The sequence below is a fragment of the Chiroxiphia lanceolata genome, chromosome Z (genome assembly GCF_009829145.1).
Source record: "Chiroxiphia lanceolata isolate bChiLan1 chromosome Z, bChiLan1.pri, whole genome shotgun sequence".
Taxonomy (NCBI): domain Eukaryota; kingdom Metazoa; phylum Chordata; class Aves; order Passeriformes; family Pipridae; genus Chiroxiphia; species Chiroxiphia lanceolata.
In genome coordinates this window covers 50,819,257-51,395,972 of record NC_045671.1, presented here as the reverse complement: position 1 = coordinate 51,395,972, position 576,716 = coordinate 50,819,257, and the positions used below count along the sequence as shown (strand labels likewise).

The window sequence follows — 576,716 nt, the reverse complement described above, 5'->3', positions numbered from 1 at the left end:
ATGGAGATACTTACTCAAGTGTGGAGAGGATGTAAGGTTAGGGCAAAGACAAATTAAGTCTCTTAACTACAGAGGAAAGCCTGTTCAGGTGGAAAAGTGGTTTATATTTTTAAACTAAGGGATTTAGCCACATACTTCCCGTTGAAATTAATTAGAAATGAGCAGATTATTCTGTCACCTTGCCTAAAGAAGCCTCAAGCACACAATATAAATAAGAAAAAGGATGGGAGGAGGGGAAGAAAGTGAAAGTCCCATAAACCTTTTAAAGAAAAATAGTTTAAGCTTAATGTATGTTTCAGTTGTAAGAGTCAAAAGATTTGGATGCTTTGTGTAATTTAATGCATACCAATACACAAAGCTTATTAAGAGTACTCAAGCCTCTTGGGTTACTTTATAAGCATGAATTACTTCATAAATCTACCCTGTAGCATAAGGTGTATGCAGGTACACGGGGGGGGGGGGGGGGGGGGGGGGGGGGGGAACGGGGAAAGACAATAAACAGAAAAAAAACAATTGCAAATTGAAATTTAAGGTTGTAACATCCCCTAATTTTTTTCTCAGATATTGGTATAAAGCCAAATATTAAATATCAGCCTTCCTTCTTGCAGTATAAGTTAAATACAGATATACTTCCTTTCCTTGGAAATTCAATGTCAGTTCTAGATATTTACAGTGAAAAGCCTTGAAGATCAGGATCCCAAAAAATGCCCAAATCTTTACCTATTAGTTCACCAGACAAAAACCTGGCTTTTGGTATTGTTTTCATTTCCATTTGGAGATACTGGTACATCTTCATATATAATAGATTTAGCTATAAATCGGATGAGATTAAACATTACTTCCTCATCGTTAAAAATAATAATGCAGTTCCTAAAAAATTTATCATGGTCACTGAAATGATCATTTCTGAAGCATCATCTGAGCCATGGCCTTCCTTGAAAGTGGTGGCCTCTTTCCAGCAGCCACTTCAGGTAAGCAGCAAACTGAGTTTTACAGGGCACTCAGTAAAACTCTGTCATGGATGTTGTATACATTTTCCCTGTTACTTTGAAACTCCATTCACATTCCTTTTATGTCCCAAGCCTTTCAATTACCAGAGTCTACTTCAAAATATATAATTTTGAATGGTCAATCTGTTGGTAGGTGAGATTTTGAGTTTTGTGGAAGAAAAAAAGCAACAACTTGTAGTTCTAGTATATTTTCACTAAATATGTCTTTTTTAACCACTTGTTCCCAGCAACAAAAACATATGTCTTTATTCCTCTTAAAATTCATAAATTCATCTAACTAAAAGAGGGAGACCTTATCAAGCAATACAGAGTATGTGAAAAGTAGAGGAAGAAATCACATAACAGAGTATTCATTTAAGATAATATGTTTTTCTATTAAAAAAATTACTCTTCCAAAATCAGGGATCAAATTTTCATCTTGTTTTCTTGTCTCACTTTTTTTCTGGAATGTCAGCAGTGTTTTCTGAAATCCAGTAACCCAGAAAAAATACGAAAATGTCTTTTCTGGCTTTCCATGTCAATTTCTATGCTGATATGTTTTATTTTCATTGCTATAAGCAGGAGGCACTTCAAAGCCCTCTTCAGAACCATGGCACTGTCTTTATGTGTCCATGCTATTGCTTTTGTTCACCTTGCACCTCTGTAGTGGGTTGACCCTGGCCAGATGCCAGGTACCCACTAAAGCCACTCTCCCACTCTCCCTCTGTAACTGGACAGAGGAGAAAAAAAAACAGCTAAGGATTCACGAGTAGAGATAACAGCTGGGAGAGGTTACTTACTGATTACCTTCATGGGCAGAACAGACTCAAAGTGGGGATAGTATTTAAATTTATTACTAACAGGATAAGAGTCAAAGAGCAAGAAATAAAACAATCTTAAAAACACCTTCCCTGCACCCCTTCTTCCTTCCATGTTCTCCTTCCTTCCCCCCAGCGGTGCAGGGGGACAGGGAATGGGGGTTATGGTCAGTTGTTGTTTCTGCTGCTGCTCAGAGAGAGGAGCCCTTCCCTTGCTCCTGTGGGGTCCCTCCCACAGGAGACAGTCCTTGATGGACCTTTCAAATGTGAGTCCATCCCCGGGCAACAGTTCTTCCCAAACTGCTGTCCCATGGGTCACTCCTCCATGGGGTGCAGTCCTTCACCAATGAGCTGTACTGATGTGAGTCCCCCACAGGGGCCACAAGTCCTACCCAGAAAAAACCTGCTCCAGCATGGGCTTCCCTCTCCACGGGCTGCAGGTCTCCAACAGGACCCTGCTCCATCTTGAACCTGCCACAGGGTCACAGCCTCCTTCATGCATCCCCCTGCTCCAGCATGGGCTCCTCCATGGGCTGCAGGTGGGTCTCTGCACCCCGATGGTCCTCCATGGGCTGCAGGGGCACAGCTGCTCCACCATGGGCTGCACCACGGGCTGCAGGGGCCTCAGCTCCAGTGCCTGGAGCACCTTCTGTCCCTCCTTCTGCACTGACCTTGGTGCCTACTTTGTTGTTCCCATGCTCTCACTCCACTCTTCCCTGGTTGGAATTCTTTCTGCGCCACAACTTTCTGTTCTTAAATATGTTATCACAGAGGTGTTACTATTGCTCCTGATTGGCTTGGCCTTGGCCAGTGACAGGAAGTCCATCCTGGAGCCGGCTGACATTGGCTCCACGAGACAGGGGAAGCTTCAAGCAGCTTCTAACAGAAGCCACCACTGTAGCTCCCCACTGCTACCAAAACCCAGCCATAGAAACCCACTACAACCTCTCACCAAAACATTATCTCTTAGGTAATAACAACAGCACTAAGGATGACTATCTAACCAAAACATAAACAAATTCACATTAAGGAGCCAGACGTTCACTCCATCATGGTGGGTCCCAACAATGCAAATACAGAATGGGTGATAAGAAGGACTTTGCCGACTTGAAAACCTTTATCATGGGTCCACTCTTTCGAAGATCAGACCTACATCCTTGGTTATGCTTTGTGCATCGCCATAGTTGACTATGCTAATGAATTCCAAAATAATGTACAAGAAAAATGAGCATAAATATGTAAGGACAAAAAGGTAGTCCTTTTGAATTTCTTGTCCCTATGCTCAGGATAACAGTCTTCTTGAGAATAAAGGGCATGGATCAACTGGGGAAAAGTCATTTTCACTTTGTAGTATTTCAGTGGCTTTTTTCTGAAACCAAAATTTGTTAAATGTGTTCTGTACTGTGACAAAAATCTATTAAGGTGTATCTGTTACAAAAAAAATTCTGAAAAGTCAAAACCAATGGCAATTTTTACAACACAAAGATATTTGTATATAAGTTTAAAGGTAAGGAAAGCAGAACTAACAGATGAGATTTTACAGCCAGTTCAAAATTTGGAGCTGAAACGGAGCTTGATGTTATTCATCATTCTTTCATAATTTTATTTAAAAGAAAAAAAATTTTAAAATTGTACGTGTTTAACAATGTGGTTATTTGTAAGCTATGCTAGGTGCATTAAAGAATGAATAAAAAATGCCATCCCTGCCAGAAAGAACATATGATCTAATTCTATGTCACCCAGATGAAAACAACAAGGTGAAACAGGGCAGGAAGAAATAACCTTACAACAGCAAACTTACACAACGTATTGGAAGAACTGTTCATGTTTCCTACTATCTTACCTATATGTTTCTTAGTGATCAACACAATTGGTCTACTCTGGCCTCCAATCAGGAGGTCTGGAGACACACCATCTATAACGCTGCTGCTTCCTTTGAGAACACGCGCACTATCACTCACGAGGAGAAAAGACAACGCAAAAAGAATCGTGCCTTGCAGAATATACCACCTAAGGAGTCTTTCTGCTGTGCCTTTTGCAATCGGACATGTCTATCTCATATTGGCCTTATTAGCCACCAGCGTGCTTGTGACAAATGTGGATAGAGCCTCTCCCAAATCTTCATTTGCGAAGCCCAGCCATGATGATGATGATGATGATGCTGATGATGATGCTGCTGCTGCTGCTGATGATGATGATGATGTTACTTAGTTTTCTTGCCTGGTCTCATTTCTCATTTCCTGTTTGATGTTATTGTGGGGCAAAGAAAACTTGACTGATGTCTCTTGGATTGGAAGGGATTTGTGTCTTCTGAAAAAGGAGGAGAAAGGATGTTTTGGCTTACAGAAGTAGGGGGACCTCAAAGAAACTTCAAAAGACTCAAGGAATAACTGGAAAAATTAATGGAACCTAGAAATAAAAGCTGAGCAAGGAGATCTGATAGGTAGGTCCAAACAAAACTGTGCATAACTGGAAGATGTCATGATATAAAAAGGTCAGTAAAAGGATAGACTTTTGATGAAGTGGAAAAATAACTGACAACAAAGACAAAAGGGATGAGTATCCTGTGGGGAAAATGACTGTGCACAAATATATGTTTTGATCTACCACAATGGCAGTGGTAGGTGGATATACAAATGGACTCACTAAGGAAAAATCAGAAACATCTCAACTCCTCCAAGACTGCAAAAATTACCAGAGGAAATTGTCATTGATGCCATGTTTAGGGAAAAAAAAGGCCTTGGTAATTTTATTTGTATAATTATTCATTTTTAACACACTAAATTTGATCCTGAGCCTGTTTGCAAATATTAAAGGAAAAAAAAAAAAAGAAGAAGAATGAAAACAGAAGTCTGAATGCTTAGTTCTATTAAGTTTAGCAGAAAAGAATCATATCATTTCTTTTCTCATATGAATTCAGAGTTATAGATTATTTTCAAGTCTTTGTCATAGGCTTACTGTTTTGCCTTTTGCCAGTTCCCCTTTGCCTCTGATACCCTATTTTTAAAAATGAGCAGTTCTTCCTCTAGTAAAATTGTTGATGAAATTAAAAACACTAGATACTTTGAAATACCAGCATTTAAAATTTTTCAAAAGTGCTTTATTGGAGTACAAATATAAATTTTATTTGACAACAAAGGGAAGAGAGAATGGAGGGTAGAGGAATAAAGATTAAAAGAATGTGGTCAACTAAAGACAAACTGGAAAAAATTGCTAATTCATGTATACATTTTATAATTTACATTGACATATATATTTTCTCAACATCTCATGTACTGAAATCTCTTTCTTGTCCTATAACCAAACCATTTCTCCGTCCTTTCTTCTGCTTCCCACATGTGTGTCAACTGCTAGCAACCAGATCAGAGCCTCTAGAAGACTTCCAGACTCTTTTCCCATCATACAGTATGGTTTGCTGAAAAATAAAAGAAAATATTTTAAAACAGCAGACACAGCATAAACTACAAATAACGAGTAGTGAAAGTAGACACACTGAGAATGCAGGGGCACACTGGGGCTTGGACAGGAGCACCGGTTCCAGTTCCAGGATTCCCAATAAAAGAGAGACAAGGTCATTCTGAACAGAGTCTAACAAGCATTTCTCCTGTGAGAAAAGGTTAAGAAAACTGGCTGTTCAGAAGGTTCAGGAAAATTTAACCCATGTGTAGAAATATCTGAAGGGAGGGTGCAAAGCAGGTGCAGCCAGGCTCTGTTCAGTAGCAGCTAATGACAGGGCCAGAGGCCATGGGCACATATTGAAACACAGGAGGCTCCAACTGGTCATCAGGATGCACTTTTTACCTTTGAGGGTGACCAAACACTGGCACAGGTTGAGCAGAGAGCTTGTGAAGTCCCTACCCTTGGAGATATTCAAAAGTCACCTACACATGATCCTGGGCAATAATATCTAGATGGCTTGCTTGAGCAGGGGAGTTTGACCAAATGACCTCCAGTGGTCACTTCCAACCTCAGCCACTCTGTGATTCTGTGACTGAGGCTGGCAGCAGGAAAATGAAATGGAAATTTGGATGTCAAATGAAACTAAAAAGACCAGTAGAGCTCCTGCAGAGATGTACAGTTTATGAAGTCCACAGATTTTGTACAGAGACAAAGCAAATGTTTGGACTAAGATTAGGGTCAGATACTGAAATCTTATAAGATTACATCACTGCTTTCCACAAAAAATGAGTATAATTAAAAGAAACACAAAGAAGATATAAGGTATAACTGCTAGACTAGTAAAGAGTTTTGTGTAGTTAAAATTAGTCAGGTACCAAATGAAGTGGAGAAATGACTGTAGCTAAGTGTTATTACTGCTCATAGCAAACAGAATTTTAAATTAATAAACATGAATATATTACTCCACTGTACATTGTGTAATAATGAGGAATGCTGATGTTTCTCATGCTCAAATGCTAGATCATGGAGTAACAAAACAACTCCTAGCAATGCAAAGTAATGTGCAGAAGCCTGGGAGACGACCTCAACTGAAGAAGTAGCCCAATGTGAAATTACCCAAATGATCTCATCAAAACTCTTTTTTCTAAAATGTATTGGGAAATCCAAACTTGCAGAAAGAAACAAAGGTCAAAAGAGTACCTACATAAAACTTACTCCTCTTCATCTCTTCCGCTTAGAGGAAGAGATGCTTTCTGACTCTCAGAGAACTGCTTCCTAGTATTTTCAGGACTGAAGAGGGTAAATTCTGTCCATTCACTGCCGTTCTAGGGCGGGAATGGAGCTTCTTAGAGTGGGCCACATCCACACTCCCAGGAAGAGGAAGAAATACTGTCTACTTTCAACACATGAAGAGAAACCTCTACCTAACATGTAAACTCTTTACTAATTTTTATTATCTGCTACCACCATTTGGTCTCAATCCTACAAGCAGTACGAAGCTTTGTGGTCTTAATTAGACCTTAGCACAAAATCAGTCTCCGTTTCATGAACCCAAAAACAGGACAGGCAACAACTTTTGAGGTTTGAACTTGTTCATATAATTTAGTCCCTTCTTATATTTCATTTTCAAAAAGTGCAAAAAAAATTACACTTATAATAGTATGCAGGGATGCCTCAGTTTTTATTCCATCCTCTAATATCCAAGGTCACTTCTATGTGACGTGTGCTATAACTAAATATACGTACTAATTTGCATGGATTTGTGTTGCAAGACAAATGAATTTGCAAATTATTTACATCTGCATACATAATTTGACAAATTTGCCCATTCTCAACTGACTTATTTTTAACTTGCTGCAGCCACTCAGAAATGGTAAATAATTATTACTTGTAAGTAGTGTGCAGGGACTATTGCAGTCAACTTTGCAACTTAGACTAGACCACTGTTGGAGACTCAATACTGTGAGTGTCCTTGCTCCAAAAGAGTTTAAACAGGAAAGGATGAACAGAAATTAAACAGCAGCACCAGGCATTGATTTGCCTCACGTCATTCATCAGATTCATGTCCTCTCTGTTAGGCTCATGAAGCCTCTCAAGTGGTGAACATTTTTTTCCCTTTAATTTTCACATTAAACTTTCCTCAGTTCATTTTGTGCAATATCTTTTTAACTTTTTAAAGTATCATTTGACAAATTTTGAGGATCTAAACATTTTTCCAACAGACACGTTTGTTAAATTAATTTCTAATTCAAAATGTCATGCTTTTGCACTTCATGCATTCAAAATGTCATATACAAGTGCCGTGGCAGCAGACTATGAAAATCTTGGCTTGTGGAAGAAAGATGGGAAGGAATATAGTAACATATGCTCACACATATTTATAGACTATTGTACATAGAGACAGACACACAGCAGGTAAGGCTAGGACAGAAAGGGATGCAGTTCTTCTCTGGAGCCTCTGTGTGATCATTTAGAACTGCTTAAATATCTCTGGTTAGAATATGACTTTAAGACTAATTACCAGTATGACTGGAAATTTCCATTTCCCGTCAGATGGCCAATGTTTCCACAACTTTCTAATGGAAGGTCTGCTGTCTCCTAATGACACAGATGAGACAATGTCTCCCTGCTGCAAAGGATAGCTTACCGCACTTTGTTTTTAACATCAGATTTGCTGATCTGCAGCAAGTCAAGCAGAGGAGGCCAAGGAAATGCAGCACAATGTTACCATTTACTCCTAATGGAGTTCAAGGCCATTTCTTTGGCATGTTCCTGCTTCTCTACATAGCTCAGTGGTGCAAAACAGCCATAAAAATTATCCAATACTCATGCATGACAGAGTCCGTATTCTTCTCTTTCTCCACTCCGTGCTCCTCCTCACTTCTCCAGGCTGGAAAGCCAAACTTCTGAATAACTACAGGATAGGTTTTGGAAGTTGCTGGCAGGTGGTAAAGATCATAAAGACTTATTTGCAGTCTGCCATCATTTACCTGAAGCTACTTCAGTCACCAGCTTCTTCAGCTACACCTCTAGAGTCTTCATAGAGTGTTTAAACACTTTTCTAATACTGCTTTTTAATTTAAACAGTAACAGGTGTTGGCAAGAAGATGCATTAAGTTTCTATCCATGGAGTAATTTTTAATAAAAAATGGTGTACAGTATTAAAATGCCTAGGAAACTATTGTCTAAATGGTTTCAATAACCTTCATCAAGATATTGTTTTTAAATGTTCTCAGTCTGAAAGAGAAGCATAAAACATTTACTACTCATAATGCAACTGAGGACTTCAGAAGAATTATTTTTGAGACAAAAATACCAGTAAACTTTTAATTTTGCATATTGGCAAAAGAGTGGTGTTACAAATTTCCTCTTTAGAATCTGGTTTTATTAACCAACAACAAAGAGTCAACAATCCAGAAACTGAGGTGGCTTCTCATACCATTTCATCATAGCCTTGAGTGAAAATAGGATTTAGCACCCTTCCCCTTAAATACAATGAAATGGTGGTAGAGAACAATAATGCAGACAGACAAAAAGTGACAACTTTCCTCACCTTAGGGCACTGCAAGACTATATTTCAAAAGATACAAAAAGATGAGAGAAAAGGTCAGTTTTTGCTGCCCCTTTTTTTTAAATATATATTTCTAGTCTTGAAATTCATCTGCAAAGAGAGTCTCACAAAAGAAAGAGGTCAAACACAAGAAGAAAGAAAAGGAAAACATTCTTCTGTTACATGCTACTCCAACAATTTTCATTATGTTAGAGTTTAGACACTAACAAAACCACTACTTTGCACACTGAACTACTTGATACTAATGGTATAGCAGCCCCCAGTAAACAGTAGGGTCATAGTAGCTGTGATTTGTCTATACCTGCTTATGGTAATTCAAGATATAGCTGATGATAAGAATTTTTCTGCTTGCTGCTGGTGTTGAGTTCTGTAAACTGTCACAATGATCATGTTTCTTCCTGAAACCCTCAAGATGGATGTCTAGTATATCTGGCACTGTTTTTGTTATACATGTAAGCACTATAATTCCAAATTTCTGTAACATCACAAGGGAAAGTTGAATTATGAAAGGGACATTAAAAAAATTGGCATAACTTTTGTGTACTCTCGACCTTTTCTGGCTCTCACATCAGCTGTATGCCAGATCTTGTGCCAACCACAAAAGAAGGTACCAATCTAAATTAAAACCAAAGAACATTAAAAAAACCTCTCAAGAATAGTTTCTCAAAGCAAATGGTTATTTCAGTCCATCTGTTATTAAGATGATATATTATAAATATACACTTTTTTTATATCTACACGTACCTACATATACACGTACACACACCCCTGCGCGCATGGACACTTCATTTATCTGTATTCACATCTACATGTACTTAGATCAAAATCTCACTGTCCAATAGAAAGTAAAGAATAATCTAAGCCAAAAATCAAGGGGAAGAACTGGACCTCTTGGGGCATTGAAGCATTAAGGTACAAATTCTTAGGCACAAACTAATATTCCAGCTGTATCTCTGTGAGATCATACACAGGACCTTTTTCCTGACAGTTCATAAAGGGTTTAAACCTGAAAATAAATAGGGTATTTGTCTCAGTTTAAAGAGAGTGGAATGTTTGCTAAGGAGGATGAGTTATGAGATAGGCCAAACTCCTCTCTCTCAGCAATTGTAAATCCAAAATTAAGAGGCTCCAATCAAGGAAAGTATGGAAAAAAGGAAGAAATAACAACCCTTTATTAATATATATATCTATATGTTGGCAAAGACAGCAACAGAACACAAAAAAAATAGTTAGACAGTAGTCCTGTACCCAAAAGTCCCCTTCAAAAAAAAAAAGAAACAGTCTGAATACTTCTCTGTCCTCTGGCACGGTTCTAATCGTGGCCGGCAGGGGGCGCTGTTGGATCACTGGAGGTGCAGAGCCTGCAGTTCTCTGTGTTGTCCTGCAGGGGGCGCTGTTGGGCCCTGGCGATCACCGCATGGGGCCGTCTCGGATCATGGAAGAAGTCGAAAATGGGGACCCTCCCTCAAGGGAAGAAGGGGAAAGAAGGGTAGTCCACCTCCCACAGAACTCACTGTTGTCTTCGGCTGATGGTGTTCAAGACTCCTCTTTTTTTTCCCAACAACCACAAAACTCTCCGATGAAATCACAGCCGGTTCAGGCTGGAGGCAGGAGCAACGTGCAGGCAAGCCAAGGCAAGTGGGCAGAAATGACCAAGTCGAGAGCAAGAAAAACGGCCTCAAAGCTTTTCCAAATGCACACAGACTCCCCATCTCCATTTGAGTAGTAAAACCAAAACTGTTCCCTCCTTTGTGAGGAGGGCAGCAGCAAAAAACTCCTCCTCCCTCCCCCCAGTCTTAGATGGGCCATTAGCTGGGAATGCAGATTTTGCCAACCAGCTCTTTTGTACAGTCAGTTGCCCCTTCCCCCTCTCCCACAGCAGGACAGGGGAAAGGAAAAAAATCCTGCTTGAGATTTCTTTGAACAAGCCAGCCTATGACAGTACTACAAAAGTTTTTAAATCTTGGCCTGGACTATCATATTTTGGAAGTGACTACTGAGTACAGAAGCCAAATAGAGATGTAAGACACCAGCCCAAATACAGAATCTAAATCACCACTTCCATCATAGAAATAGAAACAAACAGGCATGTTTGGGGTTTGAATGTGGTCCAGTCTCTAATGCAAAGGAACTGAGTTCTGTGAGATATCTGAGTTTACTATTAAATTTGTTACCATTTATTTAAATTAATTTGGGAATCTCCAAGTGTTTCAACATAAATAAGCATCAAAACTTGGGAAGGAAAAGAGAGGATGAGAGAACACACTCTTGACTTTACATACAAAATTATGCAAGAGCAAGGATATAGCAATAAATGTTCAAGAAAGAAAGGAGAGGGGGAACAAACACAAAATGAAAACAGGAAGCATACCTTTGTGGTGAGATGTTTCTGAAGTTTACAGCAAAATCTGCTCCTTGTGGTTTACTGAACTCTGATCATTTTTCTTGAAGGATTAGTAGCAATTATCATTAAGGTTCAAGCATTTAACTGTGACTGCTGCAATAAATCTTATTAAAAAAACTGAAACATACTTTTTTTTCATGTGGCAACCTGTCTCTGAATCTCAACCATCTGTACATAGTTATTGCTGGTGCACACAGATGGTAGTAAAACAACTATAAAGCTATACCATTCTTTAATCATAACTTCTAAAACAACTAAACAAAGTGAAATTTGAGTCAGACCATTAGCATTTGAAAGACTATATGATGACTGTAATTAACAAATACACTTTAGAATCCCTTTATAAAGTATTTTATTGGTTTCTGATTGAAAAAAATAATAACACTTGCCTGGGCAAGTGTTTCAACCTTTGACAGCTCACTTAAAGGAATCATATGTTAACAATAGAATCACAGTGTTAAAGTTTTTATACTGCAGAATTCCCTTACAGATTTAAAATGACAGTGAAAGGTAGTAGAATAATTTATTCCTTCTTGCTTAAGGCATAGAATCATGAATGCTTCAGGTCAGTAACTGCAGGGCTACACTAAACCCCTGTCACTCCAAATCAGTTACAAAGTGAGCATCTGTACTCTCAGCTTAGCCCTGAAGGAAAAAAAAATAAAAAGAGAGTGAAAAAAGAGAAGAGAAAGGAAGAGAAAGGAAGAGAAGAGAAAGGAAGAGAAGAGGGGAGGGGAGGGGAGGGGAGGGGAGGGGAGGGGAGGGGAGGGGAGGGGAGGGGAGGGGAGGGGAGGGGAGGGGAGGGGAGGGGAGGGGAGGGGAGGGGAGGGGAGGGGAGGGGAGGGGAGGGGAGGGGAGGGGAGGGGAGGTTCTGGAAGGGAAGGTTCTGGAAGGGAAGGTTCTGGAAGGGAAGGTTCTGGAAGGGAAGGGAAGGTTCTGGAAGGTTCTGGAAGGGAAGGTTCTGGAAGGGAAGGTTCTGGAAGGGAAGGGAAGGTTCTGGAAGGGAAGGGAAGGTTCTGGAAGGGAAGGTTCTGGAAGGGAAGGGAAGGGGACTGAATGTACATTACCTGGGCATGCCGGGCCTCTCAACATGAACAACTCTAAATGAAACCAACAGGCAGTTTCACAAGTGTCTATCTTCCGCATAATATCATAGTACCTGCTACAACCACTTCCATCTCTTAGATAGAATGCATCTGATTATTTTTACTTCAAATGCCTGATCTCGTACCGTAACTTTGGTTTGGATGTAATACAGGAATTTTTACTAATGACTGTTAACCATTCAAGATATTAAAAGGACACTCATTGGACAGGTTTTGAGACCCGTAATTCTACTGGCAAAATAAGCTCTCCCACTGAGTCATATTAATATTTCCACAAGAACATGTCTCTGCTTTACCTAATAAAGCTCACCTTGTAAAGTACTTCATCCTTCATCTCCTGCTCTCTTCCAAAGGATCTATGAATACAAGACATCTTCCAAATTTATCACCTCGCTTTTATTTAAAGCAGCCTGGGGAAGAACAGGGAATCACAAACTGTTGCCATGGTTTAAAAATTTACCATTTATCCTCCAAGCTGCGTTAACTAATAAGAGGAATGCTTTTACCTCATTACAAGCAAAAGCATAGGCAAATCTCTTTCTATTTGAAAGGAGCTGGGAGCCTGCACATGGTCAGTTGCATGGTTCGTGTGAGGAGAGGTTCATTGTGAAGATAGCTCTCAGAGAAACCAAAAAGGAAGTGAAGAAGGCAGCACATCCCCAGATAATGGCTACTTGTACTATGTTGTGAAATTGTCAAAGCACCAGATGAAAATGAACAAATTCAACTTTAAAGCACTTTAATAGATTGTCTTGGTTATTAAATGGATGATTTGGTCTCCTAAAGCATAGAACAGCTATGGAGACATTTCAAAAAATGTACAAGAGAAGTTTCATTGAGAAATTATTCACCAAGATATCTATACTGTTTGTCTCTTACAAGCACCTTGTTCCTGCACAGTATTAAATAGGCACATGTTTGTCTCAGTCCTTTGTCAGTTCTGAGTACAAATAATAGGAGACGGATGTGGTGAATGTGTGTATATGTTGTGAAGCATAATAGCATTTCCTTGATGGGCTTTGGGTAAGCAGTTGCCCTCCCTGGGGCATATTTGAACTGTGTGAGATTCTTTGCTGCCAGCTACACAGCTTGCTACCTGTCAGGAAGTGGAATAGGCAGAAAACAGCTGGTAGAAATCAATGGATGTGCCAGTCCTGGTTCATGCAGCAGAGATACTATGTGCCTCAATTCTGATTGGAATTAGGCAGCACAAACACATTTTATTTGCTCATAGTTTCAGTGCCTTCTCAGCCAGGGAATATTCAGGTTAAAATGATGCTAAGTGATTATTACGTTTTAAAACCTGAAATGCACATAACAAGTAATACAATAAAGCAGTTGTGAAGAAGGAAAAAACAGTGCTCAATAAGTTATACCAGTTATCCCTCTCTTGCCTGTGACAAGAAATGTCAGCACTATTATTGGTTATGTCGGCCCTGGGAATATGAAAGAAGAGCTCAGGGTAACTAGGTCTTCAAGGACAGTAGCCTTCAAACACAAGAACAGTCTAACCTAATGCTCAAAAAAAAGAGTAGAAAAATAAGGAGACCAGCCTGCCTTGGCAGGTAATTCACGACAGAGCTCCAGAGCAAATGTGCAGCATATGGGAGGATCAAGCAGGGACTGGCTAAAACAGAATTTGAAGGCATTACCTGGGCACTGCATTAGGATGCTGTTGGGAAAAGCCCAGCTTAACCGAACACCTGCAAGGAATTTCAAAAACACAACGATGAGCATCTCCTTTACATCAATCATAAAAGCCTGAACAATGACAAAGTGGAGACGTTGCTGAAGAGGGTGGATGATTGACAAGAGCAGGCATAGGTGAGGTTGAATTATTCCATGTCTTCTTTGCCACAATTATCACCATTAAGTTCTCCCAGACCTCCATGCTTAGAGGCACGTTTCAAGGTCACACACTAAGACTTCATCCCTAGAAATTCACAGGTGTAGACAGAAAACATTCAAGAGAACAGAGAGAGAAAGGGGTTGATGTCCTTTCAAGGCTATATTCTACCATCTTTGAAAGGTGATGGAGAAGAGGGGAAACCCCTGACAAATGAAGATGAGCAAACATCCCCACCATCTTCTAAAAAGGCCAAAAAAGGGGCCTTCAGCAGCAGCAGTCAACCTCAATCAGTGAGGAAAATCACTGAAAAAATTCTCCTGGAACATATTTTTGGTCTTGCTTCGGAGAAAAAGATAACTGGGATCATTAGAATGGATTTAACAATGATAAATCATGTCAGACCAACCTGCCTGCTCTCCATGAAAAAAAAATCTGGATCCATGGGTAATTAGAGAGCAGAAAACATCATTCACCAGAGCTTTCAGAGGCTTTCAACTTTTTTCTACAGTATCCTTGCATTCCAAGTTAGGGTGTTATGGCCTGGGTAGGTGGAAAACCAGAAGGTTATATGGTACAGCTTCATGGGATTGTGTTCTAGCTGCATGGCAATAACAAAAGGAGTACTGCAGTGATATCTTCTGAGAACTGTCCCATTTAACACCTTTATCAATAACCTAGAGGATTCAGTGGACTGCACCCTTTTCATTGCTGCATATGATACCAAATTAGTTGGACCACATAATAAGCTTGAGGACAGGGCCATCTGACAGAGGCACTTAAGATAGGATGGAGTTAACAGCCCACAGAAACTCTAGTAACTCCAGCAAGGATAGGTGCAAAGTTCTCCACTTGAGAAGGACTTGCACCAGGTACAGGCTGGCAAGTAGCTCTGTTAAAAAGAGGAGACTGGTAAAAGAGCAAGTTGAAAGTAAGTCAGCAATGTGCCCCAGTGACAAGATAAGCCTACTGTCCCCCGAGCAGTATTCACAGTAGCAAAGCCAATAGATCAAGGAAATTACTGTTCTACCTCTAGTCAGCACTTGTTAGACCACAGGTGGAATATTACATCCAAGTATACGGTTTCAACTTTGTATAAATCAGTATCTTTCACCACAAGAACAGTCAGTCTAGCTAGCTAGTGTCATAGAAAGGTTGCTGGCTTCCATCCTTGGAGGATTTCAAGACGTGACTAGATTAAGCCCCCAACAATTTTGATCTTACAGCTGCTTTTTTGAACATGAGGTTAGACTAAATGATGTCTGAAGATCCCTTCCAACCTGAATGATTCCAGCAGAGCATTATAGCTCTAAGGAGTCACCTGCAAGGGATGCCTCTGGTGTACATTTAACACATTGCTAAACCTACAGAATCTATGCATTTTGTCTCATCTATGAAGAATGCTGTCGCCAATATGCATGTTCACATTAAATATCAATAACACACACAGAGAACTCAGAGTCTACCTAGGTAAGATTACTGGGTTTGTAGTGACTGTAGTGACTGTAATAATAGTCGATAGATTCCTTGGGCCTAGAGCACCCACTCACTTAAAATGGAGCTCTAAACGTGACTGATTGGGCTGTCATTAATTAATTAATAATTGTATTAGTTTATAATCTATTATAAATTATTATAAGGTGTGCATTATATAAATTTGTAATTAACAATCAATTACATTACTAAAAAATAATTTTTTGCAGAGAACACATCACAAGCATGTCTCCCAATTGGCCAGACATCAAGTAATTTCATAAAGACCATTGAGAACTGATATCAGGTGAAAGAGACACTTGGTCAATTTGCCCGTATTTATTTATGGTTCACAGAGGAACAAAGAGGTCTCTATTCTGTCATGCGTGTTCTTGAAGAAAACAAACCCTTCAAAGTCACCAGAGTTATAAACAACTGTTTTCAAAATACCTTTCAGAAATAACAAAAATCAAGATATAAGCCATGCATAGGCAAAGGCAGATTTTCTATGTAACTGTTCCCTGGTCTTCAGAGATTAGCGAAATACTGTCCCAGTTGGAGGATGGAGCACAGCATCTTCTAACCAAGCAACAACAACAAACCCAGGACTAAGTTTAAAAGAAAACAGGAATTTCCTTTTAAAAAGACTGTAAGGGAAATCAGTAAGGGTAACCTGATGAAAAATAATGTCCTATGAATTACAAGTTGTAACAGAACTTACTACAAGCCTAAAAATCTATAGACTTATAAGAAACTTATATCTAGCTGAAAACAAAATATTAATTTAGTACAGCAGAAGACCAAGGTTTTTATTTAGGTTTTGGTAATGTGAATCACTGAAAATCTAGCATTATTTGTGATCAGGCTGCTATTTCATGTTTTCATCTGCAATGTACTATATTTAATACTAAAGTGCCTCCCAGTCACCATGCCAACGCTTCTCTACTTTTGCGTCCTTTGATACCTTTTATTCTACCATGACCTCCACAGTCAGTCCAGCTTAATTATGCTTCTGTCCTTCTATACCTTCTTTTATCAAGATTCTTATCTCCTTCTGAAACTATTCATCACATCTTTTTCCCTTCCTCCATTAGCAAAACATTTATCTGTAAATAATAGCTCCAGTTAAAGTGAAAAGCTCATACTACTCAAAAAAATGGTTTTACAGATGTGTCTGATAGCTCCTAAGGTAGCCATGCAAACTCAGAGGTTTTTCCTTTGTCTCCTCATCAGCACATTAGCTTTTGCAGCTATTATTTTATTTCAGGATTGTAGAATGGATTTGCAACAAAACCAAGTTTCTTTTTGCTTTGTGGACTACCATTTGTGTTATTTGAAATCATGTGAAATCACCAGAGCTATGCTTATTTATTCTAACTGATGATTTTTCCATAAAATGCAGCATGGATGTCTTTGATTTTTCAGACAAACAAGGATCTATGACAAATTTAATCATATACTCCAGTATTTACTTCACCCAATGCAATGAGGAATATACTTGCCGAGATCATAGCTTCTAATGTAGGGAATTCTTCATTCACTGAAGAATTCAAAAGAAAAATACAAACCAGGACCTTGCATTTTACCAGTTCTGGAGTTAATTGATGACAAGAATTAGAACACAAAGCTCAATAATTATGTAGGCCAAAGTTACTAGCCTTTAGCGTGGGAAAAAAATATGTAAGGCACTTAAGCTTGAAGAAAATATCCGTTGATAGATTTATATATGGGGATTATGTGCATCATTCTTCAGTAAATCTAACCACTGCAGGCTAGGCACACAGAAAAAGTATTTTCTTTCTATTAGCTCATGAAGGTAACAGTGTGTGTCTGAGAAGTAAACTGCTAGGCAACCCACCTGCAAACTCTCCACTAATAAATATATAATATAAGCTTTACAAGAATGCTCTTATCTTGGAAACAGAAGGCAAATTTTTACTATTTTAAGTGTTATACTTTTCTGCAGAATTTTTTTCTAATATTAAAAAAAACTTCAGGTACTTTTCTGATGCTGAAATACCATAATTCAAACCTTTCAGGAATCATGTCATTTCTTCTCTTCAAGAAACAAGTGCCTCTGTGTAAAAAAACTTTTCTTTTGCATATCCTCTGCCCAGTTTGGGCTGTTGTCAAAATATTTGGAATGATATTTGAAGTTCATGCAAAGTTCTCCCTCTTTCACATTTCTAAATTCCTACTAAATCTGACCCTTTCTAGGCTGGCATAGAGAGAGAGTCACAGTCATGTAGCCTTTGGATTACCAGTAATGTCTCAGCACTGAAGATATTCACATTTATTCTTGCCGTCAGAATAATAACCATTGCTAAAATAGCAGTGCTAGCATTCCTTGATGAATCTATATCGGTACTCGTTTGCTGGGCATTTATTGTGTTCAATGCCAAGTGAACAATTTTTGTATTGTTTTTTGCCAAGGAGACAAATTTTTGTAACGGCTACTGAATATTAACAGCAGCAACATATGAAAACTGTTCCAGATAGCACTCCCTGGTCACTCAAAGAACAGACAGTCACTCCTAAAATAGGAAGCTCCTTCAGCAGAAGGTCAGACTAACTTCAAATACCTTTAGTAATATCTCCTCTATGTTGTTATTTCTTCAAAGAGAGTAAAGTAGAACCATTATTTTCACAAAACACTTAGAAAGAAGAAAGTAAATTTGAGGTGGCTATCCCTATACATTTTAACTCCTAATCCCTCTAAGGTGTTATTGAAAGCAGAGGGGGTTCTCTTGCACATCTGCCCATTCTTGGGTTTATTATTTTTTGTTGAAGTTTCATAATGGATGTCAGGAATATCGGGTTTTGGGTAGCCATCTGATCAGAAAGCATGTACCTCCACGGTTCACTATCTATTCTATCACACAATCAAAGCCATTAATCTGAAATGTGCAGAATTTTCCCCAAAACTTTGAAATTATTAACTTATTCTGTAGTGCCTTTACATTATGACAATCTCAGGGAGCAATAGCAGCATTCTTTTCCCCCTCTTCCAGCAACACTCTCTCACAACTCACAAGAGGGTAAATGAGTTTAATGAAATTACTAAGTTTTAAAAGACATTGAAATATTTATTTGAACGCTGTGAAACATAACAATGATACTTGACTAAATATTGATGAAGGATTAACTGGATTGCGAAGTGAGAAGCAGACTACAGCTTTCAGGACTCTTGGGGCAGATGCTCAGCTCAAAAGCCAGCCACTTCTGAAGTCATTCTCCAGGTAGACTGGGTACCTGTACCAGGGTGAATTTATGCTGATACTTTTGGTCTGTGTTTGGCCCCAGACACCTGCAGTAGTTTATATTCTCCCTGTCAAGTTCACTGATAAAACAGTGAATTTGTCCTTGGAGGGAGAACTTCTGTATAAACTGTTTTAATTGGTGTTCTGTGATTGGCTGGTTGTCCTCCAAGGTCGCTGGAAGGAGAAAGTGATAAGGAGGGGAAGAAGGTTCAACCCCCAACTCAATTAGAAAAGACCCCCAAAGCATACTGCACGTGCGTTAGGGGATTTCTGAAGTTCTCACGTGTGCGCAGAGGAGATGCACTTACATAACCGAGAGGTGGGACTGAGGGCCTCGGGCTGGGCAGTGCTGGCCACACCTGGGAGGTTGTGGTCACTCAGTTAATTGTAGAAAAGTAGATAGTGCTTTCTTGGAGGGGAGCTAACTTCACACCAAGGACAATGTTGCCTTTGGCGGGGATGCCTGCAGTTCGTGAACTCACTGACTCTCCAAGGATGCAGTTTCTGCTATGGGTAATTATAGGCATGCTAGGTCGGTAAGATAACTTTATGGGCAACAGCTGGGTAACTGGGGAGGTCGTGCTAGGGGCTTATTTCTCTCCTCCTTTCTCTCTTTTGGGTTTGTCCGTTTTGTTGGCCACTTCTTGGTAATAAATATTGGTTTTTGTTAAGCATTTAGCGGTGTCATGGTTTCAAGCTTCAGTATGTCTAGAACCCTCCCTAATACAGTGCCCTCACAAGGCTGTGCTTTCCATGCTGTCAGTGGACTGGGAACAGCTGTTTCACTTTCTGGTCAGAAAGTCACTTCCTGTGTAAGAATGGCAGAAGAAATTATGTATCTGGATAACAGACACTTCCTCCTTCAAATCTGTTCTAGTCACCAGCTGTAATTTCCCTTGTAGCTCTAAATAGCTTTAGCATATATCAGAGAGCAAATGTGCTCCAGCAGCATTACCCAACAGGTTTCTGTAGCTCAAGGAATTTGAAAAGGAGCTGAGGTTTCTGTGGATCCAACTCACTAAAGTGAGTAGTGCTATCAAAGGAGCCTAAGCACAGGTCTTTGAAATGTCTAGGGAAACTTCTCACCATTTCCCCAGGAAGCACAACTGCATGCATGCAGTTGCAGAACTCAGTTCCTGTAAATTGTTTTGATTTCTTGTTTTACCTTACTCTACTTGAATAGCCAGCCTATAGGCATGATGAGGTAACATTTGTGCATTATCTCCTTCCTTCAGAGATACCTTAAACTAATCAATTAGGCTCCTCTGAAAAAGGCAGTGAGGTTTTTTTTTTTATTTGTTTGATTGATTTATTTTTAATGCATTTTTAGGTGGGGTGGCAGAGAACAAAATTATTATGTTACATCTCCGGAAGCGTTCTTACACCTCTCTCAAATAGAAAACGATGTGCAAATACATGCAAAATCACTTTGGTTTTTGGTTATGAGCTGAGTTCCCCTAGAGTTCTGTGGGTAATTGTTAATAATTTCATTGTGAAAATATAAAAGACCTGTACAAATAAATATTTTGACATAATTGGAAGTGGTGGGATTGGTGTCTCCCTTGGTTTCCACTCTTAACATTTTAGTTATCTCAATCTTACTTCTACTCCATGATTTATTTTCAATTATTTTTCTTCAATTAATTTAAAGAAGGATGATTGTTTATCATAAGCAATAAAATTTGTGACATAAGTTTTTCAGTTTCTTAAAATTTCTGCACTACTTTGATTCATAACTTCCTGAAATTTATTCTAGAAAGACAAGAAAGTCTCAATCTGCAAAATTACTGCAGACTTCCATTGAGGTACATATCCTTGGAAACAAAAGAAATACCTAAATGAGATCATTTTGGTAATTTTGTAAACCTTAGCCCATAGAGATGATCAGATTCCAAACAAGGATAATAAAATTAAATTATTACTCATATTCTCCCCATCACTAAACCTGATTTTATATAGTAAGTGCTGTATAAAGCAACAAAGAATTTTGAAACTGTTTTAGTAACACAACCAAATGGGGACAGCATTAGACTGTATATAGACGACACACCCATTCTTCTTCAGCAGAAAGCCAAAAGTTTGATTTTCTATCAATCATAGAATCATAGAATGGCTTGGAGTGGAAAGGACCTTTAAAATTATCTAGTAAGATTTTTCAGTAACTAGTAAAATCAAGTAAGTTAATTATTAAGCTTTCCTCTGAAATTATCTATATATTATAGTGCTTTTTAGCAAAATAATTTAGGTCTTTATTGGTACTAAATTCACCCTCACAAATTGTGGAAGCTGTAGAATGGAAATAATTTTGTTCACAGAGATACCTGGCCCTCCAGGTGGCACTTAGCTATTGTATAATGGTTTCAATCAGGTACACTGAAATCAGTCTCATGGACTACCAAAGGGCTAGACCAAGGAGAGTATTTATTTCCATACATTTCACCTTCACTCATAGGGTAAAATGAAACTTTTTTCTTGAAAATGTTAAGCATATTTCTGTAGTAGAAAGAATAGAGTCAAGTAGCCTTGGATCAACCATTCTAGGGATCTAGGGATGTCCTATATCCACAGTTTCTTAGCTGGCAGGAAGGAAAGGTAGGAACACAACACAAAAAATACAGGCAGGAAGTTTCCTGGTAATGCTGCTGAGGGCAGAATATGGATATTCTGCTAGTCTTCTACATTTCAACTTACAAAAAGGCAAGAGAGGGCTAGAAAAAAGGCGGAATACCTCTGCCTTATATCACAACTGTATCCTACTGTATAACAGCATCATGGACTTTACATCCGTGTGCTGGAGATGATAGAACACCCAGCAACTCCCACATTGCTTCCGAGGAGATGTTGCTTGTATAAGTCTACTATAAATAGATGATGTTTGCAGTTCTTGTGCCCTTATAACTTCCATTTTGTAGTTTCCAGCACTTTAAGTGAAAGTACAGTTCACTGAAAGAGCTTGATTTAACACCCGACAACCTGAATGGGAAAATGGTTTAGCTGCTCTAGTCAGGGAAAGATTTCTCTGATCAAAGGGTGGGACTACATTTCCATTGATATCTCTGTCTTCCATTCATATAACGCATTCATCATAGTTCACATAAAATTATTCTAATCCATCAGAAGATCTTACTCCTACCCAGATGGCAGCACCAATTCAGACTTCACAATTTCAAGAAAGCAGATGGGAAGAGAGGCTCTTAAACCTCTGGAATTATCCCAACTATATTGTACAACACAAGTGGCAAAAAAAGAAAAAAAAACCTAAAAGATTATCTACCCATAACCAGATAATAGAGGGCCCAAGAAAAGAGAATTCAGCCACAGAATTTAAAAATCATCCTAAAGTTTAAAAGAAAAAAAAAATAAAAAGATAAAGCCCATCCTTCCATGTCTTGAAAAAGTAATGTAATGTTCTATAAAGTTTAGCATGTTCAGGAAATGAGAAAGAATGAGGTACTTTAGCTGGTTTTGAAGACTGTTTACTCACAGAGTACGAAGTACTTTACAAACACAAACAGTTAGGTGTTTTGTTTTCCTGATTTTCTAAAATACTAATCTATAAAAATGTTGGGTGAGAATATTTTGGTTGTTGCTAAATCCCAATAAAATTGGAAGGCTCTGCCTGGCGTCCTGCCACCCCATCCATCTGGCCTCGTGGCCACCCAGTCAGGCAGGTTGCTGCAGAGACGATGCCTCTGAGCTCTTTGCCCTCCAGCACCCCAAGAACACTGCGCTGAACAGGACCCCCAGATCCTCAGGTTTCTGCCTGGCAGGCGATTAGAGATGACCCAAGAAGCCCCAGAAACACTCTCAGTATTTCACAATGAAATGTCACTCTGACCTTCTCCAAGTAAAATGTCAGAATTTTCATTACATGGAAAATTTCAAAATGTCATTTTTGTTGCAGTTCTGAATGACACTATTTTTAATTTCCACAGGACAGGAATTCTGGTGTCTGTTTAACTCTTGTTGGCACACAGTCTCCTTTCTAGAGAAATCTAGGCTCAATAACTTATTGTCTAATGTTTCAAAGACTTTTTTAAAACAGCGAGATGGTGAATCAGAAGTCAAGCATACAATTCCCATTTCTATGCTCAAAAAGTAGTTCCACTCCTCATGTTTTATTTGTGTTCACAATAATTTTCCAGGGCTTTCCTAACATTGCCCGAGACCATCACAACTTTGTTAAGACCACTGTATCAGTTCCAGAGGAAGTAAATTCTAGTAGCACTTCATAATTGTTCCAGCAAAAATTTCACAAAACTAAAAAAGTAAAACAACAAACATTTCCTCTACTCATGGTTAGAAAATATATCACTGTGCTCAAACTGCGTTAAAAAATGTCTTTTTAACTGACTAAATTAACACAAAAATGGTCATTTCTGAGACACAAATTTTTTTAATTGCCAGATTCAAGTGGAGAAAGCAAGTTGACGAGAAGGCACAGAAAGTGATTATTTGACCTCTCCAGCCACACACATGCTATCTGCTTGATGCAGTCTTGTCTTGGGAGATACAGAATCTTAGCCACCAGACCTGATATACAAGACAAGGACAGCTTAGTGTCTGAAGAATATTAATTCTTGAAAAGACTGCTACACTATCATTTGTTGGCATACCTCCAGGAGGGCTTGGCTATTTTAGCATTCACAGCTCCTCCAGTTAATATTCTTTGACATCCATCCTGAACAGATGTTATTACCGAGGTTATCTATAGTTCTGTCTTCTCTGCTGATGGAATGGGAAAGTTTGGAAGGATGAGCACTTTAGGCAACAGCAACATTCATTTTTTTCTACTCAGTCCTTAATCAGTTTTATTCCTCATCACCTCCTATTCACATTACCTTTCTAGCTGCTACTGGTTTAAATTTTTCTTCAAAAATATAAAAGGCTGGCTTTTGAACATCCCTTTGCCCCTTTTTTTCCATCTAAAGTTCCAGTATTAAAAAATGCTGTGGTGCTTTGTTATTTTTCTTAATCCTCCTCTGTTTAAGCTACTCCCACTCATCCCATCCAGTATCATCACTGGTATAGAGATAATGGGCAAGGGAAGGACCACATACTGTTCTAAATAGCTCTGGATGAGGTCACGTTCATTCAATAGAAGCAATAGTGGAAGAAGAATTGACAAGAGGATGTGGAAGATTGCTGGGGATAGACAAAAAAACCGCCAGAATGAGACTAAGTGTGCAAGGAAGTATTTTGTCACAGCTCTGATATATACCTTCTAAAGCAGAACAAGAGAAAAACCTGTATTTTTGAACTGTAACTAACAGTAACATCAATCAATAACTTTTAAACCAGAGAAGAGGGAGAGACAGGAGACAGTTTTGCAAAATAATAATTGTGCAGTTCTGAGCCAGGTTTGCTCATATCAGTCATACAAATGCATGAGTAAATAACACGAAAGGCTTCCTAATGCAATTCATTTGCACATTCAGCTGCAGCAGGTATTCAATCCACTGCAAATGTAATGCAAGCCTTATTTACAGATTTGCTTCATGCTTACCTTTAAAATAAAGATGTACCAAATGTCTACATTTACAGAAAACTAGGTTCAGTGGCAACACCACAGCTGGAATGGACTTTCAGAGAAGAATTTTTACTGAAACCTGTCAAATACGCACTATGGAGGTATATGTGTTTGTCTTCCTTTCTTCCTTAGCTAACAATTCGATCAACGACGAGAAAAAACAGCAGGCCTAATCCTCCCGTTTTCTATATCCAAAGAGAACTCTCATAGGAAGCACTAGAATTTACTACCATTCCAGCCCCTTGGTACCACAAAAATAATGATTTTTTTTCTCCTGTTAATTTCTGATGAAATTTGCAAGAATTGAAAACCTCCAGTAACCTTGTTTTGGCATGTGTGCTTGCAGATTCCCCGTAACTGAATGTTTTCTGACTGAGATTGCCCAGTACAGAGGATTTTCATGCTGTTCAGCAAATTTCAATATTTTTTTTGTCCACTCCTAGGAGCAGGATGTATTTTGATTACATAGCATTTGAGACAACGTCTGCTGGGGTTCGGAGGGCACTGCCAGGCTTATTGCTCAGAATTTGCCTTTTCCTCACAGGGTCTATGTCAGCGCTGTACTTTTGCTGCTGAATTTAACTTACATCTCACATGTATTTAGCAATAAATGAAGAATTACATTATGTTCATATTTAAGACAAGTATACCTTTATTTTCTCAGGAAGAGATTATATGCATAGCTGAGACATATAAGTGATAAATTAAAGCGGCTTCAATAAACAAATGAAAAATGAAAGAAAAATGTACATTCAAAAAGCGTGTGACTGTATCTGACCTATATTCCCAGTTCCATTTCTGAAAGAGAAATATTGATTCATATCAATTAAATAATATCAATTAAAAACAGACCCAGTGGAATACTTTCAGGGATCCTATTCCTTAATTTTGAGTATTCGTTGCATTCCTACCTTTCAGGATATGAATGCATATATATATATGTATATATATATGCACATATATTATACTGCTTCTCATACATTCCAAATTAATAATTAATTAATGAGAAATAATTTTGCTTAATTATATCTTATTAAATAAACAGATGTTTAAAAATAGAGGCGGAGCCAGTGAATAAAACTATATTACAAAACCATGAATATGCCTATTATTAACCTCACAATCGAGTGCAAAAATTGACTACTTCACCAGAAAAATAAAGAAAAATACTGTGTTTTAAGTAACATTTTTTCCCTTCTGCGTTAGAAGTGCTACAAAGTGTATTTTTTTTTTGCATTTGACCTCTAAAATATTTTTTACTTTTCTTTCTTTCTTTCTCGCTGTATAATTAATATATATTTTTTCAAACAAGTTCTATGAGAAAATATAAAATAATTTCTTAAACTGAGAAATGACATCGTAATCCTGCCTTTTCAAATCCAGATGTTGGCTTACCTGTAATACTCTCTGCTGTGCTAGCAGCCCTGCAGACTCAGACTCCAGTGTCAGAAGTACTACAAAACTAACATTTCATATTTTTAATTGTATGCTCCTATTTTCACTTTTACTTTATGAGCTGCAGAATTATTTTTGCACGGACAACAGCATTCAAAAGCTCTTTAACACCTGCATCCTTACCAAGCTGAACTGAAAGATACGAGGCAATGGTGGTGATGTGATGCCTAGTCCATTAATATAAGTGCTTCTTTAAGTTGCCCTAATTACTTTTGACCAGAAACATATTATTTTTTATTGCTCACGCTGCCAGCAGTGCGACACTGTGGGAGGGGGTGCCTGCAGCAGCTCAGCTCCCCGCCGTGTGAGAGGGTGGAAGCTCTACCTGTCCCCGGCTTTACCCTGCATATCAAGGGTTCACAGTAAAACAGTCTTGACACTGACCTCTCAAAGACCCAGCAGCTGAAACAGCCTTAACAAGGTATTAACACAGCAACATGCCTCGTAAACTATTACCAGCTGCAGGCTGGGGAGGGGAGCCAGAGCAAGAGGACAAGAGAAAGAGAGAAGGAGAGACAGAGAAAGGAAAACAGGAGGAAAAATTAGAAAAGGGAATGTTTTACAACTGGAAGAGTATTGCCATATTCTTTAAACCTCTTTTCTGCCTTTACCTCGTAGTTGCACAGCAAAGTGTCCTGAGCTTAGGGTCAGTTGTGTCTTATACCCTTAATGTCCTGCAGTGCCTGAACTGGTTTTTCTGTCGAGTCCCACGAAACCGCACCATGTTGCTTTAGCAACAACAAACATGCTCGAAACAACTAAAGAGAAAGTAGAGTTTATTTGTCTTAATTACAGGTGGCTAGCAGCCTGCTGAGCAAAGTGAGAAAGCAGCAAGAGGGAATATATCAGCCCCTGCACAGTCCCATAGCATTTTATGTGTCTAGTACAACAAACAATATGTTTGCAATGTAATCCAAACTTACAGGTGGTCTACCTGCAATATATATAATTAATTAAGATAGATTTACTTCACAGGTGATTCTGCCTTTGGGACTCTTGGGGCTACATCCCTGCACCAATAAGAAACACTTAAAAATACTGAACCTCAATGTCATTTTACATTCAGCTGAGCATGTGTATTAGTTACCATGCAGCAGTGCTCAACATGGGGTTGCTGCTACAGTACCCAAAAACACAGCTCAGTGGTAGACTGCCTGTCACAACTGTATCACTGAACTTCGAGGACAATGAACCTAGAAGCTCCAGCTTCTTGAATAGTGAGAAAAGATATTACCAGGACTCAAAAATTTAATAATAAAATGGCTTACAAAAGTATCAAGAGCTACTGTAATAAACATCAAGGTAAAGATTGCTGTATGGAGAAAAAACCTCGCATTTCAGTACATGAGCTTAACACTATTTTGGCTTGATGGGGTATTTTATTCCATACCGTCATTTGTACTCTGATACAGTTGATTCCAGTTTCTGTCTGGTCGAGTATCCCCACCCTAAAAAGGCTCTTCTGACCCACTTTGTCAATGCCCAGAAAAACCTCCTCCTTTGAGAGAAAAACATTTACAAGTAACTGAATAGCTGCAGTGCTTTTTTTCAAGAGGTATAGCGCCTATTAAGTCTTCAAATAGGATGGGAATGGAGCTGTATCATTATGTGTTGCAACTCACTCATCCGCTCTAAGACCACGGCTGAATTATTTGTATGCATTATCTCTCATTGTCTGATCAGTTATCTGGTGGGTGGGCAAAAACAATACCTTGTGCTAGAGGCTAATCAGCAATCCCAATTTATAAAGAAAAAAATAGCTGAAACTGAAATTTCAGTAAAGAGCCTGTAGTAATAAAATGTGACCAACATTTTATATTATTTTATTTTATACTTTGTATTATTTTATATAAATATCAATAAATAGTGTATCCAAATACTATGTGAAGTTATAAATAACCAAATATTAGTGGTATTATAGCAATGATGATCTAAATAGAAAATAACCTAGGTTGTAGGGGGATTTGGCCTAACAATTTGGCATATTTGGAAATAATGTACAAGCTATTGGGCTTGAACTTTCTCTATCAAACTTCATAACAAACAGTAAAATCCATGATCTATAGATGTTAGAAATAATTCCCATTAATTTAGACTAGTGTTTACAATATTGATTAATCAGCTTGAAAGAAAACCAGTTAGCATTCACAGTATAGAAAGATGTTAGCAAGGAAAGAGATCATTGTATATGTAAGAGTCTCTAAAGTCAAGGTTTTTATTTGCTCACACAGCTTCCATTTGAGTTTGACATTTTGTGCTTCAAGGCTTGGGTCTTTTGAAGATACTTACGTGTCTTCGATGACGCTCAGAACTGAGTGATCAGTTCTGGATTAGTGGTATGAAACATTTTGAGAAAGCATTTTTTCACTTATGACTAGGTGTCCCTGCCCCTTATCACCTATCTGTGTTTCGTATGTTCATTCTGATGCCTACTAATTTTTCAGTTTCAACTACTTAAAATGAATAATACATTTGGTGCATACATGATGTATGTTCCTGTATAAGCTCTGTGGTTAACAACTAAGAATAATAAAGTTTCTGAGATAAAAATGGAGTTGATTTATAAAGGAAACTAGTAAGTGAGGGAGACTGAATTCAGTCTGGATTGTAAGACATTATTTTACCAGCTGTACTAGAAACCACAACTCTGCAGAAAAAGTCAAATCTCACTGCGGTGACAAAAATTGTTGGCCAGACAGTGGTTTGTTATTGTTCATCGTTTACCCCTTGTCCCTGAACTGATGAGAAGAATAAAGTCAAGAAGTACATGTGCACTTTTTCAGACATGTGTAGTAAGAATGGAAAGAGTTCAGCTGATTGAGGCAGAAGAATAAAAGAACAAAACAAATAAGGAAAAAAGTGAGAAAAGATAACATTCAGAGGTAATACATAACAATATCAGAGGAAAGGAAAAGTGAGATGGGAGAAAGAGAAAAGGAGATTGTAGTTGGATGAACCACAGAAAAAAGGTAGACAGGGTAAAATATTCAACAGAGTGAAGAGGCACATGACAGAAAAGAGAATCTGGCTGAAAAAAAAAAAGATCCAAACAAAAATAGAAAAGGATGAACAAGATTTTTTAAAAAACACTGAAAATGTGCATAATCAGTGAAAGCAATTGAGTTTTTATTGTTGGGAAATATAGAGAGGAAAGGTTCGTGAAGACAAGGGAAGTGAAAAGTGGAGAATAGATATATAAAAATTAAATAAAATATAAAAGGCTGAGATCAGCTTCTTTTACTTTCAGGGAAAAAAAGCTGTAGATTAAGTTTAAAAATTAATAAAGTCACGAGTCTCCTATTTGATTGTATTGAACGCAATAGTAAATAATCACACTAGTAACCTAGAATCTGTAATTTTGATTTTACCTGAGCAAGCTCTGTAAAAGGCTTTGGGACCTAAAAATACCCAACATCTTACAACTGGAATCGCAAAGATTTCTTTCTATGGTGATGTTGGTTTTATTGCATTTTCCTTGTCCTAGAATTCATCAATTCCAAGATAGAAAGATACATTGCACTTTCACGTTACTCGCAGGCGTCTCGGGCATCTCGGACGCCGTTCCTGCTGCGTCTCGCATCAGTGGCGGGCGGGCCCGCGGGACGATGCTCCATCCTCACTCAGCTGTGCCGCGTCCCCGGTCCTGCAGTGACATCCAGCGTACAGGCCCGGCACAGCGGCTCCCGAACAGCCCCTGCCCGTCCTCGCTGCCGTCCTCGCCGAACTACACCGTCAGACACTGCCAGCGTCATTTTTCTCCTTGGGAAAAGGAACAGAAAAGTGCTAGCGACGCTGGGGGTAAAACTTCATGAAAAATATGGGAGAACTGCAAACTGGCATAGGTGGTGCGCCCGAGATCAAAAGCAATTTGTATACTAGCAACAGAAGAACAAAGAGAAATTCTTTTGAGTAACTAATCAAAAAAAAAAAGGGCAAAATTTATGGACTGTAAATCTGTGAGCAAAAGAACTGATTTTTTTTTTAAGCTGTATAAGAAGGGACAGTGATTGTAGCGAAAGCAGGGGATTCTTTCTTTTTCTTTAAATCACAGAATCATAGACTTATAAGTTTGTGTTGAAAGGGACCTTAAAAAGCATCTAGTTCCAACCCCCCCCTCCCCACCATGAGCAGGGAATAAAACCATAAAATGGTCAGGAATAAGGAAATTGAAGAAGCTTCATGACAGCCCATTATAGAAAAGACATCCTTTTTCTTTTTTTCAACTTCAAAAATTTCTTATTTGCATTGGTTATGGGATGAATGTACTGCATAAATTCAAAATGCTCTGTTCAGAATAGACAAAGTTCAGGCAGATCACTAAAATGCTCAAAATCTCTTTAATTCTTGCTACAGGATCACAAAGACCTCTATTACAGCCTTCCAAAGAAAGACAGGCCTGTAACAACCTAGTCGAAAGTTTGTGACAAACAAGCTTTTAGAGTAATCACATTGTAGGAGGAAAAGAAAATTTCTTTGAAATAAGACTGCTTTCCAGCCTCCCACTATGCCTACAAAAAATACTAGCCCTGTAAAGCTATTTGCAAAAATAAAAAACTCTGGAGGTGCGGCTGTAATTTTAAAACTTTACAGCTCCTATGAGAAATTTGAATATTTCTCTGATACTCTGTACTGCAAATCTCACTGGTTTTGATTATTAAGTGTCCTTACTTTTTTCCGTTTTTATGAAGGGTATATCATTCTACATCCACTGGATATGTGAAGAAAGAAAGAAGCCTGTAAGAGAGAAGCTAACTTTCAACTGGAGTTTGTATGGATTTAGGCTGACGAAGTACCTTAAGAAGGCCTTAATAATCTGCCACAATTCACAAACTCTTAGTTTTTTAAGATGACGGCGACCCAGCTCTTCTGTGATTAGCAGACGCGATTTGCAAGGGCTCTATTCATTCAAAACAATCTGCAACCTTTGATGTCAAAGAAGCTGTAGAGTGGATGACTGCAAGCTGCAGAGGGTCACAGATCTCTGCTCCGCACACAGCCTTATCTATTCATCAGAAATTCATCCAGGCCATGGAAACTTTTTCATTTTCACTGCACAGGCCTCAGAAAGCCAAATGGCATGGGAAATTTAATGTAAGTCAGTCTCACATTCCCTGACCATGAATGTGAAAAAATTAATCCTCTGCAGCTAAATACTTTTGTAGTCATCTGGTATAAAAGGCAATGGTCTGTCACTTATATCTTATGCTAAACTAGTAATGAAATCTTGAAAGAGGAGGCAGGGGGGCCGGGGGAGAGGGCGGTAAGGGGGATAGCAGGAGTTTCACCGCCACAGTGAAGCCAAAATTAGGCCATTGCTTTACTACTCTGAACCAATTTGGGAGTTAGCATAATTGAATTCACAGCGTTATTCCCAGTAGCACAGCATGCAAGCAGACCTTGAGAAGTCAGGTGTGGTGGTAGACGTTTTCAGTGCATTTCCACCACTGACTAGAGGTCTGCAGCAATATTTCATATCTGGGTTCTTTTCATCTAGTCTCACTCCTCTAACTTTGTTGTAATCACATCAAAAGAAAATGAAGCCTTCAGGATCTGCATTGGACACACAAAACCAGCACTTTCTTATGATGTCTCTTCTTGTTTCACAAGCTCATTGGGGCAGACAGTTCAGTAGAGGGTACAATTATAGAACCACAGAATGTTTTGGGTTGCAAGGGACCTAAAAGACTATCTAGTTCCAACCACCCCCTGCCATGGGCAGGGACAAACTTCCACAAGGTCAGGTTGCCCACAGCCCCATCTAGCCTGGCCTTGAACTTCCAAGGATGGGGCATCCACAGCGTCTCTGGGTAACCTGTGCCAGTGCCTCACCACCCTGACAGTAAAGAATTTCTATCCAGTATCTGACCTAAACCTACCCTCTGTCAGTTTGAAGACAGTTCCCCTTGTCCCATCGGTCCATCAAAATTCCCATGTCAAAACTCTCTTTCCACCTCTCTTTTAGCCCCTTTAGGTACTGGAAGGGGCTCTAAGGTCTCCCCAAAGCCTTCTCTTGTCCAAGCTGAACAACTTCAACTCCCTCAGCCTGTCTCCATAGTAGAGGTACTCCAGCCCCCTGAGCATCTTCACGGCCTCCTCAGGATTCACTCCAGAGAAATGTCACAGGTGTCAAATGCATGTGTTCCAGTGCTTTTCCGGTCACAAATATAGATAGTAAATACAATAACAATGTGAGAAAAAATTTAATCTGTCAGCAGGAGGAAATAAGAGCACATGAGCAGTGACAAGGCTTCTGTGACTGTTGCCTTGAAAAGCACATGTGAGTTATGACTGTCCTTAGTATTCATGACACCAATTATGTCTATAAATGATCATCAGAAACAAAAGGAATGGGGTCTTCTAAATATTATGCACTTCACAGTCTAAGGAATAAATATGCTGAGAATGTACTTTATGAAAAATAGTGTATTTTCATCCTTTTTATTTAAAAAAGAGCAAAAGATTGTTACTATTGTGAAATATGAGAGGTCGTCTTCTGATGAAAAATCTAAATATTAAAAAAAATCCAAAGCAAAGATCAGAAACATTTATCAGAAGAGTTCATATTTCTGATAAATATTTAAGTGTGCAAGGCAGAACCACTGAGAACAGTAAATACTTTATAGCTGGCACTTTGTCAAAACTATAAGTGGTTCTGCCTTTGAATTTTACATCATCACTAAATTTACAGTCATTTTATAAGTGGCACAAGACAAGAATTACTTCTTTCTAAATCTAAACCAAGTAATAAATCTAACATCAGGATTCCTCTTATTGTCCGTTATCATCTGATGACAATGCCTTTTACCTTCATTGTCTTGACAGAAATATGATATGTAAAATCATAATGTCACATCACTCACTATGATTTAATACTATCCAGCCCATACCATTTTAATCAATCAACATTGTCGCTTTTTAGTGTAATGATTTTCTGGTGGATTCCTTGTGTTTAATATGATATATATGTCTTATCAGCAGTTGATTTACTATTTCATTTCAGAGTCTAACAGCTCAGAAGGCCATTCTTGCCTCCTTCAGACACCACTGGAATTAGAAAACAAGAATCATTTTAGGTACTACCCAAGAACTGATTGTTGTGAAAAGAAACTGGAAGATATGCAATTATTCTTACCACAAACTAATGATGCCTAGGGAAAAGAAGGATGAGTAAATACTGTGAAATAAAGCAACTGGGGAAAAATACCTCACCTAAAACACTACAGTCAAGCAGGAGCTGGTTTTGGGTCTTCAGCATATCAAAACGGACAAAAGCATCCCTACATGGACAATGCGATTGTTGAGCTTCACAATTTGCTTCTAAAACAATCTGAACTGTACAGAAGGTTTTTCTGAGGAAAGAAGCTCTTTTCATTATGTTTCTCTGCATACTATATAATCTTTTTATTTATTGTTCAGAGAGGGATACTGTATTTTTGTCTTGGACAATTTCAAGAAAAACAATTTGTGCTTGTAAAGCTCTTTCAAACACAATCCAATATATTATTGGAATAACCAACCTTCATTTAAACACGTCTTTATATTAGGCTGTAGAAAAGAACAGATGTTTAGAGCTGTCAAAGAACACTAAAGCAACAAGTTTAACAGTAAAATTTTGCTTTTACCTTCTATTTTAGAATACCAGGTAGACTGTACACTCGGGCATGGAAAAATACACATGTTCTGGTAACAAAGGAATGGGTGAAAATGGTTAGATTTCAAGGCCGCAAGTTCCTTATGAGAGTCATCAGTTAGTTAATGTTTGACAACACATAAGATACAAAATTTCAAGTGGCAAAATCACTCTAAACTCAACATATTTAGCACTTTTCATACCTCAAGAACAACTAGCCCTCTCTTAGTGACAGATAAAGAAACAAAGGTAAGCCAAATGGTGAGACAAATAGTGAGACAAATAGTGTTCATGCGGAAAAGTGACATTTAAGTTGCATCACAGATCATGCAGCTGAGAAGACATGAAGACTCTTTCATCAGTCTAGAGATGGGTAAATTCTCCTATCCTACTGAAGATCAGAGAAATTGAAACATAATTTTTTTCCTGTGAGAACAAAAATATTTAGGATTTTTTTACAACATAACTCATTTTTCACAAGAAGAAAGCTTGAAAAATATATTCCTTTTTCAGTGCACTTTTCCTTGTTTCATAAATTCTTCTTTCTTCTAAACTTACAATGCAAGTTACTTGGTGTAGGACACTGCAGCCATTTAGAACAGTAACTAAAAAAATAGTGAGATCTTCCGGTAAAAATTAAAGTCTCGTCTGTGTCTTTCTGTGTAATGCTGAAATTTGATTTACAGTGTTTGGAGACCACTGCAATTCCTTCCGTATCCCTACCTTTCTATTTTTAATTATTCTCCTTATAAGAAATCACAATGAAAGTGCCAAAAGCAAGTTACAAATTTCCAAAATCATTTTCCCAAGTGCAGAAAACATGTACTGAGAACCTTTCAGGTCTTAGTCCACCTCTTTTGTTTGAAAATATATTTTGTCTTCCAGCATGAAGAGACATTCAGCATATATTAAATACCATCATGTTTTGCCTTTTTTATTATACTGTCCTTAAATTACTCCATATTAGTGGTATGTCTTACATCTGTCTAAGTTCTTCCTCTGTCTCTCATGAACAACCTCAGTGGCCTTCATGTACCACAGACTTGGTTTTTACATGCTGGACATAAGCAACATTGAAAAAGGACTGCAAGCACCTTGATTAAATGCTCAGAAATACAAATTTTCCTTTTCCTCATGTATTTTACATCTCTTGCAACAAAGTTTCATATGGGAGAGGAAGTCGTATTCAGCTGCAAAATGGCTTAGCTGTGAGAGCCTTGGGAGATGCGGGAGTTAATAGATGAGGCAATATGGGAAGACAATAATAGGAAATACTATGAAAATAATGGGAAATTAAGATAATTTAAATGCAAATGTTGAGAAGTAAGGGGTTTTTTTTCCTTGTGGTGAAACATTCAGTCAAACAATAATTCACAGTTTCTACAGGAAAGTACAATTTGTACCTGGATGTCCCTGAGCATAGGGTATTCCTCTGAAGGACACACCATCCTCCAGCACATTGTTACCCTTCACAGTCACCAAATATTGCTATTTGATGCTCACATACCTTGTCCAACCACCTCTGAAAAACAGATTTGGAAAAAAAATACAAACTATAGCATAAGCTTATGGAGTAGATTCTTCATTAATTCATTGTTTTTCTTGACCTTTTAGAATGGAGAGTATTTCACAGCAGGAACCATTTTGAACCACTTTACTCCTGTTTCTCCATACTTTTAGCTATGTATCCTACAGAAAGAGAAAAAACAATGTCAATTTAAGAGGAATACTTTTACATAATTAGGTTATTCTCTAATCTTCTGTAGCGGACTTAGTTATCTTTCTCCAAACTCTTTACCTTACCCTGTGTCACAACAGAAGTCTGGTCTGGTATAGCACTTCCTACATAAACCACACATTTCTGTATCTCAGACATAATTACTAGACCTGACCAGGGAATGCAGAAGCCAAGTGCCTGTCCCTTGACCCTAATGATAAATCTACTGCAGTATCACACAGCATTTTCTCAAGAAAGGCATCTACTGCAAACTTTGAATTAAAATGTTTCAGAACTAAAGTAGCTTTTAAAAACACCTACCCTACAGCTCAATACGTTGCAATTAGTCTGTTGCACTCAGATCTAAATACACCCACGATGCAACTTAGTACAATATTATCAGTCTGTAGAGGACACACTCCCACATCACAATTTCCAAAATACCTCCTGTTTGAAGAGAAGAAGACACCATATGTCATATCCAAGCTTTCATTAATTTTATGCAAGGCATGGTTTCAACTCTAAAGTTTGTTGTGATAATTTAGCACTGTTCTTCCTTGTTATTATCTCATTGTTATACTCTTAATTTTTTAGGTTATTACTCTTAGCATACTTTCCTTTAGAAATACTTGTTTTGGAAGTGAAGTTTGGCCTAATTTGTACACTCCTTACAGAGCCTTGTGCAGCCATAACCCCTTGGAACAAAAAATACACATCAGGAAAAAAATAGCAGATTATTTTCTCAGCAAGTGGATAATATTTTTACTAAAAGAAAAAAAAAGAAAGCAGTAGATTTGAATTTCATTTTAATAAACCTTTGGCTCTTTGCCCTTGTGAAGAGCTCAAATAAGCTTATTTTCTCTACCCTTTTTCTACGATTCTTTGATCCAAGGATTTTTCTTACGCATTACATAACAAAAGTACTTAAAAATGACTAATATAATTAAAAGTGTTAGGGTTAGATCTAGCTGACAAGCCATTCACAAGCTCTCATACTCATATCAGTGGGGAAATAGGATTTTTAAATAACCTGTTAGATCCATTCTTTATGCCCATAAAAAGAACAGGTTGAGTTCTGTATTATCTGTGGCAAGCAGAGAGACTCCCTCTTGATGTCTGAATTGAGTGATACCATCTTGAGTATTAGAAGATGAAATTGTAGTGACTAAACCAAAAGTTCTGTTACTGTTTTTAAAATAAAATCAGGGCAGGGAAAGACTCGCATAACTCTCTTTCCAGAGTAACAGTTTGGAGGTGAAGGAGCACTGTCCCCTTGAAGATTGCTATTGTAGCCCATTTTTCTTGAAAAGTCGTTGCTAAAATAGAGATCTGGGTTTTATGGATTTTTCTGGATTTTTCCAGATCCTCCAATTCAAGATCAGGTTTAGATTTCTGCAAATAAATAATTAATGTCACTTAATGGTCCAGTGATAGAAAAAAAAAAGTAAAAAAAAGCAAACCAAATTCTTTCCTCTAAACCTACTGCTCCAGATGTCAGACAACATCTGCAGGTCAGGTGGTAACTTCAGGATTAACCTGGAAAATTTAGATGAGTATGCAACACTACATTCTTCGGTAACATTATATAGGTAAATTAACTCTACCTTAGCTGAAAACTGGGACAAGGGCAGTTCAGTCATTGAATGTCTAAGGCTCAGCAATTCTGCAAGCCAAAATTACTACTAACAGAAAACAATTCTCCATGCAAAGCACTTCAGCTCACACAAATCAAGTGACACAAAGAGGGTTTCATCTGCTTAGCCAAGATCAGGTTGATAACCATGACAGGTTGATATTGGTTTTCAATGCATCCTTCCATGATAAAATTGAACTGCTAGAAACAGTTTGCCTTATACTGGATTACAGACATCCAGTATAGTTGCTAAGGTCATTATTTCTTTCCACCAATTTCCTTTATAGCCACCATAAAGTCACCTTTAATGAACAAATGAAGTTTAACCTCTTTCTTCCTTTCCAGAGAAAGGGTTTCAGGCCTGAATGGAAAGAGCAAGTTTGGTTCTGTGCCTTTAGACTTGGTTTGACAGTTATAACTATACCCAGACAGAATAAAAAAAAATTAAAAATCATAGTATCTCAGTCAGTATCAGGGCAGTGGCCTCTGGACATTAAAGTTCAGGAGTTGCATCTTGCATGCACATATTACTCTGCTTCAGGTTTGGGACTTGTTTGTGATAAACACACAGTTAAAGCAAAAGCCAAAATACTTTAATTGGATTATTTTAATTCAGAAGTAGTTAGAGTGGGCTGAATTTTGTTAGAAATAAAAATATCCCTATTAGTACTCATGAAGAGCATAGAAGCTGATTCTATATGTTCTCTGCATCTTAGAATACCCTTCAGAATAAGAAGATGACAAAGCTTATATTTATAGGTCAGCTTTAAAGCACACAGAATATGCAAGTTCATGACCTGTATCTCAACACATGCAACTCTCATTTCTTTTGGCAATATAACAACAATATTTCTTCAAGACTACACAGACTGGAAGACATTTCCAAAAAGGGGCTAAGGCCACAGCCTCACATGCTACGTGGCTTAGCCATCTGTGTCTCTAAAAGGGCATGGACCCCACTGAATTAAATCATAAGTAATCTTATCAGTGCAGAAACAAAACATTCTCATGTGCATTTCAATCTTTAAAAAGTGAAAACAAACCCAGAATTGACACTCAATACAGCATCCCATTAACTCTGCAAATATCCAAAGTAATAGAAGGCCAGTAGATATAGTGCAAGCATCTGTAGTTGTCTCTCAGGCTACCTTTCTGTAAATACAGTACAGTATCTTACAGTATCTTGCACCTAAGATACCTTATATTTTCTTTGCTTACCCTGAACAAAATTAAATAGTGGGCAATTACTGGTTTGCGCATATGCCACGACACTGTTTCCATAGCATGACATTCAGCAGGCACTTCCAAGTATACTGCCTTCAGCAAATTAGGGGTTCCTTACTGAATTATGCTGTGGTTCCTTTTCTACCTGTGCTCAGCACAAAGCAGCACAGAAGCATAAACACTGAACTCACTAACAGACATCACTCCAGCAGAAAGCACCTGCTTAAGTATAAAATAAAGCTTTCACCAACTTATTAATTGATTGTATTTTTTTTTTACATTTGTAACTCATTTGGAATATTTTTTGCAGAAGAGTGGCAAGATATGTACAAGTATGCAAAGCATAAGCATATATGAAGTATTTTACTTCCTTGCTACAAACCACTTCAGAAAGCGTTGGTCAGGCATCTAGAAGTAAACACACAAAATTTGAAAAAGCTTTGAAAAGCTGGGCACCTAATATATAGAAATTTGGTTTCAGGTTTTATTTGGGTGTCAGCAGAAAACAGGGAGGAAAAAGAGAGGCTTCTCTTGTCTTGGTGCACATTGTGAATACACTGAATTAATTTGCTCGACTTATGCTCTACATAGATGCTGTAAAACTGAGACAAACTCCTGTAAATTTTATCCTGTAAATAATGGAACTATGTCCTTGTTAAAAACTCATAGGTTCATAGACTCCAATGTCAGCAGTGTTTCAGAGAATTACACTGACATTGTGCATTACAATTTTGCTTACAATTACATCAAACCAATCAGACATATTTGCTCAGATTTGTTAAAAATGGTTATGGAAATGCTTATTGCAAGAGATAAATAATTAATGCTGGTGCAAGCCACTAGAAGTATCAAAGGATTAGCATGAGTAGGGTTATCTTCTTCTGATGATAAGCTATGACATTCAAGCAAGAAATGTGAATTCAGTATTTCTGCATTACTTATGAATGCAACATTCTCAGCATGTGTTACCTTCCCTGAGCTATTCATGTTTGACAGGAGGCACCTCCCACATTAACATGAGAAGTTATGAGTTTTAAATATTGGGTCATAAGTACTTTAATGAGGTAGGTGGCAATAGTCACATTAATTCAATATTAGGTAAAGGACAAGGAATATATTTAGAGCCAGATGCATCCTGTATTGGGGCATTCTGATCAGGGACTAAGAAACTTGGTGGAAAAACTTGGATATAAGGAGGTGACCCCAATCTATATACCATCAAGACTTCTTTATATTTGAAACCAGTAAAAGCAATAAATTCTCAAGCTTAACGTTCATACTATATTCTAAGAGTTTAAGAAAATTACTACATTCCCTTGATTCTTCTTAAATTAGTATAAAGTTGCTGCTACAGGAGTCATTTCCACTATTGCAACCTCTTTTTCTGTGACCATCCCTGCCTTTCCCAGCTGTTCTATGCAACAGATGAGTCCTGTATCTCCAGCGAGGTCCCCAGACAATGGCACTAAATGTGATAGACATATTGCATTCAGGGGAGTCAGTGTGTCCTACAGCAACTCAATAGAGCTCCCAGAATTATGCACTGTGTTGGAGCAATGAGGAAAAAAAATTAAAAAAATTAAAAATAATTCCCTTTTTTTTAACTCACTTCTTGTCAAAACATTTAGGTCTCGTTCATTTCAGTTATATTGGAGGGTTTGGAAAAGCATGTTTCTGTTAAAAACGTATTTGAATTTTTCCACTGAAATCCATGCCACAGTATTTTGCATATCACCTTTAGACAAAGTCTAAAGGTACAGCTTACCTCTTGCCATGCACTGTGGTCCCTTTCTCCTTGCCAAATGAGCTGGCAATGCACCACTTGATGAAATAGACCAATCAGAGAGTTCATTTGAGGATCGTTTCTGAAATGTTGGCACCTGCTAGCTATATGAAGCAATTTTATTACTTTTCTAGCAATGTGCATGGAACACCTTGTCATGATATGATAAACCCTTACCACTGACAAACAATGAAAGGCAGTAAATATCCAAAGTAATTCCCCATACTCGTTCCACTTTTGTATGTGTCTGTAAAAGATCTATAGTTTAATACAAAAATGGGTGGACTCTTTTTTTGACAGTTAAAATGTTCACTTTGACTATGAAAACCAAAAATTTACCAACATGAAAACGGAAAATAATCTCAGCTTGTATGCTGCAAGCTTCCAGGCTGAGACACCTGTAATGTTTCAGCCTAGACTGGGTAAACTGTGGACAAAATGAGTGGCCAGAACATCCAAATAGGCAATGGCTATTTTCAGTGGCAATTTCCAGCACTACTCTTTGCTGACCCAACCCAGTTCCTTCTGAGTTCATGGAAGTTTTACTAAAGATACCAGCAAAAGGGTAATTGGACAACTATTGAATACTTTGGGAAATGCTGACCAACAATGACACCACGTTGTGAAGGTCAGCAGTATTGGGAGTGTAACCTGAGAAAGCTGAAAATCTTGTAACAAAAACAGTGTTCTGAAGGATTGTACTAATCACATATGTTACAAACTTGACCTTAAAATAATTAAAAATTGATGTTTAGAGTACAATACAGCTGTGCAACCATATTTAAACCTACTGATTTCATAGAAAGAAGAAAGTTGTATGAAAAGGTCAGAGTCTAATTTTGTGACCATATATTTGCTCTTTATTCCCACAGTGAAAATGTCTAATTTTCAAAAGAGCAAACCAATAATTACTTATTATGAAAGTATTTTAGTCAATACCTAATTTCTTAGTATTGATTACTATTTAGACCTTCAAAAGGTACTCTATAGCACCAACCATATTCTTCTTACCTGTGCTTGTAAGCATTTCAGATATTGACTAAAAGCAGTGGGTTAAAATGCCAAACACTGGATTCATTATAATACAAATAATTTTTTTTAATCCATCTCAAAAATAAAATTTAATTAGCAAGTAATTTAAACACTGGATAATTAGATATGTTATTTTAAAAATGCAGATTTCTGTTACAAAAATACATTTAACTCTTGACTTGGTTAGACAGTGTGAATTCTGATTTCTCTTTCAGGGGTATATGACAGGAGGGGGAAATTGCATGAGGCATTTTTTGTTGGTTTTTAGAGGGTTTTTATTTGTTTGGTTTGCGGGGCAGGGCGTCGTTGGTTGTTTTTCCCTTAGGTGGTAAGATATTTGGCTTTTTAATGCCAAATTTTCAAAAAATTATAAAGTCATTTGATTAAGAGGGTCCTTCAGTGTTTCATTTTATAGTAGAAACATTATTCAACATGAAACTCACCTGTAATTCACTAGGTTGTGTGGTAGATATTCAGAAATCTAAGATCACAAACTCAGCTCAGTGAATGTACCTGAACATTCAAGGAAATAAGAAATCTTCAGGTTGAATTTTTCTTTGAATTTGTGTCTCTCTTGTGTAAATATTGGGCTGTATACTCTGCATGAACCCTTGGCAAACCAATTTGATGAAGAAATTCAGATAGATATGAGAATAGCTTTGTAATTATTTCTTTTGAATATTGACCTCAAATAGTGGACAGATACATTAAAAAAAAAAAAAATAAAAACAAAAACATACAAATTGTTCTTTAAATGTTAAAGGATGAAGTGAATTAGTTTGAATATCAAGACTTCTCACAGAATCATTGTCACCCTATTTTCAAAGTTGAACCATGTCCATTGCCTGGTCTTTTCTGGATGCTTTTTGAGGCTTGAGTCTACTTACTATTGTGATAGACAAAACCCCAGAAAGACTATTATCTCAGTTGGAGGAGTGGGGAAAGCACTTGGGTTATACACATGTATGCATCTCAGTAAACAGTTTAAAAATGCCTGTCTCCTCAATTTTATCTTCCTCAATTCCCTTGTTGATACTGAAGCTATGAAAAGAATGTCTTTCGAGTATGTTCCCCAGATGAGAAATTTCCAGAGCAAGTATGCATCTTCCCTCTCTGTGCAATAGTGCCAAAAGTTTAAACTTGGAATATGAAAAGGAATAAATGTTCAGAAATATGTGGAGTTTACATAAAAACACTAAATTGTTTGAAGTTTTTATTTTCTTCAATCAATAGACAAAAGTGTTCTGGTATTTTAAAATATCTTTCAGTCATTATAAACAATTATTGAAATTTTTTTCCTCTGCCAAGTGCTTGTAAATTTGTTTGTACCTACAGATATAATTAGCAGCACTAGTCAGTAATTCTGTTTTGAACACTGTGTGTAGCCATGAATTCTATCCCAAGCAAAAGTTAGTAAGATGTATACTTTAGCAGGAGACATGAAAAAACATCAGTCTCCATTTCCTAAGAACCGAGAAGAAAAAACAAAGACTGAAGATCAAGTGTCTATTTCTAACTGAAAATTATGTATGTATCTTACTTAGTTTTATGTTCTTTTTCTGAAATTCTTCTAGAAATGCAGAGTACACAGGTAACTGTGAATTCCTAAGTTTCAAAAGGTGCCATAAATTTAAAAGATATGTGTTCTTATTGTTTGTCTGTCTTTACATAAAGTCAGCAGGACAGGTGTTACATCAACTCCTCAAAAGTCAATTTCTGGGGTATAAACAAATACTTCTTTCTACAAATATGAGCACATACAAACATGACATAATTACAGGTGATACTTTACAACATCTTGCATTGAAGCATGATATGGTTTGAAGCTGGCTCCCTGCCAAGTCTCCAAACCTTATCACAAGAAGTCGTCCCCCCCCCCCCAAAACCTCAGGGAGAAGAGGGAGAAAAGACAACTAAGAAAACCCGAAACGAGAGAGAGACAGCTAAAGTGATATATATATATAAATATATTTACACCTATTTTACAGTTATATACAATTGAAATATATGTACAATTTCACAGCGGAAAGGGAAGGGGGAAGGGAAAAGGAACAATACCAAAATTATATATATATATATATATATATATATATATATATATATATATATATATATATATCCCAATCAGTAGCCTGAGATCTAGTAACTAAAGAGTTAGCAAAGAAATATCCCACCTCTCTCCTTGGGACAACCGAGAGTCACTCCGGGATGATCGCCGGCAACCTCCGCCTCCCAAGGTCGACAAGGCCTTACCAGGCCTCGCTCCCCATCACAACAGACTCAACGGCGGGGAACCTGCACCTCCAAGCTGCCGGAAGGAAAGAGGACGAAGGCCTTCCCTCCTTTCTTCTTATAGTCTGGTTTACATAAAAATCATAGGGAATACTGGGTAAATCTAGACCCTTCCTTGGTTACAAACTGGTCACCAAGGAAGGCCTAGTCCAAACTACCACAAAGCAGAATACGAAGTCCTATCTTTTCCATTATTTTAGTGATATTTGTGCTTTATGAAACATGCCAGCCTGCCTGCATATCTTTATCCAGAGAAACTGTATGAAGGTGGTAGACAGAGTAAGGCACTGGCTATGCACAGGCTATGAATGTAGAGGAACAGATGTACTCATACAAGATGCGTTTAAGACTCCTTCTGCAGCTAATCAATAGCTTTGAAGAGTCTACAACGAAGCTTGCCAACTGTGCTGATGGTATAGTTGTACCTTTTAACACCGATATATAAACAGGATACTAAATCAACAAGCAATTCATAAAGCTACTAAAAAGTAACAAGTTATGGACAGTGCTAAGTAGGTCTTGAAACATAGTCACAGTGTGTCTGTCCTCTTCTTTTTAATTATTCAGCCTATTTTAACTATTGAGCCTATCTCAACCATTGAAGTTAGGTCCTCTCTTTAGCCAGAAAACACAGGTATTTTTTTATTTTAAAAAATAGGAACCTCTGGTCCTATAAATTTACAGAATTACAAATAAACCCAAAGATGAGGTCTGGGGACAATGTGCTGTGCATAGGGGAAGGAACATCTGATTTAAAAGCTGAAGGCAGTCTTTCCATTTATTTTATGTTAGATCTTTTAACAATGATTTTACTAATTTTTCCTGAATTAGAGGTCTACAAACATGCCTTTTGTGACTGAACAGTCTTCATCAGACAGAGTGAAAGACAGAGTATGGGGAAAACAGCTTTTACATGAGGAATGGGTCAGACAGTTAAACAAAAGCACAAGAAAGCAACTCAAGCTCATCATCAACTGTACTACAGATCAAAAAGAGTAAAAATTGGGGTCTGCTTGTCTACCACTGGGCAGAAAAAACTCCACAGTTCAGTCTTATTCATCATTTTTCACACTGCCTCTCTAGTGAAGGAAATCAAGAGTTTTCACTAGGTATCATGGGGAGCTGAAGAATGCAATAAAAACATTGACATTAACTGCAAAGGTTAATTAAAAATTTCTTCAACAGTAATGCTGAGAGTAAAGTAAAAGGAGTGCAAACAAATTTCTTCTCTAGTTTTCAGCAGCTTTACAAATATGTGTCATGCTATAAAATGTTCCACACAGTCACAGCCAGTCAGGGAAAATTCCACATAAATGTAGCAGGTATTTTTATTACTGGTGAATGAGCACCACTATTGAGTTTTGTGAGATGCTCATACCTTGTCAAGAGTTCATGAAAGGACTCCAAATTCACAAAGTGAACTGGCCAAGTTAGAAGTACATTCCAAGTGTCTCTGGTTGCAAAGAGACTATATATATACGATATATCTATATATGTCATATATATCACAGACAGTAGGACTAGGAGATCACTATAGGCCCCTTCACACTGAACTATTCCCTTCTATTCTACTCCAACCTATTCTATTTTATTATACTCTTTTATTAACTAGTAATTACAGCATAAACTTACACAAACAGGATCTTCACAAACACCATTTTACTCCTTTTTCTCTTTTTTTTTTTCCCCAGTGCAATCTGGGCAGCTAAATCAGATGATGTTTGTATCTGGTGTACAGAAATCAAAAGAAGGAAAAGAAAAATTAAGTTTGCAAATTAAAGAAAAAAATATTAAGACACTATGTATTACAGATGGATAGACCGGTTCAGTGTTGTATTCATTAGCAGCAAGAACTGATGAAACCCAATGGAAAACAGAAAAACTCAGTGAAATAAAGGTAATGGATAAAACTCAGATACAGATGAAAAGGTCAGCCACCCCTCAATATAAACAAATTTTGGCTCATCTATCTCTCTCTGGCTGCACAGCTTTCTTCTACAGTTATATATACTTTTTTCCCTCAATGTTTATATATAAAAAATCTGGCTGAAAAAGGATAAGTTATCCCTTGTGTTATGTATCTGAATCCTCCTCCTCCCCACCATGCTCCCAGTCATTAGTCACATATCTTGAATTATAAGACAGACTAATTGTCAGAACCACTGACTCAAGAGTTTGGGTTGAAAGGGAAGTTAATCATCTTATTCCAATCCCTGTCATGGGCAGGGACATTTTCTGCTAGATCAGGTTGCTCAAAGACCCATCCAAGCTGGCATTGACACTTCCAGGGGTGGGGAACCCACAGCTTCTCTGGGCAACCTTTACCAGGGCTCCACCACACTCCCAGTAAAGAATTTTGTCCTAATATCTAACATAAACCTGTCCTCTTTCAGTTCGAAGGCATCACTCTTCATCCTATCTCTCTATGCCCTTGTCAAAATTCCCTCTCCAGCTCTTTTGTAGCCCAGTCTTTAGGTACTGGAAGGGGCTCTAAGATATCCCCAGAGCTTTCTCTTCTCCAAGCTGAACAGCCCCAGCTCTCTCAGCCTGTCTCCATAGCAGAAGTGCTCCAGCCCTGTGATCATCTTTGTGACTCTCCTCTGTGCTCACTTCAACAGGTCTAAGTCCTTCTTATATTGGAGGCACCAGAGATCCAAGTTCTCCAGGTGAGATCTTACCAGAGTGGAGTAGAGGGACAGAATCACCTCCCTGAACCTGCTGCCGATGCTGCTTTTGACACAACCCAGAAGACAGTTGGTTTTCCAGGCTGCAAACACACACTGCCAGCTCACATTGAGCTTCTCATCCACCAACACCCCAAAGTCACTCATTTCAGAGCTGCTGTCAATCCGTTCTCCACCCAACCTGTATTTGTGCTTGAGGTTGCTGTGACTGAGTGCAGACCTTGCTCTTGGCCTTATTAAACTCCACAATGTTCACATAGGCCCCTCAAACCTGTCCTGTTCCCTCTGGATGACATGTCTTCCCTCTAGCATGTGACCACAACACACAGCTTGGTTTTGTCAGCAAACCTGCTGAGTGTGTACTCAATCTCACTGTCCTTGTCTCTAACAAAGACATTAAACAGCACTGGTCTCAATACCAACCCCTGGGGAACACCACTTGACACTGGGCCCCACTTGGACATCAACCCATTGACCACAACACTTTGAGTGTGACCAGCCAGTCAATTCCCCATCCACTGAGTGGTCCATCTGTCAAATCCATGCCTTTCCAGATTAAAGACAAGGATGTTGTGTGGGACAGTGTCAAATGCTTTGCATGAGTTCAGGTAGTTGACATCAGTCACTCTTTATTCAGCAACCACTGCTGTGACCCCATCATAGAATTTGTCACCAAATTTGTGAGGAGTGATTTGCCCTTAGTGAAACTATGTTGGCTGTCACTAATCAACTCCTCATTTTCCATATGCCTTGGCATAACTTCCCAGAGGATCTTTTCCGTGATCTTGCCGCCTGTGTACAGAGGTAAGACTGACTGTCCTGTAGTTCCCAAGTTTTCCTTATTTTCCTTTTTTAAGATGGGGTCATGCTTTCCCTTTTGGGGAAGTCTAATTGTCCAGCCTGGTCCCTGCAGCTCACTCCCTTGCTTGAAAAAAACAATGTCCTAGGAAGAAATGCTGATTTGTGGTTTACTTGTGTCTTGAGGCTGAGTTTGCCTGAGGTCTACTAAATATTAAATTTAGCTATCAGTGGAGGCTCAACAAGCCCTCTTCACCTCCTTACAGCTGCCTACTGAATCTGTAGAGACTAAACGATCTCTCCTTCTGGTTTCTTTGAAAACAGCTGAGGTATTCAAATGTCATTATGGAAGGGAGGGGGGTTCCTTGGTGGTCTAGTGGTTAGGATGCGGCGCTCTCACCGCCGCGGCCCGGGTTTGATTCCTGGTCAGGGAAACTCCCCCGGGCAGATGGAGCTCGTCAGCCCTGTAAGGCCATCCATCTAAGAGAAGGTCACTCTAAACAAACCTGCATCCTGAGGACCTCGCTGCCACCGTCCAAGCTCACTCGGCCCCAGCAGATGAACTTTAGGATTAAAGGGTGGGCTCAGTTCAGCACACACTGTGTCTCACCTAAAAAATCCACTGCACAGGCTCAAAGGGTAAAGACCTTTCCCAAATCTTCGTTCGTGAAGACTGGCTATGAAGACAGAAGGGAAAACATGGGAGAAACTGAGACATGAAATGCTACTGTATAAGCTTTGGTCCCTAAAGAACAGTATAAGTGATATTTCCTGATTTTCACCTTTTTTGATAGATTTATTTTATAAACTTTTTAACATGATAACCATCATGCAGGTTTGAATTCTAGATTTCATTATAGTATCCCAATATCAGTTGTGATCAGATAAGAATGTAAATATAATACAACCACTATATGATTTTTTTTTAACATGTATAATTTAATTACATGAGTCTAAATCTGGCGAGGAAATAGACACAATCCTCCACATTTGGGGATTCAGCTCTGACACTCTTGGTGGATTCAGATGTATGAAATTAGTGAAATGAAAGGAAAATATGTGTGTGAGAAAGCTGGTGTCTTTTTTGACAATGTCTTATCTCAGATGGAAGAATTTACTGCAGTGGTTGGAATCTTTGATACATATCAAGAGCAAATGACTGAGGAGTCTCCTTGAACACAGTGCCCAGCCTGAATGTGGGAATCAGTGGTTGAACTCCAGCCAAAACAGAGACCCAAAACTAAGTCTTATTTGTGCAATAATTACAATGAAATATTATTAACTACCACGCTTTTAACACATTTTGTTAAATCCAGTTCTCTGATATTTTGTATCTACGTTATTACAGCTCCAGAGGTGCAATATATGTGAGTCAGTAATGTGCCCCTGTTGCAAAGAAGGCTGATGGTATACTGGGCTGCATGAGGCAAAGCATCACCAGCAGATTGAGGAAGGTGATCCTTCCTGTCTGCTCAGCACGGGCTAGGCCACATCTGGAGTGTTGGATTCAGTTCTGGGCTTCCCAGTAAAAGAGAGGCATGGGAATACTTGTTAGAGTCCGATGAAGGGCCACCAAGATGATTGAGGGATGTAGCATCTCTTTTGTGAGGAGAGAGTGAGAGAGCTGTGACTGTTCAACCAGGATAACAGAAGGCTCAGGGATATCCTACCCATGCATCTGAACACTGGAGGGGAAGGATGGAGCCAGGTGGTGGTTTCAGTAGTTCCCAGTGACAGGACCAGAAGCAATGGGTTCACGCGGAAACTCTGGAGACTCCATATGATCATCAGCAAACACTTTTTCCCAGCAAAGACAACCAAGCACTGGCGCAGGTTCCTCAGAGAGGTTATGTAGTCTCTATCTTTGTAGATATACAAAAGCCATTCAGCCACGGTCCTGGGCAACTGGCTGTAGGTGCCCCTGTTTGAGCAAGGAGATTTGGCAAGAATACCTCCAGAGTTATCTGTAAGTCCCAAATATGTTGTGATTCCGTGGTTCTGTGAAAGGTGGTTATTAACACTCACTTGCAATCATCCAACAAAAAAATAACTTGGGGGGAACTCAATAGCTTTTTGCTCTAGAAGAGCAGGTGGAAAAGCAAGGAACTTGCAGAAAAATACTGAACTTGCTTTAATTTATGATGCCAACTTAGATGTCTCTTCCAGTTAATGGTCCATCAAGTAACTTTTCAAACCATAATTTTATCTAAAAAGACAAGACAGTACCATAGAATCATAGAATATATTGAATTGGAAGGGATCCATCAGGGTCATCGAGTCCAACTCATAGGCCTGAGCAGGACACCCCAAAAATCACATCATGTGCTTGAGAGTCCAAATGCTTCTTGAACTCTGTCAGGCTTGGTGCTATGGTCATTTCCCTGGGAAACCTGTTCCCGTGCTCAACCACCCTCTCAGTGAAAATCTTTTTTCTGATAGCCAAACTAAGCCAACCTAGACCTCCCCAGACTCATCTTCATGTCATTTCCTCAAATCCTGTTACTGGTCACAAGAGTGAAGAGAACTGTGCATGCCCTTCCACTTCCTGTCATGACAATGTTGAGACACAATGAGGTCTTCCCTCAGTCTGCTCTTCTCCAGGCTGAACAAACCAAGTGCTCTCAGTCACTCCTCATACAGTTTTCTCTTCAGGCCTTTCACCATCCTCATTGCCCTCCTTTGGACACTCTCCAGTTGTTTAATGGGTCTTTTATATCGTGGTGCCAAAACTGCACACAGGACTCAAGCTTAGGCTGCCCCAGTGCAGAACAGAGCAGGACAATCACCTTTCTCGATTGGTTGATGATGCTGTGCCTGACGCCCCCCAGGGCACAGTTGGCCCTCCTGGCTGCCAGGGCACTGCTGACTCATATTCAACTTGCCATCGACCAGGACCCCCAGATCCCTTTCTATGGTACTGCTCTCCAGCCTCTCATTCCCAGTCTATACACAGATCTAGGTTTGCCCCAACCCAGGTGCAGAATCCAACACTTACGCTTGTTAAACTTCATAGGGTTGGTGATTACCCAGCTCTCTAAGTTGTCAGGGTCTCTCTGCAGGACCTCTCTGATTGACAGCTTCTCCCACTTTAGTGTCATTGGCAATCTTAGTATTCCTTTGAGTTCTGCGTCCAAGTCATTAATGAAGATGTTGAAGAGCACAGGACCTAAGATAGGACCCTGCAGAACCCCACTAGCAACCAGTCACCAGCCTGATGTCACCCTATTCGCTGTAAATCCTTTTGCCCAACCTATGAGCCAGTTTTTCACCCATTATATATAACGCAGTTATTCAGCTGCATGCTGAACATTTGTCCTAAGGGATACTGTGAGAGAGAGTATCAACCCTGAGACTAGCTCAGTTGGTTAGAGCATGGTACTGATGATGCTGTGAGTACTGATGGTTGTGAGTTCAATCCCTATACAGGCCATTCACTTTGGGCTCAATGGTCCCTGTGAGTCAGAAGATTCTGTGATAGTAAGGTGTGTGACAGTTAGTTCTTCAGCTCTTATTTCAACAAGTCAAATACTGTACATAAGGTAGAAGACTATCATCGTGTAATTACTGGGTCTCCAAAGGCCACAGTGGTGAAAAAACAATCCCTTTTGTGAGAAACGTATATTTAAAAATACACTTCATAGAAAATATATACACCTCATGAGAAGAAATTTAATGCACAGCAACAAACCTGATACCTCATACAAATAAACCAAATAATTCTAAATGTTTCTTCTTATGTGTCAACAAAATAGAAAGTCATGTTACCAAACTAATTTTAATTTTCCTAAGTATACTTTTATATTTTGACATGCTACCTCGTTCTCTTCCTCAGATATTTATTATATATTTTATTTTCTATTATATATTTTATTTTCTATTATATATTTTATATTATATATTTTTATTACATATTTTTTATTTTATAGGCCTGATTGATTGCATTATATGCAGAACACAAGTAAAGTTTCACAAATATTCAAAGAGTTTTTTCTTATAAAATGTCACCCACAATTGCAGAGGCATTTGTATTATTTTCTCAGATTGCCATGGTTCTTTCAATTATAGCTCTTACGAATTTATGTGTCTCATTATAAAGTCACTCAGATGGAGTTTAGGGATTTTGAACCATAGTCATTAGTTATTTCTTCACAGGAGAACAACTGTGACCTAAAAATGCAAGCTGTAAATAATAATTTTATTTTTAATATATATTCAATATTTTACTTACAAGCAATACTTCTACTTATCTATTAACCAGTCTCCTTGAATCTGACCATCTTAAAAATATTGACCTACTCCTTATTGTCAAAGTCTGAATAAATCATGACCTGATCCTGGAAATTTGGCAAGTACATCAATGATTTTATATCTGCAATCATGCATCAACTACATGTTGAGGGAATGAAAAAATTTTTGATTTCTTTACCTTGCCTCATTAGTCATCATTAGATGCATGCATTGCCAAGTGCATGCAGTCTGCAGCTCCCATGACAATTAGGAATCCAACAATCTCATAAAATTCATTAATTACTTGCTGCAGCAACGATTATCTTGTGCAAAAGCTAATAAGATCATTATCTCTGCTGAAAAGCACATTTATAAATCACTGCCAGGGAGAATATTAACTTACAGTCTGTTAGAAGATCCTGTTGAAGCAACAATTAATGTAGGGGTAACATTCCAAGTGTTACAAGCACTCTGTCAATCCTAAAATCAAGGCACAGAAGGCAGCAACAGTCATTTTGCCAAGTCTGTGTCCACAGATGTTTTTCAATTAGCTGTCAGAAAATGCTGCATGCTCAAAAGTCACCTGGTAAACTGAGTTATACGGATTTGTTATTTTCTTTAAACTCATAGAACAAACCTTTGTATTTTAATTTGTGACCTAGGGTCGTAAGTTATCGAAAAGTTAAAGGTTACATTTCAAGTTGCAAGTCAAAAGGGTTATAATTAATTATTATTTGCAAACTGAAGAACTTCCAGCCTGTATAGTTAATTTTTATGTATACTGTGCAAGTCAATTTGTAAGCGCAGTGTTCAGTGAAATCAATCAATATCTTTTCCTTCTTGCAAGTCGTATCATAGAATCTTACAATCATAGAATGCTAAGAGGTTGGAATGAACCTTAAAGATTATCTAGTCCCAACCCTCCCTGCCACTAGACCAGATTGCTCAAGGCTTTATCCAACCTGGCTTTGAACACTGCCAAGGTTAGGGAATCCATAGCCTTGCTGGACCACCTGTTCCAGCGTCTAACCCTCCTCACAGTGAAAAATTTCTTCCTAATATGTAACCTGAATTTCTTCTCTTTCAATTTGTACCATTATTTCTTGTCCTGTCACTACAGTCCCTATCCTGCTTCCTGCAGGCCCCCTTCAGATACTGGAAGTTTGCTATGAGGGCTCCATACAACCTTCACCAGGCTGAACAGAAAACTCTCTCAGCCTGTTTTCTTTGCGGGGGAGGTGCTTCAGTCCTCTTACCAACTTCTTGGCCCTCCTCTGGACTTGCTCCAACAATTCCATGTCTTTATGTTGGGGGCACCAGAACTGTACCCAGTACTCCAGGTGGGGTCTCACAAGAACAGAGTAGAGGGGGGGAATCTCGTCCCCCACCTGCCGGCCACACTCCTTTGGATGCAGCCCAGGACATGTTTGGCTTTCTGGGCTGCGAGCACACACTCCAGATCATGTTGAGTTTTTCATCAACCATCACACCCAGGTCTTTCTGCAAAGAGCTGCTCTCAGTCACTTCTCCAGCCAACCTGTAGGTGTGTCTGGGATTGCCACAACACAGGTGTAGGACCTTGCACTTTGCTTTGTTGAATTTCATGATGTTGGCACAGGCCTGGCTCTCAAGCCTGTCCAGGTCCCTGTGGATGACATCTGTTCTCTCCAGTGTGTGACTGCACCACTCAGCTTAGGGTCATCAGCAAACTTGCTGAGGGTGCCCTTGATCCCACTGTCCATGTCACTGACTAAGCTGTTGAACAGTATCAGCCCCAGTACAGACCCCTGAGAGACACCACTCGCCACTGGTCTCCATATGGACAGTGAGCTGTTGACCACAACTCTTTGCATGCAATGTTGCATCATATGCCATCATTGCATCAATTCCAGTGAGAAGTACATTTTACTAATTGCAGAAATTAGAGGAAAGTATTTAATCAACAAATATTAATATTAATAATTGCAGTATCAATCAAAACACCTCAGTTATGGTAATTTTTCATATTTATTCTTTTTAATTGCTCGTTTGATAGATTCATCACATACATGTATCAAGCTTTGCTGTTAAGCTTCAGCTAGTAATGGAGTTGGTGTTACTTTTCCCTGAAAGCAAGCAATTTCCCAATGATCATGGGTAAAGATGGGCTTGAGTTGCAGTTCCTATAACTTGAGCTGCAGTTCCTATAACTATTCATGCATGCGAATGATACCTGTTCTTCTTAGTCTCACAGTATCTGTGGAAAAAAAAAATAAAAAGAGGAGTAGAATGTGATTTAACACTGACATAAATATTTGTTTGGAATTAGAGGGGGCAGGTTTTTGTGGGGTAGTTGGTATTTTTTTTATCATTTTGTGGAGCAGTTAGTTTTTTTTCTTTTTTTCGCATTAATCACTGAAGTCTCGTTACAAAGCAAGCAAGCAGACAAAAGGTCAGATCCTAAGAATGATCCTAGTGCAATGAACCTCCATGACACTCTTCTAATTTCCATTTTCTAAAGAGTCACTGCCTCACATATTTCAGCTCATAATTCATGAATAAGATGCATGAAAGTGCTGTCAACTGGTAGTGGGCGGGGAGGGAACGATGGGAGGGGATGCTTTCCTGGACTCTTGGGAAATTCAGCTCATGCTGAAATTCTGAAATATCGAAGTTTGATATTTTCTCTCTTGTTTTTAACCCATCTAGTTTCTGCTAATTCAACTCTGCCTGAGATTGCTTACCACTGAAGCTAATAAAATATTCCAGAAGTCCCACATGTTAAGCCTCAGTAAAATAAACTACAGTGAACAGACTGTCAAATACTTTTTCCTTTTGCTCCTTTCTTGCCCCTCTTTTCTGGGCTGAACAACCAGACAATCCCCAAAATATTTTATCTGAAGTCACCACTTAAAAGTAAACAAGGCAATCACCACGTTAGGTGTTTATTTACAGTCACTTTAGAATGTGGGTTCAAAATGAATGTATCTCTTACAAGTATAATTATCATGTCTTAGCTCAACCAATTGAAAATTTTAAATAAAAAAAAATTAAAAAAATCATATTCAAATATCTGCAATATTGGGGAATTGCTGATTTTTCTCCTTAAAATTAAATAGTATGTGCTTATAAATATATGTATAAGCTATTATCAAGTATACTTAACATTTTTTTACCATTAACATTTATTTCCTTCCTAGTCAACACTAAAAAGAAAAGTCATAAAATAAACTTTCCTCGTGATTCCCATGATTATTTATTTCTCCATGAATTTTGAGAGAGGTCATTTTTATTTGAAAATTAAGGAGTAGGTTACCTAATTCCTTTTTACTTTCATCTGATAGAAGTAATATGGGTGGCTTACAGGGCTTCTTATAAGACAGTTATCTTTTTTCATAAGATAGTTCTTCATTAACACAATATCAGATGTAAATCTATCTGTGCATTCAGTGACAATTTCAGGTTAAATAAAGAAATACTCAATATGATAAGTGGCAATAACTACTATCAGTAACAAGGGAAAGGAGTGATTTATAAACCCTGCTTTTAATATTCTTGTGATACTTAATTCAGCCATCAGTATTCAAATCCAGTTGACATCTGTGGAAGCTCAGAGGGCTCAGCAACTTGCATAAGTACTCAATAAATTACTAAATTGAGCCTAATCCTGCAGACAATGTTATGGGTAAGGGAAAAAAACTAATTACAGTGAGGGTATTTTCAAGTTTATTTACTACATGAGTTCAAAGCAAGATTGTACCACTGATCTCAAACTATAATATAATCAAACTCAAGAAGGAACTATAAGTTTACTTGTAGGTCTGATCTTCTGAAATCCTTTCATGAATTGTGAGTTCAGAAGAGATAATGTACACTTATACACCTCTAAGTGTTTAAAAAAAAAAGTGACACTTTTTCAAAATAAACCTTCATAATTGTGATCAGTGAGCTCAGTGATCAGAGCTAGTTGAATGCAGGGGCAGAGTTAGGTGCTGGTGGCTGAATTAATGATTTACAGGTCTGACTGTGTGTCCCTGTCTGGTTATACTCTGTGTCAAACAAATTCAACCCAGTAGCTTCATGGTGCTTGAGCAGCAAGTGTTCCATCTCGTCTCACAGGCAGTCCCACCAGGTTGAGTCAGGAGTTGTGCAAAGCTTGTCTCAGCTAGAAGTCATCTTTTGCACCTATAAAAATAAAAATAAAATAAAAAGCTTCCAGTGGAACGTGAAGCAACTTGTCGTGGTGCAGTCTGATTATCAAAGAATGTGAACATCAGGTAGTTTTTCTCAGATAATAGAAATTCACATCTACTGTAATAAATGAACTAGACAACTGTAAAGGTTAAAGTACTAGTAGAAGTGGCAGAAAGTATATATGAAATATTTTTGTTTGATATAAAAACAGTAACAGTAAACTGAGAGCCTGATTCAGTTAACCATATGAATAGTCCCACTGCTATCAAAACCAAAAAAACAACAACATAGAAACAAGAATAAAGGCAGGTTTTCTTTTTACTTACCTAGTAGCAGGGCAAAATTCTCTTACTGAAACTACTACCAGTGGCTTCACTTCAAAACTTGAAAGAATAACACCCTTTGGGGAAAAAAACACTAGTCAAAATGGATAATAGATTTTAAAAAGAGATTTTATTTTTTTTTAAGTTCTTGCTAGCAAATCCAATTCCTTACCTAAGGTTGAGTTGTTTGTTGGTTGTTCTTGGGGTTTTTTTAATTACACATAGCTACATTTTTATTCTTCCATACTATTCCCAGTTTTAATGGCATAAATTAAAGATGAACTAGTAATCCTTAAAATACTAGCAGTTTCTTTCAGTCTTTGAAGAATTAAGTTCATAGATTCATTGAATGGTTTGGGTTGGAAGGGACCTTAAAGGATCAGTCAGTTAGTGCCAACCTCCCTGCCATGGGCAGGGCCTCTTTCCACTAGACCAGATTTCAAAGCTCTGTCCTTAAGTGGCCCTTAACACTTCCAGGGGTGGAGTATTCACAGCTTCTCTGGGCAACTTGTGCCAGTTGATTGAGAACACAAACTTAAATATATTTAAAAAAACCCCATGTAAACCTGAGAAATAAAATTTAAATGTAAACAAAAATAACCAGCCAAATTCCATGGCTATTTAGTATAACTTGGAGAGAGAAGAAAACCTCTCTTTTAGGTCACAATATGGAAAAGATCACATCTATTCTACAAGTACTACAAGATTTAACAAATTGAACTAGTTGTTTTTTAAGTGTCTCATTTTATATAGAACAAAAAATGTGCACTATGTGTATGCTGACCAGGCTGAAGTACCTCACACAGTGATAACCAGAATGAACCTCCTAAAGGCACGGCCAAGGCACCTGCCTCCTGACATCCTTCCCACATGTGGCTATGAAAAACTACTGATAAAAATGGAAACCCAATATATTCCCAGGCCACTGGGAGCAGCTTACATTTTTTGCAAGCAGGTTTTGTCTACAGCATTGGCAAGGGTTTCAGAAAAAAAAATGAATTAAACATGAAAATACGTATTCTCAACCAGCAGGCCACCAGAGATTTTGTAACCCATTTTTCAACCCATTTCCCCTGCTTCTAAAAAGCATGAAAGTTATTGCAGTGAAATAGGCAGCAACATTCAAAACAAATCCCTTTACAGACTTTAATCTGAGGAGAAGAGATTCAAGGTCTCTAGCCAGTGGTAGGAGATAATCTGGTAGGGTTGCAAGAAGAAATTTTCTGAGCTGCAAATAAAAGACGAACTCCTGCTGTGGAACATTATAAAAATGCTGAAGATGCTGGAAAGATGCCAGAGCTCCCTGGTGTCTCAGGATGGAGACATGAGGTATGTAACCACTGTCCCTCTGAGAAGCAAAGGAAAACAATTGCGGGATTCAATCAATTCCAGCTACAGTAAGTGCCAGTGGGGACCTTTCGTCTTCAGAACTGTCAGAAAGCACAGCCACTTGTGGCACAGCGAACCCTCCTTTGTTTAGCAAGAGTGACGATGACTTGGGGACAAAATACAGGGAAGAGACACGACAGGTCAGTTACTTCTTTTTTTAGAAATCAACTGCTTAAAGACTGACACTTAGCCCATGTAAAACAATCCTACAGCCAAAGCTGACACACTGTGTCACTATTAACTTTGCTGAGAGCCATTTACCTTAATTTATAGAAAGATGAAGAGGTGTAACACATAACATATTTAGAGAGCTATGCTCAATGAAGGACCCATTTACCATTGTCTAATGCAGGTAAAAGAAAAGTATGTAAAATAAGTGTGCAAAGAAGCAAATTCATATGTACTATGAATTGATCAGAGAATGGAAGCAAGTGCCAAAGAAATTGTAATAGAAACAGTTTACTAGCTGTTTAGATGTTCTGCCCATGTAACTTTGTGCAAGGCAATGAGCCAGAAAAATAAAAAGCATGGAAGTACTAACCTCTAGAAATCTCATCAGATTGATAGCATTAAGACTTTGTGTTCCAAGTGAACTGAAAGAACTGTGGGTTTATTAAAAAAAGAAGTACTGTCAAGATCAGATGAGGCTTACATATGGGAATGAATGGGGTTAGCAGTAGACATGTATGCTGGTGAATACAGAGAGATGCTCCATACCTTTATCCTCCCAGAAAACAAATGTGCTCTGATATGTTTCATATCCAGATGAAATAAGTTCTTAAAAAATTTTTAAAAAAAAAACAAAACAAAAAAACAAACAAACAAAAAACCACCAAAAAAACACCAAAAAATAAAAATAAATTAAAAAAAAAAAAAAAAAAAACCAGGAATTGCAATGCTTGCCAATACACACCGTTATTTACCATCATAGTGCTTAAGAAGGACATGCACTAAAATCAGTATGTATCTTCATCATATTACTATGCCAGTAGTAATTAACAATATCTACAGCTCCAGGAAGTGTTTCAGCTCTGTCAGAAATAGCATACAGAAGCAAAAGATGAAATACTAAAATATGCATGAAGTATGCATGAACATGATATGGGAAAGTTTTTATATGAATTTTAAAATCACATTCACGTACAATACTGTAAAATCCATTTAGGCTCAAACACCTCATTGTTTCAGGCCATTGTGGGGTTGCTGTTGAAACCTATTAACTCCACTTGAGCATAAACAGACATTCTCTGGGCAGTTGATTAAAATCCACCCTTTTTTAAGCTTGAAGGGACTTTTGACTGTTTAGTTCCTATGGGAAATATTAAAAGAAATAAATTGAAGAGAAAAATCATAGCATGTCACAACACTTAATAATAGCTGTAAATGGAGTAATTTTAAATAGTTTGCATTAACTTGATGGGATAAATATTCTGAGGTACTCAAGACCCTTAGGGAGAAGTGTCACAAGGATAAGCCATAGTATGAAATTGCTATTTGAGTGCTGAATACCAATTATTTTTTATTTACTGTAATTTACTGTTAAACCTGGCAGTTTACCCAAAAGCAGTTGGTGTATGTTTTAAATGATGCATCAAAGGTTGATATCCAGGAACAACAATAGAAAGAGAAACACCCTCAGACAATGTTTTAGTTGCTTCCATCTACCGCATGACAAAAAATTACAGGGGAAATGTCAGGAGTGAGGCACTGAGAGTGACACAAACACAAACAATTCTGCTTCTGGGAACCTGCAGTTCTGCAAACTAATACAACTCCATAACTTATTTTTGAACAAGTTTATTCTTGGAAAGAGCTGAAGCCCAGATGTAATGGGAGCCCACTCACTCATACTCATTATGTGGTTGTTACATATAGTCAAGAAGATCAATTCTGTCCTTTTTAATAAGTTGCTAAATGAAGCTGGTGAGAAAACAGAATCTGGTCTGGGGAACAATCTTCTGCTTGGGCCTTTTGAGATAAATGCATCTTGGCCTTTTAACACCCTTCTCATGCTGCAGACCAAGCTCTCCTGCTCCTCCAACTTTGGCATAGCTGTTTTGCCCAGTCTTTTGGAGAGCAGACATGTTAATTACACAGTCAAAATTAGGTGCCATAGGGGCCCAACACCATCCATGGTGAGAAACAGGTACCAGCAGAAAGTGAGGAACTGTAGCTCCTGATCATAAGCTGGAAGGAAAATATGTCTTTCTCCATTAATCATGAAGATGAGTCAACAGTTTGACTGTTAATCACCTGATCTGCAGTTGTTTTGGTAATTTGAAGTTAGGTCAGATCAATCTAAAAAGCAATCATGTGCTTCCTTGGTGGAGGCAAGAGAAGAGAACCCAACTTTCAGAAGGCAGGATATTATCTATTTAGAATAGACATATTGCAAATATAACAGCCTATATTTGCAAAATTTCTGCTTGAAGATGTGAGTAATTTATGGCTAAATTACTCCAAACAGAAATTTCTACCCACAAGAAAACAAGCTTTTGATCAGGCACAGGATTTAAGAGTATTGTGAAAATAAGTAATGAGAAATTTTTAGAGCTTTGCTATTCAAATCTCATTAAAGGAATATTATTTCAACTCTCTCTTCCTATCCTTTCAGCAACACTATTGAACCTTTAAGGAACATCTGGACAATGCTCTTAGTCATGTCATTTAGTTTTAGGCAGTCCTGCGAAGAGCAGGGAGTTAGACTCAGTCCTTACGGGTCCTTCCAACTTGAGATTCTGTGAATCTTACATATGGGAGGATGATGCAGATAATGTCCTTTGCGGGTGCAGATCAAAATTATAATATTATTAATTCCCATATTACAAGCTCTCCTTCTGTTTGCGGTCTCAAATTCTTTCTTAAATCCAGTAAGAGTTCCCTGTTGCACAACTCTGTACGCTTATATTCTCTTTGCAGTCAGTGAGCTAATTTTGTCCAACGTTGTTTCTCTGCACTGAAATAGTAAATACTTCCAGAAGTCACACAACACAGATTTTGCATTATGAAAAAAGCATCTTTTACCAGATCCATATTGTCAGTACAAACAACTAGCAAAGCTATCCGTAACGACTGCAATACTCATACAGAAGACCCCAAGAGTCTCACAAGCCTTGTTTCCATACCTCATCACTACATGTCTGAGTCTTCTTTTATTTTACAACTTTTGTGACAACACCATTTTTATGGCAGCTTTTTGTGAGCTGATTTGAAATAGCCAGTGCTAGAAACCAGTGTGATTTTGATTGAAGAACTTTATCTTAACAAGGCCAAGGAGCTCATTGTACATTTTTAAAGAAATGGAAGTTTTGAACTGCTAGCCATGAAGCAAAGTGATGTATAAAGAACCTGATGACTGAGTGAACAAGATGAACCAAACCATCAATCTGTGGTAGTTGCAAACAAGACCACAGATAACAGGGGCTGTCAATCATTGAAACAGGCTGCCCAAAGCAATGGTGGAGTCACTATCCCTGGAGAAATTTAAAAGACTTGTGGATGTGGCACTTGGGGACATGGTAAAGTGGTGTGCTTGTCAGTGTTAGTTGGATCCAATGATCTTATACATCTTTTCCAACCTAAATAGTGATTCTATGTATTACTGAGGTGGAGGGATGGACTGAAGATGCATCTGAAGCACTGTGTTTTGCACTAGCAGAGACCCACATACTGGACAATTCTGGGGAAGGGAGGGCCACTAAGACAGGAGGCTGGAGCCTGGTGACCATGAGTAAAGGCTAAAGGAGCTGGAATAGTTTAGCCTGGAGAACAGAAGGCTTGAGGGCACATATTTGAAGTATTCCACAACCAAAAATGGAATGAGAGAGAAGATGGATCCTTGTCAAAAGTGCACAGGATTCAATAGTCACAAGTTACATCAGAAGGAATTCAAGTTGTACACAAGAAAAAATCTCTTCCCCTTGTGAGTGGCTAAACACTGCAACAGGTTGCCCTGGGTCACTGGAGTGTCCTTTTCCCTGGATATATTCTGAACTGAAAAGAGCCCTGGGACCTTGTATCCACTGTTGAAGCAGAAAAGGAAATTGGACTCAAAAGCTGCCGGTGGTTCCCTTAAAGCTGAATGGTTTTTATTATTATTTACTTCTGTTGTCTTCATTTCACCAAGTTAGAACTTTGTCATACCCCCCTCAACTCCTAATTTGGGTGCTCTCTACCGAACCTTCAAACAGATTGTTCCTGAATACCAAAGCTCACTGAACACTTTGTTGTTGTTGAAGAATTACAAATTAACTCAGTAATGGATGAAGGGTCTATGAACAGCTGAATGTGGTTGCTTCTTGCCAAAGGAAAAAGGGGGGGAGGGGAACCAAAAACTTTTTTACGCAAGCTTAATGCATCATATTTGGATCCATATTCCAGTACAGGAATGGTTCCGTAAATACCACAGACTGCGTTTAATGCGTAAATTGAGGATTATATTTTGAAACATCTTCCATTCTGACACAAGGAGTGATGACTGGGGGAAGGGAAAAAGTCATGTATGTAAATGCAACATGCCACAGAGTCTCTCCTGCCTGCTCATGTCAGAAACCATTCTTCTTTGCAATTTAAACAAAAGATCCTTTAATCCATATAATACCACCTCAGGCACAGGTATCAGACCTTCTTCCCTACATTATTGGTTAGTAATAACTCCTCTGGCCCAACAAATCTTGAATTTCACACACGAGTGAAAAACAGGGAACAAAAGGGTTGGTACCCTTTCTCACAGAAATGGGTGAATGGACTCTTATTTTTGCCAAGGGGAGAACTGCAAGCTTTGTTCTCCTCAATTGCAGCAGGGGCTGTGGTGAAGGCAAGTGGTGTGTGCTCTAAAAGACAATTAAATACGTGTAAAAACTACTCATTATGGGTAAAAGCAAAGACTGACTACTGCCATGCTTTCAAAATTCCAGGACACATATACAAAATCTATTTTAATTTCTATGCTGTGTCTGAAATCCTACCCCTTCCTATGTCTGTCATTCTTTATGAACTTGCTGCAGGGAACTCAAAATTTTAGAGGTTCTAGCTCTTTCATGGGAAGTTGGTTACTCCTGGCTTTAATGTAAGCTTACTCTCGCTATCCTGTAGAGGCATGAAGAAGACAAACATTGCAGCTCTTGCTGTTGGGGCATAACAATAACTTTCTTTGGATTTATCCAGAAAGAACATATGGGGAGATAAGAGTGGCAGCAGATGAATAATGGGCAGAGAGACAAACTAGACTGTTGAAACAAAAGGAAAAGGAAAAGATGAAGACAAAAGTAATGGTAAGTAAATACAGAAATACAGTAGTGGCAGAGGAGTAAAGCCACACGAGAGATCCCACCTCAGGAATAAAAAAAGGAGAAAAGTGAATGGGAAAAAACCAGAAAACTATTCATTCATGGCTGGGCTTCACGAACGAAGATTTGGGAAGGGTTCTACCCATATTTGCTACAAGCACGCTGGTGGCTAAAAAGGCCAGTATGAGATAGACAAGTCCATTTGCAAAAGGCACAGCAGAAAGACTCCTTGGGTGGTATTGGCAAGACATGATTCCTTCTGCATTGTCTTTTCTCCTCAAGAGTGATCCTGTGTGCATTCTCAAAGGAAGCAGCAGTGTTGTAGATAGTGTGTTTCCAGATCTCCTGATTAGAGGCCAGAGTAGACCAGTTATGTTGATCAGTGTGGCCAAGGCTGAGATGTTGTTTCAGGGAAAATTTGTATCTCCACTTCGGGGCTCCTCTCTTGTGGCAGCCGGTGGCAAGTTCACCATAAAGCAAGATCTTAGGGAGGCAGGGGTCCTTCATCCTTGAGATGTGTCCTGCCCAATGCGGCTGTGTTCTCAGCAACATGGCCTCAATACTCATAACTGCTGCCTGTTCTAGAACAGATGTATTAGTCACATAATAAGTTCAGTGCATGTTTAGGGTTGTACTGATGCCTTAAGACCCTTTTAGTTTCTTATTTTTCTAATTTTGTAAGCTTTATAAGTTTTATAAGTAGTAAAAGTAGATTTTAGAAGCAGCAGCCCTTATTCCCTCACCCTGTAGCACAAGTAGCTTATGCATTCCTTAACCCTCTTACCCCATTCCGTGCTCCCCATATCAATTCTATCCCTGAATCCAGTAGAAATGTTTAGTCTTTTGTCAAGGCAGTCCTATGTTGTTTGGAGAACACTCGCACCTTGGCCTGAACAACAGAACAAAGTCAAGAACTGGTGACTGTGTACCCTTTGTGCTCTGAAGATGGCGATGGTGATGAAGAGGTGGTCCCGAAAAGCCCCCAGACCCAATTCCCGGGGGGTGGGCCAGGGGGTGGACTAGAGCAAAGGCAACAGGACGGACAAAACTTGGATTGGTCAGTGTTGGATTGGTCAAGCAAATGTAACATCTCAGGCACAGCTGGCTCGCGCATCCTGTAACATTTATGCCTTGGCACAAAGCAAACCCTTTCCTTATCTCACCCTCAATTAACTGCTCCTGGGTTTTTTTTCTTTAGCATCAGCTGGGCAGGCATCATACAGAGACAGCATTGATGGAAGTGTTCTAAGTCGTAAGTAGTGTCAGTAAATGACCCATGATTTGGATCCATATAACAGAGTAGACAGCACTATGGCTCTGTAAACACTGATCTTTGTACTTTTCTTCAGGTGTTTATTTTGCCAGACTTTTATAGAGTTTTCCAAAAGCTCTATATGCCTTTGCTAACCTGTTGTCTATCTCTTCATCAATCTTACCATCCGAGGAGATGAGGCTACCCAGGTAATTAAACTGTTGGACTGATTTGAGCACTAATTGGCCAATGGTGATCTGGGGATGATGGAAGACTTCCTGAGGTGCAGGTTGATAGAGAACTTCCGTCTTCTTTAAGCTGACTTCCAGCCCAAAGAGCTCAGCAGCCTCTGCAAAGCAGGAGTTTAACACTGCAGAGCTCCTTCTGTGTGGGCAACGAGGGCATCGCTGTCAGCATAAAGCAGCTCCTGGACAAGATGGTTTAAGGTCTTAGTGTGGGCCTTCGGTCGCCTTAGGTTGAATAGGTTTCCATCAGTACGATATCGAACGTAGGTACCGTCCTGATCATCGAGGTCTGCTGTGGCCCTTTGGAGCACCGTGCTGAAAAAGATTGTGAATAGGGTTGGTGCAAGAACGCAGCCTTGTTTCACACCATTAGTTATTAGAAAGGGCTCAGAAAGTGCATCACCATATCTGACTTGGCTGCGCTGATCCTCATGAAGTGAGATAATCATTTTAAGGAACTTGGGGGGACATCCTAAATGTTCCAAAATCTGCCATAGACCTTTTCTGGTCACAGTATCGAAAGCCTTGGTGAGATCAACAAAGGTTACACAGAGACCTTTGTTCTGTTCCCTACACTTTTCTTGCAGTTGTCTGAGAACAAATACCATGTCTTTGGTACTCCTGTTGGTTCTGAAACCACATTGGCTTTCAGGTAGAATTCCTTCTGCTATAGCGAGTATTAGTCTGTTCAAAAGTATTCTTGCCAGGATTTTGCCAGCAATGGAGAGCAGAGTAACACCACGGTAATTTGAGCAGTCTGATTTATCTCCTTTCTTCTTATACGAAGTTGATCATGACTGCGTCGCAAAGGTCTGATGGTAGTTTGCCTAGTTCCCAACAGCACACCACAGACTTGTGAAATTTAGCATGGAGTGCTTGGCCCCCATGTTTCCAGACTTGAGGTGGAATTCCATCAACCCCAGCTGCCTTGCCAGTTTTCACCTGCTGTATGGCCTTAAGAGTTTCTCCCAAAGTGAGGGCAATATCCAATTCCTTCTTCACCGGTTGTTGTGAGATGGACTGAATTGCTGAGTCTTGAACTACATGACTAATACTAAGAAGAGTCTGAAAGTGTTCAGACCATTGATTCAGAATGGAGGTTTTATCTGTCAGAAGCATTTGACCATCTGCACTGAGTAGAGGGCTTTGGGCCTGGTATGTAGGCCCGTATGCTGTTTTCAGGGCCTTATAGAATCCTCTGTAATCACCCATATCTGCACATAATTGAGTTTTTTCTGCTAGATTGATCCACCACTTGTTCTGGATGTCACGGAGTTTCTGTTGGAGCTTGCTGCATGCAAGACAAAAGGCTGCTTTTCTTACATAACAAGAAGGCTGAGCAAGGTGTGCTTGGTAAGCAGTTCTCTTCTTCCTCAACAGCTCCTGGATCTCTTGATTGTTTTCATCAAACCAGTCCTTGTTCTTCATGAGGGAGAACTCTAAGGATTCTTCAGAGGACTGCTGGATGCTGTTTTTAATGTGGTGCCAAAGTGTTTCAGGAGAGGGATCTATAGAATGATTTTCGAGCCTAGTTTGAAGATTTGCCTGGAATCTGTCTCTCACTGTGGCTGCTTGGAGATTGTTAACTTGGAGTCTCCTCCTTGGGATACCACCCCTTTTAGGTTTGAACTTAAGGCTGAAGTTAAGTTTACAGTGCACAGATCGATGATCTGTTTGGCATTCTGCACTAGGCATCACATGGGTATGATAGACTTCATAAACATCTCTCTGTCACACCAAGACATAATCAATGAGGTGCCAATGCTTAGATCTAGGATGCATCCAGGTTGTCTTCAGACTATTTTTCTGCTGAAAGATAGTGTTAGTGATGGTGAGCTGTTGCTCCACATAGAATTCTAGCAGAAGGTGTCCAGTATTGTTGCAGTTTCCAACACCATGCTTACCTAAAACTCCGTTCCAGGCTTTCCAGGCTCCCTTCCAGTTCTTTCCTACTCTGGTGTTGAAATCACCAAGGATAATGATCTTATCATCTGCGGGAATATTTTGGGTAAGGCGGCACAGGTCAGTACAAAATTTATCTTTTTTGGCAGGGTCAGTTTGGGAGTTGGGGCATATATACTAAAGAGGACAACGTGTGTTTGTTGTGTAGTAGAAGGTGTAAGGATATAATATAATCAGAATGACCTGTCAGCAGATTTTCAAGTTTAGGGACAATAGAATTTTTAATCATGAAGCCAACTCCTGAGAGATGACTTTCAGTTCTGAGTTTACCTAATCAAAAAAGTGTATAACCGGCACCATGTTCTCTAAGGCTGCCTTCCTCACGGAGACGAACTTCACTGAGAGTAGCAATGTCGATGTTGAGACGTGGCAGTTCGTGGGCAATTAGGGTAGGATGACCACTGTCCGCAGTATCAAGCATGGTTCTGATGTTCCAGCATGCAAGTGTCAGTTTGGGTACACCTTTGAAGGCAAGTGTATGCCTTTGTTTCTTAGACTTTTTTTGACCGCATCAGAAGATGCCTGTTGGCCATAGTTAACCAACCGGGTGAAGGGTGGAGGTGAGCTTTGGTTAAGCCACCTTTTCTAAGCCCCTCTCCGTGTGGAGCAAGCAGTGCTCTCCTTCAAAAAGGCTGCTTGGTCATTCAGGATGCTGCCGAAAGAGACTGTCATCTCCGGGGACAGTCTCAGGTGACCAATGTCCTGAACCACCTGAATGTCGGGTTGGGTCTGCGGCTTCCAGTGCACCTCATCACCTGCCATTTCATCCCTCGCCTATCGCTACAGGGTTTTACAAATGTGGATATCACCCTCGAGCCTGAGCAATGGATTTTTTAGGTGAGAGGCAGCATGCACGGAATTGGACCCACCCTTTGATCCTGAGGTTCATCTGCCAGGACAGAGCGAGCTTGGACAGTGGCTGTGAGGTTCTCAGGATGTAGGTTTAATTAGAGTGACCTTCTCTTATATGGATGGCCTTACAGGGCTAAGCGAGCTCTGTCTGCCTGGGTTTGGAATTAGAGTTGTCCTTCTCCTAGGATGACTTGCCTGAAGGCTAGTGAGCCCATCCTGCCGACCTCAGGAATAAAAAAAAGGAGAAAAGTGAATAGGGAAAAAGCAGAAAACTATACTATAGCAGGAAAAATATGTAGAGACTGAAATGTCCTAAGGGACAGTGTAGACAGTAAACGCTACATCTAAAAGAAGAGAAAACGGTGAAAAAAACATGTCAGCATTCATTGAAAAGAAAGTCAGGCTGACAGGTAAATGAATTATTGATCTTTGTTAGCTTTAAAATAAAAATAACACAGGCACCAAGACACATATCCTTCTCCCTTTCCATGTCCAGACTGGGACTGGCAGCATGAAGCTGTATAAATACAAGATGAATCGCAGCCTCTTTCTCTGATGAGCTTTCTGATTAAGTAATGTGAAAGAAGCATAACTTGACAGAATTGTGGTTAGCAATAAAATAGTATCTGTTCTCCTGCCTTCTTCTGTAGTGTCCGCATACACGTCCATCTCTGCATATTTAACACTATTGCTAAAAACTGTATTGAAGCTTCATCCTCATATTGAGGTATTTCTTGTACCATTTCTCCTTGTCTTCTGAGCACTTATAAACCCAGTAGCCAGTTGCAGTTCTTGTGCAAGGACCTGCTCAGCAAGGTCTTGCTGTTAGAGAAATTCTTTCTGGGTAAAAACTATCTCACCACCCTTCCAGCTCATGTATTTCAGTAACTCAAAGGCAGCATTTTTAAATTTTCTGAGATCCAAAATCATTCTGCCTATACAGGTGACATCCAGAACCTTAATTAGGCCAAGTATCAACCCAATGCTGTAATTCCTCCTATGTTTCATCTTCTATGACAGTGTCTAACCCAGCACAATCTCCGTGTTACTTCTTATCTGCCTTTTAAAATATTGTTTTGTTGGTTTTTCCATACAAAATGGAGGGTATCAGTTCAAACCCTAACCAAGGACTTTCATGATATATGCTCCTTATCTTTTATCTGGCTCACAGGTGGCAACTTTTCTTATAAACGCTGTCCTTTATTGAACTCAAATAGCAATAAAAAATTGACTGTGCTCAATATATCTTAATATTTAGGTTGATATCTAGTTAATAAATTATGGAGAGATTCCATTACAAGAACATCAAAAGAAACAGTTATCTTTGCAACAGAACTGTGCTATAAACAGTTGTACTAAATTAAAATTGACAGGGTAACTTGTTTGGAAAGTGTTTGCTCAGAAAAGCAATCATCAACTTGTTCCTCTATCTTGCAGGAGCCATCTGGGATTTCCTTTAGATGAGGCTCGATAACAGTACAGCTTCAGAACACACGTAAACCAAAGTAACAACAGTAGGAACAGTGTCTGGAAACACAGTCAAATAAATGCATGCAAATCATGAAATGGGAAAGGTAAATACAATAAACCCTCTAACATACCAGAAGCAGCTAATCAAGTAAATGAGAACAGCATGTGTAGGCAGGAATATGAAACACTTGAGTTCTAAGTAAATGATTCATGCTCTAAGCTTACTGTTGTTGACACATAAATAGAAGCACGATTATTACATATTTTCTGAAAAATTCACCTAGATCTTTGTGGTCTAGCTACGCAACTGCTATTGATCATAAATGCCAAACACAGAGGCAAGAAGGCTTTACATATATTGAAACATATATGCCTATAAATGTAGGTACCTAAATACAAACATTCCGCTCTTTTCTTCACACTAGTATAAGTTAAGCTGCTACCAAAGGATTAGCTTTTTTGAGGCACAGCATTTAAAAACCAGCAACTAATACCATCCATTTCAGAGAAGAATATTATTAGATATACTACTTTTAAATAAGCAGGGTATCCACTTCCTTAATTGTAGTAAAAATATGTAGTGAGTTTTACTGAAGAGCTACTCCAATATATAAATCCATCAAAAAATTTCAAGTTATTTGGGTCCATTTACCTTACATCATCAAAAGTCATTCTTATAAGCAAGTGAGGGACAACCTTGACCAATCAAGACAAACTCTGGTTTGCTTTTGCATGATACTTTTTCCTGCTGAGAACTTACAAGTTCATTTTGGAAATATAATTGTCTAAATTATCCCAGGCATTCACAATAGGGATAAGTACACAAACTGTACATTGAATCATTCAGCTGAAGATTCAGCAGAAGGAAAGAGAACTGGCCAGACAAGTCCATAAGGAACGACTGAGAAAATGCCATTTGAACAGTGTGAGGAATCAGTTCCTGAAATGTTTGCAGAAAGATTGTGCAGAAAACTAAGTCCCCAGACAGAACAAAAGTATTTTAAACCTTTGTAGGTACTGCCTCTCAACAGAACAGTGTACATTCAAAAACTGCTTGGACAGAACCCTGCCAGCACTGGGCTAGAAGGGCAACTAAAAGTTGTTGTGTGTTTTGGGCTTTGATGCATTCCAGGACTGTTTGCTCAAAAAACAGGTAGGTTTTGTTTCCTTTTGCCTTTATATATTCAAAGGACACAATACACTTTATAAACACGTGTTTCACTTCAAGTGCAGGTCCAGTGCCTTACTACCTTCAGATTGAAGAATTTCTTTCTCATATCCAGCCTAAATTTCCCCTCTTTCAATTTGTACCCATTGCTCCTTGTTCTATCACTACAGTTCCTGACAAAGAGTCCCTCTCCAGCTTCCCTGTAGATCTGCTTCAGTTACTGGAAGGTTGCTATGAGGTCTCCATCTCTTACTTCTCAGTAAGGAGATTTCCATCACACCACATTATTCTGGGTACTTAGCTATTTTGGAAATCCAAGCCCTAGAGGCTTCTTCATATTCTCTAGAATTTCAGTCTCTAAGAATTTTAGTAATTTCTTAACTTAAAAGCAGGACTGTATTGTTATTATTTGAATTACTATAGGCCATTTTAATTCTGCTATGATCTCTTTAATGATAATCTGCAGCAAATGGTTTTGTCATCTCCAGTAAAAACACTTTCTCAATAAAACTGTTCCTTGAACAGGACTGGCACTGGAACAGTCTTTTATGACATCTCCTGTTATCCAAGAAATTTTTTCCTTCAGTCTCAGGCTGTAAGTACTATGAACTAAGGGTTTTACATAAACTCACACACAAACTCCTCTCTTCCACCTAACTTCAGGCTACAAATCCACATATCCAACTCTGTTCTCCTGGTTGAAACTCATAAGAGGCTTGCTTACAAATGGCAAGCAAGGTCTTAACATATTTTGTTTAAAGTGTGTCTGCTGGCATTAATGCTCCTACAAATGTTCTACCAGCTGGCTGGTGGTGGCTTAGCCAGTTCCTCTGTTGAGCAACAGCATGACCTCTAGGCATCAAAGACTATAGCAGCATGAAAGTCTTGCTCTTCACAACAATGAAAGAGGGTGGTGTAGCTCCCAGGGTGCTGGAAAAAGGTAGTACCATAGACCTACACTATTAAGCCATGAGGTACACATCTACCCTCTTGTTAAGATCCAAGACATTAATTAACACTTTAATATTTAATGCATGACATATACTGCAATACACAGTTATGCAGTTATTATCTTTAACTTAATGCGTCACTTCAGGTATCAGCTCTAAGATTTATATAATGTGTCTCACAAAATTTACTTTGGCCTATCTGCTCTGGCAATTTTTAACTCATATTAGTCCTTTTAATACCTTCCTCTACGAAGAAGGTATTACAATTACTTGCTCCTCCCATGGGGTGGGATCTGGGCCCAGAAATGTAGAGCCTAACCCACAAGTCTGACACAACAGGTACTCAGTTCTAGTCCTGGTTTTGGTTAGGGCACATCCCAGGTAGAGCTGAAGTGCAAGGGCATTTTACACGTTTCTGTATTTTCAGCAGGAAAAGGGACCATCTCTAGTATAAACATGAAAAGACCATAACTATGAACAACCCCACTGTTTTCTCTAAAAGTAAAAATAATAGAAGGCCAGAAGTTTTTCATCAGGCAATATAAGAAGGTTTTGTATAAGGGTGAACAAGGTCCACAGTGCCCTATGCAGACAACCTCACCTGCTGCCATGGCAAGGAAGGCAGATTTTAATGGAATCACACTGGTAGAGACAATCCTGGCAATTGTCCCACATTTAACTGCCACCACATCCACGTGCTCAGCTGAGCTGAGCTGGCTGCCTCTTAAAGGTTTTGATCTTGGAAGATACTGGCCCTGCTGTAACATGTGCAGGAGGAAAAATCTGGACTTTAAAGCAGTGGTGTTCACTACATTCAGAGAAATGCAGACACCCTCTTTGACCCCATTGTTATGACTAGAATGAGAGGCATAAGATGAAATTCATAGTAGAGAAGGGGATAGCGTGTTTTCTGACAGTGCTGTGTCATAGGAAGGAACATGCTTCTCAAAAAAATTAGCAGGAAGAGGCCTTTTGTTGTTCCAGTAATAAATGATTAGAAAACACCAAGGTGTGTATTTTTAAGGGTTTTGATTTAATAATAGCATCAAACAAAGTGGATTACTTTTTTTCTGTATAGACTGAAGAAACATGGATGATGGTCTAGGGGACAAAAAAAAGGCTGTAGCTAATGAGGCTCAAAGTACTAAACAGTGCAGATAGCAGCAGAAATAAGGGAGAGAGTCTCAATGAAGGAAAACCTGGCAGACAATAACCTCAGTGTCAGCACGGGGAGGTAACAACCCAATAAAAATAGTATCACAAGCCAAAGCAAGAGCACAGCAAAGATGGTGGACATGGTATCAGCACTATAACTGAAGAGAAAATGACTTTCTATTTATTCCATACTGTCTAAATACAGACACATGTCATGGAGCAGGCATAAAGAACTAAAAAATATATAAATTTGTAAACACACATCTAGATTTGTCACCTTGAGAAGGGTCTTCCCCTTTTGTTATCTTCATATTGTTAGGATGTTCACCCTGTTGTTGGATCAGGAATCATGATAAATTTCCGTCTGAAAGTGTTTGTCCGTAGAAATGGATGCAATTTTTTTTCTAGGTTTGCATTGAAATTGACTTCTTTTTCTCCACCTGTCTAAAATACACTTTCATAAACCTGATCGCAATGCTCATCTAAATATCTTATGAAGGACTCTCTCCTACCAACACATGGAATAAATAAGGTGGACTACAAAGAAGCTGTTAATGATGGCTTTTAATAAGCCACTAAAAAATCATAAACCTCACACTTATTTCTGCCTATGCAGAATGAAACTGAAATCTCAAAGTGAGCCCTTTAGTTACACGGAAACTTACATTTCTGATAGAAGTACCACTGCATATGAAACTAAATGGCAAAGTAAAACACACAAATATACCAGTAAGATAACGAATGGCGTCTGTTAATAGCACTTGAGTGTAGCAGACAGGATAGCGACAAAACATGCTGCAGTAGAAATGCAAGATGAGTTTTAGGAATAACGTACTATTGGAAAAGACCTCTAAGATCATCAAGTACAACCATTAACCAGACCCAGTGTCATCATCTAAAAAAGAAATAATTCAAAGAGAACTTCAAGATACAAATACCTTCTTTCATTTTAAGATCACTGAAAATTTCTTTTGGCTTTTATGTTGCAATTATAGAGAATTGTGAATACCCGATGCTGCATGGTACTTTGTATTTTGATTACTACAGAGGTCAACAGGACTTTTAGGTTGCATTTGTTTATATGTGTCCTTATATCACAGCATTTAAATCCGATGCATTAGCAGAGTATGTATATATAGATATACATATATATAAAATATATATATATACATAATATTATATAGATTATTACACATAATATCAGGATACGTCTTAAATGCACTCAAAATTTTTTATACAGCTCCTGATTTTATGCTTTCTTTATGAAATTTTATGGATACTAGCACACAAAATGAGAAAAAATCTGCGCTGTGTGAAATATACACAATAGCCACCAGATGGCAATAAAACCCCAGTAATGAGCAAAGTTGGGTCCACTCGATGTTCAAATTCACTTTTAATGGTTATTAATTTTTCACAGATACCTCGTACAGACTCTTTATATCTGTGTGTGTATGCAATATCAAATGTACTAGGGATGCTGATTTCTTAAATTCTTAGGTACTTTAGATTTATAACTAATTTACTATTATAGCAATCACATACAGATCCAAGATAAATCGTTAATAAGTTAGGTGTTGAGTTAATGCTGTTAAGTCTTGTTACAAGTTAAGTGCTTTTAAGTTAAGCCATAAGTTGGGTGTTGCCAGGCTGTTTGGTGTTATCCCTTTTGTCCTTATACCTTCTGTCCTTTTGTCTCACCTACCTGCTCCCCTCCACAACACACACATTCCCTCCGTCACAACAGCCTCCACATACGTGGTCCTGCATTTATTTCGGTCTAGATTAATATTGATTTCAGATTTTTGTGTGCTTTTTCTCAGTATATTTTAACTGTTTAGGAAGTAATAGAATGAACTTTGCCAGGAAATCTGTTGTGCTGTTGCCCTTATATCAATCCTGCTTTTGCTAATTTTTTGAGCAACCTTAAAACACTCATTTCATGACAACTTCTTTTTTCATTATTTTCTAATTTCAGAGGCTTCCAGCATAAGTGCTAGCATTGAGACCTACTAAATAAACACTATCATCTGTTTTAACTGCTCTCCTTTAATAACAAAAACATCACTATTTTAATATATATTGTCAGGCAACATATGAGTATTTTTTTTCTCTTTAAAGACAATTGCTTTTTCCCCCATTACTTGTGATACCATCAAACATATTTCATTTTGATTATTTAATGGTTTTGCTCAGGTACATATGCAAGAACCTATTCTTGGTGGGTATGTCAAGGTTTACATAAGAAATTTCCTTCAGATTAAAAATGGGGGGAAAATCCATCTACACAAAAAACCTGATGCTGGTAGGTAGAAAAATCTAGCTTCCTCAGACTCACCCAATTAAGCCAAAATTTCTAGCTATGCTTTATTTTCATGTAAAACTACATATAATCAGGCATAAAAACCAGAACAGTCATGGTAAATGACAATTAATAGCTCTGCAGCTGAGAGATAATGTATATGAATTTTGCCGAAGACCTTGCCCTGGGACTTGTTGTTCTTCAGCAGCTTTTCCAAATAAAATTTCTTAAGCATTTTATCACACAGAGTTAGTTTCCTAACAATTCACTGATGGTTGGGAAGGACATTACACTGAACTACCAAACTGCGCATTACATTAATCAAGCTTGTTCACTTTTCTAATGCTTCATTAATTTAAGCCACTTCTGCTCAGCTAGAGCTTCATGTACTCATGTAACTGAAAAGTGCTGAGGGTGGTTGTTCCCTATCCAATAAAACAAAAAAAATAAAGAAGAAGGGAAATATGGAAAAATGCCAAAGTATCCTGACAACTTAAACACTGAGAGACATGAAACTATTGGATGATTTGGAATTTTTTGTGCTCCTCTGTTTCTTTAGCAGGAAAACAGGACTTTCTCCCTTTGAAACACTTCCTAAGGATCATTTCTGGGGTTGCTGCAACAACTAGTTTTTCAAACTACTTTACTGAAACCACACAAGGCTCATTGACAAACCCAGGAGAGGAACTTGGACTTGAAGGTCTGAGAGTTGTTTGGCCCTAATGAGAGAAAACGTGTCACAGCAACATTAATCATATCTTCCACAATTTAGCTTCTCAACAGTAATAAGGCCCTTAATGTCTCCTTAATCCATCCCTCGTTAATGTTAGTTGCTCTTCTGCTGCCTTCTTTGTGCGACTCTTTCCCAAGAGATATTAATAGCAGTTTCAAAGATAAAAACTACTGACAACTCCATATGTTATACAGTAGCAACATACTTCCTTGACTAATTTATTTAAGTAGAGAAGTTGCAAAAATTGCAAAGTTGTTGTTGAAGGATAAATCAACACCCTCTATCAGTGAAGCATTACATCTTTTGGGACTCCTTCTGTACACCAGTCACAATCAATCCAAGAAATATGTCTGTGTGTCTCCTTTCCAGAGTGCAAGGAATTTCTCTTGGTTAGCAAGTAATATGGGTCATTAAAATGTAACATCTATTTTACTCTTTCAATTGCTATTTTTAACACTTACTCATGTTAGGTGAAAAGGTAGTAGGTATCATATCTGTTATTTAGATTTAGTCAAGGAGGTGACAAATTTAGCATAATGCTATGATGCACATGATGGTTTTCTTAAGGAGTTTCAAATGGGAGGCATGTTAGTTTCTGTCTTCAGTGTGTTGGTGATTTTAAGCACCTTCAGCAGGGCAATGAAACAGTGACTAACAGCCTCAGCAGAGCACCATCTTCAAACTTGCTCAGCTACATTAAATTTCTCAATACAACTTTGCCATCTTGCTGAAAAGGACTTCTTCTGCAATCTTCACAGCATGTAAGATTAACTCATGGGAGACACTTAAACCCATATGTGTTAACAATTTGCCTGCCAAATGAGGTTACCCATTTTTACAGAAACTTTAACGAAAAGAACTTAAGATGAGTCATATATTGATCTGAACATACGACTGCCATTACAAGTTTTGTCACGTAGTATTTCACTTCTTTGAAATGTCCATATTCTGTATTCTACTCTGTTGGTGACTTCCATGAGTCATTCACGACTATGCCTGGAAGAAAGGTTTAGTCTCCTGCAGTAAGAGGAAAGCCTGAAGTATTTCTTCTATTCCTTAGTAGTCATGTCAGTATCACACTCAAAAGTGGGAGTGAAGGAGAAAACACTAATCCTGCTAACTTCAGTGCATCGTTTATCCATATCAGTTTTGCACATATCATCTTGTGACTTCACAAAAATGCCTCTGTACTAGTCATTAACCTCATCCCCTCCCCATTCACCATGCATAACAAGCCTTGTTATACATCTGAGCAGTTAAGGAGATAAGGATGTGCACAAGGATTCTCTGGCAAAAGTCAGACAGCCTTTACTGCTGTCTCAGTGGGTGGAGGAGGACAAAAGGGTTTATTCTTGTCAACTATAAATTCTGACCAAAACCAACAAAGATCCTCATTATGCCCCATTTACATATTAACTTTCACACCCCTTGGAATGCAAATGAGGAAACACAGAAGTCACGTAATACAAATTTGACCACAGTCATCAAACCCCACCTAAAATATGTGATTGTTCCATATTTCTGGTTTTGGGGCAGATAGTCGGGGGAAAACACCTCAATCTGCTCAGGATGGGGTTGACAGACTGTATCTCCTCCGCGTCTCAATGGATGCCTTTAGTTGAGCTTTGAACTTCCAGAGCAGACCCAGGAACATTCACTTATATACATAAATATATATTGTGATTAGATCTTTGTTACTACACTTTTTGTGTGGAAGAATATCACTTGACAAAGCTGATGGTTCCTGGAAAACCAGAGGGAACTCTCATTACCTGTGCCACCTAAATGCCTAGCTCCATAATTGAATCCAGGCACCTCTGCTAGGTCCAAACACAGCATGTATGAAGAAGAAAGCACCCGTGAATGAGATTCATACTCTACGTTACTCTGCATCCACAGCTATTTGTAGTAGCCTACAAACCATCCTGAGGACATAGAGCAGTATTTTCTTGCTGCTGCAAAGCTACTGAGTTGTTGTGGCAGGGAAATGATTTTCCTTGCTTGAGACCCAGAGCCTGGAGAGAGGAAAACTTCAGATAGGTTAAAAAAAGTTCATTTTCTACCATGTCATGTTTCACTATAAGATGAATTGCACACACATTGTGACACACAAATGGAACACTACAAATTTTGCTGCACAGATGACATTTGTTACTATTTTACGTAACTGCCTGGACCCTTTCCTGCTGTTATATGATCCTCATATGAAAAAACCCACACATATTGGAAAAATACCCCAAAACCAAAACAAAAAAACAGTTCTATAAAAACTCCAACAGAACTATAAAAGCTGGTCTCCTGTTTTTTAAAACCAGAATACCTCAGAGGAACTCAGAAGTAATACTGTCAACTACAACAGCCTATAGACATTTGAACTTTCAAATACAGCATGCAGAAGTCCCTTTCAGGGACCATACTGTGCATCACAGTAATGCCTGAACCCCATAAGCACCCCATACACTGCCAGGGGCTGCCTTCTGTGGGGAAAGCACTGCATGATGAAGTGCTGTCATCTGCCAGACATCTGCTATGGCTGGAGCAGAGAAGAGAAGTAGCCTTGCCTTGCAAACTGTCCCTAACAAATCTGACATATGTGTGCCCATGGACACACCTGTCATATGAGCAGAATGTCATCACGGCATAATTGTGATGTGTTTTCAGGTTGTGTCCCATAAGGTTGTGCGGTGGGTTGACCTTGGCTGGACACCAGGTGCCCACCCAGCCGCTCTGTTGCTCCCCTGCTCAGCCAGACAGGAAAGAGAGTAAGATGGAAAAACAATTCATGGGTTAGGATAAGGCAGTTTATTAAAGCAGAAGCAAAGTGGAAGCTTGCATGCCCAAAAGCAAAGCAAAAGATAGCAGGGTTTATTCTCTACTTCCCATGAGCAGTAATGTCTGGACACTTCCAAGAAGCAGGGCTTCAGTAAATGCGACAGTTCCTCAGCAGGCAGCCATTGGAGACAATGAGTGCCTGCCTTCCTCCTCTTTGCCTCAGCTTTTATACCTGAGCTGATGTCACATGGTACAGAACATCCCTTTGGTCAGTTTGGGTCAGCTGGCCTACTTAGGTCCCCTCCCAGGATCTTGCCCTCAGCTGAGGAAGGAATGTTACAGTGCTGATGCTGTGCTCAGCAGTAGCCAAAACACCTGTATGTTATCAGCACCCCTCTAGCTACCGATGCAAAGCACAGCACTGTGAGGGCTACTGTGGAGAAATGAACTCCAGCTCAGCCAGACCCAATACAAGCTGGTAGCCAACAAATGCCCATTTTCTGAATTCTGATCAGCTGGAATAACAAAAAAAAAAAAGGAACTTTTGACAAGGGCACATAGCGATAGGATAAGAGGTGATGGCTTCAAACTGACACAGGGTAGGTTTAGATTAGATATTAGAAAGAAATTCTTCCCTCTGAATGTGATGAGGATATGACACAGGTTGTCCAGAGAAATGTTAGATGCTCCATCCCTGCAAGTGTTCAGGACCAGGTTGGATGGGGCTTGGAGTAACCTGGTCTAGTGGAAGGTTTCCTTATCATGGAAAAGGTGTTGGAACTAGATGATTTTAAAGCTCCCTTCCAACACAAACCATTCTCTCATTCCATGATTCTATGAATAAGAGGAAGACAAAGCTGCTCAAGTCTGGCAAAAAAGAGCCATGCAAAACTTTCTAGTAAACCTCTGAGATGCCTCAAAGACAAGGCAAGAATCGGACAGGGATTTTCTGATGATCACAGTTTTGCCTAAGCTCCATTTTGAATGCCTAAACTCACTCTTTCGTTCAATCTTGGACCACAGTGTTGAAGACAAGCTGCACCAGGGAGTTGACTGTGAGATACACATGCTGCTCACTGGTGAAGGGTTTCTGCCCATAGCTCCCTTTCCTATAACTTTCTCTTGTGTAACATGTTTTGCCCCTGGGTTCCCAGTACAGTTTGTGGCCGCCTGCATTTTGTAGCTTAATGACTCCTATGTGATTTGGATTTCATAAGCCTGCATTTTCTCATAACCTTGACAAAGGCAGTGACTATCCCACATATTTTTATATGTAACCATGTTCCTGAGCCAGGGATGGAGGCTCTGCAGCTATGGCATGGACCTCAATACCAACCAGCTCCAAGATAGACCCACCACTGGCCGAGCCTGTCAGTGATGGTAGTGTTACCTCTCAGACAACGTAATTAAGAAGAAGGAAAAAAATGTGCAACAGCAACTGCAGACAAGGAGAGGAATGAGACTATGTGAGAGTGCAAGGCCCCAGACTCATGCTACAAGCTTATCAAAGGGGTTTTACATAAAAAATATACAAGGCACCAAAAATCCGCCCAATGGATTTATTAAAAGGGCCTTCAGTTCTTTTCATACCTTGAGAGAGAGCACAGGAGAAGACGCTACACACGTTTCTCAGGAGGTCAAATGCCACACTTCTCCTGGCAAACATTAGAAAATAAGGGAACTTGGTAAGAGTTTAAAGGGCAACATTCAAACAAAATAAAGCATTCTACAAAGGCTTGACTTAGCATATATGACTTAGCAAAATCCATCCCATCCAGCTTTAAGTTACCCAAATACCAAGAAAGGACATTAGGAGAAGAAGAAGTAAAGAAAGAGAGTAAAAGAGAGAATTACAGCTACTGCCTTGAGTCCCATGCAACTCCAGTTTCCCCATGTCCAGACGGTAGGGCCACAACCACGTGGAGGCCAAGGAGGCTCCAAGGGGCTGGAGTACAAAACAAGGTACCATTCCACTTTCATGAAGTTTGACCTGTCCCTTCCCCCACACATATACACCTGAGTTGGTCTGAGCCAGACAGGTACTGGAGCAGAGATTCCCCTTTATCCTGTGATGAAGAACATGGTGAGGCAGGCTGTCACTCTGCAGTCCATGGAGATCCACAGTGGAGCAGAGGGATGACCAAAGGAGGCTGCGACCCTGTGGGAAGCCTGCACTGGAGCAGGGTCCTGGCAGGACCTCTGGCCCTGTGGAGAGAGGACCCCGCACTGGAACAGGTTTGCTGGTAAGACTTGTGACCACACAGGGGACCTGTGCTGGAACGGGCTGTTCCTTAAGGACTGGACCCTGTGGAAGGGACTCACTCTGGACCAGTTCATGAAGAACTGTAGCCCATGGGAAGGACTCACATTGGAGACATTACTGGAGGATTATCTCCTGTGGTAAAGATCCTGCTAACGCAGGGGAAGAGTGTGAGAAGTCCTCACATTGAGAAGGAAGGAGCGGTAGAGACAACGTTGTTTCCCCAAACTGAGTTTCCCAAAGTTTTGCTTGTGGCAGTAATTGGTGAGTGATCTTTCCTTGTCCTTATGACACGTGAGACATGCATTATTATTCCTCTCCCATGTCCAGCTGAGAAAGAGAGTGAGAGAGTGTCATTGGTGGGTGCCTGCTGGGTACCAGAGTCAATCCACCATGCTGCTGGAATACTGAATGGCTTTAAAATGACCCAGACTGGCTTAGGCATGCTCCCCAGCTTAGGCATGGTGCCAGCCCCTTTGGTGGGAGATGGAGGAGTTCGTAGGAGCCTACAGATGTGAGGCAAGAAGCAGAAAAGCCTTAAGTGGAGCAGGGAGTGACAACAAGGGCAATCAAACCCAGTGCAGATCATGGCCACATCCCTTCTGAACTATTTTTGTCTCTGTCCATCTTCATTTCTGAAGCACATGCTTAGATATTGCTGATTGCAACTGTAAACTTGTCCTTTGGTCATGTTGTCCAGGAAAGATTGCTTCAAAATTGCTTCAAATACGTGTTTAACTGTTTTCTCAGTTTACCAGCACTAGCAGTCAGTTCTCAAAGCAAACATTCTGTTTAATGTGATTAACAGATAAGTCAAGCTCTAGTTTTAATAGTAAATACACCTCAGAAGCCAAGCTACTCTAAAACATTTTAAGGTTAAAAAAAAAATAGACACACCTCAACTAAAAATTGAAAATAAAAAGTTTGAGTTTTGAGTCTGAATACTTTCTATACAATGTGTATCTTCTGAAAACAGAACGACCATAAAAAACACATTCTTTCTCAATACTAAATACTATTCTGCAAGGATACAGATATTACCAGGGAAAGATGCTCCTAGATCCTGATTCCTTCAAATTCAGGAACCAGTTTCACAAACTCTCAAGTTTCTTGGTATCATTAGGGGGGGGGGGGGGGTGAGGGAGGGAGGGGAGAAGGAAATAAAGCCCAAAGTAAGGCCATTTAGCAAAATTTTCTCTTCCGTCTACCACAGCTCAGACAGCCGTTCAGTGAAAATGGTACCAAAAGGATCCCTTTTGCACCCAGGAGTTTTGGAAACAGCTCCTCAGTGCTACAGTACATAGATCAACGGTATCATAACATGACATTTTATCTCACCATTCTACACCTTAATGTGACAATATTTCACAAATGTAGCCTCACAACAGGGATGAGGAGGGGAAATTTTATTTCTTTTATTTTTATGAATGGATCAGTTATCAGACACAACAGAAATTAGTCCATTATGAGAATATTTCACATTTTCCATTCATTCACTGCATGAAATACAAAAAACGTTCTGGAGCCTGCATGTACTTTTCAGTATTGTCCCTTCAATATGAACACCTTAACCATCAGAAAACAGGTAATATCTGTTTTAACACCCTCTCTAGCCCATTCTCTGCTGCATAGTGAAACAGCTTCAAATGGAGAGGCAAATATTGCGTCCACCTCAAACCAGAAAATACATCAGGATGGTCTCTAAGGAGATAGGAGAAAAGACTAGATCTTCCTACTAACGCTGTTGATTAATGAGTCAGGAGAGCATTTCAAGCTTTTCTGGCTTTGCTTTTTAGGAAAAATAACGACTGTTCCCAATATCATTGTGCATCACACCCATCCCTGCAGATTTATCAAGTATCAAGCGCACAGTGAGAAGACAGATTAGATAAAAACACTGAAGGGACCTAACCTCTGAATTTTGAGTGGTCTTCAGCATGGATGTACCATTAGGTCACATGGAGGCTGGGACACTCATAGTCATGTACAGAACTGTAAATGTAGACACACAACAAACTTAAAAATAAAAATTGAAAACAAAAATTAAAATAGTAATTAAAAACCAGAATGAATAATAAAAAAAAAACTTCCAAGGAAAAAGAAATAAGGAAGGTAAAAGAAAAAATGACAAAAAAGGGAGAGCTTGCCAGTTTTAGGAAAAGGTTTTTTAAGTGAGGTATAATCTTTATGTCTTATTAGAGTCTGGAATCTTACCATCTTCCCTGGAGGTACTGACTTCAATAATAGAGCATCACCTTCATGGGTTTTGCCAGTTTAAAAAAAAAAAAAAAAAAAAGACATTTGAACTTAATATTTTTTAAAAAACTTTATATGGGCTTCTATGTGGAGTCTGTCATCCACAAGGCCTGAGAAAGTTTAGTGAAGGCTCCTGATAAAAAAAGGACCACTTAATGTGTGTACAAAGTCTTCACTGTCTATTGATCTGGGATAATAAGACCTGACCAGCTTTGCATCCAATTTTTAAAATTCTGTTTCAGGATCTATAAAATTTTTAATATTTAACTAAAAGACAGTTCATTTGACAAATGTAAAAAAGCTTAAATCCTGAAAAATAACTAATACTTATTAGTACCTAAACATCTGGAAATAACTGCTGAATACCTCTTTTGTTGAAACTTCATAGTATGTTCTCCATTTAAATAAAAGCAGAATTAAGGTTTTTAAAATTTTAAAATTTTTTTATTTTGACAAAAAGACTTCACAGAAAAAGTCACTTCTGCAGAAACTCAAGAGGCCAGTGAGTGGTGAAAAGCAGCTCTGGCACTTCACCATCTTTGCCACAAGATGGCACGAAATATATAACTTACAAGGACGAATACAAAATGAATAGCACACTAAGAGAAGTATTAAAAAGAAAAGAGAGCCTAAATGTGTATGTATGACTTTTGGCAGGATGGAAAATCCACAAATACACACATATAGATCATTCTGCAGAACTGTCAATCTAAAGTTTTTTATGCATAACACAGGCTTAACCAAATCATGTCAGCCTGTTCAGTGGTCCAGATTTAAATTACATATAGCCATACACAATGTGTGGTGATCTAGGAGGTGGCTGGAAACAGGCTGGCATGGGACCAGAAAGAAGACCTTCAAAGACATAGTGAGAGATAATTCTGGCTGAATCACTCCCAGTCTGAGCCTTGGCCAGGGAAGGAGATCAGTGAGTGGGCGGTACAGGCAGGTGCAAGTGGAAGTGGGCAAAAAGCAGATCTAAAGGGACATTTTTGTATAACTACATATATAGTACACAAGAGAAAAATATATGGATTGCTTAATTTGTGTGCTGATTTCTGAGCTGTTCTGGTCAACTCAAACCTCTTTGCTACATTCATCTGGTCTGAAAGTGTCTGCCAGAGATTAACTTCTTATATCAACGGAATACGAGTATTTAACATAGTAAATACTGCCAGACTGTTAACAAAATATTGTGATTTTGGAGTTTATAGCTGTGCCCACAACAATCAACAGGTTGCAATATGGGAAATGCTGTTCCAAATCCTTCTCCTTACCCAAAGAACACAGGTGAAGCGCTGCAGAAAAAGAAACTTGTGGTTTAGAGATCACTTAACAGAGATGTATTGGAAAGAAAAAAAAAAGCAAAAACAAAACCAAAAAGTTTCTTGATTTGGGTGCTAGAAAAAGGAGGGTCATTATTTCAAACAAGAACAGATCTCACTGCAGATGTTTTGGTGCATAGAGCAGTGAGAATACGGAATTGGTGTTTTTTTCACCAAACTTTAATACTCTTGAAAACTGGGTCAACTTCAATGTAAATCAGCACATCTGATCACTAAGGATATTTTGTAATTAGCTCAGAACAACAGCATAGAAATATATGGAAATTAGAAAGCTTCAAAACCTGTGGGCTTTTTCATTGTATGGCTGTTCAAATGTCCCACTAATTTCAATTCTATGTGTTTGCAAAACTATCTAAGAAAGCTTGACCATATCTGCAGCCCTAAAAACTTGCTCCAAATTGCAGCTATCTCACTGTTGCAATAAAAATTAGATTTAGCAGTTGTGTTCTCAACTGTTCTCAAGTGGTGCTAACATCTACTGACTGCATTTCTTTCCAGACAGCAACCCAGGAACAGAAAGAGCTGTCTGCTGCTCAGTGTTCAGGGCTCCTAAATGTCTGAAAATTGGAAAAACCCGAGATCCTAGAAGAGGACCCACAAGCACACAAATGGTATGATCTTCCTAAGAGCCTACTCACACAAAATGCTTGCTGCACATCCCGTGTCCTGACAGCACCTGCGGTATTCTCAAGTTGTGTGTCCAGAAATGGATCAGCAAAAGACAGAGATTCTAGTGAGACTGAGGCAAGACAGGGCGATGAAGTCTGCAGGTGATAGACAGGGAAGGGTTTGTAGTACCTTAGCAAAGTATTTTATTCCTCTGCAGCAAGTCTGGAACAGGCAAATGTAAGCAGTATACAAAACATGTCACACATACTCCAATTATGTAAGAAAGTCCCCTTCTTAACTATCTAGATACTGCTCTTCATCATCTCTGCAGATCCGCCTCAGAGAGGTGGATGGTGACAACCAGCCCAGAACTGGCAGGATAGGAGCTGTGACCCGAGCTCGATGGATGGAAGCTGCATCCATTGCCTGGCCGCCAGCTTTCACATGTCCTACAACAACTTCTGACTATGGAATTGTGGTTTCTATGAGTCGTGGAGGACACAGCTATCTTTGAAATTATAGAAAAGAGGAAAAATGTGCAAATAAATACATGCATGAGACCAACTGAGTCCGAAGGCATGAGAGCAATAGGAAAAGCATTGGCAGAAGAGGAGTAAAACGATCCCTTTTTATAGCTGGACTCAATGACCTTAAAGGTCTTTTCCGGCCTAAAATGATTTTATGATTTTGTGAGCTAGGTATGTATGAAAGCTTACCACAAGATGGTGCAAAACCACAGAAAGTCCTAATTTATGCCCAAGACTCACTCTAACAACTTTGGCCACAAAAGCAGCATGAGAACATGACACCACCAGGTGTCAGGCCAAGGGAAATATTAATGACTTTTTTTTCTTTTACTTGAGAAAGACAGTAAGAATAGGCAAATACTTTCGAAACTTAACTGCTCGTATGAAATTTTAGCGGTGCTCCTCTGTGTAGACCCCCAAAGCACAGTGGCTTCAGGGATGTCACCCACCACCATCATAATTCTCATTGAAAGCTTTGTGTCTGCGGGGAATTAGCTAATGTAGCATAAATAACCAAATCCAGAGCATTAAGTAGAGAAATAGCAACACAGGGTTGGGTAAAAGCAGTAAGAATGAAAAAGAAACAAAACCCAGCAGTGGAAAAGAAAAAGTTTCCAAGAAGGATTCTCAGGCAATGCAAGTTGTATTACTTGGGCAGTCATCCATACTAGAATAGTTCAGTTCAGATGAATCAGTACTAATTCGCAGAAGTTTCTAGGGAGGATTCTCAGGCAATGCAATTTGTGATTTATGCAGCAGGCTAGGATATTTTTATTTTTATTTATTTCTTGCCATAAGTTTCCACAATTTCCTATCAAGCTTTACTCTTCTCTTTCCACAACAAAAAAAAAGAACAAAAAAACCCAAACCAACAACCAAAACCAAACAAAAAAACAAAAACAAACAAACAAACAAAACCCAACAAAACTACAACAAACAAACAAAACCCCAACCAACCAATCCAAAACAAACAAAAAAACCAATGAGGAGACATACAAGGGAGAGTTTGGCCGTTTCAGCACGAGGTTTGTTAACTTTTATCTCTTTACAGAGGCTTGAATACTGCCGTCTCCCCTGGAGCTGCTGACTCCAGCAGCAGAAAACCCCGCTCAGGCCTGTGTCCCCTCAGTGCTCAGGGCCCAGACGAACCCCACTGTCTCCTCCCCAGTGTCCCGGTGTCCCCCGGGGCCCCATCGGGGCCGAGGGAGCTCCCCGGCGGGGCGGGGCGGGGCGGGGGCGGGGCGGCGCATGCGCGGCGGCCCTTGTTTGTCGCACGGCTTATAAGGCGGGGCCGGCGGCGGTGCCGGGAGCGCCTTTGTGGGGAGACGCCGCGCCGGCATCACCTCCCCCCCGCGCCGCCCGGGCTGGGGCCGGGGCTCCCCGCCGCCCCCATGTGCCGGCTGTAGGGTACGCGCCGCCGCGCCCCTTCGCCCGAGGGGTTCGGGGTTGCTTGTTTTTGGGTTCCCTCCCCCCCCTTCCTCCTCCTTTTTTTTTTAACAGTCTATTTTTGTACACTTTGCTATAAAACCATGGTGCTGGGGAAGGTGAAGAGTCTGACGATAAGCTTTGACTGTCTGAATGACAGCAATGTCCCCGTGTACTCTAGCGGGGACACGGTCTCAGGAAGGGTCAGTTTAGAAGTAACTGGGGAAATTAGGGTGAAATCCCTCAAAATTCACGCGAGGGGACACGCTAAAGTGCGTTGGACTGAATCGAGGAATGCTGGATCCAACACTGCCTATACACAGAACTACACCGAAGAAGTGGAGTATTTCAACCATAAGGACATCCTGATCGGCCATGAGAGAGGTAAGGGCTGCCCTTCATCGTGCTGCTTTACTTTGGGGGGGGGAAAACCCGCATCGCTGCATCACCCCAGTTTATCCTGCTCTTTTTTAATGTATGCAGTGGAGAGCAGGACATGCCCAGGGTCATACCTTGGCGAGTTATAGGCAATGCATCTGCAAAGTACCTGCAAGCAGGGCTCCTTTGAACTACCTGCCCTTCAGCGCGACCATTTATTAACAACTTTTTTTTTTAATATGCTACCTTTTTTTTCTTGCTAATATTGAGTAGGATTTGCCCGTCCGTGGGGAAAACAGCTGTAAAATCAGAGCCAGATAGGCACCGCACGACTTTATTGGCAGAATCCTGACAAATCCTGAAACACAATGAAAGCGTAAAAACCATACTTTTTGACACATGCGGGGTTTTGCTGAGACTACGGGGATAATAATACAATGAATTTTTCAGGAAGGCTCATTATTGGCAAATAAGATTCTCTGTGCCTTATTTTGACATATCACCACCCCACGTGTCATTTTTTTTTTTTCTCTCATTTTCTTTTACCCCCTCGTTGTAAACCGCTTTAATTTCCTTGGACCTCCGTCGGCGGGACGGGGTGGGAAGTGTCACCCCCGTATAACGATGTGTCCGAAAAGCCCTTGATAGGTAGCAAAAGGGGGGAAGAGGGGAAGCGGTGTTGCGTAATGGGAGCATCCCTCCCAAAACTGGGGAGATCGGGACCTCCCGCTCCCCCATTTCCCACCCGACCCGCCGCAGTGTCCCCACGGAGTGCAGACCACCGTCCCCGGCGGGCTGGGAGCGCCGGGGTCCGGGCGGTCTGTGTGGTTCTTGGTTGGTTGGTTTTTTTTTTTCCCCCGAAGTTCGCAGCCTTTGTTCGAAGCGGTTCAATCCTGTTTGGGACCGGCTGAGGGGGGGCGGTGCGCCGCCCGCTCCGCGCAGATTGGCCGCACGCGTCAGGTGGTGACGATGACTTAATTCCCCAGCGCAATAAAATAATGTTAAAAACCTGTTATGTAATTTTTTTTTGTGCTGCTTACCTTTTCTTTTTCTTAAATATGCATCATATTCGCTGCAGCGATGCGGTATTTCTCCTTTTTTCGGGGAAGAAAAAGAAATGTAATTTTTTGAACCGCTCTGGGCGGCACTGAGCCCATCACCGATCATTCTTGAACTTAACTCAGTAGCAGAGCTGGGGGCTTTATTTATTTATTCTTTAATTAATGCCTCGCGCACACCTCACTAACGAGGTGACTTACTTGCGGCTCCTATCCTTCTCCTGTCGCTGCTGCCTCAAAAAAAAAAAAAAATCACTCGCCCGAGCAAAACTTCCTGGGTGCCAGGAACGTGCGGACACGCAGGAGCCGCCCGTGGCATGAGCGCGCGCCCCGCGGAGCTGCCGCCGCCGGCCGCGTTTCAATGAGCGCCCCGAGCGCGGAGCCTCGGCCCGGCCGCGCCCCCCGCCGCGCCCTGATTGGCCGGCCGCGGTTTGTTGCCCTGTTGCTAAGGCGATGCACGTCGCTGATTGGCGGGGCGCTGCCCTCGGGGCGAAGGGCGCAGGTTCCCCTGCCTGTCCCCGGGCGGGCAGCGGCCGCTCCCCGAGGGACTGGCGAAGCCCCTCCGAGAGGGAGGGCTGTGCCCAGTAACGTCCCCGCCGCGGGCCTGTCGCCGGAGGAGTCCCGGTGGGGAGCGGCGGGGCCCGCCCTCGAGGGCCGCGGGCACAGCGCACAGCGCGTGCCTGCGAGCAGCGGGGCTGGCGGCGCTCCGCGCGCGCCGGTTCAGGCCGGTCGGCTCCGGCTCCGGCTCCAGCCCGCGCTGATTGACAGCTCAGCACTTGTTTACCGCGGCGGGACTGCTGAGCTGGCAGGAAAGGGGGAGGGAACCGGGCTGTGGGGAGCGGAGCCGCAGCCGAGAGCGCCGCTGCCCCCCACCCTCGCAACAACGTTAAAAAAAAAAATTATGTTCTTTAAAAAAAAAAAATATTAAAAACCCACACACACATATCCTTACGGCGATACGTTATGCCGCCCTTTCAGCGCGTTTTCCTGACCTGTGTTGGATAATGCTTCGTGCTTGAAGGTGCATTTATGTCCACATCTTGCTGAGGGGATTTTTTTATAATATTTTTTTTTTTTTTGCTGCTTGTTCTTTTTTTATTATTATTATTTTACTTAGGATTTTCAGTGTTTGCACTGTAGGAAGTGGAGCATCGGTGCTTCTGTAGGACAATGGGAACTTACAACCCTCCTGCGTGCCTCCATTAGCGCTTAAGACTGCTACACATATGCTCTTCCTTTTCACTTTGTCTCGCTATATCTCTGTTTATTATTCCAGCCATTTTTATGTATAAGGTGCTCAGTTTTTTTTACAAAACTTTCTATTTTGACCAAGTCAGCGTTCTTCTGGTCTTATGTCAGAATAAATGTCAGTTTTCTTGTGGCATATAAAGTAATCATGACCATGACCATAAACAAGGGGCAGCGTTCCTGGCAGAAAACCAGCAAGTGTCTGGGTCTTGCTGTCTAAGCAAGATCAAGTTAAACCTCCCTAAAAAAAAAAAAAAAACCACAAAAAAAACTTAGCTCTAAACAGTGTTAATCAGGCAGCCTGCCATTTTCTGTGTCCCTGACTTTGTCTGGTGCTTTCCTGGTGGTGCTTGTACACTGTTATTCTGTTCTCACACTTTTTTATGATTAACGACCTGACACCGTTGCCAGGCTGGAGATACAAAGAAGCTGAATTACTACATTTAATCTTAAGCAACAGACTTGGTACAGTTAATGCTGCTACAGAGCCATCTCTGGTTCATTCTGACTAGCAATTGCTGTGGAAAGCAGCATGATTTCCATTACAGATCTTACATGCAGGGTTTGAAATGGCAGCAGTTGAAACTGTGTCAGTGTTCAGAGGCAGGATTATAAATTAAAACAAATTTTTCTGCTTCTTTGTAAAGTGAATGTGGCAGTCTTGCCTGCCTTTCTGTTGGTCAGAGTTCTCCCTGCATTCTAGCAGTTAATAACCAATGGACTGGAAGCCCTTGTTGCTGGTGCATCACGTTCTTCTAAGTGTTGTAATGTGTGTGAAAATCTCTTTTATTCTGGAAGAGAAGCCCGTGCCTTATATGAAATGTGTGCAGGTGGAATAGCATGTTGGTTTTTCTCTTCTCTAGATGATGACAACTCAGAAGAAGGCCTTCACACCATCCTTTCAGGAAGGCATGAATATGCATTCAGCTTCGAGCTTCCACAGACGTAAGTACCCCCACACAGACCTCAGGCCCTGCTGCCCACCCGCCTGACCAAAACTCCTGCTGTGGGTGGAGGGGAAACCTTTTCAATGGTAGTAGGAATTGTGCTCCAACATGCAGCAGAGAACATAATCTCGTTACACTGAAGAGGTTGCTTTTATGCTGATACATGTTCTTTTTCTTTTTATAGCTGGCACAAAAAGGTTCATTGCTGCCAGTTGCTCACTTTCTTTTGACCAAGTCCTACTGACTTTTTAGGTATTCTAATCTACTACCCCTTCCAAAGAGGAGGGAGTGGAATTTGAACTGCCACTGGAGTCCTGCAGAGTAGCTGAGATACCTTCTAACTCAATCGACCATTTACTGGAGCTATGCAGACCAGCAGAACTGGAGATAAGATCACAGTGGAATTGTTTGGCGTCAGTCTGGGACAGATGCATCTGGAAGAGATGCAGCAAATTTAACCAGATTTCAACAAAAGAGAAGGTTGTTTGTACTCAAATAGTATGCATGTACCCTGGCTGGCCTTTCATGCAGAAAGGAAGGGTAGAAGTAAGAAAGTTCCCATACCTAATCCCATTTGCCTTAGAAAGCACAGGTGAAGCAAGAATGAGAGCACAAGTGTTAAGATAAAGATTGTTCCCCCATCTCTGTCTGAAATGTGTAATGTAGACATTGTGGATGCAATATTTATACATAGAAGAGTTAACAATATGGAAATGAGCTAAAATACAAGTTGCAATAAAATTAAATACACAGGAAAAGGAAGAGTCTGAATAAGGATGGAAAAAGGACCCTTTTGCTGTAAAGGGCAAGTAGTGAAGTCATTAAAGTTTTGAAAGTCACTGGAAATTTGGCAGTGTGTTATGCAGAATAGCTCACTACCTAATACTAAAGCTGTTTATTGGAAGTGGTGGTTTTAGCGGAACCTGCAGATGATAAACGCTTTACAGGTCAGTTTCAAAGTGTACAGCACAGAACTTCTACACTATTCCAGTAACATTTACTATGAAGACCTTAAAGGCAAGTTAGCATTGTGTGAAAATCTCAACTGCAAGAAGAAGTAAGGCTAATAATGATTTTCGCTTGAGTTGGAAGGGACATTAAAAAAACCCCACCCCAAAATATCATATACATGAACATGAAATGCTGAACTTGTAGTGAAACAGCCAGCCAGCAAAATATCACAAGTATTGGTCAAAGTACAGGTTCTTTTTAAGTGACCTGAAGAAATAACTATTAAACCAGTTTTTGATAATACTGAAAAAGGGTGATATTAAAAGCTTGAACTTTGACACTTCATGGTTACGCTACTTACTTGCTAATGTCCGTGGAATAATTCCAAAATCGACTTAAACTTCAGAATAACAACAGAAAGATGTGCACCATCCTGAGTGATTTTTGCCCTACAGAACATGAGGCAGAATGAAACATTGGAGACGGATTAGAAAATCTTTTTAATTGGATTATTAGGGGGAAAAACATAAGCATGTCAGATGTGCAAATAGACAAGTCAAACCTGTAACTGAAAGAATAATTCTAGTAAAGCACTAGTGTGGCTAGTATTACTCCCTATGGAAAATATAGAAACTTTGCAAATAATTTATTTTTAATGTATATGTAACAGTGTATTCAAAACATAGTAAAATGGAAAAAGAAGAGTTAAGGAAAACTACTGTTAATTGGAAATACTGGACTACAGAGATACTTTGTGTTGCGTTTTAGAATATTACAGTAAAAAAGGCAACGCTTAAAGGTCTGGAAAACCTTTCCACATTATCTCTCTTCCAACTCCTAAAATAGACTTACTTGATGTATCAAAGTTCAGAGTCGGGTAGTCTTGATGATTTCATGTGTATATATATGTACGTATATATATGCTTCTATTGTACATCCTTATGTATTATAAATGTTTTAAGCTGGTCTCATCAAGGTAGAGGAAAATTAGAAGGTGCTCAGAATAGCCTCTCTCTTCAGAACTCTCAAGTTGGAATATTTGCTCTGCTTTAAGATGAAACTAACTACAAAAACGCTGAGTTACAGTTAAAGTTAACCCCATACTGAGCTACTGGCCAAGTAAGTAATAGACAATGATTTACAAAATGCAATATCCAAAACTGTAAATGGTTTATACCAATGCTAATTTTAGGTTGGTAATCAAATTTTAGCCTTGAAATTGCATGCTTTACTCTAGATGTGAAAGTAGCCTCTTCAGTTTAAAGGAAATGTGTGCTCTCCTGGCATTTTCTAGTACAATTCTTTAATTGATTCTTAAAATCTATGCAAAACTACAGTAGGATGAATTGGAGATGATTTTTTCTCCCATTTTTAATCTTGAATTTTTCTGAGATATGGAAACTTTGCAAATAAGTTACTCTTCATTAAGTACTACAGTGCATTAAAAATGCAGTTCTATATACTAATCCCTGACCTGATCAATTCAATTTTGACCTTTGTGTCCTGCACAGACCACTTGCTACCTCATTCGAAGGCAGACATGGCAGTGTGCGCTATTGGGTGAAAGCCGAATTGCATAGGCCTTGGTTTCTACCAGTAAAATTAAAGAAGGAATTTACAGTCTTTGAACATATAGATATCAACACTCCTTCATTACTGGTAAGAATTGACAGAATTATTCATTTTTTGTTCCTGGCATAAAAAATAATGAAGTATAGTAACTGAAATACTATCCACATCTAATTTTATCTAATACTTATTTGCTACTTTAGTTATGGCAAATCATCTCAGTATTTCATTAGTTCAGCAGCTCTGATATTTTGAAAGCTATGTTTTCCTGTACTTGGAGTTGCTTCACTTTTAAGATATGTAAAATGGTTTTATCAATTTAAATTGATAATACTAAATTGTTAAGAAGGAAAATTTTGCGAACTGAACTGTTCCTCTTTGAATAAAGAAGGAACAGTGAAATTTTCAAGAATTATGACAGACTGCTAACTTAAAAATGCAAAGTAAAAAATATACTGGTGTGCATAATTGATATTTTCCATATGGATAATTTTCTACCAGTGGGGAGAAATTATCACAATTCTCTATAATCTTTTTCTGAAATGTCATTTCATTAAAATAATTTCAGTATCACAACTGCTTTCAATGAGGATTTGATTTCAATCTGGCCTAAAATTCCATTCCCCACCCCCACTTCTTCAGATGCCCCCTTATGGGGGGGGATGGTGTGGAAAACCTCAAAGTCCATTGAAATAGGTTTCTTGTGTGTATGGGTGAAAAATCAGACTTGCAAAGGGACATTGGTCTTGCACAAATACCCTTAAAATCAAAAAACTCTCATTTGACTTTAATGGGCTTTGGATCAAGTCCTAAATCCTGGTGTAATGTAAAATAACAAAGTCTGTTTAATATAGATGAAACAGGATCTCTTTGCAACAGGAAATAGCAGGAGTCAAGGTTACGGTATTTCAACTTAGTTATTGTTTCTGAAATAGTGTACTGAAAAGACCTTCTAGTTTAATGATAAATTAAAAGCTCTTCCAACAGTATGTTGAGATATATAGGCTATAAAACCTTTTCATAAGTTATGTTATATTTGTGTATAAAAACCTGTTCTAAATGTGCCTGTAGTATGAAGTGTAACAAAAAAAGCAGTGTTAGTATGGAATTAGAATACACCTTACAGTTTGCATAGTGCATTTTGCTTGAGAATTCTTCCTCTAAATAAAACTAGCTATACTTATCAAAATGTGTAATAAGTACATTATTAAAATAATTTTTTGGTCTTGATTAGAATAGGTCAAAAGAGTAATGGAGCTCTCAATTGAATGGACAATGTTGTTTTTTTTCTTGCAGTCACCCCAAGCAGGCACAAAAGAAAAAACTCTCTGTTGTTGGTTTTGTACCTCAGGCCCAATATCCTTAAGTGCCAAAATTGAAAGGAAGGGCTACACCCCAGGTATGTAACAGAAGTAATTATAGGAAATGTTTTTCCTTCCCTTTTAAAATGACACTTTGTACTTAACTGCTGTTATGTAAAAGAAACATTTTAACTATTCTTACCATCTCAGTTTGCATTCATCAAGCTTGCTATTTCTAAACAACTGGCTTTGTTAACTTGCTGTGTCTCCAGATTGTCAAAGGGCATCTGCTTCTACTAGACCTGTGCATTTTTCTGCCAGAAGTATCTCATGCTGACCTTATTCCTGTTAACATCAGTGGGTGTTGTTCAAAGTGTAGAGCATTGCTAGCGCATTACAACAATACAGTATGTGGCAATTTGCTTCAGTTGTCATGCAAATATAAAGAGAACATGAAATTGTTTTGTTTCAGGTGAGTCAATTCAGATCTTTGCTGAGATTGAGAACTGCTCTTCCCGTGTGGTGGTGCCAAAGGCAGCCATTTACCAAACACAGGCATTTTATGCCAAAGGGAAAATGAAGGAAGTCAAACAGCTTGTTGCCAACCTGCGCGGGGAATCCTTGTCATCTGGCAAAACGGAAACCTGGAATGGCAAACAGTTGAAAATTCCACCTGTTTCCCCTTCAATCCTTGACTGTAGTATAATTCGTGTGGAGTATTCATTGATGGTATGTTGGGTGGTTTGTTTCACTTGAGCATGAGTAGTTTCCATTATTCCTTGCAGATTTTTAGCAAAACATTGTGTGCTGCTAACTAGTTAGAAAAGAAATACATAACCTACCATTAGCGTCCTGACAAAAATTCTGTAAATAAATTCAATTTAAATCTTGCATGTTCTATAAAGCAGTTGTGCCATGCTAGATAAGCAAATGTGTTATGAGTAGGCAACATTTCCAAGTGAGGGCTCATGTTAAGAATCTTGAGCTGCTTTTGACTTGAGGAGCTTTTTGTCTCTCTAGGGACATTGGCTCCAAACCAAACAAAAGAACCTTCAGTTCCTTGTGAAGAATTCCATGGGTGGAGATTTTAGTCTGATAATTATGAAGTGCAGGTACAAACCTATTTTTAATCATACACCTCTTTGATGTTCTTTAGGTATATGTTGATATTCCGGGCGCCATGGATTTATTCCTCAACTTACCACTGGTCATTGGCACCATTCCTCTACACCCGTTTGGTAGCAGAACATCAAGTGTGAGCAGCCAGTGTAGCATGAACATGAATTGGCTTGGTCTGACACTGCCTGAAAGACCAGAAGGTAACCTGACAAAACAAGTCTGTTTTGATTTTTGTCTGCTTTATTCATTGCTGTCATGCAAACAGACACAAATTACATCCCTCGTAATAAAGCCCACAGGAAATCCCTTGTGGATGTTTCCTTACCACCTGCCTGTCCTGTGTAGAAGAACAGAGTTTCCTCCCTGTCTTCCTCTCTTGGGGACAAGCAGTAGAATCCAGCTGTTTTGGACACTGGCACAGGCGAAAGCATGGAATGCCATTGTACCTGGGCAGAATTAATCCTGCCTCCAGTATCCCAATTGCATCCTTGGTTATAAGGCATTGTAACCTGTCAAAGTAGCAGTTAAGGCAGGCAACCTTTACCATCCTTAGTATCCAAGGCTTTGTGAAAAGATAGTGTAATCCATTGCAGTGGGAATCTTTTGTCAAAGGAGAAACTCTGTATCTCTTTCCCTCTTTTTGCATATAAGTACCTGGGGTGTTTTGTGTGCAAATCTCAGACTCTAATTTGTGGAACCCAAAGAAATGCATTATGCTAATATTCCTGCCTTTACAGAAATTCAGTATTTTAAGTGTGCATTAAATTTTAAGAGATATTTAACCACAATAAACAGCTGTCAGTCTGCTGTTGGATTTGAGCATAGTCTTAAAGTAAACCCTAACAGCCTACCCTCCCTTTCAATGTTCAAGAACTGTGGAAAAATCACTGAAGTTACTTATCTACCTGCATTTTACACTTTACAATGATAAAAGTTTTAATATTTATCATGTTATATGTTCTGACATGCATAAGAACTTGTTGTTCGAACTGCGTGTGCCTTTTCCCTGCAGCACCTCCCAGCTATGCAGAAGTGGTCACAGAGGAACAACGACAGTCCAGCCTTGCACCCTTAGGTGCTTGTGATGACTTTGAGAGGGCACTTCCAGGACCATTGTTTGCATATATCCAGGAGTTCCGTTTTCTGCCTCCACCCCTCTATTCAGAAGTAGGTACCTCAGAATATAATCACGAATTCAGTGTTTTTCAGATTGTGTGGAAAAAATGTAGGAAAGTGTTTCTGCTTTATAAAAAACAGGAAGAATAATTAAAATTATGAACAGGGGATAAGGAAACTTTGCTTTAGCAAAGTGCAGGTAAATTGCATCAATAATTTTTCAGGATTCTTCACTATTCTAACGCTTTGTAGAAATTTCCAAGCTGTTATGCTCCTTCTGGGCAACTTCATTAAAACCTTGCATTATATATATAATACATACATTGGTGAACACCAACATTTTAAGTGTACAGATGCACAACCTGCTAATGTTTTTCACCTCTACTTTATAAAAGTACTGTTTATTTTAGGTTCTGTGTATCTGCTGCTTTCAGAAGTTCTATGTAGAGAAGTTGCAAAGGTATTCTTTCTGACATAGGTTTCTCTAAATGCACAGTTTCAGCATTTCTGTCTGCAGTTTTAAGTTCTGTGAAAGCCGCTCAGTAACTGGGACATGACTTCAAAAGCTCTCAATGTTCATATTTTTTGAGAGAAAAGAAGTGGTATAGAACAGAATAGTGTCCTTTGGCTAAAGCTTGCCTGGCTTTCACCCACTCTTGATTTTTTTTCTTTTCCTCTTGAAACACTTACCTGCCATTAAGTGATTGAGTGGGCAGTGAGTGATGTGTTTTTTGTCTGCTGGAGTCTTATCTGAAAACTCTTCCATAGCTTAACACTAGAATACAACTCAGGCCCTTTTGTTTAGAGATTTAGAAAGAAGTCTTTCCTTTGTCCTAAAAAATGGCTTTCTAAAATTAACTGACTAAACTATATACAAGACTTACCATTAAGTTAGCGTGTTCTTCACCCATTCCTTTTGTAGAAAGGAAGAAGACATAATGTGTGGAACACATGAACTTCCAAGACATTTTATGGGGTGTTTGAGGATTAATTACCTGTAAATTAAGTAGAAGGAGATCTTACGAATAATTTTGTGCCTTTCTAAGCAAAACATCTTCTGAAATCAATGTAATGTTTTAAGTTACATGTTTAGTGATGAGCCAGGTTGTCTTTTTGTGTACAATAAATAAATAAAAATATTTCTGTGCTACTAAAACAGGATTTTCCAATTTTTTTATTACTTCTTTGTGCTTATCTTTAAATTGCCATCAACCTGTAGCTTAAAGTTTTCCATTAAGTTACTAGTTTGTCATTGGAAGTTCATCTAATTGTGTAGCGGTATTTCAGTTACTCAAATAACCTTTGGATTGGGAATGCCATTTATCACTGATTGTCTTAGACTCATCAGTTTTGGTGGGTTTTTGTTCAGATTGGTTTATTTTTTAGCAATTGGTAAAAATAACTTGGGTTGTTGGGTTCTTTCCCTCTTTTGTTTAGATTGATCCAAACCCAGATCAAACCACAGACGACAGACCATCTTGCCCCTCTCGTTGAAGGAATCCATAAGAAGCTGACTTGACTTGGGTTTTGAACCATACCTGCCGTGTTGAAGGTCAAGGCATCGTAGTGGAGACGCTTTCAGAGAAAGTGGTTTTGCTCTTGCCTGTATGGTGAATAAATGAAAACAACCTGTGATCATGCTTTGAAGCCTGCAGTAACATTGTAGGACTGCTCCACATGCTTGAAGACCTGAGCTTTCCCCCCTCCCTCTTAAATACTGGCACATACTAGGAGCAGCCTTACTAACCTACAGTCATGTGTGTCCAAACACTCAAACATGTTAAGAGAGGGATGGCTTCCTCTTATGATTTGGAAATTTGCACATGCTTATTGCTTACATTGTGCGGTTCAGTGTCACTACAGCTTTTTCTCATTTATGCCGGACTGTTGTTACCCCTTTCTTATTTGTTTGTGGTCCGCACAATAAGGAGCAAAAGAAAGCTTTGACAAAAAAAAAAAAAAAAAAAAAGGAAAAAAACAACCAAACAAACAAAAACAAACAAACCAACAGCAACAGACTTTGACAAATGCACTGACTTTTCTTTTTTTTTAATTTAATGTAGCCTGGACTTTACCTGCATATGCACATGCTCAGAATTGTCCTAGTAGGCTGATCATGTATCACCTCTTCAGCTTGGATCCTATTGTGGATTTATTTACAAACATCAAATGCCTTCAAGCCAATCCTTCTTGCTTTATGTTTTGCAGCCTACTGTAGTAGATAAGCAACAGATGTGGGGATAGGGTGGGGGATGAAGAGTTAATAGACAGAAACTAATAGACTTCATCAAGATTGTATACCTTCTTGATTTCTTTTAAGAATTTGTTGCCTTTCTACTATTATCGCAAAGCAGCATTTTGTTACAGACTGCCTAAAAATCACTTAATCTCAGGTGAACTCATCACTTGCCAAACTGTTGGAATGCTATTTGTTTTGTTACATTGCACTGTTAAGTTCTTTTTTGTTTTGTGTTTGTATTTTGTTTTTGTTCTTTATTTGAGAGGGAGATCTGGAATAGGGACATACACAAAAGTTACAAAACCCACCCTCATTCCCATTTCTCTTTCTGCATTATAAAAAAAGATGTTCAAGTTGTGAAGCTCTAAAAAAAAAAAAGGCACAAATGAAAGCAGCACCAGCAGACATCAGCTCTTCCTCAAAAAAATTTTAAAAGGAAATAGTCATACACTGTCTAGGATTCATAGACAGATCAATATCTCAAGTAGGTAGGGATGGGAAGGGAAAGTAAATCTATTTTTATATATAGCTACTTAATCACCAAAAATTCTATATATAATAAGTCTAGTAGAAAGTATATTTCAAACTGCAGGAAAAGCTTGTATTATGCTAAGAGCTCAGTTTGTGCACTTTGTATTATCTTCAGGGTTTATGATACTGTAAAAGATTAGAAGTATAATTAAACTGGGAAGGATCAGTGTTACCAGCCATACTTAGATACAAGTTATCTGGAATTGCTTCCACGATTACATCTTAATGTGGTACTCTCAAGAGCTTTAAAACAAAGAGAACAGTGAGTTTTACCATATATTCATTCAAAATGCAAGAAATTATGTGGAAAGAGCACTTGCCCTTGAGTGTGCCCTAAGAGAAAGAGTGCAAGGGAGCCATTAGATGTGCTAATGTGAATACCAGCACTTACAGGCTAGAGAAGTATAATGGAAGTCAACTTTCCTTTTCAGAAACCGTGTAACACAGACCACTGACAAAGGGACACCGTTCTGGTCTTGGCTACTTAAACAAATCAAGATGTAATCCATCAAATACTTATCTCCTTGTGCAATAAAACAGCTCACAGAGTGGGAGAGGCTGGTGTTTTTGCATGGTGCTCATTCTTAAAAACCTCTGCCTTGTTTTTAAGGCTTCATCAATGCGACAAAATAGGCTTTTCCATAAGTGGCCTTTATGAGAACATGAAGGACAATTCATGTTTCAGAAATGACAACAGGGTGATAAAATATAAATGAGTCGCGTTTTAAGTGATTCAGTTAAAAGCTTGGGCTTTGAGCAGGAATATTGGTGAGAAGGAAATTAGATTATGTCTTATGTTACTAGGCCAGTTTTGTGGATGTCCCTTCCTTCTACCCTCTCCAACCAGACAATTTTAAAAGCTGATGGGATTGTAGGTGTAAAAGGGCATTTGGTGGTTTTACTTTTTTTTCCTTTTTTGTTATTTTAACAGACTAGGGAACAATTGTTGATATACATAGCATTAAAGTACTTACCACAATATAATAGAAAATTGCATATGAAGCAGGATTGACCAATATCATAGCAATTGACATGGCATCAGAGCCTTTTTGATTAGAGCAAAAAATTGTATAAGCTTGTCAAATAAAGACTTCCAGTCTCAATTATGTTCATTATTCAGAGGCATTACTCTTCCACAAATGTTGGTCAATTCTCAGCATTATAAAACATGAGGTTCACAGTTGTAGCCCAGTATTTGATAGAGAATTCTGATCTGAATTAGGAAAAAGTAAGTAAAATCCAAACATTAGAGAAACAAAGTGCAATATTAAATGTTTGCTTTATAGATTATATTCTATGGCTGTTTGTATTTTTTTGTTTGTTTTTAGTTTTGGTGCTGAATATGTCCTTGTAGACTCTGTTTCAAGAAAACAATATGTGGAAAACAGTTTAATTTTTCCTATTGCTCTTCCTTGTGGAAAATAAACTTTTGTAAAAAAAAAAAAAAAAAGGTTTTAAATGTCATACCTACGTATAAAATAAAAACCACAAGGATCACATAATACAGGAATCTACTACAGGAACACATGTATTACGTGTCTCAAACTACATAGGGAAGAGCTGTTTCTAGAACTATACCACCAAGTACCACAGGAGTCCAGTTTTGGGATCCTTTGCCCCTTTTGTTTACATTGGTGAGCTCATGGGGCTGGGTCCCAGATGGGAAACTGTGGTTTCCTGAATGTGGAAATGCCCTTTCAGAATGCTGTGTTAGTATTGCATTGCAGCTGCAGTAACCGTGTTTCCAGGTGTCTGGTCCTTTCCCTTAGGGGTAACACACATTTTGGAGGGGTAGGGGGAAATTGGGGGGTGACTTCAAAGGTCTAGTTTGCAGCTGGGACTTTGAAAAGTGGTTTGTTGAGCTGGGGTGTAGAAGGTGCCCTTTGCTGTTCCCTTGGAGGTGAGCAGATGTGGGCATGTCCACCTGTGCCCTCCACAGGTTGTTGAGTGTCCCCAGTGTGCCGGTCGTGTGGCATCTCCCTTCCGCATACCACGCATGTGCGAAATGGATTCTCATTATCCTTCAAGATCAATGTGTCTTTTGACCTAAGAGGAGGTTCATCAGGCAAACAGCCAGGGGCTTGAGCAGCCAACCTGCCTGTGCCTCTCTGTTGGTGTCCAGGGTACTAGCAACCACTGTGTTCCCACATGACTGTACCTTCCCTTCAGTGATGCAGCTGCTAATGTGGGCAACACAAAACATCTAATCCAACATCCTACATAATAAAAATAGAAACTTCTCTCCGAAATAGAGCATATTAGCTTAATTTTGAGTTTATTATCGGTGAAGAATCCAGGCACACTGAGGGTTTATTTCCCCCCCATTAATAACCCCGTTAACTTTGAGATCTGGTTTAAACCAACAAGAAACATGAAAAAGGTTGTCTTGTCATTTCACTTGTCTATTTGGAGATCTGTTGTTGGTTAACCTCTGCTGGCAACTAAGCACCACACAGCTGCTCTCTTAGTCCCCCACCAACAGGATGGGGTAGAGTCGGAAGAGGAAAAATGCAAAAATGTGTGGTTTCAGATAAAAACAGTTTAATAAAGCAAAAGCCACAGACACAAGCACAGCAAAATAAGGAATTCATTCCCCACTTCCAAAGGACAGTCTTGTGTTCAACCATCTCCAGGAAAGCAGGACTCCATTATGCCTTAACGGTGACTTGGGAAGACAAACACCATCACTCTGAATGTACCCCCTACTTCCTCCTTCTTTCACCGGCTCTATATGCTGAGCATGACATCATATGGCCTAGAATATCCCTTGGGTCAACTGGGGTCAGCTGTCTGCTTGTATGCCCTCCCAACCTCTTGTGTACCCCCAGCCAGCTCACTGGTGGGGTGGCACAAGGAGCAGAAAAGGCCTTGATGCTATGTAAGCTCTGCTCAACAATAACTAGAACATCTCTAGGTTGTCAGTGCTGTTTTCTGTGCAAATCCAAAACACGTCCCCATCCTGGCTACTGTGAAGAAAGTTAACTCTACCCCAGCCAAAATCAGAAAAAGCTTCATATAGCTGAGTAACAATATTTTATTTTATTCTTTTGTAATACCAGCACAAGCCTTCTTAGGGCGTTTCTAATGCTATGTGACAGTGTTGGAATTTAAATTAGCACCATTTAGGGCACACGCACTGCCAAATCTCACATTTTCAGACCCACACCTCTAACAATTAAACTTAGCTTTATTGTCAGCATTATTATATTGGAAGTTACCAAAGTTTTATTATATGAGATCTGATTTTTTAAATGCGGATGTTTCTTATTTCTTAATATAAATACCGGAGTGCATGTACAAAACTGAGCTACACTAGGAGGTAAAAGTAGTGGCTCTTCAACATCAGCTGTCCTTAAGAGTACAGAACAGCAGGAGGTTTACAATTGCTTAAGCATTTGAGCTTTGAGAGGCAGTGTTGCAATGTTTATCAATACATTTGCTGGCAAATATCTAGCTAAACATGTACCTAGCACTTTTTAACTCCTTTCTAGATTTAAGCCTTTTTGTGTTTTGTAGAAATGAATCACTACCTCGCCATAATCTTAGCTTTCCACAGCACAGCTAGAAGTACAAAGCCCAGTTGCAGTGAAGAAGGGTCTCCAGAAGCAGCATGTGAAGCTGGGCAGCCACCCAACAATGTTTTTCCAAAGGAAAACATCTTTGGCCAGGCCAATGCTGCTGATCTGAATCAATTCCTGTGACTCTAGGTGCATGGCTATGGGCAACTCCACAGAGAGACAAATGTCCAACGTAGATTTTCAGTAGGCCGGTGCTGTTCCTGGCGCCACAGAGACCAGATTTCCCAAGTTTTTTGCATTTTGAGTGGAATCCCCTTTCAGAGATCCACAGACACTTCAGCAGTTACCAGGATTTGCACAGTATGACCGTTACTGTGGATTTCAGCTCCTAGATTTTGATGTTTTTAGTGAAAGCCACTTGCAAAGGCACAGTGTCAGGCATTTTCCACCTGACCTCCAGACCATATCCTGGAAATAGGAGAAAAGTGACCTATTTCTTTTCCCAGCAATCATTCACTCCTGGAACTTCTCCACCTAGCTACAGCGCACTATTTTTAGAGCTGGATCCCCCTATCTCCTGGCCTGGACATTAGGACGGAGCAATAGTTTCTGAGTAGAGTCCAAGTGCTGCCACAAAATGCAAGTCGAACTGTGTACCTTTCACCTAGTCCAGTTCCTAATGGGAGATTCAGAGTTCAGAAGGACACTGCATATTGAGTTTGCTTCAGGCCCCCAGGCCCCTTACCTGAAATGTTTGTCATTGTGATGCCATTCAATCTTTCTCAAAGGAGATATGATACTTTTGTTTCAGCTAAATACTAGGTCAGAACATGGGAGGAGAGGGAAAATTATTGCAGAAACTGATATTATTTATTTTATCTGAAAATTAATGCAATTTCCCTGAGCTAAGCAAGGCCTTGCTGTCATTGGACTGCCTAGAATCAAAATGAAACTCCCCACTAGATATGGTCAATATTCAAGGCAAAGCTGTCATGGTTGCCCAAGAGCTAAGAAACAGAATTGAAGAACACCCTCTGTGGTTCAGTGGCTCTGTAAAAGTTGTAGAGTATTTACTGGGTAATGACTTCCGATTAACAAATTACTTTTTGATTGGGGTTTTACCCTAAATCAATTAAAGTCTATTGGCACTCATGCATTTCTTCTGTAAGTAGCTCATTTGTCCCATTTAGGACTGCCAAGAGAATAGATCAGCTTAACATCCTCAGCTCTGATTTCAAAAATTATTTTAGTATTAAATATGTGTTATAAACAAAGAGAAACCTGCAGCAGTGTTTTACAGCTACATAATTATCTCCTATAAAAACGAAATGGTCCCCATACCTATCTTTTAACAGGCTAAGACAGGAAAGACAGTTTTACTGCTGCCCATTATTTTTTTAATGCATCAAACACCATTTATTGTGACAGAGTTGTGCACCTGTAACGCACAAAGCGATTTATCAGTAGTACCACATAAAATTATCCTCCCAAGCAGAACACACTAAGAAAACAGTACCTGGCCTGTGCAGAAGTAGAACTATGTAATTTATGTTAACTTTCAAACTGTAAGACATTTATTTTCTGATTTTCCCCTTTTTTACCCTTATAATTCAAAGTAGGTAACAATCTTCTCTTAATCCTTTTGCTGCCTTCTCTTTCCTGTATTTTATTTAAACTTTTTAATGCTTAAAAATATTCTACTTCTTTCTGTATTTATAACCTATGCTACCAATAAAGCCTTGTATAAGCCTGGATTTGCTCAAAGAAAATCCTTTTCATCCACCTTTTTGACCCAAAATGCCTTCCCAGAATGTGCTTGAAAATACATTATACACTATTTCCCCGTAATCATATTTTTATTGAAAAAAAACTAGGAGTAGTGAATACCTAGTATAAAACTTTTTATTTCTGGTATGACCTAGTAAATGGACAGTTGCAAAATGGGAACTATTTTAAGGTATTTCAGCATCATTATTTTGAATTATCTCACAATGAATGCAAGTTGACTTACCTTGAACATGATTTTTTTTACAGGTAGAAAGCATTCAGAACAACCACTAATGTTAGAGTACACTGCAGCGAACTTGTATCTTTTTTACCTGTGAGGCAACACATCCTAACACTGTCACACAATTACCCCTCTGCCCAAAAAAAACTCCCAAAAAACCAAAACACCACAAATCCACAAACAAATTAAGCTTTAAATGACTTAAAAATGGCATTTTCATGTAGCTAAACATATGGAAACCCTGTTCTAATGAAGGTTATACTACCCTACAGTTGTGCTGATAATTTTTGCTTCCCCTATGCAATTAGAAAGTAATTTTAAATTACATTGATTTATTTGGCATGCATTTTTTACTCTTCTATGGCCTTCCATGCCCTAATACTATTTTGGTTTCTGGCACTACCAGAAGAAAAAAGAAAAATTACACTTGAGTTCATGGTTAGAGTTGAAACAGAGTAGAAGCAGCATGTTTTATTTGCTGCTGCAAAAGGCAAGCTCCACTGTGTTAAACCTTACTCTCTTGGCAACTAGTTGATAAATACAAAATACTCCAGCAAGTCATTCCTTTCCCCTTGGCTCCCTGTGAGCAGATCTGAGAGAGAAGAAGAAAAGTTGCTATTAACACAATTAAAGAGCAGCACAGAAGAAACCGAAATTTTGCAGCTGGTGACTGGCCCCTCTGCTCAGTGTCCAAGCAGCCACCGAGAGAGAAACCAGACATTTCACCCCTGATGAACACATGGATATTTTTAGCTCAGTAGTGCAATCTGCAGTTTTTAAGTGCATTGCAACAGTAGAGTCCTTTGCTGAATGTAGTGATAGCCCTCCAGGAACCTCTGACAAAGCAAATTCCTCATCAACCTGCATCACCTCCATTGCCTACGTGAATCCACAGGGATAATATGTGCACACACCCCAAACACATGCAGATATACTGCAGGTGAGGAACAACTTTCATTTATGTGGTCCAGAAGTGTGCTGACTGATTACACGAAACAGAGATCTGCCAGGTTCGAACAAGGACATTTTGGACTTGGACATGCCATTGTGTTTTCTAACTTTATAAGAAGATGTTCTTTTTCTGCAACCCATAGATCTTTCTAAATATGATGACAGTTTTAATAAGGGATTTCAAAACGCTGTTACTGGATTATTCTAGGGTGCTCTGAAATCTTACTCAGGAACAGAACCAAATGCTTTTCTCCAGCCCTCTTACAAGGCAAGTTATTGACAGGAGGAGCAAGCACTCTGGTGACCTTTAAAAAGTTTCACATTCGTAAATTTCAACCCAGACCCCCAAGAAGCCTTAGGGCTAGTGTTCTTACAAAAAGACAATGAATGGAAAAAAACCAAGAGCAATGGAACATGCTGAAAAACAAAAACTACTGGGATTCGTCAGTGGCAGCAGTGAGTGCCATGGATGTAGCTACACAACATAGCAAGGAACCTTGTCATGGTGCCTCCACTTAATTTGCTCGGAGGCAATGGATGCCATCTATTTGTTTTCAGTTTAGTCCCAGGTCACTCAGCAATGTTGAATGTAACACAGTGAAGCAAACAAGGTACAGCACAGACATTGAAAGCGAAGGTGCACCAGAGATGCTGCAAACTGCAGCACATGAGTCGCGGTCGAGCACAGAACACCCTACACCAAGCAATGTAAACACAGGTAACTGAGTTAATAGGGGTGCTACGGGAACACTGTGTCTTGTCAGCAGGATCCAGGCACTGTCCCCTCAGAACAGGGATAGTGAAAGTGCAGCATCATCTGCAGAGCAGCTGCAGGGAAAATCAGTTCCTTGGCTCCCAGTGTAACGTCTGTAAAAGGTGCTGCTGACACCATCCTGTCCAGGGTGGGGATAAGAGCCTGTGTCACCATGTTCCCCGTGAGGGTCAGATCTGTCCACACTTGCATGGGCTTTATATTCTTGGCTTCTCCTCCAGAATTCACAGCTGACACTAGTTATTTCTAGGAGTTCTTTCTCTACAAAAAGAAAAAGCAAGGGTGGGGGAAGAAGATGGTTACAATTATTTAAATAAATAGCATACAAGCAATTGGTCTTATTAAAGAAGTAGAATTAATAGGCTCAGCCTTTCCATGTCTTGTGTGCTTATATGGATTATGACAAACACAGTTCTGCGCAATTACTTTTATGAATGTACAGTTTGCTTCTACATGGTCGTGCATGGAGCTAGCTAGCTTTTTTTTTCTTTGCGAGGGGGAGGTTGTGGGAGGGCTCATATTCCATGAACACAATACATAGAAAAGGCAAAAATTATCATCAAATGTAGTACTTGTGGCTCACTGACCGTGTTTACTGAGTTAAAAAGGCTGAAATTTCTTTTATTCTGTTGATTTCCTTGTAGTTCACAGATTTGCTTTACTTTTGTTTCTTTAACTCAGTTTCATCTAGTTCTGATTCATGACTGCTACACTGCTAAACCTGTAGAAAAGAAATTTTCAGTTTCTCCAGTCACCTTCCTTTCATGGAAGAAAACTCATAGAGGAGTGTTCCTCTCAATCCGCAAAGGGTCAACATAAACAAAGACAAGCAGCAAAAAGCAGTTCTGGGAGAATGACTGGATACTGATCTGTGAAGAACATTGTGTGTTCCTCTGCATCAACATCTAAACAGTCACTGGCGATACGCCTAGATATTTTGGATGTTACATGTCTGTCAAATGAATCAACAATCCAGATGTAGAATCTGGCAATGATGACATTCTGCTGGTGACTTTCAACTTATCAACTAATGATTAGGACACAAAGAAGCATAAATATAATGGTTTTCAATCAGATATATTTTTTTCAGGAGCTTTTTTATTTATTGAAAAATTGACATATATTTCTCTTAGTTCATCAAACCAGTATTTGAACAATCATCCAAATGTGGAATCAGCCTTTCCAAAAAGACCTCAATAGAATAACAAGGAGGGAATAGTTTAAAGGTTTGTATGGATGAAGCTTATGAAATTTAAACTCTTACTTCTGACCTGAAAGGAATGAAGCATCCTATAGGGCAGGCTCACAGTAAAATTAAAGAACACAGTTTAGCTCATGCAACTTACTAAAGAAAAATTATCTGTGCATATTCTTGTGTTTCACTTCATGATTTCTTTAGCCCAAACCTAAGAGTTCTGCAACCAAAACTGCAGAATGCCCCTTCAAACTTGCATCTTCACAGATCCAGCATGGTGTAACCAGCACACTCACAGCTGCTCTACGTGTTCGATATATCCCAGGCTGAAAGAACACTGGTTATGTCACTGAGCACACAGATTCCTTTTGCACTCTGACATATTCTGCCAGGTTCAGAGAAACTTCTGCAATTCATTAGTAACATATTAGGTAACATTAAGATGGTTTGGTTTTTTATAGTAAAATAGACTACAATTAATGAAAAATATACTGCATGCAGTTTTCTCCCATAAGGTCCTGTGTGTTTCAGAAAGCTGGAAGTCCTGCTAGCCAGCCTGTGCTCAGTTTTCTAACACCCACATCATCTTCTAATAGATACCGCTCTAATTTCCATTGCTCTCTGAAGCAACCTATGCTCTCACCAATGAGATATTTGTCCTGTCACTCTGCAAGGGCAGTAGTGGTGTCCACCACCCCCAGCTGAGCACTTGGATAGAGAAAAGTATGTTGCTTAATATGGCTGAGACATAGACAACACTGAGGATTGCCTCTTTGAAGACACATTATCTGAAATCCCATTTTCCTGCATACCTCCAACAATGCTGTACACAGAAACACTCCTATGTTTACTTAATAAGAGGCTGCTGAAGTAACCTCACATCCCTCAAACTGCTGTGATATCCTGTTGGGTTCCTAAAACAGTGCTCACAGAACAGAGGACAACTAAATCTTAAAATTTGCAATGACATTGTTATGTTTATAGTACAATGTTTTGCTGCCTTTCTCTGTAGCTATGAGCATGGTGTGTATTACCCACGCGTGAAAGAGAGAGAGAAAGGGAGAGAGAGAGAACTTTCAAAGCTCTCTTGTAATACTTCTTAATGACTGCATGAGGGAAGTTTAACTATGATTAAGTCTTACAACAAATATAACTTCACCTTTTTAACCCAACATAAACTACAGTTGTAGTCTTCCATTTAATGTAGGCATATTGGTGCCCATCTTCTCCTTTTATTAATTCTTGGGGTCAAGGCTCTAAGAACTGAGCATCATTTATGCTATCCATCTGAAACCCGCTTTTCAACAAAAATATCTGCCTAAGAAAGTCTTTATTTATTAATGAGAATATTCAGTGCGCACTAGAGTTAATAAATAAGCACAAATAAGCATAAGCCAGAAATAAAAATCTCTAATCTGCTCTCTGAATTTGCTCCAGGTGACCAGTGTCTTTGAAGACTGCATATAAGCAATGCTTATAGCCAGATATAGTTTAAATGGCACTATCTAATCTAACCAGTGGAGCTATGTTAGGTCAAACAGCTACCAAAAATTTAGCCTTGATAATATCTACTAAGTTCAGCATCTAAGCACACATTTCTTTTTGTGAATCCAGAGTAATTCTTATGACATAAAATTCATAGCATATAGGAGACTCAGTATTTGAAAACCATCTTAGTGATCTTGTTTTACTGTCTTTATAATAACATAAGATTTTTGAAGAAAACTTTCCCACCTTCATATACTTTTTCCGCTGTGATCTCATTTATCTTCAGGCTTTCAAAGATGACCAAGGTTTAAATAGCAATGTATTCCACATACTTTCCACCTCCCACATCTTATAGCATGACCGTAAATTGCTAAGTGAAGCCTCGGATAATTCTGGATTTGAATGAGGTTTCATGTGAGTGAATCATAAAACACACAAGCAGCACTTTTTGTGAAGAGAAGGCATGGGATTCTTTGCCAGGGAGAGACATCCAAATCACTTCCTTCAATATAGTTTTTCAAGTCTGTGTGCTTCTTTCTAAGTAATGGAAGACTAGGCAATTACTATAATCAGCAACACATTCCAGCTATTCTAGTCTAAAACACTACATCAAATAACTTGACAGGAAAAACAATCAAGATTTCATTGTAAGATTACAAAACAAGATGCTTTTCAAGTAAACAAATAAAAAAGACACCAGTAATTTACTTTCCATATTTAAAATTATTTGCTCTTTTGTCCATTTATGAATATTATAAACAACCTTCTGGAGACTTAAAACTAAACTTATTTCTTTACAAACAGAGTTTATTCTACACTTCACTTTATATGGGCTGTATTTTTTAAATGTCCGTTGACACTACCCTGGTAGAACACAGGATTTAGAACTCAGATTAAAGGACTGCATGTGAAATTTCCTGGGTTTATATATGTATGTGTCATTTGGGGATACACTGAAAAGAGAATTAATGGAGTAGTCTATTTTTGCAGAGTTTCTTAGCGCTATTAACCATTTTGAATTCTTTGGTATCTGTAAAAGACATTTTGGAGGTAAACTCAACATATTCAAATGTTCCTTTATTTTATTACCTACTGTCTAATGCTATCACCTGTATTTGGTAATTTTTGCTTCATAAATCACAAAGCAAACCTGCACATGAAACACATCAATTTTCTCATTTCTGTTTTCTTCACACACATTCGATCCATATGTTTGAAAAACTTTTCAAAGTCATATTATTAAATGAATAGTTTTGATAGGTTTAATTTAGAAATAAGGAAATACATTGGGGGAAAAAAAGAGCATTAAAAATAAAAGGCTTGGTAAAGGACACAAACGTATTTTTGTTTCATTAAGCATTCCGGCTTGGGAAATGATTTGAATTAGGAGCAGAACACAGCTGGTGTGTGCATACCCAGACATACAACTGCTGCCAGAGCGAAACTGCTGTGTCTATTGTTAAAGACCAGGACAATGCCAGGGCAGCTCTGGAGCAAATCCTGCAAAACTTGCTCTGACAAGGAGCTACCCCTGCACCCTGGGTCCAGCTCTACAGCTATTCTGACGAGTTTTGTTCCTAGCCTGCTGTAAACAGGAAATTGGAGTGGACAAGCCAGGAAAGAAGTGCGAAAAACCCTGCTAAACATATTGCGTAATGAGATGACAAGACGTGCTTGAACACAGGGCTTACTGAACAGAAGCTGAGTCATGTTTCTGTAGCCAATGCCTGGTTCTCCCTCCCCCCTATACCACCACGCCACCTTTTTTTTTTTCCTATTTTTTTTTATTCCTGAGTCCTTTCAGTCAGCCCCTCCACTACCTGGATGATCAAGTGCAGTTGTTTATAGCAATTGTCTTGATAGCACACAAGACTGAACTTCTCACAATATCTCAGGAACACAAGTGTTGCATACTAAAAACTTGATGATGTCATTTTCATTACACAGAAGCTCCTCTTTCATGGGCTGTTTGTTGGGTTTTTTTTAAGGAGAAGCAGCAGGATAAAGTAAGACAAGGTACCTGTGGCAGTTTGAGCCACATTAGAAATCCAAAATCCAATTTCCAGGCTTCCCCCCACCCTTTCCCACAATTTATCCCAACACTGGAGAGAAACTTTCAGGCCAGAGGTTTCTATAGGGGGAAGGGGAAGTATATACATTTATTTACACAAATAAATGTATGTATGGCCAGTCTTCGCGAATGAAGATTTGGGAAGGGTCTTTGCCCTTCGAGCCTGCTCAGTGGATTTTTTAGGTGAGACACAGTGTGCGCTGAGCTGAGCCCACCCTTTAATCCTAAGGTTCATCTGCCGGGGCCGAGCAAGCTTGGACGGTGGCAGTGAGGTCCTCAGGACGTAGGTTTGTTTAGAGTGACCTTCTCTTAGATGGATGGCCTTACAGGGCTGACGAGCTCCATCTGCCCGGGGGACTCCTCTGACCGGGATCCGAACCCGGGCTGCGGCGGTGAAAGCGCCGCATCCTAAACTAAAGGCAACTATATATATATATTACATTTCTATCAGTCCTTTTAAGCCCCTCCCTTTAACTTTAGTCCAGGAAGAGCCTTTCAAGCCTGCTGGGTAACGGAGTCTCTCTCTCGTGGGAGTGTTCGGGAACCTGAAACCCTCCCTCATCAACCTCCAGGTGGTTGCTGAAGTCCTTTCTCCTCACGAAGTCCAAGAAGGTAGCTTCGAGTCCTTTCTCCTCGGTCCCATGTCAGTCTCTGCTGTGTCATTCTCTCTCTCTCAGTCTCATACCTCCGTTTGTAGGCTGCTGTAGGGTAGCTTACCAACGTACGCATCCTGGAATGTTGATTCCTGTCCTGCATTTAAATCACGGCAGATACATCCTCCGGGCCTCTCCCTTCGGTCCATCTCCAATTTTGCCCGGGATTCCTTTCCCTGGTTCCGAGCTGTTTCATCAGCAGCCCGTCCACTTGGCTCTGCTTCAAAGCTGAGCCTTGCATCCACTCCCACTAAACAGTGAGAGGGAGAAAACAGCCCCCTTCTGCAGCCTGGTTGCAAGGTGGGGGGGGAGAAGAGGGCCTGGCCACAAGTCCTGCCTCTCACTCTCTCTCCCACTTACCAATTGTTTGCGAGTCACATCTCTCACAAACACTCACTTCAATGCTACCTTTAACTCTGGCCTAGGCAGAGTTGGTGGGGCCGCAGGGCTCCCCTCCCCCCGAAGAGGGGGAAGAAGGAGCTCGGCCACCCCCTGGCCTTCTACACCTACACACAGCAGACACCAACAGAGAAACTGCCAACAGCTGCCGGTGCTGCGTGTATATGATTTTGAGCAGAAATGAACAAGACGAGTGGTGGTTGGCTCTCCAGGGAACACTCCCCTGGCACCCAATCACCTCTGAGCCCCCAACTCTCAGGGGGTCCATCTCAAACCATGACAGCACCATAGAAGCACGCTACAAAGAATTCATTATCCTACCCTCCAAGCCCTCAAAGATCAACTCTGGACTTATTTTCATATTGAAATTGGTGAGCAAGTGACACGTCACAAACTCATTCCACTGCCTGCAGGAGAAAACAGAAATATTTAGCTGCTATAACTCTTAGGACTTTGCCAAGTAAATATGTCAGGGGTCCAGACACGTCTGGGTGCTGATGGAAGCAGGGTGGCATGAGATGCAGGCTGGACTCTGCTGCTTAAACAAACACAGCAGAAGAAACAGCTTCTCAGCTGGAAGTCAGGTTTGAGGGGTTTTTGTCTTAGATATAATCATATAAAACAAATACGCCTTATGTGGTCCATACTTTACTAAAAAATTAACGAAGACAAAAAAACCCCAACACAACCCCCAAAACCAAACAAACCAAGCAACCAAGCAAAAAAAAAAAAAACCAAAACCAAACAAACAAATATAAAAGTTTTAATTTCAATTGCTATGTTGTTATCAGAGCACAGGACATATACTGAGATTTGCCTTTTGATTTCATTCATATCTGAGCATTAAAGACCTTGATCCTTAAGTCAATTGATAACAGGAGAATTCCATTATGATAAAAATAAGCAAATGCTGAATACATTGTTGAGGAAGATTTGAAAATACAACTGGAGTTAACTCTGACATCACAAACCTGACATTCACAATAATAGACACATGCAACACATCACCTACAAGCTTACACCTTTTGAGAAAATCCTCTTCTAATAATATCTTCTGAATGGCTGGAGTTGACAATACTGATTTTTTTATGTCATACACAAGAATCACTAACAGAAGAAAAGTGTAAATTTTTGTGGAAGTAGGAATGAAATTGTGCTGCTTAGAAGAAATATTCAGTGACAGGTGGCAAAACATAAAGAAAGAACAGGTGACAAAACATAAAGAAAGAACCAGAGAAGGCAATGAGAAAAGAAAAGAAGCTGAGATGGTCTTATCTGGTTTCCTTAGCTTATATTTTGTTACCTTTTGCTTTTATCTTCATTTCCAAATAAAATAAAAAAGGAATTATATACCTCACCAGTGTTGATTTTCTCAGAAAATAGTGGCAAGTAGCAAATAATTCATATCTGCTTTTTTTTTGCCTTCCCTAATCTACGGTTACCTAAGCCAGCTTTCTCTTTCAACTGCTCTTAAAGCTGGCCCTGCTCATTTTATACATTAAATAGCAGAGGTGGCCTGTGCTGGCAAGTGATGCATCTGGCAGCTTCAGCTGGAGTTCTCAGCAATACCAATTGAGTTTTAATTAGTATAAAAAAAAATCTGTAAATCTTCATTCTAAATTGCCTTGATGGGCCATCAGCATCTTTCATTGAGATGACTTACAAACACCTGGGGACAATGCCATTGTAGCTGCCCAGAGCCAGGTCATCCACCTCATATCTCTTTCAGATGAAAACCTGATTATTCCTAAGACAAGTCTTCCTATGTATGAAAAGCTGAAATTTCAGTAAGAAGATTTTTTGTCCTTGCCCATCACTCCTACGATTTGTTATCTGGCGGTGTGTAGCAAGCTCACCTGGCCTTCAAATGCTGCTCAAACCCTTGTGTTGCAACACTGCATGGTAAAAAAGCCAACAGGACACATCATGCAATGTTCAATGAAGTAAGGCGGGAAGGAGACTAAAGGAATGAAGAGAATCAATAGACTACATAAGACAAATCTTCACTTCTGTGATGGTGGAGGCAGCTGTGTGTTAACCCAGCCCCAGGACCTCCCTCTGGGAGGTTATCCCTTTTCTTAAGCAAGTGGTGTCCATGGATGTGATTTCAACATGTACTTTCTAGTGCTTCCACAAAAGCTCCAATCTCTGGAGTGAGGCAACGACTCCCATGACTCCCATGAGAGCCCTGGGGTTTGTCTGCAGTCAGTAAGTTTCTAACCACCTTGTTTTATGAGAAAAGCTGGAAACCTGGAAACTAAAAAAACCCTCAAATTCCCAACAAAAGAAAAAAAAAAAAAAGAAAAAAAAATCAACAGCTGCACCCTGAACTTCATTTGGAATCTTACCAAAGTTGCACTTAGCTCATCACTTTCCAAGAACTCATATCCAATGTCAGCAAGTACATTCTGGTCTTCTTTTTTGACCTGCATGTTACTGACAAACCTCTTCTCTGCCCCAGCCAAGCAAGACCGTGTTTTTGTATAAATTCAGTTGATGCAACTGGGAGAAAAAAATTCATTGATTTCCCGCATCATGAGTTCATCATTAAGGCTGTGCAACTTGCCCGAAATATTGAATTAATACTGTCAGTTGTCATTAACTTTCTCAGATGGAGAAAGATAGTGTAGCACGTGCTGGTCTTACCTTCTTATGTTAATGACTCTCTAACTCCACTTCTAGGAAGAAAAATGGGGAAAATAATCCACTTGGCACTTACTAAATTCCCTATTCACAAACATTTTTTCTTGGGTATTCACAACAAATGTTATCTTTCCTTTCATCATTATGTTTGTTTTTGCTTATGTCATAAATAACCCTGCAAGCAACAAAATCCCTTATCTCTAGGTAAATAAAACAAGATCAATGTGCAACCAGTGAACAAAGAAAAGGTGTAAGAGAAACATGACAATTAAGTTATTTTGGATCAATTCCCACGGCAAGGGAAGAAATGATGAGGAGTTTGGGGAGCTGAGTACAAAACACTGAAGGTGAGGAGATGCAGAGCAGAAGGCAGGACTGGTGGGACAGGGACAGAAATGAGGTCTCTAACTCCTTTCCTTCCTCTTCCTAGGTATTGTTCGGTGAGCAGACAACGCATTTTCAATTTTCATGTCCCTCTGCTCATAAAAAGCCCTCATGAAGATACTGAATAATTAGAATGCAGAATAAAATCTCAGTTACAGCATCAGGATTTGGTCTTAGCTCTTAAGTTGGCAGCTTAAATGAACATGTAATTAGTGCCCAATGAATTAGCCAATTCGCAAACTACACCCAATACACAAATGAGGAAGTAAAATAACCATGAGCCAGTTCACTTCTGTCCTACTCAGTAAATGGGAAAGATTTGATAGTTGAAGAAACAATATGGGAAAGTGGAGGAGAAAGTAGAGAAAGTTTTATTTAACTTGGAGAAAAGTAAATACGATAGTTACTTGCAGCTTATTACTGTGTAAGAATCTTCAGATAGTAAATTTTAAAAACATAGGGTGTGCAATCTATAAACATAAAATAGAGAAGCTCAGAGAAAAAAAAAAAAAGAAAAATACCCACAGAAAACCTAACCAAACCAACCAACCAACCAACCAAAAATACAAAACAAAAAAAAAGGGAGGGGGTTCAGTTTAGGTTTAAAGCTACCACTTAATGGCTAACAAACAGCTTCTAAGAGAGAGAATTCACCCATAAGAGAAAAATATTTCAAAATGTGTATTATGTAAAACTTACACACTAGTAGCAGTTTGTCATTACATATACTCATACATGCTGTGTAATACACTGTAGTTAGCTCCCAAAGATGCTGAGCTGCTGAAGAATATTTAACCCTCAAAGAACCAATGACTGTATTATTCATCCCCAAAAGACATATAGAAACAGAAATGAAGAAATCCTAGAAATCCTAAAATAAACCAGGAAGTCTGATTTTTATTATTTACTGATCTATATGCTACAGTTAATAAAAAGTCTGGAACCACATTTCATTTGATTTTAGCTAGCACATCCTTATGTTATGAAAATCCAAAAACTACCATAATCAAAAATCCTCAATCAGCAACTTTTTTGGCTGAAGAATGATTCCTATGTTAGCATGAAATAATTCATACTTCATTAACTCTCACTTTCATTACTATCCCAGACCCTCACAGCACCAAGAAATGTACAAAATGTAAACAAGAGGAATTACCTGTAATTCCAAAACTTTCAAAAACTTACAAAAAAACTTTCACATATCTTATGTCTCAGATAAGGCATAAAAAATGCTATGAAGGGATACAGTTCTCTCTTGCACAGTGTATCAGAGACGGATGCAGCAATGAAAGACATGGACGAAAAGCTCTACAAGAAGTCCTTTGTGATCTCTGGGTCAGGTTCAGAGGGTCACCTATTGTGTCCCATAAAATATGCTCTTGAATTTAGAAATTTTGACACACATCTGCAAACCTTGAGAGGTCATTTCATTTCACTTAAAATGAACTTCATTATACATCAGCGATTTCCTTTTGTAGTAGTTGATATGAGTGACAAAACAGACCTACTAATACAGTTTGAGGGTGTGACATACCTTAGAAAGTCTTAGAAAGAGAGAATATCTACACAGGATACAAGGACAGCACTAAAAATAGCCTCATAGTTTTATGACAAGCAGTCTTTTCCACCCCTGGCATCTGCTATGATTCAGTCATTACTTAGAAGGGAGAGAGCATTTAGTGAATGAATCATCAGGCTACATCCTGCAGCAATTTTGTTTTCTCTAGTGGTCTTCCACAAGTCCCAACCTCTGCAAGTTAGAGGGATCTAGCTGGGAGACACACTGCCAGAAGCAAATGAGTAGACAGATGAAAAGGACAATGCTGTGCATGACACCATTTACATTCCCCAGCCCTGACTACCTGTAATCAAATGCCTTCACACAATGTATGTAAGTAGTCACACTGCAGTCAATTAGGTTATTAATATAGATAAGTGACTTTTGTCTAATAAAAAATGGAATTACTTGTAAAAAGCGTCTTTAGAAATAGAGAATTGTGTTGGCTAAATGAATTACTCATGTAGAGGATTTCTCTTATCTTTCAGTTATTCAGTTCACTTTTCTCTCAATGTAGAGTGTTAAAATATAGCTGGATGCATTAGTATGAAACATAAAAATACCACAACTTTAATCAAATCATAATCATTTCAATTACCCTGTCAGCCTAAGCACAGCATTTTAAAAGAGCTATCATGATCAGATCCTTTCACCTCATTAATGGAAAATTATTTCTAGAAGCCAGACAAGAAGGTGTGCAGGCATGACTTATTTTCTGCTACAGATTTATGACTGGAAGCCACAGAAAAGAGGCCAGTTTTCACTTTCCTTATCCCAAATAACATTTCTATTGTTAAAAGAAACAAAAGGGGGGGGACATATGAAAGGCTGTATGTCTGCATAAAAGGGTAGTAGGTTCTTAAGTCTCAATTTTAAAATATTAAAACACTATTGATCCCCCCCCTTGAATTCTTGTTACAGATAAAATTAAGCAATGTTTTTGCAGCATGTAATCTCAGTTAGAGAGCCTTTTCAAAACATATCACAATCTCATGAGAGAAAGATCTACTAGTTCCTGAGTTCAGTCAGGTCTGCTTCAAAGCTAATTGACAAACTGTGTGCATTTTCTAAAGACAATAAAAGATAAAACATTGGCAAAAAATGCCACCCCCCTGCCAAGCATCCCACAGGCTAAGGTAAACAAGCTTCACATTACAGTACTGGTAATCCAGAATTATACATTTTCACAGAAAAATTAAGTGACGCTCTCTTTATTTTTATATATTATGAACATGAGCAGATAATTTTCTAGATGTATTGACTTTATAATAAAGTTATTGCAACTTTTTCAAACAGCAGCATAATATGAAACTGTCAATCAAGAAAATTCAAATGCTCTTTAAAATAGTTATACATGCACACACATATACATGCATATATACACAAAAATATATACATATAAATACAACAAGACATGCAAATATATATGCATAAAAGGGAAAGAAAGCTAAAAAATCTGCTCTATGTAATATTCAATTTTATATCAAAAACAGTGGCAAATGTGATTTACACCTAGAGAATAAAGTTCCATGATAGGAAAGATTTATCAGCAAGATCTGTTGTTCAACATACTCATAAGCAATTTAGAAAAAAGAAACAATGGTGGTATAACAGCAACCTCTGACAAAATAAAACTGTTGGGAGAGTCAGAGTAAAGTCAATTACAAAGTCTTACAGGAGGATCTCTTAGTATTATGTTCACTGAATAACAAAATGGCACAAGAAATTCAAAATGATAAATGTACCTCTGATACTAAGGTAGAAAACTATCCGTATTTCACACAATAAGTCATCTATGTCTTCCCTTTTCTGCTTGTGGATAGCCTTCCAAACACATCAGGTAGTGGAATCTCCAGAAGTCTTGAAATATGGGAGGATTTGGGGGCTCCCCAACATGGAGAAGCATATGGGGAGCATATAGAGGATGTCTTTTTACAGGACAGAGAATACATATTCCAACTTGTGCATGATCATTACTTTCTTAAGCATCCTGCGATCACTTGTGCACTCCCTTCACATCCTTGATATTTAGTGGTTAACAATTATTTCCATTGTTAGACTCTTTCTAAAGTGCCCTCTTTCTCACACTCATGATGATATCTTCAGACGTTATGAAACCTCCAAGGGCTGACAGGAAAGCCAATGATGAAACCTCCCTCTGCCAAATGAAATTTCACAATTTGTTCTTCAATGTTTGCTTTGACTTCAAAAAGTATATACTACTTATTTCTCCATCCATTTTAAATGGAACTTAACGTTACTGAGAACTGAGTTACAAAGTCTAAGGAAATATTCTCTGAAGAGGTAGGGTGGAGGAGTCTACTGAGTCTTTGCCAGCTGCTCTCCATTTTCTTTCATCCTGTGTTTATCCTGAGTAGAGATAATAACTCCAACACCCTAACAATCAGTACTGTAATTTGTAACCCACAGAAGACTAACAGTCCACTTATTCTTAACTCATTCCTCCTCTGTCTTGGTGAGGGCACTAAACCCAAGAGGCACTGGGTCAAGTATGCAGAAAGGGGTACTTAAAAGCAGGGAAGCAACTTTTGCCTTTCTCCAGCTCTCAATCTGTGCATGTACACAAATAAAGATGGAATATTAGCCATCTAAGAGCTTGGCATTAAACACTACATAATACCACTTAATCGTACTTTCATCCTGTTGATTCTCAGTAGGTTTCTCCTGTTTGTCATCCTTTTGTGATTCATTTTGAAGTCAAAATAGCTGGAGAGCACACTGGATCTATGAGTAAGTAGTGACTGATACACAGCTATCTGCGTTGAAGGAAAATTCCCTCCTTGTCCCTGAAAGAGGATGGCTGCATTCCAAGGACACACTGTGGTTGCAATACCTACCCTCAGCTCCATCATTGCCTCCTAACAGGGAATTACTAGGACTACTCAATTTAGAGGGCATCACTACTGCAATAGGTAGTTTAAAGCAGAAGCTCTCTGGTAATAAACTGCAAATATTCATAGAAAAGCCAGCTAATATACATTGGAAAGGACTTCTGCGGGTCCTAAGTCAAATCCCATTCTCCCTCAGTCAATATTGTAGAGCTACATCAGTACTTTTCCCTATTTATACTGCCTTTGATAACCGCTCCTGTGGTCTATAGCCAATCCTTAATATCGTCAATAATAAAAGTCCAAGTAATTTCTCCAAAAGCAGGATTGAGTTATGAAAACAAGGCCTTGATATGTCTGTACCCAATTTACATATTAATGTACCATCCAAGTCAAAGGCTGTAATGCTGAGTTTTTACTCAAAGAAGGCTGTAATGCTGAATTTTTACTCAAAGATTCATATTATAGTGTTTTATTTTCACAACAGAAACCATGAATATCACAAGAAATATTTTTTGTTGTTTTTGTGTGTTCTTTTAATAATATGAAAATTTAAACAATAAGGAAACAACTGTGTAAAAACAAAGGACTTGCACATATCACAGCACACACTAGAAATCTAATTTTTTAGGCAGTCCAGTTAATGAATTCGGTCTCTTACAATGAATTTACATCCGACCTCCCCAGAGTGCGGACGTTAACATCTGTTCCAACTCTTTCATTTGTTCAGCAATTTCCTCCTTATAAATGTAGAAATGTTAGGGTTGAAGTATACTTTGCACCAGATACAGATCAAAAGTAATAGATTTTGCAACGCACAAGACTTATGGACAAGTGGGTGCATATTCAAGACTTCTGTGAAATAAGCAAATATCAGTGTATAACAGGGCCTTTATTTTTACTTCTGATTCTCCAGACTGAAGGTGACATTTTTCCTTACTTCAGTAAAATTTGGCTCCTTAGTTTCAGATCCTGTACAAGTCAGGGCTCTTTAGCTTCTCTCCCCAGCTCACACAAGCCACCAGAGGACTCTGGGTGACATTTAATTCATACTAGAAGTTACTTATTTGGTGCTAACTCATTCCATGCAGCCCACCCAAAACCCAGAAGGTAATGGCTTTCAATTACTGTTGGCATAAATTGAATATGAAACAGATGTGGAAAGCCTAGTGTAAATGTGAGTATTAGGTTGCCTGAAATAGAGTTCAATATTTACTGTAAAATGTATCCTTTTGTAGCAAAGTTTTCCTGGTACATTCCTGATACTATTACAAATTCTTACTCATGGAATATATAGGAATCATCTTTATATTATTGTTAATATAAGTTAGTATATGTCACTCATTTCTGCCTGAACCTGTTCATTTAGACTAGAATTTCAATTACAAAGAATTTTGAAGGTTTCCTTTATGTTTAATCAGGGTTTCTCCTGCAGGTTATTTGCCACTTCCTTGTCAGCAGAAGTTTGTAATGTTCCTCCCTCCCATAGTCCTGTCAGATGCATTTTTTACCTGATGCCAAGGAAATCTCCTGGACTGTAAGGTTAAAATTTTATCTCACTGTATGTCTATTTTCGGTAGTGGTGTACATTGTTTTAGCTCTCTGCTTCCACGGAAGAACCTAAATGTTTTCAGATTTATCCTAGATGACAACATGAGGTTGCACATACCAGGTACAATAAGGTTATATCTACAACTTCAGCATAACTTTATATCAAAAAGAATATTAAGTTTATTGTGTTTCCATTCCAAGTTTCTCTGCCAAACATATTTCCAAAATAATTGCAGCCATTATAATTTTCCAGCTGAAATAGTTGCAATATAGTAAAGTACTGCTCAAATATTCATAGCAGTTCACCAGCCATCTTTCACTTCCACAGTTTGCATTCGGTTAGACACAGGCATAACTAAAAAAAAAAAAAAAAAACCACACAAAACCCAAACCAAAACAAAATAAAAAAAACAGCAGTGGGGAGTGGGAATAACCAGCAGCAGGACATGTCCCCACACCTCCCTTTGCCTACATTGAGCTAAGTGGTGGCAAGGATGGGAGACAGCGACAGCACACTGTTGCAAGTCTGAGCCTTCACAAGAAACAAAGCACCTGCATGGGATCCTGGTCTTCCAGCCAGACTAAATCTCTTTGAAAAACAAGAGGAAGATAAGGTTAGGGAGATGAGGAGACAAACACATTCACTCCTTCACAGTTTATGGTTTATTTGCCAAGCTCTTAGGATCAGTAGTGTATTGTGATGTTTCAATACCTTTTCAGTGTCGGCACCATGAATGATGTAACACAAAGAAAAGGGTTGCTCTCTGGGCTGCAGAAAAATGGAGGATTTTTTTTTTGCAGACCCTGCCACATTTGGAGATCTGGAGATTATGTTACTTCGATCCTCCGCAGTGGACAACTTCGGATGGGATTTTGGACCTCAGTGTGTTGTTTGCAGTACCTGACTAATACTCTCTTATATGACTGCAGGCATGAAATGTCCATGGAGGTGAATTTATGGCATGTAATAGGTCTGCAGTTGCACTGAGGATCAAAGGCAGAATATTTATGAGTTGGGCTAAAGCAATTGTCAAAGTTTTGTGAATTAAATTATTACAAAATATAAACTTTGGAATAAAGTTGTAACTGAATACAGAATATATTTTCTACTTGATCATCTGGTTCACAACATTTCTAAAAGGCTGATAGAAAGTAATAAATGCTTAAACCAATGTTTTGAATTTAAATTGTAAAGTACTTGCATCTGTGATCTCTTAACTTCCTTACAAATCTGATCTGAATTTCCACTGAAAGAAAGAGGATTTGAAGTACCTTGCTGCTTCACTAGAAAGATAGTGAATTTTATGACATTGGGGGTCTTATTAGACTTTTTAAAATACAAATTAATACATTAAGAAGGACATAAAGCCACCACAACATACTACATAAACATGAAAGAATATACCAGTTCAACACAGAGCAGGTCAGAAATAAGGCAGTATTATCAAGCAAGTCTTCCTAAAATGATTCCTCTGCTACCCAAAGTCTAACCTCTATCATGTTTTCTGAAAGAACCTCTTTTCTAGCAGCCTTTCCAGAAGAGCTGCTGGAGACAGCTGCCTTTCCCTCTATTTCTGTGCTACATAAACTGGCGACCACAGTTCACTGTTGGTTTGGAGAGTGCTAAGTGATTGCTATGTTTATGAAATCCTATTCCTGTTAGTCAAGGAAATGAGTTTGACTCACCAGCTTGTTTATGACTTTTGCTTTGTGAAAGCTACTGCTGATCTCAGACTGCTGATCTACCAGCACTGCTCAAAACTTCTGCTCAGGGGGAAATTTGCAGAAGATAAGTTTCCATTTCTGCAAAGCACTCCTGTTTCTTCAGAGCTAGTGTTTTTTACAGTCTTAAAGTATTATGTGGAAGTGAGTGATGCGTCTCATGTGGTACAGACATGTAACTACAGCAGTGCAGTGCAGCACTTCTAGTATTCTTAACGCATCTACCCTGTGAGAGGATGATTTACTCTCCCTGAGCATTGTCTTCCCATCTCAGTCCTTGCCAGCAAATATACAACAGCAGAATTGCTGCCTTTAAATTCAAGAGTGGTTTTAAATTTAATCAGTGCCCTAAAAAATAAAAGAAAAAAATAGATTTTCATATTGAGGTCTGAGAAGCTAGAAGGTGAAGCCTCAATGATTCTGAAGAAATTGTGATTATTGGTTTGAAGCACACTGAGGTCTCAGTGTTGCCACAGTAATAAAGTTAGCTTACGGGAGAAAAGAGTAAAAAATAATAGTTGAATCACTTGCAGAAATCTTGATTTGAATGTTTCTTTTCTAGGCTCTGCTTTCCGCTTGATACACATTGGAAAATTCTAATAAGACTTATCCCCCTCTCCTTTCCTGACGTACATAATTTATGACTGTGTTCACTTCAAGCTATTGTTATTCCTTCATTTATTTTAGCCTAGCTTAGCTTGGAAACTGAAGCTGGAAGTCAAAACCACTGCAACCCATAGAAAGTGCATTTCAGCATGAGTCAGAGATTTTTTTTTCAGCTAGCTGAAAGGGAGTCAGAAGAGAAGAGAAACCACTTTATATCTTCTGTACGTAGAGTTCACTAATAAAGATAGATAAGAAAATTTCACATATGAATGTACATCTGTATGGCTCGTGCACAGACGCAAGCTTTGAATTTGAGCCTATTTTCAAATGCTTACTTCTGTGACTTTAGCTTCTTAGGTAAACACGTTACTCTTGACTATTGGAATTATAGAAAGAAGAGGAAAAAGATCAGCAATTGTCAGGTTTGGTTGGTTGGTTGGTTGGTTGGTTGGTTGGTTTGTTTTGGGGTTTTGTTTGGTTTTGGTTTCGGTTTGGTTTTGTCCAGAGACCTGGAATCTTATTTTTCTTTTTAAAGAATAAAAACTTTCAACCTAGTTATATCCTTTCTTTCTTTGTAGAAGGGATGTTCAGTGGGTTCTCCCAAAAGACATTTCAGTGTATATTTCTCTCACCCTCTGTATATCAGGCTTCTCTTGTTTGTACTTTTTCTGCCCCTTGTTATTTCTAGGGGGATAGTAAGACGGTGATGACTCTTGTACTTTTTTGCACTAAAGCATACTGTTCGCTGTCTCCCCTCCTGCTGGCACTGATATTCAGTTGGCCTTACAGTAAGACAGCTCAGGGAGTTAAACTGGAAAAAAAAAATCAAGCACAAAAAAATAGTTTTCTGCCAGCAAAGCTCACCCATTGCCTGGAGAGGCAAGAACCACAAAACAATGCCTGATATTGAATAGGTCATCTCAAGGGACATCACCTGGTGATACCCTGAGCCCAGTTACATCAGGTCCAATTTGTTGTGTAAGGTTCATTTTCTGGGGCTTACAAGCTCTGAGCATGCTAGAAATGCTTCAAGCACAGCACCATTCCTGGCAACTGCCAGCAGCAATAAATATAGAATGAAGGCAGCCTGCTCACAGTTCATATTGAGGTACTGTGTCAACAGCCTGTGATCTAAGGAATGCTTTTTGGACTGCTGTCAAGTTCCTGAAGGACAGTGCAAAAACCAGGTCACAAGTGTGCCAGGCTCTCCCATTTCCAGCTGCTGAATCAAAGGAAAAGAAAGAGAGCCAGAGCTCAGCCTATCTGCTCCTCTAGATGAACTGCATGTACTTATGTAGATGCTGCAAGAATATTCTACTGCTGCAAACCAGAGGTGACAAGGTCCATGAGGTTCCCACTTGAGACAACCTTTTCTTAATACTTCTCCTATTTTGAGTTTGGACAGGCTTTTACTATGCTAAGAAACCCAAAGCATAAAACAAAACAAAACAAGAGCTCCCTCGCACTACTTGTGTAAGAAACTCATTCCTACCTGAGTTTATGGCAACTTAATGTCACTCTAGACATGAAGCCCGTTTTTCACCTTGTTTAGGGCTGTATAGCTGTTTATTGTCACACTACTTCCATTATTTCCTGCAGCCTTCTCTCTGCCAACCATCATTGGATAATATAGGTGTTTCTATCATCCCCCTTGTTGGCCTTTCGAATAGTCTTCCTTTCCCTCCTACTTCTCCCCTTGAAACCAGTCTTGTCTCAAGCCTCCATGGTAAGTTCACCAGCATTTCTGCTGAGACACTCTTGACTCATCTCTCATGCTGTTTAGATTCAAAGTGGTACCCAATATATCTGCAGTCTCAACAGGTGCAGTTGGACAGTGAAGTCCTTGGAGAATGGTCACAGCTGGAAGAACGAAGATGTGTGGGCTCATCTAGACCTAAGAAAATGATCAGACTATGAAGGGAGGCTGCATTCTTGACTGGAGCAAAAAGAAAAGCTGGGCTGAGAGAAAAACCTAACAGTTTAAAAAAGGAGCAAGGAGTCACTGACTTTTGATAACAAAGAATGTCTGATTTATTGCAGAGGCAGTTTAACATGTATCTGCAGAGGAAACTCACTGAAGAAATATGGGTTTAATGAAACACATCTGAAATGGGTTTTTTCTTAAACACAGAGAGATTTTGAAACAAAAAAATCAAAATGGTCAAATGGTCGTTTCCAACACACTTTACAATATATTGAAACCAGCCTACTTTCTCAAATAATGGAGAGAAACTGAATATCCTGATTTTAAATTCCTTTTTTTTCACCATCAGTCTAAAGCAACCAACATTTTTTCAGCTGAACAAAAGTCATACAATGTAAATGCAAAGTGAAATTTTCCTTACAATTTCCTTAACATGCACAAGACTCCATCAAAAAAAATATATATGTAGTTTGCATTTACTTATTTTAGAGGAACTTTATTTCAGGTATTGATCTCTACTTTCATGAGTCAATACAAACACGAAAAAATTTAAGAGTTAGAACTACCTTTTAATTTCAGTAAACCTTTTTCCTAACAAACCCCTCATCAGACTGTTTGGGTAAAATTGATAATGTGGGCTGGTGCCACATCCATTTTGCATGTGCTTTTTCACAACTCACCAGACTCAGTTGTACTTTGTAGGAATTTGTATAAACATTCTCACCTCCAGACACACAAGTGAGTTCCCTCCTAACATCATCAAACAAGTCCAAACCTCTCATAGTGTTAATTCAATCAGTGATAATGAACTGTGGCTGATTTTACAAGGAGAAAAGGAATACACAAAACTGACGACAAAGCCATGAACTTTCATAAATTTCTCTAAGAGATTTAGGTTATTTAGCTAATATTGCAAAAAAGCATGTTTTACATGTCAGTGTATGTTTCATTCATAAACAGAAACTCTGCATATAATTTGGAGCCTTGTGTGAAAACAAAGAACAGGGATTGGATTCATGGTTTCTGCAATCCATACAAATGAAAAGGTAGGACTCCAACAGGTCTTTCCTTTAAATCAAAAATCTTGACCCCTGATACTACACTTTAAATCTGTGTTGCATATTAAGTACTTGCTTTTGACTTGAATTAAATTCTTCCAAACATCTGTTTAAAACCAAAATGGATAAAACCAGTTGTGTAGGTTTTCTTGCATCTGGAGGAGAGGATTAGGAGGCTTGTTTTGCTTTTGTTTTGGTTTTCCCGGTAGGTTGAGGATTTTTTTTGTTCAATTTTTTCTTTTCCCTGTTTGTTTGCGTTTGACGCAGTGTTAGGACTGCAGGAAACACATTGTTTGCAAATACCCTCCACCCCTCCAGCCTACAGGAAAAGCGGTGCAGCCACAGGACACCGGATCATTTTAGCATCACTGGGACCCTGGGCAACACCAGACCCATTACCACACAGGCAACACAGTTTATGGTGTCATTACGTGGTTATTTATTATTTTATTATTTTACTATTATATTATTTCACAGGTTTATTATTTAATTTTTATTATTTAACAAATTTTCTTATTTAACTAATTTATTATTATTATATCTTCATTTTAATATTTTATTTTTATAATTGTTATTGTTGATTTATTATTATTGTTAGTGCTTCATACAATAACTCCCCCAACACGAGAAGGACATGAACCTGTTGGAGTGAGTCCAGAGGAGGCTATGACGCTGCTTAGAGCACCAAAGCATCTCTGCTATGAAGATAGGCTGACAGAGTTGGGGCTGCCCAGCCTTGAGAACAAAAGGCTCCAGGGAGATCCTAGAACCCCTTGCAATACCTAAAGGGGCTGCAAGAGACCTGGAGAGGGACTTCTGACAAGAACATAGAATGACAGGACAAGGTGGAATGGCTTTAAACTGAAAGAGAACAGTTTTAGATCAGATATTAGGCAGAAATTCTTTACTGTGAGGGTGGTGAGGCACTGGCACAGATTGCCCAGAGAATCTGTAGATACTCCATCCCTGGAAGTGTCAAGGCTAAGTTGGATGGGGTTGTGAGCAACCTGGTTTAGGGGAAGGTGTCCCTGTCCATGGCAGGGAGACTGGAACTGGATGGTCTTCAAGGTCCCTTCCAACTCAAACCATTATTGTTGCTATTATTGTTGTTGTTGCTGTTGCTGTTATTACTTTTGAAGATTTATTAAAAGAGCTGAAATAAATCCACACTTGTGCCAGTCAAAAGGTAACAAGCAAGGAATCCCCCTGATGGTCAGCATTTCCAGAAAGCCATAATGCAGGGAAGAAAAAAGAATTAAAAACCTCATGCCTAGTTCACTTCACCCTCACTTCCCTGTAAGTCTCGGAGTTACAAGGTTATCATTGCTATAGGTTGCAAAATTAGTGTAGGGACACTGCACGTGGTGACGTGATCAAGTCTGCCCTTGGCATGGGTTGTTGGCACCAAGTGGCATAACAAAAAACAAAGGACATTTTCAGTTGATAACTGAGTTGCATTTATTAACTTCAGATTGCTATCTAAGTAGATAATATTTCTGCTGTTCTCATTTCTGAAATACCTCTTGTGTTTCCCTGAACATAATGAGGGAACACTGACCATGCAGGTTACTTTTAGACTTCTAAATAACTTGCACAGAACTTAACAAGATGTTTCTTAGTAGTTCAATTTCTTCATCTGGGAAGATACTGCCTTAAAAACGGCTGAAAATCCACAAGTGTAGGTGCTTAATGCTTAGACGTGCTTTGGAAATGTTGCCGTTTGAAGAATGCTGTCCTGAATTTCTGGGACAGATAAAGCTGCCCTCAGTTCCTGGCTCTGAACTTAACAGAGTTATTTGTCTGCTTTAACAGAGTTAAAAGTTACTTGATTTCTCATTTGGCTATTTCTCCATCTGTGAAATAGAGCTAACACAGCAGTGTTTTCCAACACACCTTGAGAAGCACCACACAAAACACTGACTGCCAGCATCTTCCTGGGACAACTGGAAAGACAACTCATTCAAAGGTCATGCCAGTGTGTTATTAAAATATAATCACAATACTTGTTCATGTGCATGCAATCACATTCTATTGGGGTCATTGTTTCAGTGCTGAAAGGGGAGTCATCTGCTCCTACTCCACCTGTTTTGCCAGGAAGATGTATGATTTGAAGGCCTGGTGAAGGAGGAGGAAGGGACTGAAGAGCTGAGCAGGCAAAGGAGAGTCATCAGTGCTTCCAAGGACTTCCAAGGATTTTCAAAGAGGACCATAGGCAGCACTTCTTTTTCCACAACCATCCCTCCTCCAACAGCAGATCATAAAATCATAGAATAATTTAGGTTGGAAAGACCCTTAAGATCAGCAAATCCACCTTTTAATTTAAACCTTTTAAATACCACCAGGGATGTGACTCTAGTACTTCCCTGGGCAGGCCTTGACAACCCAATTGGTGAAGAAATATTTCCTAATAGCCAATCTAAACCTCTCCTGGAGCAATTCCAGGCTGTTTTGTCTTGTTGTATTTCTTGTTACCTGGGAGAAAAGAGTGACATCCAAGATAAAGCTGAAAGCTGTTTAGAAGCTGGAATACATCTTTAGTTCTCTCACCTTTACAGGTATCCAGATAGATGAAGTGCAGAGTCTCATCTGCTAGGGAGACACATCTGTACACTGGCTTGTGTGTTTGCAAGAGGAAGGAGAAGGGAGAACACACCTACACAGCTGCTCAGATGAACCTGAGGTCTGAGGTATCTCAGAGAGGAAGAGACCATGACACCATTGGAAATGGCAGCACCTATCCTTTTCCATATGCGTCAGGAGAACTGCTAGACAGCTGGGAGGTTTGAAGGCTCAGGAGAAAGGGGACATTTATGGAAATAATGAGCTTCCCCCAGGCAGGCGTCTTGGACAGTGGGTGAACAGAACGCTAAATTTCTCTCCCGATAAAAATTCCATTCTCCTTCTTCCCCAAAGCACCACCAAAAGTACTGATGACCTTCCTAGGAGAAAATAAAACATTGAAATGTGGCCATTTCTTTGTGCAAAGCATGTATATACCTCTAAAATCTTTCAGCTCATGAGCATTTAGCAACCCATTTTCCCAGTTCTGAAAACTGGGATGAACTGCATTCATCCTTTCCTAACACATATCCCCTTGTGAAAGAAATCCAAACCCAGCAAAATACCTCATTCAAGGTTCATGAAGACCAGATAAGACTGGTTAGACACTTTATTTTCTGGGACTCAGAGACTGAGTCACTGTCTCTTCCTGTGCTGCCTTTGTTTCGGATTGGAACATATGAAACTCATTGCCAGAAGTCATCACTACTGGGAAACAATATACTGGGAAACTACATGTTTTATTATTGGGGGTTTTTTTGGACTCACATGACCTTTGTTGTAGAATGGCTATGCAGGGGGGGGAAAAAAAGAAAAGCTACAAGCAAGTCTGGTAAGTGATGGAAAATGTAGAAGCAAGGCAGCAGTTACACTGCTCCTGATATTATCTCAGGGTGCTCCAACAAGAAGTTGCCTTCTTGCTTTCTCCTCCTTACAGGATGGTTGTGACAGCCCACCTGCCATGTGCTAGCACAGGAGAGGGCAGGAAGCCAGCCTGTGCAGCATGTACAAACCACTTGTTGTATGAGAAAAAGCAATAGAGGAAGGGATACAGTCACAGCTCTGTCAGATCTCACCTCTGACCATGAAGCTCAAAGTGGCATTGCTCAGGAGCTGGGCCTGGACAAAGGAGATTTGCCACTCTAAAGCTGTGGCACAATTAAGAGTCCACTGCCTCTTGCTGGTTGCAGGGTAAACTTCAAGTGTCTGCACTATGTAATCCATGGTGTTTTCCCTGAAAAGGGGTGTTCATTACTGTGAGATGCACTGAAGCATCTAAAAGAGAAAAAAAAAAGACCAAAAAAAGTTAAAATCAAACTCTGAGTATTGTATCCTTGTGTCTCAATACTGAGTCAACCTCCCCAAATTTTCTGTTCAAGTCTGACCTTTGTTATTGTTTTCCAAGAATTTTGAATTAAAATACTTTTTTCTAAGGAGCTGCATGTTTTCTTTTAATATAGCAAAATGAGAATTTGCAAGATTTACCTAATGGTTGTGTGTTTTCATGGTTTCAGCTAAGAAACATGGCAGTTTACAAGGTGTCATGAATCTCCATAATTTGAAATTTAATTTGTGCTCTTTAAATTAGATCTTTTGTCAGGCTTTCTTTATTCAAGAGTTCTTTATACAGTAAGAATATTTTGGCACTACTGGTGTAACAAATCATCTTGCAAGACAGTTGTCTCCTGACGTGCATTTATTCAAGTCATCTTTCTCTATAGGACATAGTATTGATCCTTTAAACTTTCTTCTCAAAGTTAAAGATATAGAAGAATGGAACTGAATTACCAAATCCATATTCTAAATCCTATATCTAAAAGCACACAATCTGCTATGACATTTGTAACCATCCAGAGCTAAGCTTACCAGGTATGACTGTTTGTTTTTCTAAAAATCGTAGAATTTGTACAGGCATTCTGTACTTTTTTCCAAGTAGTAGGATATGCTTATCAGAAGGATACTAGTGAAGGGAAAGAAATAATAGGGATCAAGAATAATATCTTACTGCACCCAGATTTATATATTTTCTTCTGCATCTTTATTTTAAAACTGATAATTTTTTTAATCCAGCATTACAACTGCACTTCTATTTTCTGTCAAAAACTAGTTTTATATTAACTTTACACCTCAGAGGAGTGGTTTTCTTGCAAATATTTGTATCTCATGCACCAGAATTCATGCTTACTATTGATGTATAGACTTATTGGAGAGTCATAGTTACACACTTACACAGCACTAACTAAATTTGCCACCATTAACCACTAACTAAATTTACCACCATTGTCATTTCTGTATTTGTGTCCAGACTTATCACATCAATGCTGTAATTAGAATTTCAAGAGGGTGTGAAAGTCTACTTTGGAGCAAATGGAAGGATAAATACCTAGTTTCCTGCTCTGGAGAGTTAAAAGCATTTGAAAACCCTCTACCTTTTACACTGAGAATGATATTTCTGATTAATTCTTTGGGCAAGTTTTTTTTAAAACTATATTTTACCTCTTTTTAAGTGAAGACAGACACCTACAGACCAGCACCATGACAGCCCTGACTTTGTTTTACAAGGGACCAGTCACATATTTTAGTTTGTATTTTTGGCTTTTACTTTGAAGCTGAAGGTGTACATGGTCTAAACAGATATTATAAGATCTTTTTCCTAGAACATAATGAAAACTCCATTAAGAATACATCTTGTCAAAACAGCCTCTCAGATTGTTGAAAAAATGTAATTTCATTGTGAGTTTTTACGTTTCTATCCATACCTGTAGAATACTAAAGCTTTTGGATGCTGATTTAGCAAATTTTAGCCAAGTGATGTTTTTGGATGAGGGTAGGTGAATATATTGCATAGTTTTAATTATCACTTCCATTGATAAATCCAGAGAAATTCTAAGAAATGTGAGCTTTGTCTTCTGCACATTCCACAAAGCCCAAATATCATGCCAAAAAAACACTGGTTTGGATACAAACTGCTAAAGAAATTACTATATCAACCAGTGTAGTGTCCCTTATTTTAAGTGGATTATTTAACTTTCAAGAGGAAAATAAATTATGTCACCCAAATTCTAAACCATTTCAGTTTTCTGAAACAAAGTTTGTGACTCAATGTTCCATTCTGCTCAAATATTTTTTGTTTGTGAAGAAGAGAAAACAGAGTTTAGTGAGATTAGGAATTAAGATATGCAGTTACACTATGGGAGCTAAAGGCTGTGGCAATGAGAGAACTGAGTGCCTGCACAGCATATCATAGAAACATAGAATAGTTTGGGTTGGAAGGGACCTTTGAAGGCCATCTAGTCCGGACTCTCTGCAGGGACATCTTCAACTAGATCAAGTTGTTCAGATCCATCACCACTCTCATTGTAAGAACCTTCTTTCGTATATCTAATCTAAATCAACCCTTCAGATTTAAGCCATTACCCCTTGTCCTATTGCAACAGTCTGGTAGTTGATTCGTTTAGCAAATATCCTTAAAGATTTCATGTTTTCTAGCCTTATCTCGTTAGATGCCTTTTGGGTCACGTTCCTTGTCCCCAGTGTAGAGTGGAACAGTACACTTTGGATTTGGGTGCCAAGTGTCCAAACCTTACCCAACGTCTCTTACACATGCCTACCATTTGAGCTGGAAATTTGAAGGCAGCAAGGTTATCACCATATGCAAATGTTGGACTTGGTGAGAATTTAGCTGCCTTTCTCAGAAATGGTGACCTGCCCAAATAGTAACATAAACTCTTAGAGATAGGAGTGATTCTGTCTAGATCAGAGAATCACAGAATCACAGAATATGCCAGGTTGGAAGGGACCCACAATGATCATCAAGTCCAGCTCCTAGGCCAGCACCCGTCCCCAGAAGATTCATATCATGTGCCTGAGAGTATTGTCCAAACACTTCTGGAACTCTGTCAGATGTGGTGCTGTGACCACTGCCCTGGGGAACCTGTTCCAGCATGAAAGCATTCTCTGAGTGAAGAACCTTCTTCTGAAATCCAGCCTAAACCTTCCCTGGCACAACTTCAGACCATTTCCTTGGATCCTGTCACTGGTCACCACAGAGAAGAGATCAGTGACTGCCTCTCCTCTTCCCCTCACAAGGAAGTTGTAACTGCAGTGAGATTTCCCCTCAGTCTCCCCTTCTCCAGGCTGAACAAAGAAAGTCTGTATAAACATCCAAGGTTGCCCATCCCAGGTGCAGAATCCGGCACTTTCTCTTGTTGAACTTCATGTGGTTGGTGATTGCCCAGTCCTCTCATTTGTCGAGGTCTCTCTGTCTCTCTGCCTCTTTATCTATTCCCGAGTTAGCAGCACTGAGCACCCTTGTGACACACTGTACACAGAAAATTAGTAACACTAATGCAATTTTAACCTTTTAAGTAAACATGATCCACTGTTCCAACTCTTTCAGCATTGCTTAACGAGTCCTCCACCTACACATGTATTTTCTGTGATTCTTTGGTTTGATGGCCAATAAAGTCATGAACCTGGAGCGGCTCTTTGGATCTCCCAGGGTACATCATGGGGTCCCCTGCACTTCCTGTCCCTGGCACCAAGCTGGTTGCCAGCTCAGTTATACAACAGCGAGTTCATTAGCTGAAAGTGGGAAAAACTTCAATTATCTAAATAGCTGAAGGTCTAAAAAATAGTTTCTGAGTGCCAGCTAACACAGCCACAGCCTGGGTTCTGGCACTGGCTTACAAAGTACTATGTTCCACTGTGCATATGTGAATCTACAGAGTCCACTTTAAGTCAGTAAAGCACCCAAAACATCTGTTAATTAATTTTTCTGCATTACATAAGACAACTACATGCATTAAATTATTATAGTCATTAGTGGATTGGGTGTTCAATGGCAGAAGTGTCTTTGAAGCAGTAGCACTGCCAAGTTACTTCAATCTTTCCCCCAAAGTCTGCTCCGTTTAACTTCTCAAATAAGAAAACCAACATGTAAGTTAAAATATAACTAGCGGTAAGACAAGAATTCTTATCTCCCGGGCACAATGGAAAAAAAAAGCAGCCCAGAGTAAATCTCATCAGTCCCTCGATGATGAAAATCTAACGCAGCAGCTGTTTGTCTGGGAACAGTCTCTCAACAGGTTTTGATTTCACAGCACTGAACTAATCTTTCGTGGAGAGCACACGAGAACAGCAGCTCTCCCCTTGAAGATGGGGTGGGCCGTTCCTGCCTTCTTATATAACTCAGTGACTGCTCTAATACTGACATGTTGCTTAGGACCATGCTGTGGACACAGTGGGATGGAAGAGGGAAAGGATGTCCACAGCTCCAGGAATTTTCAAAGAGAAGAAATTTTCAAAGTCACGCACATCCACTAGTGAAAACAAATTTTTAAGCTAGTAAGAGAACATTTGCTTGCAAAATGCATAATTAACCTTTAGAACTCAAAATGCCACTGGATTTAAAAGCTGAGCTATAGGTAAGAAGGGTTATGTATTTATATATTTATAATACAGACATTTATAGGAACATTAGGGAAAGAAAGAGAGCTGCCCTCATACTGCCTATTTGTGTATATGAACTGTTTTGTGCCAGCAAGATTAAGTCAGAAAAAAACCTGACATCATTAAATCCACGAAAATCCCAGGTTGCAGGGCTATGAACATATGTCATTTTGGTAAAGTATTCCATTTTAATCACAGTATCTTTGTATTTTATGTTGAAAAATCTTTCACTCCTGAAATAAAGTGATATGACAGAATAATATCTTAAAAACTTTGTTATAAATGCTTTTGTAAGCATAATAAATATAGGTGTTAAAGCTTACATGTGTGGAGACACAACAGAGAGAAAATATACGATATCACAGTTTCTCTAAACCACAATGATTTTGTACATACAATCTCAGTTCTTCTATTTTTTTTTTAATACAATGACTGTACTAAAACAAACTGGTGTGTAGAACTGGGGAAAATAACTTCAGCAGAGTATTTCCAGATTTATTTTTTTTTTATTTCTGTTTAAGGAACATCACCCAAGTCAGGTAAGAATATGTGTTGGTACTCTTTCAGATTTTTCACTGTAGAGCTACAAACCTTCTTCACTTCATTTTCTGGTGAAGGAAAGCAGGATAAAAGTAACAATTCTGACTTTTGGCAAATTTAAATGGGTTTCATTTTCCCCTCTGAAAAGAGTACATCAATTTGAAGTGGTCACTGTAGGTGCTACAGCTTTGTAGAAGAATGCTGAAATAAATTTAATTTTTTTCTAATAGTCTTAATTATATTTTATGTATTGTAATTACATGAAATATAGTAACATCATAACAGAATGCTCATAAACCCACTGCAATTTGCCAGCTGTCTGATGGCACCAAAAGCTAAAAGACACATGTTCAACACTTAAATAAAAGTACTAGAGAGCAAAATAGATATTCCATACTCTATGAAGTTAAAAGTCTTTTTTACATTAATTTCTTATGGAAGGAAAGTTTTTATGGAGATGCACATGTAACTCTGTAAATCAGTATCAAAAGAGGCATCTTTACTAGTGGCTTTCTTGAATTCTTTAGACCTATTGTAGTTGAGGTCAAGTGATGTTTAGTTCTTATTGTTTTAAGCACATAGGCATACAAAGGGTGGTGGGGGTTTTTTTAACCTGAATTCTCTACCAGTGATTTTTTTTTATCTGCCAAGATTTTTGCATTAGATACATTTCAGAAAATAACATTTTTTCTCAACCATGACCTACAATTCTTTAGGAAAGCAAGTGCAGACCACTTCTTCTGCCAATAAGAAGCATGAACTCCAAATTTCCATGGCTTTTTCTATGCAGTGAGGATTACACTAAAGGGAAGCACCATCCTTGTGGTGTCAACTTTTTACATTGATATTGTTTGCTTTCTCTATGGTAGGTGTTTTTTTCCTTCTGTAGCATTTTTACTGTCGTACATGTATCTCTCTATATTAAGAAAATTCTGATCAGCTGCATATTAGTCTATTACGGAAAGATTACTTTGAGAGAAATAAATACTGACATAAACAACAAAATCCTGTTGCTTTCCAGTGAAACTAGTTCACATTTTTCTATTCATCTAAGAGACAGCAAACACTCGGAATTATTAGGGAGATGAATAAAGCAGTGAAAAATGTTTGTAATTGTTACTTGACCAATTTTCCATTCCAATTGTTTGTGCTCTGAAAGACAAAGAGATACAATTTGAAAACTGAAAAAAGCCTTGCCACTAAGATACTGAAACAGTTGAATCAACAGCTGAATCATCTGCATATGGATGACCAATCTAAAGTAAACAATTCTGTGATAAATTAAGGACTATTTGTTTTTCACTTACTGCAAAATGAAAGCATGTTATTTTTAAAAGGGACAACAATTACACAAAAAGACTACCCTTGCCAATCTGTCAATGCTTAATTCAACAGTTGTGTGTACTTTAGCATCCAGATCACAATATTTCATTCTGTAGTGCACTTTAATTCAAAACGTCCCGTTGAGGTTTGACTACCAGCTACACACCTCTGCTTGGGTACTTATGGTCAGCCTGAAAAATCACAAAAATAGATAAAATGCATATTTTACATGAGAGTGGAACAGAAAAAGTTTAAAATAAGTCATTCATACCAAAAACCTAGGCTCATTTTACAGACGTCTCCCAGCTGCTCCAGCCCCAGACTACATACATGCGTTGAGGCTTGCAAATCAGTTTGATTAAAATTTTCCTGAGTAATGGTGAATGTAGCAGACTAGAAGATGAGAAGAAACCTGATGAGGACCATCTTCCATCCTTCAGACTAAGGGACCATCAATCACACATATCATTCCTGAAGAATATTCTCCTGTTCTTCACAACTACAACATCCCATCAGTGCTCCACAACTTTCCTGCGTAATATTTCCTTAAACTTAAAGAAAAACCTTAATTAATAATCACAGCTTCTTTTCTGCAAGTTAAACTCATTGCTTTCTGATGCATTTCTCATTTTTATAAAGGAACAGACTGACTGGCTTTTGTAACATTTTTGTGTATTATGAGGCTTATTTAGGTAAACTAAAAAATTTTTATGTTTCCCTTGGAAACCTTTTATTCTATATCTTTGACCAGGTTGCTTCGTATTTGATTCCCTCCAAATTACTTTTCTTTCATTAATGTTGTCTAAAACACAGTACTGCCATGAAAACCTTGCAGCACAGAACGATGAAGAAGAAAGGTTATTTCCCATTATTCATACAGATCACCTTCTAATTTCACTCCTGTAGGAGTGTTTGCTTTCTCACAAGAGTAGCACTGGTGTCTCATCCTATCCATGGACTACAATCACTCCTGGGTCCCTTTTTGCCAAAATGTTTCTAACTTAGTTGTTTTTCATTATTAGAATTTATTATTCAATAGTCTGAATTCTTCTTGAATTCTGCTCTCCCTTTGGAAAGATGATGGTTCCTGCTGAGATGCAGAGCCCTGCGCTTGCCCTTGTTGACTCATATTCACCAACTTGTCAAGGCCAATTTTAAAGCTAAGCATGTCTATGTATTCTCATTCCCTTCCAGCTTACTATTACCTCTAAATTTAATGACTGTACTCTTATTTCATCATCCAATCATTGACACAAACTATTGATGAGTGCTACACAGAGGTCACATTCCCTGACTTTAAGCTACTGAATTCTGGGAACAGTTTTCCAACTAGTATTGCATGGAGCCTTCAGCACATACAGCTCGCCAAAAAAGTGTCAGGAGAAACAACAGAATTTTGTACTAAAACCAGAATGTGTAACATCTGCTGTTTCTATCTGTTAAGACAGCCTTCCGTATTTTTAAAGGCAGAAATTAAGTTGGTTAGACATGATTTGTTCTTGACAAATCTGTGTTGGCTGTTTCTCAGTTCTTGTTTTTTTCTAGATACTTGTAAGCTCTACTGTAATTGCCCAGCATTTCTGCAGAAATTTCTGGTAAGCTGTGAGACAGTTTGCCATCTAACTCTTATCTCCCTCTTTAAAATACAATAGACAGCAGGTTTTTCTTCTTTTTTTTCAGCCTTCCATTGTTGTGCTCCTCCTCCACAGGTTTTCAAAAGTAGCAGCAAGTGACAGAGATATCATGATCTCCCCTCTGGAGTTCACAAGGAATGTTGTCATGATCCTTCAGTTTCACTTGGACCACAGCAAACGTAGCCAGTTTTCTCATCTCAGGACAGACTGTCTCCTCCAATGCCTGGCTGCTAATGAGTGCCTTGCACACATGGAGCTCTGCTGGAGTTTGCTGTGCAAGTGCAGTCACAATCAACTGGCTAACACATGGTATAAAAAAATCAGTACGAAACTTGTGGCCATACAGTACATGTAAGTAAGTGGAGGAATATCATTAGAATAACACATCCCTTTCCACAATTTGCTCTTTTTAGAATGTCAAGGGGAGGAAGATGGGGAAAGATAATAAACTAACTTGTCAAACTTTCCCAAGATGCAAGATTTATTATGAAATTGTACAAATTTTCTTGCTGTTTGGAATCCATGCTGTATTACTCGTGGGAAGGAATAGGAATTAAATAAAAATAAGATGATTACTTTCTATAGGAGAGAAGTCTCTAGTAACCATTACTCTTTGGTGACAATTAAGGCCAGAGATAATAGCTGCTCCCATCTTCCACCAAGTATCACTCCATTCAAAGTTTTTCCCCAAACAATGTCTGCAAGGAGTTAATCAGAATTCAATGGGAAAATACAGGGTTTCCTTTTCGTGTGGGAATACACCAACTTTCATGTTTACTCACAGACCTGGGAAGATACTTTAATAAAAAATTAATTTCACTGGAACCAGTTAGAAGTGAACTTACAATCTTTTGAATGAGGGAAGAATTTGTTCCTCTGAAACATTCTAATACAACTGAAGGAAATAAATCTACCATTTTACAAGTTATTTTTTCTTCTGTTCAGTCTGTCTCCATTATAATGACTATTTTTCAGCTGTGTTCTCGTGTCAGTTCTGTCTACTCAAACTTTTAGCATCCGTGAGGAACCCCATTTCTTCAAGACTGAGAAGTGGTTTGGCTGAGAAGGAAATCAGATCTCCAGAGAATAACAGTACACAGAAGTAATCAGGAATTCAGTGTTCTCAAATGATGCTGAATGGCCAAACCTGATCCAAATTTAGCAAAGTTAAGCCAAGTGCTAGAAGGAATGAGTGTCTTAGGAGGAACAGGAAATAAAGGAGGAAGGAGACACACACACCACACAACAGCAAATATACAGAAGTCTTCTTGAAGGAGGGACAAAGGTCTCTCCAAACTGTGACATCTCCAAGATGTGACAGATCTTGCAAAGCTTGGTAAAAGTCAAGAGGGAAAAGCTGGCCGGAGGGCAGTAACCAGCTAGACTCAGAACTTTTTTCACTCTTAAATGGGCTGCTTATCATCTGATCTCTAAAAAGAAATGAAATAACAAAAAAAATTACCACCTTTGAGGCTCACTTTTTGAGCACATAATTTCATTATATTTCTAGATTTCGTGTATGTTTGAAGGGCTGCTTCATCCTATTTTCAGGATGTCAGCAAAATTATTTGGAGTCACTGAACTACGCAAGCTGTTTGGCAGTAATTGGCACTGCTGGAGATGGGCGATTAACTCTGTTCTGTGCTTGAGATGTAATACTGGCAATGAGCAATATCTTTTTATGATAGTTGTGTTGAGTCATTGGTTAATGTGAAAAAAAAAAAACAGCCCAAAAGCCACAAACCCAACAACCAAAACAATAAAAAAATTATCACCAGTTCTTCTTCTTGGCCAAAAATGTCAACAACATCACAATATCCTAAGTGTCTCCTTTTGGTACACTAAATAGATTGTGTTAAATTACCTATTTCCTCAGTACGTTGAAGTGAATTTCAGAGTTAAGAGAAAGCAGTTTCATTCGGTCTTGGTTTTTGTTTGATGTTAGATAACTATCATCATCTGCTTTTGAGTGGAGTTTGATGGTGAAGAACTGCCATAATTAGCTATTCTTGCCCTCACACCTCTGAGAGACAGACACTGCTCTGCTCAGATGTGTCTATTAGCCAGGACACCTTGACCTCATCCAACCAAGTACGTTGCTCTGGATCTCACAGCCTCATGAGATCCTTTTCAGGATTCCAGGTGTTTTTTTCAAATCCAGCCCAAGACAGGACAGTTTGGCAGAAAATTGGACACTTTGATTTTGTTTGTGATAGAAGTTCATAGTATTTTCCTTGGATACATTCAGCACTTTTGTTAAAAGCAAGCTATCCATGTACCAAAAGTGGTTAATTTTGCATTATGCTTTGGGAATGGATGACTGCCAAATTAACTATTCCAAAACCAAATTCCTGGCTGTGAAGGGCAGGAACAGGACTCATGTGATTTGTAAAGCGGTAAAGGCGAGGCCTGTCAGCCTTGGAGGTGATGTCAGCCACGCCAAACAACCTGGCTGTTTGCAGTGGGAGTTTGGTTGGTTAGAGATCCCCTCTACATCAGCTCTGAGTGTGGAGAGGAGAGACCTCTTCACCCAAAAATCAGCATCACATTGAACCCAGAAGAGGTCCATCCTCAATGCAGAAAGCACCTGATGCTAAACTTCAGATATTCAAAGGATTTCTCTTGTCTCTCCTTCATGGTTAGTGTCCAGTAATATCCCTGTGCCTCCATCCTAATAAGGGGTGGTGATCATCTCTTGTCCATGGCATGGGCTCAGGTACAGCAGAATTCAATAGCCTTAGTCACCCTTCTTGATAAAATTCCGTGAGATCTGACTATTCTTTATCCTGATCCCCCAACTTCAAACTAAACACATCTGGCCTCTTACTGAAACATGCATCTCCAGTCTGAGCTATTACTTGTCCAGCACTAGAGCCAAACAAGAAAAGAGCACAAAGCAGGACACACTGCATATGGAAAAGGACCTATTTTAATATGTTCCACCCATCATTGTCTCTAGGATGGTACCATCCTGACCCTAGCTGTTGTGTGAATAGGGCTTTTATTGGTAACAGTAGAGGTAACAAGTAACAAAACCCTAATCAAGAAAAGTGATGGCACATTGTTACCGGTAGTAGAACTTATCAGAGTTCTGATGAATCAGGGCTTAGCAGGTTTTTGAAAACAAAAGTTGTTTAATCTTGTGTCACCATCAATCACTACTTCATTACTGCAGAGCATAGGGACAGAATAAACTAGAATCATATTTTCTAGCCAGCACTTGCTTCCTCCCATGCTCTTCTACACAAACCATTTATGGATGTAAAAGAATGACCCTAACCTGAACAAAATTCTGGGGAAACTCCTTAAAAAAAAACAAAACAAAACAAAACAAAAAAACCCACTTTATTGTAGTTCAAAATATAGTGGCCTTCGAGCCCTGCTTGCATAAGATGCACGTTGGCACTAGTTTCCTGAACAATGGCAGCGTAACCACAGAGCAGAAAGGCAGAAGCAGTTATTTTGACTCAGAGTTTGGGAAGCATCAAAACATTCATCTGAGTAAGAATGAGAATGAAAGCTCATGTGCTACAGCAACAGACACTGCACAGTATCTTCTTCTGTATTTATTAAATAGGCATTTTATACAAGTATTAGATCATCATTAACCTTCACTGTTGTATAAACTTGGCAGAAGTGATGAAACTTGAAAAGAAAGAACTTGAAAAGTAGAATCTACTTTTGGTAAAGTCTGCATGTTTCAGTTTTATAGCTTTTCAGTACCTGAATGATGATTGATTTTATATAAACATAAAAAATGTCAAAGTACCTTTGTAATGAGCTATTTGTTTTAATGAAGGAGTCTCATGCTGCACTATGGTTTCTTGGTTAAATAAGGTGAATCTCCCATCCCACTAATTGACAATCATGTCATGTTTTCCAGTCTAAGTGACTAATGGAAATTTGAATACCATACCTGTTTGTTCGCCTGAAGTTTGCTTAACACTGCATGATGGCAAAGCATTTGTAGGTTTAGTCTTTAATGTATTGATTTTTCTTGTTAGGCTTTGCTACTCAAAGTCAGCAAAGTCTTGTTAGAAAACAGCAGTGCCTGATTATTTCAAAGGTGCAGCTATCTCCCAATCCTCATTAGCTTCGTGGTGAGCTAAAGGTTCTTTAATCCTCCCAGGGGAGGAAAAATCAGGACAGAAATCATTTGCCAAATCCTATCCATCAAGGTTTTGGCAATAAAACATGTCAGAAATTTTAAAGAGGAAGTCATCTTTGTACCAGCAAAAAATATGCTATTTGTCAGAAAATTGAAAGAAATGAGGTTGTTAAACATTTATGAAGGTTAGGTTTTCTTTTCAGATAAAGGTTCCAGGAATTTGGTTGCAGCTTAATAAAATCTAGACAATATCTGAAGACTTCTACAGACTGAAAATAAAATATCGATGGCTATACAGGTTTGGATAATTCAGTTGCTAGACAAAATAATTTTCTGTATTTTCTGTGAAGACTACAAGGAAAGACAATCTCTTATTTGGAAAAAGATTCTTCTCCATGACACATCAAAACCAGAGAGGCAAAAACTGATTTTGTTCCTGCCTACACTGAGCAGCATTTTGGTCCTCATTCATTAGTGACTAAATTTTCAGGCATCATGACAGACTGATACACCTTTATAGCCCAGTGACTTCAGCTCTTTATGGGTTTCATCTTTAAGTTGGATGGAGTTGGCTGTCTCTGAGCAAGTAGGAAAGTTGGTGGCAAAAATTCCAAAATAACCTCTACTAATAAACTTCTTTTAAAAATTAACAAAACCAAATGGCTGTAGAGTATATTTGGAAAAGGTTTTAAAACAAATTTATCATATACTGATGGTAAATACATCATTCACCACATATTCAGACTTCTGCTGTAGCTGCTACCTAAAATCTGAGATTAACATAGCCTTTAAATTTAGACTGCTCAGTTTAATCAAGAAAAAAACTCTTTTTTTTAACTTTCTGCTTCATTTTTGGCATTTCTGAAAGTACTAGATCTGCATATATGGAGAGGAAATCAGAGACAGAAAATATTATGGCCCACAATAAAAATTAAAAAAATGCCTTTCATGTGAGCAGCACTATGTGGTAAGCTTGTTATTTCCATCAAAATAATTTGGGTGGCCAGAAAAGTGCTAAAATTAATTTTTTTTTCAAGCGGGTGACAACTTCTCCATATGAAGTTTTCCAGAACTTTATTCATTAATCATATGGGAGAGCACAATCTAACTCTGTAGGTGCTGAGCAGGATGCCACCCTGCAGGTTAAATTAAATGCTTAATAACCTTTCTGGCTCACCCAGGCTATGGAGAGGTCAGACAATGATTGTCCCAAGCTCAGCAAAGCAGGAGGGGAGAGGGCTCTTACAGCAGGCATTTAGAAAAATAAATTCATGTTACAAGCTCCAAAAAAATGCACTGGCCCAGATGAGGGGTTGGTAGACACTTAGAAGAATGTTTTGCTGTTGATTAAGAGGAGGATTGCCATCTATTTAAACTATTTAAATACTGGTCAAGCAGGTTTGGTCAGTGAATATTTTCTTTGGGTCATTCTAGATAATTCCAATCCTTTTTTTCCCCCTATCTCCTTCCCTGGCCTCAAAAAAATACAGAATAAACTGCAAGACCAGAAGCAACCAAAAAAACCCCAACAACAACCAACCCTCCCCCCACACCAAAAAAAACAAAACCAACCAACCAACCAACCAAAGAACTTCAAAAAACCAAACCAAACAAAAAAACCGCAACTAAACCAAAAAAACCCACACAAACCCCCCAAACCAAACCAAAATGCCACACTGACAGTTTTAGTAGTTTGGAAGAAGTAGGCATGTTCTAAACTCCCGGGTACAGATTTTACTCTGCAAACTGGGAAAAATGCAACATGACTTCAATTGTTATTTCAGCAGAACACCATAATAACAGAGAATAAAATTTAACTCCTACTGTTTTGTGTTGCTGAAGGAAAATTGTTGCCTTTTAGTCTTGTTAATTCTTAAAACGTTAAAAGGAAGTTGAGGCTTGTTTCAAAAATTGGCTACAGAAAAGAAAACCTCAAAGCTGGATTATCGTATGACATTTCTGTTCAAGTGTGACATTTAATAGCAAAATCTATCCCTAAATCAAAACATACATGTGTTTATCAGGGCCCTAGCTTGATATAAGATCCAGTATCAATTAATTAATCCTAAACCCTGATAGCAGTTTCTGATTCTGTGGCACCAGCACATCTGGGGTGAAAAATAACAGAATATACAAGACCAAAAGTTCATTCATTGATTTAAAGCCTATACTCAGGACTAAGTTCTGTAGGCCTTCATCTGCCCTGATCTCCATCATGGTAGTGTAAAACAAACTCTTCCTCACTGTCTGTGAAAAAAAATATGTAGAAAATAAAGTAAGATATAGAAGGAGAGAAGACCCTGTCCTTGCACAGAAAACAAGTTTTGTTTTGACATTGATATCTCTTAAAAGGAAGAAGGAGGAAGGACTGGCTTTTATTTTGGTCAAGCACCAGACTCATATTGGGAATACACTGTGTGTTTTCAGCATTGCTGTCTGCCAAGGGATGGGACTGAGAGTTACTCTGAACACAAATAAAAACCCTCAAAAGATCTGTGGACAAGCCCTTCTGCCTGCTCAACTCCCTCCTCTCTGTCTACAGCAGAGTAGAAGCTGTCATCCCAGTATATATTTAAATACATAAATCTGTTTTGAAGTTATGCAAACACTTCACATAGATTATCTGTGTAGCAGTAGAAACCAATTAGGTGTAAGCAACTAAAGCAAGGAAGAAAGAGAGTAATTGTGCCATTGGGAACTCACCAGGAAAGTGACAATGTATTAACTGCTTAAAAAAAATCACACTTTTCAGCAAACCTCACAGAGCGCTTTAAACTAGTCATTTTCTCAGGCTTTAAGAACAGCAACAACAACAAAAAGGGATAGGTGCATATTTTCTAAGGAATTTCCCCATCACTTCACCTCCTTCCTCAGGCAAACTGTTAAAGCTGCATGTGAAATTGTACTCCAGTCCCACACAGTTGCCTGTGCAAACTACAGCTCTGTAGCTCTAAGGAAGTGCGATTCCAAAAGCAATCAGATACCACTACGCTAGTCAACTCCTGTATTTTGCACAGTCATGAGACAGCTTTGCCTCAGAGGATGCCACTTTGTGTTGTTCTTTCTCTGATTCTCACAGTGCCAACAGCCATGCTCAGCATCACACTCCCAGACACAGCTTTTGGCAAAAATTCATGTCACCATGAAGCTTAGTCCCCTGTTGCTGTTTTGATTCCCCTAGTCCTGTGCAGATCAAACCTCTGTCATGGTGAGAGGCTGGCAGGACTATGAACCTGTCAGGAATTATCCTGACAGCTTTCCCGTGAAACTAACACAGCTGAGGTCATGCTTCAGGGAGCAAATCCCTCACTGACACCCTCTCTGCAGTGGGATCAGGCCATGGATGTGCTGCCTTTGGTGGAAGCCTGCCTGCAGGAGGCAGGAAGAGGCTGTTTCAGAGGACCACTGAATTCCTGAACTAGAGATTTCTGGGGCAGGGGAAAAAAATAATATTTATATGTATATACACACACATACAAATATATATATAAATGGCCATTTTTTATATTAAAAAAAAAAAAAGTGAGAGCAACTTCTTATATGGGACAAGAGGGAATAGTTTTAAACTAAAAGTGAAGAAATTTAGATTCTATGTTAGGAACTGATTCTTGACTGTGAAGATAGTGAGGCACTGACACAGGTTGCCCAGAGAAGCTGTGACTGCCCCATCCCTGGAAGTGTTCAAGGCCTGGCTGGATGAGGCTTTGAGAATCTTATCTGGTGAAAGTTGTCCCTACCCATGGTAGGGGGGTGAAACTAGATGATTTTAAGGCCCCTTCCAAGCCAAACTGCTCCAGGATTCTATGACTCTTATGCTTTTTGCATCCGGCCAGAGAGGGTTCATGCTTCAGTCAAATGACTGTAGTTTCCTCTCTAAGGCTGATGATGATAAATATGATCTTTCTTCAGTGGGATGGCAAATGGAAAAGCTGATAGAACAAAAACCCAAAATACTGTGCTGTCATCAATCCCCTGGTGGAGCCCAAGAAGAAGAACATAGTCAGCAGTAGGAGTTCATGTTCAACCATGATGAGCCCTCACCAAACAGAGGACAAACTTATTCAGGTTTACCTTTCTTTGCTGAAAGAAAAAAAAGCAACAATAAAAGTGCAAGGGGTCATGCTGTAGCTAGGGGCACCACCACCCACTCTTTAAGACCTTGGAACACATCTCATGGCTTGGTAAGGAGTATTAGCACGCTTAAGGCACTCTTGTGTGACATTTTGAGTGTGCTAACGCAGGGCAGACACCTCAAGATGTCAAAAGATGTCCACAAAACACTGAATGCTCCTGAGACATTACAGATCACTGAGAAACCTGAAAAAATGTTTCAGATTGTATTGAAATGAAATAGTTTGCTTGTGTCCATGTCACTTCTGGAGATGTTCTCTTATACAGAATCCCTCAAAGACTTATTCCAAGGTGATGAGCATTGCTACTGTACTTGTATGTAGGGGACACATGATCTATTTCACATGGAATAGTTTTGAAAGAAATAAAATTACAGACATATTGCCAACTGCTTCACCTACAAGCTCATTACACATATTGTGTTCAACATCACAACACGCAGTATCTGTTCCTAATCTCACACAGTCACCCTGTGCGTACTGTGCACATCAACAACAAGCAGAAACAGCACCAAGGTGTCAGGATTAGGATGTGCAGACATGCATAAACACCGCTCTAAATTTTCTGCCTAACAAAGTCAGGGTTGGTAGAGAGAGAGGTCTAGAAGAGCTACATAATGCTTTACTTCTCCTACCACTGCAGGGTCATACAGACAACCCCAAAATATTCAGCAGAGCACTTCCACAGCAAAATTCTTCCTCTGGCTTTTTTCTACTTCTCAGGCAGCCTATGGGTTCTGAATTTTTACCTTTTTTTTTTCAGTTGGAGAGCTAACCTCTTAAAATTTGATTTTTCCATCCAAGCCATTTCCTCAGAATAATTCTGCCTCATAGGTCTTCTTTCATATTTTTTTTCAGATGCCATATAGTATATTTCAAAACTCTTCTTCCACCCCTCTCCCATGAACTCCATTACAAATTTTGCTTATATATCCTAAAGAGAGAAAAGTTGTCAGCTTCTTCTTCCTTTCCACAGTACACCAAAGAGCTACAGCGGTCTTTCAGCCATTGTGTAGTTCAAATGCTGATTGTCCTGGCACACTGGTTTCCAAAAAACTTCAGTATCTGATTATGGTACAAACTGAAACTGCTTCTGACAAGTTCAGCTTGTCTCTGACAATTAATGAAAGTTTACAAAACCGAGTAAGAGTTTCAAGATAGAAAACAAATACTGTCTTTGCTCCCTACAAATTCAGTAAGAATCTTTTAAATATAGAAGTTTAGTTGTTAGGTAGCAGATTTTTGTTCTGGAATAACCAGTCTCCCTGGTATATGACAGATATTGAAGTACTCATGGATCTAACAGCTTGTGTGAGCAGAGGTCCATTTATAGGAGATTGTTCATTAACTGAACTTTCTATCTACAGAAGTTTGTGTTATTCGTATGTGCTCACCAAATGCAAACATTTTAATCTGAGGATTGCTCATCAACACTTTGCTTTGGCTTGTTACTTGTGAGAGTGCAACTTTCAAATAAAATATTAATCAATGTTTAATTCATAAACACACTAATACTGGCGCGTTATTTGGGGGTTTTTTTGCAAATATAATAAATCTTTCAGTTTGAGAAAATAGTAATGTTTAGTAGCCTCAATACCATAAATGTGGTCCATGCATATAGTAACAAAATAAAGGTTTCAGCCATGTGAAGAGTGTCATGATTGCAATCATTTGGCCAGCTGTATGTGAAATTTATTTGCAATTCTATGCCAACCACATTCAAGTAAGACTTTGCTCCTATTTAAGTCATTAAAAAAACTGTTCTACTGGCTCAGATCAGGCCCTGAAATCTTGCAGTTGTTTACTCAGTCAACTATAAAACCAATATGCTGCAGTCCCACCACAGTAAGTGATGTCCTGCCACCTCAGGATCCACTACTATATATACACATATTAAACATGCATATGCAGTTAACCTTGTAAATGAAGCTATTCAATACAACTGAGTGACATATCTGATTTTCAAAAAAAAAAAGAAGAAAGAGATACACTGACTCATGAGCAGCTTATTTAATTTGGTTATTAATGGCCTTGTGTTTGACTGAGTGATTATTTCCTATCACGCTGTGAGTTAATTTCCTGCAGTAATAAAAAGAATTCTTGGAAGATTTCTTAATAGCTATTAATCTTTCTTTTTTTTTTTTTTTTTATTTTAGGAAAAAAAAACCTCAAAACCCCTGTGTTCTGAGATTTCAACTAGTCTAAAAATTGTGTTCCTAGTATTTGAGCTATTTTTTTAAATGTAGTACAATGTTTTAATTTAAAAAACTACACACAAAACACGTAGAATGTGATAATTGAGTAAACAGTATGTGTCCAACAGATCTACCTGTGAAGCAATTTCACTACATATATATATACATATATATTCAGGTATACATACACACTATATATATTACATATATATTATATATATAAATGTAAAACAAAAAGAAATCACTATTAAAAATTTCAATTCACTTATTCTAAAGTTGAATAGATAGTTGTAAGTGTATACTCTTTTAATTGGGGCATAACTGTTCCAACACAGCTATCAGACAGTAAGAAGAATTTTGTTGTAGTGAAAGCTCACCATAAGCACAGTATCACAACCTACCATCCAAGGCTAGGAAGAAAAATGTCATTGTGTCCTCATCTAGTATTTATTTATTTAACACAAAGTATGGGACAGTGCAGGGGGAAAAGTCAAGCAAAGAATCCCCAAATGAACAACTTTAAGTAGTTAAAATTTCCTTTCTTTCATTTTTTTAAAGTAAGAATCAAATAAATCAAAGACAAGCAAAGGCAGAATCATAGAATCCTAGACTGGTTTTGGTTGGAAGGGACCTTTAAAAGTCATCTAGTTCATCCTTAATGAACAGGGACATCTTCAACTACATCAGGTTGAATTCCTCTGCTAATCCTTCTTTTGGATCAAACCACTACTTGGATAAATATAACCATTTTCTACATCACACACATAGTGGGATGTTAAATTGTAAGAAGCAACACTTCACAGTAGTTGCATTTACAACTTTCTTCAAACTTCTTTTTTATTTTGTTCATTAAGCCTAGCTGAATTCTTCAGATATCTTCCTCTAGTACAGAAAACTGAGTTGTCTCAAGATTCCAAACAGCAGTCACATTTCCATTTCTGGCTCTAACAAAATTAAATTTTATCCCTCCCATGGCATCTTCAACTGGGGGGAACTGTTCTTTCTTACCATGTCCAACTGATGAACTTATTAGAAATATAAAGCAATTTGTTCACCTGAAGCTGGGGCTATTTTTTTAATTCTGGATTTTTTATATTGAATCTGATGCCAGAAAAATGAGGAAAATACATCTCTTTAGAAGAAAAAAAAAGTGATTCACTGCAGGCTCTGCTCAACGAGAAGGAAAGCTGGCTACACGTTTTTTAAGCTTCTTTTTTATATTGTTCTCCAAACTCACATTTTACTGCTTTCTAACTTAGAAAAACATTTCTTCAGGCCACATATCTCCAGCAGCTGCCTTCTTACATAAATTCACTGATGTGGCCTATTTACTGCAAATTCCCAGAGCAGAATGCTGTTAAATTCCAAATGCAATCAGAAAAAAATGTACTAAGATAGAGCTGCACACGGTATCTTCAGCCCCTCAGAGATATCCCTTTGTCTCTAGAAGCAGGGGGAAGTCTCCTTCTCACTCACTCTAAATTTTAATGAAAACATTTTAAATCATCTGCTAACATTATTAAACATGGGTTAGCATTAAATATTTTTGGTATATACACACACACACACACAGATGCACATGTTGTTTTTTTGTTAAGCTGCTTTTACATCCCAGGCCCCCAAAGCTTTACTCCCTCCTTGCCTGAGAGGTCTGGATCAGAGCTGTTGTGAAGTCTTAAAGCATCCTGTGGCCACACTGGTGGATCACTTCACTCTTGCATGTTTCACTGGCCAGCACGGACATTAATTGAGGTATTTCCACAGACATCAGCATGTAAGGACAGGACTAACCTAAGAGATTTCCTAAGATGGACTCACTCCTTTGATAAAACTGGTCCTTGGGGTACCTGAAGTGTCAGACGCAGGTACAGGGAGGCAACTGGACCTGTGACAGGTCAAGATGAAGATCAGAGCCTATTTTTCCCTTGAGCTTGGAAACATTTGCCTAACAAGTAGTTTGCACAAGCTCGTGAGAACTCCCCAGGTAAACTGTACTTTTGCTCCCTCCCATGTGTGTATGTGGTCTGAGAGCTTTATTGCCCCAGTGTGCATTTTTTTCAGGCTCATGACCACAGCCTTCTGCAGTTTGAAATGCAAAGGTGAACCTGTAATTGCAATGGCATGGATTGCACTTCTAGTCTAGATGTAAAAACTAGATGGAAACAGTGCTTTCACAGGCACCTTCTCCTATCAAGGTCTAGTAAGGTCTTACTAAGGGTTTATACATAGGTGTTGTTTCTAGATGTTGTGGAATTTTGATAAGAAGAGTTGACTTAACTCTTGCGAATATGAAATGGAAAGCTCCTCCTCAGCCCAAGTGTTTTTCTAAAAGTGACTGAATATTATAGAGAGGGAAATTATCTCCAGAGAAATAGAACATATCCTGTTACTACTAATGGGAAAATGAACAGTGACTCAATAAATAATAATGTCAGATATAAGCTTGTCTTGACCCAGAGAGCCATGAGGACAAATGCAGATAATATAAATATTCATTAAACTCCATAAATATTATTAAGATTGTCTTTAAGTAGTAACAATCTAGTCAAACACTTTCCTCTCACACTTTTGCTTCCTAGAAGATCAAAGTTTTTTCTCCCTTTAGAGCAAATTTAGTCTTTACTTTTTTTATATGAATGTTGCACATCATGCTGATAATTAGAATAGCAAGGAAGTACTCAATAAACAATGCTCTGAAACAACTTTTTCCAGAAATATTTTTGTTATTCTTCTCTGTGTTTTGTATTTGTTCTGTTTTCTTTCCTTAAAATGTCTAAACAACATATACATTCCTGGAAAGTATTTATACTTTTCTTTTACGCAGTTCCTCCTTTTAAGTGTTTTGCTCCTGACTTGAGTTTCCCAGGGCTAAAATGCCAGCCTTCCTGCAGCACCCATCGTGGTGTTTACACAAACACAGTCAGACACATCTCAGCCACTGCATCACTGTTTCAGCTGCAGTAGATGAATTTTGATGCTCATTCACATATACCCAAGGTTTAGACCACTCAATTCATTTCTCTGAAGGTCTTGCTTAGCGACACAATCTTCCTCAAAGATGACTTCCCAAGCGTGGGAGACGCTTTATCTGGTTACCAGCCCTGGATAATCTGATTACTTTCTGTTCTAGGTTTAGTTTTCATGCTAACTAAGGTGAGCCCTTAACTTAGCATTGTAAGATGGTCAATCTTTTTACTCAGCAGTGGTGAGGCTGCATTTCAAATCCTGTGTTCAGTTTTTGGCCCCACACTACGAGAAGAACATTGAGGGGCTGGACTGTGTTCCAGAGAAGGACAGCGGAGTTGGGGAAGGGTCTGGAGCACAACTCTGATGAGGAAAACTGAGGAAGCTGGGATTGTTTAGCTAGAAGAAAAGGAGGCTCAGGGGACACCTTTATTTTTACAGTTACTTGAAAGGAGGCTGTACTCAGGTGAGAGTTGGTCTCTGCTCCCAAGTAACAAATGATAAGACAAGAGGAAATGGCCTTAAGTTGTGCCTGGGGACATTTGGTTGGATATCAGGAAAAGTGTGTTCACTGAAATTGTCAAGTCCTGGAACAGGCTGTCCAGGGCAGTGGTGGAGTCGCTGTCTCAGGAGGGATATGAAAGACGTGGATGTAGCATTTGAGGACATGGGTTTGTGGTGGACTCGGCAGTGCTGGGCTAATGGTTGGACTTGATAATCTTTGCCAACCTAAATGACTCTATGAATCCATAATTCTGTGATTTGGAAGTTGTCTCTGTTTTTTGTCATAACACAAGCTCCTGAACTACCCCAGGAAGTACTTTAGGGCACCTTCAAAGACATGGTACTCAAGTGTTTCCAGAAGAGGGAGTGGGAACCCAAAGAGTTTGTCCAGTGTTTTGAGGATAAAAAGTCCTTCTAAATCCCAGCCCTTTCTACATCCTTTCTAAGTTGACCAGGATCATTCTATGATTCCATTCTGTGGAATCATAGAATATTCCCTGTTGTGAATATCCGCAGCTTTAGGAGTTCAGAGATGGTGAATTCCCACCACTAACTCTTAAAAAAAATGAGAGCAAAGCAGTGAAGAAGCACTGCCAGAAAGCAGATAATTGAGAGCAAAGAAAAGAGAAGAAACACCAACACACGTCTGCAGTGGCTTCGAAAGACGAGTTTGGGAATATTAATGAAAATATTAGTTATTATTGGGCTAAAATATAGGACTTCTGGTTAGCCCTGATTTATGACACACCTAACATTGGTGGAATGGTTGAAATCGATCATTACTTTTCATGTGTTTACCAATTTATGTTCAAACATTTACAGAAACAGTTGAATAGAACATGGTCTTTTACAGTCCTGAAGGCAGCAGTCACATTATCAGATTGTTCCACTTGGTGTGTTTTACTGAAATCAAGTGCATTAAACTACTTTTGAGATTACAAATTATTTACTAATTAATAGGCCTAAGCAGTTTCTTGAATTACAGTTTACAAATTGTTTTAAATTACTTAACCATTCTTTGGCTTCTTGCTGTTTGTTTTCCACATTGTGGCAGAAAAGAGGTGAAGGTACACAGTACAGTTATGATTTATTAGTTTATACTGTGGAAGGGTTACAGCCTTCTCAGCAAGACTTTACTTTCCTAGTGGCTTGAAAAAAGCTATTAGGCAATGACTAACATTGTTATAGCTGTAATTTAACATGATTAAATGGTTGTATTTTAATTGGCAGTGGGTGGTACAGTTTGGGAAACATGACTATCTTAATTACTAAAGTGATGGGTGTCTTGGAAAGCCTAATTGAGGCAGGTAGGAACTTTTAATACTTTTGTTTCAGTGTGGAGGTTGGATAGATGCAGATGTTGGATTGATTCTTTCAATGTGAAAATTCACCATGTGGCATTATTAACATTTTAGCTAGGGAAAAATAAGTTAAAATAATTTTGATTCACACATTTCAAACTAGCATGGATATTAACCCTTAATCATACATCTACTAGCATGCATGGTGTGCTTTACACAGATTTATCCCTAACGTTACTGAGACTGTCAATATGTCTTGCTCCCCACTATCATCATCACCGCCCTGCAGCACCCTGAACCTTCCCTGCCCACTTGATGCTGGTGCAAAGTAAAAAATCTGCAGGCAAATGGAAACTGCAATCAAGTGTCACATGGAATGTTTGTACACACAGTGAATTTGGTATGACTCCTGTGCACTTAATGTGGTATTATGGTCCTATGCTGGAAGGATGAACTCGATGACCCCTGTGGGTCCCTTCCAACTTAGCATATTTTGTGATTCTGTGAATCTGTGAATTCTGGCTAAAACTCATTAGATATATATGGAAGGCACACGTCCAAATCTTTTGGGTTGTTTGTTTTGCAAACTAGTGATTGAATATTCAGGCTGCTTTCTGTGAGAAAAAGCATTCACTTTCAGTCAAATATGTGTGCATAGATAACCTCACCCTTCCCATTCAATCTCAAAGTCCAAACAAACTATATTATCTCCAAGCAAAATATAACCTTGATCTTTAGATGATCTTAAAAACACTGTATTTGTGTAGGATGGCACTCAGCAGTATTCCATGCTACTACTGGTAATCCAAATTGTAATTTGCATTACATATTTTAATTACATATTGTAATGCAAACCCGTGGGTTTGCATTATTGATAATTTTTACAATTTTTATACAAAATGACAACACCCATACTCTGAAATTATTGCCTGAATAAGGCAAAAGCTTAAGTGCTTTGAAACTTAAGAAAAATAGTGTCTCCGGAAAATCATCCACAGACTGGCTGTCCAGCATATATCATAGAGCCCACACACCTTCTTTGCAGCCAAAGCTCTCTTCAGCTCAAAGGAAAGCTCGTGAGCACTGAAAAGTGCTTTAAAAGCGGACAACACTAGCAACATGTCCTGTAGAAAACCAAAGATAGGAAACCAAAGTGAAGCAAGGAACCATGTGGGCACAGACTTTCTGCTCCAAACTGGAAAGACTGAAACACAACTTGCAGTCTGGCCCTCTCCAACCCTCATCGCATTCCTGGAAAGCAGTCAAAGATCAATCCAGAAAGACAGGCCTGAAACAGCGCCTCAGAATCAAATAGAGCTACTTTTACAGCCTCAGAGACAAATTAACTAAATAGCCAGGGATGACCCTTGTAGCAGCAGACATTAAACCACCTTTATGTGACATGTAATCTGGCTGAGCGAAGGTCCTGCTTATAAGGAAGACAGATCAGATTTTGCTGATCCTGGGCTGTGAGCTGTGCTGCTGTGGACAGAGGTGTTGTGGAATTCACTAAGAGCTCCTGGTAGCTTTGGTACGGGCAAAAGCTGAGACCTGAAAAGATCCTCAGACACCAATGAGCTAGATTGCTCTCCCTTCCTTGTCTGCTGGGCCACAAAAGTCCAGACCCAGAGCTTCCTGTGTCTTCTCTTTCTCACTTTGTGCCAGACGAGATTCCAAAGCTCTTCCTAACATGCTGTTCATATGCATGCCCTGGGGGTCCAGCCAATGAGCAGCTTTTCTTCCAGAACATAGCTGGAACTTGTATGAGCCATGAGACTGCACACATGGAGGACATAAAGGAACAGGTTGCCCAGAGAAGGTGTTGCTGCCCTATCCCTGGAAGTGTTCAAGGCCAGATTGGATGAGACTTATTGAAAACTGGTCTAGTGGAAGGTGTCCCTGCTCATGGCAGGGGTGTTGGAACCACATGATCTTTAAGGTCCCTTCCAACCCAAACCATTCTGCCTTTCTGTGATTCCACGCTTGGAAGCAAGTGTGTGCCAGTCCACAGGATGGCAGGCAGATGACCGAGCACTAGCTCACGTATTAATGTACACGGGCAGTCACAATGGGGCAGTCTTTCTAAAAACAATATGTCAATCATTGTATTTCTTTACATTGGTTGAGATTGTGCCCCAGTTTTACTCTGAACTAAGGAATGCTGTATTCCAGGTTTCTATGGGAAATCTGGAGATCCAGTTTTTCCACCTGCAAACCAAAAATAACCTTTATGCTCACAACACAAGTCAGTTAACAACAGAGTTTTGTGCCTGTAAATTCAAAACATAAATTCCAGTCAGAGAATTCTGATGTTTAGAACTATTGTGTGAGAAACTGCTAGATCAGGATCTGACCTTGAGAAGCAGTATATTGGTCACTGCTGACTGTATCCTGCCAGTACAAATGAAAACAGCCACCCAAGGCATAATCTTGCAGCTGTTAATAGCAAGCTAAGACAATGACTCCCACTGTCATGAATTTGTTTTCCATCTATCCACTTTTGGCCTAGAAGGGATCTTAACAGGAAGACACCCTTCTTTTTCACACTTGTTAGACTTAAACATCCCCCATTCCTTTCCTCTGTATTCTTTCTATAGAACAGTAGACATGCAAACATCCCATTTTCAAATCTCCTCTCCCAAATCTAAGAAGTATTATTTGTTTAAAGGCTTATTTATTTATTTAAGTTTAAGACTAATTCATAAGATACAGAGCTGCTCACAACGTAGAAGCTGTTTCTATCCAAAACAAGGAATTAATTATGCCTTTATTCCTGTCTCCCCCAGGAAAGCTAGAAATAATGGACCTAATTTTGAGCAAAGCATGAGTTGCCACCAATATAAATTTAATATAAGACAAAAGACAAAAGGAAAAAAAAAGGCTTTAATTAGTTTAAAAGCAACTACTTTCCTTCTAGAGCAGAGATCAGATAAAAATAAATAACAAGCGGTTAAATTAGAGTGAATGAATTCTGAACCCTTGTGGTCTACAGGCACTAACTTTATGTTTTATGGTCTAGATGTTAACTTACTTTCTATGATATGTAAAACACTACTTTTTGTCAGCTAGTACCTCTGGAAAAAATAAAAAGATTAATTCTAACAGTATTTCTGAGGGTATAGAAACAGGGAATATATGAATAAAAATGCACATTCTGTTTCTTTGCTAATTCACAAAGTTTCAGAAAACTATGATGTGGGAGAACTCCCAAGATTATGAATCCTGGAAAGAACAACTTTAGAAATGGGTCCGTCACAGCTGCAGCCCCCTGGAATAGAGAGGAGTGAAAAAGCAGCAATGATTCCCATTTTTTATTGTACGGTTTTCCCTTGGTCTGTGTAACCACATGGTCCCCCCCAACTCGACACCATATTGTCTCCCCTCCCAGAACGTGGTCCCCGCCTCTGCACAAGCAGGATTGGTCGTCTCCCCAGTCCCGAGCCTCTTATGGGACCTCAGTCCCCCTGTATCCCTCATTGGTTAGCAGAGCCCTCAAGCCCTTTCCCCCGGACCTTGGCCCAACCATGTTCCTCCTTCTAGCCCTCCCCCTGAGACCTTATAAGCTGCGGTAGTTTCGAATAAAGGACTTTTCGCCCTGGATTCCAGAGGAGAGACTCAGTCACTCTCTCCTCCTGCCAAAGAAGGACCATGCGACTGAGATTCTCTCCGAGAAACCACGAGTGAGGAGTCGAACCTCACCAGTTCTGTTACTACGACTTAGGGTTTTAGGCTTATCTTTTAGGCTAGCTTATACAAACTATCTTCTTAGTTTCAGCATATCATTAGTCCCAGGTATTTAGTTCACTAATGCTTGAGTATTACATTGCAATTATTTCCATTTATTTATTGCATACCAGAGTATTACACTGTAATTATTTCAATGCATTTATTGTGGAGAAGATGATTTTGAGCCTTGAAATGAGAAGTGGAAATTCTTTTTGGTTGTAACAGAATAACATATTGAGCAGATGAGCCCAAACTTGCATGTGCTATTTTCACACATTACTGTCAGTAGAAGTAACACAGGAGCAGATTCTGCTGACAGAAAACTGGACATGCATTCTGATTCCTTAGTGGTTTACACTAATGCTGGTGAAACAGAATCTGCAGTAGTATCACAACATCCAGCGTATGAACTAAGCTATAGTGAAATGTATCTGAAGGCAGGATATGCCTGAACTTAAGCAATTTTCTAGTCAAACTATGATCATGATGTGGTCAGTCAATTTAACATAATGGTAGGTTGGGCGCATAGGCACCTTATTGCTGTAAAGTTCTGAATACAATGTAATCCTTTGCAGATCGAAGTTTTCACTGTGGAGTCCTTGGAAGGATGATGATTTTGGATGAAGAATATTGGAGACCTAAGCATTTGCATGGTAGAGACAGAACATGAAATATATTATACCCTTCAAGTGGGTTCTAAAGAAATTAATTATCTCAATAGTTCGGTTTAAGTCCACTTAAGTGGTTATATAGCAAGAAAAGTGAAATCTGTGGCTTTCTCTAAAACATCACCTAAAAGATGTCTGTTGAACTTAGCATTTTTCATCACTTATGCACTTAAATATGAAATACATTCAGACATCTTTCAAAAAATGTGAATTATATTGGCATGTGAGCAGTGACAAACTCCTGAAACAAGTTCATTAATCCACCTGATCTAAGCAGCTTTAGGTGAAGCTTGCATGGAAAAGGGATCTCCTTCACAGAGTGAATTGTAAAATTTTGTATATTAAGTAAATATATAATATTAAATTACATTAAACAGTATAATATATAAGAAATATAATAAATTATAAACCCAAGTATATAATATAGCATAGAGCATATGTTATTATATTATTAAATAGCTAAACTGTTACAGATGCATTATATTAAGTACTGACTATTATTATTTAATATTATATTGAATATTAATCTTTAATATATTAAAGATTAACTGTAGCTCCTTCTACCCTTCAAAGCATGGAAAATGGCTTCTTGTGGAGAAATTATGTCTTCTTTTGAAGAGAAAAAAGAAAAGGCAGCAAGTGTCCTGGTGTTCTTCGGTACACAGGAGCAAAGCAAAGGCTTGTATGAGTCAGTCAGCATGGCAGGCTGTGTGGTAATTCTTGAAGCTATCTAGCTGAGGATTATTTTGCCTCATAGAAACAAAGAAATGTTTATACTCTCAATCAAATTTTAAATAATACCTGAGATGAAGGAGCCACAGGAGGCATTCAATCTGGTTGGGTTTGGTCACGCCAAGTGTAAAGGTACTCCTCCTGCCCAGGTGTGGCTGTGGGGCACACCTGAGTCAGAGCACACAGCTGCCCCACTCCCCCCCTCCTGTCTCAATCTTTGCCTGTTGAAAGAATAGAAAAAAGGAGCTGAGAGAGACTCATGCTATTAAACCACTGCATTGCCTACAGAAAGAACAATTTCTGTTAAAAAAGGATTGGCTCTAGAACAGTAAAAAATTCATCTCATGACCTTAAATCATGTGAGCACCACCTCAAGATTTAAAATTCAGCAAATGCTGGCAGCAGACGTCATTCTACTGATCTGCTCTGAAAAATGCTGATGCATTTACAGTAAATCCCTAACCAGGCCAGTTGTGCAACACGTTGAAGTGACATAAAGTATTAACATTTATGGTGATGAGTCAAAATTAAACAATCATTCTCTTTTATAAGGTTTCTCATAGCATGTAGTAGCATGTACTGTGAGTAATGAAACATCTGTTACAGCCCTGACTTGCTCACAACCAAGTGTTGCAATCATTCTGATGGGCAAGGCTTCACAGCAGGGCTTTAGTGGGTAGATGAGAAGGATCAGCACTAACAAGGCTCATCTCAGTTTATTCAGGAAGAATGAGCCAGGTTTCCTGTGCAGAAAACAAAAGTACCACATTGCAAAATATCCAAAACTAACTTTAACTCCAGACTGACTTACTGCAGTTCACTCAAGCACTCAGAAATTCCCTTTTCATCAGATGTAGGTATAGGCAGAAAAGTGAAATATAACATTTGCTTAGACAGTTACTTTCGCGTAAAGTTGCCCACTTTATATATCTATATATACATTCTGATGCACTGTACAAACTTTTGACGGCTGCCCGTTCTGCATAGGGTCTCACTGACTGCCCTGTGTTTCTGTACTTTGTCCTCAGTGAAGAAAGGCTTATTTACTCCCCCATCTCATCCACCTTCAACCTCACATTAGGTTTTGGCGTTTACCACAAAGACTTGGCCTTGTTCACTCCATACCATGATCAAAATTCCCAGGAGTCAGAAAATTTAATACTCAATGCAGCAGATCATGTACTATTTATACTCAAACATACTCTGATCTCCCAACTCAAATGTGTATTTAAAAAGCACTTGTTAAAGGGCTTTTCTGACTAGAAATAGTTTCCTATGTCTGTGAAGGCTTTTGCAGCACTGGACCTTAAAGATGATGTCTGCCTTGGATATGGGTGATGACTATAAACTGTTCAGTCCTATCAGCTATCACAGAACTGGGACACAGAAGTAAGATTATTTTGTTTTGTTTTGTTATCTCAACAATTAATTAGATACAGTAAAATTTGAATGTCACTGTTAAAAGTCATGGAAAGATTTCTGTAAGAAAAGTTTTCTTTTAAAGGGAGAGATTGTTGCTCAGAGCTTGCCCACTATGAAGCCTTTAGACAAGTTTCTGAGGAAGGTATGAAAGGCTTGCATTCTCATTTACTATATATCTATGCTACATTTAGAAATGTTCAGAGGAAAATTCCCTTGGCCTCCTGATTTAATGTGTTTTTCTTCCAGAGTGTCTGTGCACAAGCAGAGTTAATGATTCCTACAAGATCAGCCTGCCTCCCCACTCAGTTATGAAACATTTCCTCTGCTATTTTTTTCTTCCAAGGGAGGAACTCTTCTTGCTCATTTATGATCACAGATTACTGATCTAACTCTGTTTGTAATGCAATACTTGAACCCATTAATCCGAACAGGGATATCTGCGTGGTACACACGGAGATTAACAGAAAATTCAACTCTTTGGAATTCCCCCTCATGGGAGACAACAAAGCTAACAAGATCCCAGTTGGAGGCAGAATTTGGAGGCAGAATCTGGAATCCTTTATTGGACTTACAAGCGGATATTTTAAGGGTCTAGGGTATACATATTCATGGAGGGGCCGAGCTATTACAAACAGGGGGTTTTACAAGGATGAGGTAAGAGAAAAACCCAAGTTACACCTTTTGGGTTTAGCACTTACATCATGGGGAAAAACCACTTATTTTAGGATTACATTTTTGGGGATTTACATGGGGGACAGATATCCAATGTTTACAGAATACACAGGATACACAGGGAGGGGGAAAACAATAATGGATTTTATGCAGAGGCTTGATAAAATCAGAGTATAGTCTCTCTGGGTCTGGGCAGGACATTCCAAACCGGTGATATCTTGTCTGGTCCTCAAGCTGAGGTTTTTTTCCCTAGCTTTTGTAACCCAAGGCCTTTTGCTGAGACTGCTCAGACTCTTTTCTGCAGGTATTTGATTTTGGGATCCTACACCCCCTTACTTCTAACTGTGAGAAGAGTGAGAGAGCTTACTATTATGAAACCAGCAAGGTAAAGCAGTCAACAGCACACAGCTGCTGACACACTCCTGTCCTTCATCTCTCCTTTCCTCTGTATGTTTCAGATCATCTCATATTTATCATGTCAGAATTTAAATTTCAACCTTTCTGGCTCAGGACTTGTGTCTTTATTAGAATGTGTAAAGTTCACAGATTTGGGTACTCAAAAAACAGTGAGAAGAGTACATCTTAGGAAACTTAGAACAACTGTGCAACTAGAAAGCTTTCCTGTCCAATAGGGTGTTTGCATCACCTTCCATCTTCATAAGCAGCGAGCAGAAATAACAGACTGGTTTGTATCAAACAGACTTTATTGATTTTATTAATCAGTGTTACACATACAGTTAATTAAAAAAAGCTACAATTTGTGAAATGTATCATCTACCTACAAGATACAAATCTAGGCCAATCCCCATGGTATCTACTGATGCTCAGCCACTCTAAGAAATTTACAGTTTGTTTTCTGATATAGAAAACCTCAAGCAAACATTCCTTGTTAAACGTTCAGTAAAGATCACAGCATTCTACTACAGTTTCATATAGCATTTTAGTGCAAAAGGAAGTACAAATATAAAAATATTGAAGCTTGAATTACAAAAAAAAAAAAAAAACAACAAAAAAAACCAAGCAAGCTGTGGAGTTAGAGATGAGTGTCTGCTATGGGTATTCTCCTAAGCTCTACGATCTGGGAGTTAGCCATGCTTCCTCCATCCTGGCTGCCATGACAAGACTCGTTATCACTGACGCTGAGACCTGCACCTGCAATAGAGAAAAACAACAAAAATAAGAATCAGTGAGAATGAAATCCCAACACAGAAATGGGGATACCATATCCCACTCTGCTTTCTTCTGATTATCGAAATGCTTCCCTACCCCACAATCATGTGGCAAGTTTCTTCTTACTAGTCTACCCTTCTGAATCCATAGATTATAACATTATCTGACATGTTTTTGTACCATCCAGATACACTTTTTCATAATTCCGCTGTCAGTCATTTTATTTGACCCAGTAAATGGTACAATAGCTATTCAGAGGTTGCCTTGAAATCAGAAGAGCATAAATCAAAGCCTATCTTAGGTTGAGTTCATGGTCTAGCTGTTAGAGTCTGGTATTTCCAAGGACTTCTTCATGAAGAATTGATTTTTAATGATACAATTTCCCTGTTAAACTGTAATTCCAGCTGTTTTAATAGGACTGTAATTTTAACCTGAGAAAAGACACTGACCAAATATTCTTTAAACCCACATGTGACACGAACTGGTGCATTACATTTTCCTTCTACTGCAAGAGAATACTAGACTAGGTCCACAGAAACTTCCAAAACATGCCTGGAAGAGACCTTGTGAGGCCACCTTCTCCATCCTTTTGTCACAGGAGTTCTGCTAGCTTGTTGCTTCCTATTTGCTTTAGTTTGGCTTTAGCTGGGTTTTTTTTGTTTGTTTGGTTTGGTTTTTTGTTTGTTTGTTTTGTTTTGTTTTGTTTTGTGGGGGAGGTTTGAATTGATTACATAATCCTGCACTAGTTTTTATGAAATGCATCTTTTTTTTTTCAGACCATTTCTTCACAGAATATCTGTTGGAACTATAAACTTCAGTGCTTTTTCAGCTCTTGTCTTTGACCTATAGAGCAAATTATAACAACACATGGGTCTTGTTAGGGTTTAGGGTGTCTAGGCTTTAAAATTGGTGAGAACTGCACATCAGTAGTATGAGGCATGACGATTTCAAGACAGATTAATTTCAGGCATAAACTTACAGCAATGTCACTTATGAGGGAAGTTATTTGTTTTGGGCAGAAGCAGATCTGTAACTACATGCAAAAGAATGACATTGGGCTCAAAACAGCCCTGAACAAGGCATGCTGTGAGAGGCAGTGATTTGCACTTCATATTGAAAAATATTTTCAAGAGTTTCTACCAGGTGTACAGTGCAATTCTTATTTCTGCCTCAGCTGACATTACAGGTTTTGGTTTGTTCAACAAAAAACAAGATAAGGGTCATTTACTTTGTTGGAGTCTCTTCTTCGTCTTTTTAAGTTCTCTATTGTTCTGCTTTTACAAGGTTTTCCCATAGCACATTTCCTCCTACCACCCCACAAGTAGTAAAGTACTGTAAAGGGGGTAGCAGTAGGATGCTGCTTTGTTATGGGAAGTCAGGTTGCAATCTTGAATATGGAGCTTGGTCCAGAGAACCAGGGTAGAAAAACCTGCAGAACTAGGCAGGTTGTCCTGTAGAGGTCTGGACAAGGTTCTGGTAGGGGATAAACTTGGGTCCGTGCCCTATGATCCAGGTGAAAAGTGAGTATGCTGCACCATGAACCTTCTCACACCTGGTTTTGGTGTTTGGGTCATGGAGGGAACATGCAGTCACTGACATTGGTGCGTTCTGGTCTTTGGTCTGCATGACCCAAGCTCTTGAGAAACCAACAGCCACTGTCAGAGTATAACAGGAGTAAAAATTCATCAACATACAATTACAAAGTCAAGATTAGGCTCTGAGTCATTAAAATAATGGTTCGTAAGTGTATTGAAGATGATGAAGCTGTATTATTGATTTAAATTTGTATGCATATTTAATCTTTTCATTGAACCAGATCATAATAACCAAAAGCTGCTTGAAAGTCCTGGGAAAAACAGCAATTGCTTAAACAAATTATTTGTTTTTTTCCTGATCTTCTCTAAAATTATTTGTTTTAGAAAGGAAATATGAATGTAATAAAGAAGATAAATCAGACCATTTACCATGGAAGGAGTGGAACAGAAAGTTAAAAGCAAGCTAAAAAACAAGTAAATAAAATATTTTTAATGAAGAAACAATAAAATACTTTCTATGTAGTATCATTAACATTGAAATTCATTCAAGACTTTTAGTCAGGCTGAAGAGGGTAAAAATTTCAAAAACTGAAAAAACCCCATTATTTAAAAACATTTAAAATCATAAATAAGATCATTCTAATAATGTGGAGGTGAACACTGGCTGCTGGAGTTTGAAAAATATTTGTCTTACCAGTGGCTATACTTCAATTATTCAGTATGGGGTTTGTTAAAGAATCTTTTGCTGGTCACTGTAGAGAGATCAGATACGGATCTAACAGTATTACACTATGTATATTCTTAGATGTCATATATGTGCAAGCTTTGTGTGTGCTCTGTGCAAAGTAAGGGAAGATCTTTTTTGTTACAGAGATTTTTACCAGGAACTTGGTAAGCCAGAGATTGAAGAAGGGTACTTTGGGTTTACAAGGGCCTTGTTCTGCTGATAATGCAAAGACAAACTATGTTAAAGCTGATCCTTTCTAGAAATAAGAAGTGAAATGTAATCAGGATACTAGTTTACCAAACAGCCAGTAGACTGGAAAGGGTACGACTGCTTACACAATGGAGTTTCACAGAGTTCATTGGTACATCCTGTTCTTAGATTGGAGCAGAATTTAAACTCAATTAGATCCAAAAAATCATAGACTCCTGTAGAGATGCTATAGTCATGGGGTACGTATGTAGCAGAGAGTATTACTTTCCCCTGATTTGTGAAGGGACTATTTAAAAAAAAAAACCAGAAAGAAAATGAAGCGTGCCTTCCTTTCTTTTTGTATGGAAGGACTAGCTGAAAAGTCAAGGCCTAGGCTTCAAACCCAGAGAGGCCCCTGCACTGACATCTGCTGGTGAAGGTACCATCAGTGCATCCCTATATGCCTGACTGCTGTCATCTGCTTGCTCAGAGAATTTCACTAAAACATTTTAAGGGATACAGAGTTTGGTTTTATACTCATATCTCTGGGGAGACTTTTTATCTCTCAAGTACTTCCATCTTGCTTTCTGAATTAGTCATGATTTATATTATATGTTGAGATGTACATGAATAAGCTACACAAACAAACTTTAATTCTTCTTTCAGGTTTTGACTTCACAGAAATGACACCAACAGTCACATCCAGAGAACTATAAATAAGGTTCATATTGAACTAAAAATGCTTCCTGGGTATTATACAGTCAGATTCAATAGCCATCAGGCAGCAACCACAGATGAGAAGCTGAATGAATAGGCAAACTGGTTACCCTTCCTTCCATTTTTTTTTTTTTCTGTTAAGTGAACCCTTCAAAACAAAAATGATGCAGGCTGATTAGGCAGGGCACGAATCTGGCACTTTGCTACCATCTACAATCTATCTGCCCTGTGACAGACAGTCTCCAGGATTCTGCACTGAATACCTTTCAGAATTGAAATTTCAAATGTTTCCTCTTGTTTATGATGGCCACCTGAGATACTTGTTTCTTAAACCAGGCATCTACAATGGTGTCACCAAGGCTTATAAAATGCCCACTTTGGAACCCTAGCTGTATTAGATTGAAAACTATGAATCGTTTTATAGTGCATTGTTACTGTAGTAACTATATTTTTTTTCAATGCAGAAAGAATCGTATCTTGCAGAATCTTCCACCTAAGGAGTCCTTCTGCTGTGCCTTTTGCAACCTGACTTGTCTATCTCGTGTTGGCCTTTTTACCCACGAGCGCGCTTGTAACAACTGTGGGTAGAGCCCTTCCCAAATCTTTGTTCACGAAGCCCAGCCGTGATGAACTATATTTACATAAGCTTTTTAACTTACTCAGTAGATCTTCTCCATATTAAAGAATTATTAGAATATTTACATAGTATTAGAGAAATATTGAAATATTTATGTAGTATTTGTCACATCTGTCTATATTAAGAGTAAAAATACATTAAGATATGAAAGTAGCAGAATCCTCCATTGATACTGCTCAATATATATTTGGAAAGTACCATGGTGGGTGTCCCATCACCACTGGAGGGGTTTGGGCCTCTCTCAAAGGCTTTTGCTGTGTTTGATTTCACATCTCACCCAAAGCAATTAATTGTTTTGGGTTTGTGCATCACAGAAGGGGGGAGGACAGGAGTATTTGTAGGATATGGGAATATAGATGAAAGCTCAGACATCAGTAAAGCTATTACGCATTTATGGTATTTATGCTTTAGAGCAATGCTGATGGGCAGTTCACTGCTTTGGGACAGATTCCATCTACTTTTATTCTTGTTGGCTCCTTTTATAACTCCCCAGCCCTAACAAGAGTAGAGGTCCTTAGGGAATTCTGGTATATATTGGGCTTTATCCTCAATGACAGTAACATACAACTCTGTCACAATCTGGAAGGCAGTGGTCTTAATAAAATACCTATCAACATAAACCTTGCACAAGAAATCAGAGGGAAAGTGAGATCTAGTCCAAAATAGCAGCACTTCTGAAGTTAATTAGTTAAATTAACAAAAACTAATTAATAAATAACTTCCTCAGCTGTTTGAATAAATATAAAAGCCAAAAATTAAATATAATAAAATAAATAAATTAACAGAAATTCATAAAAATAAAAAAAAAAGGTTTTAGCACATATTAGTGAGAAGGACATGTCCCTAAATCATTTTTCCTACCATAACTGTTCCATAATTTCCTTCACATAAGCTGCCTTGGAGCTGGCTGGCCTTCCAGAAGATTCACAAAATAAAATAAATGAGGTGATGCAGTGAGCAGAGTGAATCCTAACAGTGTATTTATTTCTGCATGGACATGAACATATCTGATCTAAAGGAGGAATTAATCAATAAGACATTCAGATACAGTGGCTCTATGATACAAGAAGCCCAGTTTTTGTATTTCTTACACCAAACAAAAAAATCCTACCACCATGTGATGCTTGCATAAAGCTGGCATAAAGGCTGGCAAAGAAATGGTACACTGCTGTCCACCGGATTTGCTAGAACTGCAGCTGTGTGTGTCCCTCTGACCCAGTCCATATTTTAGGTTAATCTGTAATTAGGCCCAGCGTTAATGATTGTGGAACCAAGGGCTAAGTGCACAGTTCTATGACACATTCCTTTAGCAGCAAGGGCGAGTGTGCCAGCACAATTATCTGTGGAGCTGCACTGCACACTGCAAATTACTAAACACTGGAGAGTCAAAGAACAAAGTTTTGCTGTGGGGGTTTGGTTGATTTTTTTTTAACCTGTCTTCATTTCTGCAGCTGAGAGAGACCAGCTGCAGAGGCAGGAGGGCAGGAATGAAATTTTAGCTTTGCTGTTATTATACCCTCTTTGCCACTGATCCTGGCTGCAAGGTTAAACCTTGTGGCTACAGACAGCGTAAGCAAAGTCACCTTCAGAGAGCTCAGAACTACAGCAAAAGGACTATGAATGAAATGATAGATGAAGCACAAAGTGGCATAAAGACATTTTTACATGTTCCTCTGCTAATCACTGCTGATCCTCAGTTAACCTTCAGAGCGGGAGCTAATATTTGAGCACAGCTATGGCTAAATTTGGTTACAGACTGACAGTTTTAGGGAACAGAAATAATGGAGGTTTCTGTTTCAGCTTATCAAAGGTAAAGCTCAAACAATAGTGGATCAAGCGTTTCTAATCTTCCCCTATACCCAAAAGTACCACCCCACAGTTTAGAAGTGATAAAACTAGCTAATGTGGGGCAAAGCACCTTCTCTCTGCTCTTCTAGAAAGCCTCCTCAAAATGAGGAATTCTCAGTCTACTGAAATGAAGTCTGGTCTAAAAAGGGTTGAGAAGCACCTCACACAGGCGAGAGCAGTGCAGCAAGAAAGCGTCTCAGCTGCCCATACACTTCAGCCCACTTGGAGAAGAGGTGCTTGTCTTCCAATTGCCAACGACCACCACTTCCTTGGAGCTAAGAGTGGTGCTCAAGGGCACCAACCTGATGTGGAGTGGCAAGGCATAGAGAAGGAGGGGAGAGGAAGAAGAGGAGAAACTGAACCTGAGCAGATGTCGTTTCATGTGAGCACAAGCAACAAAGCGGGAGAGGAAGAAATGTGCTGCTGAGAGATCACGAGATGACCTTGTTTCAGTGCCTGCTAGCTTAACCATTATCATAAAACTCCTGTCAGACAACAGCTCAGTGAATACTTTGGCAGTATAAGCCTGTATTGCCAAACAGATTTTTAAAAAAACCTTTTCCACCACCTCATCTCTCTTTTTATTGTTTCCATGTGGTTCCCTGCCTCCCTCTCGTTGGCCATGCACTGAACTGGACTGGAGAAGAGGATAAAAATAATAGAACAGATTTTTAGTCACAGAAAACCTTTTTTATTTATTTATTTATTTGTTTATTTTATTTATTATTAAGTATATGTTGAGCTACAGTTTATGTGTAAGACAATGGCTGATAAACATCTGCTTTGCTGGTCAAAGCTGCTCTAAGCTCCACGCTACTTCTTCAGTTCATGTTGTTCAAATGTTGTGTGTGGGGCTGGAACCAGATGGGACAACTGATTTGGTTTAGAAATAATGGGGTTTTTTACTCCTGTAAATGGGGACACAGTTTGGTCACAGGAATAAGCACCGGGTTAAAACTGTAAGACACTATTTGAATCAGTAATGCAAACAAAAATATTTTCCTCCAAATGTGGCCTGAGGTCTCTGCTTCAAATCACATTAATACAAAAGGCTCATAAGAAATAAAATTAATAAAATATTAATAAAGAATACAACAATAAAATTTAGGCAATAAAAGTTGGCTTTCTACACAATGCCTTTAAAATAACTGAAAACAAATTAACTAGGCATGGAGCTTGAAGACCTAGAAAAAAATAATGAAGTGCTGAATTTGTGTTGAATTATAACTACTGCTGTTACCTAGATTGTTTTTTATTACTTAAGTCTCAGTCTTCTGCAGTTTACTAATGCCGACCAACTTGCTTAAGCAGAAAACACTGTGATGATCAGTGTCAGATTTGGATGGCTTTGTATCTTATTAACTACCTATGAATTATCTGGTTTCCTTCAAAGGAGTTAAAATCCAAAAGCTACCTTCTTACATACCTAAAAAAGGTTTGCAACCGTAAGCTTCTGCACCTAGCTTTGAAAGTGACAAAGAAAACCTCTAACTGCTAACAAAGTAATGCAAAATGTCTAGGTAAAATTAATAGGTACAAAACAGATTTTCCTATGAAGATGGCTTGGGTTGGAAGGGATCTTAAAGCCCATTTATTTCCAATCCCCTGCCATGAGCAGGGACACCGTCCACTAGACCAGAATGCTCAGATTCTCATCCAACCTGGCCTTGAACACTTCCAGGAATGTGGCAGCCACATCTTCTCTGGGCAACCTGTGTCCTTATCACCTTCACAGCAAAAATTTTTTTCCTAAAATCTGATATAAATCTGCCCTCTTTCATTGCACCCTTGTCCTGTCAGCCTATGCTCTTGTCAGAAGTCCCTCTCCAGCTCTCTTGTGGCCCCTTTAGGCATTGGAAGGGTCTCTAAGCTCTTCTCAGAGCCTTCTCTTCTCCAATCTGACAACCCCAGCCTTCTTAGAGTTTCCTCACAGCAGAGCTGCTCCAGCAGTCTGAACTTCTCCATGGCCTCCTCTGAAATCACTCCATGTCATTCTTATGTCGGGGGCTGCACAATTAGAGGATTTTTCTGCAATGCAAGTTGGCTTAGGATATTCAGCATTATGAACTTATTGAATACAAATATCCCTTTATTAGCAGCATTCTCAGTCTTCCATCCAGTTTGACTTTCCCTGGATATCACTGAAGGGAACAAGCTCCTGAAACTATGTGTGCCAGATGACTTAACCTGATAATGTCACCAGAACCTTGCTGTTGTCTCTTGTACGGCTCAATGATATCCCCAAAAATCATTCACATGATTCACGTGACCTCCTGCTTCCAATCCAGTCCATTTGTACTTCACCTGATGCCTGGTGCAGCTGGGCTTTTGCTCGTGTCTGCCAGATCTCATCTGGTATCACTGCTGTGACTCTGTGCCATGTTGACTTATCTTCCAGGTTTTCATTGGAAATCAGGTTATATTGAGACCTCCTTAACTGGAGCTCATGGAATGGTGACATCATAACAACATGAACTTTGAGGTGCAAGGAGGAAAGTCACTTACCCGTCTTTAAAGCAAATATTAGGTCATCAAACTCTTGTGATTCCTCATCAGCAACCAATGAGCTGGTACTAAATCCTCCAGAAGGGTGGAAAACGTTGCCATTTTGTGGACTTTGCTTAAAGGCAGCACTAGCTTGACTAGCAGGCTGCAAGGATGCCCCCTCCCAGTCTGTAGGCACCTGCAGAGTTTAAAAAGACACAAAAATGCAGTAGTCATCAAAACTATAGGATAGAAACTGAAAACTATGACCAGAGCTCAACTGAAGACAAAGAGATTTTGGAACCAGCTGTTCTGTCACTTCTGTAGTGAAACAGAAAGCCATTTTTCTTTTTAATAAATAATATATATATATTTACATACATGTAAATCAAATATAAGTAATTTAACCTTGTGTTTATTATGTCTGTCCTAGCTACAGCAAAAAATTATAAAAATATTGCTATTTCTGAACACTCACCCCCAGAATGGAAAACTTTAAAGTACGGAAAGTAAAGTACTGAAAGGTTTCAGCTCAATCCTCTCTTACCAGTGCCTTTGCCTCTGCACTGCCTCTCCCTTCTATAGCAACTAATCATCATTAGTTTCCATTACATGATTTACAACTGGCAACCCACCACTTCCCATGTTTATCAATGCAGTATTTTAAAGTACTTTGCCAGTCTTTGAAGCTTCTAGTGATGTCTTACAGTTTTGACATCAACTTCTCCTACACTCAGTTTAAGGTGGAGCTGCACAAAATATTAGAGTTTCAGTTAACGAGTAAAGAGGTGTTTCTGCAAGTCTATCTGCCCCTTAAAATGTCATGAAAAGCCAAAACGCTGAACTCTAAAAAAGTATATTTTAGGCCAATCAAAATATATTTTCTTGGTTCAATACTCATCCACTGTTTAGATGTTCAGGAACACAAAAACTTGCTGTGAAGGACTGAGAAGCTGTGCTGTTCCCTGAACTGGGGAGAAGTTGAGTAAATTTAGTGGTCTGTCAGGAGGCAGCTGAGAAGCTTTAAAATCCATATAAACCTAGAGTGAAGTAAGTAGAAAACCAGGCAAAACAGCTGCCACATAAGTATTTTGGTTTCCACAAAAATTATGACTAGAACAGATATATTCTCTTGAAATATTTCAATTCCATCAAGTAAGTATTTTTCCTGGAAAACCTGTTTAGGTGGAAATTTTCAACTAGCCCTCCTCCCCTCCCCTCCCCTCCCATCCCCTCCCCTCCCCTCCCCTCCCCTCCCCTCCCCTCCCCTCCCCTCCCCTACCCTCCCCTCCCCTCCCCTCCCCTCCCCTCCCCTTCCCTCCCCTCCCCTCCCCTTCCCATTTTATTCTAAATTTATTCTATTATAGTTTCCAGAAATTTTGGACAACATAATTTTGAGAAATTATTGACTTAAAGCTCATCTAAGATCTACAGTAAGCTGAAAGAATTAACCTGATATTTTGATTTCTCGTTACTTACTTTTGACAGTTTAATCAGCCTCTATAACAAACCAAAGACTCAAATAGAAAAGGGGAATTTCTTTAGATGGGATATCAGGTAATGGTAAGTTCCAAGAATATTGCCATGGATAAAGACAACAATTTTTGTTGTTAAAATAAACTAAAAAAAAAATGTTCACCTCCCCAAAGCCAACCTTTAATAATTAGCATTTCATTCCTGTATATTACACTTCAGAACTGCCACTTAAATCTCCAGGTACATTTTCAATACACAAGTTAATGACTACAGAGCACTATAGGGCACTCTTACCTCTTCCATAGCACTGATGAGGTTCTGTGTGGACTTGCTGATCTCTCCTCCTGCAGCTGGCAGACCACTACCATGTGTGAAAAATGCTGATCCTGGAGTTGTATGCCCATTCATGTCTACAGTATAACTTGCTTTCACAGGACAGCACAGCTGGTTGTGCAAGATAAAATATACCACGAAGACATAAAGACCCTGAAACAGAGGGAGAAAAAGAACATCAGCCTGTAAAATGCAGGGAGCTTAGATCAGAGTTTTCTATGAAAAATAAGGGACATCATGGCTGCCCATCAGAGATCTGAAAGTTAAAAGTAAGTTCATATCCTGAGGCCTCCAGCTAAAAAGCACACAAGCACACACCACCACTACCACCATCCTAAAGTATTTTAAAATGATTATTTGGTTGAACCCACACAGTTGCAAAGCAAAGCCAAGTTCTCAACAACAACAAAACCAACTTGAGTTTCACAGTTGTTATAATAGTGAAAATGTGGTTAAAGTCTGCCTTTACAATAGGATTTGGCTGCTGGTCTGCAGCCACAATTCTTCATTTCCTTGCTGACCTGCTGGCTCTTTGCATTCTTACCCCAGTTTCAACCTCATGCAAACTGCACTGCTGCCGTCACAGATACCAAGTTGTAACTATAAATTAGATTTTCTGTGATATCCACTAATTCAACACTGTTCTTCATTTCTGATTACCACAAAGCCTCTGCTGTATGCCTCTGCAGTTCTTTAAAACTTGCTAATTTTGACCTTTAGACTGAGCCAAGAAAAGTATTGTAACTATGTCTTTTGTTTGTAAAGAAATCCGGTGATTGAACTTCTCAATATGAAATCTGACTTACTTTACTTTTTAAGTTGCACTTATACTGAGGGAAAATAATCCGTTCCAACTGACAAATCAACCACTTCAATAATTACTAAAGAACGGGTTACCAAAAGAGTAACAGAAAGAAGACTGCTGGATTCTTACCAATTCCTGCAATAAAATTACATTTGCAATGGTTTTTGTATTTCACATTGTCCTCTAGACCCCTGAAACCAATTGTACTAAGCAGAACAATTAATTTCAAAGGTATCCATTGGCATGAAATTACTAACTGGGATTATAAATAGTAAGGAGTTTCATATAATTATATTTGTGAATTCCTAATGGAAGGAATTATGAAAATACTTGGAGATTGCAAATACCCAAGATATATGCTCATTTCCAGCCAACAGCACTTCATGATACAAAGATTATTAATTTCTATTGCTAAAACTATATGATGTCCCAAGCGACACATAACAGAAGTTAATGGGATTCAATGGGATTTTCCTCTCAGCTGTTCAAACACTGGAAAACCCTCTTACAGCTGCTATAAAGCTCTGTGTGTGAAATTTTTTAACAGCAAACCACCAAGAAAAGTGTTAAAAACAATTATTTTGAGAAAATATTTTTCCACTTTTCCATACTACTGTTTATTTGTCATGAGGACTCAGAGTAGTTCACTGAGAGAAAATTTCTTTGTGATACATGTAAGTAAATACATTCCAAAAAACTGATGCAAACACACATTGCACTTAAGAGACACTAAAAAGGAACCAAAATGTCCTTTCATTCCATAAACAAATCCAAGGACTCTGATGTAGGTCAAGCATAATGGGACCAGCAAATGGATTTATTTTAATTTGTTTAATGGATATAAAAAGGATAAAAACCTCAAGAAGAACAGATAACAGTGACGACATGGAATTCAGAGTAGCCTCTGGCAATTCAGTCTCTGAGGACCTAGCCACAAAAGTTGCACACAAATTTCAAGTGGTTTTGTGCTTTTCAAGAAAACCCATTAGCTGAAAATGCTACACAGCTCTGTCTTTTGAAATTGCAGGAACATAAGACATTGGCATACAAAGTCCATGAGAAGTCACTCTCCTGTGCAGCCTCAACTGTAGACGCTCACTCTTCTAAAACAAATAAACATTAATAAAGTGCCACAATTATTTCCTTAACTCAGCCTGGTGTCCTGATTTAACTCTCTGCAGACAGGTGACGAAACAGCTCCTCTAGGTCCTTCCATAATGAGCACATGGACTCAGGGAAGTTATTTGACTACGTAAGGACAGGAGGAGTCACAGGCTGAGAGAGATAACAGAAATACAAATTTTGTTTTACTTCTTCCAGTCTTGCAAAATGTTACAGCAGTGCCTTACAAATAGAACCTTATACCTAGAAACCAAAACATTCCTAGGTAGGCAATACATATTCACAGGAATTGCTGCTGGGCAGAAAATTTCTTGTTTGGCTGGAAAAAGGATGGAACTTTCTTTGTCCTATATTCTTACTGAAATATAGAGTCTCAAGGGGATAACGCTCTGTAGAGGTGAGTTCCTTTATACTGTTAGTGTGGTTTTGTTTGAAGTATTAAAAGGGGTTTGTGGTCTTAGTGTGACAACTCTGCATCTTAGAAACCACCAAAACAGAATTGTAGGAAGTCAAAACAAGGCAAACAGTCCTGCTCAAACAGCACTGAGCTCCAATGACCATACACATGAAGATGCCATGAATTAAATCATACTGATTTATATTTATTTTTACACCAGCAGCTCCCAGGCTGTTTAATCTGAAAGATCACAGGCAGGATGCAGACATTGAGGTTGTGTCAGTGCAACCAGAGCTTTCACAGTCTCAGTGGGTTTTTTCAAAAGCCCCAATATGAGGATTGAACCATCCTTCATCACACTTTTTACACTCATAATGTTCTTTTTCACTTCAACCTTAAACACTGTAAAAATAGTCATAAATCACTACAAAAATAAGGTTGTTGGCATTCTCACATATGTTTCTCTGAGTTTAATACATAAACAACTCTGGCCAATTTGGAACCACTATACATTTTCAGACACACAGATGTTGTCCTTGATGGTTGGACCAAGTACGAAATGCAGAGAGTAGTCAATTTCTGCTGACAGGTCTGCTGGTAACCTGCAGGCTCCAAAAGGATTGAAAGGAGGTTGGTCTGGGTATGGGTATTAGTAACACAGGCAACGGCATCTCTGTTAAAATTGTGGTAAATATTACCTTTTTATTCTTAAGAAAATTTCATCAAAAAATCCCAACCTAACCTCAAAACGCAAACCCCAAAATCTCAGCCTAGTGCCAGTTTGCTCTGCTGTTGCATATACAGTTGAGAGCCATTCTCCTCAGCTCACAAGCATGTACTGGGAGACCATGAGAAACTCCTGGGTCTCAGAATGAAATGACTGATTGATAACCTAAGAGCTTGACCTGGGCTCCATAAAAGCAGACAAGAAGTAAGCTAAAGATCTAGGACTCTGGAGGATTTAATGGTAAAACTACATAAATTCTGTGCACTGGGCCCACAGAGCTACTTACAAAACATTTAACCCCACTACGTTATGATAGTAGTATTAGTGCAACGTCACAATAAAAGGTAAGAGCAAAAAGAGTTACTAATGTATTTCCCATGGAGGAAAGTGAGAACTACTTCAAGAAGACAGTAAGTTTTTCCCAAAGCTGGGAACATAGACAGGCAACTTACTGTTCCTCTCAGATGTGATACCTGCCTGAAAAATGTTTGCAAGAGAGTGTCTGTAGAGGCTGCTGGTTATTTTACTAATACATGCTAATGGAAGACAATTAAGCTCTTACTATTTCATCTCAGCAAGCTGGCCTACACATCTGCTCTTTTGTCAGGGAAATAATTATCCATATCAACCACAGCTACAATTGTCTTAAAGAAAACTCACATGCAGAAGTCCACTGGGACCTTTTTGGCCAGTGAGGTGGGAACAGCCTCTTTGCTGCCCTAGGTTATGCCTAGTAGTTCACTAGAGGTATTCAATACTAGAGGTATTTATGGAAAAGGCAGAGGACTACGGCAGGAGAATGAGAGATAGAGGTCTTAAGATGAAACAGGGATATTCCAATTGGATATAAAGAAATCATATTTAATGTGGGGGTAATTAAACATTGGAACAAGTTGCCCGAAGAGACTGTGGAAATTTCTCCATAGAAGAAGAAGGGAAATACTTCCTGGTATGTGATGTGAGGGGGATTCTCTACGCAACAGCTTGATTTATCTATTCTGAGTGACACTGTAGGAAGCTAGTAAATTAAGGACAGACTTCCACAGCTGTCAATAAAGACAGAATACTTTTTACTTCATGAGATCCCATGCAGACGTGGAGGACTGATCCATAGAAAACCTTCATTGCACATTTGACACTCAGTGTTTCTCTGTTTCTTTGTCCTCTAACTCTGTGTGTTCCAACTTACTGTGCTCACACTACAGTATGTTTAAATTTGAAAATTAACTGTGTGAATAGCAATGAGAAAGGATACAACAGACTGTAGGTAATCAACAAACTACTTCATGATCTCCCTTTTACATACGGAGAGAAAATCAAGATGACTACTGTATCCCATGATTTTATTATTGATATAATAAAGACAATCACACCAAGGCATTAGATTTTTTTTAAAAAACTAACACACATCATACTTTTCCCACAAGTATTTTAATCATGTCTGAGATACCTCACCCTGAAATTGTAAAACCTATTTTTCCAAGGATAAGTGGATTTAGATAATGACATCTGTTTTAGAGGAATGGTATTTCTATATATAAAACTAAAGTATCTTAAAAAGACTTTTGGGGAAGAAAAGTAATTTCAACACTCTACTTTAACAATTCCTCAACCTGCTTCAGGGTATGTATTAGCACTAACAAAAATTGTGTGCACTCTACAGAGACACTCTTTAACTTCCTATTTTAATGTGGAAGTTTTGGCTTGCTATCATCACATGACTGTATCATTAGAAGTTGTTTTTACAAAGGAGAATATTTTAAGTGAAACCAAGGCTTCTGAAGAAAGTTGGCACCTTGAGTTAGACCACAAAAAGACCTCAGTTACCAAAAATGGTTCATCCTGATCCATAGGTCACCATGGCTACAAAATCACTATCATTTTTAGTTACACCTTTATTGGTGCCAAATGGTTAAAAAAGCCCCCAAAATTCACAAAAAACAGGTGCCTCTGACAACAGATGAGTTGTCTATACTTGGATCAGCTTTTGAGACTCTGCCATTACTGTAAAGTAACTTCTACATGCTGGTTTATATTTTGGTTAGTTTCACTTCAGTTTTTTTAATTTTATAAGGGTGAGATTTCATCTTATTCTCTGTCTGGACTACACTAATTTACTCTTGGCAACTACTCCTAGGAAGTCCTTTGCTTGTCAACTTAATGGTCAGGCTGTTCCTCCCAGGCTGCTGTTCATGGCCAGGGATGCTGTTGTGGGCTTCTCTTTTCTTATGTAGTTTTCCATCTCTGGCTGTCAAAGACTGCTGTGGATTAACCCACATTTACATAACAAGTACCCACTGCTTTTGGGAAAACTACCTGTCTGATTAATCCAGATAATTTACATGTTTCACTACATTCCAAAGCTAGTATCTGTACAGCAAAAAATTACTCACAAAATTAAAGGAATCATATTGAAGAAATCATAATCAGAGACATTGTACAATGTATGATATATATTTGATGTCGTTTCCCTAATAATTTTTGGATTAGCCATGGAAATGAATATTCATACATGCAATAGTATTAATAACGTGAACCATGTGGCAAACACAAAACATATAATTCTGTTTCCTTCTGCAAGGAAAGCTTTCCTTCCTTTCCTGCTTCCTTTCCTTCCTTGTTTTCAGAGATAATTGTAATAAATTGCAGACATGGCATTTTTGTGCAAGTTTAGATATCAAAAAGCAGTCTTTAATGTACATTTTATTTTGCTGTATCTTCTGCTGTATCTTTTTAAACCATATTTTATTTCGAGAATAGCTTGAAGATCTTTTTATGTCAGATGTAACCTCTTAGTCACGGGATAAACCATCTTTAGCCATTGCTTAACATCTCCCACTCACGGCTCTCCAATTATATTAACCTTCGAAACATAAACCAGACCCTTCTGTTTAAATCTAACTTTTCTTCTTAGAATTCAAAGTGACTGTTGTAAAACCCTGTCCTTAGCAGTGCAACTCTGCCAACTGGCGATTACACTTAGTAAGTCGACTTTGAACCTGCTGTGTATCATCAAGGGTTTGCCTGTTTATTTGCCGTTAAGCACCAGTTTTCACGAAGCCATTGTAATTCTAACCAGTCCTACAACTTATCTTATCATGGTTTCTATTGGGAACATTTACTGCTTATCTGCACTTTGCTTCCTGAGGTATTTACTCCCCATTCTGCTCTGCAGGAGAAGACTTGCGTCAGTTACAGCTGAAGACCTAAAAATTCACATCAAAATAAATGTGATTGAGGAAAATAAATGTAATTGAGAACTGCAAAATTCATACCATCTTGACAGGAAAAACTTGTTGAACCAGTCAATTGCCACCACATACATATATACACAAGCACAGAAGCCGCCATAACAAATGGAATTAATAAAAGTAATAATTAATACATATCATTAAATTAAGAATGCATTTTCAGGTTTTCCCTGAAATATAGTTATTTTCAGTGCTTTTTTTTTTTGGTAAAGTTTTAATTCCACAGATACACAGGTTACAGGTATATTCTGTAATAATGAAAAAAAATACTGCACTTTCTGCTTTATTAATAAGTTCTCCTAATATTAATATAACACAGGAAACTTCAGTCTAAACTGCCAAGTTTCTCTTTATGCAGAACCAGCTATGCCAACACCATGCTGAATCTTGCAACTTCTACCTAAAGCCAAAGCCATAAATCTGTTTTGGCAAACTACACTCAGCTCAGATTTAGTCTAAACTTGGCTAAGGCTTACCTGAAAAGTTCATAGACTTTAGCACATCTTTAAAAATCAGATTTGCTTGGATACTCAGGAATCACTATAAATATTTTGCATAGCTCTCAGCACACTTGTAGCTACTCCCACACAACTATTTGTACTTCTGTTTTCAGCACTGTCAGTTCAGTGGTGGAAAAGGTTTTGGGGAGTTTTATTTTTTATTTTTGTTGGGGGTAGGGGTTGGCTCTTTTTTTGGTTGGTTGTTGTTGTTTGTTTTAAGAGCACAGATTCAAATTTTAAGAGAGGTGTTCATCTTGAAGATGTACTGAAAATACAGAGGCTTAGCTGAACTTGCCAGATGTGCAGATTGGGCTAGAATAAGATTCTGTCACTTCCTTCCAATGTAGTCATACTGGAAATATCAAGAAAGTCCTATTTTTGTATTTCAGCTTAGCTGAGGAAGAAAGAAATACTGAGTTCAAGACCAAAGGTACTAAGAGTGGGACAACTGGAGAGCAAATACGGCAGAGCCACCATGCAGAAGCAGCTTCTAACTCTCCCCCACACCTCTAGCTGCAGCTGCTTGTTACAGACCTCTGTCAGATTCAGCAAATCTCACCAACCACATGTGGTGGCAGGAAGTCAAGAACAGTCAATAGAAGACAAAACAGACTAGCACCCCACTGTTCCCCATCTCTGCCCCATTTATTTGCCCATGGATCTTTTTCCCTCTGCCTTTTTTTTGTTGTTGTTTTTCTTCCCTGCACAGGCAACAGCAACTGGAGACAGCATCCCTTGAGGTCCTCTTGTACCTTGTCCTATATGGAGGACCACTCTGGTAGGAGAAAGCAACCAGATCACATACCATGAAAAACAGACTGATGAACCTTACACTAGAAAAGAATAAACAGGAAGACCACACATAATAAGGTTATTTCTCAGGTTATTTTTCAGATGCATTGTCTGTAAAGACCTAGAAATATCAGAGGTCATGAACTTGCACATATGCTTCACAAAATTTTTCAGACATTTACTCTCATACTTGCTTTCCAGGGTAAACATTTATAACCCTATGTTTTAGCACACACCTTACAATCTACACCTACTACTGCTTTTATTTTCTTCTCAAACAGAGAAGAAAAGGTGGATGAATAAAGCCTTTGCTGCCTCTGCCCCTAGTTCAAGAGAATCCCTGAGTAACAGTCTCAGGTCAGATAATTCTCTAGTTATACCTGAAAGCAAGCTGAAAGCTCAAGAGGGAAGGAAGCAATTGAAAAGAATACATTCAGAGACCATACATACTAGCATCACTGTAAACAGGTCAATCTTCCCAAATAAAAGTCAAATAAAGTGCTATTCCTGCAGCACATTTTTCTTTCTATTGTTATTTTTTGTTAAAGCAGTAATTTCTGTCCTATGTGTATTAATGATAAATACACAGAGATAAAAGAAACAGGGAAATGAAAGTAGGCATTGGTGGACAGGAAGACTCAAAAGAGAGAAGCTAACTTTGTGTTTATTGCTGAACTGTTACATGGTATTACAGAAAATCTCAAACAGTTAAGTACAGTTAGAAGTTATTGTTATAACAATATTTGTCGTCCTTAAGGAATTCTTTCAGTGTCATAATCTTTCTTATGCTTACTGTTGTCTCTTTATTTCCTGTTACTCTGTGATGTCTGACAGAGAAATTGGATGGATTATTTATTTAGCTGTATTTATTTCACTGTAGTGCCATAAAAAACTGTAACATGAACTGTGAAACTTCAGAAGCCATAAATGTAACAAACTTTCAAAAAACTGTCTTGGATGGAACTGAAAGGTTGTGGATAACGGATATGATTACTTTTCATATCTTCTGCTTGGGTGTTTTAGGACAAGACTGGTGGGAATAAGGTGATTGTACACTCCAGCATTCTCTGACTATTTGGAAAACCTTTTCAGGATGCTGCAGCCAGTTAGAGTGCTACAGACACAAAGTGCTGTAAGGAACTCCATCTTCAACCACCATCTGTGCTCACCATCTTCAACCACCCGTTAGTTAAAATTGACCTCAGTAAATACCTTACAATGATTTTTTTATGCTTTTTACATCCAGAATAACAGATAGGTAAATTACTACAGAAGCAATTTTACCAGATAACTGATTATCTCAGAAGTAGAGGTCTTATATAGCAGGCTTTGCTATTAAGTGATATTCACAGGAACTGTCAGCAGTTTACCCTTTCTACTTCCCTTGATTTTAATGAAAATTACTATAGATATTTACTGCCTTTCCACAGCTTCAGGGACAGCAGAACAGAAGTCTTATTTATAAAGCAGGAAGCTAAAACTGTTTTGGATAGGTATACTTTTCAAGAAAGGGAAACACGGGCAAAAATGAGGACAAAGATTAGATGTCCTTCCATATCTGACAGGCAGGTGAATAAGAGTAGGTGGAGATATAATTTGGCTCTGTCATCAAAATCATACACTTTCTGGCTTGAGATAATGAGCTGATTTTCCTCTGCCCCTCCTTGTTCCCAGTCTGTGCAAGGAGAGAATAGGGAGTACCTCAAGAGACTACTTGAGATCTCTTTTCATAGGTAGTGTTTCTCAGAGTAAAATAAAAAACAAACTCATATTAAATATGGATTAATGTCAGAAGTGACCTAAGACATGTTTGCAGCACTAAACACAAGGATTTGGATATGACCTGCTCTGTGACCCATTCCTGCTATCTGTGGAGCATTTCTTCAGAGTCAAAAATGATAGGAGCTTTTGAAGGATAGACTTTCACACGTTTTTCAAAGCAATAAACTTCTCAGCTGTTGTTTTCTTATGTTAGCATAGATTTTCCAATTACTTAGCATGGAATAAATGTCCTTTTGAGGTTTCCCACTTTGTGTCAGGGCTGCAGATCACTTCTATTCTTTTCCAGCACCCTTGTATGGCAATAACTGCTGGCTCTGTAGGATCATGTTTTCCCATGGCAAAACCACTCAAAGTGTTTGACAGAGCTGCCTAAGCTGCATGGCAAGTCCAATGCAAGCAAATACAGACAGTTGCCAGCTCCAGAGCTGCATGGGGAATCAAGAGAAAAGTGCATTGCTGGAAGAAGCACTTTAGTTGGTTTTTTTTTGTTTTACTCTGGTGCTTTTTGACTTCCTTTGCACTTTCCTGTTCCTAGTGGCACCAGAGCAGCTACCAGTTCTGCGGTTTTCCCTCCACCAGTCAGAGCTGGGAAAAAGAACTCCAGCCTTGCTCCTCCACACAGTCCCAAGGCAGCACTGGCTCTGCCTGTAGAGCAGGGTCAGCATGCAGGGGTGAGCCCCACAAGCCTAGAGGTACTTACAGGTCAGATCAGATGGGGAATGCTGACCTAACTAGGCTTCCACTTCCAGACTGTGAATGCTCAGGTGCTCACAGAAGCATTTTGGCTCCTTGCAGAAGTTAGCTGAGAAGATGAACTGATAAGTAAGTAATGAAAAGCCTTGTAAGATGTCAAAGCAATTTCCTGAGGGAATTAGTAAGAAACTCTGAAGTTAGACAGGGAAACTTTGCCAGGCAGGTGGATTTTGAAGCAATTTTATGTCAAGCAGATCAAACATAACGCTATATAAAACCCACCTATATAGGTAAGTACTGGAAGTCTGCCTGGTGTGGCAGTGTCATTTCATGTAATTAATAATGACAGTAATTAATATAATTTAATGAATGTAGAAATCCATAGGGTGATGTTCACCATCCCATTCCAGTGAAGACAGTGGGAAGGGTAAGAACCTGAGCAGGCTTCCGCTTTCTCTGCTCTTATGCTGGGCACAGTGCCTCCACCACCAACACCAGGACAGTGGTTCTTGTTGCAGGCTCAATCAGAAAACTTCAATGTAATGTAACATAATGACACTCCTGAAGCCATATAAGCCAGTTTCTCCAAGCCCTCTCTGTGTAAAACCACAGCTTCTCTCACCACACAGCTCACAGTCACTTTACGTTTCTCCTTAGGAGTCTTTCGAATCTACAACAGCCTGTAACGGTTTTGTTAAGATGATGTCTGTGCTGTCTAAGACATAACAAATATTTTCTGGGTCACAGAATTATATTTTAATTTGTGTTTACCCATAATTATCTATAACTATATATATAAAACTGTATAACCATGTAGCTACAAAGGTAATTTAATATGGATAAAACAGGAACAGGTACAATTGTTCTCTGAACGGACTCAACAAGAAAGGCAAGTTTTACCATTCAGATGAACTTCCACCCTAGGCATTAGGTAACTGCTCCACACAGACCTACCTCTGAATTTAGATATAGAGCTACTCAAAGCATATGCATTCAGTTACTTGTAACCGAACTCACTGCATTAGGTTAAGGTTCATGGACAACAAATTACTAGATGCAAAACTAAACGTAAAATTAGATGCAAAATTACATTACTAGAAGTCAAATTTGTGGCAAAGATGCTGACACAAGTCTCTTTCCTCCATTAAAAAGTATAAACACGAAATGAAAATCACACCAATATAAATTACGGCAAAAAATGTATTTACTTTGTGTCATAATTTAGTTATATTATGTCTCACTGCAGAAATTGAATGAATGAAGGTTGAAGTGGATTTCTTCATTTTAAAGGAATCTAGCAGAAAAATGGAAAAAAGTACTGATAGTAGCAATCTTTCCAAACTTTGCTGCTAGTAACAGGAAAGGAATTAGACCTTATGATTTCATCTCATGTATGAGTATCACACATATAGCACTTCAGCTTCCATATGCAAAGAAAATACTATAATAAAATCCAGTATGCAAGCTGCTACTTAAAAAAAACCCAAAACAACAAAACTCAAAACAAACCAAAACCCCAAACCAAAATAAAACCATAAAATTGTTGGTAATACATTGGCCTATGCAAGAATGTCACCCATGAAAGGCATTTTTATACTTGGCAAATGGACTCTTAGCAGGTGTAATCATTAATTACTACTAATTCTGAGAGGACTGGCAGAATCTTTTCAAAGGTTCTATTTATTCATAGTTTCTAATGGATCAATAAATCATTAATATATGGTATAGACCTGACTGTTATATTTTGCAGTGAGTTCAGCCTTTGTGGAGTGGTTGTTGTGATAACTACAGTTCAACCTGCTGGACATTAGCAAATTTTGTGTAAAAAAGCACTTACCAAAGTGCCTGCTATTTAGCAAATTTTAATCATACCTATGAAAGTGAAGAGTTTTAATACAAACCAAAACACAGCACAAACCAAAACATGACCAATCCAAAGGCCACTAAGGAAGAAGGCACGTGGAATCATTACCTGAGCATAAGATGGAGGACCCAGGTCAGCAGTGGTGTAGCAGAGTAAGGTCGGTAAATTTGCTGAGCCTAAGTTTGGAAGCTTTTTCCCTCACCCTTATTCTCCCTATCTCTGCATCTCTGTTGACACTGTTATATCACTTTTGGCTCCAAAGCAGATGGGCTATAGCTCATGTCTGTTTAAGATTATCTGTGCCATATCATGTAGCAGATGCATTTCAAATGACAGCCCAAAAATCCAGCACTCACACTTTATAGATGCACTGACATTTTTTTGGTAAAGAAAACAAATAAATACCCTTACATCTTTTCAGTATTTATGCAATGTGATAAATGGAAGGCTTCACTTTCAATGAAAAGACCTAGTCAGGACTTTGAAATCAAGATTTTTTTTCCAGCATTCTAATGAAAGGATCTCATAGAACATGGTATGAGTTTAATTTTACCATTTAGGAGAAGGGGATACAGTAACCTTACACCTTTCTCTTTTTCTGGGACTATCTTTGCCCTGTTGCCTTTCTGGGGTCAGCAAATGAATGAAGACAGCAGTAAAGATATGTATAGGCCTATGAAAGTAACTTCTGATCCTCTGGGTCAGCAGTGCTGGTGATGAGATTACTCAGTGGGATAGGATGAAGCAATCTACAAAACACATCTAAATCCTAAACTGCATTTAGATAAATCCTAAACTACATTTCTATCCTCTACACAAAGTCTTTGAGTATTGACATGATGACTGATTCTTGGTTTTATTAAAAAAATTACTGGACCATTTAACACCTACTTAAACAGTGTTTTGAAAAGCTGTGGTATACAGCATAAGGGCTTTTATGTGAACAAAGTTAATAATCTTTTCATGCACTAGGTGGTCCAGTCTATGCAAGTCACACACAGAAATCACATTACTGTCAGAAAGCTATAAATATGCTTGTGGAATTTATTTGGTTTTATTTATTTATCTTTTATTTGTGCAGGTTTTGTATTTGTGCAGGTTTTGTATTTGTACAGTGCAAGAAGAAATTTCCAGATACAGTTGACACCATTTGGTGTTAAGTAACTTGGTGTTAAGTATTGCCTTATTTTCTTCTGGTCCATGCTAGGTATTTCAGCTATTACAAATCATTTTTACACACTAAACCAAACCATGTTAACAAAGCGGCTAAACAGTGTGTGTTAATGCTATTTGTCAATGGAAATTAGGGTGGAAATCTAAAGCAATCCAAAAAGAGATGTTTCCAGGAAGAGGAGGGTCTTTATTTAGATTGTCCTGATAATAATTTATCCCAAAGCTCCTTCTACTTTCTACTGTTACAAGGATTTAATGCTTTAGTAGCACTAAATTTGGCTTCCATTTAGAAAACACAATCCATTCAAAAAACACACCTGTGGCAATACAGACTGAGAGTTTGGTAGTAATGTGGTTTTATTGAACTAAGCACAAACCTGGAATGTAGGCGCCATTAAGCTTGCTTCCTATATTAGCAAATATGCTGGCCCCATAAAAGTCATTTATCTTCCCATGTTTTTATTCCAGCCATCTATAATAAGATGATAACACTCATATCTGAAGATTGACAGGATGGTAATTTATGCTGCTGCAGAACAGACATGGCTACCCACAGGCTAGGTAAACTACAAAACAAAGATAGTAAATAAAAATAATTTAAACTCAGTTTTGCACATATTATATCATTGTATCCTATCGTAATGATTTGCATAAGCAGAAAATGACTCACCGTGCATTCTTTGAAGTTTCTTTACAACATATGAACTTAAAATTTATATTATGGTAGTGATAATACCGAATTTCTCAAGTTTTTTTATCCATACTTCCAAATTTCTGCAAATTTGTCCAAATACACCAAGTAAGATGTAGTTTTCTATAAATATTTTCTGAGATGAAAAACTATCAAAATTTTCATTAATTTAAATATTTCTAAAATTTGGTAACAGCTGCCCTAAGGATACTTTCTCAGTTGGTTTTCAAAAGAAAGTAGGACAATTGCATTGTTTTTCAAGGGATTGGGATAAAAACTTCAGACAAAATTCAGCACACACATCTAGATCGTGGATAAATGACTTTTTAGAATATTTCTACACTGGTTCTTTTAAAAAACCTTCAAGTGATCCAAAAATCTCATCATGACTCCATGGCCTCACTTTCTCCTATACTACTGTAGCCTTCACGAAGGACATCTATGCTGTATTTATCTGCAAAGCAAAGGCCCTGTGGAAATGTAGATACAAATTATTTGTTTCTCCTTCTAGATTACCTATTTCTTAGGGAAAAATGAAAAATGATTCTGATATAGGCAAACAAACACTGGGATGGGTGATTGTAGACTTTCTTTCTCTACGTAGGCAACGTCTAGATTTTATTTTTTTAAAACCCATGCAGAAGTGGACAAAAGCAGGTGCTTAAGGAGGGAGTTGTCTTTGGGATGAAATCTCTGAGTCTAAATACTGAAATGCTATACTAAGTGAAAGCAGGAACCTTACATGTCTGGTGAAGCATCCTCTGGAACCACATTTCCCTCTTTACAGATCATATAAAAAGCCTTTGGAAATCAGTGTATTAAATTAGATGTCTACAGGTGGGGAGTAACCCTTTTCTGTTCACTGAAGAAAATGAAGCTACAGAATTGAAAGTAGATCTGTAAGTACATACACTTTTTATGAAGTAAAAAATTTCTGTCACATAAGTTGGCCTACCTGGCTAATAATAGGGGGTTACAAAAAAGGTAGTGTGAAAATAACAAAGTTTTACAGGTAAGCAGCAGTCTTCATGGTGAGAATCACTCTTATCTTGTTATCTTTCAGAAGCCAGGAATAAGAAAAAAGTTGTGCAAGAGCTCTGCTCTACTGAGAAAAGGAATCACTATGTATATTAAAATGCCCATTTTCTCTTTTCTGGAACTCAAAAGATTAATCCCAGAGGGTGATGGGCGCATAAGAAATACGGAAATTTCAAAATATGCCACTAGCTATGCAGAATATCCGAGCCTATTTAAGAATGTGCCACAATTTTCACCCTGCTTCACTGTTTCACATTTTTTAAAGCACAATCACATTAGCAAGTTCTCCAGTAGATTATGTGCTTTACTTACTCACACTTGCACACACCCACATACAGGAAATTAGATGATAGCCCCCTCAAAACGAAGGCTTCTACTCAATCTCCTTTGAGAGGATATAGAAAGAAAAAAGAAAAAATGTCAGCGTGGTTCCCAGTTTTGCAATTGAGGATCTTTGTCACTAAAACTCTTCACGACTCTGTTGTAACAGCAAAACAACATATCTGGAGATTTAAACAAACAATCAGCTGACAGTACAAGTAGATTTGGTGCTTTTTCTAAATCCAATTGACCTTTGTAAAGGCAAAGGCAAAAAAGCAATACTTGACATTTTGCTCAAAATAAAGAAAACATAATTTAGTGATTTTCATCCAACTGTGGTTAGCTCCAGCTTCACAGTTGCTCAACTCCTTCCAGACCCAAATGATTTGCAGTCCTCACATCCATTAGAAAGCTCCTGAGAAAGTCACTACTAAGCAGTTATACTCAGATCTCACATTTAACTGTTGACACATTCCTTTGGAGGAAAAAATCCATCACCAAAAATTCAACACAAAAAGAAAACACTTGCAATATTACATTTACATACTTTCAAACAAACTGACTTTGAAATTAATTTGCAACAGTACAGTTAACACGTTCCTTAAATTCATGGACCTTTTGTTAACAGAAGGAAATACTGAAAATCTCAAAGAATGTATGAGATCACAGCCACACTCAGTGTTTATGAGCAGGTTGGATGTTTAACTGTTTGCCCTTACAAATCTCAGCTGTCAGAGCACTGTGCTAGTCATCATCATCATCATCATCATCATCATGGCTAGGCTTCACAAACGAAGATTTGGGAAGGGCTCTACCCACGCTAGTAGCTGCAGGTAAACTGAACGTAACTTTGAAAGATGCTCTGTGCCCTCACACCACATTGCCTCCTGAACAGAACTGAGGTGTTGGAACTCAAAGAGTTCTTCTTAGTCAAAGTAAACTCTGAAAACAGACTGAGGTCTCTAAAAAAAATTAAGATACATTGTTTTGCATGCAAGATGACTCTAGTGTGATTATACAGCTGCTAGGTCAGCATGCACACAGACAGTAGATAATAGATAACATGTGAAATACTTTCAGGTTTCTGAAATAAGATTTCCAAATCCCTGATCACCATTTAATACTGTTTTTTTCTATTCCTACCATATACATAATTAATTTTTTGGACCAATGGACTGAGAAATGTCCAGAGGATTCCAAATAATGCATCACCAGTACCTTTTATAATGGCATTCAGGTTACTGTTGGGTACAATGTTAGTGTCACATTTGCTTCCTTCTGCATTATACTGCTGATTTGCATTTCTCCTGAGATAAAGTAATACACTCATCCCAGTTTCTATTTCTTGTTTATATATAACTTCTCAACTTACAGCAGAAATTCTTTCACTATCAGTATCTTAGTGCATAATTCTGCACTTAGTGTTGTTGGATATCATATAATTACTATTAAGTCATTCCACAGACTAAAAATCATCCATTTTATTGTGTAGGATACATCAGTCCTCTGAATAGCCAGTAATACCTAAATCTGTGTAATTGAAAAACTGTATTAGCATTTTTCTGCCATGCTCATAATGAAAATTCAAGTGAAGATTATTATCAACCTGCAATATTACTATTTTTTTACACTTTTCCCATTTTATTTTAACCATATTTTTCCCTTTGCTCCTCTAATTTTGTTGCAAAACTGTATCCAAATACCTGCCTATGAGTTGAACAGATTTCGTGCTTTTCTTTTGTCTAGGTTAGCAGCTAATGCCTTGGATTAGTATGCTAACTTCACTATATCCAAGTCAGATTTTACTTTTAAGTATCTGATCTTTAACTGTAAAACTGATATCTAACCAATGGGATTTTAGTTGTCAAAATCAAAATATATTTAGTATAGAATATGTAACTGAACCAATGTTGTGGCACAAAAAGGTTTTTCTGATGTATAGAAGTCTCCTCGCCTTAATCAAGGATTCTTTGCTTATTCTATTCCAAACCACTTTTGAGTTAAAGGCAAACTATTTCCATTTCATGTCACTGTTTTACAGAGTCACCGTTTCTTTTGGCAACTACCTCCTCTTTAGTCTTGATGTGACCTGACAGAGCCCACAACAACACTTGTTTGGAAGACAGCACTTCTAAAAAGAATCCACTGAAGAGTTTCTTTTAGGCTAACTCTGTCCGGGTTTGGACAATTTCTAATTCCTTACTTCCTAGGACAGAAAAATCATTATCAACTGTACCTAGAGAATTGCTCTGTCCTCACTGGAAAATAAGCATTTATTGTTTATGTGCATACAGATTAATAGCACAAATGCTTTTTTAAAGTGTTGTTAGGAGAAGCTGCCAAAGACTGATTTCACTGATGGTTTCAAGATATTTCAACTGTGTCTAGATGAGAAAACTTGTTAAATTTTCTGTATTTTTTTTAAGTTTGGAACTCCTTCTGAACTCACACTGGTTGCTGTATGCAGTAACCATTTTACCCACATGAGGGAGGTTTGTTTATGCACTATTCTATAAGGGGCATGAGATTTGATTCTCTAAGGACTTAACTGATCGGACTTTATTTTTCCCAGTTTCTACACATTTTTCATACCCCCTTCTGTCTTCTTCTCTTACCAACTCAAAAAATCATCTACAAATCAAGGCTCAGTGATGGTCCTTTAACTCATATTCATTCCACACTCATCAGATGGAAAACATTATAAAAATCTAAACAAGTTCCAAAAGTAACACCTGTTTAAAATGTATTCTATGTCAAGGATAAAATTAAAGACAAAGAGATCTTTATGTTGCATACAGTACTTCAGGGAAAAAAAAGTCAATTAAGGCAATCTTTACTGAACTCCAGTTATTTCAGCGCTACTTCAGAATGAAATTTTAGCTTATCATGGTTTCTGCTAAATTTGCATGTCAGTAATATGTTGAGTAATAATGAAACTATGAGAGATAAAATCAGTAAAGGTATTTACTTTTTCTGCAGTAGTTGCCTGGAGTCCACTGAAGCAGTATATAAAATAAGGAAAATATTTTTTTTTAACATGAATTTTACAATTCCCTGAACAAGGTTTCATCTGTATTTATTATGAAGAAAAGGAGAAAACATCCTCCTCATACTGCTGAAACATCAGGCTTGTACAACACAGAGGGTTCTTGTGCAGGAAATGTGTGGGTGGAAGAAAAGGGAATGGTTCTTTTCCTAGAGGCTATTAAAACTTCACACGCATTTATTTCTCAGAAACATTCAGATCAGCCTCTGTAACATAATGATGTTTAGCAGGAAGACATATATGCACAGAGACCACCCTGCAGTGCTGAAACATGAGAAACCAAATCCACTGCTCCAAAGATGGCTAATGTCTTATCTAAACTTTCCCATCTATACAGTTTCCGAGTTTTGGAGGTTTATCATTAGCTCCATAATATTCAGTGCTTCCCTAAAAACTGATGACCTCAGTACCACGGGGGTGTTTGTCTATCACAATGAATGGGTTGAGAATAAACTTTCCACATATCAAATCATAGAACCAGAGGAAAAATGACTGGATGGGCCCTTGGGAGGCCATTCAGTCAACTGAGAGGGTCAGTCCACTGATTGGGTCTGTATCACCTTGCCTAGCTGAACTTTAAAACCCTGCAAAAGTGAAGATTCTAAACATCTCTAGGAAACAGGTCTAGTTCCATACTTCCTTCTAGTGAATTATTTTTCCTGATATCCAGTCTGAACCTTCCATGCAACAGCTTGCAGCCATGTGCCCTTGCTGTTGTTACCTGGTGCTATCGAGAAAGCAGAAGTGTATGACAATGTAACTTTTTAACTACCTTCCAAATATTTGTATGCTGATATTACATTTTCCATTGCTGTCCTCCTCACCTGACTAAGTAAACCTTCTAAAGGCTAAAGCCTGTTCCTTCAGGCATTGTTAAAAGGACATGTGCTCCATCCAGGCCTCTGACCACTGTGGATCTTCCCCTGGACCCTCACCAGTTTCTTCACGTCTCATGAAATGGAGACTCCAAAACTGGATGCAGTATTCAATGTGTGGCTTCGCTAACTATGAGTTGACACACACGATAACTCAGTCTGTTGGCTAAATTCCTCCTGGTACAGCCTTATTTCCAAGATGAATTCCATTTTCCCTAGCACTGTCAGCCCCAAATTTCCTGAAGTTATGCTCTGCCTTCTTAAAATTTGAGAGTAATGCTATCCTTTTACTTGCCATCATGCTTATCTTCAGTCACCATAATTTTCAAAAATAGGCTAACAACCACATGGCCAGATCTTTCAGCACTTTTGGATCAATCCCTTTCAGCCCCACCAATTAATGGTCTTAAAATAATGGTACACAAATTAGTAGTCTGGATTTAAAGGTAAAAAAAAGATACTGATTTTACATTATTATACCAAAATACTTCTTTCACCTGTTATACCAGGGTGAATTTATGCTAATACTTTTGGTCTGTGTTTGGCCCCAGCCACCTGCAGTAGTTTATATTCTCCCTGCCAAGTTCACTGATAAAACAGTGCATTCGTCCTTGGAGGGAGAACTTCTGTATAAACTGTTTTAATTGGTGTTCTGTGATTGGCTGGTTGTCCTCCAAGGTCACTGGAAGGAGAAAGTGATAAGGAGGAGAGGAAGGCTCGACCCCCAACTCAATTAGAAAAGACCCCCAAAGCATACTGCACGTGCGTTAGGGGATTTCTGAAGTTCTCACGTGTGCGCAGAGGAGATGCACTTACATAACCGAGAGGTGGGACTGAGGGCCTCGGGCTGGGCAGTGCTGGCCACACCTGGGAGGTTGTGGTCACTCAGTTAATTGTAGAAAAGTAGATAGTGCTTTCTTGGAAGGGAGCTAACTTCACACCAAGGACAATGTTGCCTTTGGCGGGGATGCCTGCAGTTCGTGAACTCACTGACTCTCCAAGGATGCAGCTTCTGCTATGGGTAATTATAGGCATGCTAGATCCGTACGATAACTTTATGGGCAACAGCTGGGTAACTGGGGAGGTTGTGCTGGGGGCTTATTTCTCTCCTCCTTTCTCCCTTTTGGGTTTGTTCGTTTTGTTCACTTCTTGGTAATAAATACTGGTTTTTGTTAAGCTTTTAACGGTGTCATGGTTTTCAGGCTTCAGTATGTTCAAACCCCTCCCTAATACACCTGGGTTATTGAAAAAAAGAAAGAAAGAAAAAAAGGAAAAGAAAGCTATTTATGGTGACACAAAGAGACTGGCAGCAACGCAAAATAAAAGGTAGGTGATTTATTACAGATAGTAAACCAACTTGTTTTTATTTTATTCACTACAGTAAGAGAAGTCAGCTCTTAATGACAGATGTAAAAGAAGAAAAGAACACACTAATTAGAAGTCCTTTTCAGTGGCCATGTTCCACTGATTGCAGCAGTACATGCCACAGTTGCATTTCCTATTTGTTATGTACTACATAATTCTGGCCATTACTTGCACCTTCCAGGTTGCAAACTGCTTTGTCATCTACTTCAAAAAATTGGTGTTTAGAGATTTTTTTCTCAAATATATTCTTAATGTAAAGTTCTTCAAGAATGGATGAAGGAACTTTTTAGGCACTGAAAGACTTAAAATGTTATTTAATTACCATATTTGTTTTTTCAAAAATACATTCTAGTCACATTTTTCTATTTTACGTCAGTGACTGAGAAGTCTAAATGTTTTTGAGTGATGATTGGTTGAAAATCCAGTAAAACAAAGCCCACATCAGTACACTCTTTCACTGTATACTATTTGAAGTTTTACTATGCATTATTCTGCATACTTTCATCACTAAAAACACAGCTATACACACAAGCAACTCTCTTCTGACATAAATTTTTCCTGTATATTTAAGAGATATTTAGTTCTATCTTAACAATGCTTCCTATGTTTACCTGACACCACACACTTTTTTCTTGTTTTGTCTCCAGCTATAAACTGAATTTGGGTCCATTATGAAAGGACTTGAATAGCTAAATGGAATCTTTTACCATAATTTCAGAAATAATTACAGGAAAAAGGGTGTTAGAGTACATTTCAGGTGGTAACTAGGAACACTGAGCCACCTTCTTTAAGAAGGAAGTCATAAACATAGAGAAAGGGATATAAAACTGAACACTGCATTGTTGTGATTCACTGAATAATCAAGTCTCTTGGACAGTTCTGTATGTTTGTATGTATAATGCATACCGATGTACTGTCCAATCAAGATTACATCCCAGAATTTTACCTGATGATGTCAAAAGGCGTGACATATCACAAAGTTATAAGCTTTCTTTATTTGATTTATTTTAGTTATTTTTACTTTAAAAAAAATATACAACCTGAACAAAGTTTCAAGGTTTTTTATTTTAACTTTACTTTTCCTACTGCTTTTTTGTTTAATTATTAAATAAATAAACAGTACTTAATATACTGTTGCCTTTTCTTCCAGGTAAGAATTCAAATCTCCAGAAACACCATAAAATCTGCTTTACTGCACAGATGTCAAAATGCAGTGCTTGCTTTGGATGTGTATTTTATTTTGCTTCTGGGGCAGTGTATGAATTCTTTGAGCTGTGTTTAACTGTGCTTTGTTTACGCCCACAGCTGACAGAAGAAGATTTCATATTGCTTGGACTATAGCTATTTGAACACACATATGTGCTTTTGTTGATATTCTGCTTGTAGTTCAACTTATCCTGGCATTACTATGATGCCTTCATTGCATTTTGTCGGGCTTATCTGCAGTATGGCATCACTTTTTGCAAAATCTGTAGGCAGCCTTTTACAACCCACCACATTTACTCCCATCTCATCTCTGTCTAGTACTGGATTTTGTTTACTTTTGTGTAGCTTTGATTATCAGAACCATTGCATGGGATCTTCTAGTCCACCTCTGATTCATCAGAGCAGACGCTTTAGGAAGATGCCGTAAGAAACAGGAAGTGAGCCTATTTATAGCAGTGGCCTGCTCTGTGACCCCTGACTACATTTCAGAGTTAAACAGTATGTTCTAGGAAGAAATAACATATTTTATTTGAAACTGGTGCTGGCATAAGCTTTATAAACTGTATACTCCTGCTTATATTTTTCCCTGTACAACATAATGTAATAACTTACTCTCTACTCTCTTCTTACTATCACAATATGTGGTATTTTTTAACTTTTCTTTTTTTTGCTTCTAAAACTGTGCTGTATTGATTTCTCTTATCATATTTATTTTCTGTTGTTCCTTAAATAGGGTATTCGATTCCTATATTTCCTATATTGTAGGTATTGACAACAAATCTACTAGCCTTCTTCACTGTTTTACCTCCTTTTCTAAAGCTAGCCTTTGCTCTCATTCTGGTTTCACCCTGCTATTTCAATTAATGAAGTTTTGTGAATCACATTTTCTCCACTCAATGTCAGGTTTGGATGTGCACCTGTTCACTTGTTTTCTGTACGCCCATATTTCTTGTTAAAGCTACCAAAGGCTTTTCAGATATTCCTTATATGTTATATTATTTCAGAATAATATATATATTCTGAAACATTTCTTACTGTAATCCACTACAAATAAGTTGACTTTTCAAAATTTTGTATTAGGCAAGTCAGCCCATTCGCCCAGTTTGGAAAACCATGAATCAGCTCTTACTTCTAGACTTCCTGTGTTTCTTGGGAAGAAGTATTTCACATGTAGCACTGATGCTTACTACGTGGGCATGAGTCATCCTGGTGTGCTCAAACACAGAACACACAAAGTCATTTAACCCTTATCTGCATCATCCAAAATAATACACTGGATATTTTAAATACTGTAGTTAATAATGGGATACCTCCCAGTCACAATTTACTTTTCTCCTGATATAAATTGCTTGGGATTTTAATACTATTGATGGATAATATTTCAGTATTTCATAGGAATAGAGTTTTTATTCAAAATTACTTATTAAAAAAATTAATTAATTTATTGCTCAGAGAAGAGTGTGGTGGGGCTTAGCACAAGGTACAGGAAATCGTGACAGGGGTAGTAGCTATGGGATATTTAATACCTTGCTGTTTGCAGTGTAAATACACCTTAAATTATAAAGGTAAAGGACATAGGTGTGCAGCACAGTGGAAACACAGGCAAAGAAAAATCAAGATTATATTAAGTCAGCTGGAGAGAACAGCCTGAGAATGCATCTGAAGCCTCATCTCTATCCCTCTGCAAACAATGGGAAGAGATCCACCCACTGCCCTGAACTTTGGATCCACTGAACACAAACATGCTGCTGACAACGTCAGCTGCACAAACCAGAAACACTCCCCTAATGGCATGAAAAACATGTCAATCACTGGGACAGCTCTGGCACATGCAAACCAGCTTATGAAATCCCAGCCTTCAGAGAGAAGTACTTAAGACAGAAGCTTCCGCTTTCACTCCTGACCCCAGCAAATAAATATTTTGTGAATAAATCCATGATGACAATCCTATGTTAAGAAAGAAGGTTTCTTTCTGTTTTGCAAGTGAAAAGATGAGGAGCCAAGGCTTTTCGCATGAGAGCATGGAATATGTTTCTACAACGCAGATGCTGTGTGGATAGGATAATTGGGAACATACTGCCAAGGAACTCACAACATCAGATATCCCAAACATGCTTCTTATTATTTTCCTTTCATGCTTGTCTCAATGTACTTTTTATTTTGTAAATCAATTATTGCTCTCCCATACATCTCTTTGAATATTTATTCCTGAAATTACAGGGAAAGGGTTGCTTTCCCCTGCATCCACTAGAATAGCTTATACTATAAACTTGTCTCTGATGGGAACCATTTCCCGCAGGAAGTGCTTGGAAACTATTTGTCCTTAGTGGATGATTTTTCTAGCAAGTGCATTTCCTAGGAAATGCATGTCATAAGGCTAAACAAATACAATGGATAACATTCAGTGTCCTTTCAGTCTCCTGCACTGAACCCATTTTGAGATGCAACACATTTTAATGGGTCACGTTCTGCTTTGTTACACAGTCCATAGCTCCTGAGCAGCAGGGAAGCAGCTCTCTGCTTCTTGTAAATTATTTCATGCTCTCTCTTCTGTTGTGAAAAAGCTCTTAATGAACACTGAAGTGCTTTCCAGCTGAAACAGGGCATGTTGTATGACAGAAATGCCCACCAATGAATGGTAAACCCACCTTTCATTGCAGAAAAAATCCACTTAACAATCACTATGAATTCTGAGAGCTGATAAAGACATAGAATGAGATGTTTCTATTGACACTGTTATGAAAATGTTTTATCTACTCTTAAGTCCCCATTTCTTTTCCCAATCACAGACGGCCTGAGACTAAATCTTCAAAGGACACTGGACATGACTGTCCACAAGCTGGATAAACCTCACTCTGCAGAGCCTGCAGGTCAGAATGATCCTCAGCAGAGAGTGTGTGTCCCCTGAGACCAACCCCTCCTCAGTGGGAACATGGTCTGAAAAAGCTTTATGAAGCTGCAGCTGCCTACAGCAAACCACTTGTTTTTTCAGTATTTGTAATACACAATTTTCTTCTACACAAGCACTTTGCGTAGACATTTTTTCTAAATAAGTTCATTAGTTTATCTGGTTATTTATGAAAAACATAGATTAAGGAAATTTACAGACTTCTTCTTGTTTCTTCCTTATTTTTCCTTTCATGCTACATGTCTGGTCACCTGAACCAGACATCAGTTTTTTCGTTTCCTGATTAGACAAATTCTAACTTTAAAAGAGGAGAATAATGTACATGGGATGGTTATTTAAAATGGGGGGGTGTTCCAGGAAATGTTTTTTAACTTGTTTTATAGAGATTTACAAAGCACTGAAGGCAATCATCTACTAAGACAAACAACTCTAGTACTGTGCAAGAGCTACTCTCTTTTTTTCAACTTCTTTCAGGGTACTCAACAGTAAAAAGCTGTCTTTTTTTTTAAAATGTATGGTAATTTTATACTTTAAGAAATATCATGTAAATAGTGATAAAAGGTAGTGGATACTGTCCTATTATATTTTATATCATAAAACTCCCATTAAAGGATAAACATGTTTTTAAAACATGGACTATAAGTTATCAAGCTTCTCATAGCTGGAAATACAGTTTTTGTTTACTACTGTTTCAGTTGGAGCTCCAGACCTGCATCTTTTAGTTTAAAATAATAAGCAGGAAGAGATCATGCATTTGCAATTTTAACATCTCCTTTCAATAAGGGACCATGTGTTTTATACTTGAGGTTTTACAGATTCTTTAGGATTAGGAATAACAAAAATAACAGGTTTCTCCTTTTGATGTAGAAGACCAATACTGATGTAATTTGAATAGAGATGCTACATTACCTTCTGCAAGCCCATTGTCATCTACAGTTATTTCCCAGATATTAGGAACTATCATTCAGATATTAGGAACCATCATTAAGGCAGAAGCTTAATTAATTGATAATTAATTCATCCTAATACAAAAAAAGACCATATCTATCAGTGAAGCAGAGCCAATATATATCAATGTATATAGAACAGTTAAATGACACTATATACAGAATAATCAAATGTGTTACAAGGAGAATAAGGTACACTTTTTTCCTCAATTTATAAAAAAAAAGAATTTATGTTTGAGATGTACATTTTGAAAATATTTCAATACTTCTTAAGGAAACTCCCACTTTTTGAATTAAAAAATAAAATTAACCTATTTTGTGAAAATACTCTTTTTAAAACAATTTTTGTTTGATGGTTTATAAAGATTTTTAATATTGGAAAATAATAAACATACATTTCTGTTACAAAAATATAAGAGGGGCATATTGGAGGGCAGAAGAATTTGCCCTCCAAAGGGTTTGATATATATTTTTGAAGTTCCTCCTAATTTCACTGTTTTCAGACATCAGAGGCATTTCTCATCTGTGATATACTAACCTCTATTCCATAAACAATTCTGCAATGTGTAGTATGCAATGTAGTAGTGAGCCCAGTGGAAGCATTTATATGTGTAAAATTTTGCAACGGGCTATTTACATTTTTTATAACTATGGATCAACTTCTAATTTATATTTGTTACCTTTTTCAGTAAAAGATCTTTGCTTTACCAATACATACGCTGTATTGAGAAAAACTAAGCCTCAAGGCTCACATCTCACAATGGAAAAAATTCAGTATTAGTTCTATATAATCTAAAATATTTGCTCTTTTTTTTAATTAGAGTTAACAGATACAGAAAATACTCAATGTTTTTGCAAAGGCTTCAGATATTTTAGTTTTACTGCCATAATTATCTCACTAAGACTTTACATACAGAAACAAGCAATTTTCTTTCCCAGTGTAGCAGCTATGAAATTCAATTTATTGCAATTACACTGCTATTGTTTCAAAACAACGCATCCTTTGCTTTAATATGCATTCCTTATGTCAATTTGGGAAATAAAGAGAATACATAATTAACACTTTCACTGTGTCACAGTGTATTACTGGATGTCATTCAGCTGGTGAAGTCAAAATGACAAACACGAATAGAGGAGAAGCCCTCCAGGTCTGCAGGAAGATCGAGGCAACAGGCTCTTACCTGGAGGCTGTTGAAGATGATGAAGAAGACCAGCATCCAGAGCTGCTGGTAAGCCATGTGCAGTCCTCCCCACAGCCAGGTGATGGAAATCAGGGCAAAGAGGTACAAGACCAAGGGGATCTCTGTAAACCACAAACACAGCATTTCAGCTGGTGTGCCCTGAGAAAAACACTTTTTAAAGCATTACTGACACAGGACCCAGTTTTTTTGCTGTCTCTGGCAAACCTTGGAGCTTGTTCTCCAGTGATGGGCAGCCCCTCTCCTGCTCTAGTTGGGTAGGGGTCCCAGGGCTTTTGGGACTCCATCTCAACATCAAGAGACCAGCAGAAGGGCACGACAAGGGGACTGAGAGATGTGAGGGGCATGGGAGACACAGCCCAGCTCAGCAAACCAGGCATGGGTGCTTTGCACGTGAGAAGAACACACTTGGAGTTGAAAAATATGCAGAACTTGGAAGAAGCATGGAAGAGCTCTTGGCAAGCTCCGAAAGTTTTGAGAGGAAATGTATTTCTAAGAATTGAGAGGAAAGGGAATAGAAAAAAATTATTATGGATACATAAACTGCCCCAACTCTGGCCACATATAGAATTATATTGAAATTATAAGAATAGCTTATTCTTTGATTTGTTGTTACTTTCCCCTTCAAGTCAAACATAAGAAGGCAGTTGACCCATAAAACTTAAAGTGACAACCTCCACTCAGTCAAGGAACCCCTCAAGACAGACTTTGAAGTAGTTAACTTCATTCACCTTCAAAAATACATGCAGAATCTCTCTTTAAGCAGCACCCACACATACAGCTGCATTTTATATTCTCTACTGTATTTACAGCATAAAAGATTTCAGGAATGCTGTCAGGAAGATGTCTGCCAGTATGGACAAAGTTTGCCAAAAGGAAAGCAGTAGTTAGTTTTTGCCTGCACACGTTCCTCCCACTGACAGAAGCCAGCCCCTTGTGTTGACTGTGTTTGTGGCAGAACTCAAAGTCCATGTTTGTCAGATCTGCACACCTCGGGGGCAGAGGTGCTCAGCCAGGTATTGCCCCTCCCTGCATTAGTCATGCAGCATCAGCAAAGAGTGGAGACGTGCTTTTGACAGGCATCGTTCCAGGAACAGCAGTTTGGGTTTGGTTTACACCGAGAAGGCACTTACTATTTGTACAGTATTAAACAAAATTGCTAAAGGACTCCCAAAGTCACATAAACATAACATTTTAACAAGAAAAAGTGTAAAGATGCCTGCTTTTTGCAACATATTGATAAAATTTATGATTCTGCTTTTATCTTTATTGGTAACAATTGTTTCATTATCAGTACTGTAAAGAGTTAATACAGAGTTGAAACTCTGGTAGCATTTAAAGCCTCAGCTGTTTGAATTCTCTTCACCCATTTTATTCAGATAATTTGTTGTATTTTGATCAAACAAAAGTTCAATAACTAGAATAAGCATGTCAGAAAATAAGCAACAAATACTTTAAAGTTTGTAAAATCAGCATTGCACAAAGGAATGGGACGCCAATAAATAGGCTTGATATGAACCAAAACAGACAGTCTAATTATTTGTAGTTTTCTTCATATGAAAATAAAACCAACAGTGCCCTCCCACACTAACTCAAAGGGTGATTCTGAGCAGATGAACCTTAATTGACAGGACTTTAAGTCCAAGTGCAAGCAGTTACCTCTAGTCTACTTGGATAAATCTGAGCAGATAAGACTGGCCTGGAGCAGTCAGCTCAGCATCACTGTGATGTAACTGAAACACTGTCAAGCAGTTCTGTTGAGTATTAAATAACCAAACTGCGCTGGTCCACAATTTTTCAACATAGCTATCACATCATTTTTTAGTACCAGAAATGATGGAAGGTTTTATTTAAGCAACAGGTAGCCCACTTACTCCTTAAATTATACTTTGTACTCTGAAATTGTCAATTTTCTTCTGTCTGTGGAGTTAGAACTACTCCTTAACTTTATGTATTCAGTCTGTTTTAATATAAAAATGTCAAGTAGGCTACCTGAAGGTTTTCTTCTTTCCTTCCACATCTGATATTACAGATAAAATCCTCCAGGACAATGACTCTGAGCAGTGAAAAATGCTAAATCAAATAGAAATTAATAAAACTGCAAATTATTAAATAATATTAGTGTTCTAAAGTGTAATGCAGAGTGTGTCTTTGCAGCAAACATCTACATGATTTAACTGTGGAAAATAAAGAATAAACTGTGTTTTCATAGTGTATCCAAATGTTTGTATTCTCATCACTGTTGGTCATTGTGCTTCATTTTTTTTCTATAAATAGGAAAGACAATAAATGAAGAAATTAAATAGTACAGCTTTAATGATTTTCTGAGTTTACCTATAAATAGTTACTATGTGTCTTCTCCTTAGGTTGTTAAACTGATAATGCAAATTTAATTGCTTTAATAGTTCTTGGCTAGACATGAATACCTACTGCAAAACCTGAAAGATCTTTACAAACAATTTTTCCCAGATGAGTGGGGAGAATATATTGCTTCACAGAAGCAATATACTGGTAATGGGATTTTGTAACAAAAAAAAAAATAATAACAGATTTCTTTCATAAAGTTCAAAGAAGAAAAGGCCACCACCAACAACATGCAATCAGTAACTCATGACCAAACCTCTGATTCCATATTGGTAATGTTAAACATGCAGAATTTAACGGTATCTGATATTGAAGGTCAGAAAGCTGGTAGGTAAATATCCATGAAATCCAACTGGACAAATTTGTGCATTGGTAATTTGTAGAAATAGGAAGCAACAAACCTGTTAGAATATTATTTTTGATTAACTTATATTTTTTGATCTGCTGCTGCTTTTGGTAAGGAAATTTTGAAGTTAAAGGATACCTCCTAAAAGAAAAGCACACTTCCCATTAAGCATAAAGAATACATCATCACTACTACAAAATCATAGAAGATTGGCCTCTCTAACCTTTCCATTAAATCTCAGGTTTTGGCAAACTTTCTCATACATCTTTATGACACTTTATGTCGTAATCAAATGAAAAAAACAGACACCTTATTATAGCTTATGCTATTATAGTTATTCAGGGCACATGGCAAATCCCAGAAAAACTGCAAATCACAGGAAAAAAAAAAGAAAGAAAAATTTGAACCTATTTATCTCCATATAATAAAATTATTTAGATTCACTATGTAAAATTAACTGAGTACTAAATTTGCAGCTATACAGTCATAACTCATGCAATCAACTCGCTCCTGCAGATTTCTTCAAAGGAAAAAAGCTAATTTGGACATGTAAAGCACAGTGCAACGAATCTAAATTATGTAAGTGCAGTTGATGCATTTGAGTCATTATCTAATTCAGACATTAGTTCTTTATTTCAGCTTGTAATTATGCTTGTACATTTTGTCCTAACTGTATTTGTAAAAAATCTTGGAGGCAAAGATTTTTTTTTTCTCCTAATTACAAAAAAAGAAAAGCTCCTGGAGCACTATAAAGATTAAAATATTATAGCCATATGTGTGATGAATATTGTGAATACTGTACATAACTTTTAGTTCAGAAGTAGCCAACATCTGGTTCTTGATTTCTAGGTGCATATTGTTATCTCAAGATGAAAGCATTCCTGCAATTCACTGTTCCTTTGATTCTTTAGATACATTATATCTGTCTTATAATTCAAGATAAAGACTTTAGCATATATATCACAGGATAGGGAAGACATGTAACTGCATGTTTACACATACATTCTCACTTGCAATCAAAAGCCCTGTCCTCAGCATCATTTCCTGAGCACAGAAGCATGTTTGGAATGTTTTGCACTTGCATTTTGTAGGCTTATTTGTTTCTTGAGAAGATCAGATGTTAGTAGGTATAGGTGGACCATCCAGCATGTTCTGTCATGACCAGGAATTCCATACTGCTAATGCAATAAATATATTTGGGAACTGGATATAGACGATGTTTAAGGTCTCTTCTAAGCGCAAACCACTCTATGATTTTATGTTAAAGAAGTTTATATGAAAGAACATGCAAGAGGGTAGTTAAAATTTTACAGCTAAATATCTAAGGCATTTTTCATGAAGTTCTATTTTGGCAACATAAAGTTTTTATCTTTACATTAATTCTGGCACTTTTACAATTATGATATCTGACTCAGGTAAGTTCTATTGCATATTTATGGGTAGGGCATGAAAATTATGCCAGTTCAATATTCACTCAATAAATGAAGCTCATCTATTCACAAAAGAATTATCAGAAAAAAAATGGAGGTGAATTTTCAATTAAAATTGCTCTGTTATGTTTTCAAATATTTCCATGAAATTATGGAAGGTTAGCAAACAGTTAGAAAATAAAATATGTATATTTGATTGCTGTCTTATTAATCTCCAATTTCTGTATTTGCATATTAGGACTGTCAAGAAAAAAACACAAGTCCTTACACATGCCTATCTCAATCTCCTGTTGCTTCAACCAAATATAACCATCATGCTTTACACCACCTGATTTCCACCAAAAGCAGTCTTTCTTGTTGCAAACTAAAACATTAGTTAACTTAGAGGCTGTTTATCCAATGTATGCTTCTGACTTGGCTCCTGTCAAGGCAAACTTTTAAGAAGGTAGTTTCTGTATACAGCAGAACAGTCAGCCAACAGAACATGTTTGCTCAAAGGCTGGTAAATGGAACCAATACAAACTTAGACTCTTTCAGCAAACTCAATCCTATCTCTGAATAAGTATACCAGAGGCAGAGTTGGCATTCTTTGTAGAGAAAACTCCCAATTTATATCCCCTAGTTTTCCAAGAAAATATTTATCTGTCTACAAACAGATCCTCTTTGCAGCTACCAAAGAGGAAATGTTTTCTTTTAGACACATATGGTGAAACCCAGCATTGTTATTCTGCTCTTGGTAACAAAACTACACGGGAGTCCCCTCTAGTGTGGGTAACAACAAACTCTGCTCATAGGATAGAACAAAATAGCAAGAGACAATGCTGCTACCCAAGTTCAGGAAGACATTTTACAACAGCAGGCAGAATTTATCCTAACAGCTGTAGAAGAATAATGGGGTGGTCCCCTACAATGGAGTAACTGCATTGGCAGATAAGGGAAAAGCAACTGATGACATCTATCTTGAATTCTTGGAGGCCTTTGACATTGCCCCATACAACATCCTTGTCTTTAAAATGGAGAGATACAGGTTTGACAGACAGACTACTTAACAGATGAGGAACCAGAAGGATGGTCACATCCACAGAATGGCTATCCAGAGCTCCATCTCCAAATGCATATCAGTATCAAGGGTCTGCACTGGGACCAGCACTGTTCAATACCTTTATTAAAGACACAGACAGTGGGACTGAATGCACCCTCAGAAAGTTTGTGGATGATACCAGGATGAGTGTTGCTGTTGATATGCTTGAGGGATGGGATGCCATCCAGACGGATGCTGACAGCCTGGAGCAGTGGACCCATGAGCAAGGCCAAGTGCAAGGTCCTGCACCTGGGAAAGGGAAATCACAAGTATCAATACAGGCTGGGAGATGAAGAATTGAGAGTGGCCCTGCAGAATGGGACTTGCAGAGGGGGAGATGACAAGCTGATGACAAGCTGGACATGAGGCGGCAATGCGCACTTGCAGCCCAGAAAGTGAACCATGTCCTGGGCTGCATCAAGACCAGCAGGTAAGGGAGGTGATTAACGCTCCCTGCTCCACTCTGGTGGGACCGCATCTGGAATGCTGTGTCAAAGATTGGTGTCCCTAGAACAGCAAGGAGATAGACATGTTGGACTGGGTCCAGGGGAGGACCACAAAAAAGATCAGAGGGCTGGAGCACCTCTGCTGTGAACACAGGCCAAGAGAGTTATTCAGCCTGGAGAAGAGAAGGCTCTGCAGCCTTTCAATATTTAAAGAGAGCTTTTAAAAGAGATGGAGAAAGACTTGTTTACCAAGGTCTGTAGAGACAGGACAAGGGCAAATGCTTTTAATCTGAAAGAAGGTAAATTTAGAATAGACAAAAGGAAAAATATTTTGGCATTGAGTGTGCTAAGACATGGGAAAGGAATGTTTAGAGAAGCTGTGGCCATCCCTGGCAGTGTTCAAGGCCAGGTTGGATGGGGCTTGGAACACCCTGATCTAGTGGAAAGTGTCCTTGCCCATGGAAGGTGGGTTGGAACAAGATGATCTTTGAAGGTCCCTTCCAACCCAAGCCATTCAATGATTCTGTGATTCTGGATGGTTCAGGATGAACCTTCTTTACAGGGTAAGCTTCAGAGTACACCAACAATAGGAGAAAAGAAAGTAAGAAAAATATTGACTCAGTTTTTAACTTAGACACTTTCATATTCAATTTATCTGTGAACAAATATACTCTACAAATGAAGATAAACTTCACTGTTTCTACTCCTATTAAATTTATATTAAAGTTAGTGATAACCTTAAAGTAGAGGTCACAAATATAGAACTTCAGAGTTACCAGCTACAGTTTAAGAGTCTTTTCCTAAAATCTATGAAATTACCAAAAGAATGTACGCTTAGATAAATTTTTTCCCTTTCAAATCTGTATATCCAAGCCCTTTTTATCTTTTATGGTAATATGTCAGGCAGTGACCTTGCTATTTTACTTTTACTGACAATATTCAGGAATGTTTTGCACAAATTATTGCAGAATCCACATGGGGTCACCTGTATCACACTGCAATTTTAACTATCTTCTAACTGAATTACTCCCAGAAATGGAATGAACACTACTAGTTCAAATATTCACATGCAAATATGTGTTTGTATGAATATCTATGTATAAATCATAATTACAGGTCTATATATGCCACTTTTTCCTTTCTGCAATGCTCTATGCTCTCTGGAATTTAATGAACAGTTGTACACCATCACTAGCAAAAATAAAAAAAAAGTGTATGTAAAAATATTTTTGTCTTTGTTTACAGCTCTCTATACTTGTTATGTCAGATTATTTACACTGTCATTCACCTGAATTTTTTCTCTCTTTCTAGAAAGGGTAACTAATGAAAAATAGCTTTCCAGAGCAGCGACTTTTTTTTTCCCGTTACTTACTTAAACCACTGTTCAAAGTGTTGAAGCTTGGGTACCAACCCTCAGGCTGGAGACTAAAAAAGGGTTTTTTTGCTGTAGGATTTAATTGTTGTGGATGACCAAATAGGCAGCAAATCTGTATGGAGATGACAGCCACAGCCAATCTCGCAGGAGATGCTAAACACAGATAACTGTTTTTTGGTGGCTCTACCTTTCCTCTGGTTTTGGATCAAACAGAGAAAAACCTTGGCATTATTAAATGCCATAACAAAACAGCAAAATAATGAGTGTCTGCGCAATTAAGGAAGCAATGTTACCAAAAGACGTCACTACCACAGAAAATCTTGTAAGCCAGAACCTGGTGCAGGTATGATCCATAACCCTGTTGCAAAAGTAAGGTATCATCATGCACCTGAGTGCAGGCAACTTTGCTGTAGTGAAAAAAGCTGCTTCCCACAGCATCCATTGATGTGGCTGCAATAACAAGAGCAGAAGCAGGTCCCATTGAGTTTGTGAGAAGACAGAGTCAGCTGAGTGAACTTCAAGATTCAAGATTTAAAAGTGATACTAGGCCTTACCACTGCAAACTGCCTTTGAATATGTCTTTAAAAGCACAATTTACCTATAAGACATTAAAAATAGTGTGACTACCCTACCACCACCTCAAATTTCAGAAGAACGATATTCAGTCAAAAAGCCAGAGGCCTTTAGTGAACAGTTAGTACTGTATTATGTAGTTATAGGCAAAGTCACAAACCACAGAAATCACCAACTTTTCTCTCTGGAAGCTACACCATAAACACAGGTAACAGAGACCCGTTATACAACCATAAACTGCAGCAGGCAGCTCGTTTCCTTCTCTAAAGCAGCCTCTCTCCAACCTGCTCTCACTCCCACTGTATGAGGTATTTCATTTGTGCTTGTAAAAACTCCTTGGTAGCAAACCTTCAGTTTGTCTTGAGGCTGCACAACTAGTAAAAGGGACAATCTACTTAAAAAAATAAGAAAGAGATTTTACTGAACAGCTCTCTTACTGATTTTTTTTTCTTTTCTTCTGAGATGTCAGAATTCTTAATCTTATTTTCCAGACTCTACTGGAGAAAGAAAACACCCTGAATCTTACGTTAAATCAAGGTTTTGTTTCAACCCCACTATTTCATGTCTTTATGACATGTAGATATAATTCCTCTTAGTACTTTCTTCCATTTTGAATGACAATTTTATTTATGGTATTGTTCTAATATTCAGTTCACTTTCTTTCTTCAGTTAACTGCTCTGAGACAAGCCTTAACCCTCAACATATTAATAAGAAATATCCTTATTATCTCACAGAGATGCCAAAACAAAGTTATTTATAAATTAATCAACTGTACTATCCAAGACTGAAAAAGGAGCCACCTGTGTGACTGTTTTAGGTAGTCCATTTTATATCAGAGAAATGAAAGTGCAACTAAGGTCTTGGGTATCATCAGATCTTATATAAATTCATACAGATCTTAGTCAAGCCAACACTGTGTCAAAGAAAGAAATAAATATTTGCAGAAATATCCAGATTACAAATTTTTAATATTTATTTCTTTTTCTCAAAAAAGGAATATATTTTTATAAGCCAAATATTAAAAATTTATTTGCACTAATTCAGAAAACTCACATTTAAAAAAAAAAATACCATGAATGTAAAACAAATATTCCAAGCTTCCCACAGAATGTCCTATTACCACTACGGTATTGGTCTAAACTGCTCCAACTTTATTTTGGGAACATTGTTGTATTTGAAATTGTTCTGACAGAGAAGGCCGACTGAAACTTCCTGTTTTGCACAAGACAGATCTTTTCTTTCAAGTATGTTTCAGTTGTGAGTAGCATAGGAAATATCAAAGCAGAGGCATTAACTCCAAACACTCCAATGCACAGTGCAGCCTATGTGTGGCTTTGCAGCTGCCAAATGCACTGCAAAGCACAGGGGCCAGAGCTGTGCCCATCACATCCTGCATCCATAGATTATCCCTGGATACAGGCAGGCCATCATTGCATCTGAGCAGCTCCAGCCCTCCCTGGGACAGGTTGTTCAGTACCCCCAGCTAAAACCCATGCAGTGGTCCGAGTAGGGAGGTTCTTTCTTCTATTTCTGTTCTCTTTAACTAGACTAGACACATCACATAGCCAGTGATACTAATTTCTTTTTCTAGGTTTGACATATTTTTATCCTCCTCAGACAGTCAAGCATCTGCATAACTTGGATCATTAAACTACTTGCACAAACTTCAAAGGGACAAGGCTTAATCTCAAACTAAGTGCGTAGGTACCTACTGAACTGTAGTTTCAGGTGGGGTTCTCAGAACTGGCAAGAACAGTCCATACCATTCTGAAAATACAACTTGTTTGCATAGGGGTAGTCAACAAATCATACCTGCTGCATTTGTTCTTCCTCTGAAAATATCATCGTATGCCTTCCACTGCGGAGTCACCTGGTAGGCGTGGATGAACACCACAAAAACCACAACCAAGCACATTAATGGCACCAGAGCAGCAGTGAAGAGAGCAGCATAGGCATTTGGAATGAAGCACCTGATGGAAAAAAATGGGGAAAAATGCTGTTGATAAACATAAGGTACAACTTGAATTCTCATAAATAGAATTTCAGAAACAAATATTTTTGAAGGACGTGCTGTATAATCCACAAATTCTGTTCCCAGAGTAACTTTGATAGGTTGCACTGTGTTCTGTTTGTTCTTATCTCTTCATCATATCTGTGCACTTACAGTATGCACATTATATTTAGCCTAAACAGTGTTGGAAAGATTTAAACTTGCAATGAAATAAATTATATTTTAACATACTAAATGCATGCTATATTCATTTAAAGTGATCACGCTTAGTCACCAAAGTCTAAAGGGCACTATGTAATTTTCTATACTTAGCTCCTGAAATCACAAATTAAGTTTTGATAAATACATTTTTAAAATATATGAAAAGTCTTAAAGGCAAGATATTTATCCCTTCTCAAGTTCTTGGAAATTATATGTCATTTGCACACTGAAGCCAAATGTTCACTCCCTTCTCCCCCTCCTTTTTTTTTTTCCAATTGTGCTGTCTCTCCTTGCCCTTTCATTTATTAAAGTCGTGATTATTTATTAAGATGTGTCAGGAACATGCGTTATCCGTGAAAAAGAGTCAAATTACACATACATGATGATGACTTGAAGACTATGGACATGATAGTTAAAGAGAGCTCTCAAGGGTAAGAGAGATCAGGGTTTTCTGTGTACTCCCTGGAGACCAGTATGTGCTTTACAGCCACTGACCTACTCTAGAGATGACGCACAACAGAGCAGCCCAAGGGACGGCGTGGGAGTCAGTATGTCTCGAGAGTATGTGGTCACTGCTATTCCTATTAGGAGGGTGTAACTTATCCAGCCCTTCTGTCTCGCAGGTCAGCTCTACTAAGTAAGCTTAGAGTTGATGCTGGTAAAATATATATCTGAGACAAGCCTAGTCACATGTTTCACTGATCTCCCTGGTACCTTCTGGGTTTGCTTAGGTGGACTTGCGTGCACCACGCAGCAAGGCAAGAATGCATTCCTTGTTGTCTCTTCCAGTGCATCAGTTGTGCGTACTCAGTGAATCCCAAAATCATTTCCAGCAGAATCCAGATACCTTCTACAACTCTCTGCAGAAGGTACAGGCTCAGTCAGACACCAAGCTGAGATACCACCTGATAACATTACATTGCAAGTAAGCAATAAGGAAAGGAGAAACTGCAATTAAAGGTGTTTGTTCCTTTCCTCATAGGATAGATGTTTCAGTCTCTTAATCATCTTGTCAGCCTTCACTGGACTTTTGCACTGAGTCTTTTGCAGTCTGTCTTTTGCACTGAGAAGTCCAGAACTGAACCCAGCATTCCAAGTGTGACCTCACGAGTGTGAGCAGGGGGGAAGGATCACCTCCCTCGACCAGCTGATATTGGACACAACATCTGATCCATTTTATCCTTCAAATTTTTAATATTTCTTAGGTATGAAAGTTTTTTTTGTTCCCCAAAGGCATTCTTGAGTTGGCACAATTAGCTTTAAGACATGAAACCAAATTGACATATCATTCCATTTAATGATTATACTGAAGCCAAGAGTCCTAGCACAAGAATAGTCTTCTATAAAGTCATATTTATGTTCTGAAATATTTTTTTTTAACTTGATACATTTGTGTATTTCAAAGATTATGTATGCTCTTAAAAATTACCTGAACATCTTGAAACTTTTCTGTGAACACTCCTTTATATTCAGTTAACAAAAGTTGTATAAAAATGAAAACCTATACAGATGAATCACGTTTACTAATACTTGTTTTAAAAAGTACTCTAGAGAGTTATATAAACCAGAAATACACGAAGACATATTAACCTTCAAAACTTACTTTTTTTTCTTGAAGTAAAGGTCAGCAAGCCAATGAAAACCACCTCTTCCTGTAATTTTTATTCACATATATGATATATATGTGTGATGATATATGTTGACAGATATCTTTTAAGATGTTATTCCATTACCATGACACATTTGTCACATGGAACTATTTGTCTTGTATTCCTAGAATTGGCTGGGAATACAAGAAAAATATCCCAAAATATCAACTAAGTTGGTGATTCAGAACACAACTACTCTATAGAAAAAGGCCTAGAAAGATGAAACTGGAATGAATTACATCATTACAAACCTTGTTTGTTTGAAGATGAGTATTATTTCCTGAGCATAGCCTTCAAGCAAGTTTTTTTTTGTTTGTTTTGTTTTGATTTTTTTAATAGGCCCTGTATAATGAAGCTATTTTTTATTTCTATCTTGGGTGAGTAACTATAAGGTTTTTGTTTTGTTTGTTTTGATTCTGAGTAATAGCAAAAAAACCAAACAACCAACCAAAAAAAGTTACCCACTGAAATACTGCCTTCTGCAATGAGGACAAGAAAAATCAAACACTGTTTTGATTTTTTCCCAGTTTTAAGAGGTTTTGCTCCCAGCTTAGATTTCTTGTAGCATTGAAAAGACAACTGTTTAGCTTTTGTCCCAAGATGTCACCACTCTTGCTGTTCTTGACTATTTTTACCTAACTGGAGTGTCTATCTTTGGTTCTGTGTTGCCAACTTCGTTCTGACCACTGACTTTGTTTTGATCCCTAATTTTGTTTTGGTTACTACAAATTTCTTTGTTAACCTTGAAAGCAACACATTCCCATTTTTTGTTTCTCTTTCACTACTCCTATCAAAACTCATTTAACTATCCCCCTCCTAAACTTCTATTCTACTCATAGTGTCATTTTTCCCATAAAGAACAATTTACTTCCATCTCAAATATTTCTATCATGACATAACAGAATATAAAACACACTATCAAAAGCCCTGGGTATGTCAGTATCTATGAAAGGTCTGTTCTATGAAAGAGGCTAAAAATCAAGTTAGAAATAATTGTCTTTAGTAAGTGTCTTCTCCAAGGTATAATTCCATACTAGTATGCAATGATGTGTTAATAATTTTAGAACTGGAAAAAAAAAATTGAAATTAATCAGTTATTTTTCCTCCAATACAAATCAACATTTACTTTAGATGTTTTTTTCCATGACTAGAATGATGAGAAACAGCTTTAATATATAAGATTGTTTTCTCATGGATGACTACTGAAGATGTTAATTCAGTCTAAATTGATAGTTTTAAATACAACAAACATGGAAAGATTAGGACATAGAAATCAACAGATAATACCATCTTCCCTTTGGAAAAGATGTAATCTCAGAAAATCATACACCTTTACATCAATTCATTGATAAAAATTACCTCACTTATTGGCAAGCCAGAATCTGCTTTTCTTTGATTTTCCTTTTTTATCCCCCTCAGACATATAAAAAGCAGATGCTAGGCTTGCTTACTTCTCAAGGGGGTGAAGACCCTTTAGCTGTTTTTGTAAAGTGTTCTGTGACATCTTAATGTACAACACTTCCTAAAATCTGGGGAGATGTTCCATCTACATATGATATGGAAAGTCCTCTTTTGTTTTTCTAATACTTTCAAAATAAAACAGGAAACAACTGACAAGATGTATACTGGAACTACTTGTTAGCACTATTAAATAGTTAATATTAAAAAAGGAAAATAAAAATAAAACCCAAGTAACACTGATAAGGAAATAACAATTGTTAAAAAATGAAAGGATTGACATACTTTTTTCCCTTCTAAGCAAGAGAGATTTAAAATAACTCCATGTAGTAAAGACAGTTTCATTCTGTTACTGTCACATCTTGAATTCTAAGGACAATCTCTTTCAACTGCATCTTGAAACTACAGAAGGGTAAATTTGAGAAAAAATTGCAGATGTTCTTATCTATCAAATATCTGGTGTTCTGAGTCCCTGAGCTTTACAGTAAAGCATTTTACAGCAAAACAAAAATAATACTCCTTTATTTTAAAATGGCACGCAGGAAAACAACAGATTTAACAACTGTTTGAGCCCAAATCAGTGGTGGACATACCCTCAGAGCAGATAACCATGTTGACTTTTGCAGTGTTAATGCCTCCTCAATGTGACAAATTCTCAGCCTGAACAGACTATAGGATTCCACTCTATTTCTGTTGTAACAATGTTGTAACAGGAACAGATTAATACCTGCTATAGCAGAAGGAATTCTACCTGAAAGTCAGCGTGGTTTTAGAGCCAACAGGAGTAGCACAGACATGGTATTTGTTCTCAGACAACTGCAAGAGAAGTGTAGGGAACAGAACAAAGGTCTCTATGTAATCTTTGTCGACCTCACCAAGGTTTTCGATACTGTGAGCAGAAAAGGTCTGTGGCAGATTTTGGAAAGTTTAGGTTGTCCCCTCAAGTTCCTCAAAATGATCATCTCACTCCACGAGGATCAGCACGGCCAAGTCAGATATGGTGATGCACTTTCTGAGCCCTTTCTAATAACTAATGGTGTGAAACAAGGCTGCATTCTTGCACCAAACCTATTCACAATCCTTTTCAGCATGATGCTCCAAAGGGCCACAGCAGACCTCAATGATCAGGATGGTACCTACATTCGATATCATAGTGATAGGTCTGTTCAACCTAAGGCGACTGAAGGCCAATACTAAGACCTTAAACCATCTTGTCCGGGAGCTGCTCTATGCTGATGACGCCGCCCTTGTCGCCCACACAGAAGCAGCTCTGCAGCGTTTAACATCCTGCTTTGCAGATACTGCTGAGCTCTTTGGGCTGGAAGTCAGCTTAAAAAAGTTCTCTATCAGCCTGCACCTCAGGAAGTCTTCCATCATCCTCATATCACCATTGGCCAATCAGAGCTCAAATCAGTCCAACAGTTTAATTACCTAGGTAGCCTCATCTCCTCAAATGGTAGGATTGACGGAGAGATAGACAACAGGTTAGCAAAGGCATATAGTGCTTTCAGAAAACTCCATGAAAGAGTTTGGCGAAATAAACACTTGAAGAAAAGTAGAAAGATCAGTGTTTACAGAGTCCTTGGTGCTGTCTACTCTCTTATACGGTCTGAATCATGGGTCATCTACCGCCACCACCTGTGTCTCCTAGAACGCTTCCATCAACGCTGTCTCTGTACAATTCTAAACATCCACTGGTCAGATTATGTGACCAATACAGCTGTTCTAGAACAAGCAGCAATCACAAGTATTGAGGCCATGTTGCTGAGAATACAGCTGCGCTGGGCAGGACACGTCTCCAGGATGAAGGACCACTGCCTTCCTAACATCTTGCTCTATGGTGAACTTGCCTCCAGCTGCCGCAAGAGAGGAGCCCCGAAGAGAAGATACAAGGACTCCCTGAAACAACATCTCAGCCTTGGCCATATTGATCAACATAACTGGTCTACTCTGGCCTCCGATCGGGAAGTCTGGAGACACACCATCTATAACGCTGCTGATGCTTTTGAGAAAGCACACAGGATCACTCTTGAGGAGAAAAGACAATGCAGAAAGAATCGTGCCTTGCAGAGTGTACCACCTGGGGAGTCTTTCTGCTGTACCTTTTGCAGCTGAACATGTCTATCTCGTATTGGCCTTTTTAGCCACCAATGTGCTTGCAACAAGAGCGGGTAGTGCCTTCCCAAATCTTCATTTGCGAAGCCTAGCCATGATGATATGAATCCTTTTCCATAAATACATTAAGCAACAAGGTTATCATAGAGTCAAAGAATCTTAGAATGGTTTGGGTCGGAAGAGATCTTAAAGATCATTTAGTTCCAACCTCCCTCCCATGGGCAGGGACACCTTACACAACAAGACCAGGTTCTCCAAGTTTCATCCAACCTGGACTTGAACACTTCTAGGGATGGGGCAACTTCTCTGGGCAACCTGTTCCAGTGCCTCACCATCCACACAGGAATGTCTTCCTAATATCTAATTAATTCTCTCCTCTTTTAGTTTTACACTCGCCTGATGGAGAAAGAAATATGTTGACATTTTTGTTGTATGTGTCATTTGTTTTTGTTTTGTTTGATAGGTTTTTTTGTTGTCATTGTTTTGTTTGGTTTGGTTTTGGTATTTTGGGGGGGAGGGATGTTTGGTTTTGGTTTTGTGGTTTTTTAAAGCTTATTGTTTCTATGAAGGGATGTGAAGAAAACCATACGGAAAGTGCATGCTAATCTTAACATGGGTAATATTTGAGATGGTAGTCACTAGTTTCTGAGGAAATTCAAGCAACATTCACATCAGGGAAATTTCTGTTTCTACAGTAGGTAAAATTCTAGAGATCTCTACAAGACTGTACAAAAATTCACAGTGCCAAAGGCACATGGGTTTAGACTTGTAGTCTTCAGTTCACACAGTCTTCTAGATACACTAACAAACAGATCACATAACACTCTGGAAACAGAGACTCTGCGCTTTGTAAAACTCAGTGAAAGACTGAATTAAAGAGCATGGCCCAATTTTATGTGCTTTATGGTAGCCTTGGACAATGGAAGGTGTTTCAGCACTAATTAGAGGGTTTTATGAGCTTTACTGCACAGATAGGAATTGCATGTATAACAGATGACATCTTGCTACCTTTCATTGCAGCAAGTGTTGGCCTGTGATTGCATAATGGGTACAGCTATGGGATGGTTTAACATGAGTGAGAATTCAAAATATTTTTGAAGTACCATCAGAAATTACTTGCTGTCCTTGTAAGCCTTTTACTACAAGAAACTGTACTGTGGCTGAGAACTAAAAAGCCTTTCTCTCCTTAAAAAAATACCTCTAAATCACACCCTACCTCATTAATGCCTAATCTCTGTCTAGTGATAAAGAACACAAATCCTCTCCACGAAATCTGTTTCAGTGCTTCACAGCACTTATCTCAAGAGATTATTACCCAATGTTAAACTCAACTCCTTCTTGATGCAGTATACACAGGTTATGTCTTGTCAGAGCCAACACAGTTGTGGGAAACTGATTTTTCCTTGTTTGCGGCAATATTTCTTTATATACTTGTAAATTGCTATGCTTTTCCATTTGCTGTTCTCTTCATTGAAATCCTAGATCTTTCAGTCTTTGAGGATATATTTTATATCTGAGACTTTTGCCAGTGTCCTTGATCACACTACTTTGCTAATGTATTCCTTAAGTTATGGGGTACAGCACTTTTGATAGCATTTCATCTCAGTACACACCTAGAGCAGAAGGACTTTATGTGTCCTTAAGAATAAACTGCTTTATATGTAGGCCAAAATCATATCTGTCTTTATTGCCATAGCACAAAATTGTTGACTCATTCTCAGTTTATCATCCACAACACACATGAGATCTTTTCATGGAGAACTGGTAAACAGCCAGTTATCCCTCATCCTATTTTTGCATAGCTAATTATTCTTGCCACAATAAATTCTGTCCACATTTGTCACTAAATACTGTACTGTTTCTTCAGAAGAGATCTCAGATGTCAATAACATTATGAATTTTAACTGACATTTAATGTACTTTTTTCCCCAGTTTTGTGCTGTGGTAAATTTGAATGGAAACGCCTTTATCCCAGGCCTGTATTAAATGAGACAAAAATAATATTTTATAGTCCATTAGTAACCAAGATAGATGTTCAAAAATATTTGAAGGGTACTTTTAAGTTTCATCAAAGAATTCTGAAAAATTTACCTGAGAACTTAGTCTGTCAACAATCTTTTTCAATATGCCTTGGAACACACCGGGAAATATGGGATGACTGGATATGTACTCATATTGCACCAATGTCAGAAACTGAATAAATAGGAAATATGCTAAAACATTCAGCTCATGAAGAATTAAACAACAAAAATCAAGATGCTTTTCGGGACAATAGGTTATACCCGATAAAGTTGATTTCATAATTTCATGAGTTTACAAGTTTGGTTTATAAATGCACTTTAAATCTTTGACACTATTTAAATTACAAGTGGGATGCAATGTAAAGAAAGCAATGTAAAACATGCTGCACATCTACTGCACCCACTGGCTAGTTTTATTTTTGCTGAATGAAATCTGGAAATTACTATGGATCACATTAAGAACATGAATTGTAACTTTATGCTCTTCTAAAGAGGTAAAGGGCATACTTGGATGTATGAACAACTGTCTATTCTACAACACATATGAAGCAAACATTCTGCTCTAATCACCATTACAAGCACCTCAGTGACATGCTGTGCCTGTGTCATGGTTTAATCCCAGACAGCGGCCAAGTACCATTCGCTCACTCCCCCCCGGTCCCTCAGTGGGTAGGAGAATCCCCAAGAAAACTTTAACCTTGTGGGTTAAAATAAGAACAATTTAATAACTGAAACAAAATACTATAATACTACTAAATATTATGATGATGATGATGATGATGATGATGATAACTATGAAAGAGAGTAACAGAAGCCAGAAAGGAACAAGTGCTGCACAACACAATTGCACACCACCTGATGACCGATGCCTAGCCCATTCCTGAACACCCATCCATGTGACTCCCTCAATTTATACACTGGGCATGTCATTCTACAGTATAAAATATGCTTTTGGCCATTTGTGTCACCTGTCCTGGTCATGCTCTATTCCAGCTTTTCGTGCAGCTCCTCACCAGCAGTGCATGAGATATTGAAAAGTCTTGGACTTCGGGTGAGCACTAAGTAGCAACAGCCAAACCATCAGTGTGTTGTAAAGATTTTTCTCATCATGAATCCAAAACACTGTCTAAAGCACTGCCCCAGCTACTATGAAAAAATTAACTCTGCCCCAGCTGAAACTTGACAGTCTGGTTTTGCCACATTTCAAAAACATGACTTGAATGAAAAAAGTTCACAATAGAGCTGTGAAGGCTATCAGAGGTCTTATAAATGTGCTCTGAACATGCCGGTAAAAAAATTGTTCTGATACATTTTTGATTGCTTGGTTTGTGCCTTTTTTTTCCCAATGAAGAGGGACAGTTACTGGCAAACTACAAGTGGGCAAAAAGCAGAGGCAGAATTCTCCATGTTGTAATACATTTTTTTTGCTGGAAAACACAAGTCAAGGGGCTTAAACTATACCAAGATAGGCTGATGGCTAACAGGGAAGTCACAGGAGGGATTAATTGTATGGAGATCAACAAGGATCAGGATTAGGCCTCCTAAAGGACCAACGAAATACAACTAGAAAGCTACTTTCAAACCCAGAAATTAATGCTTGGTGAAAAAAAAATCCACATAAAAATACTTAAAGCACATGCCTTACAATGAAAGATGTTAGACAGTGCGTTTCTTTGTTTGAACAATTCTTTCCATTGAAACCCCTGAGACTCAGTTCTAAACTTTCTCTTCAGGGGAACACTTGTCAAACCTTTCCCAGGCAACTGAGAGTCAAGCCCAAACCAGAGATGAGCTTTCTTTTTTTCCACTGCAATTTCTCAATTTTACTCCTTTTCTTTTATCTTCGGCTTTTTTCCCTTCCTTCAACCCTTTACATTTCTGTTTCCTTCCCTTTATTACCAATAACCACAAACTATGCACAAGATACCTGCACATACATAGAGAACATGTCTAACGTATTTTTTTACAACCTTTTTGCTATTTGTATGCATAATCAAATAAAACATTGCACAAGCCAAATTACATAATAGGAAAAGTAATCCTTCCAACATCCAGGAATGAAAACCACATGTACAGCTCCTGTCTAATGATGCAGTGTTTACTTTATCCAGTATCCAAAATAACATTTACCAAAAATTTTACTTCCACTGATAATACGTCTTGCATCCTGCTACTGGTTACACATTTTCTCTCTAAAGATTTGCATAAGACACAAACACGAGAATTCTAAAACAACCCATCAGCAAAGATTTTCTTTTTTTAGTTTCTTTTGAAAAGGGCAAAGTGCATTTCAAGACATCAGCCATGGATGCATCCCGAGTATTACTTTTTCCCCCCTAAACTTTCATAAAGCAACCACAGGTTTCAGATGTGCTCTGAGTAATAACATCATAGTAAATGGTAGTATTGAGTCATAGACCTATCATCTATATTTATTATACATTAAGCATAGGCTAAAAAGGTTAAAATTTCCAATTTGCAATGTAGAAAGAAAATTTAGTGATGTAAACTGATTTTTAGAAAGCTTTTGAAGATGTTAGTGTAAGGTCAAAAAGTACAGTAAAGGGATTACAGTTGCCAGGACAGTGCTTAGACAACCAGGTCTCTCTGTTTCTGTGGATGCATTTTCATGTAAATATAGCTTAAAACAACTTTTTGCAACCAAATGTTGGTCCAGTGCTGGCACAATATGTCTACTCTGGTAAGTGAAAAGGAAAAACAAGAATTTAGGAAAAATACCCATCTACAAGCAGTACTGACTTCGTGGGGGACATCCACTAGCATAGATCTAAGAATCTGTGATAAAGCATGGATCCTCTTACCATCCAAAATGCCTAACCCTATTTTGCATCATCCCAATTTGGTACTTTTAAGACAATGTACTTTTAAGGCAGAGGTAGACAGAGTCATAAAAGGTCACTACTGATCATTCCAGATTTGGCTCCTTCCGTCCCCTACAGTCTATCAACACTACTCCAACCCTACTCCAGGCCTTCGAGCTTTGTTGTGGCCTGACTCTGGCTGGATGCCAAGTACCCTCCAAGCTGCTCTATCACTCCCCTCCTCAGCAAGACGGCGAGGAGGGCTGGGCCAGCAAATAAGATGGAATGTGTGGGAGCAAAGGAAAACAAAAGATTTGTGGTCTACTTCCCATCAGCAGGTGATGTCCAGTCACTTCCCAGGAAGCAGGGCTTCAGCATGTGTAGCAGTTGCTTCAAAAGACAAACATCAAATGAGGAATGTCTACCCTTCCTCCTCCTTTCTTTTAGGTTTTATATCTGAACAGACATGATTTATTATGGAATATTCCTTCGGTCAGCTTGGGTCAGCTGTCCTGGCTGTGTCCCCTCCCAAGATTTTGCCCACCTCTAACCAGAAAACTCCAGCCACTACTGAAAAAAAAAAAAAAAAGTCATAATAAAATAATGTACTGCAGCTGCACAATGACCTGCATGAAAAGGAAGGCCATGGATACCTTGATCAAAATATGACTCAAAAGGCCATGGCAGTTGTACTTCATGGTCAGATGCCCTCTGCATTTCTCTCATAATAACCCAAGTTATTATATTATGAATAACCCTGGCAAGTTTTAGAAGAATTGACATGTCTTAAGTAAATGGAACACTGTAAGGGAAGCACAGTGATACTATGACTCAGGAAGACACAGTATGCCCCCTTTCATGATTCTGTGCTTTAGTATGAGCACACTGAGCTAGGACCCCCAACTGAGCTGATTTTTCTACTGAGCAGGGAATAATGATTTTGCATTGGTCAGCATAAATTACAGCTGCCTCACCATACTCTAAATTACACTTGGCAGGATAGAGAAGTTGTTTAAGCAGTGGAGGATGATTGAAGTGTGACATAGGCTTATATTTTGATGACTCTCGAATAGGCAAGGGTTTCTTTTAGCAAGAGGTTCCTCTCAGGAAATAGATTTTTTTTGTGTATACCCTGCAACAACATAGTAGCTAAAAATAATGAGGAGAGAGCTATCTTGTTTATATTTGCATTAGGTAACTCCAAAAAAATGGCCTGATGGCAAGGTGAAAGCAGCACTGATCCATAACTGAGTTAAACAGTGATGTGAGAGCTCTCAAAGAAGCATGACACAGCTGATGTCCCACTGACATTGCCTTGGCAGGATAGGGTTGCCCACAAGCTCTCCTATATTCTTTGGAAAATCCCTATCACTTGCTTAACCCATGTTTGTCAAATTATATGGACTGTCTCAGGTTTTAAAGTGAAGTCCGATTTTCTTAAATTGAGTCGCAGTACAGTATTATAAAATAGCTCGAATTCCAGTTTGATTAGAAAAAATCTTGGAAATGTATTTGTTATACACTGGAAATTTCTAATTAGTTTAAGATTTTAAAGTGGTATTTTCATATGTATGCTCCTTCTAGAAACAATTTCCCTATCTCTAACCAAAAAATGTAGGCAGCTATTACAAATGGGTCCAAAAATCAAGCAATTGGATCCTAAATACTGATCACACTGAAATTAAGAGACACAGGATGATTGCAGAAGTTTAAAAAAAAAATCTAGGATTCTGATGGAGCTATATTTTATGGAGGAAAAAACCCTTTTCTACTATAAGTGCGTCCCAGTCCCCTAGAATGATTTCTTATGTGTAAAGCAACTCTGTAATTTAAGATGACAGATAGAAAAGTTGCAAATATTACGCTTCTCTCTGCATTATATGTATCTGAAGCTATTTAAATGTCAGTTCATGTTGCTTCTAGTCCCACAGTAAATTTGCTTAAAATAAATAGGCTTTCTACCAGTCAGACAAGACATTTAGGAAAGCTAACAAAATGTCATGTAAAACAAATTAGAAGTGTAACAAAATGCACTAGCATTATAAAGATTTCTCAGGCTTTTTTTCAACTTATTGTTTCACATAAACAATATAGTGTTCACTGAACTTCTACCATAAGCTCATGTTGGTGCTGTTACTGATAACCAAAGAACACCAATATAAATAAATGTTCTTGCTGATAAGTGAACTGCCGGCAACCCTTTCTGATATTAGCAAGGCTGTTTTTTTAAAACCTTGTCTTAATTCTCACAACCAAAAAATGCAGCCACAGAATCTCCATCTCTGGATATTATCAGAGGCTTTTGCAATGTTCAGAGTTATGGGGTTTTCAGAGTGCTTTTTTTCACCCATGCTTTGCAAACAGACACATCTCTCAGTACAGTGTGTTCAGGACACAGCACAGAGAGGAAACTCACAGTGTTGCTTCTCTGGAGGAAGTACCAGTTTGTTCCCTCATAGGCAGCCTGAAAATCCCAAACTTGTCAGCCCACAGAGTGCAGAGGTTGCACCCCACCCGTTGTAGGTTGAGTGCTCCTGGTTCCACCAGCTGTTTGCTAAGGGGGTTTTCCAAGGCTGAGCTTTGTCAATCATGTTGACCGTGTTGCAGGGAGCAGACTTGGAGCTAAGCTGCTTCTTGCAGCTGCCTGTGCTTCATGGGGGAGCAGAGACGGGAAACACCACCTGAGCAAGCACTGAGCCTCTGCCCCCAAAACACATCTGGTTGGAGCTACAAGTTCATGTTACACTTCTGTGAACCTTTGCAAGAAATCTTATTCTCTGCATGATGTACAAGCTCTTCACAAACACATGCCCATGATGTTCTAACAGCTGTTTCCCATCTTATCCATCTTATCCATCTTATCTCATGATTTGTGGTAACAACCACACATATTTTGGTGTGTAAATGTAGAAGATTCGTGGTTCAATCTTCCCTATTTACTTAAGAGACAGAGTGCAAGAATTCAAATCAGGGGGGGAAAATTCACCCTATAATTTCAGCAAAAAAGTTGATTATGGTTGTATATACCTATGGAATCATTTTGGAAAAGAGAATAAAAAGGTGAGTTCTTTCCCTGTAGCTGCATCCAAAGGACTCCAATGATGTTACTTCTGCTTTTGTTTAATCACTATTTCTCAAAAGGAAATAGGAGATTTTCTCTGGAACACCGAACACCATCTGCTCACAGGTCAAGTCAAACAAATCTCAGAGGAATCATAAAAGATGTCCCAAAGAATCCACTGCAGCTGTGAAACAAGTCACACCCTCGTACAAGTACATTTTGAAATGTCTGTAATGAAATACTACTGCCCCAAGCAGAACACTGCTAGACTGACTCCTTTGATTCAGTGCTGCACTTGGCCTCTGTCACCTCATCAGGATGATGGGAAAATGAACAAAACAAGAAATGTCTTACTGCCCATACAACTGCTGAAGATGTTGTTTGGTATGAACAAAAATGAAATCTGTGTTTGATAAATCTAAATCAGTTTATGTCTCATACAGATTAACTGAAAAACAGGCCCATAGGTTTTATTTCATATTTAATTCTACACTGTGAAATTAATTCTTGTATTACATTTTGTATATAAGTTTCAAATTAAATGCAAAATGTTTATGGAGTGATAATGTAGGAGTTAACCCTTTGGCTTTATTTAGGTTTCTTTTTGTTTCTTTTGTCTATGTAGCAAAAGTAAGAGGAAAGAGAGTGAGGGAAAGAGAAGGATGGAAAAAAGGTAATGAAAATACAGTGGGGCTATTCTGATTAAGAAATGTAAGCTCAGAAAGCAGCAGAATTACAATTGCCAGAAATTAGGCCAAGGCTTGCTCATTCTTGTTTACATTTGGACAGATTGTGCCAACAATTTTTTGAAAGACAATTCTACATCAGGGGGAATAGCTGCTAGAAATCTGACCCTATCACCTTACTAACATGTCAAAATTCAGTACGAGTAGCACCATATTCATTAATGGACGTACCCACAGAGTAACTACCAACAATAGAAAACAGTGGGGAAAATCCCGTCCACCACAAACAAAGAATGAAGAAGTGCCAAGATGCTATTTTGAAACAGCAAAGAACAGGATCTTTAGAAGATTCAGTCTGAGTCAGTGTGTGCAACAACAGACTTGTCAATAAACCAGACCTAAGAAATTAAAAAACCTATTTCCTTGTTTTACTCTATGGCTGCTGTTATTGTAGAGCTGAACAGTTGGGAAAAGGAGAAAAATGAAATGCCTAAACAATGCTTTCCTATAATGATAACCCAAAACTTAATCTGCTGTTGTTTTAGAACATGACTTACTGTGTTTCAGTCTTCTCATTATATGACCCTCTTAAAATTTTTCTGAACAATTTTATACCTATTTTTCTTTTTTTTTTTTCCTCTATTTTTTTTCCTACTGTGAAAGTAAAGACTAAGGAAGTGCCAAAGGAAAAGCAGCAAGGACCCAGAATAAGCACTGCATTAATACAGTTGAGACTTCTAAAGCACTGGAAGCTCTGGAGATCTCAGGCAGATCATTCCAGAACACCCAGAAGACTTGCAGCCTTCTGCACTGGACCAGGCAACTAAGCTGAAAGAAACCTGCTTGAAATCTCTTAGAGCAGGATTCTTGCTAACACTACAATTTTAAAATTACGTAAGGAGTTACATGTCGGATTTAATTATCTTGCTCCTGTTTAAATCTAAGGCTTCCTTCTCATGTGTACCAGTCACTATCAACAGCTTTGAAACTACAATCTATTGTTATGGATATTTTTTGGTGTTTTTTACTATTTAATATTTGTTGCAGTTTCTCACATGCAAGAAAATGTTTCCCTTGTACTGTCAACATTCCTAATTAGCTTACTTTTTCTATCCATTCTTTAAGCCAAGGTGAAAAGGGGATGTTTCCACGTGTAAACTGTCAAATATAAAAGAGGTTCATGTTCACAATCTTGCCCTTTGGCACAAATAACAACAAAATGTCATGCAAAAGATTTTTGTGGACATACTGGTTTTCTACAAGGCATACCAAGAAATTAAATGTAATACTAATAAATACAAATCAATCTTCTAAAGCTTTATTCCTTTCACTCGGATGTACCTTAGCACAGTTAAGTGAGATATACTTTTATTTACTTGTGATTTTGCATCACATAGACAAGAGTTTGTCTTCCAAAGTACAGCTAATTGTACTAAATACAGTCAATGTCCATGTACTTCACACAACTAAAATCTGAACACAGAATTAACCTATTGGAGAATAAACCTGTGGTGAAATTAGAAACAAAGCAAAACAAAACACAAAGCACTATTTTTTCTCATCTTTTTCAGGAAGATCAAATACTAGAAGGACTCAGTTTGTCAGTGTCAATGGAGTAGTTAGAACCAGCTGCTGGTGTTAATCTCACTATTGCTTATTTTAGCATTTCCTGCTTTATTCTGGTGTACCAGATGAAGGTATTTCTAAACTATCGGAAAACAGATAATCTGAGAACAAGCTGGTTTAGTAGCAGTAGGTTTTATTCTGCTAATTAAAGATCACAAAGTAGGAAAGACTATGCTGCTAATTTTCTGTAGAACCTGAAAGGAAATACAAAGCTTTCGATAGCTGTCAGTAACAGGGATGGAAGCCCTCATCCTGCAGATGTTCTCTGTTACTCCTGCTGTAGTGCTGCACAGGCTTCAGAGAAGTTCCTGGAGTTTTGTTTGGGCCCAAAAATTCCCTCATCTGAACCTGTTTGAAGGATCAGGCCCCATGGTCATTAGCAGGGGCAGCTTTCACCTATAACAACCTATCTCTTCAACCCCTTACCATGATACCATGATTTGTCAGAACTTAACCATAGTGATTGGGAATTTTACAATAACAAATACTTTTCTGTACTCACTTTTCAAAATTCCATCGGTCAGAGAAGCCAGAATTTATCTTTCATTATTTTAATGCTTTAAAAGCACAGCACAATGATTAGGTCTGATTCTGATATGCTAACATTTGCTTAACAATAAATATTTGCCAAGATATAAAAGGTGCTCAAATACCTGTCCCTGTACCCAACTATTCTCCTCCACTGAAAACATATATTGTTAATGACGGATAAATGAAAGGTAATTAAAGCCAGCACATTTAGAAGTGAGGTATTTTTAAATAGTTCTTAGCAGTGGGTAGCACATTAAGCAGCTTTACCAGTAGTAATAGAAGAATTTAGAAAATAAAGCACAAGTACAGAATATAGAATCACCAAACTTTGTACTCTCTTAGTTTATATATATATATGTGTGTGTGTGTGTGTGTGTGTGTGTGTGTGTGTGTGTGTGTATGGATGCCTATATTGTGACGCTGGGTCATCATAACTCAAGTAGCTCTGGTTCCTCAAAAACATTTCTCCTGCAGTAGCACAGAGCTCAGCATGGGCTAATTTACCCTGCAGAGAAGGACAAAGCAGTGAATGGTGAGAAATCACAGCGAAAAGTGCAGGCTTTTCCCCCCACAACTTCAGCTGAGTGGTTCATGCAGCATTCAGCCTCGCATACAGATAATGAAGCATCTTTCTGCACTGAGCTCTAGCAACAGCAGTTTGCAAAAACTTTGAAATCCCAGATGACATACTAGTGAACTGAGAGAAAAACTGCAATAACAGGAAGCAGAAGGTGGAAAGACAGTACCAAGTGGAGAGACATTTCCAAATCCATACAGAATATAAAGCCAGAGTCAGGCATTAGAGGATGGGAATTCCACACAGATCTGTAGTACAATCCTCTACCTCTTAGCATGTTAAAATCCATGAATGCTGGTTCTGGCTATTCTTAGTTATTTTCTTACCTATTCCTGCCTGTAAAAGTCTGGTGATTCAAGAATGTTGTTCTGAGACTCAGGATTAAATTCAGCACTTTTGAAGTAATATGGAAAAGGGAACATGAGACTTCATCCAAATACTTGGACAGAAATTAGCTCACTGAAGCTAAAATATTCTTGTTACTGGTCCTTAGGTTGAAGAAAGCAGATCTCCATTTTAGGGAACAGCTAGTAAGCCAGGGATCTGTGCCCAGGACATATGCCAGCAGTGAGACAGTCATACAGCTGAGTGAGACCCAAGGCAGTGCCCAGTATACTTCTCTGACTGGGTTAAGGGTCAGTGCACCAGAATGATAGACTTACGATTACAGAGAAACCATGGCACAAGGTGCCCTTGACCCATTGCAACATGCCTGGTACTGAAATGTGTATTCTGTGGACTTTCTTATCCAAATCATATTGGCCATAGCTCCTAGACATTACTTTGTGCCCTGAGCCATCCCCACGTGTAAGAGCTTGATTTGGAGAAACTGCAGTGTAAGCAACATAAACAGCTGTAATGCTTAGTCACAGCAAAAAGTTCATAATTTCCAGCTTTCTTTAGCCTTCTGTTTTCTCACCCCATGAACGTGGTTGCACAGTCACAGATTCAGTGACTTTCCTGCAAAAAACTCTGCCTTGGGTCTAGACTGTAGAGGAGATAGAAGTATTTGCTTTTTTCTAGAAAGGAATTTCAGTGGACAATCTTTTACATTATTTCTCACAGATATGATCATGACAGATGATATGATACAAACAAGACATGAGAACATTTAGCTTACCTTTTTTGTGCTGATGATGTTATCATATCACTATCACTGAAACCAAATACATGTGTATTTCTATGATTTTAAAGTATTGTAAAGGCACATGTGCTTATTCTGTACTCTATTTGCCACAGGGAATTTTAAAGAAGAAAATTAATCTATAAGGGGGATTCTCTTGAGAGAGGAAATCATTTTTCCCTTATGCAAATAAATGATCCTGCTATAACAGAGACACTCATAGAACCTGGAGGAATTGACGGACGGAAAAGAGCGAGTAACAGACATACATGTCTGAGACAGAATCACAGAACCGATTAGGTTGGGCAAGACCTCTGAGATCAAGCTCAACCTATGACCAAACACACCTTGTCTACTAGAACATGGCACTAACTGCCTCGCCCAGTCTTTCCTTAAACAAACCCAGGGATTCCACCACCTCCCTGGGCAGCCCATTCCAACATCTAATCACTCTTTCTGTGAAAAACCTCCCCTGGTGCAGCTTGAGACTGTGTCCTCTCATCTTATCACTGGTTGCCTGGGAGAAGAGACTGACACCCACCTGGCTACAACCTCCTTTCAGGGAGTTGTAGAGAGTGATGAGGTCTCCCCTGAGCCTTCTCCTCTCCAAGCTAAACAACTCCAGCTCCCTCAGTCGCTCCTCATTGTGCTCCAGAGCCTTCCCTGGACACGCTCCAGTACCTCTGTGTCCTTCCTGAATTGAGGGGCACAGAACTGGACACAGCGTGGCCTCACCAGTGTTGAGTACAGGGAGGCAATCACTTCTCTAGTCCTGCTGGTCACACTATTTTTGATAGAGGCCAAAATGCCATTGGCCTTCTTGGCCACCTGGGCACACTGCTGGCTCATGTTCAGCTGCTGTCAACCAGCACTCCCAGGTCTTTCCCTCTGAGTCACTTCCCAGCCACTCTTCCCCCAGCCTGTAGCACTGCAGAAGGTTGTTAAGGCCAAAGTGTAGGACCTGGTACTTGGTCTTGTTGAACCTCATCCTGTTGGATTTGGCCCATCTAATCAGTCTGTCCAGGTTCCTCTGCAGAACCTTCCTACCTCCAGTAGATCAACACTCCCACCCAACCTGGTGTCATTCATAAATTTGCTTCTGGTAGACTCAATTCCCTCATTCAGTTCAATGAAGACATTAAACAGTACTGAGCCAAACACTGATTGCTAGGGGAACATGAACAAAAAAAACCCACCACCTTCTGGGAACTAGAAGAAATTACAGAATTTTCTACAATGAAAAAAAGGTAGGCTAAAGCATGATTAAAGTCATGCCTGAAAAACAGCTTGACCAGCTTTTGCGTGCATACAGTAGGCAGAGAGATACTTGCTTAGAAACTTTTGAATTTTTATTCTGTCAAGTTTAATCACTTTCAGTTTTCTCATTTCAAAGGTTACTTGTTTTAGCTTAAATTCTAACAAAAAAAGTCCTTTGACCTTCTTAGGGGAGTTTGTTTTCAAGAAGATGTAGTCAGACTCAAAGCTTAAAGCTGCAACGAGTAGTTCTTGAGTTTATAAAAAACATGCTACTATAGGTAGGAGATTTAAATCACCTAATTGAGTTAAAAGTTCAAGCTCCTCTGATCTGTGATTCTGGACAATTTTAGAGTAGTACATTTTTTTTGTAACATGTCTTACAGTTCTGGACAGTCTCTTAGGTACAAATCCAGTGAATGTAGCATAATTAACCTTTAAACTCATGTTTCTGAACAAAAACTGATATACTTATCATTAAATAATTCTGAACTCTGGTATCAGAAACAGATGAGTTAAGCCAAAACCCTGCAAATAGGTGTGGTTCCACTGGCTTCAAAAGGTATTGAAATTTTCAGGGTTACAGGAGAAATTAGACAGATACTTTACTGTCAAGGATTTCTGTTTTAGATCTTCTGCTTGTTTCTTTGTTCTGTAAATGTAAGATAATTACAAGTGACCAGGATGAAACTGGTGAGAGCTAGATTTTATGTAAATCTTCACATTCCTCTCTTTCTTCACCTCTCCATTGCATTATAAATCTCTTTGGCAATATCTACAGTTTGAATTTGCCTCATGTTTTCCACCATACCAGGTTAACTGTGTCTTTGTACTTTAAGAGATCTATTAGAAAAAATACCACGCTGTTTAACTGTATTGTTAAGATTAAACTCATATTCAGAACCTTAATGAAGCCGTGGCAGTCTAGCTGAATATACCAAGACAACTGCAAATGCTGAACTGTCTAAAGTTTGGGAACTACAGTGAGATTTGGAATTTGATATTAAGCTGAACTCCTGTCTTGTTGTGTTCATGATTTTTTCTTTATTTAATAAGAAATATTCTTCTGAAAAGGAGAAGGAGGTTGTTAAAGTGTGCAAGGGCATTAAAAATTTCTGTAAAGAAATATAGATTATGGTTTTGGTTTATAATCCTGAAAGAGACAATCACAGAATCACAGAATTCTTTAGGTTGGAAAAGGCCTGCCCAACCATTAATCCAGTACTGTCAAGCTCACCACTAAAGCATGTCCCCAGGTGACACATCCACATATCTTTAAATTCTTACAGGGATGGTGACTTCACCACTGGCCTGGGCAGCCAGCTCCAATGCTTTATAATCTTTTCCATGAGCATAGTTTTCTTAATATCCAATCTAAACCTCTCTTGGCACAACTTAAGGCTGTTTCCTCTTGTCCTGTCGCTTGTTACCAACCCCCACCTGGCTACAATCTCCTTTCTGGTAGCTGTAGAGTGAGAAGGTCCCTCCTCAGTTTGCTTTTCTCCAGGCTGAACCACCCCAGTTCACTCAGCTGCTTCTTGTAAGACTTGTGTTCCAGACCCTTGACCAGTTTCATTGCCCTTCTCTGGACAAAACCAAAACAAATGGAAGAGAAAGGTTATCCTGAGGTCTCTACTTGCCTCACAACACGAAGTCATGGTGACATTCAATGTAATAGGAAATGACAAAAGGAAATACTTTTTTAAAACAGTGTGGACCTAAACATTAGACTTTATGTCCTTCGAAGATAATTTAAACAGAGATTACAGCAAATTCAAACAGGGGTTGTAATTGTCTGTATCACACAAATCTCAGAAATATAGAAGGATAATACACTTTTTTAGAGTGATTTTAAACCATTTAGTTCAAACTTAAATTCCAGTTACTAGCCAGCTGAAAGGAATTGACACCTGCCCCTTTTCACTAAAATCCACTAACGCTTCAGTCATCATGGTAGTTCTTAAGCAAGGAAGCATTTTAGTGCATAGTTACTAGAGACTAGGGTAGACAATATACCTGAGAGACACACTAGACTTTTCATTTACAAAGACTAACTGTCATCTAAGACTTTTACCACAAAAAGCAAAAAGCAGGATAGATGGCAAGTGCCTATCCAAGCCCCTTCTACAAGTCAGCTACACACAGAGAAAACTCCTGCTTTTAAGTTTCATGATGTGATTGAGCCAATGGTTATTACACACAGAAATTAGGTAGTTACAGACACATGAATCTGACATAACTCACTATTCTTTTATAAAAGAGGACATGAGGACTAATACATATTTTTAAGAGTGGATCAAATCTTATTACTTTCCTAAGTAAAGGTGTTGTATCAGATATTCATAGAACCTCCACATTCGCCTTCACAGATACCCAGACCACTCTTCCTCCACTCAAAGCCATCCTATGCAAATGTCCATCTCATTACTTCGTTCATTCAATGCCTCTTTTTTTGGTCTTATTCAAAGAGACTTTCACCTTCGCAGCTGAGCAAGGGGGAATTAGCAAAAGGAGGAGTGAAAGAGCCCTCATCTGGAATGTAGCTCTTTAAAATCTTAAAAAAAAAAAATGCTACTTGGTGGCATTTATACAGACAAATTCACCAGTATAAAAAAATTTTCACAAAATGCCAAAGAGTGCAGTTCATACCATAAACACTGCTCATTATGAAAATAATCAACAGTATACTACTTTTTTTACTGTAACATAGGAGTCCCAGTAGAAAATAAATGTGTTTTTGTGCAGAATTTATCATATTTGGAGGAAGACTCTGTCATAATACTTTCTATAAAGCATAAAATTCAACATAGCTCAAATAATTTTTTGTTTGGGATAAGTATAAAATGGACTTGTTTCAGCATGGCCATACTGTTGGCAACTAATTGTGCCCATGGCATTCTGGTTAGGAAGAAAACAGTTGGTCAGACACCACAGTAATGCAAAAATGAGTTGCCTGAAGGAGTGATCACTTAGGAGAGAGTTAAAATGCTTGCACCAGTCTTCCAGATCTCACATGAAATGAGTCCTTACCAGCACACCATTGTTCTCAAACTATTTCTGAGGCTGATTTTGAAGTCAGTATGTAATGACCTTGAATTTGCAAATCTCCTTGTCACTTTTTCCACTACTGCATCCTGGTTTGGAAAAATCAAACCAGATGATATAGTTCAGTCTGTCCTCTTTTCTACATTCTGGCTTTGAAAGTCCTTTTGTATAATGAGAAGCAACTCTTAAAATGCTCCTCAAATCAGGAACTAACATTAATGTTATTTATGAAAATCCTTGCAAATATCTCTTACAGTGTTCACACTGACAGAGCTGGAATAAGCTGCATACTCACTAAGTTTGGGATGATCTCCGGCATTTGCTTACTGTGACAGAATGCTGGAAAAAAATTATATTTAATTTGGGCAATGAGTTGGACTGAGCAATTTTCCTCTACTTAATAATTTTATCAGAATTTAGAGATTTTTCCTTGTTTTTGAAAGAATGAGACATGGATATCAAGAGTGAAACAGCTGGAAAACTGTGGTTCACTGCATAATGTACCATGAACTCACAGCTTGACTGCAATTGGAGAACTCGATGACGTTATGCACATTTCTTATGTTTACTATGCACAAAAAAGCATATTACCATGAAGAAAAAGACAGCATTCTTTTTCACTATGTTCTGTGAAGAAACATCAATGTGTGTGGGATGGTATAGAGCTATGGAGTACTTTCTGTTATAACATAAACATCAGCAATGGTCTGCTGCTGTGGACCTCAGATACATTTCTGAATTGAGAGCTGGTGTCTATTAATGTGGGACTAAACTTCACATAACATGGCCAGACAGCTTGTGCTACCCAATTTAGATCTAAATCAGGTATCCCTGCTTAGCATGCACAGTACAGATATACACACACAAATGCATATACAAATAATATCTATAAGGATACAAATATATATATATTTGCATATACTTAAACATAGATATTAAATTCAAGTATCTACTTCTCACACTAATTCCCTTTGTGTGACAAAACAAACTCACTGAATTTTGTTCTCTTATAATGGAATGATACACACTGTATGTTCGTCTTTTATTAAAGACAGATAGATATTCTCCTAGTTTGGCTCTACTCTGAAAGCACTCCCATAAGAAGTTTTCATAAAGAGAATTTGTACATTCTTCTCTTGTTTTAAAAAGAAATTGTGTGTTTACTGTTTCTTGCACATGAAACATGTAATTGCAACACAAAGTGAATAAGTATATTAGCCTCATATCCTAGAACAGCTATCATCATAGATTAGCTTTGCCACAAAAGGGGCCAGAGTAAAAGAGGTAGGGAAGAGCAAAAATATTTATCTATGTATCTTCACTTAGATGTCTCTGGTTCTATAAAGATGTATTGTTTTAATTAGGACAGTTTTCTGTGCTCATATATAGCTTTGAAAGGGCTATGAACATTGTCAACAATACAGCAATTCTCAAATTTGGAACAGTTTGGAACACAACATATCCAATATTACAAAAGGATCACTTCAGGAACAATATTTGACATGTATTTGATAATGTAGTAACACTGTTTAGCAGAAAATACATTTCATAACCTAAGAGATGGGGTGTTTAGTTTTTTTAACACAGAAATTAAATGGAATAAAACCATGCTCTTCTGCTCATTCTGCAGCAGTAGCCATTTCTGTCCTTTACCATCGAACTGCACAGTCTCAGAAAAGAATAAATAACTTAGTACGCAGATATGCTTGAGTCAGCTCTGCCAATGCTCGTCCCAGAATGGAGCTGTGGAGAAACTGGAGCAAAGCTCAATTGCATGGAAAGTGCTGTATTGCATATGGGTGACATACTTGCTTCGTTTCCACCAAATGAGAAATCCCCCTGCTCCTTTCTGCATTTGGCTGTGGGCACACTCTCTTCTCTGTGTGCAAATTAAATACAAACCAATACAGACAGTACAATGCCTAATTCATGCTTTATTAAAGGAATACTTACAGATCACTGTAGACAAGGCCATAAATCTGTGCTGTGCTGTGATGGTAGATTCCTCTCAGAATAATTAGAAGAAGGATCACAACAAAAGCTGGAAGCCCCCAACTCAAAAGGAAGTAAAGCAGATAACGCCGTTCCGTGTGTTCATCATTCATCACAAGGACATACCAGAAATTAACAGCCTGAAGAATAATGCAGAATAACAATCAGTAGGCTTGGTGGATGGTTAGCTATCTCAAAAAGCAAATCATTCTGAAGGTCATAATGCAGTATATTTCTGTCCCAGTGTATGCGTATGTACAAACACGTTTCAACATAAATATTTTGTCCTCACTTTCTTCTCTTAAGTAATCAAAAGAAACATTATAAAAGAAATATATTATTTATATAACTATTATTTTTGGAATTAGGCTATCAGAAAGGAAGTGACACACTGTTTAGCAGAAAACACTATTTCTGATGTGTAAAAATAGCTTTGTGGTGCAAAAATCACTTTCTTCTTGGATATCCATACCTTCACATAAAAGACTGGTATATAGTATTTCTAAAGTTCACCTGTATTTAATTTTTTATATGCTATTGTTCTGTTCCATGTATCTTGTAGGAAACGCATTAAACTCCTTTAATGTGGGCCGTGTTCTGGGCTCACCAGTACAACAAAGACATGGAGTGAGTCCAGCAATGGGTCATGAAGATGATTAAGGGGTGGAGCACCTCTCCCAGGAGGAGAGGCTGAGAGAGCCATGACTGCTCAGCCTGGAAAAGAGGACGCTCAGGGGGATCTTATCCATATGTATAAATATCTGACAGGAGGCACTGATGAAGAGGGAGACAGACTCTCCTCAGTGGTGTCCAGTGGCAGGGCTAAAGGCAACGGGCGCAAGTTAATATACATGAAACTTTCTTACTGTGGGCTTGGTAAAACATTGGGCCAAGCTGCCCAGAAAGGCTGTGGATTCTCTGTCCTTAGATAATCAAAACCAAAATGACCATGGTCCTGGGCAACCTGAGCTACAGTGTTGCACTAGATAGTCTCAAGACATCCGTGAATCTTCAATGGTTCTGTGATTCTGTAAATTATTTGCATAAGAGCTTGAGAAAAAACTGCAAATAAGTGAACATAAATTCACAAGCATCTTAAAAGCCTGTGTCTTCTTATGATCAACTCATTATCAAACAGTATAACTAAGAGTTTAAAACCATACACAAATCAAAATGAAGTTGAATAACTGAAACCTCTTGAAAGAACTGGCACTACGAGTAAGGAAACCCTTCAAGTAAAACAAAATACTTAAGAGCATTGCTTAGATTTTTCCATTTTCTTTAAGACATTGATAGCAGAAACACTTCCATGTGTGCTGAGCAATTTTTAATGCACATGTACACACTAGTTTCTAATAAACACCTAAACTATCCAAAATAAAAATATGTTTTGAAAAATTTTTCTTCATTTTCTCCACTTCAAATATATTATACCAGCTACAGCTCTGCAAGCTACATAATAATTTCTGGCCTTTTATATGGGTTGAATAAGGCATTAATTTTGTCTTTTTCTGTCTAGAGGATATCTAATCTGAGCTTGTGCCTCTAAGCACGTCTTCTCAGACAACGGAGACAGGACAGGCGCCTTTCAAGCACTCATTGATCCTTACCCAAGCACACTCATCTCTCTCCATGGTCTACACTAGAGTATCATATAATAATGTTGATTTACATGCTTAATTTTCAGCTATTTATTGTTAGGATAGGTAAAATCCATATACAGTGAAAAGACCATTGCGATGTGATTATTTTGTTGATGAAATTTTGCAAATTCACCTCAGCCAAGGGCTTGTCTACACCTTTTGAACAAGGCAGTACAAATATTTAATTAGTTGTTTCTGGATTACTTATGTAAGTCTCAACAGTGAACTATCATTACAGATTTCCTTCTGTGACTTATGCAGCATGAATATACATTACTTTCTGTCATGGATCATAAATCACATTGCATATGCTAATGACTTGTTTTAAAAAAAAATAGTTTAGTAAGTGTTTTAAATGCTTTTCTAGAGAATAAAATTTCATAGCTATGTCCATTGTTTGTAATTATATTAATTAAATAAAAATTATTATGTCCTTCCTTGTTTTTATTTGGTGATTGGTGCTATATGAACAAAGGAAAAGTTTGGTTTTTTTAAAAGAACACAGGAACATCCTACCACATAATTTTAACTTTCCTGTGAAATTTGAAAGAACACAGAAAAACTATTCATTCCCTTGCTGGACATGCACAGAAAGAAAATATGAAACAGACAAAAATGGCATTTGGAAAAAAAAAATCCACAGTTTGTGGAAAGATTTGTTTGTTTTGTTGATTTTTACATGGGATTGAAAACCAACTCAAAAATTCTGCATGTCTCCTTATGTCAATAGATTCTTCAATTACATGTCTGCGTAGTCCTGGTTAGACTGTGGCTCATTGCAAGCGCTTCCAGGCAGCAAAATCCTTGAACTGATATATGCCATTACGTTCAAGGACTGTTGGTTCTACTGATTCTGACAACCTGGTGAACACTGTTCTCAGTCATCTGACTGAAACTGCTTTCAACAAAATCATACCTCATGTCTTTGCTCTGTATTTGTTTAGCCACACTTACATATCTCACCTCATTTATCACAGCAGAACACTTACTGCTGTAAAGATGTAAGCGAGGTTGGATTGTTCACCATTTCCTGCACAGTGATGTTTGTATTTTGATAATTATATGTTCTTATCTTCAACCCCTTTTGAGGCTCCAAAATTTATTCAATTAAATAACAGTGGAGCTAATTTTGGCAAATCCTTTCCTGTTGCCATGCTGCAACAATAACCAGTTGTACAGAAGAATAAAACGTACAGTCCATTTCCCACCTGTTCAGGTGGATGAACAAATGGACAAGTTTGTTCTCATGTAGAACAAAAAATAATTGTTTATTCATATAATACTCTTAAGAGACAATGTGAACTCCAGTGAAGCTTTTTTCTTTTAGACTGAGGCGATTAATGGAAATTACCTTCCCAAACCTGGGATGTTTTTGTTTATTTCTTTATTTATTCATTCATTCATTCATTACATTTAGTGATAATCACAGATGTATAGAATGGTTTAGACTGGAAGGGACCTTAAAGACCATCTAGTTCCACACATCCTGCCATAGGCAGGAACACCTTCCACTAGAACAGTGTCCTGGTTCCAGTCAGGACAGGGTTAATTTTTGCAGTAGACAGGAGGGGGCATGGTCAGGGCCCAGAGATTACTCAACACCACCTCACATCATTGCTGGGGGCAGGGGGAAGGGAGTCTCTTCTGTGGAGACTTCTGTGGAGTCCCTTCCAGGTCATGCCAGAGGGGAGAGGTCGGGTACTATTGTTTCTGGGTGAATTGTTCACCTCTTTCCTGTACCCTCTGTCACTAGTATTGTTGCTGTCACTGTTTTTTTATCTCATTGCTGTTTCCAGTAAATTTTTCTTATGTCAAATAGTGATCTTTACCTTGTGTGCCTCCAATTCTCCTCTCCAGCAGAGGGAGTAGAGAGAGGGAGGGAGTGAGCTAGTCATGCATGGTTTCAGTGGGAGCACTAAGCTGGAGAATATCATACCTAAACCACAACAATCAGGTTGCTCCAAGTCCTATCTCCAACTTGCCCTTGAACACTTCCAGGGATGAGGCAGCCACAGCTTCTCTGGTCAACCTGTGCCTCAGCATTTGTGATAATCTGTGGACATCCAGCAGATAATAGGTGCCAAATACTTTAAATAAAGTCTTTTCCAACTCAGTAGGAAAACTTTTATTTTCCTTCTCTTTAGGTTTGCCAGGAGGTTTCATATTATATTTGTATGCTTTCATATAATTCCTTTTTTGAAGCTGTTAAGCAATCCATGAATTATTCTTAAAAAAACCCAAAAGAACATTAAAGTTCCTGTAAGATCAGTAACTGCCTTACAAGTCTGACACATATTTACAGAAAATGTAACGTACCATTAAATCCACATTCAGGTATGGGGGACAGCAAGTTCATGACTTTTGTTTCTGGTTTGCTTGTTGAATTCATACTTTCATTGTTGACTTACTTCACAGTAACAATAGTTCAAAAAAGCACAAAGAGTCCATATTTTCCATAATTTTACTCTGTGTCAGAATTGGCAACGGGGAACCTCAAAAGACAGCTTTTAACTTTTTTGGTAACTTTTTTTTTTTTTGCAATACATTAGAAAATGCTAAAAGAAAAAAATTATTTTTCTTAAAACATGGTTGTCATGTTAAATATTTGCCCCTGGGAGAACAACAGAATACAAAGAGACACCCTTAGTGTGTGCTCTTAAGATAAAAGCACATACTGAATTTGAAAAAACAGGCTTATGCTATCCAGTTGTATGAAGGGACATTTGTCAGGATGAGGACTTCTGAATTTCAGATATTAATATAAGGCAAATATTACAAGCTAAGCTATCTCTGTGGGCACAAACACTCATTTGCACCTTACTTACTCCTTTCTTTCTGCAGTCAAGAAAGTCTCATCCTTAAAAAAAAGAGGTAATGATTTCAACATTCTACAGCTTACAAATTCTCCCTGTGTAAGTCAAGAAACAAAATAATGCAATACAAAGGGAGAGGAATAATCAGTCATGTAAGGATGTTTCGATGTGGTCTTTGTTCTGACACTGAAAACCAACCAGGGGACCTCTGCGGTCCTTTCAATTTCTAAATTTCAGCCAATATATTGGTAGTAGTACATGTGTAACACAAATATTGAAATTGAACGTAAATTTACAAACACAAGAAGTTAAAAATAGAACAAGATTTTGAATATGAAGCTATAGATACTGTTGTTGTACTTATATAAACCAGTACTGATATAAAATAAAATTTTAAGCATAATTAATATACTTAGCATTATGTAGTAGACGGAAAGATTACAAAAAGAAAGTAAGGAAGTTATCCGAGAGTTTAGAGGATGAAGATCTTTGATCTGGACCACAGAACTGAATCTGCATATGTCCAACTCTACTGTCAAATCTGTGTTTTCCTCTAGGGTTTTGTTGCCTGGAAACATTGCTTCACCACCTTTTGATCACTTAAAATTGTCTAGAGTTTATGGATGTTTCAGTTCAACATACCTACACTCTGCTTGTACTTGATTATCACATTCACCTATTTCTGTGTGCAGTGATCAAGCCTGTCACCAACAGATTTGTATGATGAGAGTCAGGGATCAAGCATATGCACCACGCTGTGCAGTCTCACAGAGGGCTGCACAAGCAACACACAATCTCTTCCTGTATTTTTGCTCTTTCCCAGATGGAAGTATTTAAGTTCCATTTAAGTATAAATATGTGATTAATTCTGCCTTCCAAATCAAGTAATGTATACTAAGTATACCATTCTGAGAAATACAAACATTCATTTCCCAGCCTTTTAAATTTGCCATTCAGAAGGCAGAAGCATCTAGACTTCCCAAACTCATCTGGTTTTCCTTCAGAGCCACAAGCTTCGCTATTATTGTCGTGGGGACCAATTTGAGCACAGAGATATTCCCAGCACTCCTTTCATGCCCTGGCACGCTTACTCACTCTGCAATGAGACTTATAAATTTAGGGCCTATTCCCAGTCAAGAGAACTGTAGCTGAGGCTGGGTTGATCTGTATTTCAGATGATTTCTTTCCTTTTGGGTCTTTCAAAGTTCAGGAATTATTCACAGCTGAAGACCTGCACCTACAAAAAGGGTACTCCTCCGCATTCTGAGTTTTACTCGTGGCAGCTTTTATCAGCTCATGAATCAACAGGCTGTGATGCGTTCCCTCTTAACCACCTTTGTCCTGTCAGATTTGCACAAAGAGTCTTCATGTCTAACACAAGCCTGAGGCTCCACTAAATGCAATGGGACATGCAAGTTCTTAGGATTCGGACAGAATTTACTTCAAAAAAATAACACTAGATTTCAATTAGAGACATAAAAATGATCAACTGTTACCAGATATACAATTTTTTTGTCATTGCAAGTGATTTTTGCAACTCAACATAACACGTAGGAAGGGATGCTGAAATACCCTCAAAACTGAGGGGCCAAAGCTTGAGATATGCCAGTAAAAAGGTAACTTAAAAGCATTACTTTGTCCAAAATAGCAAATGTTGAAGAGATCTGAAGATACTTAGGAATAAACTGAATGAGCAACTGTGAGGAATATAAAAATAATTTAGACTAGTAAACCTAGGAGAACATCATTAGCCAAGCAAACAGATTTCTATATTGAGACCCTCCACCTGCAGCTTGCTGAGGCCAACAAGCACAGTTGAGCTGTTGGAGAGGCTGCTAGGGTTCTCAGTGAACATGAGCCTGACATAATCCCAGGAAAATGCCACATATCACATGAATGTTACTGGCAGAGAAAGCTGTACAGCCTAATCTGCAATTCTTGGTTTGCTCTGACAGCCTGCATATTGGAGGATTTGTATGGTAATGTATGGAGCTGCACATATAAAGCTGTATGCTATAATAAATGTCCTGTGGACATATCCTATTAAAATAAAAGACAAATAAATAGTATAACTCATGTATTGGTGCTAAATATACATTTCTCGACAAAGCCATGAAAATGTATTTTTCAAATAACCCCACAGCTTGTTATTTTGACTAACTTACAACTGGATGCAATTTTCCATAAAAAATTTGATTGTTCATAGTGTTCCACATTAGTTCAACCATTTTTTCCACCATTTACTATTATATAGTATATCAAAAGTGCAACAGAGCTGGTGAATGGTCTAGAGCACAAGCCTGGAGCCACTGGGGAGTGGCTGAGGGAGCTGGATGTGTTCGTCCTGGAGAAAAGGAGGGGACATAGTTTAGTTGTTGACTTGGTAGTAGTGGGTTAGCCATTGGATTTGATGATCTTAGAGGGTTTTTCCAAACTAAATGATTTCATGACTCTATAAAAATTATGAATACATATACTCCTTATTTTAATGCAAACATATGAAGGTATATGTGTCACGTTATACAAGTCTAATGACTAAAATGCTACTGACTCAAAAAATTACAGTGTAGTTTACATTCACATTTCACCTATAAGAGACTGCTTCAAAAGACCAAATGAGAAAGCTTAGAAACACTATTAACACTAAGAAAAACAGTTCTTCAGAGTTCTGAGACAGTAACTTACAGGATGAAGGGAGATGAGGGCATTCTTACACAGTTGTAATGGATATGAGTGGGAAAAGTCTTTATATAGTGTTCAGATATATATCCTTGGAGCTGTGACACTCTAGGTTTAATAAAAGCCAGCTAATGTTTTGCCCTTCTAGTAGCATTGAATTTCAGATACATATATATATATATATATTTACACTACAGTATAATAGAAATACAGTCTAACTGTCAGTTACTTTAACAGATGTTTTGAGGAAGCAGTGAAAAAGACTAAGAGACTAACCTGAATAAGCATCCAGCTGAACTGGCAGAGGTAAAGATAATGGGTAACAGATGCAAGGGCAGAGCAGCTTTCCTCTGAGATATGCTGGCTCATGTAAGCAGAGGCCAGAAACGAAATCTGCAGGGGAAAAAATGAATACATGCATATTGGAATTAAACAAAATTAATTCAATAATGACAAGGGAGGGGAATCTTCAGTTTGGAAGTAAAATATACAATCAATTACTGTTTTCAGAGGTGTATAAAAATATCTTGGACATTTAATATTCACACAAAACAAAGTCACACCGTCAACCACAAAACCAGCTTTAACTGTAGTGTGCAACCTTTTGTAATAAGGAACCTATTACTTTAATAAGAAAAATATGTACCACCTATAGGAACAAGTTGTTCTCTCTTGGGACTTCAAAATATATGCTCCTTATAACACCAATTGTTCAGAGCTCTTTTTACAGAGAACTTACGATCTTAGATAGCGCTTTTCACACAACTTTTGTGTGCTGCTATGTAGTTCTATGTTGAGATGATAACACAGTGCTTCTTCCTGGTACTTCTCAACGTGATCAGTCTTGACCCAAAATGATCTAACTAAGGGATAACAAGTCACTTAAGTTATCTAAGTAGCGGGGTGACACTTTTGTTCATTTGACTGTGACAGTTCTGTATCACATTGAAAATTAAGGTGATAGCATATCATTGACAAGATTCTGCTTGAAGAAGTGAAGAAAAAAAAATTAAAGTGAATCAATGCACTTTTGTTAAACAGCAAAAAGATCTCTGACAGGGTCCCCATCTGACAGTTATTTACTCAGTTAATCAAAGGATACTGCAATTCTTTTAAAACTTTAAGCCACTTACCTAGCAACTACTTCAATGAAATTAGTACCAGAGTACTCAACCTACGTCATCAACACCAAAATATAAACTATAAACATGAGATGATTTACAAATTTTTATGTTCCTGTATGAAGTACTTTTGTAATGCTGTTTCCAAGCAGTAGGCTGTATCTGAACACCACTCCTCTGCTAGCTGAGAGCTGCCTCCTAGTTTCCAGCCTGCACTTATTCATGGTCTATTTATATCTGGTTTTATTTCTGTGGAAAGTCTCTCAGGTTACACAGGATTTCCTCCTCCCTGGGGTTCGTACTATCATGAGTTCACAGCAGTAGTATTCTCCCTGAGGCTACATTTCTCAGGGTTAAATAAGCCACTGCACAACTCAAAATTCTGTAGAGATGCTTAAGCTGGTCTGGACAGCAAAAGCAGTTCAGTTCCATGCATACAGCATCTGCCTGGATCAATTTACCTTGTTTCTTACAGTAAACCTACATCGTTCTTGTAGGTTCACTTCAGGTACTGGAATGCCTCAGTTGGGTCACCCCGAAGCCTTCTCTTTTCCGGATTGAACAAGCCCTATTCTCCTAGCTTTTCCTCACAGGAGAGGTGCTCCATCCCTCTAAATCATCTTGGTAGCCCCTCTCAGGACGAACTCTAACAGGTCCATGTCCTTCCTGTGCTGGGGACCCCAAATATGATTGCAGATGGGGTCTCACAAGACTGGAATGGAGAGAACAAATCCCCTCCCTCAACCTGCTGGACATGCTGCTTTTAAAGAAGCCAGAATACAATTGGTTTTTTGGACTGATATATAGTAATACCTCAGTGATCATCTGGTACACACAGCTTTCCTTCTTATTCCAATCACCTACCTCTTGGCACAGAATTTTTGTTAGCCTACAATTTATGACTGTTCAGCTTGTTCTAGAAATATTCCTGTATTTCATACTTCAGTCCTCAAAACCATTCACACCTTTCTAGATGTCAGCTCACTACCATTCAGTGCTTCTCTTCTTTCTACCATTGGTGCATTTTGCCTGGGCATGTTATTTTCTGTTCCCCCAACCAGTTCTTTAGGATCAGTGCAATACCTCTCTTCATTCATCACTCTCTCATAGTTGTCTTTTCCCATTAGTCTGCCTCTTTTCAGATCTGAGTTCCTGGACTAATCCTCCTTCATTACTATTTTACATTACTTCCTGCTGGGAAGGGGAGTGATACAGTGGCTGGGTGGGCACCTGGTGTCCAGCCAAGGTCAACCCACCACAGTCCCTTTTGAAAATTGTACAAAAGAGAAAAAAGACCAAAGAAATTCCATACTAATCAAGTAAACAACAGCCAAGAGAGAAGTAGCTTGTCTGAAACCTGAAATAAGAATTATGTATGAAGAATAAGTAAGTGCAATACTGAGCAGTAGTATTCTAGCTTGTCATGGTAAGTGCTGAAATGCTAAGATATGTTAGACATTAAAGTGGGGATACATCACATGACACATGGAAACAAATCTTAACTTTACAATGCAACAAAACGTGGAAGTACTAAATGTTGTCTTTGCTCTAGACCTTTCTAGTAAGACCAGCCTTCAGGAATTCCAGGTTCCAGAGACCAGGGGTAAGGTGGGAGCAAGGAAGGTGTACTCTTGGTGGAAGGAAACTGGACCACGGCACCTGATAGGATGCACCCACCAGTGCTGAGTGAGCTGGTAGATAATTTTTGACCAACCACAGTAACAGGGAGAAGGGCCCAAAGACTGGCCGAACGCAAATGTCACCTGCATCTTCAAGAAGGGCAAGGAAGAGAACCCAGGTCAGCCTCACCTCCATCCATGGGAAAGTAACAAAGCAGCTCATGGTGGAGACCATTTGCAGGCATACTGAGGATAAGAAAATCATCAGGAGTAACCAGCATGGTTTCACTGAGGAAAGTCATGCTTGATCAACTTGGTAAACTTCTATGATGAAATGACGGGCCTGGTAGACGAGGGGAGAGCAGCAGATATTGTCTACCTGGACTTTCGTAAGACTTTTGACTTTATCTCCCAAAAGATGATAGGCTGTTGACTTACAGGCTGGGTATGCAGACAGTGAGATTGACTGAAAACTGACTTGAACTTGTTTGGAAAGTATTATATTAAAGTTGCTAATGTGACAATTCTTCAGAGCAATTCAACAGAAGTGCAACGAAACTCATGAATTCAAAGCATTGTGAGGAAAGAATAATACCTTTTGTTTTTTTAAAAAAACAAACAACTTAAATAAGACTTCTTCCTTTGCATTTTATGGCAAACCATATCACTTAATGTATTCCTTTTCAGAGAATGCACAACACCCAATGACGAGGACATGATGGTTTTTCTGTTGAAATCTAAAGGTAATTGATTTACCACATTCCACCCAAACCAGTCTGTCTTAATGTTCTGTCCAAATTCTTCAGCCTGAATGCCGTAAATACTGAAAAAATTATTTTACGAACACCTAAGTGTATCTCATGCATTAGCTATACAATTTGTTCAAAAATAGAAAACAGGAACTTTCAGCACAGATACTGCAAATGTTAAATCCCCTAAGTGATAAGTAAAACAAATGGTAAAAATAAAACAATAAAGTAGTAAAGCATAATTTATAGTTTTAAGAAGTGAAAAATATTTTCACAGAGGGAGAATAAATCACAGAATACACTGAACTGGAAGAGATCCACAAGGATCATCAAGTCCAATTCTAATCTGAGGGTAATTATCTTTCCCAGTTGCAAGAAGTGCTGAAAAGGCAGTATGTTGTGATGGGTAAAGAAAAAAGAAAGAGAACACCTTGCAATGCTCTAGGGAAAGAGCTGTGGAGAGGGCTAACCCCAGTAGATATAAAAGCATCAAGCAGAGGAACAACAAACATTTAGCCCTGAAGGAGAGCACAGGGCTAGGGCCTAATACATCTCCTCACAATAGTTTCACTTTTTCATTCCAGCAGGAAGCACTCTGCCTCTTGTAGCTGAAAAAGATCCTCCCCACCCAGAGAAACCTGAAGAGCAACCGGTCAACTCCTCTAGAACAGGATCATGTCAATATACTCATGTCACATTTTTGCAATTTCTGTAAATTACTGTTTCACAGTACGAACTCACAAAGCTTTAGACCTTGTCTTCCTCTAGATAGAAATGCCTTTATATACGTCTTACAGAAATGGATCCTAACAGTGGTCATTTCATTGTAGGAGCTGGGTTTCAGGAAGGGTACCAAACAGCACCCTGGGACGTGTAGTTTCGCAAGTGCTCTATCATACCTGCAGTGAAGTGCCTTAACTGGTTGTTAAGGTCACATGGTGTGATGTCTTAACCCATATATAAGCTGTTGTCTCATTTGAATAAAGAGGATTTGGCAGTGAACCCCTAAGCAAGTCGTGTCTGTATGTTTTATTTGCTTATTATATTAATAAAGCAATATCTAGTGCCCTGAAGTGGGGCCACTCCCTGTATCAAGGATGATTAGAGACTGCCTTGTAACAAGGAGAATTACGGTAGCGTTCGAACGAGCTTGTTTTAAAAGCTGAGAAACGCTCTCCGGAAAAAAAGCCAGACTTCAAATACCGAGCTAAAAGCAGGCAGAAAACGTCGTTAAAGAAAGGACGTTGAATACCAGCGCAAAAAGGACTGGAACGTCGTGCAGCAGAGCCGCGTGGGAGCTCTGAGAACCTAAGTATTGTCTGCATGAGAGACCTGGCAGAGCAAGGTTTGAAAGAAAGGTAAAGCTACAGAGAACTCAAGGTAAGAAGCTGGCATGGGAAACTAAAATTCAAGGGAAATGATAGAAATAACTGTATCAGGACTTCTGCTAAGCAAAATCCTTAGGGTGACTGCTTGGAAAAAATTTGGAGAGACAGCTCCAGAGAAAACAAAGATAGAAGATGTGGACACCTTAAAAATCTCACAAAGAAACTTAAACTCGTCCACGGAGAAAAAATTTAAACCTTCTGTTCCCCCCATGAGCCCTTACAGACAAAGCACTCCCCCAGACACCGGGAGCAGATGTGGGGGTGGGGTAAAGCCGCGTGCACACCGGGAGACCCTAACAAAAGACAACGGGCTGGGTTTTGCGCGGGCAGAAGCGAGCACGTGGCGCGGACCACGTGGTTGTTAGGGAGAGACAGATGTTGAGTCCACGAGGCACCGCCGAGCTGCAGCCATGTGGCGGCCGTGCCGCGGGCTGGGAGTCGACGTTTTGCCCACAGTCAGCTTGCCGAGTGTCCCAGCTTGAGGAACCGCGCTTAGAGCATGTTAGTTCAGTAAGCAGTGAAACAACAGAGGACACACGAGGGAGTTGGGTTTACCCCCTCTGAAAAAAGTCAAGCACTCATGCAGCACAGGGACAGAGCGCTGCCTCTGTGCTGCTGTTAAAGGAGTCTGTTGGACCCGCTGCGCTCCGCAGAAGCAGGGCGAAAATCCCTTAAATAAACACCAGGTACAATGCCTACGGGCCAACGAAGCGGCGCGGGGTTTGAAAAAGCACTGTTTGCGGTACTTGTCAGCAGCGGCGGCGCGGGAAGCGCAGCTGTGGGGCTTGCAAAGGCTCACGGTGCGGGCTCGCGGCGTGCGGCGGCGTGGAGCACTGGGTCCCGTGCGGCCAGAGCGCGGACCCGACCCAGCTTGGCATGGCGGAGCCCCGGCTAGAGAACGCATGGTGTGGCCCGGGGCCACGGCAACAGCAGCAGCTGCCGCTGCGCAGGGTGTGCTGTGCCGGGACAGGACACGGTGTGAGCCCGGACGCGGCTCCGCGGCGGCTTCGGTGGCGGCGGGACGGACCATCCGCAAGGCTCGCGGCGCATGTGGGCGTCGGCGGGGGAGCGCACACTGGGGCGGCTCTGCGGAGCCCCGCCGGAGCCGGGACCGGACCGAAGCCGCACAGAGAACAGGGCAAGAAACGGCCAGGGGGTCGGCCCGACCCCGGGGCGGCTATATGGGCTGGCCCGGCGACACAGCTCTGCGCGGCTCGGGCGGGAGTGAGAGCCCGCAGGGCTGGGACAGCACGAGCTGCAAGCACACAGCAGAGCCCTGCGTGAAATCTGCCGCGGGCAGAGAAAGAGGCGGCGTGGCCACCACTCGGTGCCACGGCAGAGACCCCCTGGGGGGACGATCCTGCAGCCCGCGGTGGAGAATAAACAGCAAGGCCGGGGCCGGGAAAGACAGGCAACGCCCCTACCCAATCTCAATACAGGAATAGTATCAAAGGCATAATTTAAAGCGCTGTTCCCTTTGTTGGACTTAATTGCAATGAACAATAACGCAGGACAACAAACATATTAAAACTCTCATGTCCTCACTGAACTGCTCTTTTCTGCTTTGAATTTACTTTATATGGGTAAAAAAGGAGTTCCCTCCTTGAACACAGGGACACTGCTTAATAATAGTGCATATGAATCATACTTTTTGTTGCTGCTCGGTAGGACAGGACAGCACTGATGTGAGCCAAATGTTCTTGTGTTTTGTGTTCTGATATTAAATGTTAGGACAAAAATATCAACAAAGGATGTGCAAAAACTTGGAGAGATTCATGAACACTAGCAAAAATTCTAAGTTAGTCTTCCTGGAAAAAGTAACAATACAACACACAACATGTTGCAGAGCACAGAGGAAAAGGTTATATAAGTTAGAAGATTCAAAACACAGTATTTAACTGGGTCAAATGAAAAGTTCGATAACTAACTTTTCATTTATTATTTATTTATTATTATTATTTATACTTATTATGTATTAATATTGCTAAAAAAACCCAGTTAAAGTTTCTTTGTGAGTTTTTGTGAATGCAAAATGACTTCACTGATCAGTAAATGGTTTAATTGAGAGGAGCGCTTTAGAACTGACACCAGAAAAAAAACCATACATGTGGGTTTAGCTTTATTTCTGCCTTCAGTTAAGTCAGTGACATTAATATTAAAAAACAGGTACCTTATGAACAGCAGTTCCAAAGTCTTACTCTATACTTTACATGCATTGTGTATTTTAGAGATATTTTTGTGTTTATGAATTATTTGCTTTAACTATGTTGATTCTATGTCACTGCAAACTGCCTTAGTAAGAAAAGCCAAACAGCTAACTAAAATAAAATCCCTTGAAATGCTGATATTGTATTTACAACAGTGACCCGTGGCACCTTTGTGTAAAGATGTTTACACCTTATTAAGCAGCAGCAGAACTGGCAACCATTTTCACAGTGATTAGACATCAGCAACTGTATGTTACTCATTCCCTTCCCCCAGCTGAGCAGGATGGCAGTTGGCTTCTCGCTGGGTTCAGTCTCTGACCTTTCTGCTTGCCATGTTTAGGCTCAGGGACTTTTCATGCTTCTCTGAGCCAGCAATCTGAGGGTGCAGGATTGGCGTAGGAGGGGATGAGGCACCATGGCACAGAGCACAGCAGCACACAGTTGGCCATGCAGTTGAAGATGGCTGCTGGGAAAGGCTGGGGTAGCTCACACCCTCCTCAAAACAGGTCTGACACAAGTACCCAACTCTGTGGACTCCTCTAACACTGTTTCTCCTCTGCTTCAATCATGCTGTTCCTTACAAAGAATGTTTTGAGTGATACTCACTGAGAAGTTATACTTGATTTTAATTTTTTTTTTTTGTAAATAAGGAAAAATAAGGACTAAGAGGCTCTTAGCAGGTCCTAACCCATTTAGTTTTATATACAGATTTAGACAAATGGCATAGGACCCTATAGAGAGAGTTTCTGATTTCCCTCCATTTAGATCTGCGACAAAGATGCACGTTGCTTCATTAGTCATTATGAAACACAAGTCAGACCTCCCCAGTCCGACTGCAAGATTCTCAATAACACAATACTTTTATTGTAATGATGCAAATAGAAGATGAAAAAGCTTCTTCGTGAAACCATCAAAAATATACCTCCAGTCTTTTCCAGGTTCAAGTACTCAGACAGATCTCAGGGCTCTGAATGTACTGATTTGGCAGGTACAAAACAAGCTCCTCTGACAGATGTTGATTTTCTACGGTAAGATCTGTCTCATATTATTTCCTACCTAGAAGCTCAGATTAGCCCCTGAGCAGATTTGCCATGACACATTAATTTGCTCTATGGGCTTCTAAAACAGGAGGTATGTACACTTCGGAGGGGTAATCGAGAAAATCTTTTAATGATGTGGTTTCTCACTTCCTACATTTCTTGATAGAGTTTTTCTTAATGTTCAGGTGTTAGTTTCCTGCAATAAGTACACACAAATTTTTTCTACTTCTGAAGATTGAGAAAGATAAAATCACTCCCTAGAATCTGGATGCTGGCTGGAGTAACAGGCAGCTCTCCTTCCACCTGCACACCTACTGGAGATTTCACCCTGTAGGAATCAGAACACAGGGTAGGCCAGACCCACCATAAACTGGGGTCAGGATGCAGTCACTGTGCAGCCATGAGTAATATTTTAAGCATGGTAGGAGAGGTCTCCCATGCTTCTCTATATGACTAATCAACTGTGAAGGATAATCTAAGTGGTGCAGTCCACACACTGCAGGGAAGTCTTCTCTAGTGCAAGATGTCCCTGCCCATGGCAGGGGTGTTGGAAATAAATAACCTTTAGGGTCCTTCCAACCCAAACCATTCTATGAGTCTATGATTCTATAAATACTTATTTATCTTCTTTAAAAAGAAATAACCAAGAGAACCCTATCATAACCAATGGTTATGATTCTTACCAGTACCTCTGTTGGTAGAGGGCATGCCGTCTACCGTCTCAAAAAAAACACCCCTGAGGTTTATGTATAGGAAGAGAGATCTTCAGAAGACTACGGGATCAGTTTTCATTTATTGGTTGGAAGAGCTATTCTAATATGAAGTCTGGTGTGAGATGAAAGAATATTGAATTGAAGCAATTTCAAAAGCTTTTTAAACATAAACAGAAACTTACTTAACACAAATCAAGCATTCTTCAACAAGAGCAAACAGCTAAATTCCCCAGTTCTACCACTATCTGTAACCTATGACATTAAAGAAATGTTTACTTATTTAAATATTTGTGCCAATATTTGATCGAGATTCCTTCAAAATGTTGAAATACAGCCCAGAGAATGATGAATTAGAGGATAAGTCCTATGAGGAGAGGCTGAGGGAGCTGGGATTGTTTGACCTGGAGAGAAGGAGGCCCAGGGGTGACCTTATCGCTCTACAACCTCAATACAGCTATCTGAAAGGAGGTTCCTAGCCAGGTGAGGCTCGGCCTTTTCTCCTAGGCAACAAGTAACAGGTTGAGAGGACATAGTCTCAAACTGTGCCAGGTGAAGTTCAGGTTGAACATCAGGAGGAATTTCTCCACAGAAAGGGTGAATAAACATCAGAATGGACTGTCCAGGGAGGTGGTGGGGTCACCATCCCTGGAAGTGTTTAAGAAAAGACTGGAGTGGCACTTAGTGCCATGATCTAATTGACATGGTGTTGTTCAGTCACAGGTTGGACGCGATGATTTCAGACTTCTTTTCCAAGAGACTTGATTTTGTGATTCTGTGAATTCAGTGATCAGTATAATTTTTTGTGATACCTTTAACTGCCATTTTCTCTGTGCAAAGGCTTCATAATTACCAGGCAGCAGAAGGTATCCTAACAAAACCAGAAAGCAAACCCTTTGGATTTTGTTGTGCTAGCAGAAAGATTGAGTTTTTAACCCAGAACAATCAATGTGAATTAATAAACTGCATGGGCTCTAACAAGCAGTAAAGATTTATGGTGATTCCACTTGAAGACAGAAGTTTTCAGATGTGTATAATAAAATCATTCCGAGCATGCCAGCCAATGCAGACTATCAAAGAGCATTAAGTAATGTCTTAGTAGTAGTGGTTTATCTGTTCTTTACAGACTTACCTCATCTGTAAACAAGTGAGGAAAGGAATTGGGTCATTAGTGCTCTGAGCAATAACTTTGATGAAAAACAAAGAAAAATGCATTAAATATGCCAAAAAGATAAGGATCCTAGAACTGTAACTACCCTAAAGCAACAGCATAGATCAGGCATTAAGTACAACATTTAGTACACAAACAGTGTTGTAAATCTAAGTTCCAGAGCGAGGTTCAAGTATTTAAAGAACTCAGAAGTTGAGTACTCCTGCCACAGACTTTGTTCAGGGGTACAGACGGAATCACTTTTTCAAACTCAAACACAGAAACTTCCTTATCTAGCTACAATTTGTGCTCTGCAGTTCTGCCGACATGTGAAAATGAACTGCAGAGAAATTCTCACAATCACAAAATATTCTGAGTTGGAAGGGACCCACAAGGATCATGAAGTCCGACTCCTATGTGAATGGCCCACACAGGGGTCAAACCCACAACCTTATTAGCACCATGCTCTGACCAACTGAGCTAATGTAAGACAGAAGTAGAGAAACAACTTGTAGTTTCATGAGACACATGTAGTTATTCCCAGAGGTGCATATCCAACATTCTAGTGTAGATGGGGAGAGTACAGTGGCAGGGGCCTGACTGCCATCCATCAAAAAGTGCATATTAAGTTGGAAGAGGTTGATAATGCATCCATCACTTTTCTCTGCAGATGATACATACACTCCAACCTGCTTTCAAAGTCCTCTCCTGAGTTGAAACACTTCATTTCCTTGCCCTGATGATGACGATGATGATAACGCAGAGGTGGTGACTTAAGGCAAGTCTCATGCTAGATTTAAGGGAACAGCGGCAAAGCGACCACACACAACAAAGGGTCTGAAAGTAAAAAGTGGCTTTCTGCATAGAAGTGAGTGGTTAAGAAAAGGGCTTACAGTAGCTGCAAGAAACGAACAGGAGTACTTGGAGAATTACTATAATCCAGTTTAGAGTTCAGCCTAAATCTAGTAGGGAACACACAGAACACTAATCTTCAGCATTCCGACAGAAAAACTGGGTTTAAAGTCTACTTGACTAAAGACTTTCTGTACTCAGACTGCAAAGACATGCAGGGCAAAGTAACATATCTGGGTCAATTCTGCAAATATCTTAGGGGAAACAGGCAGCAGGAAAAAGAGCCAGAACCCATGAATTGGGTTGAATTGGCATGAATTTCTCAAAGCCTCATACTGGTATGAACAAGGAGCTCACAGATATCAGAGACCTGTCAAGCTCTTAACTGAATGATAAAAAAACCCCTACTATATTGCAGTAAAGCTGAAATTGTGATTTGCTTCTATTTCTCCACCCTGAAGTTGTAGGATTGTATTTTAAAATGAAAACTCAGACTCCAGAGTACAGTCCTGTCATAAGCCATTTCCCAGCTGGCCATAATATTGCAAGGATTCATCCTCAGGAATGGACAGGTAAAAATGGGTCTGTGCAGCTCTCCTACAGTGCCAATCCAACTACTGGGCAAATCAGACAACCTAGAGAGAAAGCATTATTTACATCAGCTGTAAGCAGCTTTGAGACTCTTTTGTGAGTGCTGGGCATCAGTAGGGAGTCTCTTGTTAGGGATCACACGACACTGCAGAGGTCAGACATCACACCTTAGGGAGTCTGAATGGGGTAGTCAATGCAAACTCTAGGGAAACCAGATTTGTGTTAGCATCCAGCAGGACTTGAGCCCAAACTTTTATTTTTTTTTTTTAGAAAAACACCTCTCTGAAGCAAAGGTGTTATGTGATAAATTGAAAATTATTCCTGTTTTCTTATGTATTGCTTATTTTTTATTCAAAAAGATGGACATCTCGCCTTGACACAGACTTCACTAAGTTGTGGCAACAAGAAGGAATATCACCACTGAAGGGAAGTGGGGACAAGATGAATAGTAATTATAAGATCACAGAAACAGAATATACTGAGTTGGAAGGGACCCATCAGGATCATCAAGTCCAACTCCTGGCCCTGTGAAGGACACTCCAAAAATCACCTATGTGCCTGAGAGCATTGTCCAAACATTGCTTGAACTCAAGACAGGCTTGGTGCTATGACCACTTCCCTGGGGAACTTCCCTTTTCCAGATATCTATACTAAACCTCCCCCGACTCAGCTTCATGTCCTTGAGTCCTGTCACTGGTCACCAGAGAGAAGAGATTGGTACCTGCCCCTCCGCTTCCTCTCATGAGGATATTGAGACCCCTCAGTTTCCTCCAGGCTGAACAAACCAAGTGACCTCAGCCACTCCTCATAAGGCTTCCCCTTCAGACCCTTCCACCCTTTGTGGCCCTCCTTTGGACACTCTTTAATAGCTTAATGTCTTTTTTATATTGTGGTGACCAAAAGTGCACATAGAACTCCAGGTGAAGCCATACTAGTGCAGAGCAGAGTGGGACAATCACCTCCTTCAACTGGCTGGCAGTGCTTTGCCTTGATGCCCCTCAGGACATGGTTGGTCCTCCTCGCTGCCAGGGCACTCTTGACTCATTCAACTGGCCATCATACAGGTCCCTTTTCACAGTACTGCTCTCCAGCCTCTCATTCCCCAGTCTGTACATACATGCAGGGTTGCCCTATCCAGGTGCAGAATCTGGCACTTTCCCCTGTTAAGCTTCATATGCTGATTGCCCATCTCACTAATTTGTTGAAGTCTCTCTGCAGGGCCTCCCTACCCTAGAAGGAGTCAACAGCTCCTCCCAATTTAGTGTCATCAGCAAACTTACTTAGTATTCAAGTCTGTGTCCAAGTGATCAATGAAGATGTTTAAGAGAACTGGGTCAAGGATACAGCCCTGTGGAACCCCCCTGGTGACAGGTCACTGGCCCGATGTCACCCTATTTATTCACTGAAACTCTTTTGCCCGACTTGTGAGTCAGTTGCTCAGCCACCACATATAGCTGGTTATCCAGCTATACGCTAGACATTTTACCCAGAAGGATTTTGTGAGAGACAGTATCAAAAGCTTTGCTGAAATCCAAAAATATTATATCTACTGCTTTTCCTAGATCAACTAGGTGGGCTACCCTGTCATAGAAGGAAATCAGGTTTGACAAGCAGAACTTTCTCCTCATGAACCTGTGCTGGCTGTGACAGATGACTGTGTTGTCCTCCAGGTGTTTTTCAATACCTCCTAGAATAATCGTTTCCATGATTTTACCAGGCATTGAAATGAGACCGACTGACCTGTAGACTGCTTTAGGAGACCCTTCTGTTCCAGAAGGACCTTCACCCACCTCATTAGTTGTTGGCCTTCTAGTTCAAGGCCTCACACCTATTGTAGAAGGTGCCAGTCCTACTTGCTAAATTTTCAGAAGGAGGAGGAACGTTCCATCCTGGTATGTGCAGTGACCCACTTCCAGACTTCATGGAGTATGAGTGAAACTCCTGGTCTCCAATTTTTGTTTGTTTGGGTTTTTTTCTGTAAAGGCTTAACACTGTAACACTGAGTGACTTCTGTCACCTGTTTTTATCAGCTCATCTCATTTTAGTCATGACATTAATTATTTTTAAATTCTTTCAACTTTAGCAGTGAAGAAGCACTACCCACCCACCCACTCATTTAATACTACTGCATTTAATAATTCTAATTATGTAAACCATTGACTCTAACTTATAAGAAAAACAAAGTCCATTCCTAACAGGGCAGCAATTCTGAGTCATATTCTATTTCATTGTATCAAACTGAAACGAGAAAAAGAAACTCAAAACATTTCAAATTCATTTGCAAACAAACCACCTTGCACAAAAATTGCTTTTAGACAAGCAAGTATTTCACAGGTAATTAAGATGCTAAGGAATTTTCAGGCTCAAAAATAATGTCTTCTACTGTACCTTCTACAGGAGTAAGGAAAGCTTGTTATATATAATGACTAATGATTTAATGATAGTGAAACTGATATCCAGACCATTCTATGTACTACTAGGTGAGTGACAAAGCAAGTTACAAGAACAGAAAATCTGTGACTTCATAGGATATATACTGTATAATGCAGTGCACTGGAGAACTCCCTTCAAATCATAACTCACATACAGTATTCAGGGTGAGAGGAATAAATATCCATAGCTTAATAATTTTTCCTGGGATCATTTTAAATACTGAATATGCTCCTGCCACTGATAGCACAGAGAGCAATTTTCTCTTGATATGACAGAGTCAAACAACTACTGATCTGAGCTCTTTAAAAAGAGCTATTTGTGAGCTGATAGATGCCTAGCCTTGTTTACATTCTTTCCCTGAGATGACTGCAGCTCCTCTGCAGCTCTGTCACTGTAAAACATAGAGCTGTTTACGTTCAGCAGGCCCAAAAAGATGAATATTTCTCACGTGTGTGTGGTAATTCCGCAGGCAAAAAAAAAAACCTAAGACAGAAAACAGAGTTCTGAAAACTAGCTTTGAAGAGTGTATACTTAAATCACATATGCAATGAAAACAAGCTGAGCAGAACAGCTTTGTGTAGGGGAGCACATATAAGAAAGCAAACACCCTCTCTGCTTAACTGATAGTTCTAAAGCAATTAATCATATTTACTTTCAAGATGCTAACAACAGCACTTTTTCTGTAACCCCTTTTTTCTAGGAACTTGACATTATCCTTCTTATCTTCTATTGCAACACCAGCCAAACACAGAGAATGTTTGTCTTAAACACATATCTCAAATCCGTCTTCTTTTAGAGATTGTTCCTGTATTTAGTCTCAACATTTTTCTTGTTCCTACAGAAACAGGGATGTTTTTGCTGTGACCAAGCGCTTAAAAAGCTTCCTATACTCGACTATACTAATAATAGCAAACGCTCTCCTCAGACCCCTCCCATGTGTTAAATTAATCAACACTAGAAGGTCAAACGTGCATGAAGTGGCTTAGCACATTAATTTATTCACTGAAATGACCTCATCACCACATGTTTTACTTTTCTGTTTCTTAATATGTTCATGCAGTCAATGAACATATCACTGAAATATCTTCTGAGCTCCAAACTTGAATTAATTACATGCCACTTGCTTCTTGATACCATAGCAAAACTGAATTCTGTCATTTCAAAGAAAACAATTTCCTTACCTCTTCAGTTAACCTCATCTGTGCAGGCACCTTCCTGCACTCTCCCTCCCTGCACCTCCCAAATTCTGCCACCCACCTCCATAGGCTGTGTCTGAAAATAGCCCAAATGCATGTCCCCAGGCCCTTTGGCACAGTGCAGACAGACTTTCTGCCATGCATGGTCATTGCCCATGCTGTGCAAGATCAGTTTTAATTTGTATCTTCCACACAGATGTGACTTCATCTGCCTTATGCTTTAACTCAGCTGAGTATGAGCTAGCTCTGGATCAAAAACTGCCAAATTTGGCTAACACTGTGTAATACTTCAGAAAGTAAGTATTGTTGAGAGGCTGAGTCCCACATTAGTTTGAACACAAAGTAGCTCCAACTGCAGCTAAGTAGAGCTGGCCTGAGTCCAGCTTGAAGCAGGAGAAGTGTATACGTATCTCTGCCAGGAAAGGACTTCACAGGCATATCCTTGGTCTCCAAGGCCTGATGAATAAAATGTCACTGGATAAGATTAGGTTCATACACTTCATTTTTCATGCTGCACAGCCACCCAGATAAGAGTTTGTAGTGGACCAGAGGAGGCTTGACTAGCTTAAAACAACCAGGTGGGAAGCTGGAACAGGGCGAGCTCTCTACAGGTGGGACAGCCACTGCTCCACCTCTGCCCCCTTGAGCCTTAGCCTCTGGTCCAGTCCAAAATGGTGGACTGACCACTGGAAACATTAAAGTGCAGATGTGGGCCGGCGGAGCACCCTGGGGGACTGGAGCAGATAAAAGGGCAGCAACGCAGGTGCTGAGCTGGCGCACCCTGCCACCTTGGATTTAAAAACAGCTGAGACCACACTGGATCCTCAGGTGGTGACCATTTACCTTTCTCCTTTTTCTTTTTCTTCCTTTCTCTTTTCCTACCTTCCTCTCCTCAAAATATATTGTACACCAGACTAAAAAATTCCAGTCATTGCCTTGCTAAGTGCCTTGTTGTGCCTGGATAAGTTAAAGTTTGCAAAGTTCCTTATTTTGTCCAGATGTTGTTTTAAAATGTGCCAAGTACCTTATTCTACCTTAATGTTCTAAAGTTTGCAAGTAAAAGTTTGCTATGGAACCTCCTGAAAATTTTGCTGTTTCTCCTGCACTCTGCCCATAGTAAGTCCAACTACCTTCCCCTAAACCCGCTGAGCAGGCTGGGGCATTACAGAGTTCAGGAAAAAGTATTAGGTAAAAAAATAAATTAGGAATCTCCTAAAACTTCCCAGCAATTGCAGGCTGCCAGGATGTCTCCTCTGGCTCACTGGCAACTGAAAAAGCTGACTATTTGGTGAGGCAGAAAATTAATGCAAAGTATCTAATTAGTAAAGAAATCTAGAAGCTGAAGGACAGACAGTAGTCACTTCAGTTCTTTGTCACTAAAAACACTGGCACATTAGAAGACTTACCTAGTTTCTCCAACTGTGAAGATGGTGTAATAAAAGATATTATCTTGGCCTATACATTGTGCTGTGAGCAAAGTGCAGCTACAGCAGTATTACTACATGACACAATATAATTCTGCATATCCCTCTGAACATGCATATCTGAACATGCCGTTTATTTGACTGGATGCAAGCATACAGCATGGAAACACAAAATCAGGCAAATGGATTAAAGGACCTGGAGTACAGCCAATGCCAGGCTAAACCTTTCCATACAGACCCAGATCCCTCACTGCAGATTTTCCTCTGCTTTTCTGATTTGCACACAGCCAGCCACCAAACTCAGAATCTTATTTTGAAGTAATGTGAATGTAATAAAAAACTGTAAGTTCTACTTTTCACTCCACATGATCAATAATTTCAACCATTCATTTTTGCAAAGTATAAATTAGTATAATTTAAAAAGGGATTATTTTCCTATGTTTTACTGCATTTTTGAGTCTTGAGTGCAAAGGTTACAAAAATTAGTATCTACACAGAACAGATAAGCCCAAAATTCTGTTAATAGTTTTTCCTTCCACAGCCTCAAATCTGTTACCTAATACTTTGCTGGTATCCATAGCATATTACAGATATTAATGTGGCTGCTCAGGACAGAGCATCAGTTCAAAATGTTTCAGAGAATAAAATACAGAATTCCCTTTCATTCCTTCCTTTGCTAAATTACTTATACAGAAAATCCACAAGGAATACGTCTAAAAATCTCACATGAATGAAATTTAAGAAATGTCAGTGTTCTGAGCACTGATTGGAGTATGGGTATAGACTGCCTCTCAGTGGGCACATCTGTTTGTGTGAATCGTCATAAGTGTTCTACTGAGTTTGTCACTGTCTAAATAAAGAAATCTGATAGAGGATTGCCATCAAGCATTTCCTAAGAAATGTAGCAAATCCTATAATTTACTATACTTTTGTGCATTATTACATTTATCATAACAGGATCATAGAAGCACACAGAATTGCACGGTTGGACAAGACCTCTGAGATCATAAAGTCCAGGGACGGTGACTCCGCCACCTACCTGGGCAGTCCATTCCAATGTTTAACCACTCTTTCTGTGAAGGAATTCCTCCTGATGTCCAACCTGAACCTCCATTGGCACAGCTTGAGACTATGTCCTCTCTTCCTGCCACTACCTGCCTGGGAGAAGAGCCCACCTGGCTACAATCTCCTTTCAGACAGTTGTAGACAGAGAGCAATAAGGTCTCCCCTGAGCCTCCTTTTCTCCAGCTTCCTCAAGTTCTCCTCACAGGACTTGTGCTACAGACCCTTCACCAGCTTCATTGCCCTTCTCTGAACATGCTCCAGCATCTCAATTTCTTTCTTGTAGTGGGAGGCCCAGAACTGGACACAGCACTGGAGATGCAGCCTCACCAGTGCCCAGTACAGGGAGACAGTCACTGCCCTCATCCAGCTGGCCACACTATTCCTTCTGCTCCAGATGCCCTTGGCCTTCTTGGCCATCTGGGCACAGGCTGGCTCATGTTCAGATGACTGCTGACCAGCACTCCCAGGTCCTCTTACACTGGGTCACTTTCCAGCCACTCTGCACACAGCCTTTTGTGCTCTGTTGTTGATTGTTGTGGCCAAAGTGTAGGACCCAACACTTGGCTGTTTCAAACCACATACCACTGGTGTTGGCCCACCTATCCAGCCACTTATAGGAAGTGAATTCCTACACTGAGAAGATAGAAGGACTTTCTGGGAATCAAAAGGATTTTTTTTTCAGCTTCACATATTAAAAGTGATCTTTTCTTCGTATTCAAATCTATTTTGACTAATTTTATAACTTCTTTTTTTTCCCCAGAAAAGATGGATGTCAACAGATGTCTTGAAAAAGGCCACGAAAGGATCATTTTCCCAGGAGTATCAACTTATTCTCTAACCAAGACCATGGGTAAATAGCAGTGCTCTACTCTCAAAACCTGCACCACATCTCTATAAAACAGAATTAAAGAACATTTGCTTTGACCAGAAAGTAGAAAACTAAAACTAAAAAAAAGTAAAACAAAACAAACAACATGAATCAACACCAAAACAAAATAACAAAAAAGCCCACCAAAAAACTTCCAGGACATAATATTTAAATAAAAACAGAAGGCAATCACTTCTATAATACTCTGATGACAGTAAGTATGTGAAAACAAAAGACAATTCTGAAGAGATCATTACAAATTAAATAAAGACCAAACAATTGTTTATTACCTTTGATAGCACACTCTACTATTTGACAGAGCAACATATCTTATTTCCTGTATAAGTAAGCAGTTCAACAGCAATGACATAAAAGTGAGATGGAAATTAGTACGTTTTTATAACTATTTTATCATTTGTCCTGTGTTTATCTCTGAATTTTGATTTTTGTTTATTGTAATTTTATTACACTAATCTCTATCATCTTCCAGAAATGTAGTGACTTTGAAACTTTCATTACATTATCTTCAATATCACAAAACTTCTTACTCTCAGAAAGCAATTTTGCAAATATCTACCTTCATTCAAAGGCGCTTTTTTTCTCTATATTTAAATAACGTGGCAGAACACACCAAACAAAACCAAGGCCTCTTTTTGCTTTGAGCTTGGATTAAATGATGCAGGAAGGGATGGCTGGCAGAGAGGTGGGAGAGGGAAAGAGGAATTAAGAAAAAGTTTTAGGGTGAAACAAAGTTGCAAAGGATTGGAGGAATGTTAAACAGAGAGTTTTCAATGTAGTATTTCTAGAAAGTCTGAATCAGAGCATAGGAGAGGAAACATCATTATGTCCTTCAGAAGAAAATCTTTGAAGCCCACCTGTTTTCTTGAAGACCAGCTCTTTCTAAGCTCAAGTCCTCAGCTTGCAAGACATCTTCGAAATGGAGTTTGCTTATGTTCTTTACACAGGACTGACAAAACCAATTTATGAGCTACTGCCATCTCTGAAGGGGTTAGCAACCCACAAAACTTGTAGAAGAACATAGTTTTAACATGTACTCGTACTGGGACATAGCTGGGCAGTGAAATTGCTGGAGCTTTATGCTCCAAGAGCAGTCAAGCAGGTTTCCATATCTTTTATTCTTCTAAAACTTCTTTCCTCTAGTCCTGAACTGACTCTAACAAAGGAATTAAGCCAGACTGTTGGTGTGAGTCACAGGAAAGCTGACTTGAAAATGAGTACTCTTTGGCTTCTCCTTTGCTCTCCCTTTTCCCACCATCTTCCCTGACTTAAAGTCATTGATTTCTTTTCTTCCTGATATCCAACCTAACAATTCAAGTATTTTATTAAAATTACCTTTAGGAATAGAAGCAAGATACATGGAAGTATAAAACCACCACATGTAAACACAGGAAGGAGCTACAAAGAAATAAACCAGAAGCAACTTCAAAGGATACAGAAAGTTTATGTTAATAATGTTTTGAGGAATAACACAAAAAAGGTTACCTAGCCCTGAAAAACTATGACAATATTCAGAAGCAGTACCATTGCATGGAGCAAGTTAATATTTTGGAGTTGGGACAGTTACTTTTCATGTTTAAATAACCTAGGAAAGAGTTTATTCTTGAAAAGACTATACTCTAAGAGAAAAAGCTTATTTGCAATGTGACAGAAGGTTCAAAACTGTGTTGCAGCTTAGTTAAAAAATATAATAGACCTTCAAAAAATATTAATCAATTATTAGTTGTGTGATAAGTTAAGGTTTAATTCTCAGTATGTTTTTGTACTCTAGAAAATAATGTTGGAGGACGGCTATGAAAAACATTGCTATGCTCACTGCAGCAAGTCTGCACTTGACACCTATGCTCACCAGAGGTGTTCCAGTCTTTGTATGTGGAGTTTTTTTTATTTGAGAATCTTTAGTGCTTTTTGTGGGAATGAACTGCCAGCTATCAGCCAAATTAAAATGTTCTTCACTTGTCTTAAACTTTGTTGCCAGATAATCCCACAACTGGGCTACAAAATGTATTTGAAACTTTCAGTATAGAAGCAATATTATTAGCTTTATCCAAGCAGTACATTTAAATGTTTTTCACATTATTTGTGTCACTACAGAGAATTAATTTGCAACTGGGGGCTGGTTTATCAGCTTTGAGACACTGTAAAAAATCTGTCATGAATACATGTCACCATACAAATACCTTGCATGCTCTTAATAAGAATGTTTAGTTTCTTTTCTTTTGAATTTTAATATCTTTTTATTTGAAACTTAAGGAAAGAAGAAGTTACAAAGACCAATTACAAAAGATTTTGGTATCATTTGCAAGCAGAAGGTGGAGGTGACAAGATTATTAACTGCTAGGAGACAGCCCTTTCCAAAGGAGTGGGCACTTAGTCTGTCAGTGGTGCTCTGGGTGCAAGTGAGTACTATAGCTGTCAGCAACAGAAATTTATTCCTACATAGAGAGGATGAAGAATACAGTTTATAGGTGATTGGTATAAACTCAAATATCTGAAGTGAAGCTATAAGTATGGCATAGTATGGTATGCTGCAGTCTGGTATGGTGTGGTGCAGTGCAATGTAGTGAAGCATAGTGTAGTATAACGTAGGATACTATGTAAAAAGGAAAGGCATGTGTTCTATTGCACCATCTTCCTTTTCTCCCAATTAGGAGAATGAATATTGCTTTAAAAAAAGAAAAAAAAGACCAAGTGCCAGAAAAATATTCTTCCAATAATATTCATGAGTACAGGTATCAAATTAGGAAGTGAAATATAACAGCAAATGGTGTAAGTTGCAGACAAGAGTTCATCTCAACTGCACATTCAGTGATGAGTGAAATTTCTGAAGTTCCAGGAAAGACTGGCATGAAAGTATGATTGGTTTATAAATGCACTATGACTTCAAATATGGATTTTCCTTCTACATTTATAAAACATAACCCATAAGTCTGCTGCTCTTTATACCAGCTGATTCCTTATCTCCATTTTTCCCTTGACTATTTTTTTGCAGGTAAGAAATGGTCACCACTCACTGAGGAACAGAGTTGTTTGAGCACAGTCTACTCAGTTATGACTTCTTTGTGTGACTTGCAAATAAGTCTTAAAAAATAAGCATTCAACAGAACTCTGTTTTGTCCCTCCCCTCATCCTAGTAAACTATAATTGTTCTCACTTTTTTTTTTTTTAAGGAAAGGAAAAGTGGAAGAGCTACTCCTTAATCCAGCATTAACTAAAAAATCACAATTTCTAATGATTACATGTGGATTCCATACAGAGAAATGTTTTTCAGCACAATCTGAAAACAATTTTCGTAATTTCATACCTTCTGCTATTGGCATTTAATTTGTCTGGAGACAGAACCTATGGCTGTTCCACTCATTAAGTACCTCAAGTCTCCATTACTGAAGTTGAGAATATGAAAAAAAATTATTAGTACTTAATATACATAAATTTCTTGGAGTGGTTTGTATTTTTGGGGTTGTTCCACTCATTAACTACCTCAAGTGTCCGTTACTGAAGTTGAAAATATGAAAAAAAATGGTTAGTATTTAAAATGCAAAAATTTACTGAAGTAGTTTGTATTTTGAGGAAGGTTTTTCATTCCAGCATACATAAAAGAAATAGAAGAGATTATTTGCAAATTCTGCTTGTGAACACAAAAAAATGCTCCTTAAAAATTATTTCCTCCTCCTCCTTTTGCCCCCTTTTCTCTCCTCTGGTTGATGGGAAAACTACCAATGGAACTACTGGCACCAATCTTGCCTGTTAACAAGAAGAAAAAGTCTTCTTTACTATGGAAAAAAAGGTTGAAGCTTCTGGCTCCAGTATGGTTGCTTATAGTTCCCTAAAGTATTCAATTACTCACATCAGTCCTCTGTAAATTTATACAAGGAAACAACAGGAGATATTGATGTTTTTAGCACTGCAAGAGCTACTATAGGAAGAACGTCTCTGACTTTATGGTTTCAACTTTTTTCTCAAGGGAGAGATTTTTCAGGAAAATAATTCATTGCTTGAGTGGAGGTTAATGACATTGTTAATTTATAGAAAGCCATCATCAATAGTTTAAGAACTCTTTCCTTACCCTAGTCAATCAGTAACAGACAAACCATATTATGAGACAGAACTGTATAAGTGATTAATTCCAAATCTCAGCTAAACTTCTCAGTAGCACATGGAAAATTACAAAGTGTCTGCCCTGTGGTAAGAATTTAGCATTCTATCTAATGTGGAAAAATCTAGGAAAATACACAAGAAAATGAGAGAGGGCTCTGCAGATAGGCAAAATTTTAAACACTTTCAAGTGAACTATTTTGAGAAACACAAAACCCCTATATTAACATATTTAATAACTTTACATTTATCTATATTAAATTTAAAAGTGGCTACTATTACTTAAGGAACTTTGCATAAATATTAACATCTTAACCTAGCAATGAATATATAACAACAATTCAAAAACAGACAAGAAGAATACTGACTGTTGAATACCAAGCCCAAATAACCCTTCACAGACTTGAATTCCAGCAAGATACTCTCAGACAGTGAAGCTACTTTTTAATGGAAAATTTAACAGATAATTCAAGCTGTTGTCAATGGGAGCTCTTAAAGTTTAAGGTAGAAATACCTCCTCAGAGTGGAATCATTAAAAAAAAAAATCCTAATTAGGACCAAATTTCTGGAAAAGCAACTCAGAATGTATAATCGATCTTAACTTTGGCTAATGTCTCAAAGACAAAATGGGATTACAGAATTGGTAGCCAAAAAATTTTATTTTTTACCAAGAATATGTTTGTACTATAATTATTTTCACACTGAGTAAACAGAGCACTGGACTGGGGCTGAAGGGACCTAGCTTTGAATCATCACTCTGCCCTATCCTATTGTAAGGACTCAGAGAAGAGAAAGGATGCTTCTCTGCCTCTCACTTTCTCCATCTGCAACACAGAGATTTCAAGTATGTTTTTAAGCATAGCACTTTGCGATGGACTGTGAAAAAAATGACACATAATATTACATGCTGTAGCTGTGCTTATTTTTAAAGCCATCTGTCCTTTGAAAGAAAAAGAGACAAGCTGTCATGCTTGAGCCATGCAGCTGTATTTCAGACCTCTACTGACCTAAGGCTACAAAGATTAATAAGTAATACCATAATTATGAATGGTGGCTAAACAGCAATCTAGATTCCAAAGCCAAAATATACAACTCTCTTTCATGTTAAACTTGCCCCAAATTAAACAAACTAACTTCAAAAGCCTACAAGACCAGAACTGAATGTTGTCACCTTTTCGGGTTACTTTATGAACACTGTTCTTGATGTGTTAAAGTTCACTGGGGTACATTCATACTGTTTGTCATTAAACATTAAATCTAGTTCTGTGGAAAAAACGTTACGCCCTGTGCCAGAAGCTTCCAATTTACTTAGCTTTACTGATACCATTTGAAACATCAGCCTATAAAAATTAGCATACTATTTTCTAGTGGTGGTTTCACTTCTATTTTTCCTACCATAGGAAACAGAGGATATCAAGGACCTTCCATGCTGGGAGGTTTTCATCTGCCAAGCTTAACTTCATCATATTATTTGACTCAAGAGACACCCAGGTGGGTGAAACTTTTTACGCCAACATATATGATCAGCTTTTGCCGAGAGTTTTGACTATCTTTACCATAGTACCCCAGATATCACTGCAAAAGGTCTATGCTGACAGAGCAATATCAAGGAAAAGGTGTCAATGTCACACAATTTGAATTTGCAAGCTATACAGGAGAGTAGGGATTGATTGATTGATTGATTGATTGATTGAGTAGGGGCAGCAGAAGGAATGGTCACACCTTATAAGGTAAGGATCTCAGAGAGAGGGCAGAGAAGTGACATGTCTTGGTGGCCAGAGTGGTGGTGTCATTGGTGCCCCTATGTGACGGGTTCCTCTTGCTGAGTTTGGCTCTCTACAGCTCTGTAGACTAAGGATGCTGAATATTTTTTTTACTTTTCTTTTGCTATCTTGAGGAAAGTACCTTAAAAAATTGCAGTGTACATGATCTTTTAGTACATGATCTAAGTGCAGTAGATAAACATCACAGATCTTGCCATAAAGATACTTTCTATAGAGCTTGCCAACTCTAGATTTCCAATTACTGGCCTGGATCAATAAAATGAAACATTTTAATTTTACCCGTTGGAAACTTAGACTGACATTTTGAACACAACATTTCAATGAGAAAATTATTAACTAAGTTTTTTCCAGAGAGCCCTGCTGTTAACCTAGAAATGTCTTCTGGAGAAAATTAAGCAGTGCTCATCTTATTCTGCAGAATGGTTATTCAATAGTACTACAGTGTCTGTGTAACATACCTGACATTGAAGCTGTTGAGCCCTAGTGACCTTTCACACAGGTGAATCCCTTTGAGCAGGCAGCTTCTAGTTATTCCACAACACAAGAAAAGCCACAGTAAGAAGGAGCTCCTCCATCTAAAATCTGTGGCACTAGACTGAGGGGCCAGAACGTATCTAAGCAAAACTTGATTTATTTATCTAGTTATGCCCTTTATTATTGAGCCAAAAATGCTAACTGCTCTCTCATGCTTGTCCCCATGTTTCGATAATTCCAGGTTGACTCACAGAAAGACATTCTCTTCCAAAAAAACACTCACATATTGTATGCTCATCTGACTTTTAATCTCTGCTATTCCATTGCAGTTAATCTCTGTTTCATAGCTATAAATCTCTGATTTTCACTGTGATTTTCTATGTTTTTACCAATCCTGAATAAATGCATAACACAACCAAACTTTTTTCCCAGTATAGCTAGAATTTATACACAATTGAAATTTCAGTTAATGGGGAAGACACATCCTTCTTCCTACTATTGTTTCATACCTTTAACAACGTGAACAACCAACAAATTGTTAATCTCTTCCAAAAAGATACAAGGTTTTTGAGCATGACCACAAATCCATTGAAAAATGGTCTTTAAAGACTCAAAGCTCTGCATCCCTTTTTAGTTACTCTGGTAAATTAAAAAAAAAAAATGTTCAAAATCCTTCCAGTTCTGCTTGTTTGTGTGAGAAAGGCAGGAAGGTACACTTTACTTCTTATTTATTGTTGCCCTTTATATTTCTATCTTCATATTCCTTTTGGGAACATAAGGGAGGACCATACAGAGAATAAAGGTAAGGCAGCATCTGCCAACCACACAGGAGGGACTGATGGCATATTTTTGGAAGGTAAGTCAAAATGTGTGTGCTTAATGAAAAATGTAGTTTCTTATATTTCTCCTGATTTTTAACAGAAACAGCTATTATTCGGTATTTGAAATTTATGAAACCTCCTTGAATGATGCTTATACAGAGCCAAGGAAAAACATCATCATGGGCATACAATGTACTTTGCCATTAATCATAATATTATCAGCTGTTTAGGAAAACACTATTATTCTACACTGTTTCTGTTTCCCAGGAAACACAATAAGACTGAACACAAAGTAGACCTCAGTTTGAACTCTGGAAAGATACAAAGGTGACTTGCCCATGCACTCAGCATGTGATTGCTGAAAGAGAATGTTTCGGTCTGGAGGTACTGGCACACACCTATATTTACAGATAATGAAATTAATAAAGCCAAGTGCACACCCTCCAGCCTCTCTGTTTGTGAATTATTCTTTTGAAAACTGGAATATTCCTGGTAATAGAAATGATTCCATGCCACATTTTTACCTCTCTTTGCAGTGTTTGCAATGAAAGTATGACAAATAGATTAGCCTCTAAGATTAGCTAACTTCTTTCCTAAAGAGCAAAAGCATTACCATTGTGCAAAAGCACAATGTTCTGATGGGACTTCACTTTGTTTGTGAAAAGGCCAAGTAATAGGCATATATTACATGCTCAAGATCATGGAATGATGTACTAGAGAACAAACTTAGTAGTGATGGCAGCCTGAACACATTTGTGTTCCGTTTGCAGATTCCTGCTTGTATCTGCCCAAACACAGGGGAATTCTCTTTCTTTGTATTTAATCTGTGAATCTAAGACTTCGGATTTAGACATATTAAATTTTATCAAAAGCACCAGGGACAGCATTGCAAGAATAACGTAGTCAGAAGTATTTAACAACAAAATAATGCTATAAAAGGGATTGGAAAGAATACATTTAAGCTACAGCATAGACTGCATTTGTCTCTTTCCCCAAAGCCTAACATCTTGAGGCACATAACTCAGAAATCAAAGATAGCAAATGAGTTTCCATGTTGGATAGTTAAAATTAGGTTCATAACTCTAAAACACTAATACCACAAGAGATCTCCTCCTTTGTAGTAAAGAAGTGCACCTTCAAGGAAAGGCCAGGCTTTTATCATTAGTGAAAAAGAAGCTGCTGTTAACAGTTTAGTACTTCTGCTTATCACAGTCACCAATATTATCAGACTTAATCCTCAACAATGGATTTCATTTACTATTTCTGATTTGGGAAACAGAGCACTAACAATTATCATCCCCAGTTCTGTAAAATTCCACATGCAGGGATTTTCCATTCTTATTTGCCAAAAGGAATACTAAAACTATAGCTGGCAAGAAAAACAAAATCTGTTCAAAGACAAATGAATCCCACCTGTGGAATATTTAATAACCTAGTCATCAGGATGTTCACCTAGGACACAACAAAGGTAAAAAAATATTGCTCTTTCTCAGTAAATGGCACTAATTCATTTGAGATGAATATAGTAATAGCTAGCTGCAAATCATTTTATGCAGAGTGGAACAGCTTAACCTCAGAGAAGAAGAGACGTATAAGCTGTAAATATGAGCTGTATGAAAACTGACATCACGGAAAACCAATTTTCCTTTAAAAAATTCTTAAGCCAAATACAACTTATGCTATTATACATGAAAAAGGCAGTCCAAGGGGAGAAACATTTAAATGACAAAGTCACAATTGTTCGTGGGGTTCCAATGAGCAACTCTGCTTTAAAGGACTCTTTTAAACTTTAACTAAAGTTCAAACTCTTTTCTTTAAATAATTAAATAATATTTTGCTTTAAACTTAAGCCAGTCACATTGTGATTCAGTTCTTTTGTAGTTTTACATGACACTTTTAAAGCTACACTGCCACTGTGCAATTATAATGATTTTAATCCATCAGCGTAATGTGTTTCTGAAGTCAAAGATCTTCACTGGGCCAGATTAGGGCCAGATTTTCACTGCCTTATTCCCCTGTGTGAGTTACCCCTTGGCTTCAGCACCAAAATCTGCATGACTGATATCTTACTCGCGTTAAGTATGAAGAGCTTAAACTGGCCTTCACTGCTTTGTTTATTTGACATGCATATGTATTTGTGTGTATTTTACTATTCATTAATATAATACTGTGGGAATATCTTAAATGAAACACATAGGACTTTACCTATATGCTAGAGAAAGGAGCAAAGTGGCAACAATGATGATTTTAAGCTGACACGTTCTAAGCCTACTCTAAATTTCATCATTGGCTATTTCTAGTTATCTATTTCTATTTTCTGTATTTCTATATAGAAAGTACGTCTGGTTTCTATTCAGTTGTTAAAAGGAGAGAAAGCAGTTGCATTATGCTAAGTCATCTTTTTAAGCACCTGTGCACCGGATTAATGGATTCATCTTGGCATTGATTCTTATAGCTGGAGCATAACTATTCAGAAAGCTAAACTCCGTGTAAGCCAACAGCTACTGACTTGCAGGACTAACTGCCACATTTTCTGATAGTCCCTCTACTAAAAAAGTATACCTATTTGTATGAAGCCTGCTTTCAGACTGTAAACTTTGCAGGGAGAGCATGGGCACCATTCAGTTTCAACATTTTCAATTAAATATATAATTATTGACATAGTCAATGAAATACAGATTTCAGGAGGCAAATTTAGCTACCATTTTCAGCAAGTTTCTGCTTTCTTAGGATCACCAAAAAGATGCCATGTTTTTCTTGGATTTTTACAGTTTTTATAAAGAAAACCCAAATGGAAGCATATTCTACTTTCAGTCTTCAGCAAGACTAACTAATATATCAAGAAATTATGAAACTACCATATTTACATTTTTATCAAATATATTTGATAAATCTAATCTGCTTATTGATACATAACGTCAGGAAAATGGAACATGCTGCTTCCACTGAGCAGAGTGTTTAACAGACTTTTCTTCACTCTGAAAGAAAAAAGCCATCCTAAAGCTCAGCTGTTCATTAGATAAATGTGGGCAAGACAGGTGGCTTGTAAACACCATGCAGGTCAAGGAAAATTTCAGAGTGGCAGCAGAAATAAATGTATTCTGCATTCAGACAACCATGCTCGTAATCACAGCAAACTATGCCATCAGCTGTCACTCAGGATGCTGTAATAAAATCACAGAGGTTTCATATAACTGGCTACTGAAGGGATTGAAACAGACAAATCCCAAGCAGCAGTACCATAAAAATAAAATTAAAACAAAAATTGGAGAACCTTTATATGTGATTGGTAGGCACAGAGCAGAAGGGAAACAATATGACTTCTGTCAAATCAAAGGTCTTATAGTAGATTTAGGAACTACTCTGGTTATCAGAAGTAGAAACTTTACAAGGCTATCTTCGAACTATTTTTTGAACACTCTGGGATTGCAATTCCAAGTATTTGTATTTCATTTTTGCTAACACAATTTGCTTCAGTAACATTCTCTCTTCCTGCCAACAGCAAAAAATTCTGTCATACATAATGAATTCAGGAAAGTCTGCTTGGTCTTCATAGTAGGTTTGTTGGTTTCTTTTGTGGGGTTTTTTTGGGTTTTTTGGGGTTTTTTTGTTTGTTTGGTGTTTTTGTTTTTGTTTTTGTTTCCTATTATTATTTGGTTGGGCACAGGCACGGCACAGCCCCGGAATGCGTGCTTCGCGGCGCAGGTCTGGGCCAGCCCCAGGCGCTGGGGCCCGGCCCCAGGCATGGAAAGGAGTGAGAGAATGGGAGCTTTGCCTGTGCAGACAGTGCCATCGTGGGAAATGAGAGGGGAGCTCCGGAACACACAGAAGAGGAGGACAACTCTAAACCTGGGCAGATGGAGCTCGTTTAGCCCTGTAAGGCCATCCATCTAAGAGAAGGTCACTCTAAACAAACCTACGTCCTGAGGACCTCGCTGCCACCGTCCAAGCTCGCTCGGCCCTGGCAGATGAACCTTAGGATTAAAGGGTGGGCTCAGTTCAGTGCACACTGTCTCACCTAAAAATCTATTGCGCAGGCTCGAAGGCCTTACCCTCATTTGCAAAGCCCTGTATCACCAGTGCGTTTGTAACAAATGTGGGTAGAGACCTTCCCAAATCTTCGTTCATGAAGACTGGCCATGATGATGATGATGATGATTTGGTTATTTTCAACCCAGGACCACAATAAAATGTTTGCTTCTGATCCATGGTATACCCATCACATGGTGAACACATGGGACTTATGCTAAATAGATTGGCAGTACAGTAAAAAGGGTCTTAGGGAAAACAGGGTACAAGAAAGTGGCATGGAAACATCCATGCAGATGGCAGAACAGGAAATCTGAATCAAAGCACAGCTTCTGGAACAGACAGCTATGGAACTGGGGCTAAGGAGACCAGTGTCCTGTTCACTGACTGAAACATCGCCTGGATGGCCAGGCCCAAAACACAGCGGTGAATGGAGATCAATCCTGTCAGCAACTGGTCACAAGTGGTGTTCCCCAGGGCTCAGTATTGGGGTCAGGTTGTTTAATGTCTTTATCAATAATCTGAACATGAGGATCAAGTGCACCCTCAATCAGTTTGTCGACAACACCAAGTTGAGTAGGAGTGTTGAACTGCTGGAGGGCAGGAAGGCTCTGCAGAGCGGTTTGGACAGGCTGGATCAATGGGCCAACAGCAATGGTGTGAGATTCCACAAGGCCAAACCAAGTCCTGCATTTTGGCCACAACAACCCCGAGCAGCACTACAGGCTGGGGGAAGAGGAGCTAGGAAGCTGCCCAGCAAAAAAGGGCCTGAGGGTGCTGGTTGACAGCAGCTGAACATGAGCCAGCAGTGTGCCCAAGTGGCCAAGAAGGCCAAGGGTATCCTGGCTTGTCTCAGAAATAGTGTAGCCAGCAGGACCAGGGCAGTGGTAGCCCCCCTGTATTCAGTACTGTTGAGGTTGCACCTTGAATCCTGGATTCAGTTTTGGTCCTCTCACAGCAAGAAAGACATTGAGGTGCTGGAGCATGTCCAGAAAAGGGCAACAGAGATGGGAAAGGGTCTGGAGCACAAGTCTCACAAGGAGCAGCTGAGGGAGTTGCGGGGAGTCAGCCTGGAGAAATGGATGCTCAGGGGGACCTTGTCCCTCTCTACAACCACCTGAAAGGAGGTTGTAGCCAGGTGGGTATCAGTCTCTTCTCCCAGGCAACTAGTGACAGGACAAGAGGAAACATCCTCAAGTTGTGCCAGGAGAGGTTTAGACTGGATATTAGGAAAAATTCTTCACTAAGTGTGGTGTCAAGCCCTGGAACAAGCTGCCCAGGGAAGAGGTGCAGTCACCATCCCTGGAGGGATTTAAAAGACATGTAGATGTGGCACATGGGAACATGGTTTAGCAGTGGACTTGGCAGCTGGGTTAACAGCTGGACTTGATGATCTTAGATATCTTTCCCATCCTAAATAATTCTATGACTCTACAGTTAGTTCAATCAGAAGGAAACACTAGTTCCTTATTTTTTTTGCTTATTTTCTCCATGGAATTTATTTTTCAGTAACTTCATTTTTTTCCAAAGAAAGTATATTATTAGTAGAGAAAATTAAGTAATTGTTTTCTCTTTCATAAGTTGCTTGATTTTTATAGCACAATGTTATCTTATTCTTAATATTTTTGTATTAATATATCTCTTACAAAGCTATGTGATGGCCTCAAAAGATTAAACAGCTACATTCAATATACAGAACTGAATGATCTGCATATCTAGGATTTTTTGTTCTATCAACTTGTTACTGGCTTAGGTCACTACCTGGGGAAAAAAGATGATTCAGGATCTTTTCAGTGGAGAGAACAAAGCATTGACAGTGAATACTAGGAAAGTTTCTTTCATTTTATATTGTTTACTGTTTTCTAGAGCTGATTACTTAATTACTATTTTATAGATGAAGATGGTTCTGATCTTATATATATAAAAAATACCTACTGAAATGCATGAATACAGGTATTTCTATGTATGAAACAAGATTTTCTTAACAGCTTGCTGTTATTTGGGGGAGGGAGTTGAGGAGACTTGGCAATATCTGAATGATGCCTAAGGGTAGACTTCATTAAATCGCACAGGAAACTAAAAGCCCCACTGCAAACTAACTAAGATTGTCAATTTAAATAGTAAAGGAAAAAACAAGTATATGTGAAAACAAAAATGTTTCAGAACTTCAAGGTATCTGAACATGGTCTATATTTAAGAAACTTACAGAATGTATTACAACATTAATAGTATTTTAAAAACTACTGAAGCTACTATAGCATATCATTGAGACTATTGCCAAATATTCTCAAAACTAGGCTAGATTACCCTCTTTAAATATTGATCAGAGTGAGAAAAGGCAGTCTTTTAAATGCAATTAATGCTTTGTGTTATGGAGAAACATAACATAACATAGTTAAGATGCTAGTCTGAGGTTTAGGAGTTCAGCAGATGCCCAATATCACCATAACTACCCTGTGTGATCTCAAGCAATGTAACCTAAAAACCAGATTGCAGCCCTAAAATGTAGCTGCCTGGATCTTGTAGTAAGCCCCTCCTTTGAATTAGGAGTCTGACCTGTTTGTCAGGGAGCTAGCTCCAACCAGACATGCTGCAAATGGTTCTCCAAGGTGGACAATCAAGTTATGAGACAAAAAGAACATACTTTGGTGCATACCAGGCCATGTTCAGGTGTGACTTTGTCCCATCACTGCCACAATCTCCCAGCATTTTGAGCACAGACTGCACAGAGCATGTTCTCTATCAGCAAGTCCTATTCTAGGAAACACGGAAGGGAGAAATGTCCATAAAATCTCATCTCTTCTCATAAGTTAGGCTGCAATTCAGAGTTGTAGGAAGATGTTGATATTGATACTGCACAAGTCCATGGTATCTGGTAAGATTCATCTGTGGTGTCCTAGTTAGAACAGCTGGGACCGATTCATCACTGGATGGGTGTAGCCCAAAACTGTGTATTCTATAGCTGTCCATGCCATTTCCCAGAAACTGTTGTCAGTAGAGGCCTGCGAGGTGGGGGGATGTTTCTGTCCTCATGCCCTTTTGTGGAATTCCCTTTTGTAAGGACTGAGCACCCTTACACCCTTTTATAGAATGCCCTACTCTGAGGGAAGGACTGAGCATCCCTTTATATGGAATTCCCCGCTCTGAGGGAGGGACTAAGCATTCCTGCCTGAGCTGGAGAATATATAAACCTGGAGTTTCAGAACCTTACCACCACTCGTGGGATCCAGAGGAGGACTGCAGCTCACTGCCCTCAGCCAGACTGCAGCTCACCGCTCTCAGCCGGACTGAGACCACCACTCTCAGCTGGACTGCAATCACCACTGTCAGCCGGACTGCAGCAGCTCTCCCACCAGCAGGTTTTTCCCCTCTCCCTTTGCTTTGGACTCAAGGGGGGGGCCAGGTAGCACCGCTTTGTTTGTGCCCTGGGGTGCTGGGTTGTACATTTGGGCTTTGTGGGTTAGGGCCAGTTGCTTGTCTGTGTGGTCGTACTTATTGTATTATTTTATTAAATTGTTATTCTGACTTGTAATCTCTCTTTTGAGTTGGGTTGGTTTCCCCTGCTGGTTAACTTTTAAACCAGCACACATGGTAGTTCACAAATGAAGTTGCTAAGCCACTATCCATAATTTTTTTAAAATCTTGGCAGTCAGGTGAAGTTCCTGATGATTGGGAAAAGGGAAATATAACCTCAATTTTTAAAAAGGGGAAAGTGCAAGAACTGGGGAACTACAGTCTCACCTCTTTGCCAGGCAAGATCATGGAGCAGATTCTCATGGAAACTATGCTAAGGCACATGGAAAACAAAGAGATGATTGGTAACATCCAAGTAACAAAACAAAGAGGTGATTGGTAACAGCCATCATGGCTTTATGAAGGGGAAATCATGCCTGATAAATTTGGTGATGGGGCTACAGCACTGGTGGATGGAGGCAGAGCAACAGACATCATCTACCTGGACTTATCCACAAATTTTAACACTGTCCTGCATGACATCCTTGTCTCTAAATTGGAGGGATGTGGATTTGATGGAGGGACCACTCAGTGGACAAAGAACTAGCTGGATGGCCACACGGAAAGCGTTGAGGTCAATGACTCATTGTCTATGTGGAGACCAGTGGCAAGTGGTGTCCTTCACGGGTCTGTACTGGGGCTGATACTGTTCAACAGCTTAGTGACATGGACAGTGGGATTGAAAGTGGCCTCAGCAAGTTTGCTGATGACCCTAAGCTGAGTGGTGCAGTCACACCCTGGAGAGAACAGATGTCATCCACAGGGACCTGGACAGGCTTGAGAGCCAAGCCTGTGCCAACATCACGAAGTTCAACAAAGCAAAGTGCAAGGTCCTACACCTGTGTTGTGGCAATCCCAGACACACCTACAGGTTGGCTGGAGAAGTGACTGAGAGCAGCTCTTTGCAGAAAGACTTGGGTGTGATGGTTGATGAAAAACTCAACATGATCTGGAGTGTGTGCTCGCAGCCCAGAAAGCCAAACATGTCCTGGGCTGCATCCAAAGGAGTGTGGCCGGCAGGTGGGGGATGAGATTCCCCCCCTCTACTCTGTTCTTGTGAGACCCCACCTGGAGTACTGGGTACAGTTCTGGTGCCCCCAACATAAAGACATGGAACTGTTGGAGCAAGTCCAGAGGAGGGCCAAGAAGTTGGTAAGAGGACTGAAGCACCTCCCCCGCAAAGAAAACAGGCTGAGAGAGTTTTCTGTTCAGCCTGGTGAAGGTTGTATGGAGCCCTCATAGCAAACTTTCAGTATCTGAAGGGGGCCTGTGGGGAAGCTGGAGAGGATATCTTCATCAGGAACTGTAATGAAAAGAGTAGTATGGGTACCAACTGAAAGAGGGGAACTTCAGGCTAGATATTAGGAGGAAATTCTTTACTGTGAGAGACTGTATCAGGTTGTCCAGGGAGGTTGTGGATGCCCCAACCCTGGCAGAGTTCAAAGCCAGGTTGGATAAGGCCTTGAGCAACCTGGTCTAGTGAGAGGTGTCCCTGCCAATGGCAGGAGGGGTTGGGAATAGATAATCTTTCAGAATCCTTCCAACCATTAGGACTCTATGATTACATGATTCTATATAATGTGTTCAGGAACTGATTAGGGTTCACAGACAGACAGTTTCTTCTATACTTAGGAGAAGACTAATCTTTTTAAAAAACACAAATTTTAGGATGGCAACAATGACCCTCTTTTATACAAGAGATCAGTGGTTTTAAGATCCACCTAAGAAGTGGAAAGATATGGTGTCCATGCCCTCCTAAACATGTGGGTTGGCATGGGATGCAGACCCACATCTCTGAACTCTAAAAACTTTAACATAAGGCTCTTATGCAGTCTTTTGAGCAGAAATCAGAACCAGGATTTTCTCTCTTCTAAATGATGACCGATGCATTCAGTTACAGTCATGCTCCCTCTTGCTCTCTTGCTTTGACCTAAGGAATTCTGACAGATATATTTTTTTTGAGCTGGCACAGCATCAAAAGGGGAAGTGAAGAGAGCCTCCCACCTAGACTAGCCTATAGCCTGGTAGTCAGGTCCCAAGATGAAATGAACCATCTTTATTCAGGATGAGAACAGGGCATGTTGAAACAGCTCACATTAGGGTGTGTAGTTTATGTGGAACTGTATCTCCATATTAAAGTTTCACTCTTAGGGAACTGACTATGTCTGACTGTCAACAACCTTCACAAATCCTCGCTTGGACAAATGCTGTTTATAAAAATGTTCATTGATAGGTACACAGGGAAGAGGAAAGAGAAATCAAACAGGCAGCACTAGCAGCACTAGGACATTAGCATCTTTGCTGCTGCACCTCCTTCATAGTTACAGTTTGTTTGATAAAGCAGGGAATGCAGCACTGTTGACAAAGTTCTTCTACAACTGCAATACTTGGAAGGGAAAGGGAGATAAGCTGAAAACTGGCATGTTCTATCTGTGGCAAACAAGGCTGAAATATTAGCTCCTGTGGCAACAGTTTGAATAAACAGGACCTGATATGCAAAATCCTAGTGATGTTGGCAGGTGAATACTGCTTGAGGTTTAAGGTGGGGCAAGTTTTCTTTACAAACTCATTGGTACATGCACACTAAACCTTATTACCTTCATTTACTGAACCTGGCACACCTTGGGGTTGTTTTTTGCAGGGTTTTTTTTGTTTTCTTTTTTTTTGGTAGTGGTGTTGTAATTTTTAAAGAAAATAACCAAACAAAGACATATGAAGACTTATGTCTGAGGCATACATGTTTGAAGTTTATGAAAAAAGAAGCCAGTCAAAATCAGATCACTGTATCTCAGCAGTACATGCTGAGTGAAAAACTCAATCAGAAAAAGTTTGAATCTGAGACGGGAAAGAAAGATCAGACATAAAAAAATATTACACGTTTGTAGGTTCATCTTTAAGCCAGATCCCCAGCACAACCTGTTATGGATAACAAAAACTTTTATAGCCCTCATACGTTTCAGTGTGTTAGCATGTTGCAGTGCAGTACAAGCTTTGTTTCCAGGTTTACCTGCTTCTAATGTTCCTCTAAGATATCTGCTATCTTATTCAACCTCTCCCAATCTCCCCATATACTAGTAACAATACACATGCAATGAATGAGTTAGAAAAATGCACTTAAAACTGTCTGGTAAAATTAACAGCTGACACTGTTAGTGTCAGCACCTGGATAATTTCTAAGTTTCTCTGATGTTTGTGGATCAGGAACAGTCATTAAACAGACAGACATTTATGTAAAACTCATGAAAAAAACCACTTTTTTGATGAAAAGGCAAAAATAAGATGAAAAAAATATGATATTTCAAAATTTTACTAACCTAAAGACCACCTGAAGTGTTTTCAGAGAGCAAATGAGAGTAAAAGCATGAGAAATCTTCAACAGAAGCTACAGCTCAGGAGATTTACCTGTCTGCTGAGCCATTCTCCTTTATCCCAGAGGGCACCTCAACCAACAAGTCTCTGCCTATACTGCATAAGATTCCTATTAGTCTTTCCAGTTTCAGCTTTCTATTTTCTAATAATGCTCAGTAGAACCAGGTTTAGGCTCAATCTTTTTCTCTATGACTGGTCAAAAATAAATCCAAACTTTTCATTCTAAAAATAAAACAATGAGATAAGTTTTCAGAAAATGTCTACCTGCTCTAATTTTTAGTGAAGATGAATACCAAGAAATCGTGAAAAACACAGTGAGGCTTTTTCCCCTCAAAAATACTTCAAGGCTTATTGTTAACCTAATTCCAAAATCAACATTATGTTCATTTTAAGCCTTTGTTTATCAAGCAATTATGTAATTATTTGCAGGTTTCAGAATTAATGAGGAAAATCTGCATGTGATATATGATGTATATTTGGTATTTTTGTTATTCCATGTTTTGACAGACAAGTGTGCAAAACAGAATGGCAATTTATTTCTATGATCTAGTACTAGATAATCAAATAAAAGTATGATTTTGTGAACTTTACTTTACAGACACTTGAACAAGGCAAAGTAAAGGTTAAAATACTAGTAAAGGTGAAAAAAAGGTCCTGGGGAGTTAGGTGTATTCTACTTTTCAGGCAGAAGTAGACCCTGAAAAACAAAAAAAACCCCTCCTTCATTGCAGTTAAGTGTGATTCAGAGTAGAGATTTCATAACCCTTGGGCAGAGACAAACTGAGAGAAACTGAGGCATCTGTGACAAGGCCAAACAAGTTACCATGGTATTTGATATTCCAGAAATATAAAAAGTAAAAGGAGTGTGTGGCCATTACTGATAAACTACAGATTTCTTTACTGATGCAGAAAATATATTTCTGGATATTGCCTTGTGCATGTCCAAATGTGGCTAGCTAGATATCTGGTGAGAAAATTCTGTAGAAATTTTTTCAGAAGCTGGTATTTAGGTACATCTGTTCACTGATACATAGGAAATTTAATCATAAATATGATATTAATAAATTTGTAAATTTTGGTACTTTTTTCTAGACATTTAAAGCAATAGTCAGAGTACTTATCACATACATAAAAGCCACTGCAAGTTTTTATTATAATTTCACTAGGAAGACTGTTTACTTCTAGAAAGGAAATGTAATATACTTGACACAAGAAAGATAATTATTATTCTGTCAGGAATAGTTCCTTAGGACAAATGCTTGTTCCTGCAGTATTTCAGTGGTGTTATAGTTCTGTGTTTAGAAAGGAAACCCCACTATGATGCTTCTCTCCTTCATAAAATATTAGCTTTTCTTTAATAAAAATATCTGCTGCAAGATGGTAGAAAAATAAAACAAAATTATAAAAACAGTACAAATTTTGAAGCTTTCCTCACTGGCTTTCAGCTCAGTCATATGAAAACAATGGGAATAATATTCATAGGTATGAAAAATTAATCACAATAAAGACAATTTGGTAAGCAAAGGAAAGAGAATCAAAACAAGTGATACAAAAGCAATCACTCACCACCTACCACAAGCAGGGAGATGCCCCGCCAGCCTCCAAGCAGGACCAACCCCCTCCAACCCCCTCCCCTCAGTTTTTATCTCTGAATATGATGTTACGTGGTATTAAATATCCCTTTGGTCACCTGGGGTCATCTGTTTCCACTGTGTCCCCTCCTGCCTCTTGCCCACCACCAGCCTACCCACCATGGAGGCAGTGGGAAAAACAGAAAGCCTTGACACTGCACAAGACCTCTTCAGCAACAGCCAAAGCACTGGTCTGTTATCAACTGCACTACAGAGTCTGCTATCAAGAACATTAACTTCATCTTGACCACAGCCAGTACAGTATACTGAAAAGAAAACCAACAAAAAGAAAAAGCACATGGGAGGTATGACTCTTATTTCAGCTATACAAACACAGACACAAAAATACACAGACTTTTATATGATCACTGTTAAAACACTTTGCAATAAGAACGTCAAATATACAGATAGAGATACTTATTTTTCCTGTCTTACTGTGTATCAGTATCCCAATTTGCAATTCTTGACATTGGCAATTTAATTAGTATATGTTGTTTTATTTCTTTCCAAGCTGCTGTTATTTGTAAATATCATCAAATATTTCACAGAAAGATATATACCTAGGAGAGGGCATTAGAGCCTTTCTAAGTATCAAATTGTCCAATCCAATTTCTTAATTAATGATGTAACTCACTTTATTCAATTTTTTGTTACCAATAGAAAAACAAATTGTGGATGGTTCTGCAGACAATGAACCTGTTCTGGTGTAGAACAGGTAAAAAAAAGTATAAGCAGATGAAACTGAGGAGAAAGGTATATACTGCACCACACTGCTCATCTGAATGTTAAAAATTGAATCAGAGTGTGTTAATGACACACTTGCTAAGGTGTTTAACACATGGGTCCCTGACAGCCTAAGCCATTACATCCCAACAGTGCAGCACAGCAGTACCCAAATACCACCTGGTGCTTGGAAGAACAGTTACATCATGTCTAGATGGACACAAACAAGCCTTGTCTTTTTGGTAGAACTAACTGGTTTGAGTTAAATGCTACGCTAGCATAGTTGTCCAGTTTGCAAGCCTATACCAAGGTCAATTAGTGGTATCTTTGAGCCTTCTGCCTTTTACTGAGTAATAATGCATAGCATTATAACTCAGTAATGCTGAGTTATAATTATAATGCATAGCATTATAACAAATTAAACTTCATAAAACTGAAAAAATGTCAAAAGCAAATTCAACTCATAAATTATGTGTGAGGACTTGTGTTACCTAATAGAGTTTAGGCTTAGGTTACATATTTCATTTGTCCCTATTTTTGAAGTAAGGCTTATGTACTTGTGCAGTTGAGATAATGATTCTATTAAATTATAGCCATCTGGAACAACATTCGGTGATATTATTTAAATTAACAATATCATATTTGGTTAAACAAAGATTTAAATTAATAAAATCAGCATGTTCAAGTTTTTAAAACTACTACACAGTTCATAATCAAAAGCAAGAAGGTTAATAAATGAAGAGAAAATATTATTTTATACTTAATTCTGAATAGTAGAAATGAAATGAAAATACTCTTGAAATTGTACAGCTCTTCTTAACTTCACAGCTTCTAAAAAAGAATTGGAAGTTGTATCACTTCTGTTAAAATCTTACTCATTCCCTCATGTTTTTCCACCAATAAATGTGATAGTCAAGAGGGAAAACATTCTGAGAAGAGAAACACTTGACTGATCGTCTCTCTCCAAGCTCCTATTGTTTACCATTTTCAGATTTCCGACTTTGATTGCTCTTCAGATCTCAAACACCAACCTCCTGCCCCACCACTGCTGCCTGCAGTATCTCAATCTAAAGTACATAACATCCCAATGTTCTCTCATCAGAGCTTCTAAGGTATTCAAATCATGCCTGAACTGTACACACCACATTCATATACAAAATTAATGCAGACCAATGTGACAATTCAAAGGAAAGGTCTTGGTTACCACAAGACAAAGTTGGTTTTGGACCTGAATGGCTTCCTGCTGTAATGTTTCAAGGGAACAGGGAAGACAATTTTCTAATGTTTACCATCACAGCAAAGGCATTTGTAACTGAGCACATTAAAAGGAGTCCCACAATAAGAAAGAATGAGCCTATGATGCCCAGTAACAACTGGTGACCGTAACTTGAAGAGTTAACAAGGCCTACTGGTTAAATAAAAAGGAGATGACAGAGTTAATTAGCTCAGTAAAATGCAAGAAGTTTATGTTGAGATTAGTGTGGGGACTAACAGGAGTTGCAGGGAGGCATCAGAAGGAGAAAGACATTTTTGAGAAGGCATCAGAAAGTCAAATCACAGCATTCAGCATTCATGCAGAGTGAAGGACTAGACATGAAGAGGTCATGGATGGTAATGATCAGTGAAGGAGTGAAGTCTTAGTTGCGGAGACTGCAGAAGGAAGAAGGAAAGAAGAAATAATTTCAGGGCACCAAGGGTGGGAAACAGGAGATGATGGAGAGGTGGCTATAAATGAGCAAAAGCGTGATATGAGTCACTGTTAAGTAGCAGCTGATCAAGTCTGAAGAAAGAAAGAAAAAAAATGAAAATTCCAGTAACTACTGTGGGAGGAAACACACTGGTCTCCCTGCATATGAAACAAATTTTCATTAACCTGGCAAAGGGATATAATGGGGGTGCCTCTGCATTTTGAATCACAGTAGGACAATTCAAAGGAAAAACGGTCTGTGTCTCATGAAGCCGGAAGGCTTACAAGAACCTAAGTCGCTAGACTAACTATAGCATATGTGATCACAGTCTTAAGAGAAGTAGGAGATGACATTTCTTCAGTATAAATCCATCTTGGAACACACTTGAAATATTTCAAGAAGAGCTGGCATTACAAAAATAATCAGTCTCCTGAACATGTGGGATTTCAGGAATAAATTGGAGTAAAAAAAAGGAAGGTAGTAGAAAGGCACAACCACCAGGTTCCCATATTTGATAATAATGTTATAGAAAAGATAAAATAAAAACATCTATTTAAATATGCACACATTCTGTAGTCGACAATTTTGTCTACCTAATCTCTGTTTTTTGCTCTCTCTTTTCTCTGTAACTTTTTCTATGTGTGTGTGTGCATATATATACATATCTCCACATGAACTTATATGTGTACATCTATGCGTGTATACAAAGTCAGGTGTTTTTAGTCTGGTACTGTTTAGATACAGTTTTAAAATATGGAAAATTTTACATAATTTATACTTTTATACTTTATTTTTCACTGACACTGACACTGATTCCCTGAGGAATGACAGTGCACTGAAGATCCTCAAAACATCCTTAATACATGATCCACCCAATGTCAGTGTACTACAGTTAGAATTCCAGTTCTGAAATTAATTCTGGAACTAGATTCTCACATCTTGAGATACTTATCCCAAAGCAGGCCTGATGAAATAAATGAACCTCCTTGAAGAATAACTTACAGTAAGTGGAAAAGTGACAGAAATTGATTATTGATTGTAGACAGAAACACTCTCTTTGGAAACATAAAACTTTGGTCAAATGAAAAATACTTCTTAATTCATAAAACGTACCAAAGGAGGACAAATTTTCCATGTTTTGGCAAAAAAAATGTCAGTAATATCATCCTTACCAATTTAACTCTAGGTTTAATTAGGATGGTTACAACTACAAAAAAAATTAAAACAGAAAACAGTGTTAGATATGAATGAATTTTTTTTCAACAGTCTAGGATATTAAAATACCAGTTGTCCAAAATCAAGGGAACAGCAGCAGTGCCAACTGTATGTTGACACTTCCTTCTCTATTAACTACACAGTGTAGAAGATGCAGTCACAATTAAATGTATAAGTTCCTGGTTGCCCTGTTTCTCATACTGGGATAGTATCCTGTAACTTGCAAAACTCAGTACTATTTAATGGGACACTCTTATCAAGATAGGAAATTGCCACCTGATATTGAGGTCACAGAACAAATAAACACCCCTGTAACATCACACAATAATTTCAAAGAGGACAATGAAAACTGATACAGCTTATTTGTTTCCAGTTTGTTCTATCATCTGAAATCTACATAATCTTCACTTTCATCAAGGGCTGAGATCCTACATTCACTGTCCAAATAAAAAAAGCTCCTGAATTCATAGGGACAATAGGAAATATAACACTGGAGGGATGGAAAAATACAAGATTACAAAACTTCCCACAGTAATCCTTTAATGAAGGTTTTAAACTAACATGAACCCATTAAATAATGTCACATTTAATGAGTACTTAAATAATATCATTAATAATGGAGTAATTGGACCTCTTTACAAAAAGAAAATCTATTTAGTACTGTCATCATTTCCGGCAATACAAGTTACCAGATAGTGTCTTATTCTTAGTTGTTATTACTTTTTAAACATAAATAAGCCAGAAATAATGAGTGAGAGCAACTTTTCCGGGAACTGCAGCCTAACCATTTAATTTCTATTCTGTAAAAAAAACCCCTGTGCTTGTCTATCTGTGACTATATGAAGTGGTCATGTAAGATTACTATTGTACTTTTCTTGTCTTGGAAATGCCTGCAGCTTGGCCAACTGACTTAAGCAGGGTGGTATTGTATGGAATTTCACAGCAATTATCAACACAAAGACAAACTCTAAACAATTAATTTTTGCCACATCTAATCACTTTCACATATGACTTAAATAGTTTATCATATATAGCTTCATATAGTTCACTATCCATTAATAACATTTAGCATTCATCATCTAGGTCTTTAAACAATGTCATAATTTGGACACTATGATGCCACTTAGATAAACAGACCAATGTCAAACCAACCGAAACAAATTTTCCTTTTGTTTTGCTCAGTCAAGGGAAAGGAATTTCTTTTCTGTTTTTAAATATATGGACTTCTTTTGAAAGAAATTTAAACCAATGCTTTTGAAAGAACTTCCTAATTTGAAATACTTCTACACTGACATTTTTCAAAAAATTAAATGATGATTTAATCGGGAGGCTTGGAGACACAGCATATATAACGCTGCGGAAGCCTTTGAGAACACACGCAGGATCTCTCTCGAGGAGAAAAGGCAACGCAGGAAGAACCGTGTCTTGCTGAATACTTCATCTAAGGAGTCTTTCTGTTGTGCTTTTTGCAACCGGATATGTCTGTCACGTATTGGCCTCATAAGTCACCAACGTGCCTGTAACAAATGTGGATAAAGCCTTCCCAAATCTTCGTTCGCGAAGCCCAGCCATGATGATGATGGACAGCTAAGAAAAACAAATCTATCAAGTCCATTACCCAAACTAGTAACTTTCATTTAGTCTACTAACTAACCGTTTTACTAAATAAGTTTATCATATGTAATTTCAGCTCTGATGTTTTAACACAAAATTAATTAAGATTTAAATTACTGATCCAAGACAGTTAAACTGTTTTTAGATGCCTAATTCAAAAATATACATTTCTTTTTATAAAATTTTAGAAGCTACCTTAATTTTCCCACCCATATTATTTATATTTATACTAAAAAGAAAAAGGAAATATCTGTAATTGTTGGACAACTTTGTGATTGCCGCTTATTTCTGTTTCTATGCTTTAACACTCCAAATGCTAATTAGGTTCTGCTTTGTTTTGATACCAGCAAGATGAACACAGCACTAAACTGGAGAAACTTGCTCACAAAGGTCAAATTCAGTGTGGCAAATGTAATCTCACTTTAGACAAGGAGTCATAGACTCCCCCACAAAGCAATTCAAAGCAAAAGTCTAACTCGAGTCACTGTAGGAAGGGAGCGTGGGGAGGCTAGGCTTACTAAACTGAAGGCAGCCTTTTTGAAGGCCTTACGACAACTGGAACAGTTGCTGAAAAAGTAAAATTTTGCAGACATTCTCATGCAGCTCCACTTCTGTCTAAAAAAAAAAAACCTAGAAAACACAGGGCAGGTGGACTCTACAGACTTCAGCAGCACTTATCCAGTACAACTTGGCAGTCACATATGAATCAAACGAGACTGAGTGACTGTAGGGCTGGATTGCTTAATTTTTTCTAGATTCTCACAAAACTGCTTGGAGCCTACTTCCCATGTAGCTCAGGAGTACTCCTGTACGTGGCTGGATTTACCAGAAGTCTCTCCTGGTGTTATTCTTAAGCCTATTAATAACTTCAACACAATGTATAAAGCATATGATAATTTATTTTCATTTGTTTGCTTTTAAATTCTTTTAAATAAACAAGAGGAGTACTTTTCCTGTACCACAGTGTGCTGCTTTTCTTCACTTTTCTATGTAAAATAAAGATCCTAATAGGCTTAAAAAAGCTTGATATAAATGAGCTACCTAAACATTCATTTCACATGAAATGGGACCTCACTGGCAGGAATTAACCTGACACTAAACATCTTGATCTTGATCCATATTCTAAATCAAAGTTAAGTGTGAGACAAACAAGTGCTCAAATCAATAGAGGCCATGTGATAGAGAAAACAGGTTAGGAAATTAAATAGAGGTGGAGATTAGGCTTCTAAACGATTCTGTGAGAAATATGCAGTAGCCTTGCCTTTGGTCAAACCTGCTCTGCAAGAAGAATCTCTAGCACAACATTTCAGCACTTCAGTCTTCAGGAGGAAATGGTGACAGTGTATGTCTCAGATACATATATCCCCGCAGAGTTAATCCAGCATCTTATTACAGTGTGAGAGAAAGTCTGGTTTGTTGTTTCCCTTGAATTGCTTGAACAAGTTTAGAAAATAATATTAAAAACTTAATGTATCTGTTTTATATCCTAGAAAACTCTTAAATAAAAAGCATATACCTCTGAAACCAAAGTGATGAACATATCACCCAGAACAATAAAATATAATATACAAAAAATACCTTCACTGGAACCATTGAAACCAACCAAATAAATGTGTTTTCTAAAATTCAGCAGGCAACAATATGATCTGCAGAGCTAAACAATCAGAATTACCTTAATTCACATCTCCAAGTGTTATCACTTAATGTAGCATTTTGAAAAATAAATACTCATTAGAATTCTGTAGACTATTTAGAGCATTCAGACCATTGCTTAATTATGATCCATTGCAATTGGAAGCTTCTGATTTATAATTTGGGACAATCTGAGTTATATCAATAACAAACTCTCCAAATCCCATTTTGAATTTCAAATCCATCCAGAAACAATAGAATTGCAAGAAACAAGCCATTTTCTAGCATATACTTGTTTGATCAGAATGAAATCTAAACTACACAGCTCTCTCTATACTCTCTCATTTGAGTGGGGAGTGTTGAACAAGGAGCTGGACTACATGATCTCTATAGATCCTCTCATCCTAAATATTCTCTTATTCTGTTCTGTGACTTGTCTATTAATGACCAGTTAATTTCTACCCTGATGCACACCTACTCAGCAGCTGAATTTGGGTCAAAGTCATTCTCTGTTCATAATTCTCCTCAAGTCACCACAAATGCAACTAAGCACTAGACCAAAAAAATATGTGACAGGAGGAACTTTCACGGACAGATTTGTTTTTAAAACAAACACCAGCAGAAGCACAGAAAGAGAAATGACCCAGTGATAAAAAAAACCATGGAGTTACAACTTTCATAATTTTACACAGAAGTGTGAAAACATGAATAACAAATAAAAGCAAGGCCAAAACTTAGGAGAATCCTATCAAACAGAGGAACAAGCTTCCCGTTGTCAAAGCGAATTTAGAGTCACTACATTGACGACCTATAGCAACACAAGAATATCTGTCAAAGCAAAAAAAAAAACCCTAAACACCCACTTCCAAACCTCTAAAATAAACAAATACCAGGTTCTCTCCTTAGGCTTAGAGAGAAAGAAACCTCAGTACCTTGAGGAAAGGACAGTCAACTGTGAATACAGAGGGCATGCTTTTTCTGTTTTTCAAATGATAAAGTGTAGATCTAGAGAACTTTTACTTATTCTGAACAGACTTCTGGACTTGCAAAACAAAAGAGAATTAGTTTTTGAAATCCTGATCATCAGAGATTGTAGCAACTGCTATTAGTCTGATGGGTCACAACAAAGAGAGGGCAATCATGATATTGAACTGACTACATAGTTGGACTGAGGCTAAAAGCAAACTCTAAGAAAAATACTTGAGTCTCTCGATTTCCATCTGATGTGCAGGGAAGTCTTGCTAGGATAGGGAAAGGAAAGGAAACCTAGTCTGAGACGAGTAATAAATGTTTCTAATTTATCAGTGACACTTGACTTTCCTGAACAGTAATGTCTGTCAGAGGACGTTACTACAATAAGCTTTGTAAATCTTAGTTAGAAAGGACTGGTCTTATTAAAAATTATGTTCAAAAAAGTGACCCAGTAAATAACTTACTTAGGACATGTACCACAATTAATCCATCTATCTCAATCTATCTTAAGAAAATTAGTGAGTAAAGCTCATCATTTACTGACCATTTAAAGTATATCAGTTGGCACTTATCAATCAAAAACATATTCTTAATCTCACTAATTTGTTTCTTTCCTTTGAAGAAAATAATGTACAATGCTAAATTAAAAGTCTTGACAAGTGAGCATGAAAGTATAATAGAAAGCAGAATGATGAGCCTGAGTTAACATCCCAACACTATTTTTCTTCAGACTAGAAATATTGAAAATTAAATCATAAGGACTCTACCCACCTATTTTACTTCACAGAACTTCAGTACCATTTAAAAATTGTGCTTCTCTCCCCTAAATAAATGTAGTAAATTCATCTGATGTTTTGAAAGCATAATATCGGATTTTGGTTGAAAGTTAGCTACAAAAGCTACAAATCTGCCAATTCTTTACCTGTATTGCAGCTCAAAATTAGGATGGCATCAAAAGAAGTCTTACAAAGCATTTATTTTCTATAGTTTTGTGTTCTCTCAGTGTTTGACTACAGTTGTGTGATATATCAGATTTGCTAAACAGTGGACCCACCTAGGATTATTTAGCATGCAAGATCATTCAGTGCATGTTAGGACAGCCTCACTACAACTTCTTGTGGGCAATTAAAGATTAAATTATGCAGGATTATGAAATAACACAGATATCAACACTTAGATTTTCATAACTGATGGCAAGTGATGACCTCCAAAGTTGGAATCATCTGCTACGTATATATCTCAATCGACAACCCTCAATAACTTCAAGTATTCTGAAAGTGTAATGTGATACAATGTTCAGTAGAAAGTTCATGCAGGAAAGAAGTCTGTTGGACCTAAAGACAAAGTGAATTCTTTAAATTAAAAATTCCTCAGGTGAGTTCTTTTCTTCAAATATCTGTTTATGTTTAGCACATTTAAGCCTCATAAATAGTGCAACTCTTCACAAACTAATGAAGCTGCAAGTGAGCAACCAATACACAACTATCAACTGAGTGGGCAATGAACTACTGAAAAATAAATGCTCACATTAATTTGATTTTGCTTTAAAAAAATGTCTCCAGTTTTGTAACACTACATTAACTACTTAGGCAGTAATTTTGAAAAGGGAAAAACTATTGTGTTATACAGAGCTAAATGTTAGCAGACTCCTGTAGAATACTGGAACATTTTGAAGATAATATGTCAACAATTTGAGATTAGAAAAATAAAGTGCTTCTTTTTTTTCCTTGATAAATAGACTTATGGACTGGAATCTGACATTTATCAGGCTCACTAATAAAACTTGTGCATCTCAGCATTTCAGACAGAGAAAGCTTTTGAAGATGCTTTTTCCTGGGGCAACACTTGGTAAGGACGCTTGCCATTGAGGAAGCCAGAGGAGAGGGTGATACGTGTCTCTGGGGCAACAGCTCATACAGGAAAAGTGATAGGCTGAGTTTCCTCCTCCAAAAGTGATCAGTCTCAATATAAAGATAAAAAAAATAAACGTGAAAGACCTAAAGCTTTAGAAAGTGCTGTGAAAGCTATCACAGCTCTGTGTGCATGGATGAGTGTCACATACTGCAGCAGGATGTTAGAACCAAATGCTGTGAACAGCTACGTTCAGAGAAGTCTCTTATCATATTTTATTTACTTTACAATGCATTCTGGGCCCTCTAAATTAGACTGAGCTTAGTTAAAGTTTATCATAAATCTGAAGGAAAATCTTCCAGACAAGAAGAGAGTGAGGGTTTGGTTGGACATTCCCAGTGACTACTTCTCCCAGACAAAGCCAGCCAAGCTCAGACACAGATTCAGTCTATGGTTATTACTGGATTTCTAAGGAGTGACTTCTTATTTGAACTTGTGATAAAAAGACCAGTTTTCCATTCATTCTGCTAAAGAGAAAATCAGCATAGCCTCACATTTGCTTCCTATGTCAGGACTGATCTGTTAGCACAATTAAGAGCAAGTTCACCTTTGATTTTATTCTTTTGCAGTATTGAGCATACAGGCACAGAACAAAGACAGATTACAGTCTAAATGCTAGAATGTCATTGATAAACTCTTTTACAACTAATAAAAAGCCCAACAAAGAATATATTAGAGAGAAGTATTTCACATAGTGTAACCTTTTGATCACTAATGTAAACGATTTTATAACACACAAGGTGGCTGAAGTAGTGAACTCCATTTCATCCAACTTCCTTATCTGCTTCTATTCCATTCCTTTTCCAGTGAAACTACATTTATGTGAGGCTTTAAGAAAGTGGTCTGATGTTAGAAAAACATATTTTAACAATAGATAGCATTTTCTATCAAATATATCCTGAAAGCTTTTGTTCTTCAAAGGTGGGAAGCTGAGATGCCCAAACTAATTATTATCTTAAAGTGATTAGTTGCCATCATGTCTGATCTCACCTAAAAGATAGTAATGAGTTGCAAAGTATTAATGCCATATATTTATCTGCATAAAGTAGAAAGCAAGATACATGTTTATACAAAACACAAAGAACAAGGACATCACTTTAACCTGTCTCACATCACGGTTAGGACCTGGAATACCACAATGAGACAATGATGTGGCAATGATTCAGATGAGGGTTTAGGAACACATTAACCATCTATCGACCCAAAACTCTGCTACAAGGCAAGAGGCTGCAAGGATCTGTGAAAACTGAAGAATACAATTAATGTGAGGACAGATTTCATTATAGAGCTCTGTCTTTTATCTCCCATGGAGACCTTTTAAAAATTATCGTGTAATGTCTCCGTTGTCTCTACATACACTGCTGTATCTTGATCAAATATTATACTCAAGCACAATTTGCAATATTTTAAAAACACTTCAACAGTAACAAATAGCAGTTACTATGAGCCAATTTTAAGTGTGAATTTACATAGAACAGACAGCTCTCTAGCTATACTTTTCAGTTATGTATTTATCTGTCTCTCACTTATTTTGTGCTAAATCATGCATACCTATGAAAGAGATGGGGGGAAGACAAAAAAACCATGTATAAATTAGATTTAGAGGACTGATGTATCTTCATGGGATGTATTTATACTATATGTCTACTTGATCTCTCTCTTCCCAACTTTCTTCACTGTGGGAACCCATTTAAAAAAAATAAAAGGTCACCTATCATGAAAAATGTTCAGCTATTTTTTAAACTTTTTTGGTTTTGGTCTCAAAAATATAAAGTATTTCCTAACTTACTTTCAAGACTGAGTTTTCCTGATTTTGAACCTGGATACCGTAGAGCACAAGTACACTAAAAGCCTGTGTAAAGAAGCTCTGCTTAACCTTGTATAACACTGTGAAAACATTCACATGGCCCCTGTTTGTCACCTGCTTCTACACAGCAGTGAAAGACCTGTGCTTGGACTGGTTTGAATACATAGCTCTCTATCACACCACAAACTACAGAATTGTCTCTCCAAAACTATTGCAGGGCATAACAAAATGCTGTAAGTCTTCGGACACAGCAAGGACTGGAGATAAATACTGGGGCAGGGCTAAGAGTTTTCATCAGAATATCTATCCTTTTGGAGGAGCAGACATTTTGTATCCCTGGGTAAGTGATGAGATGGTTAGGTGTTCATTTGATTGAATTCTGTTTGTTTACTCACAGACAGCCAATCTTGAGACTTTGAACTCCTGTGCTTTCCAAGCTACTTCTGTCAGTTGAACCACAATTATTGACTAAGGGAAGATTCCTATCCCATTTCAGCTGTGAAGTAAAACAATGTAGTTAATTATCTCCTGTATGCTTACTCCCCTCTCTTGTCCCTGCGACACACATAAAATTCTATTATCCCCAGTATCTTCCAGACATGTAAGTCAATTTCTAATGATGAACATCCCTTTTGTTTAGTTGGTTTCTATTCTTTCATCTATCTTATTCTAAAAAGAGTTGCTTTGTTCCTTCATTTTCTTGGAATAGAAATATGGAAATATAGCATATCCTATGATAAACCATGATGGTTTTCTAAGCCTTTTTCCCATGGCTGAAAATGGTGGTTTGTTTTTTTTTTTTTTTTTTGCATGTGAACACATAATTTATATGCTCCTGGTTTCTCTCTCTGGCTAATATACAACCCAAACTCTTCATTAATTATTTAACTGATCATTCACTGACATTCTCAGCATTTACGGTTTTCATGGTCATTTTTCAGAATCTAGTCAGATCTACATTTCTGTATGTGTCTTTGTTTCAAATCATATTTTATAAATACTCACATGATCTACCTGCAACAGTAAAAAAATAATCAAAAAGAAAAGTCTGCCTTCTGTTGAAACCTATTTGTTTAATTCTTATAAATTTCCATAATGTCATTTTCAAAAGGGAACCAACAGGGAAAAATGACCATGTGAACAAAATCAGATCCGCCAGCATATAAAATTCTAATGCAGCCTGCTGATTAAACTACCAAAAATTATACAAGTGTTAACCAAAATCATTACTAAGATGGTATTTATGAAAATCTTATTCAGTTATTTTCAAAAGCAATTAGCACCCCAATACACTTTAAACTACATTTGCTATATTAATCTGGCAAGGTCAGGCTCTGGTTTCATGTATACAAATAATTAATCCAATTAAGTCTGGAAAAGGCCTTGTTAATCTACTGTGTATGGAACATTAGCTGCCTGGAAGACATGAAGAAGTAGGTCATGAGAAAACTGTCAAAAACAGAAACAAAAAGACCCTTTCAAAACATTTTTTCACATGGAAGCAAGCCAAGTGACAGTGGTGGAGTAAAACCAGAAGCTAAACATTCAATGGTTAGTACAATTTTAATTAGCTAAAAAGGAAAACTATTGACATGCTATTGTTCATGAACACCTATGGATTTCTTCCTTCAAGAGATAAACTAAATTAAGAATGTTTTGGAAACTTCAGATTAACACTGCACAGCCGTTGCTAGGGCAGTGCAGTGTTGAATTTATGGGTAACAGCAACTGCTGCAGTCCTCTCCAGCAAGGCAGGGTTTAGAAAAGCTTCAGCAGGGAAACGAGCAATAGGAGATTTGGTAATTAGGAGCAGGAATAGATGACTACTTTTTCATTAAAGCAGAATGGCACACATGAGAGGACAGAACAAAGGCAGACAAAGAAAGGTGGCAGAAAATGGGAGAAACAGTTGAAAAATGACAATGAAGCATGAAACAGAGAGAAAGCAGCAGTATAACCTGCTTCACAGTAAGTTACCAAGAACCTGGGAATGTTTCTGTCTCTTACTCTCCGTGTGTGGTCCCCAACTGCTTGTGATGTTGGGAAAAAACAGAGTATAGTGAAAAAAGAGCTGGAAGGCATTAGCTGATAAAAATCTCATATTCTTATACTTTAAAGTGATAAACAGAACATTTGACTGTTTGCAATGAGACAGGAGGTGTGAGATAATGTAGCAGCATTCTAACATATGCTATAGCATTGCTCATATATCTGAGTTTTGGCAAACACTAGGAGATAATCTATAAAAATACTAACAAGTACATGGTGGCTCAACATCAGAAAAGTGAACAAGGGTGGTAAAGTAACATTATCTCTATGAATAGCAAAAGTAAAAATATATGGATACTGCCATAGTTAGAGATTATCTGTGAGAGACCAAACTCCTGTGCTACCTGATGAAAATGAATAACAAAAATAGTTAAATTGAATATTTCAGGTTTATTTCTTATACTCAGTCACCTGGCCATGATTCCTAAAGCACTTCCTGCCCTCTCTTCATGGGACAGAGGTATTTCAGCCCATTCTACTTCTCCACACTCACTAGGCTGAGACAAGGTCTTAGAGCATCTCCACTGCGCTTTACTTTTGCCTGAGCTTTAGCTCTGAGTATCCACAGATGGCATCATGTTCATATCAAATCTCTCAGAGCTGCGGCAACTTGGCACCTGATGGAACTGCACAGGCAAAATGACTCCCTCTGCTGTAGAAAAGGGAAACATTCTGCAATAAGGTGTTCCTTTGAGTAGCCTACTCTTCCCACTTCTCACACAAAATCCAGGTGATCGGAGTAACGAATAGCTGTTGTTTCATGGTAACAGTCCTTCCTTACGGTTTCATAGTGTTTAATACACATTCTTAAGGTCAGGATTTCTTGACTTTTGGATTCTGGAGGACCTCATACACCTTATCTAACACCTGAGGACACCTGATATATGTATTTAAAATGTGTGCATATATATGATCAATACAGCTTCTAAAGTCACTGAAATCTTGATATAAATTGCAATTTCTTCTACTACAAACCTCTGATTAGCTCCAGCTTTGACTGTCTCATTCTTAGATACTGCGGACTCACAAGTAGTAACAGAGATGGGCCTTCAGAGCCTCATTGATCATAAAACTATATTGCTTTGCTATAAAAGCATTCAATTTAGATTATCCACTCTAAAATTTTCTTTTATATAAATCCAATTCCCAGAGAGTTGTATTTATGACTAGACTGAAAATGCTTGTGAAAGAAGCTGCATGAGCCTCACACCGTGCTCTGACTTGGTGGCAATTATTGAAATCAGCTAATAAATTACTAAATAATTCAGTTTGAAACCTAATAACTCAGTCACTGGGAGAAAAGGTTTAGGTCCTAATTCTCACAATGGTAACAAAGAAAATACGTGAGACTTCAAGAGTTATTACATGTTGTATTATACTGGAACAAGTTTTCATCAGGACTAGGGAACATACATCACATCCCCTGGAAAGGCATGCTTAAAGCAACTAACATTTATTTACTGTGATCATACAGATGTTATGTAAGGAACTGGTGAAAGCAGCTTACCCACATGAACATTCTTATTGACACAACTTTCCCTTCTGACATCCCCCAAAAAGTGTCTGAGCTAGCTGTAAGTTTCAATACTCCTCCAACAGAAGTAGCAATCTTTTCCACTTTCCACTCCTGATAATATCTGTAGAATCTCTCCCTCCGCAGATGAGAAATTTAGACATTATTATCCCAAAGATAGGAACATTGACATCAAGAGTGGAAGAAGGCTACCTACTACTCATAATTCTTCTTGTTGAAACATTTCCCATCAAAAAGTAACAGATGAAACACATGATCATGGAGTTGAATTTCTAGAGTGGGCACCAATTCTAGATCACTGGATCCAGTTCTTTTCTGTTTCCTCTGTGTCCTCTCAAACCTCATGGGTAAGTGCTGATTGGTATCACATTCAGCATTATTTGCTGCTGTCAGGTTACAGCAAGGAAATCAAGATCAAGAAAATCCCAGGTCCAGTTTTCCTCAAAGACAATTAAATAAATTTTCTCACCCTCAGAAAGTGAGCTCTAACTTTACAGTATTGCATAAAAATATTTATTGTTTCCTATTCCATAAAAGTTTCATATTTCATATGGACCTAGAGTTTAGTGAAGCTCTATACCAGGCTTCTTCAGAAACAGTACTTTAATTAGTACTTCCTACCAGCTGACTGAAAGGCCCAGGCTGATCTAAGGGAAGACTGAATTAACACGAAGGTTACTCTCTATTGCCACGAGAGAGGCAGGCACTCAGTCAATCACCGGCATGAGCTGCACTGTGGTGGATGGTACAGAGAATCACTCTACACAGCTCGTTCTGGAACACACTTTGCAAGCTCCCCCTACCCTGGTATATTTCAGTTTGTTAGGGGCTTTGATTATGTATGGAGGAAAGCGAAAATTTCCATATTTTGTAAGAGAAGAATTAAGATTAAAAACAGTACAGCAGAAGCAATATTTCACTGTTAATGCAGAGCTTTCATTTTTATACAATGGCAGAAGCTAGAGGGTCTATGATCATTCATTCATTCATTCATTCATATCCTGCTCCTTCACCACATCTTGGAGACTTCATTATATCTTTAAAATTTACCTTCTGGCAGAATTGAGGAAGTCCAAACAACAACTCTACCAAGGCTGCAGTTTATAATTTTCAAATAAATGTTTAACAGTTTTTTAAAACTAGGATTGTTTGCACTGTTGTTTCTTGAAAAACATAACTGATATGTACGTTTGCATTTCTGCTCAGGTTGAATAATGCACAAGTTTCAAATATTTAAACAGAGTAAGTATAATTCTTCATCATACATTTCTATCAAATTAAATGGTAGGATCAGCTTGGCTCACCATCTTGGTAGTCACTGCAGATATTACAGTGCTGGATGATGATACCAGGAGATATTGTAGTTTGAGGACTGGATAGATTAGAAAACATAATTTTTTTGTTTGACAAAAATAGGACAGTTTCGCATATGCCTTTTTCTTCTATTTGACCATTAGACTTTGATTTTGCGTTACTGGCCAGAAGAATGGCAGGCCATTTGTACACAGCTATTGATGTAAGCAGATTGGGAATGTTCAAATATTCCAGAGAAGTATCTACTGCATACACAGACACAAAGCAGCTCAGCAGTGCACCCGTGAAAAATCTAGAGATGGAGAACTGAGAATGGAGAACTGAGCACGCATTCATTCATTTGAAATACTCAGTATGTACCGTAGAAATGGCCCCTGAAATTTAATGTGGACAAGATGCATCAAGCTGAGTATACACGAACAAGCCATGTATAAAGTGCTTACTCATGCATTCTGTCTGGGAATTCCCCGGCAAAGCACAGTAGCCATAACAATGGTTCCTATTAAGATTGTAATCTAGGTTTACAGTTCTTTGAAAAGAAGAATTTTATTCATTACTATGACTGTATTGAGACACTGTGAAGTGTGTTCTCATTATACTTTAATTTTTCCAATACACAAATCTTCACCTAAATTTACTCCAACACTGAAAATCTTAGCCCAGCAATTTTTTTCCTCTGTGCATTTAGGGTATTATTGCATGAACTTATACAGGAAAGGAATGAAAATGTTTTACAAATATTTAGCCTTTTACCTCTTTCCAAGGAGTTTCATCAAACATTTGGTGAAAAAACCATTCTTGAATGCTTTACAAATGCTCCATTAACTCTGGAAGCTCTACACACATCAAGAATGCAATGAAGGCTGAATGTTGTGAATCATTATTCCCCACCACTGACAGAGAAATTAATTATTGAGAGCAACCACAAAGCAGGCACAGCCTTGGAACAGCAAGTTTCTGAGCAACGTGCTGAAAAGGTTTGACTGCCATCTATTGGTATGAGCAACTAATGCACCGATGGCAATTTTAAAAAAAACCCCAAAACTACAAACCTAGTAAACATCCAGTGCAGATATTAAAGGAAAACTAATTTTCTAATTATCTAATTAACTAATAAACATAATTTCAGGTATGTATAAAGCAGTACTAACATGAAAAGCTTCCCAGTTTTAATTTTTTTCTGGTAAAAATATAATTACACACAGAAACACCAGCTTCCTTCATTCTCTACAGTGGTTTGAGATCTAATAATTACAAATTCAGTTTCTGCTACTGCCTGAAAATTATTAAATAAAAATGGAAAATACTAACGTTTTCCTTTAATTTAAACTATGAATTAATGAGAGCTGATTTTCACATAGTAAGTTCTCAGTTAAAACTGTCTTAAATAGCTCCTCTGACTCATTAGCTAACAAAACCACAAAACTTTAAATTACATTGTAAATTTCTAATCATATGTATAATGTCTCAATGCTTGTATGTGGGTATAGCTGTACACACCTCATCTATATAGGATTGTCTGTTAAACTTAGGCTTCCTAATCAGGCTAGTTCACAATAGGCAGAACATATGCCAACATATCACAACACAAGTAACTGTATAAAGATTTTCCTTCAGCTGTTCAGACCAGCTAGCACAGTAGTTCAGTTCACCCCTGTCAAACATATCCAGTCTCTTTTCACTCTGCCTTAAAGCTGCTTTCTTTTCTTCAACAGTTGCTGCCAAGCTGTCTTTACTTCCTCTCCAAGCCAGCTCACTAGCTAAACAGCTACCCTGCTAAAATACTCCTTCAAAAGGCTTGTTCTAAATTTGTAAAATCATTCCATGGCAAAAGGAAAAGAGATCAGGAGAGCCATGGATTTCAGGGGTTTAGGATGAATAACAAAATGACTCAGAATTATTCTAAATAGTATCTCTGTAATTAAACTAATTTATTACACTTGCACACCATGTGGAATTGTTCTCAAGAATTATCCTGCACAGATCAGAATTTCATATAAAAGTTCAAATGAAGTGTATTTAAACAAAAAACAACTCATAGACAGAAAAGCCTGTGGGCCCAAACTGAAGTTCACTTTCTCACTTTCAGAATCTTTCAGCAGCTAGAACTGAGCACAGTATTCCACACACAGGACTGTTTTCTCACATTGCTCTATCCTAAATCATTTTTCATTATATATTCTCAGACAATGCATAATTGCAACTGAATTCCCAGCACAGGATAAGAATATTGGATTAATTCTGAGTATCATATGTTGAAACTTTACATTTTCCAAAAACATTTACACTGCAGGAGGTCTGTTCACACATGGCCATGAAAATGAGGAAAAGGAAAGTAAGTATGTACTTTATATTTTGAGACTTCAGCCTTTTTTCTTACCTGAGTACCCAAACAAGCAACCATCATATGAGTGAGAAGTTTAGCTGCAAACATGGCACACCTGGTGCAGAAGAGGTGGGAGATGATAGCCAAAGTGAAACCTACACAGAAACAACAATTAAAAAAGAAAAATGAAAAATTTGAAGCTTAGGCTGATAAACTATGCTATAAATCCAGAAGATATTTCTGGAAGGTGCAGATCATCTAAACAAACCAACCAACCAAACCTTTAAGAGAGAGTAAGTTCACTTTGGTTCCCCCTGGAATCACTCATGAATTTATTAGTCAAGTACTAACATTTATTTAAGTTTTCCATAGCCTTGGGAGCTAAAATAATTGCATAATGTAAACAAGCAATTTTTGTAAATTTGTGTGTGTGTGTGTAATTTCTGCATGATACACATGATTGTCATAATAGTTAAATATAAAGCAAAGGTAATTCTTCAGTGTTCATATTACTGAATCCAAAAAGATGTTTTTAGAAAAAAATAAATAAAAAATTGTCTCCAATTGTGTATCACTGCTTTAGGAGACAGCTGTAACCTTCCAAATGCCAGTCTCCCACCACATCTGTGTTGAGCACAGAAATCCCTTATAGCAGAAGTCGGAAAGAATATCACTTTTCATTTCACTAATTAACTGTGAACATGAACTGAACAAAAACGGGAAAACCCCCTTACCTACCAATAAGTAGTTCCTGGAAGAAGGAGCCTGGGAAAGCTAAGTCATCAAGGAAAACACTGCTAAATCTCATGTAGAGTTAACTGTGCACTTCCACACACTAGGCAGGGCATGAGTTCGGATAATAAAGGGAAATCTTTTATCCTCTCTTCAGACTGACTGTTTGCTCAGCTACAAGTATTTCTAAGATATGAATGAAATAAATCATTGCCAAAAGTATTATTTCTAAATTTTTCAAGAGTTAGTTATATTTATACTTCTATCTACATATTCTTTCTTTTTTCTATTTTTTTTTATATTCTTCATACCTAGGTGGACATGTTAAGAGAAATGAATAATATCCTTACAGATCTAAAAACTAAAGCGATTTTTTACTTATTAGATTTATTTAAATCTAGTAACCTTTATCTTCATGTAAGGAAACACCTTCAATCAGCTAAAGAAGCTGAAAAACATTGCAAGGCATTTGCCTCATATTTAAGGTAAACCCTTAATTAAGCTATTTTAAGATTTAAAACACATTCTTATGACACATGACTACAGTAAATGACTAGTTCTGAAAAAGGACCTGTAGGTCTTTATTGATTCCAATTCAGTACATCCTTTTTTTCCTGTAAGCCAGTAATTCTATTTTAAAATCTGCTTATTTTCATCAGTTAAAAACTTCTTTCATTATTGTTAAACATAAACATCAACTTATGTGAACCAGGTGAAAAACAGTTTTCTTCTCTTTCTTTGCCTTCTTTTTTATGGCTAAGGTTTTAAAACAATTCAAGAGTCTAGATTTAATCTGTTAGGGCAGTTTGCTGAGCAGGGATAAATAGGGGATTTAGCTGCTTGTATTACTTTTATTACTCATATAGTGATGATCTAGTATAGAGGTCATAAACCCCACAAAGAGCAGACCCAGAACCCCATTTAAATACCTTAAAGTTAGGTTAATCGAGTCCCTTTAGCATGTTTTCTTAGCGAGCCCATTACTCCTAGTGTCTACCAACACAAGAGGTCATTTCAAACCTAAGTAATTCTATGGTTCTAATAAAAATGTACTTTCATCTGGGATTGCCTGCAACGTAATACTGAACTTGCTTCAAAGTAAGAGGCATAAATTCCGTCTTCTTCAGAAGCAAAGTGGAGGCTAGAACTTAGGTCCCCTGCTTCCTGTCTGACGTTCTAGGACTTCTGAAAATGCTGTTGAGGCTGCTAATAAGGAAAGTCATGATCCTCATAGGTGAAACTCTCAGGTTTCTCCCAAGATGTTAGGTAGTTAGGCAGCAGAGTGTAATGGAATCTATCACCCCAGGTTATCACTTCTGAGTCAAAGAGATTGGACAAAGGGGATGACTGCTCTAGAGGTACAGGTGAATTTAGGATTTTTAAGTTTCTTCCCCCAAATGAATGACATATTTCTCCTTTGTATGGTTCAATAAAACATCACAAGGAAACATATTCCTTTGCTGACATTTTTTTTCCAGCGGCAAAATTTGCCACTGTGCAAATACCAGACAAGATGGTACCTTAAATACCATGAAGTTAACATTCTTTCAGTATTCCACCAAATAAAGAAGATTGTCACCAGCTACTAAAAATATTAATAACCAATCAGTTTTACTGTTTATCAGTTATTATTAATGAGAAAACTGTTTTAAATCAACTGACCTGAAATGCAGATGAATCCAGAAGAGAAAAAAGCCTCATTGTACGAAGACAAGTTATCTGTTTGGGCATAAACTGCATAAATGGACATATGAGAACAGGAACATTCCACATACTCTGATGTGTCATCAATCACTTTGCAGAACCCATTATCAGACAGCCAGCTGCAAAACAAAAGTTTCACAGAGTTGGAAATGGACTTGAGTAATTCACACGGTAAGCAGCCCTGAAAATTATTGTTGTATCCCTGAAATACAAGTTTTCTAAATTATTGCATAGGTGTTTTCTGTAATCTTCCAGGTGCAGTGCTCAGAACAGCACATATACGTAAGATTAAACTATTGTTTATAGCCTTTTTTTTTTAATTTATGATTACAAATCTTCATAAGTACATTACAACAAACATTTTCTTTTCCACTACGGAATCTTTGTGGCCACAGTTTTAAAATTTCTGATAGATTTCTACATCTGTCTGACTTTTCAAATAGTTTGTTACTTAACTTTGCTCAGTACCTTACTCCATTATGAAGAACATTTTACACTGCTATTTGTCTTTTGGAAACTAAAATTCATGTTTGGGATTTTTTTTTCAGTATTGCTGAAATGATTTTGAAAAAGGATACTTACATTCTAAGCTATTTCTAATGGAAATCACGTATAGATAAAAGGAGAGCATACAGGTAAATTCTGCTACATGTTCTTCTGAAGAGAAATAATTTGTGTAAACAACAGACTGATATCATCCAGTTGGTCTAATGAAATTGTGTCTAAACCAACTAGATTTCAACAGGATACAGAACATAATTCTCTCCAAATTCATTAATATTAATTCAGTGACATAATTCTGGGATGTATGGCCTGTCCCTGTAACCTAACACATCATTGCACGATCTAAGTGGCATTTTGGTGAAAAAAGCCAAGGGGAGAAGTTTGAGAAATATCTGAGCTAGAACAACTCCTCGTTTTATTAAATGGAAAGTTTTATATACTGGTAAAAAGGCCAGAAAAAATAAGGAAAAAAGACAGGAAATTTATCAATTTTATACTTGCAAATGATTTAATCAGAGTTATCACATCTTAGGCAAACACATGGGTTCATGGTAGAAACTGGAAAACTAAACACATTAATAAAATAACCTTTCAGCCGCTTGATTCCAGAGGAGACACAGGGACTTTTGTGGAACAATCCGACCTCCCGGAGCATAAATGCGATAAATGACCTCATTGTTGTCTTTCAAAGGCTGTGAACTCTGACCTTTCAAGCTTATAGAAAAAACCTGAAACAATACATACAATGGAAAAATAAATTTCACATTAAAATTTAACACAGTGCTCATTTTAATTAGACCATAAAAATAGTCACATTATTTTAAATAAATTTATGATATTTTGAGCAATATCTAGATTAAAATAATTTCCTGAAAAAAACAAACTGTGTTATCTTCAAACCTTGTTCTTCAGGGCAAGTTCTTTATCTCCAGTAAGGAACCACTGCTGACTGCTGTATTCTGTGAACTGCACAGATTCACAGTTCTCTTCTTGAGGAGGTGATAATACAACAGAGACCTCTAATAAATGTTCAGGTATTTGAATAGAATCCCCATCTTTTCCATTAAATCTGTGTCCGTTGATTTGCTGAGGAAACCAGTTGTGAGCCATTATTGCAATGTATGGGCAGCTGTCAAGGATATTTTTGCCTCTGTTGAAATGAAAAAGCAATAGGGCTGGTAAGTGGAACCAAGTTTCACTTTAAATGACTCTAAAATGTATTTGTGATTTGTTAATAATTTATTCTTTCATCATTTTTAGGCTTTATGATGTTTAATTGACACACTGTTTCAGTTTCTGTGAAAAAAAAGAGGGGCCGAATTATTATGTATTTCAGCTTCTCCATATCCCCTCTAGGATTTGCTCCCTATGATCTGCAACTAAAATCCCTTCATGGTAAATTAGGTTATCTAAACACACATCTTTATAACCTCTAAAAGAAGGAGATGCATTAAAATGCATGATCTTGCTCTCTTTTTCCCAACAGATGATGCAAAAAATCTTGAAATAAAGAATGTTAACTTTCAAGTTCTGAACACTGAACACATATTCAACTACCAGCTGCTTAACAGATTAACAGTGGGAGAAATCTACTGGTTAAAACCTCTGTCTCATAAACGAGAATAATCTGTTTCTGCAGTCACCTACTTCCCCTGCCCTATTAGCCTGAAAAGAGAGTATTATGCACTCGCACACAAAACCAGCAATTTTAAACTATGAGTAGCTTTAAACATTTTTAAATAATGTTCAAGTGAGCAAAACCAAATACACATGAAGTACAAAACGCCAGTAGATATTTTCAGTTGCTAACTCTCATCTAGGCTTAGAACATCGCTCTCCATCATACAATTACATATTATTTTCTTAGAAAGAATAATGAATGTTTTTCCTGGCAACATTTGAGCTAAAGGTGAATTAATACATGTCAAATCTCCTGACTCGTGTTCCCACAGCTACTCCATCCAAATGTACCAGTTACGTGTGACACATAATCTTACAAAGCAGAATACTGGTACTATGACAAAATGCTTTGTAAAACTGTGACAGCACAACACTTTCTTGTATAGGTAACATATTAGATGGTAGAAAAGTCCCTTTCCTGAAAAGGTAATTTAAATTTTCTAAATTGGTAAGTTGTCATGTATTTCCAAACAGATTCAAGTTTACTAACCTTTCTCCTGCTGATCCACACTTTATCCCAGTCAACAGAGAAAAAGCAAACTTCTCAGTCACCTCAGCAAGCAGGCTGTATCCCCGTGTATCCTCACGCTTCGGGCTAGCAAGAGCACAGAGTATCTCATAGAAAAGGCTTTTGCTTTTACCAGTGAGTAACTGGTCTTCACCTACACCTGTAATCTAACGAGAGGAGAAGAAATCAAAAAACATTTTGTGCAAAGGAGTCTGCTTGTAACATTTCCTCATGTTAAATGGTTTAGTGACATCTTCATTGTTATTCCAATGTTTATTCTGAAAGTTCAGAGTATTTTTCCCACCTCCTGATCTCTGCTGCCAAGGCATAAGACAGTCTGTCAAAATTACATAAAGATATGCTTACTAGGAATTTGATTATTAAAGAAAGGATGTGGCATTTTTCATTCTTTGAGAAATCAAAAATTGATGACTCTTAGGAATTTTGTACATTATTTTCTCTGTTTTCTGTGTGGCAACAATCACAAATGAATGAATATTGTTATAATACTTTGTGTCTAGGTATTTAGACATTTTCCAGATCCTGTGGATCTATCACCAGTCCAGAAGAGCCAGAAAGCTATAAAACTAGTCCATAATTTTCACATAACTTACTGCAATGCTTAAATGCTCAGCTACCCCTGCAACTCAATTCCCAAAGCTACTGGAGGAAAAAAGGCTAGTTATGAGTACAGCAGATTTCAGCCAGCCCTGGTAGTATTTGCTGGTGTGCTGACTGAGTCATCTGTAAAGATATGAGCAGGTGTTGTGCCAGGGCTAAAAGCAACAAAGATGGGGCCTGGAAGTCAAGAAAACATAATAAGCTGTATGAAACTGTGGCACCAAAGGGAAAATTTGCACAGTAGAAAATTTAGAGCTATAGGTATGCATACAAAATTAATACTGGTTGCTCTTCTCAACCTATTTGATTTCTTATTTCTTGCCACCATCCTAACTAGCAGCAGACTAACTCCTTCCGTGATTGTGGGACTTCACAATTTCTACTTTTACTTTTGCAGTCTGTGCCCCTGAGTCACTGATGTGGATGTGATCTGCCCTGATTTTATCCTATGTGTTGTTATACTCTTATTAAAGTCATTTAAGAAAAAGCAGGAAATGTTTACCTTATCTATTATATGCACCACAGCAGTAAGCTGCTCTTCCGTAGTTTCTGTGGCCACTTTGACATTTAGATTCTGAAGGACTCTGTGTAAAATGGTGTCATCAAGAGGCTGATGCAGTTGATCAATCAGGCCCCAAAATGGCAAGGAGTCCAAATCTGAGACAATGGTGATGTTAGAAATACCATATACGTCATCTACCCTCGCACCACCTGTGGGATTAGAAAGTACAACCTGGAAACGTTTAGGAAATGGGTTTAAAGATCCTGTCTTTGGAGTCAGGGTCACATCCAGGAATGCATTTCTCTGTCCACGTTCAAAAGTCAATAAACCTTCAGATTTGGCAAAATCTTGTCCTGCCACAGCTGGAGATACGAAGGTGCGACCAACAGGTTCAGGTTTTTGCAGCTCCTTAAAACAAACCAAAAGAGTTTTAGCAACGTTACGATAGATGGACTTGTTCAAAACCAGCTGGTGTAGAACACACATACTTTAAAGTCATAAAAATTATATATGTTAAAAAGAAATCCTCTTTTAAAATGCAAATATTGCATTAAATGAATTATCCCATGAATTAGCAATCCATGAATTATCCCATGAATTAGCAATCCATCAAACCTAGGGAAAGAATTACATATATTGTCAATAGGACTCAGCATCCCTCTCCTTCTTGGTCTGTTAAACCTCATGAGATTCCCATAGGCCCACTTCTTGAGCTTGTCCACATCCCTCTGGATGGCATCCTGTCCTTCGAGTGTTTCAACAGCACCACTCAGCTTGGTGTCATCTGCAAATTTGCTGAAGGTGCACTTGTTGGTAGCCCCCTTTGGACGTTCTCTAATAGCTTAATATCTTTCCTATATTGTGGTGCCCAAAACTGCCACAATATTCAAGGTGTACCAGTGCAGAGAGGAGTGGGACAATCTCCTCCGTCGATCGGCTGGTGATGCTTTGCCTGATGCCCCCCAGGACACAGCTGGCCCTCCTGGCTGCCAGGGCACTGCTGACTCATATTCCACTTGCCATCGGCCACGACCCCCAGGTCCCTTTCCACAGAGCTGCTTTCCAGCCCCTCATTCCCCAGTCTGTCCATACATCCAGGGTTACCCCACCCCAGGAGCAGAATCCAGCACTTTCCCTTGTTGAACTTCCCATGGTTGGTGATTGCAGCTTATGACTCAGGTACATGCAGGTTCCTCAGGTGGTCACCAACCTCAGGTGGTCACCAGCTTCTCTTACAGTGGGAGGAACTCTGCTCCCCAAGTCCCAACTCTGCTGTCCAAGAGGTGTGGCAAGAGAGGTTGCCAGTGAAGACTGAGGCAAAAAAGTTGTTGAGTACCTCAGCCTTCTCTTCATCTGTTGTTACCAGTTTTCCATCATTGTTTATAAGGGTGGATAACACCTTCTTTGACCTTCCTTTTTGGGTTAACATACCTGTAGAAGCCCTTCCTGTTATTCTTTGTGTTCTTTGCCAGGTTCAGTTCCACCTTTGCCTTGGATTTCCTTAGCCCATACCTACACAACCGAAGTTCATCTCTATAGTCTTCCCAGGTCACCTGTTCTTGCTTCAAATGTCTGTACATTTGCTTCTTTTTCTTTGATTTGACCAGCAGGTCCTGACTCAGCCATTCCAATCTCTTGCCTTCACTGCCTGATTTCCTGCTCCCAGAGATTACTAACTCTTGCACTCTATGAAAGTCTTCCTAGAAGATCTGACAATTCTGTTCCACTCCCTTGTTTCCAAGGGCAGTCTCCCAGGGGATCCCACTCACTCTCTCCCTGAAGAGGCAGAAGTCTACTTTCCTAAAGTTCAGAAAAAATATAAAAATAAGTTAAATAATAATAAGTCTTACCTGCATGCTGTAGCTAACCGTTGTGGTTACAGATGTACTAGAATCTCTAAGAACTTGCAGGCTGATTAAAGCTGTCTTCTTATAAGCCACAGCAAAACGAGATCCCACAGCAAAATACACCAAACCATGAAGAGGATCACTTTCCAGGAGTGTTATAAAAGCAAATCTGGCACTGCTGTTCAATGCAGCTCCTGTGCTTACAGCATACAGCTCAACAAAAATATAAGTTTCAGATTCAGGTACCTGTAAGTGAGGAATGATTTTCATATCATCATAAGACGTATTAATTACTTTCAGCTTTAAAAAAAGTATATATTATTTTGCATGCACAATGGATTACTTGTACTAACACTTACCACAAGCATGCTTCCTGAAATGTGCAATAATTACAATGAATTATATCTTAAAAACAATATTCCAATAGGCACCACTCTTTCAGTCACAATAATTAAATTGCAGATTTTGACATGAAACTTATTGCATTGAAGTAGCTACTTATACAGTACAGGTAGTGTGGCTGTAAATTTGCCATACATGGCAGTAAACCCTTCAAGAGTTCCAGATTCCAGATTATGGATTTACGTAGATGTACATCTTCTGAAGAATTTGCTCTTCCATTCTCTTTTTACTTTATAAGCAGGCATGTACACATCTACTCACCTGTGGAAAAACTGCACAGTAGTAAGTATGCAGTTTTGAAATTGCAATTAATTAACTTGATTGTATTCAAGTACCGAACTCAGTCAAAGTCCTGACATTTTACATACAACCTTAGTATTTAAACATTAACATATTTATGCATGTTTTTACAAGAAAATCTCAGTAGATTTGCACACCTAACTGAATTGATTGAAAATCCCAGAGCTCAGATAAACTTCTCTGGGGTTGCAGAAACAGAGAAATCTGTCATTTTGAAAATACAGGCTATCAAATTTTGGTTACTTATTGAAAATAAGGTAGCAGTATTAAGTTTACAATATCATGTTTAGCCTCATCTTTGATTCTGTACCTACAATACAAATGTAACATCTAAAAAAGTTATTACTAAGATTCCAGAAATGATCAGAAAGATGTTATTTGTACCTATTGCATGCATTTGTCAAGTAGCAAACTTAAAAAAAAAGAGAGTAGTTTTTTACAAGAAAATAGCATTACAAAAAATGATGACCACTGAGGACTTTTTTTTCAGTGAACATAGCTTTTTGTTTCAACACTGAATTTTTGGAAATCCTACTTTAATTCTAGGATTTTAGCTAATGAAGTCAGTACAGATGACTAAGTAAAAAGTTACAAAGCTAGAATGTGTCACATAAAAATGTAAAATAGTCATTTAATGTGTTTATTACTTCATTGTTTCATAATGTATTGACTACTTTATAAACTAACTTATGAAAGCAGAACTGGAAGAAGAATTAGAAAATATTTGGAAGGATAAACAGTATATATTTTCAATTAAATTGTTAAATATTTCTCTAAATTAAATGATCTTGACTGATGACAAGCACAATTGGAATGCTTGGGGAGCTTTAGCCTGCCATTAGCACTTGCTAGAATGGCACAGGCTTTTGCTTCATGTGTCACAACTGCAAGTCTCTGCAGCTTCTGCACTTCCGTCATTAAACAGTGATAACACTCCTTTGGACTAAACTGGTTCAAAACCCCATTTTAGTCAGCAAGGAAGCCTGTGCCCCACACACCTATATATTTTATTCATTGGGTCTGTATTGTAAAGATAACATATGAAGATGGAAAATGGCCCTCTAACTGAACTAAGAGAATGCATCCTGCTTCCTAGTAGGAAATCTCTACTTCCCATATCCAACATCTTGCATTATTCTCTAGAATGAAGTTAGAAAAAAACATGGAAACTTTCTCATCCAGTCCTTTTCCACTGCCTAGACCTCAGCTTTGACACTAGCCTGGCTGCTAGGATAATTTCTTAGAAAGTTTAAAATTCCCAGACTTTGAAAGAAACATTAATCAAACATTAATCCTTCCTTTCCTAAGGTATTACTCTAACCCCTAGTTATTCACACAAAAATATTTTTTCCTTCTCTTTTTAATAAAAAGACTGAATGCTGTGCTTTGAGTTTAGTTCAATCATATCTGTATTTGAGAGTGCCAGTTGGGACTCACAGGCACTTACGCTTAGGCACACCCAACTGACAAATGCCATTTAGTGGATGATGGCTCCTATATTGAACTTCACTACTCACAAGCTGGATGTGCATAGCAACAGAATTTTAGACACTCAGAGATTCTTACGCAGTTTTATGAGTAGATCTTTCACAGATCACTGTGCTAGATTTAGGAATTTAAAATTACACACAAATTGGAATAAAAGTTCTTTTGTGGAATGAGATATTATTTATAGAACATGCTTTCCATAAATCACCCCAAGAAGTGCTTTGATAGATGAAAAACTTACTGTGTGAAGGATGACAGTTCAGTATATGAATAAGCATTTCACTGAAACAACTTCATTCTTTTTTTCTTATTGTTCCATGAAAATCTGAGATCTGTAATTTACTCTTTAAACTAAACACTCATCTCCTTCCCAAATTTTTACCAGTCACAATAGGGGCAGTACAAGCCTACAAATAAACATGTTGCAGAGAAACTAAGCAGATGTCAAGTTATTATCTTCAAACTAAACATCAGTTTCTCTGGATGAGAGGAGTTTTTTCATCTTGATAAATTGCAATTCAATATCATAGTGCTGTACATAAATAAGCAATAATTACTTACCTCATCAGGCTTTATTTCAATGGAGATGTTGCACATTGTCTGACCTGCCATGCAGGTCGTGGCTCCCAGTACAGATACAAGTTCATTCTCCAAGTTCATGCCATCCTTCAGAAGGACAACAACTGTTTTATTAAAGGTCACACGCCAGAAGATCTCCACATCCTCAAAAGCCCTGTAAGCAAAACAGAGGAGTATACATGTTCTGAAAGAGAGCACTACTTTAAGAAACATAAAACACAGAGGTAACATACATTTTATGTTACTGTTCAAAACTTATCATTAGGGAATAAACTGCTTTACGATGAAAAAATAGCTCTTTTTTATTTAAATTCCTTCCTCTAAAATCTATTCAGATTATTAAAAAAGTAACAGAGGGATAAAATAAAGCAATTATGGGCACTCAGATTCTCCTCAATTTTTGTTTCAGACAACATGTGATTATCTGAATAAGAAACTGGTGCTTGGAAGACAGGGATGTTCCCAAGTATTTTCCTTAATATTCTAATAACCATCTGCCTGGAAAGCCAGGCAGAATTTGTCTTTCCTATTACTCTAAGGAACTTAGAGTACTTGAGTATATTTGTTTAAAGTCCACATAAGCGTACTACATATATATATTAATTAGAAAAAAGCTCATACTATCTCTGTGAATGAAGACATAAGCATACTGGCATGTAACTTCTTAATTCCTCCTTATAGTATTCACAGCTACTTATACTACAAAAGGAGATGAGAACTAGAGTTACACCTTTAGCAGTGCAAATACTTCACCTTAAGCAAAACCTTCACACTTGCTGTCTTACAGTATAAATTGGAAAGCATTTGGGTTTTTTTCCTGTTCTGCCATATACCAACACTGTGACAGCTCTAATTACATTCACAACTTAAATGTCCCCTTGCCAAATTCTGGAAAGTTATTAAAAGAGCCGAAAAGCAAAGACTTATTTTAAAACTCTGTGATGAAAACCTCTTCCACTAACAGCAGCTTCTGTGATTCAACACAGCCCATTACAGAACGTGGGAGAGCACTGGAATCAGCTGTTGCCTGCACCTGTTTGGTTGCCGTGCGACAGTCAGCAGCACCTCTCTGTTTTCTGAGTCTTCATCAAGTACCAAACCACTTTGTACTTCTGGAATGAATCCCAAAATGCCATTCTGGAGATCACTTCCTATGTAGGAAACAGCCCACGAAACTAATAAGCAAGACAGGTCAGCTGAGAGTAAATTATAATTTAAATATGGATAATTGCTAAAAACCCCCAAACAATAAGATATCAAAAGCATCCTGAAAAGTACTATTTGAAGTACTATTTGGGGACACCTCAAGAAAATTTCTTTTAATATTTCTACTCTTTATTTACGCTCCAAAATTATTTAGAACTTCAAATGTTGGCATTTCCAAATTTCATTTTAATCAGTAGAATAAGTGTTTTTGAAAGTAAATTCCTTATGAGAGTCCTCGTACCACTTTTGCAGATAAACCTGTATTTTCAGCAACATTCAACAAACTGATTGAATTCTGTGTCCCTTGGCTTCAAGAGACTAGGTATTACAGTAGTCCAGAACAGCTTTTGACAAAGCCTTGCTTATAATGCCCTTATAAAACATCACTTTAGTCATATTATTTTATGTTTATAATAACACTTACAACGTTCTTTCTGAACAGAAGTGGACCCCAATGTATGCCTAGATGGACAGCATTGTAATAGTAGATATTGGGATAAAGATGGGATTCCAAAGACAAAATTCAAGCTTTCTTATTCATCCTACCCAGAACGTTGTTGAACCCATTCATTTCCCCAGATTGTTACATCAGCTTTTCTCTTGCATCTTTAATTCAGTGTGTGGAACTAGGGAGTTGCAAAACACTACATTTTTTCTCAGGGGAAGATGTAAATAACTTCAGCAAAACAGTAGTGGAAGAAAAAACAAACAGTGTTAATGAGAGGAAATGAATGTCTTTACATTGCCTCATTAAATCTTGCTTCTAAAGGATTTCTCCTTGCAGGTAGTTATGGCTTTATTCTACAATTGAAAAGGCTATTTGGTTCCATGCCAGTGATTACTAAATGTCAATATATATAAGATGAACAGAAACTGTGTGTTTAGTTATGTGCATGCACAAACATTTAATCTGTGGTATTTATCTATACAGTTAAATGCAGGTACATGCTTGTTCCAATTCCCAACTTGTTTCTAAATCTCAAGTTATATTGCAGTTAAGATTGGTTTATATTCAGTTGGTAAGCCTGATAGATATCTAAAAGCTAAGAGAAACTGGAGCTCTGACATCACTTTCTCACAGTAGCATAGTGACTGAAAGAAAAACTTCCTTGATGCCTTGCAGGCCTATTCCTTTCTTCCATCCCCAGAAGGAGAGGATGACACCACTGCATATATGAACTGCACAGTATCGACAAAAAAAAGCAGAAACTGTTTTTTTATACTTTGTAGAAACTCTATACATTGCAAAAGCAAAAGACAACTTAAAAATACAAAGTATATGAAATACATCTGACAAAATGCCAGCACAATTCTAGTTAAAAGGGCCCCCTAGTTCCAATACCCTTCTGAAAGCTGAATCAGCTCTGAAACAGACCAGATGGGTCAGGGCTTTGTGTAGCTGGGGCTTGAAATATTCCAGGGGCGGAAAGAGACTGTGCAACCTCTCTGAGCAACCTGTGCCACTGCCTCTCTGTAAATTTTTATGTTTACAGAGAAAAAAATGTTTCCTTATACCCAGGTGAAATCTCATTTTAACTTATGCTCATTGTCTCCCATCAAGGACTGCTGTCAAAATGCATTATTTAAATAACAGATCACTGAATTTTTATGTCTTTCCTGTTTCAGGTAATCTTATGGTTTTATGGTAATTTTAGGAACTAAGTCTTCCTGTATTCAAATGCCCCACGACATTTTCATTCACAAAATTGTATGTTCTAGATCAAGTTAGGAAAAGGAAAAAAAAAGTTAAAAAACCTTAAAGCATTCCTGAATGTATACTTGAGAAATGAGAATGAAAAATGGAAGCCCAGCACCTCTGCAACAGGTTCCTGTTGGACACTTTCATATTCAGATCAAAATTAATTGGTGACACTTCTCATAGCCACAGATCTGTATCATAAAGTATCCCAGTTGTTCTTTGAATTTGGAAGTCATGGATCTTTTGAGATGGGAACTTCAGGTACCAGGGGAAGGGTTGGCACAAGGAAAATGGCAAAGAAAAATGAGCCTGCAAATGCTTCTACATCTGCAAGGCAAACACTTTCTGCTGAGCCATCTCCTATCATGGAGTAAAGTAGGAAAAGAAGAGAGATAAGCACCATCTAAAAATGTATTTTGAGCTATATTACTAAAGGATGTACAGTGGGTTTAGCGGACTAGATGCTTCCTCTGATCTGGAAAACCTAAGATTTGGGAACAGAGTACCCTGCTTATTACCACATAGAATCACAATCTTTACATCAAAATTGCTACCAGAATAATTTACTGTTATTTAATTCAAATATGTTTACTCGTTTTCTGGGGGAAATGATTTTACCTGCAATAATTACTGTTGAAAAAGCAGCAAATCCATGTTCATCCTTCCCTTCCACAATCTGAGCCCCATATTCAGGATTTGATAGGAAAACATAAAATAATTCCTGGCCTTCAGGCTCATCATCATCAAAAATTTTTATGGATACTATGCTTTCTCTTTCTCCATCTAGCAAAGTCAGAGAGACTGTCTGTTCTTCAAAATCTTCTCCTTCCATTGCCCATGTGAAGTTTGATTTTCCATGAACATTTCCAAAAGGATATAAATCTACACCACTCTGTGCACTCACTCCCCCAAAGGTTTTTACAGTTATTTTAATATCACCAGTAAATTCCTTGGTCCTTCTGATTTGAAGCACTGCTGTGTTGGACATATTGTTGTTTGCATCTTCTTCAACATAAATAAATTCTGGCCCCAGACTTAGTATTCCATGAAGAATATCATTAGCCAGGATATTAACTGTTGCAACACTGAAAGCTGGATTTAAACGTGGACTCCAGGTAAGGTTCACAGGTTGAACATCCAGAATTTCCACAGAAGTCAAATTTACAAAAAAAAATTCCTCTATTTCAGACACAGTGTCATCAATTATGGATAATTCTATCACAGCACTTGTCTGAAAATGTAAAAACATAAGCTCTCCATTGTAGATGGGTATAAAGTCCTCCTGTGGTTTGGCACTTCCCGGAATGGTCTCATATGTCAATTTAGTGAGATTACTTCGAAACCCAAACAATCTTTGGACATGTAGAGTGACTGTCTGTACATCTTCTTCAACTGAAACAGATCTTGAGTTAAGATCAAACTGGAAGATCCCCATTGGTTCAATTTCAGCTATTGTAAATCCTGACCTGAAATAGAAAAGATACCAAAGCTGAGAGAGGAAATACGAATAACAAAAAGTAAAACAGTCAAGCATAATAATTTTCAGTGAGCAAACCAATGACGGCTGTAAGAAAGTGGATTAGAAAATGTGTAACAGTAGAGGAAAGAAATAGTAACTATATAAAGCAAGACATAAAGAGGGTCCCTGAAAAATGCTTTTGCAGTGATTGAATTGAATTGAAAAGCCCTCCATGGATTTAACACATCTTAAGTCAGTACAGGATACTGAGTAAATTATATATAAAATATGGTCTTCCTCGAAAATGGAGAGGCAAAGGAAAGTATGTTTTCCTGCTGTGGACACAATGCACGAATACAATACAGCCACTACAAGTAATACCAGTTTTAAACACTGAACAAACTTCCTGTACCAAGGAAAAACTGAGGAGTAGTCAGATGCTAGCAGATCTACAGTTTCAGTCAGGAAGCTAGAGAAGGATGGGAAGTTATTTTAAAATATACAGTGGAGCTTTGAAATACTAACTGCCCCTTCACAACATTACTCATCATACTTTTTTCCAGATCTGAGCCTTGTTATCAATATCAATTTTAGCTTTACTTTGTTCATATTAAATATATCACCTTCTTATTAGAAAATATTAGACTAAGACTCTGTTAAATCTTGGGTCGTAAATTTATCTCTAAAACTGACCCATTATTCAGTGCCAGAGGCTACCAAACGACACTACAATTACAGTGAGTGGTTTTGGCTAACAAACGAGACTCCTCCACCACTACGGAAGCCAAAAAATCTCCAAAGTAATTGTCAGCTTTATCTGCTGTGGGATGTAGTCTTACGTTTTCTAGGAAAGGTCATTCTTATACACTCAAGGTATTTGACTCACACAGTGAACGTGAGCCCTGAGAACACCAGTCCATAGGGTGGACAAGACTAAGAGAAGGGGTCAGTTTGAGGAATTTAGCCACCTTGTTCGCTCCTTGTTTCCTTCAGATTTGCCAGTGTAAGTCTAATATGGTGAAACCAATGGCCTTCTTCTCACACAGTGTCACTCTATGTTCATTCTTTTCATACCACTTTTAGCTATCAATGATTAAAGAAGGATGAAAATAGTTTGAAGAACAGATAACAGCTTAACTGAGATGAAAAACTACACTGAAAGTAATGTTTTTGTTTTTAAGAATAAAAAGAGGGTTTTATATAAGTTAAGCATTTCTACAGCATTTTTTGTTTCATTTTATTTATTTGAAATAATGTTTGTTATCTAAGATCTTCTAAATATGGAGTTTTAGGGACACTGAAAATTGTCAAAGTTTATTTCGTTCTTCAGCTTCCTGGTTAACTGTTGATCTCGGTTCTTCATTTTCCTAACTGTTTCCATCATTCTAGGAACATTCTAGGCACTTTGGATCCCAATGACAGGAAAGAGACTTGAATTGAAGGAAAGTCTCAGTTCCAATCAGGTCAGATCTGCAGTACTGACACTTGTTTCCACCTGAGACAAGACATACAAATTTATCAAAGAAGGCACTAAAATTTGCTAGCTACCTATAATTTAATAGGGATTTGTATGAGGTATATGCCTATATACAGGTCATAATTCTTACAGCATCTCTGCAACTTGAAAGTGTAAGTAACATCCTTACCTCAGGCGAGCCCCACCAGAGACATTGCTGTACACTGCTGTTAAAGTGATGGCAAATGACTCACATTTATTTAGGCTTGGAACAGCCTGAAATGAAATCACTTTACTTTCCTCCCTGGAGGAAAACATAACAGTACCTGAAAGGAGAAGAATCACAGAATATTCTGAGTTGGAAGAGACCCATAAGGATGATCAAGTCCAGCTCTTAAGTGAATGGCCCATATGGGGAATCAAACCCTCAGCCTTGGTAAATTATTAGCACCGTGCTCTAACCAACTGGAATTCTCTTTTTATCTGAGGATATACGGAGATAGGGACTTTAGTCACAATTCCACTCCACTGAGGGTGAAGAAATCTTCATGATAAGGGTCTTTTCTATATAAAGCTGTCCTTCAGGGGCATAGCATTGTATCTATGAAGATTACCTCATAAAAGAAAAATACTAACAGATAAAAATTGCATCACACAATTTCATTCTAATGACCCTTCATTAATGAAAGAAACAGGTACAGAGGTACAAATAACTAAAACGTGGTATCATCACTTATATAACTGTCATAGCTGTTGCACTTGTAGCTGTACATAGCTTATTGTGACAGGTACTCACCAAATGAAGGAGTAATATTGCCTGTCTGAGCAGAGTCAGTGACTAGGTCTGGTGGGTATCCTGAAATCCAGCTAACTGTTACAGAGCCATAAACTCCTTTTCTGGTTATGATGGCATGGCCTGTCCCTGATGCAATGTTTGTAAGTCGTAATATCACAGATTTAAAGCCAACCTGTGGAAACATAGTAGATTTTGTCAGAAAATTGAATAAAAATGGGTCTTAACATACTATATTTTGTAAAATGGGCATTTTACAATAAGGATGCATTCATAAAGTTGTATGTATGTACATACATCTATGCATGTGTGTATATGCATATATATTATTCCATCATGCTCTTTAATAATACATTTTAGATTTCTGAGAATTAGACTGTAGGGAAAAGGAACAAGTATGACTGACATTTCAGTACCAAAACCAGTGAATATAGCATTTTGTGCCTCTTGTTTAGAAGAAAATCAAATCAAGCTGCCCTCACTGCTGACAGTTAAAGGTGTAAAAGAAGTTATTAATTGTGTATCCAATGAAAAGTAAGTTGTTGCCACATGATATTGTTCAAAAAAATATTCTTGCTACTCTGATCTATTTTTCTTTTTCTCTGAGCAGTAAATAGGACTAAATGGACAATTTGCACATTATAAAAGCAATGATAAATGGATACATAGTAGAATATAGTATATAATAGTCTCTCTGTAATCAGTGTTTACAGAAAGAGTATTTGAATTAAGTTCCATTGCAAATTAAAAATCAGAAAATTGCTTCAAGATAATTAAAACCATTAAATAAAACTTCAATAAAATTTATGAGTTAAAGACTCAGCATGCTATTGCCTTTACCTGACATACAAAGAGGGAACAGTAGCACACATACCATATCAGAATAGACAAATTATCTTTTCTCACTCTCATATAGAGCAGAAAAATGAAAAAATTATCATTCAGTGATTAGGCAAATTTAGAGATATCTGCACTAAACCCTAGCATAATCTCCATCTCTTTTTGTACTTAATACTGCATATGTGCTGTTATCTACTTTGGGGCTGCTATTCTTAAAGAAATGGCATTGTTCTGATTTAGTTAGTTTCCTGTAAGTCTCAGAATTTCCCTTTCATGTAAATAAAAGTATAAATTAGCCATATTGTTTACACTATTTATGTTCTATAGATGAAGACACTTTTTCCAACTTTATTAAGATATTTCTATAAGAATTCGTATCAGAGGAACAGTACAAGTACTAACTGGAAAAATATTGTTAGTCATTATATTGGTTGCCATGATGAAAACTTCACAGAGCTAACTGAATTCTTATAGCAGCTCTGTTTTCCAACGAGGTGTACCTTTCCTCTGTGGTAAAAACATTACACTGCAAACAGGCTACTGACCTGTGAATTGGCAGCTTCCTCAGGAATAAGCAGCATAGCAGACTTTGCTTTTCCTAATATTTTAGGCACATCCTTGGCACTTCCCCTAACCAGGCTTACATTAGTAAGTTCCAGAGTAAAATTCAAGCCCGGAAAAATAAATGCCTTTGAGAGAGAGAATTTAATTAAAAAGGTAGAAGTGTAATTCCGCTACAAACATGTTAGCCACCAGTTCAAATAATTCAGTAACAGAACGATCTGTAGATTTTGTTCTATTTGCACACAAAAACCAGCATATTCAAGTGTTCTGTTGATTATGTTTCTTAAAAGAAATACAGTTAAACCATCAATATGGTGAAGGTGATCCGTCAGCAGTTTGCTGAAGTCCGAGTTTGTAGAGCAAACTGTCATTTTAATAAGTTGTATCTAACACAGTGGGCCTTAGCTTGTCCTTAGCATTAAAAATAAGTAAGATGGATGTAAGAGTATGTAAGTGTGGATCTAAGACTGTAATAACAATAACAAACAACTGGGAAACACAGAGAACTGCAGGTACATTTATCTGCTGCTCTGTGGGACGGTAATGACAGATCATCTACAACCCAAAAGGGAAACTTGAGAAAGTATCTGCATACATGTAAATAATAAGATATTGAACTGACAGTAACACAAAGCAATGATGTAAGGAAACACAAAGTACACACTTTGTGTGTACACAGATGCATAGCAGTGATTTTGCAATTATTATCAGAGAATGTGTTATGTGAACCCCATTCTACTCAATAAATAGGAAATTCATAACGCAAACTGTCTTTTCTACTTCTTCATAGTGGATGTTAGTGAGAGTTTAGTATGTTATTTGTATTATGACAAAGTAGATGAAAACAGCAGATAACATAGGAGCTAAAACACACCTCGTTGCTTATTGGCACTCTTTTAACTCCAAAGCTGGCACCATCTTCTATTGTGAGGAATCCCACCTCATTTTCAGGTTCAATTAGTGTTTCCTCATGATGAGACATGACATGGTACTCAACCATCACTTCTCCAAATGCCCCAGCATGCCGAGTTACATTAATTTGAACATATCGATCCAGGTTCTTCTCTACCAATACTGACTGCTGATCAGAGTACAGGGCAAACACTCCGTAAGGATCATCATTGGCAAACACTGTGATCTTTGAAATTCTTTTCTCTTGGTCTATATCTGCTCCACCTTCCACTGAAATCAGCTGCACCACATAGTTCTCATCCAGCTCAGGAATATCATCAGGTAACAGGTAGATAATTATCTCAGCTGTACTCTGCTGGTCAGCAATGACAACAGAGCCCTCTGTCTTAAAAAAGTCACCCGTGATGTCAGATTCACTGTGTATATCCCAGTAAACCTGAAATGAGCATGGAAAATGCACAAAACAAAAGGAAGCAAAATTACCTGCAAAGTTAGAAAGCTGCATATTCACAATTCAGCATAGACAGGATATGGAACTGACTGCTATTTAATACAATTTGGTTTAGGTATAAAAATAAAAATTGGTTTAGGCATAAAAAGAAGCAAAAAGATTATCTTACAAACAGTGTGCTATTCCACTAACAGTACTATTAAGATTTCCTCTGTCTACCTTCAGAAGATTTATATAAAACTATAAGGAATCTCTGAACATTTTAAAAAAATTATTTCTGTTTTTACACTAAAATATCCTTGCTGGTTTTCCTGTTTCCAAGATTCCTCCTATCAGAAAGGGATGAAGAACTTTTATTAAACACAGCAGATGCATCTATTAATTGGTTAATTTATTTTTCATTTAAATGAGTTCCTGTTAAAACACTGACTTCTAAAAAACTTCAGGTAAAAAACATGTGAATGATGGTTCAAAAAAGTTTGATTTTGGCTAAAAAAAAGTAAATTGTGATGATCTCAAAGAAAGCTCACTATGAAAGTATGGTCTCCTTTTCTGTCATCAAAAGCAAAGCCCTTGCTAAATTCACTCTAACAGGCAACCTTTCTAAAATTAATTTGAGAAACAAGCAACAGAAATTTTTCCACACACTGATACTGAGGATGATTTCAGATAATACTGTTTATTAGTAAAAGAGTGAGAATACCGTTATGTCTCCCACAGTGCCCAGAATTCGTCTGACAAACAGTGTAATATTTTGTGGCCCTTCATCTCCTGTGGGTTCTGTATAGTTATTCTCAATTAATGATTCAGGAGCAAACTGCACAACTCCATTGGGATCACCAAACTTCTCTATCTGCAAATAAGTAAACAAGCATACAAAAATTAGAAATGTAGTGTGAGTTGTACTCTTGTTCAAACTGTCCATATTTTCATTCCTAGATGATACAAGGGCAGATATCTGTTAGTTCAAAGAGACAGCAGAGAAAGTTTTGAATGTCCCCTTTTCAGTTTTCAATCTCTCTGTCTAAAGAAGTAAAGAATAAAGTTTTATTTCAAATCTCATATCTCCATATTTTGTTATTAAAGCAGGAAATGCTCAGGCACCTTGAGCTAGTGTATAGAACCTCTTCTAACACTATGAGTTTGTAAACTCAGCCCTACAGGAGAGAGCTTATCCACATCCATCTGTGTGAATTACTAACTATAAACATGAATTTTGGGTGACCTGACTTACTGAGGGGTTTGTGGAAATAGGAGCTAATTCCCTTACAGATCAGATATTAAAATAAAAATGCAATTTCTAGGAAAGATTTTTTTTCTAGGGCTTCTTAAAGCACCCTTATAAATATTTCCTTAGTTGTAGTATCCCTAGAGCAGCAATTTGTTTTTGACAACTCTCTCTGCCTTCTCTCACAAATCTTTGTATTTCTTTTGCACTGTGAAAAGTCAGATTTTGTCCTTTCCTCTGAAGAAGATGTCAAGAGGGATAACGAACAAACTGACATGTAGAAATGAGGGCACAATCCACACTTCCTCCAAACAGAATCACTTTAAACCAGAAATAAGAGACCAGGTCAGGGCTTTTATACCAATTTGTACTGACAGATAGATCCTTTGCCCTTTTTCTCAGAAGCGAAGATGTAGCAATACACCACATTAGTACAAAGGACAAAAAAGCCAAATGACAAACTATGTAATCACTATGGTTAATTTTTAAACACTTTGTGAGATAAATAAAAATATCAAAAGAAATCTCTGACGAAAGAAGAGCAATAATGACTTACTATTAGTGTAATGCTGTTTGCCTTAGAATCTATTTCTGTTTCACCTTTCATAAGGCTCAGTCTAATAATGAAGGTCTCCTGAACTTCAATTTCTTCATGAGGATGGATTTGTAGATTAATAGTTCTTTGACCTCCCTCTCCTTCTTCAAAATAGAATGATCCGTTCACAGGGTCATCAATGTCACTATTCAGGGGAGACAAAACCTCTTCTGAATTGGGTCCCAAGATGTCCCAATTAATCTGTGGAAGACATCAGTTTCAGATTCAGAGGGGTGATATATTATAATAGCACCCCAAGGGGAGAAATGGTAGAATACCACAAGTACTTATATCAGCCAATCAGTTATGTTTAAATCTTTGCTGTTAATACAGAACACAAAATAGTCAAACTAATTCTATGGGCCAAAATATATAAACCTTTGGAAAAATAAACACGACAATTTAAAAATGGAATTTTTGAAGCATTAGTTAGTTACAAGGTCAGTTTATTAAATTCCTGATATGAGTAGTAGAGAAGAAACTAAGATTTCTTCAGCATGTAACAGGAATCACACAGGCCAGTTTCAATTTCCCTCCCTTTTGTGATTGGTTTAGCAGAACTGCCCACATGAGCACTCCAAAACCATTGCCTGTGAAGTGTGATATCAAGATAAAAAATGACAAATATTTTCTGCCATAAAAGTTTTTAATCCTGCAAGTTATAATCTATATTTCTTCAGCCTGATTAAAAGTGATAACATTTCCAAAACTTTCCACAAAATAGACTGCTTTTGAGGAGGTCATATTCAGCCCTTTGCAATTATTATTTTGATAATTTAATTGTTTTACACTTTTCTCCAATGACTTCTAGAAAAAGTCAGAGAAGACCAATGCAATTTTTTTATGAGAAGAGGAGGAGCTCATGGCTTTTAATGCATATTTTCCAGTCATTTGCCCAGAATGTGAAAGGCCTGCCTTGTCTCAAACTTTCACTTCGTCAGTGGCCTGTATAAAATAAAAAAATAATCTAGAAAATTTATAGTTAGCAATTTCCTGAATTAAATTAAATTAGTGGTAGTGCATGCGGTTAACCATATTTTTGATGGGATTGAGAGCTAGTTCAAAACAATGTAAACAAGACCATAATAAAGGAAAGCAGGAGACAAAAGAAGAGTTTAGAAGGGTAACAACATTTTGTTATGCTACAATGATATTCAATTGATGTTTAATAAAAAGCTGTAATTATCCTATTAGAAATCAATCACCAAGGAAGTTCTTGAAGGAAAATGCAAGAGCTTTTTGACCAGAAAACGTTCAGTCTTTGACAGTCAGGGCCCACCTGAGTCTCCCCCAGCAACCTTCCAGTCCTTTCCAGCACCAGGGACACTGTTGTGGGTGCATCAGGGTTGGGAAGATTAATTCGGCTTTGGTTGAGAAATCGGACAATGCCCTGGGGGGAGTCACTTTTTGCAATGGTGACCTGGGTTACCAGGTGAAGCCCCAGGACTGCCCCACCAGTGGCTCCCGTCAGCTGGATTTCAAATTGCTCTGCAAATTCACTACAAGGAAAAAGAAAAAGAGATTCTGAGACATCCGAGTGAAAAAAAAATAAAATTAAAACTGTACTTAGTAATACAATCATGCACCCAATTGCATCTGTTTAAAGGAATACAGAAATCATCTCTGTAGACATAATGTAGAAGGTTTCTCCCATTTGTATAGAATGGTGATATTAAAAAACCCCCCAATGTTCTAATTTCTATTAGTGTTAAGTTAAACAACAATATAGAAAAATATTTTATTCTTCACAGCAGTACTGTTGACACCCAAAATTTCTAATAATCTAATTAAAAACTGTATTTGATTGCATAATATTTGACAGAAACTATGACACTATAACAGCTTCTTTTTTTCCCCTTTGAACTTAGGTGATTTTTTATCTTTGAAAAAATTTGTTTTTCAATTCAGTTCGCACACAGCTCCACACATAGACATATTGCATACGCTAAAAAGGGATTTATCAGAAGTAAACTGTTGAATAAATGTATGAAAATTTCATTACCTTTCTTCATCATTTATAATAGAGATATAAATAAAAGACTGGTTCTGTCCATGATAAAAAATTACAGAATTATTATGGATGATATAGTCAACACCATCAGGAAGTGCAGAAATACTTCGAGAAAGAAAATCAGCTGTGACATTGCCGTAAGTTCCATGCTTTCTCACCACAGGAATCATGATTAATCCAGCATCCTCTTCCACTGCAAAAATAATTGAGAAAAAGTTACTTAATTTCAAAATTTATGTCATAGCCTTATCTTCAAAACCACAGTGAAAACCTGAGGCAAACTTACCTTCTAGAAGGATATACTGTGGATCAAATTCTATGATGCCTTCAGCATTATCGCTTTTTGCAATAGTGATCCGTACTGTGGAGATATTTCCTATTATTGGAGGCTGATCCACCTGTAGACCATTTTCTTTTACAGTAAAATCAAATCCACTAGCAAGGACATAAAAAAGAAAATTATATAAAAATACACTTAAAAATTCTTGTGAAAGTATTAAGGTGTGTACATGACAATTTGTCAACTACCGCAAATACTTTCATTGTCTGACAGTTATTGCTGAACACATTTTGTCACGTTTTTTCATATTATTATGTATGCAAAAATAGTAGTTTATACACAGAAATGCATAACTTCTATTTGTTCTTTCTCGTTTTATTCTAATTTCTTGCAACTTGAGAACTTGTTTGTAATGTATGGACTTCAAACTTTAATAAATCTTAACAAGCAATATCTTTATACTAATGTTAAAATAATTGGGTTAACCATATATCCAATTTCTATTATGATTACAACAATAGCATTCTTACAGAATTTTACGGTAAAACAGAAGAAATACAGTAATGACTTTATGTAGGCAGATCAGAATCCAAAGATAGTTCTTCTGCTTGTAACCAATCAACTGAGAATTTTATCTTTACCTTCCTTGGAGTTCCACTTCTGTAATCATAACTGAAAAATCTTCAGGACCTTCGGGAAAATCATCATCATGAATTTCAATCAAAATCATTTTACTCTCCTCCTGTGGTTCAAACACCAATTCCCTAACTGCAGGAGTGAAATCCATTCCCTCCTCTGCAGTTCCATTTATTATCTGAAACCAAAGACGTACTTTGCCATAGGATCCCCTGGAACGCACAACAGTGATGTTAACCTGAGGGAAAGAGGACATTTTCTTTAAAAAATGGCTTTGTATTCTGTTACAGTTGCCTTTAGCAGGCTGTTCTAAAGGGACCTTTTCAATGGTAACACGTAACAACAATTTGATTTATTAAGTACACGGTACATGAACCTTAGCAGAAAGTCTTCTTTCTCAGAGTATTCCAAAAGCTGCAGACAATAATTCTGGAGACAATTTATTTTTTTTCTAAAGTTGAGCATAATTCTAGCAACAATACTGATATCTATCAGTGATTTTACATAAGAAAGAATTTTAATCTAATACCCATTTTTCTTCTTCCATTGTTAGCAACAGTTCCCGGGAAAATGCAAACTCTCCATATGGATAATCACTGGCAGCCATGGTAATATTTGCTGTGCTGCTAGATTCATTTATGAGTCCTCCACCACTGATTCTGGTTAGTTGAAGCTGGTAGTAATGCTTCTCCTCAGGACGGTTGTCATCTACAGCCTGGAGAGAAGCACCAACAAAAGCTAAAAGGCTTCAAACCATTTCCAGAGAAAAAGATATAACTAATTGCTAACTAAGATTCTAAGGAAACAAAAGTAAGTACTTGAAATAGCTACTGGTGTAACATCTCTCGTATACCTGTATTAGAACAACTGCTGCAGACTGCCTATCTCGCATGGTCAAGGTCCCCGATATCTCAGTAAATTCTGTGTGATGAGGAGGTGTTATATTCCAGTATATTACAATCTCCCCAAAAATCCCTGGGCCACGTATGAGGCTGCAGGTAAGAACATAAACACAGATTTTATTTTTACCTTTAGTATTTAATATCCAATCTAGAGAGAGTAAATCATAATGTTGTGCATGAAAGTAATGCTATTAGCACTGTGAAGTTTGAGTTTTAACATACTTGATCACTCTTAAGATCATTAGAATTCCCTCTTTAGGCAGTAACATTTCTGAAGTTTGGGCAACATCTCGAGCTGTATTTTTACCAAGAGATCCTTCTAGTTTCTTTGCATATACAGCCAAAGATGGAGTCTCAAAATTGATTACTCTTGGTTCTATTCTGCTTTTCCAGAGAAAAGATATGCAAAGCAGAAGAGAAATTGGGCTTTAGGGTAATGCCCAGCGGTAATTTGGTTTATAAGGCAGAAGGACACTAGAATACCGCTGTGAGATCTTCTGAGAAATGTTTTGTCTGCTACTTGTCTAAACCCCTACACATAACATCTGACTTGATGAACTAAGTCATGGTAAAGATTTGTCTGCACATAACATGATCTCCCACATGATCTACAACCACCTGCAGCACAAGGCCTCATTTTGTCTTTTGGGCTTCTTGTAGCAGCACAAGAAGCTGTTCCGTTGTGTATATTTGCTGTTTCACCAATGGAAAGTGTCATAATCCTTTTTTCTAATGGTCTTAGAAGGCATGGGAACATCTTAATTTCTTCCCCTTGTTTTCAGTTGACTGAATGAAACAATCGCTTCTTGTTTCCACCAAAACCCAAGTTCCCATATTGTTTATTCTAGACAACCCAGCAATGTACTGAAATTCTGTTCAAGCACAAATCCCAAATTGAATTCTGGAAAGCACAAAACACAAAACACCTTGAAATGTCACTGATTCCCTTGCCACTTTGCTTTCATTACGATCCTCTTTCCTTTAACGCATCAATGTTAAAGATGTAAATTCTGCTAGAAGAAAACTATGTTATAAATAATTTGAGAGGAATATTTGGACCTTCCTAGTAATACTGAAAAGACACATACATAGTATATTCTGCCCTTCTTTAAAACCAACCATCTAATTTTAAAAATAGTTCTGATTATAGAAGTGATGGTGAAATGCAGCACTTGATAAATTCTTGCCAAATATGGAGTCTCATAGCTTTTGAATTTGAGTTGGTGTCCTTCCTTTGGAAAAATGAGAGATGTACCCACCTAATAAGAGCAGTTCCATTATAATTTCCTGAAGGTTCTCCAATCAGAACATCCTTGGATGAATAGGCTATCCCGACCACTCCAGAAGCTCCTTCATCTCCCAAAATAATGATAGTTGCAACACCTATGAAAAGAAAAAAGTTTCTCATGGTAAATGAAAACTATCCAATGAGCTAACTTTTGTAAATTTTCTGACATGAGTGGTTAAGACTCAGCTTCACAGAGGGCCCATGGAATTCTCTTTGCTTCTTCAGACAAGGAAACAACTTACGGAAAAAGACTTTCAAAATTGCTACCAAATAGCTGTACACAAAACACTTAAGTACTGCAGAATAAAATAATATGAACAGACTTAGAAGAGTTCTCATATGGAATATCTCCAAATAGAAGATACTGAATTAATTCTTTACCATTTACAGGAGATATCTCTGCATCACCAGTAGAGACAAGCTGAATGGTAAATGTTTCATTCCCCTCCAGGAGACCATCTTGTATTGCATGCAAAACAACCAGCTTCTGGGATTCAGTCTGCATCATGTAAAGACCAGAAGATATGTGTATACATTAAATGAAACTAAACAAAGTATAGCATTATATATATATATATATGTTATATATATATATATATATATGTTAACATATCAAGTGTTAAGGATGCTTGACATATTCTCTAAAATTTTGTAAATACTAAATTTTTGATCAGGCTGAAATGTTTTCTCATAGGTTAATAAGTAGTAAAAATTGTCTCTCAAACATTATGTGCCACCCTAGAAATACCCTGGCTATTTTCAACTCAATAAAGAATGAAATTACTTTGAAATTGTATTCGTATTGACCTTCAACCGAGAGGAAACTTTATAAACAAAATCTTTTCCATCAGAAAGTGCATATTCAATAGCACATGCACATTCTAAGGATTAATACATTATTGGGATTAATTAGGTAGCAGCAAATTTCTATCTGTTCCCATGCTATGAATGATAGCAAAACTTAACCAAATACTGGTGGTCTTAAAAAAAAAAAATCTATTTTCCAGCTGATTAAAAGTAAAACAACCAGAATGTCTATTTATTTAATGTAGAACAGCTTTGTTCAGAGTGAACAGACTATGCTTTGTTAAAACACTTCTCTTCCTTAAATATCTTGAGTAGACAATAAAAGATAAATAATAAGATAGTATCAGTATCCAATATTTGATTCCTACCTCAGAGTTTTAACATACTATGAAATATAAATCAAATAACAGTTTGAAAGTTACTGAAGTGTTATTTTTTTTTTATTTTGGTTTGGTTTTTTTTTTAGTCTGCAGATTTTGAGCATTCATTTATCCTTCTCACCCTTTCAACATAAATTTTCTTTTTCAATTGCCTGACACTGTAATCTAATAAATGTTTCTGTAATCATTATTCACATTCAGTACGCTTTGATTCCTCTTTCTTCTTTGTAAAAAAAATTGAGATTTGAAGAGCCGACCTTCCTGATGATTACATTGTGGTGCCTTAAAAAGAGTATGTCAGCTTTCCTTTACTGCTTGAGAAAACACTGAATACTGCTAACTCCACCACTTCAAACTGACCTCTTGCTAGAGTATAATACTTAGTAACCCCCTACTTCTATAAACATCTAACAACAACCATGCAAACACACACAAGTAGAACAAAGTATTTATAAATCTAATACTAAATAGTTTATAGCAATATCAGAAATACCTCACTGAAATGCAGGGTACCATTTAAAGGAGTCAGATCATATCTGGCTGCTTCCTCAAGAATCCATAATACTTTAACTGCTCCTTGTCCTCCTTGACTCCGACTTACAGTGACCAAAGCAACTCCAGCAGAGTCATCAGGTGTCTGAGGTTCCTTCACTGTTACCTGATGGAGAAAGAGAAGGAGAGTGTGGGAAAGGCTGCATCAAAAGGCATTGATACCAAATTTAGACAAACAACAAAAAGCTTTATCACACAATCCAAAACAATGAGAAAAGTGAAAATGAACAGGAAGATAACAGACGTAAGGAATGTGTTGAATTCTGCTAGCGAAGATTAGTCACTCAAGTTATTTCTGTATGCCTTATGATTCAAAACAATTACAGACAATGAGTCACCAGCAAGCACAGCACCAGCAAAATGAAGAGCAGAAGCACTGCAAGAACTAAGATGAAATACGTTTTGTGATTTCTTTCCAAACTTTAACTAATGCAGATTATTTTAAAACCATTTTAATATTCAACAGACCACCAAAAATCATAGCTGGGATGTGCTGAATTGTTAGTATACTGAATTAAATTGATTCAGTCATGCAGAAATCTGTATTTATGCAGCAGCACTTTCACTGTTATTAGCATATTATTACCAGACAGCCAGATGAAGACAAGCACAAGTATCCTTTCAATGAAGTCATGTCTTCAACTGCAATGAAGGCTTACAAAAATCAGCTATGTATTAGTGACACAAACCCACTACTCAGCTTTAGCAGAAAGGACTGCAATCCAAATCAAACTCACATTCTTTTCTTCAAACCCAAATACTCCAAGAGGGGAATCATTTGGTGGAATAGCAACAGTTACCAGGGTGTCATTCCCAAGTCTTGCACCACCTGTTGCCCTCACCAGGGCAATCCTGAAAATCTCAAGGAATTCAACTTCACTGTCATCTATTATTGTGATTTCTATTTCTCCTGTAGCCTGCAGAAAAGTTAGAAAAAAGCAACAAAGTTTCATTTATAATATTCTGTGAATTGTTTGAAAAAAAATGAAATTTAAAATAGGTAAATTGTATCGAGTAATAGATAAACAGACATTTTTCAGTTGTTCATTTTTCTTCTTGTACTCTTATGTTCATAATAAGAAGATATAATTTCAAGGGTAGTTTTTAAGTCCATCATTGTAAATCTTGTATGTTAAAACCAGTTGACTGCTCTGCTTTGGTACTTAGTAGAAAGTGCAGGTTGAACATATTATACTTCAGTCAAAATTCTGCTCACTAAGTATATCTTCCTATTTGTCAAAGATCAGTTATATTCACTCGAAATCAAAATCTCTCATTTACATTAAATATTCTCAGGTGCATCATGAAATTTAAAACTATATGTAGAACACAGCTAAGAAAACATATAGGCTTATTCTGAGAATTTACAGAGAAAATGGATTATGCTACAAATTCCAGTGTAACAGGGTTGTCCTTATTTCTGGAAGTACCAAAGGCATACAAGCCTACTTGGTCAATGCTTATGAATATTGTGTTTTCCATGTTAAAGAACTGAAGTGGGCAGCACCATTCATACACACAAGGCCATAAATAAAATGTTTTCAATTAAAAGATGCAAACTCTGCTAGAAGAAAACAGCTGAAATTCTTAAGCTGGTAACCCAGAGACAGCTAAACTCTCAGCAAGTGCATACCTGCCCCTCTGCAAATGTAAGGTTTCCAAATGATGGTGTGAAGTCTTCAAAGCTGGCAGTTGAATGAATGGCTTCCCAGTACAGAGTTACTGACCCAAACCTCCCAGCCTGTCGAACAACTGGAAGTTTCAGTACATTCTGTGGTGGTGGTACCTCATAACCAGCAACAGCTCCAGTGATATCCTGTAAATTCAAAAATAAACTGCTGTCTCAGGAAACTTTTTTTTTTACATTGACTTGCAGTTAAAAACAATAAAAAAAAAAGAAATACATAATTACTTGTAAAAGGTCTAGATTTAGCATTGACCTTGCTTTGACCAAAAGTCTGGATTAGATGACCTCTGGAGGTCTCTTTCTATGACACTAGTTTTAACACTGCCAGCTCCCTAATAAATTTTGTATATCACATGTGATTCCTTAAGAAGGAATCGTTTGTCCGGTATCTGGCCGTTTTATCCAGAACAATTTAGTGTCACAAAGCCTATCAGAACACTCTCAGAACTGGACTGAAAAAACAGACTCTCTTACTGGAATGCTACTTTAAATATTTTTTATTCAGACTTACTTACCTTTGTAACATTAAAATTAAATACTCCTCTGGCATCATCATTTTCCTCAATTGTTATTTCAGCTATTTCTAACCCAAGCCTCTTCACACTTGGTTGACCTCCAGATGAAGAAGTGACCAGTTGCACATCAGTAATATTGATTATAAATGCTTCCTGTAATTCTGGAATATTGTCCTGAAAAAATATTTTTAAATGTCACTTTTTTAGTAAAACACTCTAAGTTATAATACATGCAAGAAGGTGACTCTTGTAGGTTGCTTACTGTTCAAAAATTTTCAGCATTTGGGAGCATATAATCAACTCCTTGCTTCATACTACATGAAAGATGAAGAAGACTACTTTTGCTGAGTTTTAGAAACTGAAGCTCACAGTCAGACTGCAGATCTGCAAGAACAGTGGAAAGCAGTGCTGGCTGTCACTTGTTTCTGCCAACTAGAAGAAAGTTGCCTAGATCTCAGAAACTAAGTTGGAAATGGAAAAGCAACACCTCCATTTTAGATATATTTAAAGAATATACCTACTTTTCGTGAAAAAAATAACATTTTCTGAACTACAGAACAAATCTGTTAAGAAGTATATAAAGTAAAATAAATCCCCTGTAAAAACCTGCAACAAGTTGGCAAACTAAAAAGCACCTAAGACATTTATAAACTTTTCCTCTGTCATTTTTATAAGTTCATTTTGGGACTATAACAAAACAAAGAATTTGATTCATTCATTCATTCATACTCAGTGATGAATACTCAAGTTGTTTTGAAAGAGGTGGCTGCAAGAATATACTTCTAGTATAAAATGAGTTCCTTTTCCCTTTCCTTAAAGGACATTAATAGCTAAGGCTATTAATAGCTAAGGCTATTAATAGCTAAGGCTATTAATGAGGTTACTTACAGGCAAAATAGTGACTGTGACAGAAGTTGTTGTAGCATTCTCAGCCATAATGACTGTTTTCTTTTCCAATATATAATCCTCATTCTCTGTTGCTTGGTTGGAGAGGGGGAATTCGAGGTTTGGTGCTGTCCTCAAATGAACTGCAAGCTCTCCAATAAATCCTTGTTCTCGAACAATTTGTAGAGTAAGAGTAGTTGAATTCACTTGCCCTGTAACAAGGAGGAGAAAAAAATCAAGACATGATTGTTTTAGCAGAAATTCCAATAAATGATGAAACAGATCGTCTGGTTAAAAGTGCTGGATTTGTGACTGGAGAAATAGAAAGATAAAAAGTACTCATATACTTTGTACTTTAAACCAATTTTTGTTACTTGTATTATCCAGATGTTATTTCCCAGTTATCATCTGTATACCATTCATTAGAAAATATAACATTTAAAGATTGGAAAAAAACCTGTGCAACCAATGAAAGTTAAGAACATTCCTTGAGTCCTAACTTCAAAGTGTTAATGTTTATAATGTCTCTGCATGTAAGAAACCAACATACTTTCAGCTTCACAATACTTTCAGCTGCTAAAAAAGGGGCAACACTTGAAATAGAACCGGTAAGGAGGTTTTACCTGCAACAATATGCTCTGACAGAAATTGTATTTCTCATATATGTAATTTGTTAATATGGACAGAATAATGAAGTGTCAGGAAAGTTCAGCTGGGCTGTTGAAGCACAAATAGCCCACCAGGCAGCTGCAGAGGGGCTGCAGACAATGCCAGAGCATCAGCTGCTTCGCTCCCTGAGCCCGGAGAGAGGGCAGGAGCCTGAGCATCGTGGCAGTTCTCCTCTGGCCAACTGCCAAAGGAAAACTAACACAACCCAACCAAATGTGCATCTGCTGAGTAGAAAACACCACTTCACTTTTTCATTTCAATCAAATTCGCTCCTGATCTGCTTCCTTCCTTCTCTTATCCCACAGAGCAAAAAGCTTTCCCTTTTGAGCCACTTCAAGAGGAAAGTCTTTCTATGTAAATTATTTTAAATAATATATTAATCCATTAAATGGGCAAGTTCAGTTTTTTATGAAAACAGAAGTATTTTATGTATCAGTGATTTGCAACACAAGATGCCAAGATAATAACAACTTACCTCCTAAACAATGGCTGGATAATGTCGATATGTGAAATGTGAAATACAGTATAAATTGTATGTAATGTAACATCACAGTGACATATTTTAAGGGATATTAGTATAAAAATTTTGAGAAAGACATACATAATGTAAGTATTGTATATATATATATAACCACTATTAAAGCTTCAACAATGGTTACTTTGAAAAAAACATACATACTTTCCTAAGAATCAAGAAACAGACCTACCTTCTGGCTCTGTGGTTTTAACAAAGAGAGACTCCATATGCCACTCAATCACACCGTGTGGAGAGTCACTGGGTAAAATGGTAAGTACAGCTCTTGCCCTCTTGGGATCAATAACAGCTCCTTTTGTGATATCTTCCACACCCACAGTGGTAACACGGGTGAGTGTGATTTCCACAGTCTCTGAAAGTTCTGCAACACTGTCCGCAAGAATTGTCATCGTGATTGTGGACAGGGCCTGACCTTCTGAAAATGTAACCTAAAATTTTAGAGAGAGGGGGGAAAAAAAGTCAAATTTCTTCTCAATGTTGTTATACCAACTGTTTTATTCTGTAAAACTCTATCAGTTATAAAACATAAATACACCCACACATATAGAAACATCTTATAGAAACGTAGAATACAAGTTTGGAAGGGACCTCAAGGATCATCTAGTCCAACCTTTCTCAGCAGCAGCACAGCCTAGACAAGATGGCCTAGCACCCTGTCCAGTTCAATCTTGAAAGTGTCAATGTTGGCGAATCCACAACTTCCCTGGAGGTATTCGTCCAATGGATGATTGTTCTCATGGTGAAAAGTTTTCCCCAGTCAGAATGTCCCCAGTCGTAACTTGTATCCCTTGTCTTTTCCATGTGACACCTTGTAAAAAGGAAGTCACCTTTGTAGCCACACTTTAAATACTGGAACATGATGATAAAGTCTCTCCTCAGCCTTTTTTTCTCAAGGCTGAACAGTTCTCTCAGCCTTTCCTCATATGACAGGCTTCCCAGTCCTTTGACCATATTTGTGGTCAACTCTGGACCCTTTCCAGCCCGTCCATATCTATTTTCCACAGCGGGTACCAAAACTGAACACAGTATTCCAGGTGTAGCCAGACAAGTGTAGAATGGGATAATGACTTCTTTATCTCTGCTGGGGATAGCCTTGTTGATGCAACCCAGAAACAATCTTGTGGATTGCCACAGTGTTCACCCATATTGAGTTTATTAATGACCAACAGGACCTCCAGGTCCCTTTTCTCACAGCTGCTCCCCAGTCAGGTAGATCCCAGTGGGTGCTGCACTCCTGGATTATGTTTTCCAGAGTGACCTTACACTCATTTCTGGTGAATCTTCCAGCCTACTCAGGTCTTCCTGCAGGGTGGCTCTCCCTTCCAAAGTGCCCACTTTCTTACTCAGTTTGGTATCATTAGCAAACTTCATCAGAGAACACTTGATCCCATCACCCAGATCACTTATGAAGATACTAAATATGGCTGGGCTCAATATTCATCTCTGAGGGTCCACACTTGTGAGAGTTGTCAATCTAAAAGCTGTCAGTCTGAAAAGGAGCTATTTACCACCACCTCCCGGGTACAGAATAATACATCAGTTTCTTTAGGAGGAAGCTGTGGGAAACTGTACTGAAAACCTTGGAGAAGTCCAGGTAGACAATGGCTTTTGTTTTTCTTACTAAACTGCCTTTATCTCAAGGTTTTCCACCTTATTTTTCTCCCCATCCTGCTCAGATGGGGAAGTAAGAGAGAAATAGGTAGGCGTCAACCCACCACATATATACGTCAAATGAAGGGTGAACATATAACACCTATCAAAATTACTGCTAATTGGAGAAGTGTCTATTTTACTTTGGTTTTTTTTCTTCAGACAAAATGATTGATACATGCTTTATGTATCTAAACTATATCTATATTCCAGTTTTGGCATCACTCATTTCCCTTCTGCTGATTTTTCTCTACATTTTTTTAGGGCTTTGTGTCTGCTACAGACAGCCACCAGGTGGTGGGCTTTGCCTTACAGAACCTGGCTCCTCCTGGTCCCAAGGCATACCAAGAGCTTTGGCTGGTAGCAAACGCTGGGGTTTAATGGTTAGAAATCTAAAAAGTCCTAGAAACAGTGAAAATTGGAACTTGTCACATTCTCATCGGCCACTTAAGGTCTCCGTTGTATTGAGAAGGTCAGAAAAAAGGGCAAACACTCCCAGATTCCCATCTATGCAAGTGATTTGACATAGTAGCTGGATCTCACTGCAGGAAGAAAGGAAGATGGGAACAGGATACTACAGGTAAGTATTTCAAGTGCCTGGACAGCACTGCAATATCAGTTTCTAGAAGTACAGGAGTGATGCTGAGGTATTATGTGCCAGTCAGAAGTGCAAATTGCCAGAACCAGAGGAAAGGACCTAAAAGAAGGAATTAACAGAGAAGTGGGGCAACCTAACATTGTATTATCCTTCTCTCTCAGTACATCTGTACCTATTGTCTGAAACACCATAGACAATGTCTGAGACAACATAGACAACAAGCACTTCTTGTTGCGCTTCCCCACTGACAGCGATATTATTACATACCATTCCCGAAGTTGGAAATACATCACTTGTGCTCCCATTAGCAATCCACTCTACTGTAACTCGTCCATACGTTCCTATTAAACGTTCAATATTCAATGTGATTAAACTGTCCTGTTCCATTTCTTCAACTTGCTTAAATAACGAACTCTGCAAAACATACAGTAGCAGAACCAAAACATTATTTTCTTACAAAAAAAGTTTCTTTAGGCAACTGGGTATTCAAAGGGAGCCAGAGACACTGAGCATCAATAAGTTAATCTACTCTTAAACAGCCAAATACAAGTCCATTGATTTGTATGTCTTAATTTAGAAGTACTCAGCAGTTTTAAGCTTCATAGACATTAAAAATCTAAAATGTCAGACCTCCTTATCCTAAGGCAAAAACCCCAACGTTTTTTGCTATTTTTTTAGTACAGTATTTTATGTCCAAATCATTTTAAGCAGATAACAAACATGTAGACCTTCAAAATAGACATATTTTTACTGTTACTGCTTACACAAGTCCAGATGCAATATTTCATTTCAGTAACAATTCCTCTGTGTTTCATATCTTCATATATTTAACACATATATCTGTTTAGATAACTTCTACAATATTGGATGATATAAGAATTAACCACTCTAACTAATACCTTTAGTCTGACACTTTTTCCAAGTTATTCTGTTCAGACAGATAGGTTCATCTTGTGGTACAAATCAGGAGAAGGATTTTTAATTTTAATTCCCTTGATTAACCAATCAGTAGCAACTCTATGATGACATCATATAAACCATCTAAAACCTGAATTTTTAGGTAGTTGAAAAACTGTTAAAGTAATATGTTATTCTAAATGTAAGGAGATTCTAAAAATTCCACAATAGGGATAGACTGGAACTGAGTTTCTATCACCTTGCATCTATAATCAAATAGCAATGCTAAATGGATGTCAATAACCATCTAACTTAGGCTGCTACAAGCCTTTAGAAAAAAAATCCCTTCACATGTTTTAATTTACAGGTTTTGCATGTTTATTTTCCCTTATTCAGAAATTATATATACATATTTTAATGATTTACCTTATAGGTTTTACCTGAGCAAATGCAATGACTCCATAGGCATTGTCATTGGAAGGAATAATTATGTTAACAAAACTGTGAACACCAATCTCTGCACCTCCCTTAGGGTTTTTCAGCCACACTTTAAAGCATTCTTCCTCCTCTGGGATGATGTCATCCAGGATATTTATTGCTATCACAGCTTCCAAGTCCCCAGGCTCAAATATCAATTCACCTGAACTAGCATAAAAACAAACACATAAACTGTAAACTGAGGATAGCTGATTAATGAGCTTTGAAAGCAGTACTGTAAGTTTAATGAGCATTTTTGAAGCTGAAATTATTGCTTGTATTCCTAAGTAACTGATGTTTTAAGGTTGTAGGTTAAATGTCCTTTTTTTTTTAAATTACAATAGAGCACAGAGTAACTGAAATTACTTATTAAAGTAATTTAATTTATCCTAAATAAAAGTTTTAATAATACCAAGTTGAAGGGGTTAATAGAGGGTCTATTAGCTCCCAGGATGGAGATATCGACTGGGAAAACTTTCGGGTGTATCCTTGATGATAAGGAAGTCAGTACGCAGCCCTAATGGAGAAAACAAAGGCAGGCTGTAAAGTTGGTAGGCCTAGGATGTGGGAACTGCAATAAGGCCTTGAGCTTTGCCAAATGTATCACCCTAGTCAATGAAAATGCTGTTGCTTGCTTACCAAAAATAAGGATAGTGCTTGCTGCTAGCAAAGCAGTATAAAAAAGCAGATGAGGAAAGAAGAGGAAGACATCTTTTCTGCACATTACTGACTCCTTGTGTCTTTATCGGCCATCACGATTCTACACTGACACCAAGTCATAACTGGAAGTTCCTTCTTTCTGTGTTTTAAAGCCAGTTGTGAGGACTTTGACTTCAGGGATCCTAAAGCTACCTGTGAAACATTCTCTTTAGTGTTAATAAGCACAGCACCCACAGAAGTCTATAACGCTCTCCATTGTATCAAAAACATTAAAAGGAATGCAAGACCTGGGAGAAAGTTATATAAAACAAAAAAACCTACCTAGGTATAAAATCTGACTGGTTGGAGATAGTGGTGAGCTCATAAATCTGGGAACTGGACTCTCTGGAAAGAGCAATCAAGCTCTTGTTGGAGTTCAGAGACTTTGCAGTGGCTGAAGAGATATGATCTGCATATGGGGCTTCCAGCATCATGGAAAACTGGTTCCCTTCTGAGTTCCAGGAATACAGTGCTGTTGTGTCCTTATCAGAGAGTAGGATGTGAACTACATTGAGCAAGGAGGAGAAAAAAAGAAATATTCAGTGACATAAGTTCTTCTTGTAAGGCCAGAAATGCCCTTGGCAGCACGACTGTTAAAGTACCTCTTAAAATCTGAAAAAAAAAAAAAAAAACAAACAAAAAATGAGGATATTCAATTCCAGTACTATACATGAGGTCTTACCTAAACCTGAAGGAGGCCTGAAAACATGGATATTTCTTACAGCACAGACTGGAAGAGACTGAAAGTGTCTGAAGGTAGACTGCCCTGTCTCCCAGATGAATATTTCAGAAGAATTTCCAGATTCTACAAAGGAGAAAAATCACAAAACTTACATTATATTGCTGCCTATTAGTAAAATCACACACTAGTGGCCATTCAAAGGTAGAGATTAGCAGCTTTAATTAAAAAGCGAGACCAATGATTGTATCTTCCTTTTTACGTCGTGTATAACTCCACAGCACAACTTATCTCCATCAGACGATTCATCTAATTACACCATTTAAGGGCTTTTCTGCACACATTCACATATAAGAACACTAAAAATGCCAACAGAAAACAGTCAATTGTAAAGAAACCTATGGACTGCAATATAGACTTTTAAATGGGCACAGGGATGCAGACATAAAAGAATGCCTAAAAAGTCATACTTGTAATAAAAAAACTCATGTCCTTTGCTCAACAATGATCTTTGCATATCACAAAGCTCAGAAAAGCTGAGAAAGGTGTAATTAGCAGGTAGGTGAATGGAATTATTATTTACTATTGTTCTTGGGAAAATATTTAATTGGTTTCATAAATATTTGAGAACAAACACAATACTTTTATTTTCTGAAGAACAAAACACAGATTACTTTGATAAGATACTTATCATCAAATTGTCACCCCTCAGTAATATTTTCATGCTTATCTAAACTCCTTTATCCCAAATGCCTTTGCTACTAAACAAGTAGTGTTTGTTTTCTGTTAAATACCTTCTGCAATAATTAAGTAGATATCAGATCCAGAAGTCCAGGTCTCCATATGTTTGATTTCTTTTGCTGGTAACTGATGAAGATCCCTAAACTCATTATTCAACCACTGGTACAAGAGCACATTCTGGGTGTTATTTGTAAAAGAAACTACTAGGTACATAATCCCTCCTCGAGGAAACAAGGCAATGTTCAGAGCTCTGTAAACTGGAAGTTGATAATGCAGCACAAATAGATCTCTATTCCACTGGAAAACCTGTGGAAATATGAAATATTTTTTATTATATATTCATAACTAGCACCAAGAGAAAAGAAATTGTCATGATAAATTAGGATGACTTGTAATGAATTGAATTCTTCATTTCTAAGGTGAATCCTACATTAAGGTAGAAGCACACTGGTAAGTAACGACATTACTGCAAGCATCTGTGCATGTTCTTCAGATGACCAGGTTTATGGTCAGAAGCTCTCTCTGTTCTTACAGGTGTTTAACGTGATAGATTTTAAAACCAAAATAACACTAGGAATAAAATCAAACTAAGTATAAACTACAATAAAATCAAACTAAGTATAAACTACATGTTAATGTAGGAGTGTTGTTACATTTAAACAAGTCTAGAAGTTTAAGTCCTGTAAATCTGTAATAGAAACGTAAGGCAGTTTTCAGAAATACATATTTAGGTTTTTTTTAATTATCCCTTCAGAGTTCAAACTCAAAACTAACCAAATTACCCAAATCAAAGGCATAGAAGACAAGTGTATTCTAACCTGGATGGAACTGAAATTGGTGGTGTGACTCACAAAAACCAAGTAGTCTTCTTCATCCACAGCAAAATGTTTGACATGTCTGGTATCCAAAATAGAAAGAGTCTGTATCTACAAGGGATATATGGCAAAATGGTATTTGGAAGTCACTTCAAGTAACAAGTTTATACATATACACACACATTTTTAAGAAATTGCAAAATTACATACAAACTATATATAAAAAAAAGTACAAAAAAATTCATAGATGTAATTCTAAATTTACAACGCTAATATGACTTATCATATGTTTTTCAGAAAATGCTCTATGATTTCTCTGCTCCACAATAAAATGACCTTTCCTGGTCATTTTATACCACCCCCAAGATATAACAACACAGTAGACAACCAGTTGTAATAACTGTGGTTATTACATTTAGGAATAGTATTGCCCAATTTAGTGCTCCCACTGAAACACTCCAAACCACACTGTCATTCACTTAATCCTCTTCCCAGTGTGGTGGGATGCAGAGGAAAATTGGAGGCACAAAAGGTAAAGACCATGGGTTGAGATAAGAATAATTTACTGAAAACAACAATGAGAGAAGAAAATGAAGAATAACAGCAACAGTATTAAAAACTGAGGGTTTTTAAGAGAGTTGAATGATTCACACGCAAAAGCGCTCACCACATAGAAAAAACACCAGTGCACTACCCTGACCCGCAGAAGGACCCCGTTCCCCTCTGACGTGGTATAGAATAACCTGTGGGTCCCAGCCATGACCCCTCCTGGCTACTGCAAAAATTGACCCTGTCCTGGTCAGAACCAGGACAGTAAGTTGTATCACTGAAGTCACGCATACTGTTCAGGTCCCAGACCAGCTGAGTACAGAGTGCCTTTTCCTAAAACGTGGCTGGAGTGGAGGGCCTTCTTAACCCCATTATTTAATGATTTTGTAAATAAAACAGATTCACCTTCAATAGTTTGCGTCCAGGCATGAATGCATATACACTGCTGTTGGAAGCTCCCTGTCTGGCTCCTCCATGAGTAATCACAAGGTAGGGAGAGGTACGTATTTGGAAAGACATACAGCTCTTAGGATTCCACATACTGAAATCCTGAGAGAGGAATAAAAAAGTAGAATTCAGATTAAAATTTTTTATTAGGTAGCACACTTGGTGTTTGTAAGCAAGCATTTACCTCAACAGCAACAAAAACTCCTTTCCACTGGTAGAGAGTAGAAAACACAGCTGGAGGCGTACGCAAAAGCACACCATACAGGACTTCTCGGAATGGAAAAAAACACCAGCTAGCTGCTGACTGCTCCACAAAGCTTTGCAAGACAGACAGGACATTGATACTACCCCCTGCAATACAGTAAAATAAAAAACTACTTATCCTTGAGGTCCTTTACAATGCCATTTTCATTATTTACTTGCCTAAAGTACACCTAGTATCAGAAATATTGAAGTTGTCTTTAGATAGCTGGTATGAGTGCGTGCAAATGCATGGAAATGGTATAGCACTGAGGTTGTAACAAGAGTTAAGCAATAAATGCATTCCTCATATATTACAATTACAGGTGGAAGATATACAGGCAATTTGAGCGTGATTCAGTGACTCAGTTTGGAATTGGGGTAGTGAGAAAATTAGCTATTTAGAAAAAAATAAAAGTGACACAAAAACTACAAAATGTGTTCATCCTCAATAAGCAGTCAAGGCACTAAGATTCTTAAACTGACTAAGTCAGCTGATGCTTACAGAAAATAATGTCTTTTATACTGTGTTAAAAAATCCAAAGTTACAAAGTACAGATTTTATAAATCAAAGGTCTAGTGACAATATAAGAACAACAAGAAAAGCAATACAGATTATTGAAACTCTGGTAGCAGTGGCTGATGACAAGGTGACTCTTAAGTAGCTAAGCTCTTTTATCTATTAATTTGTGTGATCAAGTCTGAATAGGTGAGTTATATTCCAAAGTTACATCTCCTATATTTTTGGCTAGTCTCTGGCTATTTCCACCCAACAGCAATGGACGCTCTCAATAAAGTGAACGTACTGATGCCAAATGCAGTATCCGACAATGTCTCCCACTCAACACTCACAGACACGTTGAGCCCATTACTCCGTGAAACTTTCAAATAAACTGTAGTGTTGGCTTCTTCAACTGTGAAGATATTTGTCCTAAATGTGAGAATTGTGAAAATAAATTTTTAAAAGCATTATATTTATAGTATACAAACAAGATTCTTACAGTACAATTCCAGCGCAGAATACGCAATAAAAGGAAAATACTGATTTTGCTATCTGATGTACTGACATTGATTAAGGTTATCCAGTGTTTCCTAACACAAGACCTTGGCAAAATTATAGGGAATTCAACAAAATCTTAAACCACCCTGAAATTCAAGACATCAACCATACACTTAAAGCTGAATGATTTCTCAAAACATCATTCCATATGACAGAAACACAGAATCATAGAATGGTTTGGGTTGGAAGGGACCTAAAAGGCCATTTAGTTCCAACCCCTGTCCTGCACCACGGGTGGGCAAGGACACCTTTCACTTGACCAGTGCTTCACTTGCTCAGAGCCCCATCCAGCCTGGCCTTGAACATTTCCAGGGATGGGTCAACTCTAGCTTCTCCAAGCAACCTGTTCCAGTGCCTCACCATCCTCACAGTAAAGAATTTTTCCCTAATATCTAAACTAAACCTACTCTGTTTCAATTTGAACCCATTTCCCCTTGTCCTGTCACTACGTGCTCTTGTAAATAGTCTTGCCCCATCTTTCCTGTAAGTTTCCTTCAGGTACTGGAAGGCCATAGTAAGGTCACCCTGAAGTTTTCTCTTTTCCAGGATGAACAAACCCAATTCTCTCAGTCTTTCCTCACAGGAGAACTGCTCCATCCCTCTGATCAACTTGCTGGCCTCCTCAGGACTTGTTCCAACGGGTCCATATCCTTCCTGTGCTGGGACCCCAGACCTGGATGCAGACTTGAGGTGGAGTCTCACCAGAGCAGAGCAGAAGGACAAAATCACCTCCCTCGACCTGCTGCCCACACTGCTTTGGATGCAGCCCAGGACACACTTGGCTTTCTGGGCTGTGAGTGCACATTGATGGCTCATCTCCAGCCTCTCACCCACCAGTACACACAAGTTGTTCTCAGCAGGGCTGTGCTTGATTTGCTGATGCCCAGCCTCAATTGATACTGGGGGTTGCTGTAGGAGCTGGGTTTTAGGAAGGATGCTGGATGAAACATCCTGGGAAATGAATTCCCAAAGCACTCCCACACATGTAATAAACTAAAAGAATGATTTGAGCTTATTAAAAGAAAACAGTGTAAGGTCAGTATAACCTAGAGAAAGAACAGAAAACAAATCGTAAAACTTAACTGGGCCCCTATAAAGACATCAAACAAATTACCTCCCTTTTACCTTGTGCAAAATTTATAGCGAAGATACTCTGTTTAGTTAACTAGATGATAACACCTTTCTTGAGAATTTATAACTGAGTTTAAGAAAAACATTTGTTGAATGTCTGAATTAACAATGTATATTATTTATGCCTGTGACTAGATAACACCCTTGTGTAAGAAAAATATCTGTTAAATGTCTGAATTAACAATGTATAATGTTTATGCCTATGTATAATGAATATTAATGAAGTAGCTGGGAATAAAAGTAGGATACTATGTCTGCTTTGGTGTGTGACAAGCCTCCCGAGTCATTGGGACTCGGCTGCTTGGACACCACAGCGCTGTTTTTGCTCTCACCATATAATAAATTCTAACTGGAAGTTACTTGAATCGGAGATTTTATTTCTCACACGTGGGTAGTGAGAAACCCATGATAATGGGTCAAGGGACTCATGTATTACTTTGAACCCACGTATATAAGGTGTTGTCTCATTTGAATAAAGAGGATTTGGTGCTGAACCCCCAGCCAGCTAGCCGGGTCTGTACAATTTATTTACTTATTGTATTAATAAGCCACAGGTTGCTCTAACCCACATGTAGCATCTTGCACGTTTTCTGTTAAACCTCATGAGATTCCCATGGGCCCACTCCTCAAGCTTGTCCAGGTAATATGGCCCACTTGGTTCTGAAAAACAGCCCTGAGTCAGAGTGTATCTCATAGAAGCTTAAAAAACTTAAATTGTAAAATGTGTGATTTCCTGGGCACTGATCTAAGGTTTGGTACTCTTGATATGGATTATTATTATTAGTGGAATGTTAAGGGACTAATGAAGTACCATTTCATGAAAAAAATCCATAGAGAAATCAACATTTCTAATGATGAATAGTCCATTTTAAGTGGTTCTCTGTTTTTCTGTATAGCAATAATATTATTTGATAGAATAAAAATTAAGTACCTATTTGTAAGTGGGTAGATGCTGAAAAGCCCCAGTGGAGCCTGGTTCTGTAAAATCGTAATCATAGTTTGCACTTTTGTGCCTAGTCTGGCTCCTCCAGTTGGATTGAACAGGGTGACAATAAAGTACTCATCCATTTCTGGTTCTCCATCCAGGATTGCAGAAATATGCAGAGTCTGACAAGAAAACAAGCACAGAAAGTTGCTGAGACTTGACAGCTAATCATGACATACTATTCAGACCCTGCTGCTTTTTCTGTTCATTCTCTGCACAGCTCTGGACAGCACAACAGCAGGTCTTGAAACCGGAGTGAGGCAGGGACAGTTCAGGCTCAGGTTCTAAAGTCATCCCTCTGCTGACCTTGCAACACTGACACAAGCATAACCACCTTTTTTTTATTATTATTTTTCCATTCTCTTTATTCCTATCCTAAGAACCATATTTAGAGACTGTATTAAGAAATCTTTTACTTGCCACTTCGAACAGATCTGCTAAACTGGCCATCACTGAGGTTCCAAACGCACTTCAGGTCAAGAAATTGAAAACCATTTCCAGCAAGGTTTGTTTCAGACTCTACTCCACTAATCGTAATACACTAACCTGTTACTGACCCCAGTTTCACTGAAAAAATAAAATAAAATAAAATAAAATAAAATAAAATAAAATAAAATAAAATAAAATAAAATAAAATAAAATATAATAAAGCAATCATTAAACTTCAGAGCAGTCAGGATTTCACACACTTAAGCTAGCTCATTTTCTAGCTGACATTCTTGTGGGGACAGCAGAGAGGCAGTGAGCCTAATACTCCTGGAAAGATAAGTAGTTTTCAATTTCTATGACTCTGAGAGCTCTTCACCTTTCGCCATTGCTGCAGCATACTTTGTTCAGCTCAGGCCACATAACAGAACAGGAGCTTTACTCCCACTTTAACTATTTAGACTTGTAAATTATGACTTCATGTCAAAGTTTGTGTTTCAGCTACATACTAAATACATACAAATAAGTGGCCCTATGCATATATGAATATTATATACCCTTTATATTTTTTCATTTTACCTGAACTATTACAAAGAGTACAATATCTACAACAAAGCACCTTCAATTTTTATGCACTCCCATGACTCAGTTAGCTCCAGGAATGAAGGAAAACATCAGAAAAAATTTGTACATGAAAAAAACATGGACATTTCTGAAAGCCTTCCAAAAATTTTGAAAAAACTTTCTTCACTTCTTTGGTAATAACTATCATATTACCTTGAATCTGACTCCCTCTTCCAGCACAATGTATCCCTGAGAAGGGGTCAAATCCACTGATGGCTCTGAAGAATTAATTTCACTTACAAGATACTGAACAGTCACAGTTCCAAATATCCCCTGAGGAGGTTCTCTAACAATATTTAATACTGCAATGCTTTCCATCAGATGGAGAGCTGTTTGCTCTCTTAGGTAGAAGTGATCACTGTTATTGAACGACAAAACTCCATGTCCATCATCATTGGCAAATATAGTAACTGTGGCTTTTGAGAAATAAATGATGGAAATATTCTTTAATTAATATAGTAAAATATAATTGTACACATATACAAATAAATACATATATACATGAATCCACTCTTCCTTTAGTGTATAATGTTGATATTACTTGAAGAGAGCATGTAAGTATTTTGCTTTATCTAGAAAGATTTCTAGAAAGGAAGAATCCAGACTGCCTTATTAAAAAGTTCACTTCTGCACTTTTTGATTCCTTATTTTACATATTATTTTGTTAATTTTACACATTTCACAGGGATGTTTAAGAATTTTCCAAAAGAGACTAATAATCTACCACAGCAGGGCTATGGTGTTTTCTGAAATATTCAGAAGAACAAAATTAAAATCACTGTCACTAACATGACAATTCTGAAGAAGGAGAACATCAAAACTAAGTTTTACCTGTTGTGTTCTTCCCTAATTCCAGGCCCAGAGAGGGATTTGTTAGAATTAACTGGAACTTTTCAACACCTTCAGGAATATCATCATCAAAAATCGTAACAACAACAGACTTATTCCTTTCTCCATCAGCAAAAAAAAGAGTCTAGCATTGAAGCACAGAAAGCATTGAACACTCAACAGCTGTTAATATACAGAGAAATTTTAAACTAAGGCAAAGCAGAATTGTCTTAGCTAGGAAGGAAAGAGGAGGCAAGAAGAGCTGTACTTTCTATGTCCCTTAGAAATTGACTGAAATAGAAGCAAAATAGTTCAGCATACTGCAGAATGAGGACAAGCAAGAGCAATTCACTTTGAGAGTTCTGTTGTAAAAAGTATTAAAACTTACATGGAATCTTATATGCTCTTGTCTAAGGAAATTGTATTTGAAATAGATGTTTGAAAGTTTACAACGTGTCTTATATTTAAAAATGCTTCAATACTAAAAAAGAAAGTAAAATAAGATGACTAATTCTATCTCATTCTATTCAGATGATCAAAGCAACTGAAACATGCTGAAAAATCTAGCTGTACTAGCGATCATTCTGCAGAATAAACACGAGGACATTCTTTTGAGGAAGTTGAAGGAATGAAAATTACTAGATTCAGAATTCTTACCCTTGAGGTCACATTAAAATCCAAACCCAGCTGTGCCTCCAAATTTTGGGCATAAAAAAATACAGACACATTCCCATAAGATCCTTTGTTTCGGTATGCCATTATTGTCAGATCCCCGTGAGATTCATTAACTTCAAAACTAAAATGAAAACCAAGACAATGCTCACTGAGCACGTTGTTCTGAATAAAATGGTAGATAATTGTTATATTTTCACTTCAAATCATCCTCTCTGCTTTATAAGTAGAAGGCACCATTATAGTAGCAGCATCACCACCAACGCCGAATGCAACATTTTTGTCTTTGTTTCTCATGTAAATGGAATTATGCAAAAATCCTATAGGATGTTGTCCTTTTTTTCTTGCTTACTAGTGGCAGATTAAGCCTGTCTATGGTCACGGATGCCTTCCTAGCTCCTGGAAATCAGATAAAAAAGGTCTGGGAGATGCCAGTGTGTATGCCTACATGGATGCAGAGGCTGGAGCAAAGGATGGAGGCTGCAGGAGTGATGGAAATTCACAATACAAAAGGACAGCAGCGAAAATAACTACACGGTAGCATAAGATTTCTGAGTAAACATAATGTAAATGCTAGTTTCCAGCATGGGAATTATCTTATACTTTCCAGTTCTACTGAACTGAATGATGTGTTGCCATCTCAAATATGGGACCCTATTGTTAATAGAAGTTCTACTGTTAACTGAAAATTAAAATTACTGGGCAACTCCAATCATTAACTGACACAGAGAGTTCTTCAAAGAGACAAGACTTACTTGGTACTTTCCCATTCAACTACTCCGCTTACTCCATCATTAGCATCAATAATAATTTGTGAAGTTAAACCTTCCACATCTAAAATGGAAAACAGAAGGACAAATATGAAGAACAATGAAGTCCATTTTCATTATTTTCAAGCATAACAGAAGAATTTCTTTATTTCTCTACTATTTTTGCACAAGAAATACATAGTTTTCCGTTTCTAAAATATGGAGGAGAAAAAGGTCATGGGGAAGATAATTTGAAAAGCCTTAAAGAAAATCTATTTTTACTACCTTACTATTAGAACTGCAAGACAGTGCCTTGAATTACAACTGTTACATTTGATAATGCATAGAAAAAGAAGACTAAAGAAAATTTAGAAAAAAAACCCACAGCACAGAAAAATTAGAAAATGCCAAAAGCAAGATTTGTCAAGGAATCTCATTTCATCTTCATTATGTGTTTTTATTATGATGACATTTAACGTTCTGCAGATTGTGCCATTCTGAGTACAGAAGGGAAAATGAGTAAGAAAGAATAATAAATGATCCAGTATTTCATCTCCTGTTCATGTCTCAGTGCCTGATCATAAACCTTAATGACACACACTTCAGATTCTGCTACAAATATAGAATTATTAATTTCCTTATAGGCAGTTTATGCACTGTAACATTCTATTACTTTATAAAAACATATGTATCTTCACGGTAACCCTGAAAGACGATTGCATGTATTGCCCTGTGAAAATACTGAAAAATTTCTAGATGCCAGTAATGTCCACCACTTTCAGGGACCAGGACGCGACAGTCAGAACCTGAATTTTCTGAGATCATAATACCTTTATTTGTTCAAACAGCATCACATGATTACCTCAATTTACATCAATTTACTTTTAATAAGCCTTAAAAAGAAATGAAGAAAGAACGACGATTTCTACAAAACAAATTGACTCCACTGGATCTGCAGTAAATATATTATTTTTAGATCCATTTGAAAGATCTCTATTAAATCACATAAAACTAAATAAAAGGTCACTGCCACAAATTCAAACCTCACACTATGAGGTAATGATGAACATCATCAACACCTTCAACACCTCTACATATCAGAAATGTTACTGAAGTTTAGATATCCATAAAGAGTGCCAGTGAATATAGACCCTTCATCTTCACTCCTAACCTGTGTTTTCCCTTGTTGTGTTATAGTCCGATCAGTTCACCCAAGATCTGTAATACTTCACTTTCAACATCAGACCTCTTCTTTCATGGTTGGCATGCTTCCCTTTCCCTGATGCCCCCCTGCCACTCTACTCTAGCTTAGAGTCCTTCTTCTATCCAATAAGTTTATTTGTTTTTCTTTCATCATTCCCCAGTGTTGAACATTTTCCCACTTCTTAATTCCTTCACTTTTGTATTAAGAGTCAGGCCTTTTCTTCCACCTTTTCTAGAAGATGGGAGCAAGAGAAGCATGGTGAAGACATAGTTGTCTTTATGTTTACTGTTTCTGCTCCATATCTGTGAAGCCTCATATCAGAAACAGTGGTCACTTAAGTTCCATGTGTTTAACTGTACATCACAGACACCCCAGACCTACACCACATACTGCATCCACATGGCCGTGACAGGAACAATGTATACAATACATTCCAGATGTGTAGAATTGATTGCACATGCCAGTATCATGTGCAAGACACCCATTTTTTAATATTAGACACCTAGACTTACATTAAATATTTTCTGTGGGGTATGGCACTGCTGTATGTCCTAAACAAATGCCTTGCATCAACAAGGAGCTAAATCCTCAATTATGATAATTGATAATCCTCAATTATGACAAAGAAAATATATCAACAGAGAAAACAAGATAAGAAAATAGTCTGATAACAGAATTCATTGTGACATTTTATAATAAGGACAAGTTTTTGCCTTATGGATTAAAACTATTATCTGATCATCCTAAGTACAGAACAATTTAGTTTAGAAAATCCTTGGTACTTTAATGTTACCCTTTTCATGTTTTAAATTTTAGGTTTGACTAGTCATAGCTCAGTGTCTACAAACCATCAATCAGTCTTGCAAATTACCTTTCAGTCTGTAACGAGTTAACTCTGTCACTTCAACACGCATGCAAAGGAAAAGGGAAAAGAGTCATAGAAGATGTTAGAAATAATCAGCATAATTAGCCTCTAGTACCACAGGATAACCCAACTGCCTTTAAAGCCAATGGTAGCTCTGCTACCTAATTCAGAAGCAGAATGAGAATCGAATTAAGCAAACAATAAGTTTACTGGAAGAGGAGAAAAATCATAGAATATAACTCCTAAAAGTAAATCTGATAAAGAGCAATAAAAAGCTGCTTTTGAAAGAGTCAGCACAGGAATCACATGAAGGAATTTTTTTAGACGTATTTGTTTCCATTTTGTTCTTGGAAATTAAAATCACATTAACTGACTGCTAATGAAACTTCTGAGATAACTGTGCTCTCCACCTGCTAATTATTAACTAACTCCTCTGTGAAAATTGCCTTATAGTTTTTACAGGGTTTTAAAAAGTAAGAAGTCATGTAATAATGATCGTATTTGATATTCTACAATGTTTCTTGCAGAGTACCTGGTCACATATTAGCATAGTTGGCAAGTAAAGTGGAATAATGAGAATATGCCAGAGTAATATAATATGATTGCAACTGATATAAAAATAAAGTTAAATATAATTCTGCATAAGTTGTTTTACCCAGCCTAGGTAGGGAAGAAGTTGAATGGTTCATAATAAGTTCCACTGAAGTCAAATTAACCAAGAAGAATTCTTGCACTTCTGGCACATCATCCTACAAAACACAAATCCAGCACATCATCTTTTCATTTTCTCTAAGAAACTGTAACAGAAGTTGCCAAAAAGCAACACACTAGAAGTCTCTTACATTATGGCAACATTTTCCTGCAACACTTTCATATAAAATGTATTATCTTGAATGAATTATGAAGTAAGACATTTTATTTCATGGAAACAACTGTGTTGACACTGAACTAGACATGTGAATAAATTTCTGCCCAATTTTAAAGGCATAAATTCCAACCATTGATAAGGTAACAGCCTGTAGCAAGCAATGAATTACACTGGTCTGAATATCAGATAATAAAGTCTTAATGAGAGAGTTTAATTTCATTTAACTATAGGTAGTACTGTTCTCTGTTATTATTTATCCTTATGTGAAATTACCATTAAGACACAGGCTTTCTAAATTACAATAAAATCTATAGCTTCAAGTAATACATAGGTTGCAAGCTTCAGGTTCCACAATTTTCTCTTTTCTGTGTACAGAGTAAGAGAGTATAGAATTTACCTCTAGAATAGTAACACTTATGACAGCTGATGTTTCTCCTTCTTCCAAAATCAGTGAGTCAGAAACAGCTACATAATCAGCTCCTGGTTCAGCCAAGGTCCCCTCTGTCTGATTACTTAAGGTGACCAATCCTGGAACTGTGGCATATGTAACATTGATAGCACCTGTTTAAAATATGACCAAAAAAAACCAGCTGTTCTCAATTCTTACATAATGCTTACCAGAACAGACAAAGAAAAGAAATCAAATGCTCCTTGACAAAATGAAAGGCCTAACTGCAAACCAGAAGGATTAAAAGAGTAATCTGGAGCCAATAGAATTTTGTTATTGCTTTTAACATGCTTTCAGTCCAGCCTTTGATGATTTGTCCAACAACACAGGACTTGGAAAGCATTAGGACCAAATGTATTCAGGCATTTGAGGCGCTGGGGACTGAAAATATTACATTACTGAAGTACTACCTGCTACTTCCAATGTATTATTAATATCAGGTTCGGTGCCAAGGGAAGTAGAACGTTTCAGGAACAACTGGTATCTAAGAAAGGCTCTAAAGGCAGTGCTAAATCCAGTTTCCTTCCCGAAAAGACTGACAAAGACTCCAGTAAAGGATAAAAACTAGGGGGCACACTGATAAATTTTACTAAGGGGAAAAGTTAGACATAATTTATTTTTTTTAATAAAAAAGCCACATCTCACTAATCTGTCAGAGTAAGTTTTAAAGAAAGTGATCCTGGAGATAAAGTGACAGATGAAATTCAAAGCTAGTCTTTATGAAATATAACAAAAGGTATAGAAGAATCCTAGTATTAACAAATAAATGACAAACTTTAATTAAGAGATTGTACATTTACTAGACATATTTAGAATAAAGTATTAGTTTCCTGAGTAGTGTTTGAAAGTTAATTTAGATATTGATTGATATTAAAAAAGAAATGGAAAAACATAGAAATGCCATTAAAATGCCTCTACAAATCTGTGGCATGTCCAGATCTTGAACATTTGTTTTAACTGGTCACTTCACTTCAAAACAGATAACAGAAACTAGGAGAGATTACCAAAGATGTCTAAATATAGTCTAAAAATGTAATTAGAAAATGATTACACATTATCTCCTAATGTAACTTAAAATCCTCAAGCAACTAATACAAGTAAATATTTCTGCACACAGCACATCACTGAATTCTGGAAGTTAGTACCACTCAATTTGATTTTAAAAGGAAAAATTGAATTAAAAAAGAATACAGAATTCTCAGAGGAGAAGCGAATTCAGTGGTATGAATGCAACATTCCTAGGAATGGGACATTCCTAAACTGTCAACTTCTGCAAGTTTAGAGGCAAAGATGTGGGAATGATAATTTCATTCAAGCTCCTTTTCTCATGCTTTTTATTTCTTCTGGATGGAGCCACACTTCAAGACAGATTTGTCAGACATAAAGATACAATCCTAACAGCCAATTAGCTGTGTTATATGCCACAACAGACCCCTTGCTGTGAAATTGAGGGCTAAGGCTCCAGTTTTAGCTAAAACTTAGTTTCCTAGCCTGCACTAAGGGCCTAGAAGTTCTGAAAATATCAACTGTATCCAAGATTTTCTAAATTTCCAGCTTCCCTGTCATAGCTTTCATTTTTCTAATAATTTCAAAAACAAAACTTAACTTCTCTTAGAGTTGTTATACAAACCTAGAGATCCAAATTCTCTGTTAATAAAAAGCTGAACTGTTTTGTTTTCCTCTGGAAGTAAAACTACCCTGGATGGAGAAGCAAAATTCAGTACTCCATGTGGTTCATCACTAGCTTCTACTGTCAGAACAGCTTCATATCCCTGACTATCCAAAATGGCAGCACCTGAAGAAGAAACTCCTGCAAAAGAATCAATGGACTACAATTAATACAGCATTATGCAACTAAAGTTTTGTCTTATATTACTGCTACTATTACATCCAAATGACAGCTAGTAACAGTGCAAACGACATCAAGCCAAACACGACTGCTGACTGAAGTTTACAGATGGTAAACTTCATGGAATGCATACATAATTACATTCTATAACAAATAAAAGAATATTCAATCACAAGAATTGTATGCATACTAAGTATAGAGTTACAAAACTGTATTAAGAAATGAGAAAAAGGACCAGTGCTAAATATCAACTTTCCTAAATTAATTCTATTGTAAAACGAAAGAGAAAGTTTTCCTAGGTATTCATTCCACAAGTTAAAATTATATTCAACTTCTCTGTCATTCCATTAAGAAATTACTAACAGTCTTGCCTTGATGAACAGTTACATTAATTGATACTTATCCTGAAGGATTACTACAGTAAACAAATTATTAATGCAAGTTGGCAAGGCACCTAGCAGCAACACAACCTATGTCACGTTAGTTTGGTTTTTAGATATGAATTCCAGTTTAACAAAGGGTATTTCAGAAGGGATGCAGTTTCATGCTTTTCTCGTTATAATCTGAATGGAAGAATAAAATATGTTGACGTCGTGGAATTCAGAGACAGATTAGAAAGACAGCTTAACATGAAAAGATTGTTTTCAAAGATAAAAATATCCACTTATTTCATGGCACCTGTATCCAGAACGTATTAGAATGCTCAAGTTTATATTCAGTTAAAGGGAAGCAAATAAGCACTAAATTAAACAGTCAGTTAAGGAAAAATGCAAAGACACTGTGGGATTTATATATATATATACACGCATATACAAAGAAGTTTCAAGGATGTTTCAATAAAATGTGAACAAAATTTGCACAGTTTACAACATTTGCAGTATGCTTAGTCCTATGCTTCCAAAATTGATTAATACATAGGAAAATATTACATTACTAAATGGCAATTTTATGATATAGCAGGCTGTAGTTGTGCATTACCTTCTGTTTTGATGTTGTACAGGATGATGCGGTATTCTTCTTTTTCTTCAGGAATATAGTCATCCAGCAAGTGAACATACAATGTTGTATTCAATGTCCCCTATTTATTTTGTTGATAAAATGGTTAGTCATTAGTTTATAGAGTACAAGTGATATCACAGTATCATATGTATTTTGAAAAATACTTTTAAGAAATGTAAACTTAAAGTATCTAAAACTATAAACTCTCTGGAGTTTAGAACTCCTGGAGTAAAGGAGTAAATATGTAAATAACCACATAAAGAAAAAAAGACTGCTAAAAAAGCACACTTGTTTCCTCAGCTCACTTCAAATTACAATATTCTCTTGTAGCCACTAGATTTGCTTATGGACTTACCTCAGGAAAAAAGAGTATTCCAGAATAGTTTTCAAAATTTTGTTTTACATTATGTCCAACTATCTTCCACTCAACAGTAACATTTCCCAGTCCTGGGGCAGTTCGTACAATATGAAATTGTAGTTGTTCTCCTAGGAACAAATTATAAGATATAATACTTTGAGTTTCCTCTCCTACAATTCAACTATTAAAATGAGAAGTCAAAAACATGCATAAGAGTTAAAATATTTTTTTCTGAAAGACCTTAATATTTTTAACAGTGAGCTTCACAGTAGTTATATAACACATTCATTTTTAACACTGAAACAAAAATCCCACAAACCTAAACTCTTTCTTCCTGGGTTTCTCTGGTTTTAGTTCACTCTTGGAAAAAACTGTCTGTTTTTGGTTCACCCTTGGAAAGAGCTACCAAAATATAAGGAACCTGGTACAGATGAGTAAGTGCCATCAAAACACGCACAAAAAGAAGAGCAGTATTGGTCTGTGAACTACGTAACAGAGTAAATGCTATATACTCAGCTATAACAGAGTTTTCTACTACAACTAACTGGCAAGGAATATACATGTTCCTAACGTCTGCAGTGTCTTTTGACTTTATACGGTGCAATCAGAAAAATGCTTGTAATTACCTGCAAGTTCCATTTATGTGAGTTTGAACTTAAAAATGTTATCAGTGTTAGAAAACATCTAGAAAAAAAAATCCACAATTTTAAAGTATTTAAAAGCAAAAAATTAATGTTTCATAATTTGTAATGTATATTGTATAATAATTTATTATAATTTCTGGAATAATCAGTATCAAATGACAATGTGCATCTATAAGTAATTACAGTATTTTTTCCACAGGCAGTCATTTACTCACCCATGTTTCTCGGTCAGATTTACCAAAATCTTTGCTATTCCTATCCAGTAAGAAATAATAATACAAGTACTAATCAGATTTTGAAGATTGAGTGTTATTAAGTTAACCTCACTATTTTAAGTTTTTTAATATTCCACCATTTAAAATATTTCTTTAGATATATGCATTTATCAATGAAGAAGGAGGAGATATCCATCAATCCTCCTCTTGTTCCCCATTTCAAGCTACTGCACTGTGTTTTCACCTAATAGAGTCATAACCACACATCTGTTGCAAGCTCTGCCTGTACTAAAATGCTACCATTGCCCTCAGTAAGGTGATAAAAATATGCACAGCTTGAAAAGAATACTGATTTGCTTGACAGAAACTTTCAATAATAAATATAAAAGGTAACAATATTTGAATTTATGTCTGTTAACTTTTGCTTTCATAACAAAAAAGATTGTTACCAAAAATTAAGAAAAGCACTGAAATTATATAAGGGCCTTAGGTAACTAGTTTGGTTGTTCTTTGTTGCTATAATGCAATGCACTATTTTTCCACAAGTTGAAGAAATCAAGTAATTTCCGCACTACAGCACTTCAGCTTCAAATAGCCAGCATTTTCTAGCATGCTATGAATAATATTTAACCAGTTGAAAGTATCCCAGGTCATTGTAACCTTTGGGAATGAGATGGTTTTTCGTAATTCCTTGTGCTCGTTAACAGTGGCTCTTATCCTGCCAGACTGCATCTGGCTTGGGAGGCAAATCAGGACCACTAATGTGGAGGAATAAAAAACGGGCACAGACTAGCAGAGACTTAACACAAACCATATCTAAATAAAACCTAAAATGCTATGGTGTCATGGTTTAAGTAGGTTTTGTATTTTATTCCTTTTTTCCAACATTTTTGGTAGGGGCTGGGGGAAAGATGCTGCCTGGAAGGAACCAGAACTCTCTCCATCTTCGACCATGTTTTCAGTCGGACAGGCAGTGGGCAGACTAGAGGTGATCTCTGTTGTTGGTTTGAACTGTTCTGTTTGTTGCTATAGTTCTTGTCAATAAATTGTTATTTTTTGTTTATATCTCCTCACATTTTGTCTTTCTGTATTGGTGAAAGGGTGGCCATTCACTAGAGTCTCCATCCCAGCATTAGCCTTAAACTAAGACACATCTTTTCATTTCAGGAAAAAAACCAGACCATGTTCTCTTGAGACAGAATTTTTCTTCCAACAGAAAATACAATGCACACATTCCTGGACAGCAAATTTCTGTTTTGTTTAGTTTCCCTGCCCATCAGTTTACAAGCTAGAAAAATGTGAGACTTCAATACACTGAGATTCCAGCAAAGGCTGGTGAAAGCAATCACTTTGAGTACTACTACTACCCTACGCAGAACTGTACAAAGCCTTAGGTCAAATATGCAACATGCTCTCTCAAAGCACTAGTAGACACTAGATATCCAATTAATATTGTTCTTTCTCAAAAGCCATGACATCAAGATTGCCACACTGCTACATGAGATACCATAAAAAAACATAAAGAGAAATTTTAAAACAGTGGGTTATTGAGTCAGAAAGATAGAAGATTTGATCCTAATCTTTCTGTGGGAATATTTTCTAGATGATTTAATATTAAATCAGTGATAGATGATATTTGCTTCAGACTACTAATTGGTATGTAGGACGGAAATTTCTGGAATACAGTATAAATGAATAAGACAAGAAATGTTAAAAGGAGCTTAGAAATGCTATACCAATAGAAGCAAAGCCTAATCTTCAGAAAAACAGGAAAGAACAGATGATGATACATAAAATGGTTTTGGAAACGGTGTATTCATCCTTTTCATAGATTTCATTTAAGTGTAATGCTTGCAAGAGCTAAAAATCCAAAGAAATGTATGCCAAATATGTGGTTATTCTCTGCTTGCTGGCATGCTCTGAACAGTGATACAATCCCTGAGTCATTATCAACAGAAAACACAGAGATGGAAGTTCATGCTAAAACAGAGTGTGGTCAACACACAGGACCCACCTTCACAACCAATAACAGACCTTCCAGCTGTCTGGAAGCTAATGATTCCTGCCACGTTGTCACTTGCCAGGATAATCAGTGTGACAGTGTCGAAACTGGGAAGAATCCTACTTCCTCCTTCAGTATGGACCAGGCTGATAATGATGCTTTCATTATCCTCTGGCTCTGGATCATCTAAAATGGTCAGTGTGACCATCTTTTTTGTTTCACCTACAAGAAGAAGAACATATGCATACTTATGTGTTCACACGAAAATCATCTTTTAAAAAGATTTACATCTACTGGTAAATATTCAAATAGTATAAGAAAGGATATGGAAAATATTTATTTACCTGTCTAGAAGTTACTGAATGTCATTATGAAGATTTATTTGATTACTGATGAAAAGGTATATTAGGCAATGCAATTAACAAATTATTAAATATACTACGTAGAAATTAACAATGTAGGCATAATTTATGAATGCACAGAATTCTTTATTTGCTTTATAAGTTCTCTGGATTTCATATTTAAATTAGAAAAGGGGAATATAATGCTTGTAAAAAAAACTACCAAGTGCATAAATTCTCTGATGAATGTTATCCACATGTATGTATATTCAATTTGAATACATTTACTGGACCAGAGAATGCACTAAAGTGGGCTGTTACTGTGTTAGTTACCTGTCTTGTGGAATATCAAAGAATGGTAATGTAAACAGGAAACACAATCAATTATATATTTATGCATAATCATACATATGTATGATTACATATCATACATATAATCCTTTATAATTTGCAACACAATCCTATTACTCAGTGTGTCTACATAACCCATTCTCATGACTATATAAGTTTACAAGATATGTATATTTTTTGCTATATTGTCTTTCAAAGAATTTTGAAAATAGATTTACTGAACTTATAAACACTAATGCAATTACATGTCAGCTTCAGAATCACTCTTGGCAACCCCTCATTTGAGTTCAGATGATTTAGCAAGCTAAATGCACACTAGAATCTTTACTATACTCCTGTCAATTGTTTTCTAAACAACTGTTCAATCATCTCAGACTTTAAAAATTTAAAATACATTGGTCATGTTGCATGGTGCTTAAGTAATGCCTGCCACAGAATTGTTTATCCTCTTTGCAGCTTTTTTAAATATCCTGTTACATTATGTTACAAAATCAACATAATATTGGAATCAAAAAAGATGTATCATTAAAAAGTAATACTGTGCTGACTGAAGATTGCCAAAAGACCAGTAAGGTCCGATTCTCATTTTCATTATCCCTGATATAAGAACTACTTCCAGCGATATTATTCCTTATTTATTTAGTAAAAATGTAATGTCTATAATACACACTGCAATATTTCTTTTAAAATACTTAAATATTTATACTTTTCATCTTCTTTCCCTTTTAATTTGTGTGTGTGTTTGTTAGATTCTTTCTGGTTTTCTTTGATTTGATACAACAGAAGCTAGTGCAAAACCTTGCCTCACCTTCAGCAAACACCAGAATCTCACCAACACCCACAAAATCCAAGTCTGGGGTAGCAGTTCCACCAACAACACGCCATTCCACTGTCACCTGTCCCAGGCTGCCTTCTGTCCTGTGTATCATTAGCTGCACCTCGGTCTGAGGGCGTTCTTCTACTTCAATATACAGACCTTTCTCTGATGCATTGGGGCTTACACTGTAGATCTTAAACACTCCAAAGGCATCCCCGTTCATCATTATGATAACAGTGGAAGTATTTGGCTGTCCTACAGTTGGTTGATTTTTTAAGCTGGTTGAGGTGTTCATTAGTTGAACTTTCAAAAGAGATATAGTGAATTTTTCATCCAGCTCTGGCAGGCTGTCAGGGAGTATGGTAACTGTGAGGTTTGCAAACTCTTCCCCTTCCTGCATGATGGCCCATTGTCTTATGACAGATTCATAATCACTACCAGCAATGGCCTGTGTGCTAAACAGAGTGGATACACTGCTGATGTTTTTCTTGTAGGTCCATAATCCTGATGTGTTAGTTAATGAGCTGATCTCTGCTGTCAGCCAAAGGCAGAGAGGAATCTCAGAGGCACTGGAAAATATAAAGGCTGAACATGCTTGTTCTTTTAGGCACTGAGTTGCACAGGCATACAGTGGGTCGCTTGCTGCTGACACGTTCACTCTGGTCTTGGATGGCTGGTCAGGAATTCCTTGTACAGGAGACTCATAATAGGCCAGGATATCCGCACCTTGCTCAATGGCAAGAGCTAAGACATCAGTCTCAGAAGTGCTGTAAAATATCTGCAGCTGACCAAACCTTCCCCCACTAAAAGACATTAAAATAAAAATGTTATATTAGCTGGTGAAGCATGTCTAATGTTCTGTATATTGCTCGTTAAGAATAAAAGTGAACAAAACCAATGGACCCTTTCTGAATTGCTGAAAAGTTAAATTAAAGTGGATTCCCTCGAAGCTAGTAGCAGAATAACTGGTAAATAACATTTTTTTTGGAGAGTAAGTTTGATTAATTATAGCTTGAGTAGCAGTCAATTAAAAGTGCATGTTTGCAAACATTTGTTTCAAGGAATTAACTTAGTCTTCTTAGGATTGGCAAAGAAGAAAAAGCCTGTGCTGTCCCATTGTCATCATTCCTCCTAGGTGTCCTCGGGACACATCACATGCAAAAAACCTGTTCCCCTTTTCTTGTGTTCCACCACACAAAGGTTGATGCCCTTTGTCCTCCAATTGACATCACAGGAACAGGCTGCTTTGCAGCTTTAAATGGTTTGATGATTAAACAGGCAAAATGAAACTTCAGGTAAACTGTGTACACTGAGTTTACACTACAAATGTGTATTACATTTAAATACTTTATGCAGATTTCCAATAAGCAGACATCTAGTTCAAAATCCATGTATGTGACATAAAAATTAATTGAGCTGGCAGATCAAGAAATTGCTGCAAACACTTATATAAGAGCATGACATTTGAAATTATACCAAAAGATAAAAACTGGGAAAAATAAGAAAAAAATAAGAGATACAAAACCAGTACCCATTATACAAACCTTCTCCTGACTGTTATATTTGCAAGCAAATTTCTTTCTAGTGGCTCCTGAATTCGATATGAGGATTGATGAAAGAAAACTGTGCCATAAGGATTATCATTGGCAGGAATCACAATATTTGCCATGCTATCTAATCCGATAGCACCACCATTGGAGGCCTGAGTTAATTCTACATGGACAATCTCAAAAAGAAAAAAAAGAAAAACAAATAATGCAGCTGAGCAGTTTTTGCTATTTCTAAAAATAATCACAAGCAAAGTAAAATCTGAGCTTCTTGCAAGAATATTCCTTGTTTTGATTTGCACACATTTCTTAAACAAGTTAAAGCTCTAATACTATTCAAGAAAGACAGAATGCTTTACTTACTTCCTCTAATTCTGGAACATCATCAGCCAAGATTTCCAACAGCAACATCTGAATGGCTTCCCCAGGGGTAAAAGTAATATTACCCTTGGCAAACTGCAAGTCCTCACAAGCAGGATGGCCATTAATGGTAGCAGCCCAATGAACAGTAACATTACCCAGTGTCCCAGCATTGCGGATTATTGGCAGATTTAGGGTTACTGATCCAAATTCAGGCTCCTCCACAGTGAATTTGGTATTCTGAAAAACTGAAGTATGCCACAGAGAGATGTGAGTGCATTAACAATGAAATTGAAAGTAAATATATCAGTTCCTTAAGTACTTGGTTTTATTTCACTTGATTGCATTTACTTGCACAGGTAAATCACTTTTAATCAGGTTTAAATTTAAAAGCAAACTTTCAATAGTCATATTTTCATCTGCAGAGAAAATTATCATGAAAACTAAGCCTTCATCCAAAAAGTCTGTTCCAACACAATAATTGTTTGAGTCTAACCATGAAATGTTCTAAGGTCTTAGAATATAATTTCGTAGTTATTCCCAGCAAGGACACTCCTTACGAGCTTTCATGTCACTTACTGAAGAAATATAACAAAACAATTTAACATGGAATATATTAAGTAGACGTCAGAGAATCACACAATCACAGACTGGGTCAGATTGTAAAGGACCACAGTGGGTCATCTGGTCCAACATCCCTGCTCAAGCAGGGTCCTCCTAGAGTACATGGCACAGTATTGCATCCAGACAGTTCTTGGATGTCCCCAGTGAGGGAAACTCCACAACATCTCTGGGCAATCTGTTCCAGTGTGTGGCAACTGCACAGTAAAGAAATTCTTCCTCATGTTCAGGTGGAACTTCCTGTGCATTAGCTTCTGTCCATTGTCTCTTGTTCTGTTGCTTGGCACCACTGGGAAGAGCCTGGTTCCACCAAGAAAAGGCTGGCTCCACCCTCTTGACACCCTCCCTTCAGATACTTATAGACATTGACAAGTTCTCTCTCAATTCAAATCTCAGCCTTTCCTCGTAAGAGATGTTCCAGTCCTTTAATCACTTCTATAGCCCTCTGCTGGATTGCTCTAGGAGCTCCATGTCTCACTTGGATTGATGAGCCCAGAGCTGCACAGAGCACTCCAGATGTGATCTCAGTAGGGCTGAGTAGAAGCGCAGGATCACCTCCCTCAACCTGCTGGCAATGCTACTCCTAATGTACTCAAAGTCTTCCTTGTATTAAACTTTTAGCTTTTAGGAATTAAGTTAATTAATTAGCCACCTGGAATTATTTATTTTTTCCTTCTACTAGAACAAGAACTAAGTAGAGTACTGAAGGGAGAAAAGACTGAGCCAAAGGAAAAGGCAGAGAAAAATATACTATACACCAAACAACAAACAAAAAAGAGAGATTACTACAGTAATGATTAAATTTTTGACATCACCAAAACTCTTCTCAAAACCTGTGTAATGAAACTTATTTTGGAAAGTATACGCAGTTCTTTTTATTAACAACAGGTAGAAGTAAAACCAAAGTACTTGACAGAAAATAAGAGAATGTAATTTAATTTCTCTTCATACTTTTCAATTTCAGTTTTTTTCCAGCATTTTTGAAATTTATTTTAGCTGCTTATTTAGTAAAACAAAGATATCAAAGTATTTAAGCAGCAGGTATTAGAATGCAGATTTTGGCTTAAACATATCAGAGAAATGTAACACTTTGAATACATAAAAAATAAGAAAAGTACACTAAAATCCCTTTATCTCCATTAGAAGATTCCAAAATCTTGCCATATCAACTGACAAAATAATACTTTTTTTGTCATACTAAAGCACCATTACTTCTTAATTACATGTTTTAATTCAGTTTATCCTATCTTTTCCTTTACTGTCTTCATCCAGACTTCCCCTTCCAAATGTTTTTATTCAATTACCCATTAACAGCTCAACCACAAACCCACAGTAAAAATGTTAACAGAAGAAAGAAAATATGCACTCATTTACCAAAGGATCCAAATGGGTCATCAGAAGCCTCAATAGTTATGACTGCCCTCGTCAAAGATCCAAGCAAGGCTCCTCCTGTTGTTTGGTTCAGCAGCTGAACATAAAATGATTCCTCAACTTCAGGATAGATATCATTGATTATATAAATTGGCACAGCTTTACTTGTTTCCCCTTCTAGTAAGACAACATCTGATGAGGCTACACTGTAGTCCTCGCCTAGATTTGTAGATGAAAAAACCCAAAACAGTAAAAAACACATAATATCAATGCATTATGGTTCAGTGTAGTGAACATCATCAGTAATACCCATTTTCTCTTTTTCCTTATACATGCATTTCCCTGTGTTTTTATGATTTTTTTTCTTTATTTTTAGACCCAGACAACACATGTCTTTTTTGGTTTTGTTTTTTTTCTTTTAATTTCCCATTGCCTTTTAGATACCTGGATAGATGAAAATAAAACTTGGTTTGACCAAAACAGAGTTTGCACTGTTAGACCAAGAGGTAGTTACAAAAGGTCCATTATTGTCTCTTGTTAACAACGTCACACTACCAAGATGTTTCTGTCTTTGATATATAATTGCTCTCTGGCTTTCCAAGAGATAAAAGTGAACAGAAGCATCTTTGTCAAAGTAGATTTCAGTAAAGGGCCCATTTTGTGTGTCAACGTCTCTAAGACTGTCTAGATGAACAACAAATTTCTCTCTAAGACTGTCTAGATGAACAACTGCGATACACAAGATCACAGTTCCGCTTCAGAAACTAATAGAAAGCATTCTTTGACATAAATTTATAATCATCTGTTACATAAAAACAAAAACGCCAGTTCTCAGAGCATGCATCGCCTGCCTATTCAATTTTGGACATAACTAAAATACAGTGCATTTGATTTATAACTGTCTAAGTAATTTTAACTCTGCAGTCTTCCTAAGTTTTCTCCTTTCTTTATGTACCTTTTCTACAGCTGGGACCAACTGGAGAAGTCTACCTTCCATTTGTTTATCTGCATTCCCATTTGTTTTACATCTGCATCCCTAGCTCTCATTTTCTCCCCCGTAAGCTCACCTAAAAAATGCATAGTGGGTTTAAATATGTACACAGGGCTAAATAGTAGTTTATACTACAGTAGCTAAATACTACAGTATTTTTTTTTAAGTCTTTTTTTTTTTTTAATTTGTCTTTTAGATTCTCCAGTGATGATGTCTCAGAGTTTTCTAAAAGCCAATGCATGAACATTCATGTAGGGTTTGGAATTATATTTGCTAATCAGAGTCAGTCAATGTCTTACTACTTAATTTTTCATATTTGTTATATAATAAGAGCATTCAATACACAGTTGTTTGCTTTGACTGTTCTTTCAACTTTAACACAGATTGCATACTCCTGATATTTTGCTTTCTTACCAGCTGTTGCAGTTATTGGCATAGCTTTAAATTTCACAGAAACATCTGAAAATATTCCCCCAGTTCTGGTCACGTTAATGATTGGTCCAACATAATTTTCAGCAACTCGCACAGTTGGAGCTGAAAGCTGAAGTGTTCCAAAAGCATCATCATTGGCATTGATAATTACATGAGCTATTGTCTCACCCACTGATCCAAGTCGAGGAGAATTTATAACTGAAATATAAAGAAAACCTAGTGAGGGGGTGCCTGCTATCCTTGTTATCCATGGTTATAGAGTCCACAGACACACATGTGAGTTTAGTGGTTAGTTGTCACCAGTCTTCACCAAAATTTTCTTTTCTAGAATTGGATAAAGTATAACTACATCAACATATTTTTGGTGTTTGAATTACATTCTGGCAGAAAGATACCATTTTTTATAACATTATTCTACATGCTCTGGAGCATATAAACCATAATTTTTTTTTTAAAGATGAGGTACTACGAATTTATTTTTTTATTTATTTGTCCATAAGGCCAAGAGTAAGCTCAATATAGTTCAGAAGAATTCCATTTTTACTCTTGCTATGATGAAGTGTAAATAAGAGTGCAACTCCAAGTGGAATTATATTTGAAATTTCTCTTAATATTAAGATTAATCTGGGGGCAAGGGGAGCAATTAAATATGCCAAGAAGTTTTGAAGCATGAATCAGGCTGTAATTTACCCAAATTCATCTGAATGGGAGATGAAGTAAAAGTTGTCTATACCAAAAAAGTAGCACGTCTGTAATTCTACACCACTTTTTTTTATAAGATTTTTTTGTGTTTCAATAAGCAACACTAGCTTAGTTACTTCCTAATATTGAACTTTACAGAAACAACACTAGATGAGCAGCACAAAAAAGTATTGTAACACACTTGGCCTGAAAGACCTTGGATAAGACAATGCAAAAGGGACAAAGAAATGCTCATCCAATTGTAATAAAATACTGTGCCAAAGGAAATAAATGCTAACAGGGCACAAGTCAGGTAACTCTCAGATATCTTAACCATACAGAGTTTGGCAGAGGTAAAGAGTTCCTCATCTAACTTGCTACATTCAACATTTATCCTGTTAAATATTAAAAACTAACCTTTAAATATAAATTGCAGGTTTTATGTAAGACACTTACTTGTCCGATCCTGCGCTTTCTTGACCAAAACAATACTGCTTAACTCCACAAAAACAGATTCTGACCTCTCAGGGTCATCATCATCCAAAATAGGCAAGGATATTGTGGCCTCACTTTCATTGGTTGCGAAGACAACATAACCTCTAATGGGTATATAGTCTTTTCCTTCTATTGCTCTGACAACACCAGCCGGTAGAAAAAGTGACTTTTCATCATTGCCAATAGTTCTGTACATCACCATCACTGTACCGAGGAGGCCTCCACGCCTTATTATTGTCAGAGAGATATTTTTTGTTTCTTCTTCAACTTTTATTGGTCTGTTTTGCTCAGAAAAGATGAAGACTCCATATGGATCATCATTAGCTAAAATAGTTAATGTTGCATTAGTATGATTTCCAAGACGACCACTGGAGACATTGATGATCAAAACTGAAAACACCTTATCCAGTTCAGGAACTTCATCAGGAGAAACGTGTACTGTAATATTTGCTCTCACTTGGCCAACATCAAATGTTACATTCCCATCCGTAGAGATCAGGTCTCCAATAAGATCACAGGCTATGATCCAATGCAACACCACCTCTGATAAGGCCCCGTGAGTTCTCACAACCTAAGAGAAGAATATAAAGATCTGCATATTTTCATACTTTGAGAAAGAAAAATACAAAAGTGCAAAATACAATAAGCAAAGACAATAACAAGATGAGTTGAAGATAAATCTGTGTTTTAAAAACCTGAAGCTTTTATTATCTCAGCTTTGCTACATTTTTTTTATCATCAACACTGTTATTTTAAGACAGTAGCAATTCAATTGTAAAATTTTAAATGTGTAGATATTATTACTATTTTAGCTTTAAGCTGAACGGTATGTCTTAGCAAACTCCGCATGAACTGGAAAAACAGATGTGTATAACAAAGTTGTTACAAACCTCACAGACTTATGACAAAAATATTACAGAACACCAGTAACAACAGACAGAAGAGTACTGTACCACAGTATGAGACTGAAAGCTTTCTAACCTGCAGCACAACATTGCTTTCTCCATCTTCGGGCTCAGTTCCATTCACCGAGAGGGACTCGGCACTGAACTCAAATACACCATGAGCATCATCAGAAGCCTCAATAGTCACAAGGATGTAGGATGCAATTCCCAAGCTAGCTGTTAAGTGCAATTTCCCAAAAGGGTTATTTTTTCCTAGCATATTTTCTTACATGAAAGAAAACAGCTAAAGAAATAAATGCATGATAACTCTCCATATGGAAAAGTAACTGACTTCCAGTAATGAAGTCCTGGAACTATGCAACAAAAAAATTACTATTTTAAGAGAAGGATAGAAATAAAATTACAGGTTGAATGAACAAAAATGGAGGAGAATTTAGGATGGTGGGGAGCTATACAGTAAACCACAGTGTAAGCAGAAAGATGAGATGAATGCAGGTCTCATCCTAACATAATCTGGAATGAAAAACAAAGAAAAAAACCCCAAACAAGTCATATAAATCCTACTACTACAAATATTGTCTTGGCTGAGATAACTTGCTGCTCAGAGAGAAATAAAAGCCTTGGTACAACCAAACAAACAGGAAGTGCTAAAAAATGGCTAAACCACAGGCTTATCATCAAATTCAAACTAAAATACTTCGTATTTACAGTTTAAAATCAGGCTGTCACAGGGGAATAAATTACTCAATTTACATAATGGGTGTTCATATAACATTTTCAGCTCTGTAGGATTTAATTTGAAGTCCTATAGGTAGAGGGTGCTCCCACAGATTTTATGTTATTTCTTCATCTAGTTTTTTTTTCAATCTTAAATTATCTTTGTTTTCTGTATGTCATGACATAAATAGAAACTTGAAGAAATTAAAGAGGAAAAATGAAAAACAATTGAACTATTTCTTTAAAATAGCTAACACAACTTACTTTTCTGTAAGAGTATTTTTGCCAGGTAGGGATCAAAGTAATATAGAGAATGCATCAAGGAATTCAATCAGGTAATTTTAAAATTACGTTTAATTTAAAAAGTGCCTTTGCTTTTTGCTCCCCAGAAAATTTGACAATTTTCTACTTTAATTTTGCAAACTGAACTTCGGGAATTACTATACTGTGTTCTACAACAACGTATTTTTGATGATACAGAACCTGTTCTTCTCTGCTTTACAATAAACACTGACTGCTACTGAAATTACACCTAAATTAAAATCAAAAAGAATTTTTTTGACAAAACTTTACGATAAACCTAAACTAATTAGCTCTAACTGCACATAAAGAAACGCTATGACAAGTTGTAACAGCATAGTAATTTATGATGGATATTACAATTATAAATAAAAAATAGGATTAATTGAAAATGCTTACCATGTTGAGGGACAGTTGAAAGGAAGAAATCCATGTTCCCATCACCACTACCACTTCCATCATTTCTAAAGAGCTCAGCAACTTTAAGGTGACAGACACATAGATATATACACATATATATATTTATAAATAAAGAGAAAGTAGAAAGTAATTTAAAGTAATTAAACATTTCTGGACAACAGAAAAAGAGAGGGAAGTATTCTAGGCAAGTATTATTTCTGGACAAGAAAGTATACAGAATTTTGGATAAAAGCCAGAAAAAGTATTGAATATGCTACCTCTTATTTAATTTATGAAATTGGAAACAGCAGTGGGAGGTCAGAAGGAAAGAAAACACATACAACTCTCTTTTCTCTTTTTTTTTTTTTAAATTTCCTTCTGTGTCCCTTTTTTCTCACTCCTAAATAAGGTCTGTAATGGAGAAATCAGAAAGGGGGAGAGGGGAAGGTGGGACCGGGGGAGCAGTGGCTAAAGCCTGTCCAACTCTCTTATTCTAGTATTTTCTTACAAATCAAAAATATGTCAGGAAATTGAAAAAAACCAGCAGCTTAACTAATGAAGCCTTTACCCTAAGTTTTGTGGTTGCAATGGTGTTGGCAAGACCAAAAAGTGGGTTTGTGTCCAGAGGGTATCTGCCTAGTAAATTACAAAAGTTAGCTGTAAGTTTTCTGAACAAAAAAAAAAAATTCAAAGAGAAAAAGTTCATTTAACAAACCAACTACTTGACCAAAATATCTCATGATAAGCATGAAAGAGCTGAAGTTTTTTTCAAAAGAATCCCTACACAGCACAATAGTGCCACATGGCACCACATTCAAGTTAGTATGATCTAACTTTCCAGAAGGCATCACACAATTTGAATTGCTTAGAAAAATAATATCAGTTAAAAAGTCACTTTATGGTTGTCAGTGTTTTAAATCACTTCTTTTCCTCCAATCAGCTTTGTAATCTCCCTTAAAAATCTTTTGCAATGGAAATAAATTCTGTAAGGCATAAATACCAACCATGAAATTATGTAATTCAAAAGGCAGTCAATTGGCTTTGAATGATCTAATGCATGGTAATAATACACTCTGTTTGAGATCTGGTGATTTACAGCAACGACTAACAAAATACCTGAAGAACAGCTCTTTCCTAAAAAAAAATTACAGCTCTCTGGGAGATGTGGAGGTGTTTGTGCTTGGAAATAACATGGAAACAGCACACAAAGTTAGATTTTTATGGATGAGTAGAGATGAGGTAAATACAACTAATGGATTGACATATGTGCCTTACCTCCTCCCTCTGGGTTCAATAGCTCCACTTTAAAAGTTTTTTCTAGTTCAGGAATAGAATTATCAGTGATGTTAACAGTAATGTACTTGTATCTTTCTCCTGGCTGAAATTCCAGCGTGCCCAAAACAGCCTGCAATATGAAAGCTCTTCACATTTTTGTTCAAGTTAAATGTTTTTACCCAAATGAAAAAAGAAATACAACCTATATTCTTTTTGTCTTTATCAAAACGTCTACTTTTCTTCACTTTAGCTTTGAAAATATCTACTGAATCTTTTTTATAAGAAAAAGTCATCTACATTCACCATATTATGAACATCTGCATTCATCTACATTTTTCTGCATGAACAGCAGTTAGACAAGCAAACACAGACACATACAGGTTATTTTGCTGAACATGTACAAATAGAATCTTCACCTGTACATGCACCTGTATGCTCATATAAAGTTTGATATCCTTAGCAACAACAGGAAGTATCCATTCTTGCTGCATTGGTAATTCTCACAGGGAAATCAAAATCAAAACCAGAGGCTTTTCCTAGGAAACACAACATGCTGTACAGAAAGGAGGCCAAAGGCACATAGTGACTCACATTTTTAAAGTGAGTACAACACATTCATTTATCAAAACACCATATAAAATAAAGTGTTTCTGTGAAAAGAATCATAGTTGAGCTACAATACTTAAAATGAATGCTACCTCCAGGACAAACAGCTCTAATTAAATTCCTAAATAATTACACACATGTGCAATGGCCATACCTGATAATCTCTAGGACTGGAAGCTGTAAGCGGCACTGTCTTGTATTCCATAAGAACTGTTCCAAGAAGCCCTTGTGCACGAACTACCAAGAGTCTGATGCATCCAGCTTCTTCTTTAACAGTAACATGGGGCACAGCAGAGGCTGGTAAAATCATTTCATCACCTGCCTCAGGAGGTGGCCCCACTGAGAACTGTAGTAGACCTGGTAGACAAAAAGTACAATTTACATGGCTTCTCCTACCAAATTTCAATTATGGTAATAAGTTGAAACAAAAATATATATAATGTTTATATTTAATATTTATGAAATTTAAAAACAATTATTCGGACCCAGTCACGCTATTTCCAGGGATGTGCATTGTACCATTCCCTCTCTCACTGATATCCATATCAGTCTTAAAAAACCACATCACAAAAATTAACTCAGCTCTTCCCAAAAGAGACCAAATATGTCATAGTATTAGGTAGTTATTGGTATATTAAGCACCCTGAAATGTCTCTCTCCATAAGGAATACTCATTTCAGAAAAACTTGCATAAGATCAACTACATACAATCTTTATTTGGATCATCACCATTTGGTCTGGGAAGTTTTGATGTCTTTTTTTTAATATTCTCAAGAATAAGTAACTCAGTTTTCAGTCTTGTATAAAAATTATGAATTAATCTCAAATTAGACAAAGCGGAACACTCGGCATTGCTTCCTCAACTAGCTAGGCTAGGCAAATTTTTACCTCTTGAGCTAGAACTATACATAAATCTGCAATAAGACTGTATCATCTTCGACATTGTTACCATATGGGTGGTCACTGGCTTTAATGCTGATGTCAGTAGTTTCCTTTTCTGGATCTATACTTGCTCCACTGGTAGGAGTTGAACCTATTTTTCCATCTCCAGACACTGCAGAGACTAATGTCACACGGAAATACTCATTTAGCTCTGGAATGTCATCATCAATAATATGCAAATTTAGGACCTAGAGAAGGACCAAATCATGGAGAAATCAAACTGTGCAACATACATCACTTATGACCCTGCTTAACCCATCAAATTCTTAGTCAATCAGCTGTATCCACTGTGAGTTCAGAAAGTAATGCAGACAACATCTGTGCATTCCATGTAATTTAAACTACGTTCTAGGATAATATTTTAATTTTACAATACCCATTCAAAAACATCTTTACCATGCTTCCATAAATGGAAGACATATTGTCTTAAGTGCTTCTAGTTACACAAACACATAACCAAGCAAGAAACTATTTATATATCCACCTTATCATAATCATAGATATATTGAGTACATTGAAAATTAAATATCTGACAGATTTTAAAATCTTTAAGACTTTGTGCTTCAGGAGAGACATTACAGTGATTAATCCAACTTACAGAGCACGTGAAGTAAGCTTTTTATGTCACCTGACTTACAGATCATACGATCAAGTAACATAACCTGATCTGCATAGACTAATACATTCGTCTCAGACAATTCCAGCTTTCTATATATTGTGATAAGATTTGACAAATATATAGAAGAAAATGTTTAAGTAGATGATCATATTTAGAGCTGTGGGAATAAGTAGCTTACAGGCATCAATGGAAAGTCTCTCAGGATATCTCACCTGACAAGTGACTGCTCTCAGTCTGTTTCTTAGGGCCATGCCCATTAGCTCCTCTGTAGGTAGACAAATACAGTGAAGCAAGAGGGTATACCAGCCCTCTTTTGCCACTATACAGAATAAGGCAGGCCTCATCTATGCTACCAGACTGGAAAAGCTTGGGAAATTTTACTTTAAATGACTGTATGCAATGCAGTAATATGTTTAAATAGAGAATTAAAGCTGAATAAACAGTGACATGAGCATACTATTTTCCAGTATCACAAGTTTTTGCCAAGCTCTTATCAGTTATATTATTTAATGCAACCCACAGTTCTAGTGGAGCCACTGGGAACCTTTCAAATGGTGTCAGTGGGTTTCAGTCAGTCCATACTTACTTCAGCAGAATGATAAAAGTGAAACTAAAGATAGCATTTTCTACTAACAATCCACCCTATGTTACAAACACTAACAGAAATCACACACTAACTTTCTACAGTATTGTGATCCCAGATCACTTCTTCAAATAAATGGGAAATTCCTGTGCTGTGGGTCAGGGTTGAATTCACAGAAACAGATTAATCTAAAGAGACAGAATGTCACAAACACAGTTGCAAGACACTTGATTGCAGCAGGGAACTTTACTGCTGTCTATTTTATTGACACAGTGATAAAACTGAGCTCCAAAACTCAGATCAAAACCTGATCATATTCCAATTTTGAAAGTCCCTGGATCATTCTTTTCAGCCCAGGACTACCTACACTTCAAGTGTAAATATAGATATACATAAACTTAGTATATACATGTATGTAAAAGTATCTCATGTATTATGTCTGTTTAAGCATACATGTATGCACGGTAACATGTGAAGTGAGATGCAAACAGATCTATAGGCATTTATCCTATCACTCATTAGATGCCAAAGATGAAAAAAAACCTCACAAAATCTAATAAAAGCCATGTGGAGGAAAGCCTTTAGCATGAAAACCAGTCAACTGTCCTTAGAAGGTGTTTTCCAGGTTTCCAAGGACAGTATGAATAGTTAATAGGAAGGTAGGGTTTACCTCTGATCTCTGCCAAGGAAGGAATGTGATAGTGCCCCTGCTGTTAGAAAAATCGCTAACAGAGTAATTAATGCCAGCAGAATCAACTTGTGAGATAATGTAATTTATATACACATAGTCCAGGGCACCCCTTGTACGCTCCACGACACAGGATATAGTGGAACCCTCACTGGCAGTCTGGAAGAAAGCAAAAAATTGGAGTGTTTGTTATGGTCAAAGCAAATCAAAGCAATAAATGTAAAACACGGAATTCTCTAATCCTAGTCAAATGTTCAGGATTTTTTTATTGCTGTCATGTTACTTGCAGCTCTTTTAGAGTAGTAGGAAGCTGATACTGAACTTGGTGTTCAGAACAGTCTTAATGGAATTTGCAACAGCCTCTAGCACCTCCCTGAAGTAAGCCAGTAACTGTACCTTGTTGTTTGTTTTGGAAACTATCTCTTCCCCCAACCTACATCCCGAAGACAGAACGAATATGTTTCAAGTGTATATGTCAAAAGCAGCTGAAACTATTTTTTATATTAATGTCAATTATTTCAGTTTTATTAGTAATAATTTAAAGAAAGATTTGGATTCCCTCTTTCCCCAACTAAAAACATAAAATTAAACTATAATTTCATCATTTAGGAAAAAATCTGAAAAAATTCTTGTGCTACAGTCCTCTTTACAATTCTGTCTTCATGGAGAACATCACTCAGCAGCAACAATTTCACATATTTGGGACAGAGCAGGGATTGATATTGACCATGTATTTTAGAAAATTATGATCATCAAACAAAAGTAGAAAATAATTTTATTTGAAAATTGTCAGAAAGGCTAAACTTTTTTTAAGTCTTAGACAAATTTCAGAGCTGCTGTATAACACAGTGCACATACTGAATATGCCTTCATCTGCTTAACAGATAGATATAGACATAAAGAATTAAACCGCTTATGAAACAGTGCTGTGTATCTGCATCATTTCTGAGAGTCCTCTGGTGAAATGGATGTAAGATAAATGTGAAACAATTAACATGCCATATAAATTTTTAATTGTGTTGACTGACGATCTGTGGCATCACAGAATTATCAGTGGCATTTCAAACTGAAGGAATCTATTATCATAGCAGATGGTAGGCACCAAACTGAAAACTAGTGTCACTCAGGCAAGATGGTTAATTTCAAATACACCATAAGTACTTCAGTTACAAAGAATGTGCTTCAAAGGTTGTAATAGTTCCCAAATTGGAAAGCATTATGAAATTTGTTTTCAAAAATAATCCATTAACAATAGAAACAGGCATTGTGTCTTTCTCCCTCATAATGATTAAAAAGTAAAAATTAATTATGGTTATTTCAATCCTCCCTCCAAAAGTAACAAGTTCATATACTGCATATACGGTGGCCACCATCAAAGGCAATTTAATTTTTAAAGAAAGTAACTCACAGCCAGTATCAACTGAATTAATATCAAATATAATCAATTAATATCTTATAAATTATGACAGCAAGTGATTGTGGAAAAATACAGCACATCTTGTCAGTGAATGACCTGCAGTAAAATTCTTTCAAGCATATCACGTAACACAGAAAAAAATATAATAAAAAAATATTGGTAATAATCCATTTTCAAAAAAAGAAAATTGAACTTTATATTTTAATTGGCAACCCAGTCAGTCACGGTTTAATCCCAAATGTCAATTCAGTATCATGCAGCTGCTCACTTACCACCTCTCCCTCCCCATCAAGAGAAATCGGAAAGAAAAGGTAAACCTCAGGGGTTAAGAACAATTTAATAACAGAAATAGTAACAGATATTTGTATTATTACTATAATAAAATATTATTTTATTTTTACTTCTATTACTATTATTTCTTCTATTATTATTATTATTAGGAGGAGGAGGAGGAGGACTATTATTATTATTACTAGGAGAATTTAAAGAAATGATACAGCAAATGCCAGTGTGACTGAGGCTATATTAGCAGAACTTACACATTTTAAAATTCTGAAAAAACTTCGCTTAACTACGAAAACTAAGAATGTGAAATCAACCTGTGAAGGTCAGTTAGTCTTGCCACTAGTTTTATTGTATCCAAAATTTCTCCTATAGTTTTCCTTATGAACTCTTTACCTCAGGAATACATGCTCCAGTGAAGCCAAATAAACCATTAGCATTATCACTTTTCTGTATTCTTAATCTTGCTGTTGTGTTTTCTTGTGAAATTCGAGCTCCACCACACACAGAAATGAGCTTTAGGATGAATAACTCCTCTCCTTCTTCCTCTTTGTCATCCTTTGCGGACACAATGAATGATTTATTGGTCTCTCCTTGCCGATACTCCAAATACCCAGAGACAGGGTGGACGTCACTCTTTGCAGGAGTTGCATGGAGTTCGTAGATCTCTGCTTGTGTCAACTTTCGCTCATAAAGCCTTACATCCTGCATTAACCCTGTGTACCTACTGCTGCCATTGATTCCTGCTCCAATTCTCACTATTCCTGGACCTGAGAAGGAAATTGTAATTTTCCTCATGTTATTGTTATTCTTCAAAGTAATATATCCAATAAATGTAATTACTAAAAAACACAATGTTAAACTGCTTATTATCCCTGGACTAGAAATCATATTGAAATGCAAATCAGGAGGCTCCTCAAGCCTCATCTCAGTGTTAGAGGAAGATCACCACAGGAAAAATAATTCCATCCTAGACAGTTCAGGTTTTTCATCCTACCAGTTTTACCTGCACATTGTCACCATCCCTTATTTTAATGAATCTTGGAAACTTCTGTCTTTCCATTAGAGATTTCTAGGGCGTAGCTGCAACTCCTCTCACTTTTGTTTTGCCAAACATTTGCCTTGTCTATTTTGTGTCTCTCTGCTAGGACAGTGAATCCATTCTGATGACCAGAGTATTAGCCCTTCTGGACACCATGGACTGGGAATAGAGGCTTCAGAAAAGTACACCAAATTCCAAACGCTTTTTACAACAGTACTAATATTTCTCTCCCTCCAAACAATTATCCTGCTCAGCAAGTCAGGAGGTCACAGTTGCCTTTTTCACAAATATACTAACCTAGTAGGTCATGCTACAATACAGATATTTCTTCAGCTGTTTTCTGATTTTTGAAGAAACTGTGCTTTTGAGTGGACTGACACCAAGTGTCACTGCCAGAGAAAAGCAACCATGGCCACTGTTAATGGTCCCAAGACACAAGGCAGAGGATGGTGAGAAAACCCAGGCTACTGTGCTCACCACTGTGTAGTATGCAACATTAAATGGAGAGAGATTAAATCCTTACCTGACACTTGCAGTATCTCAAGACAGAGAACACACCATCTCCACTAATATAGAAAATTTACAATGACTCAGACATCCCTCTAGCAACAAAAGCATTAATGCACCTCACACATCTTTGTTTGAGAAAACGAGGGGAAAAAATCCTTTCTGAGCTACAGTACTGCACATCTGACAGATACCATTAATTGCAGAGGCACTACTTTGTTACAGAGGTCAAATTTCTCAGACTTCAACCACTGGAAATTTACATGTAAAAATAAAATCCTACACTATAGACTTAATGAAGTCTCCTCTACATTACTATATGTTTGTGTACATATAGTGCACAATATATGCATGTAGATGTACATGCATTTAACAGAACTGTATGTTTTTTTAATTTTCCTTCTTTGATTACAGAAAAGGAGATTATACTCAAGAACTTGATAATCATTCACTGCCTATCCCCGTGAAAGAATATATGTGAAACTGATGGTGAAAGAAAGAAAGGAAAAAGGATGGAGACTATTTCCAAGGGGAAAAAAAAAAAAAAGAAAAAAAACACATGGAAGAGTGAGAAATTGCAAAAGAATGAGTAAATATAAATGAAAGACAAATGTATTCCCAGCATATAATATCTGACTTTGTAAAGGAATTGTTCTCACATTCACTGCTATGCTAGTTCAGTGTAAAAGTCCATAATGGTTACCTGCAACTAAAATCTGTGACTATTCAGTTAGAGAAACTGAAGTACACATGCTAATGTTCCCTGGAACACTATTAAACATACAGGCATAATTTTCATATACCATGTGAATATATACTTAACTAAATCTGAACTCTGAAAAATTCTATTGCTTACAAGATATTGGCTTAGCTGTAATAAAATACACAACTAGAAACAAGAGCATTATTATATTTTGTTTCAGAAATAGAGAAGAAAGAAGTACGTTCTCAGCTACAGCACTGTAAATCTTATGGAAAGTATTAATGGTAAGTACATATTACTATAGGTATACACAAAAAGCATACATATAGAAGTATACTTATTATTACTTTCAAATTATTGCAATCCAAGCTCTGTTACAGTTCTGATGCTTTTTGGAAACTTCTCAGCTCTTATTTCTATATGCTTTTTGAAAATCCTTAAAATTTTCCAGCCATTCGTTTTAACCAACTAACAGGATATAATAACTTCAGGATTTTGCATACACCTTTCAAGGTGTTCGTTGCAGAAGTTTACATATGGAGAAAAATAATGCAAGCTATTGACTCACCATCAGCAATTGCTTCTCCCTTAAGGCTCTTAATTCCTCCCACAACTGGAATTCCATCCATGTAAAATTCAATTATACTTTCATCCAGAGTAATCAGAAGGTGAATCCAAGTATTTTCATCCAGATATTTCAGAACTGCTGCTTTAGCTATGTAAGTCATATTGGATCCTAATGCTGTATAATGAAGCACTACAGAAACATGAGAATTATTTGTTTGGATTTTCACGCCATAATATAAGGTCCCATTACCGTCATCCTTTTCAACTATATAACCATCAGTACTGACATCAGGAATTAACCATGCTGAAAATGTGAAATTAGTTACTGCAGTATTTCCATTGTATAGGTATTCCAGATCAATAACTCCAAATGCATCCTCTTTTCCACTGAAATACAAAGCATCTGTTCCGCTGTGATAGCGTCTCATGTGGGGCTGAGATTGCACTGAACTTGGAAACAATCCCAGCAACAAGAAGTCTACCATTGATGGTAGTCCAGCTTGAAATGTACCAGACATTATTTCCCAGCCTAAACGGACAACACCAAAAGTGCCTTGTTGTCTCCAGATGGTGAAGTCTGTAATATAGGAAAGATCATCTTCAGAAAGAACATCTTCTGCTATCTCTTTGTCCTGACTCTCTGGATCTATAACAAAGACTCCAAAAGGGTCATCATTGAATGGGATCATCACAGTTACAGCAAGGTTTGTTTCAGACAACTGACCATCAGGACCAGAAGACCCACCTATATAACAGAAATTAAGAGTAAAAGTTAATGGTTTAAAAAATGTTACTAACTATTTAAACTTTTTTAAACAAAATAGATTTCTAAATAGACCTAAATCTTCTTTAAAGACCCTCTGACCTCCTAGAAATTGCTCTGATTTAATATTAACATAATTTAAGTGCACTGGTTTTAAAACATTATGGTGAACATTTTCATAGAAAACAAAGCTGTATATTATTTTTGAACTGCAAAATATAATTGTCTTTCAGCTAAAAAAGATGAGCTCCAGTTTTTCTGAATTAGTAATGAGATAGGTTGCTTTTGATTAATGTGAAACACACAGGGTCAAATTCATTTCTCATATTACTTCAATATTTACAAAAATATGAAATGGCAACCTTTGACCCATTGCCTCTGAAGTAAGCAGAGATCCTGCAAAATCTGTAACCAGTTGTGTATTAAAACCGTTGCCAAATCCTGCCATAATCTACATCCATCTACTTCTCCACCACAAGAATTCATGATTTGAAGATCATGATGCGAATGTAGAGCCTCCACGTACCAAGTGAGAAGTATTCTACCCAACTGAAGTAGGAAATCTTCTGTACACACATATGGATTTCGCTTACAGAAATGTCAACACATTTTCAGAGGTAGTCTGCAGAGAAGACCATAAATAATACCAACGTGGAAGGAGTCCAGCAGATTTGGAACTCCGGTGGGCAGGAGACCTGTAGCAGTTGTAATTTAAGTGATATGAAGTGGTAATTATATGTATTTTACCACCTCTAGAAAAAAACAAACCAACCAACCAATCTCCATTACGCATAGCCTTTAAAATCTTTGTTTTGTCTTCAGCTATACAAAGCTCTACAGCTCTGAAATCACCAAAAGGCATCCTTTTTAAAGGTGGGATGACCAAAACTGTATTCATCAAAACTGTATTCATAAATTAAATGAAAAATAAAACCTAAAATCTTATGAGAAAAGTACAGGGCATCAAAACATGATTTTAAATGCAAAGCTCTTCAGAGGGTTATTTTGTTTTGATCGATTAAACACAATTATTTTCTATGAGAGAGGAAAAGAATGGTTATATGAAGACAATACCTGAAACATTCACCAACTTTAAAATATAAAATTCATTGAATTCAGGAATTTTATCCGAAATAGCATGGAGTGTTATTGGCTTTGATCCTTCACCATCCATGAAGTACACAGTCCCAAAAGTTTCATAGAACTCTTCTCCTGGCCTCAGTGTAGAGTCATTACGGAACAGCTGCCAGGTTACTGAGACATTGCCAAAGTGTCCTCTATGTCTCAAAATTCTGTTCAGAGACACAGAAAGAGTGAATGTTCTCACAGGTATGTATCAGCATTCTCCACTAGCAAAGGAAAACACGACTACACTAATCCTTCTTACTGTGAAAAACACTATACAACATTCTAAACAGCCATGAACAACATATAAAACCATGAATGGTAATCCAACCCTCTTCAAAGGCCTGCCATTTCACAGTATAATGCTACTCCCGGGTATACCACAGATACCTTAGAAACAAAGTAATCAATTAAGGTGCATGCAAAGTAGTATTGTTAAGCCAAACATAAGTTTATTTTGCACTTTCATTATGTAAATAATATAAATGAAGGTATAGTTCAGCAAATGTCTATGGGATTAAATCAAAGTATATGAGTTTACTTACAAAAAAATGTTACTTTTTCCTTCTTCCACTGTCTTCTCTAAAGGTTCCAAGGAGAAAATTCCATTAGGATCATCATTTGCTTCAATAATAACTGTAGCCACTCCATCACTAAAGACAACAGTATCCCCTAAAAAGAGGGTGATTCATTTTATCAAAACTGGAATCAGAAATGGAGGTAACTCTAAAACTGAATATGTTTCCTTCTCAAACCAACAGCTTTCATGCAAACAAAGAAATGAGCAATGATAATACAATAGCTGAAAATCAATATTCAAGATATTCAGTAACAGGCAAATCAGAGTAAAAATAAAAAATATGTAAGTAGCATTTCAGGTAGAGAGCAAGAAAGTAGATTTGCGGAAAAAAATGTCAGTGACATGACCAGAAATGATGCAACTCTGAGCAGAAAGGATTGTATGAGAGTTAGTACTTCACGCTTGATCAATTAGTCAAGTCAGAAGAAAAATATATGTATTCAGAGATCCCAGCTCTCCTTTAGACCTAGAACAGAAATATTGCACTTTAACTACATACAAGGCAAGATCAATGTCTAAGAGGTTATTCATATTCATATCATAGCCTACCTGAAAGGAAAAAATGCAAGATATCTTTGAAGTAGAGCAAAGGTAGTAGGATTTCTCTGTTTATATTAGCATGGTAGAGACATTCTAACACCATTCTTATGTCCACTGAAGTACATTATGTTTCCATCCCCATACTGTTTTTCACCCCTTTTAAGAGCACTAGACCAGCTTTTATTCCAAAGTAAACAATGTGTTTATGGTTTTAACTTCATATATCTCTATCTGTATTTTCTCTGAGGTACAACTGTCCAACACAATTTTCAAAAGGGATGTAACAATCAAGGCCAATATATGCAACAGATCATAGAAAGAAAATAATCTTTTTTTTTTTTTGCTTTCAGGAATGCATAAAGAAATATTCTATATTCTACCCATTCTTGTAGGAATGCATGTCAGGAGAAAAGCCATCACAAGTTCACAATAAGATGGTAAAAGGAAGTACCAGCCAACTCTGAACACAGTTAATAAAGTAGAAGCAGATCGCTGAAGAGAAAATTTAAGAAGAGAGAAGAATGGTTTTGTCCAATCATTTCCATAAAGTTGATGTTTTGTAGAGAGCTGAGTATTAGAATGAATTCTAGATGACCTCAGGAAACACATAAGCCACCTTATACTCAGGTAATTGATAAAAATTACTTATTCATTATATTTAACTTATATTTTCTTCCACGGGTCAAAACCCCATCTAATTTGGAGCATTTACATTTGAAAAGAGATTTTAACTCCAGTTGGTTTAGCAGGACAGTTTTCAGCTGTTCAATTTAATTTTTGTTTCCAATTCAAGGTTCAAGATGAAAATCCAAACACTTTGTACAGTAATTTCATAGAAATGTTGAAGCAAACTTTATTCATATAATGCATGGCATTTATATATTGCTTTATGATAAGACCAAGCTGTAAAAAATACAGTGAAAAAAAAAAAAGAGAGACTTACTAAACACACATTAAATCATTACTTTTACCTGTAGAATTCAAAAGGAAGATATAAAATGTTTCATCAGTTTCAGGGATATCATCATCATTGATATACACAGACAAATTCTGCTCTCTTTCTCTGACATCGAACCAAATGACACTGCTCTTTCCACTGGGAACAAAGTCTCCCTCCTCAGCTGTTGCATCTCCATTAACAGTCACATACTGAACAGCAACAGCAGCATCAGCAGATCCATTCCTTAGGACTGTAAAGTTTGCAACACTCCCTTCTGTAACGCTCACTGTCAGAGGTTCTGAAAAAACACAAGCAACAAACCTCCTTCAGTTCAAGCCTGAGCTTCTTGCCTCTGACCTATTTACCTGATCCTCGACGAGAGGATTCTTCGCCTCAGGGAAACATGAGGCATATGTACTAAGGGCATGGAAGTACTCGCGGGTACAAGAGACTATGGCAGTGCTTAGTCACCTGACCAATCCAGCATCAAAAAAGAGAGCAATGAAATAAAATGAGGTTCTGAAGTAAAAAACAAAACAAAACAAAACAAAACAAAACAAAAGCAAATTCAACACGACATCAACAAAAAGTACATTTTATAATAGCTCCACTAGGATTAAGGTTTCTCAATTATCTGGTCTGTCTGTAAAATCTCTTTGGGCCAGTATATGAATTCAACATTTAAAAACAATAACATCTAACCGGCAAAATAAATGGGATCATCATTCCTTGTAATATGTAAAAATGCACTGGTTATATTGCCCAGTCTTGCTCCATTAGTAGCATTGAATAATCTGATGATGAACACTTCCATCTCTTCAGGTACCTGAATGAGAGAGTATTAAGAAATTAATTTCTTGCATACAAAACAATGAAGAAATTAAAATGAACAGCTGAGGGGTTTAACAAACCACAGATTTTTGCATGTTGTTGTTTATTTCTTGATCCTTAGGCGTGTCAAGAGGGATGACAAATGACAGTTCATTCACTCACACAGAAACCATCATCAGTCAAAAACCCTTTACATAAATCCTCTCATCTTAAATGTTGTACCAGTGATCCAAAAGTTATCTTGTAGTTTCCTGCTTCTGATACACATAACTTATTTCTACAGCTTTATTTATTTATTACTAATTATTCTCATTCTTTCTTATATTACTTCAAATATATCCACATTAAAAACAAAAAAAATGGGATTCTTGCTATTAAAACAAGGGATTTATTTATTTATTGTTATATCTTAACTACACTTGACTACTGTCAGCCTTTAATTTTTTTTGTTTATAGGTATGCACAGCATCTTGAATTCTTTTATGATTTGCCTAAGTAAACTTAGTTTTACACCAGTAGTTTGATTCTTCCTACAAATAATTATCAGGCTCTTAAAAAACAGAGCTTCCTTCTTAAATTGCAATATTTTAGCACTTCTCTTTTCTCCACACACTTACACAAAAACACTGTAAAAATTATTACCTCATCTGGTAGTGAATAAATGGTGATATTCTTTGAAAACTCCAGATTATCAAAGAAAATAGTCCCTTGTTCTGGATAGACGTCATTGGTACATGCTGGGTCAACAATCCAGGACACACTAACATTGCCATAGTTTCCTTGGCTTCTTAGAACTCTGTAAGCAGCTAAAAATGCAAACATATACAGTCAGTGTGCATCTTCAGAACAACACAAGTCAAAACCAAAAAGGTCAGCAAAGTTGAAGCAAAATGAAAAGGAAATAATGAGTAAATCCACTCCTTGTAGAACAAATAATATGTGAGAGCACTACACAAAAGGGTACACACCCTGTAATAGACAATTACAGCAGATCAAACTTGGTCAAATTTGTAATTTGTTATTGTACTTGATACAACAGAGATATATAAACTGAAGTCACACATATGAAAACTTAGCTCTATTTTTCCCTCACACAGCACCCTATTTCTCATGTTTCCCAGGTAGAACTACTACCTCCAGGCTGCATCTTGCATGTACTTCAATATTCTGTCCCTCCTGTCTGGCATATTTTCTAGCCATATCTTTTACTGGATTGACCCCTATGGCTTTCCAGGCCCCTTCAGTCTCCACTGCTCACTCATCCTGCTGGCACTGTACCCCTTCAGAAACTTCTGAGTGGAGACTTCAGGCAGACATTGTCCTAGGAAAGTGAAATGGGGAAAAGAAGCTTTGCAGGGGCAGATAGCAGATAAAGCAGTAACTCTAATAAAAAGAATTACCAGCGTAGATGATTTCTCCTTTACTTTCCTTTATTGTTACTGATAGTTCACCAGGTAGAAACTGAATAACACCATGTGGATCATCATTCTTCAGAATGGTTATATTGACCCTTGTGGCACTCCCCAGCTTGCCTGGCATTTCACTGTAGCCACTGAGTACTACAGCATATACCTCATCCAGCTAGAAGAGGAAAACTCAGTCAGAATAAAAAGGCATATTCAGTATTCACATCAAAAAAAAACGGGCAAACATCCACTGTCTGTAGCCAGGTAGAAAGAGAGACAAATTTCAACAAAAGGAAACCACACACAAGTTCTACGTGCACAATGGTTTTGTACATTGCCATCTATAACAGGGAAAACAAAGATTTTAAAACCATTGACACTAAACTAATTTTGAAGGAACGTATTAGCTTGCATTATTAATCTAATGGGACTTTGTACTTCATGTACTTTTTGGAAAAAAGCTCTCAGAAAAAAAGCATCATGGAACACTAAAACAAGTATCGCATCTTTGTATCTATACAGCAAATATTAAGGTAGACTGGGGAGCACTGAGTGCAATTAGCAGCTATTTAGCCAAAAAGAAACCAAAAGAAAGCAGTTGTTCATACAAAGTTCAATTAAACAATGTCACAAATGCTAAAAAATTACATGTAAAAGTAACAGTTTCAGTTTGCCAAAAAAAAAAAATCCACCGAGGACTACTAAAGCCAAAGATACATTCTCATTATCCAGGTATCCCTGTTTTGGAGGCTGGGAATACATTCTGTAGAAAAGCCATTGCATACTTGTTCTGCTCCTATATATTTTTCTATATTTTAATAAGTGACAAACTGTCATGCTGTGAACACAGTTTGAAGAGGGGAAAATATTAATTTTTACCTCTGGAATCCCATCCATCCTTGTCAAAAGAGTAATTCTGATCTCTCTTTCCCCAGGCTTAAACTCCAGAATTCCAGCGCTTCCATAAAACTCATTGTTGTCCCTTGGTTCTACAGTGTAGTGCAGAAACTGCCTGACAAGACTTCCTTTGCTGCGGACAATCTGCAGTTCAACAGAATCCCCTTCCTGTAAAAAAGAAAATCCAGCTTTTCACAAGCACTCTGCTTAGTTGCCCACAATGATTAGGAGAAGTTATTCAGATAAATACCTTTATGCTGTAGGGACCTCTGGAAGATGGAGAAAATTCAAACACCCCTCCAGGATCATCATTTTCCAAAATAATAATTTCACGGGTTGTAAACCCATATTTCAATATTTGATTTTCCACACTGACCCTGGGAAACGAAGGCAAAAGAATTTTTTTGAGAGATAGTTCTCTTTGTTAAGTAAATACACATATGTGTAAAGGACATCAGAATCCTGATGAATTTTATGAAAAAATTATGAATACAATTACCTGCAAAGTATATAATAAATTAGGAAAAACATGTCTGTTTGTTTCATGTATTTGCAAAAAAACCCAGCTTTGCTTCTGAAGTAACTTTGTTTCATTTCCCTAGAGATGTTAATTTTCAATAACACTGTTTGAAGTTCATTACATTAAAAATGCCAGAAAAATTACTACTGAAGGATGCATCAAGACTGCACCTTCAAACTGATGCTTTTGATATGGCTTATTAAGTTTTGGTTTATGAATTTAGATTCCTGTGCATCTTCAATGTTTTCTAAAAGGAAACTTAAAAGAACAAACAGGAAATATCTATTTAAAAGGGTAATGTGTCATGTTTATTGCATATTAAAAAAATGTCAGCAGAGTCATTTGTGTTGACATAAACTAAAAGTAGGTAATTCAAAAAAAGACAATTTCTCATCTTTGACCATAGAAAATTTTCTATAGTTCCAGTCAGTTCAGGCACTTAGTTCGGGCAAATCATATTTCTGGCAGTTTAAAACAACTAATGCATTATTGCATCAGACACTGGAATATCAAACACTCAGCCATGCATTTATAACTTTCATCATTCACAAACCCTAAATAAAGAAACACCTTCAAGCCAGAACCCCATGCCATCAAATTAAACACCAAAGGGCAAGCAAGCATTGCCTGAAGAGATGGAGAAGACATGATTCCTGAGAGGAAAAAAATTATAGACAGATTCCATCCATACCAATCACTTGAAAAACAAAGCATTGATTCACTGAAGACAAACCACAGTCACTGCACTTACCCAAAGTACACGACAAACCTTTCTGTCTCTACCCTGTCAACACAGTGGAAGGAAAGAATGAAAGAAGGAAAGAAAAGGGGTGGGGGAAAGAATAAAAGTGCCATTTGCTGGAATTTCAATAGTACTAATCTTATATAATAACAACACCACCACCACCACCACCATAAAGCTTTCTTTTTCCTTTCCAAACACATAATGTTCATTTTATGAAAACCCTCCTTGCTTGGCATTTTTGTGTTGATAAATGCTATCAAGTGGGTAGTCCTTACTAAGGAGAAATGACCCCAGGACCAATTCAGCATGTCAAGGCCCATTCATGGTAGACCCTACCCAGCCCTCCCCCAGGAGCTCGATCACTGCCAAGCTCTTTGTCTCTTCACAACTGTACCAGCAGCCCACATTTATAAATAGTTCTTCACTTAAAAAAATATAATCAACACGCTCCTATGATGTGCTATTTCATTAATCTGCCACAGTAACAAAAAAAGCCAAGTACATTGGGAGTTATAACATGTACATATCAAAAACTATTTTGGCACAAAATCACATCAAACTTTATTTTTGACAATTTTTCAGTTGACCAGATTACCAGAGCAAAATACTAATAACAAAAAAAAAAAAAAAAGGGAAAGAAAAAGAAAATAAGCACATATAATGAAACTATCCCATAAAGTCATATGAAAGGACAGCATGTTCTGCAATGACAAGATTGTACTTTGTCTTTCTTAATCTAAAATAAATATATATTAAATATAAAACTTGTATCTCCTATTAAAATAGTATAAACAGACTACCAAAGCATTTATAAAGTGCAATTCTGACTAAAAGAAAGAATTCAGATTCAGAATTCAAGAGACGTAAGAGTTCACTTAAAAGTTTGAGATAATAAAGCAAATATACTTGCAGATACATTCATTCAACTAGGAGATCTGAGCGAACAGAAATTTCTCAGTGATTACCACTGAGGCTACATTTTAAGTACTATATATTGAGACATTCTCCCTTCCTTCAGAAACATATGCAAAAGTTTTCCAAAACTATCATTAATACAATTAAAAGATCAAGGTGAAAATTCCAGAGCTAAAATTTATGCTAAATTTTCGTTATATTGCTCTTAATGCTAAAATTTAATTATATTGCCAAGCTGTTGGTAATATATTTCACAGGCAGAGATTACAAATGAATCATCATGTTAAGTGAGGTTTTGATATGTATGTAACTTAACTACTTAACTTAACTACTTAAGACATAATAATTCATCACAAAGTGAAAGGGCATGCCAGAAATACCATCTCTTTCAGCTTCATGAAGTCACACTGCATGAGTCCAAACAAAGCTCAGACAACAAAAGGCCTTTTAAGAGGAACTGAGGAGTAGTGCTGGAATATAGTACCGTGTTGAAAAGCAAAACAGCAGCACCACAGAAATCCAAAGGGTAGCAGAAATGAAACAGTCTCAAGGTACCATGAGGTAGTACTTTTGACATCTCCAGGTGTTTTTCAAAAGGACTAAGAAGACTAGCAATATTCTACCACTTTTTAATAGTCACAGTGTAAAGAAACTAGTCAGATTCAGCCTATCCACTGCTAAAGAAAAACATTATTTTAGAGTTTTCTCCAGCCAAGTTCCATTTTCAAAACTAGGTTAACTTGCTTGACTGACTGACTGATGGATCTGATCACGTTTGCCCTGCAGGACTGCCCAGGCTGCTACCACTGCTCTCATATAGTAAATGTTGGTTACTATTCAAAAACAGAAGAGGGAGCTGAGCACTGCAACAAGCTCTTCAGGGAAGTAGTCACAGCAACAAGTCTGTCTCAGTTCAAGAAGTGTTTGGACAATGCGCTCAGTCACATGGTGTGATTCCTGAGGTGTCCAGTGCAGGGCCAGAAGTTGGACTCGATGATCCTGATGGGTCCCTTCCAATTCAGCTTGTTCTATGATTCTGTGATAAAATAGCCTGTGCAAAAATGGTATAGAAGCACCTACACTCAGGCTTCCCACTCTGAACTGTCATTACATGAGCAATTAACAGCGTACAGAACAGGATCCCTCATGTCTACACTCTCAGATACACACATAAATTCCTGTAACATCCTTGGACCAGGACCCACTAGGTGACTTCCTGGTTTGACCTTGGATTTGTCTCCTTGCTGTGGATGTGCCTGGCAATCACTGAGCTGTGCCTGACCCCTGTAGCCATCATCCAAACCTCCCATGTGTTTCTGGTTTAACCTGTCCCACCACCATGGTCTTGCTTCATGCCCTGGGCTCAGGTTGCCTCCATTTCCCACGTGACAAATCTCATGCGAAAGGGCTAGTCATCAGGGAAGTTCTTTCTTTAAAAAATCTTAATTATTATTTAGCAAGAATTACAGAATAATTTGGACAACTAAGAGAAGCTTCAAAAGGTTTCTGCACTTTTCAAAATGCATAGTACCATAAAATAGAGAAAGATTTTTGACTATGTTTAAAATAATATGGCAATTATGAACTAAAGACCACTGCAAATAAAATCATAATTTTAAGAGATGTGGTCAAATTTCATAGCTGTGGACCAAGAAATTGAATCCTGAAGAAAGTGAATATTTTGAAAGCCCCCCGAGAAACTTAAATGCAACTGTGTATCTGTATTATTGTTACTTTAAAAACACACCTCTAAAATACTTCCTCTTCTATCAGGTATCTCAGAAAAAGGTGCATTCAGACTGCCTGTGGAATGTTACTCAATTTGCTTCCTAGTTTTGTGTTCACCCCTTCTTCAATTTTTTCAAGATTATCTACTGACTTAATTAGTGACAGGACCCAGTTTTAAAGAGTAGTATTAAAGTAGTATTTGCCCCATTATAAATTCCATAACGTTTCTTATCAGAGGGAACACATTCTCTCAGAGGTAATCCACAATTTATTTGATTTTGGAGGCTATCTTAATTTTTGTTATTTACAGCAGAAGATATATGGTTTTATTGCTTTGAAAAGTAATAAAATCTAGCAGTAGGTGTTCAGTAACAGTCATTTAAACATTCTACATCTAGTTTCAAATAACTTTTCCCCCATTTCAACCAGATCTGATCAAACTTTGGGGAAAAAGCCAACATTTTACACTGAAAGACTTAATTCTTGTACCATCACATGTATTTCTTCATGGAAACATTACTTAGGAAAGATAGATATAGTTCTGAAATAGGCACTAACCAAAGGAAATCCCCAAGTAAGAAAAATATCCCAACTCCATTAAACACTATTTTAGTGTTTCTGTACATATAAACAACATAAAAGCATTATGTATAAGCCCTGAATTAAGGCCCATAGACAGTATGCCATGCTTTAAATAGGCCTTCCATGATTTGCTAATTTTTTGTCATGAAGTAACCTCTTAAACGCAAAAACAACTACACAATTAAATGGTCAAATCTATTTTGTGTTCACAATTTTTAAAAAATCTATTTTCTAAATTCACTTAAGACAGAATTTCAATCTATGGAAATTTTTATGCAGAATCACAGGATCACAGAATCAATTAGGTTAGACAAGACCTCTGAGATCAAGTCCAGCCTATGACCGAACACTACCTTGTCAGCTAGATTATGCCACATCCAGTCTTTTCTTAAACAGCTCCAAGGATGGTGACTCCACCACCACCCATGTCTAATTACCTCCTTCTGTGAAGGTGATCCCATCTGGTCCCACAGACTTGTGAGTATCTAAGTGTCACTACCTCCTCCTGGATTTCAGGGGGTCTATCCTGCTCCCCATCCCTGTCTACCAGCTCAAGGGGCCAGCTGTCCTGAGCACAAGAGCTCTTACTGTTGAAGACTGAGGCAAAGAAGATGTTAAGTACCTTCGCCTGCATCACACCACAGAAATCACTGGAACTGCAATGATCTCCATGTTATATTGCTTCAATTTTGTTTCATTACACATATATATGTGTGTGTGTGTGTGTTTGTGTGTGTGTGTGTGTGTGTGTATGTGTATATATAAAAATGAGATACGTACATATGTACACGGATCTATTCTGGCATCTTACTTTGTATGAGCTATGACTCAAAAAGATTCTGAGCATAAAGACTATTTAAACACTCAACTTTTCCTGGATTATCATTTTCACAAATCAAAATAAAGTCATCAGTGTATTGCTGTTCCCAGACTCTAAAGTCCACAAGTGCTCACTCTCAGCCTCATTAACTTAAGAGCACAAAAACAACCTGCATGCCCTGAGGGTCCTGGTCCTTCAATTGGACCAACTGCCAAATTTTTAGCTGTGTATCTGCACTAGGGGGATGACAACTACCAATAGCAGAATGTCTTGTGTAGAAGGAAGAAACAATAACCTGATTTTTAAAATACTTATTTATATTTGTGCTTATTGGGCAAAATGAGCAGCCCCAGTATGTATATATGCTTTCACAAAGCATACACCACATTGTCATGGCCTGTTCCACCTACATTCAACAAGAAGGCCAATACAGATTTCACTACAGACATCTGAGTGTATTTATGCTTAGCCTCAATTCAGGCCTACTTAAGTATCGGCAGGTATTCAAACTGAATAATTCAAACTGCTCCTAAGGAAAGAAAATATGAAGAAGCTTCAGCAGGTACAGGATTGTCTTGCTTCTTTATTATTTTTCTGTCTTCTTTGAAAGTATATTCTTCAGGATATACATTGGCCACCATTTTGTGGACAGCATTCAGATTTATTTTTAATATCCATGGCCTATAGATGGTGGCCATAGAGCAAGGAAAGAAAATACTATTTTTAATGGCTTGGAAAGTTTCTTCTATACCTATGGATGCAATCAAAGCACATTTAAAATGTAAACTGCCTTAACAACACCACTGAGTTGTAAATAATACATCCTTGTTAGAACTAATTATTATTTTGTCCACGCTATTACTAATTGCAATAAATAGAATGTTAATGAATGTATTTCTATGTCTATAGTTTCACTAAAGTCCTTACATGCTCTGTTTTTCTACTGACTTATGCTACAATTTATCAAACAGTGCAAGCACATCCATAGCACAGTGCATCTTTGTTTTCATGCTAATTCACTACTGCTGTGAGGCGGTGGCTGCCAGCCTTGGAAACTGAAATCTTCTGTTCACCCATAAAATACAAACTATGTAGAAAGCAGTACCACAAGCCTACACACACCACCCTGCTAATCTCCTTCACCCCTGGTTTGAAGAATCATCAACAGTACTGAAAGGACGATCTTTGCAGTCAATCCATTCTTGGCTTCTGCTCATGTTCAGGTTGCCAATTTTCACTCATAGCCTTGAGGAACACTATCCATGTCTAGAGAGAAGTTTAGATTTTATGTCCTCCTTATTTACTTCTTTTTTCTGCCCAGATCACCTGCTCCTTACTTCACTCTCAGACCTTGCCAAGTATGGGAAAGCTGCTTACTGCTGGCACACTTTTCTTCAGCTGCTTCATGATCAGAAGAACCTGCTACTCCTGCCGTACACAGCAAAAGCAGAACAGTGGTTGCATTTTTTCATCTGCCAGCTCAATCCTCTTTGTAGACATAATTTTCAGGGCATGAGGTTACTACTCGGAGTAAGTGGCAGAAAGCTGTACTTACACATACTGTAGAGATGTCCAACCTTAAAAAGTTAAATCTTTTATGCTCTCCAGTTCCTCTATATACTTATCTGTTTCCTATCCTTCCACTTCAATTTTTTGGCCACTTTACACAGCTTCTTCATAACAACAATCATTATTTCTAATCTTCGTTTTCTGCTTTGTGCCAGAAACTCTTAATAAATTCTTTCAGGCAAACCAGTTTTGTCCACAGAAAGGAAATTAGAAAACTGCTTGTAATAGTCTCCATTTGGTTTTGTCTTGAACCAGGACCATCTTTTTGGCACAGTAGCCAAAAAGATGTATCCACCAGCCAGCTTCTACAGAAGCGGGCCAATCCTGAAATGACCAGAATCTTTCCTGTGTGACAGAACGATGCTCAAAAAACAGGATCAGCAACAGCTTGAGGAGTATGTAACCTACATGAGTATCTAGTGTTAAAGTTTCCAAGAGCTAGTCTGAACTTCCTATATAGGACAAGTATACTTCTGCATATGGACTGTGTAAGTAGTAGATGTTCATTGTGGACATTGCAGCTGGCAGACCTCTATTAGCATGTTTCCAGGAAAAAAAAAACAAATGGGGAAAATATACCTTAGATTATTAGGAGGTATTAGAAGAAGTGGTGGTATTTCTAAACTATATATACAACTGAGTTGTTGGAAGCAGGATTGAAGAAATAGCTGAGATTCTTCTGTTAGTAAATCAAAGAGGGAATACACTCCTGAATATGAAATAATTCAAGCACTCTGAGTAGTGTTCACAGGCAGATAACAAAAACCCATGAGGTCTCTTACAGCCTCAATTATCCTGCAGTCCTCATCTCACACAGAAGGGAGACTACAACACTGTGCTTCAAAAACACCACTGCTCCTCTGTAGCTGAGGCATGGGAAAATGGTCATACTGGCCTATTTTGGAAGCCAGCATTTGTGATGGAAGTATCTAATTATCAAGAGCAAGCAATACTGAACACACAGATAAAACAAACAAAAAAAGCTGACCTAATTCTGCATTAACATCCGGGCTATAAACCTTTTTCTGACAGAAACACAGTTAACTATTGCTTTCTAATATTCATTACAGTTTTTCCCAATATCTCACTAAACATTACTTTTCTGAAAATATAAGTGTTATAACCAAGAGCTATAACTAAAACCAAAGCTAAATGAACTTTTTTAATAGCATACATTATTTTAATCAAAATATAAAGAACATTAAGTCATTAGATAATAAGCAAAACACAGTTTCTTACACTTATCACCACTAAAGAAGAATCCACATATAGTCTGAATTAAGAGCCCAATATTCCTTCAGGCACTTATCAACACAATACAAGCAATACCTCATAATTAATACTGCGTCAATTTGTTATATATAAATTGAGTATCACAACTGATACATATGAATAAAGATTAGGGTACGATACCTGTCCAGAGTTAATAATACAGTTTCATTCATTTCAGGTATATCATCAGCTTTAATAGTAATGTTGATGGTAGTATCACTTTGCCCAGATAGGAAAACAACGGAGCCATTAAGAGGACTTATATCATCATGTGTTACTGTCTTGTGATTAGGACCAGAGGGTTTCAAACTCCAAAACACTGTTGCTTGACCATCAGTCCCATCTCGATGCAGTGCAATGGAAACCTAGAAAACATGCGACTCTTCTGTGACTTGCAAAAACAGATGCAAAACTGATTAACCCCTTGCAAATTAATATTTGAATAAGAGCCTCAAAATGTTCACCTCGAGTTTTTTACTTATATGTATGTATAAGATATGGAATCAAAGATGGTATATCAACATAAATATATACTGAATCTCATCCTTTAAATCATTTATTCATTATATACTTAGACATGTATATATTTATACACACTTAGTGGAGGTGACTGACTATTAACATGATAGATCTCTTAGCACCTATAAAAACAAAAAGCCTTGTGTGGCTGATTTACTCAATGCCCATCTCATCAAGACACAACCTCAGTTTAAATGTAAGCACCATAATTTTACTCTGGTTGTTATAGTACAGCTCCAACTTGTACTCTGCTTAAGGAAATGAGCAGTTTTATTCTGAGAATAACAAAAAAGTTATCTGATTCAGGATTTGAGGGAAGATTTCAGTGAAGACAACTAGGGGAAAAAAGGAAAAATGTAAGAAAAGATGTTTTGTAAAGGTTTCTCTGGCTGGGACTAGAGCACTCAGACACTTGAAAATGCTTTCTCAGAAAGAAAACAGCATATTTATTGGAAAACAGACCCAGCGAGCCAAATTATATATTCACATATAAACCACCTTTAAGATACAAAGACACTTCCATGAAATTTGGGAGTGATATCAGTCCTATTTCACATGACTGTCCCTAGAGTTGGTGAGAGAAATTAAACTGTACCTTTTGCTCTGTGTGAGCATCAAGACCTAATTGGTTCTAGATCCTTAAAGAGAAAGCAAAGATCAACCTCACTTTTCTGATGACTAACACATTATTTCAGACCTTAATTCTATCAGCAATATTTTTACCTTTTCGGTTTTTTAAAGCAGGGGAATGTTTAGGGTAAGACAGAACTTAGAGGAAGGATTTTGATCATATTAACTTTCAAATGTTACAATGAATACAGAAAACTTTGCTTTCTCCAAATAAATTTTCCATACTAAGGGACAACATAAAAATGATTACTTACCACTGTAGCAGGGGAATCTTCTGGCTCAGACAGAATAATTGGAAGATTGCTAATAAAGCCTATTTCTCCATTTGCAATATCTGGAGTAATCCTCAGAGAAATATTTTGAATCTCACCTAATCGAGGACTCGTGGGTGGGACTAGAGGAATTCTATTCACCAGTTCAACTTTTTCCAGCTGTGGGAAAAAGTATGAAAAACTTGAGAAATAAGAAGCCTTAGCACCAAGTCAGAACTATTGTGACGTTTTGGAATAAATTTCAATTGCAAGGAACAAAACATCTCCAGAATAAATTTCTCTTATTGGCAACATTGTCACAAAATGTGTAAGTAGATGTGCAAGAAATGAAGTGGATGATATTCAGCTTTTTCAGCAGAATGGTATATGTCTCAGACAAATTACATCTATGTACACAACTAAATGTATGCAGAGGGATAACGAACTTTCTAGTTTGGGCAATTTATTACTAGGGCTATGAATTGATCTGACAAGTGCCCAAACAGTTGTTCTAACTTCAATTTTTTGCCACGCATTGATAAGTATCTACTGAAGTTACTGACACCATAATAACTTACAGCCTCTGAGGAAGCCAAAGAATGATTCAATCTTTCCTCTTTCATACAACTTTAAGAACTTCTCTATTTACAATAACTAATAGGCTAAAATTACATTCAGAATTGAAAATCAGTACAGAATTTCAAAACCATATCCTCCTCTTGTGTTACTGTATTTTTTATGATTTATTTATACTAAGAAGAAATAGAAAAATGTTTATTCTTTCTTTGAATAGAAAATACCATTCAGCAAGCCCATCAGCAGCACTGACATGGCAAGGAAAGCAGAATCTTCCTTTTTTAGTATTTCTTTCAAACATAATTTATACCAACAGGAGATTCTGTCTACATGTATCATAACAATAAATGTTTCCATAGCTGATTTGTAAACATTTAACTGGTGCACGAACCATCAATGACAACCAACTTTTAACTCCCACTAGGATGCTTTTGCCTGGAGTTATCAGATGCTATCATATAGGTTTTAGCAGAGGAGAGGGAAGTGTCCTTATTTAAATCCATACAGGGATCATGAATGACCAATTCAACTCATGAGTTTTAAAGCCTTTTGATTCTTAAAATTTGGGTTGTATCATACTTTGTACTACTGTTGCTTTAGTAACAGTCAAAAATATTTATGCACAGTTTATTTGATGATAGGTGGAACTGTGTTATAAATACTGTATTCAGCAACTGATTCTCAACCATACAAGTCAGTTACTGGGAGTCTGAGGAACAGAGGGTGGGACTGTTTGTTTTGCTTGTTTTCGAAGCTTTCTTAGATCAGTAGGCCCTGACTGCACAATTAACAGCATGCAGACGGACCACTGTTAGCTCAGAAAAGTTTCTGAAATACTACAGAGCTGAAAGAATTCCCTTTGATAAGTGCTTCTGATTTTGGACACTAACTTGGAGATTAAATTAATAATTAATTAAGTATCAAGATTTTTTAAAATTCAGTGTTTCCTCTTAAAGCAAATCAGCTCATGAGGAAAGCAGAATGGATTGTGAATTGAATAATGCCAAGTAGTTTATTAAATTAATCTTTCTGTCCATACCAGAAGCAGTATGCATGTCAAACAACAATAGGTTATTTAACTGAAGATGTCACTGAAGAATGTTAATCTCACTTTTGCATTCCCTCTTTCCATTCTCTAGCTGTGTTGAAGCTTCATTTCTTTCTCTGCCCCTCCTCCCCTGATTCCTGAGCTGACACTTTACTGGACTTAGTACAGACTCTGTAGTTTTCTCATTCTAAAAAGGTTCGCGCAGATTATTATTTATTCACAATGTAGAATGATTGTCATAGTGATAAATAAGGGTATTTTAGTTCCTTCTCTAAATGAATTATTTGTGCTGAAAGTTGCCTCTGATGTTGTTTATTCAAATAAAAAGATTTTTATGGTTCATGGAGAAAGTACAGAACATCCACCCCCCATTTCCCTGGAATCTGCAGTTCAAAAAGCCAAGCCAAGTGCCTACACTCTGAAATACTTGTCACATGTACGTCTTGACCATAGTCCACACTGAAATGCTATTTCTAATCTATCGTCTAAAAAGGTCTTGGAATTAGATATTTCAATTCTTCTACAGATCTTTCAGATCTCATGCAGATGGTAAAATATACAAAATTATTCTAATATTTCAGAACACAATTCCCTGTCTAACTGTGAATGTGTGCTAGTAAAACAGTAATATAATTCTGACAATATTTTTTTCTCTTTTTTTTTTTGTTTTTTTTTTTTTTTTTTTGTTTAAGAGAATGTATGGGTGAAGAGGTGGAGGGAAGAAATATTTTCAAGATTCCAGAAGTAATTAAAACATCTTTGGTAGACTATGAATTAAAGACAAAACCTACAAATTTTACATTTATGATTTAACATCAACATCTCTACTTGAAAATTTTAAAGACACATGACTTAAAATGAAAGGATCAAAAAGAACTAAGAAATTACTCTGAGATTTGGGCTCTGGATGCACCAAGTCATCCCTTTGTCTGTGTATCAAGATCGCTCCCTGGGTTTATGATCCCAGACGACCAGAGTGGCAATAGTTAATCAGAGGAAGTAGAGATAATGATGTAGTATTAACTGCAGATGAGAAAATAGTATAACAATTACTGATTACAATGCCCAGGATCTCTCACAGAAGTATATCTGAACAGTAACTTGCTATCAAGCAAGAAAATTTGGCTTTCTCCAATGAAAAATGAAAAAATTAATTAGAAAATGGAAATTATTTCTTTAAGTATTTTTGCAGAAAATCAGTTTTCTTTCAAAGGCATAGTTTTAGTGAATTTTTCCAGCCAATCTTATGAGCAATGATAGAAGTTCCCTTCTTACAAATTCAGACAGAAAAAAAAAAAAAAAAAAAAAGAAAAAATCAGAAGGGCACATACAGAGGGAACTGCAAAAAATAATTTTCAAATTTTCTGATCCAATTTGCATATAAATTAAATACATGTTTGACTATTTTGAGTTTTTATTTACTTGTTTCTGTTTCCTAAAATTTGTCATGATTCTCTAACTCAGGAGCTTTAATTTGGTTACGAAAGTGAAGGGGTTGACAAAATAACATACCTGAAAACGTAACTAACCTCTGCAAAATTTTGTTAAATTTCATGACTAATACCTGAATCCTATTACAGCAGTCTATATTTTTTAAATGGTGTAATTAGTAAATAACGATTAAGAATAAAGCTCTTTATGGTAGATTTATGGAAGCTGTCTCTAAAGAAGAAAGTTTTCTTGGCTACAGAGTTAACCACTTTTGTATTTCCTTTTTTTGTTTTCCAACAGGCAGGACCATTTTAATCAAATTTAAAGGGAAGCAGCCACTACTAATTATATCCTTTATACTACACAGGCTAAAAAAAATCCCCAAACACAACTGAGATACCTGTATGAGGAAATGAGCTCCGTTCTGAAGAAATGCATCATTTCTTATTGGTATATTTATAGTATTTTGTGTTTTTCCTTCTGGAAAGATGAGAATGCTTCTTTTAGAAATATTTAGAATGCCACCTTTCGCTCTCTCAGGATCCAGAGCTCCAGCTGGAATATACAGTGCAGTATAAACCAACTGCACATCTCCAAATGTTCCTCCTTCCCTTGCAAAACTCAAGGATAGAAACCGTCCCATTGGATTACTTTCAATCTTCTGATTCTCCAAAGGATAGAATTTTATTAGGCCATAAACATCATCACTGTCCTGAATGTAAAATAGAAGCTGCAAAGCAGAAAATGGTATCACTTACTCTATGCTGCATTACTCTATATCATAGTTTCACGCATTCATGAAAGCATGTCCTGACTGTCACCACACACTTTTTTCCTTAGTGAACTTGTACTCAGAAGAGAAATCAGATTGACAGTCCCAAAGCATTCTTTGTACACAGCAATGACAGTGGCAACTTTCCCACTATGTATCATCCATGTGCCAGAATGAGCTCTGAAAAACTGATTTTTTGGTTCAGTAGACAAAGTGAGTAATTTAAAAATATTTCAGATTATCAAAAAATTCATTTTATTCACCAAGCTCATTCCAAATATTTTTTTTAAAAAGACAAAGCAGGGACTCAAGTCACAGAACTGTTCGCAATGCTAGCCACCCTTTATTTAACAGTTCAGAGGTTACAGTCTTAATCACCAACCCCTTCCCTTTAACTTCTTACTCTGTACAACATTTCAGTAATCATTAAGACAACAAATGAGCAAGTGAAAATAACCTTCCCGTGTTATCTCAGAAGCAGTCACTTGAGACAGCATTTATGCAATGCTGTGCATGCTGGGAATAATCTAAACTGAATGCTACCACAGTAAAAAGGTCTGGCATTATGTAAGTCAAATACTTAGATATACAATAAGATCATATTAAGGATTAATTTGTTTGATTTCTATTCAAGACTAAATCCTTTCACCAGTTCAGCCAATCAACCAATGTTATTAAAACTGTTAAAGTCTTTGTTATCCATTATTACCTTCTCCAAAAGAATTTTAAAAGTAAACTTACCTCAGATGGCTCACTGACTTCTGCACCTCCCTGTATTGTATGAGGTAAGAGTTTCAGTAGGTAGGGCTCTGCCTCTTCTGGTATATCATCATTAATAATGTCCAGAAAAAGTGTCACCAGCATCTGTCCTTGATCAAAACTTATTTCCCCAGCCTCTGGAAGAAGGTCTGCAGTCACAGGTGAGGGATCACTGCTATTTCGGATTATAACCCAGGAAACAGAAACATTTCCATGTGTTCCACCATTTCTTACGATTGTGATCCCTTCAAACCTGTGGTTTTGAATGAAAGACCCACTGCATAAAATCATACTTAACACTGGCTTCCTGGTTATTGATTCCCTAAAATATTTACACTGATCTAAATGGTTTCAACAGACATTTGACTCAGGGCTTACAGTTTGTGAAATCATAACACACATGTAAGACTCAGTGCTTATTCACAAGCTCTTTGTAATGTCACTAAAGATATTTGTTAGAACCCATTTTGTTTACAGCAAGAAAGATACTGAGAAGTGGAGACTGGACACATCTTACATTTGCCTTGAGAAATGAAAGTGAAATTTCAGAAAACTTTTTGTCTATTACCTTGCTACATCATGAACAATTGTTAAGCATGAACATTTAAATAAAGATTTTGAATCTTTATTTAAGATAAAGATTATATATATAACTGAAAATATATTCAGTTATTGATATTTATGATATTGGAAATGTCAGGTTGCCTGCATCTGATGAGCATATGACTACAACAAAAAGTCTGAGAATCTTCACTTACAAAAATTTAGAAAGTAAGATTTATTTCTTTACTGTGTATAAGAAGGAAAGATGAATACTCAAGTGCTGGGCTCTACATAACATAAAATATTCTTCCAAAATTGTTCATAGTATGATAGTTGGAGGCATTATCAGTTTCTTTGGGGATGAACTACTACCAGTAACTAGCAGTGGACATTTTTATTGTGATTGTCAATATTGTGTATCATTCCTGCCTATAAAATTTGTACAGGACTTTGATTTTAATCTCTCTGTAAAATTACACATATTTAAATTACTTTTTAATTTAAAGTAAGCATCAAGGGAGACACTCATGAACTACACCCAATTTCTTTAACCAGAGACTGGTTTTATAGATAGTAAATACAAAGGTTTACCAAGGAAGAAGACAGAAATCTATTTCCCACTAAACTGGTGTGTAGTAGCATCACAACTGATCCAGCCTTTAGATTAAGGCTTTTTCACTATTCATATGAAGTGATTGAATAGTTATGATTTATTTACATACAGTTTATAAATATTAAAATACTTCCTGCATAATTAGACATTCCCATTTCCTTGAACTCTTTGTAGATAAAGTTGATAACAACACACTGAGTAATTTCTACATTATATTTTTACAGTGATTTTATAATTACTTTTAATGATATCCTAAGGATGCTTAACAATGCCAAACAAATCTCTTAAACTGACTAGATACTAGATTTTAGTACCTTGAAATTTGGTCTTCATCAATGGTAACAGGGTGAGCTAGCAGAACACTGTTGATTGACAGCACTCCGTAGGGTTTATCATTCGGTTGGATAGTGACATGAACAACAGACGGATAAATCAAAACAGCATCTCCCTGCAAAGTGTCCTCAAGAAGCATAACCTGAAAGGTTTCGGCAATTTCTGGTATGGCATCATCAAGGATTTTAAATTTCAAATACATTTCATGAACTAGAGGTGGGAAAACAAGAGTTGTATTTGGCTGTAGATCTAGGAAGTCTACGTTAAGCTGTGCATGTGCTGTTGAATCCCCAGTTAAAATGGCGTAACTGACAGAGACTTCATCTTCATCAGGTCCAATTAATTTACCACTGACATCCTTACCACGAACCACTTGGACTGTTACCACATCATCTTCCTCAGGCACCATATAAGCACTCTGAACAAAACGCACGGGACTGTCATTTTTCTTAATATTAATCCAAACAGAATTTTTTGTGTTGTTGATTTCAGCCCCTCCCTCCACAGTCTTCAGACGAACAACAAAGATTTCATCATTTTCAGGTATCTGGAAAAATAATATTAGCAACTGGGTTTAAGTCACATTTCAAATATATGCAGAACATTCATACTGAGAAATACAATTTCTGTATTTTGCAGAAAAATGATACAAACTTGAGAAAGCTCATTTCATATTAAAACAAGCAGGAGAGAAGTCCTGCTTTTAATTTTTGCTAAAAATCCCTTCTCAAAATTGAACGTCTCTATTTTCATAAAACACACTTCTGAGCTCTGACAATATGAAAAGGGGGGGAAAGTCAAACAAAAAGACAAAAATTAGTGAAGAATCAGAAAAATCTGGATCTTTACAGCTTGAGAGTATCTGGAGACCAATTGCCACTTTTGGAAGCCACCTCTATTTGGAAACAAAATTAGATTTACATAATTTTTTTTGGATGTTGATATTGATCTACCTCTATATGTGCCTGAGAGAATACATGAAAAACTTATGGACAGGAGCTACCTTGGCCCATCCGTCTCTACACAACTGGAAAAGGAACACATCCTATGTTCAGACAAACCTACAATCACAGAGAAAATTTCCATCACAGATCTGAGAAAAGTATTTTTTTGTGCTTAGCAATGATTTAGATTTTGGCATTTCTACAAAACAACTTTTGTATCTGATGCAGCAGATAATAAAGAATGGCTCAAAAAACCACAAATCACAGAATTAAGAATGATATTTTTGCTTTATATTACTATATAAATATATATATGGAGGCACATGGTGTGATTCTTGGGGTGTTCTATGCAAACGCCGGAGTTGGACTCAATATTCAGATGGGTCCCTTCCAACTTGACATATTATATGATTCTATGATTCTATATTTTAGCTACCAAATCCTGATTTGCTAAACCTATGAAGCTGAAAAAATATGATTATTTTATTAATACATATAGGTAAAAAGTAAATTTTAAAAAATTATTTATGATCTTTGCATCTCATCCTTACTGTGGACTACTGGAAACCGTTAGCATTTGCTTCTGAGATGAATTCTAGGACAAAATTACAGGTTTTTTGCTAATGGTCTGCTATAAAGTTGACCAACCCTTTTCATGCACTTCTGTTTACTGAGCAAAAAAAGTTCTGAAAATCCTGCTGTCCAATATTTCTTTCTCTTTAACACTCATTTGTTTATTGGTCACCCTCAGATCCTTTTCTAGGACTAGGAAAGTGGGCACGATATCCTTGTTTGGCTTGTGGCATTGAAACTTCCATAATGCTGTCAACCGATGCAGGATTTTGTTGTCAATGTGAGATCTGGATGCTCTCAGCCACCTCCATCCTATACTGAGATACCACATGCTCGGTTTACCTCATTAGAATAAATGCTAATTTGTGTTTCATTTAGTTCACTAATTAATATGCCATCTGGCACCACAAAAATATACACTTAAGAGAGTCAAAATGTATCCATAACTTTAGTTGTAGTTTACATCTTAGCATCTCTTATAAGTGGGACATGCTAGAGTTTTTAATGGTGTCATGACCGACCATTAAAAATCCAGTCAGACTTCAAAGAAAAAAACATAAAAGATTTTCAGTGCTTTCTTGCCTCTTTAATTTTCTGTTAACAAAGTTTCCATTATCCCTCACTAAGAAGGAAATAAATACAATAATAAATGTAGTACTGTAGAGATCAGATCTGCAGTCCCCTACTTTCTGTAGGAAAAGGGCTACATAATTCAGAACAATAGCTGTTTCATTGTTTTTCTTAACTTTGATCCTAACAGCTCAAATTAAGCTCTGAGAGTAACACTGAATTCTTGTGCATTCCATCATCATCATCAATAAAGGATTTTTACACAGAATTAACCTTTCCTGTGTATCTGTGGAAGACTTTCAGTGAGTGGACCAGCCACAGCTGTACAGATCAAACTTTGAGGAAAAGAATGTTAAGACTACTTCTTGGAGGAAAAATAAAAATTTTTTCTGCGTATAAGTTACAGAAATACTACATCCAGTCTGAAAGAGAAGTTTCTACATAGCAGTCTGGCACAGTCTCTTAATATTAGTATCGGTATAGACATGGGAAACTGGTTTTTATAAACAGAAGTATGTAAAAAATTGCTTTAAAGTCGCTCTCTTTTGTGACAGGCACTTTTTTCCTACACAATTTTTCTAGTGAATTTCCTTATTAAGTTGTTCTGTATCATGTTCACTTATTTTGGTGCCTCTATTTCCTTCTCAAACTCATTATAAATTAAAAAAAAAACCAGAAAACTGTAAGAAAATGAAAAAACACAAATGAAAAACTAGAAGACTATGTTTAGTTTACTTGAAATAGCAAGAAAGGTTCACAACATATACACAGATTCTTCTCAAAGACCAATCTAAAACCTGAAAATTTTTAATTATCACTTAGTGTTCATGTTCTCCACAAGACTCCCTTTTCTTTTAGGAATGTTATCTGCTTTTGGTATTTTTTGAAGTATGTTTCTGCCTTGAAACACATCTAGATAAAAAACGCACAATTTTTTTAATCTATCCTTTCCCTCCAAATTTTGTGTGTTTTATTCTTTCTTTAGCGGCAAACATAACATGTCTGCTCTTCACAGAAGCGAGAGCAATCAAGTTAACAAAGAATAAACTGCATTTTTATCCACTGTTGACCAAAGGCAGACGAGCTACATAGGTATCACTGAGGACATAATCAAAATGCATCATGTAAGCAATGTTATGATTAGGTTCCTTTTGCCTAAACAATTGATAAAGACAAAAAGGATAACCTGAGTTCATTCTGCAAATCTAGTCTGAATTCGCAAGGCAGATAATTAGGGAAAAACAGAGAACATTTAAAAGAAACACAGAAAAGTTAAATATAGAAAGGTCAGTCTAATACATAAACCTGCATCTAGTCCAAGAACGCCATCCTTGGCCATGCAAGGACCTGAGTATTCCATCTGAATAAAAAGTAAAATGCTTTCCTCATTATTTATAGATTGAGTGTGTAGCCCCTAACAGGTCTAATCAGAGCAGTCAGGGTATGTTCAGAAACTAAAAATATTCACTGATGGTAACCACAGAGGCAGCACTAAAAAAATAAAATGACTAAATAATAGCCCATTGAGACAAAACTTAACAACTTTATGAAGCAGAAGCACTTCTATCGCTGTTTAAAGTCTGTTTAAATTTTTGTAATTTAATCCAAAGTGTCTCCTGAACAGCCGTTAACTTTCCATATATCCAAACCAAAACCAAAGTCAGCTTGTTCTTACCTGATCATCAAGCACTGTTAAATTATAAATCAACACTGATCTCCCAGGCACAAACGTAATGTTCCCTCTGGCTGGACCTAAGTCTTCTTCAGCTGAGTTTGGTCCATCTTCTATCTGCAAATAGTTGATTTTTATGATCAAAAATACATAAAACATGCATAAAAATGTGGCACAATAGTCAATATACAGTGTGTGACACGCATAACAAATGACTATTTATTCAATCATCTCCTGATCACAGGCACACACATTCAGTTGTGAAAATCTGCTCTTTTTGGCAGATGGAGTAACTCAGAGTAACCACTCTGAAGAAATTAAGTATTGGTAAAAAAAGAGGAAGACAATTACTTCCATACAGGCTTATGAGGACTCTTTGGTACCTTTTGATGCATCAACTGACTCTTTTAAATAACAGAAAGGATAGTAATTAACTTTTCATTTAAATCACTAACATTTCCTAATCAGTTCCAAGGCAGAATAATAGCAGTTACTGGTTTTGTGACCTTTCTATCTTGACTTGTGACTAAGAAAATTACAATTAATACTGAAACCTAAAAAGCAATAGTACATCTTGTAAATTATTTTCAACATATGTATATAAACTGCATTCTGAGATGAACTTGATTAATTGTGCAGATAGCAAAATTTACTGAATGTTAAAACAAGCAGAACTGCAATAAATTATAGAGAGAATCTCATTCTGTACATTATCTATACATATTGTATTTAATATGCAATAACATCGCGTTCAAATCTTTTGATTACATTAAACCTTTGATGAAGTATAAGACCAGACAACCTATACAGAAATTTCCGTATGAAAAAATTAACTTTCATTTTAAAAAATGTAATAGAATCAGAGCTAGATAAAAAAAAATCCCCACCCCACTCCCAAAAAACCAACCCCTCCCACAATAAAGGCAATAACTATAACCCATTCAAATGAAGTAATCATGGCCTAAATATTCAAGTAATTATTTGGAAAGGTAGAAATTTCTGGGAATTCAAACTGCAGTCTTAGAGACACGGAATTTCACTAAATATTGAACTCTTTTTTGAACTTACATATTTGAACTTAATCTGAGCATTAAAGACTCAGGCATTTATTTGAAAATACAGATAAATTTTGAAGAAATAAACAAGAAATTTCTTACATACTTAATACTCATTGTTTTTTAACAATACTAACTAATGCTGCCTCAGATACCTTCCTAAATGACAGAGAATACTCCAATTTTCTCTAATATATCCTAATTTTCCTCAAATTAAGTAGTCAGATAACTGCAGTATTTTCCATTTGAAAGGTAGTATCCATTTTATGAAACAGAATTAACAATTGTAGGCACGGGTATTTCATCCATCTTTCACTTTAATAAACACTTTGATAAATTACGGCCTCACAGTTTCATTCAACAAAGGTATGAATCCTTTTTGATGAACTTACCTCAAAAGTTACAATGACTGTCCCGTAGGTTCCTCTCTCCCTAATTAGAGTGAGAGGCACAAATTCATTTCTGCCCTTGGGCTCATTCACTGTGATTAAGGCAGACTAATGAGGAAGAAAAGGGACAGGCCATCAGTCACAGATCAAATATCACAGCAGAAGGAAGAAACTGTTACCATAGAAATACCAAACTCCCACAGACAAGTTAATCCAATCTGCAAACCAGTTCACTGTTGGCATACACTTCCTAGCAACCAATTAGTTCAGCTAATACAAAGCTTGAAAGATTTCAGATAAAAAAATTATCATCTTATGCATGTAGAAGTGGGTTTTTCTGTTTGGGTTTTCTTAGTAAATTAACATAGTTAATATACACTAGTGTATATGAGCACTAGTATTTATAAGAGCTCCTAATCCTGTTAAAAATAGGTTTTCTCCATTAAAAATTCATTTATTAGATAACCAGATAATGGACTCTGTCTTGAACTGTTGTAGCTGAAAAATTTAAAAGAATTATAGCAAATCAGGGAGCAGCATGGCTTAGTACTGTGGAGCTAAAAATTTCTCATATTAAGATTTTTTTCAGGGAAGTCTTCTACAAATTATATTGCCATAATGCTGGTAAAATCATACTTCTTCTACACTGTATTTAGATCTTGACTTATAGATGAGGGGCACTGGGACTGAACAATTCTTAACAGTTTTATATTTAGATAAGCAACATAGATATTCATCCAAGTGTGAGGATCTCAGGCAACATCTCAGCACCAAAAAGCATATAGAAATATTAAAGCTGTATATATGTATTAATCACATACATACATATGAATTATCTCTAGAGCTGTTTTCAGAGATGAAACACATAATCAGTTTTCAAGGGATTCAGGTGAATAACTAACCAGCATATTTGACAGTTTCACCTTTATGTTTTCTAAGATTTTTACATATACCATATAAAAAGCCATACCATGTTAAAAGAAATTATTCCAAAGGCATTGTCATTTGATAAGATTGTTACAGTGACAGATTTGGGTGAGCCAAGCTTTATCCTTGCAGATGGTTTCTAAAATTAAAAACAAAATAACATAATAAATATGGGGAAAAATAAATATTTTTATTTGACTTTTAAGTGTAAATATTAGTCTATAAAAATGTACATCTTTTATTATACATATTACAATGAAAATTATTTAAAGCAATACAATGTACCAAAATAATTCCTACTTACTGAGGAAATGCACTCTATACAGTCAACAATAAATGGCTTGAAACAAACTTTGCAAATGATTAAAGATAGTTTGACAACTATTAAAGACACCACAGCAATAGGAAACTAGGTATTCCTAGCACTGCCAGGAATTCCAAAGTTGTTCTTTTTTCCCTAACGTTTGTATAAAACTGAAACTTTGAAGCTATTATACTGGGATACCATCTAAAGGATATCCTGGGATATCAGCTACAAGATGCAAGTCTTTACACCATTGTAAAATTGAGCTACATTTACAAATCAAAGAAGGAAGGGAAAATATGCATTTTTATATTCACTGCAAACAGCCTGAGATGTGTAATAATTGGCAATGAAATACAGAATTTATCTTTACTGAACTGATATCTTACTTAATTATGATCTGTTAGCTAAAAAAATGTCAATATGAACCCATTTCTTGTAGCATAAATCCTGTGAGACAGAACAATACGAAGAAATACATTGATAAGTATTTATAAAATTGTTTGGTTGGTTTTAGGTAAGCCTTATCGAATCTCTGCTTCTGGAGGACTGAAAGCCATCCTCTTTCTTCTGCTACTTCCACCCTCTCCTCCAAGCACAGTCTATGCAGTAAAACAGGAATCTAACTCTTCTGCACTCTTGTGCACCTTCAAATGTCCACAGCTGAATGCAGTGCTCCTCAAGTGTCAGGCTCTGTCTATACAGCACAGCAATATCACACAGAGACAATCACAGGAATGGCAAACCTAAGGGGCAGTAAGCACCGTCCTGGTTGGATTCCAGATTTTAGTTCTTACCTGTTAATGCTCACAAGCAGTAGGACTACATTGAAATCTATATAATCTAAATGCCATTCATTTATGTCAGTTTACTCACTGTTTTCTGGGGAACAGATAAATTGAAGAACTGAGACTCACTGGTAGTGTCAAGTGAAATGTGAATGTCTCATCAGCCTCTGGAAGATCATCATCACAGACAGATATATACACTGTTCGGTTTGTTTCTGTATCGGGTATAAATGCAGCTGCGTATGTGTCAAAAAAGTCTCCTGTGTTTTCTCCATCAATCTGCAATAAGTATGTGATCCAATGTCACTTTCTTCTTCCTCCAATATCTTCTGGACTCATTTGAACAGATTTCATACACTCTTTTTTGCACATAATTCCTCCCACAATTTCCCCTGTTGTCATATAGTTCAATTTCTGGATAGAAAGTATACAGATAATAACCCCTTGTATTCATGCTGAATAAACAGGGTGGAGGGGTAGCAATAAAACAACACTTTATTCAGAACAATTTATGAACTCTTTCCTTGCAACTGGGTATCTTTTGCAATAATGCATCATATGAACATGGTTTTTAATGGAAAAGCTATTCCTGTACAGGAAGTACAGATCTGTACACCTTCATAATACTCTACATTAATTAAACTTACCTTAGGATTTAACTGCCCTCTGCCTTCCAGTCTCACTCTTGGCACTGGAAGGAGCCTAAGTATGCAACTTAGATTAAAAATTTGACTGCCAAAATTGGCAAGATTAAGTATTCTATGTCCTCCATTCATCTCAATCAACAGAAGAAAATTGCCCTGATAATACTGTACATGAGGTAGTTAGAGGAGAGATTACAAAGGCAGTCACATCAAAACAGCAAAGGGTCTAGATTAAGTTTATAGTTGGATGTTGTGACTAAATGTAGAGAAGCAACTGAACCAGTATGGCTGCCACACCCGAATCATCCTTATAGGCACTAAAGGTTTGAATGAACCATTGTGAAAAAGGCTATTCTTCATTTGAGAACAGTGAAATTAGAAGTTCATGAAGAGGAAATAAAGTATGGAAGGTACTTTTGTGGCTTTCACTTATCATTAGCCATACTGGCAATTACTTTTCACATCTGAGTTTTTCATCACATTTTTCATCTGAGTCCACACTTCCCAAAAAGTTCTTCAGAAAGATATCAATAGTCACTGAGAATATAACTGCCATAGTTTCTTACCGACACAATTGCTGTGATGTTAGCAGGCTTCCCTGTCCTCTCGATTACAACACGTATAACAGTTGTACTTGTTTCATTGACTACAAATTCTGTTTGTCCACTGAACTTCACTTCTGTTTCTCCAGCTGTGAAATGGATGAGTAACGCTAAAAGCAAATAAACTAATAAAGAAGCAGAGGGCATCCCTATTAAAAAAAAAAAAAATTGTGACTGAAGTACTTAAAACATTCATGGTTGACCTTACCAATCCAGTTGATCCCCCTCAACTCTTACAATTCTGTGATTATCTTGTGAGTTTCAGAAATTAGATTAAAACACACACAGGTCTTCACTATAACAAAGTCAGATAATGTCATTATCATCTGTATCTAATTCTATTTTTACAATTTTCATCTAGTGATTTTCTAGGCAGTATTTATCAACTTCTTTCAAGTGGAGGAATAATTAACTTCTTTTAAGAAAAAAACAATGACCTTACCACAACTGTTTTCATTTTCAATCAACAAATAACTAACTTAAAGGTTGACAGTTCTATTTCCACTTTCTTTGCTCTCTAAATTGTCTTTAGAAACACACATGAATTGACAGGAAGGGTGGAGGGTTGGAAATTTGCCATCACCTCACAGACCATCTTTTGGACAATGAAAAGTTCTTACACATATACCTGAGAGTCTTTTCACACTTCTTTTATCTCATGATCCTTTCCTGTTTTCCTGTCACAGAGAAGCACTGTGGAACATTTTAGTGCTATTGCAACTTTTGTGCAGCCAGACCTCTATTTTCATTTGTTTCTGCACAATGTCTAGTTTTCTTTTCTGTTAGGATATGACAACTTAAAACAAACGTCGTTCATTTCTCTTACACCAGAGTCTAGTTATATGATGTAAAATGAAATTTGAAGTCCCAGTGAAGTCATCAGTGAAAGACACACTTTTAAGAGGGTCTTGCATTGTTCTGTAGAGGCTTCTGTTGTACAGCGCTGACCAGAACTGAGAACGTGGATGCTGGATCTGTTATAAGGATCTAAGCAGTTTTGAAACAAACCAAGAGAACAAAGTTGTGCTCTAAACACCAAAACGCTTACAGTTTGGAACATGAATTAGTTCCTTCATCAACTTCTTTTAATCTGTGGTCACTATTTTATAATATTACTTTTTAAAATTTCTATACAAAATATACAAACAATATCTGTGTAATTATAAATATAAATAAAATATCACTTTGCTTAAAATTATACTTCCAAGGGCTATGATTACCAGACAAATCTGGTCAATGGCAGTTGTATAAAATGTGTACACATGTTAGATTAAAATTTGCGTATCAATAACATTTAAGATGAGACATATTTGCAAAGCACTTGTTCTCATTATTTATAAGTGACAGTTATGAATATTTAGTCATAAATCATCGCTGAATCAGCAAACATCATGAGTACATTGAAATATATTTTTGTAAGTTGCGTGTCAAATTTAAATCAGAATACACTTGAGGTCCAGCACAGTTTGAATGTTTTATGTTTGAAGTCAAGTAGCTTTAATCATGCACTGAACAGAGAATAACATAGCCTTCAGACCACTAAAATCAACACAGTTGCAGAAAGACTTCAAGACTTTGATTCATTTTACAACAAATTCTGTCTGTGCAAAGATAAATTTTAGGTTGTGAAGACTTGAAATAAACTGCTTTCAGGTAAGTTAACAAAAACTATCCACATACATGGTGTATTAACTAAAGCTGGAAATACAGTCAAGAAAACTACCAACGTCTTTCAGAATTCCTACAAGCAATGAACTGGTGGGTTGACAAAGTTAGCTGATTTTAACTACTTGTAATAATAAATTCACCTAGAACTCCTGAACTTCACAGACAGAACAGGCAAGCAATCAAAGTAAGGGCAAAATATCAGGAAAAACCATTTGTCTATGAAAACAACTATCCATTTTATCACCTACTTGAACAGTGTTCTATCATTTCTGGAAAAAATGTCACACAGTAAAATAATTTTGCTGCATAGCTTCACACTGCTATAAACTTTAATTACCATGAATACAGTCCTTTAAGATATCCATGGTTCTTACTGAGAATTCAGTGTGTAACAGACTGACAGGAACAATGCCTGATTGCCACATATCTATCTACTTAGTAATTCTAATGCAGAAAAAGCTTACAGTGGGACATAAAGAAAAAAATGTATACATTAATCCCCTGGGATTTATGATTTAAAATTATCAGCATTTCCAAAAGTATTATTTGCAAGGTAATTTTTTTCTGGTTTTATGTAGAACTGCTCTGATAAAAAAAGAAAAAACATAAACATTCAAGCTGGAAAGAGAACAGTCGTCTAACCTTTGTAAACTCTGGGACAATTACACTGTCTGCAGATGCAGGCATCATACATACTAAACTGAGGAATTTGTTGACCTTTTAGCTTCAGCTGTTACCTTGTCATAGACTTCACAAATATCTTCCCACGGTACATGCTTCTAGTAAGTAATACTGAAAACATGATCCTTGAAGGCAAGATTACAAAGTTTAGAATTACTTGAATTCTATTACTTCTACTAGAGAGCATTCTAAAACTATAGGATTACTCCTGCGGAACAAGAGAAGTTGCACAATCATACCATCAATTATTTAGCTGGTGTGTATTCCTCCTTGTTATGTTATTTGTACTAAGATTTACTTTGCACAGCCTGCCAGTAGTAGTTTTTACTCTGGTTATAAAAACTCAGCTTTGAAAATCATGATTATTTTTTTAAAATTGATGTAATATAACAAAAAAAACCTAAATCAAGACTTAGAGAATGCTGAAAAGATATTTTCAGTATTTTACTTTATTAAATATGAACTCACTTTGCACACTAAATTCCTACATAAATTTATATGGTAACACAATTGACTGTATTGAAGTTCAGCAAAAGTCTTTTCAAGATCAGGGATTCCAAGAGGACTCTTCCCCACCTCCATCACCCCATTATACCACTGGTGACTTTAACTGAAATTTTTTTTAAATTAAGCTGAAACTCTAGTCCTTGTTCACTGCTAAATTTTGGTAAACTATGTATTTGGTGATCAAGTACTTCGCTTCAGCTAAACATTATTGAGTTCAATTCTCTCTATCCAGGATACCAAGATTATCTCGTTAAAGTAGATTAATGAACCAAAATCATTGAAACGCTTTTATAACAACAAGGAACAGAATATCATACATCTTCAAAGTATGTACAAGTCAATGGAATAACTATTCTGTTACCATGTTCTGACTTGAGTCATTTCAAATTATGATTTGTAGTAGTAGTTGTAGTGGTAGTTTAAAACAATGCTACATACTGAGGCTTAGATAATGCTTTTAAGAGGTTTATAATAAAAGTTTCTGGCATCAAAACCAAAAGAAAGTATCTCCCAAATAAGAAACTAGACATTTTAATGCTCCCATTCTTCAACCATATAATTAAAAAAAAAAAGTTTAAAAAATCTAACTCAGAATTCTGAGTCATGATCCCTAACTTTTTCTTTTAGTCTGTGTTTTATGGCACTTTCTGAAGCATATTTTTGTTTTCCACTAAATTACAGAATCCTAGCATAGCACCCAAGAAAGCATATACTGAGTCCACACAGCAATTTCCACAATACTGTCGCATCTTATATGAGGAATACCATTTCAATCTGTTGGCCAGCTGGAGCCAAGGTAGGCTTATGAAACTGGTGTTTCTTGTAACTGCTGAATCACCAGGATTAGCTTACTTTTCCAAATTAGTGTCTAAACCAAATTTCAGATGAGGTTTTTAAAGTTTATAAAGAAATGAGTGGTCTTTTCTGCAGATCTTTACACTGGCTTCTGTGCTTAGTAAATCAAAATACTTAAGAATGAAAAGACCTCTGGGTTGTTTTCATTGAAGGATGGGGGAACCTATAGACTAGTGGAATACGGAGAGATCAAGAAGGGAAATGAAAGGGCTGCTCCAGATTAAAAATCTGAATTTAAAGGAGTATAAAATGCCAGACTGGAAATATAAAATGGTAAAATAAAGGGAAGTTCACTAACAAAGAAGCAGATGGAACAAGGGATTAAGTATCCTCTACCTCAGATTTGTCACTGCTGTTTACAGGAGAAGCAATGAGCCGGTTTGCTAGAACAGCACCTCTCCTACCCAGCAACTACAACTGGATTACCACTGCCTCTCATCAAACAATTCGCTGTGTATGCCTAGAGCCCACAGACACAGAGGAACAGAGTAAGTGTAAAGCCCAGTGCACTTTTCACTGCCTGTCCTCTAACTACTCCCAGTGATTACAAATACCCAGCCAAGCAGAACATTAAAAATCTGGCATTCCTGGTACTTTGCATTGAGTACAGCCCTATAGCTATCAATGGTTGCCAGAGAGAAGTCTATTCACAGCAGAGATGTCAGCACCCAGCAGCATCTTCAGCTAAATACAATGGGAGAGAGATACATGTGCTCTTTCATATGTAGAGGAGATTCTCTGTAGTACACAGGAAGAGCATAGAGCAAGGAGTTTCATAAGGTCATTGCCATTGCTGCACCTGTCATAGAAACTTATTAAAACCCTGCATATTTTCAGCATTTTTATTTTAGACATTCTCAGAACCATTGACATTTACAACAGTATTGGAGAATAACCTAGGAAAGCAGCAGGGATTATATAAACTTTGGTTTACTAAATTTCTCCTTTCTGTATTGTCAAGATCCTAAATTAAGAGAGAAATTATGAGCTTTTCCTTGCCTCAAAGTTCCCACGGTTCACACATTCGCAAAGGAGGACACAACAGCCGTGTTTGCAAAACCCCAGTATATGTGTAGTGGGCGTTACCCAAGCCTGCTCTGTCAGTTTTTCAGTTGTTGTTCCTTTTTCAGTTCGGGCTCTTGTTTAGATGCTGAATAAGTAAGTGTCTCATTCTAGTAAAGACTGGAAAAGAGAGTGTTCCAACGGTACTGTTTCAAAATAATATCCACCTACATCCCTTTTTTGCCTTCAACCTGCTTCTAGGTGAATAAACCATAAAAATTAAAACCATGAAAATTATACTAAGTCACAAGTACTGCTTTGTATGTGCCCTTGGACCATGCTATAGTTGCAGAGTCTGTCTCATCAATTTCCATGGGTGTTATCCATTGTCACTGGATGCCTTTGCTTTCTATTCTTCTCTAGGTTTTCCTCACTTTCTCTTTACTTCAAAGGAATGCCAGGTACTTGCACAAGATTCCCTTTCTTATTACTAACATTGGAAAGTGCTAACCAAAGCACAAATGCAGATTACTAGATGCTGAAAATCCCTTTATCAGCCTTCACTGTCCTGAAGTTTTTGGTCTCAGTTGCCTACTTCCCTAATCACTACTGTTGTCTTGATAGAACAGGACTCTAGCACCATCTCAGGTGCTTAAAAGATTTATCAGCATTTGACATTAATGACACTGACATCAGTCAATTATTCCCCTGACCTCTTGCTTTTTAACAGTTGCAGTATTTTTTAAAAAATCTTGTTATCTATTACCATATGTATCACTGAGCATGGTGAATTTGCTGTAATCTGAATATTCTACATTATATTCTTACTCATTCAACTATCCCCTCCTGAAAAAGGTATGCACCCTTCAACAAAGATATCTTAGACTAAAGAATAAAAGATGCTTAATCTGCCTGCTACTGTATTTATATTTACTACTCAGAAAGGTACATCTATTATCACAATTAGGAACCAAAACATGAAGCAGTAAATCTGCAAGCTGAGGCCAAGACCAAGGCCTCATAAGAAATGCAAATCATTTCATCCTGTTATTAGAGGTCACTCAGGTAAAAAGTTTGCTAAGTCTAGAGTACCCCTTGAAAGCTTTCTGGCAACTTTTCACTTTCTTGGAAAAATTTGAGTGGATCTAAACTATACCCTTATTTTAAGTTCTAAAGCATGTAATCATCACTGGAGAACTAAATTGTATCTCTTACACCAGGTAATGCTAAAGGCTTTCTGAAGTAACCACCTGCTCTAATTCTGAGCTGGGAATAAGGGCAAAACTCTCAAGCAGCATTGAATCCACTACTTCTGTTTGCTAGCAGCAAGCAGAGAGAACACAACTCTTCTACAAACATTTGCAGTAACAATTTCCAGCTCAGAGAACCAGAAAATAATTTTGACTAAGTGTAAGATCCAGATTATTTTTACCCAGAGTACCTCCAGTGATATGACTTGGAGCTATTAAGGTTACTTTAAATTTAGAACAGAGATCAGAGTCTGATGTAAACAAACTTTGGCTGAAATCTGCTAACAGTAAGAATCTGAGTTTGCCCAGTGTTAAAGAACACTGATTTCACCTGCAGAATTTCTAATTTATCTCATGCAATTGACAAGAATCTATCCATATCCATGTCTGACTATATAGTGCAAAAATCAAGATATTATTTTGGAATAGTTCTACTTAGCATACAGTATAAGTAAAAGATAAACATTGTTTTCAGCTCCACACTGCAAATCATTTTCCACTTAAATAGCCCTAATGAAAAAAGCAGACACTTTTCACTAACAGAAATTATTCTACAGTGTATTCCAGAACCAAGGCCAGCTTTTCACATAGGTAAATTGCACCAAGTAGGGCTTCAGATACTATAAGTATTTATACCCTCTCTCAAACTGTTTTCTGCACCAAAAAACAGGATTAAAAAAGAATCAACCAACCAATCAACCAAAAAGAACAACAAAAAAACCCAACAACAACCAAACTCAATGAAAACCAAATGATCCAGCCACTAAGATGTCTAGCATTCCCAGCTCATACTTGTAGCAGTAACTACAGGACTGAGCCTGTCACAGGATCAGGCTCTTAGCACATACAGAACCAGAAATCCAGCTGATGAAGTTCTGCATGCTTCACTGAGAAATATCCATTTATTATACCTCAGTATAGATCTGAAGTTTCACAATAACTTCCATTTGTTTCTCAGTTTTGGAGCTGAACACTCTTCCTTAATGTATGTTGAGAACATGGAAGCCAGGGACAAAACTATCACAAGCTTCAAATACCTAATACTTGCTCTGAATGAAGCACCATGGCTTGAATGAATAGTATATATCAGAACAAGAATTCACAGGCTTCTGCAGTATAGTAGTTATTTTTTTCACACTTAAAACAAAAAATATAACAATCTGTTTCACAGCAGTGCTTCACACATTATTTTATTGCAAAAAAGCCCCTAAAACTGTAGGTATAGAACAGTAAACTGAAGCAACATGGTGAGGATGGCATTGTTTCAGGTACAGTGACAGAATTGTTGCTAATCACAGTGGATTCTTACAAGTTAATATACATGTGTGAGTCAAACAGAATTTTTAATGTGCTGCCTAATTATCAGAATAATTGCATCAGTGATATTTCTTGAGTTCAAAGCAGCATATTATTAAATACATAAATTTAAGATGTACATAAAAACAAGGTTCTTTTCTATAGTTAAATGTATTCATTTTTCATTAGATTGCAGCAAACGATGCTGACTTAATTAAAGATCTGTGTTTTACAAAGTTCCCCCAAAGACTTCTTTCTGTAGAAGTAAAAATACATTTGAGTAATTTGAGAAGATGATTAGCATGGGGCCCTCACTCTAAGCTACACTGCGAATTAATCTCTTAAATCTGGGCAATCCGTTTTTAAATAAAACACATGATAAAGTATTTATGTAGTGAAGAGAACTCCCCAAGCAAAATTTGTTTTGGTTCAAAGACTTCTTACACTACCTTTATCATATACAGTGCTTTCCCTGGCTTTCTAAACCTTTTAACCTATGACACAATTTAATAATCACTATTTAATAATTATAATCATTCCCTTATTAACTGGGCATTTCTTTTCATTCTTCTAAGGCACCCTGCAGCTCAAGACAAGGAAATCTCTTTGTTGATTAGTTATTTAAGACCAGCAACAATAACTATGCTGGAAAGAAAGGTGCTTTGAGAGGATTACACAAAGCTAGTTCTCAACAGCACCAAGCCAAAAGCAGCAAATTACAAACCCAAGTACTTCATCGCATGTAACCAAATTGGCTGGTTGAAATGCTAATTGCCTTTCAGCAAAGCTAAAGGCAGACGGGGGACTCTGAGCTTCACAGAATGACATGCATTTTTTACCCCACTTCTGCACTGTTGTCTTGCTGAGAATTATTCAAAATGTATTCATAAAGGTAGCTCTTTTCCTAATCCTTAAAAATGTGGGAAATTTCTAAAGCTCTTACCAATACCTCAGATCTGTTGGCCTGTCAAACCCATAACAGATGGCTGAATTAAGGCCATGTTAAATCCTTAATGAAGCAAAGCTTGAAACAATTCAGAGCAGTAGCATATTGGACCAGTCCAGGATAAGTGACCAAGGAAGTTTCTTTTGCCATCAGAGAATGACAATCATAAATATTTTCTAATTAATAAGTCTATACAAGATACAAAATTAGATAACTAAACAAAAATCTTTAGAATATATTGCTATTACATTCTAGAGGAAATTCTGTCCTGCTAAAAAAATCCACAAACACAAAAGATGTGATGAACATGGAAAGCATCTTCTCTGTTGTTTCATTTTGCCAGAGAAATTTAGCCTCTCAAATGTACCTGTTTCAATAGTTACTGGTGAACTGATCTTAATTGCAGCCTTGGTTTGGACTTATAAATTACTTCAATACAAGGAACTGAACAACTCTAGTTTTATATTAAATATTCATAAGCCAATCTATTAAACATTTTTTCATATTTTAAGCATATTTCAGAACTCACAGTCTGCATATTCTTTCTGCAAACTGCCACAAGTTTTCATGTATATTTTCATATATTTCCCAGTGACATTATTCACTGAAAAAGTAACGTAAGCAAGGGAGACTTTGCAGAAATTCGCGAAGCCATTTGTGATTTAATAATTTTTTTCTGAGTAAAAAAAGTTACAGTGGATCCATTTGGAGTAAGATAAATTACATCCAACATTTTCTCCTGTCGTTTGTTTCCCAAGTAAACAGTAACGTAGCTCTTATTAGACATAATTATTGAATTTGTGGAACTATGACAAATGCCTACAGTTACCAGAAATGGTTCTGTAAGATTCAATTTGATGACTGAGATGTTATATAGCATCTTAATACACATTAAAAGAAGTATGTAAAATACATACTTTTACACATGTAAAAATAGTTATATACATGATCGTATCTTTAGAAAGTCAAGGCCTAATACCCCATGAGCAAATGATTTCAGCTTATTCTTTTTATTTTGCCTCGCATACCTAAATTTTTTGTACTTCTTAGCGAGCAATTAAATTGACTCGATAAGAGGAACACTCTGGAAGAGGCTGGCCAAGAAAGAAAAAAATCAGGGAGTGGAGTTATTCAGAAATAAAATTCAGCTACATTGCATGAGATACCCTATCTCAAACAATAGCAAGAGTCAGACATACACTTTTACTGGTTTGATGCTTCCAAAAACACCTTAGGCTAATACACTTCACATGTAGTTGAGCCAAATTTTAATTCTGCCTTCTTCAAAGTGTGATGCAAGGACATTCTTTTCCATCAAGTTTTCAATGAAACATTCCACAATGAAAGTTCCATTAAGCTTACAGACCACTGTTACATACTTTTCAAAACATGATAATTAATAATCAACTAATCATTACCATGTCTCATTTCTGATCAACTATGGGAGATGTGTAACAGTATCAAAGGTGATCTGTGAGTCATCAATATTTTTCTCACATGTGCTATAAATTGTTTGAGACCCTTGCAGACCTCTATAGTGGCATTCTTTTTTCGTGCTATACACTAAAGGTATATACATTCGTAGCTTTTCCAGTAGTTACATTTCAGTCGTCATATTTACATGCTAATTAAAACGTGTGCAAGCATAAACATTTTTTTTTTTTAATTCCAAAAGCAAATAAAAACCCTTGGACGACAACAAGCTTAAATAACAAAATTCCATGTGTAGTAGAGATTTTAATAAAAGGTTATGATTTAGACCTGATTCTGAAAATTTCTTTCAAATAAAGCTCACAACTATTTCTAAGGGAAGATTTGCACTGTAGGTTTAAATGTGCAAGAGTCAATCTCATTCACTAGCACCAACAACCTGAAACTCATTCGGTACTATTTTTCAACCTTAAAAATGCTGACAGCACAAATAAACTGCCCAGCACTAGTCCTCACAAAAGCAAATACCATTTTTGCCCTTCAATTTTCATGTGACCAGGACACAGACCACACTTACAAACTAATAGGCAAGTGCTCCCATTAACAATATTAATTAATTTGCTCAAATGTAAATTTAGTAAACACCATTGATTTCATCATGTAAAGCTATTAAAATACAGAAGGGTAGTAGAAAGTTGCTAAAGCACAAAACTATGCTTTATAAATCGGTAACAACATAAATACCAGTAATAACAACAAATTAAAAATTGTATACTCCTGAAATATGTAAGCTTTTACATCATCAAATATTAGGCAATTTAAATTCTAAGCCTATTATGCCACAAAATATTTTATTGACTCATGAATCTGGTTCTTCTGGGTCTTTCCATGTGGAAACACTAAGTCTATTTAGTAGGAGAAGCTTGTTTTAGGCTTAAGCAACAGATAAACTAAATATATCACATTCTGTCTTCAGTTATTAAACTACTCTCATGTCAAATTCCCAAAATGCTTAGTACTTAACTGAAAGACTCATTCTAGAAGATGTGTGTAAAGTATTACCAGAAAAAAAGCCCTCCAGCTTCTATATAATGACTACTATTTTTTTAAAATTCCATGTTATTTCACATCTGCACTAAAAAGCAATTATAGACTTATTAAAAAACAATGACTGATGTTTGGCAAGCAGTTCCTTATACATCGATCTTAACTTTATCTGGGCTAGCAAGAGTGAATTATGCAATGCCTTACACAGAATCAGCATATTAAAAGCAAAAAGCAAAAGCAGTATTTCTAACATAACACTTACATGTCATATTTTAATTATTAACATTTAAAACTCATTCCTTAGCAGATGATGATTTTAAAAAATTCATTCTTTAACTCACTCTCCTTTGCAATATACAATGCAGAGGCAGCTTCTCTACTTCATTTATTTTCACCTAATTTAAACAGTCAATTAATGTTCTGCTCTTTTTTGAGAGTCAAAAATTGTCAGCTATGGCACTTCAGACTGAGTTGCATCCTGATAGGATCCCCTGAGAACAGGATTTTCCATTGGAAAGACTATTGTCTCCACCTGCCCGGTTCTGCAGAGCAGAAAGAGGAGCTGCTGGAACAACAGAAACCTTATCAGACTCTCACCATCCAGCTGCCCCTCGCGGCTGAGCAACATGCTCTGCCTGCCACTGTTAAGCCCCGTCCCTGCAGCAACAGGTGCTGCTGGCAGAACCCTGGGGCTGCACAGGGAGCATCTCTGCAGCTGGTATAGGATGCTTCCAAAGCAACTACCACCTCAGAGAGAGAGACAGTAAACCTACCTGGACCCCGGGACATGAACATCCGTGTCTTCTTGGACTCTGCCAGCCGCCTGCACACCCTCTGTCACTCACGCATTATGCATTCCCCTCTCCTACTCCTCCCTCTTCTTTGCGCAGCGTGCAGCATTCTCCTCCCTCTCCTGACTCCTGCTGCCTTCCTACCGCTGTGGAGATAAAAGGGGCTGGGATGGAAGAGGACAAAATATTTTCAAAGCCTAGCAATCACCCCCACGCTGCTGTAGTTGATATAGAGCGCTGCTGTAGTTGTTATAGAGTGCTCCAGCCGCTGCTTCGGCAATTCTTCCACTTGGCTCGGATTGTGTTGTTGTATTCCTGGGGGCAGCAAAACTGGCAGGTTTTATTACTGGATTATGACAGACTGGATTCAAGTTCTCAGCTGCACCAGAACATTCAGCTCATTTTAATTCACAGCTGCTCAGTGCTCTGCATGGGGAAACAACGTCCAATCCTAGATCAAGCATTGTAGGTGCAGCCATTTCTCTAATTAATATCAAATTTGTATTTAATATCAAACCCTGAGCCATGAGAGAGACACAAAGGTAACACTCAGATATGGTTAGTGTTGGCCCCCAAAACTCCCAAATTCTCCCATTTAATTGTAAACAAGTATCAGAGTTTCTACTCAGCCAATAAAGGATAGAAGGCAGGAACAGAGCACAGAAGTATTAGAGCCAAAAAAAGACAGGATCTAGAACACTCTGTACCTTCTGATGGCATAGCCTGGTCACTACATCAATAGTGTTGAGCTATGGTAATCATAATTTGGGAATAATGTAAACAAACTGGAAAAGGGAGAGAAGATGCTAGAGAATGAAGTAAGATTAGAAAAACTACTTAATAAAAGACTCAGACCTCAAGAAGCATTTTGCTTTTAAAAGTGATACTTCAAAGTGGGAAGCATTCCACCTAACAACTGCCACCCAGTCTAATGTAGAATCATAGTAGGATGGGATGAATTACCTCTAACAGGTGCTGATTTCCCTCCTCTCACTACAGACGGATCTCAAATGGTTGTCCCAGACTACCACCTTTCAGATACTCTGTATATAGCTACAGAGAAAATTTACATCAATGAATAAAAATTTGCTGTATAACTTATAAAGGCATGAATGACCTAATATACAGGTGGAAAAGTAGACATTAATAATCAGAACAAACTTCAGTTATGAGTGGAGGAAACAATCCATTGGGATGATTCACTAAAATTCTATTTTATAAAAAAAATTCAAGTGTACTTTTTTCTTCTAAAAGTCTACGCTGTGCATCTAAAGGCAATTTACATTGTTTGATCAGTGGTTTATATGTTTAATGACTCCTTGCACTAGTCTACAGTGATTTATCTATGAATACATTTTTGATTAATATTTCAATATGCATAATCCTGATGTACTAGCTCCAGTTTATCTGTACTGAAAACAGAGCAAGAAGCAGTCCTTCAAAGGCCAATACCAAAGAAGTCGTTTAAAGGCAGCTGCTGAATTTTACATCAGACAGAACTTAATGTATGAGCATGAGAGATAACTAGTATGTTTTTCAATACCATACTGTTATTATTTTCCTATCTAAGCCTCAAAATATAGTTCCCATATTGTTTTTCCTCTCTGGATCAACAGGTGGAAAGGATATTAGAGGTATAAGATTCTTTTTATCTTTTATTCTATAGTGCTGTTTCAGCTTGTACAACTTATTTCATGCTGCCCTTTTGTCATCCAATTTCTGTGGGAAGGTTGGCTCCTAGGAACAACTATCTTAAGGGCCGCCTCAATAGTCATCAGTTCTCAATTACAGTAGACCAGAGCATACGTTGCTAATTACTGAGCTAGAAAACTAAAGAAGACTGAGAACTCGGACTTGGGCTCACTAATTCACATGGCTATTTTCATGGGGGTCTTTCAACAAAACTGCATTCAAATTCAAAATGACGGTACCTTTTTCTGCTCTCTCTGACTCAACATGTGGTTCTCCATGTTTTAATCCGAGGATTTCCTGATTATTTTTTCTTTCATTTTTATCATACCACTCTAGGGACCTGTGCTTTGTTTTGCTACACATGAGGACGAAATAGAGTTCCCATGGGACTTTGTCAGTGATGGTCCTCAAGCAGCTGGAAGGCTGTTGGTGACTGACATAGGACACTCCACACACTTTTAACAACTCAGTATGCAGCCTACACAGCACTCCCACCCCTTACAAATGTCAGGGACAAACAATCAGGCCTGGTATTGGACCTACAACAGATCTAGCATTGCACAGAACTATGCTTCCAGGTCAGCCCTACTTCTCTTGTCGATAAAAGCAGTAAATAAGACGTACAAAGTACACCCCTCAATCGTTTGTTTGTTTGGATATCCTTTGTCTTGAATTCATTAAAACTTTGTAAGTTAAAAATGGCTCTGCTGCAAGTAAATCAATTTTGAAAGCACCCGCAATGGGCTATAGTTTGTTTGTTTGTTTTGAAATCTTGTCTTTTCCCTTTATTGGCATCATCTGAAAGGAAAGACTAGGGAAGAGGGAGTTAGAAGAAGAAACAGCTCCCTGAGAAAGAACACAGGACTTGAAGGAGCAAGAATAAAAAACATCCTAACAAAGGGCTTCAGACGTGTGTATTTTCTCTTACCTTTATATTTTAGTTTCTGTTAACAAAGATTTTTGTGTTGTATCAATGCCATTTTGTTTTCAGTACAGGTACTGATATCTTAATCCGCAAATACTAGAAAGCAAAAATAAATGCTGATAACAAAATTTTTATCCACAAATACCACTAAGTTCACATTTGTTTTCACTTGTGACATCCAAGCTTCAGAATTCTGAGCTATGCAAGTATAAAACAAGGAGATTCTGAGAATTTGGAATTTTGGTCCTGCACAGATTTCCACACAGCTCTATCAATCACTTTTTCTGGTCCTTTAGCTGAAGCAGGCTCAACTACTCAGAATTAGGAACACTAAGCACATGCATAGCTCCTTCAGAGATTAATCCTTAATTAAAATATACCAGACAAGTTATTTTTACCTCTTTCCTCTTTATAAATAAATCACTCCAACATGAAACAACACTCCAAAATAGCAACATCTGCCAGACACTGTTCCGATTAGTTTCAGTGTATAGGCAGATACTGAAGCTGATCTTACCTTTTTTCACAGAGATGGTTTTCCTCCAAGAAATTCACTTGAGCTTGGTCGTTGGCTTTTGGGGGGTTTTTTTAGTGAATTTTCTTTGAACGATGGTCCATGGTGCTGAGCACTTCTGCAAGACAGACCATATTAGAGATGACCACAAACAGCTATATTCTTCCCTGTGCATGTGCAGCTGGCTTGTTTTTTAATTCTGCTTAGATACTTGTTTTCATGGACGATGTCTAGGATGCATTCCCCTTATTCTTTCTTACTGCTTCTTCTCACTGTGATTCACACGGGTCAGCACATCTACCTGGCAGTATTGCAAAAAACAGCAGCCAGAACTAGAGAATGTGACCTTAGCAGCACAGTTGTCAGGGAACTATGCTAAAAGTCAGGCTTCAAAAGAGAGCAGAACTGACCAGGACATATCAAGGAGGTGTGTTCATATCAGAGTCTGACTAGTCTCTACTATCAGGCTTCTGGCTGGCTATTCCATAACAGCTTAAGATCATGTTTGGGTTGCCTCTTCTTCAAAATGTGAAATTCAGTTTCTGATCACTTTCTGGTTGTGACCCATCTCAACTCTCTGGAGATTCCCATCCAGACACGCCCTGCCAGAAAGATGCACAACCACTGCCAAATGTCACCTGGTCCCTCTACAGTAGTACCAGCCTACTCTCTGGCTCTACTCTCTTTCCTGAACTGTGCCACATCCTTTTGTTAGGCTAGGAATGCTTTAATATTAAAATCTGGATTTTACTGCATAGCTTCCTGATGAATTAACAAACACATGCAAGAAAGAGCAAAAGCTACACAAATGCAAACAATACTAATAAACTGAGAAGACTAAATGACAAAATTTGAGTATTATGCTTTTGAATGGGTTGCTTATGCCAGACAGGTTGATATGGAGACCTATGCAAGTAAATTCATGTTTTGATCCTCTATTTTTCAGAGATGTCCAGGATCTAAGAAAAATGAGAAGTTCCAAGCAGACTGTGCTCTTTATCAATGAACAAACATTAATAGTTTATTCTTCCTTTGATCAGTTTGGTAAAGGTTAACCTTTTTATGGTACATTCTGTTACTTGTATACTGAAAAAGCATGCTGATGTTAACATTTTAAAAGAGCATTTAACTGAAAAAATTGAAGTATTTCTATTATTAGGAAAAAGTAAATTGTCCCTGGCACCTACTCATGAAAGCCTGATATATTTTAACACATATTACAGCAGAAATGCTATCATATAGTCATAACCTTTTGATTAATGAACTTAGGATCTCATTTGACAAAACTTCTGCAAAAAGTGAGATGACTTTTTAAAAATGTTAATTTAAATACATTAAAGTGTAAAAAAATGAACAATTAATGAGAAAATAACTGCTTTGTTTCAACTTACTGCATCTCAGAATTGGCTGATCAAGCTTTAGCAGGCCATTTTGACACAATTTATGTCATTTCGTGTCACTATGATGACACAAGAAGAATGCCATCTCTGAAGGGGTGGTTTGGTCTTACAGAGTTCCATAGCTCCTTTCAAGCCACACTGGATGCTTACTGGCTTGTGTGTCACATGGAAAAACAGCAAGATGAGAATCTGGCAAGAGCCGTCTGCCTGCTCCTCTTGTACAGTTACTGTTACTAAATAAAGTCGCAGTCTTGTTTCTTCAAATCAAGTGTTCAGCTCTTCATTTGCAGCATATCACTAACAATGTACATTGTATGCAGCAAATCAGAAGCTTTTTCATAAAATATTCATCAAAACACAACTTCTGAGCATGTCAAGCGTGAGACTGTAAATTAAAAAACAATGTTTACTAAAAGTGTGTTTTTCTGAAAGTAAAACATAATAAAAATATTAAAGTCCCTCCATAATCTCTTGCATCTAATTTGTTCCTAATTACAAAGTATTCAAAAACTATTTAAACATAAAAGCAAGAGGATTCCAGCTGCTGCACACAACTTATATTGTTTTCCCAATTCACAGCTTGGTATTCTATTTGCTTCTTTTCAAATGAAGAAAACACTACTTAGAAACATAAAAAACCCCTGTTTTTCAACTTAAGAGTTGACACTTTCCTGAAATCCTTTAAGTGAAACATTGGAATATTTTCTCACTGGTTGCTTAGTTTCCTCTCTCAAAATCAAAGACAAATTACTTGAGTAAATGTGAAATTGAGTACCTATAATAAACACAAACTTTCAGTGAAAACCTGCAAGGCCAGAATTTCTGTCTCAGAAGGAACTATCTTCCATGTTTATGAATTTATGTTCCTGGTTGTGTGGAATCTTGGCATCCATCCTTGCTGTAATGTTGCGCCTACAAAGACGCACTGAAACATCTTAGCATTCTAATGCTGAGATGATGCTTCTGAGGACTGTCAAACATGCACAGGAAAAAAACAACTAACAGCTGCTAACACAGAGGATAACACACACTCTTTTCAAAGCTGGTCTGCAAAGGAAAAAATGCAACTATTCTCAATATATCTGCTTTCCGTTTAATTTACACTTTGTGCTTCAAAGACATTCACGATTTCCTTCTATTAATGCAATTCTTGACCTGCAACATTTTTAAGCTAATGAAACAACTGTATGTCATTATTTTCTATTATTTTTTCTAAAATGTTATGTATTTATGTCACTTTTCCCTGTAATACCTTAAATTTGAGTACATTAGATGCAAGAAGATGGATCATCAGACCACTTAATTATCTTGATATTGCAAAGCATCCTAAAACAACTGCATATAAAAGTTCTATACATGATTTGTTATTCTTTACCCAAGTATTGCAGAAGTGTGGACTGATGCAGTAACATCACTTGTTATATAAATATTCCTAGAAAAACATAATGCATGTAACGGTACTATGAAACACACATTTACATGGCCTTCTAATTTATGGCATTCCAAATCAAAAGAGAGGTAGTTCAGACAAGAAATAAAAAGAGATATACAGAGGAGAAGCTACTGAAATGCATGTTTAGGGTACACGGTATAAAATAACAAACCCCATATTCTTTAAAATCTGTGTAAGATCAGCTCACTTGATCTTTTAAAGTTGCTTCCAGTTTATGCCCACCATGTGTGGTGCTTCCCTGTGGTTTGTTATTTTACTTCAATGGCAGAGGGAGGAAAACAGCAAAGCTCAGTAACCATACTGCATAGCACAATGTAACCATGGAAGCATTTGTCCACTTGTCAGAGCCTCTCCAGAAGGATTCAGTCATTCATTTCACTGAATCAATATTGAAGCTTTTAAGATTTATTACTCGAGGGAGGAGGAAAACTAATAAAACAAACTCCTTGTTGCTTCCCATTAAATACATCTTGTCACAGTAGGCATATTAACACCTTGTAAACACTTTACTGGTGCCATGTGGGCAATGTTGCTAACTCTCCTGACGAATATTACTCGTAGTGCATTTGCATTCACATGCCTGATACTCACTGAAAGAACTTAAAGGTTTCTGACATGTTCTGCTGTCCCATATAGAAGCTGAATCAACTACAAAGACAAAAGTTGTAAGAAAACAAGGGTGGGAGGAATCTGTTTTAAAATTCATGAAAATGCTCCCTTCAAAGAGTCTATTTCTACTAGATCACTCTCTTATTTATGTCATAAACTGAACATTTGTAATCATATGTTAAGTGCTTGAAAAAGTTGGATGAAATGATTTATTTTACAAGTACTAAAATATGCTGTGGTTATCTAAAAATTACAAAGGCAAAACTGAAACAAATATGTTTGGTAAGAAAACCAGCTATTAAGCTATAAACTGATAAATATGCTAGATTACAAATAGCCATAGTACGCAACAATTTTTTTTTTGTTGTAACCAATTTTATGCTGAAAATTTGAAAGAAGGCATAGCAAGATGCTTACAACTACAGTATCATTGCTATTATTAATATCAGGAGCAGAGAGTATTAATTCAACAGTGAAAATTGAGGGCACCTTAAACACAGAGTCCCAGTATTTATCCACGCAGCAGGCTGCAAATGTCACACCTGCTGCTATATCAAAGATTTTCATGACTCTGAATCAGACTCTTTACCATGAGACAGCCCCCCTGCTCCAACTCCCTTCTACTATTCCCTCTCCCTTTTGTAGAAAGCTGCTCAGCATATTCCCCACTATTCCAGTCGTAAGGAGCTTAAAACAAAGGATGAAAGTAATGCCAGGATATTTCAGAGAACTCCCTCGCTTGCCTATAAGCCTCCATTCACATGGGAAGAATAGCAGAGGGGTGCAAGAGGCGGCTGCACAGCTGATAGAATTGCAGGGGTGTGTAAGGGCACTTTCCCACTCAATGGAGTGACATCAAAGGATGGTTTGCCAGGGAAAGCTTCTCAGCTGTAGAAATGTACCAGTACAGAATATATTCACAGAATATAAGACAGTGGGTTGTAAGAAAGGAAAATCTGTATCAATGAAGAATTAACCTTATCCACAGTGCTACCAGTAAGGGTGAATTATCTCTATCAAGGAGGCCAGAGGAAGCTTCTGCCACAGCTGAAATCCTAATGATTAAAAAATACCACATAACATTCAACTCCTCCCCATGGTGGTCAAAACTATCAAAATCCTTAAGCTTTTGCTGTACAAAATCAAGAAAAAGGGTTTTCTTGAGTGACAAAAAGCCAGTATTCTACATTTAAGTCTCAATAAGCACATATCTTAGTGCAACAGTATTTTCTCTTAAATCCAAGAGAAAATTAAAAAATAAATACAGCGTATGGTAAAGGGAACTAGAAAGTAGACATTGTAAATTATACTACATAAATTATAGGAGAGTAAAGACATTAGGGAAAACCACTATGTTGGCAAGACAGTGACAACTTTAATAACCATATTTTAAATGTCCATAACAATCAATTAAGAAAATACAAAAAGAATTTAAGAATAATACAGCCTGACAGCAAAACTAGCCAAAATAATGTAAAGGTTTATGTGGTATTTTACTTATAAGGAGGTAAAAGAAATTAATAGAGTAAATCATCCTGGTTTAATTTTTAAGAACGTGAAAGAAATGAATAAAGTAAATAATATCGTATACAAATAGTGCAATTTGGTTCAATTCTGAAATATTATAATTTGAATGACAGTAATTGTGCTGGTAGAGGAGAATTGAATAGTTGGAGGACTTACTTTTTAATCACATTACCATGTAGTAAAGACACAGTGCAATGCTAGTAAGCAGTGACTCCTATGTAAATGGATTAAAAACTTTCTGGTAGATCTTCAAAAGCATTCTGCTGTAAGAGGTTACAAATAAAATATATGTTTGTGGCAGAGTGGCAGAGAGAAGACTCTCTTGGTCAGGCATGAAAAATATGACACTGATTATGTGGATGACTATGACTAGATTTATTACTAATACAGTATCTAAATATTGTCAATGCGGTATATAATATAAGCAGGTCTAAAGGGTTATAGTATCAGCAGGCTCAGCAAGAAACATACAGGTTTACAGTCTTTGACCTTACAGAATGCACAACTACAAAGCAACAAAGCAGCTATGGAGCTACTTTAGGATTTTATCTCTGTGTGTGACCAGACCTTTGTGCTTTTATTCACTCATCCAAAAGTGAGTGTTCCCTGTCTTTGGGCTGGAGATACCCTGCAGGCATCCCTAGGAAGCTGAATTCCCACTCAGAAGCTGCCAGCAACCTTGAGAGACAGTTTTCCCCATTAGCTCAATCTCCAGCAGCATATTATACCATTTTGTAGGCCGATGTGCACCAACACCAATTGCAATCATCAGAACTCCCTCATTCCTCCTGCAATTCCCACCTGGTGTTCTCACCTCAGGACAAATCCCATTGCCAATCAGGGATAACTGCAAGAGAGAAGGAGTTGAAGACTTGACTATCTTTGGTCGCTGCCTCAGCATTTCATTAGAAACAAATAAAGATATTTCTATTATGCAGTTCAAGAAGGGTTAAAAATAAATCTGCTGCTCCTCAACACTCTCTCCCTGTAAATACAAAAATCACACCTGGATGTTTATGACATAAGTATTAGCAGAAAGGAAATGACAATATTACAGTGATACAGCTCACCTGGTAAACTGGCTCCATTAAATCAAGTCATGTTACCACAGCTGAATACCTTCAAAGCTAAAATATAAGTCTTCTGGACCATTTCCATCTGAAGAAACTCAGAGAAGAGGTTTACCATCAGTGTCCAATGCAATTCTGCGACAGGAAAAACAAAAATAAAAAACACTGCAATCTTCAGATACACTGATCAACAACAGATTAGTGAATAGTAGTTGGTGTGGTGGAATCATTTACTTTTGTATATAGCACAAATGGGGAGAATATTTGAAGTTGCATAAACGGTGCCCGCATTTTAAAAACAATGCTGAAACCCATAAAGGATTCAAACAAATCAAATTACCAAAAACTGAGAGCTAGAGAAAGCAGAGAGCAGAAGATAACAAATTCTGAATGTTTAATTCATTAAAAATAAACGTGGTAAAGACTTGAGGACAGTGTAAAAATTCCCTCAGAGAAAAACCAAGATGAATACTGAAATGGTTCTTTACTTTAATCAGGGAAAACATAACAAAAAGTAACAGCTATTCGTACTCTTTATTACAGCAAAAATCATCCTGCAAAAATAGGAATATATGATAATCTTTGAAACTCACAAACAAACAAACAAAAACCCAACAAAACAAACAAAAAAGACCTTCATAAAACCCACTTCACTTATCACACTACAGAAACACTTATTCATCAATAGAGTTATACAAATAGGAGTCCAGAATCTTACAGCAAAATTCATCTGTGAATAGTCTGAAAGAAATTTTCAAGAATCTATACTCCATTTTTGCAGGCTGTTTTTACCATAATTGATAGATTTTCTTATTCAGAGGATACTTGAGCAGAATAAAATAAAATGTAAATCAGAAGCAAATATGCAGTTCTTTACATTTTTTTGAAAACTAAATATCAAACAACCAATGCACCCTACTGGCTGCGTTATGGAAGACACATAGCATATTTCTATTTTGAATACACATTAAATTTAAATAAAATTAATTTAAAAAGTAACTGATTCTCATCAAGTAACCAAAAGGAAACAGCAAATATGTGAAATATGAAACAGAGAAAATACAGTCTCAATCCAATGACCTTATCTCATTTATTCTCATTAAAACCATAACAATACTAAATTAAACAATTAAATTTTGTGGTAATTTTTAACCCATTCTTCTTGTTGGAACCTTGCTAACTAAAAAGAGTTTTGGCTAGTTTTGAGGATCAATGGTTGGACGCAATGACCTTAATAGTATTTTGCAGCCTAAATGATTCTATCATTACGGCTAAATGTAAACATGTAAATATTTCCACCGGAGAACAGACTACACAGTGTCTGTACATTTAGCATTATTTGCTTCTTGCATACTTCTAGTGTTCTTAAGTAGCTCCTCTTACTGCTTCTTACAGTCACAGCTTAATGACTTTATTTGGTCTCCACTGGAGTTGCAGATCTACCTCAACATTACTATTTCCTAAGATTGTCCTACCATTCCTAATTACCAAGCAGAGAATAGAGACAGATAGGCTGCATATTTATTTCTGCGTGATTCTCTTAATGAGTCATAACTAATCACGCCATTCAAGCAATTAAAACCTACATTTAGATAATTGACACTAGCTATCTAAATGTAAATCTAGCCCTGTGTTCCCAAATCATATAATGACTTACAAAAACAGTGGTGGCACGTGACATGTAGGTAGTTTCCAGCTGGAAAGAATATGTCTGGGATTTTTTTAATTAAAAATTACTAACAAGTTTTGCAGCCCTCTTACATCTCCTTTATAATTCCTTTCTATTAATTTATTAAGATCTTTTTAATATTCCTAAGTATATACTTAACTTCCTAGCTCTGATCAGGCTACATCAGACATAGCACGACCAAGGGGACTGTGGTACAGATTCGTGCAGTTGCTGTTGGAATGCCATGGAGTGATTAACACTGACCCTGTTGCTCATTGAGAATGCACTATTAGGATATGCAAAGTAACTTACATGGGGATGGAGAAAGGCTGTATTCCTATTAGCATTCATGGCAGCTCCAGTCTTGTTCATCAAGTTTGGAATATACCCTTTTGTTATTGATGGGAAAATGTCACTAGTTACAAATGGTAACATACAGGGGTGTAGCAGGGTCAAAGCAAACTCCAATACTTTCTTTCGCCCTCTAAGGCAGAGTGCTGCTTCAGCAGTTCTTTTTTGACCTGATAGTACACCTTTTTAGATAAAAGAAATGGTGAAATTCCCTGTCCTGATCTTTGCCGTAGCCTCACCACCCAAAGATTAAAGAAAACCTCCAAAAGGATATGCCATTAGTGGCGTACGATGGGACAATCATTAGACACCACTGCAAACATCACTGCATATGAAGTCTGCCTTCAAACAACTCCTCTCCAGGTCCACCCACCACTCTGACAGGTCTCATAAAACAGTCTTTCAACAGCATGAATAGGGTCTGAGTCATCAGTTTCCCAGCTACAGACAACTACAGTCGCTTCACTTCTATTACTGAAAGCTTTCTTTAAAAACCAAAACAAAACTGCTTCTTGCTGCAGATATCCCTTGCCAGATGTGGCATTACACCTCTTTATAGATGGAATCCTGATTCACAAGGTTAAAATTCATTTTCTTCAACTTGAGATCCCACGAGAAAACTCAGGGTTTATTGGGAAATCATTCAATTTTGTCACCTTAAGTATTGCTCTTTCTGGAAATACAGTTGGTGGAAGATTCATTCTACTTGCATTTGGCATACCCAGAAAGACATAAAATCATTCTGGGACTTCTACAAGTATGTTCATACATTTGTCATGTAATCTAACTATTTAAGCTTGTCTTTGTTAAGAGTGAGGTTGTATCTAAGCCTTCAGTGCAGCTATGCTAATCAGCACAAGCTGTGCATCTGATCCATGATAAAAATAGGAAGCTTACTGCTGAGCAGGCTTTGATTGGGAAGATGCTATGAGAGAAGAAAAGAAATTGCCCTTCAAAGAGACACCACGCTGCTCGCCGTTAATTACATCTAGAACACTCAACAAGGAAAATGTTACGTGGGGCCAAGTGCCAAGAAAATATCCCTACTTAGGTTACTAAATGGTTTGGAAATGGTCTCTTGACTTGTTTAAACAGGATTTCCTACCTGCAGGAAGTTGGACCTAGCTAGTAGAAGCTAATTTTCAGGCTTTCTTATTCTGCATTTGTTAAAATATTGCAGTAGATGCCAAGTGTAATTAGAATTTCCTCAAACCGAAGTTTCTTACATCAGTACTATTCCATGGTTCTCCGCAAAGGGCAGTGATCTGGGCAGACTTCCTTGAAATGGCCAGATCATTATTTTAGGCTTACTGCTGACTTCTGTACCTGAGAATATTTATATTCTTTCTCTTACAACACAGAAATTCTATGCTCTTGAGAACATTTTGCTTTTCTTGTAGATGCTATTTAGCTAGAAAAAGCCTTAGGAATTTTTAATCACATTGAATCACATTAAATCACATTTTTAATCACATTTTCATTTTAACTCATCCATCCCTCATTCACAATAGAACACTATTTTAAGATAGCTATAGATATATGTATGTGTACATATATATATATATATGTTTACTCTTTAAAATAGGGCGAGACACAAGAAAACACTGCACCTTGATAGCTTATTTTACAATGTCTGGAAACGTGGCTCCAATCAAGCTTCTGTGGGTCTGAAGGTGACACTCAATAGAGCTACACAATTGTTCGCTCTTACATTCATGTCCCTCAGACTCAAGTCATCTAGTTTTCAAAACTCAAACACGTTTCTAGCCACCTTGGCTGTTCAGGAAAGCCTGGAAACATCATATGACAAAGCTCAAAAACAAAAAGAAAAACCCCCATTATTTAAAATTACTTTAAAATTAGATTTAATTTTTATAGGAACCAGACTTACAAATGTATTTGTCTTCAGCAACAATGCAATCATTTGTTACAACATATTTAGCCTAGCCTTAGAGCTGTCAGTTTTTGTAAGAAATATTGTACTTGCTCCTGCTGTAATCAAAAACTTCCTTCTAAGGCTGTGTCAGGAGAAACCCACACTGGGTTAAATTTACTAGTTAAGACTAGGAAATCTTTCTATTGCCTCAGCACCCCAACAGCTGCTGACAGTCCTTTAGAGTGAAAATTACTTTACTAGGGGAGGAAAGCTGAAATACCTACAGGGTTCAATTTACGGTTTCTCTCGTTAGAAACATACATCAACGTGGGCTGCACACCTGTAGCTCTGCAGGACCAGTCTTGAGGGGACAGGTGTGGGGGCATAAAAGGAAACTTCCCGGCAACTTCTGAGGGCGCAGCAGTGCAGGATTAGCAGGTATAGGATGTGCAGAGGAGCTGCGAATACTTAACAAGCAAAAAGGGGTCTCTTACTGGCCCAAATACACGGTAGCTTCGTACCCGAGCAGCCTCCATTTCTTCACAAAGAGGATCAGCAAAAGCGAAAACAAAACCCCACAGCTAAACTCGCACATGGGCGGCTCGAGTGGAAGTGGAGGTAAAGCGCCTCCCAGAACAGCGCCCCGGCCTCCAGCGCCGGGCGGGTCAGCGGCGGGACCGCGACACACGGGCGGCGGGACCGCGACACACGGGCGGCGGGACCGCGACACACGGGCGGCGGGACCGCGACACACGGGCGGCGGGACCGCGACACACGGGCGGCGGGACCGCGACACACGGGCGGCGGGACCGCGACACACGGGCGGCGGGACCGCGACACACGGGCGGCGGGACCGCGACACACGGGCGGCGGGACCGCGACACACGGGCGGCGGGACCGCGACACACGGGCGGCGGGACCGCGACACACGGGCGGCGGGACCGCGACACACGGGCGGCGGGACCGCGACACACGGGCGGCGGGACCGCGACACACGGGCGGCGGGACCGCGACACACGGGCGGCGGGACCGCGACACACGGGCGGCGGGAACAGACTCGTCCCCGGCGGTGGCGTAGCCCCGCCATGCCTGCACGGATGATCCCGCCGGCGCTGCTTCCCGCTCGCCGGCCTCCCTCAGAGGGCGGGGCGGGGGCGGCGCTGCGGACGTGGCGGCGCGGCGGCCATAACGGAGCGAAGCCATGCGGGGCCCTTCCTCCCTCTGCCCTCCCCCCAGGGGCCGGCGGGCGCTGGGCGGGGGTGGAGACGAAGAGGAGGAGGAGCCGCCGCCGCCGCCGCCGCCGCCGGGGTGGGGCTCGCCTTAGAGGGCGCCACGCCCGCGGTGCGTTGTAGGGCCGCCTGCGGAGTATGGCCGGCAGGGGTGCGGGCAGCGGCCCGCAGGGACCCACCGTGGCGCAGCCGCCCGCCGGCGGTCACCTGTACCCCGTGGTGAGCGCCGAGAGCGAGGGCCCGGAGGAAGAGGGTGAGGTGTCGGAGCTGCGGCCGCGGGGCAGGGAGAAGGTCCGGCGGAGCACGTCAAGGGACAGGCTGGATGACATCGTGCTGCTGACGAGGGACATCCGGGAAGGGGACACGCTGAACGCGATCGCGCTGCAGTTTTGCTGCTCGGTAAGGGCCGTGGGGACGCCGCGGGCCTCAGGAGTGGAAAATGACGTCAGGGTGTCACTGTGGCAGCAGCGTTCCGGTTCCGTGGGCTTTAACCCCGAAAGCTACTGAAAGCGCACGAAACAAGTGCATGGCTTTGCTTGTGGCGCTCTCAGAGACCACACGTTACAGTCAAAGGTCGTCACTTCAGTGCCATCCTCGCTGTTAGACTGGTGACGAGGGGGGTTGTTGCTGAACCACTTAAAGGTTTGTGTGGAGCCCTAATTCCATGAAAGTAGGGGGAAAACCCTCTGTAGTCTTATTCTGAGTTCTGCTAAATTGCCTGAATATTTTATGCTTGAACTTCTTGTACCGTTGGGAACGTTCTGCCCCTGTACACCCTTCTTGGTGCTCACTGCTTCTAGCTCAGTTTTTACCTTAGTCTGCTGAATGCCTTGCCTACCCAGTAATTTTGGCTGGCCTGTACTAATTAAGGCGGTGGCATCTGTCCTGGCTTGCGTTTTCAGTTTTAACACAAAATCAGTGGTGTGTTTTGGTGGGACTGAGTGCTAAGTGTGCATGGGCCAAGAGGTCACATTCAGAATCCATATTTTACAGAACTCTTGCTGTTGTCTAATTTTTCAGGCAGAACCAGAATTGGGAGCCTCCTGTTGTGAGCTTAGGTACTAAAGTCTTGACATAACTATTTCCTAATCATGGCAGACCTTAGCTTCATTACCCAGTTCTTGGCTTCAGAACCCACTGCAGTTAAGTATTTGGGGCATGTTTACTAGATCAGGCTTCAATAAAAAATGAGATAACTGAGTTGCGCTCTTTCTTGGAAATTCAGGAGAATGTGGAAGAGCGATCCTGGAGTTTTAGGCAAAAAGTATAACTTGCGTTGTGGTGGGATCACTAACCACTGGGTAAATGCTGCATTTGGCAGGTTTTTATGCTAATCCAATTTATTCCACATGGGACACATAAGAAGTACCTTGTTATAGGACCTGAAAAACTTATTCATGTTATTAAGTTGATGTGAACTTGGGTACAGTGTATCTTAAAATGGGCACAATTCCTGCGTGCTTTGCAGGTGTTGCAGAAAAGCACTGGGTTGGAAGTACTTCATTACAGTGAGGTTTGTGGCTGTGCCGTCTATGGTGAGGGAGTTCCTATCTCAGAGTGAAAGCCAGTGATTATGCAAGGGCACTTAAATCCCTGCAGAGTATTTTTCACATTAGACTTAAAATCTGAACTTACTGAGAGCAAAATGAGATTCATTTTGAGCAAGAATAGGGAAAGGGGAGAGCTGACTTGGGTAGGGTGGATGACACTTTTCAGTTATGCTTGGTTTCTGTCTTAGCCCTCAGAAGCAGCAAAAAACACAGCTGTGGCTAGATAAATTGGAAACTCACTAATTTGTAATATTCCTAATTCAGAAGTTTTCATTTTAATTAGGAACTCGGTAAGTTACATCATTTGAAAACAGAGTTTAAATCTCATTCATTTCACAGAGATAGTTACCAAGCGATGGATGAACATAGATTATGTAAACACATATTTGTGTTGTGACTTTCAGTCTTCTTATATGAAGTGACAAGGTTTGTTACCTCATAATTAATTTACTTCTTGCTGTAATGTTGTTCAGATTTGGTCTTTGACCTCTTCTCACTTCATACTGTTTGAATGGGTATCCGTTTTAAAAAAAAAAAAAAGTAAAGCAAAATAAAGGTCTTGCCTTTGTTTCCATAAGAAAGACTTGTATTTCTGAAGGGTATGGTACTATTAAGAGAGTTGTGTTTCAATAGGGCTGCAATGTTTTAACTGTTGTTCCTATTTTTAGGTTGCAGATATCAAGAGAGTTAACAATCTTATCAACGATCAAGATTTCTTTGCCCTGAGGTCTGTCAAAATTCCGGTGAAAAAGTTTAGTGTATTGACTGAAACGCATGTCTCTCCAAAAGGAAGACAAGTCCTTCGGCCTGCTCTCTATTCCCCAGAAGTGCAGGAAACGTCACTTTCTGATAAATTCTCTGCTAATGAGACTGCTGGCAACTTCTTAAAAGAAGTGGATCGAGATATAGAAGAAATAGTGAAGTGTAATGATACAAAGAAAGAGAATCTTAATGAAGTTGTTTCTGCTTTAGCAGCCCAACAGGTCTGTTTTGAAACTGATGGTAAAACTAAAAAAAGCAAGGATCCTTACTACGGAGCAGACTGGGGTATAGGATGGTGGACAGCGGTAGTGATTATGTTGATCATTGGCATAGTAACTCCAGTTTTTTATCTCCTGTATTACGAAGTTCTGGTGAAAGCAGATGTCAGTCACCATTCTACAATGGAATCTTCCCATTTGTTTGTCACAGCGGTATCGCATCAGAAACAAATAGAAAATGGAATAAATCCAGCGAATGTTATCAATGTTGATAATCAAGGAGACTTTCAGCATTAACAACAGAGTACCACATGTAACTTATTGGTAGACACATAACATAGTGTTAGGCAAAGGGGAAACCACAGAATGCAAAATGTATGTGGAACGCAGAGGAAACGAGTACTGATGTATGACTTGCCCTCATGGGTAGTGTTCCACCACAGGGATATTTCTGGGGATCATGTAATCTCTGAATATGCCTGAGACAGGCAGTTTGCAAGATTGGGATACAAATTAAGCTATAAAATCGTCTCTGAAGCTTTGCACTTTTTTTCTATTTTGATAGACATATGTTTTTTAATTAATGATGAGGTGAAAAAATGTAGTTTGAACTAACACACAAGGAGTCTCACTGTGCGTTTTACAGCCCAGAAATGGGTATATGGGGATATCTTAACTTTTAAACATCTGAAAATATTTACAGAATTCATAGTACTCTTCACTTTTTAATATCAGGTTTACAGTTGTCAATTAAAATGCTGTTCTCATATTTTTCTCTTTCTTACAGAGTAAGATTTTTTTTTTTAGAACCCAGTCATTCCATAATTAATTGCCACTATGAAGTTCCTTTTTTACAAGTGACTTCTACAGAGGCAGTATCAAATACTTAAGCCAGAATCTTTAATTCTTGTGCCTGTGGTCAGCCCCTTCTACAGTACTTTTCAATGTAGGCAGTAGGATAATTTGTTTTCTCTGTGTGTGACACTGTGCTTCAACACAGTCCAGTTGAGAGAGTCGTCCTGAAACTTCACATTCTTCTGTCATATGCTGCTGAAAACTGACTGGACTGCATTCTCATCTGGTCAGCTGTGTGTAGGAACGAAAGAAGTGCAGAAGTGTGGCACCTTGCTGTAACATGAATTTTTTTTTCCCCCTTCAGCCAATCTCAATTCAGGACCAGGTGATTCTTCAGACACCAGTCATGTGGGTTCTGAATATGCTAATGGTCTTGTGCCCATGAACCTCAAACACTTTTTCCTGAAATCTCCTAGAAAACTTCATATGAGATTTAATGCCTGATAGCAAATTGCAGCAAAATAGACAAGTTGCAGCTTCAGACTTTTTCTTTACATAGTAGCGTATTTTACATGTTCTTGAATGTTTCACATGGAGTTTCATGATTAACCTTGGTTTTCCCCTCTTTTTCTCCTCCCCCAACCAAACCAACAACAATCAAAACAAAACAAAAAACAACAACTCTGGACTCTTCATACAGAAAGAAGGAGTTACTTGTGTACTCAGAATACTTTTAAATAAAAAATGAGATGGTGCCTATAATTTTTTTTGTTGTGTTTACCTTGTGGAGCAAAACTCCATTGCCCTGCTCAAAATACTATTCATTACCAAAACCCAAGATTAAGTAACTTGATTATAACTTACAAAGAGAGAAGTGGAAAAATAATCAGTATATAATGTGTCAGCTTTTTTGCTGCAAGCTTATTTACTAGTTTGCTTCTTCCCCCATCATTCTGTTCCTGAAATCTCAACAGTTCTAATACTTTATCCTTCCATTTCTTACAGATTCGTCAAAGCACATTAAATTAGCTATTGTGATGATGCAACATAAGCCTCATTTACTGCACATACCTGAACTGATGGGTATTAAATTGCCATTGGTGTAGAAGTGAAATTAACTTTGGCTGTGGTCTGACTAGGTCAGGAAGGTCTCTGTTGATGTAAGGATACAGAGGTCTGTAGTTAACTGATGCTTTTTGTTATATGGTGGCACAGATGAAGAGATCTTTGTCCCAGGCTTTGGGCCTTTACAGTGTTGGAATACCTGTGGCTTACTGTCCCCTTGATTTACCTTAGGATAAGTAGTCCTTGGAAAAACATAAAGGGACAGGTCTTTAACTGGACTGTATTACATTCTAATCAAGAGCCTGGAATGTTTTTACAAATGTATGACATAGCTTATTTCATGCAGCACTTTTTATCAGAAGATGCAGTAGGTCTTTTTCCAAGATTGTAGGACTCCTGGTCCTATTAAACTACAAAGATGAGCTGGCATGGTTTTCTCCAGGACGCAGGGATCTTTACTTTTTTTTTCCAAAGTTCAACACAACTGGAAATGCATCATCACATCAGCTCTGAATAAACAGGGTAACTGCTCTGTAAGAAACTTATCTGACTTAAGTTAAAATCTGTAAAGTTAGTCTTCCAGAAACTGACTTCTTAAAAATAAAACCACCAACAAAACACAAAATAACTGAGTTGCAAATCACCTTTTGGATCAATTGCAACATATTGATCAGGAAGTTGGTTTTAACTTAAGTGCGTATTGCACTGTTGGATCATATAAAATTGAAGTGTTTTAAATCTGCTATTCTTTGGAATATATTGTCACAAATAGTCTTTGTATAACTTTTATAAAGCCTGAAAATACAACTTTGTAAAACACTTCTGGGTGAGGATGCAAGTCTTATTTTAATTACTTCTGCTCTTCTGCTTTTAGAAGAACATAAGTAATACATGTAAAATAAAGGTTTTATTTTAGAAAGCGGTGAAAGTGGTGCATATAATATATTCTTAGCTGTACATACTGTGCATGTTTTATTACAGGAGGCCCCTACTTGTATTTGTTTTGGCCAGTTTTTATGTATGATCTAAAATAAAAATCCTTGGCTAGCAAGCATTTTGTTGGCAGTAGCTGCATATAGCATTTACATCTAGCATACCGTAACTGCAGCCTTAATGGTTTATCCTGTTCATGCCTTGTAAACTTGGAACTTTTCCGCATAAGTTTCTGAGAACTTGTAAATTCCCAGAAGTAGATATGAAAAATTAAGGTAGGGATTGGTGAAATTCTTGGTGATATGACTACACACAGAAAGCAATCTTCTTCTTCTATGCTGTAAATACAGGATTTGAATAGATGCCTGTCAAAATCTGCAGTTTGCCGACAACCAAAGAACAGTTTCATTGTCATTATGGTCTTGCAATAAATTCTAAGCTATCAGAAAATCAGCTTCTAAAAAGAGTTGCACCTCTTGAAGAGCACAATCTCACTGCTCTTTAAAAGTGCCTTAGCACAGAGCTGTGTCCTTGCAGAACTTGGCATGTACCTAAGCAATGGCCTTATTTGCCATTGTTAAACCAGTCGTAGAGGGCCCAGCCTAAGACTTTGCAGTTCCCTCTGGAAGACAGTGACTACAGTTTACCTTTCAAAGGTCTCAAAAAGACCTGATTTTTCCCAGAGTAGTATTTCTCAACAGTGCAGCAGGGAGGCAGTTGTCTCATCCACTAGCAGTATGATGGGTGGAGGAAGCCATTGGTCCTCAAGAACTACTGTCTGCTATCAGGATACAGGAAGGAGACATGCCCTGCATGGGGCAAACAGCCAGCAGCAGCAGTTACAGTTATGGCAAGTGAATTTAGTTTTCAGCATGCTTACCTAATTCACATCTTCTATCTCTGTTTTGTATATCACACACAAGAAGCAGGCACACCTAACTGCTGATGTGTGATGTTAAAAAGAAAACTGAAAGAATGTATTTCCTATGCAATGCAGTAGAATCTTTATTAAACATTTGTATTCAATAAACACTTCAAAATAAAAGTGATATACCTCTGAGGTGTGACCTGCATAGTATTTTAGTTTAATTTCCTTTACATATGATACATATTAGAACATTTAAAAGCTACACCTTAAGGACTAAATTCTTACTGCATATAGAAGTGCATAGAATAATGCAGAACTGTTTCCCAGTCACAAGTGAGGTGAAGTACTGCTTGACAGAATGCCAGACATGTAAGGAAAACTACTGTAGTTTCCTTTGCTGATAAAAAGAATTGGTTTTGTTTAAAACTTTTCATTAGAGCCAGTAACAGCACTAGTTAACAGGAACATGTGTTAAGAAAATAAAAAATAAATTAAAAAAAAAATCCAAAAAAAAACCCCAAACCCAAAAAACTACAACAATCAATAGTAATGTAATTACACTGACCAATAATATTTTGTACCATCAAAAGATGACACAAAGAATGCACTGTTACTGTATTATTCAAACTCAGTAACAAATTTTCAAAACTTCAGCTTTTGTTTTTAAATAAAATTGATGTTTCCAAACATTCTGGTTTTGCTATTCTTAGCATTCTCCCCTTGCTTTTCTAATTAAAACCTCATGCATTAAAATACTGCACCACATTCTTTTCTTACATTTTTGGGTTTTATTTTCTATTGATTTGCTGTCTGTTTCTGTCTTGTTTGTTCTGTAGGAAGTAAACAAATGCATTAACAATTACATAGATACATATCTGCCTTCTCACTTAACAGCTCTGTGAGGTAAGAAAGTCTGCAACAGGCAGAGAAACTGAGGCAAAGGACTGAAATTTTCACTAACTGGTGAAACCAGGATTTTGTAATTTCCTAACTTCTGCCATAAATTCTTTTTAAATCAAATTGTCCTTAATTATGACTTAAGGTGATTCATAAAGGTAATGTAATACATTTTACCAAAATACTAAAGGCAATGTATTCTTCTAACTACAGTAATGGCTTTTCAAATTACTGTCATATTGTTTGTCTATATTTCTAAGGTTTTTTCAAGTCAGTTTATATTAAAGTGCTTAGTCATCAACTATTTCTAGTCACCTGAACTCAGAAGTTACATAAGCTTCTTCAGAGAAGTCAGCTGCCAAATGCAAGCAGTTTATGTCCATAAAGGCCATATCTCTTTTGCTGCAGTCATCAAGAATTTCATGACTGGTTTCAAGATTTCACTGCTGAGGCACAGAACTGACTAGTACAAATGCTTAGGCACAATTTCAAGTAAAATGCATACATTCTTTTTCTGTGCAGAGGCGACACAATGGCATATAGCTTACTCCATCAGGAGGCATTCCAGAAGACCTTAAAAAGGTGCATATCTGCAAAACACTTGGCAAAAAAACAAAACAAAGGATCTCATATCCTCTTTTACAGCATAATACAATTAAACTCCAATGTGGTTTTGGAGAGTCTGCTTAAAACCAATGGAGCTAAAGCATTAGGTCTGTTGATATTCAGCCTACCTCCAGAATACTACTTCAAGTAGTGTAAGGCTTGAGCAGTGTAGCACCTAGCAACCACAGTTAGTATGTTGCTTCATCCATATTGTCATCACTGCCATCACCAAAGTCATCTCCATTGTCAAAATAGGAGGAAATGTAGTCATTTTCCTAAACCAATTGAAGAAAAAAATCTATCATTTTATCTGTGGAGAAGACAATTTATAAAAGAAACATCCTTTAAACTGCACTTGAGTGCCCACCTTTTAAAACAGTAGTAGATTTTATTTTCTTGGCAAAGAAAAAGGAAAATACTCCAATGAAGTTCTGATACCTATGAAAGAAGAGGCATCACTGTTTTAGTGATGAAAAAGAGTAATTGTATGTATTGATTGTGTCAGGACACATTCCTGTGTGCAAGATCTTTTTTTCGGAGCTCTTTGTGAATAATAAGTCTAAACCACTCATTTAAATGAACTACAACAAAATATAGTACAACAAAGATCATTAATGTAATAATGCCTCCCACAACAACTCTCCCTTGGCATCAGAGAAGCTAGGGACATTTCTTTGGCTTCCAGCCAACACAGTACTCAATGTATAAAGAGGAAAACTAACATTATACCTCTTCATGTTCCTCTTCACCGTATTCATCTGGCTCTTCTGCTTCTTCATCATCTTCACCTTCTTTGTCTTTTGTTTTGTCTTTCTCATCTTCAGATTTTTCTTCTTCATCATCCTTCTTTTCCAACTCCTGTCACAAGGCAATCTGCTTTACAAGGTAATCCCATATTACAGTGACAGCAATTCATAATACCAAAATATTAAGCTGCAGTTAACAGCAAGACAGCATAACAATGCTGTGAAAATGCTGACATTTAAACCAACATGATGTGAAGCACAGGAACTTCATACAGACTTGGTCAAGCATCAGCCATCACACTTAAAGGCTAAAAAAGCATGGCTTGTGTTACAGACTGAGATGATGATTTCCCTTTACCATCCACTGATAGCACAGTTGACAGGAGAAGGCCGTGTCATTAACTGATAAAGCAATACCATATACTCTATGTAATAATATAACTGCACCAAACAACTGATGGATCACCACAAGAAAAAATACAAAGGTGTTCCACCTTTAAGCTTCCCATTCCCACACGGCGAGTAATTGCCTGCAAAACAGAGGTCACTTCCTAAGTTTCTCTTTCTGTATGTTTCTTCCCTCTCAACTTACTAAATTGTTTAAGTTCTCACATCAGTAGAATCATAGAATCATAGAACAGAATCATAGAATCGATTGGGTTGGAAAAGACCTCCGAGATCATCGAGTCCAACCCTTGGTCCAAATCCAGTCCATTTACTAGATCATGGCACTCAGTGCCACGTCCAATCTGCGTTTAAAAATCTCCAGGGATGGTGAATCCACCACCTCTCTGGGCAGCCCATTCCAATGCCTGATTACTCTCTCTGTAAAGAATTTTCTCCTGATATCCAATGAATGGTGAAACAGCAATAGATTTAAAAGCTCTGGTACCAGTTTCTCCTTCAGTAAGCTCCAACAGTAGCTCTGCCGTTCACATTAGTCTGTATTGTTACCCAGTGAAGAGCAACTGGTTGTTGTGTTCAGGTACAAACAGGAGCTATCCAGGCTCTATCCTTACTCTAACTCTTGTGCCACCACAGTGCAGAACAGCTGTGTGCCAGAGTAACATGACAAGGCCAGAATAAAGGCTGTTCTGGTTATTTCATTTGTACCAACAAACATACTAGGTTTCATTTTCCTTCAGCAATCTCTAGTGTACAATTTAGAAAGAGTATGCACATCTTACCTCAATTTTTTTTATCACATCCAGATTACTTTTAGGCTCAAAGTTTTTTGCCTTTTTTGGTTTTGCACCTGGTGAAATAAAATACATCACTATTATTTTTTTAATACGGAAAGCACAAATTCTTTTGTTTTACTTGGTTTTACAAGCTTACATCTTGAGTATGCCAGGGAAATCCTATACTGGCTGTATTAAAATTACCTTAGACTTTGAGCTACATCATTCATAGAAGTGTAAGTGCCTGGTTTATGTAAGACATGCTTAGAAGGCCAATCTGAAATTCAGTTTGAACAAGTAGTTGACCAAAGGTTTGGCTAAAGTATGATGTCCAGCTTCACAAAAGACTTGTCAACTACCTGCTCACAATATGTTATGAAACTAGAACAAAATCTCACTTGTTATTTTTCATCATCTTGAAAAGACAGAAATTCATTGTTACTAATTTATACAATACAGTAATGACAGCTGGGTACTTCAGATAAGTAGAGTTAAAAAAAGGAACACAACAGTTCATTAGCTGTAACACAGAAGGCATGGTTACTGTAGCTACATGGCTCTTGGGCCATAGCTGGCTCTCATCTAATGAGTCCACAAAATGTATTTGCACCTAGCCCCCTGATTCATGAACATGATCTTTACCAGGTTACTCCCTGATTAATTATATGGTGGAGCAAAGGTCAAAAATAGCATTCCATACACCCAGGTAAGAGCTACCTGAATTGCAGCACCCTGTATCAAAGTTGCCCAAATACCAGCCTAATACTCAAGGAAGCAGAACCCTGAGAACTGCTGAGCAAACAACTGTATTTTGTCAAAAGCATTTGCCATATGTAACACTGAGTTTATTTCAGTGTTTTGCCTAGGAAACACTTATGTGACTAAAGCACTGCAAAGAGCTGAGGGGAGTCAATCTGCTCTGTAAAATATGAACATCAAAGAAAACACATCCAGAATGAAGTAGGCTTTTAAGGAAAACAAGTGTAAAGTGCAATTGAGAATTATCATCTCTGCACAAACTCCTGCAGGCTTTTAGATTAAATGCAGATAGAACAGACATGTAAGATTTGTCCTTAAATGCCAAGCATCTTTAGCCCTTATCATGAAATTAGAGATACTGACCAATCTTTAGTAGAACTTCAAGTGAAATAGCTCTCTACATCATATACCCTAGAGGGGCAAGGGAATACAATCTAATCTGATTTCCAAATACCCATTCTCGAAGTACTTGGGCTAAAATGCATGTACCTGATTGCTATATACATATGCATATGGCTGGCCTACAATGTCAGCTGAACCCAGGCAGCACCTTTTTTTTTTTTCTGGGGTTTTTTTTTCTTTTGTTTATTTTTTTGTTTTTGGCAGGCAGTGCTGGTATCTAGAACACTGTGTTCCGTAGCCCAGGGTCAGTGTGGGAGAGATATGGAATTCTACCCCAAGTTTTGTCACTAAGAAGGCAGGTGGTCAAATCTTTGGTTAAAACATTCAGGGAAACTAGAAAGAGGAAGGGAGAGACGTGTAAAAATAAAGCTGTCCCTGTACATGCAACTGTGTAGGGATCCCCAGACCACTCCTGCATGCTACAATGGGGAATGGTAGGAAGCCTGGTTGAATTTCTATGCAAATTCTCTTGACTCACTCACCTTTGTTCCACAAGCGTTAAAGTGTCACCTAAGTCAGCTGTCCTCAAAATACAAGCAAGATATGTACCAGGAGGGCTGATATGTCACTGACCAGCTACATACAAATGTCCTGAGTCATATAACTTTTGTATGCCCCCTGTATCATCAGAATTCCCCCAAAAAACTAAACCACATAGTTTTTGCTTTCGAGGGAAGCTGTTTTTTAATCCAATCAAATTCTGATGATCACCTGATCTCTTTGCCATTATAGCCATGTAGGGAAATGTACTTTTAAAAGCCAACAGAGAAACTGGCAATAAGGAAAGAGGAAAGATCCCACAGTGAGTAGTGATTCTCTTAATCATAATATTTTTTAAACAAGGATTAATAGTTATTTATTATTTCATTGATCTTGGGGAGCTACCTATTGTGCATGCGCTTACAAAAGCCAGTGGTTTCCTCTTGTCAGGGGGAAAAAAAGTAGGTATATTTTGGTCCCACCTTTAGAGATTTTGCAAATAAGTATTTGATTTTCAGTTGAATCTTACAGTTTACCTTTAGTACCATGCTTCTCAATGACATTATTAAAAGGAACAAAGCTTCCAGCTGAGCCAGTCTTTGTCACTACTGCACATTTCCATTTCTTTTTCTATTTTACCCTTGAACTGAAAAATGCCACGAGGGACTTGGACAAAAACAATAAGAAAATATACAATTATATATAAATAGACGGCTAGATACAGGAGGCCAAGTGTTATTTCACATCATCAGAACAACAGCTTTCTATAGAGAACTTAAAGAAAATCATGTACACTAGAAAACACTTTGAAACAAATGACGCTGTGTAACAAAATCTTTTTTCCTAAAAGAACAGCCAATTCCAGCTCCAACTGCTGTTGAAGGATCTGGTTCACAATTCTGCAGAAGAAAGCTGAAAACAGACAAAAAAAAGTAAAACCAGGGAAAACAGAAAACAACCCACATTAAACCACATATAAAAGGCTTAAAAAATGCAAAACTCAACCAAATAATAAATAATTGAGAAACCCAAAATATAAAGGAAATCTGAACAGTTACTTATTGAATAGAAGGGTGAGTGCTGATTAAGATACAAGCTTTTTCTTTAATTTTTCACTGTTACATGTAGAGTGAAATACATCCATACAGGAGTCAGGAAAGGAAGATAAATCTGTACAAATAAGTTAAAACATCCTATAAAAACAAAGCAAAACCCACAAAAGGCAGGCAGACTAGTAAATTATTTAGAAAAAAACCTGCCAAAAGACCTGATTATTTGGACTAATTAACATTTCTACAATATTTTTTCCTCTAACCAGCTCCACTATATCTTCTGTCTCTCAACTACTGTGAATTATTTGCTTCTTAAAAATATATAATGTACCTTTTTTGATTGTCTTCTTTGGTTTCATCTCTCTTGGGAGTCTTCTCCAATCTGTACAGAAAACAGTTCTAATATAGGAAAATGATGACTTATTGCAGTAGTCCTCTCCCTGTAATTCACCAAGGAAAGGAACAGGCCCCTGTTGTTCTTGATTCTATTTACACGGATGCTGAAATGTTTTAGCATACAACAGTTTTATGGAATTCTAGCTGTAATTTAAATCGAGGAACTGGACTCAGGACTGTCATTTCCCCCACATAATGACAACTGGCCTCTATCCCAAAGAGACAAGTTCAGCCATTCCAGTGGCCCATGGGCCCTTCAATTTAAATTATGTAATTAAGTTTGCAGTAGTGAGCTATACAGGTATGACTACCCATGACAGACATCAGGTTGGGTTATTTTTAGTAACATCAATGTTTGCTCCCAGTTCAAAACTGGTATCTGTGTGGTGAGTCAGGAAAAAGAAAAGCTGAAGTCAGAGCTGAAGCTTGCATTTTTGCTGCAAATCAGTTGTTACAACTCAGTAAATAAATAAGATCAGATTTTCCCCCTTTTTTTTCTGACAAAACAATACTTGCCTTGATCTGAAAACATGCAAAGGACAATAACTCTCAAAAAGAAACGCATGACTTGGTAAGGATTTTCATACTTTTTTATTGCTTGAAAAATAATGAATCAAACACTTAAAAGAGCAGAACATTTCACAGGTCAACAGAAAATTAGCCTCAGATGCTACCTGGAGTCCATGTTTTCTGCTCCTTTTCACTGTCCTGGTACTTTTGACTGTACCTCTCAATTGCTATAGAGAAGGATAGAAAGAGTTATTGACTTCAACTGATTTAACAGGCAATCCAGACCTAGTCCTTGATATTTTCCTGTAACTAAACATACAGTGTAGTTTTTTATTCCCACATTGAACACTTTCTTGTTGTCAAGAACGTAAGAAAACAAACAAACAAACAAACAAAAAAAGCACTCCAAAATTATTATAATTTATGTTTTTATCCTTGAAAAGCATGAAACTATAAAATGCAGATTTAATCAGGGAAACTAGGTTGAAACATCAAATGTAACACTAACTGTTATACTCCTCAAGATTTTCACAATCAAACCTTTGCTACAAAACCAGTCAGTGACATTTAACATCCCTATGTTAACCATCCAGAATTCCCAGTTCTCAAAAGGCTGTGTCTCAATCTGACCATCACCTTTCAAGACTTTCAGTACTTCTGCAATGGAAAAGCTTTGCATCCCATCCTAAAAAGCAGCAACACACTTTAATCCATTACAGTACAATATAGTACAAGAACTAAACTGAGAAATGCATCATAAGTGGTCATACAATGTAAGCACATCTATTTATATTGAAAAAACCTTTTATTTAAAATCTGTTAGTATTTTTAAATCAGTCCCTTTTTACTTACCGAATTACCATGCACAACTGCAAAATCCACTTCATGCAAAATTAGTGAGTCCAATTGCACTAATAACCTGTTATTCAAACAGGGATAATTTCTGTGGGTATTGTACAAAAAATAGTAACTGAGACAGCCTTTGACCTTTAGAGTCAAACACTTCTAACAGAGAATCATAGAATGGTTTGGGTTGGAAGAGGATCTCGAAGATCACCTAGTGCCATGGGCAGTGGCACCTTCAACTATACCAGAGCCCTATCCAACCTGGCCTTGAACACTTCCAGGGATGGGGCATCTACCAGCTTCCCTGGGCAACCTCTTTCAGTGCCTCACCACCCTCACAGAAAAAAATACTTTCCTTATATCTATGAAACCTGCTCTGCTTCAGTTTGAACCCATTTCCCCTTGTCCTGTCACTACGTGCTCTCATAAACAGTCTTGCCCCATCTTTCCTGTAAGTTCCTTCAGGTACTGGAAGGCCATAGTAAGGTCACCCTGAAGCCTTCTCTTTTCCAGGCCGAACCATCCCAATTCTCTCAGTCTTTCCTCATAGGAGAACTGCTCCATCCCTCTGATCATCTTGGTGTTCTCCCCTAGACTTGCTCCAACAGGTCCATATCCTTCCTGTGCTGGGACCCCAGAGCTGGATGCAGCACTACAGGTGGGGTTTCACCAGAGCAGAGCAGAGGGACAGAATCATCTCCCTTGACCTGCTGCCCACACTGCTTTGGATGCAGCCCAGGACACATTTGGCTTTCTGGGCTGTGAGTGCACATTGATGGCTCATTTCCAGCCTCTCACCCACCAGCACCCCCAAATCCTTCCTGGCAGGGCTGCTCTTGATCCATTCATCCCTCAGCCTGTGTTGATACTGGGGGTTGCCCCAACCCAGGTGCAGCACTTTGCACTTTGTCTATTAAACCTCATGAGATTCTCATGGGCCCACTTCTTGAGCCTGTCTAGGTTCCTCAGGATGGCATTCTGTTGTTCAGATATGTGCTCAGCAGGGAGAAAGAAAATATCATAAATGAAGCTTAATTTTAAACTTAGTTATGATGAGGGCAAACAGAAAACCTTCTTATAACTGTTCAAGAAAGAGCCTGCATTTAAAATAACAGGGGCATTCACAGATGCTGTAGGAAACTGTCAGCAAAGAGAGGAAAAGAAGCCAGTAGTTTTGATTTCAACTCAAGGCTCTTTAGTGAATACTGCCATCAGTACAAAAAATCATTGACTGACTCATACCTCTCACAACTAATGAATTCATTCAAAGCCACTGCCAAGGTGGCAGTCACCCAGTCATAGCAGATATACCTAACGGAAAAATATGAATGATTAATAGCTAATTTAATGAGGAAAATAAAGAACTTTCTATAGAATATGCCTACTATTCGCTCAACATGAGCAGTGAAATGAATGATGAAAATCTATTCTATATGGCACACCAACACATCAAATTTGACAGGTAGCAATATATGGAGCTTTTGTTTACTACCTGAATATTGAGACAGATAGCTACATCCCAACTAATTAAAATGTTTCCCTTCTTGCACTTTCAAGGACCATTTGGCTCAGAGATGTTGTGCTGAGGGTTTAAAACAATCCAGTCACTCTTGTAGTAAAGCCAATTTATGAAGTTCTTGCCTACAGTCCCCCTCCTGCCTCCTCTTAGTTCTAGCAGATGTTTTAATGAAATAAAGTGGAGCAAACAGCTGTAAACCAGGTAACAGAAAAGATCAGTTAAAAGCAGTCTATTCTGGGGGGATAAATGCAATTTTCTTAAAACTAGGCCACTTCTGCCAGAGTGCAGTCCCAGAGACAACTGCACACTATGACTGATATGAAAACAAGCTTTTTAAACTGCTGACTACTCCTGATGTAATTATAGCACATCCCTCAGATACAGCATTTTTGTACAACTTACGATTTAATAAAAAGTTACCTCGACTTACCAACTTACCCTTGGTAAGGGTAAGATGATGAGATGATGAGAACATTAAGAGCATTATTTCAGTCTATCAAGTGGTCTACCCGCTTTCTCTGCAATTTCCAATTTTGATATTAAAAACCAGTATTCCAAGCTGGTGGTTCTACTAAGGAACAAAGGAAGAGAGAGAGATCTCTCCATTCTGAAAGAAGGTTGCAGAAACAAAGATGATTTTGAGGTGATCAGTAAGAACAATCACAAAGTTGGAAAAGAGAGATAACATTTTCTCATAAAGCAACAGGCTCCTTGGAAATAACCCTGACTGGCTCTCAGGCATAGCAGTTTCCTGTTTTGTGCCTCTAACGGAAATAGCAAACTTCAAGCCTGAAGAAGATCAAAAGCACAGCAAGCCTCTAGTGAAATGAGAATCCAAACTGATTGAAATTTGTTTACTCAGAAGATGAAAGAGAAGATGTGTGTTATAAGTTAGAAATCCAGGAGGGGGGAATTTTTCTTCCCCCTGCCCCCACTGTAGGAAAGACGGAGTTTGAATGGAAAGGGAGGCGATTAGCGTTACAAAGGGTCTAGCCAGCTGAGCTGCATTCCTAACAAATGGCCCATCGGAGGCTGGGGGAAGGTAGGGAGGAGTTTTGGGGGGTTGCTGGCACTCCTTAGAAGGGAGAAGGCAGTTTTTGGCTGAGCTCTCGCTCTGGGATGGAGACGGGGGTCTTGCGTGCGTGCTTTTGGAGAGGGGGCCTGGAGACCGGTCCTTCTGGCTTCCCGCCCTGGTCAGCCCTGACTGCTGGCCTCGACTTGCGGGCAGGCTGTCTTTGTCTCCAGCCCGGACTTGCTGTGTTCTCATTGGAGAGTTTTTGTGCTCACCGGGAGAAGAAAGGAGGAGCCTTGGGACACTGTCAGCTGAGGACAACAATGAGTTTTGTGGGTGGACTGTTTTCCTTTCCCCCTTCTCCCATTGGGGGCAGGGTCCCCGTTTTCTTTTCGGCTCCTCCTGCGACCCGAGACCAACCCCCAGACCCCTCCCTGTGTGGGGACCGACAGAGCCCAACAGCGCCCCCTGCAGGACAACACAGAGCACTGCAGGCTCTGCACCTCCAGCGATCCAACAGCGCCCCCTGCCGGCCACGATTGGCACTGCGCTAAAGGACAGAGAAGTATTCATTCAGACTTTTTTTTCTTTTGTTTGAAGGGGACTTTTGGGTACAGGACTATTGTCTAGGCTTTTTTTGTGTTCTGTTACTGTTCTTGCCAACATACATATATCTTTTAATAAAGGGTTGTTATTTCTTCTGGTTTTTTCCACACTTCCTCGATTAAAGCCCCTTAATTTTGAATTTACAATTGCTGAGAGAGAGGAGTTTGGTTTGTCTCATAACTCATGCTCTGTAGCAAACATTCCCGTCTCTTCAAACTGAGACAATGTGATAATAGAGTCATTTAGAGTTCTTATCTCATCATAAAGGGATCCAGAAATAAGGATCAGATCTGTTCTTGCCTCATAACCAGTTTTATCTGGCTGCACTGTCAGGGTCCACCCTGGTCTGTGCTTGTGCTGCACTAGAGCTGCGTCCCAGTGGTTGCTGGCCTCCAGCTGCATGTCAGGGGAAATACTCTGCCTTTTGTGAACCACAACGTCAGTCTGGCAGTGTATTTACTGCTCACACTGTAGGGCACTGCTCCATTTTATACTGGGCTTTAGTAGAAGAACAAGTGGACAATGAATAAGGTGTGTTATTCAGTGTAACAGTCAAGGCCTAATTAAAAAAATTGCAGTCTCAAAACCATCTAGAATTCACCACTACACCATGAACAGAAATTAACAAAATTCAGAGAGGATTACACTAGGCACCTCTATGTTAATATTTAATTACATGCAAGCAAAAGAAATTCTGAGATCAAGCAGAATAAGATCAAGATCTGGTTTCTAATCCAGCTCTGCTTCTGGTGCAAACCTCAGTAAATCACTTATCTTCACCTCAGTCTTCACATTTCCAGTGACTTGTCTGTAAGACATACTAATATTTCCTGAATGGACTTAGGGGGGAAAAAAAGCTGAGTACCTTTTAGAATGTTCATCTATCAAATATAATATTGATTATTTTGAGTATATCTTTACACAATGAAAGCTGAATTTCAAGACTAGTATTTACTATGGATTTCTTTGCTCTAATGCAAAATTTTATGGCATTTTAATATGTAGAAATGCCTACTGCACTCGTATAGGCCAGCATATAATTGAAAAGACTGCATGTAGTTGGTCTAAATGTTTCTTACTGTATAACAAATGGAGTAGATGTTTCATACCTTTCTTTTTCAACAGTAGTTGCTTTCCAGTTATAGCACTTGTAGAGGTCACTCATGATTTCAATAAGCGTAAAAGCAGAAAAACTCCCTATTATCTTAAGTTGCTATTTTTTCTTCCTCATTATTAGTGTGAAACTCATCTTCAACACGTGCATTTCCCTATATCGGCCTTCCCAGAATAGTAACTAAAGATATAAATAAAAAGTTCACAAACCTTGATGTTCTTCTTCTACTGTCAAAAAGTACGGCATTCTTTTCATAGTTCCTCTAAGATCTTGTTTTAAGGCCAACATGTAGTCTTCATCTTCTCCTGTTTTCAGAGGCACTGGCTTATTGTCTGTACTCTGTACAAATCATGTTTATTATATATAAGGTCTTGATATCCACCAAATACACAGGTACACTAATAAAAGCTACAATAAACACAGCTAATAAAAGAAGAATGCAACTATTCATTACACTACTTCACAAGTATACTATATTGCATTCTGACATGCATAGTAACTATGTTTACATCTAAATTTATACCTTATATAACTTGACTGTATCTCTCCGCAAAAATGTATCAAGAAATCAAGAAAAAAAAATGTTAAAACTGTGAAATAGTCATTCATAGTCATCCCAACTAGCCAAAAGCAGTTTTTCTCACCAACCTTACTCAGAAACCATTTCTCCTCTCTTCATTCATAGTGCTGGCCTTAACCACTTCTAAAACAGTGTTTTAACCACATTAAGTATGATTTCTGAATACCATGGACACCTTTTCCATGACTATTGTCATGGGAATACGTAGTGTTGTCATACAACCAGGTAGTACAAAGGCCCTCACACAATTCAGTTTCTGTCAGCTGAATTTAAATGAATTGTCAAGGCTTGGATTTTTTTGGGTTTGTATTTTCTTGGGTAGGGAGTTTTTTGGTTGTTGGTTAGTTGGCTTTTTTGTTTGGTTGGTTTGCTTTTTGGGGTTTTTTTTGGTGTGTGTTTTTTGGTTTTTTTTGTGATATTTGGTTTGTTTTGGTTTTTGTTTTTTGTCTTAACTATGAATCTTGACATTGGGAAAGATAAATATACAAAAATAGTTTAAAAATATCAAGAATCCTAAAGACAGAATTACACAAGGGGTGTTGTTTCTCTCACATGACAAATGGTGCACAATAAATACCTGAGTGTTAGGTTGCAGAACAAAAAATCCTATCACAAGTCCCAGAGCTGGGCCATGAAAGGAGTTTACTGCTTACAGCTATATTTATTAGCAACAGTTCACTGCTTCAAATTATTTCACTGTCAGTCAACAGCTGTAACACACTTTTGGTCATTGACCCATTATTAAATCTAACACTTGAATTTTTTATTGACCCTAGTTATACAACTGGGTTAACTCTGATTTTCTTAAATGGCACTAGATTTGCCCTGAGAAGTTTAACTTGCTTCTGAAACTTTCTTCATAGAAGGAAGATGTGGGAGGCAATTGAGCTGTTGACAGCTTGGGCCCTTGCAGATGTGAAGTTGTGAAGGAATGTAAACAACAAAGATGAGAAAGTGGACAGGGAGGAGGGAGTTGCAGGGCAGCTGTGACAGCCAGAGAGCCTGGACTGTTTGCTGAGTGACCTTGAGTTGCAGAAACTATAGAGCAGCCAATTTTAAGATGGGTATGTAGTAAGGGCACCAATGGTGGTGAAATACGCTGGCTAGGAGAGACTATAAATTGGCCATATTTGTATGAAATAAAGGCTTTTCTGTGTGACATCCCAGTGTGGTGTCCATCCCGACAACGACAGGAAGAAAGCATTTTTAACTTATCCATGGTATACATTACATACACTGGGGCTAATAACTCTCCTACAAGGCTAACTGTAACTCAGAACCTGCAGATTATACAGAATTCAGATGGCACAGAACTGCGCTATCAAGCAGACTGCAACATTCACATTAGAAACAGTTACAGATGATTTAGTAATATGAAATCACAGCTTAATTGTAATGCTGGACTAAGAGGATAAACAGCATCTAGTTCTGTAAGTCAAAGCCTTGGGTGAGAAAACAATTCAGAGAAATCTCAGTGTAGCACCAATTGTATGTAAAACTTGCAAGTTCTGTATCATAACACATGAGATTGCAAAAAATTTCATGCGCTTCGATCAAATCCTGACATAAATGATAAATTCTCCTATATAAAACTGCAACATTGTAAGACTACTTTTCTGCCTCAAAATAGTCCAAGCTTCCTTGCACAGCAAAACACAGTCAGAAAATGCTCTTTCTTCCCCTTTAATTTTCAAATACATCCCAAATGCCAAGACTCAATTAAGCTTCCTTAATTATACAATTAAATTAAATTAATTTCAGATGAATTTAGGTATCCAGTGTTACCACTACTGTAATGTCCAGAAAACCAAATCATGATGAGGACTTCAACATGCTAACAGCTTGCAACCAATCTAGTTAAATATATAACGTAATAACATAAATAAATAATAACAGTTAGCAAAGGGACAGGAATTAGCAATAAGAAAAATCGTGACTTCTATTAAATACTTCAAAACTGCTTGGGGTTGTTCATATATTTCATTATGTTACTTAAACACAAGTGTGGACACACTTTACCTGAACACAGAATGTGCTCCACAGTACTGGTTGTACTTACTGGAAATGGTGGTGGAGGCTTACAGATGACATCAGGTAGAGCTGCACCATTACCAAATCCAATAGCCTCAATGTTGAAGGTAAACGAAGCACGTCCTCTTCCTCTACCTGACCCAGCCATTTGGAGGTACTGAAAATATTACAGATTTTTAAACATACATATTTTCATTATGTGTTTCAAATTCATGTATATATTACCTAGAAAATTAATGTCTAACAAAGATCACAATCATTTTAAGATGAAAGATCATTTTTAAACAGGAAGCCATTTTCATAGGTTCTTCAACAGCCCATAAATTTGGTACATGCCTAAAATCAGCTTCATTCCCTTATTTCTGCCAGCCACCTCTGCATGCCTGAAATTACCTCCCAGCCTAAGAGTTTTAAACTTTCTTCTTCCAAATCTTAGTTTCACTGTATTGAGTTTAATTAGAACCAGAAACAAAAAGGGGAATAAAGGTTTAAGGACCCTGAACTTTATGTTAATACATTCTTTAATTTCTGATCTTTTTTCCAAAACCTAGTTTGTGTTTATCATTCATGACTTCTTCATCCTTAGATTGTTTTTTGTCCTTTATCTTAGTAACTAGTTTTGGGTCCTGATGAAGTGACACAGGGAAAGAGGCTTAAGGCAATCAAAAGGTATCAAAAAGACTCCAGCAGGACTGCAAGCTAACTGCTGATAAAAGGAGCTTGTTTCTAACTAAAATGTTTAACAAAGGGTATAAAAGAAAAAGAGCCTGCAAAACATTTACAGTCATATCTCTCCACCTTCACTGGTTACACTTGTTACACCAACCTTCATCTCATGAATTGCTTGACCCATGGGTTGGCAAGTAAAGCAAAATATGAGATTGGGGTAAGATGTCAAGAAGTGTGATCCAAGAGAAGCTTGGATGGAGCAGTGTGCTACTGCTCACAGCCCAAGGCCACACAGAGATTAGTTCAAGTCCCCAGCCCAGAAAAACCACAAGCTATTTATCACTGACTGGAAGGTCACTGTACTGTACCTTGCTTAGTATGAATAGGTCTGTTCCATACCTACTGCTGTACCTGCATCATCACAACTAGTTCTCCCCAAACAGAAGCAATGGTCTTTTTATTACATGCCAGTGAGAAACAGGTTGATGCCAGTTTTTTCCTACTTGTGATTTTCAAGAGAAATAAGCTCTGTTTGGATGAAACAAAATCACATTATGTATTTCCATGGCACTCTGCAGCACAAAATACTGTCTACAACTAAGCAGAGAGCCCTAAATAAATCATTTTTAGGAAAGAAAACAAAGCAAAAGCTAAGCATGTAATTAACTGGAATGAAAAAAAAAAAAAAAGGAAAATAAAAAAGAAACAAAATCCTTTGAAAATAGGATGAAAAGCAAGATGTGAGCCTTGCAGAATGGAGAAAGATAAAAGATACAGTCAAGCCCCAAATGTGAGCAATTATATTATCTAGGTGTGTGTAGTGGGTTTCTGTGGCTGGGTTTTAGTAGCGGGAGGGGGGCCTACAGGGGTGGCTTCTCTTAGAAGGTGCTAGAAGCTTCCCCTGTCTCGTGGAGCCAATGCCAGCTGGCTCCAGGATGAACTTCCTGCCACTGGCCAAGGCCAAACCAATTAGGAGTAATAGTAACACCTCTGTGATAACATATTTAAGAACAGAAGCTGGTTGTGCAGAAAGAATTACAGCCAGGGAAGAGTGGAATGAGAACATGGGAACAACCAAGTAGACACCAAGGTCAGTGCAGAAGGAGGGGCAGGAGGTGCTCCAGGTACCAGAGCTGAGGCCCCTGCAGCCCGTGGTGCAGACCATGGTGGAGCAGCTGTGCCCCTGCAGCTCATGGAGGAGCCCATATTGGAGCAGATGGATGCATGAAGGAGGCTGTGACTCTGTGGGAGGCCCAAGATGGAACAGGGTCCTGCCCAATACCTGCAGCCTGTGGAGAGGGAAGCCCACGTTGGAGCAGGTTTTTCCTGGGTAGGACTTGTGGCCCCTGTGGGGGACCCACGTCGGTACAGCTCATTGGTGAAGGATTGCACCCCATAGAGGAGTGACCCACGGGACAGCAGTTTGGGAAGAACTGCTGCCCCAGGGATGGACTCATGCTGGAGAGGTCCATCAAGGACTGTCTCCCAGGGGAGGGAGCCCACAGAAGCAAGAGAAGGACTCCTGTCTCTGAGCAGCGGCAGAAACAACAGCTGACTGCAGCCCCCATTCCCCGTCCCCCTGCACCACTGCAGGGGAAAAGGGAGAACATGGAAGGAGGGATGGGGGAAGGTGTTTTTAAGACTGTTTTATTTCTCACTCTTTGGCTCTTATCCTGTTAGTAATAAATTTAAGTACTATCCCCACTTTGAGTCCAACAACAGAACAACACAACAAAATAAAAGTTGAGCTACCACAGACAGAGGTGCTTTACATTAAATGTAGTGAATACAAAGGTTCATTTTTAAAATGCTGCTTTAAAATTAATTCTCAGTAAATTCCCTTGAAAAAAGAGCATTAGTCTGATGAGAAGTAACAAGGTTTAAAACTAGCAGTATTTCAACTCCAAATTTTTACCCAAACTTGTGGTTTTTTCAAGCATACTGGCTTAGAAGGTTTATGTCTACTGACGGCATAAACTGACAGTGAGAGATGACCGGGCAAATCGTGAAGGGAAAGTAAAGTTGAACAACTGAGCTACCAAGCATGACAAAGTTACAACTAGCGCTCTGGCTGCCACGAGGGATGTCTAACGAAGCACCTGGGGGCATTTTCATATTTACGGGTAGTTTGTGTGTCATTTACTCTACAAATGAGAAGATTTTCAGATTTAAGCTTTTAAAACCTCTTCAAACTTACGTATTCAGTTTCTCGGGCACTCACTCAGGGGAAGGCAGCCGATGCCTTGGGGAGGGAAAGGCCTCTGGAATCGGGATCCCTGGCACCTGCCAGGCGGCTGGACGGACGGCAGCGGACGGGAGGAGGCTGAGCACTCCCACGGGTTCCCGGTACCCTCAGAACGAATCACCCGATTGTGTTTTGTGGATCGTAGACCCTTGCATTTCAGAAGCAGATGCAATCAGCTGAAGAGCATATACAGAAGAAAGAACCGAACTTTAGATACTAAGTTTTTGTGGGTGTTTATTTTTTTTTAATCTGACGTCCTGAAGGTAAACAGGTGAAGATGTTTGTCACGACGGTCACTAACCCCTACCGTGTGAGGATACGCCTCTCGGCTCCTCTCCGTCCCTTTCCCGCTCCCCCTCCCCTCGCTGACCGCCCGCCACCCCCCGCCCCAAACCGTCAGGGGTCCCTGAAGGGCCCAGGGCGTTTCGGCTTTACCTCCCCACCCGAGGGCGGGTCTCAGCCGCCTCCCCCGGGTACTGCCCCGGCAGAGAAGGGGATTCAACCCGCTCGCCCCCTCACGCCGCAGCCAGACCCACCGACCCCTCAAGGCTCCCCCGCTTCTCAACCTTCGCGCTCCGCCCGCCGCTGCCGCAGTGGGCTGGGCCGTGCCAGCCCCGCCCGCCGCCGACCAGAGACGGCCGGGCCATGTCGGCGCTGGAGTGGTTCGCGCACAAGTCCCTGGGCGGCGGCATCTTCTGGATCCAGGAGCGCTTCTACGAGTCCGGCAACCGGGCCAACATCTGGCTGGTGCGGGGCTCGCAGCGGGACGTGGTGATCGACGCCGGGCTGGGGCTGCGCAGCCTGCCCGACTACCTGCGCGACTCCGGGCTGCTGGCGCCGGCCGAGGGCTCTGGGCCGCGGCCGCTGCTGGCCGTGGCCACGCACGTCCACTTCGACCACTCGGGTGGGCTGCAGCACTTCGAGGAGGTGGCGGTGCACAGCGCCGAGGCGGCCGCGCTGCTGCGCGGCGACAACTACGAGGCCGTGACGTGGCTGTCGGACCGGGAGGTGGCGCGGCCGCCGCAGCCCGGCTGGAGCGCGCGGCAGTTCCGCGTCCCGCCCGTGCGGCCCAGCCGCCTCCTGCAGGAAGGTGAGGAACCGGGAGCTCTGGTTATCCACCCTGGAGCTGCGTCTCTGCCGCCCTGCGCGTACTGCTTTACTCGGCTCCTCGTATAAAATAGTTAAACCGGTGTGTTTTTTCACTCCCGTCAACCTACAAGCCGCGGTCAGCAGGGACGAAGGAGACGCGTAGTGGGTTAAACCTCGTTTCCAGCAGTTCTGAAAGTATTTGGCATCAGGGTGGTTTTGTTTGGTTGGTTTGGGGGATTTTTCCCCCTTTTTTTTGTTTGTTTTTTGGAGGGTACTGTTTCTTTTTATTTGTTTGGGTGTTTTTTGTGGGTTTTGGTTTGTTTTTTTCTCCATTAGAATAAGAACCGCTCAGCAGTGATTTAAGTGACTTAATTGAGTACCACAGGTTTATCCTCAGGCTTCGAACAGTGTGTCACCGAGTCAATCGGATCTGCCATCTGGTGACCCTTATTTATAAGCTGCCAAGACGCAGCAATGCAGTTAACAGTTTCTTGAAATATGTACTGTGGATACAGTTTTTGTTGTACAGAATTTACAGGCATTTACGGAATTTTACGTGAAGTATGTTAAACGTCTGTAAAAAGTGGCTTGTTACTGATGTAACATTTACAGAAGTGGCTTGTTGCAGATCAGAGAAGCAATTTAGTCTTTCACAGGTGACAGGACTAGTTTTTTTGGCAACAAACCACCTAAACTGTACAATACAGTGCAGCAGAAGTTAAAGGATAGGTGTCTGACAGACAAGTGACACCTTTGGCTGAGAACTTACTCTCTTGGCTTTATTAGACCATCCCACATAGGTGCTTGGAAAAGCAGAACCGAACTTACTGAAGGATTCAGTGAACAGCGGATGTGACACTTAGCTGTAGTAAATCAACAGAAATTTAAGGCTTTTTTTCTTTAAAAGGAAGGGATTATTAAAATAATCTTGTGAAAGAGCAAGCATGTAAGTATCAACATAATATCGAAGTTTCTAAAATAATGTTCACTGAGACGTGAGACTGACTTTCTGCTGAAAGTATCAGTTCAGTGGTTGGTTTAATGAAAGTGAATTCACATTTAAACTGGCAAAAAATTACCTAATGTTAAGAAATGTCTATTTTTATATCTTATTGAATGAGATGAAGAAAGTGTGTGGAGGCCAGTCTTGGTTCTCCTCCAGCAGTTTATGTTCTTTCCTTTTGCCTAGAATGCAATTCTAGGTGATTTAAGTGAGGAGAAAATGATAATAAATTGTAAAATACTTACTTTTTAAACTTTTCAAAAGAAACTCATCTTAGATGTGTTTTGTTTGTTTCCTGTTTTATTTTCTCTATTCCATTGCTTTTCACATTATTTAATTTATTAGAGTGGGAATAGATTCCATTAATACAGACTAAGCCTGTTTTAACTATTAGTATCATTAGAAAATACCTTTTTGTCAAGCATATCTTTCAGACACCTCTTTGGTGCCCTGCTTCTGTTGTTGCAGATATTTATTATTTATAAATAGTGTTTATAATAGTATTTATAAATCTTTGCCTGTGGGTAGGTAGTTCTCCTCATGGTGTTTAATGAACATGATAAATTCATATATTTTCCTGTAACAAATCTGTTTGCAGGGGATGTGATCAGCCTTGGAGATCGACAGCTCACTGTCATGCACATGCCTGGTCATTCCAGGGGCAGTATTTGCTTACATGACAAGGACAGGAAGATTCTGTTCAGTGGGGATGTGGTGTATGATGGATCCATGATTGACTGGCTGCCCTACAGTAGAATCAGTGACTATGTTGCAAGCTGCCAGCGCCTTATGGAGTTAGTGGACAGAGGACTTGTGGAGAAGGTACTTCCTGGGCACTTTAACATATTTGGGGCAGAAAGGCTGTACCGGTTAGCTTCCAACTACATCTCCCAGGCTGGAGTTTGTCACAAGATTTCTACCTGTGCCATGAGATCCATTGCGAGCATAGCACTTCGCATTACAAATTCGAGAATCACTTCTCAGTGACAGTCAGTATTGTGTGATTTGTTACCCTCTGTAAAATGAAATGGCTTGTGAAAGCGTCGATACAAGCAAAAGCAGTATGCATTAGCAAAAAGATGGTAAATTGATACAGGTGAGCTGCAAAAATTCTCCTTATTTTTACCTACTTTATTTGTATTTTTATAAAAACTATGTAAGCTAGTAGCGTTAGCCAAAGCTACTTTTTGTTCTATTTTTTCAGGGCACTTTTGCACATGTATTGTGATTGAAATATGTTACTTTATTTTTGTTACAATTCTGACAGATGGATTTATGCCAAAATGGGAGGTTTGACATTCACACCTGAAACCTTGTTGATGTAGTACTAGGTTTGTGATTATTCATCAACTCCTGCTCACGTTTTGCTAACAGAGCTCTTGCTAAGACCTAGCATATGCTGGAAGCAGCGCCATTAGGACAAAGCAAGAGCAACACCTGTGCAGGACTCAGTAGGCAGAAAGAGTACTTGGGCCATCCCACAGCCATTGCCACTTGTGGGGTGGTGTTTGCTGCACCCCTCATCACCTGCATCTTTATCTTTGCAAAGTACCTGTCTTGCAGTTTCTTTAGAATACACTAACATACGGAAATTCTATAGACCAAACTTCCAAGCTGGAAGTCAGAGATACATCAGCTTATCTAAAAAGTTTTTGGTGCAGATCCAACAGCAGATGGACTTGTTGAGGCCTTCATGTTTCCTGGTGTGGCGCAAGGAATGGTTGCACCAGGAGAGAGGAGCAAGCAGGAGCACTCTCACCATTAGCTAGGGAACTGTTTTGCTTGTATGTGTGTGAGTTAGGAATTAGAGAATTTGTGAACTCATGCATTAATGTGTTAGACTAGCCTATACAAAGCAGATTGAGCCTTTTCTTGATGTGCTTTTTTTTTTTCTGATAAGCTCATAAAAATTCTTATAGAATATGTTGGTTTGGAAGTTTGAGAGAACTGGACTGTGACAGGCTTAAAGGTTTTATTTGTGCTTAAGAGTATTTTTATGTGACTGTATTGTAACTTGGTTGTTGATGATCTGTGTTAGGGAAAGGATGGAGGCTTTCACATGGCCTTGCCATATTCCAGGGTACTGCATGAAGCAGCTGGTTGACTTTGTTACCACAAAGTGAATGTAACTTGAACTGTTTACTGTTTGTGTCTGAAGTGTGTTTGTATCTGCACATGGTTTTTATGAAATGTAAAGTGTGTTGCATTTGAGTCTGTTCCAAAACAATGTTGAATACATTGAGAACTGCTAAACTAGATTGTAAATTGTTTATGAAAATTGAATGTGTGATATTTAAAAGCTGTTGAAATGGTTAGTTTGTGCAATTATTCCAACAGTCTATATATATTTAACTTTTTTAAAAGGACGCTGTCTGATGTTATTTTTGTACATAGACATATATATGTTCCTAGAAAGAGTGCAAATGTTTCTCCCAAAGTTTAGTGCAGTTTAGCCTTTTTTATTTGGCTTTCACTTTAGCAGAAGCTTTTTCCCCCCATCATAGCCAATAGAAAGGGAGCCCAGAGTTTGGGCTCTGTCTAAGTCATGGTGGAGAGGAAGCTGATAGCCCTCTGAATAGGTGCAAATTCTGGTGAAAAAAGAAAAACAATTGCAAAATAAAAACCAGATCTGTCTAAAAATGATGAAAGAGAATATGTTATGTAGTGCTTTTTCCCTCTCACAGATCACTACACTCCTGCCTTTACTGTCTGAATATATTCTTCACCAGGATTTGTACTGATTGGCTGTGTGCCTAGTTCTTGTTAGCAGTGCCTATCTCCAAGCTGAAGCAAAATTATGAGTGGGCGAGACATGCAGAGATGCAGCACATGAAAGACCTGTTATCACTCAGATCACAGTCTCCTTTTTTTTTTGAGAAATCCATGTACATCAGCGTATGGCATGAGGAGTATTTAGTGGGTATGTATATGTATTTATGGCCAGTCTTTGCGAACGAAGATTTGGGAAAGGTCTTTACCCTTTGAGCCTGTGCAGTGGATTTTTTAGGTGAGACACAGTGTGCGCTGAGCTGAGCCCACCCTTTAATCCTAAGGTTCATCTGCTGGGGCCGAGTGAGCTTGGACAGTGGCAGCGGGGTCCTCAGGACGTAGGTTTGTTTAGAGTGACCTTCTCTTAGATGGATGGCCTTACAGGGCTGACGAGCTCCATCTGCCCAGGGGAGTTTCCCTGACTGGGAATTGAACCTGGGCTGCAGCAGTGAGAGTGCTGCATCCTAACCACTAGACCACCAGGGGTCCCCCATTTAGTGAGTAGATTTATGTCTTAAAACCAAGAGCATTTTATCTTGGCCTCAGTTGACCAGAGTAAAAAATATAAAAAGTTAGCCTAGAACAGGCTGAGGAAATACGTAGCACTAAAGCTTATGCTAGTTATCCAGAGGAAGCCATGATGTCACATGTTACCCAGCAGTAACTGAATTCCTGCAAATTATCCATCTGCAGTGTAACACTAGTAATAATTGTGTAATAATTGTGCTCTATGCTTTTATGAAGGCTGTAGGAGCACTGGAGATAACCCTGTGCAATGTGGCAGACAGACAGAACTCTTGTGTCACAAAGCCTGCCAGTATGGATGTCAGTTGCTAAAATTTTGCAAACATTCATTAGGAGAGTGAATTGGTATTCAGTATTATACCACTATAAATTTGTTTATTTCATCCAATATTAGAATCTCTGTAGCCAGATTTTACTGTATTGTACAGCCTGAGCTGCTATGAGAAGACGCATAGGCATGTAAATTCAAAAGGACAGATAACCTCCATCGTCTGTCATTTGTGTTTAATTCTCTGCTCAGTATCTCTATTAGCTAAGATCTTTAAATGTCTAGATCACTGTCAAAATGCCCTGTTAAGCTGTGCTTAACTCCATGAAGTATATGTTCATAACCAAAATTGCCTGGACTTTTTGTTTACCAAAATCTAGGGGATAATTTTCTAGCTCAGAAGTGAGCTTTACATGCACATAACCCCAAACAGAGCTTGTTAGTAAGCTGCTGCTATAATCCAAATGAAAGTAGTTTTTGAGGGTCAGTAAATTATTTTTTGTATTATAAGGAATTCATTACTAGATAAATGGTATGTCTTAAGTAAAAAGGACTGTGATTATTTTTGTTAAGACTTGGGAAATTTTAGTCATAAGAGTTTGACAGTGGTCCTTTAACACTACTTGGAGTAAATATTTAAATCATGCATTGTAATTTTAAATATTGCAAGATCTTAAGCATTTTGAACTGTGTTGATTTCTTTGTAAAATCCAACTGTATGTTAATACAGTTTTCAGTAGACTGGGGAATTGACATAAAAATCAGATGGGAAGTTTTGTTCTGTGATCTGTCAAGACTTGTGATGTTAAACAACAGTGTGCACATAAAAATTAATTTTTTCATAGATTATCATAATAAAAATATTATAATCCTATGCAGTTAAGTAATAATTTCTAGGTATTTTTCAAGAGAAGCACTTACACATTCTGGTTGGAGTGTATTTACAAGTTGCTAGCAGAAATGTTTATGCTTCTGAGCAAGAGACTGCATTAGAAATGTTTACTTATTGTAAACTTATGCTGCAAAGCTTATATAAAAACCATGAGTATTTCTTGAAAAAAACCACCACCTGTGAGCACAAATCAGAATTAGGTTTTCAGTACAATTCACACACAGAAAACTTAGACATGATGAACATGTATATTTGGGGGTCAGTTTCAGTTTGTGGTGACACAGATTATTATTTCCACACAAGGCAGTAGCTAATGACAGCTGTATACTGTATTTGGAACACAAATGGTCACATGGCTTCTGTTGAGCTTGAAGTGTAGTGAGTCAGTGCCAAGTGCAAGGGGATGGCCATTTCCCTGGTCAAACCCCCACACTGTTGCTGATCCAAGTCAGGATGCCCTTGGCCACTGTGGCACACGCTGGGTCATGTTCAGCTACTGTTGACCAGCACCCTCAGCTAATAATCGACAGATGCTATGTTGTGAGGTAGCTATCTCAGATGAGTAAGGAGCCTTTATAATGTTCCTAATACACATGGAAATGAAACAGTCACTTTAATTACTTCAGTTCTACAGCATCTCATTTTATTTTACATCAGTAAACATTTGCTTTCAGTAAAATTTGCTTTTATGACACTATGACAGAAACATGGGATGTTTCTGCAAAAAAAGAAGATTCTCAGCAGGGAAAAAAGCATCCTAACTGTTAAATCTTAGACTGTAGGATGCTATAAAGCAGAGCTCAGGATGAGCTTTAGAACAAGTTCTATTAAAGTCTAGCACAACACCTTGCCTTGTAAGAGAAGACATCTGTAGCCAAAGAAAAAAAAAGTCATCTCTGTTATGAAGGAGAGAGGGAGATAAAGGTGGAGGCAACCAACACTGTTTCAAGTTCTTATTTACAATTAATGTGTGTGTTACCTAAATCAGTAAGCGGTACCACTTCGGTCTAAACATGGACCAACTACTCTCCAAAACTACTACTTCTTCAGTCCCTTCACATTCAAATTGACTTAGGAAGCAGAGAAATGATCGAGAGACAATGAAAAAGCACTCATTAGGTTTTATTTTAAATTTATTTGAGGCTAAATTTGAAGTACAGGGGATTTGCTGGTTGGGCTGCATTCGAACTGCACTCCCTGTGCGGCACAGGGTTTTCCAGGGTACTCGGAAAGCAATCCAGTGCTCTGAGGGGCATCATTAGTCCGGGCACTCTGGTGTGACGTTAAATCACACTACCACTATCTTATACATTAACCCTGCGTTGCTGTGCGTGGTGTAATCGTACCTCGAAGTCAATCAGTACTTCTCCAATGTCCGCAGCGATGTCCCTTCCTGCCCCTCGCTCCTGCCCGCACAGCGCCGGTGTCCCGGCGCCACCTGGTGGCAGCGCCGCCCAAGGACAGGGCAGCGGCTACACTGACCAGGAAAATAGAACAGGCAGGATTAGGGATTAAACTAGAAACCAACGGTGTTATAAACCTGCCCCTTGTTTTTGCTGTGCTACCCAAAACCGTCTTGAGCACATGGCTATTCCCGACTGTTCAGCTTTTATTGGGTGGGCTAATTTCACCTGTTTAAAAATTAATTTGTTAAAAAATTAATTTAGTAACTGTCTGTGCATGTTCCCACATATGCCCAACTGTGTCTTGGGATGGTGATGAGGCACTCAGAAGCAATTAAAATTGGAAAAACAAATAAAAGAACGTTGACACAGGAAGAAGGGCTCAGGACCTTAGCCAACACTTCTACGATTGTACCAGAGCTAGAGAGCCAGTTATTTCCTACAAGTTTGATCCAGATGCCCACAGAAATACATTTACAATCATTGAACTGGGAAGGACACATGGTATGTTTTTAACACAGCTTTATGTTTTCACACTAATTTTCATGCCACATGATTTACTGTAAGACTGAAATGAACAAAAACTCACTTGAACTTGCATGAAACCTGTATGCCCAGCTACTCCTTTAAAAAATTTTGGATTCATTTAATTCACTTCACTTCGTGGCTGGGCTTCGTTAACGAAGATTCAGGAAAGGTCTGTACCCACGTTTGTCACAAGCGTGCTGGTGGCTAAAAAGGCCAATATGAGACAGGCATAATTAAGGTTCTGATATATGATCTGATTATGAACAGTTAAATGAGGTTTGTAATCTGCCCACTCAAATTCAGTTTGGGACGAGGGAATGGTAGGATGGTTTCAAATACTAACAAAATTAGGACTCAGAAAGGAAATACATTCACTCAAATTGAATACAGGGCTGGCAGACAGCCCCGCAAATTACTTTCATATAGCAACAGATGAGTTTGAAGATTAATTAAAAGCCAATAACAAAGTTTTAAAGTATACCTCATAATTAATTATTTTCTTTATTAAGATGGCAATACACAGGTATGGGGATACTAGAGATATTCTAATTTACCAACTTTACTCATAAGAAGTGATTTTAGGAAGAGTGTAGTCAACTTTGAAAATGTAAGGGTTTGCAAGTCACTGCTGCCGCAACCAAACCCCCATACTTATTCTTAGCTATTATTGTTTGAGCCTGTCTTTTCTGTTTTGAATTCCTTGCATCTCCATTTCACATGCAGTAGGAGCATTGCTGCCAGCTTTAATGAATTTACAAACAGTGGCAGTTTGATTTCTGGAGCAATTTCTTAGCTTATCTTGTAAGTCTAGAAGTAGAGACCTGAACATGGATCTCAAGTTCCCAGAAGCATGCTCAGAGAATCAGTATCAGGCATTTCACTCTACTTGACACAGAACAGCCAGGACATGGATGCTTCATGAGAGAGGACAAGCTGAAAGCCAAGGGCAATCACAACACAGGCAGGGATTGTTACCTCCCTGCAGAGTGCAGGGATGGTGACAGTAACCTGACCTGTCAGCATCCCAGTGACTGCCAGACAATGGCAAGGTGGTGACTCAAGTTCATGTCCAGGCCACAGAGTCTGGTCAATATGTCAGCAACAGCAGCACACAGCACGAAGGCAAGAATAACTCCAGTGCAGCTCAGGCAAGGACCAAGGGCCTCTATGCTGAGCTCCAGGATCAACATGCAGTGGAGGTGGGAGTGGGGGTGAAACAGGGCAATTTGGGGCTGTTGGTGCAGCCAGGTTCCTTGTACTATTCTCCCACAGTCCAGATAAGTGTGCTCACCACTTGGTTAATTCTTCCTTTTCTCTCTGGGCATGTAAATATGTCGTATGAACCAAAAAAAAAGTAATTTGCAATTATATTTGCACCACAGCACAGGCTGAGGGTCAAACCCGCCAGTGATTTATGTTTTTAGTTATAAAGCTACCATCTATAAACAGAGGTCTGTTACAAACCTCTTGCCTCTGCCTATTTGATCTGTGGACCGGAGATAATATGAACAGAGAGCCAAACAAGCCTCATCTCTGTTTGACTTTGTTCAGGAAAAATGTGTCTTGAGTGAGCCAAGCTCTTCCTATCCAAGAGTGTGCACTTGGGGTCAACCTACTACTGGGTTATTTACCGGAAAACTAGGTGTCTGAAAGCGTGAAACACCATCAAGATATGCTGTCAGTCCTGAAAGGAGCAGGACTGAAATGCCTGAAAAAAATTTTCATTGCCTGAGTATTTCCAGTGAATCTAGCCAGACTGCTTAACACAGTATTAGCAAGGATCTCAATGTCATTATGGTCCAGCTATTAACACCAGATTGTGCTGTCACAGCTGTTTTTAAAACAGCCCTGTTTGTGAAACAACGCACAAGGCACAGTTGTCATGTCACAGACCAGAGCACTGAGGCAGCACTTTTCATAAATCTGAGTTTTCTCACCAGTGATATGTGCATTTCCCCCACCCACAGATATATAATGTTGACTCACTGACTGTTTTGCAAAGCTTGAAAACATTTGTGTCAATGTTAACCAGAGCTATACGTTAAAATCTTCAGTCTTCACATAGTATGGATTGTTTTCCACGAAATTTGTAGTGAGGTAAAGTCTGTACAGTACCAGAAATGCTTCTCAAAGTGTCAAATGTTAAGTGTGCTCCTCCACAGCTTGGGAGGGAGGGAGGGAGTGGACAGGGCCTGGGGACCTCTCCAGACACAGCCACGGCACATCCATGTGACAGCAGGGCCATTAAAGATGTTGGCAAAAATCGGACATGTTACCTGGTGTGCAACAAGCCAATAATTACACACTCGAGAGAGACATTGATATTTATTTCAGAGCGGCGCAAGCCCAGGTCCTCGGTGAAGTTCCACAGATCAAGCACCCCAACTGTCAAAACTTTTACACTTTTTAGCAAAGGCTTTAATGTTCATTGGCTACAACTTACACAGTTCTCTTATTAATTTGTATCTATCACCTATTGGTTAATGATTCTTTCTCTTCTCATGCTAATTACTGGCATTCTGTCTCTTCTCTTGGGTCGGGTGGGTTTCTTGGGTCGGGTGGGTTTCTTGGGTCGGGGGTCACAGATCTGCCCCTGGCAGAATTACTTTTTACCCAGTCGGAGCTAATCCAGCACAGTTGCTGAGCTGGCTTTATTAATTGCTTCTTTATCTTGGGGGTTCTGTCAAATGCCCTTAAGGCCCGTAAATTCAGCATTCTTTGTCTGAGATCATTGAAACACGTCGAGCCCTAAACCTTAGGAAAATTCCACGTACAAGAAATTTGTCTCTCTAACACCTGGATATCACTTAAGAGCTGGCTTGTTAGTTCCTATCTGTTTCGCTGATTAAATCCCGTTTCTTGTCGACTAAGCTCGAAAGTCAAGATCAAACACCAACATCCTTAATCTTAAGAACATGTTTGCATACTCCACATTTCGCAGCAGCGGCGCTGCCGCCCGCTCGCCCGCCCGCCGCCCCCGCGCTGTTTAACGGCGCCGCGCGCACCAATCCTACCCCGCAGGGACTCCCCTCCCTCCGCCTTGAGTGGCAGCACTTCAACCAATAACAGTGCGCCTGGAGGCGGGAATATACCAGCCTGCGCCCAATCAGACAGCGGTCGGTTAGCAGGGGGCGTGGCCTGGCCGGTGTGTCGCGTCTCCAGGGCAGAAGGCGACGGGGCTGGTGGTGCATCTGCTGCGGCCCGGCCCGACAGGATGAGCCTGGCCCTGAGGTCGGTATGAGCCTGGCCCTGAGGTCGGTATGAGCCTGGCCCTGAGGTCGGTATGAGCCTGGCCCTGAGGTCGGTATGAGCCTGGCCCTGAGGTCAGTATGAGCCAGGCGCTTTCCCCTGGCCCGGAGGAAGCGCGGGCGGGGGTTTCTGATGGCCGCACCCCCCCTCGGGGCCCACTCGGGAGGTGCTGGCGGAGGGCGGGCGCGGCGGCAGCGGCGGGGCCCGAGTGGGTCACCCGCGGCCCCCGGCCGGTCACTCAGGTCCCCTCGGTGGGGTCAGGCCCATCTGTGTGCCGGGGGAGGGCAGGGCCTGGCGCTCGGAGGTTCGCTCTGAATTGCTTAATGCGCCTTCAAAAGGCCTGGGAATAGGGGTAAGACTGGACTGCTCGGTGTGTTTCGTTTGTAAATTCTGCTTCAGGAGCTGTTGTATAAAGGGCCTGGCTTATGACTCCCAACACCTGGCAAATGCTTGTCTCCAAGCATAATTAATATGCTTACATGCCAACCGTGGTCCCTAATTTTCAAGTCTAAGGACTTCAGGCTTTATGTGGTAAAAGTGGTTGTGGAAGTGGCACTGAGCTGTTTGTGTTTAGGTACTGCTTTGTCATTTGATAAATTTATTTTATGCTAAGCACCAAATGAATACTTAAGCACCCAGCTGCTCTTCCAGACGAGTTCAGTGTTAATCTGCTTTCAGATTTATAAATGGATTTCATCATTGTAGCTCACAAAATCTGAGCTCTCTAGATCTGAGCTACTCTCCCAGTTCTAATTATGTAGCCAGCTCAGAGTTATTTTAGTCCTTCCAAGAGCTACAGTAATTCAAAGCCTGTGTGAAATCACACTGTCTCCATTGGTCTGTTAAGGGCTTCTTGCTGCCTGAGGATATTGTGGTCCAAGGCAAGTCCAGCTCGTGCAGCCTGCGCTTTTCTTGTTTGTTCTTGGAATTTTTACACTTCAGTGGTTGTTGGAAGCTAAATCTCAGCCATATGTTTAATCTTAGGTTTTGATTAAAATTAGCAAATCCTTTACAAAGACGAAGATAAATCATCTCATTAGAGGAGATTTGGAAAGTAAATCTTGAAAAGTTTTCTGTTCACTGATCAGTAATTTTTGTGTATTTTACACTAGGTGACAAAGCACACATCTGGCCCTTGGTGCAAATAAACAAATGAGCATAAAAAGCATTTTCCTGAGAGTATAACATAAATTATGCAATAATTTAGGTTAGGAAGGACTGATGGGAAGTCATCTAGTTCAGCTTTCTGATCAGAGCAGCTCCCCCTGAATGAGGATGCTGAGCACCTTTTCCAGTAAGGTTTCAAAATTTTCTAATAATGGAGACTCCTTGGTCTGGTAGTGCAACTGTTCCAGCATATAAACACATGGACTGAGAAAATGTTTCCCCATAGATCCAGCTGCAGTTTCTCCTCTTGCATTTTATGGTTATTGTCTCATGTCCTTTTACTGTGCTCCTCTGGAAATCTAATTTCTTTCCTAGACTACCAAAGAAAACAAGGCTGTCTTTGAGCAAGATTTGCTGGTTTGGAGGGCTTGTCTCTTTTGTACCAAAACAGAGCAAAAAGTCTTTAGAACAGTGTGTATATGTATGATCTAAAGGATTTTAAAAAAGAACCCTGTAAATACCATTTATCTAAGAACTGTTACAAGCAACAAAGCCGATTTGTGGCACCTTATTCCGGCTTTAGTAGCCAGACTGCCTGGCCTAGTTCAGCCTCCACTGGTCTGTCACAAATTTATTTTTTTTAAGCTACAGTGTAGAAACAAAGTGTTTTGGGGAGTTGTATCATTTCAACTCCTAATCTAGTTTGTAACCTCAAGAACCCTTTTTAACTGGTAGTTTTTCTGCCCTCTTTTTTTTTTGTTGTTCTTGTTACTTATTAACAAAAATGCCTGTGCTGATTTTATTTTGGAAGTGTCATTCATATTTCACAAAGGAATTATCTGTTTTAAGTGTTGCTTTAAACTGGGAATAGAAGCTGGGAAAAGATTTAATAGCTAAGGTAGTGATCTGTGCAATTATGGTGAGTTTCTTATTGGTGGAAAATGTTATCTACAGTGGCATCTTCCCAATACAAATCTAAATTTCTTTCTCCATATATAGGAATGAGCTTTCAGTAGACAAAACAAAAAAGAAGAAAAGAAGAGAACTGACTGAGGAACAGAAGCAAGAAATTAAAGATGCCTTTGAGTTGTTTGATACAGACAAAGATAGAGCAATAAATTATCATGAATTAAAGGTAAAAGCTTTTTTTCATTCAAACCATTTTATGACAAATAATATACCTGTTCCTTAGTGAGTTTTGAGGATGTTGGCTGTATCTTTAAAAACCTCCTTCAAGATGTCTTTCTGGGTTAAAGAATTGAGTTAAAAAAAAAAAAAAAAGAAAGAGCCTGGAAATACTGCATTCGTGTAAAAACAAGCTTGTCTTCCCATACTATATGCACTAATGGCATTGCTGTAGCATTCTGAATAACCCTGGTCTAACTGCTCACCAGGAATTAGCTTGGACAAATGACCAGGACACAAAAGCTCTTGAAAAAGAGCTGTGTAACCTAAAGCTTGGTGTTGTGAGAATCCACAGGTTTCAGATGCTTAGGTAAAAAATGCAAATCAAATTTGTAAAACTGTTGACTACAAGCCAGAGCTTACCCACTTGTATTTTTCAGCAGGAAACCTATTGGCTGTAGGAATAAGGTGTGCTCTTTGTTCTGTGTGTGCGAGGCTCAGTAGATGCCTTTCCCAGTGAAGGATGCTTCTGTTGTTAGCTGTTGGTAAATGGAGGTTAGGATGGCAGTCTGAGTCCTTCTGGCTGGAAGTCTATAGAAGTAGTAGATAAAGTTCATTAAGGTCACTTTAAATTCTTTATGAATTTTTATTCTAATCATATGGCATCAAGAACAGAAAGTGGCTTTGGAGACACCAGTGTTTCTGTCATGTATTGGGTGAGATTCTTTTTGGAAGGAATGCCTAATCCAACTTACTGGCTCCACATTCTGGCTCTACTCAATAATTTGAAAAAGGAAAAAAAGTCTTATTTTTACTTAATTTGCTGTTACAGGAGTGTTTTAGATATGGCAATTCCCTTCTCTTTATTTCAGAGTTCAAGTTTTTGTCTTTGCTGGAAGCCACTGTGACCAGGGTAGTGCTGGGGACTGTTTCAGGACTATTAATATGCTTTTCCTGGTTATTGTGTATTTTGAATTCCCAACTGTCGTGATTACTTGGAAAGTTGTTTGTTAGCTGTCTAGCTAAGTATTGTCACCCTGAAGGTAATACTGTGGAAAAGCAAAAATACATAAAGAAAAAGACTATCTCCTTCTCTACAAAATCAGTGGATAGCATAGATTTTTGAAGGACTGCTTCCAAAAGCATTGTGGTTTTCCAGTTATGGTTTAGTCTATTTTTATCTGTTTGGGGAAAGTCAAGATAATGTGTGCTGAGAAATTGCCGTCTCAGTTAAAATGGGAAACTAAATGTGGACTTCTAACCTAATGGAAAAGTAAAAAGTAGGTTGGCTTATGTTGTTCATTGAAAAAGCAGTAAAGTCACTTGTAAGAGTACTTGTAACTCCATAAACTTATACACAATTTGTGTGAATAATGAAGAGTAATTTGAAGACTGATTTTCGATTTTGTCTTTGAAAAGATAGGATTTTGGAATAGTTTTGTAAGTGAGGAGAATAAATCTACTTCTCCTAAGAAATACTTGATCCAGTCTGTAAACTCCCTGAAAATACAAGTTTTTCACTGTGACTCAATGTTTGATTTCCTAATAGTAGTTCTAGGTGGTTTTAATATCCAAAGCTCTTTTCCTGTTATTTATTTTGTTTATTATTGCTTCTAAACCACTGATATGCTCTTTATCTCTTAGGTAAGAATGTAATTACTGAAATTAAAAAGAAAATCTGTTAAATCTGTATTTAATCCTTACCTATGGTTGCACTTCCCTTTTATTCCAAAAGGTGGCAATGAGAGCCTTGGGTTTTGATGTAAAAAAAGCTGATGTCCTGAAAATACTTAAAGACTATGATCGAGAATCAACAGGCAAGATCACCTTTGAAGATTTTAATGAAGTTGGTATGTGTTTGATTGTATGTCTACCTCTAGAGATATTTAGTGTATAGTAGTGACTATAATTTTGAAGCAGTACTTTATGTACTTCTTCAGCTATTTAGTACTATTAAGAAATAGAAATGGGAGAGTTAATTTCATTATTTTCTTAATATATTAGGTCAATAGTGGAGGAAGATTACAACGGATTAGTTGGAGGGGGAACCTTCAGGCTCTGGGTGCCAGCCCATTACCTGGAAGGTGAATGCTCTTCCCCCCTGCCCCCGCCACGTGGCCACTTGGCCCCGCGACCCCGTAAGGGGCTCACACAGACCACCAGGGAGGGACGGACGAAAGAGGAAGTTTATTGTGGGGTAGGGGTTTATAAGGCTTTTAGGAGGGTCAAAAGGGGACCAATTACAAGTTCAGGGGCACACAGAAAAAACCAATCAGGTAAAGAATCAACAGCCAATAGGAAGGGGTTAAAGGACCAATGAGAAACACCTCAGGACATCTTCCCAGGGCACTCCTGTGTGGGAGGCAATAGTCCTTCACAGGGGGTGTCGGGAGAAAGGAGCAATGATTTTGCAAAAAAACAAAAGCCATTTTAAAACCTGTTTAAAGCACCTTAAAAACTTCTGTTTCTATAACATTTGAGCTGTTTTCTTTTTCTTCACTAGTCCATCTCTGACAGGACTTCTTCCATCCTACATATGGCAAATCCATTGCCACAGAAGATAAATCTTTGTTTTCTGAATGCTTAATTTGATATGTAGAGATGAATGATAGCCACAGTATAACAGTGTAGATTATACACAGTGCTAATCTTTTTCAAGCTTACATGGAGGAATGAATGCTAGCTTAAAACATAGATGTTCTTCTGTTGTTTAGGGATCTTTGTCAGATTCTCATTTCTGCTATGGAAAAGGTATTTAGCATTGAATTTAGTGGGAAGGAGTGTGTACACAGACAAACTGCAAGCTAAATACAGACTCCATATATAAAAAATATTAGAAAAATCGAAGCAGGTGTTAAATATTGTACTTCAAGGATTTTCAACTGTTAATAAAAACAGAATTTCATGAGTTGTTTCTTTCTTCTGGAGATTGTGCATTGTGCAGTTTAATGTACTTCAATCTGCAGAATTTTTAGACTTTAGGTTTCTTTGAAGTTTTTAAGGGCTTTTTGTTGCATACAGTTTATGCTTTTGCATACAATTTGTGTTTGCCAAAAAGTAAGCTGTGTGGAATTTCTCTATATGTGGCTTTATATCTCTAGTTCATTGTGTCTATTATAGTTCATTATGCTCATTATAATCTATTTCTTCAAGGTATTAGATTTCTGTAGATTTTCTCAAACAGAACACCCAAACCTCCAGTATTTGCTTTTGGCTACAAATAACAATCTACTTAATGTGGCAAAACTAGTTATTGATTGAAATGTGGCAGATTTTTAATGGTTTAGCAGGTTAGTATTGGACAAAATGTGTTGTCATTGACAGATAATAGTTTTGTAGTTGTATTCCAGGTTAGAGAAAATTGGCTTTTGTTCTTTTCTGACTTGTAAAGCCTGTGTGGAAATAAATGTGATCAGTCCTGATTTAATTAAAAAAATTAAAAAGAAAGTGAATGTATTGATTTAATAGTAATACTACTCTTAAAATTACATAATTATGCTGTAATGTTGCATAAATCAAGATACTGTAATTACCATGCAATTTTTTTTTTTTTAAATTCCTGATATTCAGTCCTGTTCATAGTTTCCTCATTCTGTCCTGGCTCTCAATATGGACAATCATTAAGTGCTGCAAGAAGCTAGGAAGGTTCTTGTAGAAAGCACAGTGGATACTTGGAAGGGGATTGAACCTGTCACAAAATTTGAATTGGGTTAGAGTGCTGTGGTGGTGCAATATGACCTTGATACAGAATTAAACATGATATCACTTCCAGCAGAAAGATTAGGAGTTAGAGAAAATAGGTTATTGAGGTGTTAATTGTGAAGAGTTGCTGAATATGGCTAAGCAATTCTTAAGCCATCAGTTTCTCTTAATGTTTAACTGAAATATATAAAGATACAACTACCTTTTGTCTTCTACAGTTTTGTGTTTAGAGACTTAGCATTTATTGTTCTTCAGTTGTCTTTTTGCCAAAAAAACATTTTCCAAATGATATGGTACTTCATACAGTACCATTGTTTTAAAAGAAAATATTTAAATTTAGGAAAAATCTGGAGCATTTATGCAAATATATAAACTTCATTACTGCAGTGAGCTTATATGAGCCTGAAAAAATTTTTTCCTCTCAAGTTTGCTAAGCCAGAGCAGACGTTTCATCTGCAGTCAGGAGCAGATGGTAAGTGGTTCTTTGTGCGCAAGTGGTGTTGATGTGTTTTTAATGGCTTGATGAAGTCATAAATAGCAAGCCCTGTAATACAAGACTAGCAGGTACAAAGATGTGAAGATATGTTATTGCTGGTTTGTCTGAAATAATTACTAGAAAAATATTTCATGTGGGAAGTTTGTCTTTTCTGTTGCAGAAACTGACAAATGGTTGTAAAAAAAGGAATAATAAAGACTGAAGAATCCTTTCAGAATACACCTCTTGCAATTCATAGTAGTGTCCTTTATGTAACCCCTGTGCTCAGGGGTTTTTTTGGGGGGTTTTGCTTTGTTTTGGGGTCTTTTTTTGTGTTTGTGTGGTTTTGTATTTGAAAGAGAGGTTCCATATGAATGTTCTTCTTTATTTAGTATTTCAGTATTCTCTTCAAGTCAAAATTCTATCCTGATGAAAACATATAAAATGAAAAAAAATCACGTCTTTGTCTATCAGAACTGATGGTTTTTTTTCTGAAAGTTTGGAAGTCTGAAACAGAGGAGACCTGTGTATACTTTTAATTCCTGTTGAAAAATTTGTGGAAAGCATGACTGTGTCCAAATTGCCATGTGGCGTTCCACTGCAAGAATTACGCCCTAAAGAGCAACTCAGCTTGGAAAAAGAGAGATAAGAAAGAGAGGTCAGACAACAGTGAAACAAATATGCATGTTGAACTAAAATATGTAGAAATGTAAGAACAGGTGAAATCAGAAATGCATGTTCTTCATATTGTCTCAGCTTGCGTAGATCATTCTGAATTTACCCTTCAGAATTTTTTAGTCTAACTCAAGTATCCTTCTTACAGTGACAGACTGGATATTGGACAGAGACCCACAAGAAGAAATACTCAAGGCATTCAAATTGTTTGACGATGATGACTCTGGTAAAATAAGTCTGAGAAACCTGCGCCGGGTTGCTAGAGAATTGGGTGAAAACATGTCTGATGAAGAACTACGGGCTATGATAGAAGAATTTGATAAGGATGGAGATGGAGAAAGTATGTGTTAGCAAATAAACCCCCATATAATCTTATAATTTTCTGCTGTTTTTAAATGTGGTTTTTGCAATCGGATATGTTTATCTTGTATTGGCCTCATTAGCCACCAGCGTGCCTGTAATAAATGTGGATAGAGCCTTCCTTAATCTTCGTTCGCGAAGCCCAGCCATGATGATGATGAAATGTGGTTTTGTTGTGAATATGTCCTCTTTAATTTCCTTCTAGATAACTTTCAGCTCAAACTTAATTTAGCTTACAAATAGTGGAGACAGTTGTTTTTGACAGCTACTAGTCCTGGAAACACATGCTGGAGTCTAAGAATTGAATTGATTCACCATGAACTCCTATTCAACCAATGTCTGTTAAATGATGAGATGAATGTATAGTTGAAGGTCGAAGTAATTGAACTGGTACATGGGAGATTCTATGTGCCTACATTACATTTTTATTTCCTTATAAATCAGTGAAAGGATTAAACTGCTAAGAGAAAGTCAGTCTTTTGATCACTTATTCAATATTTCTTAAGTGGCAATGTGTCATTGTTGTGATTTCAGCGTGTTAGTTGGATATGGAGCAGTAAGCTAATAAATCATGCTGGAAGTACCCTGGCTTCTATGCAGGATCAGCTTGGATTGGTCTTTTAATGTACTTCTGAGCATGGGAGTGCTGGAAAGCATAGTGTGAAAAATGGCTCTGGAATTGGCAAGGTCTGTACAGAGTGGGCTGCAGAAAGAAATTATTAGTTAGATAAATAATGAATTAACAAATCCAGTTTGATAGTATGCTTATTAAATAATTTTGAACACTGAAACTTTGGTGGTTTTTTTCATCAACTTCAAAATATCCTTATTTTTACACCAGAATCCTTAATATCTGGATTTTGAGGACCGCTCACTTCAGACCATGCACCTAAAGACTGTATCAGTCTTTGAACACTAGTCTTTCAGGGTGGTGATTTGTGTCTGAGATTTCACTAGCAGTTCATCAACTTTTCCAGGGACAGTAGTATTTATATTTTTGAGCTGTTGGACTCAAAACTCTCACTCCCAGTGAAGAAGAAATTGTGTTTTCAGCCTTGTGACAGACAGTCCTCCCCTTTGGGCTGTTAGACATAGGTGTTATTTTTTGGAAGTTGTAGCCATAGAGGTGAATGAAAGTAGAAGTCATCTGCAAGCAGGTTTTGTCATGTGTTGCTCTCCTGGAGCTGCCAAAATGAGATGTCAGAATCATGGATCAATATTTTTTGTCACATGGCTATTTGGGCACTAGAAGTTGAACATGGACCATTAGCTCCTTTCAGGAAGGTTATTGAGTCATAATTATTTTCTGTCAGTGTTACATTTTTTTTAAGTCAAGTTGATCAGCGAGGAGTGGGTAGCTAAGTTTCCTCTTACTCAATCATCCATTCATTCTCTTGTTAGAGCAATCAAGAACAAGATTGAATAGGGAAGACTGACAGCATAATGTTTGTATATGGTACTGTTTATCCTTAAGGTTCCGTGTGTTTTTGTTCTTTGAAGAAAACTGAGGCTGTTTTTAGCTTTTTAAGATTCATTCTGAAAAAGTAAATAAGCCTGTGAATCACCATTCTATTTATCTTCAAACATCTGGGTCATGTAGGAAAATCTTGCTGTCGTCTAATTCTCCTTCTTTCCTGCCCTCAAAAAAAAAATGAAACTGTTAATTTGATAGCATTTTTAATTGATACTTCAAATATAGGAATAATACCATTTTTGATTTAACACTTTTATTACATTTTAGAGATTGTTTTGCTCACAGTGAAATAAGGTCTCTTGTGTGATGCTCAGGTTACATATTCTCAGCAAAACCACTGAGCTGTACTGGTATCCTGTACATAGATTTCTGTAAAAGAAAGTTTTTTTGACATATTTCTATCTGCGTTAAAAACTTAAAACAATCTTATTTTTGTATTCCTGGGTTTAGGAATGCGTTGTGTTTTGGAGCATAACTAATTTTAGAAATTCCATGCTGTGAGTTCATGCAGCTTTTGTCATCTTGTGTGCATCCATAGGAAAACAATGCAGTCTTGGGTGTCAGAATTTTGGCGCAGAATTAGGGGAAAAAAACCAGCACTGAGAAAATGTCCTTTTAACTCTCAAGATTGTAGGTCAGTGTTTCTGCATATGAGCCGTGATACTCGTTTGTTCTTTTTGTCATGAAGTTAAGGGAAATGAGATGCCATGAAAGACTGTGCTTGCTTCTGCTTTTTGTTGTGCTTAACATGTGAACAGATCCTTAGTCTGAAGGGGATTAACTGGGTTTGCTTGTTGTCACGTGAAAGGAGGGAGTTAGATTTTTACCTGTCAGTATCTCTGGGAATGTCCAGACCCCAGTGTCTGACAGTCTGTCAGTGTTTTGTAAGGAGACCCTTCACCAACAGATTCACAAGATCAGAGGGTACCTCAACCTCCCTTGTTAGGGGGAACTCAATAGAACCAAGACCCCTCAGCGAGTCCTGCTAAGGTGTTTTCCGCTGGTGGCAACTGCAAGGACTCGCTTTAACAGTTTACAGAATAACACTTTTTATTAATACAAATTGTGACAGATTAATAAGGTTCGAAGGTTGTCAGTGATAGTGTCTACTGCAAAAATATATTTTAAAGCAATCTACTGATACATATATTAAGCAAGCACAAGCTCTGATACAAAGCAATCTAACTAATACGCTGTGGGGTAACCACAAGCAAAAGCTCTAGTCCTAAGAGCAGCATTTAACACACGTTATCTTTCTCATCCTTTCTCATCCTCTTGGGGGGGAGAAGGTGGACTCAGCTTGTTAACTGATCCCAGCAGTTTTGGTGGAGGTCTTCTCCCACTTTCCCCCTATCCCCAACTTACTTTTATACTATTTTCTTTATGTTTGGGTGGAGTTTGAGTGGTTTTAGTCATAAATATCTTTTATTTCTGATTGGTGTACTTAATGGCAGGGGGGTGGTTAGCGTGGTTTGGTACCTGAGGAGGGGGTTAAACCTGGTGGTTGGCTTCAGCAGCAGAACATCTTGATTCTTCCTCAGACTGTCTTTCCACTTTGCAGCGTGGTTTAGCAAGGATGTTGTAAACCAGAGAATATTTTGGAGAGGATGTTTGAATTTGTGCTGTTATTGTGTTCTTACTGTGATAAAGCTGTGGAAAGGCTTTTTAAAGTCATACAGTCAAGATAGTATTTTTGTCTCTTAGAACACGGTGTAGCTATGTGATGGATGGGTATTTCAGAGTATAGAATCCTAAGCTCGACTAAATCTGCTTGTTACATATTTTTTTACATGCATCACATGAAGGCATATTTAGGGTTTTTTTTTAATTTATTTATTCTTTAACATAGTGGAATTTGTTTAATTTTCTTCTAGCTGTAGATGTAGCTCTTTCTTTGCATTGCTTTCTTTAGGAATAGCTTGGGCACATTGGCTGGGATGGGTAATTGTCAGGGAGAATTCTTTGTATGTGTCTTGTCTTTTCTGTACCACTGACTTATTCTGATCATTCCCACTACAGTAATTAGTTGCAGAGTGTACATGTTCATTGGTTAATTCTTTTACAGTGTCTCTGTTTTAGCATATGAGTAAGGTCGATAGCTCAGGTATAAGTGCAGCAAAATAATTAATGGCTGCTAATTAATTTATTATTATGACTTAATTTCTTCAAGTGCATTTGTATAAAATTTCTGTTAATTATAAATGACGAATGAAGAAAGTTCAAATGGGGAAAGGCTCATCAAAAGTCCATTTTAATTCTAGCTAATTTATGGAATAATTAGTAAACGATGTTAAAATTCGTTTTATGTTTGGCAAGTGTTACAGATTTGGGTGGGAGAGAAGTAGTGTGGTTTGGTCTGTGGGGGAGGTTTGGATATAAATGTTTGAATCATGACTTTAAGAATAAAACTGAATTAATCATAACTGTAGCTGAAATATTGTTTCTTAAGAAGCACTTGCTAAATAAAATTTATGTACCATTTTTAACATTTTCATAGACCTTAAATTAATAGTATATTTTTGCATAGCTGTCTTTTTTACATATGTTTCTCAGGGGTTTTTTTTCTATCATATTTAGCTTTTTAGAATATTTTTACTTTCATAATTAGAAATGATAGCTTGTTATATGTGAACTAGATTCTGGCTAAAATATTCCACATAACTAACTTGTATTCTGACCTCATTTTACATGAAAAACTGTGCAAAACCCCGGTTGTTGTAGAAGCAAAAAGTCCAAACCCTGATAGTAATGGATCAGATGCAGCAAATACTCACAAAGAAACCTTTAAGTAAAATTATAATACGGATGTGAATTTTCTTTTATGGTTTATGGTTGTTTGCTGTTTGTGTAATGATTTTCTTTTTTCTTTCTTCTATTTTTTTACAGTCAATCAAGAAGAATTTATTGCTATTATGACTGGAGATATTTAGCATTAGAAGAAAAGGAATGAGCTCAGCAGAAAAGGGAGGAGTCGTTGGTAGCTTCCATTACAATGTTTTGTACTTGCATTCATTTCTGTAGCTGGAGTGATGCAGAAATTTACTTTTGTCACAGGACCAAAATAAAGACGGGTTACAGGCACTGATAGTTCAGTACTTCATATCATTAAATATTATCATTAGAATAATTGATATTTTAAAACAAGTAACTGATGCTGCATTTCAGAATGTTTGAGTAATTGTTTGTAAAATAGCCTTGTCTCAGATTTCTAAATTGTATCATATTATAAGAACCTTCTGAGGTTCTTGACTTTGTGTTAGCATTAGCTGTGGCCTTAGTTTTGATACATAAGGTTTGAAAAACTTCCATTTTAATAAAATGTTCTTTACTATTACTACTTGAAAGTCTTATTTTTATAGTTTAATCTGGGGTGAACTATAAGGGACAATTCTTCAGAGAAAAGGTTTTTTTTCTTTTTTCATTGATAAGCTTTTACTTCTGCTTCTTTACATGAATGGTAGCATTAAATGAGCAAGCATTTGCATCCTCAGATATGCTGTTTATTAACTGTTACCCCTGATAACAAATGGCAGACAACTATTCATGATGATTAACTGTATCCAAAACTTGCTTAAATCACCCAGATGTCAGCCAGCAACTCTCTGTTCAGTATTCACAGCTTTGCTAGTTGTGGAGACAGTGACAAGAGCAAACTTCATGCAAGCCATGTAGAATGCTTTAGAATCCAATAGCAAAAATACCACACGTAAAACTTATTTAAAGAAACCCGTTAAAAACCTGCAACAACCTGCCCAACTTTTAACTGGTGTTTTGCAATCTTAAAAGATTTGTTTGGGAGGTGGATGTTTAAGGGAAAAGATTCAGTTTTTGGGACTGAGCCTATGAAAAGCTCTAAACAAGTATTTTCTAAGACCAATGTGAGAATTGTCCAGTTCAGTAGCTTCTGGCTTTGCTCTTAACTACTTATGCAAACGATTTCAGGGACACTTTTATTTTCTGCAGACAATCAAAGTGGCATAGAAGTGGAAAGGTCTGATAGTAGTCACCAAAAGCTTTTTCCCCAAGAATCCTACATTTACTCTGAATGTGCCAAGTTTTCTAACACTCAGCTGGTGGCTTCTGTGGGGATGTGACCATAGATCATCTCTATACATGGCTGGTAATTATTTCTTGGTAGGTGACCACTTACATTTTGTAACTCTTTCACTAAGATGTACTTTTTGTCTTCTGGACTGGGACCTTATTTCTAGCTTTTGCAATGTACTTGAAAAACCTTACTTTATTCTTGCAGATATGGCAGCACTTGTTAGGGGCCAGGTAATAATAGTGCAAAACTCCATAAACACAGGCCAGTGACCTGGAGAGAGGTCTTGTGAGTTGTTCAGGCTGTGGGAATAGATGCAGAAGAAATGGAAAAGAAACAGTCAGAATAGTGGTCTCAATGTTTGGCTTTTTATCTGCATTTCATTGTTTTGGAGTTTTTTACATTCCAAAACCATGCTTGTTTTGGGCTGCTCACTGGTGATCTTCCAATTTTGTGTACTGGAGTTGTGTCCTGTCAGCTTCTCTTGATAGTCACCACCTGACAATAACTGCAATAGATCTGAGTCTAGAGCTTGATAAGACCTAAGCTCTGAACTTACAACTGTCTGATTACCCCCAGCATTGACACTACATTTAACTCTATGTATTTTGTGGAGCTCACACCTATCCTGGTGCTTTTTCAGAGTTCGCTTGGTGTATCATAGGATACATATTCCCAGTTTTTTCTTTTCATACTTTGTCTGATATTGTAGAGGAAGAGAGTAATTTGGTGGCACATTTAGGTGAAGGTCCAGCAGTCAACACTACATATTTAAAAGCTGTGCTGTTGAATGTGTGCCTTATTTCTAGATTTGCGAAGATGGGTAAATATTAAAAGAACCTCTTCACCTTTGCTATGGAGGACAGTGATGTCTGGTAGAAGTCTAAAAATGGCAGCCAAGGGAATGTCATAATCCACTGCACTGAAATGCATGGGAGCCTCCCTTTAAGACCTTACAGAAACAACAGTTAATAGCTGTGCCAAACAATCCATCAACACCCTACTTGATCCCATGCAACTTCCAGGAAATTGAGGATTTCCAAACCAATAAAAATACCATGTTGGAATGCAGTGTGCACCAAATATTACTCCTCTGACTTACTTTAGAACATTTTTTTTATGTACTAGGTTTGTCACATGAAACATATTTGGTTTCTGTTTATTCATGGAAATGTTTCCATGGCACAGTCAAAAAATGTTAAGGTTTTGTGTGCCTCATCCTGTGGAGGCTCTGCTTGAGTTGAGAAGTATCTCTGCAGTGCTCTGGTGAGGTGTCCATCTTTACCCCTTGCAGCAGAGCCCCGCTTAACCATGCCCTGGGAGCTTGGCAAAGAGGAAAGGAAAACCATGAGAACTTAGCTGGCAACAGTGGAGGCCAAAGAGGCAGTTTGTGAAGGGAGGGATAAGCACAGAGGCACTGGGAAGAGATGCAGCTGGCCCTGAGCTTGGAACAGAAGGACAGGGCCTCTGTGCTGAGCCACAGACCTGTGTGAGAGGAATGACAGCCCAAAGGGGAGGACATCTGGGTCCACGTTGGTCTCTCCATCTCTGTGCTCCCTTCAAGTTCATAGCAGAGCTCATGGATACATCTTCACTTCTTGCACAGTGGCTGTGGCTCAGGAAGATGCTTCACTCAAGACTGGCATTGTACGAGGGTACGTGTGGTGGGTTTAAGGCATGAAGCGAAGTGTGGAGAAATCCTTCAGCTTTTAAATCTCTGTCCTAAGGAAGTTTTACAGGCTATATGGAGTTCTGGAATATTGCAGATCTTTGTTGTCAGAGGTTTTTATCACGAATTACACAACAACAGGTGATAAGTGGAGTTGCACTAAGTCCATTTGCCGCATAGGGTGCTTGTAGTTGCTCATAACCCCTCACAGAGTTGGAGATTTTTGTGGACTCATATTTGATCAATGTGTTGCTCATGTGAGCAACCCTTTACTTGTTTTGGTCAAACAGGGTTGTATCTACAACTACCCGAAAGGAGGTTATAGCCAGGTGGGCACTGGTCTCTTCTCCCAGTCAACTAGCAGCAGGACAAGAGGGCATGGTCTTAAGCTCTGCCAGGGGAGGTTTAGGTTGAATATTAGGAAGAAATTTTTTACAGAGAGAATAATCGGACATTGGAGTGGGCTGCTCAGGGAGGGGGTGCATTCACCGTCCCTGGAGGTTTTAAAGATGAGACTGGATATGGCACTTAGTGCCATGGTCTAGTAACCACAGAGGTGTTGGATCAAGGGTTGGACTTGATGATCTCGAAGGTCTTTTCCAACCCAGTTGATTCTATGATTCTATGATTATTAAGTGGGAAATGGCTGTGACTACAGCTTGCCTTGCTGCACAAGGAACGTTATCTGAAGCAAGAGCTGCACTTTTCTCTGATTTTTCCAATAGGTCAGTAATTTGTAGAAGATAGCAGCAGGCACTAGGAAAACTTTTTCAGAACTGTTTTCGGTGGTTGCCAGTGAAGTAAGGCTGTAGGACTGCTGAGAATATTTTCATTCCTGAGTAAAAAAAGAGAAATGATGCTGCAGATGGAAAAACCAGTCAATGTTTTCAGTGCTTCCACTTTCCCTAAGGTACACCAGGGGAAAAATCTAGACAAATCCATCCAGGCAATCCTACTAAGATGTCACACGCTTTAGCAGAAATTCAGTAGAAGCATCATATACTTCTAAAGAATCTGCAAGTATCTTACTTTTATGATAGCACAAATGGTACATCTACTGTAAAACTGTTGCTAAGCAAACTGAACACATTGGCAATTACCAACAGTCAGAAGTGATAGCTCTCAGAATATATAATAAGTGGGAAATTTCCATATGTAGGTCTTTTTGAAATGACATATGAGTGTTTAGGCAGTGGAGGTTGTATTTTCCACTTTTTAGCCCTTACTGTTTTGAAAACTAATTAACTTATAAAGGAGTATTTAAAGGAATTTCAAAGGAAGAAATAAATTTAAAGGAGTAATTCCTTTGAAGTATTTCTCTTAAAGGAATAAAGAACAGGCTTAGCAGGAAGGGGCTACTTTACTAAAAGAGATCCATTTAGAGCTAGATAGCTAGACAACACTTCAGAAATAAGATTGCCTTGCATGTTTTGCAGAAATGCATGTTTATATAACATATAAACTTTTTTTAATTACAGAGTGTAATTATGAATGCATTAATTTAATTATAATTTTGTCAATTGAACTTCTGAAAGGGTCTTGCTTGTTTGTTTGTTTGTTTTCCTGAAGTCACCTTGCAGTTTGACTGACGATAAAACCTTCTTTATTGGTGTGAAAAGTATTTGTGTTAGCAGAAGCTTGCAGTAATTTACACCAATTTTTGTAACCTCTTCCTTTTTCAAAGGCTTTCCCAAGTATTGGAAGGAGCCCTTCCCAGTCCTCTACTTGATTCAGAGGTTGCAGCACAATGACTCTCATGGAATGGGACATTTCCCACTGTAAATGGAAAGGATAAGAAAGAAATATGTTAGAAAACAGTTACCTATTGAAAAAGGAGTTGTGAAAACTCATAAAATAAATAGATATATTTTATTTCAGTTGTGATGGGGTAAAAAAAACCCAACCCAGCCACTCTGTACTGTCCTGATTATTGAAAGGCAGAGCTATGCAATACACATCAAAACTACAATAATGTGCTCTACCACGGAGGGCAAAAAGGAAAGTAGTGAAATGTCTTGTAAAAGGTATTTTTGATTACTAGACACATAAATAAAACAGTCACAGGCAAACAAGCCAAGTAAAATAAAATTAGTAAATAATACCAGTTAATGTAGATCATACTGGACCTCTCTTAAAAAGACATTAAAAATGGCAACAAATCAGTTCTTCAACCCCCACTGGAAGTTGGCTACTTCCCCAGTACTTCTTAAAGAGTGAACCATAACTCCCACTATCCTGATGGAGATTTCTTCAGCTAATAAAATAGGTGCTGATATCTGGAGCTATGTGAGTGAACTGATTATACCCGTTTATAATGGCTGCCACATTTAGAAAAACAGTTGCAGTGCTAAAGGCATATAATTCATTTCTTTGTGAAACAATGAATTTCATTAATAATTTTATAAATTAAAAAAAAATATGTTGACTTTCTCACATAGTTTTTTTCTGACAAATTGTTTACACTCTAACTAGGGCAATTTTCAGAGATAGTTTTATTTATATTACTGTTGTTTTAAATCCTAGATGTTTAGGAGGTTATTTGATTGCTTAATGAAGCAGCTCAGTAGGAATATACATCACTGTGGTTATGCTTTGTGTTTTAAAAAAGTTGCACAAAAGTTAACCATACCTTTTCATGCTCACTTTTCTATAAGCACTTGGTAATCAAACGTGATACTTGCAGTCTTCAGAGAAATGAAAAAGAATAAAATTCGTCAGTTATGGTTTTACCCACTAGGGGGACCCATTGTTACGACTAAAAAGTGGGAGCTGAAGTTGTAAAAGTAAAATCGGATTCATCATCAAATGTCAGGTGGAATTTTTATACCTGAATCTTTTCACTCTCTTAGTGTGCACACACACTGTAAAAAATCTGTGGGCCTCTTCCACCCATATAACCACAACTAAGGTGCAACTTCTCTGCAGCAGAAATATGAACTGAGCATTCTGCATGTACAGAAAGCTTGTGTTTCTGTGTTGGGTCACTTTGCAGATGCATAAAAATGGACAGAAAAAAAGATTTAATTGTTTGTGGTGTGTGGAATTTAATGCGAAATTATGTACTTATTCAAAGACATGCTAGTCATTTTCTTTTATTTCTGAGTGGAGGGAAAAAAAGTGTCCTTTTTTTTGTCCTGTCAACCAAACAGCACACCCATGTCCTAATTTATTCCTGCCTCAAGCATGCACCCTCCTTTACTCTGGGCTTTCCAACTCCGTGCCCTGCTTTTAAGAAGGTTCCTTGTAAAATCTCCTGGTGCCTGCATCTCCCCTGTGCTGGGCTCTGCTCTGTTCTAGCTGTGCTGCCCGTTGCTCTGTCCTGTCTCCCCTCTGCCTCTGAGGTGGTCCAGTGAAGGGGATCTATGGATACCCCTGTCCTTTAACTCATGCTCAGTGCCACTCCTCAGCATCCCTCTTACCCTCTGCAAGGACCTCGGGGCTTGTCTTACCTGTGATCCTTCTGCCCCTCATTTCAATAGCACCATCACAGTCCTCTCCTTGCTTAGGTAGATTAATGGGGAGCAGACTGAAAAAAGCAGCAGTAAAATGATCTGGAAATTTCTACATGCACAATTTTTTAATCAATGGTCACTTCACCTGGTGGTGTTATACCTCTTCTCCTCCTCCTATGCCCCCACCTGGGCCCTCTTTTTCTTTTTATTGTTCTATTGTCTTGTGTAAAGATGAATTTGACACCCAAATTCTAAAAAGTTGGGGCAGCATATTTCTTGGGTGTGAAAAAGTAAAAAGCGATATGAATTATTGCTGACTGCCTAGAGTGAAGTTATTTTAATACAATTTGTAATGCTACCAGTAACTATTCTTTTTCTCAGAAAGAATGCAAAGCTTTATTTGTTCTTACTATTTCACATATTTAATATTTTAAATTCTTTCCTAATTGTGATGGTGATGTGATGCAATGCAACACTTCTCATTTTTTAACAAAGAGCATTTTGTATTTAAATATGCTCAAATGAGTGAAAATTTATTTTGAATTAGCGTTTACTGAAGTACAATTGTCTTGCCCTGCGCAAAAGGCTGATAAGCAACTGTGCTGTGTGACCGTATAAAAAAGTATTTTCGGCAAAGTGCCTATTTGATTCCTTTCAGTGGCCCTTTTTACACATTGTGCAGAGCTTTGAGAGGAAATATTCAGGTCATATCTGAGTAACTGATGGATCTACAGCTTGATTTCCACACTGAACCACAGGAGGTGGGCATCTCAGTCACCAAGGTCTTTGCTCTTGAACCTCATGGACTTTCCAATCCCTCTGCTACTGCTGGAAAATAAGCACCCATACACCCCCTGGAAATGACTTTAACTTCCTAAATCACATAGTTACTCTTGCAATTATTACACTCATCCTGTGCAGGAATCTTGTTATTCTACACATGGCAGACTTCCAGGTGATCTTATTTTACTATGCATTTATTATTCATGTGAGTTTAAAATGGGGATAAAAACAATTAAACTGCAGAAAATTTTGTGTGGTTGTGATAAAGCTGAAGTCTAAATCTGCACTCCCTTCTCCCCTATAAGGTGCCACGTGGTGATGAACCTATGTTGGCCTTTCTGTGCTGGTCTTTGTGCATCCAGCACACTTAATAGTGCCAAAAATGGGCACTTGTTTTTATTATGGGGGGCATCAGAGACAGAAGGGATGTTGATATCTGAAGTTACAGCATCTTTGCATCCACCTGATATTTGTCTGTTGAAACCTTGCATCATGCTTATTAAAGGTTCAGCTGTATTTTAGTTGATACCTCTAGATTCACATTTTCTTAAGGTCCATGGAAGGCAGCGAAGGTGTTGCACCTCCTGTTGCAGTCCCAGGGAGAGGGTTTGGGGGTTTCCAATTTTTGTATTGTGGTAATTTTAGAGGGCCCCCATGGGAGTCTTCTGCAATATATGCAATCTAGTAGGAAATTACTGATTTTAAGCTGCTGTGAAGATCTGTGATCAAGAAGAATATGTGATAGAATAAAAGAGCTGTAATACCCCAATAACAATAATAATATGACCTTGTTTTAATTTAGCACAAGCTGGTAGCATTTAATTTCTTGTTGCTTCTGACCACTAAATTACCAACTAAAAATGTGCACTGAGTAGGTGTTTATATTAGATTTCATTTGTGATCATTGAAAGACTAATTTTTATTTGCTTTTGGCCAATCTAAAAGTCAAAGTTACCTAAATGTGCTGTTAATCTGATTTGATTGCAACCTATAAACTGTGTATTTTAAAAAACATGGGAACCTGGTGTCTGAGGGTGTTTTTCTTTTCATCTTTGGAAAGAAGTATTTACATGGAAGTGTAATGATACTAAAATTGATGGACTGAAAGAAACTTGTGTGTTCTGAAATTGATTAAAATGCATTCTCTTTGGCTAGAAATGAGTTGGTGCCAGAGGAGTGGTCTCAAACTCATGTGGAAAATTCATTTTGTTACTTATTTATTTGTTTGTTTGCATAGCTTATAAAATCTCTAAATCTCTGTTTAAATAAACAATATACCCTAAATCCAAAGTAGCAAGGTCAACAGCACTGTTTACTAAGCCCAGTGTGTACAATGAAAAGAAAAAACAAACCAACTAATACAAACAAGAATATAATTACTGCAAAGTCTTAATATTTTTTTTTGTAAACTGTTCCTGGTGTCTGACAGATTCCTATTCTTATTTAATATTCTGAGCCACATTAATATGCCTCCAGAATCCCTCTTTTAAATTACCGTAATGTTAACTGCAGTTCGAAATAAACACAAAGTTTAATAAACTGTGGAATTACTTAAAATTTTCTTCTTTTTTTTCCCATGAACACCTGCTTTTCCTGCTCATTAGAAGCAAGCTTTGTGAATAATAATTGGCACCTTTACTTAGCCCCAGAACTTGATCTAGGAGTGTATGATGGATTTGCTTATTTGCTATATATGCACTTTAAACAAATGTAAATGGTAGAAATTCAGTGAAAGTAATCCAGAAAATCTACCATGATCTACTAACTTGCCATTTAATCTAGATAAAAAATATACACAGCAGTTGTACAACTGTATGTTTATATGGAGCTCTGAATTTTTTACTGAAAAGAGAGCTTTCTTAATATAACCTAAAGTGTGATTTCACTTGAAAAAGTGGATCTGTAAACTTAGCATCATGTTTATTGTCTTAATGACTTTTCAAATGCCAGACTTGATTTATACACTGGCACAGCAATTTGTTTATCCTATCTACGAGCTCAGTCTGAGGTCAGCAAGTCTAGCTACGTTCAAGGGGCCAAAATTAAGGCAATATCTGTGGGAATAGTTGCATAATTCACCATCTTATCAATTTACCGCATCAATCCAGGGTTGTGGTGATGACGACTACAAAAATGCTGCTGCATCTCTCCAAGTTTCTCCATCCTGTGTATTGTGTTTTCCTGTCCTACTCCCCTCTGTTTTCCACACAAAAGAAAGGTCACTGAAATGCCTCGTTTTCCCCCAAACTACTAAAATTTGATAGAAAGACTGGGAAAACAGCAAGACTTTAAAAGGAAGGAGGGACTTGCCTTGCTTCTAATCCAAGGCTCAGCTCTGTTAAAGGCAGTAGAAGCACCTTTTTTCCACGCAGCCTTCCAATGCCACAAGCTCTGCTCATCCTGCAAGGCACTTTCTAGATGGATTTGCACCATTCCAGGCAAGATGCAGGTTTCGGTAAACAGGAGGGATGTGCTTGGTACCTGAGGCAACCCCAAAGTCCTTGCTGGCAACTGCCTTTACGAGGAGCAGAGAGAGCCCGTCTGTGACTCCTTTTGATGCCACTCTGAAAACTAGTGCAGGTTACTGTGTTTAGTAATGCTATGGCTGCATAGTGCACTGGTACACAGAAATTTTGTTGTCTGTAAACATGATACAAAATGGTTGAGTCAGCCCTTGCGAAGGGGACAGTGTCCTGCAGTCCTGGCACTGCATAACCCAAGGCAGCTCGCCTGCAAGTGGAGCAGATGCTGGAGTGCTGGCTCACTAACATTGCAGTCTTAGGATATAAATGTCAATTTTTGTTTTTAAATAAATGGATTTTGAAAGACATGACAGGATGCTGCTTCAGCATTGCATAATAAGATCATTTGGTTTCAGCTAACAGGAGTTAAGTATAACTCTGAGGATGTCCTACCGAACATCTACACAAACTGCTTTTCCATCCTGCAAGATTTGCTTGTACTAATGGAAGGGGTTTGGTGGCTTTTTTATTTTTTTTTTTAAAACCTTTCTTTCAGAGTGCTGAAATATCCGAACAGAAATTAAGTTGTTGCTGAAAAACCAAACAGGCTGCCATCCCTTTCTCTTTTCTGGGCTAAAGTCCAATTTTACACAGCAGTTGGAAAGAAAAAGCAAACGCATCACTAGATTCAGCGAAAAATATTGTAACAGTATGTAATCTCTGTCAAGATAAAACTGCTTTGTGATTTACATTACAATAAATCCTGACCTTTAAGTGCTGCAGACTAAGCTAATCTGTGAAGTACTTTATTCTACCACTGAATCAGCATGTGAAGCTAAAGCAAAGTGACTGTGTTCGTCCCACTGTGGTGCTGCTGAAGAGCACGTAGGAAAGCAGATTATGGTGTGCTGTACCGTGTGCATCACAGCAGTGATGTAACTGAAATGTCTACTCTGGATTAATAGAGTGACCTGCTACTGTTGCAGGAAGTATAAGTTAATATTTTTATGAATACAGAGCATATAATATTTAAATTGACATAAATCAGGACATTTAGAATTAAACTTAAAAATCTGGGCTGACTTTCTAACATTAATTCTCTAACAGCTCATTCCCTCATCTCTTGCTGCCCTCATTAATTTTATTTTCAATTTTTTTACGGACAGCGGCTTGTGTTGAAATATCCATAGATATTTCAGCCTTAATTTAAATTTTTTGACCTTCGTCTCTCAATGTCTCAGAGCGTTGTTTGAACGTAACCTTTGGTAGATGTGTCATCTCTGGCACTTCAGTTAGTCTTCTCTTGTTCTTTTTTTTTGTGAAAAAAAAAAATCCCCAGTATTAATATTTCACAGATTCTTTAATTTACCCATTTACACATTAGTCACTACCAGAAGACATGTAATATCCACCAGATTGAGTAAGTAGGTAATCAAGTAGTTATTAAAATAGAAATTCTTGACACATTATCCCATAACATGGCAGCTAAGTTTATTGTGTCATGGTTTGCTTAGAGCATTTTAGCTGAAATGTTTATATGAACACTTAGAGGCAATCTCACTACATAACATTTAAGTCTATGGAGATATCACTGTTTGAGCCATCCCCCCCTGGGGGGGCTGGAAGTGGTTGGTCCCAGGTGAGTTTCCAATGAGGGGCAATCAGAGCTGCGTTTCACCCCTGTGAAATTAGGATATTACAACAGTCGGAAGGAAGTTGTTGGCAGAGAGAGAATTGGAGCCACGAGGGGTGGCCAGGGGCCCCCGAACCCGGGGGGCCCCTGGGCCTCCATGGCCTTGGTTCAGCCAGAGCCGGGGCGGTTTCCTTGCCAGTTCCCCCCCACACTGCCCTGGTGAGGCAGTGGTGCAGGGCTTGAGAGGCCAGCCGGGGGCTGGAGCCGGCCAGCCCCCCTGGCAGACAGGCATGGCACTGGAGCCGAGCCAGAGACGGGCCGAGGGGTGGCCCAGAGCTGGAGAAGCATCTGCGATTGTGAAGCAGAGCTGGAAGAATTCCAGGCAGAGGAGAGAAAAACTTCAAGCAGTCTCGCTGCTACCTCCCCCGCAATGGTGAGGGAGGTAGTGATCTGGAGCTGAGACTGAGCACAGAGAGGGCCGAGGGGCTCGGAGGTGCCCTTCATAGGTTTAGATGAGGGCAGCTGAAAACGTTAGGATGAGGGATGCTGGGGGGAGGAATGCCTCCCCATGACACATGGAAGCCAAGCTAATGCAGCAGCTGAAACAGAGAGAAGCCAAGCCAAGCAGGCTTTTTCTGGGTAAGGACTTTTGGTGAAAACTATTTGGGGTATATAAAAGAGTGAGCAAAACACAGAAACCCTGCAACCTGGGGAAGAAGAATGGACTCGAAGTAGAGAAGTCCCTGAATCTTACTTCCTGGGAGGAACCTTCACAAACCAGGGAAAAAGAACTCAAAAGCTGACCCCTTGTAACTTGTGATGAAGACCTGTTACAGCAAATGTTCCCTTGCAGTCCAGGAGGAGACTTCAGCAGAGGCCGAGGAGCTGGTGGGGGTGCAAAAGACCCATTCCCCAATACCCCAATGAGAGAGAGACTTTAGCTATGGCCCTGAAGGTTTTTCTTCTGAACTGATGTGGGAGAGTCCAGGGGTGGTAGAAATTGTATTAATACTGTGTATTTATTTGCTTTTTAGTTTCTATAGTTTTTATTCTGTTAGTAATAAATTTTGATATAATTTCCCATGCTGAGTTGTGCTTGTCTGAAAACTTCTCTTCCACATTTGAGGCAAATTCTGGGGGAGCTTGGAAATTGGATTTTTGGAGTGAAACCCCCACAGGAGACAATCAGGTTTGCAGACAAGAAATGTATTATAAACTCTGTAATTTTGCATACAGAGCATCTCATGCTGTAAAGCTCACTGCTCTTAAAAGCTTTTCATTTTACTGTTAGACCACTTTGCTTTAGTGTCTGTTGAAATGTTGGGTAGAACCTGAAACCAATGCAAAAAGTTTAACCTGGTCTGTATCACTCTTTGGATTACACCACATCTTCCAATTTAATTTCATTATATTTAGTGTTGTGAGACCACTTATGTTGTGTGATACATGTCAATACATGTCCCTTATCTTGGAGCTTTCATTTGTCTGTGTATCATTAATTGCACCTTCTGAACAGGATGTATGTTTATATATTATATTATTTATATATAGTATATTTTTATGTATACTTATATATTGTGATATGCATGTTTACACACACATATATACACATATATATCTTTTTTGTTGGTTGTATGTCTGTGCATATATACTCATACATAAATAAAATATCAGTTGGGATTACTCAATTCATAGATAATCCAAGCCTGGATCTGATAGGCTGAGTCAAGTCAAGAAGGAAGAGATGAAGCCAATAGGAAACAGATGCTGAAGGTGGACACTGATATGCAATATTGCAGAGAAGGATAAACAGTTAAAAACTGGAAGGACAAGTTAAAACATTGTCATGAGAGAAAGAGCTGCAGAAGCTACATATTCTAAACTATAATAAATAGGAAGTTGTTTGGTAATGTAAGGTTTCCAGTTTTGCACTTGTAATGGTTTTGAACAGAATTCATTGAGGATTTTCTGATTTTTTACCCTCAAGACAAGTTTAGAAGCTGTTGAATCAGTGCTTTTACAAGAAAACCATTTTCTGTATGTAGTTTCTTTTCAGTTACACTTTAATTAGGAAGTGTTTTTGACAGTGTAGTGGTTTGAGAGCCCCAAAATCCAATTCCCGAGTTCAAGCCCCCCTCCCACATCTCAGCCCAGTGTGAGATGGGTTTTCCAGACACCCCACAAGACTCAAAATGGGGGGAAAGGGTTATATTACAATGACTGTACAAATAAATATTACAATACGTTACACACACAATCTCAACTACCTCTACCATGATAAAGCAGTATTTACAATGGATCAAATCTCTTCTCTCTCCAAATAAAAGTCCAGGAGGGAAGAAGGAAGAGATCCTTTCCACTCTCAGAGCAGCAGTCTCTCTAGGGCATCGGTCTCTCTCTCTCTCCCATGCAGAAGCTGTAGCTGGATCTCTGCCAGTACACACGAGGGAAACCTCCAAGCCCCTCTCGGCCCTTTGACTCCAGGCGAGGGTCTTTTTCTTCTATGGGCTGTGTTTACTGGGACAAATGTCACTTCACCATGTCATATCATGAAGTACAGGAGTATTCGTGATGGTCCCTATCTTCAGGGGATTCAAGCCCCCTTTGCAGAGCTCCTGTGCTCTGTCTCAAAGCAGCGGGGGGGCAAAGCCCTCCTCCGCATTCCTTCGGCCATCCTGGTCCAGCTCCGGGAAGCCCTGAGCTTCTCAGCTCCTCTCTGCCGTGCTGTAGCACACCAAGACTCTTCTCAAGTAAGAGTCCATCATCCTCCTCCTCTCTAGGAGGTCTCAGAGGGGTTTGGGGAGTTTGTTTCAGTTCTTACCCAAACTCACTCTCTCTCTTCAGACAGCTCTGTGTCTCTCTGATTAGCTGCGTGCTTGGTTTGCTGCTTCTTCAGTTCTTATCTCCTTCTGGCTCTCTGCCACCATTCTCCGTCCACTGCTGCTCTGCCGCCGCTCCTGCTGCCCACCCACAGTGGAGAAAGACTCCCAGCTTCTCAGTTACAGACCTCAATTCAGTTTAACACTGTTCCAAGTCCCTGTAGCCCCCCAGCCGGGGCTGGGGGGGCCACAGCCCCCAGCGGGGCTCCAGGCCCCTTCTCCTCGTGGCCTCAGAACATGGCCACCTCTCCAACAACAACTACAACAACTAACCTTCTTTTCCAGTCTGGGTGATATGTTTATATTTTGCAGAAGTGCTCATTGGCTCAAACCCAAGGGTAACCACCCCCTGGGGGGTTACCATTTTATAACTTCAGGGGGAAAACTCCCCCCCCCCCAGACAGAAAGTTTTGAAATTGCTAGACTGAATCAATTTGACATTTTTTTAAAATTAAAAAGTCCCCGTTCGGCAATCTAAACAATTTCTTTGGAAGCTTAAGGTAACTACAGCTTAAAAGCAGCTGATATTAAAATAGAAGTTTTAAAAGTTTTGGAAAGGGAAGTATTGGAGAAATTTCTCAGATTTCAACTGTTAGTTTATTTTCGTCCTTTTCTCTTTCCTCTGAGGTTTTCTACTGAGATTTCATCAACTGAAACAGGCCTGCAAAACTGTTTTCTCAAAATAATAATATCAAAGCATCTCTGGAGAAGTGCTTGTGCTTGTCCCTTTACATGAAGGTTTTAAAGCAGCTTGTTCTGAGATGTTCCTCATGCTTCTGTTCAATATGACCTTAAATATTTAATCAGGTCTTAAAATGCAGGACTCTGTCCATCTACTGGAAGGTGAGAGGGAGGCTTCCCCTTTCTGTTAATTTATAGTTTTCACTCTCAATTACACAGCAGCTCTACTCTTTGTAAGATTCTGGTGTTTTGTTTTTTTTTTTTAAACACTTATTTTCAAGCAAACAAAATCCCAGAATGTCAAACACAAAGTGTTTCTCCACTTTATTTTAGATTCCTTGGTTGCATCCAAGAGCTAGCTGTAGACAGCTGCTCCTAAATTACACTGTCAGCTTCCTACCAGTTCATGTGGGTATCACTCCTGGGCACAACCCTGCAAACTGAGTAATTTCTTGCAATAAGAAAACCGGGTGGCTTTGTGGAACAGAGGAACCTTAAGACCCTCTGAGAAGAGAGCAATTAATCTCAAAGACCTGTTAAGGTCAGAAAGCTATCACTGGAAGAAAAAGGTCTAGACTTTTTGTCTTTTTTTTTTTTTCTCCAAGTTGAAAATAGGTATTTTCTTTTCCAGAGAACAAAGGCTTGTCCATGCAGCCAAAAGCCTCCTCCCCTCCATGGTGGTTTGGGAGGGTTTAGCACAGAAGGCTGTGTTGTTTTCTGGCTGTGGCTGTCCTCATAGGTGGTTTGGTGAATCTCTATGGAAGGCCAGGATTGCAAATGTAAGTGGGCTTCCCATTTTCACCCAGAGGGCCAGGTTGTCCTGCATCTATCACAGGGAGTGTGTCACTGCCTTCAAAGTTGGATTTTGAGTGCCCTACAGGCAGTGGCTGGGAGTAAATCACAGTAAAATCCCTGACACAAGATAATCAATAAGGAAGTGGCAGTCACTCTCCTGCAATTCACCACTGCGTTGATGTCCCCAGAGACACACTAATGATGTCTGAACGTAGGCTAAATGTTTCCTAAAGTACTGCATTTTTTACCTAGCCATTATTGTGTTTGATGATGTTGAAAGTCCAGGTCAGTCCTGAAATTGTTCTTTTCACCTGCTCTCTGTGAAGGCATCCACCCTGCATAGTGTGTGGTGGTCCTTTCTCCCTCCCCGCCTTTACAGTCTTGACCCTACAGTGTCACTCCTGTCTACAGCAAACCCAAACCCATGTAATGGCATTTTGGGTGAATGGTTTTTTGGTTCTGTAGGCGCTGGAGGAGTTGCACCCTGTTCATTTCAGTCTCTGTTTGGCACATATGGCTCCTTCCTCACCTCCTGCTCCTGCAGGAACAGCTGTCGCCATGTTGCTGTCAGAAGATGCTTTCCATCTTACCTCCATGGGATCATGTTCTCTAGGAGCCTCTGAAATGCTACCCCTGTCCCTTTTCTACATCTTAAAATTATCTGAGCATCTGGAGTAAATTCAGAGGCTTCTCACCTCTTTGAGGTTTTTTCCCCTTTTTGGTTGAAAGTCGCTGCAGCAGAAATAAATCTGAGGTCACAGAAAGAGTCCACTGATGGAAAGAATGAATCTTGATGTGGTTTAAGCCTTCATGAATCCATTTTTATGGCCCTCCTCCTTGATATTTGGGGATTATAAAGGATATATCGCAGGTTCTACAGCAGGAAGGAAGGAAAAAACCCAAACAAGCAACACCAAGCCTGTGCATATTCAGAAAATAAATTATGGAGGTCTATTCATTTTAGAAATAGTATTAATATTCCTGGATTGATTGCACACAGCTTGAAATAAACAAACATACACAATATCAATTTAAATATAATTATATCTCCTATTTTATTTAGATTTATGCAGTATTAACTGTGAAAAGTCCAATAATGGCAAGAACTGTGGAAAACTATTTTTCATTAGGAAGAGATGTACTGGATATTTATCTATCCCTGAGCTCTGTGAACATGCTGGCCATTCAGTGTAAAATGAAGTAAATACTCAGGTTATGAAAAGCTGTTTTCTCCCTGTAACTTCCTGAATGTTGCCCTAACTGCATTTTCAGATTGGTTTCTGTGGTCTGCAGCTATGCACAGCAGAAGAAATTGCAGGCATCTCTTAAGCTGAGAGAGTATTTTTAGATGTTTTGTGGGCTGTGTATCAATTATTTTATACAGTTAGTAAGGAACGTATGAAATATATTTAGTGTCTTTTGAGAATATGTTAGGAGCATTTGCTTCTGACACTTGGAATATAATTTACAGAGATGCAAGTTACATCATTATAAAATTATATATTGAGAAAACACCACCACAAAAAATAAGCCAAAAAAAAAAACTGTGAAGAAAATCGTTTGAACCCTGCCCTGAGGTATCCACCCTTGAAAAGAGTGGAAACTTTCACTAAACAGCCTTTGCTTTCCTTTCAAAGGAAGCTTTTGGAGGATTACACAACCTGTGATTTTTCTATAAATTATTGTTGTATCAGTGGTTATGTTAATGACATTTGCACTACTAGCTGACTGTTCCTCTAGCCTTAAAATATCTTTTAGGCATCAACCAGTTTCCTTGGCTTGCCCTGTCTCTTGGCTTCTGTGGAAAAAGGAGGCAGGAGGAGGACCTTGCTTTTCTTTTTCACATTTTCTTTTTTTCTTTTTTTTTTCCTAGAAGAAGATGAAGTGTTTTGGTGCTATGAGGTTCTATGATTCATTTTTTTTAATAATAGAAAAAGAACCAAAACAGAATTAATAAGTGTTTCTTAATACGAATAATTGAGGTATTAAACCTACGTGTTAATGTTTTCCCAAATGTCATAGAATCATAGATTCATCGAATCAGCTGGGTTGGAAGGGACCTCAGAGATCATCAAGTCCAACCCTTGATCCACTACCGCTGCAGTTACTAGACCATGGCACTAAGTGCCACATCCAGTCTCTTTTTAAAAATCTCCAGGGATGGAGAATCCACTACTTCCCTGGGCAGCCCGTTCCAGTGTCTGACCACCCTCTCCGTAAAGAAATTCTTTCTAATATCTAACCTAAACCTCCCTGTCATTGCAGTCAATGGGTTGGCAGGAGGGAATTGCCACCTTTCCTTCTGTTTTATTGGCGACTGGGTACATCAGTTGCATGGGAGTAGCTATAGCTTTATACTGGAAGCAGTAGAGAAAAAATTTAAATGTTCTCTCTACTCACAAAAAATATATGGGCAGACCAAGAATGGAAAAACCTTGCCCAAATTATACTAGCCTTGACAGAGTTGTCAACATGGGAAACACAGGTGAACCCTATCAAAATACCTAAGGGGTAGTTTCTGCAATGATCTCTCCTGCAGGCTAAGTCCTGTTCTATTCAGTGGTATTCAGTGTTAAATTTGGAAACCTTATAGGCAACAGAAGCTGACCTACGGTCCCAGCAGAGAATCCTGAAGGTAAATCAGCCATATTGCTTATTCTCAAAAAAAAGAATTAAATATAATTTTGATGTATTATCATGATTTGATTTTTAAACCAGTCTGAAAAAGCTGCCAAACTGGTGTTTTCCCCCTTTTAAATAAATACAAAGCCCGCCGAGCTTCCCAGGAAGGAGACCACCTCCTTCGCCCACGAACTGTTTGTGTGACTTTCAGGAGGAGGACCTGGCAATCTGCCCAGAAGGATATCCTGGGTTGCTGAGGTTCAGTCGTCCATTTTGGGCAAGAGGTGTAGTGGGAAGGCATAGTGGTGACGGAAGGGATCCCTTCCACATCCAAAAACCATGCCCAAAATTTACACCCGTGTTAGCAAATTTAGTGCCTGAATGCACAGATGCCTTTTTGCAGAGACCATCCACTCTTTAAATGCACTTATGCAAACCCTGGGTAGACACTCATTCTGCAGTCACTACTCAAACAATGAAGCCTCTAGTAAAAAGGAACGTCTCTGAACTGAAATTTTTCCACCCAGATCTCAGGAGATGTCTAGTAACAACTGCTTCTGGTTGGAAAAAAAACTTTCAAAATGAGCCATAAGATTTGAAATGTCAAAACAAAACAAAAAAACCTAAACCAAAACAAAAAAGGTCTGTCAAACCTCACAGAGGTTCCAGAATGTTATTTCTTCTAACCACTGCATCCTTTGTGATGACCGCTGAAGAAGCTGAAATTATCTACTAAAAAGTGACTTCCTTATTCTAAAGGGTTGCATTTTCCCTATTAAGACCACAGCTATAAGCAGTCAGATCTGCCCTCGAGACAGAGCTGGGCTAAACTTTACCAGGCTCTTGTCCTGCCGTCAAGTAATCCCAGCTCAGTCTTGAGTTCTGGGCTGAACCCACACGGACTTCTGTACTGCTAGGACCTCTTTGGGGATTAAGCTCTATAAAATCTGAGACCAAAACCAAGCTGAGAAAAATATTGCAGGAAAATATTTAATTCTGTGAGGAGCTCAGATACCATAATAAGATCATATTGTAGTGATCACATACAAATCAGGAAGCTATCTGGTCTTCTCTTTGTCCTCCTATATAAAAAAATAATAATGTCCCCTACTTTCATATCATAGGGCTAGATTTGTCTGATTAATATAATGAAGCTTCATAACGTTTCTCACTGGCTTCTGTACAGCGCCACTCTTCAATGGAAATTGTGCAGATTAGGACAAAGAGCAGCCAAAGGCTTTTTTTTTTTTTTTTTTTTTAATTTTTATTTAATTACAAGAAATTTAAATGTCTTATTTTCAAGTAAAGCTGACAGCATGTTTCTTCCTATTTGAATGTAGAGCAGCATTAATATATAGTTTGTTTGGCGGTGGCCTAGAAGTAATTGCTAAAGGGTCAGCAGCAAAGGAATAAAAACGCAGAGCAATTAGTGGAGATCCCTACTTACTATTATCCCACTTTGCACACAGATTCTGCTGGAGCTGTGCAGCAGACACGGCAGAAATACACACAAGAATCAGCCCAACTGTCCTAAAAAAATCTCATGCAATCAAGAAGGAGCATATGGCACTGAATAAAGAATGCATAAAGTGCAGTATTAGGTAAAAACATTTGCTCAAGTCTGTGTCAGTCCAGCAAGACAGTTGACCTGACCTCAAGGACAATAAAATTTGCATTTAAAATGCCCAGGTAGTATAGTGAAACGAGAGCCAGGCCTAGAAGAGTTAACTGAGGTATCTTGCTCTGCTGAGAAAGCCTTCCCCCCCAACACCTGTTCTGCCTGTGCTGCTAAGACTTGTTCTGTTCTGCTTACTGGACCTAAACTTAATCATAAGAAGAATGCTAGAAACAGTATATAATCAACCTAGAGGTTATAAATTAGGACAAGGTAGACATTTGAATAGGAGAAAAGGGCTTAGAGCCAAGGGTTTCTGCAAGCTTAAGTAGTTAGGACATTAACAATAGAAAGGTAAGAAGGTTAAACCGAGAAAGAAGAGGAATAGAACCCTGATTTGAGGTTGAAGGCCGGAACTACCACCAAAACTCAGTACCAAGAGAAGACTCTGGAAAGCACTGTCCTAAGCTCCACCCAGACTCTGCCTAGACTCCACCTGTTATTAATGTGCATGATTAGATGTTGTAATCATATGAATATGTATATTGATATGTTGAAATCATGTATGTAGACTGTATAAATACCTTATTTTTGCATTGGTGCCTTTGAGCAAGTTTGTCCAGCATGAACTGGCTTGCTCCCAGCGTTGAATAAACAAATATGTTGCTGCTTAAAGATACAAAAGCCTCTGAGCAGTTAATCATTCCGAGGTTTTTTGGCATCCACAGCACTATCCTAGTTCTTGAATAATTTAATTTTTCATATTTCACCTTCACACTCCTTGAGGATGCTCCAGAGTGAAGACAATTTGAAGACTGAGGAGCCTGGCCTGCAAAGAGTTAAGTGGATAAGAGATGTGCAGCTGCTGGAAAGAGCACATTAGTGTCAGAGACTGAAATGGTTAATGATTTACGCATTCTAGGATTGCCAAGGGACTTTTGCAGGCTTCCGCAGGACTTTTGCATTATACCTCTGATGGGCAGTTGGGCCCATCCCTCTCTCCAGTGCTGAAGGTGTCAAGCCCTGAAAAGGCAGGAAGAGCCGAGTTTCAGGCTTTTGACTTTTGGGGAGAGGTTGGAGGCTGGAGGCATGGCCCGTGACACTGACCATGGATATAATAACTCATAACTTCTTGGAGTGTGGGGGCTTCCCTCCTTCACCCCCAGCAGATCGAGGCCACCCTTCAACTGGCAGACATGGAAGCTGTAACTACCAAGTTTCATCGCAGGACCCCGCGGGCGGTGGCTATACACATTTTTCCACTCTCATCTTTTCTTTCCCTTACTCTCCCTTAGCCTTATGCTGTCTTTCCTTTCTCTCCCTTATGCATTTCCCCCTCCCATGATAGATAATATAGATGACAACACCCAAAATGCTAACATATCTGTTAAAACAAAATTGTTAAAATAAACCCTACCTATATATGTTTTCAGACACCGATTATTCAGTGTCATTTCACTCTAATCCACCCCAAGGGAATTATTGATAAGACCCTGGGTTACCCCCCCTCCCCTTTTTCTGGCGTGGGTCATAACAATTAGCACAGACAGCTAATTGGCAGCTTTTCATCTTTCTGGTCTCAGGTAAACAAGGCAGATGATCCAGTGTTTTCCATATTGCATGGGTTTTGTCAGGGAGCAGGTAGAAAAGCCTCAAGGATGGATATTTTTGTAACCGAAATAGTTGTGGGTTTTAGCCCTTCAGATATTTTTGCACTGCTGGTCAGAAAACAAGAGTACCAAAAAGACAGAATCCTCCCCATTTATGTCTGCAAAGCAACTTATTGCATGACATCAACAGTCTTCACTGGTCTTACCCTTTTATACGTGTTTATAATTGACATTTACCATCTAAATGTAATGGAATGTGCAAAATTATGGGTTTATCTCTTGTATTCATTGCACTCTTTAAAACATTTTTAATTACAAGAACATAATTTTATATATATTCAGTGGAGATCCTAGAAACAGAAACAATTATTTTAAGAATTTTTTGTAGTGAGAAATAGTGAAATAGATGGGAAGGCACGTGTCTGTCCATCCCATCCCTCTGAGAGCACCTGTGCTTTTTTTTGGTGTCTTTTTTGTTTAAAAAAAGCTGCCTGAAATGGAATTGTAAAATATTAAGAAAAGGTATAAGGGGTGTGGTAGCAACCCTGCCCCATAGTTGGTGTCTCTCGTGGCACATGGGCTTTGTTGAATGCTCTGGATGGTGACTTAGAACATATTTGCTAAATATCTGTCTTTAAAACAGGCTCCCATTTGTCCTTGGGCCAGTCACTAAGGGTAATGTTATTAAATGTGAAAGGATTCAAAATAATTTCAATTACTTAAAAAACCTAATTACTTGTCTCTCCCTGTGATTCATCTCCATGTTTTCTCCTATCTTTTACATTGTGCATTTAAGGCTTGTCATGACAGGCGCTGTCTCGTACTATATGTTTGTAGAATATGAAGGATATTGGGAAATTGCCTGGGTGGAACTCATGACATATTGCTAAACAAGAAATAATGAATGAGTTTTAGTATTTATAGCAGATGGCAGAGTGTACCCAATTTTTGTGTATTATCTGAAGAACTATATTTGTTGTTCAAAACATAACTCTAAGATGTTTTTCTGGTATTCCACTTCCTGATACTATTTAGCTTGAAATCTTTCTTTGACATTTAATTTTGCCCATTTATTGTGCTTAAGTCTGTATTTTCACCATTCTCTCTGTCTGCTAGCAAGTCTGTATTTATTCCCTCTCTTGCATTCTCATTGTAATCATGCACAAAGTCCTTGAGAAAGTTATCTCGTTCTTTTTCATGGACAAAACATGTACTGAATTTATCAGAGTGATAACTCTTGACCTGTTGGTTAGATCTGCATGAGCAAGAACAAGCCCTACAACAGATCTCAGAAGACGAGGCAGCCCCAAGGCCATGGTCACATTATGTGTTATGTCAATGCTGCCTTTCCCTGTCTCTGTCTGAAATGCAGGGGACTGATGGGGTGGGTGGCAAGCTGGGCACAAGTGTAACTTTGAAGCAGTGAAGGCCAACTGCCTTGGTTCCAGCAGCTGGAGTACAACCAGCAAGTTAGGGATGTGAATATCCCACTCAACTTGGCATTTCTTAGGCAATGCCTTAGGAAGCAGTCTTGGTCCCCTTAACTTAACAAAGGTCGATCATCAGACCCAGAGAAGGACCACTAGGATGACAAGTGTACTGGAGAAATTGGTGTATGAAGACAGATGGGAGAAACTGGATTTGCTCAGCCTGGAGAGAGGTTGCTCAGGGAGTTCTAATCACAGCCTTCTACGACCTCAGAGGTGGTTATGGAGAATAAGTTATCCTCACTTCACAAGGATGCATGGCACCAAGACATGAGGCAGCAGGCATAAGTTGATTGAAATAAAATTTTGCCTGGATATTAAAAATATTCTTCACTGTGAGAATATTCAAACTAGGTATTTTACCCAACAGACTGCTGGAAGCACATCTGCTTGATACATTGAAAACTCAATATAGCCCTGCATAACCAGTCCGTGGCCCTACTTTCAGTGAAAACTTGGATCTCATGAACTACAGAGATTTTTCCAACCTGAAGTTTTTTGTGGTCTTGTGATTCTATATTTCTTTTATTCTCCCCACTGTGAATACATTCACACTCTGACTTCTTCCTAAATAGAGCTATAATTTTTTCAGTATACTGGCATTACACGTACATTTCTGCATAATGCACTTTCCTTGAAGGAAACATTGAATTAATCCTTTTGTTTTTCTAGAGAGAATTAATGTGATAGCACCTACACTTTTCTTGAGGAAGGTGTAAAGCTAAACAGCCAGTATGCTGTGCTGATTCTTTTGTATTACCCCCCTGAAAAAGCGCCTTGCCTAAAGAAAGAGATGCATGTTCAACCTGGTCTGTGTCTCTTTACTTTTGAGGTAAACTTTCTAAGACAGTACAGTCTGAGCATATTACTCTGCTCTGTGTCAGATATCACTGACAATGGGAAGATATGTCAGGAATGGAGGTCATACCTTTGGGTAACATCATGTGTTTCTGACATGGAATGCATTATATCAACCTGAAAAATGAACACTTCTTCAAAGCCTTCCAAAAGTGCCTAGTTTGTCCTAATATAAGCATATTCCAGGTATTTAGGCTATGGCACACCAGCATCATCAGCCATGACTAATAAATTCTTTACACTGAGAAAATCTTTGCTAAGTACAGGCCTGGCTAGCAAAGTGTTCCTGGAGTGAAGACATTTGAAAGACATTTTAATTCAGTGGCACCATGCAGAGGGTATTAATCTTTCTTGTGATTTTCTCTATTGTAACAAAGAAAAAGATTTTTAATGTGCAAACCTCGTTAAATCAATCATCCTTGGGAATTTAGATGCACAGTGTGATAAAGGCAACAACTTTCAATACCTAGAGGCAATTTTTTCCATATGTTTTGGATGCTGGGTTTTAGAAAACATAAGCATTTTAATGGATTTTTGGCCCTATTTAAAATATAAATTTTTAATTTAAAGGTACCCTACTCTAGGATGACTAATATAAAGTTCTGACCTGTTACAATGAAATATCAACCTGTGTTTGGTGTTTTCAGTGCACAGTCAGGATGACTTTGGAAGGGATTGTCTAAGGTATTGCTTGTTTAGTGCTGCAGTAATACAACACAAAGCCATGACAAATATTGAAAGAAACCATTGGCTTTTAGACATCCTAGAATTTACTAAAAATTTAGGCAAGTCTTTTAGTGATTGTGTTTATTCTGTTCCTGAGATTTAGCAAGACACCTTTATTCAATAACAAATTTATGCAACCTAAACTATTTGCAAACCTGGAATTGAGTTCTTTATTTGGAGAAAGTAGAAGTGTAATACTATTTGAAAAAGCCAATGATTGTGTCATTTTGCATCACAAAGGGATGGCTGACTATGACTAATCCTCAGGCATTTGTCAAGCCTAGGCTTCCCATGGGAGAAGATTTTTACTAAGCGCCATAGCCTTTAGAGCAAACTAGGACATTTGATGTATTTCCACATGGATAACAGCATTGCATGATGTCTAGGTAAACTTACATTATCTATTAATTGACAGCTTAGATCTGTCTGGCTCAAGGGGAATAGACAATTGTGTGAAGGCTGAGGTAAGGTTAGAGGACAAATGTCGAATGTCACTGGGTTATACCTCTTAAGACAACCAGTAGTCCAGCTATGTAACCTCGATTTAGGCTTGTATCATGATCCTGTTCCATTCAGTCCTTTTGAGAAACATATTTTTTGCAAATAGAAAAGACCATGCACACTCAATCATCTTTTCTTCCACTTAATTGTGTGGCTAATATAGTATAATTTCAGGAGATTTTGAGAGATGTTTGCTGTATTTGAATAATCAGATCCCTTTAGACTATTGTGTAGCTCTGAACAACTTATGCACTCCACTGTGTAACAGAGAAGAGACTCAGAAAGCTTTGTATCTCTCTGCTGTCTGTTCCTTTCCCTCCAACAAAGCACACCAGTTACAATGAATGAAAAAAAAAAAGGGAAAGAAGACCAATAAACTGTCTACATGCAATTTATGATGCCCAGATGCCTTAACTGGGCTTGGTGGACTGCTCAATAGAGATTTTTTTGAGAAAACTTGATAATCTCAGGCATTGCCCCCACAAGAAGTTAAAAGATAAACTTTGTATAACCTTTGTCATCATCACCTTCTACATTTGTTTATCAAGTACTGTCTTAAGGGAGTAGATGGTGTCAGAGAATGACATACAGTCTTCTCACAGTCTTTGTGCAGACTTGAAGATGACAAACAAAAAGAATTGCATGAGAAGGTAAATAAAAAGTATACATGACACTAGAATTCCTTTTAAAAAATAAAAGTTGCCCCCTCTGACCTCACTCAGTCATTGGATCTGTCCACTTCTGCTCCCAAGGACAAGGAGCTCGTACATCCTGGTATGGAAAGAGCAGAGATTCTCAAATTTTGAGCTCAAGCAACATCTCCAGCACATCTCCATCCTGGCTGCTTCCAAGGCCATGCAGCCCCTAGGAAGTAGCCCCAGGCTATTTAGATTAACTATCCCACTCACTAGATGAGCAAAGGCATCATTTGTGATCCTTCATCTTGTGGAACAAAGTTTATCTACTTGATCAGAAAGACTGGACACTGCTCTGAAAAAAAACATCTGCTGAGACATATGCTACCATAAGCCTGGTGACACCAGTTTGAATCTCTTCAGGTCCAGAAGCAAAGATGATTTGTGATGATGAATCCCTCTGTGAAGGCATTAAGCCTTTCTACATCTGCAGGGATGAGGAGCATGAGTCTATGTATATGGGAAACATCTGTGAAACAGCTGATGTGTTTACTATTCAAACCCAAACTTACCTCTTGTGAGCTCATACCTTTGGGTCTTTACAAAAATGATATCTAGACCAAGCCTACAAAGATGGTAATCCAGTCTCTCTTAGCATCTTGAGCTATTAGATTTATCATTACTTATTCATTGAAAAGCAATAATCATGTCTAATTATATTAAAGTGAAGCTACAGTACCTTCCTTATATTGACCTTAGAAACTTTTTTTGATCAAAATCAATAACAAATTTCACTATTTTCACCAGTATTTCAGCTAGTAGCAGTAGGACTACAAAAATGGTTACACTCTGAAGCATTTCATAATCAGGATGATTATCTTTTGTGGCTCAGTTAGTAAGTGCTGTCATGTTTAGACTGGCTTTGGAGTGAGTTCTGCAGCAGGTTTGTTATTGGAGGTGTTGTAAATATAGTCTTCTTTCTCACATGACTTCTTGCACTGTGTATGTTTTACAGGCTGGGAAATGCAGTATTACAAATTGTCTAGGAGTTCATTTTTATTAAACAAGACAATAGTGAACCATATATGCGGATTTTATTACAATTCTATCACACTACAAACGATAGAGGAGTTTCTTAATCGCAGAAGATAGGTGAAGAAACACAGAAAATAATTAATATAATGAAGAGGCGTGATGAAAACAAAGGCAATGGCATCGTTAGCAAAACAAGGCTGAGAAGACTACAGTAATACAGATGAAAACAAGCTATCACAAAATAAAGGGGCTTTACAAAAGCCCTGTTCTATATTTTTGAACATACGTAATAAGAATGTTTTTATGACTTTTTGAAAAAGATGTAAATTCAGTTTTCTGAATGCATTTTGTAGCCATTATGGCTTGGATTTTAACTTATTCTAACATTAAAAATAATTCTAAAAGTGTGAGGAAGAAAGGATGTCGCAGTTGAAACTGGTGGTGTTTCCCTGATGATTGATGCAGATGGTCTGTGACTCCCAAATGGGCTAATGGGGTATTTGTAGCACCAAGGGCACAGAACCCCTCCACAGCCAACCCTGTCTGGCAACACAAACGAGCACCATTCCTTGGTGGGAAAAGAAAGAAATAAAGGAGATAGTTCTCTAAATGTTATTTCTCCCCCAATACCTGTACCCCAGAATATCTTGAACTGCCCTTGCTGCAATTTCGTGGCTGCTCTATATGTCAGCTGTTTTCCAAACTCAAGAGTTGAGCTCAGGACACACAGACAACACAGACACAGAGACACAAACACAGACACATCCTTTCTTTTATGATAGCTTACTCTTAGATTACAGGTTTTTAATGCACTTTAGAATATAAAATTCTGTCATACAGAATTAAAAGCATTAAGAATGGGCAGGCTGCAAATTCACCATTCAGGTTTAGTAATTTGAAGAACCTTTCATTAAATCTTCCATTTTTCTGGAATTTTCAGGCAATTCCAAACCTGAATTTCATCACACATTAGCTTGGAGAAGCTATTACTTTAATAACTGTGCACTGATACGCATGGTAGAACTATAATGTCTTGCAGACATGTAGGCAAAACAGTGGATTTTTTAGGATCTGAGAAAGCACAAGCTGTAAACACAGTGCAGTAAAAATGCCTTCTTCTCTGTTTCCCACTGGCTGATTTTCAATTTGTTTCTTCCCACACTCTCCCAGCACTTGGTGTCTCCCTCCATAAGCCAGCAATCCTAAAACGCACAAGGTCTGGGCATTTCACTCAGATGCTCTCATGCTGCTGCATAAAGAGAAGAAATACATAATGCTAAAGAGAAAACAAATCTGCTGTGCACTGCCATTCACTACAGCATCCAATCATTTGTTCAAGACTTATCACTCTAGGGAAAACAATAAATCAACCTTACAAGAAGTACTATCGAGGTAACAATTAAAGATGTTTTTTCTAAAGAAAAATGCTGGTTTGGGGCACACATTCGTTTCCCTTGGAATCATAATCCTTAATCACATTACCCTTGCAGACATCCTGAATAAGCTACACAATTTACTGTAAATATTCAATATTGACATTCCCATTTGTCCTTTTCCCATGGCGAGAAACTGATGTGGGCCTTGCCCTGTCTACTGCTGTGTTCTCTTATTCATTACAGAAATATGAAAGACTATCCTGAAAACACTGAGTTACCAGGCTCAGTATTTGTCTGTAACCTTCCTGGGCTGTGCTCTCATGTGAGCATATATATTATTCCTTGTGGCACTTATAGACGTGGTTTAGTGATGGACCCAGCAGTGCTGGGTTAATCGTTGGACTTGATCTCAGAGGCTGTTTCTAACCTAAAGGGTTCTATGACCTCTATGGATCTATGTGGAGCTCCCCAGGAAAAGGTGTAGATGAGCTTGATATGGTCTGAGTCATGATAGAGAAGACGTGCACATACTCTCTTTCCTTCTCAGAAGTCTCATGGCTTACTTACACAAAGGAATTTGGTCAAAAAGTGTGAAAATCCAGTGTTTCAGCTGCACCATACATTACCCTCTCTCTTAAGTGGAGAGGTCTGGACAGATATAGAGGTCACCTCCAGTCAGCTCTCCATTCATTATTAGCCTAGCTCAAGAAGGCTCAATTCAGCTACCACAAAAGTACCAGAAGGTTTCACTGCTTTAATAGATTTTAGGCACATAACAAAAAAACTGAAGGCTGTTTCCCGTGTTACCCATTTGGAGTGGTTTGCTTTTCCGTGCACACAATACTTACCAAGACTGGCACAACTGGCAGTGCCTGTCCTGTGCTGCAAGAACATTTTTGGTGGGACCCTCAAATTCAGCAAAGTTTGCATTATGAATGTGGATTATCTGAGCTAATGCCTTACTACTTCACTTGAGGCAATTTCCACTTCTCTGGTGTATTGTTTCTGATTTTCTGCTACTTCTTGATTTAAAATACTCAACAAGTGGCTTCAAATATGAGAGTTCTGAAGACCATGATGGAACCATAAGGAGGGTCATAGTTTCTCCCTTAACTGGGCCCTGCCCATCCAGCCACTAACAGGGACTGTGTTTTGAATGTGCGTTCAACTATGCCACCAGTTTGTAAAGACTACAAAAAAAAAATTCCTCCTTTTTGCTCTCTCTTCAGTTCAGGTGGTGATGACAGCTTCAGGCAAAATCAGTCAGTTCAGTCATCCAGCAGCTACCCAGGTTTGTTTTTTGTTTAAACATGTAGCCTATGGAATAGCATGAAAGTAACATGATGCATCTGAAGCACAGATGGAGAGATACCACACAGACACCTTCCCTTTGGCTACACAAATTCATTTACCAGGTTAGACTTACACTCAAAAGAAAATACTGCATTTATGTGTGTGTGCACTTCTGCTCATCAGCATCATAAAAAATGACAATCTGGCAATGCTGATCATGATTAAAGCAGTCTGAAGTACCACAACCTGTGGTACTTGAAAGGCTGTGACACAAAGGGATAGTGTTGCACTCCTTACTTCTTAATACTCTCATTTTAAATTGTATTTTCTTCAACTTAGTGGGAAACAAGCAAGAAATGCAGGTCAGTATGGAACATCAAAGGCCACTACTCTTCCCATGGGTGATGAGAAAAAGAAAAACCAAAAAAATCACCTTTTTTTTTTTCCACAGAAGCTTTCAAGAAAAACAAAAGCTGCAGCTCTATTTTACAAAACACACTTAAACAACCTAACACTGAATTATTCATGCCTGTTCTGAAACACAAGCTTTATAACCCTGAATTAATTGCCCTTGGTGGTGAGTATATCTCATCTCATTGTAAATACTTTGTCAATTGAAATACAAACATGTTCTGCACAAAAAAAAAAAAAAAGATGTTAACACAAACAGTGTCATAAGCTTAAGTATATTATCACCTCATTTTTCGTAACGACTTTGGACCAAGTTTTACTTTTGAAGCTGGCAGACTGACTGGATTTTCATTGGTGTGAAAGCTCAGACCAGAGTTTTTCCACTTATGACATTTGTTTTTTGGAAGGGAGTTGGCTGGTTCTGCCTGCATGTAGCCATAACCTAATTTTCCATTTGTTTTATCAAACTCCCTCTTCTGGGATTCTTCTGAAGGTAATAATAATTTTGTAGGATTTTAAGATGGGACTTGCCCATTTGAGTGCTGTTGCTACCCAGACAGCCACCCAACTGTCTATGAGGTCCCTTTTCTTGGAATATGTTCCTGAAATCAGTGTCATCCCTGGAAATACAGAATTCAGAGCAGCTAGCCTCTTGGGTGGTGTGATGTAAAAAACCACACAAACCCAAAGTGAAAAAAAGACTGGGGCTTTTCTGAAACAAAAGCAAAATCCTACCTTTTGTGGTATGGAAAAAAATTTCTTTGCAATTAAGATTTTCTTTTGACTGCTTTCTTGATCAGGTACAAAAAGTTTTCTCTACCGGTGCCTAAATATCAAGTGAACTTGTAAACACAGGAAGACCTGTACAATTGGTTGCAGAGATTAGGTGGTCTAGTTTAAACCAAGCACTGTTTTCCAGCAGTCCTGCCTGCTAATGAAGGAAAGTTGTTTCTCATAAGAAATACCACCTCTGCCCTATTTCCTCTAACTGGGTTTTTGAGAGACACACACAAAATAAAATTTCATCTCTCCACAGAAGTCTGTGTAAGTGACATTTAGCTAGTGGACTCAATCCTGACATGCGTAATAGGAGGAGAAGGGCAACTCATTAATTTCCAGGCTCCTCTGATCCCATGGCATTTAACCTTTAGTATCCTGCTGACACAGGCGATCCACCAGCCAATCATCCATGGCACCATGTTCTTGGCTCCTGTCTTATCTTGGGTGGAGTGGAGGGAATGAAATATTGGAGAGACAGAGTCAGTGAAGGACCACTGAAGTATTTCTTTGCTGGAGAAGGACCTTCAGCTGTCCTATCAGCTCTGGTCAGGACAGTGACTCTGTACCTGAAATATCTGGCAGGCCTGCTTTGTTGCTTAACACCAGCATTTCGGTGGTGAAGGGGAAAGGAGAATTCAGGGATAGCTGCTGTGCTTTCCAACCAGCTGGGGCCATGGAGACATAACTCTGCTTGCTCTTGGCTCTTTCTTTTTTGTGATCCCCTGGAGCAGCCTTTGTAGCTAAGTGTTTGTTCTTCTGTGTCTAAAATAACTGTAGGTCCAGTCTTGACTGTTATGCTAGATTTTTAGCACTTCTCTTGGCTGAAACCTGGAGAGGGAAGGAATGTTGTGGCCCCAAGACAGTCCCAACATCTGCACACCCAGACACACACTTTGCTAGCATCACACCTTGCCGTTGCATCTGTTCTCTCCTCCTCAAAATCCTTCCTTGTGACTGCAGTAACTCAGGTCCAAGAGATGTGGACATTCATGTCAGGTCTTGGGCAAGATTAATGAAAATGTTAGGGTGTGATGTTCAGGTACGATGAAGCTTCAACTGACTGTAATGGGAGGTTCATGAAGTTTTTATGATCTCACCCCAGGTGTCTAGCTGGGAAGGCTTTGGAGGAGGGTAGAAGCTGAGGTCAGATGAGTATCCTAATCCATTTGTGCAACTTGGGAACTATAGCTTTAAGCCAGTTTATAGTGATTTGTTGTCTTAGTTTGGTGGTGTGCTGACTGCTTTTCTTTCATATGTGGAGAGAGCAAAGCACTTTCCACCTGTTTTTAGCTCACTGGCAGCTCAGGTCACCTAGCAAGCATTGTGATTATCTGAACACAGAGTGGCTCAGAGGAATTGTGCTACTCCTCAAAGGGATGGAAAAGGCATGACATTTCTTATTTTATGGTCTTTTTTTGTTTTTTGAGCTGTGATATACCATATCCTATGTGGCAGGTGGCATGACACAGATGAGAAGTCAGAGTGAGAAATAGCTTTCCTTTCACTCTGAGGTGTGACATATGCTAGGAGATGCTGTAAACCTTATTAGGGCTCTTATTATTGTACTACCTAATGACTGGTGTATATATAAAATATTATTGTGTTTTACAGAGACGCTCAAATGTTCAAGAACAACTAATGGGTTTGGACGTGCAACTGGCAGTTATTTCCCCTATCTCCAAAAATCAGGTTGCTTCAAAATTTTTCAGAGGTTGTGCAGCTAAAATCTAGTGCTTTTGAAAATGTAAGCTATTTTTTGCAAGTTAGGTATTGTGGCTCCTGTATTTTAAAACTAAGGTTTTTATTCTTCAGAAAAAGTACTAGCAATTATCTTACAGTATATTTTTCTGGTAAAGGAAGCTCACACTAGATGTGACAGCCAGGTGGATAGAAAAACATTTAAACTCAGGGCCAGACAAAGATATAGATAGAGGTCCAAGAGGAAGCAAAAATATATGGTAGAGTTTACAGTGTTCATCGAGGTCGGAAAGATACAGCAGTGTGTCAGAACTGCACAGACAGGACAGAGTCAAGGCACTGAGGCATATTTCAGTTTTCAGATGTCATAATTACAAGCTTGGTCTAAATGTTATGAAAGAGTACTATGGCTGTTCCCCACAAAAACGTAAATGTTCTCTTTCTCCGTTTTTTGCAGATGAACAAAGCCATAGCTCAAGATGAGTTACTCCCAGTTAAGGTTTTCCATACATGTTTAATTATCCTACATGTACATGCTATGTTTGTGCATAAGGAGTGACAGAGGAAACTATCATGCTCACACATAATAATACAGCATTGTTTTATTTCTGCTATCATGTCTCCTCTAATCATTGTGCAAAACAACCGGTGGCTAATGTGGCAGAGAAGACTGGGGAATAAAAAGCAGAAGCCCTGAAAGAAGTGAATTTTCCTTTTTTCTCAGTGGCAATGCCATTCACCCAGAAGGGGGAGATCTCAGCCTGCATGCTGCAGCAGCCAGTACCTAGCTGGTATTTCAGCTCCAGCTCAGATTTTGTCTGACAGGAGATTTCAACACAAACCGTGCAATTTGGTGCTGGAGCACGCTGGACCTCATCTGCTTAAAAAAACGCACAGATATAGTTATCACACTTCATAATTTAATAAACTGCTAAAAAATTGCACACGTTTTCATTTTAGCAACTTAGGTCCCACAACTAAACTCACAATGCTACAAAGACATTTGAATTTTTCACTAATATGTCATGAGCACTGCACCCATTGCAAATTAATGAGTCTCTGAATAGCACTGTGCATTTGTCATTTGAATTTATGCTAATGCACTGAGATCTCCTGATGATGTTGATAGTCCGCAGCAGCTGCTCAAACTATAGAATATACATGCATGTTTCCTCACTTTTTATTCATCTTTCCTTGAATTTTTATGGTCTATCATTTGGACTGCAGTCCTGCTGCTGGTTATTGATAGGGCTGCTAATTCTCTTTGACTTTACACTACAGGCTTGACCCCCAGCCCTGAGTAGAAGTAATGGACCAGTGTTGAGAGAATTATGTACATCACACAACAGCAACCTCAGACCAGAGGGTCAAAAAGAGTTCATTGAAAACCAATGGTATTTACAAAGACTGTTGGCATGGTAGCTGATAACTTCCCCCCTCTGCCCCCAATGAATTATACCAAGTATAACTTATTTCAATAAGTCTGGGGCTGTGACTGCGCTCACAGAAATTATATATTGTAGTGGATGGCATTTGTTCTTTTTTGCATGTCAAAAGAAGTAAGGCCTCTCATTTACCCTTGCCACCCAGAAGAGGAGAGTGTGCAACAGCCAGCGTATGGTAGCAACTGCAAGATGCTGGCCAAAGGCAAGATGACAGCCTTTCCATCCAGAGTTCAGGCAGTGCCATTGGGTAATAAAGAACAGCGTCAGACTGAATCCATCTGGGGTCCTGTCAAAGAAACAAAGAAAAGAACTGCTAGGGAAACTAGTAATAAAAGTTTCAAAATATTTATCTGCGAGCTGTTGTATATTGGAAGTTTGAATATTCCAGAGTAGACTACAGTCTTTACCAACTTTAGCTTTAAACATGACAATTATAGTGCTGCTAATATACCCAGGAAACAATTATTTGAGCTGCCTAATCATTTTCAAATGACTCAGAAAAAATCAAGCACAGAGATGAAATGAGTAGCACAGATACAGAAAGTACAGCTTGTTAAGAGTAATTCCATTTTTTTTGTTTGTTTTGTATTCTTCCAGGTTTCACAGGGCAAGGGAGGTTTAGCAGTTTAATTCTGAAACATCTGTGAGCAGTGATGCTGTACAATATACTATGGCCTTTTGTTTGCAGCAGGTTCTTTTTGAGAGAACGAAGCTGTGTCACATGAGGGAACTTGACTGAATTATCTGATAAATGTCAAAATTAGACAAATACACTCTGCCATCTCTTAAATACTATCAGGAAAGGCTTTTAAAAAATTAACCGGTTCATCTCCAATATCAAAGAGAAACTCTAGAGCTGAACAATAGCATATACAAAAGGAAAAGAGAACAGACTGACTCCATGATCTTAAAGCAGCTCCGAGCAGAACTCTCAGGAGAGCTATTTTATATATATAATATATATATTTATATATATTTTTATATATGTATATGTACATGCGTATATATATATATATATATATATGTACATCTAACATTCTTGCACCATCACCGGTTAAAGGACTGCTTCAGAGAATTGCATTTCAGTGAGGAGCAGCAAATAGATACTTTCCTATAGCACTGCAGTTTTCCCATCAAGGAGAGTAAAGACATTTTCACTGTTCTCAAAAAACTTTGAAATGTAAACTTGTTCGATTGATGGCTCCTTCTGGTCCTGGCAGCCTTTTTGATAGCTGGTGCTCTTTCTGGAATACTTGTTAAAAATGTCTCTGTAGCAAAGATGTTGTGTTTTTTGTTGGTTTTTTTTCACCCATGTAATTTTTTTAAAGTCAGTGCATGGAAGAGTGGAGATAGGCTCGTGTCTTAAATGCAGCAGACTGACAGGTGAACACCTCTCTCGCTGCCCTTGTACATTATAATAATTTGTGAGTTTAGACTGCTTGAAAACAGTTTTTTCATTCTAAACCTTTGATTGTCTTTGTGCACAACTCCTGCTCAGGAAAAATGGCCTTGGAATTGCAAACTATGCTGGAGGCTGCGAGCGTGTCAAGGTAGTGCAAGCTATGTGCACTACCATCACTTAAGACCAGTGCCTGCTACAGCTATTAATTCCTCCCTGCATGGAGACTGACCAAAATTTGGGAGTGACACCAACCTGAAAGGTAGTGTCCCATGTTCTTCCCTCCACCAGTGTCCGCGGTAGCTCACTTCTGACCTTTACCAGCAAAGAAACCCCTATTCTGGTTCGGAGGGAGCCCATCTGTTGAAGGCAGCCCAGCTTTCAGAACAACTGTGCTTGCATACTTGCTTGTCAAACTTGCACGGCTCTTAGTTTTGGAAACATTTTGCTTTGTGCATGTAAATGGTTTCCTGGAGGTTGTCACATATGCTTGTTTCTCATCTCTCATGCTACCTCCTCTGACCCTGCTAACTCCATCATTGCAGTGTAATTGTAAAAGGAATCTTCCCAGTTGAAATAAAAAGCAGTGTCAAGGGAGGTTTCTGGATTAACACCTTGGTGCTAACCATGGTTCACAGATCTGGAGAAGATTAAACTTGCTCCATGTGAAAAAATTTTATACGTAGCTTTAACAAAAAAATAACGTAGCTTCCAAATAAAAATAATCTGAGGCAGACAGTCAGCTTTTCCCACTCCACTTTTCCTTTCACTGTGCTCAGTGTAGCTATTAACTAGCTATCATCATTGTTAAAGATTATCTTGCTGTATAATAAGCTGGGATTTTTTACCACATCAAAACACAAGAATCTTCAAGAGCCTCCCAGCATGTTTCATGGACTTAATCTTGTCCCTCATTCTCCCTTCACCAGCCTCACCAGCCCCCCTTTTTATTTCTTTGAAAGAATTTGTGCAAACTCAGATTGCAGAGAGTGAATAATTCAGCCCACTGGTATATGAAATCATGGCAGAGAAAGTAGTTGGTGTGATTCACAAGGGCTACAATGTGCTTAGAAAGAAAGGCAGATAATCCTGATAATATGCTATGCTAGCCACGGCTTTTGGTAAAATATACAGCACTCAGTAGTCTCTTCAGGCTCAAAGGAGACTGTGCTTCTCAAAAATGACAGCAACATTTTTAGGCTCTTGTAGCCTTTTATGTTAAAAACCCTTGCAAGTGATTTTTTATCAGTGTGCTTGTTAAGTGAGAGAATACTTGGTTTTATTTTAGTTCTATTTTAACTACAACAATGAGTTCTCTGAATATCTTTCTAATGTTTCAGATTTCTATAAAGATAGCAGTTTCTTTTCCAAATAATTTCTTAAAGAAAAGTGTGAGGGATGGAGGTACTAACGCTGATGAATTTCACATCCTAAAATTACAAAACTACAGGGAAAAGGTTAAATCTGAGCATTCCAGACCTCAGATTCTCGGTGTCATTGGACATCTGGGGAATTGGGATTATGATTCTTACATAATGTGGGTCAGTCTTTCCCCATTGATATCAAGGAACTGATCTATAGGGATTGGTGATCTGGGTCTCTGTGCAATTTCCTTACAGTTCCAGATAGAAATGCTGCCTGCAGATCATTACCATCCCCAAATGCCCAGCTTGCATTCAGTCTCACACCTCAGCATGTATTACAAGAGCCTAAAAAGTATCCCAAAACTGAAGAATCCAAACATCTCTTAAAAAAACCCTATTAAGTATATTGCTTCTTGTGCATGTTAGAAAAAAAAGCCACATTCAAAGACACAGTTAAGAGTTGTCTCCAGCTTTTTTTTCTAATAGGAATACCTGCAATCTTGCTAGTGTACCACAGGCAGATAGAGTTCATGGCCAAGCTGGGGACACCACTCAGCATCAGGAAGTGAGGGTACAGGCTGGAGAAGGATACAGGTGGGAGAATTTCACGGCAGTCCTTATTCTCTGCATCTCTGACAGCTGCTTGCAGCTTTCAGCACAAGACGATTCACTGAAGAACAAATAAAGAGCTGGGTCAAGTACACAGGAGAACTTTGAAAGTGCGAGCTCGTCCTTTTAGGGGGTGCCAGGAGTTGGCAATTGAAAATGGTAAGAATGTATGGTACCTTCTCTACAGACTGCCAGACACATCTCAAAGGCATAGTGAGAAATGTCTTCTGGCCTTCTCAGTGTCACAAGGCATTTGCATACCTTTAGGAAATTAAGCACATAGACAGAGAATATCATTTAAATATCCATATCCTCAAAGGGAAAGGATCCCAAGTTTGGCCCTTAGTCCTGAAAACTAGAGGAACCCTCAGATGGCATATTCTGGAGTTGAGATGATCCCGAAAAAAACCTGGTGCTCTAAACATTAGACACATCTCTGTTCTAAATTGAATATTTTTCCCCCAAGCTATTTATTTGATTTTCTATATGGAGCATGTCCAGATGCTGTGTGTGTTTTTGAAAGCAGATTCTTGCTTTTAAATTCCATATGCGGAATGAATGTTTATTAACATATCAAATTGGGTAGGATTTTAACTAAGAGAGAAAAATAAGGCTTTACAAGAGATGTAAACTTTTTGGTGTGTTAATCTTCTCTGGATTCACTTCTCAGCAGAGCTCTGTAGCTGCATCGAAGAGCAGCACCACCAACAATATCCCTTTCCTTTTCCTGGTTCCACAGTGTTGACATTTTCCTGTGAATGCTATGCTTGGTCCACACCTCTAATGATTCTAGGGCTGTCTCTGGGGATTTGTCCTTTCTCCTTCTCAGTCCCTTCCTTTGCATGGTTCCCATGTGCTGTGGGGAGGCTCAGGAACTTGTCTGCTTAGCAGACTTGAAATCTCCGCACCAAGCAGTCTGCCTGTCAGAGTCATCAGTCTTTACAACTGTTTTTGCTTCATAAGGCAGTGGAATCACCACATTTACCTTATAGTTCTGTATTTACCTACAGACAAAATGATGTGATTCCGTTATGTACTTCTGTGGTGTATAGGTATTATATACACGTGTGGGAATGAATCAAGACTCCTTTTCTAGTACAAATGCCACACATTTTATGCTCTTTTTTACCCCTATAACCAAACTCACAGGTTGTAAAGATTCTGCTTTGCTCAGAGGGACTCGTGGTCAAACTGAAAAGAAAAAAAAATGTTAAAAAATTCATACCATACTTCTTAGTAAGTTCTCTTTTCTCTTTCAACTAGCCAACATAAAAACCTTTTCTCCAGGCTTTAAAGTACTAACAAGTGTTCTGCGGTTTCTAAGAGATTCTTTTTTTTCTTTCATAGCTCCAGGGTTACCACCCTAGTAGGTGTGGAAAATCTTTGTTCACTTCATTATAAGACACTTTTGTGTACCATCTAACTGGATTCAGCCAGCAAAGAAGAGCAGATATGTCCCATGCTGAATGCTTTTTTTCCTTGTCCCTAACATCCCAGGATATTGCACACTTTCATGTTCTAATGGAGGTTTCTTTTACCAGTGACCAACATTTTCCTCTACTCTCTAATGCTTCTACAAGTTTCTGACCTGTTATAATTTCCCCACCTGCAGTGCAGTTGCAGCCAGCATTCCTGTTGAGTACTGAGGAAATTAATATGTTGCCTAGAAAAACTGCCTTCACATTTAGAAAATCTGTATGCCAGAGGATGTTAGCTTGTGTACACTAGCATCTTGAGTGTTCTCCGTTGCATCTGTGTGAGAACTGCAGTGAAAATCGGGGGGGAAAGGGCAATTAATATAATGAATTTCGCTACAGGCTTTCTCACAAACCTTGCCCACTTGTCACCAAAGCAGCACCTTAGGCTGCCAGTGGTAGATGTAAATAAGAAGCACTCCAGACTAGTAAAAATGAATTTATTCTTTGAAAACATTGCATATACTATTTTTGTGTGACAATGAAAAAACGTCCAAGCACTTTTCAAACACACATTTACTCAGTAACGTATTCTTATTACCCAGTTCTCTATCTGGGCTATTTTGAGAAACTGAAAGCGCTGCTTCTCTTTTAAAACTAGCCACTTCCTTTTTGACTGTCTTCCCACTCTGAACATAAAACAGGTGCATCAGCAATATTTGGCAAGTAGATAGCAAAAGAAGTTCTATCTTTAATACCCAGCATTTTATGTAGTTTGCCTTATCTTAGTCATCAGCACTGTTTCAAAGCTATTGAGTGTCACAGCACTGCCTACAAGCCCAGTTTGATGAGAGCTGGCAGGGGTTACAGCTGTGGGAGGACCTGCAGGAGGAGGTACTAGATGCTTCTGTGAGACAAGAGATGCCCGTTATAATACTTCCTTCATATTTCTCATTTGTTAAAACTCAGTTTTCTTTGTTCTTTTATGACAGGTGACTGAACCGATTATTTCCAGATGCAAACAGACAACTCATCTTACATTCTGGCAAGGAAAGTAAAATGGAACATACTTCATAGAGAAAGATGAATGCAAATGTATTTGGCAGACTCATAAACAGTTGAAAACAAGGTCTTACACTGCAGAGACTCAGGGAACCTTAGCTGTACTGCCCATACTACCCGCAGTAAATGAGTTGTCTGCCACAGCATAGTATCTTCAGATGTTATAGTCCTCTGCAGATTGCTTTTAGATGTTAAGGTACCTCTGCTTTACATTGTTTTAGAGGCTTGAATTTAGAAGGCTTGAATTTAGAAAACACAGTCTTTCAACTGTTATTGGAGAAAAAAACTCCCCTCAGTTTCAAACAGGGAGCAAGAAGGAGGAACTGTCATGAGTTGAACTTTTGAAAAAGATACCAGGCTTCAGGGTCCTGGGGGTCTGGGGTAAAGGATCATAGGTTGTTGACTTCCAGTGTCATGGGCTCCGGGCAAAACAGAATGATTTGTGATGAAATATAAAAGTCCAGAACTGGTGCCTCCTTCCCTTAGCCTGTCACAGACTTAATGTTGACCCCTGCAATAACCATTCCATTTTCCTGTCTTTTTCCTCTTATGATACCTTTCCGTTCCCTGTTTTTCATCAGGAGAGTAAATCATAACTGGTGTGGTGGATTGTAAATATACTATATTAATAAAATATAACATACTGTACTTACAACTAACTGCAGTTCACTGGCCTTTTGCCTTTGATACGCAAAGCGAATACATTCTGATCTGCATAAACTATACAAAGTTACATTTTTCTTAAAAAAAAAGAGGAAAAACTCACCAAAAATAAGTGTTATAGACAATCCCTATCATCATCATACAGAGACAATCTCAGAGTAACTCCACACTCAGCTTCTCCCTACCATCTCCACACCATCTTCTCCCTGTGTCCTGAACACAGGAGCTGGAGGAGACATAGCATTAATGTAATACATTAAGAGACACCTATGAGGTTTAGCATATATAAATGCTAATTGTGATTTAGTTGAGTCTGTTTGTTATCATTTGCTGCCTATTTACAGATTTAGATGCAAAAGAGATTTCCGTAGACTTAGTGGTCACTTTTAGGGTCCTGGTCCTATGTTGGTGGTGTCTCTCTGAAGACGTCCACACTATTTGATGCTGCATTAGTCTGTGCCAGATGTTTCTTTTCATTCATAGATAACTGCTTATAACACAAGTTTTCTTGCTTCAAAAGGGTGTTTACATCGTCAAAAGAAAGCTAAAAATTTTTGATTTGGACACACGTTGGCTTACATAGTATGCATTCAAACCATCCCATTCTCTAAGTTTTCAATGCAAGATGTTGAACATTGCCTGGGTTCTTCCATAGCATTTGTGGAATAAAAAATTATGTTCCAAAGTTGACTGTGATACTACACTTCCAAATCATACATTGATAAATAATAATCCTGTAGTAAAGCCTATGTCATTGTTTCCCACAGCATTCTCCAGAAGAAACTGGATGCTCATGTGTTGGATGGCTACACTACATTGGGTAAAAGAGTGGTGGTGAATGGAGTGACATCCAGCTGGCAGCTTGTTACTAGGAAGATTCCCCAGGGCTCTTTGTTGCAGCCAGTCCTGTTTAATATCTTTATTGATGATTGGAATGAGGGGATTGAGTTCACCTTCAGTAAGTTTGCAGATGACACCAAATTCAGTGGGAGTGTTGACCTGCTGGAGGAAGCAGCACTGAAAAGGGATCTGGACAGGCTAGATGGGCAGAGGCTAACTGTATGAGATTCAGTAAGGTGAAATGCTAGGTCTTGCCCTTGTGTCACAACAACCCCAGGCTGTGCTACAGGTTTGGGGCAGAATGGCTGGAAAATGGCCCAATGGAAAAGGACCTGGGGGTGTTGGTTGGCAACATCTAAACATGAGACAGCGTGTGGCCAAGAAGGTCAAGGCCATCCTGGGTGATATCAGTGATAATGTGACCAGCATGACCAGGGCAGTGATTATCCCTCTGTACTTGGCACTGGTGAGGCCACGTCTCAAATCCTGGGTTCATTTTTGGGCTCCTCACAGCAAGAAACACAGTGAGGTGCTGGAGCAAAAGCGAAACAGAGCTGGGGAAGTGATGGGGGTAGAGCTGTAACCCCCTTTATGCAAGACCCAGAAAGGATCACTCTGCGCGGAGTCACAGTGTGACACAGAATGAACGTTTATTAAACATGGACACCGGCTTTCATAGGGAAAGCAGGCACTTTTTTGGAACAAAGAGTGGAGACTGGGAGGAGTATTCCAGGAGTGGCAAATCACAGCAACAAGGGGTGGAACTGTCTAAACATGGACAAATGGGAAGAACAGGTGAAGCAGGTAGGATGAATAAGGAGAGGGCTTACATTGAACCAATAGGAAAAAGGGTAGCAGGGGTACAGTACCAGGAACAATACATTTTACATAATAAAATATATAATTATATATATATATATAAAAAATATATAATATATATTATATATAATATATATAATATATATATAATATATATACATATATATATACATAATAAAATATATTGTACTAATAATAAAACCATTGCACAATGGAGTAAAGGCACTTTGAAACAAACACTTGCACAGTCCTGACAGGCACACAGCACACCACGATGTAAGTGCATTCTGATGTTATTTCTTCTTTTTCTTCTGATTTCTTTTCACTAATTTTTCTCTACCACTCATATGTCTCCATCGGGGCACCTCCAACAGGGAAGGTTCTGGAGCACAAGCCTGATGAGAAGTGGCTGAGGGAGCTGGGGGTGTTTACCTTGGAGAAAAGGAGACTCAGGGGGGAGGGAACCTTCTCACTCTCTACAGCTACCTGGAAGGAGGTTGTAGCCAGGTGGGACTTGGGTCTCTGCTCTCAAGTAACGAGTGACAGGACAAGAGGAAATGGTCTCAAGTTGAGCCAGGTTTGGATATTGGAAAAAATTTCCTTACCAAAATGGTGGTCAAACCCTACCACAGCTGCCCAGGGAAGGGGATAAGTCACCCTGAAACTGAGCCATGCCCTGAAACTCTTCCAAAAGGTAGATGTACAACTCTGCTGCAGACTGTGAATACTTCATTGCAACCAGATCTGCCCTCCTTGTAAAGCCATTTAAACTCAGTCTGGAAAGGCATGCCTGGCTCTGATGTATTGTCTTGCTTCCCACTTAATTTGCTTTAAGCAAGCTCGTAATGAGTATCATGTAAATCCCATAACAATCACAAGGCAACATGTTTGAGATCATTTTGAGCTTTGGTAAGGAGCTGTGGCCCCTTCCAGCCCAGCCAAATCACTGACATCTCTCAAAACTGCTCTCTCAGGCTGCCCAGGGAAGTGATGGAGTTAACATCCCCAGAGTGCTTTAAAAGATATGTAGATACGTTGTTTAGGGACAGGGGTTAGTAATGGCTGGGCAGTGCTGGGTTACGGATTGGACTTGATGATCTTAAATGTCTTTTCTAACCTGAATGGTCCTATCGTTCTCTAATTCATATTTTTCCAAGGAAGTAGGTAATCCTATTGCATTTAAGACTATAGATACCTTTAGTATGGTGGCCTATCCAAGCATGTTGGACTTCCCATCGTATTTGATTCAGTTATATGGACAACATTTCTGCTCCTCTAAGTGCATCAAGAGATTACTGATTATTATTCTTTTAAAGTATATGGGAAAATGACATTGTACAAATGAAATATGTAGGATTAAATAAGAATTATACAGCACTGATTTCCACTCCCACATTTATTGATTTTCCCTCTTCAACTTCAAGAAAGAGAATTATTTTTAGTTAGAAACAGCTCCTAGAAGATCACTGTGGCAAGTAAATGTGGTGACTGTCCCAGCACTAATGAAGTTTTTTTTTATTTTAAATACAATATTTTCCAAATTTTAGATCTTTTTATGTTAAGGGCACTGAACTCAAAGTATCATGTGGTAACAGCAATTCTGTTTTATTAAAAAACTTGGTAGTAATTTTTGTTCAGAAATTGTTTAGGATCAAATGCTTGGATAAAAAACCCTTAAAAATGTAAAGCCCAAAAAATTAACCCCCCAAAAAAAGATCATCAGATATCTGCATATTTTGTGGAAATAGTTAACAAACCACATAAATATGCTGCCAGAGTACTGGTGATATCCTTTAGAATCCCAAGAATATAGGTGGGAGAGTGCTAATACATGTGTCTACCCCCCAGGAAAATTTTCATGAGAAATTGACACCTTAGGAATGAAAGTAAGCCAAAGGGGATACATAAATGAGCCAGCTTCTTCAGTTTCGGTACCGATGGGACTATTTATGGAACCTTTATGGTCAGAGACAAAAATAACTTACAAATAAGAACTGAAACAAGCTCCAGAATGGTCATCTTGGAGAGGAGAGTGTCAGCAACTGGAAAACTTTTCCATGGGAACTTTGTCAGCATGTAGGAGATGCCCTCTCTCTTGCATTGTGTTGTTGCCTCACCCAGGAGACAAGTAATAGACAGATGCTGTTTTTACTAAATATGGGTCAGCAGTAAATTAGCGTGGTGCAGGTATTATGCATTAGTGTACTACAGTGCTCTTTCTTTTCATAATGTTAATATTATTTAATTTTGTAACATCAATTGTAATATTAATTGAATCTAATTACTGCCTGTTTGCCTTTTTAGCCTTAACTCTCTTTTTTGTCCACCCACACCTTCAAATATGTCCTGCATATGGATTAGTGTCCACATCATGCTGGAAAACAGAATCATTACATATTTTTATCTGGTTCAGAGACCCATTTGTGAGAACATGAACCCTGAGGGGGTATTTGCTTAGCTCTTGTTTTGCCTTTTTTAAATCCTAACTGTTTAAATAAGTGGCATTTTTCTAATGTGGCTGCTTTCTCATCTATTTCATCTTCATATGACTCTTTTTCCCCCTAGCTTTGATTTGTATGTGTGGAGTATTTTTGATCAGATAACACCCAGTGGATATTTTGCTGTCTTTATTCATGACAATGGTTTTGTAAGCTGCAGAGCTGATAAACACTTACATGTGCCTTATTTCCTTTTCTGCATAAAGATTCTATTGAGACATCAGCACATCTGGGGAAAACATGTTTTTTAATATCATAGTTGTTGTTATCAATTTTAAATTCAAAACCATTATATTTGATGTCTGTATCTTTAAAAAATGCAAAATTATGTCTTGTTGGCAATAATGAATATGAATCTAACAGAGAAGAAGAAAGGGAACCTGCTTTAATGTTCCTTTGTTATAAAATTCTTATCTGACAAAAGGACTTTGAGAATATTAAAACTTGACTCTTTGTCTGTTAGTGTTATGAAAGATAGAGTTCTTGCTAAACTAGTGCTGCTTTATTGTCTCCACAGTTATGATGCCTTACACAGCAGTTTTTCCTTCAAAATAAATCCTTGGGACAGAAGATAAAACAAATGCCATGCTCTAGTGACTGGCATATACCAACCAGAGGCATATTCACATGAGAAAACTGCTTGACAAATATTTCATGTATCTGAGACATTTTCCAGCTGAGTTGCCTTGCTATTCTGTTCCCACCACATTCTCTGCATTACAGAGTGGAAGAGCAAAGACATTTAACTTCTGCACTGGATTGGGAACTTCAGATGTTAAAGACCAGGTCAATATTATGTTTTTTTTTCAGTTAGCACTAAATAATGGAAACAAACTTAATATCAGTTCTTTTTTTCTGTATAAAAGAAGTAAATCTGGGAGGGGTTAGCTATATGACTTAAAAGTCCCTTTACACAATAGCTAAAAATTCTCATGAGCTATTTATATATTTATTATAAAATTATGAAAAGCTCATAATACTAACTTTCTCGTCAGAAACGTGAATCTAACTGTCTAAATATAGAAAAGTACGACTGATAGAATATAAAGAAATCATTGAGAAAAATCTTGGATTTCAAATAAAAAGAAAAGTATTTTTAAGGAGGTCAATTTATTGGAAATCATTGTTTCAATTAGCTAAGCAGGTAATTTTTTTTAACATAAATTTATAACAAAAGTTCTGGTGTAGCATCAGCCATAAGGGCTGTATGTCAGTATGGTATTATGAAAAACAACAGCAAAAAGGCTATTAGCTTTTATAAGAACACTAAAAATAAATTACTTATTTCAATAACAAAATTTTATAGCTCATTGAAAGGTTCACTCTTCAGAGCAAAAACTAAAACACACAGTAGGAAAAATAATTTCATTGTACCTCATGGACTTAGAAAAATTAGTAATGCACCAGTCTCAGAAATAAAGAAGGAAAATGGTGGAAAGTTGTACAGCTTGTTCCTGATCCTTCACATAGAAAATAAGGTTAAAACTTCTAGTTAATTAGCTACAATTAAGCAGTATATATGACCTTTCAGAAGTCAATCATCTCATATGCCTGTGGAGCTGCTTGTGTTCAGCCGTGAAGTAATGAAACAATTGTGCAGCATGCATTTGATAAATTTGAATAGAAATTTGCTTGAAAAATCATTATTTGCTTGCAGAGTAGGAAAAAAAGACTAAATTTGTTGTATTAATTATTTATTGCAAACTTTAACTCAGCTGTGGCTATGAGTAAGGTGGGAAATGAGTCAAAAGGTACCATATAAAGGAAGAGCTTCAATGATCAGATTCTGTCTTCCTACCCTAAACACACTGCCTACACCTACTTGGATACCACAGGCAAAAGTGAGCTGATTTCAGAACAATGCATGCTATGCCAATGTTACAAAGACTCATCACATGGTTTTGGCATGGTCCAAAACTCTGACTCTGGGTAATGCCAACACTGTGCAGCATTTCAGGATTATTTGGAGCATGATCATGTTCATTGGAGCAGGTATCATCTAGGGAACCTAAAAGCGCACCTGCTGGAGGGAGTCCAGAGGAGGCCATGAAGATGCTTAGAGGACTGGAGCACCTTTGCCATGAGGAAAGGCTGAGAGAGTTGGGGTTGTTCAGCCTGGAGAAGAGAAGGCTTTGGCAAAACTTTGGAGCACCTTTCAGTTCTAGTACCTAAAGGGGCAACAAGAGAGCTGGAGAGGGACTTTTGAGAAGGGCATGAAGTGATATAGCAAGGGGTAATGGCTTTGAGCTGACAGGTGACAGGTATAGATTAGAAATTAGGGAGAAATTCTTAACTGTGTGTGTGGTGAGGCACTGGCACAGGTTGCTCAGAGAATCTGTTGATGCCTCATCCCTAGAAGTGTTCAAGGTCAGGTTGGATGGGCCATTGAGCAGTCTGGTCTAGAGGAAGATGTCCCTGTCCATGGCAGCAGGGTTGGAACAAGATGAGATTTAAGGTCCCTTCCTACAGCATCACCCTTCTGTGATTCTATGTGGTCAGTTGTCAGTAGTTCTTTGCTACGATAGATGGTAGACATCAGTTTCCAGTGCTGCTTTCTCTTTGGTCTTCTAAGGACAAAAAGTCAGTTCAAGACTGATGGGTATTCACAATACTCAGACTGAATAAAACTCAGTGTTTGGTTTTTTTGTTTGTTTGCTTGTTTGTGGGGGGTTTGTTTTTGTTTGTTTGCTTTTTTCATTCTAGGCAGGTGAAGCAAATTTAGTATAAAGTTGTACAGTAACACATGTAACGCTGGTATTTCAGGGCAAGGAGCAGCAGTTGTATCCAAGCTTTAGTTGGTTGATTTAGAGGTCTGGACTACAATATTCCTACTTATTTGGGAATCTGAAAATAAATGGAGTAAAAGACATCTAAGGACACTATTTTTTATGTTTTCTTACAGCACCATCATAGGAAAAATAAAAATAGTAAGAAAAATTACTTTTTTTAATATAGAGTATCTCTGTGAACATCTAATGCAAGATTTTTCAACAACAGGAGTCTTAATTTTTTTGCTCCCAAATCCCTGTTAGATTCATAAATAAATACCTAATTTGTAACAGTGCCGATCACCAGTGTACCAGTCAGTGTCCCACAAGAAAACAGCTTTATAAACAGTGCATCTAGCTGAAGTTTTTTCTAGCTGACTTCCTCTGATTGAGCTTACTTGGAGTTTTAGATGAACTTTGCTTCTGAAAATAAGACTACTTATTTTGGTGCCAAAATTAGGGAAACTTGTTCCACAGTTAAATTTGTACCTGTGGAGATCCATTCGTTCCCCTTGGAGAGAAGAAAGTTAATGGTAAAAACAATTTTAAAAAGTCAAACCCCTTCATTAACAAAGCCAGAAATTTTCAACGGAAAAACAGATTGAGATAAGGATCATGATTTTTCATCAGACCTCAGTCTAGGCAAAATTCTGAGCTTCTGATTGTTAATCTTTTGCTAAAACCTGTCAGTATCTCCTTAATTAAATTGAGCTTTTCTTTGGTAAAACTTTTCATGTCAGAATTATACAGTTAAAATTCTGACATTCAAACTACTTGGTGAGTGCTAATGAGGTGCCTTAGTTTGTTTTAATGAGGTATAATGCATAGCTTCATTGATACATGAGAAGAGAAACAGGAAGATTTTTGAAACAGGTTTTTGCTCTGTAATCCAAGCAAAACATACAGACTCTGCTACTCACCATTAATAGGATGACATAAAGAGTTGGCAGCGTTTTTGTGCCGAATACCCTAATCTCATGTGGCTACATTTGAAACGTGAAAAATCATTGTTATCTCATATAGATCCTTACAATGCACTGTATGTATCTAGTGAATGAGCATCAAACTGACCCTGTGGGTGTATGCTGCACATCCTGCCAGTCCATTGATTTTGGGGCTACGCTGAAAACAAAAGGCTGGCTTTGAGAAAGGGCCATGAACTCACATTTAAGGGTATAATTTTGCACAAGTCAGAATAGAGGAGAGACAAAACTGTCCTCCAGACAATAGCCTTCAGTATGGGGAATGCTAATTATAATGTTGAAGAGCCACAGGGTCACGCTCTTTCCACTATTCTGTAATTATACACCAGGAAGCACAGCACACAAGAGGTTAACTTCTTTGGTTTGCTTTTTATTATGCTTGGGAGTTTCATGCATATGCAAGATATAATTCCATAAGAATTATATTGTTGGTTATCATTAATGGCTGCTTGTTATGAAGTGCAATATTCCTACCTTTAAAATTCAGCAGGATTCTAGACAGGCCTTTCCGCTGTTAGGAACTTGGCCAATAAATTACTCAATAGGGTGCATAGAGTGGCTGCAGCAATATAATAGCATCACCCTTGGAAACTGTGGAACAGTATTGGTAACCACAGGAGCAAAGGGGCACTTCTTCACAAGGATGTCTTTCACTGGCGCAGACGGTCAACTAGAGGGCAAAACAAAATGTTTCAGGCTAGATATAGATTTCAAATGGGGCAGATATTTGGCAGGCAGAAATCATACACAAAAAGCTGACTTTGAAAAAATGTCATGCAAAAAGAAAAGAAAGATCCTCTGTTACCACAGGAATCTGAATATATTATACAGAGCTTTATTAGTTGGCTTAGAGCAGGAAAAAGAAGTCTGACAGAATCAAACTGTAGCCTTTGGGAACAGAAGGATGTCGCTTCTGTGCTGGCTTCTTCTCACTGACCATTTAATTTCTGCTGACTGCATTTCTGGCAGGATTTCCTAGATAGAGAAGAACTTCCTCAATAGCTGGTAATATCAGATCTCATTGCAATTCAACCTGAGACATTTTAGGTGACTCTGTGTATCAGAGGTCACTGAAATTCACCATACTGTTTTTATGGCTCATTCTATACACTCCATCTACCTGCAAGGTCACATGAGAAAAATAAATATTTATTTGTTGTCGGGGCCACTTCTGTGCAGGAAGTGAAGAGTGTGAGTTTGCTTGGGCACTTCTGCTTCTTGGTGAGCCCATCTGTGCACTATAAATTTTCTATAAATGCAGACCAAGACTCTTGCAGGGAGGAAAGCATTCTCTCTTGTACGGATCTATTCTGGAATAGCTTTTCCCACAAGATGTTGTTCTGTTGTAAATATCCTCCTGTAAGACGTAAGAACATGTTTACCACTATCATATTAAAACAAAGTCTCAGCTAAGGTGAGTGCCCTAGGACAGTTTCTCCTCACAATAAGTGCATAAAGCAGGAGCACACAAAGACTCACAGCTGGGTGCTTTTAACTTTCTGGCTTAATGGATGCCTAATTCTTTGCAGCTGGGGTGATAAGGCATGAAGACTGTCTTCAGAGTGAGTCCAGGGCATGGCTTGAATTAGTGTTTCTGGATCTTAAAGGCTCCAGCATTGCTATAAAATCCATCGCCTGTGTATTATCACTTATGTACATTTTCAAAGATGTCTGACAGTGTCTCAGCTACCAGTTCAATATATATCTGCATAACAGCAGAAGCAATCCTGAATAACCTGTACATACCCTTCATGTGCTCCACAGAGTCACTTATAGATCTGTGCCCATGTAATATTTACATCCTTAATATACCTCTTTATATTCAAGGGTAACTTTCATGCAGTTAAAAGTAAAATTGCTGCTATCAAGAAGTGCAGTCACTCCTTAAAAATTGAGAAGATTATCTCTGAAAAGCCTTTTCAAAAACTCTACTATGTTATTAACACCCTAAGAAAAGATCTCAAGAAAAATGAGGTAATTTTCTGAACGTAAAGGACAATATAAAAAGATGTTGTTTATAAAAGTTTTACACTAAACCAGGTCCTCTATTATTAAGCAACAGCTCATGTTGCATGCTAGAGACTCTACATGCTTTTGTGGCACTTCTACATATTAATTGTCCAATTTTATCAAAGTTGGTAATAATTTACTTATTACAAGCATTGGGTTCTGAATAATATTTTCCTTCCCATTACGTTTTTTCCCAGGATTTTTTGACAGTTACATCCTCTAATCATTAATGTTACTTCTCATCCCAGACTGAACTGAATATTCACATGAAAGATCAAATCACTGTTATTTTGTCTTGTCACGATTTTTTCATCTAGATTGTTAACCCATCAATTTTATCACATTTTACAGTAGTTGCTACATTTATAGCATACATGCTAGTCCAATTCATTATACAGAGTAACATTTTGGAGGAGAATTTGAAAGAGAACCTCTTTATGAACTCACACATATTAATGTGAATCTGTCTCCCATTTCTTTTCCTTTAATGCTTCCTGATATTCCAAGAGTATTTCCTTACTTTCCAATTAAAATTTTTCTGTTTTTTATTTTTCAGTCATAAAAGGGCTTTGAGAAGTCTTATTGCAGCTAGTGTGAGATTTAAGGATCACAGAGGAAGAGACTTACAATGATCTTACAACTGAAGTCAGAAATTCATGAGATGGGAAAAAGTAGACTCTGTTCTTGATGGGCTTTTTCTATGGACCTCACACCCATTAGCAAAGAGCCTCGTGAAAATAACAGGATGGCTTTAATAGTCCTTCTAGAATGTAAAAACTTTTTTTTCTTCCTTTTTTTTTTCTTTCTTCCTTTTTTTTTACTGCATAGGTGGAGAAACTAAGGTATACAGATTTTATAGAATTTAGCTGATGACTTGACAAATGTTCACAAAGCAGTACTGTTTCTTTTATATCTTTTCTACAAAAGCACCTCATTACCAAAAAGCCCCATATGACCTTGGGATAAACCCATCAGACCTAGTCCATCTTATGCTGCCACAGCAGAAATTCTATGAAACCTGTGGTTATTACTTGTATCATGTTGACATCTGGAAGTATTAAGATCACTAGAAACAGCAAGAGGCCAAGAAAATGTTAAGGATCTAAACATATAGGAGAGAAAAAGGAGAGAAAAATCTTTTAAAGATAGGAAGCAGAGTCGGTGAGAAATGAAACTACTTCCCAAGAGAACCCATGGAATTTCTGGCAAAGTTGAGAATTCAACTTAGATGTCCTCTTTTCAAGTTCACTCTCTTGCTCTTTTCAAACAAAAGAACAAATAAGCCTAAATCTCTTGATTTTTCATATACATCTATCTTATGTATAAAGCCAACCCAGGATGTATTTCAGATAAGGCTGTACAATTAAATCAACTGGTATAATAAATTGAGCTATGCTCATCTGTAGGATGAACATGAAGACTTAAAGTCATCTATAAATAAGATGGGATGGAGTTGGGAAAAAAATGCCACAAAATGGTGAGTTAATAGTACATCTGAACAAAAAAAATAGCAAGAAATCAATGTAACAGTGATTTGATCTACATGTAAATGTTCAGCTCTGCCTCTGAGGAAAAGCAAGAAAGAAACTTAATGAAAAGACTTTTCTTTTTTCAGAAATCCATTGATGATAATTAGTAAATTGTTGCCACTTCCAATAAAATATGATGATGATCTTGCAGATCTCTGACATGAAATATTATTAGAACATCTCTCCTGTGAAAACAGGAGGAGAGAGTTGGGATTGTTGAGGCTGGAGAAAAGAAGGCTCCAGGAAGAACTTAGAACCTCTTCAAGTGCCTAAAGTAGCTACACGAGAGCTTGATAGGGATGCTTGACAAGGGCATGCAGTGACATGATCAACGGGAATGGCTTCAAAATGAAAAAGGATAGATTTATGTCAAATATTAGGAAGAAATTCTTTACTGTGTGGGTGGTGAGACACTGGAGTAGGCTGCCCAGAGAAGTTGTGGGTGCCTCATCCCTGGAACTGTTAAAGGCCAAGCTGAATGGGGCCTTAAGCAACCTGGTCAGTGGAAGGTGTCTCTGCCCATGGCAGGGGGGTTGGAACGAAATGAACTTTCAGGTCCCTTCTATCCCAGACCATTCTGTGATTAAACAATAGATCTAAATTCCTGCCAATAGAGGAAGATACTTCTGTCTGAGCCATATAAAGGTACAAAATAAATTGTTCACCTGTAAAGGATCCTCATTCAGAAAGATACAATTTACATTAACAAGCTGTAACTTGTACATGTGTGCTTATTAACATGTTCCAATTAAGCAGTCATTCGTCTTAGCAAAATGCAGTTTAGTTCAGATACTAGTAAGGAAACAACTTTGAAGTTATTTAGAAAAGGTTGATGTTTAGCATCTGTGCACCTTTTCTCATGGCTATTCCTCAGGAAAGCTAACAGGTTAGCCTGAAACATAACTGAATAAACCCTGAGGAAGAATTTCATGATTTACAGAGGAGATACTGGTTGTAAAAGCCTAACTTTGGTCTGTGGTTGTGAGAGCAGTTAGACTGGCAGATGCTTGATGCTTCTGAGTACTCCAGTTTCTCCCTCTACCCTTAGAAGCCACTCGTAAGGGCAGTGCTGGAAGTGGTGATGGAAGGTTGTTTGCTTCCATGTGCCCAATCTGAGAGCAACATGTTTCTATGGGGTCATTTCTGACAATGGAGAGGGAACTGGTAAGCTCAGAGCAGTCCTTGCTGTGGAGATTGTGCCAGCCCCAAGCGGGCTACTGCAAGCCTTTGGTGCATTGCCTAACGCCACATTATTGTGATAAGCTATATTTTCTTGACTACTTATTAAATAAACAAGAGATATTCCGGTGCTGCTATGGAACAGGATCCCCTCCCCATCTCAGGTGCAAGTATTGCTGTCATAAATTGCAAGGATTTAGGTTAGCTGCTGGTGTTTGCAGTGCCAGCCAGTGCTGAGCATGGCAGTGCCACCAGACAGCTCCTTGAAAATCTGACTAACCAGCTACATGGCCCAAAGACTTGGTCTCTGTTTTTGCACAGCTCCCCAGCTCAGATATCAGGACACCCATAGCTGAGAAGGAGGACAACATCCAAATCTTAATCTTATTCTGATGCTAAAACAATAGGGAGATCTTGTTTTAGTAATTACTGTAACTTACAGAATTTGCAACGCTGTCCTGCTAACCTCTTCCGTGCAAGTGCTGTCTGCCCATACTGAAGTTTACCAGGTTATTTACTGTCTTTCTACAGGTCTAAAAACCCATGGTAAAGTCGAGTTTATGGCCTCCGACTCTCCTTGTGCCACACTCTATACTTATGGGTACGGCTTCTTAAACCTACGGGAGGAATCTCCAGTAGGAGATTGCAGGAATCGATTATGGTGGCATATTTTAGTGCTGCTGGACTAACGCTTTTGGGAACGGGTGTAGGCCTCATTTCCTCACAGCTGTTTAGCATTCCCATAAGGTTGTGTTTCATATGTGCTGCCATTTGCTCATCTACAAGCCAGCACTTTTCTTCCCATTCTCCATGGCAGGTGAAGAGACCTGTGACAGCCCTACAAAATGCAGTCTCTAAACATACTCTGTCAGAGCAGGATCTGTTAATGGGACAAGAGCTGTACCCCCACTGTAGATTTGCATGCAGATTAGTCTACAACAGCTGGAATGGCTCCCCCCATAGGCGCATTATTCCCCCATAGGTGCAGTTCATTCCCCCATAGGTGCACTAACAAGGTACTCCCAGTTCCCTTCCAACCACCCGCACCTTCTACTTGACAGTTTTGTACAGTCCAGGGACTACCTCTATGTTTGATTTCTCAGCAGTTGCTGAGAATTTTGAATATTTGAGTTGGTTATGTAAAGAAAAAAAATTGAAGAGAAAGATTTTCTCCTGAGTTATTCTGCTCCGAGCCCACGGTGAGAACTCAGTTTCTTGCATGTCTCACTTCTGAGCTTTACTCCTACAGTCATAATATACATGTTCAGCAGTCCCCAAGCGACAGCTTCAAAAATGTGAGTTCCTGGGTCTGGTGTTGCCTTTGAGGCACACATAACCTTTGCAACATTTCCTTCTTTGTCAGCCACAAGTGGGATGCTTGCAAGTCCAACCTAGAGCTGAGGTTTAACTCACTGAGTGAGTTAAAGTATTTCATGTTGATGCAGAAGTAGTGTTTTGGGGTTCTGGTAGGTTGACTAAAACAAACTAGTGCCTTCTGCAGACTCTGCAAGCCTTGCAGGTTGTGTTAATGATCAGACAGCAATGAGAGACACTGCCAGTTTTCTGCTTTTCTGAGACGAAAATTAAAAAAGCCCACAGCACTAGACCAAGAGGAAAATTGGGAATTAATTTGTACACAGGATTTCTGTGAATTTAGAAACTTTGTTGATGTGATATTGAGGTAAGAAAGCAATTGGTATTATAATAAGTTTACTTTACAGAGCTATTTGTGCACAGTATATTGCCTTTTCTACTCACATTGCCTCACTCGAGTCACACAGTTAGCTTATGAAATGTGAACTCTGAAAGACCAAACCTGTTAAAAACATGTCCCATTGCCAAATAAAGCAAAAATCTTTCCATTCTGGAATGAGCATCTTTCTGTGATCAACTAAATCTGTTCTCTCATGAAAATAAATGTAGAATTCAGATCAATGAAGCGTGTGTGTGAAAGGGAATGTGTGTGGGCGACTGGAAGTGAGAAGAGGAAGGAGCTGGATATCCTTCAGTTTCCATATCTGCATATTTGCATTATAGCTAATAAAAAAATATAATAGCTTGTAGTACAAATGGAAAGCTGTGACTGCACAGTCTGCAGTGAGCTTGAATCATACGAACAAAATGGAACATCCTGTAGATTTTCTACAGATCTGCTCTATGCACATTTTCAAATAACCTTTAGCAAAGGCGATGAATCGCCGTTGCTGTTGTAAAAACTTCAGTGTGCTGTACTAACATTATGCTAAAGAAAAGTATCATAAAGAAGTTAAGATTATAGAAACTTCAGTAAACAGATCTAGATGTTATCCTGTATAATTTTACCAGGATTTTTTTTTCATTGATTTTTAAGGAGAAGAAGGTATGGGGTAATAGCAACTAATTCACACTGCAAAACCAAAAGGTTGTGTGGTTTGCTGCTTCTGTGATCTCTTTTCCCATCCTCTGAGTTCTGCCATATTTTGGCAAAGATTCGGCTCCTATACGAGATAGCTAACTAGGTCCAGTACTAGACAGATGATTAAGTAAGGCAAGAGGACAAAATAGCAGGGACACTAACTTCCCGCAGAGTTCCATTACTGAACTGCTCCCAGGAACTCCATTAGCCTGGGAAGAAAAGAGCAAAAAAGTAATGACAGAGACAGGCTGCTAAATGCTCAGCACATGGGGCAGCCACTAAGTACTACCTGCAAGGGTGTCCAAGCGTCTCATTGCTACATTATGTTCTGCCCCTGAAGTACTTTCTTTTTGTTAATTCTTGGGTATATTGGGGGAAATTTGTTCTGGGTGTAGTTCAGGGAGTGATTAATTTTGTTTCAGATCATGTCATGCTCACTCCAGCTCCATCCAGCTGAGATACATGTTTGCATCCTGCTAGGGAATTGTTAGAGGCTTGAGTAATAACAAATGTGGATTGTGCTTATCATGTTCTTGTCATGAACTCACTGACCTGATCCAAGCAGATGTATATCAGAAGTACACAATGTCGAGCTGCTTTAATGGCCTGTACATAAAAAGAAATGGTTTTTTCTGTCATTTTCTTCTCCTGGGGCAGAGGGGAGATTGATATCCCATTAACCTGAGACTACCAAATATGACGTGTAATCCCAATAGAGTCCTTTATTCATCCACTTCCAGGACCTCATCTGAGGAAGGATGAGGAAAGCTGCAGAGGCTATGATGCTCTGTGCAAACAGGTGAGACATTTATCTTCTAGATCATGCCTGTGCTCAGGCTTTCCAGGTGTCATGGTTTAAGCCCAGATGGAAATTAAGCACCACACAGTCATTCGCTCAGTCCCTGCTTTGTCCCCCCACCAACCTGGTGGAATGGGGAGGAGAACTGAGGTAAAACTTGTATGCTGAGATATGAACAGTTTAATAATTGAAAATAAAGTAAAATACAGTAATAATGGTAAATAATAATAATATAATAAAAAGGAAACACACAAGCAATGCACAGTGCAATTGCTCATCACCCACTGATTGATGAAGGCCCTGAACCCAGATTGGCCGCCCTTCTTGGGAACTGCTCCAAGTTTAAATACTAGGCATGACATTCTATGGTGTGAAATATCCCTTTGGACAGGCTGGGTCACCTGTCCCAGTTGTGCTCCCTCCCACTGGTAGAGTATGAGACAAGAAAGGAAAAAAAATCCTTGACTTGGAACAAGCACCACTTCTCAAAAATCAAACCATCAGTGTGTTATCAACACCATTCTCATTCTGAATCCAAAACATAGCACTGCAACGACAGCAACTGAGAGAAAAATCAGGACATCAGAGTTTGCTCTGGACTTCACACAAGCTTCCCGTATACTTTTCAAGGTTGATAGCAACGGTTGTTTGAAACTCTTGTCTCATGCCTTCCTGTGAGTGCGAATGGTGGTGGCAGGCCCGCTTCAAATCTCGTCTTTCCCTCTACAGAACCAGCTACAATGCTGTCAAGTACATGTGCCTATATAATATACCTGTCTTTAAGTAGTTATGGCTTTCCTCTCTGCTGTCCAACCTATTCTTATTCTTTTTCCTGAGAACATATTTCATCTTCCCACACCCATGCTGGCAATACTAGTAACTCTGAAGGGGACATTGCCTTTTATATTTCAGAAGCTTTCACATTGTGCAGATATTTAAGAGTCCTGAAAGTATTAAAGTTATATATAAAGGAAATTCTGGTAACATTATTAATGCCTGTCATTTTAAAGATAAAAGCATTTCCTGAGTCTCCTTGTGATCTGATGGATTTACTGGCATATAAAATTAGTACCTTTCAGTCTTTGAAACCAAGTTACATCTTAGTGACCTGATTCTCCCCAGATCAACAGACAGCCACATGCAGGTGTGAATGCTTTACAGGGACCTGATTCTGCCTCGATGGGACTCGGTACCCCCTGCACATATGTGAAGAAGAAAAAAAGACTCTTGAGATCAATTCCTACATTTTCAGTGATCGAGAAGATGCAAATCACCACTCTCTAACCTTAAGTGTTCATACAACTTGTATTACAAATGATGTGGTATCTTGCCAATGCTTCTTTTTTCATCATGGGATGTGTATTGCAAGCATCGAGTATGTCTGAATGTCCTTGTCTAATTATGGGTGAGACACTCAGCATCACTAAAAGCATTACCACAAGGAAACCATTATTAATACACAATATCATACTACACTGCTATGATTCTTTTAGTTTTGAACATCTATTTTCAGTGGCTTTCATAGTAAAATTACCTTGCAGGGCAAAAATTTGACATTTGTTCTTCTCAAACCAGATCAAATAAACAGCTGAATAAAATCCGCACAGTCGTTTCAGGAAGGAAATAGTATGCCCCTGTACTAAGTAAATGTATTTTTTTTCTTTCTTTCCTTTTTTTTTTTTTTCCCATTACAAACTCTCAAATAGTTTGAATGTAAAGCTCTAAACTTGGCATCTACACAGTTTTCAATGAAGATCACATGCTTTTGGAAGTTTGGAAAAAACGGTTAAGTAGCTCATTACATGCAGGGCATATATTATTTTTCCATGCTGCTTCATCCAGCTCAATCCTATGGGACACGGAGATTGCCTGAGAAATGGGCAATGCTGTTGATTCCCAATGAAACCACTGTAAGCAGAGAACTTTTAAGCCCCCAGGGACATGGACGCTGAAACTTCACATCCCTCCCACCTTTATGATGGCTGTACAGCTTTAAGCCTGTCTTCCATGTGAAAGCTCGGGCTTCTCTTCATCTGAAGTCACAGAAACCCACTTAGGCTGCCTTTAATAATCCAGAGTATGGCCTTAACTCAGCACTTCCCAAGCTATTTTCTCTAGCTCTTTCTTTCCTCGTGAACTCTGTCCCTCTCTTTAATTAGCTCAGGCCAAACCCACGACGTGTTGGTGATCCTGCTTCCAGCTTGAGAGCCAGCTCATATCCTCTCCTTGCTGCTGTCCTGAGCCAATTTTGCAGCCATCTGCACTTCCACTGTAGTGGGGACATGCCTTACATTTGGGAATAGCTGCTATAATTAAACCATTTAAAACTGTGGAGTCTGAGAGGTTTGATTTATGGAGAAAAGCCATAAACTAAATATAGCCTTGCAAAACAATGAATAAATTGGGATTATTAGTTTTGCAGGAATAAATGGCATGCATGTTCACCAGAACAAAGAAAATTATTAAACAAATGTGTGGAGTAAAAAGCAAGGAGGTGAAACTAAACTGGGAGAATCCCCCGACTGTACTCCACAGTCTTTTCTTTGAGATGACCCCAGTCAAGAAACCTTAATCCATTCCTTCCTTTGAGCACTGGGCCTCACCTTCCTTCTCCCATATTTTTCTGCTTTTCTTAGTGCCTCCAGCTCCTTTCCTTCTTGATCCATCACCCTTCCTTTTCCTCCACAAGCTGCTGTGGTGAGGATGTTCCAGCTGGATAGTACAGGCAGGAGTTGGGGAGCCACATGTGCCTGCCTACTCCATGTGATGCTGGAGTGTCTCTTCAGGCTCCCCCATGAGCTGGCAGCTATTCTGGTGCTGGCTTCTTGATGGTCATTATGGGTTGACAAATCCACAGTGCTCTGTTGATAGATCTAAAAGGCTGGAGATTTCTTGAGGCAGGTGTTGTGAGGCCTAATTTTGCCAGCATTTAAATGCCAATTCGTTTTTTCTTTTTTTTTTTTTTTTTCAGGAGCACTAAATTACATTGTTTTAAAACAGGAAGTCTATGTTAAAAAGCTGTGTAAAACCGTTATGTTGTAGCCAACACTCCAGGCTTTTCTAATTAGGTCATTTGGAAAAAAGATGACCTTTTAGTTTCTGTGCTGTTTTTCTAGGGTCACATGTTTCTAATTATCATTTGTATTTTACTTTGCTAAAGCTGTTGACAAGCTGTGACTCTGTGTGTGTGTGCGTCTGTGCGTGTCTGTATTTTGGTTTGTGTGAGAGAGAAAAGAGGGCAAAAAAGAGAAATGATACACATGCTATATAGGGTTGCTGTCTGCAAGTGTTCAGCAGCATAAGAGGACAGAAACAACATAAGCACTGATTTTAAACTAGTTCAGCTGACAGTGGTTGGATTTATGGGATGAAAAAACGCAAAGAGGTTTTCTAATATTTCTGTCCTCTTCATCCAGCTTCCTTTCAACTTGTCCAAAGCCCAAAGTCCCTTCACGAATGTTTTTGCTCACTTGGCATGTAAAACAGACCACAAGGAAAGAGTAAGTGGCTCTTTGCCTTCCTTATAACAGCCAGTCAGAAAGTCAATGATGAGATGACTCTATGACTGGGGTCAATACAGAAATTAAAAAAAAAAAAAAATTTTCAAGAGATATTTTGAGTATAAAAAAATCTGCCATCACAGAGAGAGAGATTATAATTGCCTGATTCATACTAGGTCTTACACTCAGCCCTGATAATGAGCACAACTGTAGACCAACTTGCACTTCTTGCAGAACAATAAAGAGGTGTAAGAAAGCGCCTTGACCTCCAAGTGCTTTGGTCCTTTCATGTCTAAAAGCACAGAGACACACAGCAGCTATGGGGTTATGGGCAATAGGTGGCAAGGGCAGCATGTGAGGTCCTGGGCACTGAGCCTGAATGGACAGGAAAATCCAGGCTGGCAGTTCCTATGTTCAGATGGCAGTGGAACAAGATAGGTGCTCTGCTTGAGGAAGGTATAGAGAGCCTCTCTGGAGTAACATAGCTATGGCCACAACTTTCTGCCTCAGGCATGAGGTACTGGTATGCAGGGGTGGGTGGGCTGGCTCCTCTACAAGGAGCGTTTGCCCATTGTCCAGGGTTCCAACAGAGTCACAGTGTTTTTGGGATGAAAAAAATAGGGAAAAGGACATTGGGGAGATTTTGTCAAAGCAGACAACATATATGATGAATACTTGAAGCAACGATATTGCAATCTCTTGCGCTAGAACTGAAGTTCTGATTTCATCCATTGGTTTGGCTGCTTTAAAAGGTATTCCTGCTTTGAACCACAGACCCAATCATGACCTTTGAAATCAGGCCACCAGCTTGTAGAAAAGAGAACATTTTCACTGTCTCTATTTCAGCTGGGAGTTTAGTCCTTAATTAGCAGCTGATCTATTGTGCATCCCTGCTTAAACTGTGGTAGGGAGTAGTAAATTTTGTGGTGCAATGAACTGTTAATAATTTACAAGACCTTCTGACTCAGTGTAGTCATTCACTGGGCACTCATGGTTATTTCGTTTGTACAGTAACTGGAAAATGAAAACAAGATCCTTGAAATCTGACACAGGTTTGTACTTGTTGTTCCAGGAATAAATTTTATCTTGTGATTTCTTATAGGAAATATCTGTTTACAAAGAAGACTGAAAGGGAAAAGAGTTCCCATCTGTGAGCACTGCTTTATGAAGATAATGCTATAGTTTCATGTGAAAGGGAGAGAGCATATACTATTTTAGGAATGTTCATGAAGCAATTCATAATGAAAATGAAATTTTGTCAATTTTCATTGAGAATGCATCCCATGGGTTAAAAATTGGTCCTGCAGCAAAAGCACAAGCAGTGTTGCAGTGAATGGCCCTGCTTCAGAAAAGCGGTGTACAGGTGTTGGATGTTAACCTTGATTTTTTGGATGTCAGTTTTGAAGCAAGGAAACAATATTGCAAAGGCTTCCCAAATGCAATCCAAAATGTTGCTGTGACAGTTTTCAAGGTTTCTTTAGTTCTTGGCTATCTGTAGGTAGATTCCAGGAAGAGGCACAAAAAAACATTTTTAGAAAACTGAGATACCTATAAATTGCTGTTAGAATCGAGTTGGCATGGCATAGGCACAGGGAGATCACTAACTTTCAGTTTAATTTGGTGTTTTATTAGGCAAATCACACATAATTTGCTTTTTTACTTCAGAGATTACAATAAGATTTTGTTGGTAATTAAGGGATGGGGACACCGCCCAACAGTGTTTTGGGGATTTCTGTTATGAACAAATTAACAAACTGCTGATGAGGGCCACCTACTGCTTAAGGAGAATCACACGTTCAAACACTTCACTCAGTGTGGTGGTTACTTGCACAAGATCACCCTCAGACTCAAATCAACAGACTGTTGAGCATTATAAGAGCAACAAAAAACTCCACAAGTTTGAGTCTGCCCTTTGGGGTGGACTATGTAACATGACCAATCTTGAGCTTGTAGTCCCTTCCAACTGAAATTGTTCTGTGATTATTCAGGTTTCTACTGGTTTGTACTTTTATGCACAGGTAAAGTGTGTGTGCCTTGCACAGCAAGCTCCTGCACCATCCCGTTCCCCATGTCGGGTCAGCAGCAGCTCGTTCGCAGTCCTGTCATTCCAAGATATGTATGTGAAGAGTTACACTTAACCAAATATTTTGGTAACCTGAGAGCAGCAGGAGCAATACCTCTGGTCTGCGCTTTAAGTCTTGGGTCAGGGCCCTTCTGTCAGTGTTACTCATATGATACATTGCCTTGAGAAAAGATAGTAAGTACTAAAAAGTTCCCGAGCTTATAATTGAGTTTGTTGACTGTCTCCCAAGTCTTCTCTGCTCTGTTTCTTATAGGGAAGCAGCAATATATAACTAGAGCATAAGACTAAAAAGCCACCAGAAAACTAGAAAGAAATGATTAAATTGACCTACATACTAGCAATTTTGCTGACCAGATTATTTAAAAGGCTAAAGGGCTGCAGATGTCAAATCCATATATGTATCAGTAAAAATGATCATGATAATCACAGCTTATAAAATAAAGCTGAAATGCTTCATTAGGTACTGACAGCTTCTAAACCATGTTGTCACTTTCTGAAAATGTGTCACACTGGCGTTTATTACTTTTTTCCTAGATATGGAGAGAAAGAAATAGAGAATTGCACTGTGAAGCATGGATGAGCTGAAAACAAATCAAAAAGGTCTCTTTTTGAGCCAATGGTGAGATCACCATTCTCTTTCAGCAAAGCAGGACAATGTATTAAATAAAACTGCTCTTAAACTGTTGGACACTTGAATCCCTTGGGTTTCTTGTAGTTATTCTATTGAAAAGGAGGCTTAAGAAGCACAGATTTCAACAGCTCTTTAAATGCCTGTAGCTCCACGTAAGGAAAAGTAAAATTTAAAGGTAAAGTGAATTTACTACTGCATTCACATTACAGTAACTTACACTGAAAAGTGTTCCTTTTCAAAAAACTGTTGGTTTGGCTGGTTTTTTTTATTTTTATTTTTTTTTAAATTTGCGTTCTGGAGAATTTGGTTTCTCCAATATGGCTTATCTGTTGGTTTTAAGGATACAGAATTATCTGTATTTCTTCCATTTAAAGATCCATTCTCTCATTTTACAGGGATAATTCTTGGAAAGGGAGGAATATTTTGCTCAGAGAAATGACATGTGCTTGTGAGCAAAATATGCCCTTGTATAGTCAAAAGAAATTATACGCATCTAAGCGCCCCTTTAAAAATGCAGTTTAAGTGATTTTTAATAATGACTGTCTACTTCTGCATATCTTAACAGTGCTGCCTTTCTTGGAAGCTCCTTGAAACAAAATAAGATCCCATATGCAGCACACAGGAAAAGCCACCAAACTGACCTCTGAAGTCCCCCCCAGCAGGGGATTTCCCAGTAAGATCATCTTTTCAAGTGAGCCAACAAGCCTGGTGGAAGATAGAAGTGGTCTAAGTAACCATTTTCCATCTATTACATGTAGCCACCAAAATAATTTATCATGTAATGCAGTGAAATCACATGGCTGCTGTGGATTACAGGCCTTCCATTTGTTACGCAAGGATTCAGAAGGATTCCTCTTTCTCTTTCTTGTTTGTGCACTTCAAGGTCACCACAGCTTTAATCTGCCCTGGAAATCAAGAAACGACTTCGTATAAATGAGATACAGATGTGCCGTATTGAGGTATATAGAGTAGTCCTCATTCAGACAGAGGTGGTGGCAAGGAAACTTCAGCTATGTTTGTACCAGAAATAGAGTGGGCCCAATACTAGCAGTAAGAATGAGAATAAAAATAATTACCTCTGAGGTGGTCAGGGGTCATGTAAGAGCCACGTGAGATCATCTTATATTTTAAGCTATTAAATGAAAAAGTAGAGAACGTTTGCTTATTAAGATCACTTCCTAATCATTCTTATAAGATTTTAATGACTGATAAACTGACTCTGGATACAAATTTATGATTTCCCAAAATAACAATTTGATTGGTTTGAGTGATGTCTTGCATTAAGTAATCACAGTTAATTTTTCTACTGAAGTAATTTGACTTTGCCAGTCTATCACATCTTTCATGCGCACAGCTGTATTTCCTTGACTGTGTCCCTGTTCTTTGTCTGATGTAACCTCCAGAGGCCAGAAAAAGTTTCTTCTCCAAGTTTTCTTCCTGCCCTATGCCTGGACCAGCTTACAGATGGTCTGCTCATTTGTCTATGGGTCAGGGAAGGTTCAGGCAAAGAGAAGAAAATAGACAAACGAGCCTTCCCTGTGCTACTATCAGTGATTCCAACCACATTGAAACCTCAGTTTCTTAGCAGGGTGGGAAAGTGAAGCTAATTAAATTGAGAACAGTAACGAGCACAGCCTGTGCGACGAGTTTTCTCTCACCACGATCTCTGTTAAATGATAAAACAAAGATCAGGAAACTGTCCCTAGCCACTTTCCTGATAGCATAGGCAATCGAAAAGGGGAAAAGGACAGATGTGATGGTCCTGTCTGAGTGAGGCTAGTCTGACAAAGGGAGTTCTTTCACTTTTCCACACTTCTTTATGTAACTACATCTTTCCCCCAAAAATAGGATTAGCATACATCTTGTCTGGTACCTGGAAGTACTGAAGACACAGTTTTCCCTTTTGATGCCAAAACCAGGCCTGCAAACTGGTGTTACACACCTAAATAAATATGGTTTGCCTTGGAAGGAACAATCTCATCTTAGAAAAGGAAGGTGTTCAGCATTTCAGATAAGGTACTTGTATCAAATTCTCTCATGCAAATGATTCCCCCTCAGTCGCCCTGAGTCTGACTCTACGCATGCATGTTGGAAGAAGGCCGCAGCGAGCAGGGAGGCAAAGATGAAAGAGTGACAGCAGTATTGATGACGGGAGGAATGAACTTATTACAAAAGAAAAGTCAAGCCATAAACCATTCTGTAACTATAGCAGGGGGCTGGCTTAGAAATGTGGATGCTGTTGGCTGACTCACAGCACAAACCCAAGCAACTGCTAACCAGATGTGTTCAGCTGTATGCGTGCTACCCCTGCTCTGTGCACAGCCTGTCGCATACCCCAACTGCAGTGCTTGGAGTGGGCTGTGAGAAGCAGAAGGAAAGGCCAGAGCACAGTTGACATTTTTCCTTTTTACTGTTTGTTTTATATCTTCCCACTCCTCATTTTCCTCAGCCTACACCCTGGTGTTGCATGCTGATGAGAAAATACTTGGTTCAGACCCAAGCAGTTATTTTTGGTTATTAAGGTTGGTGCTGGCTGCCCAACCTACACTTTTTAACTTGCCAGAGTTGCATGGGGCTGTTGGTTTTTCATTGTAAGCATTTAAGGGCACACTTAAAAAAAGACTCTGAAAACAAAATATGCACATGCAGACACATATGTGCGCGTATCTAGGTACAGATGAATGCACATACAGAGCCTTCTACCTACACATTGAATTAAGTGAAAGAAACAGCATTTTACCAGGCTTTGCAGATATTTTTTTCTTTCCAGCTCTTATGAGTAACACCTGTAAAAAGAAAGAAAAATAACAAAAGAAGGTGTCAGATGATGAATTGAGAGACTGTGCTGTTAGGAGAAGAATATGCAACAGGAAGGATATGAGGATGAGTGGTATCACAGGAGGATATATGTGTTTCTTTCCACTTGAAAAGTGAATTACAGAATCAATTAGATTGGAAAAGAACTGGGAGATCGTTGTGTCCAAGCTATGACCAAACACTTGTCAACTTGACCATGGTACTAAGTGCCACATCTAAGTCTTTCCTCAAACGTCTCCAGGGATGGTGACTCCACTACCTCTCTGGTCAATCCACTGCAATGTCTAACCCTTTCCATGAAGAATTTCTTCCTAATGTCCAACCTAAATCTCCCATGGCCTTCTGTGAGGTCACCCGTAAATTAATTAAAAAAAAATGCTAGGGAAATATCCAGGGATGAAGTGATCCGAACAGTCGTCTTCCTCCTTGTTGTTTGCAGAGGAAAAAACTTCAGAGAAAACTCCAGTCAATAAATGGGGCACTTAACTCCCCTGCTAGACAACAGGCTCAAATCCCCTTCCTACATGCAAAAGGAAACTGTTTCCCAGACTCAGATCTGCTGTCATGGTTTGAGATAGCCCAAAATCCAATTCCCTAGCTCCATCCCCCTCCCACATCTCAACCCAATGTGAGATGGGTTTTTCCAGACAAAATACAACCAGACTCAGAATGGGGGAAAGGGAATATATTACAATGACTGTACAAATAAATACTACAATACATTATATACAACCTTAGCTATCTCTACTATGACATAAGTATTTACAATGGATCAGATCTCTTCTCCCCTCCAAATAAAAGTCCAGGAGGGAAAGAAGGACAGATCCCTTCCAGTCTCTCAGGGTAGCAGCTTCTTCAGAGCAGCAGTCATCTGTCCTTTTCTCATGCAGCAGCTGATGGCTGGATCTCTGCCAGCACTCACAAGAGAGGTATCCAAACTCTCTCTCGGCCCCGTTGCCAACCAACCGAGGGGTCTTTCGTGGGCTTCGTCACCCCAGACAAGGTCGTTTCACCACGTCATATCACGAAGACACAGGGGGTCTTCGTGACGGTCTGGCATCTCCAGGAGATTCAAGCTCCTTGCAGGGCCTCTGTGCCCTGTCTCAGGCTGCGAGCTTCTTTGTAGCTTGCAGCAAGGGAGGGCCCTCAAGGCCAACCTCCCACACTCCGTTCTGGCTGAGCTCTCGGGACGACCGAGCTTCTTAGCTCCTTTACCCATTTAGGACTTCTAATCAGTAAGAGTCCATCTCCCTCCATTTTTGGAGGGATCTCCAAGGAAGTTTAGGGGAGTTTTACAGTCCTTTCCCCCAAGCTTTCTCTCTGTAGAAACTTAGTTCTGTTCTCTGCTGCCGGTTCTCTACCTCGGCTTGAGCAGCTCTGAGTCTTCCTTAGCTGCATGCTGTTTCTGCTGCTTCCCTGGTTCAGGTCTTATCAGTTGGCTTTTAGCCATAACCTCTGGACGCTGCTGCCGCTTCTGCTCTGTCTCTGCTCACTCACGATGGAAAACATCCTCCAGCTCACAGCTACAGACACATAGTCCAGCTTAACACTGTTCCAAGTCTCTGTAGCCCCCAGCTGGGGCTGGGGGGGGGGGCAGAGGCCCCCCCCGAGGGCTCCTGCCCTCTCCTCGTGGCTTTCACAACATGGTTACTTCTTCTAACCCAAAACTACAACTCTTCTCTTCCGGTCTGGTTGTGATATGTTTACACTTTCGCAGGAGTGCCTATTGGGCAGAATTTCAAAACTTCCAGGGGTTTCCACCCCTTGGGGGCTACCACTTTCTTATCCTCTGGGGGAAAACAAAGTCCAAACCACTACATCTGCTCAGCATCTTTGCCTTCTGCAGGTGAACTCTGACTGGGGCACTTTCACTAGTGTCGTCACAGCAGAACTCATGCCCCAGCTGACATTCAAGCTGAGGCCTGTTTTAGGCTTATGCTTGTCACTGTTCTCCCCTGGTGGGGGTGAGAAGAGTGAGGAGTAGGTACACTATGGTCACATTCCATTTGTCGTGGTCTTTTTTTTCCTGTCCAGATTTGTCCCATCGGTGTTTGGTCGTTATGACCAATGAGACAAGTAGCACAGCAGAGAACTATGAAAGCATGAGACATTTTGCAGTTACTCCATTTAACAGTCTTCTGGACAACTGTGTGTTCCTTCTGATATTGCAGTCTGCGTTGCAAGCCAGGATGCTGGCAGGAACACTGTCTTTTAGATCTCTTGCTTTAGGAAGTGTTGTGGTGGTCAAGATGCTCTTGCTGGTGTTTGATGCGCCCCCTGGACAAGAAGCATGTCAGGAATGCCCATGTTGGCAGCTGAGCATTAAGACTGTCCTGGTTTAGGCATCTTACTGGTCTCTTTTCACAATTTTCTGCGCTACATACTCAAAGATCCTCTGCACTGTGGTTTGTCAGTCACTTCACATCACAGTGCATGAAGTAGAAGGCAGCTCTGTCCGCCCAGGAGCTGTAGTGTATGACAGCTGTGATAGCAGCTGAGGCTCTGTCCTCCCAGCTGCAGGAAAAGGGCCTGAAAAAAGGTCAGCAGATCTGTAAAGAGATGTCATTGTGGTGCTCATCCCTTCATGTAGCAGTTGAAGGTTTTTTTGCTCAACATTTTAAAGCCACAGTTTGGCCACTCCTCACTCTGAAGGAAGTCTGCCCTGATTGCTGGTGTACCATGAGAGTCATGGAGAGGAGAGTGACTGGAAATGACCAGTCATCCAAAAAGACTGGCCCTGAGCTGGGAACACACATATGGATGATGGGTCAGTGCAATGAGTTGGATGCTTAGAGATCTCCAAAATCCCAGACTCTGGGGTGGGTGTTTCTGCCTGCAAAGAAATTCAATATTTCCCCCCGTTTGTCCTCAACCTGTAATAGTCTCTGACCGCCCAGAGTAATCCTGAAAACACATGCCTGTAAACACCAGCAAACCAAGTACACTAAATCTATGCATGGCTATTTTTGGTAAGCTAAAGGAAAAATAGCAGCTTGCACCAGGAAAGCCTGGGAGTCTGCCAAGGCCATGATGTAAAGCTTTCCAAGTGAATGCTATGGCTGAATCAGTAGAAGCATGTCTGAGTCAGGATATGCAGTAAGATCTTGCCTTCTGAAAGTCAATCCCTTCTCCTTCACAGAGAGGTAATATTTCATGCTGTTTAACCATTTGTTCTCAGCAGAGTAGTGAAAATTACAGCTGCATAATTAAAAAGCTTCATTTAATTTAGAAGGAAATGCTTTTTTTACTATTCAGCATTTGGCTGCTAACAACGAAGCTGGAATCTACTAACAAAGCCAGAAATTCCCAATGGAGAAATAATGAAAACCACTGTTATTTTCCTGGAGTCTTTTTATTTTTAAATCATTTCAGTGGATTCTTGCACAGCAGTCATGTTCAAATAGATGTTAACTCAGAAAAAGCAACAACTTTGAAAAATAGATTTTCATATTTCCCCCTTTAAGTTTTCCTTTGTATCCATCCCCTTTCAACTAGGCTTATGGTTGATTTTCTTCTTCTGCAAGATGTAGATAGGGTTGTTAACAAGGCTGTCCTGTAAAAGGAAAAGAATCAACAGTAAAGTACTTTTCCATATTGCTGGAAGAGGAATGATTTCCCTAGCCTTCTTCCAAGCAGCCTTGCAATAAAGGTGATTCCAGGAACCTACTTGACTTTTGACAGAAGTTTTAGGGAACAAAAGAGAATATCCAAAATACAAATTCTCTTTCCCTTAGTGAAAGTGATTTGCAGACCCACTCCTAAGACCTCCCTGTGACAAGATTTATTAATGAAGGGATGATTAGTAATTAGAAACTATCTGAATTACATATCAGGTCTGTTTGAGGAACATCAGATTCTCTGAGTGGACATCACAATATAGTTTATCTCAGAAAACCTGCATAAGAATATAATCTTCCCTGCATATAATGAGAGGTGTGGAGGGTAAAGCTAAAAAAGCCCAGCTTGTAAATTCTGTGTATCTGAACATCATGTCTGACCACAAGAAACGTGCTTACTTCACTAAATACATTACATCAAAGCAGATTTTTTGAAATGCTGATCCAGACAGGCTTTTTGATCCCAGTCCTAGATGTGAATCCCCTAGGAGCTAATTCGTAGTGTACCCAAAAAATGTGAAATGCAAATAGTAGTAGTTGCAGAAAGTAAGGTAATGGATCAAAACCTTCACCATCCTGTAGCAGTAAAGTCATATCTAAGCTGTCCACACCAGCTTCTTAGATGTTGCTGGAGTGCACTTGTCCCAGAATCATTACATAGTCCTGTGGCTCATGCACTGCCATTAGAACACAACTGAGTGTCCGGTATGCCCAGAGTCACAGACCTGGTGAGGTATGAAAAAGTTTTTGTGTCTTTGTCTGTGGAGTGGTGTTTTTAGCTCAAGCTGACCGAAGATTGCAGGTTCCATTGCTGCAACCAGCCTTATACCTCTTCAAATTACTACTGTTGTTACACAACTGCTGTGATTATTTCATCAGCTATATATGTGAGATTCTCTAGGCCCTACGAAAGCCCTTAGAATTCAAGGGTCTTTTGAGTGTTTCAGGCTGGCTATCTGGGAGACCTCAGTGCTTTGAGCACTGTTTCAAGTTTGGAAGAAACCAGATGATAACAATGATTTAAAATATCACAAAACATGAAGGTATTTCAGGTGCACGGACATGTGGTACTTCCAAAACTGCTGCCTGAAGTTCCTGTGCTCCTCTCCTTTCTGTGTCCCTGGCCACTGCAGAAGTGGATGGGTCAGAAATGCAGTGCCTGCTCCCCCTCCATCACTTTCTGAGATTTTCCTCATAACATTCTCTGTCTTGGGATGTTTAAGCCAAACATTGTGGCTGTTGGTTTGCGTAAAAAAGGCAAAGTAAAATAAAAGTTGTATTGTACTGAGTTACTGCCTCCCATGACAGCTCTTTATCCCCTTTGGTGGTCTTTTCTGCCCTCTTGCAGGGACTATTTAAATTTTTTTTTTTTTTTTTTTTGCATTTGAAGCTACATTTTTGGCCCAAGCAGTTTGTTGTGGGTTGCTCCTCCATGAATCTGCCTTATGGCTTTTCGCTGGGGAACTGGCATTGACACATATTTCCTTCCAGCAGCATCCTGTTCAATTAGTGCTCTATGACAGGTTGCAGTCCCTACTCAGCAGCAGCTGGAGAGTTGAAACATAAGCCTGTTTTTTTGCTCTGTAGCCGTACAGAGGCTTCTCCATCAAGATCTGAATCTCTGGTGAACAACTGAATCTCATTCCCTGCTCATTTACATTTCGTGCCTAGTATCTTTGCATTCATCTATATTTATGATACATCATAGTATAAAGACAACTCCTTTCAGAGCAATTGTTTTGATGTCATTAGCCTCACTGGTAACTTGCTAAACGAACAGGGAAGGGGTTTAGGAGGATTCAAATAACAATTAGATAATTATGTATACAAGAACAACATGACATTTTGTAGCTAGAAAAGGGAACAGAAAAAGAATGTCAGTGATATTAGCAAAAGCAAGTTCCATGTGAATAGCCAAAAGTTTGAGATTCCCTAACCAAGCTGAAGTTCGACAAGGCCTCTCAGACCCTTTATCTGCCCACAGGGTCCCGTAATCGATTTGCTATTCCTTGATCTCAAACTTTCCCACTTTTCGAACAGTTCAAGGTCCTCCAGGACATGTCTGCAACTACTCTTCCCTGAAGCTGCCCTCCTTTCTCAGCTAAACCCTCTGGCACACTCCTCTTTGCAATTTTAAAAGATGTCAGTGGCTTGGCTGGGCTGGAAGGGGCCACAGCTCCTTACCAAAGCTCAAAATGACCTCAAACATGTTGCCTTGTGATTGTTATGGGATTTATATTATACTCATTACAAGCTTGCTTAAAGCAAATTAAAAGTGGGAAGCAAGACAATACATCAGAGCCAGGCATGCCTTTCCAGACTGAGTTTAAATGGCTTTACAAGGAGGGCAGATCTGGTTGCAATGAAGTATTCACAGTCTGCAGCAGAGCTGTACCCACCAACCTGTTGCTTATGACAAACTTCTTAGCAAAGTCATAGAATCACAGAATCATAAAATAATTTAGACTGGAAAAGACCTCAAGCCCACCACTAAACCATGTTCTTAAGTACTACATCTACATGTCTTTTTGAAGATTTTCAGACATGATGACTCCACCACTTCCCTGGGCAACTGTGGCAGGGCTTGACCACCATTTTGGTAAGGAAATTTTTTCCAGTATTGATTCTAAAGCTCCCCTGGCTTAACTTCAGACCATTTCCTCTTGTCCTATCATTTGTTACTTGAGAGCAGAGACCAAGTCCCACCTGGCTACAACCTCCTTCCAGGTAGTTATAGAGTTATAGAGAGTGAGTGAGTTCTCCCCTGAGTCTCCTTTTCTCTGGGGTAAACACCCCCAGCTCCCTCAGCCACTCCTGATCAGATTTGTTCTCCAGATATTTCCCCAGCTCCACTGCCCTTCTCTGGACTTGTTCCAGCATCTCACTGTATTTCTTGCTTTGAGGGGCCCAAAACTGAAGCCAGGATTCAGGGTGTGACCGCACCAGTGCTCAGTACAGGAGGTTTACCACTGCCCTGGTCCTGCTGGCCACACTATGACCAATACAGGCCAGGATGGCCTTGTCCTTCTTGACCTCTTGGGCACCTGCTGGCTCAGGTTTAGATGTTGTTCAGCAGCACCCGCAGATCCTTTTCTGCTGGGCAGCTTTCCAGCCGCTCTTCCACCACCCTGCAGCACTGCATGGGATTGTTGTGACCCAAGGGCAGGACCCAGCACCTCACCTCGTGAAATCTCATTCAAAGTTACAGCAAAGGGGTATAAAACATCAGCAGATATGGCTTTACAGGAAGGGAGATGACTAACTAGCACACTCCACTATGAAAATTAAAGGGAAACAGGAGTAGGTTGTCCAGTAAAAGACTGCATTAAAAACACCTGAAATAGGTAGAGAGAAGTTGCCCCCAAATCCACCTGTGTAACCCTGGCATAGTCCCCTTCCAAAGCCAAGCAAATGATTCAGGATACCTTGTCTTTATAGGTGTGAAGAGGGACCCATGTGCTATGGTGCAGCAGCATCCTGGGACAGAGAAACTGAAGATGGATTTCCCCCAGGGGAATGTGCCTTAGCAGGATATGTGTTACCTCCTGCCTAATCTTGCAACTTGGACACTAGAGCTACAGCTATCTTTACACAGAAGGAAATAAAGCAGCTTATTCCTCAAGTGTGAGGCTACTGCAAACCATTGTGGCTTTTTAGAAATAGGTAGATAAAAGATATGTGCTAGAATTCACTGTGAGGAGGTTGAGTTTTCATTTCATCAATATCTGATATCAAATTCTGAGTGTTCATCATATTTTGGTTAAAAATTCCATGAAAATATTTAAGCTTAAGATAATAAAATAGCTGAAAGATATTTTTAAATAGATAAGCCTGTTTCCAACCTCATGTGAATCCCTCAAGGAGACTTTGTCATCACCAACCTGTTCTTGAACTCTGTTTGCATGAGATAATGGAAACTAAGGACAGTCCATGGACTGTATTACATGTGCATGCAATTGTGCAGGTAACAGCATCAAGATCACCACAAAAACTCCCTAGTACAGCCTTGTGGGCAAGGACAAAGGACTGAGGAACCAAACAGTTAGTAAAGCATCCCCCTTTAGCACCCTCCACTAGTGGAGATCAGGGACCCGACTTTTTGTGAAGATATTTAATCAGTCAAGATAGGAATGATTTCATGGGTAGAATTTCAGAAGCACTTGACTTGGAGCTCTTCAAAACTTCCTGAGATGTTTGACCTCATATAAATACACATAAATATATAAAAACATGATCTATATGGTTAAAGAAGTTGGTTGCCATTATAACAGTTTGCCTGAAGTTGGACCAGAATAATCAATGGGAGATGGTCTTTTAAAGGTGGTTGCTAATTGCCTATCTGCTAAAGTAAAGTCCATGCAACATAAAAAGTAGCCAAGCCAGATTCTTCCTCATCTAAGGGTAATTTGGAAGTAAAGCTCTGAACTGTTTAAATTTGAAGGAAATAGGGGATGAAAATAATACCTCCTGAAATAATACTTCCTCTATTGCTTCTCAGGAAAATGCAAGTATCAGATCAGATCCTTCTCCAGCAGATGGAATGAAATCAAATAAAATACATGGTTACTGATAATATGGAGCCATGGTGCTATAAAGAGCTAGAAGTACACCAGAATAACTAGTATAATCTATCCAGGCTTTTGCTTCTGACTGTTTAGCACATTACACTGCACTGATTACTGGAATCATAGAATAAACCTGATTTTTTTTTTCTTTTCGGAAGCAGTTAAAAAGCTAATCAAGTGTTCCTGTAGTTTAATCTCACTGCTGCCAAACGCACCTGGCTATAGAATTTCATCTAACAACAGTTGAGGACAGGTTTGTGACACAACAATGATAATTAGAGTTTTATGTTCTAGAGACATGCAGAGTAAGAGTGGGTTTTGAGGTTACAGAGCAGAACTTCTTCCAGTTATTATGCCACATAGTATGATTGACCATATTTTAGAAGATTCTCCCAAACAGAACAAATTAACAGTAATGAAAATATGTTACTTTTCTTAATTTTTGGTCAGAGAAAAAGGAAACAAAATTAGAAAAAAGGTGATTGTGGCAGTATTGAGAATAAAATTCAGAGCTCCTTTTGCTCTTTGATGTCCTTTGGTCATTCATCTTTCATTTGTTTTACAATCTTCTGTTTAGAAGTAAAAGATCATGCCAATGTATGTATGGCTGCTCCACTCAGTCTGAAATCTCACTAAATTATACCGTGGTTTCTCAGCAGAAGGTTCATATCTTCCACTACAACTTTGTGAAAAAGAGAGTCTCTTCCTACTGGATGCTGCCAAAGTCACAAATCAAGCAATATGCAAGGTGCTCTAAGATTATGAAATTGTACCTATTGTGAGATGAAGGAGAGAAAATATCTAGGCCTAAGTTTCTTAAATTAATGGTTTTGAACTTTCCATGTTCATTTAGGACATTTTCTTAATTTCTTTGTTCTGTTATGTGCACTAAAAAGACATTTATGCTTGAAAAACTTTTACATAAATTCTGACATATTTTCAAAACTCCAGAAGTGGTAGCCTTAAACAACACACCAAACAGTTCACTATGAATAATAATCTTATAAACTGGCAATGCTGTTGATGATACCCAAACCTTAACAAAACATAATAGCATAACATTGTGGTAAAGAAGTGTCTTCCATCTGAGCAACGTTAGTTAAAGGTTAGACAGCCGTAAGTGTGATAAATATGCTTTTGTTATAGGTAGTTGCATCAAAGAAATCTCACACAGGACTGAACATCTGCAAGTGCTGTAGCAAATATCATTCATCTGACAGACCAACTAATTTGCTGCAGTTATTCCAGGAAGATTTTACATCCAGATAGCTGAAGTTTCTGTACAAAATGTAATTTACTGCTGAAATGCCCTAAGAGGAAACTTCACAACTCAGTCGTGCCTATTGAGCCTTTGCCAAATACCTCAGGTCCTTAAATAATCGGGCCAAATCTCCATCTGGTGTAAATTAGCACACCTCCACTGGTGTCAGTGGAACAATTTCGATTTACACCAGCAGAGAGGATAAGCATCTGGGTTTATTCAAGTAAAATAAATGATTTCACGGAATGATTACAAAACAATTAAGCCTGCCATTTATTGTCATCGTATAACTGCAAGCCATCCTGTGTACCTGCAAATACCTGCAGTAACATACAGAGAGTACTCAAGATGAATATCAGGCTGAATTCACAGTAGATAACTAAAGCACCAGTAACACCATTCCCTGCTGAAATGAAATTTAATGAGGATGACAGAGAGAAATAATTCTGTGATCTACTGCCCTCTGCTCTTAATTTAACCAGAAGTTGAATGCTTTGTGCAAAGTTACAGCTACTGAGTCAATTGATTGTATATCTTTCCACCTTTTTTTTCCATTAATGGAGAACATGGCATGAGTTAATTGTTACAGACAAAGCAGACAGATGGACTCTCTCTTCCCTGAAGCCTTGTTAAACTAATAATCTATAACATTCATATTTTAATGTCTGACAGAATTTCATCAGCTACTGTCTCCTAGTTTGCACTTCAATTGTAAAGTATAGTATTGTATTATATTTGTGTACAGGACTCCTCTGAAAATTTCAGTGGGTTTTGGCTCTTCATCCGTGTGGCTGTGATTCAGCATGGCAGGGGTTAGCTCTTAGATGCCACTGTACTCCAGGGAATTCGTAGTGATGATTAAGTTGAGAATCCCAGCCCTGGTAATTAGCTCAGAGATTCTGTATCTGGATATGTACTGTGAAAAGAAAAAAAAATAGGAAGAAAAGAAAAAGATGTGATTTTTAAAGCAGTTAGCCCTAAGGAGCTGGCTAACCAGCTGTCTCAGATTTTATACCTGCCAGCAGCAGGTTGGTCAAAATAATTATTTACTATATGGAGTGAGCATGTTTATTGTCTCCTACTTGATTTACTCGTTTAATATGTTGCTTTTTGAAAGACAATAAAAGAAGAAAGGGGGAGAGACAGAAAGATGGAGGAGGGGGAAGAAAGAAAGGAAAGAAGAAAGGAAAAAACGAGAGGAAGAAAGAAAGGTAGGAAGGGGAAAAGCAGTTTTCAGTCAGTTCACGCGATCCCCAAAACGATGAATACAGCTCCACTGAAAGCAACACAGATGCTCTGGTGTAGATAAGAAAAGAGCCAGTCCTTTTCATGCAACATTTTTCTGCTCTGTCTGAATATGAAAGATAGTTTCTTCAGTGCAGGTCAATTTTCCACCTGTCTTTTTTTTCATATATCCCCACTGTTTTTGAATGGGGTAGGAAGTCCAATCTGCTGTACTTACAGCAAACTACACTTCCACTGAAGTATTTTAGATTTATTTATAGACTGCTGGAAAAAAACAATAGTAATATCTTGCACGTTAGCAAAACAAGAATTTTCCTAAAGGTGAACAGGATTTATAGATAAGTTCTTTTTTTGGATAGGGACTGCAGATTGAGGGTAACATGTATGGGCATATACCCCTTTCGTTGAGAGAGGCACTCATTTTTTGATGATTTGTGGAACATTTTATTAACCAACAGGTCTTGAGTTTCCATGCCAGCACTCAAGACTATTACCCAATTCTTGAGTTTTTTTAAGTCTAGAAAATATTATGAAGATCTGGTTAAGAAGTACAAGTGCTGTTTTCAGTGAGAACAGCAGAATGCTTTTGTCCCATACTGTATTCCTCCAACAAAGATCTTATTTTCCCATTAAGTCTGTTTGAGGACCCATTCCAACTTGTGGAATAAAGTTTTTTGTTGAAAGATTCCTTCTAAATGTGAAGTTTATAGCTCTGGAGTCAACAGAGATAGATCAGTCATTCAGATTAGCCTAAAGATGAAAAGTCTGGCTAATACATAGCCCTGAAAACTCCTGAGTGCCAATAAGTGGATGTGCAATTATCTAAGTTTTTCCTGATGAGAAAAAAGTATCAGGGAAAAAAAAATAAATCTAACCTTTGGGCCTACCTAGAAAAAATTTGTTTCAAATATCCACTGTGAAATAGTATTCTTAAATGTCCACACAGAATCTTAAAAGTGTGTCTGGCCTCCTTTGCAAGTCGTGCGGAGGTCAAAGAACTTTAGTACCTTGAAAACTGCTTTCTTCCCCCCCCCCCCCCAATAATGTTTTCTACAAAAATGCCAGTGGCCCAATTAAATTGTGTGCTTTCCTCTCTCTCTTCTAGACCTCATTAAAAACAATATGAATACTGATATAAAACGACAGTGAGACAGCTGATTACTGCATAAACAAAAAGTGATAATGGTGGTTGTAACATCAGTGTAGGTATTTTTGAGCATGGGACATCTGGCATTATTCTTTAAGAACTAGGTCATTCTGACATACATATTGCATAGTGTGTAAATAGTCAGGAACAGTTGCTGGTTTGTAAAAAATCCATAAAACCCCACACACAACAATCCCAAAACCAAAACAAGAAGCCCCATATTGCAAATAAATCATGAGCTACTTAGAAGCAAGATGTGTAATGCAGGTTGGAGGCACTTTGGGTGAAAATTTCAGATGTGTCACACACTCCAAACAAACCATGCCCTGTCCCAAACATCGTTGTAGTGCACTAAAGTGTATATGGGCCTATTTTCTGGTTTTGTAGTTTTAAAGTCACAAAAGCACATTCACTTAAGCTAGCTAAGGAAAACCTGCTATTCAGCAAGAAGCATCAAAAATGTTAATAGTTCAACAAAACTTGAACAGTGGTGGATCATATAGAGTCACAGAACAAAATCATGGAGGTTCTTCTGATTGTAAAAATATGGAAGCTCTAATAAAAGCCTGTTAAAGCCACAAGTGAGCAATCAGATTTAGTGTGAAGCACACTTCAAGAACTAAAGAATGACACTGCCTTGTGATGCCTGGTTTTCTATGTTTTCTCATTCATCCAGTCTGAATTTTGCAAGCAGAAAAACAATTGGTTCTGATTATAAAGACAGAATATGTGTCGGCTTTGTATTCATTTCAGCAAGAATTAAATTCATACAACTGAGACCGTAATCTGGTCCCTGACATTTAAAAGACCACTAATTTTTCCTTGGTAAAATCTTTGTGCTTTTAAATACTCTGAAATTTATATCCATAGATTTTAATGAGGAAAGGCACCATATAAATTCTGAGCAATTATTTCAATACATTTAAATTAATTTCTGGAACAAAAGATGTAAACCAAGAGAGTTTTTCTGGATCTAGCTTTCACAATAATATGGATAATTAATATTTCATTCCAAAATTTCTCTGGGGAGAATGGTAAATGGTTTTCATTTGTTACTAAACATCAATCTTAAATGACTTTAAAGACTGTGCCTTGATTTGTCATGCAACATGTTGTATATCCTTAATCTGTTGAATGAGGACATTGCGAGCCATATCTTAAAAGACATCATCCAACTGTCTCCCTTCAAAACAAGGGAATTATTGCATTTTTCTCCATTCTGATTCTTCTTAATAAGACTAGATTCTTTATATTAATATGATATTAAGAAAAAATTCTAACTCAGAATACCTTCTCTCCTCTCTTCCCCTCCCCTCTTCCATTTAGATGACCAAAATTTTGGATGCTGCATCTGTGAGTTAGTTGCCAATGTTGCATTACTGAAGCTGAAAAACCAACAAACAGATTTCATATCCATGAAATCAAAAGGTACTGTGGAGCCACTGATGAGGTGGAGAGATTCTGATTATTGGAGTAATTTGAGCAGGAAGAATGGGAAAGAGGAATTGAAAACAATGAATTGTCTTCCAAAACACCAACCTACTTTTCTCTGCAGCTTCAGGACTTCATATTTTGAACTGAACTGCAATCATGGAAAAAAAGAAAAAGACAAAGGAGAAGGAAAAGAAAAAAGAAAAGGAAAGAGAAAAAATAAGGAAAAGAAAAAGAGAAAATGTTTGGAATCTATTGAAAAGACAGATAGAAAATAAAATAAAATAAAAGGAATATTTGGGATATGTGGAGGTGCCACCAACAATGTGGACAGTATTGGAATGGAACACAAAAAAAACACCAGGACAAAATATAGCAGCTGATTACCTGGCCCTTTGGAAAGCCTATGTCATACCCCAGGGCTAGATGACCTAAACCTTCCTGAAAAATAGCCATTTTCTGAAACAGATTCTCTTGCAAGGTGCACTATTCTAGATCACACATTCTGATACAGTGCAAAGGTCTGTTAGAAATCTTTCTATGAAAATATATTTCTCCATGTCAGCAAAGGCTGACAGATCAATAACTAACACTGTCTCTGCTGGAATAAACCTTGGAGCAGTGTTGCTGCGTCACGAGTGATTCCCTCAGAGTCACAGACAGTGGATCGACCAAGGAGGTAAAGGAGAACAGAAACACTAAGCAGAATAAAGCCTAACAGGATATTTCCTGCATCTGACTGAAGCACATACATAAATGGAAATGGTTCTGTGTGTTACTGTAATACCTCCCTTATTTTTCTTGATGTGTTTGTGCCCTGGTTGGCCCGTTTTTCCACCCCCTCAAGTCTCAGTAACATGGGAGAGATGCTTTCTGACAGACAAAAGATAATCTTACACTTGACTTCCAATATCAAGGCATTTTAACTGGCACACTTTATATTGAATAATTCATGGGTATTCAAGCTTTACTTCACTTCACAAAGAAAGTGCTTTCTCTTAGCAGTGACAGTAGATATGAGCAGCTAATTCATTATTTAAAGAGATTAAGTATTAGCAACTGGTATGGGCTCTTCAGAGCTCTTTTTATTCCCTTTGCTCATGTTATCCCCTGCCACTTCCCCACCATAGATTGATTTTACCATATTAAAATCTTTTTTTTAACAGATCTCTACCTTAAACCCTCACCATTTCCATTGTCCCACTTTAAAAATGTAAGTAATAGCTAAAAAATGCAATGTCCTGGTGAAATGCTTTAAATCCCTGTGAGCTCATGGGAACATGTACTAAGGCAATGTTTTCACCCTTGTTTAAAAAAGAGCAGATGAAAGTTGGGAACGAGTGATTTGTATTTATGACAATCTCTGGACTGTGACACTGTAGACCAGGGAGAGGGGAATGGGTGTTTCACTAAAACAATGCAAATTGCTCATTGTGAAACTTTGAAGAGCTGTGGTTGTGTAGGTCAACTTCTTGCACCTGGGGATTTGTCTCCTTAGAGATGCAGACCCTTAAATGCTGAAATCAGGTGGGATGTTTTCAACGTTAAAAGCTCTGCCATTAGTTATTACTTTGCAGACAGATTCATTTCTTCAGACCTGAGAGAATTAAGCTCATTCTGTTTCAGCAAAATTCTTATGAGCAAATTTTCATGTAGTTTGAAATTAAAGAGACCTTTTTCCTGTGACTTGATCAGACCTTGAAGCAGCCTTTAATCTCTCTATAGATTGGTAATACTTTTGCTGCAGATTTCTGGGCACATAGCCATGTTTTGGAAATAAAAAATGCAAATTCAAGCAGGGTATAACTGGGGAATATTTTTCTCCTCATCCTCCCAATAAATCTGTCCAGTGTATGGTCTGGGGTGCCAGCATCACCACTTTAGCTGACTATTGGTAGGTCTTATAGCTATGCTGGACTCTCTATGTCCTTGCCCATAGCAGGAGTATTGTAACTAAATGCTCTTTAAGATCCCTCCCAACCCAAACCATTCAATGAGACTGTGATTGTGTGATTCTATGCATGGTCAAGTGTACATAAATACATGTGGAGTCAAAAATAGATCCCCATTTGGTTCCTTTATACTGATGTCAGGGGCAAAGGCATGCACTGGCAGGTAGAACATGTCTCCAAAAGGCTGACATGCCATGAAGCTCCTCTGCAGCTATGTAATTGGTGCAATTTACAGAAAACAGACTTTTTTATGTCTTTCTGTGGTCAGTGTTTTAAATGTAACATACTACCCTTAGCAGTGTTATAGTGTTACTCCACAGAGAAAGAATAGATGTAGATATCTAAAAGGAAGAATACACATATATATACCTTGAGGCACATATGTACCTAGAAGCTTCAGATCAGCAAAGCGCTTTAGCACATTATTGTGTTGATTCCAGTAGTCCCTGTAAAACGCTTAGCTGTTCAGATCTAAAATGGAAATGTTTTGCAGGATTGTGTGCATCTCTACACAACCTCTGTGTCTCCTTACCAGCAAAGAGACATCTTCTCTAGCTCACAGAGGTGAACTAAGCTGAGCTAGTTTTTGCCAGTGCATGGGAAGGGTTTCTGTATCTACTGTTAGGGTCAGAAGAATGTTGAAGCAACTAAAAAATATTAAAATTAACTGTCCCATCAAAATGTGGGTTTCTTGTAATTTAATAATTTGCAATCAGCTCCCAGCACCTGACCAGGTGTTTGGAGCCAGGTTAGGTTTAGAAACCTCACTCCTGCACAATTCTGATAGTGTTTGGGGATGTGTCCTAGTGCCTTTGCTTTCATCAGCAGAAAAGTCACAAGAAACTGAATTAAACCCATTTCAGAGGGACATGTTGTTCTAGCATGCCATTTCTTTTCCTTATATATGAGTATGTTCTCATTTGTGCTAAAATAATAAACCTGAAGAGGACAAAACACTTGTTGGCTCTTTCTCCTCATAACTCCCTTCTTTCCTGCTTTTTACCTAGCTTCATACTTTTACCGGACTTCAAAAAACTAGTTTTTTTAATCTTGTGCAAAAATATGAGTATGAGAATCTAGTTTATTCAAGCTTTCACTAAAATTTTTAGCCAAATAACTTGCAAATCCCAGGCTTTACAAGGAAAAAGAGCAATACCTGAGGTCGCAACTAAAATTTAATTCAGACCACTTGTTTTAAGCTCCATTTAAAAAGCTCATAATTTTTTTTATTAAGGGAAAAGATATGTTTTTATTCCACTGTTTGAACTGAATTTAAGGAGCTTTGATATAATTCTCACAACTTAAGCCAAGCTTAATCACTGTTTTTAACTCAAGCTGGTGGCTTGCTGAATGAAAGCATTGTTATTGGAGAAAGTGCAGAGAGCATGGGGCTCTTTTACCATATGCAAAGTCAGAGCTCTGGCATGCAAAAATATTTTCCAGAATAACCTCAGGTACAGGAATGGAACTTTATCTTGGAAATGTTTTTGTTCTATTGGTGCTACTTACAACAGCAACAAAACTAGAGGGGAAGGAAACCGCTGCTTTCCTTAACCCTGAGAACTACCTGCTCCCAAGGGCAATATAGGGAAAAAAGTTAATGCAGAGAAATGAAACCCTAGGATTTGTGATCTGTACATGCGTAAAGTTGCTAACTGCTTTTTCCTCTGATGGTTCTGCTGAAGCCAGTGGAACTCCTCGCAGATTAAGGTATTATATCTGATTCTGATTCCAATTAAGGATGTCATTTTGTGAGGTTTTTGGATAAGTGTAAAAGTTTGTCAACCAGATTTTGTGCCTGTTTTTTGCAAAAGGTCTTAGAGTCAAAGAATCAGAGAATATACTGAGCTGGAAGGGGCCCACGGTTTTCACTGACATCCAACTCTTGGCCCTACACAGAACAGCCCCAAGAATTGCACCGTGCACTATTATTATGAAATATTTCTTCACTGAAAGGATGGGTCTGGCATTGGAGCAGGCTGCCCAGGGCAGTGTGGCAGTCGCCGTTCCTGGAGGTGTTCAAAGAACCTGTAGGTGTGGTGCTTAGGGACATGGTTTAGTGGTAGACCTGGCAGTGTTAGGTTCGTGGTTGGACTCAATGATCTCAGAGGTCTTTTCCAACCTTTATGATTCCATGATTCACAAGTAAAGGCTCTTTTGTTGATCCACACTCCTCCCTATCTAGGAGAACAATCAAAGTCTCATTTGAATTCAAGTAACCTTTTTCCAATGCTTTCGGGGGTTTTTGGTTGAGAACCAACTGTGACTGAGAGAAACTGGTCTTGAATTCACCGCTCAAGTTTCTAACATGTCACCTTCTGAGGGACATGATTGGTGGTGGATGGCACTTACCTTAACAGAGCATGCCCTTTTAAACCCTTAAGCAAAAACTACATCCTGTGAAGTGCTGTGAGACTTTTCTTGTGGCAGTAATCTCCAAAATCAGTGCCAAGTATTGCCACGTTCCGAGGGGGGATGGGGCCATGACACAGCACGGACAGGTCCAGAGTCAAGGTAGAGGTGCAAATGGAATACTTTACTGAGGTGTGCCTGGAGTTTTACGAGTTCAGGCGAGGAAAGGGCTAGAATATAGGGTGGAGCATGAGACAGACAAATGGGGGAACAAATCGGGGTAGGGACACAGGCAAAGGGGGAGGAACATGGGAGGAACCGGGGAAGGAAAGGGCGAATGGTAACTGTCTCCTCTCTGCAGCTTCTGCAGCCTATCAGAGAGGGGAGCGGGGAAGCAGGGAGCAGGCAAAACTCGTGGCAAGCCCAGGCATGCCCAGGCTGTGCGCTGTGTAGTGTGGGTGCAATGCAATGCACATATCTGAAACCACATAATAACGGTAAAGTCCATATAATAAAGTCCTGTCAATTGCTGTATGTCTTTCTCCACACCTGGAGAAAGACCTCCCATCCTGACTCTTGCTCCTTCACAAAGTATGGTAAGGATAAGGTCAACACTGATTTTTAGGTAAAGGAAAAAACAGGTTCCAATAAGAAGGATATAAACACTTGCATCCTTTCTTTTATCAATCCTTTTCGTCAAAGCAGATTTTGACCTCATATCAGGTACTAAAAAGGCATGCAGCCCTAAAAGCAGAGAGCATTCTTTTTCTCTGAAATGGAGGCCTGTTTTAAGAATACATTAGATTGTATATTTTTACTGAAAATTGATTTTATATTTGGAAAAATAATTAATGAATCATAGACTGGACAGAATAGTAGGCTAAAAGTTCTAAATAGTTCACAACCAGCTCACATTGTTTTTATCAGACAAAAAAAGACATGTAAAAAGGCAAAAGCTTTGTTCAGTGATTTAAACATATTTTGGCTTAAGATAATTGGCTTCCTTAGCTTGCTGCGTGGGTGGTCTAAAACTATGTCAAAAGATATTACATTTCCCTCAGAATTTATACACTTTTCTCTTTTATAAAAGACAATTATCTCTACTAGGCAAAGGTAACCTAGCCTAATTTTGTACTGAAATAAAACACAGGCTATTAAAATCTGTGTTTGTAGAGATAAAACATACATGCCACAGCTCTTAGAATCTCTCTGATCCTTTCTCTGTCATGGGCAATTTATCTTCCTGATTTATCCATCCAATATCAAAAATTTCTAAATTACATTAAACAAAGGTGATTGTTTATATGATGAAATAATTCTTTCCTTTGAAGACCTCTCTCTGCTCCCTGTTCTGCCCTCTAATTATTGTAAAGAAGAAATAAATTACGTCTTTTCATGCATGGAATGACACATTTCCTTCTGTAGGAAGACTTTTGATTTTGGAGGTGTTGTTTGCCAATAAACCTTCCTTCAGACAGGTGATCTTGTATCTGTGGAGGGCATTGAAGGCTATTCTAAACTCTAAATCCAGTGACTGAAGGGGGTTGCTGTCATCTCAATAAAATCGCACAATAATGCATACGTGTGAGTGAACTGAGAATTCTCTGCAGGACTTTTGCAGTCAGGCATTCATCTTCTCTTGATCTTCCAAGTAAAATACACTAATCAGGTCCAGCACCCTGAAAAACCATCTATATTATACAGCCTGTGTGCCAGGCAAACCAGAAGGCTGTCCATGACACCCCACAAGTCAGCAAATTTTGGAGTTTATTTTTTCCTTACCAGAGCATTCCTCATGTTGCAAACCTTCCTGCTTCCCTTCCTCCAGCACACAGCAGTGGTCCAACCAATGGCCAGTGGGAAATCTCCTTGTACCAATGTGTGTACCAGGGTTGTGGAAACATCTAAGTGGGCCTCATCACTGGAGAGGGGCAATTTCTGATGTTTCACTTCAAATCCTTAGCATGGTAGAGGTACCAGGCTACTGTTTTCCTGGTCTGACTTGATTTCAGGGTTTTTTTTCTCCTGCTGAAACTAGTGCACAGTGATCAGCAGGTTCCTAAAACACATTATTTCATTTAACATTTGAAACAAAGTGTTAGTGAAAAGGAGGCTTGAGACAATAGAACATACATGCTTATTTAGTCTCAAGTACAGGTAGGCTATGAGCATAGTTGCTTTTGGTCTGAAAATGCATTTAGAAAAACAAGGAGAAAATACAACTGGAGAAACTGTTCCCTGTCCTTTATTATACTTTATTTTATGTATGTATGCATATACATTAATTAAAATACCTAAAAGACAGGATCTCACAGAAGTAAAAGTGATGATTACTGGAGCTTGATTAAGTTAATATTAAAGTATCCTTAATTGCTAACATACATAGATACATATATAAATGATTGCCTGCTAAAATATCTGAAATGATTAAACGAAGACTTTTATTGTAAGGTGGCTCAAGAAAATGTGACACATTAAGTGAAATACTGTATTAGCAAATAGCAGATGAAGAGATAAAAGTATTAAAACAATAAACCAATTGATCCTTACAAAGATCACATAATGAACCTTAAAACAGACACATGATAAGAGTAGTGTTAATGAAACCTTCTGTACTGAATAATGGTTCTTATCATTTCATGTCGATTGCTGTACATAGTAGGTTATGGATTTTTTTTTTTACCATAGGCAAGCAAATATATTTGGCTTTGAGCAATGAGATTAAGGAGAATTATCTAAGAGGTAACTGTTCACTTCAGATAAACATTTTAATTGACCGATGGAAACAGTATATTTCTTTTCTTCAGTATGTGAGATTACATTAAAACATATTGTAGTTTTTCAGTCTACAAACACTTGCAGACATTGGGGAAAGGGGAGAGAGAGTAATTTGAAAAATTAATCTTTCATAGTGTTTTTCTGTGTGTATATATAAAACAATCTGTGTACGTCCCTTGTGGCATGGCCATAATGAAACTTTTCACCCCAGATCTTGAAACTGTACTCATCAGTAAGGTCAAAGAGAGTGTTGCCTGAAAAGCAATTAGGGGATACACCCACTGAATCTCTCATCAGCAGAACTTAGAAGTACATTTTTTTATGGTAAAGTTTGTAGAAAACATTTTTCTATTTTCAAGATATGTCTGAAAGATACAATTTATTTGAAAAGAAGGCCAAGATATTGCCTGTTTAGTTGAAAAGGCATTTCCCTGTAAAAAAAATAAAATCAATCTGTTGTAGTTTTAGGATTTTCTTTCACTTTTGGCATTAGAGTGCCTTTTCTCTTTTCTTCTCTCTGGGCCAGAGGCAGGATTCAGGGGCTGGAGAGTGAGAGTTATGAAACAACTGGGATATAGGAGTAAAGCAGGTGGTGGGCTACAGGTGAAGGCTAAACTTTCTTTCCAATGCTCTTGACCTTCCACCTCCCTACCTTTAAAACCCCAAATATGTGTTGCTGGCTGATTTCATGCTGCATCCTTTTAGGGATGGTACGAGCGACTGAATGACTCAAATAATTGGCTGTTTGCAGAAGCAGCAGATGCTTTACTTTGAGGCCACTTTTACACTCCCAGTGGAAGGGGAGGAAGAGAATTTTTTGTGTGTGGTGGCAAAACATCTGATCTGCATAAGACAGAGGGGCTGAACACCCACCACTGGAGGCTACAGGCTGGGTTTTGAGCCAGATAATGGAGAAGGCCAGTAAGAAGCAGATGCTGTGGAGGTGTGATAATGCTTTTTATCACGCCCATGTCCTCCTTTACACAAAGGGCTTAGTAGTAAAATCTGCCCCCCCAACCCTACGCCATGAGATATCATTGCATTCACATGTAGGCCTAAGGGTATTTACCACTCCTGATGCTTCAGTTATGTTGCTGTGAAGGCAGCTGCCATGTGTTAGGATATGTCATAAACCATCAAAGACCCCTGAAGTGCCCCCAGACTCCTTTCTGGGGCCTTCCATCAGAAGACTACACATGACGCCCAGTGCTGTAAAAGACAGTGTAAAACCCCCCATCCCCAGGGGAGGTACCTGGGCGTTCTGTGTTTTATGAGCTTTCCCAATGGCAGATGGATCAAGGTTGTGACCAATGGACATCAAAATTGCAACAATTAAGTCTCATCTCTGGATCCATGGGTGGTGATATCTTTCTACTCTTATCCTTTCTTTCTCTTTTCGTCTTTTCCTTATGTATTTTCTTATGTGATATTTTCGTATGTTTATTTTGCTATATTGCTATAGATAATAACCAAAACAGCTACATACTTGCTTTCCATTGCAACTGAAGTGTTCTAAAATCAACCATATATATATATATATATTTATATATATATATATAATGACCAGTGGAGGTGTATATATGCATGCCTCCACTGGTCCCACTGGTCATTCAGTGTTGTTTTCCTCTAATCCATCCCAACGGATCTGTTAACAGGAACCTCAGTTACCCCCTCCTTCAGGGGCAGGTCATAACAGATGGTTGGGCCAGCCCTGCCAGGTGAGCTGCAGGTCCTGCAGCAGTGTCTCCAGACCTTCTTAGTCCATGGAGGAAGGCAGCTTTGGCTGCTAGACCACTGATAGCAGCAATGAAAGTTTGTTTTTGAATTCATTCCCTGGAAAGGAGATTTGGGGAAAAAGTTAGTAGAAATTAATATATGCATGAACTCTCACAGCAATAATTAGTACTTCATAGTTGTCCTGTACAGGGTTCATCTGCAAGAGATAAAAGACTCAATGCACTACTAACATTAGTATTTCAGAAAAAAATATGTTGTTATATATAATGTTTAAATTTAAAATTCTGTTTTGCCATTACTGTAAATACAAACTCATAGACATCTATTCATGTGCACAGATACCTGTCCATCAGACTTTATTACGTATGTGTCTACAAACACACATCTTCTAAATAATTTCATGTGCTTCAAGTAAGACAATTTCTATTCCTGGAATTCAGAGTAAATATCAGTATTGGGTTTTTTCCCCCTCTTTCCTCTAGTTTAATATCTGTATTAGAAAGTGAGAGGTATCTAAAGAAATAAATCTCCCACTGAGACATGTTTACATTTATCATAGAGATATATAGAAACAGTGGGATTTAAGCGAAATTTCCATTAATTTTTCTTCTCTATGTAGATTTCTAAATAAAAGACCAGACAACTCTGCTCTATCGGTGCTTATTTTGACCCACCTAGATTTTATCTTATTAAAAACTTCCTTAACTTTTTCTATTTTAGTTACTGCCCTCTCATTTGAATTTCAGATGCAATTTGGTCCTCCAGTTACTTTTGAGTGACTGCTTTTTCACTTTATGCAGACAACTTTTGTTTCCATGTATGCCAGATGTTTGCTTTTCTAACATGTCACTTTGCATCTTTCTTCCTAAGTGCTCACTCCAGAGCCTATTTCATGCAGATCCCTCCCTGTGTGCCGACACTGTACTTTCGTATCTTGGTCAATGTTTTTGTGAACATAAAGTGTTAGAGTTTCCCCTGTGATTTGACTGTGGTCCAGATCTTGCCTTTGAATGTGTGTGACTTCAGGTCCTTTGTCAACAGGAACTTCACGTGCATCTTGAGAACACACTTTTACTCTGAGATTTCATTTGGAGAAAAGTCTGGATCTACATATACTTTGCTACTATCCATGTAGAACAATCTCTAATATTTATGGCATTTATATTTTCTAGAGAAGTACATCAACACACACCCACACATTTTATTTGTGGTCTAATGGTGTTGAATATGACAGTAAAAACACCTTTCATGCCCACATCCAGAAGCCTTTTGTCAGGTGGAACACAGACAGAAGTAATTGGATATTTTGCTGTATAAGGATTCACTTGCTTGGACTGGTTCTATTTGCATAAAAGTTTAGTATCAGAGAATACAAAAGATTGGATTTTAGGCACTACAGATTTCTGTTGTACATTTCTTTCAATAATTCCAGAACTCAAATATAATAATATTGGGTTTTTTGTCTCAAGTGTTAAGATTTCAAGATTTAAAACTTTTCCACCACAAGGAAACCCAACCCAACCAACCGACCTACCAAAAACCTCCAATTAAATTAAGAAAGAGAAAGAAGGTATTTCTTTATCTAAAAATCAGTTTTGGCATATAGTTGAAATAAATAATATGGAAATTCCTTCCTCATAATTCTGAGTTTACCTTACCAGGACACTATGCAAAGATGACCTCTTCCCTAGGCCAAATGTATAAGTGCTTCTTACACCTTTCTCTGGCTTGCTTGCCTTTCACAACCAGCTGTTCTCCAGTCTATTTTTCCTGTCATCCTCACTGAACTCTTGCATCCACACGATTTAACTCCCCTGAGGTTTCATCCCGTCATGAACTCTGGTCAGGATCTCCCCAGTTTTGGATGGCCACTACATAGAGCAACTGGCCATTTTTGCTCAAATGAAAAGTTCACATGGGTATTACCTTTACACATCTTAATCACCTTCCAACTATATAACATATTTTTTTCCCTTTGTGAGATACTTTCATGTGATTTAAGATCTCACAGAATTAATGGAGAAATCAGTACTAACCTCGCACTGAGGCAAAGTTCTCAACAGTCTGACACAGTTCACATTATTGTCAAGGAAAGCAGATTAGAAGAAAAACATGTTCACATTCAGGCATGAAACAAAAGACCTTTTAGAATGGAATTATTACATTAGTGACACTCAAAAGTTAAAAATTGCTTCTTTGAGCCCCTTGTAGCTGATGGGACAAAAGCTAATGAGTTTGTGGAAGCCAATACTAGGAAAATTTCACTATTTGCAAGTTTGAGTAGTATAAACCAAACAGGGCAGAGACCCTGGCCCTGCACAAGGCACATAATGTAATATCCAAGGCTGTCTCTAGAGCGGTATTTTGTGTTTTGGAGAGGTGCCAGAGAGAATTTTAAATTATCTGAGTTTTGCCTCCTCATTTCCTTTCTTTATAATATACAGTATATGCCTGTGCTTTTTGATCTTTAAGCAACAAAAACAATATGAAAAATACCACAGGGGCACAGCTGGGTACCAAATAACTATGTTTACTAAAAATATACAAACATTCATGGCCTGGTTATATACATATTACCACTCTAGCTGGTTTCTGATGGCTCTGGGTGGACGAGTACAGTGAACAGCTCTAGGAGGTTTGCAAGCTATTAAAGGGAAGCTATTCACTGCAAATAGACTGTACTGAAAGAAACCTAACATCTGGGACTGTTATAGTTCAATTGGATTTTTCTCTCACACATGAACTGCGTCTTTCTTATATTACTTATATATTAGATACACATACACAAAAACATACACACACACCTCATATGCATACCCTGTTGAGGACTATCCGAGGAACAATTTATAGGCATGACTCTATGAACCTTGTCTGATAAAATTCATGATCTTCCCAGAAATCCAGCTTTTCTTATCACCCTTGTTCACTATGAGTAAAATACAACTGTCACTGAGACTACATTAATTAGATCACAATGTGAGACACTTGAAAGTGAGGCAGTAGTGTAAAAAAGTTGCCCACGCTTTATTATTCAGTCTTAAATTATATGATCACATCCTAGTATTTTCAAAGATGACTATCTCAGTTAGTGACTGGGATGGTTGGTGATTAATGATGAGTTATCTGATATTTTGTTTTCTTTCTTCAATATGTCAGCCTTTGCTTTGTTTAAAGCTTTGCTGTAAAAACACTGTGATTTATTTTTTAATATTCTCTTGTGTGGGTCTCATCACTACTTCATGAAAAAGAGGGATAAAAAGCTGTAACTAATAATCTCACACATAAACGGGGGGCAAAGACATGCCCAGGCAGATATGCTGTTTTCTGTTGGTTTAGTTCTCTCAGTTTTACACAGAAGTTCAAACAGCTTTCAGAGAATTCCTTTGCAGCTGTGAGCTATAAAATAGACTTGTGATTTTGACGCAATTTGGGTACACTTTCCCAGAAACAGCCAAAGTCACACATGTGATTCAAATGTTAACTTTTGTCAAGTTTCAATTACATTCCTTAGAAGTTGACAATTTTGAACTTTTCAAAGAAAACACTGGGGTGATCTTTTTGATAGAGAATGAAGCAAATTAAGGTAATATTTTTCATTAGTCCAATCTCAGATATGGCTAATGAAGTATTATGAAATATTCCCAAATTACAACAGAAGGTTTGCAAGAGTTTCACTCAGATGATTAATTTTTTTTCTGAAGATTCTAAACAGTGAAACTGACAGCTTGACACTGGAAAATGTCAGTAAAGCAAAATAGAACATTGCTACAGAATAGGTGGTTTTATAGTCCAACCTGCAAGACTAAAAATTAACCCATAAAAAGGCTAATGTCTTAGAGCACAAAGTGATTTGGTCATTTGCATCCTTAGAGTTTTCCCTGTGCTCACTCCTGTGCTCTTACTCTGCTGTTGTAAGTCACAGGGCTGAGAAAAGGTAGGACTTACCTCCAATTGTTGTGGCATATCTATGTTTTATTATATATTTTATGAGTCCACACTCAGAGATTCACTGCTTCAAAAGAGTAATGGTTATGGTTTTAAGACTGCATATGCTGAATTATTTTGTTCTGTAGTGCTGGTACAGCATTTATGTCTGGCCTCCTCAGGCTTTGCTTGCATCTCTTGGGAGTATTTCATAATGTAAAAATAAAATAAAAAACAAACGCAAAAGGGAATCAATACCCTATATGTTATTAATCTTTCTGAGTTCTTACCAATATTGAGCTACAACTCTAATTGTAACAAACTAGGAAAGTGTAAGGATTATTGATTTTCAAATAGGATTCTTCTTGCAGATTTTACTTCCACAGCTTCCTGAATCTAAATCCCAGATTAAGTGAACATGTAGGATAAATTTTCTCTATCAAATTAACTTATCAGACTTTGCTTTTGAGTAGGTTTTTAATGATAAAGTAGCAAATAGCTTACATTTAACATGGAATACCTATATGCCATACGATAAACAAGTGGTTCACCTTTGATTCCAGGGAGAAAACTATAAATGCAAAAATGTTGTTTCATAGCGAAGCTATGGAACAAGGTTTTATTTCTTGGGGAGTAAAAAAAAAAAAAAAGATAAAGGATGTTTGTACTTACACTCATTTGAAAAACTTACATTTTTCCAGGTGAGCTTGTGTCATAAGAATGTGTATGGTGATGTCCTTTGGTGGTTTTCAGAACCATGGAGCCTTTCAATTAGTTTCAGGTTGGATGTAACCTGTAGTTCTCAAGAGGCATTTTAGCCCCAAAGAGCTCTATTTCAATCACTGAATAAAATACAGTTAATGCATAGGTGATAAGTCACTGTGGCTTAAAAAAAGTTAATATGTAGATACTGAAGTCACTGTGAGTATCACTTGTGGTATAAAGACCCAAAACACTTAACTCTATTGTATTAATATGATTTCAGGCCATTCATTGGACTAAGTGTTTGGACCTAGGAGAGGAGTACTTTGTCAGTTTAGCTGAGTTTTTCACAGGTTTTTTTTTTTTTAATGAACTATGAAACTCACTTGTCAAATTTTAAATAAAATTTAGAAAACTTTCAGTTCACATGTACATTTCAGTGTTAACCACAATGGAAGGTGACTTTTGACCTGGTAGTTTCTTAGTAAAAATGCTGAGGAACAGTCAAATTTATTGAATTTACTGCCATAAATGAAATTAAGTCAAGTATTAACATGTGTAAGGAGAAAACCAGAGATAATTTCACAGTGTCCATCCCTTTTCTTATATTCCCTAATTGCCACGGTCCATGTGGTAAGGGGGATGGGACCGGGCACTGCAATTAGGATTCTAACACAGTTGAGGTCTGGTGCAGCAATGCCGGTTTATCCAGGGGGTACAAGGGTTTAAATAAACGAGGTTTGAGGGGCGGATTCCAACCCAGGGAGGCGCAAGAGATTGACAGCTCAGGGAAAGATGTGATAGGGGGACAGGGGAAAGATGGGTGGAACTCCCGGGTCTCTGAGGGAACTGGCCAATGGTAGCTCTCCCTGCACTGTGGTAACTACAGCCAATCAGTGGCAGAGGAGCGGGAAAGCAGGGAGGACAAAGAGACAACTTTTGAAGGGAAAGTCTGAGGGAGAAATGGGGACAATATGGAGGTACAGCAGGATTCATAAAATTTTGACAATAAACTGGGGTGCACAAGGATTCATAAGCACACAACAATAAACTGGGGAAAAACTGTCAGTCTGCTGGGTGGATTGTCCAGTGAGTAAAAAGTCCATTCAGATTCCATTAATGCTTCTCCAGGCAACATATCTCTCCCATTCTGTCTTTTCATCCATCACACCTAATTTCTTGTATTTCTTGATATTTCCTATTCCACATCATTGCTAGAAAGTGTCTCATCCCAAGAAACTCTGCCATGTATACCGGTTTCTTAACTTACAGTGTACCAAATTTTTCTTTCCAGGATGTTATGCTCACTTGATGCCATAGAGAAAACCTTTTATTTTTTTTGTATCTTCAGGCAAAATAATACCTTGTTGCACATTTACTTACCTAGTTTTGTGTGACCATTGCAGTTGTATTGACCATAATTTTCAAGACAGACATCTCAGGAAGGTCACAATGAGGCTTGAGGAGAACATTTGATGTCTGCTGGAAGAAGACAGGGGGATGGTCATGAGTAAGTGCCCTCTGTGTAGCTCAAATTTCTGCTCCCAACACATGTTAGCAGACTAATTTCTCTTTGAATTACTAAGGCAGTGCAAATCCTGATCTCAACAGAAAGCATCTCACCTGGACAGAGGACGTGGCACCCAGAAGCACTGTGGTGCGGTGCCTCCAGGATGACCACACCACAAAATATCCTATACAAGTCCCTTTCTATTGCTAATGGGAGTGTGTCCTGACCTATTGTGTCCTGCTTGCTGAGAAGGGATGCTCCCATGCAGGCTGTTCTCTTCAGAGCTGGAGTCGATGATCCTTGTTGGTCCCTTCCAACTCAGAATATTTTGTGATGCTGTGAATCTGTGACTGCTTTTCCCATTTCTCCAACCCCTGCATGACCCTGGGATTGGGAAACATTGGCTCAATCCCTGGCTCTGTCAGAGCTCACCTGCGAGACCTGAGAAGTTGTGCTTTAACAATTGATCTCTAAAATAGTGATAACGGTATTTTCCTCCCTCGGAGGAGTTCAGTGATGATAAATCCATGAATGACTTCAGAGGTTTTCTGGTACTACAGATGCAGATAAATTTCAAAAAATAGATTGAAAGATGACGGTGTTTTTTTGTTTTTGTTTTTGTTTTCTTTGTATAAGCTCCATAATAGAGAACCAATCAAACTTAAAACTTCAGGATATCATCTTTCTTTCAGAATCTCATCTTTCTTTCAGAAAATCAAAACAAAATAGTAATACATTTTGCCTCTAATAAAACATCATTTCCCCCCACTTCAATTCCACTCCCCTTTCTTTTTCTGATGTATATTATAGCATGATATGGAAAGAAGATATAGAACCCCAATAATTTCAAATAGGAATGTAATCTTTTTACAGGAAGCCTTGATTTATAAAGCCAACTCCCTGAGGTACAGACAGGTTTATCATTCTGCTATAAATGTCTGAATGCATAATGGAATGCAGACTCTAATTTCTATAATGTGTTTGGATGATGCATTGCTCATTGAGAACTGCAGTGAAGCCAAAGAAGAAATCTCAAACAAATTCTACTGAAATTTCTGTCTTCTAATGCATTATTAAGGACTTGAGATAACAGACAAAAAATGCTGCACAACCTTGTGAAGTCTGAAGAGGGTTCATAAGTTAATATTTGACTGTGATTTAATCTTTAATAATAAAGTCGCTTTTGCTTTCAGGCAGTACAAGTACCAACAGAAATGCAGACCCCCAACGGTTGAGACTGGAGTCAGCTTTTTATGATAAATAAGAATTATTTATGATTATGATATTGTTATGTTTGACTAACAATGTACATAGACACTAGCCAGCTCTAACAGAAAGATAAAAAAAGGTTTGGTGTGATATTTAATTGAATGCACACTTTGGAGGCTTTATTTTCCCACTGAACTGATTTATACAAGTAAATCTTAATTGTGGCTGGATTTACACCCACTATTAGAAACCCATCCAGATAGCTTCTTTCTTTTATTTTCTTTCCTTTCTTTCTTTTTAAGTGCTGAATTGTTTCAGCTATTTCAAATAAAAGAAAGTAACTGGTTTTAATTATGGCACAGCCAGATATAAAATGTGTAAGTCCTATAAAAGTGCCTGGGAAAGACTGTTGCAAAGTATAGATGTTATTCCTTTGTTTCCAACTCCTGAGATATCACAAGCATGGTCATATTTGCGGTTTTTCTTGAAAACTAAAGTTCCACCTATTATTTAGTATTTTAACTTCCTCAGTTTTCTTAAAACAAACAAAGAAAAAAGGTTATGGTACTCGTTTTAGATGCGGAAATTTGAAAATTTGATCTCATGTGCACCTTAAAAGATGACAAAGCCAGAAGGCAGTGGAGGACAACAAGCACTCATTTTTTTAATTTTTTTTTTTTAAAAGATCATTATTTTGAGGCTATCTCATGGTTTATGGGGCCTGATTCATGACATTGGAATGTCTGGGTTTGGCCACACTGCCTGTGTTGTACAATTTTAAATAATCTCAGCATCCATGAGTAGGTCACTGCCTTCCAGTCTGCTGCCATCCTTAAAACACGTAGTTAACAATAACAACAACAACAACAATAAAGATTTTAAAATAATTTATCTTGCTTATGGAAAAATCAGATCCTCCAGACAAATCTTGTTGTGATGGGGAAAATACTGTCTTTCTGCAGGCAAGAGGGTCTTGAATGCACTTGGCAGCTGTTAAGCAGGCTGCAAGGACTGCAGCTGTGGTGTGGGATCTGGAGAAGTATGGACACAGCAGCACTGTCCTGAGAGAAACAGTCCTTCTCTTTGATAACTGCAAAATCCCCCAGATGCAGTCCAAACTTGTCACAAGGGTCATGCTTGTCTCCTTCCTAAATAACCAAGTTAAAAAAAAATAAATAAATCACGTACTCCATCATGCAATACAATGTTTTCCATATCTTGCTGTCTCTTGAAAGCAACTTTTTGATTAGGAAGGGCCAAAGAAAAATCTGGTGTAGGCAGGAGGACTGATACTGCAAAATTCTTTCTTTGCTTCTTTCTGCACCTCACCCTTCTGTTTTATTTTCCACCCCTGGCAACCTGCTAAGGATGACTGAGAACACAGTTGACATCTGTACCCTGAAAGCTAAACTGATATAAATCTTAACTAAATCTAATGGCCATTGATTTAGAGGTCTGCATTTGGAAACAGTCTTAGAAAACCAACTGCAACTGCAATTACCCTCTATTAATTTTACTATTATTCTGTTTTATTGTAAAGATTATCTGGGCTCTTATAAATGAAACATTATTTAATTCTTATGTGCAGCCATTTAAAATAGCATTACTTGCTGACCTGACTTATACCTGTCATCAATGGAAGATCTGTCTATAGAAAAATAGACAGGCATGTTGCAACACAGAAAGATTGGAGCTCTCGTTTCCATTAATGTGCAAAGAGATTTCCTTGCACATTAATTTGCAAGTCAGTTCCTGGTCTGTGGCTTGGAATTCTTCAGTTTTACTGTCACTGAGGGAGGAAGGAAGAAGAAAAAAGTTAAAAGAAAAAAGAAGGAGAAAGAAGAAAAGAGAAAAAAAGAAAGAAGGCATAAGGAAAAACTAAAAAAGAGAGCAATCTTCCTGTTTGAGCTACCAATGTGTTTATAGAGCATTTAAAAGTTAAGTTAAAATATGGAGTTGTGGAATTGTGTATTCACATTTAAACTGAGCACTATTCTATATAATATAGTAGTCTAGAAGATTATGTGAAAGCCACTCCTATCCTTGCAACCTATGAAATGGTCCATAAATTGAAAATAAGAAAAGGACAACTCAGGCCTTCATTGTGCTGAGGTCATATGCTCCACTGGTCATGTGCATAGGTAGAAGTGGGTCATAGGCTCACCTTACAGCCTACAAAGTGTTGGATTTAACCTATAAATCCAAGAGGTTTATGGCAAATATGATTACCAGAAATACATCTATCATAAAGAAGTTTGCTTCTAGAAAAGACTGAAATATTATTCACTTCAAGATATGGCCGTATATTATATTATCTCTTCCCTCAAAATTAGACATCAACTTAGGTCAATTAGTAGTAGCAAAACTATAAATTAATTGAAGTTGTTTTGTTTTAAAATTTAATTTTATGTTTGTGTTGCTGATTTCTTTTCATTATAAAACTTTGCACATCTTCTAGCCTTGTACTACTTGATTTTTTTTTTTTTGCATGGATATGGTCATTACACTGAGCTGGTACAGAAATTCTTCTATACCAGGATAGTAAATATTCATATTTTCAACAGAAACAAGGAATTCTGTCCTTCCTGAGCAAACTCAGGCCTTTCAGCTGTTAGCCTTTCTTCAGCTTTCAGGTTTTAGTCTCATTACTGAAAGAAAATTAGTGTTTGATGTTACAATAAGCGCTACTGGACTGTAGCTAAATGCTCTTCTGGCTTGGAAGTGCTGTGTACTTGTTAGCTATTTCAAAAGAAAAAATCATTTTCCTTGTGAAGCTAATGTTCTTTGAGAGTAAGACTGGTTAATTTTAAACTTATTGTTTAAATAAGTAGTAAATTGTGGATTTACTAGGTTTTGAGCATACATTTTCTCTTAATTGGAACTGGTCATTTTCATCTTTGAGTGATGGACTGTTTAATAGATGTGAACCTAAGATAGGAGGGAGGATCTTCTCCATTTCTCCCACTTCACCTTCTTACCCTTGCATCCTGCTCACAGTGAGTAGGTCCTGGCAAGTAGAGCAAGAGAAGGGAAACCAACCCATCCCTGATGCACTCACTCTCAAATGGTTGTCGATGATGTGGAATCAAGAGATGGCTCCTGTTTGGACCTTTGGTGGTGACGCAGTATCCTCAGGCACAAAGCTGAAAATTATCACCACTTTTTGTGTGGTCTGGGTTGCAACTCTTGCTGCAGCTCTTACCGATGACCCCAGTAATAGCGCCCATGCACACCCTGCTGAGCAAACCCTTAAATATAAAGAAAAAGGAGCAAAACCCAGTCCGTGTAGTCTGTTTATATAGCCCTAGAGATTCAGATAAAGAAAAACAAACATAACCTTTTCAGCTGTTCCTCGCAAGGGAAAAAGAAAATGAAACATTTGATTATAATTGTTTTAATGAGCTTTGATTCAAAATGAAGTCATAATGGTCTGGTTAAAAAATATTCTGTTAATGAGCTTATATTTCTATCAAAGTATGCAAGATGCAAAATTCTCTGAGGATAAAATTAAATAGCAAGCAATATTTATTTGATGATTAATAAAATCCTACTTATTCCTAGACAAAAAAATAGTATTAGTAATAGTAGTAACAGTAGCAGCCACAGTGATGGCAGTGAGACTGGTAGGAGCACAGTAATTATAATCTAACCAGATGGGCTATCTTAGGTTTCATCTTGAAGTTAGAAAAATGATATGAAGAATACCTACTCCTGCAGGTCTAAAACCTGATCTTAGTTGTGTAAAACTCAGGCTTGACTGTAGGGCAGCTCAATTTCTTTTTGATTTTAAATTGCTGTTTTTTAGAAAAGTGCAGAGGATACTTAGGATACCATCAATTGCAAAAAAATAAAAAAAAAAGAAAAAAAAGGAAAGAAGACATGGAATGTGCTAATAAGGGAAGCAGTGTGTACTGCCAGTGAACAGCACCAGCTCTGATTACTGCACTGTCAGAAGAAAATGTTTCTGTGTACTTTACATTTTATGGCATTACACAGACAGCAACGTAATTTTCCATGTCACATATTCCAGCCAGTAACCAAGTTGCCTCCAGCCAGGGAGACAATCTGGAATGTGCCACTTGAAGAATATCCACTCTTGAAAAAGACCCAATACATAATGATGTTTTCCCTTTCAGGTGTTGCAGGGGGTAATAGGATAATATGTGACAATACAGGAATACATTTCATTCTGACTCAGAATATTTTTTATTGTGATTCAAATCTAATTCCTTTCAAATCTTGATACACATTGTCTTTTAGATTCCTATGTCAAGCTATTTCTGACCATCGCCTTGTGCAGCACATTACCTCTTCAGAGCAACCACTTATTCTCATGTCAGTTGATTTGCCTAATCAAGCTCTGGTTAAACAATGCAACATGTCTCATGTAAAGAGACAGCTACAATCTGTTGTGTTTGTAGTTTCTGTTTCAAAAGGAAAACAAAAAACAACATTAGCAGGATGAATTTCAAGACCAACTCTTAATTACATTAAAAAATAAAATTTAATTAGTGGGTTACAAGAAGAAAGCAAAATTATATGCATGGCTCTGTGAACACAGTAATGTTACTAACTGTAAACACACAAGGATGGTTGGATCACATAGATAGAAGAAACCTAGAAAACTTTCTGTAATGGGAAAAAAGGCACAAAAGTAATAAATTGACTTGGTTTGATTAGATCCTGAATCCCCACGATTAAGAAGAGGCTACCGTGTTGCAAACATGGCTCTGTTTTGTGTTTCTTTTCCTTAAATCTCTTTCCAGAGACAGATTTCTTTAACGATATATATACATACATTTACAGTGAGAGTTACCTACAGCAAAAAAAGTGATGCTGGACCTTAAGGCTGAAATATGACTATCTTTGTTCCAGGCTTCTTAATTCCAGAGAAAACACATTTGCAGGAGACCTTACTGACAACCTGCTGTGCTTGACTCTTCCTTAATTATTCTCTTTTGCAGTGTCTGTTCCTGTTTGTTCCTTTGCACAGAGGAACTTTGTTCTTTTTTTTAGTTTTGCTTTACTCTGTGTGTGCGTCCATATCCCCTACACCACTTTTCTTCTTCCCCTCACCCCAGAACACATTGTCAAGGACTATTTCTGGCCTCAGCTTCAACCATCACTTAAAATAAAGAACGAACTGCTCCTGGAGTGATAATTCTACTTAGGAATGGATAGACTCTCACAAGCTTAAATCCTGAAAGGTACACGAAATGGTCTGCTTTAAACCACACGTTGCCATGGTTACATCCTTCTGTGGCTCCGATGGGGATGCAGACCAATTATCAAGTTTTGTTTGCTTGATTTTAAGTAGTTTGTTACCTGGATACTCAATAAACAAGAAAACTGAAAAAAGACTTGTTTTCTTTTTGCTTAACTGAAGGAAGGAGATAACAGTCATACCTAAATGTTAAAAAATCCAAAACTTCTGTTTGCTTTAGAGAGGGTTGGTGATAGGCCTGCAAATAGATTTTGCATGAGCATGATAATGTGAATTGTGGAAAAAGCAATTGATCACATAATATCACTGTAAATCATGGGCAGGTGGAGAGATGGAGTTAAACAATACTGTTTAACTAATCTAAACAGTAAGTGTTTTTCTGCAGGGATAACTTGGATATCTAATTAATGAAAGAAAAGATTCTTTCTGCTGGGTTGAGGCATAGTGATGCTTACCTGGTGTCATTCATACTCCTGCTTTTTAAAGACCTCCCAAGAATGTTGTGTATGATACTCCGTTCCTGTGTTTAATCAGAAGTTTTGATAACAAGCTGAAGATGGAAGAGTGGTGTGGAGGAAGAGAGGGAGAAGAGAACAAAGTTTAAATACAATCCTGTCAGTTTCCCTAATAGTTTATATGGTCAGTGACAGAACAGTATTTTAATTTTTATCTGGATTCCTTTCTACTAATTTATTCCATCTCCTGCTTGTTATTGAAGTTTCAGATTAAACTTAAAGATATGAATGTATCGCCATAATAAATTTATAAGAGGATATTTAAAGAGCAAAGATTTGAATGACACAAATGAACTCAGTGTGCAGAGCTAGAGAAAGGATTTGCAAAGAGATGCCACAGCAGTCAGAAATGACTGCTAGAATCTCCTTAATTAAAAAAAAAAAAAAAGACTGGAATACAATGAGCACAGAAGGTGTTTCATATAAATTTAGGCTTAACTTTAAATTATTGATGTTGTTTTAAATAATCTTTAAAAAGGATAAGAACAACGAGTTTAAAGAAGTTAATTGAAATGTAAGCTAGCTATTTAGAACATGGAAAAACTAAGATGTTAAAAAAGGGACATATATTTTTAACATGCACCTTAAATTTGAATTGTTTTTGCTTTATCTCTATTACACCAGTTATTCCTCCAAATGGCATGAAAAATGATGTTTAGACTGCATGGTCTTCAGATTTGCTATTGTTTTTCCTGGTGAATAGGATACATCTGTCTTAAAACAGGGAGCTGACACTTTAAGTCAGAATCCTTTCATTCTTGCTTTCTCAAATGAAAGATGGTTCTTTTTATGAATAACTAGTTTGCAATTTGTTTAAATTACGAATGAGAATTAAAGGACATTCTTTTTCTTTGCAAATTAAATGAAATTGATAACCACCAAGAAGGCTACATGCACAAAGCAAAACTCTGCATACACCAGGAGAGCGAGTGAGTGAAAAACTGATAAAAAATATATGTAAGTGGTAGGATTTTGCAACTGTTATTTTAACTCTGTAATCCTGATTGGCA

General features: G+C 38.2%; 6 protein-coding genes and 2 long non-coding RNA genes across 14 annotated transcripts; 4 read left to right on the top strand and 4 right to left on the bottom strand.

The window, feature by feature from the left end:
• Nucleotides 1-54,762: 54,762 nt before the first annotated feature.
• LOC116780913 lies at nt 54,763-55,448 on the bottom strand. Its single transcript, XR_004354706.1, has 2 exons — nt 55,371-55,448; nt 54,763-55,035 (listed from the first exon to the last, which is right to left on the bottom strand). It is a non-coding gene; the product is annotated as an uncharacterized LOC116780913 (long non-coding RNA).
• Nucleotides 55,449-85,210: 29,762 nt separating this feature from the next.
• On the top strand, nt 85,211-97,634 carry ARRDC3 (arrestin domain containing 3). Its single transcript, XM_032675657.1, has 8 exons — nt 85,211-85,712; nt 88,876-88,957; nt 91,422-91,569; nt 92,776-92,878; nt 93,253-93,509; nt 93,937-94,099; nt 94,912-95,066; nt 96,453-97,634. Exons 1-8 carry the CDS (start codon nt 85,433-85,435, stop codon nt 96,507-96,509), a joined length of 1,245 nt encoding a protein of 414 aa, XP_032531548.1. The 5' UTR covers nt 85,211-85,432; the 3' UTR covers nt 96,510-97,634.
• A 62,120-nt stretch (nt 97,635-159,754) lies between these two features.
• ADGRV1 (adhesion G protein-coupled receptor V1) lies at nt 159,755-425,932 on the bottom strand. Its single transcript, XM_032674825.1, has 96 exons — nt 425,054-425,932; nt 417,017-417,131; nt 416,503-416,595; nt 414,846-414,935; nt 413,865-414,046; nt 402,373-402,557; nt 401,292-401,441; nt 400,114-400,209; nt 399,147-399,251; nt 397,703-397,816; nt 393,922-394,487; nt 392,434-392,704; nt 391,321-391,650; nt 387,869-388,045; nt 386,607-386,830; nt 379,586-379,618; nt 378,565-378,691; nt 378,297-378,482; nt 377,412-377,592; nt 376,654-376,817; nt 375,883-376,006; nt 375,212-375,478; nt 373,666-373,792; nt 373,070-373,287; nt 371,234-371,977; nt 368,810-369,183; nt 366,697-366,873; nt 364,832-365,012; nt 364,037-364,239; nt 363,277-363,406; nt 362,002-362,082; nt 360,662-360,801; nt 359,642-360,251; nt 358,487-358,702; nt 357,085-357,300; nt 355,093-355,337; nt 354,727-354,908; nt 353,174-353,985; nt 351,686-351,895; nt 348,810-348,940; nt 348,434-348,533; nt 347,237-347,416; nt 345,556-345,719; nt 344,946-345,039; nt 344,297-344,326; nt 342,228-342,306; nt 341,458-341,596; nt 340,804-340,945; nt 340,126-340,388; nt 338,869-339,044; nt 336,553-336,677; nt 335,691-335,857; nt 335,465-335,608; nt 334,514-334,621; nt 333,749-334,001; nt 332,958-333,080; nt 332,558-332,780; nt 331,540-331,744; nt 330,470-330,616; nt 328,127-328,382; nt 326,754-326,962; nt 325,866-326,039; nt 325,297-325,479; nt 324,401-324,580; nt 323,605-323,769; nt 322,306-322,423; nt 321,896-322,019; nt 320,588-320,726; nt 320,264-320,449; nt 319,740-319,972; nt 319,105-319,253; nt 318,810-319,011; nt 318,087-318,306; nt 316,769-317,008; nt 315,688-315,837; nt 314,496-314,969; nt 313,603-313,746; nt 312,221-312,392; nt 311,615-311,750; nt 309,128-309,975; nt 306,638-306,755; nt 305,587-305,758; nt 302,839-303,081; nt 300,989-301,396; nt 299,848-300,032; nt 298,578-298,827; nt 298,266-298,405; nt 297,132-297,292; nt 294,792-294,892; nt 238,082-238,198; nt 230,632-230,810; nt 206,311-206,468; nt 196,865-196,986; nt 170,142-170,333; nt 168,393-168,570; nt 159,755-160,216 (listed from the first exon to the last, which is right to left on the bottom strand). Exons 5-96 carry the CDS (start codon nt 413,884-413,886, stop codon nt 160,098-160,100), a joined length of 18,726 nt encoding a protein of 6,241 aa, XP_032530716.1. The 5' UTR covers nt 413,887-414,046; nt 414,846-414,935; nt 416,503-416,595; nt 417,017-417,131; nt 425,054-425,932; the 3' UTR covers nt 159,755-160,097.
• Nucleotides 425,933-428,301: 2,369 nt separating this feature from the next.
• Nucleotides 428,302-431,496, top strand: LYSMD3 (LysM domain containing 3). The gene is made up of 2 exons (XM_032675326.1): nt 428,302-428,596; nt 430,416-431,496. Exons 1-2 carry the CDS (start codon nt 428,336-428,338, stop codon nt 431,022-431,024), a joined length of 870 nt encoding a protein of 289 aa, XP_032531217.1. The 5' UTR covers nt 428,302-428,335; the 3' UTR covers nt 431,025-431,496.
• A 921-nt stretch (nt 431,497-432,417) lies between these two features.
• Nucleotides 432,418-452,658, bottom strand: POLR3G (RNA polymerase III subunit G). 3 transcript variants are annotated; one of them, XM_032675330.1, is made up of 9 exons: nt 452,580-452,657; nt 451,992-452,187; nt 449,154-449,282; nt 446,724-446,853; nt 441,582-441,644; nt 440,843-440,893; nt 437,825-437,892; nt 436,621-436,749; nt 432,418-436,166 (listed from the first exon to the last, which is right to left on the bottom strand). In XM_032675330.1, the coding sequence occupies exons 3-9, from the start codon at nt 449,271-449,273 to the stop codon at nt 436,080-436,082; spliced, it is 648 nt and encodes a 215-aa protein (XP_032531221.1). In that variant the 5' UTR covers nt 449,274-449,282; nt 451,992-452,187; nt 452,580-452,657; the 3' UTR covers nt 432,418-436,079. The 3 variants fall into 3 exon arrangements, with proteins under 3 accessions (XP_032531221.1, XP_032531220.1, XP_032531219.1); XM_032675329.1 differs by lacking the exons at nt 432,418-436,166; nt 436,621-436,749; nt 437,825-437,892; nt 440,843-440,893; nt 441,582-441,644 and adding an exon at nt 443,987-445,105 and having other exon boundaries at nt 452,606-452,658; XM_032675328.1 differs by lacking the exons at nt 432,418-436,166; nt 436,621-436,749; nt 437,825-437,892; nt 440,843-440,893; nt 441,582-441,644 and adding an exon at nt 443,987-445,105.
• MBLAC2 (metallo-beta-lactamase domain containing 2) lies at nt 452,646-458,563 on the top strand. Its single transcript, XM_032675327.1, has 3 exons — nt 452,646-453,129; nt 454,730-457,055; nt 457,406-458,563. Exons 1-2 carry the CDS (start codon nt 452,685-452,687, stop codon nt 455,116-455,118), a joined length of 834 nt encoding a protein of 277 aa, XP_032531218.1. The 5' UTR covers nt 452,646-452,684; the 3' UTR covers nt 455,119-457,055; nt 457,406-458,563.
• A 4,964-nt stretch (nt 458,564-463,527) lies between these two features.
• Nucleotides 463,528-476,020, top strand: CETN3 (centrin 3). 4 transcript variants are annotated; one of them, XM_032675802.1, is made up of 5 exons: nt 463,528-463,747; nt 465,872-466,007; nt 467,733-467,847; nt 470,998-471,189; nt 475,570-476,020. In XM_032675802.1, exons 1-5 carry the CDS (start codon nt 463,731-463,733, stop codon nt 475,611-475,613), a joined length of 504 nt encoding a protein of 167 aa, XP_032531693.1. In that variant the 5' UTR covers nt 463,528-463,730; the 3' UTR covers nt 475,614-476,020. The 4 variants fall into 4 exon arrangements, with proteins under 4 accessions (XP_032531693.1, XP_032531696.1, XP_032531695.1 ...); XM_032675805.1 differs by having other exon boundaries at nt 463,609-463,770; XM_032675804.1 differs by lacking the exon at nt 463,528-463,747 and adding an exon at nt 463,762-463,793.
• A 27,282-nt stretch (nt 476,021-503,302) lies between these two features.
• Nucleotides 503,303-524,259, bottom strand: LOC116781232. 2 transcript variants are annotated; one of them, XR_004354825.1, is made up of 6 exons: nt 524,069-524,259; nt 513,694-513,737; nt 512,723-512,807; nt 512,430-512,607; nt 509,307-509,460; nt 503,303-503,420 (listed from the first exon to the last, which is right to left on the bottom strand). It is a non-coding gene; the product is annotated as an uncharacterized LOC116781232 (long non-coding RNA). The 2 variants fall into 2 exon arrangements; XR_004354824.1 differs by lacking the exon at nt 503,303-503,420 and having other exon boundaries at nt 508,356-509,460.
• Nucleotides 524,260-576,716: the final 52,457 nt, after the last annotated feature.

Coding starts and splice junctions, on each gene's coding strand:
- ARRDC3 (XM_032675657.1), top strand. CDS start 85,433: ATGGTGCTGGGGAAGGTGAAGAGTCTGACGATAAGCTTTGACTGTCTG. Junction 91,570..92,775: donor TCAACACTCCTTCATTACTG/GTAAGAATTGAC, acceptor TTTTTCTTGCAG/TCACCCCAAGCAGGCACAAA. Junction 94,100..94,911: donor ACTGCCTGAAAGACCAGAAG/GTAACCTGACAA, acceptor TTTTCCCTGCAG/CACCTCCCAGCTATGCAGAA.
- ADGRV1 (XM_032674825.1), bottom strand. CDS start 413,886: ATGTTCATGTCCCGGGGTCCAG. Junction 340,389..340,803: donor ATTAGGGAAGAACACAACAG/GTAAAACTTAGT, acceptor ATTTCTCAAAAG/CCACAGTTACTATATTTGCC. Junction 294,893..297,131: donor TGGATTCATCTGCATTTCAG/GTCAGTTGATTT, acceptor GTTTCTGTGTAG/GTTTCACTTTGGCTATCATC.
- LYSMD3 (XM_032675326.1), top strand. CDS start 428,336: ATGGCCGGCAGGGGTGCGGGCAGCGGCCCGCAGGGACCCACCGTGGCG. Junction 428,597..430,415: donor CGCTGCAGTTTTGCTGCTCG/GTAAGGGCCGTG, acceptor TCCTATTTTTAG/GTTGCAGATATCAAGAGAGT.
- POLR3G (XM_032675329.1), bottom strand. CDS start 449,273: ATGGCTGGGTCAGGTAGAGGAAGAGGACGTGCTTCGTTTACCTTCAAC. Junction 446,854..449,153: donor AGCCTCCACCACCATTTCCA/GTAAGTACAACC, acceptor TGATTTGTACAG/AGTACAGACAATAAGCCAGT. Junction 445,106..446,723: donor AGTAGAAGAAGAACATCAAG/GTTTGTGAACTT, acceptor TGTTGTCCTCAG/CTGACAGTGTCCCAAGGCTC.
- MBLAC2 (XM_032675327.1), top strand. CDS start 452,685: ATGTCGGCGCTGGAGTGGTTCGCGCACAAGTCCCTGGGCGGCGGCATC. Junction 453,130..454,729: donor CAGCCGCCTCCTGCAGGAAG/GTGAGGAACCGG, acceptor ATCTGTTTGCAG/GGGATGTGATCAGCCTTGGA.
- CETN3 (XM_032675802.1), top strand. Junction 467,848..470,997: donor TGAAGATTTTAATGAAGTTG/GTATGTGTTTGA, acceptor TCCTTCTTACAG/TGACAGACTGGATATTGGAC. Junction 471,190..475,569: donor TAAGGATGGAGATGGAGAAA/GTATGTGTTAGC, acceptor ATTTTTTTACAG/TCAATCAAGAAGAATTTATT.